The sequence below is a fragment of the Pelophylax lessonae genome (genome assembly GCF_965119305.1).
Source record: "Pelophylax lessonae genome assembly, chromosome: 9".
NCBI classification, from domain to species: domain Eukaryota; kingdom Metazoa; phylum Chordata; class Amphibia; order Anura; family Ranidae; genus Pelophylax; species Pelophylax lessonae.
The window spans coordinates 86,013,049-86,498,783 of NC_138776.1; the positions used below are offsets into that span (position 1 = coordinate 86,013,049).

Genomic DNA, 485,735 nt, shown 5'->3' on the forward strand with positions numbered 1-485,735 from the left:
AGATGACCAGAATCCCTTCTGCCTCAAACCTGTGCAGAAGTCTTGGCAGAAGCTTGAGAGGAGGGAAGGCGTAAATCAGACGATACTGACCCCACTGTGCCACCAGCATGTCTGTGGCATCCACCAGAGGATCCCTTGACCGAGCCACAAACCTCTGCACCTTTCTATTGAGCCAAGACCGAGACACCAACAGAGCCACCTCAGGGATGCCTCACCAGGGGCACAGCTGATGAAACACCTCCGGATGAAGGGACCACTCTCCTTGGCCCAACGCCTGCTGACTGAGGTAATCTGCCAATTTTTCACACCGGGAATGTGCACGGCGGAAAAGGCTGGAACGAAGCATTCTGCTCACATTAGAATGCCGGCTACCTCCAGAGCACTTCTTGTGCCCCCTTGGTGATTGACAAGCCACAGTAGTGGCATTGTCTGATTGAATGCGCACAGGGCATCCCTGAAGATGATCCATCCAATGATCCAGTGTCTGATCACTCAGAGTTCAAGGACATCGATCGGTAGTCTCGACTCTTCCAGCATCCAGATCCAGCTGGACAAGCTGGCATCCATGATGACTACTGTCCAATACAATGGGGGGGGGGGGGGGAGCGAAGCCACCATATCAGGGACTCCTTTATTCCCTGACTCAGCTGCATTAGATTGTCCAGAGACTGGGGAGTCTTGTCTCATTGGGTCAGAATTAGGGATAGACCGATTATCGGCAAGGCTGATATGCACTTTCCCTGATATATTGGTATCGGCCCCCGGAACTAGCCAATAATTTTGTGATGTCATTCTGCCTTCTTAGGCCGTCTCCCTTGCCTTGGAAGCCTCGTCTGGAATCGGGACTAGTCTCACGGGAGTGTATCGCAGCCATACACCCACCCACATCCATAGTCCCTGTACTAGCCAGCCAGCCACCCACCCACCCACAAGGTGCCAGCCAGCCACCCACCGACAGGGTTCCTGTACCTACCAGCTGCCCCCCTACCACAGGGTGCAAGCAAGCCACCCACCAAACAAAATTTAACATGTTCAGTACCAGGATTTATGTCAAAAATTTTCTTTTTTTTTCAACTTTAAAATGTACAAAATACCGGCCCATACGTTGTGACCAAAATATCAGTATCAGCCCTGAAAAAAACATATTGGTCTATCCCTAGTCAGAATCTCCCTTTGCAGGGACCTCCTATGGAACTGTGCAAAAGGAACCGCCTCAAAAAGGTAGATACCATCAGGCTCAGCACCCACATGCAAGTCCGGCGGGATGACCATTTGTTGGACAGCAGGAGGCCAATTGCAGCCTGCAATTTCTGTAGTTTGTCCAGAGGAAGGAGCACTGGCTAAGGCCGAGTCCAGAGTCAGGCCCAAAAAGTCCAGCTTTGTGGATGGAACCAGGCAGACTTCTGAAAATACTAAATCCAGCCAAACTCCGTAGAGTACGTATTGTGATCTCCAGGTTCTCCACCAGAGCAGATGGAGACTCCGCTCCCAGGAGGAGATTGTCCATATAGCCCAGTACCTTGATCCCCCGTTGGCGTAGCATCTGGAAATTCTGCACTACACATGCGGCGATCAGAAGGCTAAATGATCCAGGAATCTGCACCAGGGGATAAGGAGGGGCTCCCACTGCCGAAATCGCCTCCCATGGGGCTTCACTATCATGGCTGCCGCTATTTGCAATAGTAAACCATAAAAAATGGCCCCCAGACTACTCAAAACATTGCCGCTGTGTATAGAAATACATAGGCTACAACAAAATGGCAGCCCCACCAGGCATACAGAGACCAAGAATGGGGGGACCAGGCCTCAGGACAGATAAAGGCAGGATGGGGGGCCCTGGAAGGAGCCCCCATCAGGTACAACCCCCCCCTGCACAAATGATCGCCGGCCACGCACCCCAGGACCCCATCGCCATTAGCACCCTGCCTCCACCCCAGGAAGGTGGCCAGACCACCCAAAAAAAAAAAAAATCAATATCCAGCATATGTGGAGGGGAGGGGGACAGACAGGATGAGAGACTTAACAAGTGGGGGGTTTCTGCAGGATGGAGAGGAACCCGGGGGTCTGACCATCTCAAGGCCCATGTCCACCCCCAAAAATCCTCCAGGGGTGGGCACCGCTCCAGACAGATCCTCCTCTCCATCGAAATGGGGGAGGGGGCTGTTGGCCAGGAGGAGCGCTGTGACTCGAAATGAGGCCAGGTCGTATGCGACCTCGCGAGACGTTTAACTCTCAGGGCCAGCCCCCGTCCAGTGGAGCTATTTCACGGCCGACCTAACGCGGAGCTGAGGCCTGCGCACACACTCGCTGGCCAGGCTAGGGTGACCACTCGATCTAGATTATCCAGCTCGCAGCCCAGTCCTGCAGTTAGTAGATCTTACAGGAAAAATCCAGAAGGAAAAAATGATCTAAAAATTGCCAGGGCCAAAGATCCCAGCAAGGAACTAGGTCTTTACTCCAGACTAGGCAGAAAAAAAAAGTGTGACTATAGCAGGGAGAGGGAGAATACTCCCTAGGAATGCCCATGGGTGTAGCCAGAAGTTTTTTTCTGCCTAGTATCCTACTCCTGTAGGGGGCAGTATAACCCAATGGTCAAAAATGACAGGAGTGGTGTCCATCAATGAACGAAAGAGAAAAAGTTTTCTATTGATTAGCATACAAGAAGTAGTGTTTTTTTCCCTGCTTAAAAAGGCTGGAATGTCAATGCTTGCTTTTTGGTCAATATGGATGTCAACAGAAGAACGTTTTCAAAGCACAACTGGATGCTACGAAGCACTGGATGATGCACTATTCCGATACGTCAAGAACAGCAGCTCCACCATAACAGCCCGTAGAGGCTACATGACAAGGAATCCGTGTTGTACAAAACATCACTAATGCTGGAATGTCAAAGTGATATCTTTAGGGAGTCTATAGAACATTGATACACAAACCCCTAATTGCCTATGACCACAAGTGTTATTATATTTTTGCACACAAGTCCCAGCAGTGTTTACAGTTTCCACAGAAGATGAGAAAAAAGTACTTAATTTTTATTTTTTTTTATTCTCAAAGTTTTAAATGGAATGGTAATTCATTACAGCATGCCACTGTTAAAAGTTGTGACAAAAGCTCTTTTTCATAAAGGTTACATTTTTTTTCCTCGTTTCCTGTATCTTACATTGAGCAGGTCATGTATTATTCAAGATTTCATTATTTTCTTCTTATGTGTGCAACAATCCACTCTCTTTCGCCAAACACTCAAACACCCACCAAAAGTATGGACAAATATAAAGGCTGAGGGTTATCCAACGTATACAACAAAAGCTACAGATACACAGGGAAGGAACCCAGTCCGCTAAATATATAGAAAATAGATGTGTGTGCAAGAGCCAGTCTGTTAAAACGTGGGAAACACATTTGCTGTCTCATCTGAAAAGGATGACTTCTGAAAGGGCCTCATGTTTAGAAAACTCGGAAAAGGAAAAGCCCTGCAGATAAAGACCAGATTCTCTTTTTAATAGACCGGAAGTCTAGAGAACTGCAATTCCCAATAGCAGAGATATTTTTTTTCCTAGACTTCAGAATTTAGCAAAAATGCATTTTCTGGGTACTAAAGATTCTTGCAACCAACACTTGAGAATTTGACTTTCAAGCTGTTCTTGTCAGAGCTTTTTCAATGGGTTAGTCCATTAAATACAGTAACAGTTACTTAGACCTCTAAAGCAATGTTTCTTTAAGGGTTAGGCCAGCCACAGACTAGGCGATTTTCTTACCTGCAACCACAGGTGTTGATAGGCTAATCCCTGATTATTGCTAGTGTCTATAACAGTGCATTTAAAACCAGACAGGCTGGTTGTACCAAAGTTGATCGATTAACTTGGGTACATTCAGCCGGCTGAGATTCAAACTGTCTATGGCCGGCTTTAGTTGACCTTTTCTAAAAAGCGGTCTATGCAGTTAATGGGCACCTGTAGATAAAATGTGCAGCTCGGACCAAAGTTAAATAATGCCCTTGCTATAGGTGTAGGCCATTTACATACCTCCTGGAGCCTGGCCAAAAACCCCAGGGGACTGCATCATTTCATCCTGCCTTGTAGCTAGGACATTGCTAAGACACTCCCAGCTGATTCAAACTCCTTTGCGTTGCACTCTTTCCCATATCACAGCAGCTCCAAGTTTCGCAAAGCTGCCACAGAGGAGATAGTGGACCACACAAGCGCAGGGGCTTGATCGCTCAATCCTGTAATGGGGGAGCAGTAACAGCTGGAGAGCTTTAGCAACAAAGGCTGAAAGATTATTTTGGCCTGGCTTCAGGAGATATGTAAATGGCCTACACTTCTAGCAAGGGAATGATCAGATTTTAGTCAAAGCTGCACAGTTTTTATCTACTGTAACCCCCAACCTGCACAAGCAGTTTTTTTGATAAAGGTAAACTAATCCTTTAAATCTAATGGCACTTTTTTTTTTTTCAGATTCCCCTGTATTACTGGAAGTTCAAGCGGCCAGATTGGGCTAAGCGAACATTACTCCTTTAGAGCTTGCCTACAAAAGGTAGATATGTCTGCGACCATTGAGAGATTTGACCACATACAGTTTTAGCAACTCACTGATGGTACTAAATTTCGTAGCAATAAATCATTAGAAGTAGCAACATGCATTTATGTGCAAACAAATTCTACAAGATGCTAATACATGTTACTTGTGTAGCTTACTCCATAAGGGAGTCATTTGCCTCAGCAGTTTGAACTACTACGCCTAATGATTCATTGCCCTATTAAGCCATTAAACAACTTCTATGTACCTCTAGCCTGAGGAAAGGACTGACAGTACTTGTTAAATCGTTTCATATCAAAAGATTAAAACAGCCAGTAATGCTTGGCAAATCACTGATGACTACTATGCCAACTGAATATCACAAGAGATTCTCAGGATCCATAGCATTATCTAAAGGAATAGGGCAAGGCCAACCTTTTGATCTCAAACCAAAGGCATGGTTGTGGTGGTAGGGGTAAGTATTACATCCTCTTTTGCAAATACTCACCATCTCCAAAAGCTAGGTTTCCTAAAAAATCATATGCATTCAACACTTCCAGGAGTGTCACATCCTGGTTTATGTGCACTGTGCTTCCTTTCGCTAGCCTTCATGTCATACCAAAGCATACAGTGATGAACAGGCGTTCAGAAAGTATTTCAGCCTGTGTCTGTTTCCTGGGAATAGTTTGTGAAGGTGATATAAGCAACCCTTTTCTTCACAAGCATGGCTTTGGTTTGAGATTTAAAACTACACGGTCTTTCTCTTGTACACTATAGAAAGAAAAGTTGTAAACTGACTGTTGTGGGCAAAACCAAGCACCTTCCTTTTAGACAACTGTTATACATGAGGCCTCTAGTATGCATAGAAAGCTCCATTTAAACCCCAAAACCTTGATGTTACTTTATACTAGGCTTAACCAACTTGTTCAGCTATGCAGAAACAGTTTTGCTGGCAAGGCATTTAGGAAATTCAAAGGAGAGCCGCAAGCAATCCAAGCCTGACTTTCCAGTCTGGCGTTGGTCGTTAAATGCCTAACCCAGAGCCACAACACAAAATACATGGCTTCTTAAAGTTAATTAAAAAAAAAAAATTTACAACCTTTAAAAAAGAAAAAAGTTGGAGCTACATTCTTACAACTAAGGGCATAAAACTGAATGCTTACAAGGTGGCCTTAGTTTGGGGTATGTGCACTGGGACGTTTTCAGTCTCATCTGGGTTTAATCCAACTGTAGACCTAACTTGCCTTCTTATACACACAAGTGCGTTGGCTTTGCATCTTTCTGGTGTATTTTCTTGTTTCAGAAATTAAACACAAGATGGTATTTCCATCTCCTGTTTTCTGTCTTTGTATCATGTAGTCATTAGGAGGCTGATTGACAATGGATCAAAAATGGAACCTGTTTTCTATCAGTTTCTTCCTGTTTTGTGCAATCATCACTCAAAAAGCAGCTAGCAAATGGTCTGAAAACAAAAATAAGACTGAATAAAACCGCAAATATTGCTTAAAAAGTAGGATTAAAACAGATTAAAGACCGAGAGTGGAAAAAAAGGGATATATCCACACAGTGAAACATCCTGTATTTAGTCTTTTCAGTGGCATTCGAACATCCGAGTGCACATAGCCTCACTGCTATAATCACTGCTTGGTGCAACATCACTGACCAGCAATGGCCCTCACACAGCATGGCTGCACACAGTCCTGGGATGGACAGGTAAGCTTGAGAACCCTGTACGTTTTACAGGTCAAATAAAAACATTTCAATACCAGTTCCTCAGAAGAAAAATACTCTGACAATGTTAGAAATAGCAGCTGGCAGTGCATAAAATCTGATTGATTTAGTTTTCCAGCTGAAGGACGATGCACCAGTATATAACAGAGGATTCAAGTCTTCTCAAAATCCATAGCATCTTTAAGACTGCATAATTTTTCCTTGACACAATCTCTCCCATTCCTGGCTGTCTAAGATTCCACCTAGATGTAAATCCATCTTGCAAAATCGTATTGGATGGTACCGTCTCAGCTACTGCTGAATATCAGCAAAAAAACATAAACAAAAAAAAAAAAAAAAAACCCCACAGAGGAGACTTGAGCAGCTGCAGCAGCAGTTATTTGAGAGAATGCATGAAATTGTCCAGGCTAAATTCTGAGTCGTACTGCTCCTGGTTCCACAGTTCTCCGAGGTTGTCGAGGATTGATTTCATTGAAGTATTTCCGCCGACTTCAGAAGTCTCCATCTTCTCTCTCTTTCCATCCTGGGAAAACAATAAAAAGATCCGGTTACATCACAATGGAAATTCCACAAGCAGACATCTTTGTGTTGCACTCCCAGCTTTTCTAACACTGGACAGTTTTCAACTTAAAGCAAACCTATCATTTGAGAAACAGGGGGGCTTCCACTATTCACCTGTTTTTTAAGAGATGCATACCTTGAAGCAATCCGTTTTAAAATTCTCTTTATTGCTTTTTAACCACCTCAAAAGCAGACACTTATACCTTCTTCCTGCCCTGGCAAATTTTCAGATTTCAGTGCTGTCACACTTTGAATGACAAATACCAAGTCATGCAACACTGTACCCAAATTACATTTTTATAATTTTTTTTGTATTTTTGGAGACAGATAGAGCTGGTGGTTTTGAAGTGTGTGTTTGTGTAACTGGATTTTTGTAAAAACTTACCGTAAAATCCTTTTCTCCGAAGTTCATCGACAGACGCAGCTCCTTATCTTCATGACTCCTAGGGTTATGCTCCTCCTATGAATAGGCACTAGGCAGGAAAAAAAAATGTAACCAGGCTTATGGGGGCTGTCCCTACAGGCATAACCCCTTAGACTCTGCGATCATCAGTTTAGTTGCAAGCAGTTTAGAAGACAAATAGCTCCATACCTCAGAAGTAGAGGGGCGGGTGCGGCATCTGTTGATGAACTTCAGAGAAAATGATTTTATGGCAAGTTCTTACAAAAATCCAGTTTTCTCTATCGTTCATTGGCAGACGTAGCTCCTTATCTTCGTGACTCATAAGGATGTCCCAGAGCAGTATAATCATGAGGGGTGGGAAACGCCGAAACAAAATGTAAGCCCCCAATGGCTAAACTTAGCCAACCACGTAACATGGAGCTCAACCAGAAATGGCTGGAGCTCACCCAAAAAAATTTAACCCTCAAAAGAGAAATTAAACAGTTCTCTTTTAAACTGCAGCCTGCAAAACCTTGCGGCCAAAAGAAGCATTTGTGGACGCTAACACATCTACCTTGTAGAATTTTGTGAACGTATGCACAGACGATCAAAGTGCCACCTTGCAAACTTGTAGCACAGACGCCTGATGGCGAAAAGCCCAAGAGGCACTCAGCGCGCTCGTAGAATGAGCCTTCAGTGGGAAAGGAGGAACCCGACCCCTCAGTGAATAGGTCTGTACCACCGTCTGCCTAATCCATCTGGAAATGGTTGCAGCATATGCAGCCAATCCCTTAAGAGGTCCATCAGTAAGGACAAAAAGAGCGTCCGATTTAAGGACTCAGTAGTATCTAAATAAAACCTGATCACCCGCACCACATCCAAAGAATGCAAGGCGTACTCCTTAGGATGTTGAGGTTTAGGGCAAAGTTAAGGCAACACAATGTCTTCATTCAGATGAAAATAGGAAACCACCTTCGGAAGGAATGCCTGATTAGGTCGAAGTACCACCTTATCCCTGTGTACCACCAGATAAGGTTAGCGGCAAGACAACGCCGCAAACTCAGATACCCTGTGGGAAGGAGTGATCGACACCAAGAAGGCAACCTTCTGAGACAAAGACAGCAGCAAAATCTCCCACATTTTTTCAAAAGGAGGCTTTTGAAGAACAGATCACACCAGAATTAGATCCCACAGAGGTAACGGGGATCGCCTCAGAGGAGCCATATGGCGCACTCCCTGGCTAAAAGTCTGGATTAGGACATGCGTGGCTAATGGGCGTTAAAAATGTATAGCAAAAGTTGAAACTTGGCCTTTGATAGTACCCAAAGCCAACCGCTGTTAAACCCCTTTCTGCAAGGCCAAAACCTTAGCGATCAAAAACAAGCGAGGGTGCACCTTCAGCGATTCACACTATGAAATGTATGATTTCCATGTATGATGGTAGATCTTCCTGTAAGTTGACTTCCTAGCCTTCAAGAGTGTAGGAATCACAGAGTCAGAAAGACCCCTATCTCTCAACATCTGACTTTCAAACAGCCATACCGCTAAAGCCAGTGACTAAAGCAGGATGGAAGATCGGACCTTAAGACAGCATCATCTTCTTCCCGAGAGGAAGTCTCCAAGGGGAATTGGCGACCGGCCTCATCAGGTCTGCGTACCAAGACCAGCGAGGCCAGTCTGGAGCCACCAGAATGACCGAAATTTTTTTCGCCTCTATCCTGCTCAGAAGCCTCGGCAGGAGTTTCAATCGGGGAAACGCATTAATCAGCCGATACTGAACCCAAGGAGCCACCAGTGCGTCTGTGGCGTCGGTCAGAGGATCTCGAGACCTGGCTATGAATCTCTGCACCTTCTTGTTGAGGAGAGAGGCAAACTGATCAACCTCAGAGTCCCCCACCAAACACACAGGAGGCGGAACACCTCTGGGTGTAGGGACCACTCCCCCTGATCCAACACCTGACGACTCAGGTAATCCACCTGCCAGTTTTCCACACCTGGAATGCGTGCAGCAGAGAGGGCTGGAACAAAGCTTTCACCCAGGCCAGAATCTCGGCCACCTCTTTGGCCACCAAGACAGTTTTGGTGCCCCCCTGGTGATTGATGCAAGCCACAGCCGTGGCATTCTGATTGAATCCAAGCCCGACTCAGACAAAGCTTTATTGCTCTGAGCTCCAAAACATTAAATCGGAAGTTTTGACTCTTCCATCGTCCAGGTACCCTGGGCACAGAGCTTCCCCAGCACCCCGCCCCAGCCTGACAGGCTGGTGTCCGTGGTTACCACCATCCAAAACGGAAGGAAAGGAATTGCCATGGCACAGTGCTGGAGACTCGAATCCACCACAACAGAGCAGATTTTGTGTTGTGGATCAACCAAATCACAGAATCAAAGGACTTTGGATCCTTGTTCCATTTGACAAGAATCTCCCTTTGCAAATGGAACTGAGCAAACGGAACCGCCTCGAAGGTCGATACCATCAGACCCAAGGCTCGCTTGCGAACTTGTAGAGAGGACAGATTGTGGCAACAACTGAATCGCCCCCTGCAACTTTTTCAGCTTGTCTGGGGGAGCAAAAACCCTCACCAAGGCTGAATCCAGAGTCAAGCCCAGATAATCCAGTCTCAGAACTGGAGTCAGCGCGGAAACTCCTGCAGAGTTCCGACCGTGATCGTCAGATCCCCCAACAAGGCTGAATGAGTCCCGCTCTCAACAGGAGATCGTCCAAGTACCCCAGTACCACAATCCGCCACCGGTGCAGCAGTGCCAATACCGGTGCTAGTACTTTGGTAAACACTCTGGGAGCAGAGGCGAAACCAAAGGGTAATGCCACAAATTGACAATGCTCCTCTGCTACCGCAAATTCCAGCATAGATATGCGTCCTTGATATCTATGGAGACTAATAAATCTCCCTGATGCAGAGACGCTACTACCGTGCGGATTGACTCCATCCGAAACCTCTGAACCCGCACAAAATGGTTCAGGGCCTTGAGATCCAGGATAAGATGCGCCTTGCCTTCTTTTCTGGGCACAGTGAATAGGTTTGAATAAAACCCCCGAAAAACGTTTCTGGAGCGGGAACCGGCACAATCACTCCTTGTGACAGCAAGTCGTGTACCGCCCCTCGCAAGTCCCTTAGTCGGACTGGGGATAATTGAGAATTGGACAGGAAGAACCTGTCCAACGGACGAGACCGGAATTCGATCTTGTATCCTAATTGGATCAGTTTGTGAAGCCATTTGTCCTGAATCAAGGAGGTCCCCCCCGCCCCAGACTCAGGTGAGGGCGTCCCTTCATGCAGTTGAGGACTTGTCTGCAGGTCCAGATTGGCCGGACTTAGATTTTCCTGACCATGGCTTCTTGGAACCCCCAGAAGACCTAAACGCTTTACCTTTTTCTTACGACCTGGAGCCACGAAAAAGACGTTTGTGAGCAGTAAAGGAAGGCCCCCGCCTAGTACGCAGCCCTTTACCCTTAGAGGACTGGGGCAGATTAGTGCTCTTACCCCCCCATGATACCTTTGATCAACTCATCCAGGGAGGAGCCAAATAGCCTCTCCCCTGTAAAAGGAAGATCAGTCACAGCCTTCTTAGAAGCCTGGTCAGCCGACCAGCATTTTAGCCATACCATGCACCTAATAACAATCCCCACTGCGTATGTTCAGGCCACCAACAAAGCCGAGTCCAGAGACGTATCACACATGAACACCAGGGCTTGGGTCAACTGGTCTATTAGTTCCAGTACCGCAGGGGGGAAGCCGTGCCACTTCCAAGTTACTTTTCAGTAACTTCACCCATTCAGTAGCAGTGTGCACTACTAAAACATTCACAAAAAGGTAACCTTTAACATGTGACCTGCTACCACATGTAAATGGCGGGACAATGATTCTACTCGTCTATTCACGGGGTCGGAATGGTTGGAGACTCTTCCACCGGTACCAGAGTCGCTTTATTCAACCTGGCCACCGGAGAATCCACTTTTGGTGGTACAGTCCACCTATTGGACACAGCCTCCACAAAGGGATAATGGCGTGCAAAACGCTTAGGCACCACCAACATGTGCTTAATGCGTCGCCATTGTTCATCCACAATAGTATGAAACAATTCTGGACAAGGGAATACCTTGCCTGATTTACGGGATTTGCGGGAGTCAAAAGACACCTGCGTATCTGATGCTGTAGGTTCAACAGCCAATGTTAGTTTCCCGCACAGAAACTATTAGGGCTTCCACACCAGAGCGCGTTCCTGTGCGGCAGCTGATGACAGGTCCTCTTCACCGCCAGAATGTGAAGACACCAACCCCTCAAGGTGGTCTGCGTCCGTGGCAACCATATCGGTCTCAGAATCCGAAGACCCTGCTGATGGAGGTGAGGGCATTTGTGGCTGGCAGCACCAGAAATGACAAAATCCACTTTTGACATTAGGCTTTGCAAAAAAACTGCAATTTCTGGCTGCGACTGTGAACCGGAGGGTCCCCCAGTTGCTTCCAGGGTGTCTCCAGGTGAATTTTTATCCTGGGACTCCATTGCTCAAATGAAAAAAAAAAAAAATGTTTGTGTAACGTCCCTTTAAGACCGCGAAAATTGCAGTCCCACCGTTAATCCCTAAATTATTATGTAATAGCAGAGTAGAAGAGGAAAAAAACCCACAGGGAAACCCAGGAACGTTACCAGACCACAGAGAAGCATCCAGCCTGATCAGTGTAAAAACGAAACTAACACTGTCTGCACAGGAAGAGGAAGAAGCTCTGCCTTTATCATTACAAGCTATGCCGCATGCTTGTCCATCCCATGGACCTCAAGAAAATGGCCGCTTATACATTCTCAATGGGGGGGGGGGGGGATTGGGGAGTATAGAAAATGGCTGCCCATGCAAACTAATCGGAACACAGAAATCATGAACCACAGCAAAATGGCGGCCCTCACGGCGTGCCATGCGGTCCCCAGGACGCCCAAAGGGGTCCCAGAACAATAGGCATCTAAAAGGTCCCTAGCCAGGGACCCACCCAGGACAATGCACCCGCCTCAAATAAGTGCCATAACAGCCGCAATATTACCCCCCCCCAAAGGTAAAACCTTCTAGGGGTAGGGGAATGCCAAGGGGTACACCAGATTAGTCCTCCGGGGTGCCAGGGAACCGTGGGACCCATAAGGTCCAACCATTCCAGGCAGGGGCCCACCCGTGAACGCCAAGGGTGTTTGGGGGGGACAATTTTACTCACCATACTGTGGTACCTGGTGGGTGCCACTCCAAAACAGATCACCACCCTGGGGGTGCTCTTAGCCAAAGGGGAGACTCGCAGCCTCGTCCCCATCCATCGGGGCACTGTCGTGGCAAGGCCTAGTTCTGGACTATAACCTGCTCATGCTCGTTGGCTAGGCTGGGAGACCTTAAGGATCTAGATTATCCAGTGCAAAACCACAGCCGGCTGTTGCTTGTAGTTCCTCTGCATCTTGGTCCTCAGGAACTAACTAGTTCGGAAAAAAAAAAAAATCACAAACTTTCCCTGATACAGCTAAGACCGAAGTCCAAGCAGGGAGCTAGGTCCTATTACTAACACTAGGCAGAACAAACTGTTTGATAGAGTCTGAGGGGTTATGCCTGCAGGGACAGCCCCCATAGGCGTGGTTAAGTTTTTTCCTGCCCAGTGCCTACTCCTAGAAGGTGGAGCATAACCCTATCATGAGTCACGAAGATAAGGAGCTGCATCTGTCAATTATAGAGATATATATAATGAGAAAGTACTGAAAATGTTGCAAAAAAAAAAAAAAAAAATTGCAAATCTTTCTTAATTAATTTAGGCAAAAATGTAGTCTGCTACATTTCTTCACTAAAAAAAAAAAAAAAAAATAAAAAAAAAAGGGATCACATTCTTTACCAAGTAACTATAGACCTGTTAGTTTAACTTCTATAGTCGGGAGGATACTGGAGAGTTTAAAAACCACATAGATGAGTTCTTGCTGGAAAAACTGGATTTTTATCTTACCATAAATTCCTTTTCTCCGATGTTCATTGATGGACACAGCTCCATTTCTTCTTGACCAATGGTTTATGCTGCTCTCCATAGGAGTAGGACACTAGGTGGGAAAAAAATTGACCACGCCTATATGGCAGTATAGGACTTCAGTTTTGTAACAAGCAGTGTCCGAAGAACATAAAACCCAACTAAATAGAAGGTGTGCTGTGTCTGTCAATGAACATTAGAGAAAAGGATTTTACAGGAGGACAAAAATCCAGTTCTCTTTCGTTAACTGACGGCCACAGCTTCATATCTTCTTGACCGATGGGCAGTCCCAAAGCAGTGTCAATATGAGAGGTGGGAATAACAGCAAGAAAAAACACACTTCCCAAAGGCTAAACATAGCCAACCAGGAAAAACTGGAGCTCATCTGACAAACAAATACACCCTCAAAGAGGCCTAGACCTCTCCAACAGCGGCCTGCAAAGCCCTGCAGCCAAAAAAAGAATCCGCAGATGCCAACACACCCACCTTATACATTTTTGTGAACGTGTGCACAGATGACCATGTGGCCGCCTTGCATACCTGCATCACTGACGCCTAACGACGGAAGGCCCAGGAGGCACTAAGCGCCCTCGTAGAATGCTCCTTAACAGGGAAAGGAGGATCCTGATAACCCTTAATGGAATTGGCCTGCACCACCATCAGTCTGATCCATCTGGAAATGGTCGCAGCAGACGCGGCCATCCACTTACAGGGTCCATTCTTAAAGACAAAAAATCTGATTTCCGGAAACGACTCAGTCGCCGTCAGGTACACCAGGATTGCCCGAACCACATCTAAAGAATGTAAGGCAATCTTTAGGCTTAGGATCTCTCAATGCATAGGCTTAGGACACAGAGAGGACTTTAAGAAGGAACTATTGACCGGTACGAAGCACCACATTGTCTCTGAACCACCTGGTAAGGTGAACGACAGGACAACACACCGAGCTCTGACACCCTGTGCGCAGAAGTAAAAGCCACCAAGAAAGCTACCTTGTGTGTCAAAGTGAGCAGAGGAATCTCACGAATATTTTTAAAGGGCGGTTTCTGACGAACCAAAAGCACCAAATTGAGGTCCCACGGAGGCAACAGGGACCTCACAGGGGGAGCTAAGTGGCAGACCCCCTAAACAAAAGGTTTGAACCAAGGAATGTGTCCAAAGGGCATTTAAAGGAAAATCGCCAGGGACGATTTCTGGCCTTTGATGGAACCCAGGGCCAAACGCTGATCTACACCTTTTTGGAGAAACTCCAAGACACGAGACACCGAGAAAGAACAGAAGGAACGGAGGGGATAGATATTTATATTGCACCGAAATGTCCAGATAGTCTTTCAGGGCATTTGAAGACTTCTCAGAAGGAGATCGTCCAGGTACCCCAGCACTGCAATCCCCTTCTGCCTCAGTACAGCCAACACCCCGGCCAACACTTTTGTAAACACCCGAGGAGCCGAGGCTACAATTGCCACGAATTTAGTGTGCTCCTCACCCACACCAAAGTGAAGGAAACGCTGATGTCCGACATGTATTGGGATATGAAGGTAAGCATCCTTGATATTACATAGAGGCCAGGAAATCCTCTTAATAAAGGGATGCCATTACCGTGCGAATCGACTCCATACAAAATTTCTGAACCTGCACAAAGCGGTTCAAAGCCTTGAGATCCAAAATGGGACTGATCTTGCTTTTCTTCCTGGGAACAGTAAAACGGTTTGAATAAAACCCCTGAAAGCGTTCAGATTCAGGAACTGGTACAAAGATCCCCCTGTGAGAGCAGATCCTGTATCTCTCCAAGAAGACCTTTTAGACGATCTGGGGATGAATGCAGATTGGAAGGAAAGAACCTTGCCCGAGGCAAGGACCGAAACTCAACCTTGTACTCAGACCGAATCAACTTGTGGACCCATTTGTCTTGAATTCAGGAGGTTCACGGACCCGGAAAGAAGCAAAGACATCCCCCCACCCCAAGTACGGGTGAAGGCATCCCTTCAGGCAGAAGCGAGCTTGTCTGCGGTCCTGGAGGAGCCCGCTCTGGATTTACCCGGCCAGGGCCTCTTGGAACCTGCTGCGGGGTTACAGGTGGATTTTGATCACTGGAACGAAAGGACCGCTTATGGGCCAAGAAGAAAGGACCACGCTTGCGATGAGTCTTTACTCCTGGCAGACTGCGGAAGAAGAGTACGCTTACCTCCTGTAGGACCCTTAAATGATCTCCTCCATGGAAGCTCCGAACAAGCGGTCTCCTACAAAAGGAAGATAACTCAATACCTTTTTGGAAGCCTGGTCTGCAGACCAGTATTTCAGCCATATCATGCCACGCAGAGTCACCGCCACCCTGCAGGCTAAGGGGGCCACATCCAGAGAGGCATCACGGATATACTGCAACCCCTGGACCAACTGGTCCGCCAGCTCTGCCAGGATAGGAGGTGGTTGTCCACCTTCCAAATCCTGGCGCAGGAGCTTAGCCCATTCCGTTAATGCTTGTAAAGCCAAGGATATGGCAAACACTGGCCGCAGAACGGAACCGGCCACGGTGAAAAGGTATTGCACCAGATATTCAGCTCTCTTATCAAAGGGGTCCTTAAAAGATGGAGAGTCCTCCACCGGAAGGAGGGTGGCTTTATTCAACCTGGAAACCCAAGAGTCCACCACGGGTGGTACTGAGCAGGGACTCTTCAAAAACGGAAACTTCCTAGCATTAGGGACCACAACAGTGTGTTTGGGGGAACCCCACTGACTTGCAACATTGTTGTCGAAGTAGGCGGGAAAGGGGAACACCTTTTCCGCCTTGGAGGTTCAAGGGTACCAAATTGCACCGTCGCAGCGGACGCAGTAATAGCTGCGTCCTCCAATTTTAAAGCTTTCCGCACAGATACAATCAATGCATCCACCAGCACCTTTTCATGCGCGACTGTAGTGGAAGAGGAATCATTCTATCAGAGCACTCAGGGTGCGCGCATGACCCAGTAGGGGTGACTCGCGTCTGCAGCTGCCGAATTCACCACAGAAGCTGAGGAGGCAGAGGATCGTTTGGTGTGGAGGCCAAATAATTGAATTTTAGTCTCCTCTGAAAACCTTTTTCCATGTGGCCTTAAAATCTTAAAGGCGCATTTTTGTGGCAAGGCTCAGTCCTGACTGCATGTGGCCTTTTCTTGAGCAGTGCCTTTTTTCTTGCAAACTTCAATGCAAGCCACATTTGTGGAGAATTTGTGAATTTCTCACATGCACACAATGACCACTCTGTCAAAAATTCCTGCTGCAACTGCTTCAGAGTTGCTGTAGACTTATTGGTTGTCTCTGACCAGTTTCCTTCTGGCACTTTAATCCAGTCTGGCACTTTAATCCAGTTTGGAGCGATGTCTTGATCCTGAATATACTTCACTGTGCTTCTAGGCATTTATAAAGCCATTGAAATGTTTTTGTATCAATCTCCTAAATTGTGCCTGTCCACAATTTTATCCCGGAGAGCTTTTAACAGTTCCTTGACACACATAGTTGATTGCTTCAGTTGCACTACCAGGGACTGCAATCCTCCAGGAAAGCTCTTTTCACGCTGAGCTAATCATGCTGAGGCGGAAATCCAATACAGCTCACCATCCAAAAAACACCATTCCTACAGTAAAGCCTGTTTCTCTACAGCAGGGACTGGAGCACTTGTCAGGATAAAGGGAAAAAATGGATTGGGCAAAATACCATCACATTCTTGAGGAAAATCTGCTGCCCTCTGCCAGAAAGTGGTCAATGAGAAGGTTTACCTTACAACACAATTACCCAAAGCACACAGCAAAAATGACCACACAGTGGTTAGAGAAAAAAGGTGAATGTCGTTGCATGGCCTAGTCAGAACCCAAACTTAAAACCCATTGAAAATTCTGTGGAATGACTGCGCAAACGGTCACTATCAAATTTTACTGAACTTGAGCAGTTTTGCAAAGAAGAGTGGGCAAATATTGCAAGAGTGGGCAAATATTGCAAAGTCTAAATGTGCATAGTTAGTAGAGACATATTGCTACAGACTAAAGGTTGTAATTAAAACAGAATCACTGAATTTGGACCCCTTGTGTCAGTATTTTGTTAATCAACCTTTTGCTTTAATTTTTTTTCCTGACACATTGGTTTTTAGATCTTTCACTAGGATGTTCCAAGTTGCAGCTGGATAAAAACAAAATCTGGCTGTCTTCATTTCAGGCTGCAAAGCAACGGATGTATTATTTTAAAAGGGGGAAGGCGTGCTGACGTCACCACGACGCAACCCGGAAGTCGGGCGGCAGCGGGATATCTGTAGGACAAGCGCTTGTTGTTTTCATCCATGTAAGTGATTTTAACCGTTTTCTTAATAAACTACCAATACATACTACGCTATTGTGCTCCCCTTTCCTTTCACTGGGTCCGTGGATCGCTGCGAGGTTGTTAGATCTGCTTGGGGTGCTTCGCTTTGTACATCCAGAGGCAGCGGTGCGGTGAGGCTTCCCTGCCACGGTGAGGCTTCCCTGCCACGCTGAGGAGGTCCCATGACATCAGCCAGTCTGCATAGTGGATATAGTGTTTGACATGCTCACTATCTATTGAGCTCCGGTAAGCCTGGTGTGAGCCCTTTGCATGCGGCACGGATTGTGGGCTTAGGCACATAAGAAGTGGTGAAGGATTTCCCTTTCTACACTGGACACCCTTTTTTGCTTCCCCACTCCTGCTTAACTTGGACTTTTATCATTTGATGGACTCTGTGTCTAATATATTATTGCATTAGGTTCAGTTTATGTACCGTATTTTCTGGCGTATAAGACGACTGGGCGTATAAGGCGACCCCCCAACTTTTCCAGTTAAAATATAGAATATGCATAAAACAGTGTAAGTGGATTAAACTTTTCCAAATTCACTCTAAAGCTGAAAGGAAGTATAAAACAATAAATCCATGGGAGCTGCCATGCTCCACAACCCCCCTTCTTGCATCCCAGTCCCCTCCACAGTACCCCTCCTTGTATCACAATCCCCTCCACAGTCACCCTCCTTGTATCCCAGTCTCTTCTACAGTTGTCCCCCTTACTTGCACATTACTCACAGTCCCCTTTACAGCCCCCCCCCCTTACCTTACACAGCAGATAGAGGATGCAGCATGTCCGAGCATAAGGCAGGAAGTGTCCATCTTTCCATTTAACAGGCAGATTGGTTGCTAGGACCGCCCCTAGCTACAACAAATCACAGGCTTTTTAACTTGGACAGCGGTGGAGGTAGGGGCGGGGGAGCCTGGATGGGTGTTCTGTCAGCTTAGGCAGTCCGTGTGGCAGCATAGCTGAGGTGCTCTCACTCCCCCACCGCATATTCTCCAATTCGGCTCCAGCATCCGCCGTATAAGACGATACCCGGTGTATAAGACGACCCACCGACTTTTGAGATTATTTTCCTGAGTTAAAAAGTCGTCTTATACGCCGGAAAATACGGTATATTATTTGCTTTTTGACCGCTTTACTGAATACTAGTTAATTCTAGTTTGTGGTCTTTGTATGCTTACCCTGATTACTTATCAGATACATCAGTTTAGCGCAGCTCTCCCTTTACATATTTTAAAAGGGGTTGATTCTTTTCAATACCCACTGTACTTGAAAATTGATCAGTCCTGATGTACTGACTGCCTAACATTTCCATTGAAGGCCCTAAGAATGCCAGGACAGTAGAAATACTAATGACCCAGAGAACCTCTTTTGGAAAGTAGACAGTCCAAAGTATTTAGTAGGAGGCATGGCAAGTTTTTTGTAGTTGTAATTTTGTTACAATTTTTGGAAAATTAAGCAATACAAATTTTCTTCTTCCACAAGAATGCAGTATTATTCTTTTATGGTTATTCCTCATACACTAACATTTTTAGAATTACACCCCAAAATACTTTCTGCTACTCCTCCTGCGTATGGTGATACACGTGTGAGACTTTCACAGCCTAGCCATATAGAGGGGTCTAATGTCCAAGGAAGTATCTTCAGGCATTCTAGGGGTATACGTTATGGATCTAATTTCCTGACTGCCCATCACATTTTTGGAGGCCCTGGAGCAACAGAACAGTAAAAACCCCCACAAAATGACCAAACGTTGGAATGTAAACACCCCAAGGTACTTTTTTTTTTATAACTACAAGGCAATGTCATAATGTGGTATTATGCTTTTTTTTATACTAGCACATTATGTGAATTTTACCTTAGAATGAAGCCCTCAAATGGCACGCTGTCAGGCACTTCCATCTTCACCTGGTCTTCCTCATGGTTTGCAGGCTCTTACTGTGCGAGTGGCTGGAACTGCGATTATGTCACTCCTGCGCATGTGCGCAGCAGCTGCAATTTACGGCACAGGCCTCTGAAGGAACGGCACAGGTATGCAGTTTCTTCACAGCGAATGAACCAGTGTAGCCACTGGCAACATCCACAGTAAATATCTCCTAAATCGTTCACGTTTAGGAGATATTTGCACTATCTATAGGTAAGCCTTATTATAGGCTTACCTATAGGTAAAATTCATGCATAGAAGTTTACTCCCACTTGAAGTTTTTATGAGGCATGGTGAGTTCTTTGAAGACCTCATTTTATTGCCGCAAGTTTTTTTTTTTTTTTTTTAAATGTAGAAAGAAAATGCCAAAATTGGCAATTTAATACAAATAGTTCTCATATGCAGCTTGAGACACTAATTATGTCAAAACCAAATGTACTGCAATTGTTCCCTCTATAGGAGTGGTCAGGGATTATCGTGTAGGGTCACCTATAGCAGTCCCAGGAACTATAAGCCAAGCAAGCCTTGCCCACTGGTACATGGCTGCCCAAAGGAATGCCATGTTCACCGACATGGTGTCTTGCAGGAATGTAGTCAGCGGGCTGTGTAGAGAGACATGGTCAGCAAACAGGAAAAGGATTGGTTCAGGCAGCAGGCAGAAAGGTGGTCAATTAACAGGCCAGAGCTAGTACAGGCAGAGGCAACACTGCACCGGTGTGGCAGTGATCATGGATACCAACTTGTGCAGTCATGAGGGACACCGAGTGGGCAGCTGTCACAATTTAAAAACAGCGTGGCTGTGCAGGGCTCTGCCCAGACAGCGGCATCACAAATTTTCTGTGAATGAACTGCCGCTGACCTTCGTGGCCAACAACTTGTAGTTTTAATAAACTGAAGACGCTGGTGAATGGCCTTGTGGTTCATTGATTCTTCCTGCCAATCAGTGACTGCCTGCCCATAATCGGAAGTATGGGCAGACAGTGTATTGATAGTCTGCCTACAGGACTCCTGCATTGCACTCATGATTTGCTAATAACCGATGCAATACTTTACAGGCTCCAGTATAAAACAATAAATGCACTTTTTTTTTTACCTGCAAGATGATGTGCATTTATTTTCTGAATAAAAAGGAACTTCTCCTTTAAAAGAAATAAGCATTTTTTTAGGCGTTTTTATTGTTCATACATAAAAACTGACATTTACAGGGGGGGGATAAATATAAAAAACAATTAAATTGCTCATATATGACATATCAATCATTGGTTGTCAAGAAGTTGGTGGCCGTTGGCTCCGCCACAACCAGTCTGATCAGAAAAAAATTGTCACCTTTTGCAGCAGTAGTAATACAGCAGCTAAATGCATTACCCTCTACCGCATTCAGGGGCTCAACTTGGCCGGCCCAGGCCCAGCGAATAATTCATTTAGTTTGGCTATTCATCGAACAGGCAAAGTTCAGACAATTCTACTTCAGTCCAAACCCCAAGCCCATCCCTAATTTAAATAAAAAGGATCTGTAACAGATCCATTTTATTGACAGGCCCAGATAATCATCTATGAGCAAAGTAAACTACCTCTACATGTCCCTGTACACAGGTGGGAATTGTCTGTCTGAGCTGGGAAACCTCAGTTATGGACAATTTCTGCTGACCAAGTGAAAAACAAACTCCAAACTGCGTAGATAATCAAGCAAGTGAATGAATAGGACATAAGACTGGAGTTTCTAAAAACTAGGAGTTCCAGCTCACCGATTTCTGAACAACCAGGGTGCCTTGGCAAAATGCCTACAAATTGCCCCAAAATTGTATACAAGCCGGTGGGTGGATGAAAACTGCCTTTTAGTTACACAAAGCTACAGGTTTTCATTGTACACCATTACTGCCTTTTAGCAGTCAACCTCCTAACGACATCATCAGTGGATAAAGATGTCAGTTGCCTGCATTTCATCCTTGTTTGAAATCCGCTGAATCAGCGTTGGGGTCTCATTAGCCAAGTGATGGAGAAAATATGGGAATATTGGAATACTAGTCAGTACCAGTTTGTAAAAGTGTATTTGCTTTGGAAGAATAAATTGCCTTTAATGTTGGTGTCTTATGTGTATTGATGTTGCTGCATGTAAAATGATCAGAATAGTTTTTACATTTTAGAATGGGGTACCTCAAGACTGTTCATAGTTTTGGAGGGTGCCTTGACTGAAAAAATGTTGAGAAAAACTGGTCTATACAACCAGACTATTCACAAAACCTTGACAAATTTACCCCATGTCAAGTTCCTGGTGTTCTTTGGCATGACTGCTATGCGTTACAGCTTGTCCGCAAAGGGAACGAGAAGAAAAGTCCTTTGGACAGGCCTACTAACATGATGTATGGAGACATGCCACATTGGTGGCATGGAACAGTTACTGTTCTGTGAGCAAAAAACAAAAATGTAATACATTGCAGCTTACCATTAGATGTGATGGCAGCATTTGTTTTTGTTAGGCTTTTTTCCCCTTCTGTTTTAATCCGATCATTTGGCCAATAACAAACCTCCCGTGTTAGAGTGCCCCCACCCCGACAATGCTGCTGTCCAACGGTGCCCCCTGTGCTCATTCATCCAGTCATGAGGGGGAGGGGGGTGTCATGGATGCACTAGCAGATTTAGGTACCCTAACAAACTAAAGCTAAGCTAAACTGCACCTAATACTTTATAAGCAGTTACAGCAAACAGTTTTTCTTCCTTTTGGGATAACCGAGTTTTACATACAAAAACCTGATCATTGTAAGCACCCTTAACAGTTTTAAATGGTTTGTCTCATTCCTGTAACTCATCTTCAAAAGAGCCTGTTCTTTTGAAAAAACAGACTTACTGGCCAGATCACCAGGTAAAATAGGAGAAAAAAAAAAGCCTGAAAAAAAAAAAAAACAAGAACAAAACAAAACAAAAATGCAGCCATCACATATAAGGATTTCTAAGCTGCAATAAAATAAAGGTTTGCTTTTAGGTTACAGCTAAGTTACTAATATTTATATCCCCAGGGGAGAAACTCAACAGAGTGCATGCTTCGCAGGTATGTGGTATGACTGGACTGGGGAATTCCTCTGAGGGGTTACGGAATGGGTGGGGTGGGGGAAAGATCTCCAACCAACATCCTAGGGAGAAGTAGTCGCAAATATATTTTTTATATGAACATATGTAAATGTAAATATATGTAGGTCTTTTGATGGACTTGTAACTTACATTCTGTTGTACTTTTCCAGGAGTGGATTCAAGTTTCCTGGGGAAGACTTTTTTACTTAATATATTTTCGAAACGCATTGGACTTTGCACCACTCCTCAAGTAGCACTATGTTCATTATTTACTTCTGTGTGTGATGGACCAATCATGTATGGTCATATGTTATAACATTGTATTGAAATATTTGGTAATGTGATCATTATTCAAAGAATTTATAAAAAATCCAAAAATAAATTTTAGAAAATTAATCTCTCTGTATACATTTTATTGTTACCTTTAAAGTCCCACAATGAAGGGGGTTTTTGCTTCATAAGTTACTAATATTTGCTTAAGCCTACATATCAAACAACTTGTGACTGGTATCACGTGTTTGTGGTTTATGTGCCTGTGTAAGTTGTTGGAGAGGGGGGAATGAGCTATCTGAGGAAAAAAGGACAAGTATTAGACATGTACAAAATAGAAAAAAAAGTGTAATCTAAGGTACCTGTCGCCATCAGAGAGTTAATTATATTTTTTAAAGTATAAACAACTTTTAAAAAATAATAAATTCACATTTTTGCAGGTTTAAAAAAAAGTGCATTTATTTTTTACACTGCAGCCTGTAAAGTATTGAAACCATGAGCAGCAAATCGCATGTGCAATGCCAGGACCCTGCAGACTCTCAGTCAGCTGTTTGCCTGTACCTCCCTTATGGTCAGGCTGTTACGGAATAGCAGGAAGAACCAAAGAACTACGAGAGCGTTCACCAGCGCCATTGCAGTTCATTAACTACCAGCCATCTGCTGGGCCAGACGACAGTACTTGCAGTTCATTCATTCGCAGAAAACTGAATAAATGACACGGGGCTGTGTGGGTGAAGCACCGCACAGCTGCGCAGTTTTCCAATTGAAAACCGCAAATGGAAGTTCCCCCAACCGCTTTCAAAGGGCGGGGAGCACTGGCAGTGGAGGGAGGTGAGTGTATAGTAACACGTTACACCCTAAATTTGGTTGCAACATGCTCCTAAAGGTGAGTTTGCCCTTTAACTAGAATTTAGGTTTTCAATGTTTTGTGTTACATTATAATAGCTAAAGCTTACATTACCCACCCCTGTTAAGGACAGCTGTAACTCAAGAGTTCACAAAAACATTGACCTTACCTTATCCAGAGTGAACAGGTCAAGCAGCTGGTCAGTGCCCATACTCTGCAGGCTGGCATTTTCCTGACTTATCACGGTGTTGGCAATGCTCATCTTAAACTTCTGCAGACCCATAATCTTCTCCTCCAGAGTTCCTCTTGTAATCAGCCGATATACATTAACTACTCGTTTCTGAAAAAGTCAACCATTAAAGTGGCTGTAAAACTCTGACATGAAATATGAGCCAAGCCTATCCCTCTATAGTGTGTACAGTTGTGCTCAAAAATTTGCATACCCTGGCAGAAATTGTTAACGTTTGGCATGGATATTGAAAATATTACTGATCATATGAAGCAATTTATAACAGTTTTTTGCCTCCTTTTTAAATCACAACAAAAATCTCCCAGATGGCCCTGAGCAAAAGTTTACATATACTGGAACGTTTGGCCATGGCACAAACACACAAGGGGACACACATTAAAATGGAAATTAAAAGGTTAATATTCCTTATTTTTGGCTTTATAAATTGAAAATAGAAGATGCACTGAGCAGGCAGGATACTGAGCCACAGGGAGCAGAAAAGAACTAGCAAAAGACCTGTGTAACACGGTAATGGAAATTTATTCATATAGAAAAGGATATGCAAACATATCAAAAACATCAAATTTGCCAGTCAGTACTGTTCAATCGCTTAACTATTTGCCAACCACGCACAGTACATTTAATGCGACACTGCAGGCCGCGTGTGCAGAATCACGTATATAAATATGATTCGTCACAGCACATGGCAATAACTGGGTCCCGGCCCATGACGGACCGCTGGCACCCGTTAATCAGCTCTGAGCCTCATGAAACACAGCTCTGTAAACAGCACAGAGCTGTGTTTAGTGGCAGGGAATTTCATTGCTTTTTAATTCACTCCTAAGCAGGGAATAAAAGCAACTAGATCCCCAGTAAGAGCAGCAGACAGAACACACACAAACTTAGGCACATATTTAACCCCTTGATTGCCCTAGATGGTAACCTATTCCTGCCCAGTGTCATTAGTACAGTGACAGTGCAAATTATTAGCACTGATCACAGTAATACTGTTTTTTTTTTTTTTTTTTATGTAGCACCCTACAGGTAGCTGCTAGGTAAAGGTATAGTGGGCCTTGTCTGCCTAACAGCAGGGCTGTGATTTAATAGTCATGGTGTCATGGTTCCCAGGTGTGCCTGCTGAAGGGGAGTCTCCCCACTGGCTCCTGTGAGAGGCTTCTCATAGGGTGGTGGAGGAAACCAAATCAGGGGACACATCCAGGCTTGTAACTACCCCAGGAGGCAGATTGTGCTGCAAAAGATTCTGGGAGTGGGTATAAGTTTGGGGGTGGCACATGACACGATGTCTTTGGCAGGAGCAGAGTCCGAAGGAGAGTGCGGCTGTCTCTCCTCCTGTCTGAGGAAGGTGGAGGTCTCAGGGTTTCGCCTGAGTGTCCAGAGCGTGTTGAGTGAGCTGAGGGGATCCGGTGTGCCGAGAGCCTGCTGAGGGAGAGAGGGGTCCAGTCCCAGGAAAGCCTACACGGGTCGTGAGTACTGAGGATTGCCCCTGGGGGTCTGCCTGAAGTTAGAGGGGACCACTCTGGAAGAGGTTCTGGGATCCAGTGCCAGCTAGCTGTAAATGGGTACCTGGGTTGAGGACCCTGAAGTTACAGAGGGGGTACATAGTCAGTGGACCCTGAAGAGTTCAAGGTCAAAGGGGGCACCTGCAGTTTGGGCCCTGAATTGTATAAAGCGTGCCAGTTAAAGTAACAGCTATACCGAGTTCTACTACATACTACCTCAAGCTGTGCCAGGCGGGGGAAAGTATTCAGTGACTTTCACAGTACAACAGTGTCAGGAGTTCTACAGTTCTCAGTCCTGGATTTTCTGGACTACAAGTCGAGGATTCAGCACTTCTTTGTTCTACAGAGTGTTCTCAGTGTCAGTGAGCGTTGGCTGGCGTCAAGGAAGCGCCAACAGGCATTTTTGGAAGTAAAGTCCCAATTGTAATTAGTTGAGCCTCAAGAAGTATCCCACTCATTCCCTTCTCCCATCCCCTAATTCAAATAAAAACCACAAACAAAGATGCCGGAGTTGTCGCTGCTTCCGTTGTCACACCCAGGGTCTCAGCTCACATGGGCTGGGAGGATTCCGGTACTAATGGCAGACCCACATCAAGGCCATAGGCCTGGAAACCTTGCTACATTTAATAAAGACGTAGCAGAAAACATTTTGGACAAAATGTATTAAGAGATTTTGACTTATTTTTTAATGGGATAGGTCCTATTTTTCTTCAAAATTTGTTTATTAAAAAGAAAAACCCAGCTGAGATCAAATACATCCAAAAGAAAGCTCCATTGGTGTGAAAAAAAAATATCAATTTTATTTGGGTACAGTGTTGCATTACCATGAAAATATCAGTTAAAGCAGTGCAGTATCAAATAGCAAAAAATTACCTGATCATGTAGGGCAGGGATCCTCAAACTCTGTCCCTCCAGCTGTTGCAGAACTACACATCCCACGAGGCATTGTAAGATATGACTAGGCATGATGGGAAATGTAGTTCCTGAACAACTGGAGGGCCATAATTTGAAGACCCCTGATGTAGGGGGTAAAACCTTACAGAGCTGAAATGGTGGAAGAAGTGGAAAATCTGAAGAGCACTTGATATCAAGCCATGGTCAGGTAGACCAAGAAACACTGCAGCCACAACTGCCAGAAGAATTGTTCAGAACACAAAGAAAAACCCACAGGTAACCTCAGGAGAAATACAGGCTGCTCTGTAAAAATATGTCGTTTCAAAGGAGCACAATACAATACTTGAACAAAAATAATTTATATATTTATAACGTTTTTTTCACACAAATCGTTTTCCTTTAGTGGTATTTGATCACCTCTTTTTATTTTTAAATTATACAAATATATTAACGAAAAAAAACCTTTACATTAAATATGTATGTTACAAAAGTGAGTACACCCCTTCCATCCATTTTTGTAAATATTATATTATATCTTTTCATGTGCCAATACTGAAGAAATTACAATTTGCTGCAATGCAAAGTAGTGAGTGTACAGCTTGTATAACCGTGTAAATTTGCTGGCCCCTCAAAACAACAACACACAGCCATTAATGTCTAAACTGCTGGCAACCGTGAGTACACCCCTAAGTGGAAATGTCCAAATTGGGCCAAAAGTGTCAATATTTTGTGTGGCCACCATTATTTTCCAGCATTGCCTTAACCCTCTTGGGCATGGAGTTCACCAGAGCTTCACAGATTGCCACTGGAGTTCTCTTGGTGGATGTTAGAGACCTTGCGCTCTCCCACCTTCTGTTTGAGGATGCCCCACAGATGCTCAATCGGGTTTAGGTCTGGATACAAGCTTGGCCAGCCCATCGCCTTTACCCTCAGCTTCTTTAGCAAGGCAATGGTCGTCTTGGAGGTGTGTTTAGGGTTGTTATGTTGGAATACTGCCCTGCGGCCCAGTCTCCGAAGGGAGGGGGATCATGCTCTGCTTCAGTATGTCACAGTACATGTTGGCATTCATGGTTCCCTGAATGAACTGTAGGCTCCCCAGTGCCGGCAGCACTCATTCAGCCCAGACCATGACACTTCCACCACCATGCTTGACTGTAGGCAAAACACACTTGTCTTTGTACTCCTCACCTGGTTGCCGCCACACACGCTTGACACCATTTGAACCAAATAAGTTTATCTTGGTCTCATCAGACCACAGGACATGGTTCCAGTAATCCATGTCCTTTGTCTGCTTGTCTTCAGCAAACTGTTTGGGGGCTTTCTTGTGCATCATCTTTGGAAAAGGCTTCCTTCTGGGACGACAGCCACACAGACCAAATTGATGCAGTGTGCGGCGTATGGTCCGAGCACTGACAGGCTGACCCCCCCCACCCCTTTAACCTCTGCAGCACTCTTGCGTCTATTTCCCAAAAACAACCTCTGGATATGACGCTGAGCACGTGCACTCAACTTCTTTCGTTGACCATGGCGAGGCCTGTGCTGAGTGGAACCTGTCCTGTTAAACCGCTGTATGGTCTTTGCCACCCTGCTGCAGCTCAGTTTCAGGGTCTTGGCAATCTTATAGCCTAGGCCATCTTTATGTAGAGCAACAATTCTTTTTTTCAGATCCTCAGGGAGTTCTTTGCCATGAGGTGCCATGTTGAACTTCCAGTGACCAGTAGGAGTGAAAGCGATAAGACCAAATTTAACACACCTGCGCCCCATTCACACCTGAGACCTTGTAACACTAACAAGTCTCATGACACCGGGGAGGGAAAATTGCTAATTGGGCCCAATTTGGACATGGTCACTTCGGGGTGTACTCACTTTTGTTGCCGCAGGTTTAGACATTAATGGTTGTGCGTTGAGTTATTTTGAGGGGACCGCAAATTTACACTGTTATGCCCCGTACACACGTACCGATCATCGGCCGTCTTTTGTCCAGGGCTGTCGGTGTCTGTTGAAAAGTGCAAAAGACTGCACAAGAATTTTGTCCGCCGACTACAGCCGACTGCAGAAGTGATGTCATGTAATGGTTAACTTTCGGTGTTTTTTCTTTTCTGAGCATGCCCAGTTTTGCAAATCTGCTGTCTGTCGGCCGAATTCTGTACTGACTGGCGAACAATCGGCCGCTCTGGTGTCGGCATACAAAAATTTTCATGCTTGCAAGACAGATTCTTTTCGGCCGAAAGTGCGCTGTCGGCTGTCGGAAGCATCATACTAACAAGCCTACAATTGGCAGATCGGTCGTCGGCCGACGATCGGTACGTGTGTACGGGCCTTTATACAAGCTGTACACTCACTAATTTACATTGGAGCACAGTGTCATTTCTTCGGTGTTGTCACATGAAAAGATAATAAAATATTTACAAAAATTTAAGGAGTGTACTCACTTTTGCGAGATACTGTGTGTGTATATATATATATATATATACACACGCACACATACATACACACACACATACATACATACATACACACACACACACACAGAGATACATATATACCTACACACACTTTGTGCTATAAAACATCCCATGAAAAAAAAAATTAAAATCTCTTTGGTGAAAATGTATTCTGCTCTGTCTTGAGTAAAAAAATTCCCAATAAGTATATATTGATTGGTTTGCGTGAAAGTTATAGCATCTACAAACTATGGTATATATACTGGAATTGTTTTCAAAATTTTTTTTTATACTACGAATAGTGGTGATCAGTGACTTTTAATGGGACTATGGCAGACAAATACTGATGCTGGGGGAACGGATTGGCACCGACATCACCAGTGACATTAACACTGTTATAATACTATACACTGTCACTGTACTAGAAGGTGTTACATATGTGCTTAACAATGTGTGCTGCTTTTACTGAACGGATCTCAAAGTTTCTCATCCCTGCTTTGAAGAGATGAGAAACACAGATCATCCCTCATGTACAGAGCTGTGTTTAATGTCAACACAGCTCTGGGCTGGGAATGTACACAGCTGATCAGCATGTCCTGGTTGTGAATCGCTGGCCTGGACTTGCTGACAGACTCCCGCTGCGTACAATCATAGTGGGAGCCAGGTGGGGAGCGCACATGTGCCTAACCTAAACCTGGAAGCAGGCAATGTCGTACCAGTATGGCGCTTTGCCTACAGTGGCCGCTTGTCCACAGTACATTGCGAGCAGTTGGTCGCCAAGTGGTTAAGGGGGGGAATGGATTTTTTAACTTACTGTAAAATCCTTTTCTCTAAAGTTCTGACAGACGCAGCGTCATATCTTCTTGACCATTGGGTTATGCTGCCCCCTACAGGTGTAGGACACTAAGCAGGAAAAAGCTTTACCACGCCTATGGGGCTGTCCCTGCAGGCATAACCCCAGACACTGCGCTGCAGCCCTCAGTTTAGTTATAAGCAGTGTTTAGAAGACAACAACCCCATTTCACTCAAAATTAGAGGCGCAGGTGCTGCGTCTGTCAATGAACTTCAGGGAAAAGGATTTTACGGTAAGTTAAAAATCCAGTTTTCTCCATCGTTCATTGACAGACGCAGCTTCATATCTTCCTGACCGTTGGGATGTCCCAAAGTCGTATTAGCGTGAGGGGTGGGAAAAAAAAAACACAAAGAAGAATGCAATTTCTTAAGGCTAAACGTAGCCAACCAGGTAACATGGAGCTCAACCAAGAACAACTGGAGCACACCTAGAAAAAAACACACCTTTAAAGAGAAAAAAAGTTCTCTTTAGTCAGCAGCCTGCAAAACCTTGTGGCCAAAAGAGGCATCCGAAGATGCCAATACATCTACCTTGTAGAATTTTGTGAACGTGTGCACTGACGACCAAGTTGCCACCTTGCAAACTTGCCTCACTGACACCCGATGGCAAAAAGCCCAAGAGGCACTCAGTGCTCTAGTAGAATGCGCCTTCACCGGAAAAGGGGGAACCTGATCCTTTAGTGAAGAAGCCTGAATCACCGTCTGCCTGATGCATCTAGATAGTCGCAGCAGACGCAGCCATTCCTTTACGAGGTCCTTCGGTAAAGTGATTTTCTGAAGGATTATGTGGCCGCCATGTAAACTCCGATTGCCCGAACCACATCCAAAGAATGCAAAGCAATTTCCTTGGGATGCTTGGGCTAAGGACAGAGTGAAGGCAGCACAATGTTTTCTTCATGCAAATGGAAAGCAGAAACCACCTTAGGAAGAAACAACTGATTAGGTAGAAGTACCACTTTATCTCTGTGGACCACCAGATAAGGTGAGCGGCAAGACAACACCACCAATTCAGACACCCTGCGGGCAGAAGTGATAGCCACCAAAAAGGCAACCTTTTGACATAATGTGAGCAGGGGAATCTTCCTAATGTTCTCAAAATTAGATTTTTGAAGAACAGAGAATATCAAATTAAGATCCCACAGAGGAAAAGGGGATCGCCTTGGGGGCGCCATATGACGCACCCCCTGAATAAAAGCGCGAATCAAGGCATGCGTAGCTAAAAGATGTTGAAAAAAAACACACAGCCAAAGCCGACACTTGACCTTTGATAGTGACCAAAGCCAAAACGCTGTTCAACACCTTTTTGAAGAAAGTTCAAAACCCTAGCTACCGAAAACAAGCGAGGGTGCACTTTCAGCAAATCACACCATGAAATGTATGATTTCCACGTACGATGATAGATCTTCCTGGGATTAGACTTCCTGGCCTTCGATAGTGTAGGAATCAGAGTCAGAAAGACCTCTATCCCTCAATACCTGGCTTTCAACAGCCACGCTGTTAAAGCCAGCGACTGTAAAGCAGGATGGAAGATCAGCCCTTGAGACAGCAGATCTTCCCGGAGAGGAAATCTCCAAGGAGCACCGGCGACCAATTTTACCAGGTCTGCGTACCAAGACCGGCGAGGCCAGTCTGGGGCCACCAGAATCGCTTCCACCTCTATTCTGCGCAGAAGCTCCTGCAGGAGTTTCAGTGGAGGGAACGCATAGATCAGCTGATACTGAGCCCAAGGAGCCACCGGTGCGTCTGTGGCGTCGGCCAGAGGATCCCCCGACCTAGCTACGAACCTCTGAACCTTCTTGTTGAGTCGAGAAAAACAGGTCGACATTGGGTGTCCCCCACCAGACACAGGAGGTGAAACACCTCCGGGTGCAGGGACCACTCCCCCTGATCCAACACCTGACAACTCAACTCAGGTAATCCGCCTGCCTCTCCACACCTGGAATGTCCACAGCAGAGAGCTGGGACAAACCTTTCCGCCCAATCCAGGATCTCGGCCACCAAAACACTCTTTGTGCCCCTGTTGATGATTGATGTACGCCATGGTCGTGGCACTGGAATCTGGACCGGGCAACCTTGCAGATGAGCCGTCCAATGACTCAGACAGAGCCTTTATCCCTCTGAGCTCCAAGATATTTATCGGCAGCTTGGACTTTTCTAGGATCCCTGGGCGCAGAGCCACCTTAGAATTCCTACCCAGCCTGACAGGCTGGCGTCTGTAGTTCCCACCATCCACTACAACGGAAGGAAGAACTTGCCTTGGCATAGTGCTGATGAATGAAGCCACCATAGAAGAGCAGACTTTGTGTTGCGACTCAACCAAATCAAATTGTCCAAGGATTTTGAATCCTTATTCAACTTTACGAGAATCTCCCTCTGTAAGGGTCTCATGTGGAACTGAGCAAACCCCAGAATCGGGTGAGGGCGCCTCTTCATGCAAACGAGGATTTGCCTAGCTTCGGTTTACCTGACCATGTCTTCTTGGAACTCCCAGAAGACCTGAACAGCTGTCCCTTTTTCTTGCGACCCAGAGGCACAAAAAAGCCACCTATGAGCAGTAAAAGAAGGCCCCCGTCTAGTACGTGGTGCCTTGCCCTTAGAGGATTGGGGGAGAAGAGTAGTCTTCCCACCCGTAAGCACTTTGATCAACTCTTCCAGGGAGGATCCAAACAACCTCTCCCCCGTAAAGGGAAGGTCAGAAAGAGCCTTTTTGGAAGCCTGGTCCACAGACCAGCTCTTTAACCACACCATGCGTCTAATAGCAATCCCCACAGCAGACACTCTGGCCACCAGGGGAGCCGCATTCAGCGACGCATCACATATATACAGCAGGGCTTGAGCCATTTGATCCATGAGCTCAATCAGCCCCGGGGAGAGCGGTTTCATTTCCAAGACACCTTTAAGTAAGTCATTCAGTGACAGTCTACGACACCAGGGTGACCACAAAAATTGGTTTCAATGTTAAGCCTGCTAACACATGTAAATGGCAGGACAGACTCAATATGTCTGTCAACAGGGTTAGAAAAGCCTGGGGATTCTTCCACCAAGACCACAGTAAACTTATTCAGTCTGGAAACTGGGTGATCCACCCAACCTCGGAACTATCCACCAAGTGTAAACCTTATCCGCGAAGGGATAACTGCATTTAAAATGTTTGGGCACCACTAACATGTGCTTGATGCCCCCCACTGTTCATTGACAATATTGTCAAAAAGATCCGGGCAGGGGAACACCTTGCTCGATTTCTGGGCTTTGCGGGTGCTAAAAGACACCTGCGTTCCTGACACTAGACTCATCAGCGATTTTTAAAGTTTCTCGCACTGAAACTATAAGTGCTACCACCAATGCACTTTCCCGCGCAGCGGCTGAAGAGGAAAAACCTGCTGCAAAAGATGACAGGGGCTGCGATCCAGAGGGTTTCGCAGCCACGCTGAAGGGGTCTGTAGGTGAAATTTTTGTTCGGGTACTCCATTTACACTGAATTTAAAAAGATAGTGTCACTTTAAAAAAGTCGCAAAAATGCAATCGCACTGCTGCACAAGCAGTACAGCAAGTCCCAGCCCAACACAGTCATGCGTGACGCCAACAGCTTTCGCTTAGAAACTTCAAAAGCACGTTGGCATGCAGCCGACCAGTTCCATCTGGAGTGTTTCTCCAAAAGCTTGTTCAACGGAAACAAAGTGTGTGCTAGATCTGGCAGGAATTTGTGGTAATAGTTCAGTAATAGTTCAGCAAGCCCAGGTATGATCGCATTGGACATTGGTTGGGGCTGGAGCTTTTACTAAAGCATCAACTTTGGCTTCCGTGGTGTGTATACCCTCTGCATCCACAAGGTGGCCACAAAACTCAAATTTAGGTACCATGAATTGGCATTTTGCCAAGTTCACTTTTAGACCCTGCTCTTGGAGTCTCGCCAACACAAGCTCCATGTTACACTTGTTTTCCTGGTCCGTCAGGCCCGTGATGAGCATGTCATCTAACAGGCACTGTGTGAAAGGAATGTCCGCCAAAATCTCATCCATTTTGCGTTGCCAAATGGCGGGGGCGGAGGCTACACCAAACACCATCCGATTGTATTCATAGTCCCTATGAGTGTTGATGGTTAGAAACTTGCGGGACGAAGGGCGGACCTCAAACTGTAAATAAGCTTGCCTGAGATCAAGCTTGGTGAACTTTTGACCTCCTGCAAGAGGCAAAAATGTCATCTACTCTGGGTAGGGGATACTGGTCTATCTCCAGTTGAGAATTTAGTGTAATGCGGAAATCGCCACAAATGCTTAAGTCCCCATTCGCTTTCTTTACTGGTACAACTGGTGATGCCCACTCGCTGTGCTCTACCTTTGAGATGACACCTTGTTCCTCGAGCCGGCTTAGTTCAGCTTCCTCACCTGCTCGGAGTGCGAAAGGTACCATCCGAGCTTTGAAGAACCTAGGCTGGGCGTTGGGTTTCAGCCGGGGTCTCACACAGTTATGCTTTATTTTCCCCAAATGGTTACCAAAGACTTGTGGGAATCGCTGTTTCAGGGATTCCACCCATCCCTCTTTATCCCCTGATGAGATGGTCACGGTGTTGCAGGGGTTTATGGCGATGTCTGGCATGCCAAAGTGAGCAATCCAGTCTCTCCCAAAGAGAGGGGGTCCCCCATGTTCGAGGATATATAATGGCATTCTCTTCGTCTGACCCTTGTAGGATACCTATACTTTCACGTACCCCAGTGGGTGGAGTATCTGCTTTGAGTAGGTCTGCAGTTTGATTGGTGTTGGACGGACAGTTGCTCGGATCAGAAGTTTGCTCGGATCAGAAGTTTTCTCCATTGTTTCTGGGCGATAACAAACTGCTGCTCCTGTGTCTACATCCATCTTGAGTTTCTTTCCTTCCACGGTTACCTCTATAGTCATTGCAGAGGGTGCTGAATGCATATGATGTATGTCCAATCTGTGGAGCACTTCCTCATCCTCGGATTCCGATGACGATGTATATCTTCCCACCATATATGCCTTTGTCCTGGTGTTGAGGTTGTTTATTTCGCACCATCTTACTACGGCAGACTCATTTCAGATGGCCTGCCTTACCACAATTATGACAGAGCTGATCCTTAAACCGGCAGACTTTGTGATCATGGTCTGTATTCCCACAACGGTAGCAAGCTGACTCCCGGCTTGGTGAGGGTCTATAGTTTGATGCGGTTGGATTGACTGCTGTTCTGAAAATTTCCTCTTTAACCTCTTCCCTTCTGCTCTGGGGGTTCAATGCCTCTGTATCTTTCACAGCCATTTCCATCACTGAAGCTATCTCAATTGCCTTTGTAAGGGTAAGGTCTTTCTCTATTAACAGTCTCTTTTGGCTAGAGTCACTATTTAGTCCCATGACAAACTTATCCCTCAGTGCAGTCGGTAAGTACTCTCCAAAAGAACAGGTTGAGGCTAGTCTACGAAGGGGGAGCACATAAGCCTTAATATCTTCACCCGGCTGTTGCTGCCGCTGATAGAATCGGAATCTTTCTGCAATCTCTAGTGGTTTAGGCTGGAAGTGATTCCCTAACAGTGTCAGGAGCTCTGCCAAAGTCTTAGTTGCTGGTTTTTCAGGTAAAAGAAGATCCCCAAGAGTGTCATATGTCCTAGCACCAACCACTGTCAGAAATACTGCTACTTGCCTGTTGCCTGGGATGGCATTTGCACAAAAATACTGTTCCAGTCTCTCAATCCAGGAACTCCAGGTTGTCGGTTCTCCATCAAATTCACTTAATGTCCCGATCAATGACATTTTCCTGCTGGGCTCTGTGGGTGTTTGTATCCAGCTGACAATCCAGAGTTTTTTTTTCTTCTTTTCTCACATGGATAGTAACCTTGTAAATCCCATTCTCGTCGCCGCTGTTATATTCTCCGTGTTGTGAGAGACACAGGACTCTGATCTGGTTGTTTATTCGGTTGTTTATTCAGGACTTACTGTACACTCCAACATGCATTACAGGACAGCTCAGTATATCAATGCATCTCTTACATGTCTCTAAGATGGCCACTCTGCCCCTTGACCCTTGTCATCACTCCTGGGTGGAGCCAGCCTTAAAGTAACAGTACATGTGAAACCCTTCAGGTATAAACACACAGTCTGTCAACATCTGGAGGCTTGCAGGAACGATCTGTACAGCAGAAAGAATGATCTGACACAGGAAATTAAAAGCACCTGGGTCATGCCTAGAGTATCTTGTGTCTGCCTTTGCTGTCCAGCACTGTGGACTACAAGAAAATGGCCACCCCATGCATTCTTATGGGGAAATTTAAGAAAATGGCTGCCCATGCATTACAATGAAGAGATTCTAACATTATTGCAGGGCAAGTCTACAGCAAAATGGCACCCCCCCCCTCCACAGCATGCAATGCGGTCTCCAGGACCACCAGGGGGGTCAGCAGACAAAGCAAGTAGTGCCCAGGAGGAGACCCCACCAGAAACCCCCCCACTGAACTGCCGCAGGGCCGCAATATATCTGCCCCCCAAAAGGTAGGCACCTGTTATGGGAGGGGGGGGGTGGACCTGGTATACCCGAGAGGCCAGGGGAACCAAGGGTCCGACTAATCAATGGAGGGGCACACGTCTACCCCGAAACTGCCACAGAATTGGGGGGACACTTACTCACCATACCACAATATCAGGTGGGTGCAGCTCCAAACCGACTACCTCCCACCTGGGGTGGGGGTGCTGCCAGCCAGGGGGTACAATACGACTCAGGGCGTTCCAGGTCGTTCGCATCCCAGCGAGACGGACCACTCGCGGGTTGGTCCCCATCACAAGGGAGGACTGTCGTGGCGAGGCCTAGGGCTGGACTATAACCTACTCACTTCTAGAATATCCAGTCCGAAACCCAGCCGGCTGTTCATTGTAGTTCTCCAGGAACTCTACTAAAAGAATAAATTACAAAAAAGGTTCCAAAAAATTAACAGCTAAGACCGAAGTCCCAGCAGGGAACTAGGTCCTACTCCTAAACTAGGCAGAAACAAACTGAGGGCTGTAGCAGAGTGTGTGGGGTTATGCCTGCAGGGATAGCCCCATAGGTGTGGTAAAATTTTACTGCCTAGTGTCCTACTCCTGTACGGGGCAGCATAACCCAATGGCCAAGAAGATATGAAGCTGCGTCTGTCAATGAAGGAAAAAAAAAAAAAAAAAACTTACTATACCACATGAAATGTGACCTAAAGCTTCCACCATCTATACATGTCTTTGGTCTTAAGGTATATGTCCAGCCAACACTGGGAAAGAGTGAGAAAACCAAACCCCATCAGGTTTTCTCTTCTATAAGGGGTTCTGATAAAGCAGTGTACCCTCACGTTCCATCTCCATGACAAGGTTTTACCAGACAGAAGTGTAGCTCACCAACAGCAACAAAGAAATAAAAACACGTTTCCTTATTAGAGAAGCGCAACGAAGAACTTCTTTCAGAATTTCCCTTGTCAGTGTACCAAGGATTTTCCCCCTTGCTTCCTGTCTGGTTCAACAGTAGTTTGCAGGACAAACGGAGGGAAAATCTTCTGAATGGGACCTAAACAGTAAAACCCAACAGGGGTTCAAATCCTTTCCCCATTCTATACAAAATTGATTAACATACACCTTAATGTTCTATACCTAAATCAGTACCAGTTATACACATACCTGTCCAATACGATGTGCTCTGTCCATAGCCTGGAGATCTTTCATTGGGTTCCAGTCATGTTCTACAAACACGACCGTATCAGCCCCAGTCAAGTTGAGACCCAAGCCACCCACATGTGTGGTCAGCAACAGAACATCTATTGAGGGGTCATTGTTAAATCTGAAATTCAAGGAAATCCTTATTCCAATCTGTTCTTTATATTAAAATAAAGTTATTTTCATTTGCTTTAAATGTGTACCTACAAAACAACATTTATCCACCATTTAAAAATATTTTTTTTTCTTAGGAACCAGCAACATCATTTTGCCATAAGGAAAAGTAAGCCTTGAATCCACAGTGGGTGTAGCTAGCACCAGGTAAATCAGATAAATTATGTTCTCTGAAGCCATGGCTAAGCACACAATGGGGTTGATTTACTAAAAATGGACAGTGCAAAATCTGGGGCAGCTGTGCATGGTCCCAATAAACTTCTACCTTCAGCTTGTTCAATTAAGCTTTGACAAAAAATAAAACCTGGAAACCAATTTGTTTCAATGCACAGCTGCACCAGATTTTGCACTCTAAAAGTATAGTAAATCCCCCCAATGTGACTATCTAAAGAATGCAAGGTATGGGACATGGCAGAAACACACCTACACTGCCTTACCTCTGTAAGGTTCAAGGACAAGTGAGAAGAAAGAATGACTAGTAATGAATTGAAATTAGTTTGCCTTGCACAGAAAGTGCAGATACCTTCTGGCATCTGCCAATAAGCAGGCTTATTAAACCTGAACTCCAGGCACCAAGCTAAATAATTACAAACAAAAGACATTGTACATGCCAAAAAAACTTGTGTTTCTGCTAATCCAGTCCTGAAATTTGCACAGCTGTTACACAGCACAGCCCTGTCTGGCAGGGCAGGAGACATGTCCCTCCTCCACTTTGACTGAACTGTGAAAGGAGAGCAAAAACCCAATGAGGCCATTTCTCTGCTCGCTTATTTAATCTGCAATACACCCAATGGACCCCCTTGTGCTGCACCTTCTGCACAGGAACTGCAGGTTAATACCAAGTCAAATACAGGTTCTTACATGGCTTACATTTAATGAAATGTATTAAATTGCAGACCTGCAATAAAATAGGGTTTTTGTAAATTCTTTCCTTGGTATCTATTCAAAGGGAGAAGTCCAACTTTGTGGTTATACAACAGCCTACAGGAGGATTGGACACTGGCAAACAAACTGTAGGGCAGCACAGGATAACCCTTCCTACTACTAGCATGCCTCAGTTTTGTAGCAAAGCAGTACTGAGATAATGATCATAACAGAAGGATGGGACCCATGTTCCCTAAACAGATTTTTTGCCTGTAAATTCCATATCTTAGAGTACAGTACAGGACTCCGGCAACTTATTCCTACACTATAGATTATAGGTGCGTACTTTCAGGCGATTGGACACTGGCAAGCTTTTAAGAACACTCCTCCCCTTTAACCCTATCCTACTTTGTTAATCCTTAGTTTGTACAAGCAATGCAGGATAGGGGTAGTTTAGGGAGGGTGTCCTGTACTGCACTCCAAGAAATAGAATTTAGAGGCAAAATTCCTCTCATCTTATTTGGATAGTATAGGAAACAGGCAACTTATTCATACCCCATGGGACATCCCCAAGCAATGAATCCTTTAGAAGAAGTTGTCTTGGTACCCAGTAACCTAGATAATCAAGTTAACAGGGCTAGGAGGGTTGCAAGCACCCATGGCTTATCCTCTTGACTCAGGAGTGCTCAAAAAAGGCAGTTTGCCAAATTGGAAGAGTTTGTCTCCTACTGCGAAGCACTGAAAGCACGGATGAGGCTGGTAAAGAGTTATATGCGGAAGAAGGCATCCTAAATGTCTTCATTCCAAGCATTCCCCTCGTCTTCGAGAAACAACTAACCTTGCAGATTCACTCTTGACCTCATAAAAAAGGTACTTGTTTAGGTATTTTAGGTCCAGGATAGGGCACAATACCCTTGTTGGGTTTTGGTAATGTGAACACGTTTGAATAGAATTCTTTGAAACCATCATCCAGAGGGACCGAAACAACCACTCCCTCGGACGAACGCAAGGTAGTTTCTAAATCTGACTGTCCCTGGGCAGATTTAGAATGGTTTAAAACAGGGGTCCCCAACCCCCAGGCCGCGGCCTATTGCTGACCATACCCCATCAGTAGGGCAGGAGAAGCTGCAGATCGGAATGGAGAGCTCCTCCCGTCCCCTGCTCTGCTGATAGGGTGACATTGTCGGGCGAACGGGGAGCCAGGAGAGGACACAGACGGAGCACAGCCTGGAGTCCTGTGCAAGGGAGGGAGAGGTTAGAATGGAGAGAAAGGAAAGGGGGGCAAGACTGCAGGGGCAATGTAAAGGGGTACTGTAATATAAAGGGGTCTGCACTGTAAAGGGGCTTTATATCACAGTGCCCCCTTCACATTACAGTGCTCACTTTACAGAGATGTCCAATAAATTAATGTAAATGGGACTGCACTGTAAGGGGGCAGTAATCAAGTACAATCCTCTGTACATCAGTGTCCCCTTTACAGAGCAGTCCCCGTTACAATAATGTAAAGGGGAATGCACTGTAAAGGGGACAATAATGTAAAGGGGGGCTGTGATATGAAGAGGAATGGAGGACACATATAAAAAGGGGGAACTGTGCTGGAAAGGGGGTTGTGGTGCGAAGGGGGGCTGAGCAGATTCCGTGAAAATCCCACCCCAGACCAGTCTGTCTCAGAATACTTAAATGAGAGAACATCTTCTATAGACAAACTAAGATTATAGTTTAAGACAGACAGCAGGGTCTACTACTGAAACGGTACACTTTTTAGTGAATACTTTTAATTAATGGATATAGCTTAATAATGATTCTTAGAGGGGTGAAAACATTTTTTTTTTTTTTTTGAAAATCCCAATTGTATTAAAATTGGCCATTATATTTTTTTATAAACAAGAAATGTCCTTTGACTCTGCAGGTTTCCGATTGCCCATAGGGGCTTGGCGAGACTAATGAGAATCAAGTACGAGTATACTGAGGCTTCTGCATTGAGTAGAAGTGAGCATATCTACATTGGCAAGCACATTACGTGGAGCCATAGAATCAGGTGTATCAGAGGTTGGGGATGAGAATTCTTTGCGGCCTCCTCGAACATGTCCTCTGGTCTTCTTTAAAGTTTTCCATGTCTACCTCTAACAGAGGCAAGTTCCCCTTCTAAATCAGCTAAAAGAAGGTGGAGAAGCAGCCTGGTACTTTTAGGCTCTGGACAAGGATGTTGGAATTTTTCGGACAACTAATGGTCTTAATTCAAACAGTAGCAGAGAGATCGGCCATGGTCAGGTAGGCCACTAGTTGCATGCTCGAGACTCAGATGCAGATTAATTTGCAGAGACCAGTGTTAAAATAGGGTCCTGCTATGGTGCAAAGGAGCAGTCACTGAGCCGTTTCAGTGCTTTGCATTGGCAGAGCAAAAGGTTTGCTGGAGCTTTCTTGCTAGCAGTAAGGCTTTTCCTCTGTGGGGTACCCATGAAGTAAGGTTTGGAAATAGGGTAAGTGTGCCCAGGGAAGCACACAGAGCAACCCAGGTGTTCGCTTTCATGTAGCAAGTCCTTGTGGCACAAGGGCAGAAAGAAGTGCCTGAGTACCTTATAAGGGCTCTGGATGAAAGTTGGTGGTAATAGCGTGACCTGTGATGTGATTTAACGTGTTATTCACCTTACCCCTAGCTCTTCCAAAGGATTTGCCAAGGTTGCATCAATCTAAGTACACCATTTCTATTGATGTAGTAAAAAGGCGGATTAAAATTTCAAAGTAAATAAGAACTTTTTAAGCACAGGAATTTTTCCATAAAGGGGAAAGAGGTATATCAACTACAGGACACTATAAAAACTGAGGTCTTAGTGTTAGGGTTAAAGGACTATGCATAAGGTGGTTTTTGGTGTGTCTAAAAGCTTTGCCAGTGTCTAATCCCTTGAAGGTAGCAACCTATATAACCCAATGTCTATGAATATTCAGCCTGTGTCCTGTAATCTCTCTTTTCCATATCATTTAGATGACTACTTCTATTTCCATTTTGAATGCAGAGAATGTACTTTCATTTCGACAAGGAATGAACTTCTATGTTCAATGTTGTGAGTGCATTGATTAATCACCTCCTTCCCAAGCCTATTCGGAGACTTCGCTCCCATATGTAAAAATCTACTTTTTATTTGCTAGAAAATTACTTAGAACCTCCAAACATTATACATTTTTTAGCAGAGACCAAATAGAACAAAATGGTGTGCCTTTAAATTTTTTAGGTCACAAAGTATTTGTGCAGTGGTTTTTCAAACTCAATTTATTTGGGAGAAAAAAAAAAACACATTAATGAATAGAATAAAAGTAAAATGAGCCCAATTTTTTTGTATATTGTGAAAGATGTTTTGTCGAGTAAATAGATACCCAACATGTCACGCTTTAAAATTGCATATGCCCGTGGAATGGCGGCAAACTACGGTGCTTAAAATTCTCCATGGGGCGACGCTGTAAATGCCTTTACAGGTTACCAGTTGAGAATACTTGTCGCTCCTGGTTTCCAGGGTTACAGAGAGAGAGGGGAATGATGTCAGTTCCTCTCCCTCTGTCCCAGGAAACCATCGCTGCCGGCTGCATCTACCCCGGCCTCCACGATGTGATCGAAGAGCCCGGGAGAGGCGGCGGCAGGTGGGTGGGACCCACTTCCGCCACCCGCAGAAGTGATCAAGTGGCTAATTAGCCCCTAAGAGCACTTCTGATTTGCAGAGAATCGCTGGCTGCAACTAACGGTACTGGGATGATGCCTGTAGGTGCACCCACCATCCCGGTATAACCACTCAAACCAAAGGACGTACGGGCAAGTCCTTGGTTGGGGAGTGGTTAAGCACGCAAAGCAGCTCTCAAAAGACTCCACAATACCTAGATCACCAATTATAGTACACAAAATGCAGACATAGATCTATTATGCTATATTGTAGGTTTGTGTTTCAGAGTTTGGCAATATGTACAAAGGTTTTAGTACTGCTAACATTGCATTAAATTCAAAGAACAGTCACATAAGTCCTGACAAACCCAGTTGCTGGGCACATTCCACTATTGTGACAACTGGGCCAAGCAAGGGGTGAAACTAATGAATATTGCAGGGCCCTTTAAGTGGTCATTTTTTTTTTTTAATCTCCAAGTAAAAAGCAATGGGAAACTTTCCGATTGACCACTTTTGCATATTCTCTACTCCTGAATATTCTTACAGCTGAGGAATTCTTGTCAGGACCACAATTTAATCAGATTTATACAGGGACATAAAGTGCACATCCTGGTCGTGGACATGGACAGCAACCTACAGCTTATAAAAAGGTCCTCTGTTACCCACCTTGACACTATGGAATGTCTCTGGCCAGCTGGTATACTTCCATCCAGCCGCAGGTACGTAACAGATGGAAGGTGAGGCTTCAGGAGGTCATGTTCCACTATATCCAGCATGCTCTTCAGCTGACAGAAGATTAATATTCTGTGCTGGGCCACAACTGTCTCTGTGCCGCTCTCTGGGGTGCCAGCATTGCCCAAACCACAATCTAACAGCAGCTGCCAAACAAAAGCAAACATACTATTTTGGACTGTCATTTTAACATAAATACTATACAAATGATTTGTAGTTACATTTATTCAAATATGACATTTCAATTTCAGCCTGAAAGAAGGTACAATGTTGCCCTACCCAACTTATTTTTTTTTCTCTTTAAACCTATGGTATTGGTACATCAACCATAGACCGATTTGCCAGAATCCCCTCTACTGACTTCTGCAAATGGAATGGACTTCTCCATGCAAAACTTTTTTCTTCTTTTTTTAACCGCTTGCCGACTGCTCACAGTATATTTACTGCGGCAGTCAGCCCCTCACAGGCAGAGCGACGTAGGTCTACGTCGCTAGCCTGTGAGGCTCTGGGGAGCGAGCGCACGCTCCCGCGCGGTCACAATCCTCCGGGGCTTAAGTGGTTAAAAGTGTCCACAGGAAGTGTTCAAGAAAAAAAAACAGCATATCTAAAAAGGTATGTTGAAGCACACAATATATTTAATGTCAATATCTTCCAGCGTGTAGTATAGTCTGAGCATGATTTCTATCGCTCAACAAAACTGGAACTTGACTAGGTAAGGGCTCATTTATAGCATTACACTGCGCCTCCTGATATGCTTTGCATTAGCAACCCATTCAGCCTGAAAATATGGTTTCAGGGAGCACAGGCAGAATAACCCCTCTCTCTAGTTCAGAAGACCAGGGGGTGTAATGCTTTTCTTCTCCCTCCCTGAAGGCGTTATAAGGTATCAGGCCAGGGACAAATATAACAGGCCATGTGGCTGAAGCCCACTGTCGGCTGAAATCCCAGAGCTGGTCCAGACTGGGGAAAGATTGCAACCATATGGTCGGGATTCATCAAGGTGCCTGGACCAGCACCTGGCTCAGTGAGCCGCTGAGAGCCTTCCGCCCCCCCCACAGCCCAGCACTTGACAAGGCAGACAGCGGTGACTGACAGTCGCCAGCTCTCAGCTCATGGAGCACTGAGCGATCAGCGGTATTTGAACACTCAGTTCTCAGCCTTAGAGACAGTGGGGGACTGATGCTGCATTCACCTAGCGAAGTATGATTTCTCAAAAAATAAAAAAAAATAAGCTTCTTTTAAAGTAGGGAATGCTAGAATACCAGCCAGCTTTTTTTTTTGTTTTTAACATTATATCAAAAAACAAAAATAAAACGTTTTGGGTATAGATACACTTACATGTTAAGTAAAGTGTAAACTAGCAGTAGCTCCCCCTTCCCCAAGCATTGCAAGGGCTAAATGCTTGTTTTGTCTAGTCTAGGGGATATAAAATATTATATACTTCCCTAAATTCAGTTGTATTCCTTCTCTTTACAGGACTTGTCTCCGGCACCTGCCCCTCTTCACTAAATAACTAGTGACAGCTCTCCAGCCATATTGTACAAAACCGGACCAGTAGCCCTGCATTGCATGCAAGGATGCCAAGGGCCCATCCAAATATAGGGAGTGATGAAACAGTCAGTGTGTGTTGGCTGCCAGGGTAGAGAGGAATAAGATATGTAGTGATTTTAGATTAATTTCACTAGACAAAAACGAGCACATAACGTATGTTGTGCATATGGAGCCCACTGCAAAAGTAAACATTACAGTAACCTGAAGTTCAACTTTATGTTACACATGCCCCAGTGGCTGTATTTATCTTTCCACCACTCCACCTTGCAGGGTTATATGTGCTATGAAGCCAAAGACCCACAAACAAATGCTAGTAACTGCTTTACTGCATGAAAACTGTCCATTTTGCTCTAAGGATACCATTACAAGTAAAAGTTACCTTTTTTGTAAACTGATCAGTTGTAATGACATTGTCCTCCGCACAGACAAATGTGTCCCTAACCTCATGCTCAGAAGCAAAGCAATGAGGGATGTGATACTAATTTAATTTCATTACTGAAGCGCTATTGATTAGAACTACACAAAAGAGCCAAAGCTTCAAGAACATTGCCGGGTCCTAAATTAATCCTGTCTGCAATTATGGATTTCAAAAGCCTACCCAAATCAGTTGATCATGCCAAACGCTTTTTATCACATCAGCAGCAGTCCACTGCCAGAAGCTGACAAACAATGTCAAATAGAGAAACCCGTATTGGACATACTTGTTTTAAAGCAGAGAGCTTGGGGGCATGCTGAATGTCCCGCAGAGAGGAATTCTGGGTACAAAGTAATTCTGTGATCTTCTTGTACTCTGGGTGTTGCGCTGTCAGAACCAAAGCAGGATGGTTGCATAGCTTACGCAAGTATTGTAATGCCTACAGGGATAAAAAGAAAGTTAAAAAGATGAATGAGTAAAATAGCGAACAGCAAATTGCAGGGAATAATTATTTTTTTTTTTTTTTTTAGAAAGTCATGCATACGAACATACACTGGAAATCAAAATTAGAGAACAACCTACAATTTCCTAGCTTTTAAAGGTCACTGCTTATTCCTATTTGAAATTATCTAAACAGGAGTAAAAGAGTAGTTAAACATATTTCAGGAGTCACATATTTTGAAGCACAGAATAAAAAACTTCAATGAGATTTGAAAAAACTGAATTTTTGTAAAATCTTACCGTAAAATTCCTTTCTCTGAGTCCTCCGACAGTCGCCGCCCATTCACACAGTCTTCACTTATGGGGTATTGACTTCATCTCCACAAGAGTTCCTAGGCATAAAGACTTGTAAAAGAACAATAAATCTACATAGTCACACCCATGGGGGCTGTCCTAGTCCAATACCCCCCTGAAATAGCCAACCCAATTCAGTTTGGTCGCAAGCAGTGAAAGTATAAAAAAAGACCCCAAAAAAGAGGGGCGGGGCGGCGACTGTCGGAGGTTTAAGAAAAAGGAATTTTACAATTCAGTTTTCGCTTACGTCCTCCGACAGTCGCTGCCCATTCACACAGTCTTCACTTATGGGGATGTCCCAAAGCAGTGTAGACATGAGGGGTGGGCAACTCAACCGCCAGAAAAGCAACGCAGTACCCACATCAGAGAAAGGAACGTCACATGTACAAGAAGGTAACCTTCTGGGTAACAAAAAAGGGCTCAACATGAGCAACAACCCAGGAAAACAAATAACCAAGGGGAAAAACACCCCCAACAGCTAGGGACCCGTACAAACCCAGGGTTCCCTATGGAACTGCCGCACAGAGAACTTTGCGGCCAAAGGATGCATCAGCTGATGCCAGAACATCAATTTTGTAGAACTTTGAGAAAGTGTGCACCAAAGACCAAGTCGCAGCCTTGCACACCTGGGCCACCGAAGCCTGATGCCGATAGGCCCAGGACGCACTCACCGACCTGGTAGAGTGCGCCTTGACAGGGAAGGGAGGAACCCGTTCCCACAACAAATAGGCCTGTACAATGGTCTGATCCATTTGGCAATGGTTGCTGCAGACGCAGCCATACCCTTCCGAGGTCCCTCAGGAAGGACAAATGGAGAATCCGATTTTCGAAAGGATTCAGTCGATGACAGGTAAACCCTGATTGCCCGGACAACATCCAAGGAATGTAAGGCAACCTCTTTTGGATGCTTAGGATTCGCACAAAGCGAAGGCAAAACAATGTCCTCATTCAGGTGTAAGTCTGAAACCACCTTTGGCAAAAAGGACGGATTAGGTCACAAGACCACCTTATCCCTATGAACCACCAGGTTAAGGGGAGCGGCAAGACAACGCCACCAACTCCGACACTCTGCGAGCAGAAGTGATCGCTACCAAGAAAGCCACCTTTTTAGATAGCATAGGCAACGAGATGTCCCTGATGTTTTCAAATGGGGAATGCTGCAACACGGACAGAACAAAGTTCAAGTCCCAAGGAGGTAATGGCTCCCTTCTAGGAGGGGCCAAGTGACGCACACCTTGGATAAAGGTGCGAATTAAGGAATGAGACGCTACAGGGCTCTGGAAAAGAACAGCCAGGGCAGATACCTGGCCTTTTATCGTGGCCAACGCAAGGCGCTGGTCCACACCAGTCTGGAGGAAAGCCAACACCCTCGACACCGAGTAGGAACGAGGAGAGAAGCCCCTGGACTCACACCAGGCAAAATAAGCTTTCCATGTACGGTAATAAATCTTACCAGAAGAGGCTTTTCTAGCCTTGATCAAAGTAGGAATGACCTCTGAGGAGAGACCCCTGTCTCTCAGGACCTGGCTTTCAACAGCCAGGCCATTAAAGTCAGCGACTGTAAAGCAGGATGGAAGATCGGACCCTGGGACAGCAGATCTCGCATTGGCAGCCGCCACGGAAGCTCTACGGCCAGGTGAACGATGTCCGCGTACCAGGACCGGCGAGGCCAGTCCGGCGCCACCAGAATCACCAGTGTTTGTTCTGAGGCCAACCTGCGAAGGAACCAGGAACAACTGAAATCGGAGGAAAGGCATAGATCAGTCGATACTGACGCCAAGGCACCACCAGCGCATCCGAAGCGTCTGGCAGAGGATCGCGCGTTCTTGCCACGAACCTTTCCACCTTGTGGTTTAGCCGAGACACGAACAGATCCACATCCGGGGGTCCCCACTTCGCACACAGCACCTGAAACACCTCCGGGTGCAGGGACCATTCCGTCCACTGTATTGGCCGGAAGGATTTTCCGTCTGACACCGCCGGAGACTGAAGCCACCACAATAGATCCATTCTGGTCTGGTGACTCAGACACCCTCGGGTCCAAGGACTGAGGTAGTCTGTCCCACCTGGCGAGGATCTCTGCTTGGAGAGCCCGCGTGTGAAACTGTGCAAATGGTATCGCCTCGAAGGCCGACACCATCAATCCCAGGGACTGCATACAGGTCTGGGGTGACGAGCATTCGCTGTCCCTGAGGGACCTGACCTCGTTCTGTAGGGTCCGGAGCTTGTCCTCCGGCAAGAACACCTTTGCTTGAGCAGAGTCCAGAACCATTCCCAGATACTGGAGACCAACCGAAGGCGACAAGGTCGACTTCTGAATGTTGATCGTCCAACCGAACTCCTGAAGCGTCTGGACCGTAGTGGACAGATCGCGCAGCAGGCCCTGACTGGCACTCGATCTTAACAGGAGATCGTCCAGATATCCCAAGACCGCAATGCCCTGTACCCGCAACAGGCCCAGAACAGACGCCAACACTTTGGTAAAGACCCTTGGAGCCGAAGCGAGACCGAAAGGTAACGCCACAAACTGGTAACGATCCTCCGTGATAGCGAATCGGAGGTACCTCTGATGACCCTCGAAAATGGGGATGTGCAGATACGCATCCTTCAGGTCTATGGAGGCCAGGAACTCTCCCGGATTCAGGGAGGCCACCACTGAGCGGAGTGATTCCATGCGAAACGCGCACAAAGTGGTTCAGCGCTTTCAAGTCCAGAATCGGACGCACTTTGCCCTCCTTTCTGGGCACAGTGAACAGATTCGAATAGAAACCCCGAAACCTGTCCCGATGAGGCACCGGGACAATCACCCCCTGAGCGAGAAGATCCTGCGCTGCCTGATGTAGGTCCTGCACCCGCCCGGGGTCAAATGAAGATTTGAGGGAAAGAATCTGTTCGCCGGCCGTGAAAGAAATTTGATCTTGTACCCTGACCGAATGATTTCCTGAACCCACCTGACTGTGATTCGGAGCAGCCAAGGCTGGAGGAAACCGCGCAAACGTCCCCCCACTCCTGTAACGGGTGAGGGCGCCCCATCAGGCAGAGGCAGACTGAGCCGCCGCACTGGCCTGGCCGGATTTTTGTTTGCCAAACCAGGGCTTTTTCTGGCCACCTTGGCCCTTGAAGGGTTTGCCCTTGTTCTGCGCCTTGAAGGCACGAAAGGACCCTTGAGCAAGTTAAAAGGAAGGGCCCCGCTTACCGCAGGAAAAACTTGCCCTTAGGATTCTGGGGCAGCAGAGTGCTCTTACCCCCCGTGACTCCTTTAACCAATTTGTCCAAGGATTCCCCAAAAAGGCCGACCAGCATTTTAAACAGATTAAGCGACGGTTAACCACAGCGACACTGGACAGGTGTATCGCCAAGGGGGCCTCATTCAGAGCCGCATCGCACAAATACATGACACCACAATGAATCTGCTCCACCATTTCCACTGTAGTGGGAGGGGCAGAGTCGGCCACGAGGGTGCGTTAGAGCACCTTGGTCCAATCCGCCACAGCCTGAGCCACCATCACAGAGGCAAAAATAGGCTTTAGCATAGAAGCCGCCACCATGTAGTAATGACGGGCAAGAGACTCCAGTCTATCAGTAGGATCCCTAAACACTGGGGAGTCCTCAGTGGGTAGCAGGGTAGCTTTGTTCAACCTGGCCACCGTGTGATCCACTTGAGGAGGCACACACCAGCGCGCAGCCGTAGTAGCCGCAAAAGGGTAGAGAAGTTGAAACTAGGCAGCACAAAGGTGTGTTTTAAATTACTCCATAGCTCATTTGGCGTAATTTAAAACATGGTGAAACTCTGCGGGGCAAGGGAAAACCTGCGCCGTCTTGCGGGTCCTGTGTGTACCAAAAGAGGACAACGCCTGGAGGGGTGGGCTCATCCTCCAAATGTAGTGTTTCCTTCACTGCTAGGATCAACTCATCCACCCCTGCGACCTCCGCCTCCCACTCGGACTCTTGCGGTTCCTGAGAAGAGCGAGACCCTGAAAGGGCCACGCTACCTACAGCAACCATGTCACATTCAGAATCAGAAGAAAAGGAAATCCTAGGCCTTTTCCTAGCAGCACGTTTAGACATCAGCACATCCATTTTTGACACCAAAGTTGCCACAGCAGCAGCCAAAATAGTGACGGCGGGGGGTTCAGAGGACCCTGAATCCCCCACCAAAGCTGGCGGGAATTTGCTGTCCTGGGATTCCATAACAGAAAAGAAACATTTTTTTTAAACTGGCCCTTTAAGTGCGCTGCGGACTCCCCCCAGCACACCGCTATAAGACTGACACACAGAAACCCCCGCAGGGACAAAACTGACCAGGAAGATTGCACAAGGCAGGACAGGAAAAAGAACAGCAGGACAGAACCCCACACAAGTGTTACCAGCTCCTTCAGTCGCTCCTGTGAGAAAGGAGGAAGTGAGGCTGAGCTAGGCTGCTGGCCAAGGGAAAATGGATGCCTATTGAAACTAATGGGAGGCTTCGGCAAGATGGCCGCCGACATGTGCTCGGAACGATCGTTTGCCACACACAAGATGGCGCAGTAAGGCGTGAAAATACACTACATAGCATGCTGTATGAGCGCCCACAGTGAAGCCAGACATGCTGCCCACACTTAAAATGGCAGACCGGTGTTTAACCCCGCAGCAGTCGCCGCATGTGTCTGCATCCCCAAGCACCCTAAAGTGACATTAGGAGAGGGACCCCCAAAACCCCACACAGCGCTGCTGTGAGAATAAAAACCCCCGCAGGGACCGGGACCAGGGAGCCCAAAACGCACAGACACAGGGGACACCACAGACACACAGGACTGCCGACCCCAGACAGAGGCCCCATACAGAATGTACTTACCTGTACCCGATGGCGTGGGGTGCCTCATATCAAGCGGGAAACCCCCCACCCTCAGATGGCAGGAGAGTGCCGCCAGCCAAAACGCAGGACACTAGTAGTTGCACGGATGAACCTATGCTGTGTCCAGTGAGGTAGCCACCTCACCTGGCTGCATCCCTGATGGACAGGGATGGGTCGTTTATGAGGCCAGGGCGAACACATAGCCTGCAAAACGCTCGATGGCGGTCTGGGATTCCATCTGACCCTCTGTCCTGGAGAACCAGGATGGTCAGTCCAATTCCCGGCTCCGCAGACGCCGTCTTCATCCGAAGATCCACTAACTAGTGCTGATAAAATAAACAGCTAGCAAAGTAAAGAAAAAAAAAAATTACATCTTTTGAAAATAAATCATAAAAGAAAAAGAGAAAGGCGGAGACTGTAGCCTCAGCACAGGGAAGCCTATCCACTCCTGAAGCTAGGCAGAAGACAAACTGAATTGGGATGGCTATTGCAGGGGGGTATTGGACTAGGAGGACAGCCCCTATGGGTGTGACTATGTAGATTTATTGTTCTTTTACAAGTCTTATGCATAGAAACTTCTGTGGAGATTAAGTCAATACCCCATAAGTGGAGACTGTGTGAATGGGTGGCGACTGTCGGAGGACGTAAGAGAAAATTGGATTTTTGTAAGATCTTACCGTAAAATCCTTTTCTCTTAGCTCATTGACAAACGTAGTCCTCTTTGATTCACATCAATTGGGTTATGCTGCCTCCGCAGGAGTAGGACTAGGCAGAAAAAAAACGTTCTGGCTCCACCCCAGGGGCAGTCCCAGAGGGCATATCCTCCCTCTCTCTGCTACAGGGAATCAGTTCTGTTGTAAAGCAGTGTCAGAGAATTTAACCCAACCCAATGATAGAGGGGCGGGTACTACGTCTGTCAATGAGCTAAGAGAAAAGGATTTTACGGTAAGATCTTACAAAAATCCAATTTTCTCTGTCGCTCATTGACAGACGTAGTCCTCTTTGATTCACATCAATTGGGACATCCAGAAGCAGTGCCACAAATGAGGGGTGGGATTGACAGAAATCAAAATCCAATCTAGAAGGCCCAACCGGTGCCAACTAGAAGTTTTAAAGACTCATTATAAACAAAGAATGAGACTCAAATAAAAATTCCAACGGAAAAAAACCCTCGAGGTAGACCACTGGTCTCCTCAAATTGCGGCCTGCAAAACCTTGCGGCCAAACGAGGCATCAGACGATGCCATTACATCAACTTTATAATGTTTTGTAAAGGTATGCACCGACGACCAGGTAGCCGCCTTGCACACCTGGACCACTGACGCCTGATGGCGAAAGGCCCATGACGCACTAAGTGCCCGAGTGGAATGCGCCTTAACAGGGAACGGGGGCTCCCGACCCTTAATAGAATAAGCCTGTACCACCGTCTGTCTGATCCATTTGGAAATAGTCGCGGCAGATGCAGGCAACCCCTTTTTGGGTCCATCCGGGACCACAAAAAGTGAATCCGTCTTGCGAAACGAGTCTGTCGTTTTCAAATATACCCTGATCGCCCGAACCACATCCAAGGAGTGTAAAGCAAACTCCCGATGATGGCTGGGCTTAGGACACAGGGAAGGTAATACAATTTCCTCATTCAGATGAAATTCTGAAACCACTTTTGGTAGGAAGGATGGATTCGGACAAAGAACCACCTTATCTCTATGAACCACCAGATATGGGGAACGACAAGATAATGCAGCCAGTTCTGACACCCTGCGTGCAGAAGTGATGGCCACCAAGAAGGCCACCTTCTGGGACAACGTAGGTAAAGGAATCTCCCTAATATCTTCAAAGGGAGGTTTCTGAAGAACCGACAATACTAAATTAAGATCCCAGGGTGGTAACGGCGCACGCACTGGCGGAGCCAGATGTCGCACCCCCTGGATGAAATTCCGCACCAAGGAATGAGTAGCCAAAGGTTTCTGAAAGAAGATAGCTAATGCTGAAACCTGACCCTTGATAGTGCTCAAGGCCAGTTTCTGCTCAACCCCTTGTTGCAGAAAGGCTAATATTTCGACTAACCAAATAAGAACGTGGGTGGAACCCCAGAGGTTCGCACCATGCAATGTAGTACTTCCATGTGCGATGATAGATCTTTCTGGAAGTCGCTTTCCTTGCTTTAACTAGAGTAGGAATAACTGAAGCTGACAATCCCTTGTCCTTCAGCACCTGGGTCTCAATAGCCAGGCCGTTAAAGCCAGCGATTGTAAAGCAGGATGGAAGATCGGTCCCTGGGACAGTAGGTCTTCCCTGAGAGGAAGTCGCCACGGGACGTCCGCAACCAGCCTGACCAAGTCGGCGTACCAGGCTCGACGAGGCCAGTCCAGAGCTACCAGGATTACTGGAATTCCTTCCCCCTCTATCCTGCGAAGAAGTCTTGGCAGTAACCCGAGAGGAGGGAAGGCATACATTAGCTGGTATTGCCCCCAGGGGGCGACCAGTGCGTCTGCGGTCACTGCTAGAGGATCGCGGGAGCGAGCCACAAATCTCCGTACTTTCCTGTTGAATCGAGATGCCAACAGATCCACATCCGGGGTGCCCCAACGTAGGCACAACTGGTGGAAAACTTCTGGATGGAGGGACCATTCCCCCTGATCCAGAGTCTGACGGCTGAGATAATCTGCCTGCCAATTCTCCACCCCCGGAATGAACACCGCAGAGATAGCTGGAACAAACCGTTCCGCCCAGCGAAGAATGCAAGCCACTTCCTTGGCCGCCCGGACACTCTTGGTGCCCCCGTGGCGTTGTCCGACTGGATCCGAACCGGGCTGCCCTGGAGCTGCTCGGTCCAGTGAATCAGACAAAGTCTGATCGCTCTCAGTTCCAGTACATTTATCGGTAACCTGGATTCTTCCGGGGACCAAAGTCCCTGGACGGATAATTGACCAAGAATTCCTCCCCATCCGGATAGACTGGCATCCGTGGTCACTACCGTCCAATATATTGGCAGAAATGACTTTCCCTGGCTGAGCATCGGAGATCGAAGCCACCAGACCAGAGACTCTCTGGTCTGTTTGCTCAATCGGATCCGATTGTCCAGGGATTCCGGATTCCGATTCCATTTGAGAAGAATCTCTTCCTGAAGAATTCGGGTATGGGACTGGTCAAATGGGACTGCTTCGAAGGAAGCCACCATCAACCCCAGAACCCTCATGCAAGTCCGAAGAGAAGACCAGCTGTTGGATAGTAACAACTGGATTGTTGATTGAATCTTCCGGAGTTTCCCTACCGGAAGGAAAACTCTTGCCCTGAATGTGTCTAGAATTAGACCCAGATATTCGAGCCTCCGGGTGGGAACCAGAAAAGACTTTTGCCGGTTCACCAGCCACCCGAATTCCTGTAAAGAGATCATAGTAATCTCTAGGTTTTGTAGCAGGGTCTGTGGAGACTCTGCATGAAGCAGAAGATCGTCTAGGTAAGCTAGAATCGATATGCCTCTTTGGCGCAGTAGTGCCAACATAGGGGCCAACACCTTCGTGAAGACCCGAGGAGCCGTGGCGAGACCGAAAGGTAACTCCGCAAACTGATAGTGGTTCTCTTCTACGGAAAAACGTAGAAACCGCTGATGTCCTGCGTAAATGGGAATGTGAAGATAGGCGTCCTTTATGTCTATGGACGCTAGGACATCCCCTGAATGCAGGGAGGCCGCTACTGTGCAAATGGACTCCATCTTGAATTTTCTTATGTTGACAAAGGAATTGAGTGCCCTTAAGTCCAGAATTGGACGCACCTTGCCCTCTTTCCTGGGTATTGTAAATAGGTTTAAATAAAACCCTTGAAAGCGTTCTGTCCAAGGAACGTGGACAACCACTCCTTGTTGTAGTAAATCCGTGACTGCTCTCCGCAGATCTTCTAAACGATCCAGGGATAGTCGGATATTGGAAGGGAAGAATCGCGCCGGTGGGAGAGATCGAAACTCGATCTTGTACCCTGACCTTATGACTTCGCAAACCCACTTGTCCGGGATTCTGGAGAGCCATGGATCCGGGAACCGGCGAAGACGTCCCCCCACCCCAGTTATGGGTGGGGGCGCACCTTCAGGCTTTAGTAGTCTTATCTTCAGGTCTGGAAGAGTCGGACTTTTGCTTACCCGACCAACGTCCCCTGAAACTTCCTGAAGGAGCTTTGGAGGACTTAATTTTTTCACCCGCGGGACGAAAAAATTTTTTATGAGCGGAGAAAGGCCCCCGTCTTTGACGAGGTCCTTTACCCTTAGCACTTTGCGGTAAAAAGGTGCTCTTTCCTCCCGTGAGATCCTTAATGATCTCATCTAAGTTGGCTCCAAATAAACACTCTCCTAAAAAGGGGAGATTAGCCAATGCTTTTTTGGAACCTTGGTCAGCTAACCAACATTTTAGCCACAGAGTACGCCTGAGAACCACTGCTGAAACTGATGTTCGCGCCAATAATGGAGTGGCGTCTAACGCCGCATCACACACAAACTGTAACCCCTGTATCATCTGTTCCAACAAATCTAATACCGCCTGAGGGACCTCTTCTAAGTCCCGGCGTAACCACTTGGTCCATTCAGTTACAGTCTGCGAAACCAGCCCAATAGCAATTATTGGTCTGAAAGCTGATCCAATCAAGGAAAACATGGCGCGAGACATAGCTTCTATCTTGCGATCCACCGGATCCTTAAAAGACAGAGAGTCTTCTAATGGAATAACCGTGGCTTTATTTAATCTAGAAATTGGTGAATCCACCACCGGTGGTTCTGTCCATTTCTTAATGAGGGCTTCCTCAAACGGATAACGCCTGCTAATGCGTTTGGAAATAGCAGAAGTGCGTTTTGGCAGACTTCATTCTTCCTTGATCGGATTGCCAAAACATTTGGGCAGTGGAAATACCTTCGCCACTTTGATGCGTTTTTTAGTACCAAAGGGAATTTCAGTCTCAGCTACTTCCGACGGAGTACCCTGTAATCTTAAGGTTTCTTGAACAGATTCAATGAGTGCGTTTACCAACGCTTCCTCTCAGGCTATGGCTGATGCCGAAACATCCTCCTCACTGTCTGAAGAGACAGTACCCGAGACACCAATCCCAGATGAGGTACCTGCAACTGCAGGAATAGGCTCAGATTCTGAATCCGAAGTTTCAGATAAAATGGGGGTAGACGGGGGTCGCTTTCTTGCGCCCTGTCCCTGACAAGCCACTTCCACCCGGGACACAAAGGTCTCCATAATAGCTGACAATGATTCAATAGTAAGCGGGGTGCTGGAGGATCCTGCAGACACCTCGAGGGGATCAGGTGGAGATACATGAGTGGCAGGGTCCATGTTAACCCAGGACACTTTGCCAGAAAAAAACTTTTTTTTTTTTTTTTTTTTTGTATCCCCCTAGCGCAATAGCGCCCCTCAGTGTACCTGCTTCTTGACCCCCACAGAGAGAGAGAGGGACCCCCAAGGCTCATCACCCGATGCAGAGAAGTTTCCTAACAACTGCAGTCAGCGTTTGTCTTGTGCAGACTGGGAAGAACTGTGCTCGTTTTCCCGGGTAGAAGGAAGTGGCTCCGCCCCCTGTGTACGCCTTCCGGCGTTCCCAGCTCTCCTCGAGGCTAGCTGGGCTCTTCAAACATGGCCGCCCCCATACGGGAGACAATAGACTCCAAAAAAATGGCGGCCGGCATGACCTGCGGACGCTCCTGTACCTGGTCTACAGCAAAATGGCGGCGGGCTGCGTTTTCCCAGCACATCCACCTGCATACCACGCTACTGGCGGTTTATCGACCTGCAGGAGGTCCACTACAATCAAGGTAGGCTTATACCTCCTATGTCTGCTGTAATACTGCAGTCTGCTGGGTAGAGTGTTAGCTCCCAAACCAAGTCCGCTTGCCCACCGAACACATTCTGCATTACAAGGGGGACTTTTAGTGTCAGAAAGACTCCGACCATGTATGGAGGGGCCCGTATTCCAAAATGCCTCATAGAGAGGAAAGGGAAAACATTTACTCACCATACCGAACCGACAGGCACCCTCTCTTCACAAAACCCTCTCCACCGAAGTGGGGGGTTGTTGACCACTCCGGACGCCTTGACTCTCTGGTTCCTGGCGTCCAAGCGAGACCTTTTAACTCGCAAGGTCAGTCCCTCCAATGGGACTCTGTCGCGGCCGACCCAGCGCGGAGCTCTGGTCTGCACGCGCTCGTAGGCTGAACCGGGGTGACCACTGGATCTCAACATCCAGCCCGTCGCCCGGTCCTGCATACTTACTTGAATGTGTCGTGGCCGACCAAGCGTGATGCTATGGTCTGCGCGCGCTCGTAGGCCGGCTGGGGTGACCACTGGATCTCAACATCCAGCCCGTCGCCCAGATCCGGCGTAATTTGCTTGACGATCTCAAAGGAAAAAAAACTGGAGAAACTACCTAAAAAAATATTTTTTCTAAAAAATCTTGCCAGGACCAGAGATCCCAGCAAGGAACTTAGGTCCTTACTCCTGACTAGACAGAAAAAAACTGATTCCCTGTAGCAGAGAGAGGGAGGATATGCCCTCTGGGACTGCCCCTGGGGTGGAGCCAGAACGTTTTTTTTTTCTGCCTAGTCCTACTCCTGCGGAGGCAGCATAATCCAATTGATGTGAATCAAAGAGGACTACGTCTGTCAATGAGCGACAGAGAAAACTGATTTTTGTCTTACCGTAAAATCCTTTTGTCTGATGTTCATTGACAGACACAGCTTCATATCTTCATTGACAGTTGGGAAGTCCCAAAGCAGTGTCATGAGCGGTGGGCACACAGCAAAAAATAACCAAAAAGGCTAAACATAGCAAACCAGGAACAACTGGGGCTCACCTATATCGGAAAAAAACACCCTCAAGAGGCCGCAACCTCCACAACAGTAGCCTGCAAGATGCCAGGACATCCACCTTGTAAAATTTGGTGAATGTATGCACAGGCGACCAGGTAGCCGCCTTGCACACCTGGACCACCAACGCCTGGTGACGGAAGGCCCAGGAGGCACTAAGTGCCCTTGTAGAATGCGCCTTGACAGGGAAAGGAGGAAGCTGGCCCTTAATAGAATAGGCCTGCACCTCCGTCTGCCTGATCCACCCGGAAATGGTTGCGTCATATGTGGTCTGCCCTTTACAAGATCCATCCGTAAGTACAAACAAGGAATCAGATTTATGAATCGCCTCAGTCGCTGCCAGGTACACCCTGATGTCGAACCACATCTAAAGAATGTAAGGCAATCTCTCTTGGATGTTTTGGCTTCGGACACCGCAAAGGTAACACAAGGTTCTCATTCAAATGGAAGCCCGAGACAACCTCAGGAAGGAATAACGGACAGGGATGGAGAACCACCTCGTCTCTCTGAACCACAAGATAAGTCGACCGACAGGACAAGGCAGCCAGTTCTGAAACCCTGTGTGCCGAAGTAATGGCCACCAAGAAGGCCACCATCTGTGATAGAGTCAATAGAGGAATCTTGTGAATATTCTCGAAAGGCGGTTTTTGAGGAACCGATATTACCAAATTAAGAACCCACGGAGGCTCCAGGGACCTCACAGGAGAGGCCATATAGTAAACTCCTTGCACGAAAGTGTGAACCAAGGAGTTTGTGGCCAACAGGCGTTGGAAAAAGAATCACCAAGGCTGAAATCGGTCCTTTGATGGTGCCCAGAGTCAAACGCTTATCTACACCCCCTTGTAGAAATTCCAGTAGACGCGATGACGAGAAGGCAGGGGGGAAACTCGCCGAGACTCACACCAAGTAATACAGGTCCCTCTCAAAAAATTTGCATATTGTGATAAAGTTCATTATTTTCTGTAATGTACTGATAAACATTAGACTTTCATATATTTTAGATTCATTACACACAACTGAAGTAGTGCAAGCCTTTTATGGTTTTAATATTGATGATTTTGGCATACAGCTCATGAAAAACCAAAATTCCTATCTCAAAAAAATTAGCATATTTCATCCGACCAATAAAAAAAAAGTGTTTTTAATACAAAAAAAAAGTCAACTTTCAAATAATTATGTTCAGTTATGCACTCAATACTTGGGTCGGGAATCCTTTTGCAGAAATGACTGTTTCCATGCGGCGTGGCATGGAGGCAATCAGTCTGTGGCACTGCTGAGGTGTTATGGAGGCCCAGGATGCTTCGATAGCGGCCTTAAGCTCATCCAGAGTGTTGGGTCTTGCGTCTCTCAACTTTCTCTTCACAACATCCCACAGATTCTCTATGGGGTTCAGGTCAGGAGAGTTGGCAGGCCAATTGAGCACAGTAATACCATGGTCAGTAAACCATTTACCAGTGGTTTTGGCACTGTGAGCAGGTGCCAGGTCGTGCTGAAAAAAAAAACACGAATTTTTGTAAAATCTTACCTGTAAATATTCCTTTCTCAGAGTCCTCCGACAGTCGCCGCCGCCTCCAAGTCATCACTGTTGGGTATTGACTTCCGCTCCGCAGGAGTAGCTAGGCATATAGACTTCGTCAAAAGACAAAAGGCATTAGCATATACACACCCATGGGGGCTGTCCCATCTGGTCAATACGCCCCTGCAGTGACCACTCCCAACTCCGTTTGGTAGCATAGCAGTAGGTAACAAGAACCCCAAAAGAGGGGCGGGGGCGGCAACTGTCGGAGGACTCCGAGAAAGGAATTTTACAGGTAAGATTTTACAAAAATCCAGTTATCTCTTACGTCCTCCGACAGTCGCCGCCGCCTCTAAGTCATCACTGTTGGGATGTCCCAAAGCAGTATAGACATGAGGGGTGTGAGACGCAACCGTAGAAAAGGCAACGCAGTACCCACATCAGAGAAAGGAACCTTACATGCACAGTAAGAGAACCTCTGGGCAACAGAAAACAATGCTCAACAGGAGCAACAGCCCAGGAAAGCAAATGCCAACAGCCAGGGACCCAGAAAAAAAACCACAAGGGTCCATCATGGCACTGCCGCACTGAGAACCTTGCGGCCAAAGGAAGCATCAGCTGATTCCAGAACGTCTACTTTGTAGAATTTGGAAAAAGTGTGCACCGACGACCAAGTCGCAGCCTTGCACACCTGGGCCCCCGAGGCCCTATGCCAATAGGCCCAGGACGCACTCACAGACCTGGTAGAGTGCGCCTTAACAGGGAAGGGTGGAACCCGTTCCTTCAAGGCGTAAACCTGTTCAATGGTCTGTCTGATCCATTTGGCAATAGTCGCTGCGGAAGCAGCCATGCCCTTCCGAGGTCCCTCAGGAAGGACAAAGAGGGAATCCGTTTTACGAAAAGATTCCGTAGACAGGTAAACCCTGATCGCCCTGACAACATCCAAGGAGTGCAGAGCAACCTCCTTAGGATGCTTAGGCTTCGTACAAAGCGAAGGCAGGACAATGTCCTCATTAATGTGGAACTCAGAGACCACCTTAGGAAGAAAGAAGGATGCGGACGCAAAAACCACCTTATCCCGGTGAATCACGGACAACGGCAAGATAACGCTGCCAGTTCTGATGATCACACCCTGCGAGCCGAAGTGATCGCCACCAAAAAGGCAACCTTCTTAGACAGCAGAGGCAACGATATTTCCCGAATGTTATCAAAGGGAGCACGCTGTAACACGGACAGAACCAAGTTCAAGTCCCATGGAGGCAAAAGTTCCCTCCGGGGAGGGGCCAAATGTCGCACACCTTGAATGAAGGTGCGAACCAGAGAATGGTAGGGATGACCTCAGAGGAGAGACCCCGTCCTTCAGGACCTGGGTCTCAACAGCCAGGCCGTTAAAGCCAGCGACTGTAAAGCAGGATGGAAGATCGGACCCTGAGACAGGAGATCTTCCCGCAGAGGCAGACGCCACAGAGGCGCCACTGCCAGGTGAACAACATCGGCGTATCAGGACCGGCGTGGCCAGTCCGGAGCCACCAGAATCACCAGGTTCGGTTCCGAGGCGAACCTGCGGAGGAACCTGAATAGCAACCGAATCAGAGGAAAGACATACATCAGACAATACTGATGCCAAGGGGCCACTAACGCATCTGAGGCGTCCGCCAGCGGATCGCGCGTTCTTGCCACGAACCTTTCCACCTATTGGCTAAGCCGCGATGCGAACAGATCCACGTCCGGGGATCCCCACTTCGCCCACAGCATTCAGAAGACCTCCGGGTGTAGGGACCATTCCCCCCGATCCAGGGTCTGGCGACTCAGATAGTCGGCCTGCCAATTTTCCACACCCGGAACGAGAACTGCTGAGATCGCCGGGACATGAGTCTCGGCCCAAGACAGAATGTCAGTCAGCTCCCGGGCCGCCCGAGCACTCCTGGTGCCCCCTTGGTGGTTGATGTAAGCCACCGCGGTAGCATTGTCCGTCTGTACCCGGACAGGATGGCCCCGAAGACAGTCCGACCCCTGGAAGAGAGAGTTTTATCGCTCGCAATTCCAGCACATTTATTGGGAGGGAAGACCATGTGCCCTGGGCAGACAGGTTGCCCAGGACTCCACCCCAGCCCGACAGGCTGGCATCCGTGGTAATCACCGTCCACACCAACGGACGGGAGGACTTGCCTTCCGCCACCGACGGGGACTGGAGCCACCACAGAAGAGCCAATCTGGTCCGACGACTGAGGCCGTCTGTCCCACCTGGCCAGGATCTCCGCCTGGAGAGCCCGCTTGTGAAACTGAGCAAAGGGTATCACCTCGAAGGCCGACACCATCAACCCCAGGCCCTGCATACAGGTCCTGAGTGACTAGGACGGGTGGTCCCTGAGGGACCTGAGCTCGTCCTGCAAGGTCCGGAGCTCGTCCTCCGGCAGAACACCTTTGCCTGAGCCGAGTCCAGAATCATTCCCGTAAAGGGAATAGGACGCACTTTGCCCCCCTTCCTGGGCACCGCGAACAGATTGGAATAAAATCCCCGAAACCTGTCCCGATGAGGCACCGGCACAATCACCCCCTGAGCAAGAAGGTCCTACACCGCTTGATGCAGGTCCTGCCGACACCCAGGAGGCAAGCGAAGCTTCAAGGGAAAGAATCTGCCCGCCGGCCGGGAAAGGAATTCGATCTCGTATCCTGATCGAATGATTTCCTGAACCCACCTGTCCGATATCCGGAGCAGCTAAAGGTTGGAGGAAACCGTGCAAGCGTCCCCCCACCCCTGATCCCCTTCAGGCAGAGTCGGACTGACCCGCCGAGCCGGAATTGCCCGACTCCTGCTTGCCCTCCCAGGGCTTCTTCTGACTGCCCTGGGCCTTGAAGGGCTTGTCCTTGGATTGATCCGAAAGGACCCCTGAGTGGATCGAGACGCAGAACACCGCTTGCCACAAAAGGACTTGTTCTTCGGGTTCTGGGGCAGCAAGGTGCTCTTGCCCCCCGTGACGCCTTTCACCAGGGTATCCAACGACTCACCAAAAAGGCGAGAACCAGCATATGGAAAATCAGCAACTGTTTTCCGCGAGGACTGGTCAGCCGACCAGCCCTTCAGCCATATCAGTCGCTGGTTAAGCACCGAGACACTAGACAGGCGTGCTACTAAAGGGGCCTCATTCAAGGCCGCATCACGCAGATACATGATTCCCTGGTGGATTTGATCCACCATTTCCAGCCGGGCAGGCGGATCATCATCAGACACGAGGTTGCTCCTAAGCACCTTCGTCCAATCAGCCACCGCCTGAGCCACCAAAACGGACGCGAAAACGGGTTTGAGCAACGAACCCGCCACCGTGTAGGAATGGTGGGCTAGAGACTCCAACTGCCGGTCCGTAGGGTCCCGGAACACCGGAGTATCCTCGGAAGGAACCAAGGTAGCCTTGTTTAACACGGCCACAGTGTGATCCACCTGCGGAGGCACACACCATCGTGATTCTGTAGCCGGCGCAAAAGGATAAAGCAATTTGAACCGACTAGGTACCAGGAATGGACGTTTCAACGTGCGCCACATTTCATTAACAGTGTAATGAAATTCAGCTGGGCAGGGAAAAACCTGCGCCGACTTGCGGGTCCCAAACGAGGACACAACGCCCGGAGGACTGGGCTCATCCTCCAAATGTAAAGTTTCCTTAACAGAAACAATTACCTCATCCATGGTCGCCAGTTCTTCAGGCGACCCCGGGGAGGAGGTATCAACCCCCTCCACCTCAGCCTCCCCCTCAGACCCCGGGAGGTCCAAGGATGAGCAGGACCCTGAAAAGGGCACGCTCACAACAGCAGCCATATCACCATCTGAATCAGAGGAGAGAGACAATCTGGGCCTCTTTTTTGCAGCACGTTCAGCCATCAGCATTTCCATATTAGACACCAAAGTCGCCACCACAGCAGCCAAATCAGGTCTCAGCGGAGCCACAGGAGAACTGGGCGCCCCCACCAGAGCTGGGGGGAATTTGCTATCCCGAGAATCCATTGCTCAAGGTTACAGAAAAAAACAGTGCAATAAAATGTGTACTGCCCCTTTAAGATCGCTGCGGAATGCGCAGCCCACCGCTACAGCTACAGTGACAAAGACCCCCAAAAGGAGAAGGGAAAACTGAGCCAGAAGCGATAATACAGAGGAATATTGAGAGCGATAACCTGCAGAGCCCGCAGAGTGTTGCTACCCATGTCCTGCTGCAGAGGGAAAGGAAGTGCTGCTGAAGTAGGCTGAACTATAGACTGCCAGACTTAGGGAAAATGGCTGCCCCATAGGAATGCATTGGAGGCTACGCCAAAATGGCCGTCGAACATGCGGTCGGACCGATCGTCCACCTCCCACAAAAAATGGCGGCGGATGGCGCCAAACTAGCATGCAGTATCGCCCACAGGGAAGCTATACATGCCAGCACATATCAAAGATGGCGGACCGCGCAAATTCACACCGCTGCTGTCGCCACACAAAAACGTCTGCACCCCCAACAATGCACCGAAGCGACACAGGGAAGGAGACCCCCAGAGAACCATACAGTATCTGCACAAGCAATCCCCACAGGGACCGCATAGGGAGTCACACAGGCACAGACATGGGGAACACACAGCACACAGACTGCCACCCCAGACAGAGGCCCCACACAGAAGTACTCACCTGTACCAGATGGCGTGGGATGCCTCTACGAACGGAAAACCGCTGTCCTCATCTGACAGGGAGTGCCGTGAGCCAGGGACATGACACTGCAGCATCGCAGATGTGTCCTGTGAGGTAGCCACCTCACGGCTGCATCCCTGCGGTGAGCAGGGATGGGTCGTTCGTAACGCCAGGGCAAACCATAGCTGAACGCTCGATGGCGGGCTGGGGGTCCATCTGACCCTTCTGCCCTGGAGAACCAGGGCGGTCAGTCCGAATCCCAGCTCCGCTTGATCCGTCTTCATCTGAAGAAACGACTAACACTAGAAGCTGACAAAATAAACAGCTAGTAAAGTAAGAAAAAACTGACATTTTCAAAGAAAATCAAATAAAAGATTAGGAAGGCTGAGACTGAAGCCCCAGCACAGGGAAGCCTGACTACTCGACGCTAGGCAGATTAAAACTGAGTTGGGAGTGGTCACTGCAGGGGGGTATTGACCAGATGGTACAGCCCCCATGGGTGTGTATATGCTAATGCCTTTTGTCTTTTGACTAATTCTATATGTCTAGCTACTCCTGCGGAGCAGAAGTCAATACCCAACAGTGATGACTTAGAGGCGGCGGCGACTGTCGGAGGACGTAAGAGAAATGAAATCTTCATCTCCATAAAGCTTTTCAGCAGATGGAAGCATGAAGTGCTCCAAAATCTCCTGATGGCTAGCTGCATTGACCCTGCCCTTGATAAAACACAGTGGACCAACACCAGCAGCTGACATGGCACCCCAGACCATCACTGACTGTGGGTGCTTGACACTTGACTTCAGGCATTTTGGCATTTCCCTCTCCCCAGTCTTCCTCCAGACTCTGGCACCTTGATTTCCGAATGACATGCAAAATTTGCTTTCATCCGAAAAAAGTACTTTGGACCACTGAGCAACAGTCCAGTGCTGCTTCTCTGTAGCCAAGGTCAGGCGCTTCTGCTGCTGTTTCTGGTTCAAAAGTGGCTTGACCTGGGTAATGCGGCACCTGTAGCCCAATTCCTGCACACGCTTGTACACGGTGGCTCTAGATGTTTCTACTCCAGACTCAGTCCACTGCTTTCGCAGGTCCCCCAAGGTCTGGAATCGGTCCTTCTCCACAATCTTCCTCAGGGTCCGGTCACCTCTTCTCGTTGTGCAGCGTTTTCTGCCACACTTTTTCCTTCCCACAGACTTCCCACTGAGGTGCCTTGATACAGCACTCTGGGAACAGCCTATTCGTTCAGAAATTTCTTTATGTGTCTTACCCTCTTGCTTGAGGGTGTCAATGATGGCCTTCTGGACAGTAGTCAGGTCGGCAGTCTTACCCATGATTGCGGTTTTGAGTAATGAACCAGGCTGGGAGTTTTTAAAAGCCTCAGGAATCTTTTGCAGGTGTTTAGAGTTAGTTGATTCAGATGATTAGGTTAATAGCTCGTTTAGAGAACCTTTTTATGATATGCTAATTTTTTGAGATAGGAATTTTGGTTTTTCATGAGCTGTATGCCAAAATCATCAATATTAAAACAATAAAAGGCTTCAGGTGTGTGTAATGAATCTAAAATATATGAAAGTCTAATGTTTATCAGTACATTACAGAAAATAATGAACTTTATCACAATATGCTAATTTTTTGAGAGGGACCTGTATATGCTTTCCAAAACCAATGGCTCACTTTATTCCCCTGAGACAACATCCGCCCATAAGAGTCTGTCTGTCCATGTCTCTCATTAGCCGCCCCACATGGCGTTGGGCGTGGCGCTCACCACACCTCCTTGGGGGTACATAGGGGAGGTTTTTGCACCAGGAATTGCAGACTCAGTCATCTAGGAGAATCATCCCACACCACTGGCTTCACATTTGTATGCCCTGGCAGACTTCCACTCACTCTGGTATATTCGTTTATTCCCTATAGATTTCACACTTTCCTACCCCCATATATATATATATATATATATATATATATCACTTTTTCTTGATTTTTTTTTTTTTTTTTGCCACACTCTCTATTGGTTTTATTGTTTCTTTTTCCTCCACTTCCCTGGTCTCCATCTGTTTCACTATACATCTTTGATCTTCTTATCTTTTGCTCCATACTCCTGCTTGTGCTCTACTACATGTATACTACACAGATACCTCCTTTACTATATATAGTAGATGACCTTATTTCATTATTTTTACAAATTCTTATATATGCATATACACATATATTTGTTACAGCAAATCGCTATGGAGCACAAAGGATATCTTCCCACATTGTATATACCACACTTATCTCCCACATGTCCCCCCTTGGAGGCTGTCTGTCTGTTCCACTCCTTCAACTCGCGGATCAGGCGTTCGCGGCCGCTACCTGGGGGTCGCACAGGTCTCTCATCCAGGCTCAGCCGATGTGAGTACTTATCTGCCTTTAGGTCCATTTTCAAATAAAATTTTATGATTACTGCATTGTATTTTGATACTATGTTGTATTCTATTTATAGACCAAAAACCCATCTGCTCTTGAAGAAGGGAATTGAATCTCACGAAATGCATTGAGCCTCATGATGTTTATGTACCAATATGCAATTTATACCGTTATGGACCTTTATGTATATTGTTCCCCACCAGAGACACCGTTGTTGAAACACCTCCGGATGAAGGGACCATTCGCCCACACTCAGGGCCTGCCGACTGAGGTAGTCCACCTGCCAATTTGCCACCCCTGGAACGTGCACAGCAGAGAGGGCTGGAACATGTTGTTCTGCCCATCTTAGATTGCGAGCCACTTCTTTGGCTGAAAGGGCACTATTTGTGCCCTCTTAATGGTTGACATATGCCACAGCCATGGCCTTATCCGTTTAAATCCTTACCGGACACCCTTGTAGACGATCTGTCTACTGAGACAAAGTCCGATCGTCCGAATTTCCAGGATGTTGATCAGCAGATTGGACTTCTCCCGAGTCCAAACACCCTGGGCAGAGTGTGTGTCCAAGGTACCTCCCCACCCAGACAGGCTGGCGTCCGTGGAAATCACCGTCCAGTAAAAGGGAAGAAAGAATGGTCGAAGCGCCAGGGAGCGGAGCCACCACCGTAAGGCGCTCCTCGTACCCTAGTTCAACCTGATAAAATTGTCCAGGGACCAAGGATTCTTGTCCCATTTGGCCAGAATCTCCTTTTGCAGAGGTCTGGTGTGAAACTGAGCAAAAGGGACCGCCTCGAATGTGGAAACCATCAAACCCAGAACTTGCATGCAAGTCCTGAGAGACAACCAGCGTTTGGACAATTGGAGCGGAATCACATACTTCAACTTTTGCAGTTTCTCTTCCAGAAGAAACACTCAAGACGAAACTGAATCCAGAGTCAGCCCCAGATAATCCAACCTGTTGGATGGAGTCAGAGCGGTTTTCTGAAAATTCAGTGTCCAGCCGAACTCTTGTAAGGTTCGCACAGTGAAGTCCAAATCGTCCTGTAAGACGGAACGAGACTCTGCTCGCAGAAGGTAATCATCCAGGTACCCCAGTACCGCAATTCACCTCTGTCTGAGCAAGGCAAGCACCGGGGCAAACACGTTTGTGAACACCCGAGGAGCTGAGGCGAGATCAAAGGGTAACGCCACAAATTGATAATGTTCCTCTCCAACAGCAAAGGGAAGGAAATGTTGATACCCGACATATATTGGGATATGAAGATAAGCGTCCTTGATATCCCTGGGGGCCAAAAAATCCCCTTGATGAAGGGAAGCCGCTACTGTGTGAATGGACTCCATTCTGAATTTATGAACCCGCACAAAGCGGTTCAGGGCCTTGAGGTCTAAGATTGGACGAACCTTGCCCTCCTTCCTGAAGACAGTGAAAAGGTTTGAGTAACACTCTTGGAAACGTTCCAACTCTGGTACAATGACCCCCTGCGAGAGCAGATCTTGAACCGCCCTCATAAGACCCTGCCACCGATTCGGAGAACGAAAAAACCTTGCCAGAGGCAAGGACCGAAACTCCATCTTGTAACCGGACCAGATCAATTTGACTTACCAACCCAGGGTCTCTTGGAACCGCCCCCAACCATGCGCTTCGGGGAACCCCATTGACTAGTGACAATCTCGTCAAAATAGGTGGGAAAAGGTAACACCCTAATCGTCTTGGAAGGTGTGCAGGTACCAAATTGCACCGGTACAGTTTCCCACGCTAAGACAATCAATTCCTCCAGAAGGGCCTTTTCTCGCGCAAATGAAGTGGAAGAGGACTCATCCTCACTGTCAGAACATTCCAAGTGCGTGGGGTTACTGGCGTCCGCCATGTCAGCCTCAGAATCTGAGGATGAGGAGGAGGCAGGTGTGGGCGGAGGGCTCTTCTTTCCCTGTCTTTTCTGAAGGGCCAAATCCACTTTTGACACCAGTGACTGCAGGATCACCGTCATGGTCGCCAGGGCAGAGATTCGGAGGGTCCCGCAGCCTCAGAGTGGGTCCGGTAGGGACATTCACTCTAGGGGCTCCATGAAGAAACCTGGAACCACTAGTGTTTTCCCCAAAAAATTGTATTTTTTTTGGCACACAACTATTTGTGGCACTACACGTCCAAGCACATTGCTACAGCAGGAGGAGGGATCACATATACCCCCAGAGACTCACTACACTGCATACAGAAAGACAGAAGCGCCAGGCTGCCCGCTCTAGAGGCCTCCCCGCCGCACACAGCTCCTGTGGCTACAAGAAAATGGCCACCCATAGACTTCTTTGGGGACCTACACAAACATGGCCGTCCCATCCCATTCAGTGAGCTACGGAAAAATGGCGGTGCCATTTGGCACACTGGACCCCAGGGCCTATCACAGGTATATCAGATGGCCGGGGGGGGGGGGGGGGGGGGCTTAGCTAGGGACCCCCGACCATGTAAATCCACACCATATATTAGCGGGAACCACCATATCGCTCTCCTACCCCCTTCCAGCAAAAGTTCCCCACACACATCCTACACCAACAGCACAGCCTCGGGGGAAGTGGGGGGGGTTCACACAGAAGACCCTAGATAAAGAGGGGGCACCAAAGGAATTGGGAGGTCACAGGGGGGACTTAACACCCCGGGAGTCGGCCCGTGTCCACCCAAAATTTCCTAGAGGAGGAAAGTGGGGGAACACTACTCACCAAACCTTCGGAACCATGACAGCACCACTCCAGGCAGAACTACTCCCAATCTTGGAATGGGGGTGAAGTCTGCACAAGCTCGCTGGCAAGACCGGGGGGACAGTAAGGATATAGGATATCCAGTGCATCACCCAGTATGGCAGTTGATTGTAGTTCTATTTTAAAAAAGAGAAAAATGCCAGGACCAAATATCCCAGAAAGCAGCTAGGTCCTTACTCCTGACTAGGCAGAAAAAAATTGAGATCCTAGAGCAGGAAGTGGGAGTATACCCCCTGGGACTGCCCATGGGCATAGTCAAGTCTTGTTAACCCTTTTTCCACCTAGTGTCCTACTCTTAGGAAGAGCAGCATAACCCATATGTCAAAGATATGAAGCAGTGTCCTTCAATGAACAAAAGAGAAAAACTGGAGTTTTGTACTTACCGTAAAATCCTTCTCTGAAGTCCATTGACAGACGCAGCTCCATATCTTCTTAGACCATTGGGTTATGCTCCTCCCATCAGGAATAGGACACTAGGCAGGAAAAAGCTTTACCACACCTATGGGGGTGTCCCTGCAGGCATAACCCCACACACTCCGCTACAGTCTCCAGCTTCGTTGCAAGCAGTATTTTAGAGTCCAGGTCCCCTGAACACACATCTTTCCAAGCACTCCACCTCAACCAGACAGGCTGGCATCCGTGGTTACCATGGTCCAATACAAGGGAAGGAAGGACTTGCCCTGACGCAGATCCAAGGAACGGAACCACCACAGTAGAGCACTTCTTGTGTTTTGACTCAGATTGTCCAAAGATTTTGGATCCTTGTTCCACTTGACAAGAATTTCTCTTTGCAGAGGTCTCGTGTGGAACTGAGCAAACAAAACCGCCTAGGTAGACACCATCAGGCCTAGCGCTCTCATGCAAGTCCGCAGAGAGGACAGATTGCTGGATAACAGCAAGCGAATCGCCCCCTGCAACTTTTGTAGCTATTCCAGAGGGAGAAACAACCTCGCTGAGTCCAGAGTCAGTCCCAGATAATCCAGTTTTGGAAGATGGGACCAGATCCGATTTTTTTAAATTGATGTTCCAACCGAACTCTTGCCAAGTCCGTACAGTGATGGAGAGGTCGCACAACAGGACTGAAAGCGAGTCTGCTCTTAAGAAGAGATCGTCCAGGTACCCCAGTACTGCAATCCCCCGCTGTCGCAGTAGTGCCAATACCAGAGCCAACACCTTGGCGAAGACCCTGGGAGTAGATGGCGAGACCAAAGGGAAACGCCACAAACTGATAATGCTCCTCTCCTACAGCGAAGCGAATGACGCAGATCCCTCAGGGTGACTTGCGTTCGTGGCAGCCATATGAACCTCAGAATCTGAGGATACTGATGAGGCAGGTGAGGACAGTGGGCGCTTTTTACTAGTTTTTTTTTTTTTTTTTTTTTTTAGGACCAAATCAACTTTTGACACCAAGGTTTCCAAAACGGCCGTTAAGGCAGACAAGGGATGCGACCCGGAGGTCCCCGCAACACCAAAGAGGGGAATCAGTAGGTGAGATTTGTCCTGGGACTGCATGTCATCCTGGGGACAGCGCAGTGTAACTTTAATACTGCAGAAAACGGCCCCCACACAGCTGCACCAGCGGTACTACAAGTCCCAGCACACTAAACTGCAATATAGCAGAATGGGAGGGCAACCTACAGGGACCCCAATCAACTCACCGCCACATGATATCAGGGAAAGCAGAGCCGGCCTGAAATGTGCAGAAAAAAAATATCTTCACAGGAAGAGGAAATACCTGGGTCAGCACTAGAGTTAAAGCCTTGCCACTCACTGCTGTACATAGTTCGGGGACTACAAGAAAATGGCCGCCCAATGAATTTCAATGCAGATCTCCTGGAAAATGGTGGCGTCAACGGCACGCCATGCAGTCTACAGGATCCCCTGAGGGATCCAGTGATCATCAGGCATAGGGGGGCCCTGGCAGGGACCCCCACCAGGACTACCCCCCCCCTGCGGATTACGCGATCAGCGGCATGTATCCCTCGCGCCCCCCCCCCCCCCCCCAAGGGCCCCCATCGCCAGCTACAGCCCCTGCACTGTACCAGACTAAGGTAGGGACCCCCTGTGCAATAGTGGGGAGAACGGCCTGAGGGGGGCCTTGGATGGTCGATAGGGGTTGTTCCTGGGGTCCCCACATACAGGGCGGGACATAGGGGATAACCCAAGGGTCCGACCGTCCCAGGGAGGGGACCACATCCACTCCAAGACTGCAAGACATATGGGGGGACACTACTCACCATACCAACGATATTGAGGTGGGCGCCAATCTGGACAGACCATCTCTCTACCCGGGGTGAGGGTACTGATGGCCAAGGTGTATGCTGCGACTCAAGACAAACCAGGTTGGGTGCGTCCCGGCAAAGTGGTTCACTAGCAGGCCAGCCCCCGTCCAGTGGGGCTATGTTGTGGCGAGGCCTAGCGCGGAGCTGCGACCTGCACACGCTCGCTGGTCAGACTGGGAGGCCATAAGGATAGATCCTATTCTAGAGAATATCTAGTCCGTCGCCCAGTCCGGCTGTTGATTGTAGTTCTCTCAGGAATATAACTAGCTTTAAAAAAAAAAAAAAAAAAAAGTTAGACAAGATTCCCTTTTTTACATAAAAAAACTGCTAGGACCGAAATCCCAGCAGGGAGCTAGGTCCTACTCCTGAATTAAGCAGAAAAAACTGAACGTCTATAGCAAAGTGAGTGGGTGTATACCCCCAGGGACTACCCCATAGGCGTGGTAAAGACTTTTCCTGCCTAGTGTCCTACTCCTGTAAGGGGCAGCATAACCCAACAATTAAGAAGAATATGAAGCTGCGTCTGTCAATGAATGATAGAATTGGATTTTTGACTTGCCGTAAAATCCATTTCTCTGATGTTTATTGACTGATACAGCTCCTCATCTTGACAATTGGGTCATACTGCCCCCTACAGGAGTAGGACACCAAGTAGCAAAAAGCTTGCCTACGCCTATGGGGCAGTCCCAGGGAGTATACTCCCACTCTCATCTATAGCCACTCAGCTTTGAAACAAGCAGTGTCAGAAGAAAGCCAACTCCACAGAGGGGTGGGTGCTGTGTCCGTCAAAAACATCGGAGAAATGGATTTTACGGTAAGTAAATCGTAGCCAACCAGGTAACAAGGAGCTCAACCAGAAACAACTGGAGTGCACCTGAAAAACTAAACACCCTCAAAGAGTACAAGGGCCTCTAAACAGCAGCCTGCAAAACCTTGCGGCCAAAAGAAGCATCCGCAGATGCCAACACATCCACCTTATAAAACATTGTAAAAGTGTGCACAGACGACCAGGTGGCCGCCTTGCAAACCTGCAGCACTGATGACGCCTGATGATGGAAGGCCCAGGAGGCACCAATTGCCAGAGTAGAGTGCGCCCTAACAAGGAAAGGAGGAACCTGACCCTTAAATGAATAGGCCTAAATCGCCGTCTGTCTGATCCATCTGGAAATGGTCGCAGAAGAAGCAGCCAACCCCTTTGGAGGTCCATCCGTGGGTACAAATAGTGAGTCTAACTTCCGAAAAGACTCCGTAGCTGCCAGGTACACCCTTGACTGCCTTGCATTCCTTGGATGTGGTTCGAGCAATTTCTTTAGGATGTTTAGGCCTGGGACATAGGGAAGGCAACACGTCTTCATTCAAATGGAAATCAGATGACCTTTGAAAGGAATGACGGACAGGGACAAAGAACCACCAGGTAAGGTGACCAACGAAACGCCGCCGCCAGCTCCGACACCCTGCGCACAGAAGTAATAGCCACCAAAAATGCCACCTTCTGGGACTACGTAAGCAGGGGAACCTCCCAAAGACTTTCAAAGGGAGGCTTCTAAAGAACAGACAGCACCAAATTGAGGTCGCACGGCAGCAATGGAGACCACACTGGAGGAGACCAGTGTAACTCCCTGGATAAAGGTGCGCACCAAGGATTGTATGGCCAATGGACGTTGAAAGAATACCACTAAGACCGAAACCTGGCCCTTGATGGTACTCAAGGCCAGGCGCTGCTCAACTCCCCACATTGGAGAAAGGCCAATATCTGAGCCACCAAAAAGGACAGCGTGAACCCCAAGAGACTCACACCACCATCTTCCAAGTACAATGGTAGATTTTCTATCCTTTAACAGCATCAGAATCAACAATTCAGACAAACCTCCATCCTTCAGCACCTGGCTTTCAACAGCCAGGCCTTTAAAGCCAGCAACTGTAAAGCAGAATGGAAGATTGGACCTTGGGACAGCAGATGTTCCCTAAGAGGAAGTCTCCAAGGAGCATAGGCGACCAGCCGTACCTGATCGGCGTACCAAGACCGGCGTGGCCAGTCTGGAGCCACTAGAATGACCGGCATCCTTTCTGCCTCAATCCTGCACAGGAGTCTTGGCAGAAGTTTGAGAGGGGGGGTGGGGGAAGGTGTAAATCAAGAGGATACTGACTCCAAGGAGCCACAAATGCGTCTGTCAGAGGCTCCCGAGACCATACCACAATCCTCTGTACCTTCCTTGGAATGTGTACAGCAGAGAGGGCAGGAATGTATGCCTACCTTAGAATGCTGGCTATTTCCCGAGCAGCCAGGACACTTCTTGTGCCCCCTTGGTGATTGACCTAGACCACAGCCGTGGCATTGTCTGATTGAATTCCTAGCAGACATCCCTGAAGATGAATTTTCCAATGATCCAGACAAAGTCTGATCACTCTGAGTTCCAGTACATTAAATCGTCAGTCTGGACTCTTCTAGGGTCCAGACCCCCTGAGCACAATCTGTGCTGAGGATGCCTCCCCACCCGGACAGGCTGGCATCTGTGGTGACAACTGTCCAGTACAGGGGGAGAAAGGATTTTCCCTTTTGAAGTGCTGGAGAACTAAGCCATCTCTAGAGACCGTGGATTCTTGTACAATTTGCAGAAAACTCGTGTGGAACCATGCAAACGGAACCACCTCAAAAGATGGACACCATCAGGCCTAACAACCGCATGCAAGCTCGAAGGCATAACCATCTGCTGGACAATAGAAGTTGAATTTTCTCCTGCAATTTCTGGAGTTTTTACAGAGGAAGAAACACTCTGGCTGAGCCAGAGTCGGACCCATATAGTCCAGTTTTGCAGACAGAACCAGAGTAGATTTTTGAAAGTTCAGAAACTAACCAAACTACCTCAGAATAGTAATCTCCAAATTGTCCATCAGATCATTCGCAGAAGATGTTCATCCAGGTACCCCTGTATCGCGATCTCCCACTGGCGCAGCAATGCTAACATCGGGGCCAACACTTTTGTGAAGACCCGAGGAGCGGAGGCGAGACCAAGCAGTAACTCCACAAACTGACAACGTTCCCCGCCAATGGCAAAGCAGAGGAAATCCCAGAAGAAGGGATGCCACCAACGTGTGAATGTACTCCATTCGGAACTTCTGTACCCGCACAAAGCAGTTTAGCGCCTTTAGGTCCAGAATTGGACAGACCTTGCCTTCATTCCTGGGAACTGTAAAGAGGTTTGAGTAAAACCCCTGAAAACGTTCGGAAGTCGAAAGAATCACCCCTTGAACAAACAAGTCTTGCACTGCCCCAAAGAGACCCGTAAGCAATCTGGGAACAAGTGCAGGTTGGAAAGGAAGAACAACATTTTTGGAGAATAAGACCGAAACTCGATCTTGTAGCCGGACCAAAATGACTTTGTGGACCCACTTGTCCAGTACCAGGGAGGTCCACGGATCTAGAAACCAGGGAAAACGTCCCTCACCCCAGATACGGGTGAGGGCGCTCCTCCATGCAGAGGAAGCCTTGTCTGCAGGTCTGGAAGAGCCCGCTTGAGGCTTGCCAGACCAGGACCTTTGGAATCTCTGATGGAGACTCCGAAGGGCTTTATTTCCTTGTCTTGAGACCCTGAGGTATGAAAAGGCCTCTTATGAGCCAAGAAGAATGGCCCACATCTACGACGGGGCTCCTTGCCCTTGGTAGCCTGCGGAAGAAGAGTACTCTTCCCCCCCCCCTGTGAGACCCTAATGATGTAATCCACGGAAGCTCCAGACGATCCCCTACAAGGGGGAGAACAGGTAAGGCCTTCTTAGAAGTTTGATTCGCAGGCCAGCATTTCAGCCAGATATTACACCGAAGGACCGATGCTGATACAGACAGCATAGAAATCAAAGGAGCTGCATACAGAGGCATCACTAATAAAACTGTAGCCCCTAGACCAACTGATCCGTCAGCTTCGCAAAAGGCAGGGGAAAGTGGTTTCCCCTTCAGGTCCCAGCGTAAAAGTTTAGCCCACTCAGTAAGAGCCAGGGCAACAGTAAATACCAGCTTAAGTGCCGAACCAGCCAGAGTGAACATATGGCAGGCCAGAGCCTCTGACCACTTCTCAGCCAGATCTGTAAAGGCCGGGGGCTCCTCAACCGGAATTAAAGGTAGCTTTATATAACCTGGAAACTGGAGAGTCCACTACAGGTGAGAATCCTCATAAGGATACCGCATCACAAAATGCTTAGGGACCATAAGAGTGCGTTTTGGACAATCCCTCTGTTTTGTGACAACGTTGTCAAAGTAAGAGGAAAAAGGGAATAACATCCTCGCTGCTTTGGAGAGCCTGTGGGTGCCAAAAGTAACCAGTGCCTCCCACGTAGCATCAGCCGCATTCGCTATTTTTAAAGTTTTACGCACTAACACAATCAATGCATCCACAGTGCCTTTCCATGCGCAGCTAGAGGAGCAGAGGAATCATCCTCACTATCTGAGCACTCAGGGTGCGTGGACGCAGACCCAGTAGGGTGACTGGCGTCTGCGGCAGCCAAAACAGATTCAGGATTTTATGAGATAGATGAGGCAGGGAAGGGTGGGGGTGCTATATACTAAGCTCACCCTGAAAACAATCAGGGGAGGGCCGCCGACTGCAATCCCGCAAAAAACACTGACCAAGGGCCCACAAATGGACCACCTACTGGACCCCACAAAAAAAAAAAAAGGGGGTTGCCCTCCGAGCCCCTCCATAGAGGCCCGCATAATAGGAAGTAGCGATGGGCCCGCAGTGATAAAAGGGGCAGGTGCCCTACACAATAATGGCGGCATGGCTGCCTTTAAAAAAAAATAAACCGCCCTTACAGTGCCACCCCTCCAAGGGAGGCGCCAAGCTGGCTGCATGGCATAGTAGGCCGCAGGTCATAACCTACATTTTTGTGGAGGCCCAGCCGCAGGCACATGGATCCCAGCCAGGCAGGGGGCTTCAGCAAACCTCACTGGGGCCGCCCACCCCGGCCGCATGGCCTAATAGGCTGTGGCCTAAATTTTTGTTGACACCCAGCCGCTTGGGTGTGAGCCCCAACGGAGTTGACCACCCAGGGGTAGTGAAGGGCCGAAAGACCCACAGTTGCCACCAAAATTTGAGAGGAACTGGGGGGGGGGGGGGGGGGAGGAGGGGAACCCGGGAGTCCCACCGTCCCAGGGAGGGGCCTATGTCCACCTCAAAGCCCTCCAGGGGAAGTGGGGGAGGCAGCTACTTACCATACCAGGAGCAGGGTGGGCACTGCTCCTGACAGACCACCGCTCCATCGGAATGTGGGTGGCTGTCAGCCAGAAGGAATGCTGCGACTCAGGCCGAGGCCAGGTTGTATGCACCCTTTAACTGGCAGGCCAGCCCCCATGCAGTGGGGCTATGTTGCGGCTGACCTAGAGCGTAGCTGAAGCCTGCGCGCACTAGCTGGAATGAATGGGGGGGGGGCTCTGGATCTAGATTATTCAGTCTGTCGCCCAGTCCGGCAGTCGACTGTAGATTCTCACAGAAACAAAACAAAGATAGGCAAAAAGTTTAATTTAAAAAAGAAAAAAAAATTGCCAGGACCAGAGATCCCAGAAAGGAACTAGGTCCTCACTCCTGAATAGGCAGAAAAAAAAAAACAGTGCCTATAGCTGAGACTGGGAGTATACTCCCTGGGACGGCCCCATAGGCATAGTCAAGCTTTTTTCTGCCTAGTGTCCTACTCCTGTGGGGGGCAGTATAACCCAACTGTCAAGATAGGGAGCTGTGTCCATCAATGAAGAGAAAAGAACATTTATCAAAATTAGAGAACACTTTCAGAAACCTCCCAGTTACTGGTGTTAATCTGACACCTTGTGGCAATTTATTTAACCACTTGCCGACCGCCGCACGACTATATACTGCGGCGGTCAGCCCCTCCTGGGCAAAGTGACGTACTGGTATGTCACTCGCCCACGAGCCTGTAGGGGGCGAGCGCGCGCCGCCAGCACGCTCCCGCCCCCGCTCGTTCACTAACATCCCCGCGCGTGTGACCGTCGGCTCCAATGTCCGCCAGCCACTCGCAATCTCGCTCAGGAGAGGGAGAAAGGCAGACGGCTGATGCAAACACAGCCGTCTGTCATTCTCCCTTAGATCATGACAGAGGCTATGTGATCCCGCTATGCAAGATCGTATGTCTCTGTTATGATCTAACAAGCCACGCCCCTTAAAAGTTAGAATCACGCCCCTAGGGACACATTTAACCCCTTGATCACCAATAAAGTTAACCCCTTCCCTGCCAGTGTCATTTTTAAAGTAACAGTGCATATTTATAGCACCGATTACTGTAGTAATGTCACTTGTACCCCCAAAAATGTCAGTTAGGGGTTTGATCTGTCCGCCACAATTTCGCTGCCCCGCAAAAAAAAAAAAAGTCGCAGATCGCCGCCATTACTAGTTAAATAAGAAAAGGACGTCAATTTCATTTGGGTACAGGGTCGCACGACCGCGCAATTGTCCGCTACAGTCACGCAGTGCCGAATCGCAAAATAGGGCCTGGTCTTTGAGCAGCCAAATCCTCTGGGGCTTAAGCAGTTAAATATCTGACAAACCCTATTTAACTGGTAGCCTAACATTCCCATTTTCACTGACTTCGCAAGATGGTGAGACATCCTAAGTAACATTTCCTCCGGGCGCTCCAAATCTCTATCGTCTATATACCAGAACTGTGTCTATACATTTTGCAAGCTGCCTTTGTTTGCATGAGCGGATGTACATATTTTTTCCAAATGAAGGCCAAAGGGATGACCCTTTCAGCCATAGCAAGAGAAGTTTGTAGTTCGAAATCTGTGATTTCTAGAATATTGCATCTTTACAACGTCACAAACTCATTTAAGTCCCCCAAGAAGGCTGGTCGTCCACGAAAGACAAATACAAGAGGACAGGACAATGTGGAAAATCTCAGTGGGCAATCGGTTCAACACTGCAGCAGCGATTGCGCGCCAGTTCCGCGATGAACAGAGTAAGGATCTGTCTCTCAATACAGTGTCTCCCCATTTAGGAGAATTTGGACTAAAAGCCCACTCTGCAGTGACCAAATCTCTCATTTGCAGAAAGAATCAAAAAAGGCAACTACTAACCTTGGCTTAGGAGCATGTTTTGTGGACAGAGGAGAACTGGTCCAAAGTTCACTTTAGTGATGAAAGCAAGTTTGATTGATTGGGGTCTGATGGGAAACATTATGTTCATCGTCAAACTGGGGAAAGGCTGAACCCAGTGTAAAGAAGTCAGTGAAAGGTGGAGGGGGGGGGGGGGTGTCATGGTTTGGGGGATGTTTTCTGCAGCAGAAGTTGGGCCTTATACAGCTACATGGCAAAGTATGTTTATCAGAACCTTCCTCGACAACATGCGGTTCCTTCATTACCCAATCAGCCTGCAAGTTCCTGCATGACAATGCCCCGCCACACAGCAAAACGGGTAAAGCACTTCCTTGAAGCTGAAAACATTGAAATAACAAAATGACCAGCCCAGAGTCCTGATATAAACCCAACAGAAAACCTCTGTAAAATTATCAGTGACAAAGTTATTGCCAAGATAATCACTAGAGTCACTGAACTGTGCAAGAGATTGGAAGAATAGTGGAACAAACTCACACCAGAGCAGTGTGGGAGATTAGTGATGTCCTGTGGTTACAGATGTGCTTAAAATGGATGTAAACCCTCACATATAACCAGTGAAGTGAGCAGCCTCAGATGATACACGTAGATCAAACAACTCTCCCTACATATGTTTTATTTGTATATCTGCTGTCTTCAGATTTATACACTTTTTAGAAAGTAAACATTGAATTTTTTCTTGTGGAGGAGTCTTGGCATACACCATGTGACAGCTGATTGGAGGAAAGACACACACCCTCCCCTCCATATAGGCAGAGGAAGGAAGAGCTGTGCTGTGAATAGACCGGCTCTCTGCTAATCTTTATGCACCCACCCCAACACAAATTTCCACTTGCTTTTATCTCCTGTGTCGGAGAACTTGTCAGAAGTGATCATGCTAACAGAGGAACGGAGCATCAGAAAGACAAGGGACTTCGGGCTTAGGAGAGCAATGAGTAAACACTACAGATATTTGTGCCCAGGTCAAATTTCATGAATGGGGTTTAGATCCACTTTAAGTCATTCAAAGGAAGGGCCTGTACACTTGCTACTAATTGTGGATTGTAACCCTCAGAAATGTTAGTTGTACTCTTTCTCCGTGCTACATTCATTGCTGTTCTCTACAAAATAACGTTTTTTTGTTAAAGTGCCTTGGTTTTTTTTTTTTTTTAAAGACTCAGTTCTATTAACATGGCATAGCCACAACAAAAATTTTGTCAACTGTTGAGCAATGTAGATTATGTTATTTCTGAAAAAAATCAAGTGTTCATACATTGTTCTCCAATTTTGATCTACAGTGTATTAAAGGTCATTAGTATGAAAACACACAACAAAAACGCATGCACGCAAACTTACACTTCACTGCAAGATCACATTATTATTTACCTGGAAGACATGTCCAGTAGCCTTTAGCTTTGGCCTCTCACTTTCTTCGGAAAGAGCAGACATGGAGACAGTTTCATCAACATCAGTTTTGGCGCGAGATTTTGCAAAATCTTCATATAACTGAACCTGAAAATATGTGGAAGACCAGTCCAGTTTATTAAAATCATTGGTCAAATCATATAATGGAGTTAAAATATTAACAAAAAATGTGATGTGTGCTCACTTTTGTGAGATACTGTATTATATATCTTTTCATGTGACAACACTTAGGCCCTTTCACACACGGTAGTCTGTCGGTATACTCAGTTTTTCTCAGCGGGGGATCGATCTGCCGATCCCCCGCTGAGCAGGCGGATGGCAGCTGTGTCTCCGCGCTGTGTGCGGAGACAGCTGTCAGGTCCCCATTCTTCTCTATGGGGGAATCGGATGAGAACGGACCGTCTGTCCGTTCTCATCCGATCCGATAAACGGATGGAAAATAGGGTTTCCATCCGTCCAGATTTGACGGATTGGATGTCAGCAGACATGTCTCCGCTGACATCCGATGCCACATAGAGATGCATGGGGCAAACATCAGATCCGCCTGAAAAAAAGGACAGGCGGATCTGAACGGTCCGCTTGTGTGAAAGGGGCCTAAAGAAATTACACTTTGACACTGTTATACAAGCTGTGTATACTCACTACTTTACATTGTAGCAATTTTCTGTCCCCTCAAAATAACAACACATAGCCATTAATGTCTAAACCGCTGGCAACAAAAGTGAGTATACCCCCAAGTGAAAATGTCAAAAATGGGCCCAAAGTGTCAATATTTTGTGTGGCCACCATTATTTTCCAGGACTGCCTTAACCCTCTTGGGCATGGAGTTCACCAGAGCTTCACAGGTTGCCACTGGAGTTCTCTTACACACCTCCATGACGACATCACGGAGCTGGTGGATGTTAGAGACCTTGCGCTCTTCCACCTTTCGTTTGAGGATGCCCCACAGATGCTCAATAGGGTCTAGGTCTGGAGACATGCTTGGCCAGTCCATCACCTTTACCCTCAGCTTCATTAGCAAGGCAGTGGTCATCTTGGAGGTGTGTTTGGGGTCGTTATGTTGGAATACTGCCCTGTGGCCCAGTCCCTGAAGGGCAGGGGATCATGCTCTGCTTCAGTATGTCACAGTACATGTTGGCATTCATGGTTCCCTCAATAAACTGTAGCGCCCCAGTGCTGGGCAGCATTCATGCAGACTAAGACCATGACACTCCTACCACCATGCTTGACTGTAGGCAAGACACACTTGTCTTTGTACTCCTCACCTGGTTGCCGCCAGACACACTTGACACCATCTGAATCAAATAAGTTTATCTTTGTCTCATCAGACCACAGGACATGGTTCCAGTAACCCATATCCTTAGCCTGCTTGTCTTCGGCAAACTGTTTGCTGGCTTTCTTGTGCATCATTTTTAGAAGAGGCTTCCTTCTGGGACAACACCCATGCAGACCAATTGGATGCAGTGTGCGGCGTATGGTCTGAGCACTGACAGGCTGACCCCCCCCCCCCCCCACCCCTTCAAACTCTGCAGAAATGCTGGCAACACTCAAACGTCTGTATCCCAAAGACTTCCCAACTTCTTTGGTTGACGAAGACGAGGCCTGTTCTGAGTGGAACCTGTCCTGTTAAATCCCTGTATGGTCTTGGCCATCGTGCTGCAGATCAGTTTCAATTTTGAGCTTGATCAGCACTGATCTGTGTTGACAGTAGAGAGTCCGGGGGGGTGTTGATGGGGAAATCTGCTAGATTTTTTGTTCAGCCAGCTCGTTGAACGAAAAGAAACTGAACCATGTATGGGCAAGCTTTAGATGATATTTTACCCTTCAGTTTTCATTCACTGCTAACACACTAACACTCAGATGAAACTAACAGGAGATAAGACACCACACACCTGTAATGGACTCAGAACACAGTAATAGTCTTGAATAATTTTAGGCGGAAGATCTTGCAATACATCCTCTTTCATTCGGCGCAGTAAAAATGGTAGAACCTGACGATGCAATGCCTCCATCGCAAGAACACCTGTGAGTGTAAATTACATATATGTATAATAGGTTGAGCTGTAAACACCATATTTGGCTTAAAAGCACACAAACTTGAACCAAGCGATAAACCAAAAGCTGCAAAACAGTTGGCCATGTAAATTGCAATTAACATAACTCCAGCATTCCTAGAACCATTTTTAGGTGCTGCTATAGCCTCCAAATATCCTAGACCTAGAGGAATAGGATTTTTTTTAAAGTTGGTAATCTGTATAGGCTGGAGCATATTGCCCCTTGGACCCCACCCTTGTCTCCACATAATAGTACTCATGGAGCAAATCATAATGGAAAAGCTGAAATGCTGGGAAATAATGCTTACACACTGGTACCTTATGGTGTTGACCATACACAGCCACTGTTTACAATATGGTTTAAGAACAGGTGTTCTGTAGACAAACAGCACACGTAATTATGCTTTCCAATCTACAACTGGTGTAGAGCTGCACAATTCTGGACAAAATGAGAATCACTATTTTTTTTTGTTAAGAATAAAGATCAAGATTCTCTCACGATTCTTGGCGTAACTTCATCTTTTACATTATACAAAAAAACTGGGCTAACTTTACTATTTAGTTTTATTTAAATTCATTAAAGTGTATTTTTTCCCTAAAAAACTGAGTTTAAAAGACTTCGGCGCAAATACAGTGTGACAAAAAAGATTGCAACGATCGCCATTTTATCCTCTAGCGTCTCTGCTAAAAAATATTATATATAATATATATTAATAAAATGTTTGGGGGGTTCTAAGTAATTTTCAATAAAAATACTGATTTCAACTTGTAAGCAACAGGTGTCAAAAAGGCTTAGTGCAGGTTTACACATACGCGATGTCAGACATTGCATGTCATTCACAGCACACTGCTCTGCAAATCACATGGAATGTCTGTGTGTTGCGAATTCAGCCATACATATTGTATGGCTGAATTTGCATCGCATTGGGACCAAAGTCGCACAGTACCCTTTTTTTGGTCTGTACCAGAATCGGATCGCATCGGATATGCGATACAATTCATGTCCGAACTGATAATTCGCACTGCAATATGCAAACTGCTCTGGGGATGTCATTAACTTTGTATTGACACCCCCAGCGATTTGCATAAGGCAGTGTTAACTGCCTGCGAGTTGAGTGCGGTGTGGGAACCCGCAGTGGATTCGCAGGGTTTCCCGCATCGCATATGTGTGAACCGGCACTAAGACGATAAACTGCCCTCACTTACAGATGGAAGATCTTTCTTTTTATCTAAAAAAACTAAATTATACATTGTACAGCATTTTGTTTTTAGTTATTTAGTAGCCTTACCAATGTTGAAAACATTTTTTTTTTTTTTGACAAATGTGAGTGAGCAGAGAACAGCTTTGTAAGAATCAAGGACATGCCGTTTTAAGATCGTGAGGGGGGGGGGGGGGGGGGGTGGTGGAGAATCAATATATATATATATAAATAAATCGTGCAGCTCCAAGTTGCTGCATACCAAAAAGTTGAATTAAATTATCCTATTATTCTTACCAGCTTCCTGTTCACGAGAGGAGCTCCGAGCATCCCTGCTAGCCAAAATGGGCTTCCCATACCTAGCAGCAAATTGTCGTTCTGTGCCTAGAAAACCAGGCATGAGGAAGTCAAACAATGACCACAGCTCCAAAACATTGTTCTGGGAAAACAAAAATGGCAACAATCTCAAACAAGGGTCTCAAGGTTTCTACATTCAGTCCTACATGTTAACACTAAGCCATGCACTTCGTTTATATTCACTGGGGATTGCAAAACAAATGTGGTATGGACGGTTTACATATAGCAATAAATCTAACAGAGGTTCTTACACTTCCCATACCCACACAATATCATACTTTTGGCTGGGATCTGGCTTCAAATCAACCAACAATCAAAACCAGCAGGAGGTTTGGTAAACCCCAACATTAAATGAAAAACGAAACAATCTCAGGTCACTTAATACATACCTGTATTGGCGTTCCAGAAAGGATAATTCTGTAATTTGCTGTTATCTGCTTTACAGCTTTGGACAATTTGGTTTTGCCGTTTTTTATTACATGCCCTTCATCCAATATACAGTAATTAAATTTCATATTTCTGAAAGAAATGCATTGTTAGACTATACAAGGTGCTTGTGTGGACAGATAGTAGAATTTCAATAAGAATACTGAAAGAGTGAACGTGATTTATTATTGTCTGCAATACTGTATGTGAGCAAGTGGAAGTAGTAAGGGACGTACCAAAAACAATTTTAAGTATCTTATTTACACCTTGGACAGTACTCATTTGCGACTTCAAAAATAAGCAAATTGTTGTACATGCAAGGAATATACTTGGTATATGCCCCGCGCCCGATATGTGAATAATAAATTAATTTAGTGAATGATTACAAAAATTGTGCGTTTGTAGCAGCTGCTATAGAGATATGGTAATGTGTTGCAGGTAAGTAGTCTAAAAAGGCTACCTATAGCGCTTGCTAAAGTTAATTACAATAAATATTAATAAAAGATTAAGAAGTGTTCTACAAAAAATTCATACATAAATTGCATAAAGGTGATAATAGTGACGATAAGGTGATAAATACAAATGATTCCATATAAAATTCATATAAAAAATTCCATGAAGTGACTGTCGTGAAATATTGGAAAAAAAAAACAAGTCCAAAAAATGTTTTCTAGGTTTAGAGATCCAATAAAAAATATAAAAAAAAAAAAATAAAGTGAGTCTCTTGTGCAAACGGTGCTTATTTCAAAACAGTAGGTGCAAGTGCTCAGCGTAGTGATTTCTCAATCCGCTCTGTGGTGCTCAGTGCAACTTTTCTTTCCGACCATGACAAATGGTAAGAGTGAATCACTTGCCAAATAGCGTGGGTCACGTATGCCTTATGGCACCAAGACCAGCCAAGCTTAGGTAGCCTTCCAGGCTGTGAAGCGGGAGTTTCCTCGTGGCTCTCTTTGGGTGGATAGGATGGCGGGCTCCCCCTCTCTCTCCTCAGGCCAGATATGAAGGAAGATAAAAAAAAAATAGCTCCGGATAGTGTAGTATCTTTGATATACATTTTATTTTCCAATTTGGGTAAAAATAATACAGAGTAGTTTAATTGGAAAATAAACTTTATATCAAAGATACTACACTATCCGGAGCTATTTTTTTTATCGAGAGAGATCGAGAGAGAGATCGAGAGAGAGATCGAGAGAGAGAGAGAGAGAGATCGAGAGAGAGATCGAGAGAGAGATCGAGAGAGAGATCGAGAGAGAGATCGAGAGAGATCGAGAGAGAGAGAGAGAGATCGAGAGAGAGAGAGAGATCGAGAGATCGAGAGATCGAGAGAGAGAGAGATCGAGAGAGAGATCGAGAGAGAGATCGAGAGAGAGATCGAGAGAGAGATCGAGAGAGAGATCGAGAGAGAGATCGAGAGAGAGATCGAGAGAGAGAGAGATCGAGATCGAGAGAGAGAGAGAGAAAAAGCCATCCTATCCACCCAAAGAGAGCCACGAGGAGACTCCATCACAGCCTGGAAGGCTACCTAAGCTTGGCTGGTCTTGGTGCCATAAGGCATACATGACCCACGCTATTTGGTAAGTGATTCAATCTTACCATTTGTCACGGTCGGAAAGAAAAGTTGCACTGAGCACCACAGAGCGGATTGTGAAATCACTACGCTGAGCACTTGCACCTACTGTTTTGAAATAAGCACCGTTTGCACAAGAGACTCACTTTATTTATTGGATTTTTTTATTGGATCTCTAAACCTAGAAAACATTTTTTGGACTTGTTTTTTTCCCCCAATATTTCACTACAGTCACTTCATGGAATTTTTTATATGAATTTTATATGGAATCATTTGTATTTATCACCTTATCGTCACTATCATCACCTTTATGCAATTTATGTATGAATTTTTTGTATAACACTTCTTAATCTTTTATTAATATTTATTGTAATTAATTTTAGCAAGCGCTATAGGTAGCCATTTTAGACTACTTACCTGCAACAAATTGTTGTACATGATATGCTCATTGTCAGGAAGTCATTACAGCACAGAAATTTAAATTCCAAGCCAAAGTGTTCTCTAATACGGGCTCCAACATATCTAGATGTCGAGCCCTGTTTAACAAACACTGTATGTATGTACTCCGATTTGCACCTATGCTTTCTGAAAACACCAAGCACTACTAGTGGTTTCCTGCTTAACCTCTAAATGTATTTAACGAAGTATAAATTCCCCAGATTAACTTTAATTTGTGGATATACAGGAAAAGTTAGGACCCTACAGATTTTATTGCATTCTTTGTTACCACTGGGGAGATCCATCTTAGTTTCCTGTTGTGTTAATAGGGAAGGAATGGAATTGCCCAAATAAGAAAGCATCAATAGAAATTGACGGGGGGTAAAAAAGTGGTTGCAGTTCCTAAAATTTGTAAACTGAAAGTCTGCACTTCAAATTAATTTGGATTATTTTGTTTTAAATAATGTATTATTTAATTATTATGTAATTGGATTATTTTGTTTTTAAAAAAAGTTTTCTGGTGGCATACAGAGCCAAAAGTATGAAAATCCTATACTTGCAATGGCTTATTGCTGGGTTGACCATTTATGTACAGGTTTCTTTTTAGACACGCCTATACTGAGTTGTCTGTACTAACTGTGCTTAACCTTAAAATAAAGTATTTGGGGGGGAGAAAAAAAAAAAATCAGGTCTGACTCCAGTGCAAGAGAAGCATCCTCACTTTGAGGTTGAATGTTTTGCAGGTCTTTGGAAGAGCAAATATTTGCCTGAGCTTTTTCCTGTGGCTCTCCTTCACCTGGTTACCGCCATAGATACAGGTGGGGGTGAACCTGTGGAGTACTTAGGGAGCAGGGTGTGGAATATGGGGATGGCATGCTTAAAAGGTGTATGCAGCAACCTGGGTGGCAAAAAAGGTGGGAGGAGGCACCCGAGTACCTTATGAAGGCAATAAGTGGAAGTGGCAGTAAAGTGTGTGTCTAGTGGTGTGATATACAGGGTAACCCCATCTTACCTGTCCATGATGCTGGCCCCTATATAAAGTCTAGGCTTTGTTCATCAAGGTGGACATACCCACCAAGGGTTTACCAAGGTTGCACAGATCCAAATACACTGCTTTTGTTGACACTGCTTTTGTTGTAGTAGAGGGCACAGAAGAGTTTAATCACCATAGGATACAAGCAAACAACTGGTGACTTACAGGGTGGGGAACGGTTATAGGGGAGGCGCCCAAGGGATATGTTCTTCAAAGCTTTGCCAGTATCGAGTCACTTGAAGGTATGAGCCTATACCCCAGGGTTTATGAGTACTCAGCATGTGTCCTGTACTAAACAATTCAGATATACCCTAACAAAAGGAACATGTGGATATCGGATAGCACTGAAACTAGAATAATGAGGAACAATAAGTGCTCAGATTGGATCTGTAGGTCATGTTATTAGATCAGTGAACAGGTAAAGGAAACACACTATGGCATGTGGACACATTTACAAGGAGAATTAGGACAGCGCCAAGAAACTTCGAAAATAGGTAATTTAATACAATACCTGAAGAAGTCAATGTCATTCCTCACAACGTCATAAGAAGCCACGATTAGGTTGTGCCTTTTAACCTGGTGCTGTAACCTGCAATACAAACATATCATTCCCTACTACACAAGAATACCAAATGAATGCGACTACAGAAGCACAAAAGGTGTTGACCCCAGTCCCATGCAAATACATGGCTAAGCCAGAGGCCCTCTCTCAGACAAAAGGACTTCTAGTCATCTCACTCAAAATTGATTTTCAGATTGTATGGGTACTTTATTGCAAGGAAAGTCCTCTAGACTTTCCCAGAGTCCACGCACAATGGGACAAAGACTTTCCAGATATGGATGAACAGTACTGGGATGAGGCTCATGATGTTTACGCTTCATTTTCATAGGTCTACATTACATTAGAAAGACTGCCCAAAATGGAGAAAAGAGACGCTCCTATGTCAAAGGGCTGATGGAGATATTACACATGTTTTACTTATGTTTAGACCATTTTAGTCTCAGACTATACAGAAATCACAAAAAATGAGTTACAAATATTGGGGATCCCAAAGGGGTATTTGGTGATATGGATCTTGTACGTGCTTAAAAGACCTGAGACTACTAAGTTAGGTTAGAAAGACTGTAGCATTATGCTGGATTTCTATGGCACCCCTGGATATAAACGCCTGTAAAGACTGGAATACTGTCCTCTCACTTTATAAAGTAATTGCCTCGCAAACTTTAAGATTTGTGGGACTGGGTATTGCATGTCAACTCTTGTTAGCAACTCTCAGTGTCTCCTACAACCTAATCTTGACCACACTGTTCCTACCACCAATTTACTGTCATTTTGGTTCTCTTCGTCCACAAAGGCTATTCTGCAGAAGCGAGAAGGTTGTTTCTTCCTTGGTCAATGCCCACTGTGTACCAAGAGCCCCTCCACAACGGCACATCATTCTGAGGCTCATTTTCAAAGGTTTTAGTTTATGATTACCATTCTAAAAGTGGTATTAGGTCCAGTTCACACTAATGCGATGCGGGAAGGCTGCGAATTCGCAGCCTGTTCCCGCATCGCACACGCACCCCCGGCAGTTCACACTGCCATATGCGATACGCTGGGGGTGTCAATGTAATCTTAACGACACCCCCAGTTTGATCGCATATCGCAGTGCGATCGTGCAGTTCGCACAGGATCGGATCGCACAAGTGTGAACCGCTGTGCGATCCGATCCTGATGCGGCTGCAAAAATGCCTCCTGTGCGAGTTTGCTGCGGGTGCGATGCGAATTTAGCCATACAAAGTGTATGGCTAAACTCGCACCGCACAGCTGATCGCATGTAATGTCGGAGCAGTGCGCTCCGACATTACATGCGAACCCGGCACTCGCAGAAGTGTGAACCGGGGCTTAAACCCAAAAATATACTGTATATTGCAGCTTACCAATCTTTTGATGTGGTTACTGAATTGCTTTCTTTTTTAGGCTTTTTTTACCCTCAGTTTTAACTTGGTTATCTGGCCAGTAAAACCACCTCCTGTATTAAGAGTGCCCCTACTCTGGAGGGAGGAGCGCAGCAAAAAGCAACATTGACAGTCTGGTGTGAGGGGAACGTAGATGGACTAGTAGATTTAAACACACTAACAAATTGCAGCCAAACTCCAGCAAATTCTTTAGAAGTTACATCAAATAGTCCCCCCTCCCCCTCCTTTGGGATAAAGGTTTTACATAAATAAAATCTAACAGTTGTAAGCATCCCTGTCAGTGGTAAATGGTTTGTTTAATCCCTGTAACCAATACACCTGTTGGACAGATGGTTGTACAGACTTAGTGGTCAGATCAACAGGTGAAAATAGAAGCCTAAAAAATAAAACTAATGCAGCCACCACATCTAAGAATTGGTAAACTACATGTAGCACCCTCCTAGAAAGGTGCTAGAGAGTGAGTATAGTTTTGGCTATGTCTGCCTATCAGAGGAGCAGCAGGTAAATTCTATATTGCACTCTGCTTAACAGGGAGCAGGATCTGCAAGTTAGGTCTGCTCAGTGTGCCCAGTGTGCGATTCATCTGGTCTGAGGGAGTGTCCCCAGGTGATCCAATGGGGAGGCACATTAGATAGTGGAGGAAACCTGGCCAATGACAAACAGGCTTTTGATACAGCCCCAGGGATTGGCACAGAATGTTTGTCTTGGTGCATTGTGGGGCATGGTATAAAAAGCCAGGGGCACATAAGGTAGAGGTCTTTTGGTGGGAAGCAGAGTCCCAGAAGGAGGGTGGTGGCTGCCTCCTCTTCTGCAGCAGTTGAAGGTCACAGACAGTCGGCCTGGTGAACCTACAGTGTGGAGCTGAACCCAGAAGTCCTGACTGAGGAGTTGGGGCACTGCGAGAATCTGGAAAACAGTATCGCGAGTACAGAGGCTCTTGCCCAGGGGTCTGCCCAGGAAGGGGACCACTCCGGAGAGTATAGTCAGTGGATGGGTGTCAGCCGGTATAGAGAAAGGGGGTACTGGGGGAGTACCCTGAAGAGAAATATAAACAGGAACTTTTACTTCAGTTTCGTTCAAGTGGAAGGATGAAATAGTGGCCTTGCCGCATCCTCAACATTTGCGAATAGTTCAAGGTTGGAGTATCCCACTTAGCCCTTCTTCCATCCCAATAGAAAATAAAAACAACAAAAACATCTACCCCTAGACTGATCATTGACTGAGCCAAGAACGTAAAGTGCTAAGAGTTCTGCTAAGGTAAGGATAATACAACAAGGATGTGAAACACTGGTCTTAACCACGGGAGGGTGATAATCCTTATTATCAGGCTGTGTTCCCCCCCTCCCTCTTATGTGCCGCATTGTGTCAGCCTGGCCACTTGTCGCCCCTGCCCAGTCGTGGCACTGGGAGTGGGCATGAGTCAGCACAAGCAGGGAGGAGCGGTCTGCGGCTGTGGGTGACTCAGTTCCCAGCATTGGAGCCCAGGGGCGGAACCGGAAAGGACGTCCAAGTACACCCGGAAGTAACCTGTGAGGCCGTGGAACGCAAGCCCGACCACACTTCCGGGTGGGCGGGACCTGTGTGCGTTCCAGGCCCACAATATGCAGCTTGGAACGCTGGCAACCACACTGGACCCGCTTAAAGCCACTCCTATGTCAGGGAATCCTTACCCTTAGCATCCAAGGCTCCCATGCGAGTACCTTTCTTATGGGCTTCTGTGGTGCACTGATGCACCGTGCACACATTTGGATGTGAGCATGCAGCATTCATATTGCAATGTTCAGCGCAGGTTCATCACCACTATTCCTCCACCGTTTTGCTTTTGGGGAATGAGTTTGCGACACCATTTACTGATGTCGGATTATGCATGTCTTTTACCTTTGTTTTAAATATTGATTTTTAGCAGAATTGTCTGTCATCAATCATGGTATCCATACGATCTTATACTGATCAATTACCTCCATTGATTTTTAATGATACTTTTTAGTATGTTTCAGCATTATCATCTGTCATCATATTTATGTATACATATATTTATTTATTTATCCTGTATTACAAGCATTCATACTATGCTTTTGGGCCACTACCATCAATGCTATCCTTGGTTGTTTGTACCCAGTGCTATTGCCATATTATGAATATCTATCGCATGCACCTGACCACTGGGACATGCACCCCAGTTTGTTTACTCCTACACCTGTCCCTGACCTTCTGCCCATCCCAGGGCGGGGGCGGGGTGGTGCACATTGGCTATATAACTTTCTAGAAGTGTATGGTGGGTCAGTGGAGATTTTGGCTCTGAGGAAGAGGGTCCTCCCTCGAAACGCGTAAACCACACCAGGTTTTAAGGACTCCTTCACGCTATCCAGCAGTAGAGAAGTGTTCTGGAAGCGAGCGGTGCCCATTTCCTACATGCTTTATTATATCCTACATTTGCGAGTATATTGTAAGCTACCCTTTTGATTTTAATAAACTTTTAGGTGGTAATGCACAAGGTCGGTACGCCCTTCTCTTGTTGTTTTCTTGTAGTGCATTTTGGATACCCTTGGTCCTGAGGGGGGACAGCAAGACCACTTCATTTGTGCCATGAAACTGCCTAGAACAGTCACCTTCCCGCACACCACTCAGCGCAGGAGATATTGTTTTTTTGGTAATCAGTGCTACGGGTTACCCAGGGGAATCCAAAAGTGTCAACCATCAGCAGTCCTCTAGGGGGCAGTGCTACATACAATATCATAAAAGATTTGATTTTGGGTTAATATCACTTTAAAGTGGTATTAAACTCCAAAAAAAATAAATAAAATTTGACATGTAGGGTTTTTAGGAGAAAAGAGATTCCATCAGTCGCTTCTGTCATAAATGCTTCCCCGTCAGCTCTAATGTACAATGGAATGCACATGCACAAGTCAGCGGACATTTACAGCACCGCTTTGTGCTGTGATGAGATTCCTGTGCGCATCTATGGGAGTCTAGCCATTGCTACCCAGATATTCTAAGTGGCCAGAGAGCGAATCTGGAAGACTGGGTGAAGACGGAAATGTCTGACCAACGTAAGCAATGACAGCTCAGTGCTGGAGGGCTTCATTTGATAGGTAAATCAGTCAAAATGTGCCAGACTTGCACATTAACCACCTAAAGGCCCTTTTTTTTTTTAAAAGCACAGTTTAATTCTGCATTAAGCCCTTTCCTAAACTTGTGAGTTCTGCATTACACTATCTATATTACTGGAGGAAGAAAATAGAAGATTTTTCTCAAGGTGCCAATTTCTTCTAGATCTGTTATTTAAACAATTACTCTATGTTCAAAAGGTCTACTTTCCATTACTTTTCCAACTTTGTAATCTAGGGCTAACTTTGCGAGAAAAAGCAAATTTTGGCCACTTTCAAAAATCCCATTTTTTTTTTTTTTTTTTTGCCTTACCGTAAAATCCATTTCTCTGATGTTCATTGACACAGCTCTTGATTTTTCTTAAACATTGGTTTTTACTGCCCCCTGCAGGAGTAGGACACTAGGCAGGAAAAAGCTTGACTATGCCTTTGGGCAGTCCCAGGGGGTTTACACCCACTCTCGCTATAGGCACTCAGTTTTGTTACAAGCAGTGACAGAAGAAAGCCAACTCCACAGAGGGGTGGGTGCTGTGTCCGTCAATGAACATCAGAGAAATGGATTTTACGGTAAGCCAAAAATCCCTATTTCTTTTGTTCATTGACAGACACAGCTCCTGATCTTTTTAACCATTGGGACACCCAAAGCAGTGTTAATCATCAGGGGTGGGGGGGAAGGATAAAAAAAAAAAAAAAATACACCAGGCTAACCATAGCCTATCAGGTAACCGAGCTCTACCATAAACTGGAGCTCACCTGAAAAACAATACACCCTCAAAGAGGACCAAGTCCTCTAAGCAGCCTGAAAACCTTGCAGCCAATAAAAGCATCCGCAGATGTCAACACATCCACTTTATAAAAACTTTGTAAAAGTGTGCACCAACAACCAGGTGGCCGGCTTGCAAACCTGCGTCACTGACGCATGATGTTGGAAGGCCCAGGAGGCACTAGGCGCCCTAATACAGTGCGCCTTGACAGGGAAAGGAGGAACCTGACCCTTGATGGAATAGGCCTGAACCACTGTGTCTGATCCATCTGAAAATGGTAGCAGAGGATGCGGACAACTAATTTGTGAGGGCCGTCCGTGAGCACAATAGAATCTGACTTCCTAAAAGACTCCGTAGCTGCCAGGTACACCCTAATTGCCCAGACCACATACAAGGCAATTTCCTTTGGATGTTTAGGCATGGGGCACAGGGTAGGCAACACAATGTCTTCAGTCAAATGAAAATCAGACCGCCTTAGAAAGGAATGATGGACAGGGGTGAAGCACCACCTTATCCCAGTAAATCAGAAAAAGGTGAGCGCCACTAAAAAGGCCCCCCTATGACAGTGAAAGCAGGAAAAGTTCCCAAATATTTTCAAAGGGAGGCTTCTGTAGAGCTGAAAGCCGCAAATAAGATCCCAGGGCGATAATGGAGCCCGCACTGAAGCAACCAAATGTCGGACACCCTGAAGAAAGGTCCGCACCAGGGAGTGTGTGGCTAAAGGTCGTTGGGAAAAAAAGTAAAAAAAACGCCAAAGCTGATACCTGGCCCCTGATGGTTCTCAAGGCCAAATGCTGTTCAACCCCCCCATTGAAGGAAGGTTAAGATTCAATCCACCGAGGAGGAGTGAGGATGAACCCCAAGAGACTCACACCACGTAATGTACGTCTTCCATGTACAACGGTAGATCTTCCAAGAAGTAGATTTCCTAGCTTTCAACAGCGTAGGAATCACTGACTCAGACAAACCTCTATCCTTCAGCACCTGGCATTCAATAGCCAAGCGGTCAAAGCCAGTGACTGTAAAGCAGGATGGAAGCCTGGTCATCAGGACAGCAGATCTTCCCTTAGAGGAAGCTTCCAAGGAACGTCGGCGACCAGCCGCACCAGATGCAGAAGATCGCCCAGGTACCCCAGTACCCTGATCCCCGCTGACTCAAACAATGCCAGCACCGAGGCCAACACTTTTGTGAAGACCCGAGGCGCTGAGGCGAGCTAAAAAGGTCAATGCCCCAAACTGATACTGCTCCTTGCTCACAGCAAAACGGAGGAAGCGCTGGTGACAGCACATATTAAAATGTGAGGGTAGGCATCCTTGAGGGCGATCGAAGCGAGAAGAAAAACCCCTGACGTAGGAAAGCCACTACCGTGCAAATGGACTTCATGCGGAAATTCTGTACCCGTACAAAGCAGTTTAGCTCCATGAGGTCCAGAACTGGACGTACCTTGCCTTCCTTCCTAGGAACTGTAATGAGGTTTGAGTAAAAAAAAAACCCCTGAAAAAGTTCCAAAGTCAGGACCGGAACAATTACCCCTTAAAGTAACAAGTCTTGCACTGCCCCAAAGAGACCCTGGGGACAAATTCAGGTTGGAAGGGAAGAACCTATTCGGAGGATAAGACCGAACTCGATCTTGTAGTCTGACCGAATAACTTTGTGGATCCACTCGTCCTGTACCATTGTAGGGCCATGGATCTGGAAACCAGCGAAGATGTCTCCCTGCCCCAGATATGGCTGAGGGGGCCCCTTCATTGAGAGGAAACCTTGTCCGCTGGTCTGGAAGAGCCCACTCGTGGCTTGCCAGACCAAACCCTCTTGAAACCTTCGGTGGAGGCCCTGACTTTTGATCCCTTGTCTTGAGACCCTGAGGGACGAAAAAACCTCTCATGAGCCAAGGAGAAAGGGCCATGTCTAGGACAGGGCTCCTTGCCTTTGGTAGCCGGCGGAAGAAGAATACTCTTCCCTCCTCTGAGACCCTTAATGTCATCCAAGGAAGCTCCAAACAGGCGATCCCATACAAGGGGAAGATCAGATGGGGCCTTCTTAGAAGTCTGGTCCACAGACTAGCATTTCAGCCAGATAATATGCTGAAGAACCATTTCTGCTTCAGACAGCCTAGAAATCAAAGAAGCCGCATCCAAAGAAGTATCACAGATAAACTGTAGCCCCTGGATCAACTGACAGGGGGAAGTAGTTTCCCCTCCAGGTCCTGGCGTAAAAGTTCAGCCAACTCTGTCAGAGTTTGCCATACCAGCACAATAGTAACTACTGGCCTAAGTACCGAACCAGCCACAGTGAACATATGGCAGGCCAGAGCCTCCGCCCTCCTATCAGCTGTATTTGTAAAGGCCGGGGACTCCTCAACCGGAATGAAGGTCGCTTTATTCAACCTGGAAACCGATGGGGAACCATTCTCGACATCAAAGGCACTCTGCTTGGACGCAGACCCAGCAAGGTGACTCCCGTCCGCAACCATTTCAGGATCTGATGTAACAATCAGGGGAGGGCTACCGACTGCAATCCCGCAAAGGGGACGCTGACCGAGGGCCCACCAATGGACCCCGCAAAAAAGGGGAAGGGTGTCACCCTCCAAGCCCCTCTATAGAGGCCCGCATAATAGGAATTAGCCCCCTTTAAAGGGGGCTGCCTGCCGTGATGCCCTGATGGTCCTGCAGGGCTAAAAAGGGACAGGTGCCCCACACAATAATGGCTGCAAGGCTATCATCAAAAAAAAAAAAGCAGTCCGTGGCCTAAAGTTTCGTAAAGGCCCAGCCGCAGGTGCACGGATCCAAGCCGGCAGAGTGGGGGCTTCAGCCAAACTCACTGGGGCCGCCCCCCAAACGAAGGCACCCGACCTGGTTGCGGCCTAAATTTTTGTGGGCACCCAGACGCGAGCCCCAGCGAAGCCAGCAACCCAGGGGCAGCAGAGGGCAGGGCAGATGCCCAAATAGGGGGCAGTGGCTTCAGCCACTCCATATAGTTTCTGACAAGTAGGCCGCAAAGCCTTGGCCCTAATTAATGGCCGGATCCGGCCGCGTGAGGCGTGGACGCTAAACCATCCGCTCCCCCAGACCAACAGCTACCGCAGGGAGCCAAGAGCATCCCTGCCCCAGTCATCAACCCCCAGGGTGGCTGGGAACCCCGCTCAATTCCCCCCCCCCCCCCCCCCCCGTTGCACACCAGGAAAAAACCCAGGCAGCAGCAACTCCAACAAGCCTACCTTCAGAGCATGTAGCAAAAGCCAGCTCATAACCTCACCCAGGGAGGGGGTGGTCGAAAGAGCACAGTGACCACAGAAAGTTTAGAGGTGCTTGGGGGGGGGGGGGGGTGGTTTTAACCAGGGGTTCCACCGGCCCAGGAAGGGGCACACGTCCACCCCAAAACCCTCCAGGAGGAGAGGGGAGGGCAGCTACTTACCATACCAGGAACAGAGTGGGCACCGCTCCAGACAGACCAATGCTCCAACGGAATGTGGGTGGCGGTCGGCCAGGAAGAAGGCTGTGACTCAGACCAAGGCCAGGACGTTTGCGCCCTCACTAGAGGTTTAACTCGCAGGCCAGCCCCCGCCCAGTGGGGCTATGTCGCGGCCGACCTAGTGCAGAGCTGAGGTCTGCGTGCGCTCGCTAGCCAGACTGGGGGGACCCTCTGGATCTAGATTATCCAGTCCATCACCCATACCGACGATTGTAGATACAGTAACAAAATGACAAAACATAGGAAAAAATTCAATTTCAAAAGAAAAAAAAAAAAAAGATCCCAGCAAGGAACTAGGTCCTGACTAGGCAGAAAAATAACTGAGTGTTTATAGCTAAGAGTGAGTAGTCAAGCTTTTTCCTGAATAGTGTCCTACTCATGTAGGGGGCAGTATACCCAATCGTTAAGAAGCAGGAGCTGTGTCCGTCAATGAATCACAGAGAAACAAAGTATTTGTATCATGTGGTCTAAATCAAACTGTCGTTTTACTTCCCATTGCTGGCCTTAACAAGCAGCATTGAGTAAACTTGCATGGCATTTTTCTTTTTATCTGAGTGAGTAGTAGTGTGGTGTACTTGCCTGGCACGCTCTGTGGGTGGACCAGTATAATGTAGAGGGTTGAGGTACTCTTTAGGACAAAACTTCCCGACTTCATCTACCCAGTGGCCTGTCAGTGTTGGTGGGCACACCACCAGAGATGGAAGAGGCATGCAGTCTGCGGATTTGCTTCTATTATACTCCTGAGATCTGCCATAACAAACAAAAAAACCAAAAAAACCAAACGGTTTTAAATTTCAAACCTATCAACAAGCTACAGTACATGGGTATACAATTGGTATTGTCGTACCTGTGACAATGGTCCCCTGCTAGAATACATATGGACTGGAGAGTCTTCCCAAGTCCCATATCATCACACAGGATGCCATGTAATTTGTACTTGTTCAAGAAGGCCAACCAATTGACTCCATCCTAAAAGGAAACATTTGCTCTCAGTTAAAAAAAAAATATATTGCCAGTTTATTGCATCTTTAAAATTATTTTTACAGTAAAGAATAAAATTCCTGTAAGGTTTTTACTGTTGTCTGTATCCCCACCAAGGGAATTCTTCCCCCCCCCCATTTCCTGTACTGCAGACAACAGGAAAGGCCATACCTCACACAACTGTCACTAAAGCAGGCATCCCCAGAGAGATTTCCATAAACTACTATGGCACAAGTGTACAATTTTAGATTCTCCATCTTTTAGCTTGGTTTTACCAGAACAGAAAGTGAATACCCCAATGGGTCAGACAGTGTCAAAGAGCTAGCAGAATTTTATTATCGCTCCAGGGCACCAAATATCCAATCTATGAGGGCACAGTCCATTTTAAACTTAGTATACAGTGCTAGGGTAAGGTTTCACAAAACAATCTTAAGTCCAACCTACCCTTATTTTTTGCAAAATAAGGCAAGAAGGAGTCAAGCAGTAAATCCATCAACCATAGAAAAGTAAACCGCCTCCTTGGGAAAAATCGGAGTATATTATTGCTGCAATAGAATCCTTGATTAACCACTTGCCGACTAGCAACGTACCCGTACGTCACTAAACTTGAAGTGGTTATACCAGGATGATGCAGGCATCATCTTAGTATCGTTTAGAGCTGGTGGTTGGCTCTCTTGTTAAAGCAATCCAAGCCACTGGACTGCTTTTACAGCAGCAGTAGGGGATGGCCCCCCCTCCCACCGCCTTCCCTGGCTTTACTGGGATCCCCCATACCATCAGGAGTCCAGATCGACAAGCTGGCACTTCTGCCGGCTGATCATAGAGGCGATAAAAGACCAGGACGACTTTTAATGCCTCCATGCTATAGGAACCCGGAAGTGAAGAGTTTATATCACTTCCAGTTTCCCTGGAAGTATAAGGCGCCATTTTCAAAAACGAAAAGCATTTGATTACACCGATCTTTGTGGGATCAAATTCTTTTAAAGGGGAAAGGAAGGATCTGGGGGTCTTATAGATCCCAGATCTCTCCATAAACAGTACCCGTTACATGTCTATTGCTATCACAAGTGATGTTTACATTCCTTGTGAAGGTAATAAAAGTGATAAATAAAATAAATGAATTCGGACAGTGTAAAAATAATTTTTTTATTTTTAAAGTGCTCCCATCCCCTGTGCTTGCGAGCAAAGGTGAAAGCATGCGTCTGTCCGGCACGCACGCAAACAGCGATCGTCCCACACGTGAGGTATCACTGAATGTCAGATAATGGACAGTAATTCTAACACCAGACCTCCTGTGTAAATCTAAAGTGGTAACCTGAAAAGGCTTATACAGCATCGCCAATGGATAGTAAAATATATGCCGTTTGTCACCGTTGCAATTTTGGTATCTATTTACTCTGCATAACATCTTTTATATGTTACAAAAAAAAAAAAAAAAGGGTTATGTATTGTGTTTTTTGCATTAGGATTCAAAAAAGTCTATTTTTCCTAAAAAAAAAAAAAAAAAAAAAAATAGCATTTTAAAAACCGCCCAAATACCACGTAAAAAAAAATTGCAACACTCATCAATTTATTCTCTAGGGCCTCCGCTTTAAAAATATGTTTGGGAGTTCTAAGATATTTTTAGAGGAAAAAGACCGATTGTTACATGTAAACAAAGCGTGCCATATAGGCCCGAGCTAAAAGTGTATAGTGATCTCCATTCCTGCATGATCATACTACATTCACAGATAAATACATATACAAGATGTATTTTTACCTACCAATGGAGTTTTATTTCAGTGTATGCATTCCTGAAACACACAGCTCTGCCACGCAGCACAGCCAACTTTTAAAAACTGACATTTCTCTACTGTATTTAATACAACTAGATCCTCAACTTACAACTTGAGAGTGGACAATTGAAGCAGAAGCTGACTGGTCAGATTTAGTTACTTACAGTAGTTGCTTTAACACATACACTAGGGAGATTATTATTTATATAAAATGTGCAAATGTGGCAGTCATTTGCAAAACTGTCACAGATCTTCACTGTAACCCAATACAATTCCTTCACTGTAACCCAATACAATTCCTATCAATCATCATCAAAGCCATCCAGTGGCAATGACATTCTATTTTCCTGATTGAGGTATTTAAAACACTGCATTATGGCCAATAAAAATCTTTTGCTGTCTGCAACCCCACTGGGGAGAGTCCAGCTGACATTCTGTCCTGTCCCCAGGAAAGAACGGTCATCAAAAGTAAATGTAAAGGACATCAAAGCATCTAAAACTACAATGTTCTCTCCGAGGTTCTTTTTATTCAGTTGGAGCCCTGACAAAAAAATAAAATCATCCGCAAAAGAATAAACAGTTGGACATGAGCACTGACAGCATGAACAAAATGCGATCCTTGATTAGTCTTTTCTCCCTGTGTATGTGGTCTTATATCAGTGCTACTGGTAAAGGTAATTGCAAAGGGAGGAAAGCTGTGTAAATACAAGCACAAATGTGAGAAAAACTAATCCTTGCCACAGTTGATCGTGTGTCTAATTTTTCAGCTCCTGCTTTAAATAGCTATACAAAGAGAAATTAAGCTGCCATAGAAACCTTTCTACAGCAATGAACATCTATGGCTGTACTCATAACCCACAAATTACAAGCATGGCAGTACATCCTGCCTATGCTATATTTAACCAAATGCAAAACTATAGATGGACAATCCTTACTAACAGAAAAAGGAAAAAAAAAAAAAAAAACACAACACGAAGGGTTCTATGAATTAAAGATCGACAGTAATTTTTAGAGCTGTCATTTGAAGGACACAGAACATGCCAGAGTTGCCGGTAGTGAAAATCGCTGAACGGAGTGTAAAGGTTCCTGGCATATTACCTGCTGATATTTCCGGAGCTCAGCTTTTATTGGAACAGGAATTGAATAATTTTCCAATTTTTTTCCATCCAGCAGCTGCTCCAAGAAGCTGCGCTCTCTGGCTTTTAGTTTAATTAGCTCATTTGACATATCGGGAGGATCTGGGATTCCAGCCTAAAAACACCAACACCAAAAGTGATTCAGAGGCATAAAGTTAAATTCAATTAATTTCCATTAAAATGCATTAGAATTTGGAGCACTACACACAGTGGTGAAAATACATGGTTTTTAAGAAGGTGGTAAAATTCAAACCTTAGAAGATTAAAAAGGTACACACACTATATTACAAAAATTATTCGGACGCCTGCCTTTACACGCACATGAATTTTAATGGCATCCCACTCTTAACCCATAAGGTTCAATATTGAATTATTTAGCAGCGCCAACTAAAATGACAAAGTCCTGTTAGAACATGAAGTCCATAAGCTTAAAAGACTCTTGATGTTAGAAGGGATCCCCACACCGACTGCTGTGAGCTGGAAACACACGTCACCACCGAGATCCTATTGTACCTGTCATTAGGCACACATGCTTGCACTGTATTAGCAACATTGAAGCAACACAGCTCAGAAGCACCATGAAGATGGCAAAACACAGTTAAGCTATTGGTCCTGCCTACTGCTACTGGAAGCCTATTGAAGATTGTGTTTGGAGTCGTTTTTGGCCTTGGGACTACTGTGGAGGAAATCATGTACACCTGGCCTAGCAACTGATTGATTGTATTTCAGCTTTCCACATGCTTTCATTGACCTCTCTATAACTTGAGGGTCCATGTGATCTGGTAAGCAGCATTGCTTCTTCCCCTCACAGTGATAACGTGTGTTTCCAGCTCACAGCAGTCGGTGTGGGGATCCCTTCTAACATCAAGTGTCTTTGTTATGCGCTTATGTACTTTGTTATGTTCTAACAGGACTTTTGTCAATTTAAATGGTGCTGCACCCTTTTGCTATATATTTTTACTGTTGCTGCACAATCAAAAAAAAAAAAAAAAAAAAAAACGAAAAATCAGCCGTGAGAGCAGACGATCGTACCATCATGTAATGACCGAATTTCGAACGATAAATCGTTCAATGGACATAAATGAATCAGTTTTTCATTCAATTTGTCACATATGCCTGGTGCAAACAGTTTGGGCGAGAAACACATTAACCTTTCAATTTATCATTCCTTCGGCAGAATTTTCCAAACCGTTCCTTTGGTTTTTCGGCTCTGAAAAGTTAAAACTGATTTTCTATTTGTGCCCATTAACCACTTAACCCCGGAAGATTTTACCCCCTTCCTGACCAGGGCCTATTTTGCGATTTGGCACTGCGTGATTTTAACGGACAATTGCGCGGTTGTGCGACGCTGTACCTAAACGAATTTGACGTCCTTTTTTTCCCACAAACAGAGCTTTCTTTTGGTGGTATTTGATCACCTGTGCGATTTTTTGATCATGCGCTATAAACAAAAAAAAATTTGTTTTATGCTACATATGTTTGGAAAAAAAAAAAAAAAAAAAAAAAAATCGCAAAAATTGTGTAATTATATATATATATATATATATATATATATATATATATATATATATATATATATATATATATATATACACACACATATATATATATACACACACACACACACATACATACATACATACATACATACATACATACATCGGGTCCGCCGGTCACACGCGCGGGGGGGGGGGTGGGGGGGTCCGTGACCTCGCTCCCTAGAGCCTCACAGGCTAGCGACGTAGATCTACGTCACTTTGCCTGTGAGGGGCTGACTGCCGACGTAAATAGTCGTTAGGCAGTCGGCAAGTGGTTAACTGGACGAAAAATGAATGAACGGACCAAATGACAGATTTTCTAACGATTTTTCAGCTAGTGTATGGCCAGCATTAGTCCCAGTGAAGGGAACTCTTAAGGCGTCAGCAAACCAAGACATTTTGGATAATTTCACGCTCCCAACTTTGTGGGAACAGTTTGGGGTTCCAGCGTGACTGCGCACCAGTGCAAGGTCCATAGAGACATGGATGAGCGAGCTTGGGGTGGAGGAACTTGACTGGCCTGCACAGAGTCCTGACCTCAACCCAATCTAAAACCTTTGGGACGAAACAGAGTGCAGACTGCGAGCCAGGCATCAGTCCCTGACCTTTTAAAAATCACGCTGTATGCACACTTTTAGGTTTATCCTCTAGTGCAGTGGTCTCCAAAATGTGGCCCTTTGCTTGCTTTTAATTTTGCCCTTGGGGCACGATTTCATCCACTGAAACCAACAACGGGGAATACCCCCCACCCCAATGAATGGGCACAATTCCTCTCAATGACAACAATTGGGCCAAATGGCACCGCTAATGGGGCACAGTTCCTCCCACTGACGATGGGGCTTTGTTTTTCCACTGACCTCAGGACTTTCTACCCCCAAAGGCCACAGTCTGGCCCCCTAAAGTCTGAAGACAGTAAACTGGCCCCCTTTTTAGAAAGCTTGGAGAGCCCTGCTCTAGTGTATGGCAACCAGGTGCACATATTAGTCAACACTTATTTTAGAGGAAGGGTTATAACTTCTGACTGGTTTTAATTATCATTTGTATCCCCAGTGAGTTTTTTTGTTGCATCTCCTCAAACTGAAGTAAAGGGGAACAGAGCACACGAACAGCCAACACCACTTCAGATCAGAGGGAGTCCTCAAAGAATTATTCTCTCAGTATTCTGTAGGTATAGCATAGGGACAAGAAATTCTAAGTAATCTTCACAGGAAAGCCAACAATGACAACCAGAAGCTTTAACTTCAGCCCATATTTACAAAAAGTTTTGGTTGAACTTCCACTTTAACATTTTGATTTAGTTTAAATTAAGAACATTCCTTTGTTTAAACAAGAGAAGCACTTGCAATACTGTAGTTCATCATAAAAAATGGAGACCATGTCAAACTCTACAGAATTATCTTGACTTACCTCTAGAGGCATAAGCCGGATGAGAGTTGCAAAACACTGTGTTGCCATAAAGCGAACACTATCCGTTTGGTCACTCATTCTACCCAATACCGGCACAACAAGCAGGACAATGTATGGAACAATGCCGACATCCAGCTGTTCCATTACACCTTTGCATTGTACAATTAAGGCTCAATCATAAAAAAGCAGACAAAATGTAACATTAGAAAACTTTTGTAGACTAGTTAAAGCGGAGTTCCACCCTAAAAATGAACTTTCTACCATTCGTTAGCTTAAAAACACCTGAAAAAGAATTGGATAATTAAATTTTTTTTTGTTTCACTTGCCTTGTTTTTAAATTTAAATACTTACCTTACCTTCCTCATCCTCCCTCTGCGGACACGGCGCACGACATCACATCCTCCTTGCATTGACTCCTGGGAGATGAGCGTCATTCATCCCAGAAGTCATTGCGCCTGCACCGGAGTCATTCTCACTTCCGAAGCAGGAGCGTCATTCCCTGCTGAACAGCTTCTGGGCATGCCCAGAAGCTGTGCAGGGATGACTGCCTGCAACGGAAATGACGAGCAGGGCATTCTGGGACACAGACATCCAGGAAGAGGACACGAAGGACGCTCCGGCTTCAGCTGCCCACACCTGATATGGCAGGGCTGGACAAGACATTTTCAAGGAAAGTGTCTTTCAAGGCAAGTTTTTTTTTTTTGCCCGGAACTCCGCTTTAAACTCATTTAACCAGAAAACCATTTCAAAGTTCACTATAACTCTCTCCCCCCCCTCCAAATATTAATACCCATGTGTGATTCATAAAGGTTTCAGTACATACATCAGAGCTAGAAAATCAAACAGAAGTAGGTGAGGGGGGAAGCTTTAAACAAGAACAAATACAAACATGTACAAAGGATACAGGCCAGAGCTTCAATGGCACCCTCTTGCTTTGTGCTATCATCAATGGCACCGAGCCAAGGCAAAACTTTCTCCAAAAAGACATTCATGGTTTCCATTGTAGCAATACGGCTCAAAACTCCTACACATCGAGATGCCATGTGCCTCACTGCAGTGTACGGATGTTGCAGACACGTGAACAGATGAGGAAGATGTTGGAGCAGCTGGTAAGGAAGTATTAAATTTAGGAACATTTGCACAATATCCTAATCAATAATTGCCTATCTGCCCGAACTACCAAGTAAATCTGGGCCTCATTTATCAAAACAAGCGCGTTTTCGTGCATTCCTAGAAAGTGCAGATGTGAATGGGGCCTAAGTGCTGAATGGTTACTACAGAAACAGTTTGAAAAAATTATTTTAAAACCAATTAAACTGACCACATCAATTACATTTTGGACATGCCTGTACACTGCCAGAGTACCCCGAGACATCCAGGGCATTGCATTATGGATTGCAGTCTGACAGCACAAACGGTTAAGGTAAGCCAATATGGTATTGAAGTCACTAACTGACTAATCAATTGCCCTTTTCATGCCTCCCAGAGTGTTCTAAAGAAAATGCATGCAATGTATGTACAGGCACTTTTGAGTGTTATTTACCTGGTGTGCTCAGTTTAATTGCGATTTGCTTAAATATAAACTATCAGGGGAAAAGAAGCAATGAGGTGACTTCATGACCTTGCACGGACTGTCCTGCTCACCTCAATTCTAATGTGCTGATTTTTTTGGTTACACAAAATTATATATCTTTTTATCCTTTTCTACAGTCCTATGCTTCAACCGCACAGCACTGACACTTTCCTGAGTCTCTGAACCAACCCACCAAGGATATCTGTGGGATTATCGATTAAAAAAACTGCTGAAATTGTGAGATCTTGCGGTTAAGGGTGTTGAAAAGTGGCATAATTGCAAGATCTGTGCATAAAAGCTGGTGTGCTCTTTCATGTACAAGGTGTGTGTGAAAGCCCACTTGATCTAAAGAAGAATTAAGGGAAAATAAAAAAAAATAGTACGTTAATGATAAATTAAAGCTGATCCACTGAACATTAACACATCTGTGGTTTATTGATGCAGTATTACTCTTACATACCAAGAACATTACCCATCCCTCCATCATTTATCTATTGAAGACCTATATATTTGTACATTATGACTCATTTGTGGATTACCAGAGGGTGAAGCTTGGAATCCATGGAAGCAGCAGTAACTTCAAACACTTGGAGGCTGTTAACCAGCTCCTGCGCATGACCATCTCCTTTTTCTAACAAGAGCTTCCCATCTAACAAAGGAAAAAAAAATTATAGACAAAAAAAAGAGCAAAGCACCTTAGCTTTTATAGGGTTACAGTTAAAAGTAGAGGGGAAAAAGAAAAAAAAAAAACACAAAAAGTCAAAAGATTTTTAAACATTCAAGCAATATTTGGAGATGAATTGCCCAAGTTTTCAAGGGGGGTAAAACCAAAAACAGAGAGTTTTCAGATCCTTATTCCTCTCACATACACAAAATACAAATGGTTGTGATTGCCACTCCTTTCTAGCATGTCATAGGAGTTAAACTTTGGGGTGGCCAAAAACAGTCTACACAGATTCTCAATTTTATAGATGAACTTTAAACAAAGTCGATACTGACATCTGCTTTTCTTAAAGAGCCCCTTCTGGGGCAGTCATTATGCTAAGGTACCCAATGAGTCCCTAACCTAAGTATAATTTACTAACTGGATGCTTGCCCTAGGTAAGCAACTTACTGGACAGTAAAGCTAGACAAGTATATCCAATCCTAACCACCATCCCCCGGAAAAAAAAATAAATTACACACACGCCATAATGGCAGCACTTCTATTTCTTGACTGTCACTTTAATGCACAAAAAACAAACAAACATTCTCAACATCTAGAAGAAGAGGCAATTGAAATACCCCTAGCAAACCCGGCTTTAAAACCCGAGAGGAACTTCTCAGGTTGAGATATAAAAATTAGTAGTTTCTACATATCCCGAAGACCAATTCAGAGCCAAGGAGCCAGGCTGTGAAAAGGCTCAAGATCCCTCAAATTCAGCTGGTCTGACTGAGGCAGTGTGCACTCTATAGAAACAAGGAAAATGCAATTAGCTGCGCTATTCTATAAAAGTGCAAACATACATGCTTAATACAGTTAAACAATATAACCCCAATATTACTTAAATCCTACATATGTGAAAAACAAAAAAACAGAAAACAAACAGCAACTGTTTCAAATATCCAAGTGTCCATTGGCTAACTCGTGCCAAAATTATATCTTTTTCTCATGCAGTGCTTCACCCAATGTTGTGCATGTCCACCAACAGCTAAATTGCACACTCAGCAGGGGTTAATATAATTTAAAGCCTTTCTTGAAAACCCCTCTGTGGATCTGTATGGTCTCTCCTATGGCTCCAATTTCTGTAAGAATACCCTCAGAATAGCTAGCCATCACTGCGCAACTCCCTTGAATCATTTTTTGTTGCGATTTTGAAATTTAACAAAAGACACCTCACATGGGTTGGTGCCTGTGGACCAGCACTGAGTCTCACCTGTATAGCTGTGCACTCTCCGCTCCATGTATTGGAGCCGGCGTGCATTCCAAGCCTCACTCATTACCGGAAATGGAAATACGCCACCCACGCTCACTAGCCTCAACGCGTTTCGACGTCATACGTGCTTCATCAGGAAGCTTCCCTCAGCACATATGGCAGCGAAGCATAATGATGGCTGTTCTTTATTCTATCAATGCATGAGAGAGGCTGTTACAGAAATCAGAGCCATAGGAGAGGCCATACAGATCCACAGAGGCGTTTTCAAGAAAGGCTTTAAATTGTATTAACTGCTGGTGGTGGACATGCACAACATTGGGTGAAGCACTGCATGAGTAAAAGATATAATTTTGTCACGAGTTGGAATCAATGGACACTTGGCTATTTAAAATAATTTCTGCATTTTGTTTTTCACATATATGTGTATGATTTTAGTGAATATCGGGGTTATATTATTTAACTGTTTTAAGCATGCATGTTTGCACTTTTATAGGTTAACACAGCTAAATCACATTTTCCTTGTTTCCATTTTATACTCCATAACTGAGTCAATTTTAGCTGCAGCAAACCAGAACATTTGTAATTTTATAATTCTATTTGTTGCGCCGGTGACACACAATATAGTGTGCTATCACTTTTATTATAATGCATTTTAATCCCTTGTATAATAGCATAACAAGTGTAAGAATACTGTAACCCACCAAAATGGTCAACGTTTATGTAGTTCCTCAGAGGTCCAACCATTGTTTCCCAGAGATGAGGTAATCCTGTAGACAGGTCAGCGGCAAAGTGTTTGGCAATTTTAGCCAGAGTGAATTCTGCACCTCTTCTCTGATATAAGTGTTGTTTCTGATTCTAGGAATGAAACATGTGGAATACAGGTTTTTCAACAAAGCTAGGCTGAAAACAGAACTAATCGCAAATTCTACATACATGGCTTCAATTAAGTCTGATGTTGGATCTAGGTTTGGATGGCTTATCACACGTACTGCAAACCATGTGGACATTTCAAAACATAAAAATTCAAACTTGGAAGAACAATTAAAAAAAACAGCTGGATCTGCCATTCTATATAAGCGATAGTAGTCATTACTATAGTCCGTATACTTGCATAAGTTTCTTCTGTTATGGTTTTAAACTGTTGTACCTTTGATCTCTTCTTGTTTTACAAGTGATGAAGAACGGTTTAAAGAAACCTCAAAACTGCATAACACGCTTTTATTGTTACTGTTGAACCGCAGATGGAGCCCTTCCAAAGCTAAGGTGACTCAAACCACAAGACCGGAATCATCACGACTGGGGACCATCACAGAGTAAGACTGATAATCCAAGGTTCTCGTAAGAACACAAATATCTAATCTACACAAGGCCACACACCAGCCACACAAAATGTCTTTCAAAGTAACATCTCTAAACATAAATGGTCTGAACAACCCTCCGAAAAGACATGCTATGGAAGGAAACACGTTCCCAAAACTGTGATGCGCTAGGTTTTCAAGAGATTAAAGCGCAGAACCACCTGAACTGTAACAGTCATTACCCATACATGGACTTCTCTAATGCAGCATCCAAAAAAACGTGGGGTTGCGATTTTCATCAAACACAGTAGCATTCAAGCACATATCACATGAATGCGACAGAAAAGATACATAACCCTGATTTGTGAAATCTAAAAAATGATGCATTTTCAACGCAACCAACTCCAGAACTAATTGGGAATTTCCTAGAAAGCGTATCACTACCCAAATTACAACCCAAAGATCTGGAAATTCTAAATTCACCATTTTCTGTATCAGATATATTGGATACCATTTCTTCTCTCCCACTAAAATGACCAGGCCCTGATGGTTTATCTTCAGAGTATTGTAAAAAATATGGGGACATGCTATCCTCCATAATGCAAAAAGTATTCCATAAAGCTGCCTCCTTAGCCTCATTTCCACCTGAAATGTTGGATGATACTTTTATCACACTCCCTACACCAGGGAGGGAGCTGGATAAAGTCCAGGAATTTCAGGCCTATTTCTCTATTGAATGTAGACTTAAAATGTATATGCGAAACTCTTAGCCAACAGAATATCTTGCTTCTTGCCTTCATTGTTCAAACGAGACCAAGTTGGTTTTGTTGCAGGACGTCAACCTACAGATGCGACTAGACTTCTAATAAACCTGATACATTATGCTGACACTAACAAACTCCCCTTAGTGCTTTTGTCATTAGATGCCGAAAAAAGGCCTTTGATCGGATCCATTGGGGTTGCCTATCATAGATCCTGCAAAAATTTTGTTTTTAAGGCCATATTTATTAAGCCATTTTTGCAATATATTCCACCCCTTCAGCACAAGCATTTAATGATGGCATTTTCTCAGAAAAATTTGCAATAACCAATGGGACGAGGCAGGGGTGCCCTCTGCCCCCTTTAACATTCACCTTCCTAATGGAACCATTGGCCGAAACAATCAGATCACATAATCAAATTGAAGGCCTAAGTATTGGCAAAGAGAGGCAACATCATTTCACTTAGCGGATGATATTGTCACTCTCCAACCCGGCTCTCTCCCTTAAAGCAGCTCATGAAGTACTACAAGTATTTCATACAGTGTCATACTACAGAGTTAATGCAACCAAATCTAGCATATTGAGCATTGCAGTAGATGGAAAGACAAAAACACAAACACATGATGCAGGAATCGCTGCCATATTCCTTGGAAGAAGAATTTATAAAGTACTTGGAAATCAAACTTCCTAACTCCTTGTCTCAGTTGTATAAACTCATTTTTACCCACTCATTACTACATTCACACAAGAAATGAATAGACTTAAGTTCTCTCATGGTCAGGAAGATTAGCGGCCTTTGAAATGGTCCTCCTTCCCAAACTATTGTACCATTTCAGAGCAGTACCCATACATGTTCCATCGTCCTTCTACAAGGCAATACAAAGCGCCTTATCTAAATTTGTTTAGGAAGGGAAAAAAGCAAGATGTCCCCACAACATTTTAATTAAACATAACCGAATCGGGGGAATGGGAGTACCCAAGACTACCATATGGCCGCAAAACTGGATTAAAATGCTGCTTCAACTTATCCCGAATGCAACATTGGTGCTCAAGCAGAGAAAGCTATTGCAACCCAAGGTACACTATCTGACTTACTATTAGCCACTAAACTGGAGACAAACACACTATACAAACATCACCCAACTATATCAGCGACACAAAAAAGCATGGGAATATTTTGGGAGAACAAAAGATACACACACATCGACCATAAATATACATCTGTTCCCTTAACAGTGCTGTCATTTATCTCCCCAAACATGAACATAACACACTGGAAGGACTATGGCCTAGTGAACATATCAGATCTCAAACAGAACCATATCATTTCCTTTATGGATTTCAGCTCTAGATACTCCTTGCCTACCAGGGAGTATATGACATACGCAAGAGTAGTAAATATTCAATCCCACATTACAGCACAACACCTTTCAATGTTAATACTGTGTTAAAGAGGTTGTAAACCCATGAACGTTTTTTTTTTTTTTTTTCTGTAACCTGAAAGAGAAACACATAATGAGCTAGTATGCATCGCATACTAGCTCATTATGAAATACTTACCTAAGAACGAGCCCCCGCCGTGCCGCTCACTCACCTGTATGACGGGCGACATGTCCAGTCGCCCGTCTTCCGGGATCGCGGCATCCGGCCACCTGATTGGCCGGAGTCGCGGTGATGTCACTCCCACGCACGCGCGCGGGAGCCGACGGTCACGGCACGGGGCTCTGAAGAAATGGCACCAGTGGCCTTTCCTTCAGAGAACATGCGCCAGTGGCGTCACTGGCTGCATGTAAGGTAAATATCTCCTAAACGGTGCATGTTTAGGAGATATTTACACTACCTATAGGTAAGTCTTAATATAGGCTTACCTATAGGTAAAAAAGTGTCAAAGGAGGGTTTACTTCCTCTAAGATTACGATATACTCATTGATATGCACAAGTTTTTTTTTTTTTTTCGTTCTTTCCTTTTAAGCGTTGTTATGCTCCATTTTTCGCTAAATATACAATTTTTAACTATGTATATTCTACCTAGTATGAAAACCCAATAAAAAGATATTTGAAATAAAGTTAAATATGCGAAAGCTGTTGAGTTTGGAGTTCTTTAAGCAGACCCTCACAGGGACCTTCAGCTGTGTCGACCAAAACAGAACAAGACTGGGAACGCAACCTATGTATGCGCTCGCTTCTGCGTGTGAGCAGGAGAGGACAAGTAACACTATCTGGCGCACTGTAAAGATCCGTGAGGAGACTATTGGGGAAGCCTAGTATTGTATCTGTGTGAGAGCCCCTGCTATATTGGCCTTTGTAATGAGGGTCATGTAAATCCGGTAAGAGGCTTCACAATTGGGCAACGGTGGTGGTTCCTCTATAAATCACAGAAGAGTTGAGCATTTTTTGGACACCATCTTTACATTGGCCTTTCCTTATGGATATGGACTTTATCTGAAACATGTTAAGCGCTACACCTCTTTTTAATATACCAAGCTCACCCTGAAAATATTACAAGCAGGGGAGGCTGCCAACCTCAGTCCCACAAGGAGACGCCGGCAACAGGTCCACAAAAGGACCACCTATTAGACCCTGCAAAAAGTAAGAGGGTCGCCCCCCATAGAGAACATAGCCCCCTTGAAGGGGGGGGCTCAATGTGACGCAGATGCGCAGGCAGAGAACCCTCGTCCACACAATAATTGCGGCTACATTTTACTAAAAATGAGGCGCCCTCACGACGCCACCCAGTTCAAGGGGGGCGAAAGGCTAACCAAATGGCCCAACAGGTCGCAGGCGGAAACCTAAATTTAGGTGAAGGCCCAGCCGTAATTGCCCGACCCCACAGTCCGGCAGATGCCCAGGGAGAGAGTTGAGAGCCTCAGCTAAACTCCCTAAGGCGCCCTCAGCCCGACAGGCTGTCGCCCGTGGTGACCACCGTCCATAACAACGGCCGGAAGGATTTCCCTTCCATCAGAGCCGGAGACTGGAGCCACCACAGAAGATCTGTTCTGACTTGGTGGCTCAAAGAGATCCTCCTTTCCAACGAATGAGGACGTCTGTCCCACCTGGCCAGAATCTCCGCTTGCAGAGATAGTGTGTGAACTGTGTGGAACTGTGCAAATGGTATCGCCTCGAAGGCTGACACCATCAATCCCAGGGACCGCATGCAGGTCCTGAGCGATGAGGACTCGTTGTCCCTGGAGGGACCTGACCTCGTTCTGCAGAGTCCGGAGTTTGTCCTCCGGCAGGAAGACTTTTGCCTGGGCGGAGTCCAGAACCATCCCCAGGTAAGGGAGGCGAACAGAAGGAGACAATGTCGACTTCTGAAAATTGATGGTCCACTCGAATTCCTGGAGCATCTGAACCGTGGTTGACAGGTCATGCAACAGAGCGGCACTGGAACGCGACCTTAACAGGAGATCATCCAGATACCCAAGGATTGCAATCCCCTGCGCCCGCAACAGGGCCAGGACAGGAGTCAACTTTGGCAAACACCCTTGGAGCCGAAGCGAGACCGAAAGGCAATGCCACAAACTGATAGTGCTCCCCCGCCATTGCGAATCGGAGGTACCTCTGGTGACCTACGTAGATGGGGATGTGTAAATACGCGTCCGTGAGGTCGATGGAAGCCAGGAGATCTCCTGGACTCAGGGAGGCCACCACCGATCTGAGGGATTCCATGCGGAACTTTTGAACCCGCACGAAGCGGTTCAGAAACCTTAGGTCCAGAATTGAACGCACCTTGCCCTCCTTTCTTGGCACCATGAACAGATTCGAGTAAAAACCCCAAAACTTGTCCCGATGTGGCACCGGGACGATCACCCCCTGGGCGAGGAGATCCCGAACAATCTGGGGTCAAATGAAGATTTGAGGGAAAAAAATCTGTCTGCTGGGCGTGATCGAAATTCGATCTTGTACCCTGACCGAATTAGTTCCTGAACCCATCTGTCCAGAATCTTGGCCAGCCAAGGTTCGGGAAAACAGCGCAGACGTTCCCCTACCCCTGAAACGGGTGAGGGCGCCCCTTCGGGTCGAGGCGGACTGGGCCGCCGTGCCAGTGTGGGCGGCTTTGGACTTGCCCGCCCAAGGCTTCTTCTGGCCACTAGAGGCCTTGAAGGATTTGCCCTTGTCTTGTGCCTTGAAGGCACGAAAGGACCCCTGGTTAGGTTTAAAGGAAGGGCCCCGCTTACCGCGGAAAGACTTGCCCCTGTACACTTGGGGCAGCAGTGTGCTTTTACCCCCAGTGACCCCCTTCACCAATTCGTCCAGGGAGTCCCCAAAAAGGCGATTCCCTGCATTAGGGATGTCCGACACCGTCTTCTTGGAAGACTGGTCGGCCGACCAGCTTTTCAACCACACGATGCGACGGAACTGCGACTGCAGATAAGCGTGAGACGAAAGGGGCCTCATCCAAGGCTGCATCACAGGTATAAAAAACAGCCTGAATAATTTGGTCCACCATCTCCAGAGTAGCAGGAGGGGCGGAAACAGCCACAAGGGTGCGTGTTAGCACCTTAGTCCACTCCACCACAGCCTGAGAGACCATGACTGAGGCGAACACGGGTTTCATCAAGGAACCTGCCACCAGATAGGAGTGGCGGGTAAGAGACTCCACCCGCCGGGTCCTTAAAAACCGCGGGCATCAGAGTGGCTTTATTTACCTGGACACTGTGGTCCACCTTAGGGGCCACAGTCCAGCGCGAATCCACCGGAGACGCAAAGGGATAACGGTACTGAAACTGCTTAGGCACCACAAAATTGCGCTTTAAATTGCGCCATTGTTCGTTCACCGTTTCGTGAAACTCAGCGGGACAGGGAAACACCTGAACCGACTTCTGGGTTTTGCGGGTCCCAAAGGAAGACCGCTTACCCGGCAGGTGGGGCTCATCTTCTAAATGTAGAATGTCTTTAACAGAGCTAATAAGCGCAGACATTGCAGCGCATTCTCTGGCCGACCCGGAGGGGAATTCCTCCACCTCCTCCCCCCCATCCGACTGAGGACTGAGACCCCTCAGGGGGGTACACTGTCCGTGGCAATCAGAAGATTGAGAAAGCCTGGGCCTCTTCTTAGAAGCCCGCTCAGACATCAACAGATCCACTTTGGATGCTAAAGTCGTAAGTGCAGCAGTAAGTGAGACTATTGCAGAGGATTCAGGATTACCTGAACCCTCCACCAGAGCTGGGGGGAATTTGCTATCCTGGGACTCAATTAGAAACACTTAGAGATTAAATGGCGCTGGCCCTTTAAATCGGCGATAGCGGCAGTTCCCACCGCAATGAGTGACTAGCCTGTGCTACTAAGCACTGAAAGATAACAACTGCCAGCAGAGATATAAACCAGAAAAAATAGCAATAAAGACCCCAGAAGTGTGTCTATACCATGGGTGTCCAACCTTTTGGCTTCTCTGGGCCGCATATTAAATATATACTATAGCTAAGGTATACAAGTAATAAAATGCTGCCGCGCCCTTACCGCGCCGCCCCCCCCCCCCACACACACTAATTTAACACAACTAGAGGATGATCAAATGATATGGCATCAGTATACAGAGGTTTAATTCTTCTGAGCGATAATAAAGGAACACTCTAACCATCATGACCACTTCAGTGATTTGAAGTGGTCATGGTGGTAGGAATCAGAAACACTGCACATGCTCACCTACCGTTAGTTGGAAGCTGCCGTGGCCGTGCCTCCGACCCGACTTCCTTCCTACCCATTAACAAAAGAATTGTCAGGGGGCAGTGGGCTGCATTGCCTGAGATTCCGGGCCGCAGGTTGGACATGCCTGGTCTATACTGTACCCACGCTGCCAGCTCGATCTGTGTGCTTGGAAAGAGGAAATGTCACGCCACTAGAGGCCGAACATAGGTCTGAGCCACAAGAAAATGGTTGCCAATGTAAGCCTAAGGGGGAGGCTCAGAGAAAATGTCCGCTGAGCACATGAGGAAACACATTGCCCACACTAAAGATGGCGCCCGAAAGGGCGCCAAAGCATTACAGAAAATGGCTGCTGCTCTCACAATGAGGCCAAACAGCCTGCCCACACATGAAATGGCGGCCCCGTGGTCTTACACCGATGCGGCCCCCACAAACATGTCTGTACTCCAAAATGTTGCACTAGCATCACAAGGGACTCCGGGACCCCCACACCGCGGCAGAAACGCTATAGCGCCTCCGCAGGGACCGTGAAGCGACACGCGGGAAACATACTCCTAACTAGGCAAAAGAAACTGAACTGGGAATGCTGCTAGCAGGGGGGTATTGGACCAGAGGGACAGCCCCCTGTAGGTGTGTCTATGCAAAGTTTTTGTGAATGTTTCCAACAAAATCTTCTGCCTAGCTTACTCCTGTGGATAAGACCAATACCCAGTAGTGAAGACTGAGTGGGTGGCAAGAGGACGTAAGAGAAAAGGTCGCTACAGGGATCTCCAGCACACAGCCCGTGATGGACAGTGTCACAGCTGTGCTTGTTCTCTGTGTAGTGTGAAAAGAGGGTGTCTTGCCTCAAATCAGGCCAGAGTTCTTCCTTCTGAGCTGTGAAGGGTGTTAACTGACAGACACCCCTGCTTTGTGCTGCTGACAGATTCTGTGTAAATTTTGTGTGTTTTAGAAGGCTGTACAGGACAGATGGCTGCAGATAAAGAAATACAACTTATGTAGGAGGATTTGTTTCATCTGTGTATTACCTAGTCACTTCACTGGTCATACTGTACATAGAGTTTTCAACCACTTTAGTTATTAACCACTTTACCGCTGAGTACCGTAGTACTACTGCGGCAAAGTGGCTCTTGTAGGTCTGACGACGTAGACCTACGTCCCCAGACTCCTCCCCCTGTAGGCGGCGCTCGCGCGCCGCCGGAGGCGCGCTCCCGCTGTTTTCATTCACAGCGGGAGTCGGGCCAGGGGAGGAGCAGCGGCGATTGCCGCTGCTCTGCCCCGATCGTCGGGGAATCCAGTTTGGAGATCCGCCCGCCTGTGTAAACAGAGCGGGCGGATCTCCTCAGTGACAGGGAGTGACAGATCGGACTGTTCAGCATAGCTGGACATCCGATCTGTCCTTGTCTCACACAGTCACCTCCTCCCCCCACACGTCAGTAAGCACCAGGCATACATTAACACCTCCCTCTCCAATAAAATTAACCCCTTCCCTGCCAGTGTCATTTTTACAGTAACAGTGCATATTTATAGCACTGATTACTGCAGTAATGTCACTGGTACCCCCAAAAGTGTCAAAAATGTCAGTCAAGGGTCCGATCTGTCCGCCGCAATGTCGCAGTCCCGCAAAAAAAAAAAATAAAAAAATCGCAGATCGCCGCCATTACTCGTTAAAAAAAAAAAAAAAAAAAAAAACACACCAAAAATGACAAATCTTTCCCTTAGTTAGTAAACGCAATAACTTTTGCGCAAACCAATCAAAATACGCTTATTGCGATTTTTTTTACCAAACATAGGTAGCAGAAAACAAATTGGCCAAAAATTTAAAAAAAAATTAGATTTTTACATCTTTTTTGGGGGGAATTTCATAAAAAAAAAATGTTAAAAATATTGTTATTTTTTCAAAACAAACGCTCTTTTTTTGTTTATAGCGCAAAAAGTAAAAATCGCACAGGTGATCAAATACCACCAAAAGAAAGCTCTGTTTGTGGGAAAAAAAGGACGTAAATTTCGTTTGGGTACGGCGTCACACGACCGCGCAATTGTCAGTTAAAGTCGCACAGTGCCGAATCGCAAAAAGTGGCCAAGACGTAAGACAGCAAAATGCTCTAGTGGTAAAGTGGTTAAAGAGAACATTTGTTAAAAACACTACACTGGATCCTGAAGAATTGGAGCCAATGACAAAATTACTATCAAGCTATCAAGCTGAAAATTGGGGAAAAAAGCCCAGCATCATAGTTACAGAGCTGTAATTCAAGGTTTTGTGAAAGCCAGCTGTGCAACACATGACCCTCCTATTTTCAATTGTACAAGTAGTTTAAGTAAAATGCATCAAATACTTAATGTTGTCTGAAGTACGCAACACTCGTTTTCTCACACTAAGTGGTTTTGTCACTTGGAAGAATTGCAAGACATACTGTATTGTGGGACTTTCCTTTTTCTAGAATCCAGACAATAATAATGAATTAAGGTTAAGGATTTGAGCACAACTAGCGCCTCTCCCTTCACCCCAATGCCCTCCGTCATTCCGAGCTCTCCTTGACACAAAGATAAATATGGTTGTCCATAATGGAAAATGAACAGCAGCAGGAAGACAAACTTCCCACACTTTCTAGTGCTATAGAAAATAAATCTCTGCTAGATCATGAAGCTGCGAAAGGTCAAATTAGAGGATGGTCTTTTATCCAGACCATTTTTTGTTTTTTTTTGTTTTTTTATTTAAAAAAAAAAAAAAAAAGGATTCTGGCTCCTGCATCTACATTTCTCTAAATAGGACCATTTACATGTAAATTGAAAATTCTGCACCACAGCTATAAGTCACAAGGGAATTGGGAGACCGGGGAAAACCCAAACAACCTGGAACATATGATGCAACAGCAAGCTGGGCATTACATTTGCACTGTGCCCATTTGGAGGACAACCTTGCAACATTTTGCTGTATGAAAGCACAACTTTTCAAATACATTAGGAAAGACAGGCTTCAGACACTTAACTGATAATGATTAATGTATGGTGTTTTGTGGATTACAAACAAGCAATAAAACTAAAATGCAGAGAAAGGAATCATTTTAGTAATTTCCATAAAATACTTACATGGGAGGCCACTGAGGGACACAGTTTTAAAAATGAAGTTCATAAAGCATATACAGTAGATGAATATATATTTTTATTCCACCCCCCAACATGCTAAATAAAATGTAAATTAATCCTTTTTAATACAGATTTTGTTTTCGACCCAGTGATATCACTGAATATCCGTTCTTATCTACGCTTTATGAGAACACCACGGCACCCTGTTTAAATGCCAATGTGGAGGAATTATGCATTAATTAAGCGGTTTCAGTACAAGAGAAGCATGTACAGCTGTGCAAGACTAAAGGTTCGATTAGAGTTCAACTTTAAGTTTTAGTAGGCTGTTTACAGGAGGATTGGGTATGAGCGGTACTACTGCTTACAGGAGGAAGAAAAGCTTCCAAGTAAGATTGTTGCTTAACTGAGGTGATAGCAACAAGGAAAAGGGGATGAACCTGAACAGAGGGGTGTCTGATAGTACTTCAGAAGCTCCCTTTTGAACACATCCCTGCCCTGATTATCATAGGGATAACACTAAGATGCCCCCGTCCCTGAGAACCAGGGCTTCAACAACCATGCCATTAAAGCCAGCGACTGATAAAGCAGGGTGGTAAATGAGGAATTAGGATAGAAGTTCTAGACAAGGGGATATTTAACCACCTCAATACTGGGCACTAAAACCCCCTTCCTTCCCAGACCAATTTTCAGCTTTTAGCGCTGTTGCAATTTGAATGACAATTGCGCGGTCATGCAACACTGTACCTAAACCAAATTTGTGTCATTTTTCCCCACAAATAGAGCTTTCTTTTGGTGGTATTTGATCACCGTCAGGTTTTTTCTTTTTTGGTGCACAAATAAAAAAAGACTGAAAAGTTTGAAAAAAAAAAAAAAAAAAAGTTTTGTTTAGGTTATAAAATTTTGTAAATAGATATGTTTTTTCCTGCACTGATGATGCCGCACTGACAGGCACTGATGAGGAGGCACTGATGGGGTGGCACTGATATGCAGCACTGATGGGCACTGATCGGTAGCACTGATATGCAGCACTGATGGGCACTATAGATAGCACTGATAGGCAGCACTGATGGGCACTGATTGGCGGCACTGTTGGGCGGCAATGATCGGCACTGATGGGCGGGACTGATAGGCAGCACTGGTGGGCAATAATGGGCACTGGTGGGCGGCACTGATAGATGGCAATAACGTCACTGGTGGGCAGCACTGATAGATGGCATTGGTGGGCAACACTGATAGGGAGGGCACTGGGGGGCTCTCTGAGCCCTGTTTGCCATCCCTGGTGGCCATAGTGGGCACCCCTGGTGGATCTAGTGGCACCCCCTCCCCCCAGGGCTGCACTGGTAATCATCTGATTACCAGCACAGACCCCCCCTGTGATCAGTGAGTTATTAGAAATACTCACTGATCACCCCGGCTGCAGAATCGATCCTCTGATCTTCTCCTCACTGACAAGATCTGTCAGGAGGAGAAGAGATCGAAGCCGTTACAACGGCTCTATTTACATTACATGACGGCTGTGATTGGACACAGCCGTCATGTGATCAGGAGGGCCAATCACAGGGCCCTCCTGCCGAATGATGTTGCTCTGTGTCCGAGGGAGACAGGCACATCGAGATCGCGCCGCTGCGCGTGCCCGCGGCAGCGCAATCTCTCTCCTTCTGAAGGACGTTCCGGAACGTCCATTCAGAAGGACGAGACTCCCGCCCGGCCGTATATGTACTATGGCCCGGGTGGGAGGTAGGTAATTAAAGTTAAAGGGGGACTGGTCAGTAAAGTTTTCTTCCACCAGAGATCTGAACCTCATGTTTGTGCAATGACTCCGAACCTTCACATTACAGCACCCCCCTCGCCCCTTTATTAGGGTTTGCAATCCTCCACCACATCACAAGCCCCTCCTCCTCCCTTAAATCCCCCCCCCCCCAGAGAGACATGGGAGGGGGCACACAGGCTGCTTAATGGCACTACCATGGTAGTACAGATAGGAATATCACTAAGGGTCTTGGACAGAATGACAAATAGCCTATAGCAGCCATATATTGAGGTGGTGAGATTCCACAGACCACCATGTCCCCTGGACCGACAGACTGCCCAGGACAGTATAACTCAAAAGGTTAGGACTTCATTTGTCCAACTGTCTAAAAGAACGCAAGCAGGTTGAGAGGTACGTTTATACAACATATAACAATCTGTTTTATTAAACCTAATTTTCTAGGCCATTTTTTCAACTATAAACATGTAGAGGGGCAGCCATATTTGCTCATCACACACTTAAATACTGCTTTCAGCCACACCAGGTTTTTACTTTATTGTTCCTTCAAACAGTGCATGTCTGAGTTTACAGAATTACATCTATGGAGCACATGGGGGAAGGCTGGCAGCTAGAAAAAAAATTGGACATACGTGGGGGCCACAGATTATAAGATTAATATTTTGCAAAAAAAAAAGTTAGAAAGTACACAGCTTAGATAAATTAGTCATGATTCATTGGCAATAGTAGGTCTTCAAGCATTTACTCAAGACACCTGCAACTTTAATGTTGACACTTCCACCTAGCAGCACCAAGGTAATTGGTTCGATTTAAAAAAAAAATGACGCTACCTGCATGGATGTTCTCCCTGTGCCTGCGTGGGTTTCCTCCAGGTATTCTGTTTTCCGTCTACACTCCAAAGACATGCTGGCAGGTTAATTGGCTCCTGTCTAAACTGGCCCTAGTATGTGTATGTATGAATTTGAGTTAGGGACCCTCGATTGTAAGCTCCTTAAGGGCAGGGACTGTGGTGATTGTACAATATATTTATACGTAAAAGTGCCGTGTAAACTGACACTATAGAAGTACCAGTAAGGCCTCATGCACACTGGACGTTATAAAAAAGCCAGTAGCTTTGTAGTGAGTTTTTCAGCGTTTTTTTAGCTTTTTTAGCTAAAAATCACCTCTCTGCTATTTTAGTAACTCAGACTTTCCCACAATGCAATGCTTGCCAGAATGGCATTGCATGGGTGTTCAAACCCATGCAATAAGATTTAGGTGCGGGGGAAAAAAGGGTCCTACAACATTTGGTGCAAATGTGATGCAGATTTGAGCCATACAAAATATATGTCTCAAATCGCATCGCACAGACATCACAAGTGATGTGCACAGGAATGCGGTGCGTATTTAGTGCAAAACACATGCAGTGTTCAGCATGTACCAGTGTGAACCCAGGCTATGTTCCATGAATGACACCTCGAAACAGAACCCAGGCTTTAAAAAAAGCAATGGAATAAAAAAACGTCAAGAAAACGCCAGTTAGCAGCGTTTTTTTGGCGTTTGACGTTCAAGCGTTTTTACAGCTGAAAAACAGCACTCAAAACCCACTAGTTTTTGATTCTTTTTACAGCCAGAAACTGTTCCTGCCTAAAAATGCTGAAAACAGCCTGTGTGTGCATGGACATGAAGAATACCAAGCTTGTGAGTTTACTGGCTCCAGAAAAAAACATCTGATGCCAAAAACAGCATCTGTAAAAACGTCCAGTGTGCATGAGGCCTTATAGGTAAATATTCAAAGCAAGCAAGGCAACTTGTGAAGCCAGTATCCATCGCCACTGCAAACTATGTACCTCATCAGAATCTGAAGCCCCATGGCTACTGCTTCCTGCAGGCAACTCTGCCACCTGGGATCTCACTGCTTTGGGAGCTGGACCTCGTCTGCTTGTGATTGCAAAAGCAGCTTGCTGGTGTCTGAAGAGGGTAATTATGCCCCTGTGCTTCGTCACTGTATGGCAAGTCCCATCTTTTTCAGAATTTGATCCTTTGTGCAGAAATAAAGGGCATAGCAGAATGAAAAACACTGTACTATACAAAGGCTGTGCTTTATATACAATTATTATACAATACCACCAATGTATTCCATTATCACAAGCATTGCATACATTTACCACAGTATGGGCATTTATTTTGCAAGGGCATGTCATTTCAGTACATTTACAATTGTTACACATTTTCAAATACAAGTAAGCCTGTAAACTTTGAGGAATCTGGCATAAGCTGTAGCAAAATGTCATGCATGCCAAATCTACAATCTTCAAAATATACCAGTACCTGGTAACTGAAAATTTGTGCAAATTAAGTAACATAGTAGTGTATATAAATGCATACAAAAAGGTAGTTAAGTGGTTAGAATTTATGGATGTCCTTAGTGGTCCATCCAGGCTTTTTTGTACAAAGCAGTGAAAAGCAACATAATGATCAACTCATGAAGCACTCTGGTATAAGACTGCGTCTTTCACAGTGGGCTTTTAAACACGTTCCATATTGTGTAAACTACATGTTTTTCTGGTCTTGACTAAGACACCAATTTGTAAATACAGTATACTTTTAAATATTCATTTACAGACAACTTTAATATCTGAATGACACATTGACTTTAGAAAAGTGAATCTTTGGGCTATTTCAGAACTATATTACTGATGCCTATTTCTATGGCAAACCCCTTCTAACTACCATATCACTGTCCAATGAAACTGCCTTAGTAGCCAGTAAGGACACCCTCATTGGAAAGGAATTTTAAGTTGGTAGAGCTGAACCATCAAGCCAGGTCCCATTAAAAAGGTGAAACTAAAATCAGAGCAGGACATGGAAGCTTATCTGGCTAAAAACAAAAGCACAAAGCTTATGCTGTCTGGTTACAAACAGTTCAGACATAAAACCCTGACACATAAGAAAAACAAATCTTAAAAAGGAAAGACAGCACGCCAAAGAAAAAAAAAAAAAAAAAAGCTGGCAATTTTATCCAGACAACGTGAATAGTCCCTGAAATAACCTCCTCTCCTTGTCCAGATGAATAAAGTTACCAGCATTTGAATTTTCTTAGTGCAGCTGGTCTCTTTCTTTGGATTTGTGCAGTCTGTGTGGCATAGGATGAGCCCCTGCTGGCATTTAGCACCCTGTCTTCCATGAGGGTGACCCAAATCAGGGTTTAAGTATAGTCCCATGTTTTTTACATAAATATAAATGAGATGGCAGGAGCTGATCTGTCACACTGCACCTTCTCCACCTATCCGCATGCTTCTTGTTAGGACATGAGCTTCTCTCTCCCCTTAGTCAAAGCACCAATACATTGTGCTTTAAATATGCCTAGAGATTAGCTTTAGGTTGGTTATAGGTCTGCTACAGAATTGGAAGCTCTTGCAGGCAGGAGTTCATTACCCTTTTGCTTTGCGATTATATTGCTCAGCAATCTGTAGAACAATTGTTGGTGCTACACCTATAAAGAGTTATAATAAATAACCTTAATTTAAATGACTGCTTGTAATACAGACCATTACTTTCTGGAGTAGAGAAAACAAAGCACGCAAACAAGTTACTCAGATGCTGGAACTAAAAAAACAAAATAAAAAGGAAAAAAATAAATAATAGGCATTCTGGTAAGAGTTAGCAAATTCTATAGGTGTACCTTTTGAGTTGTCGTTGTGGTTTATGACTGGGGCCGGACAACTAACAGAAGGGGTGATACTGGAATCCACACACACAGAGCTGCAAAGATTTTTCAATATTTTGGGGTTTGGACAAGGAGTCCTTGATATGCATTGTTGTAAGAGTTTAGCAATACACAAGGCTGCATAGTTTTGCACCGCTGTGTTTTCTTCCTTTTTCACAGCCTCCATTAATGGTTTAATTATAGGATTGAGCTTCTCAGGCAGCTGCATGAGGTTGATGATAGCACATGCCGCAAACATGTGTACTCTCAGCTGTAGCACCTGCCATTCCTGGTTGGTTTCCACCACAGTCATTTGAACTTGCTGTCTTTTTGCATCCAAGATCTGGAAAGCCTTTGGGTCCTCTCTCAGAAAGGCTGTTGCTTCATTGAACAGTGTAGTGACCTAAGAACAAGTAAAATGGTTACAAGCAGTTTAAAAGAGGAAACAGTCTGTGTAAAAGTCAGGCGTACATCTGCATTATGTCCAAGGCTGCCTAGATTTAACTTTGCACTTACCTGTTCAGATGAGTGGTTTAGCTAGAGGTCTTTATAACCTCAAAAGGAGTTGTAAAGTCAGAAGGTTTTTTTATCTTAATGCATTCTATGCGTTAAGAAAAAAAAACCTGTGTGCAGCAGCCCCTCGACCCCCAACACTTACCTGAGGTCCCTCTCTGTCCAGCAATGTCCATGAGTAGCTCAGCCGTCCGAGATCCTCCCTCCTGATTGGCTGAGACACAGCCATTGGCTGCCACTGCTATCAAAGTCAGCTAGCCAACCAGGAGAAAGAGGGGGTGGGGGTCGGGCTCCATGTTTGAATGGACACTGACTCAATGACAATGGAGCTGTGACTCAGCTTAGGTGCCCCCACAGTTAGCTGAACAGATGGGAGGGGCCAGGAGCACAGAACAGGAACCCGAGAAGGAAGATCTAGGCTGCTTTGTGCAATTCCACTGCAACAGAGCAAGTATGTATAACAGGTTTGTAATTTTTAGAGGGAAAAAATAAAAAACTGCATTTTTGTAAGAACTTACCGTAAAATCCTTTTCTCTGAAGTTCCACAGGCGCAGCTCTGCTTAATCATAGACTATAGGGTTATGCTCCTCCCACTAAGGATAGGCACTAGGCAAAAAAAAAAAAAAAAACTTGTCCACGCCTATGAATTGAAGTATTTATTGCGTGATCTTGCGAGATTTGCACTATACATACTTTGCACTTAAATATATATATATATATATATATATTAATGAGCAGCGCTGCAATACCGGGTTCACACTGTACCACCGTCTGTTTGCTCCATCTGAAAATGATTGCAGCAGACGCAGCCAGTCCCTTACGAGGTCCATCCGTAAGGACAAAAAGTGTCAGATTTTCTGAAGGACGCAGTGGTCTAAGTAAACCCAGATAACCCAGACCACATCCTAAGAATGTAAGGCATACTCCTTGGCATCCGTGGTTACAACCAACCAGAACAACAGAAGGAAGGACTTGCAGTGGCATAGTGCTGGAGACTGCATCCACCACAAGAACAAAGCAGACTTGGTGTTGAGGCTCAACCGAATCAAGGAGTCCAAGGACTTTGAGATCTAGGATGGGGAGCACCTTGCCTTCTTTTCTGGGCACGGTGAACAGGTTTGAATAAAACCCTTGAAAGCGTTCCTCAGCTGGAACCGGCACAATCACCCCTTGCGACAGCAGGTCGTGTACTGCTCCCTCTCAAATCCCTTAACCTGGCTGGGGACAATAGAAGATTGGACGCAAAGAACCTGTCTCGTGGACAAGACCAGAATTAGTTTTTGTATCTGAAACAGATCAGTTTGTGAACCCATTTGTCCTGAATCAAGGTCCAGGGTTCCCGGAAGAATCGAAGACGTCCTCCCACCCCAGACTCGGGTGAGGGTGCCCCTTCATGCAGACGAGGGCTTGTCTGCGGGTCCAGATTTGCCGTCCTGGACTTACCAGACCATGGCTTCTTGGACCCTCCCAAAGATCTAAACGGTTTACCTATGACCCTGAGGCACAAAAAATAAGTTTATGAGCAGTAAAGGAAGGCCCCCGCCTAGGGCACAGCGCCTTGCCTTTAGAGGATTGGGGAAGATTAGTGCTCTTCTTACCCCCCGTGATACCTTTGATCAACTCATCCAGAGAGGCTCCAAATATCTTCTCCCCTGTAAAAGGGAGATCGCAAAAGCTTTTTTAGAAGCCTGGTCAGCTGACCCGACCAGCGTTTCAGCCATATCAGGCGTCTAATAGAAACCCCCACTGTTGATGTTCTGGCCATCAATAAGGCCAAGTCCAGGGACAGATCACACATGAACACTAGGGCTTGGACCAACTGGTCTAAAAGTTCCAGAACTGCAGGGGGAGGCTGTGTCATTTCCAAGTTACTCTTCAGCAACTTCACCCATTCAGTAGCAGTCTGTGCTAGGAGAACGTTCACAAAGTTAGCTTTTAACATGTGACCCGTTACCACATGCACATGGTGTGATAAGGATTCCACCTGTCTATCCACAGGATCTGAAAAACAGAATTTTTGTAAAATCTTACCGTAAATTCCTTTCCTGGCAGTCGCCACCCACTCATACAGTCTTCACTTATGGGTATTATACAAACAATTTGCATAGACACACCTGTAGGGGGCTGTCCAACTGGTCCAATACCCCCCTGCTATCAGCATTCCCAACTCAGTTTGGTAGCAAGCAGTAAATAGTCCAAAAAACCCACAAAAGAGGAAAAGAGGGGCGGGGGTGGCGACTGTCAGAGGACTCAGAGAAAGGAATTTTACGGTAAGATTTTACAAAAAATTCAGTTTTCTCTTACGTCCTCTGACAGTCGCCACCCACTCATACAGTCTTCACTTGTGGGATGTCCTAAAGTAGTGTAGACATGAGGGGTGGGAAGAGCATCCGTCACAAAGGCAACGCAGCACCGAGGTCAGAGAAAGGAACCTTATCTGAACCAGAAAGGCGAAAACGCTGGGTAACAAAAAAGCTCAACAGAAGCAACAAACCCAGGAAAGAAAATTAACAAAGGGGAAAACAAACCCCAACAGACAGGGACAGACTAACGCCATGTCCCCCTCAAGGCACTGCCGCGCACAGGAATTTGTGGCCAAAGGAGGCATCTGCCGATGCCAAAACGTCAAGTTTGTAAAATTTGGAAAAAGTGTGCACGGACGACCAAGTCGCTGCCTTGCACACCTGGGCCACCGAAGCTTGATGCCGGAAGGCCCATGACGCACTCACCCCTCTGGTTGAATGCGCCTTGACAGGGAAGGGCGGTACCCATTCCCTAATCGAATAGGCCTGTACAATAGTCTGTCTGATCCATTTTGAAATGGTTGCCGCAGACGCAGCCATACCCTTCCGAGGGCCCTCTGGAAGGACAAAAAGAGAATCCGACTTTCTGAAGGAGTCAGACGACAAGTACACCCTGATCGCCCGGACTACATCCAAGGAAAAATTGGTGAGGTCGCAAGACCACCTTATCCCTATGAACAACCAGGTAAGGAGAGCGGCAAGACAGGGCCGCCAACTCCCGACACTCTGCGGGCAGATGTGATCGCCACCAGAAAGGCAACCTTCCGTGACAGCACAGGCAGAGGAATTTCCCTGATGTTCTCAAAAGGAGGACGTTGCAAAACGGACAGGACCAAATTCAAGTCCCAAGGAGGTAAAGGCGCTCTCCTAGGAGGAGCCAAATGACGCACCCCTTGAATAAAGGTGCGTATCAAAGAGTTTGACGCGAAGGGGAGCTGGAAAAGGATTGCCAGTGCAGACAACTAACCTTTAATCGTGGTCAGCGCAAGACGCTGGTCCACACCAGACTGCAGGAAGGCCAACACCCTTGCCACCGAAAGGAGCTAGGATGGAAGCCCCTTGATTCACACCAGGCAAAATAAGCCTTCCAAGTACGGTAATAGATCTTACCGGACGAGGCCTTCCTAGCCTTGAGCAGGGTAGGAATGACCGCCAACGACAGACCCCGATCTCTCAGGACATGGCTTTCAACAGCCACGCCGTTAAAGCCAGCGACTGTAAAGCAGGATGGAAGATAGGCCCCTGAGACAGTAGATAGTCTCGTAACGGGAGCCGCCAGGGAGTCTCGACGACCAGTTGTATGATGTCCGCGTACCAAAACCGGCACGGCCAGTCCAGAGCCACCAGAATCACCAACTTCGGTTCCAAGACCAACCTGCGAAGGAACCTTGACAACAACTGAATCGGGGGGGGAAGGCATAAATCAGTCGATACCGATTCCAAGGCACCACCAGCGCATCCGAGGCGTCTGCAGTTCCAAGATGTTTATTGGCAGGGAGGATTCCTCCTCCGACCAAGTGCCCTGGGCAGACAGAGTGCCCAGTACGCCACCCCAGCCCGACGGGCTGGCGTCCGTGGTGATCACTGTCCACAACAACGGCCGGAAGGATTTTCCCTCCGTCAGAGCCGGAGACTGGAGCCACCACAGAAGAATCCCTCTGACTTGGTGACTCAAAGATATCCTCCTTTCCGATGAATGAGGATGCCTGTCCCATCTGGCCAGGATCTCCGCTTGAAGAGATCGTGTGTGGAACTGTGCAAATGGTATTGCCTCAAAGGCTGACACCATCAACCCCAGGGACCGCATGCAGGTCCTGAGCGATGAGGAGTCGTTGTCCCTGAGGGACCTGACCTCGTTCTGTAGAGTCTGGAGCTTGTCCTCCGGCAGAAAGACTTTTGCTTGGGCGGAATCCAGGACAATCCCCAAGTAAGGGAGGCGAACAGAAGGGGACAAAGTCGACTTTTGAAAGTTGATGGTCCACCCGAACTCCTGAAGCGTCTGAACCGTGGTTGACAGATCGCCCAACAGACTCGGGCTGGAACTCTATCTTAACAGGAGATCGTCCAAGTATCCCAAGATTGCAATTCCCTGCGCCCACAACAGGGCCAGAACAGGAGCCAACACTTTGGGAAACACCTTTGGAGCAGAAGCGAGACCGAAAGGTAAAGCCACAAACTGATAGTGTTCCTCCGCGATTGCGAATCGGAGGTACCTCTGAAGGCCCTCGAATATGGGGATGTGCAAATACGCATCCTTGAGGTCAATTGAAGCCAGGAAATCTCCCGGGCTCAGGGAGGCTACCACTGAACGGAGGGATTCCATATGGAACTTTTGAACCCGCACGAAGAGGTTCAGAGCCTTCAAGTCCAGAATCAGACGTACCTTGCCCTCCTTTCTGGGCACTGAACAGATTCGAGTAAAAACCCCGAAATCTGTCCCGATGCGGCACCGGGACAATCACCCCCTGGGTGAGGAGATCCTGAACCGCTCGTTGAAGACCTTGTAAATGATCTGGGGTTAAATGAAAATTTGAGGGCAAGAACCTGTCTGCTGGACGCGATAGGGATTCGATCTTGTATCCTGATCAAATGATTTCCCGAACCCACCTGTCCTGAATCCGGAACAGCCAAGGTTTGGGAAAACCGCGCAGACATCCCCCCACCCCTGGAACAGGTGAGGGCGCCCCTTCAGGTCAAGGCGGACTGGGCCGCCGTGCCAGCGTGGGCGGCTTTGGACTTGCCCGCCCAAGGCTTCTTCTGGCCACCATGACCCTTGAAGGATTTGCCCTTGTCCTGTGCCTTGAAGGCACGAAAGGACCCCTTATTGGGTTTAAAGGAAGGGCCCCGCTTACAGCGGAAAAACTTACCCTTGGGAGCTTGGGGCAGCAGAGTGCTTTTGCCCCCAGTGACCCCCTTAACCAATTCGTCTAGGAGTAACAAAAAAGGCGATTCCCCGCATAAGGGATGTCAGATACCGTCTTCCTGGAAGTCTGGTCAACCGACCAGCTCTTTAGCCATACCATACGACGGATTACACTGCGACAGCAGATAGTCGTGAGACTAAAAGGGACCTCATCCAAGGCCGCATCACACAGGTATAGAACAGCCTGAATAATCTGGTCCACCATCTCCAAAGTAGCAGGTGGGGCGGAATCAGCCACAAGGATGTGTCTGAGCACCTTGGGTCCATTCTACCACAGCCTGAGAGACCATTACAGAGGCGAAAACAGGTTTCATCAAAGAACCCGCCATCATATAGGAGTGGCGAGTAAGAGATTCCACCCGCCTATATGTAGGGTCCCTAAACACCGGAGAATCCTCCGCGGGCATAAGAGTGGCCTTGTTCAACCTGGACACCGTGTGATCCACCTTAGGGGCCACGGTCCAGCACAAATCCGTTGGGAGACGCAAAGGGATAACGGTACTGAAACCACTTTGGCACCACAAAATTGCGCTTCAAATTGCACCATTGTTCGTTCGCCGTTTCGTGAAACACAGCGGGACAAGGAAACACTTGTGCCGCTTTCTGGGTTCTGTGGGTCCCAAAAGAAGACCGCTTACCCGGCGGGTGGGGCTCATCCTCCAAATGTAGTGCATCCTTAACAGAACTAATAAGCTCAGACATAGCTGCGCATTCTCTGGCCGTCCGGGGGGGGGGGGGGGGGGGATCATCCCCCTCCTCATCCTCCGCCTCCCCTTCCGACAGAGGACTGAGACCCTTCAGGGGGTACGCTGTCCATGGCAACCATATCAGACTCCGAATCAGAAGAGTGAGAAAGCCTAGGCCTTTTTCTAGAAGCCCGTTCAGACATCAACAGTTCCACTTTGGACGCTAATGTCGCAAGTGCAGCAGTAATCGCAGATGATTCAGGCGTACCTGAATCTTCCACCAAAGCTGGGGGGAATTTGCTGTCCTGGGACTCCATAAAAAATTTTTTTTGGCGCTGGCCCTTTAAATCCGCGATAGCGGCGAAACCCACCGCAATGAGGACTAGCCTGAAGTACCCCACAAGGAGGAATATAACTGATAGCAAAGGAATATCACCTGAAAAACAGCAGAAAGCAGAAAAAGTCCCCCAGAAGTGTAGCTGTACAGTTACCACGCTTGCTGAACGATCTGGCTGCATGAAAAAAGGAAGGGATGTCACATCGCTAGAGGCTAAATAAGACTCGGGCCAAGGAAAAATGGTTGCCAATAGAAAGCAATGGGGAGGCCCTGGGAAAATGGCCGCGAACACATGCACAAATACCTTGCCACACTAAAGATAGCGCCCGAAAGGGCGCGATACACTACAGGGAAAATGGCTACTGAATGCCCTTACTGAAGCCAGAACAGCCTGCCCACACCCAAAATGGCGACCCCGCAAATTTTCACCGCAGCAGCCCCCACACGCATGCCTGCACCCCCAAAATCACACCAAAAAGTGCCGAAGGGTTCAGGGACCCCCACAGCGCGACCCGGACGCAATAGTGCCCCCTCAGGACACACAGACATGAGGAGGATAACACAGACTCCAGCAGATGGCCGTCCCCTTAACAGAGGCCCCACGTACACCCCCGGACATGCAATGTCACAAAAACAGAGGTGGTAGCATGGTACTTACCGATCCACAATGGTGTGGGTGCCTCTCTGCGACGGGAAGCCTCCCACCCCTGGTGGTGGGGGTGCCGTCAGCCAAACAGGACTCTAGCAACACGTGCCAAACCACAGTTGAGACATCCTAGCTAAGTGACCACTTCGCAGGCTTTTGTCCCTGAGGACAGGGACAGGTCGTTTGCGAGGCCAGGGCGTACGCATAGCCTGCTAAACGCTCGATGGCGGGCTGGGATTCCTTAAGCCTCTAGTACAACCAGTCCGATTCCCAGCTCCGCAAACGCTGTAGTCTTCCGAAGTTCCGACTAACTAAGCGCAGGAACAAATAAAAAGCTATCAGTGCAAAGAAAAACACTTAGCATAAAATAAAATGTAAGAAAAAAGAAAAGGCTGAGACTGCAGCCCCAGCACAGGGAAGCCCATCTTACTCCTAACTAGGAAAAAGACAAACTGAGTTGGGAATGCTGATAGCAGGGGGGTATTGGACCAGTGGGACAGCCCCCTACAGGTGTGTCTATGCAAATTGTTTTTATGTTTTAACAAGTCTTATGCCTAGCTTGCTCCTGTGGATAAAAAAATGGATTTTTGTAAAATCTTACAGTAAAATCCTTTTCTCTTAAGCTCATTGACAGACGTAGTCCTCGTTGATTCATAACAACTCAGGTTATGCTGCCCTCTACAGGAGTAGGACTAGACAGGAAAGAAAACATTCTGGCCACACCTTAGGGGCAGTCCCAGAGGGTATATCCTCTCTCTCTCTGCTACAGCAAATCAGTTATGTCACAAAGCAGTGTTTAGAGAATTTAACCAAACCCAACTCAAAACAGAGGGGCGGGTACTACGTCTGTCAATGAGCTTAAGAGAAAAGGATTTTACGGTAAGATTTTACAAAAATCCATTTTTCCGTCGCTCATTGACAGACGTAGTCCTCGTTGATTCATAACAACTCGGGACGTCCCAAAGCAGTACCACAAATGAGGGGTGGGAAAATGGAAATCAAATCCAATCTAGAAGGCCCAACCGGTGCCAACTAGAAGTTTTCAATGCTCAATCAAAAGATGAGACTCAACAGAAAATTCCAACAGAAAAAAACCCTCGAGGTAGACCACCGGTCTCCTCAAATTGCGGCCTGCAAAACCTTGCGGCCAAATGAGGCATCCGCCGATGCCATCACATCAATCTTATAAAATTTTGTAAAGGTATGTACCGACGACCAGGTGGCCGCCTTACATACCTGGACCACTGACGCCTGATGGTGGAAGGCCCAGGAAGTACTGAGCGCTCGAGTGGAGTGCGCCTTAACAGGGAACGGAGGATTCCGACCCTTAATAGAATAAGCCTGTACCACCGTCTGTCTAATCCATTTGGAGATAGTCGCGGCAGATGCAGGCAACCCCTTTCTGGGGCCATCCGTGATCACAAAAAGTGAATCCGTCTTACGGAACGATTCCGTAGCCTTCAGGTATACCCTGATTGCCCGAACCACATCCAAGGAATGCAACGCATGTTCCCGATGATGATTGGGCTGAGGACACAAGGAAGGTAATACAAAATCTTCATTCAGATGAAAGTCTGAAACCACCTTTGGAAGAAAGGATGGCTTAGGATGAAGAACTACCTTATCCCTATGAATCACTAAATATGGGGACTGGCATGACAATGCAGCCAGTTCTGACACCCTGCGTGCAGAAGTGATAGCCACCAAGAAGGCCACCTTCTGGGATAAAGTAAGCAAGGGAATCTCCCTGATGTTTTCAAAGGGAGGTTTCTGCAGAACTGACAAAACCAAATTAAGATCCCAGGGCGGTAAGGGCGCGCAGACTGGTGGAGCCAGGTGCCGCACCCCCTGGATGAAATTCCGCACCAAGGACTTAGTAGCCAAAGGCTTCTGAAAGAAGATTGCTAATGCTGAAACCTGACCCTTGATGGTGCTCAAGGCTAGTTTCTGCTCAACCCCCTTTTGCAGAAAGGCCAATATTCGGGTCACCGAATAGGTACGTGGAGGAAATCCTAAAGATTCGCACCACGCGATATACGTCTTCCATGTGCGATAATAGACCTTGCTGGAAGTTGCTTTCCTTGCCTTAATTAGCGTAGGAATAACTGAAGCTGACAACCCTCTGTCCTTCAGTACCTGGGTCTCAATGGCCAGGCCATTAAACCCAGCGACTGTAAAGCACAATGGAAGATCGGTCCTTGAGACCGCAGACACTCCCTGAGAAGAAGTTCCCAAGGAGCGTTCGCGACCAGCATGTCCAAGTCGGCCAGACCGGCTTGACGAGGCCAGCCTAGAATTTCCAGGACAACTGGAGCTGACTGGATCCGAACCAGGCTGCCCTAGAGCTATCTAGCCCCGGCAATCCGACAAAGTCTGATCGTTCTCTGTTCCCACACATTTATCAGACACCTGATTCCTATCAGGAGTGGTGATTTCTCCTGGTTGAACATTAGGGACCGAAGTCACCCGGCTAGAGGCTCCTTGGTCTGTCTGTTCAACCGGATCCGATTCTTGTGGGGAACGGAGGCTAATCTTTGGAAAAGGCAAAAAATGATCTGTTCAGGGAACGGTAACTACCGCTCCCTGTAGTACTTAAATGTTGGAAGGGAAGAATCGCACCGGTATCAGTGGTCGATGCTTGATCAAATGCTCTGAATACCGGTGAAGACGTCCCCCCACCCTCAAGCCGGGTGGGGGCGCACCTTCAGGCTGTGTAATCCTTTGCTTCAGGTTTGGCTGAGTCGGTCTTTTGTTTGTCCGACCAGCCCTTCTTGAACCCTCCTAGAGGAGTTTTGCCCTTCCCGCTTGCTCCAGCAGAGCGAACGAACCCTTTATGGGCGGTAAAGAAAGGTCCCCGCTTGTTACGAGGTCCTTTAGCTTTAGCAGCCTGTGGCAAAAAAGTGCTTTTGCCCCCAGTGGCATCCTTAATGATCTCATCTAGGGTGGCCCCAAATAGGCAATTCCCCTGAAAGGGGAGATTCGCCAAGGTCTTTTTGGAACCTAGGTCCGCTGACCAGCATTTTAACCACAGCACACGTCTGAGGATTACCGCTGACATAGATGCATGCCCTAATAGGGGGGTAGCATCCAAGGCTGCGTCACAGACAAACTATAGTCCTTGTATAATCTGTTCCATCAAATCAGATGTTGCCTGGGGGATATCTTTCCCCTTCAGGTCCTGGCGCACCAATCTCGCCCATTCCGTTAATGTCTGAGAAACTAGACCAATGACAATTACTGGTCTAAAGGCTGACCCTATCAGGGAAAAGATAGTGCGGGACTCCGCTTCTACCTTCAGATCCACCAAATCCTTAAAGGACGAAGCATCCTCCACTGGAATAACTGTGGCTTTATTCAGTCTGGAAATAGGTGGATCCACCACTGGTGGTACCGTCCATTTCTTAATGAGGGATTCCTCAAACGGATAGCGTCTAGCAATGCGCTTGGAAATAGTAAAGGTACGCTTAGAATGCTCCCATTCCTCTTTAATCTTATTACCAAAACACTTGGGTAAAGGAAAAACCTTCACCGTCTTGGTGGGTTTGCTAGTACCAAAGGGAATCTCTATTTCAGTTGCCTCTGCCGGTAAAACCTCAAGTCTTAAGGTTTCCTGAACCGCCACAACTAGTGCGTCCACCAATGCTTCTTCCTGAATTATGGAGGAAGCATGAACGTCCTCCTCACTGTCTGAGGGAACTTTACCTGAGACAACAGCCCCTGCAGAGGGACCTGCAGCTGCAATGACTATCTCAGAATCGGAATCTGAAGTATCAGATGATATAGGGGTAGGCGGGGGTCGCTTTCTTGACCCCCGTTCCTGACAGGCCGTCTCCACCCGAGCCACCAAAGACTCCAAAACTGCTGTAAATGCATCCATACTCTGTGCACTGGCGGGTCCCGCGGCCCCCTCGAGGGAAACAGGTGGGGGAACCTGTGTGGCAGGGTCCATGATAATTCCAGATACTACCCGGAAAAAATCAATTTGCCAAAAAATAAAATTTTTTTTTTTTTTTCAGACCGAGCGCCACAAAGCCCCTCAGTGTTACCTGCTTAGGGACCCCTACAGAGCGAGAGAGAGAGAGAGATAGACCCCAAGGCTCACCACTTGATGCTCAGAGTTTCAAATGCAACTTGTCTCAGCGCTGTCTAGAACAGACAGGAAGTCTTTTGGCTGGCTTCCCGGGAAAAAAGGAGGCGGCTCCGCCCCTTTGTACGCCTTCCGGCGCCTCCCCTAGCTCCACGAGGTGTTTGGGTCACCTCAAACATGGCCGCCCCCATGCTGGAGACACGAGACTACGCCAAAATGGCGGCCTCGTGCGATCTACCAGACAATGGCGGCAGCCTGTACAGAATAAAGGCATGTTTGCGGGAGTATCTCGGCCTCACAAACCTTCACCCTCATGGTGATCAGCATGGCCGGCGGTACCGGACCCTGGCGGTCCGTGGCCGTCGGGAGGCATCTGCTTAGCTGGAGGAATATGATCTGGAATGCAGTATACATGTATAGACATCGCCCTGTGGCTTCTGACAGGTAGGATACCTTATACTATCACAGTAATGTTCTAATACTGCCACTGACTACAATCATTTAAACATTTTTGCAATTAGATTGTCAGCTCCCAAACCAAGCCTCCTGGTTTCTTGTTCACAAAAATCACACTCCAATAGGGGGATCTGTGACATGTTATAGGATAGAGGGGAGACCCATCCTTACCATTACAGAGAGGGGCCCGCGTTCACCACAAGACCCGTCAGGGGGAAAGGGGGGAACATACTACTCACCCTACCGGAACCAGGCGGGCGCCAACTCCTGACAGTACCCCTCTCCACCGGGGTGGGAGGGCTGTCGACCAATACGGACGCCGTGACTCATGGTCATTGGCGTTTAAGCGAGACGTTCAACTCGCAGGGTCAGTCCCCGTCCAGTGGGACTATGTCGCGGCCGACCCAGCGCGGAGCTATGGCCTGCACACGCTCGTAGGCTGAACTGGGGTGACCACTGGATCTCAACATCCAGCCCGTCGCCCAGTTCCAGCTTTCTTGCTTGAAGATCTCAAAGGAACACTGGAGAAAAAAGCGGTCTAAAAAATCTTTAAGAAAAAAATCCTGCCAGGACCGAAGATCCTAGCAAGGCATCTAGGTCCTTACTCCTAACTAGACAGAAAAAAACTGATTTGCTGTAGCAGAGAGAGAGGATATACCCTCTGGGACTGCCCCTAAGGTGTGGCCAGAATGTTTTCTTTCCTGTCTAGTCCTACTCCTGTAGAGGGCAGCATAACCCGAGTTGTTATGAATCAACGAGGACTACGTCTGTCAATGAGCGACTGAGAAAGGTAAATACCCATAAGTGAAGACTGTATGAGTGGGCAGCGACTGTCAGAGGACGTAAGAGAAATGTCGGTTGCTTTATTCAATCTGGCCACTGGGGAATCCACTTTCGGTGGTACAGCCCACCTGGTATCCACCGCCTCCGCAAAGGCATAACTGCGTGCAAAACGCTTAGGCACCACCAGCATGTGCTTAACCACTTAAGCCCCGGAAGATTTTACCCCCTTCCTGACCAGGGGGTATTTTGCGATTCGGCACTGCGTGACTTTAACGGACAATTGCGCGGTCGTGCGACGCTGTACCTAAACGAATTTGACGTCCTTTTTTTCCCACAAACAGAGCTTTCTTTTGGTGGTATTTGATCACCTGTGCGATTTTTTGATCACGCGCTATAAACAAAAAAAGAGCGTCAATTTTGAAAAAATAACAATATTTTTCACATTTTTTTATATGAAATTCCCCCCCAAAAAAAAAGTAAAAATCAAAATTTTTTAAAATTTTCGGCCAATTTCTTTTATGCTACATATGTTTGGTAAAAAAAAAAAAAAAAAAATCGCAAAAAGCGTATTTTGATTGGTTTGCGCAAAAGTTATCGCGTTTACTAACAAAAGGGAAAGATTTTTGTCATTTTTGTTTTTTTTTTTTTAACGCGTAATGGCGGCGATCTGCGATTTTTTTTGCGGTACTGCGACATTGGGGCGGACAGATCGGACCCTTGACTGACATTTGTGACACTTTTGGGGTTACCAGTGACATTTCTACAGTAATCAGTGCTATACATATGCACTGTTACTGTAAAAATACACTGGTTGTGAAGGGGTTAACTTTATTTGGGAGGGAGGGGCTGTGTGTATCCCTAGGGGCGTGCTTTCTACTGTGATTGGCTGTGGCTTGAGCTGTAAGGACACTGATCAACGGATCTACATACTAGATCCGTTTGATCAGTGTCTTTACAGCGAGGAGAATGACAGGTGGCTTGTTTACACAAGCTGCCTGACATTCTCCCTCTCCCCCGCCGATCGCCGAGTGACCGGCGGACATCGGGTCCGCTGGTCACACGCGCGGGGGGGGTCCGTGACCACGCGGGGGCGCGCGCTCGCTAGACCCTCACAAGCTAGTGACGTAGCCCTACGTCACTTTGCCTGTGAGGGGCTGACTGCCGACGTAGATCGGCGTTAGGCAGTCGGCAAGTGGTTAATGCGTCACCATTGTTCATCCACAATAGAGTGAAACAAGTCAGGACAAGGGAATACTTCACCCGATTAGCGATATTTGCGGGAGCCAAAAAAGACAAGCGTACCTGACGCTGTGGGTTCATCAGCCATTTTAAGAGTTTCCTGCACAGAAATGATCAAATTTTCCACCAAGGTGCGTTCTCGCGTGACAGCGGAGGACGACAGATCCTCTTCACTGTCAGAATGTTTAGACACCGACCCCCTCAGGGTGGTCTGTGCCTGGTGCAATCATATCTGTGTCAGAATCCGAAGATCCTGCAGATGGAGGGGGAGGAAGGGGGGCGTTTGCAGCTAGCAGCACAAGAATAAACCAAATGCACTTGACATCAGGCTTTGCAGAAAAAACGCGATCTTTGGCTGCAAATGCTAGCCAGAGGGTCCCAGAACAAAAGGCAATTAAGGGTCCCAATTCAAGGACCCCCCCCCCCCCATCACTCTCAAATAAGTGCCGAAAACTGGCTGCATTGTTACTGAGGTGAAAACTCACTAGGTGAGGGAGAAGCAAGGGGTATGCCAGATTAGATTTCCGGGGTGCCAGGAAACCGAGGGAGCCCCTAAGGTCCGACCATTCCAGAGAGGGGCCCATGCCCACCCTGCGACCTCCAGGGGTATTCGGGGGACATTTTACTCACCATACCACGGTACAAGGCGGGCGCCACTTTGAAACAGATCCCCTCCCACCCAGCATGGGGGTGCTGTTAGCCAAGGGGAAACTGTGACTCAGGGTGTTCCAGGTCGTCTGCGTCCCGGCGAGATAATCCACTCGCAGCCCGGTCCCCATCCATTGGGGCACTGTCGTGGTGAGGCCTAGTTCTGGACTAGAACCTGCTCACACTCGCAGGGCAGGACAGAGACCTTAAGGATCTAGATTATCCAGTGTGAATACCAGCCAGCTGTTGCTTCTAGTTCCTCTGGATCTTGGTCCTCGCAACTAACAAGGAAAAAAAAAATATCACAAAAATTTCCCTGTTACAGCTAAGACCGAAGTCACAGCAGAGAACTAGGTCCTATCCCCGTCACTTGGCAGAACAAAAAAACTGTTTGAGTATAGCAGAGCCTGAGGGGTTATGCATGCTGGGACAGCCCCTATAGGCATGGACACGTTTTGACACCTAATGCCTATCCCTAGTGGGAGGAGCATAACCCTATAGTCTATGAACGATCGAGACATCAAGACTTTACAATTGCTTTAACTTTTGCCTGCAGACATCCCAGCTTTAGCCTTACTGGGTATAAATGAGGACATGCAGAGGTTTCATCACAAAAACGTTTTTAATCTCAAGGTTGCTTTGCGCATGAATTGAGAGAATAGAAATTGTATATAGAAATTTCAAAGGGTCTGGTTGCCATGTACCAGAATGTAAAACTACTTACCATATCTTCCCTTTTGATTAGGTACCCACCACTGCCTCACTCTCTTTGCAGTCCCACACCAAATTTCCCTCTTTTGTCTTTATGATTGTTAAACAATGGATACGTCATTCAGAACAAAGCTCAACAGAAGAACTATGAAGTGTTTTCCACATTGGCAAGGTTCCAATAAATGAATGAGACCCCCGAAAATGGCAGACTGTTTGGTAAAACATTTCAAAGCAGGTAGAATAAATTCATCAATTTTTTTGGCATTGTTTGAAACTTGTAATCTTCAGTTATTTGGATTGTAAAAAAATGCATTTAATCAAGCCCATACACTTTAAAACAGTTCTGGACAACTTCTGAAATGCAGCAATACACCAACATAATTACAAACAATGAACACAGCAGCATACCATCTACTACAAATGGAGATGTTGGCTAGAAGATGTAACCTTCATGGAAGGATACTTTGCCTTGTGTTGACAAAAACACAACTGGACATACAGTATTCCTAAATGTGATGTCTCCTTCAATATTCCCTCCTCTGAAATGCTTTACTTCAAAGTGGTGATGTGGTTAAAGTCATGAACCAGCAGCCAAGTACAATCCCCGAATACAGTATAGGCCAATTATTTTATGCTATTTTTGGCTCAGCAGCTTGACATTCTTCCCTTAAGTCCACAGGACACACTCACCAGATCATTAGCTTGGTCGATGGTGAATATGCTGCAGTTTACTCTGCTCCGGATGTCAATGTGAGCATCAGCCAGGGAAGAGATTAACTGCTTACACTCATTCTGCATCCTGGTGAAAGGGATTGCTATTTCATCATAATACAAATGCTCTGAAAGAACTGCAAGCAGACGTGGCTGGACTGCAAGGGATACCGTTCTGCATTCCTATAAATACAGACAGAAACAAATGCTGTATAACCAGAGAACAGAAAAAAAATCTAAATAATTTGACAAACTTATCATACCCCAGAAACAGAAAGAGATAGATGCTTGCCGTTTTACCTTCGAAAAATATTTGTAATTTTAAAAACTCATCTGCTAGTCTGTAAAATAACATCTTTCTGGTTTAACTGTTCCTTGCCATCAGGGCAAAAAGGCAATGAGGCCAATTCATTGTCTAATATAAAGGACTGGAGGTAAAGAGGTGACAGAAAACTGAGCTGCATAATCAGGTCATCTGTCTAGTGGTACATTGTGGAAAAATCAAGGACTGACTGCACATACCAACACACTTGGCTGGTAAAAAAAAAAAACAAACACAGTATTTTTAACTGTATATGTAGCCATTTTTCTGGGGTTTCCCCTTTACCACTTCCTGACCACGCTATAGCCGAATGATGGCTACAGCGCGGTTGGCCAGTACTGGAGGGTATCATAATGTCCTCCCGTGATTGCACCAGGTGCAGCATGCTGTTATCGCTGGGTTCTCTGGAGACCGAGATTGGGGTAAAAGGCCAATTACAGCGGCCCTTTTCCATGTGATCAGCCATGTTCAATCACAGCTGATCACACTGTAACAGGCAGTTATCGGCATTCCTTTCCTCACCGGTAACCAGCTTGTGTGAAAGGGAGAACTACATTGACAATCAGTGCACCCCCAACAGCCACTCCTGTTTTTCTGATGTGCAATGATGAGGCGCCAAAAACAAGAAATATTTCCTGTATAACTATGAAAACTTTTTTTTTTTCTTCAAAATATTTGTTTTTTTTTTGTTTATTTAGCAAAAAATAAAAAACCCAGTAGTGATTAAATACCACCAAGAGAAAACTCCATTTGTGTGAATAAAATGAGACAAATTTTATATGGGTACAACTTAGCTTAACCGGGCAATTGTCATTCAAAGTGTGACAGTGTTGAAAGCTGGCCTGGGCAGGAACGGGGTAAAAGTGCCCAGTAGGCAAGAAGTTTGCCATGAAGCAACACTATGTAGAACGGTTCTAAAAGGGGTAACCAGGACTCAAAGGTTCAAATTTGCGATCCCAGAGCTACCAGCTTTCTAAGAGAGCACCAGACATTTCTTTGTAACAAATTATCAGGTAATGGGATAACCCTTTTTTATATTGGAATGGTCTTGTGCCCAGTGGGAATTGTATTGTAAAAAATACACAAGATCAATTATCCCATAGGTGACCACAGACAGATCAGAGTACCAATAAAAGTGCAAGCATCTAGGCTATGGACACATCTTGAAAAAAAATATTGTATGAACAATACAATTAAAAACTTAACAGTATTAAAATTAGTTAAGGACACACTCATTGGACTGGCAAGTAAGTTCCTGGAGCAGAAGCTGCTGGTCTCTGGCAGCAGGGGCTTTGGAGACCAGTTCTGCCTTGACAACAGATCATTGAGTGTTTCAGAGCAGATAGCTCACATAGTCACATAGCCCTGCAGCACAGAGTGATTGTGAACATTGCTGCAGTGCTATGTCAGACAGCACCAGCCCCAACATTGCTGTTCATTAATCTGAACAAAGCTCATTTAGCATTGTGGGGCTGAGAGTCTACCTACGGCAGTGTAAACCTTACACTGCGCCAGCAGATGGATCAGTCAGCTGCAGGGTTGTGTGATCTTTCGCTATTCTGAATAATGTGCGACAGACCTGCGGATGCCATGTACTGTATGTTTATTATCACAAAGCAATAAACAGTGCTCAAACCTACCTAACCAATATAATTAAGGAGAGACACTGCTGCATAACCTCAGATTCTGTAAGCCATCCAATGTAAAAGTATCTAGAAAGGAAAGACGGCACCACCATTCTCATAAGAGGTGGCGATTTACAGGGACTGCACGAGCTGAGATTTGGATTTTTGAACTCTGCTCCAGAGCACCTCTTAGGTCTTAATCACCACAGGGACGTTAATCTAAAACACCACCATTTGAAAAAAAGTTGTGATGCAGTGTGAAATCTACATAAAAAACAGAATGCAATATTTGAAACTCATTAAACCCATATTTTCTTCACAATAGAAAACATATCAAATGTTTAAACTGAGAAGATGTACCATTTAAAGAAAAAAAATAATATTAATTTTGAAAACGGATGGCAGCAACATATCGAAGTTGGGACAAGACAGGACAACAAAAAGCTGGCAAATGGTAACAAGGAAAAGCTGAAAGAACATTTTGCTAATTAGGTTTACTGGCAACAGGTCAGTAATAGCATTGGGTATAAAGAATATCTTAGAGAGTAAGATTCTCAGAAGTAAAGATGGATAGAGGTTCACAAATCTAAAAAGCTGGGTCTAAAAAGCAGCGAACGATTTCAAGATAAAATTGCAAAGACTTTAAAAATAATCATTTACAGTTCATAATCTCAAAAGAACCAGAAAAATCTTTCTGCGCAAGGGACAAGGCCAAAACAAGGCATGATTATGTAAAGGGTATCACTGAATGGGCTCAAGAATACTTTCAAAAATCACTGTCTAAACATAGTTTGCCATGTCATCCAAAACGCAAGGTAAAGCTCTATCATGCAAAGAAGTTAGATCTGAACAAGAGCCAGAAATGCGAGCCAGAAACGCTGCCATCTTGTCTGGGCCAAAGCCAACTTAAAATGGTCTGTTTCAAAGTGGAAGAATTCTGTGAAGAGCCAAATCGAAACTTGACATACTTTTTGGCAAGCATGGGTGCTGCATCCTCTGGATTAAAGAGCATAGGACCTTCCGGCTTGTTATCAGCGCTCAGTTCAAAAGCCTGCACCTCTGATAGTATGGGGTGTTTTAATGCATGTGGAATAGGCAGCTTGCACATCTGGGCAAAAGGCACCATCAATCCTGAAAGATATATCCAGGTTTTGAAGCAGCATATTAGCTCCTATCCAGATGGTATTTTTTTTCAGCAGGACAATGCTAAACTGCATACTGAAGCTATGAAAACCGCATGGCTTTATAGTAGAAGAGTCCAGGCACTTAACTGACATGCCTGCAGTCCAGACCTTTCTTGAAATTAAAAATATGACAGACGACCCAGGACTGTTAAGCAGTTAGCATCCTATATCCTTACAACTGAAGCAACCGGTCTCAGTGCTCTGATGTTTACAGAGCATTATAAGAGGGGATGCTACACCATGGTAAACATGGCCCTGTCCCAACTTTTTTAGACGTATTGCTGTTATGGATTTCCAAATTCTCTTTTAAATGCGACCAGGTGGCCACTTTGCAAGCCTGCATCACTGACGTCTGATGGCGGAAAGCCCAAGAGGCACTAAGCGCCCACGTAGAAAGCACCCTAACAGGGAACGGAGGAACCTGACCCTTGATGGAATAGGCTGATGCGACGAACCCTTTGCGAGGTCCATCTGTAAGGATAAACAGTAAGGCTAATTTCCTAAACTACTCAGTTGCCACAAGATACACTCTAAACGCCCGACCCACATCCAGAGAGTGCAAGGCAATCTTTCTAGGATATTTAGGCTTAGGATGCAGGGAAGGCAACACATTGTCTTCATTCAGATGGAAACCAGAAGCCACCTTAGGAAGGAAAGACCGACAAGAGCGTAGCACCACTTTATCTCTGTGAGCCACAAGGTTAAGGTGAACAACAAGACAATGCTGCCAGCTCTGACACCCTGCATGCAGAAGTAATAGCCATCAAGAAGGCTACCTTCTGGGACAATGTAAGTAGAGGAAACGAATATCTTTGAAAGGCGGTTACTGGAGAACCGACAGCACCAAATTAAGATCCCACGGATGCAAGCGGAGAACCCCCTAAATAAAGGGTTCAAACCAAATGCGTAGCCAAAAGGATGGTAAAAAGACCACCAAGGCTGAAAAACCTGGCCCTTGACGGTACGCAAGGCCCGGGCGCTGCTCATCACCTCGTTTGGAGGAATGCCAAAATCAGAGCCACCGAAAGGAAACTGGGATGACCTCCAAGAGACTCACATCACGCAATGCAAGTCTTCCAGACACAATTGTAAATCTTCCTAGAGGTAGATTTTCTAGCCTTTAACAGCGTAACACCTGAAGAACACATTCAGATGAAGCAACCATTCCCCCCTGGTCAAACGCCTGTCGACTGAAACTGCCAATTTTGCCCTCCTGGAGATTGTGCAGCAAAGAGGGCTGGAACAAACGTTCCGCCTACCTTAGAATGCCAGTTACTTCCTGAGCTGCCAGGACATTTATTGTGCCCCTTTGGTGATTGACATGGGCCACAGCCGAGACACTGACCGACCAATTGGATTCGCCTAAAATGATTGTCCAAAGATCCAGACAGGGTCTGAACATTAGAAATTCCAGGAGATTGACCGGTAGAGTCTGGGCTCCTCCAGAATCCAGACCCCCTAAGCACAATCTGTGCCGAGAATGCCTCCCCACCCAGAGAGGCTGGCATCCGGGTGAGGGTGGCCTTCCTCCTTCCAGCTGGTAGGCCGCAAAGCCGCAGGCCTAAATTTTCAGCCGGGCTTGGCCGCGTGTGGCGCGGACCCGCGGATGTGAACCCATCCGCTCCCCCAGCCCAACACAACAGCCAGGAGCCCTTAAGACCCCCCTGCCCGGGTCACTAACCCACAGGGTTGCGAAGGACCCTGCTGTAGTTCTTATAGGAACAGTAAACACGAGGAACACATTCCATTAAAAAAGGAAAAATGCTAGGACCAGAGATTCCAGCAAGGAACTAGGTCCTGACTAGGCAGAAAAACTGAATGCCTATAGCACAGTGTGGAAGTGTATACCCTGGGACTGCCCCATAGGCGTGGTAAAGCTTTTTCTTGCCTAGTGTCCTACTCCCATAGGGGGCAGGATAACCTAATGGTTAAGAAGATTCCGGTGCTGTATCTGTCAAAGAACCAAAGAGAAATATGGGTTTTTGAGATTGGCAAATCATTTTATGTAGATTTTACAGCATTCCAACTTTTTTAGGAATTGGGGTTGTAGATTTTTTTTTTTTTTTTTTTTTTAATTTCCCTTTAATTTTTATTTACATAGAAACACAAAACCAAAAAAAAAAAAAATTCTCCTTGAGGTTGTATATCTTAAATTAACTTTCTATTCAGCTCCTGTAGTAAGTCTCACATTTTTTCATAGCTGCATCTACGCAATTACGTAAATAGCTTTTTCACTTTGCTGTACTATTTTATTGATGTAAACCCTCCTTTTTGTGCTACAGGGTACAGGGAGTATTTAATGTGGATATACGAGGCCTAACAGAAAGCTATGACTAAGGCCTAAATGGCTGAAATTGCCCTAAAGTAAAGTTTTCACATTCAGGCACTTTCACACGGGTTGGTTTCAAAACTGCCAGCAAAAACGCCTATGCGTTAATGGAGCATTTTTGCTGCACTTTTGCTGTGCGGTTTTTAAAGGACACTCGACTCAAAAACAGCATCAAAAATGCCTAGCGGAGGCGTTTTCTGATGCCATTTCCAATCAATTCAATGGGGAGAATTTTTTACACCTCAAAAGGAAGTGCACTGCCCCAGTGTGAATACATTCATATATTTTAAAGGGAAGCATTTTTTCTTGAGTTTTTCAGGTGCTTTGAAAATCCCCTCAGTGTGAATACAGCTTTAAGCCTAGGATCACATTGAATGCGGGTTTGAAATTATGCGTGAGTTCAGCTGAATTCGCACAATATCAAACCGCCACTTCAGTCTGACTTTTTGGGGCAATTGCACAGATGTCTACTGAATTCGCTGCCCCCCCCCCCCCCCCCCGAAGACACCAAAAGTAACACAAAAAAAATACTTTTGGGAATTGTGTTGCGGACTGTGCAATTGCCGGCAAATGGCTCCGATTTGACATGTCACATCGGACCAACAATGTGAACGTAGACCAATGCTTAGTTATTCCTCTCGTCCCATGCACCTCATGACGTAATGTGGGCACCAGTGAAGCACTTGAATAACTCCGGGGCAGCGGGACTGCACACTAAAGCACTGAGCGACATCAGTTTTTACACATAAGTAAATTTTGTTAGGGTTTATGAGAAAAGGTTGCAGAGAAAAGGTTGCCGTCTGGTCAACCAGTATCCTATCTGGAAAAAAAAAAAAAAAGCCAGGCCTAGCCTTATTATATTACCTTCTGCAGGGCTGCCCATTCACAAACCACAAGAGCCACACTTATCCTCTGTAAGGCAGACTTGGAGTTAAGATGGAAGAGAAGTAGCTGGGCTAGGGATTCAGCAGGTTTGATCTCCTGAGAAGGTGCATTTACAGCAGGATCACAGATACAGCAGCACAACGATCCAAGCAGTCTAAAATTGGGACAGTCAGATATCAGTGAAAATAGACTTTTTTAAAAGCATGGATTGTAACAGGTCTATGCTATATCTGCTTACAACAGAAGAGTACTGACCTTGCAGCAGCCATACGAGCTCGAGTAACCACAAAGTCTCTGGTGGGAGAGTCCTCAGTGACACTGTCTGAGCCAGCAATGTACTCCTGGGTGACTTCTTTTGTCTGGCCCTGACCTTGACGCAATTTACCACCTGCCTAAAAAAAAAAAAAAAAAAAAAAAAAAAAAAACTTTATACTCAAGTAATCACCTGCTTTGACAATAAAAAAGGGCATATATAGCATAAAGAATGGAATGTATGGAATTTGCAAAAGTACTGTATAAAAAAAACAAAACAAAAAAAAAAAACACAAACACTGGCGAAAACGGAAAGGGGTTATTACCCTCCATTACTCTATTCAAAAAGGAAAAAAATTGGATTTTTGTCCTATCATAAAATTTATTTTCTACGAGGTTTACTGACAGACACCGCTTCAATTCTTCAGACCAGTGGGCTTTATGCTGTCTCTCTCCAGGAGTAGGACTAGTCAGAAACCTTTTTGGTTACGCCCCTGGGGCAGTCCCAGAGGATATACCATCACTTCCTGCTGTAGGACTCAAGTCTGTAAGCAGTGTCAGAAGAACAAATAACATCCCCAATAGAGGGGCGGGTGCTACGTCTGTCAGTGAACCTCAGGAAAAAAGGTTTTTACAGTAAGACAAAAATCCAGTTCTCAGTTCCGTTTACTGACAGACACAGGTTCAATTCTTCAGACGAGTGGGATGTCCAAAAGCAGTGTCAACATAAGGGTTGGGAAAAAACACAGCGAACGCAGAATTCCCAAAAAGGGTGGAAATAGCCAACCAGGGAACAAATTGAGCTCACCACCAAGAAAACATTTTCATCCTCAAGAAGCGGAAGCCTTTGCAAACACAGCCTGCAAAACTTTGCTGCCAAACACGGCATCCAAAGATGCAAGTACATCCATCCTAAAAAATATGTTGTGAATGTGCACAGGCGACCACGACCACGTAGTCGCCTTGCACACCTGAACCACTGATAGATGACGGAAGGCCCAGAAGGCACTAAGCGCCTTCGTAGAATGCGCTTTAACAGGGAAAGGAGGAACCTGACCCTTAATGAAGTAGGCCTGCACCACCGTCTGCCTGATCCACTTGGAAATGGTCGCAGCAGACAAAGACAAAGAATCGGATTTTCAAATCACCGCCAGATAGACCCGAATCGCCCTTACAACATCTAAAATGCAAGGCAATTTTCTTAGGATGTTTCAGGTTAGGACAGAGGGACGATAACACAATATCCTCATTCAAATGAAACCCCGAGACAACCTTAGGAAGGAACGCCTGACAGGGTCGCACCACCACCTTGTCTATGAATCACTAGGTAAGGTGACTGACAAGACAACGCAGCCAACTCAGACACCCGACATGCGGAAGTAATAGCTACTAAGAAAGCTACCTTCTGCGACAGAGTAAGCAAAGAAAGTTCGAGTATTTTCAAGGGAGGCTTTTGAAGCACTAACAGTACCAAACTGAGATCCCGCGGAGGCACCAGAGATCGCACCAAAGGAGCCAGATTGAGAACTCCCTGCACAAAAGTGTGAACCAAGGACTTCGCCGTTAACGGCCTTTGGAAAAATAAATAGCCTTGATGGTGCCCAGAGGCAAACGTTGAACTACACCTATTTGTATTAACACCAACAGGCGAGACACACAAAAGGAGCGGGGAGAAACCGCCCCCGGGAGAAACCCTCCCCCTAGACTCACACCAAGTAATGTATGCCTTCCAAACTATGATAAACCTACCTAGAAGTAGATTTCCTAGGTTTTAACAATGTAGGAATCACTGACTCCGACAGCCCTCTGTTCTTCAGCACCTGGCTTTCAATAGGCATATTGATAGTACTTAAGACCAGGCACTGCTCAACCCCTCCATTGGAGGAAGGTCAAGATCCGAGCCATCGAAAAGGAGCGAGGATCAACCCCAAGAGACTCACACCACGCAATGTACGACTTCCAGGGACGATGGCAGATCTTCCTAGAGGTAGATTTTCAAGCTTTTAACAGGGTAGGAATCACTAAAATCAGACAAACCTATCTTTCAGCACCTGGCTTTCAACAGGCAAGCCAGTAAAGCCAGTGTCTGCTGCCAGCCTCACCAGGCCTGCATACGAAGACCAGCGAGGCCAGTCTGGTGCCACCAGAATGACTGAAATTACTTCACCTCGATTCTGCGTAGCAGTCTCAACAGAAGTTGTATTGGAGAGAAGGCGCAAATCAGACTATACTGATCCCAAGGGGCCACCAGAGCATCTGAGGCATCGGCCAGAGGATCCCAAGACCTTGACACAAACCTCTGCATCTTCCTGTTAGGCCAGGAAGCCAGGAGGTCCATATCGGGGGTCCCTCAACGAAGACACAGTTGAAGAAATGCCTCTGGGTAAAGAAACCATTCTGCAGGATCCAACGTCCGCCGACTGAGATAGTCCGCTTGCCAATTCTAGTCCGCTTGCCAATTCTCTACTCCCGGAATGTGCACAGCAGAGAGGGCCAGAACATATTCTGCCCAACTCAAGATACCGGCCACTTCCCAGGTCGCCAGGGCACTCTTTTTGCCCCCCTTGATGATTGGCATATGCCACAGCCTTAGCATTGTCCGACTGTATCCGCACAGGGCATTCCTGAAGACAATCCGTCCATTGAGACCGACAGTCTGATCGCCAGAATTTCCAGGCTGTTGATCGACAACCTGGACTCCTCCCGAGTCCAGACACCTTGGGCTGAAGACACCTCCCCATCCGGACAGACTGGCACCCATGGTGATTACGGTCCAAAACAGAAGAAAAGATTTTCCCAGATGTAGAGCCGGGGAGCGGAGAGACTCCCTCGAACCTGGCCTCAACAGGATCAGATTGTCCAAGGACAGCAGATCCTTGTTCCATTTGATCATAATCTCTTTGCAAAGGTCTGGGGTGGAACTGCAAAAGGAACTGTGCAAACAGAACCGCCTTGAAGGTAGAGACCATCAGACCCAGCACTTGCATGCAACTCATGAGTGATGATCGATGGTTGGACAACAGGAGGAGGATGGTTGGAACAGCATCCTGTAACTTCAGAAGTTTTGTCTGAGGAAGAAACACCTAGGCTGACCCTAAATCCAGTGTCAGACCCAAGTAGTCTAGCTTTGTGGCAACAGGTCCTGCACTGCTCCGTAGAGGCCCTGTAGCCGCTCTGGAGACAGGTGTAAGTTGGAAGGAAAGAACCTTGCCGGAGGCAAGAACCCAAAAGCTCGATCTTGTAACCAAACCCGAATCAGTTCGTGGACCCATTAGTCCTGAATGAGCAAGGTCCACGTATTCGGAAAGAAGCAAATGATGTTTCCCCCACTCCAAACACGAGTGAGGGAGCCCCTTAAGGCTGGGGAAGCCTTGTTTGTGGAACCAGAAGTGCCCGCTTTGGGCTTACCATTCCAGGGTCTCTTGGAGCCTCCCGCAAAGTTACGGATGGATCTCAAGCCCTGCTCCTGTGATCCAAACAGACGAAAGGGCCACTTATGAGCCGAAAAGAAGGGACCATGCTTATGGCAAGGTTCCTTGCGCTTACTCTGCAGAAGCAATGTACTCTTGCCTCTCGTTAAGTCCCTTAATGATCTCTTCAATAGGATGCACGGACCAGACACTCACCAACAAAAGGAAGATCAGTCAGCACCTTTTTAGAAGCCTGGTCAGCGGATCTGTACTTCAACCAGATTATGGGGTGAAGGATCACCACCGTCACAGAAACCCTGCTGGCCAAGAGGGCTGCATCCAGGAATGCATCACAAATACACTGTAACCCTTGGATTAACTGATCTGCCAGGTCCACCAGCTCAGAAGGGTGTTGACTCCCCTGCCAGATCCTGGCAAAAAATCTTAGCCCATTCCGTTAAAGTCTGGGATACCAAGGTGATAGCAAACACCGGTCTTAAAAATGAACCAGGCACAGTGAAGAGGTACCGGACCAGAGCCTCAGCTTTTTTTGTCCATGGGGTCCTTAAAAGCTGGGGAATCCTCCACCGGCAAAAGTGTGGCCTTATTCAGCCTGGAAACCTAAGAATCCACCGACGGTTGAACCATTAGTTTCTTCAGAAGATACTCAATGGAATATCTCCTAGCAAAATGCTTCGGTATTCCAAGCATGCGTTTCGGGGAACCCAACTGACTAGTGACAATCTCGTCAAAATAGGCAGGAAAGGGAAACACCTTGGTCACCTTGGACGATGTGTGGGTGCCAAACTGCACTGGCGTCGCCGACTCAGCCTCAACTAAGTCTTCCAAATTTAAGTTTCCCGCACTGACAATTGGGGCCTCCACCAATGCTTTTTAATGCAGGCTGCGGAGGAGGAGGACTTATCCTCACTATTAGAGCATTCAGCGTGCGTGGACGTAGATCCAGTGGGCTGACTCGCGTCCGCGGATGTGAAATCTACCTCAGAATCTGAGGAAGGAGAGGATACAGGTGAAGGCAGGGGGGCTTCTTGCCAGGCCTCCTTTGCAGTGCCATATCTACTATGGCTACTAGCGACAGCATGGCTGCCGTCAGGGCAGACTGAGAGCCAGAGGGTCCCGTAGCTTCCAGCAGTGGATCAGGTAGTGAAACGCGCTCCATAACCACAAAGGGTAAATAGCACAGCGAAGAAAAAAAACAAACAAAAAATGATTATATATATATATATATATATATATATATATATATATATATATATATATATATATATATATCCCCTTCCATCTATATCTAAATAAATAAATGGAGGCCCCTAACCCCTGTGCACCGATGGGGCACAAGAATCAGTGCACCGGCAATGATGAACACAGCAGAGGAAGCATAGTGTACCCCCAGACTCACCACCTGAGCTGGAGAGTGCCAAAAATGGTCTACCACACTGCTGGAAAGAGGAAGAGGAAACGCTGACCTGACACTAGAGGCCACCACAGCCTCAGCACTGCATCAGACTACAGAAAAATGGCCACCATTGAAACTATGGGGAAACCAAAAACTAAACCGCTGAACTACACAAAACATGGCTGCCGAAGCCGGGAATACAGAATCCACGGTACAATGGTGGCACCACACCCATGTAGCGCTGCAGGGGACCCTGAATCCCAGGGAAAATTTCACAGACCCCAAGAGGGGACACCCTGCCCCCCCCCCCCAGCACCCAGGTACGGACACCCCCTGCAGGGCTGACAGTGGCATCACCCACCACTACTCCAGCCCAGCACCAAGCAGCCCCCCTGCCCAAATTCACCCATGCCCTTAAAAGGGGCTAGGGGGGTGGGTGGGACAGATGAGGGCACCTACTCAGGGGGGAGCCCTGCAAGGGAGAGGGGGGAAAACGCAAGGGGAAGGAAGGATACAGGAGTTGGCTACCATCCCCAGGGGGGGCCTGCAACCACCCCAGCAATTCTGCAGGAAAAGCGGGGGGGGGGGGGGGGAAACTGTTCTCACCTTACCACGGTCACCAGGCGGGCACCACTCCCAGCAGTCCACTGCACCATCTTGGAAAGTACGCTGTGATTCTGGTCGTGACTAGGACTATGCGACCTCACACGGTGTTTCACCCGCCAGTCAGCTGCTGTCCAGTAGGGCTGTGTCGCGGCCAACCTAGCGCAGAGCTAATAGTTGGGTCGCACTCGCAGGCCAGACTGGGAAGACTGTAAGGATCTAAGATATCCAATAAAGTAAGAAATTCCACTTGAATAGGAAAAAAAGCCAGGACCGCAGATCCCAGCAGAGAGCCAGGTCCTTACTCCTGACTAGGCAGGAAAAAAATTGGAGTCCTACAGCAGAAAGTCATGGTATTCCCTCTGGGACTGCCCCAGGGGCGTAACCAAAAAGGTTTCCGCCTAGTCCTACTCCTGAAGAGAGACAGCATAAAGCCCACTGGTCTGAAGAATTGAAGCTTTGTCTTTCAGTGAGCGAAAGAGAAAACGTTTGTCCTATAGTTTGACTTTAATGACAGACCGTTTCATTAAAATGTGGTTTACGAGGGAAATATTAGAATGCCCAGATATTCCTGCGTAAAGGATTTTCTTTAATAGATAAGCTAACCAGACACTAAACATAGAATTTACCCTGTGTTCGTGCTTTAACCAAAGCATGTAATTATTAAACTCCATAAGGGTGAAATCAAGTGACTCAGCAAAGCATTACGGTCACTTCATTTTTGCGTTGGTTATAAAGAGGGTCTTAGCCTGGGGTCAACATATCTGGCACTTTTAGGGCTCTTGCACACTGGTGCCAAAAAAAAAAAAAAAAAAACTTTTTAGGGGTGCAGGTGGGGGTTTTATAGATATGAACGCTTGTACAACATAAGATACAGATAGGATTGGCAGCAAGGATGGGAGGATTGGCAGCAAGGATGGGAAATGTCATTATAATGGGGGACTTTAATTATCCAGATATAGACTGGGCAGAAGGAACCGCGCATTCAGCCAAGGCTCGGCAGTTCCTAAATGTTTTGCAGGACAATTTCATGGGTCAGATGGTGAATGCACCGACAAGAAACAATGCGGTACTTGACCTACTGATTACCAACAATACAGACCTGCTCACGGATATAGAAATACGGGGCAACTTAGGAAACAGTGAACATAGGTCAATTAGTGTCAGTATTAATTATAGTAATAGGAAACACAAGGGAAATATAAGAATACTGAATTTCAAAAGAGCCAATTTCCCAAAACTGCGCCCTCTGCTAGAAAATATCAAATGGGATAGAACCCTGGGAACAAAGAACACGTAGGAAAAATGGGAGTGCTTCAAGAGCATACTTAAAGGGATTGACCAGTGCATTCCAAAGGGAAATAAATTTAAAAGAGCAAAACTAAACCCTGGGTGGCTAAACTCCAATATAAAAATGCATATTAATGCTAAAGAAAAGGCCTTCAAAAAAACAAGATTGAGGGGTCATTGGCAGCATTCAAGCATTACAAAGAGTGCAATAAGAAATGTAAAGATGAAATCAGGGCGGCTAAAATAGAACACGAGAGACATTTAGCCGGAAGAGAGTAAAGAGAACCCCAAAAAATTCTTTAAGTATATAAACAGTAAGAAATCGAGGCCAGAACACATTGGCCCCATAGAAGACGATAAAGGAGTTTTGGCCAGAGGACAGGGAAAAGGCGGTAGTGTTAAATAATTTCTTCTCTTCAGTCTTCACAAAAGAATTGGGGGGCTACACTAACCCAGCTTGTAAGGCCAAATTAAACAACACGCTTCAGGAAATAAATAACGCCATGGCTAACAGAAGATAGACTTCGAACAAAACTAGAAAAACTTTAAATCACCGGGACCGGATGGCTTGCACCCGAGGTTTCTTAAGGAGCTCAGGCAGGTGATTGCGAGACCATTATTCTTGATCTTTAAGGATAGTTTACAGATGGGTATGGTGCCAGCTGATTGGAAAAAAGCCGACGTGGTACCAATATTTAAAAAGGGGCCGAGATATATCCTAGGTAACTATAGGCCGGACAGCCTAACATCAGTAGTCTGCATTTTTGAGGGGATGTTAAAGGACCACATACAAGACTTTAGTAATGAAAACGGTATTAGTAGTAATCAGCATGGATTCATGAAAAATTGTTCTTGCCAAACCAATCTATTAACCTTCTATGATGAAGTGAGCTGCCACCTAGATAAAGGTAAGCCTGTGGATGTGGTGTATCTGGACTTTGGAAAGGCCTTTGGCAACGTTCCCCACAAACGCTTACTGTTCAAACTAAGGAAGGTAGGTATGGACCATAAGGTGAGTACCTGGATAGAGAACTGGCCCCAGGGGAGGTTGCAAAGGGTGGTGATTAATGGGGGAGTACTCAGATTGGGCGGGTGTGGAAAGCTGGGTCCCCCAGGGTTCTGTCCTGGGGCCAATCCTGTTTAATTTATTCATAAATGATCTAGAGGAGGGGATATCAAGTAAAATCTCATTATTTGCTGAGGAAACTAAACTAAGCATGCCAATATCTTCTGGGCAGGATGTGGAAACCTTACAAGCGGACCAGAACAAAATAATGGGGTGGGCAACTACATGGCAGATGAAGTTTAATGTTGAAAAATGTAAAGTAATGCACTTGGGTGCCAGAAACCAGAAAGCAAGCTACTCACTAGGGGGGGAACCTCTAGGTGAGTCTAGGATAGAAAAGGACCTGGGGGTACTGGTAGACAACAAGCTTGGCAGTGGCATGCAATGCCAAGCCGCTGCAAGCAAAGCCAACAGAACACTGGGATGTATAGAAAAGGGGATTCACTCCAAATAAAGAGATTATTCTCCCAATCTACAAGACTCTGGTCCGGCCACATCTGGAGTATGCTGTCCAGTTCTGGGCACCAGTCCTCAGGAAGGATGTGCTGGAACTGGAGAAAGTCCAGAGAAGGGCAAAAAAAATAATTAGGGGAATGGAGGACATCAGCTATGAGGAAAGACTACAAGCACTGAACCTATTCTCTCTGGAGAAGAGACGATTGAGGGGGGATATGATATCAATGTACAAATACTGTACTGGCAACCCTAGCATATGGAAAAACCTATTCAGAGAAAGGGAATACAATAAGACACGTGGCCACTCACTAAAACTAGAGGAAAGGCGGTTTAACCTTAAAATACGCAGGGGGGTTCTTCACTGTAAGAGCAGTAAGGATGTGGAATTCTCTTCCGCAAGCAGTCGTATCAGCAGGGAGCATTGATCGTTTCAAAAAACTATTAGATGGGCATCAAAAAACTATTAGATGGGCACCCTAAAGACCACAACATACAGGGGTATACAATGTACGGTTAACAGCACACACATAGGTTGAACTGGATGGACTGATGTCCTTTTTCAACCTCACTATGTAATGTAACTATGCAACTACAAGCGGGCATAAAAATCAGTACATCAGTGGCACTTTAAGATTAGTAAAAACAAAAAAAAACACAAAAACCCTCTTACCAGTTAGTATTTTCATGAATAATGCACTTAAATCTTGTAGATTATATTATAGCTAGAAGTACTTCTACACGCATATACAAGCGTAAACATGCACACCATTTGGAGTTGCATTTTGCACAAGAACTTTCGACCAGGAAGAGCCAGCATTAATATATACAGTGTGAAATAACCCCTATACGAGATGACCAGTGTTTACATTTTGGGAGACTGTTAAAATGCAACATTACTATAGCTTCACCTCACCTTTGACTTGGGTTTGACCTCTAGCAGCATATTTAATTCAATAGGCAGATGAGCTGGCTGCATCATTAAACAGAGCCATGCTCCCATCCATGGGCAGGCAGCGGCCACTACGTACTGCACATTTGCTTTGGTAATAAGTTCCTGCCACAACTGTGAAAATAAAAGGCATACATTTACAACAAGCCAGCAGAACATCTATCACAGCAGTCAGACAGCAACAAAAACTTTACCTTATGGATAAGTTCAAGAATTTCTTGGTTGCTCTCCAGAATACAGAGCTGAAATATATGCCGCAGCATGTCTTGCAAGATGGGGGTTAGCCAACCTGAACAGTTCTGGAACAAAAAGAAGGAGGAAGACTGGAATCAGGCAGTGTACATATGCAACACTACTTTTATTTACATCAGTGAGCATTAGTTAGAACTTGCAAACAAAGCTAAAAACTATAGATGCATAAAAAGCTAATCCCTGGCAGGTACTGAGGCCAGTCTCACAAGAGGACATTTCAAGAGCAATGAAAAACCTCCTTGTGTTGGATATTGCCCAAGGCTTGTTTAAGACCTACTCAACACAGGAAAGAAAAAAAAAAAAAAAAAAAAACCACCACATTTTTATAACTGCATTTCAGTGCACTTGTATCCAGACTTTGAACATTAAAGTTTAAGTCCAGGCAAAACCTAAATAAAGTTTAAGTCCAGGCAAAACCTAAATAACGCTAAACCTGCTCTCTGCCACGTTCCTAACCTAATCTATCTAACCCTGTAAAGCAAAAATCGTTGTACTTCTCTATTCTGCGACAGATCCGGTCTGGTCCTCAGCGGTGGAAGCTCTGTGCAGAAGACCAACAATGACTGGGAAATGACGTCACCCATAAAGTTCTATGGGGCTTCTGTTGGCTGCCTCTCCTTTACCCGCCTACACACTGAAGCGGTCGCTGACAGCGGATGCTGGGACCGGACCAGGTGCAAAAAAAAAATGGGATTTTTTTTTACCGCAAAATTCATTTCTCTGATGTTCATTGACAGACACAGCTCTTCTTGACCATAGGGTTATATTGCCCCCTACAGGAGTAGGATAGGACACTAGGCAGAGAAAAAAAAAACACAAACACGTCTATGGGGCAGTCCTTGGGGGGTACACTCCCACTTCCTGCTGTAGGTAGTTCAGTTTTGTAATAAGCAGCGTCAGAAGGAAAAAAAAACAACTCCATGGAGGGACGGGTTCTGTATCCGTCAATGAACATCAGAGAAATGGATTTTACGGTAAAAAATAAAAATAAAAAAATAATCCCATTTTCTCTTTCGTTTATTGACGAACACTGCTCTTCTTCTAACTGTCGGGACGTCCCAAAGCAGTGTCAAACATGAGGGAAGGTAACACCAGAAAAAAATATAAAAAACTTCCAAGGATAAACATAACCAACCAGGTAACTTGGAGTTCAACTGTCAATAATTGGAGCTCATCTGAAAAAAAAAAAAAAAAAAAAAAAAACTCAGGAGGGGACACGTCCTCTAAACAGCAGCGCGCAAAACTTTGCGCCCAAAATAAGCATCTGCAGATGCCCATACATCCACCTTCTAAAACGTGTGCACAGATGACCAGGCCGCCTGCAAACCTGCATCACTGACACCCGATGACGAAAAGCCCAGGAGGCACCAAGCGCCCGAGTAGAGTGCGCCTTAACAGGGAAAGGAGGAACCTGATCCTTTATGGAATAAGCCTGAACCATAGTCTGTCTGAGCCATCCGAAAATGGTCGCAGCAGAAGCAGCCAGCCCCTTACAAAGTCCATCCGTGAGACTCCCTAGATGCCAGATACACCTTTATTGCCCGAACCACGTCCAGGGAATGCAAGGCAACTTCCTTAGGATGCTTAGGCTTGGGATACAGGGAGGGCAACACAATGTCTTCATTCAGATGAAAGACAGAAGACCTTCGAAAGGAGCGACAGACAGACGCAGAACCACCTTATCCCTGTGAACCACCAGGTAAGGCGGACGACAAGACAACGCCCCCAGTTCCCTGCATGCTGAATAGCCACCAAAAAGGCCACCTTCTGAGACTACGCAAGCAGAGGAATCTCCTGAATATTTACAAAGGGAGGCTTCTGGAGAACTGACACCACCAAATTGAGTTCACACGGCAGCAACGGAGAACGCACTGGAGGAACCAAGTGTCACACACCCTGGAGTAAAGTACGCACCAAGGAGTGTGTGGCCAACATGCATGGAAAGAAAACCCCCAAGGCCGAGACCTGGCCCTTGATGGTACTAAAGGCCAGGTGCTGCAAAACCCCTCTGTTTAGGAAAGCCAAGATCTGAGCCACCGAAAAGGAATGAGGGTGAACCTGGAGGGTTTCACACCACGCAATGTACGTCTTCCACGTACGATGGTAGATCTTCCTAGAAGTAGATATTCTAGCTTTTAACAGTGTAGGAATCACCGAGTCAGACAGTCCTCTGTCCTTCAGCACTCTCACTTTACCATTCTCCCTGGTCTAACGCCTGTCGACTAAGATAGTCCGCTTGCCAATTTTCCACCCCTGGAATGTGCACAGCAGAGGGCTGGAACGAATCTCTCTGCCCAGACCCCTGAGCACAATGTGTGCCGATGTCGCCTCCCCACCCAGACAGGTGTGCGCAAGTCTGAAGAGACGACCTATCTGCTCGTCAGCAAAAGCCGAATTGCCTCATGCAACTTTTGAAGTTTCTTCAGAGGAAGAAACACACTGGCTGAGGACGAGTCCATAGTCAGACCCAGATAGACTAGTAGTTCAGATCTGTAAACGAAACCAGAGCAGACTTCTGAAGATTCAGAATTCAACCGAACTCGCTCAGCGTTTGCAGACTAATCCGTAAAAGCACATCGTCAAGGTACCCAGTACCGCGATCCACCGCTGACGCAGTAATGCTAGAACCAGGTTTAACCCTTTCATGAAGGCCCGAGGAGCAGAAGCGAGAACAAAGGGTAAGGCCACGAATTGATAACGCTCCTCGCCCACAGCAAAGTGGAGTAAGTGCTGATGGGAAACATATCGTGATGTAAAAAGGTAGGCATCCTTGATGTCGAAGGAGGCGAGGAAATCCCCCTGATGTAGGGACGTCACCACGGTACACATGGGCGGAACTTCTGTACCCGCACAAGGCGGTTTAGCGAATTGAGGTCAAGTATTGGGCACACCTTGCCCTCCTTCCTGGGAGCTGTAAACAGCTTAGAGTAAAAACCTTGAAAACGTTCCAATTTTGGAGCCAGAAAAAAAATAAACCCTTGGAAGCAAACAAACCTTGCATCGCTCCATAGAGATTAACAACACATCCACTTTAAAAAATTTTGTAAAAGGTATGCACAGATGACCAGATGGCCACCTTGCAACCCTGCATCACTGACACCTGATGACAGAAGGCCCAGGAGGCACTACGCGCCCTAGTAGAGTGAGCGGTAACAGGGAAAGGAGGAACCTGACCCTTAATTGAATAGGCTTGAAACAACATCTGTCTGATCCATTTGGAAATGGTCGCAGCAGAAGTGGACAACCCCTTCCGAGGTTCGTCCGTAAAACACAAATCGCAAGTCTGACTTCCTAAAAGACTCTGTAGCTGCCAGGTACACCCCAATTGCATGAGCCACATCCAAGGCAGGCAAGGCTATTTCCTTAGGATATTTGGCCTGGGACACAGGGAAGGCAACACAATATCTTCATTCAAATGAAAATCAGAGACAACCTTTGGAAGGAACGACGGACAGGGGCAAAGAACCACCTGATCTATGTGAACCACCAAGTAAGGTGAACGACAAGACGCCGCCAGCTCCGACACCCTGCGCGCAGAAGTGATTGCCACCAAAAAGGCCACCTTCTGGGATAACGTAAGCAGGGGAACCTTCCTAAAGTTTTCAAAAGGAGGTTTCTGGAGGACTAAAAGCACCAAATCGAGGTCCCAAGGCGGAAATGGAGACCACAAAAGGAGGAGCCAAGTGTTAAAACTCCCTGGATAAAAGTACGCACCAAGGAAAGTGTGGCCAATGGTTGTTGAAAGAAGACTGCCAAGGACGAGACCTGGCCCTTGATAGTACTCAAGGCCAGGCACTGCTCAACCCCCCCCCCCCCTGTTGGAGAAAGGTCAAGATCCGAGCCATCGAAAAGGAGCGAGGCACAACCCCAAGAGACTCACACCACGCAAGGTAAGACTTACATGTATGATGGTAGATCTTCCTAGAGGTAGGTTTTCAAGCTTTTAACAGGGTAGGAATTACTGAATCAGGCAAACCTATCTTTTAGCACCTGGCTTTCAACAGGCAAGCCGTTAAAGACCGTGACTGTAAAGCAGGATGGAAGATTGGGCCATGGGACAGCAGATCTTTCCTGAGAGGAAGTCTCCAAGGAACATTGGCAACCAGCCATACCAGATTGGCAAACAAAGACCGGCGAGGCCAGTCTGGAGCCACTAAGATGACCGGAATCCCTTCTGCCTCGATCCGTCTTGGCAAAGGCATAAATCAGACGATATTGATCCCACGGGGACACCAGCACATCTGTGGCGTCTGCCAGAGTGTCCCGAGACTGTGCCACAAACCTCTACACCTTCCTGTTGAGACAAGAGGCCAAGAGGTCAACCTTGGGGAGTATCCCACTGGGAGACACAACTGAAACACCTCTGGATGAAGTTACCATTTCCCCTGGTCCAACACCTGTCGACTGACGTAATCTGCCTGCCAATTTTCCACCCCCAGAATGGAACCAAACGTTCTGCCCACCTTAGAATGCCGGCAACTTCCCAAGCCGCCAGGACACTTCTTGTGCCCCCTTGGGTGATTGAAATAGGCCACAGCCGTGGCACTGTCCGAATAAATTCCCACCAGACACCCCTGAAGACGATCCGTCCAATGATCCAGACAAAGTCTGATCGCTCGGAGCTCCAGTACATTGATGGGCAGTCTGGACTCTTCCAGCGCCAGACCCCCTGAGCAGAATCTTTTCTGAGGGTGTCTCCCAACACAGACAGGCTGGCATCGGTGGTGACCACCATCCAGTACAAGGGGAGAAAGGATTTGCCCTGGTGAAGTGCCGGAGAACAAAGCCACCAGATCAGGGACCCTCTCGTACCCTGGCTCAGCCAGATCAGATTGTCTATAGACTGGATTCTTGTCCCATTTGACCAGAATCTTTCTTTGCAGAGATCTAGAGTAAAACTGTGCAAACAGAACCGTCTCAAGGCAGACACCATCAGGCCCAGCTTCCGCATGCAAGTCCGAAGGGATGACCGTCTACTGGACAACATAAGTTGAATTGCTTCCTGCAGTTTCTGGAGTTCTTCCAGAAGAACTAACACACTGGCTAAGGCCGAGTCCAGAGTCAGACACAGATAGTCTGGATTTGTGGACGGAACCAGAGCAGACTTTTGGGAAGTTCAGAATCCAACCAAACTCCGAGTTCGCAGAGTAATCTCTAAGTTGTTCACCAGAACAGTCGGAGACTCCGCTAGCAGCATAAGATAGTCCAGGTAACCCAGTATCGCGATCCCCCAGCATCAGGGCTAACACTTTTGTGAAAACCCGAGGAGCGGAGGCGAGACCAAAGGGTCACACCACAAACTGATAATGCTCCTCTCCCACAGCAGAGTGGAGGAAGCGCTGGTGACCAACACATATTGGAACGTGAAGGTGAGCGTACTTGATGTCGATGGAAGCAAGAAGATCCCCCTGATGCAGGGTTGCCACTATCGTGCGAATGGACTCCATTCAGAACTTCTGCACCGCACAAAGTAGTTTAGCGCCTTGAGGTCCAGAATTGGATACAACTTGCCCTTCTTCCTGGGGACTGTAAACAGGTTTGAATAAAACCCCTGAAAATGTTCCGAAGTCGGAACCAGGACAATCACCCCTTGGCTCAGCAGGTCTTGCACTGCCCCAAAGAGACCCCGTAAGTGGTTTGGGGACAGGCGCAAGCTGGAGGGAAAAAACCTTTCCAGGAGGGCAAGAAAAAAATTTGATCTTGTAGCCGAACCATATGACTTTGTGGACCCACTTGTCCTGTACCAGGGAGGTCCACTGGTCGAGAAAACAACAAAGACGCCCCCCCACCCACATATGCGTGAGAGCATCGCTTCATGATGAGGGAGCCTTGTCCGCAGGTCTGGAGAAACCCGCTCTAGGCTTGCCAGACCAGGTTCGTTTGGATCCTCCAGTGGAGGCCCTGAAGGGTTTTGATTCCTTGTCTTGAGACCCTGAGACACAAAAAAACGTGTGAGCTAAGAATGGACGACGTCTACGATGGGGCTCCTTGCCCTTACTAGCCTGCGGATGAAAGGTACTCTTCTCCCCTGTGAGATCCTTACTGATGTCATCCAGGGATGCTCCAAACAGGTGATTCCCCTAGGGAGGGGAGATCAGATAAAGCCTTCTTAGAAGTCTGGTCTGCAGACCAGCATTGAAGCCAAATAACACGCCGAAGGACCACTGCTGAGACAGGCAGCCTCGCAATCGGAGGAGCCGCATCCAAAGAGGCATCACAGACTAACTGCAGCCCCTAGACCAACTGGTCCGCCAGTTCAACAAAGGCAGGGGGAAGCTGCTCCCTCTCCAAGTTCTGGCTTAAGAGCTTGGCCCACTCGGTCAGAGTTTGTGACACCAGGGCAATAGTAAAAACCGGCCCAAGTGCCAAACCAGCCACAGTGTACATATGGCGGGCCACATCCTCAGCTTTTCCGTCAGCCATGTCCTTAAAGGCCAAGGATAACTCAAACGGAATCAAGGTTGCTTGGTTTAGGCAGGGAGTCCTCATAAAAAGGTACCGCATAGCAAGACATTTAGGGACCACAAGGGGGTGTTTTGGACAACCCTACTGTTTAGCAACAATTTTGTCAAAGTAAGCAGGAAAGAGGAACACCCTTACCACTCTGGAGGGCTTGTGGGTGCCAAAAGGAACTGTTGCCTCCGATGCGACATTAGCCGCATCCTCCATTTTAAAAAACCTCACGTACAGATACAATCAGTGCATCCACCAGCGCCTTTTCATGTGCGGCTACAGGAGCAGAGGAATCATCCTCACTATCTGAGAAATCAGGGTGTCTCGCGTTCGCGGTGGCCGGATCAGATTCAGGATCTGATGAGACAGATGAGGCGGGTGAAGGCGCGGGACGCTTTTTGCTAGCCCGTTTCCCCAGGACCAAATCTACCTTGGACACCAAAGACTCCAGGACCGCCATCAGTGCAGTAAGGGATTGTTGGGACCCGGAGGGCCCAGCAGCTTTAGAGAAATCAGGTGGGGAAATGAACTCCAGGGACTCCATGAGTGAAAAAGGGGGACCCACAAAAAAAAAAAAAGGCGTAAAAACACTGCTAGGGACACCCCCACCACGCTGGCAGCATCACAGAGCACCAACCGATCCCATAGAGAGGGAGAGGACCCCACCAGCCTTACCACTCCCAGGGACACCACCATCAGGCACGCACACACATGCGGCGATAGGGAAGAGAAAGATCCAGGTGTCAGCACCAGGGGATAAAGGAGGGGCTCCCACCACCAAAATCACCACTTATATATGCTTCACATTCATGGCTGCCGCTATTAGCAATGAGAAAACACTAGAAAATGGCAACCGAGGCTACACAAACATGGCCGCCAAATCTACAGCATACAGGCTACAGGAAAATGGCGGCACCATGCAGCTCCTGGGGGCCCAGGAGGGGTCTCAAGAGCCCTGAAAATGACACTAGCAGGAAGGGGGGCCCTGGTAGGCACCTCCACCAGGTACAGCCCCCTAAAAGTCAATCGTCCGGTCGCCAGCGGGGGGGGTAGGTAGATAAGGGGAGAAGTGTCCGCAGGGACCCCTGAGAGGAGGGACACTGCATGGGAAGGAGGAGAACCCAGGGGTCCGACAGTCCCAGGAGGGGCCCACCTCCACCCCAAAAAGGGGACATCTACTTACTATATCAGGAACAGGGTGGGCACTGCTCCAGACAGAACCTCCTCTCCATCGAAATGGGGTTGCCATAGGCCCGGAGGAACGCTTTGATTCAGGGCGAGGCCAGGACGTATGCGACCTCGCAAGATGTTTAACTCACAGGCCAGCCCCCGTCCAGTGGGGCTATGTCACGTCCAACCTAGAGCGGACCTGAGGCCTGCGCGAGTTTGCTGGCAAGACTAGGGTGAGCACTGGATTTTAAAAAAATATTAAGCCCGTCGCCCAGTCCAGCAGTTGATTGTAGATGCTCACAGGAAAAATCCATTAAAAAAAGGGAAATATTGCCAGGACCGAAAATCCTAGCAAGGAACTAGGTCCTTACTCCTGACTAGGCATAAAAAAAACAAAAAAAAAAAAATAAACAGTGGCTATAGCTGAGAGTGGGATTATAGCCCCTGGGACTAGCCATAGGTGTAGGCAAGCTTTTTTTCTGCATAGTGTCCTACTCCTGTAGGGGGCAGTATAACCAATGGTTAAGAAGATCAGGAGCTGTGCCCGTCAACGAACGATAGAGAAATATGCAAGTATAGCAATTTTTCGCTTGACAGGGTTAGATAGATTAGGTTTAGAATGTGGCAGAGAGCAGATTTAGCGTTAGTTAGGTTTTCCCTGAACTTCTACTTCTTTTCATATTTATGATCGGAAGATGTAATTTTAAATGGAAAAGCCTTGGTACAGGACCCATTTTAGGTATCCCAGATTACAAAACACACACACAAAAAAGAAGAGCATCTGCTACTGTGTGAAGTCTCAGGAGCACACAATCTCCTTGGAGAGGACATCAGAGGGAAGGGAGAGGCTCCCAAAATTTTTTTTTTTTTTTTTTTTTTACAAGAAAGGGTGTGCAGTCTGAAGGCAGACAATAGTTTATTAGTAGAAGCAGAGAAAGGAGGAGGACAGAAATTTCATGAGCTAAGAAAAATTTAGCTCTGAAGAGAACCACTCGCCACTGAGGTTAAATTGATAATTGTTTTCACGTCATTGTATGGAAATCATAAGGTTGCCAAAGATTTAAATTAAATATTTTTTTTATTTTTTAACGGAATACCAAGGATTCTTGTACAAGCCCAGTAATAAATGAGGATCCTAATATAGACTGGTTGAAGTGGACATCACTTTGCATTAAGGAAACCCTGTTACTTTTGAAATAGCTTAGGTAATTTTGCTAAGATAAAGGTTATCTTGAAAAAAAAAAAAAAAAAAATTAAAATGTAAAGCTTTTTTTTTTTTTTTTTGGGGATCAGCTGGCTAGCAGATCAAAAATAACAAAACAACAATTCAAAATGGATTGTGAAATCCTCCCTATTGTATTTTGACATGGCAGGACTTCTCCACTGTCAGAATACACTGATCAGCGATGCAGTCGATTAGCTGCATGCACTGATAAAGCACGAAAAATTTCAAACATTACTGTTCCAGGAGTTGATCACTAGTTGGACTATGTTGACGCCTCTTGAATAGACCGGCCATAGATGGATCAAAATACGCCCAGGCCCTGCTGAATAGAGCAAGTGGTGATCAATCTACCGACCAGCTTAAGCATTTCTGGCTAATCCTTGCCGTGTTGAAACACACTTCCACTACTCAAGATATGGACTTCATATTGGTTTGCCTCATTATGAGACACATTTGACACTTTTATTGATACTGGTAAAATGCATATCATATTTAGAGTAGATTAGCTCATATTAGATCATATTCGAGGACTACTCCAAAATCAGGTAAAATATCAAAAAATATCTGCAGGCAAAAAAAATTACAGCATGGAGTCCCAAATTCCTGTCCGAATTATTGGTGCCCTACCACATACAAATTTAGATGCTATAAAAAAAAAAAAAAAACACAAAACAAAAAAAAGTCAACAAGAAGGTTAAATCGTTAGGAACCAGTGGTAAATTCTCTATAGTTTCAGTGCAAAACCCAATCCCCACTATACTCTCACTTACTAACCTGGTTCTGTGTAGCTAACAAAGTGCATAATGTTTCTAGAGCTGCCTTCCGAACAGAAGAGATCGTATGACGCAGGAAAGGCCACACTCGTGGCACCAATATTGTAAGAGATTGCTGAACACTGCAAAGACAATAGCAGCAAACACATATAATCAACACTTAACAAAAAAAAACAGCCAAAATTCACTTAATACAGAATGGAGGTTTGTCAACTTACTTGCACTGCTGAACCTGAGGATAAGTAAGCAGGGAAGAGAGGAGGGTCATGATACTGTTGGTAGAAGCTGTGAGGTCATCTAACTCCAGAAGTGCATCCCATAAAGTGCTAAGAATAAAAGGAACCTATAGAAACGAAGAGCATATTTAATCGTTTAAAGTTGAATTCCAGGAATTCAGCCACTTTGTAAAAAAAAAAAAAAAAAAAAAAAAAAAGGGCAGGCACACTGTGTTAAGTCCAAGGAGGTGCATGACATCTTCTGAACTTATCTCTACTGTTTAGATTTGACAGGTTTATGGCTCTGACAAGAGTATACATGACCCACACACAGCAGCTTTGCCTGCCCCGCTCCTCTGCTGCTCATTCAGAGAAGCCCTTGTATTTTGTGAATGAGGTCGCAAAATACAAAGGCATCTGTAATTGGGCAGACGAGGAAGGGCAAGTATAGCAGCTGCACGGACTCTGATGCTTCAGGTCCAAGCATCTTCAACATTAGTGTAAGACTCCCGGAAATACAGCAATAGTCGTCTTCCGAGAGTGCGAAAAAGATATAAATTCACAGATCAAGAAGTCCAGGTAATGTCAAGAAGCTCCTTGAATTTAACTTCTTGTGTCTTCATTTTTTTTTATAAAGGAGCTGGATTCCTGGAATTAAAGTTTCATGTTCACTTCTCTTCCCTGAAAGTACCCATTCTTCAATCCAATGGGTTCTACTGGTTATGTCAACCATGTCACCAGGGTGACTGGTCACGCCTACTTTACCTATGGGCTTTTTTGGCTTTCTAAAAAGGCATTTGGTGCAGACGGTTAATCTATATCCTTTGTGGTTTTGACAAATATTTAAAATAATGTTTTTCATTAGGACAGTCTCCAAAACGTAAAGGATTTCACGTTAAAACATTTCAGCAACATATTATATGCAGTGTGAGAAACCACTTACCTGCTTAAATTGTAGCTTAACTAAACTGTCCACAACAGGCACTAAAGACGCAGCTGCTACTGCCCGCACATCATCATCAAGGTCCTGGAGACCTTCAATTATTGCCGGTAGTGCTTTAGGTAATAAAGTTTTAATAAGATCCTGTAAAATAGTAAAATAGCCATAAAAAACATTGAGCATCTAAAAATTAATGTAGTTAGAACATTTGTTGGCCAGCAAGCAAAAAAAAAGACAAAAAAAACGAAAGATCACCAACTGAATACCTGACGAACAGCAAGAGAATACTTGATTCCAAGCAGCCCTCCGTGTCGCACTTCCCACTGCTCTTGCGTTAATAAACGTAGTAGGATTTTCACCGTCTTCAGCACTCCACTTTCATTCATATGTTTAAGGACCACTCCCAGCGTCTGGGCACAAGTTTCCCGAACAGGTGCAACTACCTTGGGGAGAAAATCATTGCAGTCACACGTCTGGTCATTACACTTCTTACTTGCCAGTATTTCTAGTAGAACTACGACGCAAAAAAAAGGTTTTTGTTTTTTTGGAGAGAGTAAGGAAGAGTTACAACACCTGTCAGTTTTTATTTTGCCACTCAATTCTACATCTAATTAAATTGGGGAACTTCCCTTCAAAAAAACAGAAGGGAGAGAAAAACCCTCCAAAGTGAGGGAATCCCCAGCTGTCACCAAGGTCACCAGAGCTAGTGTCTCCATTGGAATATTTCCCCTTCTTTCTTGGAGGAGAGGGTGAATGTCTCTAAAGACACAATCCATCACCTGTGACACTAGTTGGAAAAAGTACATTAATAAAACCCTAACACACTTACCAGGTCCTCTCATCAATCCAGTAATGCTCTCCTCTCTTCCTTCACAGGAGACACACAGCAGTGGGAGCCATAGGCTCCTGCTGTCAGTCAAACTCTAGAAAGGAAGGAGCAGGGATGTGGTTTACATAAGCTATGTGTGTCTATGGACACACAGCCTGGATTAGGAGCTCCCTTTAGCATGCAAAAGAGAAGCGGGGGACCGCCAAAGGGCAGGTGAGGACATTTTGACATACCAGTTAATTCCATTTTTGGAGTATAATACAGGACACAGAACAGAAATGGATTGTTAGACCAATTGTTCTATGCCTCTACTTTCAAGTGAGAACCCTACCCCCTCCTTTACCCTAGTGCAGTGGTCCTCAACCCTGACCTACAGGGCCCACTAACAGGCCAAATTTTAGGTATTACCTTGGGGAGATGCAGACTAGAGTACTGCAATCACTGAGCAGCAAATGATATCACCTGGGATGTATTTCAGTTATCTTGAAAATCTGGCCTGTTAGTGGGCCCTGTAGGCCAGGGTTAAGGACCACTGCCCTAGTGTATCCATATAACCCAGTCCACTCTGCTAAGCTCCAGTTTTCCTTAGGTGTCCTTTGGTGATGGACCTCTTCACCTATATTACCCATGGTTTAAGAATCCATGCCTGTGTCCTGTACGATTAAGATTAAAGTGATCTATCTACCTATCCACACACACACACACATACACATATATATATATATATATATATATATATATATATATATATATATATATATATATATATATATATATATATATATATATATATATATATATATATATAAATATAAAACACTGTTCATACTAACCTTAAAGCGAAGTTCCACCCAAAAGTGGAACTTACGCTCATTTGGTTCCTCCCCCGAAAGGTGCAAACTGTGGCAACGGAGAGGGCGGGGGGGGGTACCCGTTTCTGACAGGTACCCTTCCCCACTTCTGGGAGACGGCGCGGGCGCCGTCCATCGGAAGTTTGACCCCCCCCCTCCTTCCCCCGCTTACCGGCAATGGCGGCAGCAGCACCCGACAACTGATGCAAACATCGGCTGCGGTGCTGACATCGCTGGACTCCAGGACAGGTAAGTGTCCTAATATTAAGTCAGCAGCTACAGTAGGTTATAGGAATATACCTTATGGGGTATAGCCCTCACGCCAACGGATGGGAGGCCTAGGTGTTGTAAATTACTGTGGTCCAAGTTATAAGAAATATGCAGCAGCTGAGGGTTGAGGTAGTAGGTGAATGGAATGACTTCTGGATAGAGAAATCAACCTCTTCGCTTGCTTTAGTGTTGGTATTGGTATGTACATAATATAAATTTTGATCCACATGTGCACTGATAGCAATTTATTTACTTTGCATTTTAAACACTAAAGCAAGCCTAGAGGTTGATTTCTCCATCCAGCAATCATTCCATTCAGCTACAGTATGTGTAGCTGCTGACTGGAACAACGCTTTAACCATTTCTGGACCGGAAGGATTTGCCCGCTTAATGACCAGGCCATTTTTCTTGCGATACGGCACTGCGTTACTTTAAAAGGACAATTGCGCTGTCGCGTGACGCTGTACCTAAATTAAATTGATATCTTTTTCCCCCACAAATAGAGCTTTCTTTTGGTTGCGTTTGATCACCTCTGCGATTTAAATTTTTTGCGCTATAAACAAAAAAGACAATCCTGAAAAAAAAAATAAATTCACATTCTGCTATACAAAACACCCCCCCCCCCCCAAAAAAAATGTAAAAATCAAAATGTAATACTTTAGGCCAATATGTTTTCTGCTACATATTTGTGGTAAAAAAAAAATTAATAGCAATAACCGTATTTTGATTGGTTTGCGCAAAAGTTATCACGTTTACTAACTACTGGAAAGATGTCATTTTTTTTTTTTTTTTTTTTTTTTACTAGTAATGGCAGCGATCTGCGATTTTTATTGGGACTGCAACATTGCGGTGGACAAATCGGACCCCTGACATTTGACACTTTTGGGGGGACCAGTGACATTACTACAGTAATCAGTGCTAAAAAATATGCACTGCTACTGTAATAATGACACTGGCAGGGAAGGGGTTAATACTGTGGGTGATCAAGGTGTTAAATGTGAGCCTAGGGGAGTGATTCTAACTGTGAGGGGGCTTGTGAAATGATCACAGAGACCTTCGATCCTATACAGAAGGATCACAGGTGCTTTGTGATCATTCCAGAGAGAAGAATGGTCAGCTGTGTTTACAACAGCTAACCGTTCTCTCTCAGCGAGGAACGATCGCGGGTGTCAGGCGGCAATTGGAGCCGCCAGCCCCGTGCATCCGGGTCTCCGCTGCCGAGTAGAGGAGGGAGCACGCCGCTGGCGGCACGCTCGCCCCCTAGCTGCAGACGCCTGACCAACATATACCTACGTCATTTCACGCAGGAGGGGCTGCCTGCCGCAGTATAACTGCGGCGGGCGGTCCTTAAGTGGTTAACAATGATCATGCAGTGCTGGGTGCACTTTGTTGGCAGCTTATACACAGGAAACCCCCCACCCACAGAAAAGGGGAAAAAAAAATAAAATAAAACTATTTAAATCTTACTTCGTCTGATACAAAGTCTCCAAATCGGTCTAATGCAAACACACAAAGAAGACGAATAGCCAGATCCTCCAACCATTCCTGATGTTGCTGCTCCATCTATGGAAAGGGTGAGGGAAATCATTACAGGCCTTGGAAGAAATACAAACTGCATCACTGAACTGAAAACACAAGTAAAAGCACAGCTTTCGATGGTATGGCTGGGTTTCTGGTTTTATAGTTTACCATTACTATTTGTTGTAGTGCATGGCTATCATTTACCTCTTCACGTGTGCTGTCTGCTATCTTGCCTCCACTTTTTCCATGGGCCTTAAGGATCTCTCTGAGACCAGTACCTGCTCCATGTCGTACCTTTGAAGAGGAAAAAAAAAAAAAAGGGATAAGTTAGAATGACTTTATACACAATACCAGCAGGTCTGCTGGGATCCTATATAAAAAATTGTGTCTGCGTTTGTTTTCCCAGAAATAAATATTCATTTATTAAATAGGTCTGGGGGGGGGGGGGGGGGGATACAAGTAGGAAAGCTTTCATTGTCACAATATACAAAAAAAATAAAAAATACAAAAAAAAAAAAAAAAAAAGAGATTATAATCATTCATATATTCATTAATTTCTTTGATTAAATATAAGTGACTAAATAATGCTCCTGGTTTTAAATTAAGCATTTAAAATAGCCCCCAGCCAATTTACAATCTATTTTTGTAAGGCTGGTTTCAGCTTTCAAATATGAAAATTACTTTCAAATGAATGCAGTAAAGGTGAATCAATAATGTCAACTTACCTCCCAACATGGGTTAAATAGATCATTACAAAGCTCTTCACAAAAGCTCTCCAGGGGCCACTCGTTAGTCTAAAGAGAAGGTGAACGAAACCTTGATCAGTAAAGAATTACAGATGTGCTCATAAGTTTACATACCCTGGTAGAATTTAGGATTTCTTGGCCATTTTTCAGAGAATATGAATAACACAAAACCTTTTTCTTTCTTTCACTCATGGTTAGTGTTAGTCCCCGTTCACACTAAGGCGACCTGTGAGGCGACCTGGTTGCCTCACAGGTCGCCGTCCATAGGGAAGCTGCGGACCCGTTCTAATAGGAGCGACACAAGTCGCTGACTTAGAAAAAGGGTCCGGAGCTTCTTTGGGGCGACCCGGCGCGACCGTCAGACTTCAATGTTATGAAGTCCGTGGCGGCCGCTCCGAGGTAGCGGCGCGCTGCTCGCAGGGCGACCTCGGAGGTCGCCCCTCCAAGTCGGATCGCCCCTGTGTGAACGGGGCCTTTGACTGAAGCCATTTATTATCAATCAACTGTGTTTACTCTTTAAATCATAATAAAAACAACTACCCAAATGACCCTGATCAAAAAAGTTTATATAACCCTTAATACCGCGTATTGCCCCTGTAACGTGAGAATTACCTACCCCGTGAGAAAAACCTACCCTCATCACTTCCGGCCAGAAATAGCTGAGCAGCGCGCATGCTCAGAGCCCAGGAAACATAATGGAAGAACTGAGGAGCTTACTAGTGCGCATGCGCACTAGTATGAAACGATCACGGTGTACCGTGAAAAAAAACTACCGACGCGGCGGTAACATAAATAAAACAGCTGTGCTGAAATACGAGTGATCTCCACTCCTGTCCCGGTCACTTCCCTAGTAAATATTAAAGCGGCTCTCGGCTCCGTGATTTATGTTCTCATACACCCGCCGCCGCTTTTATATTTACTAGCCGAGAGCAGGGAAGTGGCAGGCACAGGAGCGGAGATGACTCGTATTTCAGCACAGCTGTTTTAATGTAACCGCTGCGTTACATACAGTGCCGGGCACCGGAAGTGACGAGGGGTAGGTTTTTCTCACAGGTAGGTAATTCTCACGGAACACCCCCTTTAATATCAATGACAAGTCTTTTGTGGTTTTTGTGGATGAGGCTCTTTATCTTCTCAGATGGTAAAGCTGCCCATTCTTCCTGAAAAAAAGCCTCCTGTAAAATCTTGAGCTGTCTTGCATGAACTGCAGGTTTGAGATCTCCCCAGAGTGGCTTTATGATATTGAGGTCAGGAGACTGAGATGGCCACTCCAGAACCTTAAACTTTATTCTGCTGTAGCCAATGACCGGTTGACTTGGCCTTGTGTTTGGGATCATTGTAATGTTGGAATGTCCAAGTACGTTCCCATGCACAGCTTCCAGGCTGATGAATGCAAATTTTCCTCCAGTAATTTTTGATAACATACTGCATTTATCTTGCCATCAATTCTGACCAAATTTCCTGTGCCTTTGTAGCTCACACATCCCCAAAATATCAGCGATCTACCTCCGTGTTTTACAGTAGGAATGGTGTACTTTATCATAGGCCTTGTGGACTTCGCTCTAAAAAAGGTTGCGTTTATGGTTGTGGCCAAAAAGCTAAATTTTGGTCTCATCCCTTCAAATGAATTTGTGCCAGAAGGTTTGAGGCTTGTCTCTGTGCTGTTTGGTGTATTTTAAGCGGGATACTTTGTGGCATTTACGTAGTAATGGCTTTCTTCTGGTGACTTGACCATGCAGCAGTCCATCTTTCATCAAGTTCCTGCTTACGGTGCATCTTGAAACAGCCACACCACGTTTTCAGAGTCCTGTATTTCACCTGAAGTTACTTGTGGGTTTTTCTTTGCATCCCAAACTATTTTCCTGGCAGTTGTGGCTGAAATTTTAGTTGGTCTACCCGATTGTGGTTTGGTTTCAACAGAACCCCTCATTTTCCACTTCTTGATTAGGGTTCGAACACTGATGATTGGCACTCAATTCCTTGGATATCTTTTTATATCCCTTTCCTGTTTTATACAGTTCAGCTACCTTTTCCCGCAGATCCTTTGACAATAATTTTGCTTTCCCCATGACTCAGAATCCAGAAACCTCAGTGCAGCACTGGATGAAAGATGTAAGTGTCTGTCAGGAGTCAAGAAACTCATTTTATACACACACACCAATTACAAGCAAACAGATCACAGGTGAGGATGGTTACCTTTAAAAGCCATTCAAACCCCTGTGTGTCAACTTATGTGCATGTTATCAGGCCAAAATCCCCAGGGTATGTAAACTTTTGATCTGGGTCATTTGGGTAGTTTCGGTTGTCATTATGATTTAAAAAGAATAAACAAAATTGATTGATAAATGGCTTCAGCCAGACACTAACCATAAGTGAAAAGAAAAGCTTTTGTGTTGCCATTCTCAGAAAAATGGCCCAAGAAATCAAATTCTGCCAGGGTATGTAAACTTATGAGCACAACTGTTCATCGCCTTTGCACAGACTTCTGAAAGGTTTTAGAAGTTGGTGATTTAAGTGTACCACAACTGCACGAGGGAAACAAAAAAGGACACACCTAACAGTGCAGTACTTTTAACAGCTTTTCCATGGTTTAAACATTCAGGTTGTAATATATAAAGAAATACAAACCATAATTAAAGTAGAACTATGGGCAAAACTCATTTTCATTTTGAATAGAGCAGGGCAGGGTTATAACCCGTCAAATGTTTTTTATACCATCTGTGTCCCATTGCGAAGATTTCCCTTCACTTCCTGTCCCATAGCCAAACAGGAAGTGAGGAAATTCTTTATACCAAGGGAAATTCTTAGGGACCCCCAGGTGACCAAAATTAGTGTGCCCACTGGAAGATTTCCCCTCTATTACTTTTCTAGGGAAAAACCCAAAATGCGGGTAATTGATTTTACTCTCTTTCAATGAGTCTGGTAAATGGGACAAAAAGGACACGTGCTCTAATCTCTCTCCATTCAATCCAAAACTAAAAAAAAAAAAAGTATACTTTATTGGGATATTAAAACATGAACCTTTCTAGTTACTCCTTTATCATTCTATGTCGAAAATCATACAATCTGACCAATGAGACCAAGTAGCTTCCAATTCTTAGAAGTATTAGTAGAGCTTTTAAAAAGAAGTACACATTAAGTTCATTTATCAATTCTGAAAAAGATTGCGGACAAGGTAAGGTCTTAGTCAAAAGAATCATGTTTCCTAGAGCTAGTGCTCTAGGGGAAAAAAAACAAAAAAATAAACATACGTATCCATAGAAGATACCGTATTTATTGGTGTAGAACACACTTTCTCCCTGAAAAGGGAGGGCCAGTTCACACCATAGAAACACAGCGCCCCCGGATTACACAGAGCGGGATCTCACGTTTACTCGGCTGCTGCCGTTATATGAAGTCCCGCCTCTTTGACCGCCTCCTATGATAGATAGCACACTGGTCCAATGCCGAGTCATGTGCTGTCTATCAAAGGAGCCGGTCCAGGAGGCGGGACTTCGTATAACAGTGGCAGTTGAGTAAATGGGAGATCCCTGCTCTGTTAAATCCGGTGGCTCTAATCTAAGGCTGCAGAGGGCTACTGGTGAGGCTGCACTGGTGAGGCGGCAGAGGGTCACTGGTGAGGCAGCAGAGGGTCACTGGTGAGGCAAAGACAGGAGTACGATAAACTGTGGGGAACATTTGGGTCATTTTATGCAAATAGGATAAAGAGACAATTTGTACAGATTAAAAAATATTTTCCCAAGCTTCCTTCTGTACCAGGGCCAAAACTTTCCACTTCATCCTGTTCTTCATAGAAAGAATACCTCAAAATCCATTTAGAAGAGTCAGATATGCATCCAGTGGTTAATGTAACATGCTAGACTTGAAATCTAAAGCCCCTCTCCAACCAAATAAATTTTGTTTCAGATAATCCTTGGATTAATAGGTTCATTTATTTGCTTTCTGTGATCTTGTAGCATAGCTTCATTTCCTTGTGGTTTCAGTTATCCCCAACAAGGACAAAAAAAAGCCAATGCCTGAGTTCATCAAGTTTATTTAAACCATGCAAGTCTATTCTTTCCAAGGCAGCACTTGAAGACTTGATAAGGGGGGGGGGGGAGGAGGAGGAGGAGGACTGTAGCTCTTGAAATACAACCCCAATTCCAAAAAAGCTGGCATGCTTTCTAAACAAGAACAGAATGCAAGGATTTGTAAATCTCAAATCCATATTTTAGTCACAAAAGTAAAATTTGGAAAATGATGGCAGCAACACATCTCTAAAGTTGGGACAGGGCAACAAAGCTGGCAAAGTGGTACTAACAAGAGCTTGAAGAACGTTTTGCAACTACTGTACTTCGATTAACCACTTCAGGACCCAGTCTTTTTCTGCCATTTGTTCTTTAAAAGTAAAAATCAGTTTTTTTGCTGGACAATTACTTAGAACCATCAAACATTTTTTTTGCAGAAACCCTAGAGAAAAAAAAAAAAGTCAGACGACATTTATGCCACACTTTTTGCGCATCGGCTTTTCAAACGCAGATTTTTTGGGTAAAATATACACTTTAAATGAATAAATACAACACACAAAACAAAAAAAACATAATATACACCGCAATGTTTTTGTAGAATATGAAAGACGATGTTAAGCCAAAGAAATTGATACACTACATATCATGCTTTAAAATTCTGTGCACTTGTGGAATTGTAAAACTACGATACTTAAAAAATCTCCATAGGCAATGATTTAAAAAGTTCTACAGTTTACTAGTTTAGAGTTACAAAAGTCTACTGCTAAACTTATTGCTTTTGCTCGGACGATCGCCGCCATACCTCACGTGTGGTTGCCAACACAGTTGAACATATGTGAGCATCACCTATGTAAGCGTTCACTACTGCGCGCAAGCAAGCTTAAAAATTGAATTTTTGACTTACCGTAAAATCCATTTCTCTGATGCTCATTGACGGACACAGCTGTTCATCGTCATGACCGTAGGGTTATACTGCCCCCTACAGGAGTAGGACACTAGGCAGAGAAAAAAGCTGGAGCATGCCTATGGGTCAGTCCTTGGGGGTATACTATCACTTCCTTCTATAGGAATTCAAGTGCTGTGTCCGTCAATGAACATCAGAGAAATGGATTTTACGGTAAGTCAAAAATCCCATTTTCTCTTTCGTTCATTGACAGACACAACTCTATCTTCATGACCGTAAGGACGTCCTAAAGCAGTGAGATGGGAAAAGCAGAAAACATCTACAAGGCTAAACATAGATAATCGAGTAACTTGGAGCTCAATTAACCACTTTACGTCTGCTCACATTGCTGCTACTGCAGCAATGTGGCTCGTTATCGTCCAGCGACGTAGACCTACGTCGCTGGACTCCTCTCCTTGTGGACGGCGCGCGCCACCGGAGGCTCGCTCCCGCTGTGTTCAGTCCCAGCAGGAGTCGGGCCAGGGGAGGAGCAGCGGCGATCGCCGCTGCTCTTCCGTGATCGTCGGGGGAATAGAGTGTGGAGATCCGCCCGCTTGTGTGAACAAAGCGGGCGGATCTCCTAAGTGACAGGCAGTGACAGCTTGCAGGGTTCAGCATAGCTGAACATGCGATCTGTCCCTGTGTCACTCAGTCATCTCCCTCTACACATCAGTACGCATCAGGCATACATTAACCCCTCCCTCTCCAATAAAATTAACCCCTTCCCTGCCAGTGTCATTTTTACAGTAACAGTGTATATTTATAGCACTGATTACTGTAGTAGTGTCACTGGTACCCCCAAAAGTGTCAAAAAGGTCAGTCAAGGGTCCGATCTGTCCGCCGCAATGTCGCAGTCCCGCAAAAAAAAAAAAAAAAAAACGCAGATCGCCGCCATTACTCGTTAAAGAAAAAACCCACCAAAAATTACAGAAATATTTCCCTTAGTTAGTAAACGCAATAACTTTTGCCCAAACCAATCAAAATACACTTAATGTGATTTTTTTTACCAAAAATATGTAGCAGAAAACAAATTTGCCAAAAATTTAAAAAAAAAAAAAAAAAAAAAAAAAAAACATTTTTTGGGGGGGGGGGGGGAATTTCATATAAAAAAAAAAACGTGAAAAATATTGTTATTTTTTCAAAATTTACGCTCTTTTTTTTGTTTATAGCGCAAAAAAGTAAAAATATTGCAAAGCTGATCAAATACCACCAAAAGAAAGCTCTGTTTGTAGGAAAAAAAGGACAAATTTTGTTTGGGTACAGCGTCGCACGACCGCGCAATTGTCAGTTAAACTCTCACAGTGCCGAATCGCAAAAAGTGGCCTGAACGTAAGACAGCAAAATCCTCCGGTGGTAAAGTGGTTAATAACTGGAGCTCACCTGAGAAAAAAAAAAAAAAACACCCTCAAAAAGGAAGACCAGTCCTCCAAATAGCAGCCAGCAAAACTTTGCGGCCAAAAGAAGCATCTGCAGATGCCATTTAATAAAACTTTGTGAATGTGTGTACAGACGACTAGGTGGCCACCTTGCAAACCTGCACCAATGTCGCCTGATGACGGAAGGCCCAGGAGGCACTAAGCGTCCGAGTAGAGCGTGCTCCGACAGGGAAAGGAGGAACCTGACCCTTAATAGAATAAGCCTGAACCACAGTAGGTTTGACCTATCTGGAAATGGTCGCAGCAGAAGCAGCAAACCCCTTTCGAGGTCCATCCGTAAGGACAAAAATGGTGAGCGACTTCCAAAACTACTCCGTGGCTGCCAGGTACAACCTAATTGGCCGAACCACATCCAGGGAATGCAAGGCAACTGCCTTAGGATGCTTAGGCTTGGGATACAGGGAGGGCAACACAATGTCTTCATTCAGATAAAAATCGGAGACGACCTTTGGAAGAAACAATGGACATGCCGAAGAACCATCTTATCCCTGTGAACCACTAGGTAAGGTGAATGACAAGACAGCGCCGCCAGCTCAGACACCCTGCGCGCAGAAGTAAAAGGCCCCCTTCTGGGACTATGAAAGCAGGGGAATCTCCCGAATATTTTCACAGGGAGGTTTCTCGAGAACGGACACCAAATTGAGGTCCCATGGCCGCAATGGAGACCAAGTGTCTCACTCCACGGAGAGAGGTACGCACTAAAGGAGTGTGTGGCCAACGGACGTTGACAGAAAAATCGCCAAGGCCGAGACCTGGCCTTTGATGGTACTCAAGATACTCAAGGGCAGACGCTGCTCGACCCCTCGCTGGAGGAAATCCAAGATCCGAGTCACCGAAAAGGAGCGAGGGTGAACCCGCAGGGATTCACACCATGCAATATAGGTCTTCCAAGTACAATGGTAAATCTTCCCAGAAGTAGATTTTCTAGCTTTTAAAAGCGCAGGAATCAAAGATTTAGACAATCCTCTATCCTTCAGCATCTGGCTTTCAACAGTCAATCTGTCAAAGTCAGCGAAGCAGGATGGAAGGTCGGTCTTTGGAACAGCAGGATCTTCCCTGAGAGGAAGTCTCCCAGGAGCATCGACAACCAGCCGTACCAAGACCAGCGAGGCCAGTCTGGAGCCACTAGGATGACTGGAATCCCTTCCACCTTAAACCTGCGCAGGAGTCTCGGCAGAAGTTCAAGAGGAGGAAAAATGGATTTTTGTAAGATCTTACCGTAAAATCCTTTTCTCTTAAGCTCATTGACAGACGTAGTCTTCTTGATTCTCAAGAGCTGGGTTATTTTGTCTCCGCAGGAGTAGGACTAGGCAGAAAGACAAAACGTTCTGGCTCCACCTTAGGGGCAGTCCCTGAGGGTATATCCTCCCTCTCTCTGCTACAGGGAATCAGTTCTGTTTTAAAGCAGTACAGAGAATTTAACCCAACCAACTCAATGATAGAGGGGCGGGTACTACGTCTGTCAATGAGCTTAAGAGAAAAGGATTTTACGGTAAGATCTTACAAAAATCCATTTTTCTCTATCGCTCATTGACAGACGTAGTCTTCTTGATTCTCAAGAGCTGGGACATCCAGAAGCAGTGCCACAAATGAGGGGTGGGATTGACAAAATCAAATCCAATCTAGAAGGCCCAACCGGTGCCAAACTAGAAGTTTTAAAGGCTCATTATAAACAAAGAATGAGACTAAAGAAAAATTTTCCAACGGAAAAAACCCTCGAGGTAGACCACTGGTCTCCTCAAATTGCGGCCTGCAAAACCTTGCGGCCAAACGAGGCATCAGACGATGCCATTACATCAACTTTATAATGTTTAGTAAAGGTATGCACCGACGACCAGGTAGCCGCCTTGCACACCTGGACCACTGACGCCTGATGGCGAAAGGCCCATGACGCACTAAGTGCCCGAGTGGAGTGCGCCTTAACAGGGAACGGGGGCTCCCGACCCTTAATAGAATAAGCCTGTACTACCGTCTGTCTGATCCATCTGGAAATGGTCGCGGCAGATGCAGGCAACCCCTTTTTGGGTCCATCTGGGATCACAAAAAGTGCATCCGTCTTGCGAAACGAGTCTGTCGTTTTCAAGTATACCCTGATCGCCCGGACCACATCCAAGGAGTGTAAAGCAAACTCCCGAGGATGACTGGGCTTAGGACACAGGGAAGGTAATACAATTTCTTCATTCAGATGAAATTCTAAAACCACTTTTGGTAGGAAGGATGGATTCGGACGAAGAACCACCTTATCTCTATGAACCACCAGATATGGTGAACGACAAGATAATGCGGCCAGTTCTGACACCCTGCGTGCAGAAGTAATAGCCACCAAGAAGGCCACCTTCTGGGACAACGTAGGTAGAGGAATCTCCCTAATATCTTCAAAGGGAGGTTTCTGAAGAACCGACAACACTAAATTAAGATCCCAGGGGGGTAACGGCGCGTGCACTGGCGGAGCCAGATGTCGCACCCCCTGGATGAAATTCCGCACCAAGGAATGAGTAGCCAAAGGCTTCTGAAAGAAGATAGCTAATGCTGAGACCTGACCCTTGATAGTACTCAAGGCCAGTTTCTGCTCAACCCCTTGTTGCAGAAAAGCCAATATTCGACTAATCGAATAAGACCGAGGACGGAACCCCAAAGGTTCACACCATGCAATGTAGGACTTCCACGTGCGATGATAAATCTTTCTGGAAGTCGCTTTCCTTGCTTCAACTAAAGTAGGAATAACTGAAGCTGACAAACCTTTGTCCTTCAGCACCTGGGTCTCAATAGCCAGGCCGTTAAAGCCAGCGATCGTAAAGCAGGATGGAAGATCGGTCCCTGAGACAGTAGATCCTCCCTGAGAGGAAGTCTCCACGGGACGTCCGCCACCAGTCTGACCATGTCGGCGTACCAAGCTCGACGAGGCCAGTCCGGAGCTACCAGGATTACTGGAATTCCTTCCTCCTCTATCCTGCGAAGAAGTCTTGGCAGTAACGCGAGAGGAGGGAAGGCATATATTAGCTGGTATTGCCCCCACGGGGCGATCAGTGCGTCTGCGGTTTCTGCTAGAGGATCGCGGGAGCGAGCCACGTATCTCTGAACTTTCCTGTTGAATCGTGATGCCAACAGATCCACATCCGGGGTGCCCCACCGTAGGCACAACTGGTGGAAAACGTCTGGATGGAGGGACCATTCCCCCTGATCCAGGGTCTGACGGCTGAGATAATCTGCCTGCCAATTCTCCACCCCCGGAATGAACACCGCAGAGATTGCTGGAACAAATCGTTCCGCCCAGCGAAGAATGCAAGCCACTTCTTTGGCCGCTCGGACACTCTTGGTGCCCCCCTGGTGATTGACATAAGCCACGGCCGTGGCATTGTCCGACTGGATCCGAACCGGGCTGCCCTGGAGCTGCTCAGTCCAGTGAATCAGACAAAGTCTGATCGCTCTCAGTTCCAATACATTTATCGGTAACCTGGATTCTTCCGGGGACCAGAGTCCCTGGACAGATAACTGACCGAGAATTCCTCCCCATCCGGATAGACTGGCATCCGTGGTCACTATCGTCCAATATATTGGCAGAAATGACTTTCCCTGGCTGAGCATCGGAGACCGAAGCCACCAGACCAGAGACTCTCTGGTCTGTTTGCTCAATCGGATCTGATTGTCCAGGGATTCCGGATTCCGATTCCATCTGAGAAGAATCTCTAGCTGAAGAATTCGGGTATGGGACTGGGCAAATGGGACTGCTTCGAATGAAGCCACCATCAACCCCAGAACCCTCATGCAAGTCCGAAGGGAAGACCAGCTGTTGGACAGTAACAACTGGACTGCTGATTGAATCTTTCGGAGTTTCCCTACCGGAAGAAAAACTCTTGTCCTGACTGTGTCTAGAATTAGACCCAGATATTCGAGCCTCTGGGTGGGAACCAGAAATGACTTTTGCTGTTTCACCAGCCACCTGAATTCCTGTAAAGAAATCATAGTAATTTCTATGTTTTGTAGCAAGGTCTGAGGAGACTCTGCATGAAGCAGAAGATCGTCTAGGTAACCAGGATCGATATACCTCTTTGGCGCAGAAGTGCCAACATTGGGGCCAACACCTTTGTGAAGACCCGCGGAGCCGTGGCGAGACCGAAAGGTAACGCCACAAACTGATAGTGGTTCTCCTCTACGGAAAAGCGTAGAAACCGCTGATGTCCTGCGAAAATGGGAATGTGAAGATAGGCGTCCTTGATGCAGGAAGGCTGCTACCGTGCGAATGGACTCCATTCTGAATCTTCTTATGTTGACGAAAGAATTGAGTGCTCTTAAGTCCAGAATTGGACGCACTTTGCCCTCTTTCCTGGGTATTGTAAACAGGTTTGAATAAAACCCTTGAAACCGTTCTATCCAAGGAACGTGGACTACCACTCCTTGTTGTAGTAAATCTGTGACTGCTCTCCGCAGATCTTCTAAACGATCTGAGGATAGTCGGATATTGGAAGGGAAGAATCGCGCCGGTGGGAGAGATCGAAACTCGATCTTGTACCCTGACCTTATGACTTCGCAAACCCATTTGTCCGGGATTCTGGAAAGCCATGGATCCGGGAACCGGCGAAGACGTCCCCCCACCCCAGTTATGGGTGGGGGCGCACCTTCAGGCTTTGGATGGTTTATCTTCAGGTCTGGAGGGGGCGGGCTTTTGCTTGCCCGACCAACGACCCCTGACGCCTCCTGCAGGAGCTTTGGAGGACTTAGTTTTTTCGCCCGCGGGACGAAAAAACCTCTTGTGAGCAGAAAAAGAAGGCCCTCGTCTTTGACGAGTTCCTCTACCTTTAAAATTTTGCGGTAAAAAGGTGCTCTTTCCACCCGTGAGATCTTTAATGATCTCATCTAAGTTGGCTCCAAATAGACGCTCTCCTGAAAAGGGGATATTAGCCAATGCTTTTTTGGAACCTTGGTCGGCTAACCAACCTTTTAGCCACAGTGTACGCCTGAGAACCACTGCTGAGACTGATGCTCGCGCCAATAATGGAGTGGCGTCTAACGCCGCATCACACACAAACTGTAACCCCTGTATCATTTGTACCAACAAATCTGATACCGCCTGAGGGACCTCTTCTAAGTCCCGGCGTAACCACTTGGTCCATTCAGTTACAGCCTGCGAAACCAGACCAATAGCTATTATAGGTCTGAAAGCTGATCCAATCAAGGAAAACATGGTGCGAGACATAGCTTCTATCTTGCGATCCACTGGATCTTTAAAAGACGGAGCGTCTTCTAAAGGAATAACCGTGGCTTTATTCAATCTAGCAATTGGTGAATCCACCACAGGTGGTTCTGTCCATTTCTTAATAAGGGTTTCCTCAAACGGATAACGCCTGTCAATGAGTTTAGAAATAGTAAAAGTGCGTTTTGGCAGACGCCATTCTTCTTCGATTGGATTGCCAAAACATTTGGGCAATGGAAAAACCTTCGCCACTTTGATGCGTTTTTTAGTCCCAAAAGGGATTTCAGTTTCAGCTATTTCCGATGGAATACCCTGTAACCTTAAGGTCTCTTGAACAGATACAATGAGTGCGTTTACCAACGCTTCCTCTCGGGCTATGGCGGATGCCGAAACATCCTCCTCACTGTCTGAAGAGACAGTACCCGAGACACCAATCCCAGATGAAGTACCTGCAACTGCAGAAATGGGCTCAGAGTCTGAATCCGAGGTTTCAGATAATAAGGGGTTAGGCGGGGGTCGCTTTCTTGCGCCCTGTCCCTGACAAGCCACTTCCACCCGGGACACAAAAGTTTCCATAATAGCTGACAATGATTCAATTGTCAATGGGGTGCTGGAGGATCCCGCAGACCCCTCGAGGGGATCCGGAGGAGATACATGAGTGGCAGGGTCCATGTTAATTCAGGACACCTTCGCCAGCAAAACAAAAAAACTTTTTTTTTTTTTTTTTTTTGTGTGTCTCCCCCTAGCGCAATAGCGCCCCTCAGAGTACCTGCTTCTCGATCCCACAGAGAGAGAGAGAGGGACCCCCAAAGCTCACCAACCGATGCAGTGCAGTTTCCAACCAACTGCAGTCAGCGTCTGTCTTACACAGACTGGAAGGAGCTGTTTGCTTTTTCCCGGGTAGAAGGACGTGGCTCCGCCCCCTGTGTACGCCTTCCGGCGTTCCCAGCTCTCCACGAGGTAGCTGGGCTCACAAAACATGGCCGCCCCCATAGAAGAGACATAAGACTCCAAAAACATGGCGGCCGGCGTGACCTGAGGACATACATGCATTAGGTCTACGGCAAAATGGCGGCGGACCGCCGAAATCGTTATCCCAGCATATCCACCTGCACTCTGCTAAGAGGTGATATATGGATCTACAGAGATACACTACACATAAGGTAGGATTATACCTCCTATGTCTGCTGTAATGTTACAGTCTGCTGGGTAGAGTGTTAGCTCTTAAACCAAGTCCACTTCCACAAACACATACTGTATTTACAAGGGGGACTTGTAAGTATCAGATATATACTGACCATGTATGGAGGGGCCCATAATACATACTGCCTCATAACGAGGAAAAAAAGGGAACGTTTACTCACCATACCGAACCGACAGGCACCCTCTCTTCACAATACCCTCTCCACCGGGGTGGGGGTTTGTGGACCACTCCGGACGCCTCGACTCTCTGGTTCCTGGCGTCCAAGCGAGACTTTTAACTCGCAAGGTCAGTCCCTCCACTGGGACTCCGTCGCGGCCGACCCAGCGCGGAGCTCTGGTCTGCACGCGCTCGTAGGCAGAAACCGGGGTGACCACTGGATCTCAACATCCAGCCCGTCGCCCGGCCCCGCATACTTACTTGAATATGTCGCGGCCGACCAAGCGCAATGCCATGGTCTGCGCGCGCTCGTAGGCCGGCTGGGGTGACCACAAGTGTCGCCCAGTCCGGCATTTTTGCTTGAAGATCTCACAGGAAAAAAACACTGGAGAAAACTACCTAAAAAATGTCTCTTTCTTAAAGAAAAAAAGTCTTGCCAGGACCAAAAGATCCCAGCAAGGAACTTAGGTCCTTACTCCTGACTAGACAGAAAAAAACTGATTCCCTGTAGCAGAGAGAGGGAGGATATACCCTCAGGGACTGCCCCTAAGGTGGAGCCAGAACGTTTTGTCTTTCTGCCTAGTCCTACTCCTGCGGAGACAACATAACCCAGCTCTTGAGAATCAAGAAGACTACGTCTGTCAATGAGCGATAGAGAAAAGGGTTTATCAGACGATACTGACTTACTAAGGCATCTGTGGCATCGGCTAGAGCATGGGTGGGGAACCTTTTTTCTGCCAAGGGCCATTTATAAAATGATCAACTTAAAAATGTGCCTGTGCCTGTTATATTTGGTCAAACGTTTATTAACTCACCCCTAATGTGATGGCTGGAACTGCTTCTCTTTGGTGAGGTGTGTGATGTCAGCTGGTATTGAGGATGTTGCTACTCACAACTGGTTTTCCAGGTTTGCGTTGGTCAGTCTGGAGAGCAGTCGACTCTTTGTGGTGGAAAGTTTTGAAAATAACTGCTGATGGGTATAGCTGGCTGGTACTTCTGGCTTGTACTGTGCTGTGGGTACTGCTGGCTCAGGCTGGTACTGTGCTGTGGGTACTGCTGGCTCAGGCTAGTACTACTGGCTAGTACTGCTGACTCAGGCTGGTATTGCTGTGGGTACTGCTGGCTGGTACCTACAGCACAGTACCAGCCAGCAGTACTGTGGCTGGTACTGCTGGCTCTAGCTGGTACTGCTGTGGGTACTGCTGGCTCTGGCTGGTACTGCTGGATCTGCTGTGGGTACTGCTGGCTCTGGCTGGTACTGCTGTGTGTGCTGCTAGCAGGAAATGCTTGCTAGGAGAAGTGTAGCGTTCAGCGGCACCGCGCTGGAGGAACAGGCGATGTTTCCTGCATTGGTCACAGGCAGGGTTCATTTGATATCACTCAAACTGTCAGAACAGAGCCGGAACTATACAGGAAGCATCGGCTCCGTTCTGACAGATCAGCTGAGAGACACAGACTCAGCTGCACGGGGGGCCAGACCAGATGACTTTGCAGGCCGCATACGGCTCACTGGCCGTATGTTCCTCACCCCTGGGCTAGAGGATCCAAAAACTGTGCCACAAACCTCTGTACTTTTCTGTTGAGGCGAGAGGCCAACTGATCCACCTCAGGAGTCCCCCATCGGAGACACAACTGATGAAACACCTCCGGATGAAGTGACCATTCTCCTTGGTCTAACGCTTGTCGACTGAGATAGTCCACCTGCCAATTTTCCACTCCAGGATTGTGTACAGCAGAAGCTGGTACGAATACGTTCTGCTCACCTTAGAACGCCGGCTACTTCCCAAGCGGCCAGGACACTTCTTGTGCCCCCTTGGTGATTGACATAGGCCACAGCCGTGGCAGTGTCTGACTGAATGCGCACCGGACACCCCTGAAGATGATCGTTTAATGATCCAAAACAGTCTGATCGCTCTGAGCTCCAGTACATTGACCGGCAGTCTGGACTCCATAGTCCAGACCCCCTGAGCAGAATCTTTTCAGAGGACGCGTCCCCACCCAGACAGGTGGTGACCACCGTCCAGTACAGGGGGATAAAGGATGTGCCGGAGAACGAAGCCACCAGATCAGGTACCCTGGCTCAGCCGGGTCAGATTGTCTATAGACTGTGGATTTTTGTCCCATTTGAACAGAATCTCTTTGCAGAGATCTCATGTGGAACTGTGCAAACGGAACCGCCTCTAAGGCAGACGCCATCAGGAACAGCACCCGCATGAAAGTCCAAAGTGATGACCGTCTGCTGGACAAGAGAAGTTGAATTGCTTCCTGCAGTTGCTGGAGTTTTTCCAGAGGAAGGAACACACTGGCTAAGGCTGAGTCCAGAGTCAGACCCAGAGCAGACTTCTGAAGGTTCAGAATCCAACCAAACTCCCTCAGAGTTTGCAGAGTAATCTCCACAAGTGTTTCGCCAGAGCAGTCAGACTCTGCTTGCATCAGATAGTCCAGGTAACCCAGGACCGTGATCCCCCGCTGAGGCAACAATGCCAGCATAGGGGCCAACACTTGTGAAAACCTGGAGGAGCGGAGGCGAGACCAAAAGGTAACGCCACATAATAATGCTCCTCCCCCACAGCAAAGGGGAGGAAGCGCTGGTGACCAACACAAATTGGAATATAAAAAGGTAAGCGTGCTTGATGTCGATAGAGGCAAGAAGATCCCCCTGATGTAGGGATGCCACTACTGTGAATGGACTCCATTCTGAACTTCTGCACCCGCACAAAGAAGTTTAGCGCCTTGAGGTCCAGAATTGGACGCACCTTGCCCACCTTCCTGGGGACTGTAAACCGGTTTGAATAAAACCCCTGAAAACGTATTAGAAGTAAGCGGGAAATGGGAACACGCTTACCACTCTGGAGGGCTTGCGGGTGCCAAAAGGAACCAACTCCTCCGATACAGCACCAGCCACATTCTCCATTTTTAAAGTCTCACGCACAGATACAATCAGTGCATTCACCAAAGCCTTTTCATGCATGGCTACAGGAGCAGAGGAATCATCCTCACTATCTGAGAAATAGGGGGTGTGTGGACACAGACCAAACAGGGTGACTCGCGTCTGCAGCGGCCGAATAAGATTCAGGGTCTGATGAGACAGAACAGGCAGGTGAAGGCGGGGATGCTTTTTGCTAGCCCGTTTCCCCAGGACCAAATCCACCATGGGCACCAAAGGCTCCAGGACCGTCATTAGTGCAGTAAGGAATTGTTGGGATTAGGAGGGCTCAGCAGCCTTTGAGAGGGGACCAAGTGGGGAAATGTGCTCCAGGGACTCCATGAGTGAAAAAGGGGGAACCACAATAAAAAAAGTGTAAAAAAAAAAAAAAAAAAAACTGCTAGGGACACCCCCACCGCGCTGGCACCACCACTGGTCGCCAGGCAGAGAGCACCAACCGATCCCATAGCATAGAGGGAGAGGACCCCATCAGACTCGCCACCCACCGATCAGGCACAGCAGTACCAGGCTATCTACACACATGCGGCAATCAGGAAGAGAAAGATCCAGGAGTCCGCACCAGGAGATAAGGAGGGGCTCCCACCGCTGAAATCACAGCCAATATATGCTTCACTTCAAGGGGGAGGGGGTCAGCTACTTACCATACCAGGAACAGGGTGGGCATCACTCCAGACAGAACCTCATCTCCAGCGAAATGGGGGGGGGGGGGGGTCTGTCAGCCAGGAGGAAAGCTGTGACTCAGACTCAGGCCAGGTCATATGCGACCTCGCGAGATGGTTAACTCGAGTTCGCACAGTTTAGCGGTTGATTGTAGATTCTCACAGGAAAAATAGAAAAATCCATTAAAAAAGGAAAAATAATTCCCAGCATCGAAGATCCCAGCAAGCAAATCGGTCCTTACTCCTGACTAGGCAGAAAAGAAAAAAAAAAAAAGCTGAGTGCCTATAGCCGAGAGGGGGGGGGGGGGGGGGGGGCTTGTATAGCCCCCTTTGGACTGCCCATAGGCATAGTCCAGCTTTTTTTCTGCCTAGTGTCCTACTCCTGTAGAGGGCAGTATAAAACACAAGGGTTAAGAAGTTTAGGAGCTGTGTCCGTCAATGAACAATAGATAAAAGCATTTTTTCACAAACCCCCCTTCAGTTTTTTTTTTTTTGTATTTTTTTACACTTTTGTGCATTTACGGGTGCTTAGGCATCTTTTTTGTTCGAAAGCTCCCCTCAAAAACACAAGATTGATGAGGTTTTTTTTTTTCTGCCTGTAAACTCCTGAAAATGCCATAGTATACATGGACACATTGGCTAACGGGATAAAAGCAGAAAAAAGAGTGCACAAAAGCTCAAACAACCTGTAGGAGCAGCTTCTTTGAGATGCAGTGAACATGAGCCCTTATAGCAAAGAAAAGCTGTGCAGTGCTCAAAGAACATTTTTTGCAGGGTTAAACCACTGAAAAAGTGGTCTTAGGTGAAAAAGGATTACCTCATCAAACAGGGAAGAGTTGTCTGGAACATTATCGATTAATACTTTGGACTCAGTTGCTGGCTGACTGATGACAACGTTTGTTACTTTCCTCCTCTTCTCTTCAGGCTCTCCATCTGTGCTATCACTGCTAAGGAAAAAGGTGTAAGCAATGACAAATCCGTTCTCATATGTATACCTAAAAGGCCAAAGATTAAAATCGTTTTTTTTTCCTTTAAAATCAACCTCAGGGACAGTACTTGCATTCAATGAGATGTGCCCCCCTATGCTGGTGTCTGAGTCTAGTTTTGTAAGATTACGTAATTTTATATGTTTTTATAGGGGTAACCATGATCCTTACTTTCAATAAAATTCAGGTTTTCGTAGATTGTGACGAAGCAGGTCATTTGATGAAAAAACAAAAAACTCACACCAAACCTACCCAGGCCCCATAATCCGCATGAAAATTATGAGATTATTAAATATAAATTGCTATATGTAATGTTCTGATGGCTGAGATAACTAAGACACTCACTATGTAGAAAGTGTATTGCACAGGCAAAGTACTGTGGTTAAAACCAAGGCCCCAATAGGCCTTCTAGGAGATAGCCATTTTGTAAAAAAACTTTAAAAAAAAAACTTACAAAAGTATTTCAATAAAACAAATGATTTTTATTTTTAAAATATATTGTGCATTTGTGAAATGCATCTATGTAGCACCTGCAAAAAGTCCCAGCACATTTTTTTTATATATACATTTTAATAATTTCAATCCAAAAATATAAACACTATTCAATATGCCTTTAACATACAAGAATTTCTAAACCCATCCTCTACCCCTCCCCCACTTTTACTACTTATTCCTATTGTTGAGTTTCACTTCTGCATCTTATACATTTTTTTTTTTTTAAAGTCTACCCATTTCCTCTATTTGTAAAATTTTTATCCTGTTGCCTCTGCTGCCCAAATATTCCATGTTATGTATGTACAGTGGGTACGGAAAGTATTCAGACCCCCTTCAATTTTTCACTCTTTGTTATATTGCAGCCATTTGCTAAAATCATTTAAGTTCATTCTTCTTCCTCATGAATGTACACATAGCACCCCATACTGACAGAAAAACACAAAAAATTGTTGACATTGTTTCAGATTAAAAAAGAAAAACTGAAATATCACATGGTCCTAAGTATTCAGACCCTTTGCTGGGACACTCCTATTTAACTCAGGTGCTTTCCATTTCTTCTGATCATCCTTGAGATGGTTCTACACCTTCATTTGAGTCCAGCTGTGTTTGATTATACTGATTGGACTTGATTAGGAAAGCCACATACCTGTCTATAAGACCTTTCAGATCACAATGCATGTCAGAGCAAATGAGAATCATGAGGTCAAAGGAACTGCCTGAAGAGCTCAGAGACAGAATTGTGGCAAGGCACAGATCTGGCCAAATGGATTTTTGTAAAATCTTACCGTAAAATCCTTTTCTCTTAAGCTCATTGACAGACGTAGTCCTCCTTGATTAATATCAACTCGGGTTATACTGCCCTCTACAGGAGTAGGACTAGACAGGAAAGAAAACGTTCTGGCCACACCCTAGGGGCAGTCCCAGAGGGTATATCCTCTCACTTCCTGCTACAGCAAATCAGTTATGTCACAAAGCAGTGTTTAGAGAATTTAACCCAACCCAACTCAAAAACAGAGGGGTGGGTACTAAGTCTGTCAATGAGCTAAAGAGAAAAGGATTTTACGGTAAGATTTTACAAAAATCCATTTTTCTCTGTCGCTCATTGACAGACGTAGTCCTCCTTGATTAATATCAACTCAGGACGTCCCAAAGCAGTGCCACAAATGAGGGGTGGGAAAATGGAAATCAAAATCCAATCTAGAAGGCCCAACCGGTGCCAACTGGAAGTTTTAAAGGCTCATCAATCACACGATGAGACTCAACTGAAATTCCAACAGAAAAAAACCCTCGAGGTAGACCACTGGTCTCCTCAAATTGCGGCCTGCAAAACCTTGCGGCCAAATGAGGCATCCGCCGATGCCATCACATCAACTTTATAAAATTTTGTAAAGGTATGAACCGACGACCAGGTAGCCGCCTTGCACACCTGGACCACTGACGCCTGATGGCGGTAGGCCCAGGAAGTACTGAGCGCTCGAGTGGAGTGCGCCTTAACAGGGAAGGGAGGATTCCGACCCTTAATAGAATAAGCCTGTACCACCGTCTGTCTAATCCATTTGGAGATAGTCGCGGCAGATGCAGGCAACCCCTTTCTGGGGCCATCCGTGATCACAAAAAGTGAATCCGTCTTACGGAACGATTCCGTAGTCTTCAGGTATACCCCGATTGCCCGAACCACATCCAAGGAATGCAACGCATATTCCTGAGGATGATTGGGCTTAGGACACAAGGAAGGTAGCACAATATCTTCATTCAGATGAAAATCTGAAACCACCTTAGGAAGAAAGGATGGCTTCGGATGAAGAACTACCTTATCCCTATGAACCACTAGATATGGGGAATGGCATGATAATGCAGCCAGTTCTGACACCCTGCGTGCAGAAGTGATGCCCACCAAGAAGGCCACCTTTTGGGATAATGTAAGCAAGGGAATCTCCCTGATATTTTCAAAGGGAGGTTTCTGAAGAACCGACAAACACCAAAATTAAGATCCCAGGGCGGTAAGGGCGCGCGCACTGGCGGAGCCAAGTGCCACACCCCCTGGACACCAAGGAATGAGTAGCCCAAGGCTTCTGAAAGAAGATTGCTAATGCTGAAACCTGACCCTTGATAGTGCTCAAGGATAGTTTCTGCTCAACCCCCTTTTGCAGAAAAGCCAAGAATCGGGTCACCGAATGGGTACGTGGGGGAAATTCCAAAGATTCACACCACGCGATAGAAGTCTTCAATGTGCGATAATAGACTTTGCTGGAAGTCGCTTTCCTTGCTTTAATTAGAGTAGGAATAACTGAAGCGGACAACCCTGTCTTTCAGTACCTGTATCTCAATAGCCAGGCCATTAAAACAAGCGACTGTAAAGCACGATGGAAGATCGGTCCTTGAGACCGCAGATCCTCCCTGAGAGGAAGTCTCCAAGGAGCGTCCGCGACTAGCCTGTCCAAGTCGGCGTACCCTGCTTGACGAGGCCAGCTCGGAATTTCCAGGATAACTGGAGTTCCCTCCACCTCTATCCTGCGGAGAAATCTCAGCAGCAATTTGAGAGGCTGCGTCCGCTAGAGGATCGCGGGTGCGAGCCCTGTTGAGCCAACCTACAAACAGATCCATATCCGGGGTGCCCCAATGAAGGGACAGCTGGTGAAATACCTTTGGATGAAGAGACTATTCCTCTTGATCCAGAATCTGACGGCTGAAATAATCTGCCTGTCCACCCCCGTGATAAATATCGCGGAGAGAACTGGAACAACTGTTCCCCCAATAAGAATGTTGGCCACTTCTATAGCCGCCAGGGCACTCTTGGTGCCCCTTGGTGATCGACATAAGTCATGACCGTGGCATAGTCCGATTGGATCCGAACCGGGCTGCCCTGGAGCTGCTCGGTCCAGTAAATCAGACAAAGTCTGATCGCTCTCAGTTCCAACCCATTTATCGGTAACCTGGAATTTATCAGAAGAAATGATTTCCCCTGGCTGAGCATCGGAGACCGAAGCCACCAGACCAGAGCCTCCCTGGTCCGCTCACTCAATCGGATCCGATTGTCCAGGGAATCGGGATTCCGATTCCATATGAGAAGAATCTCCTCTTTGGAGAATTCGAGTATGAGACTGGGCAAACGGTACTGCCTCTAAGGAGGCGACCATCAATCCCAGCCAGTTGACGGACAGCAACATCCGAATCATTGACTGAATCTTCTGGAGTTTCTCCGCATGGAGAAACACTCTTGCCAAGGATGTATCCAAAATTAGGCCCAGATAGTTCAGTCTCCTGGTGGGAACCAGGGATGATCTTTGGGAAAAGCAACGAAAACGCTGATGTCCTGCGAAGATGGGGATATGAGGATAGGCATCCTAAATGTCTATGGATGCCAGGAAATCCCCCTGATGCAGGGAGGCCACCACTGTATGGATGGACTCCATCTCTTCCAAGACCAGAATTGGACGCACCTAGCCCTTTTTCCTGGGCATTGTGAACAAGTTCGACTTGAACTCCTCCAAGGAATGGGAACTACCACTGCTTGTTGTATCAAGCTGTCCCCCGCAAAGCTTTTTAAGTGACCCGGGGATGTCGAATATTGGAAGGGAAGAATCGCGCCGGTGGAAGTGATCAAACTCGATCTTGTATCCCGACCATATGACCTTGCGAACCCCTTTATCCGGGATTCCGGAAAGCCCTGGATCAGGAAACCGGTGAAGACGTCCCCCCACCCTAGAGATGGGTGGGGCCCATTCTGTCAATCCAACGGGATAACAGTGGCTTTATTTAGTCTGGAAATCGGTGAGTCCACTATTGGTGGTACCGTCCATCTTTGAAATGAGGGATTCCTCAAAATGATAGCGCCTAGCAATGCGTTTGGAAATAGCAGGGCTCATTTACGGACGACCCTATTTGGGACAGGAAAAGCCTTCATCATTTTGGTAGGCTTGCTAGTACCAAAAAAGGAATACGAGTCTCAGCTACCTCTGCCGGTGTAACCTCAAGATTTAAGGTTTCCCGGACAGACACAACTAGTGCTTCCACCAACGCTTCTTGTGCTATGGCGGAGGCAGAAGCGTCCTCCTTACTGTCTGAGGAGACCGTACCTGAGACAACAACCCCAGAAAAGGGACTGCAATGACCAGCTCAGAATCCGTATCTGAGGTATCAGATGACATAGGGGTAGGCGGGGGTCGCTCTTCTTGACCCCCATCCCTGACGGGCTACCTCCACCCGGGATACCAAAGACTCCAAAACTGCTGATAATGCATCATCACAAGTGGGGTACTGGAGGGTCCTGCGGCCACCCTGAGGGGATCAGGTGGGGATACATGTGTGGCAGGGTTCATGTAACAAGACACTTGCCAGCAAACACAAAAAAATTGCAAGAAAAAAACTTTTTTTTTTTTTTTTTTAAACTTAGTCCCCCAGCGCAGTAGCGCCCCTCAGTCTACCTGCTTGGACCCCTCAGAGAGAGAGAGAGAGAGAGAGAGAGAGAGAGAGAGAGAGAGAGAGAGAGAGAGAGAGAGAGAGAGAGAGAGACCCCAAGGCTCTCCTGATGCACAGAAGTTTCTTATCAACCTGCTTCCAGCACTGTCTGTTACAGACAGGAAGTCTTTGGCTTGCTTTCCCTGGGCCAAGGAGGCGGCTCCGCCCCTTTACACGCCTTCCGGCGCCTCCCAATTACTCCACGAGGTGTTTGGTCACCTCAAACATGGCCGCCCCCATGCTGGAGACACGAGGCTACGCCAATATGGCGGCCTCGTGCGATCTGCAGGAAAATGGCGGCGGCCTGTGTAGGATAGCTGCGGCTTGCCAGCTAGCAGCGGCCTGCGGGATGAGTGCATTCGGCCTGTGCGGCCTGCGGAAGTGCCTCGGCCTGCGGGAGGTGTCCTCGCTTTCTGGAGGGATGGCGATCTGTGTCAGCAGTAACTCAGGCATAGGCATCGGCCTGTGTACACACTAGACAGGTAGGATACCCCTAAACCTCAACAGTAATGCCTTTTAGTAGTCTGCCAATGACTTCAGTCACCCTTACAGTCATATAGTGACTTTAGATAGTCAGCTCCCAAACCAAGCCTCCTGGTTTCTATTCACAAAAATCACACTCAAATTGGGGGATCTGTGACCTGTTATAGGATAGGATAGGATAGGATAGGATAGAGGGGAGACCCAGAAACTGAGTGTCCGACCATCCCAGAGAGGGGCCCGCGTCCCCAACAAACCCGACAGGGGGGAGAGGGGGAACATTCTACTCACCATACCGGAACCAGGCGGGCGCCAACTCCTGACAGAACCCCTCTCCACCGGGGTGGGGGGGCTGTCGACCAATACGGACGCCGTGACTCTGTTGGTCATCGGTGTCCAGGCGAGACGTTTAACTCGCAGGGTCAGTCCTCATCTAGAGGGACTATGTCGCGGCCGACCCAGCGCGGAGCTATGGCCTGCACGCGCTCGTAGGCTGAACTGGGGTGACCACTGGATCTCAACATTCAGCCCGTCGCCCAGTTTCAGCGTACTTGCTTGAAGATCTCACAGGAACACTGGAGAAAAAAAGCTTAAAAAGTATTTCTAAAAAAATCCTGCCAGGACCGAAGATCCTAGCAAGGAATCTAGGTCCTTACTCCTAACTAGACAGAAAAAAAACTGATTTGCTGTAGCAGGAAGTGAGAGGATATACCCTCTGGGACGGCCCCTAGGGTGTGGCCAGAACGTTTTCTTTCCTGTCTAGTCCTACTCCTGTAGAGGGCAGTATAACCTGAGTTGATATTAATCAAGGAGGACTACGTCTGTCAATGAGCGACAGAGAAAAGATTTATGCTGCACTTAAGGTTCCTAAGAGCACAGTGGCCTCCATAATCCTCAAATGGAAGACGTTTGGGACGACCAGAACCCTTCCTAGAGCTGGCCGTCCGGCCAAACTGAGCTATCGGGGGAGAAGAGCCTTGGTGAGAGGTAAAGAAGAACCCAAAGATCACTGTGGCTGAGCTCCAGAGATGCAGTCAGGAGATGGGAGAAAGTTGTAGAAAGTCAACCATCACTGCAGCCCTCCACCAGTCGGGGCTTTATGGCAGAGTGGCCCGACGGAAGCCTCTCCTCAGTGTAAGACACATGAAAGCCCGCATGGAGTTTGCTAAAAAAAACACCTGAAGGACTCCAAGATGGTGAGAAATAAGATTCTCTGGTCTGATGAGACCAAAATAGAACTTTTTGGCCTTAATTCTAAGCGGTATGTGTGGAGAAAACCAGGCACTGCTCATCACCTGTCCAATACAGTCCCAACAGTGAAGCATGGTGGTGGCAGCATCATGCTGTGGGGGTGTTTTTCAGCTGCAGGGACAGGACGACTGGTTGCAATCGAGGGAAAGATGAATGCGGCCAAGTACAGGGATATCCTGGACAAAAACCTTCTACAGAGTGCTCTGGACCTCAGACTGGGCCGAAGGTTTACCTTCCAACAAGACAATAACCCTAAGCACACAGCTAAAATAACGAAGGAGTGGCTTCACAACAACTCTGTGACTGTTCTTGAATGGCCCAGTCAGAGCCCTGACTTAAACCCAATTGAGCATCTCTGGAGAGACCTAAAAATGGCTGTCCACCAACGTTTACCATCCAACCTGACAGAACTGGAGAGGATCTGCAAGGAGGAATGGCAGAGGATCCCCAAATCCACGTGTGAAAGACTTGTTGCATCTTTCCCAAAAAGACTCCTGGCTGTATCAAAAGGGGGCTTCTACTAAATACTGAACAAAGGGTCTGAATACTTTCCGTACCCACTGTATATATTCAACCAATCTTTTATAGAGGGGCTTTCCAATTCAAGCCATTTTTTTGGTATTGCCCCTTTAGACGCATTTATGAGGTTTGGTACCACCTCCTGACAGGACCCCTCTCCGTCGAAGAGGGGTGCTGTCAGCCAAAAGAACACTGCGACTGAGGCCTAGGCCCTGTCGTGTGCGACCTGGCGAGACGTTTAACTCGCGGGGCCAGTCCCCGTCCAGTGGGACTATGTCACGGCTGACCCAGCAGAGCACTAAGGTCTGCGCGTGCTCGTTGGCCGGCTGGGGTGACAACTGGATCTATACATCCAGCCCATCGCCCAGAACCGGCATAGTTGCTTGTAGATCTCACAGGAAAAAATCCGGAGAGAACTAAAAAAAAAAAAAAAAAAAAAAAAAAAAAAATTGCCAGGACCAAAGATTAAAACTGATATCCTATGCAGAAAGAGGGTGTATCCCTGGGACTGCCCATAGGCATAGCCAGAGCTTTTTTTTTTGTCTAGTGTCCTACTCCTGTAGAGGGCAGTATAACTATTGATATGCATCAGGAACTGCGTCCGTCAATGAATGATAGAGAAGAGTTTTAGTGCAGCGAGGGATAGTATCATCATCTATACACAAAGACAACGTAAAGGATCACAGATATTTTGCAATTGTGTAAGATTACTAATGAAATTTAACTGCAGACCAAAAACTTCTGATAGGTGGGCACTCTCAGACCATATGGAAGAATGTACCATCAGCCATAGAACATTTTGCACAAATAGGAGAGGACAACTTGCCAATGCAAAATAGGAAACTGGGTGTATAGTAGGATCTATATAAAAATTGTGTCTTGATATCTTTGTCCCTTGAGGAAATCACCATGGGGGACTTAAAGGGTAGAATTTCCTGACATACTTCCTCCGTGAGTTTAAGAACATGCACTCTCCGGTGGGATTCTGTAGTCAAGAGGCTAACAATGTAGTAGGAGGCGTAGTAAGTGGACATCAATTTTTCATGAGGGGTCACAAAGCAAAATTTTCCAATTCAGAGGGTTGGAGAGACAAATTAGTCAAACCAAACTGTGCAGCCGCAGTATGTCGCAACTGGAGGCACCTAAAATGGGCAGTGGAGTAACAGATTAGAAATCACCTTTTCTTTTCGATCTGCAGCTGCTGTAAAGAACGTCTTCACTGGGGCAACATGTTGTCCCAGTGATGACGTTCATTAGAACGAAACATACGCCGTGTTAGTGGCAGCAGTGAAGTCTCATCGTCTGTAAGGATTCCAGACGCTGTGTGTAACCAATTTGCCTAGAATATACTTCTTGTAAGTACATGTCTATACCATTAAATTGGTTTGTTTTTTTTATGGATGTCTGTGTGGTTTCCTCCTTTTTCATGCGTGACAATGAGCTGGAGTGTGGATTACTAGCAAAGCTTGATATTGAGATGTGCTTTATTCATCCATACTGAGAGCCTGGATTGGCTAAGAAAGTGTTATCCCATAGATGAGGCGCTCTTTGCTTGCATTGAAAAAGCTGCAAAAAGGCTGTGTTAGACCTGCAGGTCAAGCCATCTGGTAAGAGGAAATTCCTTGTGTGCAGTAGAGCACGGTGTATTTAAATTAGGTTCACAATTTTATATAGGAAGAATCACCTCTAAATGGTTGTTGGGCATCTACATCTGATCACACCTTCTTGTGCATGGGACTTGTCTTCATTTAACCATGGACTCACATTTGGTTTAAATATTTCACTTTTTTGTGAAACAACACCCTTAATTGAGGTTAGTGATTTTTTCAGCACTGTTTTGGATAACTGCATTTATTTTTTCCATACATGCTCTTTAAAGTGCTCCAACTATTTATAAAACATTGCTCGCTGCCGGTGTTCCACAAATATGCTCCCCCTTTTGTACCTCACTAACCAGAGAGGTCTCCCCTCTTTAGGTGTGACGAAACGCATAGGGAAGAGTTGCTAGAGTCATTGCATTACTTCCGGTGGGAGTCAGTGGAACGCGCCACAACCCAGACTTGCCGTTTTTAAATGCTGTACAAATGCCGGCTTGACTTGTGTGTATGAAATAAAGGAACCATACAGTACTGTACTGATTTTTAGGTTTTTACAAAATGAGGGAAAAGGAAAAGGATTGCCATCGGATTAGGATCTTCGGTCTGCTGTCTCAGCTACTGGTTGCTGGTTACCCCCAAGAGGGGAAAGCTCTCTGCTGAGTGAGGTACAAGACAGGGAGCATGTCTGCAGAACACCAGCAAGCAAGCACTGTTTTATAAATAGTTGGAGCACTTTAAAAAGCACCTGTCGCTTTATGAGTTTGTGAACTTTAACTGGACTTGTTTAATATTTTTGAATTTTTCACTTGTCAGATTTTTTTTTACTTTAAAGAGCACTAGTCGTTCTCTGGCTTGGTAGGTCCTTTGGACTTTCGTACCTCCTTTTGAAGAACCTCAGTTTTGGGGCTTGGTATACCATAATGTCAAATATCTTAACCACTTAAGCCCCGGAGGATTTGGCTGCTAAACGACCAGAGGGTATTTTGCGATTCGGCACTGCGTGACTTTAACGGACAATTGCGCGGTCGTGCGACGCTGTACCTAAACGAATTTTGCGTCCTTTTTTTCCCACAAACAGAGCTTTCTTTTGGCGGTATTTGATCACCTGTGCGATTTTTTGATCACGCGCTATAAACAAAAAAAGAGCGTAAATTTTGCAAAAATAGCAATATTTTTCCCTTTTTTTTATATGAAATTCCCCCAAAAAAAATGTAAAAATCAATTTTTTTTAATATTTTCGGCCAATTTGTTTTATGCTACCTATGTTTGGTAAAAAAAAAAAAAAAAAAAAAAAAAAAAAAAAATCGCAAAAAGCGTATTTTGATTGGTTTGCGCAAAAGTTATTGCGTTTACTAACAAAGGGAAAGATTTTTGTCATTTTTGTTGTGTTTTTTTTAACGCGTAATGGCGGCGATCTGCGATTTTTTTGCGGTACTGCGACATTGCGGCGGAAAGATCGGACCCTTGACTGACATTTTTGGGGTTACCAGTGACATTTCTACAGTAATCAGTGCTATATATATGCACTGTTACTGTAAAAATACACTGGTAGTGAAGGGGTTAACTTTATTTGAGAGGGAGGGGCTGTGTGTGTCCCTAGGGGCGTGATTCTAACTGTGATTGGCTGTGGCTTCAACTGTATGCAGAGTGATCAATGGATCTACATAGTAGATCCATGTGATCAGCTCTCATACAGAGAGGAGAATGACAGGCAGCTTGTTTACACAAGCTGCCTGACTTTCTCCCTCTCCCCCGCCGATCGCAGAGTGGCCGGCGGCGATCGGGTCCGCCGGTCACACGCGCGGGGGGGGGGGGGTCCGTGACCACGCGGGAGCGCGCCTCCGGCGGCGCGCGCTCGCTCCCTAAACCCTCACAGGCGAGCGACGTAGACCTACGTCACTTTGCCTGTGAGGGGCTGACCGCCGCCGTAGATAGTCGTGCGGCGGTCGGCAAGTGGTTAATATTGTATTCTTTGTTGCTGATACGGTCATGGTTTATATACTGACACGCACTGTTGTGGTGCGTGGTACTTTTCTGTATGCTACCCCTTTTCTCTGTTTTACCATTTTGCTGTTTTGTTAAAACTCAATAAAAACTATTGAATACAAAGAGCACTAGTCACTTTTTCTCACTGAAGGATTTTATGTAGCATATTCTGAAATTGTGGTTTGATCTAGCACGTGTCATTTATTAATTTTCTACAAGCACTATTCATTTGCCATGTATTTTCATTGAAGTTATTACCAGCATGCACATACATTATTTGAGCACCAAGCACTTTAGGGCATGTATGTAGATCCTCTTCATAAAAACTTAACTCGCAAAGCAGCGCCATACCCATTATCTGCACTTTCCTTGTTATAAACGGCCAAAACATTCCCCTTTTGCAGGGGCCGTTTATAAAAAAGGGAGGCAGCAGTTTTGGTTTACTGCACAATACCTATATTAACATAGTGCTGAACTAGCTTCAGCTTTTTTATTTGCCATTGAACACCTGATTTGGCAATTCTGCCACTGGCGCCCTGTGCTTTACAGATGAGAGCAGGTTCACCCTGCGCACGTGACAGACCTGAAAGGTTCTGGAGAAGTCATGGAGAACGTTATGCTGCCTGTAATATTGTTCAGCATGACCAATTTGGTGGTGGGTCAGTGATGGTCTGGGGAGGCATAGCCATGGAGGGACGCACAGATCTCTACAGGCTAGACAATGGCACCCTGACTGCCATAAGGTATTGGGATGAAATCTTTGTACCCATTGTCAAACCCTACGCTGGTGCAGTGGGTCCTGAATTCCTCCTGGTGCATGACAATGCACGGCCTCATGTGGGGAGAGTATGCAGCCAGTTTCTAGAGGATGAAAGAACTGATACCATTGAATGGCCCCCACGCTCGCCTGACCTAAATCCAACAGAACACCTCTGGGACATTGTTTTGCTCCATTTGATGCCACCAGTTGCACCCCAGTCTGTTCAAAAGCACAGTGATGCCCTGGTCCAGATCTGGTCCACATCTGTCTCAAAAGAAGCATGCCCGGACATCGTCAGGCATGCATACAGGCATGTGGGGGCCATGCAAACTATGGAGTACCATTTTGAGTAGCTGCAATGAAATTTCAGCAAAATCTACTAGCCTACTGCATCATTTTTTTCACTTTGATTTCAGTCCTCTGCAGGTTGATAATTTGCATTTCAATTAAATTATGTGGTAACCTTTTAATAATTACAGGACCCCAAGAAATAAATTGGTTTGTACAACCACCTTATGCTACCACTCTGGCCCACTACTTGAAATCCTAATGGGAGTTGAATGTAGGGGGGAGGTGACAGATGAGAAATGGGAGGTGCTGTTCGCAACATGTAAATTAGTCTCCCCCAAGTTGTCTGATCTTCTCACCCATCTATATACACACACACACACACACACACACACACACTACACGGGTCCTGTTTAACACCAACCCACCTCTCTAGGTATCAGCCAGATCATAACCCAGTATGTCTCAGGTGTGGAGATCCCAGGAGCACATCTTACATCTCACCTGCTATGGTCCTGCCCTTCTGTCCAAGGGTACTGGACGCAGGTGGTCAGATTTCTTCATAACCATATGGGTTCCCCTCGGACCCTATTCCCTCCGATGCCTACTGGATCTCCTCTCCGAGGAAGACAAATATCTAAATACCTTTTTACAGGAGTCACTGTTCCAGGCTAGAATGCAGATAGCCAAGACTTTTATAGCCGCGGGAGCAAATGGCACCACAGCTTTGTCTCAGCCAATGAGAAAGGAGCGTCCCAGACGACTGAGGGACTAGTGGACATCGCTATACAGAGATGGGGCTCAGGTATTAGAGGGTACTGGGGAGGCTGCTTCACACAGAAGGTTTTTTTATATTAATGCATAAAGAAAAAAACCTCCTGTCTTTACAACTCCTTAACTCGCTAACAAACCCCTGAGGGCTTCAGAGCAGCTGTATTTATACTGAGGTTAAATTACACACAGGGGGACCTATATTTACTAATTAGCGGACTTCTGTCTGAAGGCAAGTGGTTCCACTAGATTTTAGTTAAGGATATCAGAGGGGTAAATACAAATGCACGCCACACTTTTCAGATATTTGAAAAACAGTTTTGAAAACCATTTATCATTTTCCTTACATTTCATAATTATGTGCCTGTTTGTGGATCACAAAACGTCCAATAAAATACTATTACTTTTTTGGCTGTAACATGACAAAATGTGGAAAATTTCAAGGAGTATGAATACTTACTTTTTCAAGGCACTGGACAAGGGTATAAAGCCGACCACCGCAAGCGGTGTCAGTGTCACATAACTTAAGTACCACTTTTGCTAGAAAGCTTTGGTTGTAAGAAGTGGAAAAATTGCTAGCCAGATCACCAGGTGGAAAAAAAAAAACCCCCCACACCACAACTAATGCAGCCCCTACTATACATTACGGTTATACATTTAGGACAAACAATGGAGGGTTGCGTATATGAGGACCGAATAAAAGTTATAAATAAAATCCATTTTCACCCCACAGCCAGGTCTTGGTGGAGTTAGGCAATTTAATGGAAAAGTCAGTCAAGAGGAGTGGGTATTCTCAGACCAACTGCATTCGCATGCAAATCACCATCGGTTACACCTACATGGGCCTTAATGACTTAAAGGCAAGCAAGGACAGTCAGACTGGGAGGGAAATGGCTAGAGAATGCTGGAAGTAATGCCATGATAAGAAGTAAAGCTGTGTGTGCTGCTGCTTCTAATGCACACTGAGAAGTTTAAACTACGAACAGCATAACTTAAATTTCAGAATTAGGACTTGGAAATAAATAATTAGCTCCAACCAAGGCATAACAATGGTTACATTTAGTGATTACAAAATCCACAAAAACACCCACACATACCTCTTTTCATTGGCCTCCATTACATCCCGAGATCTCTGCTTTGCTATTAGCTTTGCCATTCGTTTCGCTTTATTTTTCTGCCTGTTACTCATACCCGGAAGAAATTCTGAATCAATAAACTCTGCTGCTTGGAGAGCCTGAAAAACAACAAAATGCATGTCTGGTCACCCCACATGAGAAGGAACAAAATACACAGAAAACAAATAAGAATGTATCTAAACCCAAAAATAAAATGCAAATTTTGATGCTTGCCAGTCCCTTCGATGGGATGGCTGCATTCGTTATTGAGGCTCTTCCACCAGCCACCTTTTTTTACTTTGTGATCCTGCCAGTGGCACATTTCTGTCCTAGGGTGACAACACTTCACTGAAGCTATAAAAAGGAGCAGCATCATCCAAGGCTGGAATGCGGAATTGGTAGTTTACAGAAGATAGCTGAGAAAGCGGATAACATTGTAGGGCCAAAAGTACTAATCGATTAGTTGGTCAGCTGATTAGTTGGCCTGCATACAGAATGCATTATTGGTTTACATATCTGGAAATACAGTGAAGTACACCCTCCACACACGTCAAAAAAGACAGTGCAGCACATACAGCTCAGTACACTATGTATACATGTCAGTAAGTGCCTAAGAACTTGTGCATGTATGAGGAGCAATGCCTCATGGCACATGTAGTCCTGGGCAGGCGGGAAGTTTTTTTTTTTTTTTTTTTAACCTTGCTATAGGGACACACTATACTATACTTTGGAGATTGCTATTGGGCCACTCTGAAGACCACCCCAGAAGAGGAGAATCAGGGCTGCTCTATGCAAAACCATTGCACAGAGCAGGGGAGTATAACATGTTTGTTATTCATATAAAAAAAAAAAAAAACCCAGAGAAGGTGGAGGCTGATAGACTGGAGGTAATAGAAGGCATTACAAATTACATTTAAAGAAAAAAAACTTTTACCAGCCATCTGGGGGGGGGCGTGACTTTCGCTACCATGCAGGGAAGTGGTTAGAGGAGCGTGGTTAGTGTGAGCTCCGTGCTCAGCCTCCAGTCTCCGCGACTCTGAGGACCGATAGGGGGGGGATTTTTGATCCAGTGAATACAGAGGCAGAATGAGCAGGGACCGACATGCAGCGGCGGAGCGGCTCCGAGAATATGCTAGGACAGAGAAGCAGAAGGGCGGACGGAGCCCACCGCTGATGTGGAGTGGTGGTCTGCCAACCATGGAGACACAAAGTGAGCACTGCTCAGTCTGAGCAAACTGACCAGCAATCGAGGCTTACTCTGGAGCAAATGAATACACAGCTTCTGGTAGCAATACAAGTAGCAGCACCTTAACAGGTACAATGGAGGAGCTAAAAAAAGGAGGATATTGGACTGCTTAGACATGATATTAAGAATATTCGGTAAAGGATGGCTGAAGTAGAAAACCGTATCAGCTAGAGAGGATGAAATTCCCTCGATATCTATAAGAGTAGCAGCCAAGGGAAAGCAAACTGGTGGCAACAGAAAATGGATTATTTGCAAAACCGCATACGGTGGAATAATATTAGAATTGTGGGGATGCCTGAAAGAGCTGAAGGACAGAACACGGGTGTTTTTGTGGAAAAATAGTGAAAAACAGTTTGAGGTAGCGTTTTACCCTGCATTTGCAGTAGAGAGCGCTTGTAGAGTTCCAGCAAGATCCCCACAACCAGATGCACCTGCAAGACCAATAATGGCACCCCTATGAAACTGCAAGAATCAAGATCAAGGTGTTGTGGAAGGCAAGACAGAAAGGCATCATACAGTTTGAAAGTAGCAAAGTATCCATATTCCCAGATTTTTCATTGGAATTACAGAAACAGCGTGCTACATTTAATGAAGTTAAGAGGAAACTCCGGGGGAAAATAAATAAATAGTATATTCAATGGCATATCCTGCTAGACCGAGAACAGGATAATGGAAAAGCAGTGTTTAGCACTCCAGATCAAGTACAAGAATGGTTGAGAACATAAAAACTGCTTTGACTGAGTAAAATATTGCTACAAAATGATTAAAACAGCGGAGCCGAATGAATCCATAAAATAGTTAAATAAGGATAAAACTGATACTATGGGATAATTAGCAAATTGGTTCTATAATGGACTAGGATGATGATGATTTTACGGGTGGAGGGGTGGTAAAAATTGCGTGTTTTTTTTTTTTTTTATGTTGGATATGAGGTGGCACTCATGAGGTGTATTGAGGTTTTGTTTTTTTGCATTGGAAAATAGAAAATTATTTGATTGCACTGTCACTTTAAATGGATGAAAAAGATGTATTGCACAGGTTTTGGTCTAGTTATATAGAAGGAAGAAATAAGGATATAAAATACTATGGAGTAATAAGATGATCACAGAATAATTTTGGAGTGGAATAAATGGTTAAATCACAATATATTTATCCTAAAAAGGAAGAAGTGGTTAATTTTATTTTTTATTGGGGGTGTAAAACGAATTTCTTTTGTCCATACAGAACTAGAAATAAAGCCGAAAAAAGATTAATGGGTCCCCAAAGCCGGATGGGCTGAGCTAAAATCTATATTGCCTACATACAGTGGTTTATTTAGGTTTGGTGCTGCCCTAGGCCTGACTAAACTTGTTCAGCCCCTAATTTAAATATGACCCACCTCTTCCTGTAAAGGCCACATCCCTTCCCGTTTATGACCCGCCCTGATATCTGTAAACCACAGACCACAACCAGTCTATCGTGCCCATTAGTCCAGCCTCATCAGTTCCCGTAAGTTCAGACTTATCAGTGCAGCCTGATCAGTGGCCAACAGTACAGCCTATCAGTGCATCATATCAGTGCAGCTTATCAGTGCCCATCAGTACTGGCAGGTAGCAGTGTGACCGCTTTATGGGGATGCCAGACTGATTTGCCCCCATAGGACTGGCACTATACTAAAAGTGTAGCGCAAGCAGGTGGGGACCCTTTTCGTGCAAGAGCCGGGAGGAGGCTGTTTTTTTTCCATGTGGGGTGCAGCTTTTTTGCTGCCCCCCTACAATGTGCTGCCCTGGGCCTTGTTGGTCTAGGCCAAGATACAGCACTGCCTTGCAAGAAACACATGACAAAAGAACATTTAGAATGTTTAAAGAAAGTAGGGTTCAATGGGTGTGCCATACGGGTCACACAACATATTCAAGAGGTGTTACACTTCTGGTACAACAGTCTGTATCTTGGGAATGTATCAAGTTAAAAAAGATTCAGAAGGAAGATATACGATATATATTTGTATATGCTAGGGTGTTTTCATTACCTTTTGTAATAGGGCTTTATAATCCCCCCCCCCCACCTAATATGAAAATATTAAAACTGAAGCTGTTCTATTTCTGACGCAATACCTTGATGCATATGTTATATGTATGGGAGACTTTAATGGGTTAATGGACCCCACACTAGATAAAAACGGGAAAAGCATACGGGACCGAGGGGGGGGGGGGGGGGGGAATAGGTACATTGAAAACTTTTTTTTTTTTTTAGGGGAGGTAGGCTGGGTAGATATTTGGAGGTCAAAGTATCCTCATACTCCTGTTCGGTACCAGGTAAGAAGAGTATGTCTAGGATAGACTTGATACTTGCTGATGCAAACACTATGCCTCTGGTGGACTCAGTCAAGTATTTACCACGTAGTGTGTACAATCATTCACCATTGGTTTGTTACTTAACAATAGGTCCTAAGGGAAGAGGTCCTGGATGGAGAGTACACCCCTATTGGTTGTCTCAGATAGGTACAAATGATAAGAGTACTAAAATCAGAGGAAAAATGTTCTGGGAGGCTCATGAGGACTCCCAAATGGATGGAGTTATATGGGATACATTTAAGGCATATCTACGGGGAATCTTAAAATCTACCATAGCCTATATAAAAAAAAGAAAAAGAAGAGAAGAGAAGAGGAGTTGGCACAAGCATGTATGCAGGCAGAAGTAGATATTATAAAAGATAATACAGATCATAATCAACAAAATGGGGAACCTTTGCTGTAGACATAAGAATCATGTAATAGCCAATTCTAAGCGCAAATTATTTTTCCAAAGAGAAAGGAAATACGAACATGGAGATCAAATAGGTAAACTGTCAACATTTCTGATAAATCAGCAAACAGCATTAGTAATCCCAAAATTTAGAGATAAAAACAGAGAGGAATATTTAACGGAAGAAATAAGTAAAAGTTTTTATGAAAGGTTTCAATGTACACATCCACAATGTCATAGTGAGAAAGATATAGAAAGATACTTAAGTGATTTAGTTATGCCTGAGCTTGCTATTGAGAAAAGATTGAGAATGGAGGATTAAGAACACGGATATTTTTAGGCAAGGGTTATTGTCGTCTGAATCCATGTACGAGGCTACAGTTCTACTTCTACCTAAACCTGATAAAGATATGAGAGAATGCTCCTCTTATAGACAGATTTCATTGTTGAATATAGATTACAAAATACTAGCAAAAATCTTGGCAAAAAGTTTAAAGCGGTTGTATACTGCCTTTAAAAAAAAATACTTACCTTAAAGCCCAGACATGGACATCGCTGTGGGAGCCGACATGCTCCCTCGGCTTCTGTTCCAGGTTCGGCGGCTCCGGCGCTGTGAGTGGCCAGAGCCGCGATGACGTCACGCACGGGTTGTCACTTTCCAGCAAGGAACTCTGAAGGTCTGCCCTGGACAAAAGACAGCCGATCGTTCGGCCGACGATCAGTACATGTGTACGGGGCTTAACTCCTAGTTAAAATGCCCACATATCCTACTTCTGGGTTCATTTATTACTATACACACACACAATAGAAATAGTTTTTCTTTTTTTTAAAAACCCCCATTTTGAGAGGCGAAGAGAGAAAAAAAAAAAAAAAAGCATTCCGCTACTAAACTTCTTAGGCCCGTTTCACACCCATTCTTTTTTTTGGTGCTTTTGGCAGAAAACATACAATTTATTTAACATGGTTTCCTATGGGACACATTCACATCTATGCTTTTTTAGCTGCTGCATATTTGGAAAGGGTCAAGGACTTTAAAAAAAATTGTGCTTTTTTGGTTTAATATACTTCAATGGAGAAGCTGTAGAAAAGCAAGTAGTGCGTTTTTTGCTGCGATTTGCATTTTTTTTAGTTCGCCCAACAAATTGGCCATAAAACCGCTAAACAAAATTGCAGCAAGATTGAAAGACGCACAGCAAAAACGGAGCAAAAGCAAAATGCATAGGTGTGAACCGACACTTATGCTGGCCATACATGTATGGATTTTTGGGCGAGAATATTCATACAAAAAAAAAAATAAATAAATAAATCTGTGTACATTCGCTGAAAGAATGCAGTTTGAAAATGTCACTTGCTTTTAACATTCAGTTTTAAAACTAATGTAATTTCTGAACGAAAAACCACATACGCAGACTGAAAATTCCTTTGACCAAGAAGTTTTCTTTTCTGCTCCTTCCAATTTTCCCATCAATGAGGTCAAAAAAGAGCATCAATTTGACCCCACTAACAAAAAAAAAAAAAAAAAAAAATTTAATATATATATATATATATATATTATATTCTAAAAACTCTTAAAAGTGAAAAAAAATTTTTCAAAAAGGAAGACATTGTTTTGTATGGCCAGCATAAAGACAGCAGGCAGCTTTCATCAAGCTACCTGACTATGACAGTCTGTCATACAGAATATATTCCAGTTCTGTCTGAAAATCTGCAAAACCATGTTTAATTTTTTTTTTCTTCTTGAAATAACAAAATTTGATCTCGGAGTCTGATATTTACCAGATTAAACCTTTAAAAGTATATACTTCATCTCTCTTCTGTCTGATCTTCTCAGAGTGGATTAGAGATTTTGCTCCCTAGCCATATAGTTGGTTATTTATATTTACCACCGCACATAGATATTTAATAAATTGCGTTTTAAAAAAAAAAAAAAAAAAAAAAAAAAAAAAAAAAAAAAAAAAAAAAAAAAAAAAAATCGAGAAAAAAAAAAATAAATAAAAATCGGCCAACTAATCGAATATGAAAATATCGTTAGTTGCAGCCCTATACCCCTGTATAAAATTGTTTGCTTGATTGGACTGAGACCTGGAGGAGGGGAATGGAGTTCAAGTCAACACCTTAAACTTGTCATTTTGTTCCTCAATTATTCTTGAACAATTTTGCCAGTCTGGCAGGGCGTATTATCCTGCTGAAAGGCCAAAGTCATCAGGGAATACAATTTCCATGAAGGGGTGTGCTTGCTCAGCAACGATGTAATAAGTGTTACAGTTGGTATAGAAAAGAATCACCCCCCTTTAAAAATCACATTTTGTTGGATTGCAGCCTGAAATGAAGACTGATCGTTTTTGTTTTATCCAGCGGTATTTACTTATATCTTTCACTTGGATGTTAAAAGTTCTACAAAAACACCAACATGTCGGGGGGGGAATCACCCCCTTGTGTTAGTATTTTGTTAAACCACATTTTGCTTTAATTACAGCGTTAGTCTGTTGGGATAGGTCATTATGAATTACACATATATACTTAGCAATATTTGCCCAATCTTCTATGCAGAACTGCTCAAGTTCAGTTAAATTTGACGGTGACCGTTTGTGAACTGCTGTCTTCAAGTCATTCCACAGATTTTCAGTGGGGTTAAAGTCTGGGTTTTGACTAAGCCATGCAAGGACATTCTTTTCCTTCAAACCATTGTGTGGTCTTTTTTTTTTCTGTATGCTTTGGGTCATTATGTTGAAAGGTAAATCATCTTCCCATTGACAACTTTCTGGCAGAGGGCAGCAGAGTTTCCTCAAGAATTTGTAACTTGCCCAATCCATTTTTCTTCTATCCTGAGAACTGCTCCAGTCCTAGCTGCAGAAAAAACACCCCCATAACAGGATATTACCACCCCCATGCTTTACTGTAGGAATGGTGGCATTTGGATGCATTTCTGCCAGACATATCTAAATTTTAGCAGAACACCTTTTTCCACGTGGCCTCAGTATCTTCAAAGTGCGTTTTGGCAAAGCTCAGTCATGACTGTATGTGGCCTTTGAGGAGTGGCTTTTTTCTTGCAACCCTACCATACAAGCCACACTTGTAGAGAATGTGATATTGTGTCACATGCACACAATGACCACTTTGGCAAATTCCTGAAACTGCTTCAGAGTTGCTGTAGGTCTCTTGGTAGCCTCTCTGATCAGTTTTCGCCTGGCTCTTTCATCCAGTTTGGAGCGGTCTGTGTTCTACCAATTACCTTTCACTTCATATTAGACTTCACTGTGCTTCTAGGCATTGATAAAGCCTTAAAGCCTTTGAAAGATTTTTGTATCCATCTCCTGTGCACAACTTTATTCCAGAGATCTTTTGACAGTGCCTTATCCCCCATAGTTGGTTTGTTTCAGTTGCACTACCAGGGACTAAAATGCTCCAAAAAATATCTTTTCATGCTTTTGATCCTTTTTACAACTCAGCGATTCCGTTTTTCATTTTTTTTCATCTGACATGGCGTCATATCTTCACATGGATGTTATAAGTTGCACTGAGTGAATACAAATACAACTGGATAAAACAAATAACGCATGTTTTCATTTCAGGCTGCGAAGTGTGTGTTTTTAAAAAAGGGGGGGGGGGGGTTATTCTTTTCTATACCAACAGTATGTAACATCCACATGAATGGCAAGACCCAAGGTTTCCCAGCAGAACATTGCCCAAAGCATCACACAGCCTTCTTCCCATACTGCACATTGGTACAATCTCTTCCCCAGGTAAAAACGACACACACGCACTCTGCAATTTACATGATGTAAAAAGAAAAAAACATGATCAATCAGACCAGGTCACCTTTTTCCATTGCTCTGTGATCCAATTCAGATAACCATCTGCCCATTGTAGGCACTTTTGGCTGTGAAAATGGGTCAAACATGGGCACCCTGACCACTCTGCAGCCCCATACACAACCAGCAAATCCTTTTTCTCAAGTCGTCTTCGAGGACAGCCCATGAGACCTAGGGCTCCTCCTACCAGGAGAGGAAACACATACCAATCAAATAAAGGCGTCACCCTGGTCCTCACTTTCAGTATTAGTGTTTCCTCCGGACGGGGGGGGGGTAACATGTTCCTAGGAACTGAAGCTCCGGGTCTCATGGAACTGTCCTAAAAAGACCAGGATTGAAAGATGCATCTTCTCCAGCCCAAGTGGGGTACCCTGATTTGTTGCAATGGGGGCTTACCTCTTTGTCTCCTGTATCTCGTGGTCCATAGGGGCAGGACCATGGATGTCAGTGGAATTGCAGGGGGGGAAAGAGTCTTCTCCGTTCGTGGCGGCGTCCTTGGAGCAGCACAGGCTATGTACCCGTGACGCCGCCAATTCAGCAGGGAAACCTGCAAGTTTGAATTTGGTGCCACGAGCGGAGGGGGCGGAACGCCGGCATTGCACTCTGGCCCCAGGAAGCGGCACAGGTCACTTCCGGGGCAGCGACGACATCCGCGGGCGCCAGGAACAGTAGTAATCTTGTTAAAGATGACCCTACTGTATCCACACAAAGGATGTTGACTTCAGTTAGGGATGAGGTCAGCCCCATTACTCATTTGATTAGTCAGGATCAGGGGGAGGAACCCAGAGAATCCTATGGGGGTTCTAGATTTAGGTTATCCCTCGATGATGTAGATGAACTACTAAAAGCAGTGTATGTCACACTGGAAATTGAGGAGGAGAAGGTGCAATTATCTAAAGCATGATCTTATGTATGTAACTCATAAGAAGAATGCTAGAATTTTCCCTGTACATAGCGCCTTGCTAGATACAAAAGGACTGACATGTTGCGCAGAGCTTGGGAGGCCTCGGTCATGAGTCTCAAACCAGCTTTAGCATCTACCTGTATAGCCAGACATTTGGAGTTGTGGCTTTCACAGATTCAATCCCACTTATTAGCTGGGACACCTAGGGATCAGATTGTTAAATTCAGCCAGGAGAGGTCTCTGGCTTAAATCATGGTCAGGTGACAGTGCTTCTAAAGCACACCTCTGTAGTCTCCCCTTTACAGGGGGGTCATCTCTTCGGCCCTGGAATAACAGAGGTTCTGGAACGTACTGCTGACAGAAAAGTCATTTCCAGAAAAGAAAAAATCCCCATATAACCAAAAGTTTTTTCAAGGCAGGGGCAAGCAGCAAGGGCCACATGAGGCTCAGGCCGGGTACAAGAAACATTGAACCGGCCACAAAGGTAGGGGCAGGGGGAACATCTTGTTCAACCCTCCTCAGCACCCCGCCAAACCTCAATGACTCCTTTCCTAAGGTGGGCGGAAGATTGAGGGCCTTCCTCCCACAGTGGAAGAAAATTACATCAAGCCCATTTATCCTAGATCCAATATCCACAGGGTACCAACTGGAATTTCATTCCCAACCCTTAGAGAGGATGTCAATTACCAGTCTGCCAAAGGATCCAGCCAAAGCAGCTGCTCTAAGTCTACATATTGTAGACTTAGGCTGGCCATACACTATACAATTTTCTTGTTCAACTTTCCTTTAGATTTACCAAAACCGTGTAATATAGGGTCAAACCTAAACACTTTCAATTTGTATGCAATCAGGCAGGCCCTTGCACTACATAGTTAAAGGTAAATCTAAAGGAAATTGAATAAGAAAATTGTATAGTGTATGGCCAGCCTTAGTAGATCAGAGGGTTTTGATACCTGTTCCAAAAAGGAAGAACAAGGAAAAGGGTTTTATTCCCACATTTTTGTGATAAGAAAACCCTCTGGGAGTTATCGACTGATATTAAATCTACGCCAATTAAATCTCTCGATAAAGTACAAACACTTTTGTATGGAATCATCTATTCCATAAGAAACTTACTATATTCTAAATGTTTCATGGCAACACTGGATTTAAAAGGATGCCTACTTTCACATCCCCATTCACCTGCCTCATCAGAAATACCTAAGACTAGCAGTGAAGCTGGGACCGGAGGTCATATTTTCAGATTCGGGCACTGCCCTTAGGATTATCCTCAGCCCCCCAGATCTTCACCAAGGTCCTGGGGGAAGCTTTAGCTCCATTGAGACCAAATTCCATTATGATCATCCCCTACCTGGACGACATCCTGGTAGTGGCGGATTCAGGTCAGAAACTGAGGGAGGATCTCCATATAGTTCAGGAGTTCCTTGGGTCACTAGGATGGATGATCAACAAAAATCTTGCCTAACACCCTCCCAGAGAGTGATTTCTCTAGGGTTCGAAATCTCTCTGGATCAAATGATTTTTTCCCAAAACTGAAGGTAGTAAGGATGTTTCACATGGTACATAGTTACATAGTATGTGAGGGTGAAAAAAGACATCAGTCCATCCAGTTCAACCTATGATGTGTGTTTGCTGTTAACCATACATTGAATACCCCTGTATGTTGTGGTCTTTAAGGTGCCCATCTAATAGTTTTTTGAAACTATCAATGCTCCCTGATGATACGACAGTTTGCGGAAGAGAATTCCACATCCTTACTGCTCTTACAGTGAAGAACCCCCTGCGTATTTTAAGGTTAAACCGCCTTTCCTCTAGTTTTAGTGAGTGGCCACGTGTCTTATTGTATTCCCTTTCTCTGAATAGGTTTTTCCATATGCTAGGGTTGCCAGTACAGTATTTGTACATTGATATCATTTCCCCCCCTCAATCGCCTCTTCTCCAGAGAGAATAAGTTCAGTGCTTGTAGTCTTTCCTCATAGCTGATGTCCTCCATTCCCCGTAGTCTTTCCTCATAGCTGATGTCCTCCATTCCCCTAATTATTTTTGTTGCCCTTCTCTGGACTTTCTCCAGTTCCAGCACATCCTTCCTAAGGACCAGTGCCCAGAACTGGACAGCATACTCCAGATGTGGCCAGACCAGAGTCTTGTAGAGCGGGAGAATAATCTCTTATTTCTGGAGTGAAACCCCTTTTTTATTCATCCCAGTATTCTGTTGGCTTTGCTTGCAGCGGCTTGGCATTGCATGCCACTGCCAAGCCTGTTGTCTACCAGCACCCCCAGGTCCTTTTCCATCCTAGACTCATCCAGAGGTTCCCCCCCTAATGAGTAGCTTGCTTTCTGGTTTCAAGTGCATTACTTTAAAATTTTCAACATTAAACCTCATCTGCCATGTAGTTGCCCACCCCATTATTTTGTTTAGGTCCGCTTGTAAGGTTTCCACAGCCTGCCCAGAAGATATTGGCATGCTTAGTTTAGTATCATACGCAAATACTGAGATTTTACTCTATATCCCCTCCTCTAGATCATATGAATAAATTAAACAGGATTGGCCCCAGGACAGAACCCTGGGAGCAGTGTTAATTTCGTTGACTAAAACGTTTTCGTCGACTAACACAATTCAGATGACTAAAATACGACAAACTAAAATGGCATTTTAGTCAAAAGACTATAACTAAAACTAAATTGAAATTTGCTGCCAAAAATTAACACTGGTGCATGCTCAAAGCATAAATAAGAACATATTAGATTTTTCACTCCAGGACCAGCAGTAGTATATAATGGAGTTTGGAAATTGTAGAGAAATGCTTAAATAATGCATTACAAATTACAATTGAACTACACCCATTTGATTATAGATGACTAAAATGAGTTATAGTCGACTAAAATGTAGGGCGTTTTAGTCGACTAAAATATACTGGAGTTTTAGTCAAATAAATACGACTAAAACTAAAACACTTGCAGAAGACTAAAATAGGACTAAAACTAAAATGCCATTTTAGTCCTAAGACTAAAACTAAATTGAAATTTGCTGCCAAAATTAACACTGCCTGGGAGACCACGCTTTCCACACCCGCCCAATCTGAGTACTCCCCATTTATCAACAACCTCTGGATTCTCGCCTGGAGCCAGTTCTCTATCCAGGTACTCACCTTATGGTTCAAACCTACCTTCCTTCGTTTGAACAGTAAGCGTTTGTGGGGAACGGCGTAAAAAGGCCTTTGCAAAGTCCAAGTACACCACATCCACAAGTCTTGTATGTGGTCCCTTAACATTCCCTCCAAAATCTTGCAGACTACTGATGTTAGGCTGACCGGTCTATAGTTACCCGGGATATATCTCAGCCCCTTTTTAAAAATTGGTACCATGTTGTTGGCTTTTTCCAATCAACTGGCACCTTACCCATCTGTAAACTATCCGTAACCTATCCTTAAAAAATCAAGAATAATGGTCTGCTTCCTTACAGACCAGCCAGTGGGTCTCACTCAGGGACACAAGAGTCATAGGCCTCATAACCTCCTGTTATCCAGCTGTCCCTTGGGCAAGGTACCAACAGCGTCCCCTCCAATAGTTCCTGTAAAAGAACTGGGAGGGACTTCCAAATTCCTTGGAACTGAAGGTGAAAATCCCCACCAGGGTAAAAAAGAACCCTATGGTGGTGGAGGAGATCACATCTCCACCTTACAGAGGGACTAAACTGGGTTGTTCAAATATCTCAAAGAATAACCACAGACGCAAGCTCTTCCGGATGGGGGGGCCCCATCTCCAGAACCAGTTGGCTCAGGGAGAATGGTCCCAACTGGAAGCTCTAACTTCGTCAAATCAAAAAGAGCTCATGGCAGTACAAAAAGCCTTAGAGATCTTTCAGACGGACATAAAGGGAAGTCATCTGCAGATTCAGTCCGACAATATAGCTACAGTGGCGTACCTCAACAACAGGGAGGTACTCCTCGAGTAGGGGGTTACAGAGCATAGCCCAGAAAATCTTCTGGGCCGAACTGAACCTTGCCTCCATTTAAGCTATTCAGCTGAAAGGGACTCAGAATGTCTTAGCAGACCACCTCAGCCACCACCGGGTATGTCGGGACAATTGGTCCCTCAACCCAAAGGACTTTGCAGAGATTGCAGCCAACTGGGGTCTTCCAGAAGTGGACCTTTTTGAAGACCAAAAAGCAAAAAACACAAAAAGTTTTTTTTCCCTGAACCAATGGGATCAGTCCCTGGGGGGGGGGGGGGGGGGGCGACGCCATTGCGAACCCATGGCCTTTCAATCTCGGCTATGCCTTTCCTCCAGTTAGGCAAATAGAGGTCCTCCGGAAATTCTTCCAAGAGGATACAGACCGGATTCTGATAGCTCCCTTTTGGCCCAAAAGGCCATGGTTTTCACGACTACAGGCCCTGTCCTCCAAGCCTCCAATAGTTTTGCCCTGGAGACAGGACCTGTTGACTCAGGGTCCAGTAACTCATCCACACATCAGATCCCTGAACCTAACAGCTTGGTATCTGAAGAGCAGATACCAAGTTCCCAGGGATTCTCAGACAAGGTAATTAACACCTTGATCAATTGTCGAAAACCTGTCACGAGAGCCATATATTCCAAGGTATGGAAAAAGTTAACTCTTGGATGGCTGAAAAATCACAGGACATTTCCAGATGTACCATCTATTTTGGAATTTTTTCAAGAGGGCATCGATAAGGGCCTCTCCCTTAGTACTTTGAAAGTGCAGGCTGCCGCCATTAGCATATTTCTTCAGTATTCCCTGTGGGAAAATCCCATTATAGCCAGGTTCTTCAAAGGCACTGGCCCGGACAAAGCCTATAGTGGTCAGAACATGTCCAACTTGGAACCGATCTCTGGTCCTTCAAGCTTTAAAGGGTCCCATTCGAACCCTTGAAGGATTTAACAGAAGGACTACTCACTCTGAAAACTTAATTTCTAGTGGCAGTGACGTCAGCTCGCAGAGTCAGTGAGTTGCAGGCTCTCAATTAGGGAGCCCTTTCTTATGATTTTTGAAGATAGAATAGTGTTAAAAACCGATCCAGGGTTTTTACCAATAGGTAGCTACTTCCTTTCATAGAGCACAGGATATTGTACTACCTACCTTTTGTAGTTCTCCAAATAATGAAAAAGAAAAGAATTTTCGTTTTTTGGAAGTCAGAAGAACTCTTCTGGCCTACCTGGAGGTGACTAAAACCTTTAGGAAGTGTGATACCCTATTTGTGCTTTTCACTGGTATACATAGGGGGTGACAAAGCATCAAAAGCCACCATAGATAGGTGGATAAGACAGACTATTACAGAAGCCTATACAGCAAAGAATGTGGTTCCACCATTTATCAACGCACATTCAACAAGGGCCTTGTTCACGTCTTGGGCCGAAAGGGCTGGTGCCTCACCAGAGCAAATCTGTAAGGCAGCTACCTGGTCTAACTTTGACCTTTGTTAGACATTATCGCCTGGACCTTCTCTCTTCTCAGGAACAGGCGTTCGGTCGAAAGGTGCTCCAGGCAGTGATCCCTCCCTAGACTGGTAAGTTCCTGGCTCATTGTCTCATGGGCTGTCCTGGAAGACTACTTGAGAAAAGCTGAGTTAGACTTACCGGTAACTCCTTTTCTAGTAGTCTTCCAGGACAGCCGGATTCCCACCCGGTGTGGTCTTGTATTATGTATATGTGTATGTTTTACAGGATGTCCTACGGTTCGAGAATACTGAAGGTGAGGACTAGGGTGACGCCTTTTATTTGATTGGAATGTGTTTCCTGTCCTGGTAGGAGCCCTAGGTCTCATGGGCTGTGCTGGAAGACTACTAGAAAAAAAGGAGTTACCGGTAAGTTTAACTCAGCATTTTTTTTTGCTTTAAAACAACTTGCTGCTCAACATACCCCACCGACTTTCAGATACCATTGTAATGAGATGTTATTCACTTAGGCTCGGTTCACACAGGGGGCGACCTGTCAGGCGACTTAGTCCCCTGACAAGTCACACCCCATTCAGTGCAATGGAACCTAGCTATTTGAAGCGACTAAAGTCGCTCCGACTTGGAAAGGTTCCTGCGCTACTTACATTAACTTCTGATAAAGAAGTCGTTAGCAAGCCGAGATGAATTTGCGCTGTGCGGCACGGCTTCAAAGTTGGGCAACACTGAAGCCACCTACTGTGAACCAAGACTAAAACCTCGTACACACGCATCGAAATTCGGCCGGGAATTTGTCCGACTACCGATCCGCCGATTTTCGGCTTGTTAGTATGATGCTTCCGACAACCGACTCCGACTTTTCGGCCGAAAAAAATCTGGTGTGCAGGCTATAAAATTGTCCTCCGTCAAAACACGTCCGATTTTCATGCAGTCAGTACAGATTTCGACAGGGAAAAAATCCTATGAGCAAGACTGGGCATGCTCAGAGAAGAAACAACAAAAAGAAAGCAAACCAACACATGACATCACTTCTGAAGTAGAATTTTGTCGTGCGGGAAAATTTGTGTGCAGTCTAGGCACATTCCAACAAAAACACCACTCTGGACAAAAGATGGACGACCGGTCGGCGGAAATTCGTTGCGTGTGTACTAGGCTTTAACCTGTCAGTGGTCAAAGATAGGAGATAGACACAGACACACACCCCTGTGCAAAAGTTTGGCAGGTGTGAAGAAATGCTGTAAAAGTAAAAATTCTTTAAAAAAAAAAAAGCTGGGTTATACTTACTGATAACTCCTTTTCTAATAGTCTTCCAGGACAGCCCATGAGACGTTAGGCTCCTCCCCCAGGGACAGGAAACACATTCCAAAATTAAAATAAAAGGCGGTCCCTTAGTCCTCACCTTCAGTATTTCATGAGAACCACAGGACACCCTGTAAAACATATACATAGATATATAGACACATATCATACATTATACATAATACCAGATAGTTCGGGTGGGAATCCGGCTGTCCTGGAAGACTATTAGAAAAGGAGTTATCAGTAAGTATAACCCAGCTTTTCTCAAAGTCGTCTTCCAGGACAGCCCATGAGACGATGAGCAAGCACTTACCAGTCTAGGGAGGGACAACTGCCTGGAGCACCTTTCGACCAAACGCCTGTTCCTGAGAAGAGAGGAGGTCCAGGCGATAATGTCTAACAAAGGTCGAAAAGTTAGACCAGGTAGCTGCCTTACAGATTTGGTCTGGTGAGGCACCGGCCCTTTCAGCCCAAGACGTGGACAATGCTCTAGTAGAGTGTGCAGTAATGAAAGGTGGAGCCACCTTTTTCACTATATAGGCTTCTGTGATAGCCTGTTTGATCCATCTAGCTAAGGTTGCCTTAGAAGCTTTTTCCCCTTTATGGGAGCCGGAAAATTGTAAAAACAAAGTATCAGTCTTCCTGAAGGTTTTAGTCACCTCCAGGTATCTCAAGAGGGATCTTCTGACATCCAAACAGCTAAATTCTTTCTCTTTATTGTTGTTTGGGAAATTGCAAAAGGAAGGAAGGACTATGTCCTGAGTCCTATGAAAAGAAGAGACCCTTTTTGGCAAAAATCCTGGATCTGTTTTTAGCACAATCCTGTCATCAAAAATCATAAGAAAAGGTTCTCTGATTGAGAGAGCCTGTAATTCGCTAACTCTTCTAGCTGAAGTTATAGCTACTAAAAATAAGGTTTTTAGGGTGAGCATTTTTACTGATAGGTCTACCAAGGGTTCAAACGGACTGGTAACCAAGGCCTGGAGTACCAGGGATAGATTCCAAGCTGGACACGTTTTAAGCACGGTTGGCTTTGTCCGGGCAATTGCTCTGAAAAAGGCATTCACATTTGGGTCTTCTCTAAGGGAAAACTGAAGAAAGACACTAAGGGCGGCAGCCTGTACCTTTAAAGTCCCTAAGGAGAGACCTTTGTCTATGCCTTCCTGAAAAAAATCCAAGATAGTTGGTATATCTGGGGAATGTCTCTGATTCTCCAACATCCAAAAATGAAATTTCTTCCAGATTTTAGCATACATTTTTCTAGTGACCGGCTTTCGACAGCTGGTCAATGTTTTGATGACTCTGTCTGAGAACCCCTGAGAGCCTAGTATTTGTTCCTCAGATACCAGGCCGTCAGGTTTAGGGTCCTGAGAAATGGATGGACCACCGGACCTTGTGTTAAGAGATCTGGTCTCCAAGGTAAGGTCATTGGAGGTTGCGCTGCCAACGCCTGAAGGCGTGCAAACCATGGCCTTTTGGGCCAGTATGGGGTTATCAGTATCATCTCTGTGTCTTCTAGGATGAATTTCTGAAGAACCTGTGGGATCAATCTGATCGGAGGAAATGCGTAACAGAGTCTGACTTTCCAGGGGTGGGCGAAAGCGTCTATGCCTAACGCCTGATCCCCTTGAGTTATGGAAAAGAATTTTTCTGTTTTCCTGTTTGCCTGGGAGGCAAATAGATCCACTACCGGTAGGCCCCATGAGGTTGTGATTTTGAGAAACACCTCTGGGTTGAGGGACCAATTGTCCTGGTTCATCTGGTGGCGGCTGAGATGGTCTGCCAGATAATTCTGCGTCCCTTTTAGGTGAATGGCCGAAATGGATGTTAGGTTCCGCTCGGCCCAGACAAAGATTTTCTGTGCAATGGTTTGTAGGCCCAGACTTCGAGTACCTCCCTGCTTGTTCAGGTACGCTACCGTTGCTATATTGTCTGACCTGATCTGTAGATGGCTCCCTTCTACCTCTACCTGAAAAAACTCCAAGGCCTTTTGGACCGCCATAAGTTCTTTTTGGTTTGATGAAGACTTCCTTTGTGCTGGGGACCATGTACCCTGCGCCCATCTGTCCTGCAGATATGCTCCCCATCCGGAAGCGCTTGCATCCGTGGTAATCCTCTGTGATACCTGGATGGTCCAGTTTAGCCCTCTTGATAGGTGAAGAGAGGATCTCCACCACCAAAGAGTCCTTTTTATCTTGGTGGGAATCCTTACTTTTTGTTGCAAGGAACTTGACTGCCCATCCCAATTCTGTAGAAAGAATTTTTGGAGTGGACGTTGTTGGAACCTTGCCCAGGGGACTGCTGGGAAACAGGAGGTCATCAAGCCTATCACTCTCGTGACATCCCTCAGAGAGACCCATAAGTTGGTCTGTAAAGAGGCAACCATCAGGTTCATTTTCTCCATCTTGCACTGAGGGAGGAAGATCATCTGATCCCGTGAGGAGATTTCGTAACCCAGGTAGGTCACTCTTTGTGAGGGTACCAGGCAAGACTTTTGTCTGTTGATTATCCAGCCTAGGGAAGTTAAGAATTCCTGAACTATGAGGAGGTCGGCTTCCAGTTTCTGGTATGATTCTGCCACTACCAAGATGTCGTCCAGGTAGGGGGTGATCATGATAGCTTTTAGCCTTAGAGGGGCTAGTGCTTCCCCTAGGACTTTGGTAAAAATCCGTGGGGCTGAGGACAGCCCGAAGGGCAGTGCCCTGAACTGGAAGTGCTTGACTTCCGGTCCTATCTTTACTGCTAGCCTCAGGAATTTCTGATAGGATGTGTGTATGGGGATGTGAAAATACGCATCTTTCAAATCTAGGGTTGCCATGAAACACCCTGGGAACAGTAGGTTCCCTATGGAGTATATTGATTCCATGCGAAAGCGTTTGTATGCTATTGAAAGGTTCAGATTGCGTAAGTTCAGGATCAGTCGATGACTTCCTGAGGGTTTTTGAATCACAAAGATGTGAGAATAAAACCCTGTTCCTTGTTCTTCTCTGGGGACTGGGATAATTACTTTTTGATCTAATAGGTCCCCTAACTGAAGACTCAAGGCGGAGGCCTTGACTGGATCCCTGGGAAGATTTGTGATCAGGATCCTTTCTGGAGGTTGAAGACAGAACTCCAGCCTGTGTCCTTGGCCTACTAGGTCCAGAATAAAAGGGCTGGAAGTAATCTTCTTCCACAGTGGGAGGAAGGCCCCTAATCTTCCTCCCACTCTGAGAAGGGAGTCATTGGGGCTGGTTGGGGCGTTTAGGAGGGTTAAACAGGATGTTACCCCTCCCCTTTCCTTTATGCCCCGTCCAATGTTTTTTGAAATTTTGCTGAGTTTCAAAAGACTTCTGCTGTTTGCCCCTGCCACGAAAATTCCTCTGAGCATAGGGGAATTTTTTCTTATCTGGGAATCCCTTCTTTTTATCCGCTGTACGCTCCAGGGCTTCTGTTAGGCCTGGGCCAAAAAGGTGGTCGCCTGTGAAGGGAAGACCACAAAGGCGAGATTTAGAAGTAATATCTCCCGACCATGTCTTGAGCCATAGGCTTCTTCTGGCCGTATTAGCTAAAGCTGAGGTCCTTGCTGCCATTCTTACAGCTTCAGCTGAAGAATCCGCCAGGAATCCTATTGCCTGGAATAAGAGTGGAAAGGATTTATTAATCTGTTCCCTCGATGTTCCTGCAGTCAAGTGTGTTTGGATTTGAGATAGCCACAGCTCCAGGTGTCTGGCTATGCAGGTGGATGCCAGGGCTGGCTTTAAGCTCATAATGGAGGCTTCCCAGACCCTACGTAAAGAGATATCTGTTCTCTTATCCATAGGGTCTTTTAGTGCTCCTGAATCCTCAAATGCCAAGTCAGTTCCTTTGGAGATTCTGGCAAGAGAGGCATCCAGCTTAGGGATTTTGTTCCAGGGCTGTTCCACACTTTCGTCAAATGGATACCTTCTTTTTAAGTTTCTTGGAAAAAAAGGCTTTTTATCAGGAGAATTCCATTCCTGTTTAATCACATCCAATAGTGAGCTATGCACAGGGAACACTCTAGCATGCTTTTTATGACTAGCGTACATTAAGTCATGCTTAGAGAGATGCACTTCTTCCTCCTCAATCTCTAGAGTGGTATAAACCGCTTTGAGTAGATCATCTACATCCTCCAGGCTCAGTTTAAAGTTGGAGCTATCATGGGAAACATTGCTTTTTGGTTCCTCTCCTGATCCTGATCCCTCTGCAGAAGAGTGGGAAGAAGAAACTTCCTCCTCCAAAACCAATGGGTCAATTAGGGATGGTGGAGCCTGAGCTGGGGTGGAAGGCTGGGCTGGTGCCTGCATCTTTTCAATGAGAGTCCTGAATGAACTAAATGTACTTTTTAGCTCATCTCTCACTGAGGACAGCATTTTCTGGGTAGAGACTGCAGAATCGTCTCTGACCAGTTTAGCTATGCATGCCCGGCACACTGCTTTGTTCCAAGAGGAACTCAATTTTTCTCCGCATACAGCACATTTCTTTTTGGGGGGCTGAGGTGGGTTATTGTCCTGAGCCTTGGCCTGGAAGATAAAAGACAAGGGAATTTAATTAGAGATACTTGTCCTCCTCCCACCTCCCATTTTTCCCCCTCCACCTTGTGGATAGAAAAGAGGGAGCGGTGCTGCTTAACCCCTGCCCCTAACGATAGAAAAGAGAGGGGGGAAGGGGAACGGAGTTCCTAACAGGTACCTGCAAATAGGGTGTCGTTCCCCCTTGCTTACCTGAGAGGTGCCGATGCCAGAGCCGACTTCCGCCGCCTGTGCGGTTGCTGCCGTGGTGTCCATCGCTCTGTATGGTGGTCCCAGCAACTGCTGTTTCCCCTAACATCGGTCGCCCATTTGAACTCTCTGTTCGCGCCTTCGGAAACTGGAACGAGGGTTTCCGGCGCCCGCGGATGCCGTCACTGCGCCGGAAGTGACACTGTCACTTCCCGTGAGGCCAGAGTGGATACGCTGAGTTCCGCCCCCTCCGTCTTTGGCGCCAACTTCAAAATTTCTTCCGAAGTTAGCGGTTCACGGGTACACAGCACTGCTGCTCCAAGGAACCGGCCGACCAACGGAGTGAACTCCCCAACGCTCCACCAGACAGCATCCGTAGTCCTGCCGAGAGGCTAGGAGAACAGGAGACAGCGGTCAGCCCCTATTGCGGCACTAAGGGGTACCGCTATGGGCCGAGGAGATGCATCTTTCCAAGTCTTTCCATGGACAGTCCAGGAGACCGGGAGCTTCAGTTCCAGGAACATGTTACCCCCTGTCCGGAGGAAACAAAAATACTGAAGGTGAGGACTAAGGGACCGCCTTTTATTTTAATTTTGGAATGTGTTTCCTGTCCCTGGGGGAGGAGCCTAACGTCTCATGGGCTGTCCTGGAAGACGACTTTGAGAAAAATTGATTTTTGACTTACCGTAAAATCTTCTCTTAAGTTAATTGACGGACGCAGTCCTCTGATCCATAGCAGTAGAGTTATACTGCCCCTTACAGTAGGACACTAGGCAGAAAAAAGATCTGGCTATGCCTATGGGCAGTCCTGGAGGGTACACCCCCTCTCTTCCTGCATAGGATGTCAGTTTTGTATCAAAGCAGTGTCAATAACACCAACCTAACTCAAAGGAGGGGCGGGTACTGAGTCCTGTCAATGAACTTAAGAGAAAAGGATTTTAAGGTTAAGTCAAAAATCCAGTTCTATATCGGTCACATCGACGGCTGCAGTCCTCTGATCCATATCAGTAGGGACGTCCCAAAAGCAGTGCCATAAAATAAGGGGTGGGAACAGCAGAAAAGAACAAGTCCCCAAGGCTAAACAGCCAACATAGATAGGACCTTATCAGAACAAAAGATAAGGCCCACCTGAAACAAACCGTAAACACCCTCAAGGAAACCCAAAAGCTCCCCAAACAGCAGCCTGCAAAAACTTTGCGGCCAAAAAAAAAAAAAAAAAAAAAAAAAAAAAAAAAAAAAAAAAAAATGCATCTGCCAGCACATCCACCTTATAAAAATTTGGCAAAATGTGAAAAGACGACCAGGTAGCCACCTTGCAACCTGAAGCACAGATACCTGTATAGCGAAAAGCCCAGGAAGCACTAGATGCCCCTAGTAGAAGGCACCGAAACAGGGAAAGGTAGGATCTGACCCTTAATTGAAGAAGCCTGCCCCACCGTCTGTCCGATCCATCTGGAAACAGTCGCAGCAGACGCCGGCAGCCCTGTTCTAGGGCCATCTGTGAGTACAGAGAGCAAACCTGACTCACAAAGACTCAGCAGTCGCCAAGTACACCTTGAGTGCCCGAACTAGATCCAGAGTATGCACAGTCCACAGGATGTTTGGGCTTAGGACACAAAGACTAATACAATGTCCTTGTTCAAGTGAGCACTAAAAACCACCTTCAGAGAGAAGGACGGATCCGGATGAAGTACCACTTGTCTCCATGGATCAACATATAGGGAGAACAGGACAAGGTCACCAGTGCCGACACCCTGCAAGCAGAATGACAGCAACCAAGGAGGCCACATTCTGTACCAAGGTAGGCAGGGGATACCCCCGAATACTTGCAAAAGGAGGTTCTTGAAGAACCAACTGCACCAAATCAAGGTCTTCAGGTGGTGACGGAGGTCACACCGAAAGTACCAAAGTGACGCACCTCCTGGAGCGACCATAAAGCAGGATGGAAGATTTGCCCTGGAGATAATAAATCCTCCCTTAGAGGAAATCTCCAAGGAGCACCAGGGGCTAGCCTGACCAGGTTGGCGTACCAAGCTCGGTGAGGCCAGTCCGGAGCCATGAGAATGAACGGAATTCCCTTACGCCTTGATCCTTCGAAGAAGTCTTGGCAGCAACCTGAGCAGAGGAGGAGGAGGATAGGCAGACAGCAGCCTATACTGACTTTGGCCCATCTGTGATTGCTCACACACGACAATGCCGTGGTCATCCTTGTGCAGGTGGACATGCTAAAAACTTCTCAGCATCGTTCAAGTTGAACTTAGCAGAATGTTCTTGCCTACAACAGAGCCCATGGTGCCACCAATGCACCTGCCAGAGGGTCCTGGGAATGGGCCACAACCTCTGCACTATCCTGCAGATGCGATGCCAACAGATCCACGTCTGGAGAGCCCCAACTAAGGCACAACTGCCGGAACACCTCCGGAAGAAGGGACCATTCCCCTGCATCCAAGGCCCGTCGACTGAGGCAATCCACCTGCCAATTTTCCACACCTGGAAGGGAACTGTGGAGAGAGCTAAAAAAGGCGCTCAGCCCAACGAAGAATGTAAGGACCCCCTTGGTGAATGACACAAGTCATGATCGTGGCAGTCCGATTGAATGTGCATTGGACAGCTGCAGGTGCCTGGTCCAGTGAATTAGGCAAGGCCGGATCGCTCTCAGCCCCAGGACATTGATCGGTAACCTGGATCCTCCAGGGACCATAGATCCTAAGCAGAGAACCTTCCGAGGACTCCTCGCCACCCAGACATGCTTGCATCCGCAGTGACAATTGTCTAGTAAAAAGGGGGAGGAAGGATTCCAGATCAAGACTCCCTGGTCACCCGGCTCAGCCGGAACTGAATGTCCAGAGGGTTTGGATTCCAGTCCCATGTGAGAAGGATTGCCTTCTGGGGGATCCTTGAGCGAACGGGACCGTCTCGAAAGACGACACCATCAGTCCCAGCACTTGCATGCAGGTCCGAAGGGACGACCATGTGCTGGACAGTAACAGTTGACCGCAGTCCGAAGTTCTAAGAGTTTTTTCCACCCGGAGGGAGAAGCACTCTGGGGAAGAGTCCAAAGTCAGGGCCAGATAATCCAGTCTCATGGAAGGGACCAGAGAGGACTTCTGAAGGTTCCTCCAGAGTTCACATGGTGACTTCCAAATTCGTTGTCGTAGGGGACACCACAAGCAGAACGCCCAGGAACCCAGGACCGATACACCCCGCTGCCGCAACAGCACCAGAACCAGAGCCAACACCATTGTGAAGACCCGAGGAGCAGAAGCGAGATCGTCACAAACCGATAGAGACCCTTCCCCACGCCAAAAACGGAAAACCCGTTGATGTCCTGATATAAACGGCATGTTAAGGTAGACATCTTTGATGTCTATGGAGGCCAGGAATTCCCCTGATGTAGGGAAACCACCATCGTGCAAACCGATACCATCTTGATTTTTTTTGAACCGCACGGAATCAAGGGCCAGTAGGTCCAGCCTTGTTAAACCAAAGCTTGAACTGCCCAAAGAGCGCCTGCAAGCGATCCGGGGACCGCCGTACATTGGAAGGGAAAACCTTACCAGAAAAAAGCGGACCGAAACTCGAACTAGCAACTGGAACGCATGATCTTCTGAACCCAGCTCCCTGGGATCCAGGCCAGCCGCAGGTCCGAGAACCGGCAAAGACATCCCCCATACATGGGTGAGGATGCACCTTCAGCCCGAGTAGGCCTTGTCCACAGGTGTGGAACAAAACCGATCTCATGTTCGCCAGACCAGGGTCATTTGGAACCCCCCTAGGAAGCCTCTAAAGGACTCCGCCACTTCAACTGTCCCAGAGGGAACGAAGAAACTGAGCAGAAAGGGAGGGACCCCGTCCATGACGAAGGCCCTTAACCTTGTGGGAAAAAAAGCACTCCTCTCCCCGTGAGACCCTGACATGTTGTCATCCAGGGCAGTGCCAAACAGGGGATCCCCCCTGAAAAGGAAGATCCGTTAAGGCCGTCTTGGAGTTTGATCTGCAGACCATCACTTCAGCCAAGTATACCCCGGATAACAACTGCCAAAAACCGACAGGTGACACAATAAAGGAGCTGTTTCCAGCGCGACATTGCAAACAAATTGCAGCCGCAGCACCAGCTGGTCCAACAGCTCCCCCAGGGAAAGATGGTCCCATCCTTCATGATCATGCTAGCTAAGTAAGCTGCTCCGGATGGCATGTGAATGCCAGAGGCAACCTTTGGAGGCAGCGGCTGCGCCTGTGGCAAATTGCAGGTTGTCACACACCCAAACAACCAGTGCATCCACCAGCTCCTGTATCATGCGCGGCAGGGGAGGTAGAAATGTCATCCTCATTATTCAAGGAGACAAGGCACAAGTAACAGACCTGGCAGGGATGCCCACATCTGCGCTGGCTGAGTCAAGACTCAGACATCAGATGAGGCAGGGGTAGGTGGAGAAACGTTTCAGCGCACCTCGCTCTCTCAAGGCCACCCCCACTCGGGACCCAAACACTTCCAGAACCGCTAAAAATTAATTGGACAGTGGAGATCCGAAGGCCCTGCAGCCTCCGTGAGGGGGTCAGGTGGGGACAGAGGGAAACCCAGGAGTGTGAGAGTCCGACCATCCCAAATTCCACCAGAAAGGGGGGGGGGGGGGGGAGTTTACTCACCGTACCGGAAACACAGGCGGGAGCCATCTCCCGACAGGACCCCTGGCTGTATGTTTGGGGTCATTCTCTCACTGCACAATGAATTGACAAATCACAGGCATCTCTAATGGTAAAGCATGATGGATAATATCTGCCTGTATTTCTCAGAAGAATTGATGCTATTTTGAAGGCAAGGGTTGGTCACATCAAATATGGAGTTTAATTTTTCTGTACATTTATTTTCCATTGTATTAACTGATAGAATTCCTAATGTTCAGCATTTTCACAGTGAAAAAAAAAAAAAGTAATAAAACACACACACACGCAAAAATTGGCATCCTTGCATTTGTCAAATACACTACTTCGCCCAGAAAGTTGTTGCATTTACAAATGTTTAGGCATATTCAGGTTTATTTTGTTTGTATTGGTACGACACAAAAGCCATATCTGACACATTCCATGCAAAAGTCTAAAAATTAACTGGACAAAATTGGCACCCTCAATGTAATATTTAGTCGCACACCCTTCGGGGGGGGGGGGGGGGACTGAAATCAATCAATAGCTTCCTGTAACCATCAATGTCTTGCACATCTCTTTCTCCAACGGCTCCAGGTCTGTCAGATTGGATAGGTTCCTTTTCCCTTTCCCAACTGCGGTTTTGAGATCTCTCCGCATGTGCCCTATGGGATTTAGATCTGGACTCCTTGCTGGCCAGTTCAGTACTCTCCAGTGCTTGGTCTTAAAATCATTTCTAGGTGCTTTTTGGTGTGTGCTTTGGGTCATTGTCCTGCTGTAAGACCCAACTGTTTAAAACTGGGCCCTAAATTGCACCCCAGAATTCTTTGGTAGTCTTCAGATTTCATAATGCCATGCACACAGTCCAGTGCATGAAGCCGCAAAGTGCAAAACATCAGTGAACCTCCACCATATTTGACTGTAGAGATGGTATCCTTTTTTTAAAAAGCCTCATTTCTTTTTCTGAAAACAGTAGAATGATTGGCTTTACCAAAAACCTGTAATTTTTGTTTTGTCTGTCCACAGCACATTCTCCCAAAAGGATTTTGGCTTCCTCTGATAAGTTTTGGCAAACTATCAACTTCTTTCGTCCACGTTCAGGGAGATTAGCTACAGTGCCATGGGCTGCAAACTTCGTGACAATGTTGCGCACAGAACATTAAGATCTCTGGAGATGGACTTGTAACCTTGAGATTGTCCATGCCCTTCCACAATTTTGGTCATCAAATCCTCTGTCAATTTTCTGCTGCTCTATCTTTTTTCTACATGTGGCACACAAGACACACAACACAAATGTTTAGTCAACTTTTCACCATTTTAACTGGTTGCCGGTGTGATTTCTATATGGTTAGCACCTGTTAATTGATGCAGGTGAGTTTAATTACAAAATTACAGGAGCATCACAAACTTGGAATACAATTCTTTCTTACTTTCTATTTTGAGAAGGTCCAAATCATTTTGCCCAGTCTATTTTTGGAGTTTTGCATGGAATGTATCAGATTTGGCAATTTCTCCACTTCTTGTGTCATACAAACAAAAGAAACAAGCAAATGCCTCAACATTTGTAATTGCAACAATTATCTGGGCAAAGTGGTGCATTATCTGACAGAAATGCAGGGGTGCCAATATTTTTGCCCAGGACTATCTATACATAAAACACGCACTTATTTAGCGAAGAAGTTTTCGGGCACACACATTATTAAGGCTTGAAAAGTTGGGGTTTTCTACTTATGGCAAACTAATTTTATAGAAAAAAAAAAAAAAAAAAAATATATATATATATATATATATATATATATATATATATATATATAAATTTCTGCTTGCTAAACTGTGGTGCTCATATCATGTGACCTAAAATATGCCACTACTGCCATTTTATTCTCCAGGGTTTTCAGCCTTAAAAATGTATCAGTATGAGATTTTAAGTGGCTGAGGGCTGCAAGAGACCTCTTAAATTACAACCCTGGCTGAAGGCTGCTTGGTAGTTTTGCTACCCTAGTAGTTTTCATTGCCCAGCAAAGTCCATATGAACTTACTCTGTCAAGCGGTGCTTCTGAAGCAGTGCTTCTGAATAATGTACAAATCTTGTTGGATACACCAAGTTCTGGCAGTGGCACTTCTATAGCTGAGTGCTTACATATGAAGGTAATTGTATGGGGGGAACATCTATGCATTTAACAATTTGGTGTGCAATGAATTTTCCTTTTGTTGTATTCTTTATCTGCATATAGGAGCTGAGAAGGATTGAGTGACCTGATGTTGGAAATCTGATGAGCGGTGGAAGTCCAGTACAATGACATTCACATGCGTGGGCATCTGCACAGTGAACCACAAAAAGTAGTGTTCATCAAGTATGTGCACAGTAATATAAGAGCACTTTGGTGGAGTTGTATGGTTCTTTCAAGAGAACTTCTTGCACATGGTCTTTATGGATATACAGCATGTTAAAAGCATGTTGTCGCCCCCCCCCCTTCCCTATTAACTCATAGGTGTGCAGAAACCGGGCTCAATGGCATTCAATTGATACTTTAACCATACTAAATAATGAATGCTCCTTTTTATGCCTACTGAAAAAAAAAAAAAAAAAAAAAAAAAAAAAAAAAAAAAAAATGGATCTACAAAATGCATATGTGTTTTGGGCCCAACATTACATACTGCATTTATGAATGCATTCTCACTATGGAGCCCAATATGGAGTTCTGCGAGCGGTTAAGAAAATGATTTATATGCATAGTACACCTTTTTAGGCATTTTTATCTTCTGTACTGCATAAAGTCGATCATTTTTTAACAATTTTTTACAGACTTAAATTGGCAATGTATTTTAAATGTCATATTCGTTTTAGTAATTCTTTGGTTCTCATATATAAAAGCCCTTCATCATAATGATGCAGCAGAAAGGTTAACCTACAGGTTTATTTACAAGTGTGTTGCTTGGCATGTAGTCCAGGTCTTCATCATTAAACAGCTCTTCAGTATTCATTCCAATGGCAGCTCCCATGTCAAGGCCTAGCTTCTTCTGCAGCAGCTTCCTTTGCCGGGCTATCCTTTCCTTAGGGTCTACGTCCACTAAAAAATAAAGTTTATATTTGTCTTAACTTATGAATAGGAACTTTTTTTTTTCAAAACGAAATAAGGAAATATAAGCTCAGTTTTAGAACTACAGGCAACAAACCATGTCCTAAATACACCGTATCCCACATTGGTCATAGGTAGCCTACCAGAAAAACAGTTTTGCTGGGAGGCTAAAACTGTTGAGGAAAGGTTTGGAAAATTCTGCATCAATCCAAATCTATAAATTTAGTAGTAAATGCGATTGCAATGCAGAGTGGGGGACATAGATGCTGTATGTGGTTTGTCAAATGAAGAACTTATTGCACTATGAGGAACCTATTCCTACTGCCCCAATGTGGTTTGCCTGTTTGCATGTTAACCCAAAGAGGTTAGGCTGAAGGCAAGTAAAACCAAAGAGGTCAGGAATCCTTTAGCAAATTAAATGACAAAACTGTTTTACCGCTCACTTGGAGAAAAACAAAAAAAAAAAAAAAGACCATAATATGCGTCATGCATAAATATGGAGTATCAAGGCAAGCGGCCAAACGTACAGTTAAAATACACATTTTTAAGTGGCTAACGGTCATTTGCCAAATTTCAAATTCTGTTCAGGCAGCCTTTTGATCAAGGTATTTAACCTGACTTTTAAAACACAAGACTGACTCTCCCCTACCAATTCCTCTGATGGAGCAGAATCATACCAATGAGGTAATCAGTGTGCTGGTCTTCTGTAAGCATTCTCAGGGTTAACTGACAGCACTGTCCTTTTCACATTGGCTTCCTGTAATCCTAGAAGCCAAGACCTACCTTCAGTGCAAACAAATTTATAAAAAAAAAAAGCAAACAAATATAATTCCATATCTAAATGCATTCAGGGTTTATTTTATTGAATATTATATTTACAAAATGTTATTTTCCCTTTATCCAGCCTACTCGGAGCCTGACAATTCAGGTACTCTGAGCCTGACAATTCAAACAGAGTCAGTAGGTCAGAAGTCACAAAGTCTGACAGTTGCTGCCTCAACTGCATGACCTGACATTTGCTGCCAACTAATTAGTGCCCAAAAGTGTCATGTAACACACCCCCAGTAGCTGTGTACATGCCTCTAAATTACTGGCTTACGTTTTACTAAAATCAAGGAGCCGAGTCATTAACACATTTGTCAGAATGTAGTTTCATACATTTTTTTTTTCACAAGTAAAAATGGACAATCTCGTACTACTCAGGATTAATTCTTTTAGAATCTTGCATAAACCCAGCAGGACAGGTATGCCAAGGATGAAGAAAAAAAAAAAAAAAAAAAAAAACACATGCTTTTGAAAGCTTAAAGAGGAAGTAAACCCTCCTCTAACTTTTAGGTAGTGCAAATATCTCCTAAACATGCACCGTTTAGGAGATATTTACCTTATATGCAGCCAGTGACGCCACTGGAGCATGCGCTCTGAAGGAACGGCCGCTGGTGCCGTTTCTTCAGAGCCCCGTGCCGTTACTGTCGGCTCCCGCGCGCGGGAGTGACGTCACCGCGGCTCCGGCCAATCAGATGGCCGGATGCCGCGATCCCGGAAGACATACAGGTGAGTGAGCGGCACGGCGGGGGCTCGTTGTAAGGTAAGTATTTCATAATGAGCTAGTATGCGATGCATACTAGCTCATTATGTGTTTGTCTTTCAGGTTGTTAAAAAAAAAAAAAAAAAAAAAGTTAAAAAACGAGTTTACAACCTCTTTAAGACTTCTGACTATTATCAAGACAACATATAAAGCAACAACAAACAACGTTAAAGGAATACCCGATTTGTCATCTTGAACTTCAAATTCAACACCAGCTGAGCCCAGCAAGGAAGCACCGTGTTTTAATAACCTTGATATGTCAAACCTGTCGAAGCTCAGTCTGTCCAAGAGAGGAGACTCATCACTTGAGCATTCTGATCCAGCCTCTAAATAGGAAAAGGGAGAGGAAATTACAATAGTAAACATTTTTTTTTTTTACCTTTTTAAAAGTTGGTTGTGGTTACCAACACTTCTTACGATTGCTAACTTTTTACACTTCATAAAGACAGTAGGAACCATGGTTTTCTGCTCCCCCTATAGCTGCTATATAATGCATTTGTAATCATTTGAGAAACCCCTGAGAATGTAGCCCTTCATAAAGACCTTGCAGGAGACAGAACCTACTGTGGGCAAATCTTGCCATACAAGACGACAGTAGCTCATTTATAACCAAAAAGCTTGCTTTAGATTGAAAGTTGAGCCTTAACCACATCAAACGCTCACCTGTATACTGAGTAATTTTGAAATTTCTGCCTATAATGGTCATTCTCTAAAGTGATACTGAACAGAGAAGCATAATATTATATATATATATATATATATATATATATATATATATATATATATATATATATACATACACACACACATATATACATATATACATACACACACACACACACACACACACACACACACACTGCGACACAGGGCTGAACCTGGCCTAATCAGACCTGGTGAGAAATTTAACTCAAGGGGCCAGTGGGACTATATCGTAGCCGACCCAGCGCGTAGCTAAGGTCTGTGCACGCTCGCTGGCCGGCTGTGGTGACCGCTGGATCTATACATCCAGCCCTGTTTTATTGAACAAACCTAATAACAGTATTTTTTTTAAACAGAAACTTACAATGCACTGTTCCAAATGATTAAGCACAGTAAGTTTCAAAACACGTTATAGGTTGTAAAGAACTGAAAATTGTCATTTGTTGTGTTTGCAGCATATTTACAGAATAAGCATTAAACTTGTGAGTTTTTAGACAGTTTCAGCTTGAATTTGTTTGCAAGGATGTCAGAATAGCCTCCCAGAGCTGCTGTTTGGATGTAAACTGCCTCCCACCCTCATAGATCTTTTGCTTGAGGGTGCTCTAAAGGTTCTCAATAGGATTGAGGTCAGGGGAGGATGGAGGCCACACCATGACTTTCTCTCCTTTTATCCCTATAGCAGCATTGATGCAGAGGTATTCTTTGCAGCATGAGATGGTGCATTGTCATGCATGAAGATGTATTATTACGGAAAGCATAGTTCGTCCTTCTGTACCAGGGAAGAAAGTGGTCAGTCAGAAACTCCAAATACTTTTCAGAGGTCATCTTTACACCTTTGGGGACCCTAAAGGGGCCAACCAGCTCTCTTCTCATGATTCTGGCCCAAAACATGACTCCACCACCGCCTTGCTGACATAGCAGCCTTGTTCGAACAGGGTGGCTGCCCACCAACCATCCATCTGGACCATCCAGGGTTGCAGAGCACTCATCAGTGAACAGGACTGTTTGAAAGTTAGTCTTCATGCATTTTTCTGCCCAATGCAGCCATTTCTGCTTGTGAGCATTGGTTAGTGGTGGCCGAACAGAAGGTTTTTGAACCGATGCAAGACTCTGGAGGACTCTACACCTTGATGTCCATGGGACTCCAGAGGTACCAGCAGCTTTAAAGATCTGTTTGCTGCTATGTAATGGTATTTTAGCAGCTGATCTCCTGATCCGATGCATGGATCTGGCAGAAATTTTCCTCAATGTGCCTTTATCTGCACAAACCCGTCTGTGCTCTGAATCAGCCACAAATCTCTTAATAGTGCGATGATCACGCTTACGTTTTCGTGAAATATCTAATGTTTTCATACCTCGTCCAAGGCATTGAACCATTTCACTCTTTTCGGCAGCAGAGAGATCTTTTCTTCCCCATATTGCATGAAAATGGTGCTCTGCTTAATAATGTGGAACACCCTCCTTTAGTAGTTTTTCCTTAAATTGGGCTCACCTGGCAATCTAATTATCACAGGTGTACGAGATGGTTTTCAGTGATCAAAAAAGAGCCCTGAGACACAATGCCATCCATGAGTTAAAACTGAAAAACAATATTTCATCTTTGTGACACTTAAATAGAATTTGCATAATACATTTGGAACAGGGTGTTGATATCACAGGAAAAAAATCCGTAGAAAAAAAAAAAAACAAAAAAAAAAAAAAAAAAACTTTGCCAGGACCAGAGATCTTAGCAAGGAACTAGGTCCTTACTCCTAACTAGGCAGATTAAAACGGACATCCTATGCATAAAGAGAGAGGGTATACCCCCCCCTGGGACTGCCCATAGGTGTAGCCAGAACTTTTTTTCTGCCTAGTGTCCTACTCCTGTAGGGGGCAGTATAACCCTACTGATATGCATCAGAGACTGCGTCCATCAATGAACGATAGAGAAAGGAGTATTTAACAGCGGCCACCACAGAAGTGAAGTGGATGGAGAAATCCCTATTCCCACACAGACCAAGACCCTATATTCTGACAGTGGTACCTGCTACTGTCAGAATACAATGATCAGCAGCTGCAGCCGCTGAACGAGGAGTCTGTCAAGCAGGGACAGCTGCAAAAATTTGAATGTGTACCTTCTTCCAGGACAAAAAGGTTTTTGGAGATGTTTTTTTTTTTTGGCACAAATGTCCTGTCACTAGTCCTGCATTTCTTCCCCCCCCGCCCCTTCTGTAAGCTGTGTTCTCTGCAGTGTCATTCCTGTTGCTTTCGTCCCCCATCAGCAACAATAAATCTCAGAGGTGTCAACTGAATAGTCTCTAGCAACGCACCGATTTTAGTCACAGTGTCTAGAATAGAAAGCAAATGAAGCTATGCAAAGCAGGATGAGACTATGCATTAATAAAATTGTTTTACTTAGCTGCACCTACAAAAAAGGGGGCAGCGTGAAGTATTCTATAAGAACTTAAGTTTTCTGACTAAAGTTCCACTTTAAGCAGAAAAGTAATTTTGACGCAAGGTTTAATTCATGCAGGCAAAAGGCATTTTGGAATTGATATGGACTACAAAAGTAGTATCAATACCTCTCTTCAGTTTGGTTGATGGATTCCACTCAGGAACATGTTTCACAACGGCCTCTACTGCCAGACCAGCTGCAATGCGTGTATCCCAGTTCGGACTTCGCAAATAATTTAAGATCTAAATATAGCACAGAAATAGGTTAAAAGTGATTGTAAACCAAACGCATTCAGTTTAAAATAGAAATTTATTTTTGCAGAGGGGGGAAAACAAAAAACCACCACAAGTAAAAACCTTTTTTTTTTTTATAATTGATCACATTCCCTCTGTTCTCAGCGGCATAAGAGCTGGGGGGGGGGGGGGAGAGGAGAAAACAGTACACTAAGCTTCCCAGTGAATGGCTGTGCAACTGGGGCATGTCAGGACAAGTCTGATCAATGGAGGAGGGTAGACTGAGTTCCCAGCATATAGCTAGAGAACTGACAATGGTGTGCTCTCCTGCTTAGTGTGGTCAGTTTTTAGTAGGAAAGCAGAGGGACTGGTAGGAACACCAGGGATTTCACATTAAAGCGGAGTTCCGGGCACAGAAGTCATTTTTTACTAAACATACCCCCGGGACAGTCAGGGCTAGCACATTCCACAATGGCTAGCCTCTGATCTGTCCCGGTTCGCACTTACCTGCAAGAAGAAATACTTACTTATAAAATTTCTTCCACAGCGTTTCCATCTCTCTTGTGGGCAGCTGAAGCCGGCGCGGTCCTCTTCTGTGTCTTCTTCCGCATCTTCTTGTACCAGAATGCGCCTGCACCGGCCCCTCTCGTCACTTCCGGTGCGGCGCCGCATTCCTCCACAGCCCAGGCATCGCCCGGAAATGACGAGCGGGGCCGGTGCCGTCGCATTGATTCCTGGGAGCTATGACGTTCAGCCCCGAGGAATCATAGCGAGACAGGAAGTGACGGGGTGAGCCGCGGCTCCGAGGGAGGAAGTACTCTGAGGTGAGTATCTTCGATCTTCAATTACAAGGTAAGTAAACAAAAAAAAAAAAAAAAAAATAATAACTATCCAATTCCTTTTCATGTGAGGTCTACCTAGCGGAGGGGCACAATAAAAAAATATCGTTTTTGTGCCGGAACTCCGCTTTAAGGAAGCAATACAAAGAACAGGATACTTTTTCATACATGTACATACAGCAGGCACATATCAGGAATATGAAGGTGTTGGAGTAACAAACTCTAAGATTCTATAGTGTGTTTTCTAAGTCATTGAACAAAGCCATTAGTGGGTAATGGTCTCACCTTAGATAACAGGTTGTTCAGTTCATGTGGGTGAAGCTTCACCACTTCACCGAGCTGCTGTGCGGCTGCTTTTCGTGTGACTGGTGTTGTTCCTGTGTCCAGTAAAATGAAGAGGCGGTCCAACCTAAAAGAAACAATAGTAATAATGCACTCTTGGAACATAATATTTCTCACTACTATTCCTCCATTTTTAATCCTCCCTATAGGTCAGTCTATAAAAGTAAAGTACAGTAAATATCAATGCAGCTTAAATAAGCTTGGTTAATTTGCTTTCTGCTACAGCCAAGTACACCCCTCTATACAAATGAAGGGCATCACGAAGCGCAGCAAAAACACATCACAAAATATTAAAAAATAAATAAATGGAAACACACACACACACACACACACACACACACACACACACCACACCTTTACATCTCCTTTAATCCAACGGTTACAAAAAACAGTAGGGGGGGGGGGGATGGGCGTGTTCTGGAGATTGATTTGAAAAAGCGTTTAGAGGGTTTACACTGAGTTGGGTGTCCAGAAAAACCGAGAGCTGCCATATGCACTTGAGTGCTTACTGCCAGTCCTGCTTCGGCTCCGTCTAGTAGGAATTCTAGTACTGTGCCAACCTCTTGTAGGTCTTTGTTTTTCTGGCGCATGTTATTGGGAGTATTTACTCCAAATCTTTCCATATATTTTTGTGTACCCGGTTTTCTGCTTTTCAGTAGAGTTTCTACCACCCTTGGGGTGAGTCCCTTTCTCCGTAGAATGCCCCGTTCAATAGCCACGCCATAAACTTTAGGGTTTGGAGTTAGGGGTGGTGGGCTCCTAACTGAAAAAGGTCTTCTTGTATTGGCAGAGTCCAGGGTTTTTCCTCTGTCATTTTCCCCAGGGCCGAGAACCAGGATCTTTTTGGCCAGTAGGGCGCCACCAGGATTACTCTCACTCTGTCTGGATCTTCCAGAGTGTTTTGGGGATTAGCTGTATGGGTGGGAAAGCGTACCCCAGCCTGAATGACCATGGGAAGCCTAGTTGAGTCCACTCCTAGGGAGTCTCCCTTTTTAGAGAGAAGTATTGTCTTGTCTTCCTGTTGCTTGCTGAGGCAAAGAGATCCACCTCTGGGGCTCCCCACCTTTTGGTGATCGGGAAAAAATCCTCTCGTTCAGCTCCCACTCTGTTGGGTCTAGTCGTTTCCGGCTCAGTATGTCCGCCAGTATGTTGAGTGAACCCTTTATATGTATTGCTGATATCGAATGGAGATGCGTTTCTGCCCAAGAGAAGAGCGTATGAGCTGTCTTCATTAGGGTTTTTGACCTTGTGCCCCCTTGGCAGTTGATGTATGCCACGGTCGTTGCGTTGTCCGACAGGATCAGGACATGTTTTCTCGTTACCATCTCCAGAAACTGTTATTTTTTTCCTCTGGGAGGAGGATTTTCTGTTCTATGGTGTTTATGATGTAGCCGAGGAACGTGGTCACTTGGGCAGGGATTCTGCATGATTTTTTGAGGTCGATTTGCCACCCAAGATAAGAGGAATTCTTCTGTCCTCTGCCGGTTCACTAGGGTTTCTTCTCTGGAAACCCCATAAATCAGGAAGTCGTCCAGATAAGGGACTAACTGGACTCCTCTCAACCTGAGTTCCTGTACTACCTCCGCCATGATTTTGGTGAACATGCACGGGGCTGAGGAAATGCCGAAAGGAAGCGCTTGGTATTGAAAATGGTGAGTTTTCAAACCCTCCTGTGTGGCGAAGCGCAGGAACTTTTGGTGGTCGGGGTGGATTGGTACGTGGAGGTAAGCGTCCTTCAGATCTAGTGTTACTAGGAATGTTGCTGGTGGTAGGATTGTTCTTATTGAAAAGATTGTTTCCATCTTGAATTTTCTGCATCGTATGGATTTGTTTTAAGTTTTTAGATTCAGAATTAAGCGGGACCTGCCCGAGGGTTTCTCTCTGAGAAATATGCGAGAATAGTTCCTCTGGGGGCGACGGGATGGGTGTATCTTCATTATCACCTCTTCATTTAGTAGGTCCTTGATTGCCAAGTCCATGAGACTTGTTTTTTGACCCGAATTGGACTTTGTAGTTTTGAACCTATATTGGGGTTCCGATTCAAATTCTATCTTGTAGCCCAGCGCAAGGGTCTGTAAAAAAAATAACTGATTTGAGCAGAACGTTTCCCCATTGTGGGGAAAAAAATTGCGTAGTCTGCCCCCTACTGGCGCCTGGCTGGCGTCATTGAGTCTTGCTGGTAGACGTGGAATTTGGGAACAGGAGATTTGGCTTGCCTTTGTTCCTGTTGAAGGTCCGTCGTTTCTGGGATCTTTCCCCTTTCGCCTGGGTTTCACGTCTTGGTTGACGAAAAAAAAATTCTCTCTTTTTGGCTTCCTGAATGGGAACGCTTTTGTTCTGTCGGCTGATCTCGCAAGCACTAGCTCGGAGCCAAAAAGTAGGTTGCCATCAAAAGGGATGTTACACAATTTATTTTTAGACGCATAGTCTCCCTCCCAGGTCTTCAGCCATAGTGCCCTTCTGGTCGCATTGATTAGGCCCGTGGTAGGGGCCGAGAATCTTACGGCCTCTGCATCGGCCATATAGGCCACTTCTTTCTCAACGAGTAGGAGGGAGTCAAGGGCCTCTTCTGTCCCTGGAACCTTACTTAGGTGTCCTCTGAGCTGTTCCAGCCAGAAGGAGAAGTTTCTAGCAACGCATGCGTTTGCTATATTGTGTTGGAACCCCGCCTCATAGGCTCGCCGGAGTGTGACCTCCATCTTTTTGTCTATTGGATCTTTCAGCTGGCCCATATCTTCGAAGGAAAGATCCGATCTGTTAGACACTTTGGCTAAAGAGGAATCCAGTTTTGGGCATTTGGTTGCGGTGACTTGGTTTTCCTCAAATGGAAAGCGTCTCTTCAGCGCCTTAGGGAAGAAGAGTTTGTTTGTTTTCGGGGTTCTTCCATTCCTTGTCTAGGATGCTTTTGATTGCTTGATGTATAGGGAATGTTTTGCGTTTTTCTTCCTGAAGCCCCCTGTAAAGTCTATCCCTGAGAGTCTGTGGGTAGTGCTTCTGGGAAGTCTTCGGTTACATAGATTTCTTGTAGCAATTCTTCCGTTTCCTCCGCTGGGAAGAGGTGTTTAGGGATCTTTTGGGGTTCTATCGTTCCCGAGTCGCCGTCCGAATCTGAACCGGTTTTATATAGCAGTTCCCCCTCGTCTGATTCTGAATCAGAGTCCGAGGAGCTTGGTTGGGTACCGGTTTGGGTTTCCCCTTTTTAGGGGTTTTACCCCGTGATGAAGTGAAGGGCTGGGCCTTTCATGGCGTTGATTGCAGGGACTGCAGTGTGGATGTAATTTATTTTTTAAAACTCTGTGAAGTCCTCTGCTAATGGCTTTGTTTCTACATGGACTATCTTTTTAAATGCATTTGCTACAAAAAGTTTGTCACTTTCGGCCGGAAGCTTTGTACCGTATGTGCGGCAATATTTCCTCTTTTTTGATTTCCCCTCCGTCTGTTCCTGACTTTTGGTCTGTGAGAAAAAAAAAAATTCAAGGATCGCATGTGGAAAAAAGGCAAGAATGAATAAGCAAGTGGGAGCGGGGGGAGAGAAAAAAAAAAAAAAAAAAAAAAAAAAAAAAAAAGAGAAATGCAGGGGTAAGTGGTTTGTCTTTCCTGTGAGTCTCCCCTCTCCCCCTTGGTACAGTCTGCCCCTGTCTCACTTACCGAGTGAGAGCTGGGGCTAGGCTCCGCAGCCTCTGGCAGTCTGGTACGGTCATCCGCCATTGTGCCACCTGGGGGGGGGGGGTATCACTGTGATGAAAGCCGCTGAGTATAGCCTGGGCCCTGTTTAATATTTAATTTTCGCGCGAAAATTGCATCTAGGGCCCGCCCCCTTGACGTAAGGGCATCCACCCATCCACCCTATTCTTTTAATGTATTTGCCCTTTTCCAAGATGGCTGCAGCATTACGCGGGGAGATGGAGCCAGGACCTGCTGCTGCCGCCATCTCCCACCCGGAGGCTGAAGAGGTGACCACCCAACTGGGAGGAGACCACCTGGCGTCCAAGAAAGTACCTCCAGGGCTCTGCTCCCATCGCCCACTAGAGTGGGGGATGGGAAGTACTAGGGAAAACCCCTCTTTGGAAACCCCCCTCAGTTCCCCTGAGGGCGTTTGGGTTTCCAGGCTGGTGGGGGGGCTGCTTCTAAGGCCCCCCTCTGTCCCCCTTTGCCCTGTTACCCGAGACTGACGGCCTCGCCAGTCATAATTCAGGGGGGGCGCAGGGGGTACCCCGGGGGCGCCTGCCCTGGGTAATAGAGAAAACCTGTTTCCAGGCCAAAAAAAAAAAAAAAAAAACACTGGGGAGTTGTCCCCTTGTGCTGTGTTTGCAGGACACAGGAAACACAAGAACTGAAGGGGCAGCCTAAGGCTGCTTGTTTTAAACTTGTGTGCTTGTGTTTCCTGCAGGAGGTGGAGCCTTATCTCTCTCATGTGACCGTCCTGGAGGATGACTAGGTAAATAGGCCTTTTGTGTATATAGTACAAGTCTTAGATCTTTGAATACATCTCATGAAAAATGGGGGGCAAAAACAAACTGTGTTTAGAATTTTGATCAGTGTAGGTCCTGACTAGGCATAAAAAAAATACACCACACATCCACAAACTCTGCCAGCACAGCACCACCCATGGACTCCAGAGCAATAGCTGTCAAACACTTTTGTGTGGTAGCATGCAGTAAACAATAGGGGACCCATACGCAGTTAATTTAGAAGGCACAAAGAGCAGTGGAGAATTTTTCAATTGGCACACAAACTAGCTTTAAAAGAGAAAAAAACAATTCATTATATATATATATATATATATATATATATATATATATATATATATATATATATATATATATATATATATATATATATATCTCTATCTATCTCTCTCTCTATATATATCTATATCTATCACACACACTTCGTGCCAATTCTAATTTTCTTCAAACCTCTGAGCCATTACTTCATAATCTATACATTTCAGCTGTGGATTTAACTCATTAACAAAAGTTTAGCCTTAAAGTGGTTGTAAACCCACTGAAAAAAACCCTGCAAGATAAAAGCACAATGTGATTGTATGCATCGCATACTAGCGCATTAGGAAATACTCACCTTAGAACTAAGCCCTCAAGGGGGCTTCAAATACTGAATACTTTTGCGATTGCAAATTTACTAAAAATAAAGAAAACAAAAAGATTTCAAACAAGCTTCTCTCTGACGTTTTCATTACGGGGTATTTGTAGAATTTTGAGGAAAATAATGAATTTAATCCATTTTGGAATAAGGCTGTAGCATTACAATTTGGAAAAGGAAGCGATGCAAATACTTTCCAGATTCGAAATGGGTAATCCAGACACCACAGAGCAAACATTCGAACAAGTGCCACTTTGGAAGTGCACTTAAATTTGTTAAATATATCAGGTCTACCATTGCTATACGCATTCCCAATATACTTGATGCCTGGATGGCCAACTTCACATAAGATTCTATCAAATAAATGGGGAACAAGTATGCAGATAATACAGAATTCACTTGTTCCATTTTCTGTTTCAGTCAGTGTCTCGAAGTACTGAAGCCAGAGGATCACCATGATAGCCAGTAAGGCAGTGGATGCAACACAGGACATTTTGAGTGGAGAAGAGTTTTATACAACTTTCCAGGACTCGGCTTCTGGCCTATTGTCTACATATATTCCTACAGTAAATCCACTAGAGGAAGGATGACACAAATGCTGCATCATCTGCCCCGTAACATATCTTCCATAGAAAACCATGGAGAATTCACTTCACCTCATAGCAGACCCTGACCTAAAAGGCTGTAACAATGAGGGGAACCATCCGAAAATCAAAACCACCCATTTCCAAACAGGTCTAGTCTTTGGTTGAAGCTACTCTTGAAAGGCCAATGTAGACTAGCCCAGCATTAACACTAACCAGAACAATCATATGAATGAACCACCATATAGTTCTGTAACCATCTAGTCCCCTCCCTGACAATACAGCAACTGTCACACCTCAGCCTCCCCCTGATGGCACTGGTGGTTTCTTCCTAGGTTTTCATCTGCCACTTCAGACAAGCAGAGCCAAGCAACATACATTTTTCAGGAAGTTTATTAAATCACTGCATCAGCTAGTAGGGTTCCATTTGAAAATACTACTTTTCGGATCGTGGCAAGAAAATTCTAAGGAGCAGGATGGAAAACTCTCAAAAAAAAAAAAATAAATAAATTCTAATAGTGAATATGGTTTACATTTTGGAAATTCCATTCATGCCAAAACTGTTACGAGCAAAATACCTTTTGAAGTACTTTCAAATAACAGTGGTCAAGCCTGATAGAATCATCAAATGTATAAAAACCTACTAGTGTGTGTCCAGCATTCTGCATCAAGATAAGCGGGCCGATTTTCTTGCCTTGGGGAGGTCCTCCTAGGGGTAGCTAGGGCTGGCCATTTATTCCTCTTCCAAATGTCCAGCTCTACAGATGCTTACAACACTGTAGGCACTGGGACTCTGGACAAATAGTGACTATATGGCTGTTACAGTAAACCCCCCTCCATTGCAGGGGTTACGTTCCGGACCCAGCCGCGAAAAGTGAAAATCCGCAAAATAGAAAAACACTATTAAAATGCATTGTAGGCATTTTTTTTTTACTGTCAGGCTACATTCACACCTGAGCGTAGCGTTTTTCGCGAGTTTTTTGCGGCGATTTTACCGCGATTTTTACCGCGATTTTTGTGCAGGCGTTTTTAGATTGAATAGAGATCAATGGAAAACGCCTGTAATCTGCCCAAAAAGAAGCTCATGTACTTTTTTGAGCGTTGGGAGTTTTGTATACAGCGTCAAAACGCTCAGATGTGAACAGGGGCCATTGAAATGAATAGGATTTGTCTTGTTAGGCGTTTTGAGAGCTGATCCTAGAGCAGAAAAACGCCCCAAAACGCCTAGATGTGAAAGGAGCCTCACTGTATGTGTAAAAGCATTTTAAGGTCTTTAAACACACTTTAACACAATACAAACTAATTTAAACACATAAAAGATGATGAGACATAGCAAGAGCTATGGAAAACACAAAAATATTTAATTTTTAATGATTTATATAGTAAAACAACATTACAAAAAAAAAAAAAAAAAAAAAAAAAACGCAATATACCGGGACCGCAAAAACTGAACTGCGATGGAGCGGGGGTTTACTGTATTCCCTTCTATGGTGATTGGGTACCATTTGATGAACTTTATAATTCATGGAGTGTGACTCTTGGCCATTATCTCCAACTAATTACTTTTCACAGTATAGCTTACATGTGGCTCTTTTCTATATGTCACATGAGGTCTTTTGGCTTCACTGGCATGTGGCTTTACTCTGGGGCTTATATGTTAAGTCGGTATTGTGACTTTATGCCCATTCTTATCACTTTTTCCCCCATACATAGATTTTTTTTGTTCACCAATTTCACATTCTGTCTCTGCATTCACATGAGGCGGAAAGGTTATGATATACATAGTTTTTACAGCCTAGCTTACCCTTTACAAGATCATAACAAGGTCTTATTTATTCATTTAAACCATAAGCCGTTTTTCCTTCCTCATTTTGACCTGGCCTCGCCACCCTTCTTATGGGTCCTCCCCTTGATGGTGTACCCCACCCCAAGTTCCCGGGCGGAAAGGCCCCAGCCCATGCTAATCCACTATACCTGCCCATATAGGAGAGACACTGAATTTTATCTTTTTGACTCTTACTAAATAAGTGATGTTTTTGATGTCACATTTGTTGTGCAAGTACAAAATTTCTTTCAGTATTTGTTACTTTATAAACATTTTGATACAGGCCAAACCTATATGCCTTCTTATGATGGTATTTTGTTTGATCATTGTTTATCTTAAAGCGGAGATCCACCCAAAAGTGGAACTTTCGTTTTAGGTAGTGCTAACCCCCTGACATGCCACATTTGACATGTCATTTTTTGGGGGGGGGGGGGGGAGCGAGTACCTAGTTTTGACAGGTACCCACTTCTGCTCGGAAAGCGCCGCGGCGCCCTGAGCGGAAGTTCTCCTCTCCCCCCCCCTCCCTGCAATCTTCTGGGACATGTCAGAGGTCCCAGAAGATTGCCGGCCAATCATGACGCGTAGCGCAACTTGTGCATGCGCAGTGGGTACCCGGCTGTGAAGCCGCAAACTGTCACAGCCGGGTGCCCACACCAGTGATGCTGGTGCCGGAGAGCAGAGAGGGAGAGGATCGAGGCTTCGGGCGGCCGCATTGCTGGACCGTTGGACAGGTGAGTGTTTTAGGCTGGAACTCCGCTTTAATGACATGGTTCCCTTGCAGATGTCGGTTATCAGCCTGAGATTTGCTTTGTAGCCTGATAAAGTGAACCGTTGTTTCATGAAACGAGTTGAGAAGCAACCCAACAGTGTTTGATGCCCATTACATACTTCTGTTCAATGTAATGTATATTGGTGTACGCCAGTACACTTTTTTCACAATGTCCATTTTTAAATGTAATGTGATTATTAAGTGGTTTGAACATTTTTCTCTGGGCTACACCCCTTAAAATTCCTTTGGGCCTCATTCTAACTTGCGTATCAGTATAATCCTTTGTGCTTTTGACTTATCTGGACTTCACAGTAAACTGGTCAGAGATCAACATTTTTGCTCTAATGTTTAAAAGTAGTCACCTCCGTTGTTTCCCTAAGGTATTGGATAAATGCTGCTGTTGTGATGACGCCACGGGGGACGATGTTAAATTTTTTTCTTAGGAATGCCCGCTGGTCAGACCGTTTTGGCAAGTGGTGGCCGGCGCTATCAAACAGCTTACCAACGTGGGCGTGGCGGATGATCCTGCGGTGTTTGCTGCACCTCACTCGCCAGCCCGTTAAAAAAAAAAAAAAAAAATACAAGTCCTCTCTGACTATTCAGCTTTTAAATGCTGCCAAAGCCTGCACACCCCTCTGCTGGAGATCACCTGACGCACCAACGTGGTCTTTATGGTTCTCCAAGGTTAAGGAGCTTCGGGACATGGAGGACTTGTCGGCTACTCTGTACAATCAGAACAAGCTTTTCAGGACAAATGGGGACCATGGGACTACTTCACATGTACGGACGCTTACCTGCGGGAGCTCTCCGTCTCCGGCTAGGGCTCGGGGGGCGCATGGGCCTGGGGTCCCAGGTCTTACCGACCCCTACAGCTTCCTCCCTGCTCCCTCCCCTCTTCACCCTGTGTTTCCTGCCCTCTTTTTCTCACATCTCTACATATCCACACATTCTCCCCAAGACTGGGGTATTCTGTAGTTTATATCCCTACTGCTTGTTCATTCCCTGACTGACTCCATGGTTTGGAGTTACCGTTTCCTGCTCCGTACAGGAGCCCGTCCGTCGGTACTACCCTGGTACCCGAAACCCATAAGTTTTCTATAACTGAAGGTTGTTTACTTGTCCCTCAATCCGCCAATCTTTGTTACATTAGATATGCATGTTACTTTTCACACCCAGGAGGGGACTGATTCCACCTATCTGTTCCAGTTCACTATATTCATTTCACAGCTACTGTAACCTTTGGTGAAGCGCTGTTTATGACGCTGTTGTCAGATTGCACTGTTTCATTTTTACATGATGTGCCTTCTGTTTATATTGCAACCTCTTACTAAATAAAGGAATAAAAAAAAAAAAAAGTAGGCGCCTCAATATATCCAACAGCTTTATCCTGATCATATGCATCCTTATGTTCCTGAGGAACTCCAATACAGGTGCACGCTAAACAGGTGTCTTAACGTCTCTCTGCCTTAAAGCATCTCACCCATCAGGAGGCATTCACATGTCAGCGTTATGGATCGCTGGCAGAATCGCAACGCACAGGCGTCCCGCGATTTGCAATGATCTCCGGAACGCAGGCGGAATCGCGGCGATTCTGCCCGTGATCCATACGCTGACATGTGAATGCAGCCTCAAAGGTAAATATCTCCACTCACATGTATGTAGTAGTGGAGGGCCAAGGTAGAGCTCCAAGTCAGACATCAAGGCCACTAAGCTATTCATGCCAGGATAGGGTGCGCTGCCCAGACTAACAGCTCTATACTACTGGGTTCCTCAGTGGTTTATCTCCTAAACCTATGTGAGGTGTAAGCACCATTTAGGTTGTGCAGAATGTATGGCAGGCCAAGGACACAAAGAAGCATGCTTATGTGTGATCCAAAATTCATTACAATACACGTTTTCAAAACAGTCAACACAAATTTTGTGTTCTGAAATTTTACACAAAACACACTTCAAACAAGGTTACTGTAGGAGACATGGCACAAGTAAGTGAAAATCACATATATATTTAGCCAACTAAGGCCCCCACTGCTATGCACGTTAATGTAAACATATGAATGCTGGAGGGGAAACAGCAAAAGGTGCAGCTCCTACAGAGTCATCTGCAGTCTGCAGCAAATGCTCATTTGGCAGAACATATCTGAGGACAGCATGCATATACTAACTACTGATTAACCCCATTATAGGAAGAAGCATGAAACAAACTACTGACAGGCTCTGTAAGCAACAGAAAAGACCAATAATCAGCCAGCATTCACTTGCCACAACTAGTCCAAAAGTTTACATTACAGTAAGGTACTACAAGGAACATTTTTTTTTTTTTTTTTTTTTGGGGGGGGGGGGGGAGGGGTGCATTTGCTTGCATATAGCTAGAATATTTTGCTGGAAAGAAAAAGGAGAAGAAAAAAAAAAAAAAGAAAAAAAGCACACACACCACAGCTATCAGTTTGCTACAGCTTATGATCTTCTGTCAATGACTGCTTAGCTGCTCCTGGGTGCAGAGCTTACACATCTCCAGGGACCGTTGTTTTCCAAGGTTGGCAGTACATTGACACCTTGATGTCTGCTCCACAGATAAACAAGTTTCAGCTGCAACTAAAGTCAAAGTGTCAGCTATGACTGACACCCAAACCAACGGTGTTTGTGGGGGAGCATACAGTGCTTGTATCTTTTGCCCCAGGATCCACCAAGTGCAAGAGTGCCAACCTGAGCGTTTTTCAAACGTGACCAAACTCTTACCCCTTGAAGTAAGAAGGAATGACCGCACTTCCGATAAAGTTCAAAAATGGAGTGTATTTATTCCACATCAAACGAATGGCAAAATATAAAACGTACACACTGTGAGTGCAGGACAAAACGGTAGACGCGTTTCACAACTGGATGGGTCGCTTACCCATTACCAACATTGACCCATAGACCGGCCGATTTCAAACACATCGGGTTCCCTACAGCAATTTGGTTATTCCAACATGGATTGATGAAATTCAATTAGCTGGCACGTTATGTATTCTAACCCATTCCCTTTGTTTTGCATTTTTCCTTTCCCATTCCCCTTTTTATACCCACGAACAATGTACCTCTACATAACTTTGATTAGAAACAGTGCATCTCCCCGTGGGTTTTTGAAAAAAAACTTGCTAATGAGTAAGCGACACATCCAGCTTTAACACGCGTCTACCGTTTTGTCCTGCACTCACAGTGTGTACGTTTTATATTTTGCCATTCGTTTGATGTGGAATAAATACACTCCATTTTTGAACTTTATCGGAAGTGCGGTCATTCCTTCATATGATTCTGGATTACGGATCCGACCGGCACCTGATTCCTGCCTCACCTGGAGCGGTCTCCCCAGCTTGGACTCTACCAAACTCTTACCCCTGCATTTAAAGTTGACCGACTGATAACCCCACAATATTTGAGCACCATCCTTTCAAGACTGGTGAGCTTTAGGCCACATGAAACTGGATGTTTAGCCAGTCATTACAGGTGCAGCATCCAGCCCCATTGCCTGCAGCCTGTCAAAGTCTATACCAGGCTAAAATACGCCTTATCAGGATGCTGTACCAAGTGGTGCTAACGTTAGGGCCCCATCTGTTCAGGGGCATATGTAGGGAAACAGAATACTTGCATTATGGGGATATGGGCATTAGGGCTTACAGCCATAACCACTTCGGGGACCGGTAGGTTTTGCCCCCTTAATGTCCAGGCCATTTTTTGCGATTCAGCACTGCATTACTTAACAAACAACTGCACGTGGGACGCTGTACCCAAAAAAAAAAAAAATGTCCTCTTCTCCCTCACAAATAGTGCTCTCTTTTGGTGGTATTTGACCACCTATGCAATTCTTATTTTTTGCGCTATAAGCGGAAAAAGAGCGACAATTCTGAAAAAAAAAAAAAAAAATTTCACATTGTGCTATAAAAAACATTTACTAAAAAGGAAAAATCTAATTTTTTCATTATTTTAGGCCAATTTGTATTCTGCTGCATATTTTTGTTAAAAAAAAACCCAATAAGCGTATTTGATTGGTTTGCGCAAACATTATCGTGTCTACAAACTAGGGGAAAGATTGAAGTTTTTTTTTTTTTTTTTTTTTTTTTTAACTAGTAATGGCGGCGATCTGCGATTTATAGCAGGACTGCAACATTGCAGCGGACAGATCGGACACCTGACATTTTTTGCACTTTTGGGGGGGACAAGTGGCATTACTATAGTAATCAGTGCTAAAAATATGCACTGTTACTGGAATAACGACACTGGCAGGAAAGGGGTTAACCCAGGGGTGATCAAAGGGTTAAGTGTGAGCCTAGGGGAGTGTTTTCTAACTGTATGGGAGGAGGTACTTCTGGAATCAACACAGAGACCTGTGACCCTAAATAGGAGGATTACAGGCTCTCTGTGCTCATTCCAGAGAGAACGGTCTGCTGTGTTTACAACAGCAGATCTTCGTTCTCTCTCAGCGAGGAGCGATGGCGTGTGCCCGGCGGCAATCGCGGCCACTGGTCCCTTGGATAGGCATCCCTGTTTCCTTATGGGGGAAGGCGCACACGTGCCCCAAGGAGCGCTCCCGCAATCCGACGCACCCATACTTCGGTTTGCGCAGCCAAACCCGCCTTCCGCAGTATATATGCAATAGGCGGTCGGCAAGGGGTTAACACTTGGTACCGTGTCCAGCTGCAGCATATTTCAGCCCATCAGACAGATGTTGCACCCGTGCCTCCTGGGAACACTGGGGTTGGACACACAGGAACTAAACGCCCAGGATATATGTGGCCTTGAGGTCCATACCAAAGCAGCTAGGTTTACAGCTCTACTACCAAAATCTGCTCTGCCATCCATAAACAGAGTGCATTAGAAAAAAAAAAAAAAAAATGCACCAAAAAACTGAAAGGGGTTAAAGCGTTACTATACTCAGGACACTGCAATCACTAGATCGGGTCTCAGACAGTACACAGAAATACAATTATGTTAGTAAATATAAACTGCCCAATACCTTTTCTAGTCAGCAGCATATAGAAGTCTTGACTTCTAGCAGTGTTCTGTTAATGAATGTGAAAGAAAATAAGGTGCGCTAACCATACAATTATGCGGCAGCACTAAAATAGGGAAAATAAATATGAAAAAAGGTATAGTGCACTCAACACAATCATAAATATTAAACATATGATATCTGGGATGACCCAAATATTATGGTGATCTTCATACATGCTCCGGTCCCAGCTGAAGCCTGATGAGAACGGCGTCGGGGTGAGTAGCCACACCACACGTTCCGTACTGCAAGCAGTCATGTTCGTTACACTTGGAACCATTGTTTATGCTCAGTTCCTTCCATTTGCCATGTAAGTGTGTTTCTTTTTTAATAAAGTTTTTTTAAAAGGATAATGCACTACAGTATTGGCACTTTATATCTTTTGTTATGGGGGAGCTACATTAGAGTACAGTATCGCCGGCCACATCGGTGAGTTGGATATGGTAGAGTGGAGAAACATTCAGCCCACACATTGGATACCCTCTATCTGGTGCATCCGTATAAACAGTGGTTTATACCTACCCTCTACATACTGGTAAGAAGTTTGGCGTACCACCTCACTTGATTTCATTTGTTCACGTGTGGAAAGTGCCCATTCACCAAAAAGGCTCACTGTTTAGGGTTATCTGGTAAGTGGCCATTTCTTTTATTTCAACCTCACATATATCGGGCTAAGATTAGCAAGATTGAAGATCCACTATTGATGGAAGCTTGATCTGTGGCTATTTGAGATTATCGGGACCAATTGGAGGACATTATATATTTTCACGATTGTTATAAATTATACATTTTTGAATAAAGAATTTTCACGTATGGTTTTTCACACTGTATGACGATCACCATAATATTTGGGTCATCCCAGGTGCCATGTTTAATATTTATGATTTGTTTTGAGCGCACTATACCTTTTTTCACAGTGTTTTGTTTAAGCTTGTAGGAGGAGAGGTCATTCTCCTCTGACTATACTATGAGGCTGCATGACCCCCTGAATGTCTGGACAGTGCCGTTTGGCCCTCCCCTACCCCCTCAAAAAAAAAAAAAAAAAAAAAACAAAGTAGAGTGCCTCCTATGGTTAGGTTCTATCAGCAGATGGATTTAGACTGTAGAAGGGGAGGATCGGAGAAGACCAGATACCTTTTTACCTTTTTACACAATGCAGAGGAATAACCCTTGCGTTCCACAGTGAATAGAACAAGAATGCCTTAGTGTATATACAATACAGACTGATTTTACAGTTGTGGGTTTGTAATGTTCTAAAAGAGGAAGTAAAGCTTCCTCTGTAACTTATACCTATAGGTAAGCCTATGATCAGGCTGACATCACTGGCACATGAGCTCTGAAGGGAACGGCCACGTCATCACGGCTCCGGCCAATCACAGCGCCGAAGCATGCAAACCCAGAAGAAACACTGGGGAAGATGTCAGCCGCGTCAGCAGTGTGCGGGCGCCGCTACGGGGGCTTCATTCTAAGGGAAGAATTTCATAATAAGCTAGTATGAGATGCATACTAGCTCATTATGCCTTTGTCTTAGACCCCGTTCACACAGGGGCGACGCTACTTGCTGGGGCAACGCGTGAAGTCGTGTAGCACAGCGTGCACCGTGACCTCAGCACGACATGCATGGACTTCATATCATTGAAGTCAATGCAGGTCGCCCCAAAGTAGTACAGGACCCTTTTTCTAAGTCGGAGCGACTTGTGTCGCTCCCATTAGAATGGGTCCTGTGCTAATCTATGGCAGGCAACCCACGGCGACTTGTCAGGAGACCAAGTCGCCTGACAAGTCGCGCTAGTGTGAACCGGGTCTTACAGGGTTTGTTCGTTTTTTTTTTGTTTTTTTTTTTATTTAAAAAGGGGTTTACAACCTCTTCAAGTGCAGGAGACCCAAAAAAAATTCCTCCTGAAACTAAAGCAAGGGAACTCTTTAACCACAAAGTCTGAAATAAGACAAGTGGATTAAAGAAACCCAAGACAAAAGTGAAGCGGTCGTCAGTAACAAGCAGATTCCCTGTATGGCCCAAAAGAGGAGTCACTGGTGGCTATGACAAGCAGACAAACTACAATTTTCCTTGTCTCAGTTCTGATAAATCAGCAAGAAATTAACTTACTTATGTGTTTTCCCCGTTTCCTTAACCTCAATGCTGACCTATTACTGCAATGCACAGCCTAACTGGCCAATAGCAAAGCTCTGAAAAAATAAATGGGCTAGGCCTGCCCCCAACCCAGCGACTTAAGCCTCATTCAGATGGGCATTGGCACCAATGCAGGCCGCTTTTGTTTTGGTGTCTGAACAGCTCAACAGACAAAATGTCACAATTCAGTGGTGCAGAGGTAGCTACATTGCTGTCAAATTTTGATATGAAGCGGTGTTTCTGTGCAGCTGCTGAGCCTACATCCATTTCTAATGGCTACCTGCACACAGCTCATGGCAGATGCAGACACAAAAACAAAGGCAGCCTGCACATAGTATGGAGGGCCAACACTTTTTTTTCCCCCTCAAACCTCCAGCCACAACACAAATTGCTTTTTAAATAGATAATGCTGGAAAAGAAAAAAAAAAAAATTACCTTGGCCTGCCTCACCACTGCTGCCTGGCAGATTTCAAACTCCCAGCTTGGCAGAATAACACAGTAAGGCTGGCCATACACCATACAATTTTCTTATTCAATTTCCTTTAGATTTACCTTCAACTATGTAGTGCAAGGGTCTGCCTGATTGCATACAAATTGTAAGTGTTCAGGTTTGAACTTATATTATATGGTTTTGGTAAATCTAAAGGAAAGTTGAACAAGAAAATTGTATAATGTATGGCCAGCCTAAGGCTGCTTTAAAACAGGGGCATTCTAGTTTGGCCGCAGCATGGGTGCAGCGCACTCTGCCCACCATGGTTTTTGTGCAGGCTATCCATAGATTATTTTATGTCCTGTGTTTTTAGCACCTTACATCAAGAGTCCTTTATGCTGCATCTTGCGCCAAAATGTGCCAAAAAAAGCAGACCATAACAGAAGTCTATGGGAAACCGCAGGTAAGCCGCATGAAAACCACAGGTACAGCACTGCAACTGCACTTGTAGTGTGAAGTGGCCCTCACCTGTGAGGGGATTGGTTTCAAGTGATCCGTTTGTAAATAACTTTATTAACCACTTGCCGACCAGTCACGTTGACTGTACTGCGGCAAAGTGGCTTGTTATCGTCTGGCGACGTAGACCTAAACATTCCCCTTTCTCGGCGGAGCGCGCGCGCCGGCGGAGGCTCGCCCCCGCGGTATTCAGTTACAGCGGGAGTCGGGCCAGGGGAGGAGCGGCGGTGATCACCGCTGCTCTTCCCCGATCCGTCGGGGATCTAGTGTGGAAATCCGCCCGCTTGTGTAAACAAAGCGGGCGGATCTCCTAAGTGACAGGCAGGGTCAGATTACAAGATTCAGCATAGCTGAACCTGCGATCTGTCCCTGTGTCACTCAGTCACCTCCGCCCACACACGTTAGTAAGCACCAGGCATACATTAACCCCTTGATCACCAATAAAAATCAACCCCTTCCCTGCCAGTGTCATTTTTACAGTAACAGTGCATATGTATAGCACTGATTACTGCAGTAATGTCACTGGTACCCCCAAAGGTGTCAAAAATGTCAGTCAAGGGTCCGATCTGTCCGCCGCAATCCGGAAAAAAAAAAAAAAAAAAAAAGACCGAAATCTTTCCCTTAGTTAGTGAATGCAATAACTTTTGCGCAAACCAATCAAAATACGCTTATTGCGATTTTTTTTACCAAAAATATGTAGCAGAAAACAAACTGGGCCTAAAATTATAAAAAAAATTTGATTTTTACATTTTTTTGGGGGGGAATTTCATATAAAAAAGTGAAAAATAGTTATTTTTTTCAAAATTGTCGCTTTTTTTGTTTATAGCGCAAAAAGTAAAAATTGCACAGGTGATCAAATACCACCAAAAGAAAGCTCTATTTGTGGGGGGAAAAAAAAAGGACAAATTTAATTTCGGTACAGCGTTGCACGACTGCGCAATTGTCTGTTAAAGTAACGCAGTGCCGAATCGCAAAATATGGCCTGGTCAGGAATGGTGTAAAACCTTCCGGTCATAAAGCGGTTAAAAATTAGCTCGAGAATTTTTTTGTCAAAGACATGCAGCTAAATACATTTTGGCCTAAATATATGACAAAAATGGAATATATTGGATATTTTTTAACTGTCAAAGTAGAAAAATATTGTTATTTTTTCAAAATAGTCGCATTTTTTAACTAATATTGCAAAAAAAAAAAAAAAAAAAAAAAAAAAAAAAAAAAAAAAAAAAAAAAAAAAAAAAAAAAAAAAAATCGCAGAGATGATCAAATACCACCAAAAGAAAGCTCTGTTTGTGGGAAAAAAGGACGTAAATTTCGTTTGGGTACGGCGTTGCATAACAGAGCAATTGTCAGTTAAAGTCTCAGTTAAAGTCGCACAGTGCCGAATCGCAAAAAGTGGCCTGGACGTAAGACAGCAAAATCCTCCGGTGGTAAAGTGGTTAAAGCCATTTTCGTTGAAGGAAAAAGAAAGGGGGGGGGGGGTCTGTTGCAATGTATACCACATCACTTTGTGCCGGTTCACATTTGTGCGATGCGGGAACGCTGCGAATATACAGCGTGTTCCCGCATCCACACCCCTGACAGCTCACACTGCCATATGCGATACGCTGGGGGTGTCAATTAAAAGTTAACGACACCCCCAGATCAGATCGCATATCGCAGTGCGGTCTGAAAGTTCGCACAGTGTGTGAACCACCATGCGATCTGATTCTGCTGCGGACCAAAAAAAAGGTCCTACAAAATGTTTGGCTGAATTTGCACCGCACAGAGATCGCATGAAATTTTAGGAGCAGTGCGCTCCGAATTACATGCGATCTCTGTGATCGCACAAATGTGAACCGTCACTTCAGGCAGGGAGCAACCTACAGACAAAAAAAAAGAATGCATCACAGGCAAGCTCTTCCCTAGTGGGTTCCAGCAACAGATCCAGGTAATACAGGCTGAGCCCCAAAAGTGCTGCAAAACTAACACCCACCCTGCACATCATTCTAGCGAATCGGGGGTAGAACCTCTTACCTATGATATTTTCTGTAGTTGAAGGCTACAAGAAGAGGTATCCTATGCTAGGGATGAGCAAAGACAAATAGCCCTATCCACTAAAACAATGAAGAGAGCAAAGTGCAGCAGCCATAGCAACTATTCAAAACCCATAACTTCATGGTATCTACTTCAGTAAAGTGACATTCAAACATTGTTTACTGCTCTTTGCCTTTTGTTTTGCATACTGAAACACTGATACTTTCTAATAAAAACTGGAATCACAACGTAACTGCCAACCATAGCAACCATTCCTCTTTCTTTTTCGGTGAATTAAAAAGCAGAAAGTTGGTTCTCTCAGTACATCAGCTGCATTTTTGGTAGACTAATCACTGCTTCAGTTTTAGGATCTTTCATGAAAATTATATACAGATGAATCTTTTCATGAAGATTAAAAATATATATAATAAACACCACAAAATCAAAAATCAGCAGATTCCCCATTTACTTCTCGGGCAGAGTGTGAATGACCGTCCTGAGGCGGCTTTTGACCTATTTTAGGTTTCTTTGGACCCCACACTGTATTTTGAAGGCAATGCAGCCACTTGTGTTCCAACACATGTTTCAGCAGTGCTGGCTTAAAATTTAAAGGGCAAGAATTCTACAGCACATCTGCAAGAGCCTAAAGCTGAACATCTATCTATGCAGTGGAGCTGCCCCTCGCTTAGCAAGGGTTAAACACTTGTTTATATTCAGGGTGGCAGAAAGTTTTACCCGACCTTCCCTCCAGCAAGCTCCCTCCCCACAGCCTTCTCTATGCTCCGCCGGTCACAGGTTTTCCAACATCACCAAGTACAATGCAGAGCCTTTCATTGGATGCAAAGACACCAAAGGACCACTGTGGAATGGGGAGCTCCAGCTGCTTTATCTGTCCCCCTAGGTCAGCATTCCAATTCCTCACATATCACCAAAGAGGCCATGTTTTGGGAATTTCCCCTTAGATAACATAGCTTTAATTTATACCAGGCCAGGGGAAGATGAACCCCTTCAGGCCCAGCACTGGTACCCCTTAAACAGGACTATTATTGGGGGGAGGTCTTCTCTCAATCACAGGATTACTTTGATTGGCTGTCAGTGGTCACATGACTGGGAGTGGTGCTCTCTGGCCCCTGATCATTACTAGAATCTCTGACAGCTCTGTCAATTTGCTGAATGTCCACTCTCAACATAGAAGCCTCAGCTGCCAATTGACAGGTGTGCAGCACATGGGCATTAAAGCTCCAATCCCAGTGATTGCCCTGGCATCCCAAATGTTTTGGAACTACATTTCCCATGATGCTTACCTACACTGCAGAGTGCATGACCCATCATGGGAAATGTAGTTCCAAAACATCTGGGGTGCCAAGGTTCACCATCACTGTCCAATCCCTTGCTTTATGTTGGCAGCAAGGGGTTAAACCACATATGGAAGATGAAGAAAATCCTGAAAACATGACCTGCTAGGCTTACTGGAGGAAATCGGTTGGGAGCCACTGACACAGATGTGAACTAGCATTTAGCCCTTGCAGTGTGGGATGTAAGCTCCACTGCAAAACAAGACTTTTTGTTTTCTCCCCTCAGAGATATGCTTTCAAAGGAAAAGTTCACCTTTTGGAACATGTTACATCCGTACTTAGGGTGGAATATGTAACATGTTCCAGCAGCTGCAGCCATTCCCCCAGCCACCCCCCCTCTCTCGTGACAGCGGGGAAACTACATGTCCCAACAGCCTTTTCAGGTGTCGGCATGTAGTTCTCAATGAGCCACCATGGCACTGTGGTAGTTGGATACTTTCTGTCAGAGGGTATTGGCTTGCCCGTACGAGGAACAAGCACACAGGTACACCGACAGGTCTGAAGGAGTCCTGCATGGCATTATAGGTCTGCTGATCGTTGGTGAAATGCTTTACAAGCTCCAAAAAAAAAAAAAATGCACATTTTTTTACCTGCACAAAATTGTGCATTTATATTTTTTTTTTGTTAAAAGAGAACTTATTCCTTAAGCCAAGGTTCAGTTGGGTGGTTTGGGAACGCTTGCAAAATTGCAAGCATTCCCAATCTGCAGGGAAAGTGCGCTGCTCTTTAGTAGATGCGCAAAAAAGTGCCATTAATGCTCAACAGCAACCCTACTTTTCAGCAGAAGAACTTTTCTTCTACTAATAAAATGTTACTGAAGTACTTTTTACAGTATAAACATCACCAACAGTATACAGAACATAGCATGTGTATAGAAGCTCACATTGTGACAATTACTACCGTAATAAGTGAAAATTAAAAGGGATTCAGGGACTTCCCCCTGCAGGTACAGCAGTCCATTCAAATGAATGGACTCCAATACCTGAGATGTGCACACGGGCAAAACACATGTGTGTGAACCTAGGCTCAGCCAGGCTAGATCTCCTAATGAAAAGGAAAGGTCATGTACAGGAAAGTCAATGAGATCCCCTTTACAGGTAAATAAAATAGGAGCGCGGTCTAAGCACAAAAACTTAAGGCTTCATTCACACCTGAGCGTAGCAATTTACTGGTGTTTAAGTGTTTTTTGCAGCTTTTTAGACTCATTTAAGCATTTTAGAAGCATATTTCAAGTGTTTTACAGCTTCAGGCATTTTTGTTTAGCCAATAAAAAGCACTGAGTGGGGGGAATGGTGGTGGAGAGCTGCTGTTTGAGCAGAAAACGTTTGTAAGGCTGCATTCACATGTCACCATATTGATCGCGGGCAGAATCGCCGCGATTCCACCTGTGATCCGGAAATCATTGCAAATCGCGGGACGCCTGTGCGTTACCCGTGATTTGCAATAGCACCCCAAACGCTGTGCGATGTTACCGTGATTTGCGCCTCCAAATCGCGGTAACATTGCGCAAAAAAAAAAAATAATCATGGGACGCATTACGCTCCAAAGAAGCTCTTGTACTTTTTTGGGCGTAATGCGTCCCGCAATTTTTTTTTGCGCGAGGTTACCGCGATTCGGCAGGCGGAAATCGCAGCAACCTCGCTCAGCGTTTGGGGTGCTATTGCAAATCACGGGCAACGCACAGACGTCCCGCGATTTGCAATGATTTCCAGATCGTGGGCGGGATCGCGGCGATTCTGCCCGCGATCCATACGCTGACATGTCAATGCAGCCTAAAACGCTCAAGTTAGGCATTTCTCATGAAGTCAAAAAACGCTTTTAATCTGCCAAAAAGAAGCTCATGTACTTTTTTGAGCGAAAGGCATTTTACTTCAGGTGACAAAACTCTCAGATGTGAACGGGGGCCATTGAAATGAATGGGATTTGGCTTGTTGAGCGCTTTAGAGCTACAAGCTTCAAACAGAAAATAGCTCAGGTGTTACCAGGGCCTTAATTCCAGCATACCCAATAAAATGCTTCAGAATGGAACAGATTATTGAAAACTGGAACAGAAACCTAATGGTAATCCACAGCAACCAATCAGAATCCCTGTACAGATCCTGAATTAATAATAATAATCTGTGTCCTGCAGCCCTCGGTCTGATTTGTGGACCTGCAGGGTCTGATCCAGACAAGCTGAGGCACAGGGGATGTTGTTGTCAGGGGCAACCAGTCAGCAGCGATGGGTTGCCAGGGGCAACACCAGCCCTGGTTTCCATAATGGGCCCCAATGGGAGTCGTGCAGATTAAGTGTCAGTCAGGCCCGGATCGCCGGTACTTGTAGTCCACCACCAGGAGAGCCCCCACCGCCCCTCTCTCCATGCGTGCTAGCACTGATCACGGCCGAGCTCCGTCTATACAGCTCCAGTGTCCCCCGCATACCAACCTGGACACGGCCATGACGGGCCTCTTCCCCTCAGGGGCCACACACACCGGGCTGGAATGTGGACGAGGAGGGCCAGGAAGGAGCCGGGGCCTAGATTCCGGGCTGAGACCCGCCTCTGACTTCACCTCAACCCGCACCTCCAGCGCTCGGCCCCCCGCCTAAGGCGCACTCATCGCCCCCGGCCGCCCTCGCTCCTCTCCTGTTCTCTCCGGCGCCGCCGTTCACTCCTCAGGACCACAGCGGAAGCAGGAGCGGATTATAGGCGATAATTCACCGTGGCCGCGGAGGAGCCAGATGCCTGGCTTTATATGAGGAGCCATCTTGTATTTATTCCTTCCACCATGCTAGCCGCCGTCTGATTGGCTACATGGGCGGCCTGCGGCCAATCAGCGGCGCCCTCACACAGAGGCCCTGGCTCCGGATTGACAGGGATTCCACGATCGGGCTGGCAGAGGGAGGGGGAGTGGCCGGGTGGAGGGGAGGGGGGAGGAGAGAGGAGGGGGACAGAGTGATGATGACATATGTAGAGTGAGGAGAGGATGAGGGCAGTGTAAGAGGAACAATATAGGAGGAAGACATTCAAACAGTATCTCACCAAAGTCAGTACACCCCTCACATTTTTGTAAATATTTTATTATACCTTTTCATGTGACCACACTGAAGAAATGACACTTTGCTACAATGTAAAGTAGTGAGTGTACAGCTTGTATAACAGTGTAAATTTACTGTCCCCCTCAAAATAACTCAACACACAGCCATTAATGTCTAAACTGCTGGCAACCAAAGTGAGTACACCCCTAAGTGACAATGTCCAAATTGGGCCCAATTAGCCATTTTCTGTCCCCGGTGTCATGTGACTCATTAGTGTTACAAGGTCTCAGGTGTGAATGGAGAGCAGGTGTGTTAAATGTGGTGTTATCGCTCTCACTCTCTCATACTGGTCACTGGAAGTTCAACATGGCACCTCATGGCAAAGAACTCTCTGGGGATCTGAAAAATGAATTGTTCCTCTACATCAGGGGTGGGGAACCTTTTTTCTGCCGAGGGCCATTTGGGTATTTTTAAAATCATTCGGCGGCCGTACAAAATTATCAACTTAAAAATGTGCCTTTTATATTTGGTCAAACATTTAATTAACTCACCCCTAATGTGATGGCTGCAACTTGCTTCTCTTTGGTGAGGTGTGTGATGTTAGTTGATATTGATGATATTGCTACTGGCAACAGGTTTTCCATGTTTGCCCCCCTTAATGCAGAGTAATTAGTGCCCCCATCGATGCAGAGTGATTAGTGCCCCCATCGATGCAGAGTGATTAGTGCCCCCATCGATGCAGAGTGATTAGTGCACCCCATCAATGCAGAGTGATTAGTGCACCCCATCAATGCAGAGTGATTATTGCCCCAAACAATGCAGAGTGATTAGTGCCCCCATCGATGCAGAGTGATTAGTGCACCCCATCAATGCAGAGTGATTATTGCCCCAAACAATGCAGAGTGATTAGTGCACCCCATCAATGCAGAGTGATTAGTGCACCCCATCAATGAAGAGTGATTATTGCCCAATCAATGCAGAGTGATTAGTGCCCCAATCAATGCAGAATGATCAGTTCCCCCCTATCAATGCAGAGTGATTAGTGCCCCCCTATCAATGCAGAGCGCATGGGGATTAGAGCGCCTCCTGATTACACACAGAGCAGGGTTCTTCTACTTACCCGGCGTGGGCGCTCTCATACAAAGTCATGCCTCCTGGACCGACTCCTATGATAGACATCACCACTGTGCTGTCTATCATAGGTAGGAGGCGTGACTTTGTATGACAGTGGCCGCACCGGGTAAGCAGAGGAACCCGCTCTGTGTGTAATCAGGAGGCACTCCCCCTCCCCTTCCCCTCCGGAGGCAGCCCAATGGCAGGGCCGGATCAGATGGCTTCGGGGGCCGCATACAGCCCGCGGGCCGTAGGTTCCCCACCCCTGCTCTACATAAAGATTACCTAGTCTAAAAGAAAATTACCAAGACCCTGAAACTGAGCTTCAGCACAGTGGCCAAGACCATACAGCGGTTTAACAGGACAGGCTCCACTCAGAACAGGCCTCGCCATGGTCTAACAAGGAAGTTGAGTGCACGTGCTCAGCGTCATATCCAGAGGTTGTCTTTGGGAAATAGACATATGAGTGCTGCCAGCATTGCTGCAGAGGTTGGAGGGGTGGGGGGTCAGCCTATCAGTGCTCAGTATAGAAGAAATGTCCGCACTCCAAGATCCATCAAAATTCGTGTTTTACTACTTGCCGACCGCCCACCGCAGTCGTACGGCAGCAGTCTGGCGCTAACAGGCAAAGTGCCGTACATGTACGGCTCTAGCCTGGAAGGAGCTGGGGGGGGGGGGGCGATTGTGCGCCGCTCACGATCTCCCGCTGCAGTGAGAGAAGGACAGACGGTTGATGTAAACACAGCCGTCTGTCATTCTCACTAAAGTAATCACAGAGGTTATGTGATCCTGCTATGTAGGATCACATGTCTCTGTGATTACATCACAAGCCACGGTCCCATGACAGTTAGAATCATGCCCCTATGGACACACTTAACCCATTGATCACCTGTAAAGTTAACCCCTTCCCTGCCAGTGTCATTTTTACAGTAACAGTGCATATTTATAGCACTGATTACTGCAGTAATGTCACTGGTACCCCCCCAAAAGTGTCAAAAATGTCAGTCAGGGGTCTAAACTGTCCGCTGCAATGTCGCAGTCCCGCAAAAAAAAAAAAAAAAAAAAAAACGCAGATCACCGCCATTACTAGTTTAAAAAAAAAAAAAAAACATAAAAATTACATAAATTTTTACCGAAGTTAGTAAACGCAATAACTTTTACGCAAACCAATCAAAATACGCTTATTGCGGGTTTTTTTACCAAAAATATGTAGCAGAAAACAAATTGGCTTAAAATGTTAAAAATTTTTGATTTTTACATTTTTTTTGAGAATTTCATATAAAAAAAAATGTGAAAAATATTGTTATTTTTTCTAAATTGTCACTATTTTTTTGTTTATAGCGCAAAAAATTAAAATTGCACAGGTGATCAAATACCACCAAAAGAAAGCTCTGTTTGTGGGAAAAAAAAGGATGTCAATTTCGTTTGGGTGTGGCGTCGCACGACCACACAATTGTCCGTTAAATTCACGCAGTGCCGAATTGCAAAATAGGGCCTGGTCTTTGAGCAGCCAAATCTTCCGGGGCTAGAGTGGTTAATGAACGAACATCCCAAGTCTACAAACAGTGCAAAGGTAGACGCGTTTCACACACTAACAGGTGCGCTTACTCATTACGGTCAGTGCTCAGACCATATACCACACACTGAATCAAATTGGTCTGCATGGCTGTCATCGCAGAAGGAAGCCTCCTCTAAAGATGATGCACAAGAAAGCCCGCAAACAGTTTGCTGCAGACTAAAGCTGGATACACACTATCCAACTTTTGTGGTTAGATTTCCTTCAGATTTACCTTTTTTATGTAGTGCAAGGGCCTGCCTGATTGCATACAAATTGAAAGTGTTTAGGTTTGACCTCATATTATATGGTTTTGGTAAGTCTAAAGGAAAAAGTCTTCAGAAAATCTTATAGTGTGTATGGCCCATAAGGACATGGATTACTGGAACCATGTCCTGTGGTCTGATGAAACCAAGATAAACTTATTTGGTGTCAAGCGTGTGTGGCAGAAGAAACCAGGTGAGGAGTGTGTCTTGCCTACAGTCAAGCATGGTGGTCGGAGTGTCATGGTCTGGGGCTGCACGAGTGCGGTCTGCACTGGGGAGCTACAGTTCATTGAGAGAACCATGAATGCCAACATGTACTGTGACATACTGAAGCAGAGCATGATCCCCTCCCTTCGGAGACTGGGCTGCAGGGCAGTATTCCAACTTGGTAACAACCTCAAACACACCTCCAAGACGACCATTGCCTTGCTAAAGAAGCTGAGGGTAAAGGTGATGGACTGGCCAAGCATGTCTCCAAACCTAAACCCTATTGAGCATCTGTGGGGCATCCTCAAATGGAAGGTGGAGCAGTGCAAGGTCTCTAACATCCACCAGCTCCGTGATGTCGTCATGGAGGAGTGGAAGAGGACTCCAGTGGCATCCTGTGAAGCTCTGGTGAACTCCATGCCCAAAAGGGTTAAGGCAGTGCTGGAAAATAATGGTGGCCACAATTTGGACATTTTCACTTAGGGGTGTACTCACTTTTGTTGCCAGCGGTTTAGACATTAATGGCTGTGTGTGGAGTTATTTTGAGGGGACAGCAAATTTACACTGTTATACAAGCTATATACTCACTACTTTACATTGTAGCAAAGTGTCATTTCTTTAGTGTTGTCACATGAAAAGATATAATAAAATGGGAGGGGTGTACTCACTTTTGTGAGATACTGTATATACATTATATATACATACACACAGAGGAATAAATTCTACCATACAAAAATATATACACATTCAATACTTTTTACCTTGGAGTAAGACCTTGCTATAGTTTCTCAGTGACAGGACCAGAAAAATACAACAGTATAAATTTAATTTTGTAGGAAACTGTACATGTACAGACCACTCACAGTTCACCCTTCTTGAGAAATGTGTTGCCATGTCTGTGCCCATCCATACCTCCCAACAGTCCCTCCTTCAGGAGAATATTTTCTTGTTGATAAGTGCATCTTCACAGATATTGTCATCAGTGGTGTATTTAGGTTTTGTGCTGCCCTAGGCCTGACTAAACTTGTGCACCCCCTAATTTAAATATAACCCACCCCTTGCTGTAAAGGCCACACCCCCTTTCTGTTTATGACCTGCCCTGTCATCTGTAAACCACAGACCACAACCACAGTCTATCAGTGCCCATCAGTGCAGCCTCATCAGTGCCCATCAGTGCAGCCTCATCAGTGCCCATCAGTGCAGCCTCATCAGTGCCCATCAGTGCAGCCTCATCAGTGCAGCCTCATCAGTGCTGCCTTATTAGTGATTTGCCTCCTGGACCCTGCCCTCCAGCCCAATAAGACTGGCACTATACTAAAAGTGTATTACAAGTCGACGGGGACCCCTTTTGTGTGGGAGCAGGGAGTAGGCTGTTTTTTTTTTTTGCGTGTGGGGTGCAGCTTTTTTGCTGCCCCCCTGCAAAGTGCCGCCCTAGGCCTGGGCCTTGTAGGCCTAGGCCAAGATACAGCACTGATTGTCATGACTGGTGTTTTCTTTCTGCATTGGTAGAGCACAGGTCACGGCTAGTACACACAGAAACCAATTGTTAACTATGTGTCCTATTCACACTGCAACGCAAGCCAGAGCTGTAATACATGCAGCATGTCTGCACAGAGGAAGGCACCACACCGCAGCATGTTGACATGAATGAAGTGTCACTTTTGTGCACTTCCAATAAAGTTACTACAAAAAAAGTTAAAATTTAACTAAGCCCCCATTCACATTGGAGGGATTTGTCAAGTCGCATCCTATTGCCAGTGTTCTATGGAATATTCCCTTATACGCAATGACACTATAGCCAACCTCCCGATCAGCTGGCGTGGCGTCAACACTGCACCTGTACAGATCGTGGGAGGCATTATCAGATGATCAGAAAAGCACCGAAGGGAGAATGTAATCGTCAGATTATTAGTAATAGCAGCCTTATGGTGAGGCTACCTATAGCGCTTGCTGATATATATATATATATATATATATATATATATATATATATATATATATATACACACACAACCCTAGCAGAGATCTTGTGCAAAAATTATCTTGTGCAAAAATTATATATGTATATATATATATATATATATATATATATATATATATATATATATATATATATATGTAGGTATGTATGTGGCAAAAATTGTGACCAATGAAAGCCGTAAGTGCATCCTTTAGGTCTTGTGCAATGTAAACAATATATCGACTGTTTCACACCATAAAATACATCTAATTCATTAACGGGAAAGTGAATAATAAATAATATAAATAATATACAATCTATATAAATTCCATACAATAGTGCAAAAAGTGAATTGATAAGTATTTACAATAGAGGTTTTTAAAGTGCATGTGGCTCAAAATTGCTAGATCCAAGTCCATATATTGTGACTGTAGTGACAAAGTTCAAAATAGTAGATTTCTTGCGCAAAATATGCTCATCCAACGCATATATGGTGCAATTGCTAAATGTGGATGTTTTCTGGTCCACTCTGTGACAATAATTTGTGCCTCCGATTCCTCTCCACCGTGGTAAGGTAAGGGTGGGTCACTTACCAGATAGAGTGGGTCTTGTGTGCCTTATAGCACCAAGACCATTAGTGCTTAAATAGCCCCCAGGAGGCTAATGTGGATCCTCTCGTGGCTCTCCAGTAGAGGGATTGATGGAATGGTAGGATTCCTCCTTTCCTCTCATCATATGTGGGGCCAAGATTTAGAAAAAAGAGAAAGGTGCTCCGGATAGTGTATTCATTAAAATTATTTTATTCTCATTCCATGGGTAAAACGATTAAAAGGAAGAAGTAAAAACAATGGCAAATGTTAAATTAAAAAATGTTGTCCGTCTGTGACTTGTGTGCGTGCTAGCGCCAGCTAGCTGCAGAGTGGTGAGCAGTAGAGTTCCAGCTTGCGTTCCACCTGCTGTCACACGTCACGCTGTGCGTTCCGCTCTAACACGTTTCGTCACATCCGGTGACGTCTTCAGAGATCAGGGGTCTCTGAAGACGTCACCGGATGTAACGAAACGCATTAGATTGGAACGCTCAGCATTCTACTTTCAATAGACATCTGTGCATAAAGCTGCACAGGTGTCTTCAAAGTCGTTTCCAAATTGGCACTGAGATGTGGCTTTGAAATCGTTCAATTTCAAAGCCGCACTTGTGTATAGGGGCTTAAGGCTGTGGGAGGGTGAAACGCGTTGACGCAATTTCCGGTCCTACGCTTGCCGCTACGTCACTTCCGGTAGCGGTGGAACCAAGCGCAGCCCCGAGCACCACCGCAAGCTGGAAGAGAGATTGTACATACAAAGCCTGCTTTTACCAAGTCAAATGTGAGTGTAATATTTTTCTTTTTGTGAATAAACGGTCTGTGACAATATTACACTATTGTGAGCTCTCCTTCCCCATATGGTTCCACTATCCTGCTGATCCTGCTGAATTACATGTTGGGAGAACACATTCCTTATCAGCCTAAAAGGATACTTGCCTGGTTCCTCACTGGACACATGCCTTTGTGACCCTTATACAGTAGTGTTTAGGGGTCCAATTTGTCTGGTAAGTGGAACATTCAAAGGGGGTGGATCTTCAGTACATCACATCTGATTGCTGGCATGGTTTTGCACAGTTTTCTCAGCACTTAAGCACTTTTTTGGACTTTCACTGGCTACTTACTGAAGCACTTGGTTCACTTTGTATGGACTTTTATGTGGAATATCACGATTTATTTATTATTACCACTAACTTAATGTTGTATTTATATGTGTTTGATATCATTTATTTATACACATTATTGCACAATTATTTGCACTTTGCACTTTAATTTGTGTTACACTTTAGAACAATTTAATTATTACTTCCACTATGAGTAAATTTTCATAACCTTTTTGCGCTGTACACTAGCACTGTCACTTTTAAAATTCTTTAAGAATTTTTGAACAGCAGCACTTAGAGTTGTTTTTATAGTTTTCATTTTTGCCATAGCGCAGCATTCCTTCTTTTTTGATTTCACATCTGTGCATAAAGCTGCACAGGTGTCTTCAAAATCGTTTCCAAATTGGCACCGAGATGTGGCTTTGAAATCGTTCAATTTTAAAGCCGCACTTGTGTGTATAGGGGCTTAAGGCTGGGTTTGCATAGAGTTAGGTCCATATATATTTGAGTACAGGCACAGTTTTCATACTTTTGGCTCTGTATGCAACCAGAATAAAATTAAAATGAAACAATCCAGATGAATTTGAAGTGCAGACTTTCAGCTTTAATTCAAGGGGTTGAACAAAAATATCAGGTACAAATATTAGGAACTGCAACCATTTTTATACACAGTGATTTTCAGGGGCTCAAATGTATTTGGACAAATGAATAGAATCATAAATAAAATGTTAATTTCTCTTACGTCCTCCAACAGTCGCCACCCACTCATACAGTCTTCACCAATGGGGTATTGACTTCCTCTCCACAGGAGTAGCTAGGCATAAGACTTGTTAAAAAACAAAGCATTTACATAGACACACCCATGGGGGCTGTCCCACTGGTCCAATACCCCCCTGCAATCTGCCATCCCAACTCAGTTTGACTTCTGCCTAGTTAAGGAGTAGATAGGCTTCCCTGTGCTGGGGCTACAGTCTCAGCCTTCTTCTTCTATTTTATGATTTTTATTTTCTGCAAATGTCATTTTTTCTTTGCATTACTAGCTGTTTATTTTGTCAGCGTTCGTTAGTCGGATCTTCGAATGAAGACGGTGTTTGCGGAGCTGGGAGTCGGACTGGTCGTCCTGGTTCTCCAGAACAGAGGGTCAGATGGAATCCCAGCCCGCCATTGAGCGTTTAGCAGGCTATGTGTTCGCCCTGGCCTCGCAAACGACCCATCCCTGTCCTCAGGGATGCAGCCTGTGAGGTGGCTACCTCACCCGGACGCCTCATCCGCGGTTATCCGTTAGGGTGCTTTGGAGGTACATACACGTGTGGTGACTGCTGTGGGGTTAAAACACCGCCGGTCTGCCATTTTAGGTGTGGGCAGCATGTCTGGCTTCACTATGGGCGCTTATACAGCATGTATATGGTGTGTTTTTGGCGCCTTGCGGCGCCATCTTGTGTGTGGCAAAACGTTCGTTCCGAGCACGTCGGTGGCCATTTTACCGAAGCCTCCCATTATTTTCTATTGGCAACCATTTTTCTTTAGCCTAAAGTCTCAGTTCAGTCTATTGCAGTGACATCACTTCCTCCTTTCTCTCAGAAGAACTCGGCTGCAGTGGTAACACTCCTGTGGGGTCTGTCTGCTGTCCTTTTTTCCTTGTGCAATCCTTCTGGCTGTCAGTTTATACTGCTTAGGGGTCTGTGTTCACAGTTATTGTAGCGGTGCGCTGTGGGGGTCCGCGGCGCGCTTAAAGGGCCAGTACTTTTCAAAACAAAAAAAAAACTTTTTCTTTTGACATGGAAATGGACAGCAAATTCCCTCCAGCCTTGGTGGGTGATTCAGGTTCCTCTGAATCTTCTACCCTGACTTCTTTGTCTGCTGCAGTGGCGGCTTGGTGTCAAAGATGGATATTCTGATGACTGAACGTGCGGATAGAAAAAGGCCTAGGATTTCCTTTTCTTCCGATTCTGAATCTGACTTGGTTGCCGTGGGTGGCGTGCCCCTTTCAGGGTCTCGCTCTTCTCTGTCTGAGGGGGAGGCGGAGGTTGCAGGGGTGGATGATTCCCCCCCGGGACGCCCGAGGAACGCACAGCTATGGATGCGCTGATTTCTGCCATTAAAGAAACACTCCATTTAGAGGATGAGCCCAATCCTCCGGGCATTGTGTCCTCTTTTGGTACACACAGGACCCGCAAGGCGGCGCAGGTCTTCCCTTGCCCCGCTGAGTTCCATGCTACAGTGAATGAGCAATAGCGCAGTTTAAAATGCACTTTTGTGGTGCCGAAGAGGTTTCAACTTCTTTACCCTTTCGCGTCTCCTACGGATTCGCGCTGGTGTGTGGCTCCTCAAGTGGATCGCACTGTGGCCAGATTGAACAAGGCTACTCTGGTTTCCACCGAAAATCACCCGGTATTTAAGGATCCTATGGATAGGAGGATGGAATCACTTGCCCGCCATGCTTACATGGTGGCGGGTTCCATGCTGAAACCTATTTCCGCCTCTGTCATGGCAGCTCAGGCTGTGGCGGATTGGACCAAGGTGCTAAGACGCACCCTCGTGGCTGATTCTGCTCCCCCTACTACCGTGGCGATGGTGGACCAGATTTATCAGGGGGTCATGTATTTGTGCGATGCGGCCTTGAATGAGGCCCCATTAGCTGCGCACCTGTCTAGTATCGCGGTGCTTAACCGTCGCCTCATATGGTTGAAAAGCTGGTCGGCTGACCAGACTTCAAGGAAAACGGTGGCTGACATCCCCTATGCGGGGTCTCGCCTTTTTGGTGAATCCCTGGATGAATTGGTGAAAGGGGTCACTGGGGGCAAGAGCACTCTGTTGCCCCAGAACCCTAAGGGTAAGTTTTTCCACGGTAAGCGGGGCCCTTCCTTTAAACCAAATCAGGGGTCCTTTCGTGCCTTCAAGACACAGAACAAGGGGAAACCTTTCAAGGGCCAAAGTGGGCAGAGAAAGCCCTGGGTGGGCAAACCTAAATCCAGCCACGTCGGTGCGGCGGCTCAGTCCGCCTCTGCCTGAAGGGGCGCCCTCACCCATTTCAGGGGTGGGGGGACGTTTGCGCGGTTTCCTCCAACCTTGGCTGCTCCGAATTCCGGACAGGTGGGTTCAGGAAATCATTTGATAAGGATACAAGATCTAATTCCTTTCACGGCCGGCGGACAGATTATTTCCCTCAAATCTTAATTTGACCCCAGGGCGGTTACAAGACCTGCATCAATCGGTACAGGATCTCCTCGCCCAGGGGGTAATCGTCCCGGTGCCTCATCGGGACAGATTTCGGGGGTTTTAATCGAATCGGTTAGCTGTGCCCAGAAAGGAGGGCAAGGTGCGTCCCGATTCTGGACTTAAAAGCTCTGAACAGCTTTGTGCGTGTTCGAAAGTTCCGCATGGAATCGCTTTGCTCGGTGGTGGCCTCCCTGAGTCCGGGAGAATTCCTGGCCTCTATCGAACTGAAGGATGCGTATCTACACATCCCCATTTTTGAGGGCCATCAGAGGTACCTCTGATTCGCTATCGCAGAGGAACATTATCAGTTTGTGGCGTTCCCTTTTGGTCTCGCTTTGGCTCCAAGGGTCTTTACCAAAGTGTTGGCCCCTGTTCTGGGCCTGTTGCGGGCACAGGGCATTGCGGTCTTGGGATATCTAGACGATCTCCTGTTAAGATCAAGAGCCAGTCAGAGCCTGCTGCGCGATCTGTCCACTACGGTCCAGACGCTACAGGAGTTCGGATGGATCATCAACGTTCAGAAGTCGACCTTGTCTCCTTCGGTTCGTCTCCCGTATTTGGGGATGGTTCTGGACTCTGCTCAAGCAAAGGTGTTCTTGCTGGAGGACAAGCTCCGGTCCCTGCAGTCCGAGGTCAGGTCCCTCAGGGACAAAGAATCCTCGTCACTCAGGACCTGTATGCGGGGTCCCTGGGGTTGATGGTGTCAGCCTTCGAGGCGATACCATTTGCACAGTTTCTCCAGGCGGAGATCCTGGCCAGGTGGGACAGACTACCTCAGTCCTTGGACTTGAGAGTGTCTCTGAGTCGCCAAACCAGAATGGATCTCTTGTGGTGGCTTCAGTCCCCGGCTGTGTCGGAAGGGAAATCCCTTACCACGGATGCCAGCCTGTCAGGCTGTGGTGGCGTCCTGGGCAACCTGTCTGCCCAGGACACTTGGTCGGAGGAGGAATCCTCCCTTCCAATCAACATATTGGTATTGAGAGCAATCAGGCTGTGCCTGCTCCGTTGGTCGGATCGTCTTCAGGGTCGTCCTGTACGGGTGCAGATGGACAACGCCACTGCGGTGGCTTACATCAACCACCAAGGGGGCACCAGGAGTGCCCGGGCGGCCCAGGAAGTGACCAGAATTCTGTCTTGGGCCAAGACTCATGTCAATTTTGGCAGTTCACATTCTGGATGTAGAGAATTGGCAGGCCGATTATCTGAGCCGCCAGACCCTGGACCAGGGGGAATGGTCCCTGCACCCGGAGGTGTTTCAAATGCTGTGTGAGAAATGGGGATCCCCGGATGTGGATCTGTTCGCGTCTCGGCTAAACAAAAAAGTGGAAAGGTTTATGGCAAGAACGCGCAAATCCTCTGGCAGATGCCTCGGATGCGCTGGTGGTGCCTTGGCGTCAGTATCACCTGATATATGCCTTTCCTCAGATTCATTTGTTGTCCAGGTTCCTTTGCAGGTTGGTCTTGGAACCAACATTGGTGATTCTGGTGGCGCCGGACTGGCCGCGCCGGTCCTGGTACGCGGACATCGTTCATCTGGCCATTGAGCCTCCATGGCGGCTTCCAATGCGGGAAGATCTTCTGTCTCAGGGACCGATCTTCCATCCTGCTTTACAGTCGCTGGCTTTAACGGCATGGCTATTGAAAGCCAGGTCCTGAGAGACAGACCTCGTCTGGTAAGATTTATTACCGTACATGGAAAGCTTATTTTGCCTGGTGTGAGTCCAGGGGCTTCTCTCCTCGTTCATACTCGGTGGCGAGACTGTTGGCTTTCCTTCAGTCTGGTGTGGACCAGCGCCTTGCGTTCGCCACGATTAAGGGCCAGGTATTGGCACTGGCTGTCCTTTTCCAGCGCCCTGTGGTGTCTAATTCTTTGATTCGCACCTTCATTCAAGGTGTGCGTCACTTGGCCCCTGCTAGAAGGGAGCCCTTACCTCCATGGGACTTGAACTTGGTTCTGTCCGTGTTACAACGTTCCCCGTTTGAAAACATCAGGGAAATCTCGTTACCTCTGCTGTCAAAAAAGGTTGCCTTTCTGGTGGCGATCACTTCTGCTCGCAGAGTGTCGGAGTTGGCGGCATTGTCTTGCCGCTCCCCTTACCTGGTGGTTCATAGGGATAAGGTGGTCTTGCGACCTAACCCGTCCTTTCTTTCAAAGGTGGTTTCGGATTTTCACCTTAATGAGGACATTGTTTTGCCTTCGCTCTGTGCGAATCCTAAGCATCCTAAGGAGGTTGCCTTGCATTCTTTGGATGTTGTCAGGGTGATCAGGGTTTACCTGTCGTCGACTGAATCCTTTCGAAAATCGGATTATCTCTTTGTCCTTCCTGAGGGACCTCGGAAGGGTATGGCTGCGTCTGCGGCGACCATTTCAAAATGGATCAGACAGACAATTGTACAGGCCTATTCATTGAAGGAACGGGTACCGCCCTTCCCTGTTAAGGCGCACTCTACCAGAGTGGTGAGTGCGTCCTGGGCCTTCCGGCATCAGGCCTCGGTGGCCCAGGTATGCAAGGCTGCGACTTGGTCGTCAGTGCACACCTTTTCCAAATTCTACAGAATTGATGTTCTGGCATCAGCTGATGCCTCCTTTGGCCGCAAAGTTCTCTGTGCGGCAGTACCGTAGGGGACCCTGGTTTTGTTGCAGGTCCCTGGCTGTTGGGGTTGTTTACCCCCTTGGTTATTTACTGGGTTGTTGCTCCTGTTGAGCCTTTTTGTTACCCAGGTTACCTTGCTGTTCATGTAAGGTTCCTTTCTCTGATGTGGGTACTGCGTTGCCTTTTCTGATGGTTGCATTTCCCACCCCAAATGTCTACACTGCTTTGGGACATCCCCATTGGTGAAGACTGTATGAGTGGGCGGCGACTGTCGGAGGATGTAAGAAAAAAATGAATTTTTGTAAAATCTTACTGTAAAATTCCTTTCTCTGAGTCCTCCGACAGTCGCCGCCCCTGCCCCTCTTTTGGGGTTCTTATACACTTAACTGCTTGCTACCAAACTGAGTTGGGATGGCTGATTGCAGGGGGGTATTGGACCAGTGGGACAGCCCCCATGGGTTTGTCTATGTAAATGCTTTGTTTTTTAACATGTCTTATGCCTAGCTACTCCTGTGGAGAGGAAGTCAATACCCCATTGGTGAAGACTGTATGAGTGGGCGGCAACTGTCGGAGGACTCAGAGAAAGGAATTTTACAGTAAGATTTTACAAAAATTCAGTTTTTTTATATTTTATTGGGAATCCTTTACTGGCAATGGCTGCCTGATGTCTGGATTCCATGGACATTACCAAAGACTGGGTTTCCTCCTTTTTGATGCTTTGCCAGGCTCTAACTGCAGCGGTCTTCTGTTGTTCTTTGTGAGTTCAGATCAGGTGATTGACTCAGCCATTGCAGAATATTCCACTTATTTTCCTTCAAAAGCTCCTGGGTTGCTTTTGCAGTCTGTTTTGGATCATTGTGAAGTGCCTTCCAATCAACTTTGCTGCATTTGGCTGAATCTGGTCTGACAGTATATCTCTAAACATTGCAGAATTCATCCGGCTGCTTCTGTCTTCTGTCACATCATCAATAAACACGAATGACCCAGTGCCACTGGAAGCCATGAAGGTCCATGCCATCACACTGCCTCCACCATGTTTTAAAGATGATGATGTGTGCTTTGGATTATGAGCTGTTCCAAGCCTTCTCCACACTTTTTTATTCCTGTCATTCTGGTAAAGATTAACCACATAAGGATCAGAAGGTTTTACCCCCTAATGACCAGGTCATTTTTTGTGATACAGCACTGCATGACAATAACTGACAATTGCACGGTCGTGTGCGACGCTGTACCCAATTAAAATTGATATCCTTTTTTCCCCACAAATAGAACTTTCTTGTGGCAGTATTTGATTATCTCTGCGATTTTTATTTTTTTTGCGATATAATCAAAAAAAGAGCGACAATTCTGAAAGAAAAAAAATATTTTTCACTTTCTGCTATAAAATATTTCCAATACAAAAAAAAAAAAAATTTAAAATCAATTTTTTTTGTCATTTTGTCAATGTGTTCTGCTACATATTTGTGGTAAAAAAAAATCCATTAAGTGTATAGTGATTGGTTTGCACAAAAGTTATCGCTTCTACAAACTAGGGGAAAGATTTGTGTAATTTTTATTTATCTTTTTTTTACTAGTAATGGCGGCAATCAGCGATTTTTGCAACATTGCGGCGGACAGATCGGACACCTGACACTTTTGGGGGGACCAGTGACATTACTACAGTAATCAGTGCTAAAAATATGTACTGTTACAGTACTAATGACACTGGCAGGGATGGGGTTAACACCAGCGGCGATCAAAGGGTTAAATGTGTCCCTAGGGGGTCCTTTCTAACTGTGTAGGGGATGGGCTCACTGGATGAACACACAGAGACCTGTGTTCCTAAATAGGAGGAGCACTGGATCCCTGTGTTCATCACTGACAGAACAGTGGTCTGCCATGTTTACATCGGCACACCGACGTTCTGTCTCCAAGGGAAGTGATCGTGGGTGCCCGGCGGACATCGCGGCTGCTGGACCCGCTGATTGGCTCCCCGTCTAGCCAAGAAGCGTGCGTGCAAACACACTAACTGCTTCACGAAGCGACGTACATGTACATCGTTTTGCGTAAGAGCCGACCTGCCGCAGTATAACTACGGCGGCTGGTCGGCAATTGCTTAGTTTCATCCGTCCAAAGAAAGCTTTTTCAGAACTGGTCTGGCTTTTTTAAATGTTTTTTGGCAAAGTCTAATCTGGCTTTTCTATTCTTCAGGCTTATAAAGGGTTTGCACCTTGGGGTGAACCCTCTGCATTTGCTTTCATTAAAGCCCCGTACACACGTACCGATTGTTGGCCGAACGATCGGCCTTCTTTTGTCCGGTGCTGTCCTGTCGCTTGAAAAGTGATAAAGACTGCACACTAATTTTGTCGGCCAACAACAGCCGACTGCAGAAGTGATGTAATGTGATGGTTAACTTTCCCTGTGTTTTTTTCTTCTCTGAGCATGCCCAGTCTTGCTCATCTGCTGTTTGTCGGCTGAATTCTGTACTGACTGAGGAACAATCGGCCGTTCTGGTGTTGGCCAACAAAAATTTTAAAGTCTGCACGCCAGATTCTGTTCGCCCGAAAAGTCGCAGTCGGTTGTCGGAAGCATCATACTAACAAGCTGACAATCGGCCGATCAGTCCATGGCCGAATATTTACGGCCGACAATCGCTACGTGTGTACGGGCCTTAAGTCTTCTCTTGATTGTAGACTGACAATGATAAGCTCACCTCCTGGAGAGTGTCCTCACTTGTCTGGGTGTTGTGAATGGGTTTTTCTTTACCATAGAGAGGATTCTGCGATCATCCACCACTGTTGTCTTCCGTGGACATCCAGGTCTTTTTATATTGCTGAGCTCACCAGTGCGTTCTTCTTTCCTCAGAATGTACCAAACTGTTGATTTGGTCACTCCTAATGTTGCTGCTATCTCTCTGTTGGATTTGTTTAGTTTTTGAAGCCTTACAATGGCCTGTTTCACGTGCATGGACAAGTCCTTTGAACGCATGATGTAGGTTTACAGCAATAGATTCCAAATGCAAATACCACACTAAAGCCCCGTACACAGGTACCGATCGTCTGCCGAACGATCGGCCGTCTTTTGTCGTGTCCGCTGAAAAGTGCAAAAGACTGCACACGAATTTTGTCCGCCGACTGCAGAAGTGATGTCATGTGATGGTTAACTTTCCCTGTGTTTTTTCTTCTCTGAGCATGCCCAGTCTTGCAAATTTGCTGTCTGTCGGCCGAATTCTGTACTGACTGGCGAACAATCGGCCGTTCTGGTGTCGGCATACAAAAATTTTAATGCTTGCACGACAGATTCTTTTCGGCCGACAATCTGCACGTGTGTACGGGCCTTTAGAATCAACTCCAGACCTTTTACCTGCTTAATTGATGAAGAAATAATGAAGGAGTAGCCCACACCTGGCCATGAAACCACTTTTGATTCAATTGTCCAATTACTTTTGGTCCCTTAAAAAAAGGTGGCATGGCTATTTTTAAGATCTGTAATTCTTAAACCCTTCCTCTGATTTATCCATGTTTTGGTAAATAACTGAAAAAACTAAATTTGGGCCTGTTTCCAAATATATATGGACCTAACAGTATGTAGGGCCGCGGTTCCCAGCATGTATGTGCATTCCTGTTCAGATTTGAATCTTTGTCAGAATTCGCACTTTAACTACATTAAGACCACCTGCGGCAGGCAGCCTCTCCTGCTCGAACAGACGTAGCCCTACATCGGTCGCACGCGTGGTGCTGGGGGGCAAGCACGCGCTCCTGCCCCCACTAGGCAGCCGGGATGCCGATGCACGGGGCCGGCGGCAGCAATTGCCGCTGGGCCACCGTGATCGCTCCTCGCTGAGAGAGAAAGACGGTCAGCTATTGTAAACAAAGCTGACGGTTCTTCTCTCTGAAATGATCACAGAGCGCCTATGATCCTGCTATATAGGATCACAGGTCTCTATGATCATTTCACTAGCCCATCCCCCATACAGTTAGTAAAAACTCCCCTGGGCTCACACCTAACCCTTTGATCACCCCTAAGTTAACCCCCTTCCCTGCCAGTGTCATTATTACAGTAACAGTGCATATTTTTAGCACTGATTACTCTAGTAATGTCACTGGTCCCCCCCAAAAGTGTCAAAAACGTAAGTTAGGGGTCCAATCTGTCCGCCGCAATGTCGCAATCCTGCTAAAAATCGCTGATCGCCATCATTACTAGTAAAAAAAATAATAAATAAAAATGAAAAATCTTTCTCCTAGTTTGTAGGCATGATAACTTTTGCGCAAATCAATTAAAGTACACTTATTTCGATTTTTTTTTTTTTTATACCAAAAATATGTAGCAGAATACAAATTGGCCATAAAGGATGAACATTTTTGTTTTTAATTTTTTTTTTGGGAATGTTATAAAGCAGAATGTGAAAAAAACATTTTTTTTCAGAAATGTCGCTTTTTTTGTATATAGCACAAAAAAAATAAAAAAAATAAAAAAAAAAAATCGCACAGGTGACCAAATACCACCTAAAGAAAGCTCTATTTGTGGGGAAAAAGGGACATCAATTTTATTTCGATACAACGTACCCCAACTGCACAACTTTCCATTAAATGAACACAGTGCCGCATCGCAAAAAACGGCCTGATCATTAGGGGGCAAATCCTTCCGATCCGGAACTGGTTAACAGGACCAAAACATGCACAGGACCCTTTTCGGAACACAGACCACAGCCATCCCAGACCTGTATGAATCGGCTCCATTGAGAGCCGGTCACGCTCTCCTGTCATGTGAACTGGAAACCCGCATCCATATGTGTACCCGGGCTTTGACACATTTTTTTAGTTAAGGATAGAGTGGGGATGGATTATAACACCTGTCAGGCTTTATTGCTGTCTGTACCCTCCCTCTATAATTGTCCTGTTTACCGTAATCATCAAACATGAAATAAAAGAAGATCCTAAATTTTGGGTTGAGAACAGGACAGTAATAGAGGGGAAATCTTCTAATGGCCACACTACTTCTGGTGACCCTGCTATTCCCTCACTATGGAGGGATTTCCTCTCACTTCCTGTTTGGCTATGGGACAGGAAGTGAAAGTAAATCTCTGCAATAATGGGACACGTATGGCAAAATACAAAAAACCGCACCGGGGGTTATAACTCTCCCTTACTTCCAAAAGGAAGAAAAAAAGTTTTACCTTAAAGCAGAGTTCCAGTCTGAGGAAAATAAAAGTCAGCAGCTACAAATACTGTAGCTACCGACTTTTAATAAAAGGAATCTTACCTGTCCAGGAATCCCATGATGTCGGCACCCCGACCCAATTCGTCCATCGGCTTTGGGTGCAGGCACCAGCATTGCAAGTAAAGAAAACCGGCAGTAAAGCCTTCGGGCTTCAAAGCCGGGTTCCTACTGCACATGCGCAAGTCGAAAGGTGCTTTCTGAATGGTCCCGCCCTCTTCTGGGACACATATAGGTTCCAGAAGGCAGCAGGGGGGTGTGGTGTCCAGATGTGACATAGATCGCAGTGTGGCAATCTTAGCAGGAAGTGGGAGCGGATACCCCCCCCCCCAAAAAAAGTGGTAAATGTGGCAGTGGAGGGTGCGAACAGGTGGATCTTCCCCTTTTAAGTGGAGCTCCGCTTTAAGTAACATTTTAACCAATTTAATACCGGGCACCTTTACCCCCTTCCTTCCCAGGCCAATTTTTAGTTTTCAGCGCTGACACACTTTGAATGACAATTGCGCAGTCAAGCAACACTGTACTCAAATGAAATTTTTATAATTATTTTAGACAAATAAAGCTGGATTTTTTTATTTTTTTGCTAAACAAACGAAAAAAGTCCAACAAATTAAAAAAAAGGTTTTTTTTTAAGATTCTGTTATAAAATCTTGCAATTTCGTTTTTTTTTTTTTTTTCACTGATGTGCGTTAATGGGGCTGCACTGATGATCAGTGCCCTGGTTATCAGTGTAAACAATGTACTGACAGCCTTGCCGGTTATCGGCTCTCCAAGATTTTTATTGCTATCAGGTCATTCACACTACTGGCTTTTACCGCCCTCAACCACTACCCATTTTAGCTGGCTGAGGGAGTACACATGCTGTGGCAGGAATTATATCCCCCATCACTTTTGGCAGGCATAGGATCCAGCAAATGCGACTCATAAGTGTATGGGGTTGTAGAGTGCTAGTGCACGGATCAAAGCAGGCCGGGAGATGGCGTTCCAACGGTCTGAATGTGGAGCACAAAGCTTGTGTGAACGAGCTCTAAGGGGTCATTCACAGAGGTGCAGAGACCAGTACAGTGCAAAAAGATGTTAATTTCATACAGGTAACTGTATGCAGGCAGCTTTGTTAGTCAATGAAGCCACCTCGGCTCATATCAGAGTTTGACAGAATGGAAGAATAAGTGCATGGGCCGGAACGCAGTGTGCATTTGTGATTGAGCAGGCCTGTTAAACTCTGATGTCCAGGTGAGTCCATACAGCTGGTGTCTTAATTGACTGAGGCCCCTTTCACATGGGTGCCTCTGTCTTGCGGATTCTGCTTGCTCAGCGGGGGATAGCTCCACTGATCCCTGCTGAACAGGCAGATGACAGGTCCATGTCCGCTCCACTATGCAGATCGGAAACGATCAGCTCTCCTCTATGGGGTAATCCGGTGGAAACGGACCGCCTGTCCATTTTAATACGATCAGACAGATGGAAAGTAGGACCACCATTTGTCTGGATTTTGCAGGCAGGATCGGATCGGATGTCAGTGGACATGTGTCCACTGACATCTGCCGCTCCATACGGGAGCGTACACCCATACAAAGGACTGTTTTTGCCTGCATGGAAGGCACAGGTGTTCCATGCATCTGCGTGCAGTCAGCCATTCATGTTTATTGGGATGCCGCTGTTCTCAATCTGGCACACTGTGAGTTCAGTGACATGCACCTCTACCAGCATGAATGTCAAATTGGGAGCAGCGCATCCCAATAGAGATGAATGGAACTGCCTGCACACGGATGCATGGAACACCTGTGCCTCCTATGTAAGCAAAAACAGCCCTTCGCATTGGGTCTATGCTTCATTATGACCATGAGAACGAGGCCTAATACAGGCTGCCTGCACACAGCTCCACATGTATAAACAAATGGCTCTTGCATGCTGTACAGTCCTCCGCGTTCGTGTTAATATGTCCGACTCCTAACAGAGGAAATTCAAAAGATAGAACGAAAGCAATAGCTGCTCAACCATGTAAACCATCCAGAGTATGAAAAACCCATGCACTGGATGAAAAAAAAAAAAAAAGGATGAATTGTCCCCATCCTCCAACAAAGATCCATGTAGCAAGATAGAGTTGACAACCAGGTATCATCCACAAACACAATTCCTTTATTAAACTACATAGTAAGTATACAGCACAGAACGCATTTCAGCTACACAGCCTTACTTATAGCACATTTGCCCATCTCAGCTCCGGAAGTTTTTACCCCCTTCATGTGCAGGTCATTTTTGCTATTTAGCACGGAGCTACTTTAACTTGGTAATATTTGATCATTGCTGGGTTTTTTATTTCATAAATAAAAAAAGGCAGAACATTTTGGAAAGAAACAATGGGGTTAATTTACTAAAACTGGAGAGTGCAGAATCTGGTGTAGCTGTGCTTGGTTGCTAATCCGCTTTTAATTTCAGCGTGTCCAATTAAGCTTTGACAAAAAACAAAAAAAAGCTGTAAGCCTATTGGTTTCTATGCAGAGCTTCACCAGATTTTGCACTCTTCCTTTTTAGTAAATCAACCCCAATATTTTTTACTTTCTGCTATAAAACGTATCCAATAAAAAAATAAATAAAATAAAAATCTAATTACTTCATAAATTTTTTCCAAAATGCATTTTGCCACGCGGCTTTAGTAAAAAAAAAGAAATCCCAAAAAGTGTATATTGATTGGTTTGCATTAAAGTTAATAGCGTCTAAAAACTATAGTATATAATGAAATGTTTTTTTATTCTACTTATGGCAGTGATCAGTGACTTATAATGGGACAGTGATAGTGCAGCAGCTAATCTGACACTAACTGAAGCTGGGGGTGAACTCACTGATACTGACATCACCAGTGACACTAATAAAGTGATCAGTGCTAATACAATACACTGTCACTGTACTGACACTGGCTGGGAAGGGTTAACATCTAGGAAGATCAAGGGGTTAACTGTGTGCCTATCAAGTGTTAATGTGTGTATTATGTGTTGGTTTTTACTAGAAATCTCTTTGTTTCTTCTCAAGAAACAGAGAGATTGTTCTTCCGTACAGGGCTCTGTGTTGATTGTCAACACAGGGCTCTGGGCTGTGATTGGACAAAGCAGAACAGCAGGTCCCAGCCATGCATCATTGGCCAGGACCTGCTGATGAACTCCTGCTGTGTTAGATCACAGTGGGTGACAGTGGGGGGACGCACATGTATGTTGCTTTGCCTCTAAGGGCTGACCATCTGCAGTATACTGCAGGTGGGTGGTCTACAAATGGTTAAAGTGGAACTTACCCCATTAGATTTAACAGTTTTAACCACTTTACCACCGGAGGATTTTGCGGTCTTACGTCTGGGCCACTTTTTGCGATTCGGCACTGTGCGACTTTAACTGACAATTGCACGGTCATGCAACGCCGTACCCAAACGAAATTTACGTCCTTTTTTTCCCACAAACAGAGCTTTCTTTTGGTGGTATTTGATCACCTCTGCGATTTTTATTTTTTGCGATAATAATAATAAAAATCGACAATTTTGAAAAAACAACAATATTTTTCTACTTTGACAGTTAAAAAATATCCAATATATTCAATTTTTGTCATATATTTAGGCCAAAATGTATTTAGCAACATGTCTTTGACAAAAAAATTCTCAATGAGCTTATTTCTAACCACTTTAACCACTTAAGCCCCGGAAGATTTTACCCCCTTCCTGACCAGGGGGTATTTTGCGTTTCGGCACTGCGTGACTTTAGCGGACAATTGAGCAGGCGTGCGACGCTGTACCTAAACGAATTTGACGTCCTTTTTTTCCCACAAACAGAGCTTTCTTTTGGTGGTATTTGATCACCTGTGCGATTTTTTGATCATGCGCTATAAACAAAAAAAGAGCGTCAATTTTGCAAAAATAACAATATTTTTCACATTTTTTTATATGAAATTCCCCCCAAAAAAATGTAAAAATAAAAATGTTTTAACATTTTCGGCCAATTTGTTTTATGATACATATGTTTGGTAAAAAAAAAAAAAAAAAATCGCAAAAAGCGTATTTTGATTGGTTTGCGCAAAAGTTATCGCGCTTACTAACAAAGGGAAAGATTTTTGTCATTTTTGTTGTTTTTTTTTTAACGCGTAATGGCGGCGATTTGCGATTTTTGTTGCGGTACTGCGACATTGCGGCGGACAGATCGGACCCTTGACTGACATTTTTGACACTTTTGGGGTTACCAGTGACATTTCTACAGTAATCAGTGCTATACATATGCACTGTTACTGTAAAATTACACTGGCAGTGAAGGGGTTAACTTTACTTGAGAGGGAGGGGCTGTGTGTGTCCCTAGGGGCGTGATTCTAACTGTGATTGGCTGTGGCTTGAGTTGTAGGAACAATGATCAACGGTCCTACATAGTAGAACCGTATGATCATTGTTTCTACACAGGGGAGAATGACAGGCGGCTTGTTTACACTAGCCGCCTGACTTTCTCCCTCTGCAGCGACGATCGCAGAGTGACCGGCGGACATCGGGTCCGCCGGTCACACGCGCGGGGGGGGGGGGTTCGTGACTGCGCTCCCCAGAGCCTCACAGGCTATTGACATATATATACGTCACTTTGCCTGTGAGGGGCTGACCGCCGCAGTATATGTACTTGCGGCGGTCGGCAAGTGGTTAAGACCGGAAGATTTTACCCCATTCCTGACCAGGCCATATTTTGCGATTCGGCACTGTGTTACTTTAATGGACAATTGCGTGGTCGTGCAATGCTGTACCCAAATTAAATTGACGTTTTTTTTTTTCCCCACAAATAGAGCTTTCTTTTGGTGGTATTTAATCACCTGTGCGATTTTTACTTTTTGCACTATTAACAAAAAAAGAGCGACAATTTTGAAAAAATAACAATATTTTTCACATTTTTTTATATGAAACCCCCCCCCCCCCCAAAAAAAAATGTAAAAATCAAATTTTTTTTACATTTTAGGCCAATTTGTTTTCTGCTACATATTTTTGGTAAAAAAAAAAATCGCAATAAGCGTATTTTGATTGGTTTGCGCAAAAGTTATCGCAGCTACTAACTACGGAAAATGTATGTAATTTTTATGTTTTTTTTTTTTAAACTAGTAATGGCGGCGATCTGCGTTTTTTTTTGCGAGACTGCGACATTGCGGCGGACAGATCGGACCCTTGACTGACACTTTTGGGGGTACCAGTGACATTACTACAGTAATCACTGCTATAAATATGCACTGTTACTGTAAAAATGACACTGGCAGGGAAGGGGTTAACTTTTATAGGTGATCAAGGGGTTAATGTATGCCTGGTGCTTACTAACGTGTGTGGGGGGAGGGGACTATGTGACACAGGGACAGATTGCAGGTTCAGCTATGCTGAATCCTGCAATCTGACCCTGCCTGTCACTTAGGAGATCCGCCCGCTTTGTTTACACAAGCGGGCGGATCTCCACACTCGATCCCTGACGATCGGGGAAGAGCAGCGGTGATCACCGCCGCTCCTCCCCTGGCCCGACTCCCGCTGTGTCGGAATACAGCGGGAGTGAGCCTCCGGCGGCGCACGAGCGCCGCCGAGAGAGGGGAATGTCTGGTGACGTAGACCTACGCCGCCAGACGATAACGAGCCACTGTGCCGCTGTAGCAGCACAGTGAGCAGCATTAAAGTGGTTAAAAGAAGGCACATTCTTGCACGTGTCTGGAAATCAACTGTCCCATTTGCTTTTGCTCTCAGCCAAACTGTCAAACCACAAATGGCTGGTGCCATAACTGATCACATGTGCAGCATCAAACAGAAACTAAGATGGCAGCTTCCTTGGCTGAAAACAATAGAAGGGTTAAGTTCCACTTTAAAAATATACTGAACAAACAAGCTAAATACACACCCCAATAAAATATAAGAACAGCTGCGCTGCTGGGATGGCTACTACCTACACCTATAGATGAACTGCAGCACTCACCAACACAAGTACTCAAGGGCTTGCAAAAAGAAATATAAAAGCAAAGGATAGTGCGCTATTCAGGTGTGTAATGAAGCTAAAACTGTGTGATAATCCAAGAAGTGTAATAAATTATAATTCTCAATCTAATAAACCTTATCCAAGATAATTAATATAAAAAGGCACGAATATAAATAAAATACTAAATGAGTAGAAGGCACAGATGTATAAATAATAATCCCAATTGCAGTGAATATCTATACGTGCAAACAATGCCAAAAAAGTGCAGAAAAATGTAAGTCCAAAGACAAAAATTTTATTTTGTAAAGTCCAGAAGGAGAAAGTGCAAAAATATTATGTTAAAGTTCATCCACTCATCGATTGAATAGTCTGGTGATCTCACGTCTATAATTAGAGTCAATACTGGTAACTAAATGTGACAAAATTCCACTCTGTGGAGTGACTTCTCTTGACGTATTCTCACCAGATATGTAAATAAAAATAAACAACATATAGTGTAATATTGTCAGGAAAAAATATATTATCTTTAAGTGACAAAAAAAGTTCAACAATCAGTGCAGTGCATATGAACCAACATGCTGTGAAAAGTAAAATTGTGCCAGTGAAGTGATATCAAGTGGAACATCTATTCCACCTATGCAAAAAACACTGTGCAGTGTCCCAAAAACAAAATTAGGTGAATCTTATCCACCAAAGTGTGTGGCTAAATTGCGCACTCACCTGAAGCATATAAAGACAAAGCCTTTATATATCCTATGGTGTCTCCTTGAGAGAGAACTGGGCTGTCTTCATATAACAATCATCTCAATGTGTATAGAAAAGAAGAAAGGTCCAAATTAAAGTAGCATTCATAGACTTTATTTCTTTAAAAACACTTCTCACGTGCGCATGCGTGCGGCCTTGGGGACGGATGTGATCTGACCGGGCTCCGCACACTGACACCCTGCATCTGCACCAGGACAAGACGTCTAGCCTCCCAAGACACCCCGGACGACAGTATGAGGCACGGAGGTCCTGGCCAGCCAAAAAAATCCAGGCACAAACAGACCTACCCGCTCCGTTCATCGCGGCCTACTTCTTCTCCTCAGCCTTCAGTCTCCAAGATGGCGCCGGGCGGGACAGACGCGCGCGGGGCGCCGGACTCCGGGAAGCCCCCCATAGCGGAGCGAACACTGGCCACTGCTTCCGCAGCATCCCAGGAGGTACATTATGCCCAGGAGGGGGGGGCAGGGGAGACATTCCGGCCATGATACAGGGACAGAGCTCCCCATGCCCCTCATTCCCGGCACTTTTTTCAGGCCTGGGGCCTGGTGAGGGATCGCCAGCCTCCTCACTGGACAAACAGGTGGCTGAATGGCCCCACTCGGTCCTTCCCGGACTCTAATCATGCGGACCCTCAGCCTGTATATGCGGGTGATGCAGTGCTCATAGCCCGCTTCTCCAACCTATTGCAGCAGGAACTCTCTAAGACCTGTACAATCATCACTACTGATCTTAAACAAGATTTTCAGTCGATTGGGACCAGATTAGACACTATAGAAACTAAGATGGACGGTACCATTGCAAGGGTTAACCAGAACTCCCGCATGATCTCTGAGCTACACGAACGCCTGGAGGAGGCCTACTCAAAAATCGAGGACCTGGAGTACAGGTCCCGCCGGTACAAAATTCATATCAGGGGGCTCCCTGAAGCAGTGGTGGATCTGGAAAGCACGGTCCAGGAACTTATAAAGGAACGGATTCCTGATATAAGGCTGAAAATTGACCTTGTCCACAGAGCACTTACGGCCCCACGGCAAGATGGCCTCCCCCGAGATGTGGTGGTTAAGCCTCATTATTATGGGGTGAAGGAAAAGCTTATCTCAGCTGCCAGACTTAAGCCCGACCTATCCCTTTTGGGTGCTCCTGTCCAACTCTTTACGGACTTGGCTCCTTCCACAATACAGAAAAGAAGAACCATGAAGCCGCTATTGCAACAGCTTATCGACCAACAGATAAAGTATCTATGGTAATTTCCCTTTAAGCTCTCCTTTACCTACAAGGGCAAATCCCATTCCTTTACCAAATTTAATGATCTCTCTCGGTCCTGGGACTGTTCGGTGTCCCTGGACCAGAGCTGTGGTTCTTCAGTTCAACAATTGTTTTAGATCTTGTCCTAACCTCTTGGTTTTAAGTTTGCAGGTTTTGGTGTACAAGCTTGCCACTTATTTTTGTGTACCCTTGCCTTCATCCCCTGGGATGGGGGCAATGTTGCACTTTGCAGTTAGGCTTGGCCCGGAGACGGGTGTTGGCCTATGGACCTTCTGGTCCACCTATTTCCTTTTCCCTTTTTGTCTTGTTCTCTCCTTGATTCTTGCTCTTTTTCTTCTCCGGCTCGTTTTCCCTTCCTTTCCTCTCTTCCCCCTAATTTTTTGTGTATTGCCCTTATGATTTTTTTTTCTTTTTTAGATTTCATGTCCAGCTGGTGCCTTGGTGACCCATGGGGTGAACTCGGCTCGGGGGTCTCTCCAGATCGCCGTATGGTGTCTGCAGCAATAAGGGGTGAGTGCATTCTGCCATTCCACCATGTCTAACATAAGTTCCTCATCTTATATGGTAGTGTCCCACAATGTGCAGGGTCTTAATGCTCCCACGAAGAGAACCAAGGCATTCCAATGCTATCAGAGAATGGGTGCGGATATTCTTTTGCTGCAGGAGACCCATTTCTCAAGAGCATCTGCCCTGAGGTTCCTCAGTGCCCGATATACGCAGTGCTATTTGTCTGGCGGACCCGGGATGAAGTGTGGAGTGGTAATTTGTTTCTCTAAAAAGGTTCCGTTTGTCCCTGACACTATTGTCAGGGATAAGGAGGGCCTGTTTGTTATGGCGGCGGGGAGGATCAATGATCAGGCTGTCTCCTTTATCTCATACTACGCCCCCAATGTGGGACAGGTGGCTTTTTTTTAGGGATATGTTGGCTACTCGGATCCCGAAGAACAGTGGCGGTGTGGTGCTGGGGGGAGATAGTAATCTTGCTCTAGACCATGTCCTGGATAAGTCTCACCCGGTCAGGGCAGCCGCCCGACGCCTACCCAGGCAGAGTTGCGCTTTGGCACAAGTTTTCTACCAACATGACTTGGTGGATGCCTGAAGGGAATGTAATCCCTCTACTAGGGATTACACTTTTTTCTCCCACGTCCATCATACATACTTTAGAATTGACCATATCCTGGTACAGAAACCCATGCTGCCCTATATCACATCTGTGAAAATAATGGACACTCCATGGTCCGATCACTCCCCATTATGCATGACTCTATCTGACCTCTGGTCCTGACCCTCCCCGTCCCCATGGCATCTCAATGCCCCTTTGCTGAGTGACCCGACCATTTGTTCGGAAGTGGAGGCGGAGATACGTTCTTTTTTCGCTATAAATCAGCCTTCTGCTACGTCTCCCTCCAACACCTGGTCGGCACATAAGGCTACCATTAGAGGCAAGTTGCTTCAGTTGGCTGCCAGGACTAAGAGGCATAATGACAGCACCATCAAACAACAGGAAGCGCAGTTAGCCTCTCTACGGGCGGAACAGCGCAGTTTCCCGCACATTGATATTAGACATAAAATAGACATGGCACGGGCGGCCCTAAATCTTAGTCTCACTACGCGGGCGGAAAAATCACTCCGCTGGTCTAAACATAAATTTTACGCGTTGGGGGAAAAGCCAAATACACTTTTGGCTAGAAAACTGAACCCTCAGAATTTTACTGCGGCACTTCCCAAGCTACGCCTTAAGAATGGCCAAATGTCCCAAAATCCTAAGTCGGTAGTTGCAGAAGTTTATGACTTTTACTCGGATTTGTATATGGCACCTGAACGGTTCCAGTCTGCGCAAGCGGACAAATTCTTTGCGGACATCCCCCTGCCTAAGCTCAGTACTACTCACATGGAATTAAATGGACAAGGACATTGATGAATCGGAAGTCTTGATTGCAATCAAGAGCCTGAATCCATCTAAGGCTCCGGGCCCAGATGGATTCTCTGGTGCTTATTACCGGAAATATGGGGAGCTTCTGATCCCTCATATGTGCTCCTATTTTAATGCCATTCGCAAGGTAGAGCCCCTTCCGCCCCACGAAAAATAACGCATTTATACATGTGATAACTAAACCAGGGAAGGACCACAGCGATTGTGGGAACTACCGCCCTATATCACTGATCAATGTGGACTTGAAGGTCCTGACAAAGGTCATGGCCAACAGGCTTAACTCCTTTTTAGCTTCCTATGTGCACCCTTACCAGGCTGGGTTTGTGCCTACTAGGCAGGCCTCTGATCAAACCAGGAGGGTTATTGATGTAATCTCGGCCCTCCATTCTGATTGGGACGCTTGTGGACCCAGGAGGGGGATGTTGCTCTCCTTGGATGTCCACAAGGCATTCGACTCACTCTCCTGGGACTATCTCCTATATGTGATGGAAAAATACGGGTTTGGCCCACGTTTTCTGTCTATCCTAAAGGTATTATATGATAAACCGGAGGCCTCAGTTGTGGTCAGGGGTCACAGATCGGCCCATCTAGAGATCCATAGGGGTACCAGGCAGGGGTGCCCTCTGTCGCCGTTGCTTTTTGTCCTGGCACTGGAGCCCCTGGTGATTAGCATGCTCTTTGCGGACGACATTTTAATGCTGTTGTCCTCCCTGATTGTCTCTATACCTAACCTATATAAAGTGCTTGGCCACTTCTCACGGATCTCGGGACTGACGGTCAATCATGCAAAATCTCGGGGACTGAATGTTTCTCTAGATCATAGCACAGTGGAGCTACTGAAATGAAACTTTGCTTTTCAATGGCAGGCTCAGGCTATTTGGGAATTAATCTTACTCATGAATCTTAGATCATGAATTACCCGCCATTGTTTAGACAACTTTCGGAGGACCTCCTCAGATGGCAACTGAGACCCCATCTTGGTTTGGCAGAATTCATTCTTTAAAAATGGTGGTACTTCCGAAACTGTTAAATTTATTTCGTACCCTACCTATACAACTTCATAAACCGGATGTTATTTCCTTTCAGAAGAAAATGCTTTCCTTTGTTTGGGGTACTAAGAAGCCGAGGGTTAATAAGCGCACTCTCCACGCTCCCAGGGGGAGGGGGGGCCTGGGGGTCTCGGACCTCTTAAAATATTTTTATGCAGCTCAAATAGCCCAGCTCATCAGATCCCATTCACGGACCACACTGCCTTTGTGGCTGCGGGTGGAGTCTGTTTCGGCTGGGGCTTACCCACTCTCTCACCTGCTGTGGCTGCCCTCGAGGTCCCGCCGGCCATTATGTGTCCTTCGTTTTCTCTCTCCCTGGGGCTATGGGATAGGCTCTCTAGGTCATTTCAATTTGTGTCCCCCCCCCACAGGCCGCTGGCCCCCTTGTTCGGAAACCCTGACTTTGCCCCGGGCCTTGAGCCCCGGGCGTTCTCGTGGTGGAGGAACAAGGGTTTGCTGCAAATAGCGGATATCTGTGACCACAGGGGTCTTTTTACCAAACGGGTTTTGATGGAAAAGTTGTACATGCCAGATTCCTGTGATTGCTTTCATTATGTTTACCCATATCCCCACATTGCATTATGGTGTTTTACGTGGCGGAAGGTCCCTGTCCCTATGGACTTTTTGATACTGTCAGTTTATAATGCTATTCCCGGTATTTGAGCTCTTTCCTTGCCCTTTCCTTTGATTCCCCACCCTCTTTCTTTTTTACATATATTGTTGTATTTTATTACAAAAACTTTTATGCAGCTCAAATAGCCCAGCTCATCAGATCCCATTCACGGACCACACTGCCTTTGTGGCTGCGGGTGGAGTCTGTTTCGGCTGGGGCTTACCCACTCTCTCACCTGCTGTGGCTGCCCTCGAGGTCCCGCCGGCCATTATGTGTCCTTCGTTTTCTCTCTCCCTGGGGCTATGGGATAGGCTCTCTAGGTCATTTCAATTTGTGTCCCCCCCCCACAGGCCGCTGGCCCCCTTGTTCGGAAACCCTGACTTTGCCCCGGGCCTTGAGCCCCGGGCGTTCTCGTGGTGGAGGAACAAGGGTTTGCTGCAAATAGCGGATATCTGTGACCACAGGGGTCTTTTTACCAAACGGGTTTTGATGGAAAAGTTGTACATGCCAGATTCCTGTGATTGCTTTCATTATGTTTACCCATATCCCCACATTGCATTATGGTGTTTTACGTGGCGGAAGGTCCCTGTACCTATGGACTTTTTGATACTGTCAGTTTATAATGCTATTCCCGGTATTTGAGCTCTTTCCTTGCCCTTTCCTTTGATTCCCCACCCTCTTTCTTTTTTACATATATTGTTGTATTTTATTACAAAAACTTTCTAATAAAAATTATTGAAATAAAAAAAAAAAAAAAACACTTCTCTCTTACATCTAGGTAAGGGTTAACCATCTGGTGCATTGCTCCCCTGAATGGTCAGTAGATAAATTGCAGTTAAAGTTTCCAATAACAGCCAATACTCTCACCACGGCTACTAATCACAGGATGCAGCCGATGCTTCCGTTCTCTCCCCTCGCCGGAGAGACAGCTTGTGGGTGATAACAGACTGTGTGAAGGATTGCTTCGCGCCACTCGCTCCTCCTACGCGTTACGTCACAGGCACGTGACATCCTCAGGGTGGATGAACCTTTGTCACAAAGTTAAATATTTTTTCCTGACAATATTACACTATATGTTGTTTATTTTTGTTTACATATCAGGTGAGAATACATCGAGAGGAGAAGTCACTCAACAGAGTGGAATTTTGTCATATTTAGTTACAAGTATTGACTTTAATTATAGAGGTGAGATCACCAGACTATCCAATCGATGAGTGGATGAACTTTAACATAATAAATATTTTTGAACTTTCTCCTTCTGGACTTTACAAAATAAGATTGTCTCTGGACTTACATTTTTCTGCACTTTTTTGGCATTGTTTGCGCATATAGATATTCACTGCAATTGGGATTATTATTTATACAATTGTGCATTCTACTCATTTAGTATTTTATTTCTATTCCTGCCTTTTTTATTCATTATCTTGGATAAGGTTTATTAGATTTAGAATTATAATTTATTACACTTCTTGGATTATTACACAGTTTTAGCTTCATCACACACCTGAATAGCACACTACCCTTTGCTTTTATAAATACACACCCTGACTCCCAGGGCTAAAAAGCTATTAAGCAGTTTTTAAATGTACTATGAGTAAGGCTGAGTAGTCGAAACGCATCAGTCTTCTGTGCTGTATACTCACCAAGTAGTCAAAGGATTTGTGTTTGTGGATGATACCTGGTTGCAAGCTGCATCTTGCTAACATAGGAGACTCACCTCTGTCTGTAGTGGTGACCATTGTCATATAGAAAAAGTGAGGGGAAATCCAAAATTTTACAGTTGTCCCCAGAATAAAAAAAGATGAAGGGAAGGGGGACACCTGGTCAGGGATAACATCTGGCCACACACTCTTCAATTCCCTTTTAGTGGCCATACACACTTCGATAACAAAGAGAATAAAACTTTACCAAGCACACAATCTAGGCGTCCATGAAATGGGTTCACAAGAGGATGAAGATGATGAAAGGGAATCTCCACAGAAAGACGCCTCTCCTATTCAGCATCTCCATGGTATGACATCACCCTGGTGGGCACGCTTGCATTTGACAGCGGTTGGTCTCTCCTCTGCACAGAGACAGGGTTTTCCTGCGAGTGGCAACGCAAACTTTACCCCAGCCTGGAATAGCTTCTCCAGGGATACTGGAGCATCTATGCGGACTTACCGGCCATCTTTGTGCTGGCTATAAGGATCACAGAGATAAACAGAAAAATAAACCATTTTAACTTAGGCACCAATTACTTTGTGCCTAAAGCTGCACCTATTTCACATTCAAATACAAATATAAACAAAAAATATCTACACATAGAATAAGTGCGCTATCAGTATAGTAAGTAACAAAAATGGATTTTTAATTTACCAAAAAATCAAATTTCTCTGAGTTCATTGATGAACACAGCTCTTCAGGATTCTTGAACTCTGGGTTATACTGCTCCTATAGGTACAAGAAATGGGCAATTTGGGACTTTGTATGAGAACTGGCGAGCACTGCACAGTGTCTCCATCCCTGTGAATGGTCAATTGAAAAGCAAGATGGGATAAATGAGGGTGTGTGAAAAACAGCCGATCCCTAGTTTGAAATACTAACCCACCAGTCTGCTAACAAACCAAAATAAACCTGTCTAACAAATAAGTTAAAAGCAGGAGTTTAGTTAACACATATTTGCAAATGCATGCGGAAGCTGCAAGGCCAGCGACAAGGCATCCTGCGTTACTTGCAGAACCTAACACTAAATAACACTGCTCAACCTGAGTGTATAAGTGTCTTCACAAAGGGAAGTACATGCTTGCTAATAGATGGATTGGAAACAGATGGGATTGGAGACCGCCCAATCCTCCCCCACCTGCTCCAATCCACAACTGGCAACGAAAAACGCATGGCTGCACAGAAAAGCCATGGGGTGCAAACTAAATGTGATCAGCTGGGAGACACACACCCCCATCCCTTTAGTAAAGATGCCATAGGCAAATTGGGACTTTGAGTGAGACACCCGCCTGTAAAGCAAGCGTCTCCATCCCTAGTAAGATACAAGAAATGGGCAATTTGGGACTTTGTATGAGAACTGGCGAGCACTGCACAGTGTCTCCATCCCTGTGAATGGTCAATTGAAAAGCAAGATGGGATAAATGAGGGTGTGTGAAAAACAGCCGATCCCTAGTTTCAAAATAGGGATCAGTTTTTTTTCACACACCCTCATTTATCCCATCTTGCTTTTCAATTGACCATACTGCTCCTATAGGAATAGGACACTAGGCAGAAAAAAAGGACTTGACTATCCTTATGGGTAGTCCCTGGTGGTATACTCCCCTTCTCTGCTATAGGTCCTCAGTTTTGTTACAAGCAGTGTCAGAAGTATTACAACTCCATAGAGGGGAGGGTGCTGTGTCCGTCAATTACAGTAAGTAAAAAATCCCATTTTCTCTTTTGTTCATTTATGGACACAGCTCTTCAGGATTCTTGAACCATTGAGACGTCCCAGAGCAGTGCCAAACATGAGGGGTGGGACAACAAAAAAAATCCCAAGGCTAAACAATAGCCAACTAGGTAACAGGAGATCAACCAAAACAACTGGAGCCCTCCTGAACAATACACCCCCGAAGAGGGAACAAACCCTCTAAACAGCAGCCTGCAAAACCTTGCAGCCATCCGCAGATGCCAACACATCCACTCTATAGAATTTAGTGAAAGTGTGCACCGATGACCAAGTGGCCGCCTTGCAAAACTGCACCACTGATGCCTGATGATGGAAGGACCAAGAAGTACTAAGCGCCCGAGTAGAGTGCATCATGACAGGGAAAGGAGGAACCTGACCCTTGATCGAATAGGCCTGTCTGATCCATCTTGAAATGGTCTCAGAAGAAGCAGACAGCCCTTTTCTTGGCCCAACTGTGAGCACAAACACTGAGTCTGACCTCCGAAAAGACTCCGTAGCTGCCAGATACACCTGAATCGCCCAAACCACATCCAGGGCATAAAACAGGAAATTTGAATCAGAAAGGTAAAACCATCAAAATACAAATTACAGTAGCGCAATATAAGTGGCAATCAATAATTATTCACAACCACAGCTTGAATGAGAACCAAAGTATGATTAAAATCAAACTAAATTGAAAATTAAACTAAAATAAAGTACCACAGTCCATCAGCTGCAAGTGAAATCAATCACGATGTGCGTTTCAAATCCAAAGTCTTGGTAAGTGTAATAAAGGAAAGGATCACCCAACAATCCACCACCAAAGTGCCAGGAGTACAGCAGTAATGGACACTCACCAAACCTATATGCTTATTCACTCTCATGAACAAGCTAGACTCGCATTGTGTTCGAGGAATCCAGAGCTGCATCAGCTTTCTCTATCCAGTAAACAGCAACCAGGACTCTGGTACATGTGGGAGATAAATAAAGCCTCCACTAGTGCAATAACGTCTAAACTTTTTATAAACAATCACAGATCAGTTGCACTCACTTGTAATCTTGCAGCAATACGGCGCACATCAAATATATGGTGAGGTTGACAGCCGTTGGACTTGGTTAATGGCTCCACGCCAAGCGCCGCTGGATGCTTCCTCCACCGTCAATGTAGTTACAGGGAACGCCGTCTGGCCACGCTCCAACGCTTTTCATCACTTCCGACTTCGTCACTGGGGGCGTGACACAGACGGCGCGGCGGACCCATTTATACAGCATAACTCCGCCTCATACTCCACACAATGGTATGTTTACTATTGACTCCCAGCACAGCTGTTCTGGAAAGGCAACAACATGAGTACGGAGGAACGAACAATTGGTTAACTGTACATTTAACCCCATAGCGACCGTTTGCACGGAGCATAACACACATCCTCGCCAGAGGACAAACAGATGTGACAAAATTAAAACAAACCTAAAACAAACCCAAAAAGAAACAAATGTCCTGCCAATAATCAATTGCACAGGCAAACGTTCTAAAATACAATCACTCCTGATCGATCATGGTGTTGCTGAGACCGGACCAATTTCACCAGGATTCAACAACATAAATAATGATACATGACTGCATCACAAGGTGTTCAAAATAAAACTGGTACAAACAATACACATTCATAAAATAAGCACACATGTAGATGAACACATATAATAAAGCACATATAGAATGAAGGGCATTGGGGACAGCACAAATGTAATAACATAAAAAAAACCATAACAATTACCCCTCACACTAATCATTGTGCATAATTCTCCAATTAAAATATCTTAAGATTATAATAAAAAACCCAAAATATTAAAAATGAAGCAGCACCACAAGTACCATCATGTTAAATTTACACATAAATTCTATATATAAGATGTATATAAATATATATATATATATAAACAAACATAATAAATGAATAAAGGCTAAAAATATTATCCAAATCTTAAAAATTTTCAAAAACCAAGACCAGACATCAATATTAAGAATCACTGATAAAACAATTTAGGTTGAGCTCTATATTGATGCCAACTGGATCAAGAGCCTGGGTAAGGAAAATCTATTTTGTTTCGCATTTGGAGAGTTCCCTAACACAATTGGCACCTCTCCAGGATGGGGTCACACGCTCAATTCCCCAAAAATGTAGACCCCTTGGGTCCCGCTGGTGGAATTGCCGGAAATGTGCAGAAACACTATGTTCGAGTTTCCCCTTAAGGATATTAGTGATGTGTTCACCAACGCTCTTCTGCAAGGTGCGTTTGGTTCGACCTATATAAATTAGATTGCAAGGGCACATAAGTGCATATACTACATATGTAGTATCACACGTAATAAGATTTTTAAGGTTAAAGGACCTCTTAATAGCTGGTACAAAAATATATCACGTTTCTTTGGATTAGTTGGTGTAAAAGAACAGGCCCTACACCTACCACATGTGTGGAATCCACTTCGATTCGGAAAGAAGGAGGTGCTAGGGGGGTCCAGGACTTTTTTAATGATCCTGTCCCCAAAATGTGGGGCTTTCCTATATATATATATATATATAAAGGAAGGTGTCTCAAGCAAAACCATTCAATGCTCCCTCCTTCGCTTTCTTGCACTGAACCCTTCTTCCGGCCCAAACTCCCCTTTGGGTTACATGTTTTCCCTGTGGGTTTAACAGTCCCAGATGTTGGCCTCTGTTGTACGGACGATGTCGCCCTCTCCCCCTGCCTCTCACTAAAAAAGGCTGATTAGAGTTCAGATTTTGCGGGGTCCTGGGGTTGGTAATAATTCTGAATAGGTACCGAAGAGACATGTGAGCCTCCTCGTGTTGACCCTCTTTTTGTTCCCCTAGCCCTAGCGCGTCCTCTGTTCTGTCCCCTCCTGGGTGGTCCTGTCCATTCAATAAATGGCTGAACCGTGGTGTAAACAGTTGCTGCATTTGAACGCAAAGGAGTCCGAATCTGAGCCACTTTTTGTTCCCCATTATCAGCATTCCTTCCAATAGGGGCCGGTGCAACAGGAGGGTCACTCCCAGAGAATAGAGGAGTGTTAGCTTGGCAACAAAAGACCTGTTTATTTTGGAAATCTTTTATATCTCTATTAAATTTTTTTAACTTTTTTTATATGAGTATCTCTATCTATTTTATCCAGTCTAATCTTGGTTTTAGTATTAAAATCTTTAATTTCTGTAGAATCGGGTGCTGCCTCAATATTGCTTTGAAGATCCTTAATCTTAGAATTCAGGATCTCGATTTCCAGTTTTTTCCTTTTTAATATTAGGGTTTGTAAATCCATGCCGACTTGGTGGAAAAAAACCATACCATTCAATCATAGAGATCTCATCAGTTAGGCTATCCTGGGGTGCAATGTCCCACCTTAGGCCCCGACTGATGATCCCTTCTGATAGGTAGGCGTCTATGGTGGTGATATTCCACCAAGCCCTTACTTGTTTCTCTAGTGTGAAAGCTAAGGATTTGAGAGTAACCCCAATATCCTCATCCACAGGTGTGGTTTGGTTCACATTAAAAATATTTTTGAGGTCTAATTGTCTTGAACTCAAAAATGTAATAGCCTCCATAGCAGCAAGGTGAATAAATGAAAATATGTAAAAGATCTCACAGTGTATGGTGAATAAACAATGAGAACCCTATGCGCTTTAGGAGGAACACCATCCAATCATGTAACAATATGCAGCTACTTAAATGATAAATACATATCCAGGGCATGCAACCCAACTTCCTTAGGATGTTTGGGCCTGGGACACAAATGGAAATCAGGGACTACTTTAGGAAGGAACAATGGACATGGGTGAAGAACCACCTTATCTGTGTGGACCACCAAGTAAAGAGTATGACAAGATAATGCCGCCAGTTTCGACACCCTGCGAGCAGAGGTGATAGCCACCAAAAAGGTCACCTTCTGGTACAGCATAAGCAGGGGAATCTTCCAAATTTTTTCAAAGGGAGGCTTCTGGAGAACTGAAAGCACCAAGTTCAGATCCCAGGGCAGTAGAGGAGACCGCATCGGTGGAGTCAGATGTCGAACTCCTTGAATAAAAAAAGGTACGCACCAGGGAGTAGGTGCCAGGGTGCCAAGTGTTGTCCTGAACTATAAAATACGTCCCTTCCTAACCAATGAAACCACAAAGCTCCTGATTCACTCCCTGGTTATCTCTCACCTTGACTACTGCAACTTCTTCCTCATTGGCTTACCTTTAAATAGGTTACCCTCCCTTTCCTGCCAATCCCTCCATTGGCTGCCACTCTCCCAACAAATTAAATTCAAAATACTAATAAATTACAAAGCCATCCACAACTCTGCCCCCACCTACATCACTAATCTGGTCTCTAAATACCAACCAAATCGTCCTTTTTGTTCCTCCCAAGACCTCCTGCTCTCTAGCTCCCTTGTCACCTCCTCCCATACTCGCCTCCAGGACTTCTCCCAAGACTCTCCCTTCCTCTGGAATTCCCTACCCCAATATGTCATACTATCTCCAACTCTATCCACTTTTAGGCGATCCATGAAAACTTTTCTCTTTCTATCCCGTGTCCACTTACCAAATGTACTCTTTACTTCATCAGCTTATCCCCCACAGTTATTATCTTTTGTATCACTTGACCCTCCGTCTTAGATTGTAAGCTCTAACTAGCAGGGCCCTCTAATCAGGGCAGCCATCAGAAATGTTGGGGCCCCTTACACAGCTTTAGGACTGGGCCCCCCGGTGCTCGACCACCAACCTTCCCCATGGCCCGCCCACTGGCCGTCCCACCAAAGCTACATACATCAATGCCACTTACATTACAGTGCCAATACATCACAGCGCCCGTACAAAACAGTGTACCTTTATGACACAGTGCCCCTTTTATTGCAAGCCTTTCCTGCAGTGTACCACCTTGGCAAGTCATAGGCACTGATCAGCCTGGGGTGTCCTCTCCCTTTGGTCTCAAGCCGGCAGCCACTGCCATGCTCACAGGGGACGGAGACTGGAGGTGCTGCAGAGCTGGAAAGAAGGCGGGAGCTGGTCAACTTAACAAGCGGGTACTTATCCACTTGTTATTTTAAAAGGCTCCCGCACTCTCTGCAGATAGTCCTGCAGCACCTCCCACTCCCTGTGAGAATGGCAGTGGTGGCTGGCAGGAGGCCTAGCAAAAAGGACACAGCTGCTAAGTGGTGGACCGTGGCCATTACAGGACTTTCATTTTGCATGGACTGACCGTGGCTCCATTTAGTGATCCCTGCGAGGTACCATGAGCCTCTCATGGGGCCCCCCACTGACATCAGGCCCTTGGGGCACCACCCATGGGCCCAAATGTTGGTCCACCCCAATCCCTGTCGACAATGTATCCCCACTCAGAATTATCCATCACTCTACAGGAATGGAAAGGGATGGATAATTCTGGGTGGGGATGGGGATACATTGTGGAAAGGGATGGATAATTCCGGGTGAGGATGGGGATACATTGTGGACAGGGATGGATGAATCTGGCCTGGGCGGGGATGATGGAGTTGCAATGTATTGTGAAAATGGATGAGGATGATTCTGGCTGGGGATGAGAGTTACAAAGTGAAGAGGCTCTCCACAGTGTAATTCCTTTCCCCACTCAGAATCATCCCCAGCCATTTTTACAATGCATTGCAACTCCATCATGCCTGGAGTCTGTGTCCCATCAGGAGTCCAAACAAAAGCACAGGTGGACCAGCAGCAGGCTGCAGCGCCAGCACATCACACATACAAAACTCAGTGACTTACCCTCCACGCTGATCTTCATTCTGCTCCATGCACCTGTGAGGGCTGGGGCCACTTCCTCCATTAGACAGATAACCACACCCCTATGCTGAGTGCTGGCCAATCAGCTACTGCCCAAACTTTTTTCTCAGAACCAGGTATTTCCAACTTTCTACTACACAATGATTTTTTCATTCATTATCCCCTCCATCTCAGAGCGAATGCTGTATCAACTAGATTCCCCTTCTGTAACACGAGAAGAAATCCCAATTCATACCGGATATCAAAATATAGTGCAACACCAGATAAATAATTAAATAAATGCTAAAAAGCAAAAAAATTGGAACAGTCCAAAATAGATTATATATAAAGCGCACTGCCAAATTAATAATTTGATAAGTGCTGAAAATCACACATATGCGACGAAAAGTCCAATATAAATTACAAGTAGAATTAATCCAAAAATAATTATTAATCATCATTAATAATGGTTTTTAAATAATATAATATATATTTCTTTGAATTATTTTTATTGTTTGATTGCTTCCACTTGTAATTTATATTGGGTTTTTGGATTGGTCACATATATTTGAGTTTCAGCACTTATCGAATCATTCAGTTGGCAGTGCACGTTATATATAATCTATTTTGCACTTTTGAACTGTTCCCATTTATTTGTTTTTTTTTTAGCACTTATTTGTTTATCTGGTGTTGCACTTGTTCTATGTTAGTAAATATATATGGATTACACCTCTTCCGTCCTCTACGGTCCCACGATGCACTAGCAAGGTATGACGGCGCCTGCACCGGAACTGACGTCGGGGCCAGTGCAGGCGCATTGATTCCTGGGAGCGATGACGTTCAGCTCCCAGGAATCATTGCAAGCCAGGAAGTGACGACTCGCCGTGGCCGCCAAGGGGAGGAAGAGGAAGTAAGGTAAGTATATTATCTTCTAAACAAGGTAAGTAAAAAAAAAAAAAAAAATTGCGATTATCCATTTGTTTTTCAGGTGACCCGGACCAAGAAGATGGAACAAACTTTAATTTTTGGGTGGAACTCCGATTTAAATTATTTTAATCAACAAACCACAATATGTTTTACTTACTACACCATGAGTTTTTGAGCTGGAAATTTTTTCCTGTATGTTTACATACACGCTATGATAAATGCTTAAATTCTTCTTCGTATAGGAAAAATTGATCTATACTCGACAATCCATTTGATTAATATGCCACACACGGGAAAGTGGATTTCCATCAATAGTTAAGATTGAACAATAACTTAGTAAGGTAATAATCACATATTGGTTTCCACCATGTAATCTTATAATCTGATAGATCGAAATAGATCAAATTCATGAAAAAAGTATCCCAGCACTTCAGATCAATATAAAACGATTAAAAATATTCTGCCCAGGCTGATTAATTCAGTTTAATCAAATCCAGTCTAAAACAATTAAAATGGAAATTATGACTATTCGATTGTTTGCAAATTTCATTGTTTTGATTGAATTGCACAAACACATTCATTCAATTTGCATATCCAACCAATATGTGACTCAATTAAAAATATTGAATCTGCAAACAATTGAAAAACCATAACTTTGTTTTGATCCAGTTAGATCAGATTTGATCAAACTAAGTTAACAAGCCAAGGAAGTATATTCTTGATCGCTTTGCATCAGCAGCATCTGAGATGCTTTGTTCATGAATCATATTTCAATTGTTTAGATTATAAGATTACATAGTGGAAACAAAGATTCAATTGACCATTTCGATTCTTAAACTACAAACAGATCTTAACTATCAAAATTCAGTTATCCATGTGTGGTTTATCAATTTAATGGGTTGGTGACTATAGATCAATTAGCTCTATTGGAAAAAAATAGATTAGAAAAGTAATAGTTTGTTTATCGAAGCATGAATGGCCACTCTTAAGCCTCATACACAATGACACTGTCAAACATGCGTTTATAAGTGAGCTCTAAATGCATATCAGTGTAGATACAGTGCCTTGCAAAAGTATTCGGCCCCCTTGAACTTTTCGACCTTTTGCCACATTTCAGGTTTCAAACATATAGATATAAAACTGTAATTTTTTGTGAAGAATCAACAACAAGTGGGACACAATCATGAAGTGGAACGAAATTTATTGGATATTTCAAACTTTTTTAACAAATAAAAAACAGAAAAATTGGGCGTGCAAAATTATTCAGCTCCTTTACTTTCAGTGCAGCAAACTCTCTCCAGAAGTTCAGTGAGGATCTCTGAATGATCCAATGTTGACCTAAATGACTAATGATGATAAACAGAATCCACCTGTGTGTAATCAAGTCTCCGTATGATTTCACCTGCACTGTGATAGTCTCAGAGGTCCGTTTAAAACGCAGAGAGCATCATGAAGAACAAGGAACACACCAGGCAGGTCCGAGATACTGTTGTGGAGAAGTTTAAAGCCGGATTTGGATACAAAAAGATTTCCCAAGCTTTAAACATCCCAAGGAGCACTGTGCAAGCGATAATATTGAAATGGAAGGAGTATTAGACCACTGCAAATCTACGAAGACCTGGCCGTCCCTCTAAACTTTCAGCTCATACAAGGAGAAGACTGATTAGAGATGCAGCCAAGAGGCCCATGATCACTCTGGACGAACTGCAGAGATCTACAGCTGAGGTGGGAGACTCTGTCCATAGGACAACAATCAGTCGTATACTGCACAAATCTGGCCTTTATGGAAGAGTGGCAAGAAGAAAGCCATTTCTTAAAGATATCCATAAAAAGTGTCGTTTAAAGTTTGCCACAAGCCACCTGGGAGACACACCAAACATGTGGAAGACGGTGCTCTGGTCAGATGAAACCAAAATCGAACTTTTTGGCAACAATGCAAAACGTTATGTTTGGCGTAAAAGCAACACAGCTCATCACCCTGAACACACCATCTCCACTGTCAAACATGGTGGTGGCAGCATCATGGTTTGTGCCTGCTTTTCTTCAGCAGGGACAGGGAAGATGGTTAAAATTGATGGGAAGATGGATGGAGCCAAATACAGGACCATTCTGGAAGAAAACCTGATGGATTCTGCAAAAGACCTGAGACTGGGACGGAGATTTGTCTTCCAACAAGACAATGATCCAAAACATAAAGCAAAATCTACAATGGAATGGTTCACAAATAAACATATCCAGGTGTTAGAATGGCAAAGTCAAAGTCCAGACCTGAATACAATCGAGAATCTGTGGAAAGAACTGAAAACTGCTGTTCACAAACGCTCTCCATCCAACCTCACTGAGCTCGAGCTGTTTTGCAAGGAGGAATGGGCAAAAATTTCAGTCTCTCGATGTGCAAAACTGATAGAAACATACCCCAAGTGACTTACAGCTGTAATCGCAGCAAAAGGTGGCGCTACATAGTATTAACTTAAGGGGGCTGAATAATTTTGCACGCCCAATTTTTTATTTGTTAACCGCTTCCATACAGAGCAGTTTGACACCCTTCCTGCCCAGACCAATTTTCAGCTTTCAGCACTCTCACACTTTGAATGACAATTGCTCAGTCATGCTACACTATAACCAAACAAAATTTTTATCATTTTTTTCACACAAATAGAGCTTTCTTTTGGTGGCATTTGATCACAACTGGGGTTTTTTTTTTCGTGATATATGCAAAAAAAGAGCAAAAATTTTGAAAAAAAAACACTTTTTTTTAGTTTCAATTATGAAATTTTGCAAAAAATAAAATTTTCTTCATACATTTGGGTCAAAATGTATACTGCTACATGTCTCTGGTAAAATTAACCCAAATTAGTGTATATTATTTAGTCTGTGTGAAAGTTATTGAGTCTAGAAGCTATGGTACCAATTACTGAAAATTGATCACACCAGATGTACTGACTGCCTATCTCCTTTCTTGAGGCCCTGAAATGTCAGGACAGTACAAATACCGACCAAATGACCCCTTTTTGTAAAGTAGACAGTCCAAGGTATTTAGTAAGAGGCATGGTGAGTTTTTTGAAGTTGTAATTTTTTCCCACAATTCTTGGGAAAATGAAGAAAAAAATTTTTTTTTCTTTTTTTTCCCACAAAGTTGTCAATTTATAAGCTATTTCTAACACATAGCATGTACACAGCAAAAATTACACCCAAAAATACATTCTGCTACTCCTTCCGAGTATGGCGATACCACATGTGTGAGACTTTTACACAGCCTGGCCACAAAAAGAGACTCCACGTCCAAGAAGCACATTCAGGCGTTCTAGGAGCATAAATACACATAAAACTTTCTTACTACCTATCACACTTTTCAAGGCCCTAGAGCACCAATACAATGGAAAAGTCCACAAAATGACCCCATTTTGGAAAGCAAACACTCCAACGTATATTCTATGAGGCATTATGGGTCGTTTGAACATATCATTTTTTTCCACAGGTTTTTGGAAAATGTGGGAAAAAAATGAAAACTTTTTTTTTTACACAAAGTTGTCAATTTATAGGATATTCCTAACACATAGCATGTACACAGCAAAAATGACACCCCAAAATACATTCTGCCACTCCTCCTGAGTATGGCAATACCGCATGTGTGAGACTTTTTCACAGCCTAGCCATATAGAGGGGCCTAACATCCAAGGAGCATCATCATGCATCCTAGCCACTTGCCTAGGCCTATTTTTGACATTTGGTGTTTACAAGCTAAAATCAGTTGTTTTGCTAGAAAACTGCTTAGAACCCCCAAACATTATATATTTTTTTTTAGCAGAGACCCTAGAGAATAAAATGGAGATTATTGCAATATTTTTTATCACACCGTATTTGCGTAGCGGTCTTCCAAACGCAATTTTTTTGGAAAAAATTCACTTTTTTTAATTAAAAAATAAGAAACCAGTAAAGTTAGCCCAATTTTTTTCCATAATGTGAAAGATAATGTTACGCCGAGTAAATAGATATCCAACATGTCATGTTTCAAAATTGCGCACGCTCACGGAATGGTGACAAACTTTGGTACTTAAAAATCCCCATAGGCGACAATTTAAAAATTTCTACAGGTTGCCATCTTTGAGTTACAGAGGAGGTCTAGGGCTCAAATTATTCCCCTTGCTCTAACGATCGCGGCGATACCTCACATGTGTGGTTTGAACACCGTTTACATATGTGGGCGGGGTTTCTGTATGCATTCGCTTCTGCGCGCGAGCTAACAGGGACAGGGCGCTTTAATTTTTTTTTTTTTTACTATTTATTTTATTTATTATTTTTTATTTTTACACCGTTTAAAAAAAAAAAAAATTGATCATTTTTATTTCTATTAAAAGAAATGTAAATATTCCTCGTAATAGAAATAGGCACGACAGGACCTCTTTTTTGTGAGATCTGGGGTCAAAAAGTCCTCAGATCTCACAAGTACACTAAAAGATAGAAAAAAAAAAAAATAATAATAATTATAATATAAAATGAAAAAAAAAAAAAAAAAAAAGGACCTTTAAACCGGTTGCTAGGCAACAACATTTTCCGTAGCTCCGGTCCTCCAAGACCATAGAGTCAAGTGAGGGCAAGCTTGCCCTCACTCGACATCCTGTCTGTGAGGATTCGGGACCGGATCGTTTTCCACGCTGCCGGCGGGTCCGGTAAGCGGGGAAAAGGACCGGAACGCATCGGGAGGGGGAGGGGGGCGCCTCTTCCGCCATTCCCGGAAGGGTGATCCCACGGCGAATCCGCCGCTGGGACCACCCTTATCGGAAAGCCAACTGTCCACCGTTTAAAAAAATACCAGGGTTATGGCAGCTATCTGCTGCCATAACACCGGTATTTAGGTTTAAACGGACGACGTATATAAACCTTTTTGGACTTGGACATGGTGGCTGTATGAAGGGTGACAGGTACTCGGGTACTTTGTTGGGCAGGTGACAGGTACTCTGGTACTGATGAGCAGGTGGCAGGTACTCGGGTACTCCGATAGGCAGGTGACAGGTACTCGGGTACTCTGATGGGCAGGTGACAGGCAGGTGATAGGTACTGATGAGTAGTACTCACTGACTGATAGGTGATAGGTGATACTGTACTGAGGGGTACTGATGATCAGTACTGATACGTGATAGGTACTGATGAGTACTGATGAGTAGTGATGGGTACTGATGAGCAGGCGGCAAGTACTTGGGTACTTCAGGCGTCAGGTACTCTGATGAGCAGGTGGAAGGTACTCGGGTACTCTGATGGGTAGGTGACAGGTACTCAGGTACTCTGATGACGGGTACTCCGTTGACAGGTACTCAAAGTACCCGAGTACCTGTCATCAGAGTACCCGAGTACCTGTCATCAGAGTACCCGAGTACCTGTCATCAGAGTACCCGAGTACCTGTCATCAGAGTACCCGACATCAGAGTACCCGAGTACCTGTCATCAGAGTACCCGAGTACCTGTCAGAGTACCCGAGTACCTGTCATCAGAGTACCCGAGTACCCGTCATCAGAGTATCCGAGTACCCGTCATCAGAGTATCTGAGTACCTGTCATCAGAGTACCCGAGTACCCGTCATCAGAGTACCCGAGTACCCGTCATCAGAGTACCCGAGTACCCGTCATCAGAGTACCCGAGTACCCGTCATCAGAGTACCCGAGTACCCGTCATCAGAGTACCCGAGTACCCGTCATCAGAGTACCCGAGTACCCGTCATCAGAGTACCCGAGTACCCGTCATCAGAGTACCCGAGTACCCGTCAGAGTACCCGAGTACCTGTCATCAGAGTACCCGAGTACCTGTCATCAGAGTATCCGTCATCAGAGTACCCGAATACCTGTCACCAGCCCATCAGAGTACCCGAGTACCTGTCATCTGAGTACCTGATGACAGGTACTCGGGTACTTTGATGGGCTAGTGACAGGTGCTCTTTATTGGGGGGGGGGGCAATCAGTGTGTTTAGGGTGCACTGTAGTTGGTAACTAGCTGTTACCACAATCTCCTCCTCACACAGGATCAGTGTGTGAGGAGGAGAACACGGTGACAGCTAGTTACCGTGTTCTCTGTTGACATTTGTGACCGGCTGTGATTGGACACAGCCGGTCACGTGGTAAAGAGCCAATTTCATTGGCTCTTTACCTAGATCGGGGATCGACTCTGTCCGAGGGACGAGCCTCGTCCCCGATCGCTGCTCTGCGCGCCCCCGGGGGCGCGCATTGCAGAGAGAACGAGCGGCTCGTGCAGGAGCCGCTCATGTGATCGGCTGTGATTGACACAGCCGATCACATGGTAAACAGCCAATTTATATTGGCTGTTTACCTTGATCAGTGATGGGCTATGTCCAAGGGACGAGCCTCATCCCTGATCGCGCCGCTGCGCGCCGCCGGGGGCGCGCAGTAGCAGCTAGAACGGGCCGACGTCATATGACGGCGGCCCGGATCTAGACAACCACTTTGCCGACGTCATTTTACATGACTCGGTATGGAAGTGGTTAAAAAAGTTTGAAATATCCAATAAATTTTGTTCCACTTCATGATTGTGTCCCACTTGTTGATTCTTCACAAAAAATTACAGTTTTATATCTTTATGTTTGAAGCCTGAAATGTGGCAAAAGGTTGAAAAGTTCAAGGGGGCCGAATACTTTCGCAAGGCACTGTAACTTTATTTGGCTTTTTCCAGAGTTAAAGCACAAACAGAAGCAGAGTCGTCATATTGAGAGTATACAAATAAGTGGATTTCCATGGGAGATACATCAAATAAATATGTTGCTCCCAGCATATGGCCTGTTATCATAGAGGGTAGATAGAGGGGTAAATGTCTACATATGCAGTTAGTGTGGAGGGAGGATCATTCCAGATCTAAAACATCACCAGGAAAAAGAAAAATCTCATCCACATAAAGATATAAAAAAAAAAGCTTGGTCCTCGAAGCAGGTGTAAACCGAAAACCAAAAATGTATTATATTGCAGCTTACCAATTAGATGTGGTTTCTGCATCAGTTTTCTTTTCTCTTCCTCCGTTTTCACCTGATGATCTGGCCAGTAAAACAACTCCAGTAGAAGTGAGACAGCTCTGGAGGAAAAAGAAGAGGAGGCACAGTAGACTGCAGCATTGGCAGTCTGGGGGGGGGGGGCTGTTAACTGTATTAGTAGATTTGAATACATTAACAAACCTAAGCTTTAGCTCGCCCTTTATAATCCGTTACAGTTACCTGTTTTTTTCATTTGAAAATGGAATTTTAGACTTATCCATTTCTCTGATGCTCATTGACAGACAGCTCCTGATCTTCTTAACCATTGGGTTATACTGCCCCCTACAGGAGTAGGACACTAAGCAAAAAAAGAGTCTAGCTAAGCCTATGGGCAGTCCCAGGGGGTATACTCCCTCTCTCTGCTATAGGTACTCCATTTTGTTACAAGCAGTGTCAGAAGAATTACAACTTCACAGAGGGGTGGGTGCTTTGTCCGTCAATGAACATCAGAGAAATGGATTTTACGGTAAAGTCAAAAATCCCATTTTCTCTTTTGTTCATTGACAGACACAGCTCCTGATCATCTTAACCATTAGGACGTCCCAAAGCAGTGTTAAACATGAGGGGTGGGAACAGCGAAAAAGAAACTCCCAAGGCTAAATTACAGCCAACCAGGTAAACAGGAGCTCAACAAAAAAAAAAAAACAGGAGCCCACCTGAAAAGAACAATACACCCTCAAAAAGGATCAGGTCCTCTAAACAGCAGCCTGCAAAACCTTGCGGCCAAAGGAAGCATCTGCAGATGCCAACACATCCACTTTATAGAACTTTGTGAAAGTGTGCACTGACGTCCAGGTGGCCGCCTTGCAAAATTGCGTCACTGACACCTGATGACGGAAAGCCCAGGATGTAATGAGCGCCCGAGTAGTATGCGCCTTGACAGGGAAAGGAGGAACCTGACCCTTGAGGGAATAGGTCTGAATCACCGTCTGTCTGATCCATCTGAAAATGGTCGCAGAGGAAGCGGGCAACCCTTTCCGAGGCCCATCCGTGAGCACAAATAGTGAGTCTGACTTCCTAAAAGACTCCGTAGTAGACATATGCCGGTTTTCGGTAATTCGATATATCGCGGTATTGCATAGCCACGGTATTGTTATTGTGGCATTTTTAAAATACCGAGTTTCTCTGTCAAGTCTGCCTGACTTGTGAATTGATACATTTCAGTGAGCTGGATGACTCATTCACTCACACCTTTCAGCATTAAGTCTCCTAACTATAAACAAAAATGATTACATTGTATTTTTTCCTTCCCTCTGCCAGGGAGAAAGGAAGTTTAACCTCTTAAAGACTGGATCTTTTTCTGACACTTGTTGCTTGCAAGTTAAAATCAGTTTTTTTTTTTGCTAGAAAAGTACTTAGAACCCCCAAACATTTTATATATTTTTTTTAGCAGAGACCCTACAGAAAAAAATGGCGATTGTTGTAATATTTTATGTCACACTGTATTTGCGCAGCAGTCTTTCAAACGCAATTAATAAACTTTAATGAATAAAAAAAAAAAAAAAAACGTAACAGTAAAGTTATCCCAATTTTTTTTTTTTGTTACACAGAGAATCGTGATCTTTATTCCAAGCTAAAAAATCGTGATTCTCCTTTTGGCCAGAATCGTGCAGCTCTAAAATATATATATATATATATATATATATACATACACACACACGCATAGCAGCCCACATTACATTATTATATAGCCATCAAGCAGTGTCTGGCCTACGTGGTGATGACTGGTCCTGGCGCTCTGATCCGATGGCCTGGTCTTTAAAGGGGCAAATCCTTGCGATCCAGAAGTGGTTAAACCTGCAGGAGGAGCGGTGTTTTTATCTATTAATGACTTTACTATTGCTTTAGGCCTGGTTCACATGTATGCGGGTTGGTGGTTCACATGTATGCGGGTTGGCGGTTCACATGTATGCGGGTTGGCGGCCCACATTTGCACAGGCATAGCAGCCCATTGATGTGAATGGGCTTGAGCTGCTATGCCTGCGTTTTCAGCTGAAAAAAGGTGCATGCAGAATTTAAAAAAATGCAGTGGCCATGAAATCCATCCTTCTTTTGCACCATGCGACTTACCTGCCGTTGCTGCACACGCAAACTGTTTTTAAATGCCGTGCCCACGTATACAAAAAATGCAGAAAGCTTGCCAGAGCAGGAACTGCAGGTTAGTCGCATGGTGCAAAAGCAGGATGGATTTCAAGGCCACTGAATTTTAAAAAAAATGCTGCATGCACCTTTTTTCTGCGGAAAATGAGGGCATAGCAGCCCGTTCAAATCAATGGGCTGCTATACCTGTGCAAATGTGGGCCGCCAACCCGCATACATGTGAACCGCCAACCCGCATACATGCGAACCAGGCTTAAAGCAATAGTAAAGTAATTTATAAACAACACCTCCTTCAGGTTTAACCACATCTTGACCACAAGGATTTGCCCTCTTAATGACCAGGCCATCGGATCGGAGCCGAGCGCCAGGACCAGTTATCACCAGTTAGGCCAGACACTGCTTGATGACCTATTTTAGGCCTGGTTCAGAGTCTGTACTGACTGACTATATAATAATGTGCATAAGTGAACCAAAGCCCCTAAATTCAGCAATGAAATTGAAGTGAGGTGGAAATTTAATAATTTAAATTTAATAATACAATACCGTGATAATACCGTATACCGTAGCAAAACCTTAATCAAATAATCGCAGCATGAAAATCTGATACCGTCACAAGCCTACTCCGTAGCTGCCAGGTACACCCGCATTGCCCAGACCACATCCAAGGCATGCAAGGCAATTTCCTTCGGATGTTTTGGCCTGGGACACACAGGGAAGGCAACACAATGTCTTCATTCAAATGAAAAATAGGAGACAACCTTTGGAAGGAACGAGTAAAGATCCACCTTATTTCTGTGAACCACCAAGTAAGGTGAACAACAGGATAACGCCGCCAGTTCCGACAGGGCTGGGACAAGGTAATTTGGTGCCCAGGACGAAGATGGCAAACTGCGCCCCCCCCCGTCCCAGGTGTAATGTAACTCAAAACAATACAAATTCAGTTAGGTTTAATGCGATAGAAACATAAATCACTCACACATTTTAATTACATGTATTTTTATATTAGGCACTTCGTGCCGGTTCACATTATTGCGGCTTGCTAGAGCGCATGTAATTCGGAGCGCATTGCTCCTTCATTACATGGGATCTCATGTGCGGATGCAAATTCAGCCATACACTTTGTATGGCTGAATTCGCACTGTATCCGCACCAAACACGCACAGGACCCATTTTTTCAGCCGCATCAGGATCGGATCGCACAGTGGTTCACACTTGTGCGATCCGGTACTGTGCGAACTGTCAGATCGCACTGCGATATGCAATCAAACTGGGGGTGTCATTAACATTTAATTGACACCCCCTGCGTATCGCATATGGTAGTGTGAACTGATAGATGTGCGGATGCGATGCGGGAACACGCTGCATATTTGCAGCGTTCCCGCATCGCAGAAGTGTGAACCAACACTTAAAGTGTTTTTTCTGTCATACCAATTTGTATTTATCTCCTCACCAGACAAACCCCCCTCCCCATCTGAATATAGTTAGTTAACTTGTAGTTATCTCCTCACCAGACAGACCCCCCCCCCCCCCCCATCTGAATATAGTTAGTTAACAACTTGTAGTTATCTCCTCACCAGGCAGGCTTCACGCTGCTGCAGACAGAGAGACAGTGTGTGTACAAGCCAGGCTGTGCTGTGACTTCAGCTCTCTTCGGCTCCTCGAGGTTGGTATGCTCCTCCCATCCAGGCTGGCTTCTCAGACAGTGAATGACTTCACATCCGGGACTACAGAGCTCCTGTCGGGGGGGGGGGGGGGGGGTTTCTCCTCCGCTCCGCTGACAGAAGAACAGAAGGGAAGGCTTCAGGTGTGTCGAGTGCGCTCCTGGGACACAGAGCTTTTGCCGGCCGGAATTACACACACACAGTCAGTGTGTGAAAGAAGTTGTCCAGCCACTTTTGGCGCCCCCATTTCTCCAATAAATGTTACCGCCCAGGGCACCCGCCCCTTGTACTGGCTCTGAGTTCCGACACCCTGCGCGCAGAGGTGATAGCCATCAAAAAGGCCACCTTCTGGGGACAGCGTAAGCAGGGGAATCTCCCGAAGATTCTCAAAAGGAGGCTTCTGGAGGACTGAGAGCACCAAATAGAGGCCCAAGGGCGGCAACGGAGACCGCACTGCAGGGGCCAAAGTCCTAACTCCCTGAAGAAAAGTACGCACTAGGTGGCCAAGGACCATTGAAAAAAGACCGCTAAGGCAAACACCTGACCCTTGATAGTACTCAAGGCCAGCTTCTGCTCAACCCCCTGTTGAAGGAAGGTAAAAAAAAGGGAGGATGAACTCCAAGAGACTCACACCATGCAATGTACGTCTTCCACGTACGATGGTAGATCTTTCTAGAAGTAGATTTCCTAGCTTTTAACAGCGTTGGAATTACCGACAAACCTCTCCATCAGCACCTGGCAAAGCCAGTGACTGTAAAGCAGGATAAAGGATCGGTCCTTGGGACAGCAGATCCTCCCTGAGAGGAAGCTTCCAAGGAACATTGGTGACCAAGTGCACCAGCTCAGCGTACAAAGCCCGGCGAGGCCAGTTCGGGGCCACTAGGATGACAAGTTATCTATTCTGCCTCTATCTTGTGTAGAAGTCTTGGCAGGAGCTTGAGAGGAGGGAAGGCGTAAAATCAGATGATACTGAACCCACTGGGCCACCAATGCGTCAGTGGCTTTCACCAGAGAATCCCGTGACCGAGCCAAAAACCCCTGCACCTTTCTGTTGAGCCGAGACGCCAACAGATCCACCTCAGGTATTCCGCAACAGAGACACAACTGATGAAACACCTCCAAATGTAGGGACCACTCTCCTTGGTACAACGCCTGCCGACTGAGTTAATCCACCAGCCAGTTTTCCACCCTTGGAATGTGTACGGCGGAGAGGACTGGAACAAACCCTTCTGCCCACCTTAGAATGCCGGCTACCTCCAGCGCTGTCATGACACTTCTTGTGCTGCCCTGATGATTGACATAAGCCACGGCCGTGGCGTTGTCTGATTGAATGCGCACTGGACATCCCTGTAGACGATCCCTTCAATATTCCAGGAACAGTCTAATCGTTCGGAGTTCCGAGACATTGATAAGTAGTCTGAACCCTTCCAGTATCCAGACCCCCTGAGCAGAATTTTTGGCAAGGACGCCTCCCCACCTGGACAGGCTGGTGACCACTGTCCAATACAAGGGGAGGAAGGATTTGCCCAGCCAAAGCACAGGAGAACGAAGCCACCATATCAGGGACTCTTTCGTCCCCCTGGCTCAGCCAGATCTGATTGTCCAGAGACTGCAGATTCTTGTCCCATTTGCCCAGAATCTCCCTTTGCAGGGACCTCATATTGAACTGTGCAAACAGAACCGCCTCGAAGGTAGACACTATCTGGCCCAGCACCCGTATGCAAGTCCGGAGGGATGACCATCTGCTAGACAGCAGGAGATGAATTGCAGCCTGCAGTTTCTTGAGTTTGTCCAGAGGAAGGAGCACTCTGACTAAGGCAGAGTCCGGAGTCAGACCCATATAGTCCAGCTTTGTGGATGGAACCAGAGAAGATTTCTGAAAATTCTGAATCCAGCCAAACCCCCTCAGAGTTCGTATAGTGATCTCCAGGTTTTCCACCAGAGCAGTAGGAGACTCCGCTTGCAGAACGAGGTCGTCCAAGTAGCCCAGTACTGCACTTCCCCGCTGATATAACAATGCTAGCAGTGTGGCTAACGCTTTAGTGAAGACCTAAAGAGCCGAGGCGAGACCACAGGGTAACGCACAAACTGATAATGCTCCTTTCCCACGGCAAAGCAGGGAAAGTGCTGGTGACCGGCACACATTGGAATGTGAAGGTAAGCATTCTTGATGTCGATAGAGGCAAGAAAATCCCCCTGATGGAAAGGATGCCACCACCGTGCGAATGGACTCCATTCTGAACTTCTGCACCCTCACAAAGCAGTTTGGTGCCTTGAGGTCCAGGTGCGTCCACCTTGCCTTCCTTCTTGGAAACTGTAAACAGGTTTGAGTAAAAACCTTGAAAACTTTCTTAAAGCGGAGTTCCACCCTAAAATGAAAGTTCCGTCCATCCTCTTGCTCCGGGTCACCTGAAAAACAAATGGATAATCGCAATTTTTTTTTTTTTTTACTTTTAGAAGATAATATACTTACCTTACTTCCTCTTTCTCCCCTCGGCGGCCACGGCGAGTCGTCACTTCCTGGCTTGCAATGATTCCTGGGAGCTGAACGTCATCGCTCCCAGGAATCAATGCACCTGCACCGGCCCCGACGTCAGTTCCGGTGCAGGCGCCGTCATACCTTGCTAAACAGCTTCTGGGCATGCCCAGAAGCTGTGCAGGGATGACGCTGCAGTCCCGGAAGTGATGGCGGGGCCGGCGCAGTGCATCGTGGGACCGAAGAGGACGCAGAAGTTGATCGCGCTGGCTTCAAGCTGCCCACACCTGAGATGGCAGCGCTGGAGAAGACATTTTCAAGTTAAGTATTTCTTCTTGCAGGTAAGTGCAACCTGGGACAGTTCAGAGGCTATCCATTGTGGAATGCACTAGCCCTGACTGTCCCGGGGGTATTTTTATGTATTTTTTTTTTTTAGGTGGAACTCCGCTTTAGGTCAGAACTGGGACAATCACTCCTTAATGTAATAGATCTTGCACTGCCCCAAACAGACCCTGTAAGCGGTCCGGGGACAGGCGCAAGTTGGAAGGAAAGAACCTTGCTCGGGGATAAGAGCGAAACTTGATCTTGTAGCCGGAACGTATGACTTTGTGAACCCACTTGTCTTGTACCAGGGAAGTTTACAGATCCGGAAAACAGCGAAGACATCTCCCCACCCTTGATACGGGTGAGGGCGCACCTTCATGCTGAAGGAGCCTTGTCCGCGGGTCTGGAGAAGCCCGCTCTGGACTTGCCAGGCCAAGTTCGCTTGGATCAACCAGAGGAGGCCCTGAAAGGCTTTGATCCCTTGTCAGTCACTCCTGAGGGACGAAAAAACTTCTTATAAAGGGACTCGAGAAGGATGGACCACGTCTATGATGAGGGTCCTTGCCCTTACTAGCCTGCGGAAGAAAGGTACTCTCTCCCCCCCCCCCCCCCGTGAGACCCCTAATGATGTCATCCAGGGTAGCTCCAAACAGGTGATCTCCTTGAAAAGGAAGATCAGTCAAGGCCTTTTTAGAACCAAGAAATACACTTTTGAACCAAGAAATACACTTAAGGACCACTGCTGAAACAGAGAGCCAAGCGTCTAGGGGATCCGCATCCAAAAAGAAACATCACAGAAAAACTGCAGCACCTGGACCAATTGGTCCGCCAGCTCAGCAAGGGCAGGGGGAGCTGCTCCCCGTTCCTGTCACTGCGTAAAAGCTTAGCCCACTCGGTCAGAGTTTGCGACACTAGTGCAATGGTAAATACCAGCCTCAGTGCCGAACCAGCCACAGTGTACATATTGCCGGGCACAGCCTCTGCATTCCTGTCAGCTAGGTCCTTAAAAGTCGGGGACTCTTCAACTGGAATCATAGTTGCCTTGTTCAATCTGGAGACTCCTCATAGGAGATAGCAAATCGCTTAGGGACCACAAGGGGACGTTTTGCCCGTTCCCACTCTTTAGCGACAATTCTGTCAAAATTGGCAGGGAAAGGAATTACCTTTGCTGCTCTGGATGGCTTGTGGGTGCCAAAAGGAAACTGACGTCTTTGTTGCAGCTTCAGCTCCGTCCCCCATTTTAAGGTCTCACACACAGTTACAATCAGTGCGTCCACCAGTGCCTTCTTGTGTGTGGCTACAGGAGTGGAGGAACCATCCTCACTATCTGAGAACTCAGGGGGCATGGTCGAAGACCCAGCAGAGTGACCCACGTTCACGGCGGCCAAATCAGATTTAGGATCGGAGGAGACAGATGAGGCAGGGGAAGGCGGGGGGGTGCTTTTTTTACTAGCCTGCTGCCCAAAAGCCACCTCCACCCAGGACACAAAGGACTCCAGGACCACCATCAGTGTATCAATGGATGTTTGGGACCTGGAGGGCCCCGCAACCTCTGAGAGGGGATCAGGTGGGGAAATGTGCTCCAAAGACTCCATGAGTCAATAGGGGGACCCCACAAAAAAGGAGTAAAAACACTGCTAAGGGACACCTCCATCACTCTGGCTGCACCACTTGGTCGCCATAACAGAGCACCTAATCGATCCTCAGCAGAGAGGGAGAGAACCCCATCAGACTCACCACCCAGCGGAAACAGGCACCTGAAGCCACCAGGATAATCTGGACTCCATGAGCGGCGATCAGGAAGTGAAAAGATCCAGGAGTCAGCAGCAGGGGATGAGGAGGGGCTCCCACCGCCGAAATCGCCACCCATAGGGCTCCACTGTCATGGCCGCCGCTATTTTTAATGGCAAACCACCACAAAATGGCCACTGGACTACACAAACATGGCCACCATGCATTGAGCACACAGGCTACATCAAAATGGCAGCACCACAAGGCTCCCAGGGACCCAGGAGGGATCCCTAAGCCTCAGAAAACAGAACAGGCAGAAAGGGGGGCCCCTAGTAGGAGCCTCCACCAGGTACAGCCCCCGCCCCACAGCCAATGGCCGGTCGCGCACCCCCAACTCCAGCACAGCACCCTACCCCCACCCCAGGAGGTGGACCAAGCCACCCCACAGCCCCAGCACAAGTGGAGGGGGGGTGTGGGGGGCAAGGTGGTCCACAGGGACGACCATGAGGGGGGTGCCTTACAGGAAGGAGGGGAACCCTGGGGTCCGACCGTTCCAAGGAGGGGCCCAAGTCCACCCCAAAACCCTCCAGGGGGAGAGGTGGGGAAAGTTACCATACCAGGAACCATGCAGGCACCACTCCAGACAGAACCTCCTCTCCATCGAAATGGGGGGGCTGTCGGCCAGGAGGAACGCTGCGACACGGGCTGAGACCCAGTGGTATGCGACCTCGTGAGGCATTTAACTCGCATGCCATATCACCTCCGATGGGGCTATGTCGCGGCCCACCTAGCACGGAGCGGAGGTCTGCGCACGCTTGCTGGCCAGACTGGAAAGACCACTGGATCTAGATTATAAAGCTCGTTGCCCAGTCCGGCAGTTTATTGTAGATTTCACAGGAAAAAAACAAGGAGAAAAAATCTATCTAAACCAGAGATCCTAGCAAGGAACTAGGTCCTTACTCCTGACTAGGCAGAAAAAAACAGACTTACCGTAAAATCGATTTCTCTGATGTTCATTGACAGACACTCTGTGGACCTTTAATTCTTCTGACACTGCTTGTAACAAAACTGAGTACCTATAGCAGAGAGAGGAAGTATACCCCCCTGGGGCTGCCCAAAGGCGTGGCCAGACTTTATTTCTGCCTAATGTCTTACTCCTGTAGGGGGCAGTATAACCCGATGGTTAAGATGATCAGGAGCTTTGTCTCTCAATAAATGAAAGAGAAATAAAGGCTTTACATGAATAAGCTGATTATTCTAAACATCTCGGCCAGTGTGAGTTTTTTTTTTTAAATTATACTTGCATAGGTGGATGCAGCATCATCTTTTCCCCGGCGTCTCTACACTGAGAACCATGCGATCGAACACTGCCGATCACTGGGTTCTCACAGCTCCAGGAGCAGAGAGCAGCTGACTAAGTCACCGCTCTCTGCTCTGCCCCCTCCTCGCTTACTGGAGTGCTGAGCTGTGAAGGGGGCGCAAGCGGCTCGCTGAGAGGCTGAGCAGGGTGTCGATTCAGAGATCTTCTGACGCGGAGCCTGGACTGACTCTTTGACATCAGCAGACAGCAAACTTCAGCCCGCTCTCTGCTAAAAGCGGATCACAGGAGTGCAGAACGAACTGCACTCCCGTGATCCAAAGGAGTAGTACAGCCAAAAGGAGCTTTGGCTGTACTTCTCCTTTAGGTGGTTTGTCTTATCCATGTAAACTGATACATTCTGCTGAAGTTTGTTATGAAAAACCACAGACCTGCTGGATGGATTACCAGATAAAAAGAAGAAAGTCTAAAAACAAACTCAAAAAGTTTGTATATGCGCTCTTAGGTCGCAGGATACCTAGGCGCAAAAAGATAGTTATAGGTGCCACATCCTTGATAATGGAATTGGAAAGTAGAAGAGGAAGAAATTTTGGACTTTATTGGCACCGGTATTAAAAAGATATATTTTATTGAAAAAATCACAGAGAAGTATATTTAAACAGAGACATAAAAGAAATGTACAAAAATTCACATACAATTTAAAATTTTAATACCGGTGCCAATAAAGTCCAAAATTTCTTCCTCTTCTACTTGACTCGGAGCATATGGACATGCTAGGGGAGCAGTGATAGCGCTGCGCTGGAGGGCTGAATTTGTAGTCAAGTCTCATGTATTTGGTGCATACTAGCACAATGTCAAAAATTTGCACTTATTTATTTATTTTTGGCAGTTTCCTTCTGCTTTAATGGACATATCTAAAGATAGGGATGTACAGGATTTCTGGGAGATGGACTTTCTGTATCCTGACATAAAAGATGACTTGTAAAATGCAAAAAACAGCAGTTTAGATAAATATTTATTAAAGGTGCCATTCACACTGAGTTTACCTTCTCGCTGCATTAAAGCGGAGTTCCGGGCACAAAATCGACCTTTTTTTTTTGTGCCCGTCCGCTTGGTCTCCTTAACCTGAAAATGAATTGGATAGTTAGGCATTTTTTTTTTTTTTATACTTACCTTGTAATTGGAGATCGAATATACTCACATATTCTTCACTTCCTCCCTCAGCACCGCGGCTCCGCCGTCACTTCCTGTCTTGCGATGATTCCTGGGAGCTGAACGTCATCGCTCCCAGGAATCAATGCGACGGCACCGGCCCCACTCGTCACTTCCGGGGCAACGCCGCATTCCCTGCTAAACAGCTTCTGGGCATGCCCAGAAGCTGTGGAGGAATGCGGCGCAGCACCGGAAGTAACGAGAGGGGCCGGTGCAGGCGCATTCTGGGAGAAGAAGACACGGAAGAGGACGCCGAAGAGGACGCTGAAGAGGATCGCGCCGGCTTCAGCTGCCCACAAGAGAGATGGAAACGCTGTGGAAGAAATTTTATAAGTGAGTTTTTTTTCTAAAAGGTAAGTGCGAACCGGGACAGATCAGAGGCTAGCCATTGTGGAATGTACTAGCCCTGACTGTCCCGGGGGTATGTTCAGTGAAAATATTTTTCTGTGCCCGGAACTCCGCTTTATTTTTTTTTAAGAGAAAATAGTATAGAAAAATGGAGGGTCCGATCAGGTCTGCCTGAAAAAGTGACAGACCAACCTGATCAGATCCTTTGTGTGAAAGGGGCCTAAGGACTCTTTCACCCTGGAGGCAATCCCTACCACCCCTCTGATGTACATTGGATAGCTTTACAACACACTTTCCAGCAAGAAAAAACACTATGTACCTGAGTGTGAGTACCCGAGTACCTGAGCTCCTGAGTGTGAGTACCAGAGTACCCGAGTGCGAGTGCCTGAGCACCTGAGCGTTGTAAAGTACCTGTGTGTGAGTACCCAAGTGTTGTAAAGTAACTGAGTGTGAGAAATTAAAGTCAGGAAGCTAGAAAACAGCTACACAGGACAGAGTTAAATTTCCCAATCCCCATTAGATTAGTGGGTACAATGCCCGGCGGGTGTGGAGATGCGACTTGGTGTACATCTTGTGACATGTATGCGTTCCTCGATCAGGCGATCGAGGGCGAGTACAGCTGCACAAAAGTGTAAAAGAAGAGCTGCGCTATATTGACATAATGATAATAAATCAAACTGTAAATTGTGATAACAGTAAACTATGCTTAAAATTATACCATAATAACCAGTTGAATATATATGGCAATAAACGATTAATAAATAATGTCCATAAATAAAGAACAGTTGAAGTCAAAAAATGGGTGCTAAGTGCAAGAAAAGAATCCTCCACCAAATGTTGTGATTTCTTCCACAATCAGTGCTGCATGCTAAGGGCACGCTAAACGCTTACCAGAAGAAAGATAAAGACAGGCATCCAACATATACTGGTTACTCCAATAGAATCCTGTAAGTGGCGTGATGCCCCTCTCTAGACGGTCTAGACAAGTCCAGCAGGGAACCGTAATTGTGAACCAGCCAACGCACTAAATGGACCGGGCCCGGCACTCCCAAAGGAATATGAAAGAAAAGGGGCCACAAATAGTGTAGTACGTAGGGGACACTTTATTAAGGATAAGGTAAAACACTCACATTTAAGAAGAACAATAGCGCTATTATCGGCAGAATCCAGCAGAACGCCGCCGCCCGACTTCCGGGTATCACGTGGTGACATCAGCACGCCTTCCCAGCTGCACAAAATGTAAGCACGTTGCTTCCCAGGATGCTCAGGTTCTGAATCTGGGGAAGCAACTGGCAACACTACGAATAATCTCCATACTGATGGAGAGCTGGGAATGTACCCGTCAGGTGCCAGCACAGAGGCAGGGGGAGAGACAAGGGTGCAGGCATCAGAGCAGAGTAGCTGGGTGACAGTTAGGAAGGGTAGAAGGTAAAGAGGCCAATCCTTGGCTGGAGCCTCCCAATAAATATGCCCTGTTGCGTGATGTTGGGGAAACCAGTCAGGGACCAGCATTGCTGGAGCAGAGCGACTCCCCTAGCTGCCAGGGGTTGAATTCCTGCAGCGAGGGCAGGAACAAGACTAAGGGTCAGGAAAGACCGGTTCTGGTGGTAGGGGTCTCAATTATTAGGACAGAGAGGGCAAGCTGTTAAAAAGACCGTAAGTGCCGAGCGGTGTTGTTGTGGGGCTGGGAAAGACCCAGCTGTCATGATACACATGGGTACCAATGACAAAGTTAAAGGGAGATGGAGAGTCCTACAAAACGATTTCAGGGACTTAGGAGCAAAATTGAGGTATAGGACCTCCAAGGTAGTATTTTCAGAAATACTACCTGTACCTCGAGCCACGCCAGAGAGGCAGCGGGAGATTAGGGAAGTAAACAAGTGGCTGAGGAGCTGGTGTAGTATGGAGGGTTTCAGGTTGCTGGAGAACTGGGCTGACTTCTCAGTCAGTTACCGGCTCTTTAGTAAGGAATAGTTTGCACCTAAATGGGGAGGGCGCAGCCGTACTGGGAGAGAGGATGTCCAACAAGTTAGAGGGGCTTTTAAATTAGGCGATGGGGGGAGGGTACAGATGCAGAATTAGCTTGAGGGGAGCAAGGTTCAGCGGGTATTAGCCGTAGGTTACTCACAGTTCCTAAACCCATGGTGGGTAGGGCGCCAAATTTGCAAGTGCAGCCTAAAAACATTGAACAAGAATACAGTATGCAATCGGACAAAATTACGAGGTTTGTATACCAATGCTGAAAGCCTGGCCAACAAGATAGGAGAGCTGGAGTTGCTAATGTATGAGGAGGATTAAGATTTTGTGGCTATTTCAGAGACTTGGTTTGACAGCTCTCATGACTGGCTGGCGGCCATTCGGGGATATTTCCCCGACATCACAAATGGAGCGAAGGAGGAGGTAGACTCCCTATGGGTAGAACTTCAAAGGGAAGGCACTATGGGGAAAGTAATATTGGGCGTATGCTATAGGCTCCCAAACCAGAAGGAGGAGGGGGAGGCGGACCTCACATCTGCCACGGCACTGCCGCGTACTCACCTGCGTCTGGGCGCCTGCGGCGTTCTCGCAACAGAGTCTCGGTGCTTGCCGTCCTCAGAGACAGCTCCTCCGGGTCTGCGGTGGTTTCTTCTCCCCTCACCTCTGAGGACTGCAGCGGCACACTGTCGTGGCAAGATGGCGGCCGCCATGCGGTTCCAGTGTTTTACACAGAGGGAGAGTTGAAGATCTGGTAAGATCAGGTTCTATGAAGCAAATCAAGATGGCGCTGGGTCTCGGACCTCCCTTTATAGCTCCTGGCAGCCCCACCTACTGGTGGGAGGTGGCGGGTCATGTGATCCTGGCTCCCTATATAAACCAAGCACACCTTCCAGTCAGTGCTTGGTTATTTTCCTTGCTCCTGTGTGTCTGCTATTGCTTTGCCTGTGTTCCTGGTTCCTGATCCTTTCTCCCTCAGGTTGATACTCCTTGATTGCCTGCCAGACCTGACTCCAGAGTTGTTGACTTTACTTCCTCCTCTTCATTAAAGGCCTCCGTGACACCACAGACCCTACGGGGCCCTGTTCCCACTTCCAGGGACTCCTGAGGGTCGTGATTGTAAGGGAGTGCTGTTCCACTGCAACTGGGTTCCCTCTCCACTGCAAGACCCCAGGTGGGTTGTGACAATATCACAGCTTGGAATGGCAGCAAGGATGGGAAATGTCATTATAATGGGGGACTTTAATTATCCAGATATAGACTGGGCAGAAGGAACCGCGCAATCGTCTAAGGCTCGCCAGTTCCTAAATGCTTTGCAGGACAATTTCATGGGTCAGATGGTGAACGCACCGGCAAGAAACAAATGTGGTACTAGACCTACTGATTACGGATATAGAAATACAGGGCAACTTAGGAAACAGTGACCATAGGTCAATCAGTTTCAGTATAAATCATAGAAGTAGGAAACACAAGGGTAATATAAGGACACTGAATTTCAAAAGAGCCAACTACCCTAAACTGCGCTTTTTGCTAGACAATATCAAATGGAATAGAACCCTGGGAACAAAGAACATGGATGAAAAATGGAAGTGCTTCAAGAACATACTAAATAAAAGGGATTTGCCAGTGCATCCCAAAAGGGAATAAGTTTAAAAGAGCAAAAATAAACCCTGGGTGGATAAACTCCAACATAAAAATGCATATTAAAACTAAAGAAAAGGCCTTCAAAAAATACAAGGCTGAGGGGTCATTGGCAGCATTCCAACATTACAAAGAGTGCAATAAGAAATGTAATGGCAAAATCAAGGCGGCTAAAATAAAACACGAGAGACATAGCGGGAGAGAGTAAAAAAAACCCAAGACATTCTTTAAGTATATAAATAGTAAGAATGCGAGACCAGAACACATTGGCCCCTTAAAAGACGATGAAGGAAATTTGGTCACAGGACAGAGTGAAGGCGAAAGTGCTAAATAAATTCTTCTCTTCAGTTTTCACAAAAGAATTTGGGGGGCTACACTAACCCAGCTTACAATGGTAAAATAAATAATACACCTCAGGAAGCACCCGCATGGTTAACAGAAGATAGACTTTAAAACTAAACTTGAAAAAATTAACATAAATAAATCACCGGGACCAGATGGCTTGCACCCGAGGGTTCTTAAGGAACTCAGCCAGGTGATAGCCAAACCATTGTTCTTGATCTTTATGGATAGTCTACAGATGGGTATGGTGTCAGCTGATTGGAAAAAAGTCAACGTGGTACCAATATTTAAAAAAGGGCTGAGATATATCCCGGGGAATTATAGGCCGGTTAGCCTAACATCAGTAGTCTGCAAAATTTTGGAGGTGATGTTAAGGGATTATATACAAGACTATAGTAATAAAAACGGTATTGTTAGTAGTAATCAGCATGGATTCATGAAAAACCGTTTTTGCCAGACCAATCTATTAACCTTCTACGATGAAGTGAGTTGCCATCTAGATAAAAGGAAGGCCTGTGGATGTGGTGTATCTGGACTTTTGCAAAGGCATATGACACAGTTCCCCACAAACGCTTACTGTGCAAACTAAGGTACGTAGATAAAGCCCATAGGGTGAGTATCTGGATAGAGAACTGGCTCCAGGGGAGGGTCCAGAGGGTGGTAATAAATGGGGAGTAATCGGATTGGGAGGATGTGGAAAGAGGAGTCCCCCAAGGATCTGTCCTGGGACCAATCCTTTGGTTTAATTTATTCATAAACGACCTTGAGGATGAGATATTCAGCACAATCTCGGTATTTGCGTACAATGCTAAGCTAAGCAGGCGAATATCTTCTATCTTCTTCATTACTGTTATACCTGAAGGGTTTCACATGTACTGTTACTTTAAGGCTGGCTCCACCCAGGAGTGATGACAAGGGTCAAGGGGCAGAGTGGCCATCTTAGAGACATGTAAGAAATGCATTGATATACAGAGCTGTCCTGTAATGCATGTTGGAGTGTACAGCGAGTCCTGAATAAACATCCGTTGTTCCAGGTCAGAGTCCTGTGTCTCTCACAACACGGAGAATATAACAATTACAAGCAGACCTGAACAAAATAATGGGGTTGGCAACTACATGGCAGATGAGTTTTAATGTTAAATAATGTAAGGTAATGTACTTGGGTGTCAGAAATACGAATGCAAGTTACTCGCTAGGGGGGGAATCTCTTGGTGAATCTAAGATGGAAAAGGACCTGAGGGGTCCTAGTGGACAACAGGCTTGGCAGAGGCATGCAATGCCAAGCCGCTGCAAGCAAAGCCAACAGAATACTGGCATGTATAAAAAAAAGGGGGAATTCACTTCAGAAATAGAGATTATTCTCCCACTTTACAAGACTCTTGTCTGGCCACATCTTGAATATGCTGTCCAGTTCTGGGCACCGGTCCTCAGAAAGGATGTGCTAGAACTGGAGATTGTACAGAGAAGGGCAACACAGATAATTAGGGGAATGGAGGACATAGCTATGAGGAAAGACTACAAGCATTGAATTTCTAGTCTCTGGAGAAGAGACACTTGAGAGGGGGATATGATATCAATGTACAAACACTGTACTGGTGACCATAGCATAACGAACAAACTTGTCAGAGTAAGGGAATTCAATAAGACACAGGGCCACTCACTAAAACTAGAAGAAAAACGGTTTAACCTTAAACTACGTAAGGGGTTCTTTACCGTCAGAGAGGTAAGGATGAGGAATTCTTTTCCACAAGCAGTGGTATCAGCAGGGAGCATCGATAGTTTCAAAAAACTACATGGGCACCTTAAAGACCACAACATAAATGGGTATACAGTGTACGGTTAGCAGCAAACACACACACACACACACATTATGGGTTAAACTGGATAGAGTGATGTCTTTTTTCAACCTCACTATGTAACTATGAATGGAGGGGGCAAACCTTTCATTCATCCAACAATCTTCCATTCATAGAGCACATTTCATGGCTGAAAGCTAAAGAACAGTTTCTATGAATGGAAGGGGGCTGGGAAAGAGCAGGCACTGTCGGCCATTTTGATGAGTATCTGCGAAAGGTCCCTTGGCTCTATTAACCCCTGCAGCACTGAGATAAGAGGATTTCAGCTATGAGAGCCAGCACAAGAAATACTTCACATAATGTAAGTTTTGTCCCTTGTGATGATTTTTTATTTTATCTAAACTTTGGTTTTTAACTTTAACTTTGACTGTGTTCCTCTGCCCAATGTGCTCAGATACCACAGAGAAGAGAACGAGAACTGAAAATAGGAACAACATTTGGAAATTGGCACTTTCAAGAAAATAAACTCTTTTCTGCATTCAAACCTTATTCAAACCTTATTCTTCATTTCCCTGTTAATGTTTCCATTTATAGAAACTCTGCTGTCCCAATGGGTGTCTTTTTTTTATTTTTTTATTTTAAGTTCTTGCTAATGTTTTATTATGTGCAAAAAATGGGTGCGCTAGATGTGAACAATGTGTGTTGAACCAAAGGGGAAAACACAATGAACAAAATACCTAATATATAAATAGTGCACAATGTGAACAAATACGTGCTATAGAAATAGGAGCAATCCAAAACAAGTCCAAAATGAAAAAAGGTTGAAATCTTCTTGATGGTGAATGAAGGTGAAGAAGAGGACGTGCAAACACCAAATCCCTCTTGACACCCACGTGTAAAGAAAAGAGAGGTAATACCCTTACCATCTCAACATATTAAACACTTGAGAAGATGACACCAGCCAGTGTAATAGATATAAAGTCCTGACCTTTCATTCTTCCACCCGATATGTGGTATATCAAAATTCTTACCAAAGGCAAGTATTTCACAGGTCAGATGGTGAGTGATAATGTTCTCCAAATCATCAGGCAAATTATCCAGACTAGCAGGCAGTGAATTTTCTTGTGAATCTTGTTCTGACTCCTGTTGCCGTGTGGGGGTTGGTCTCTCCTATACCCCTCAAACTCAGTGACAGATAGTGTCCAAAAAAGAATGGAACAGGCAATAGTGCATTACCTCTTAAACGACTTTATTAAAAAAAGGTAGAACACTTACAGCTACACAGGAAGTGATCCGGACAGGAAGTAAGCATCACTTCCAGGTCCCGAGTTTACCTGTTTACCTTCCGGGTCATTTGTGTACACAGGAAGTGATCCGGACAGGAAGTTAGCATCACTTCCGGGTCCCAAGTTCATGAAACAGGAAGTGTTCAGATTTGGCAATATAAATACAGGCAAAGTGATGGCATGGCCCCTATCTCCATTCCCAGTCGATGCCGCATTAGGGGAAACGCGTCTGGGGGAGAAGCCTGCGCCATCACCACCCGTGGTCCGCGCTGCAGAGCGGCCACGTTTGAATTTGCATTCGCCTATTTAATCAACTTAACTGTAAGTGTTCTACCTTTTTTTAATTAAGTCGTTTAAGAGGTAATGCACTATTGCCTGTTCCATTCTTTTTTGGGCACTATCTGTCACTGAGTTTGAGGGGTATAGAAGAGAGACTATGACTGGCCATAAATTTCTCAAGGGGGACCCACGATATAGTTTTAACATAATGCCAGTCTAATATCCACTGCAGGGTTATCACCTCATAGTATTTCCTAAGGGAAGGGACCCTTAATCCTTCCATTTTTTTAGGGCATTGCAATGTACGGATCGCTAAGTGTGACTTCTTGCCTTGTCAGATGAATTTCAAGAACAAGCTGTTGAAGGCCAAAAAGAAAGATCTGGGTAATGAGATAGTCACCATCTGGAGGTAAAAGAACTCTGGGTAGCACATTCATCTTCAATATACGGACTCATCCAGGAGAATGTTGTGTGGTCCCATTTCTGAAGGTCCGCTCTAATCATGGAAAGCAGAGAGGCATAGTTACTGGAGTATAGTTGTGAAACTTGAGCTGGGAAATTAATGCCCAAATATTTTAAGGAGGATCAACACCAAAAAGGAGAAGGATGTCTGTAATTGGGTGCAGAGACCGGGTGGCATATTGAAGGGGACAATCTCCGACTTACTGTTGTCTATTTTAAAATTTGACAGTGAATGGAATCTCTTCAACTCTGCTATATTAGGGAGCCAGGTGGAAGGTCACGAGGACCCAGATGGAAGGGCTCCGCGGTGGAGAGGGGGGACCTCAAGAAAGCAGTCCAACACTTTTGTGAAGAGGCACCAGCCACGCCAGGCAGAAGTACCGGCGACGTCCACTAGGTGCACGAGATCAGCCGTTGGTGCACGAGATCAGCCGTTGGTGCCCAAAAAGGAAGTCACCGGACGGGCAAGGCACTAGCAGGTGTATACAGAGTGAGGGCAGAGGGCGGCCAGCTACTGTGGAGAACAAGAAAATGCCAGTTTCGGGGAAACATATAGAACTGTCTATACATCTGGCATTTTCTCGTTTCACCACTGAAAGAGTGTGCCTTAATGAAATATTAAATTTCATGATATCAGAGAAAATTCATTTTAGCTAATGCCCACTTTCCAATGGAATGTGGTCCCTTGCAATTACATATTAAACACATCTCATCCTGGACACTTAACAGTTAGGCTCCGCATACAGATTACAGACAACACCTGAACACATTGACAATTACTTACATATTAACACATCAGACAGTTGAGCAGAGACGGAACGGCTTTTCCACAAACGAACTTTCAGACCCACTACACCCCACATTTACAGCACTATGTATAGGGAAAACAAAAGCCTTTTCATGTATTGTCTTAAGTAGATATATTCTATTGTTAAACTGACCCATGGATTTTACACTAGTTTGAACTGGTTTTTCCCTCTCAAATTTCCCATAAATATGTGAGCCGAAATGGAATAAATCAGATGTATCTGCATTAAGCTTAAGTGCTAAGCTTAAGTATGTCTTTGCATCTCCTGGCCAGAGACGGAAAATTCACTACACTGGGGAGTTAGAACTGAAGGGTCTTAGGTTAGGGACCTAAATACAAAATCATCTTGCAATTGCCTCCTGACGTAAATGAGCTAACAACCACCTTCCGCCTGCTGCTTTTCTCGTTTTCCATCATATCCCTATCCTGGGAACCTGGAGTTGTTTGTCAACTGCACTGGCTCCACTTAAGGTACTGTTATCTACCTGTGTTACTTCATATGATGGTCAGCATCCTCTATGACCTGGATTATCTACTGTGAAGTACTCACTGTTAATAAACTATTACTTTTTTTTTCCTTCACTTGTGCAAGCAAGTTTTTTTGTCTGGCTGGGGGTAGCTATTTTTATCCCATTTTGTTGCTTATGTTCAATCACCCCAACTTGAAAGCCCTTTATGTTCGGATTCAGGCAAATCATATTAAGCAGGGGCTCAGGGGGCAGGGCAAAGATGAGAAGGGAAAGGGGGCATCCCTGTCTCGTCCCATTCCGTATAAGGAAGGGATCATAAAATTTTCAGTTTACCCTAACCCGAGCCTCTGCTCATCACCATCAACTCTCACTTTACCGACAGTATGAAACTCTGCCAGTCTCAGCTCTGTATACAGGGCTGGGATAGGCAGCAGGGGGAGAGTAAACCAGATAGCAGCATCCCAAGTAAGAAAGGCTAACGTTTCTACACAGAATACATACTGCATTATTGTACCTCCAAATGCTGCCTCCTTGCGGCGTCTTTTCTCTTCACACAGCTGCACGTGCCTCCCCAGCTACGCTAACAGAAGAAAGAGAAGCATTCCATCCAACAAGCCACTGGCTCTTAGCAACAGATGATGTCATTGGTTGGCAGGACGCAGCTGGGCAGCCCCCACTGCTTTCTGAGCGACTGTGGCAGCTGCATGCATGTTTAAGACACGGTGCCGCTGTAATTGTAAAAAGGTTTAACTGGTGGCGTGAAGATTATTTTACTGGATGTCTGCTTAGTTGGGGAGGTTTTTTAGTCATTTTGCCACGGCACCCCTGGGAACTCTTTGCGGCACCCCAGTTGAGAAACCCTGATCGAAGGGAACAAGGACAATTTTTGGGTATTGCGAGCATCACTCCTCCAGACTTTGGTTGGGGTGAGTTGCTAAGGTACCACTGACCGCATGTGTGCTTGAAAACGAGTTACCAAGTCAGTATGAAAATTAGTCTCCTGCAAAAAAAAAAGTATGTGCCCCCCTCAGTCCTTTCACTTCAAGCCACAACTTACTTCGTTTCAACGGGGAGCCCAGGCCACGATACTATCTTCTGGGAAGCCATTAGTGGAAGATGGCAGAGGGGTCACCAGGGGAGGTTGAGGGAGGCCCGCAGCCATCCGACCCAGTAAACATTAAGTGCTGAGGAAAAAAAATAACATGGGTAAAAACGAAAGTGACAACATCGAAACAATACAAGTAACAAAGTGCCAGATAAGCACTCCAAAAGTACCATATATTCGTAGCATTGGTACAGGGGCCACCACCCGACCCCCCAAACAAAAAGAGGGGACTGCAGCCCCTGGACTGCCCCCTTCCCAAATAAGGGAACATGACTGAGAAGAATTAACCTATTGGAGGTAGGTGGAACAACATTTTGCGAGCAACGGCCAGTAGAGGCCCGCTCCTGCGATTGAACACGTTTAATAATAGAAGTGTGTGTTGCAAGTTCGCAGCAGCAACAAGAAAAAGAAAAACAGTAAAACCCCCAGGAGAGCAAAGCCTCTGAGAAAATAAAAAAAAATATCTGTCAGAGTCTCAGGCTGTCATTCATGGAGTTGCACCCGAGGGTGGAAGCGATTCTGCTGGCCGAGATGCACCATTATGGTGTTTTTTCCAGGCCCTGTCACGATCGGACTGCCAGGGTTGGGAGCGGGCCGGGACAGGGATCTCTGTGGAGGTGCGCCAGTCCGGTATGTCCATAGGAGGGATACCAAGGAGAGACAAAAACTGAGGTAGATCTGCTTTGTTCCACAGGGTGACCTGGTTGCCATCTTTAGTGATGGAAAGGCTGAAGGGGAAGCACCAGCGGTATATCAGGTGGCCTTCCTGTAGGGTTTCCAGGAGCGGCTGGAGGGCTCTACACTGCATCAGCATGCGCCGAGAGAGGTCTGGGAACAGCGACCGTTTGGCTCCATTAAAGTCCACGTAGCGAACCCCTCTGACATGATACATGATGCGTGCTTTCAGTGAATACTTAGGGTCAGAACAATGTCCCTAGATGCTGTGGCTTCAGGCAGGCCCCTGATGCGTATGTTAACCCTGTGGCTACAGTTTTCCATATCATCCAGTTGGTCTAGCAAAGAGTCAATGCGTTGGCCTTGAGCTTTACTTCGTTTCTGCAGTGCCTGTAATGTAGGGGTTAAATCTTCGACTGAGTTTTCCAAAGCCTCTACTCTACCTCCTAGATGCGCTGTGTCAGCTTGTAGGGCCTCAATGTCCTGTCTCAGGGCCTTCTCCATTCTGGTGACAAAATTCTCCAAATTAGCTTTAGGAGGGAGAGACAGAATATGAGACCGCAGGTCTCTATCCCCAAAGTCTAGACCCCGGACTGAGTGGTTAGGAAAGCCAGAAGAGGTAGGTGGAGGAGGTGGCAGCTGCGGTGAAAAGATCGGAAATGCAGCACCTGTGGCTGTGGAGCACTCACCCGATGCCATCTTGGATCCGTCCTCTCGTGACTAGCCTCTGCCAGTGAAACAGACATCCAGGGAGCTAAACTGGAGCTTTGGGGTCCCCTGAGGCTGTGGAGACTGTCTCACTTCAGGAGCATCTGTAAAGGTGGATTCTTCCCCTGTGCCGCTGCCGCGGGAGCGATGTAAAGGAGCGAGCTGGACGGAGCTCAGATAAGGCTCGTCCGCTCGCTCTCATGTAGTGGTCATGCCTCCCTTGTCAGTATTTTTTTGTTTATAGCGCAAAAAATAAAAACCGCAGAGGTGATAAAATCCCATCAAAAGAAAGCTCTATTTATGGGGAAAAAAGGACATCAATTTAATTTGGGTACAGCATCCGCACGACTGCGCAATTGTCAGTTAAAGCAATGCAGTGCCGTATCGCAAAAAATGGCCTGATCATTAAGGGGGTAAAACCTTCTGGGGCTGAAGTGGTTAATGTACTACTTTTGCATGAATAAAACCGCTTTCCATTAATTCTAAACAGGCTTACCTCACTCTTATAGCGGTTTAAACACACTGCTTGATTACTTCTGCCTTACTTCCTGGTCAGACTTTAGGTCATAACATAGGAAGGAGTTGAACAACTGATCTCATTAACACACACCCTGCATCATCCACTCTCAGCAGGTCAACTCCTTTCTGTGTCATGACCTCAAGTCTGACCAGGAAGTATGGAAAAAGTAATTGAGCAGTGTGTAACAGCTATGAAGAGAGTGAAATAAGCTTGTGTAGAATTAATGGAAAGCGGTTTTACTTTTGCAAAATAAGTACATTAACCACTTCCATACCGAGTCATAGTAATATGACGTCGGCATGGTGGTTGTACGGATCCGGGCGGGCGTCATATGACGTCCGCCCGCTCTAGCTGCTACTGCGCGCCCCCGGGGGCGCGCAGCGCGGCGATCGGGGGTGAGGCTCGTCCCTCGGACATAGCCCATCCCTGATCAAAGTAAACAGCCAATAGAAATTGGCTGTTTACCACGTGATCGGCTGTGTCAATCACAGCCGATCACATGAGCGGCTCCAGCACGAGCCGCTCGTTCTCTCTGCAATGCGCGCCCCCGGGGGCGCGCAGAGCAGCGATCGGGGACGAGGCTCGTCCCTCGGACAGAGTCGATCCCCGATCTAGGTAAAGAGCCAATGAAATTGGCTCTTTACCACGTGACCGACTGTGTCCAATCACAGCCGGTCACAAATGTCAACAGAGAACACGGTAACTAGCTGTCACCGTGTTCTCCTCCTCACACACTGATCCTGTGTGAGGAAGAGAGTGTGGTAACAGCTAGTTACCAATCATAGTGCACCCCAAACACACTGATTGCCCCCCCCCCCAATAAAGAGCACCTGTCACTAGCCCATCAAAGTACCCGAGTACCTGTCACCAGCCCATCAGGTACTCTGATGACAGGTACCCGGGTACTCTGATGACAGGTACTTGGGTACTCCGATGACAGGTACTCGGGTACTCTGATGACAGGTACTCGGGTACTCTGATGACGGGTACTCGGGTACTCTGATGACAGGTACTCGGGTACTCTGATGACGGGTACTCGGGTACTTTGAGTACCTGTCAACGGAGTACCCGTCATCAGAGTACCTGAGTACCTGTCACCTACCCATCAGAGTACCCGAGTACCTTCCACCTGCTCATCAGAGTACCTGACGCCTGAAGTACCCGAGTACTTGCCGCCTGCTCATCAGTACCCATCACTACTCATCAGTACTCATCAGTACCTATCACGTATCAGTATCACCTATCAGTATCAGTACTACTCATCAGTACCTATCACCTGCCTGTCATCTGCCCATCAGAGTACCCAAGTACCTGTCACCTGCCTATCGGAGTACCCGAGTACCTGCCACCTGCTCATCAGTACCAGAGTACCTGTCACCTGCCCAACAAAGTACCCGAGTACCTGTCGCCCTTCATACAGCCACCATGTCTAAGTCCAAAAAGGTTTATATACGTCCTCCGTTTAAACCTAAATACCGGTGTTATGGCAGCAGATAGCTGCCATAACCCTGGTATTTTTTTAAACTGTGGACGGTTGGCTTTCCGATAAGGGTGGTCCCAGCGGCGGATTCGCCGTGGGATCACCCTTCTGGGATGGCGGAAGAGGTGCCCCCCCCCCTCCCGCCGCGTCCGGTCCTTTTCCCCGCTTACCGGACCCGCCGGCAGCGGGGAAAACGATCCGGTCCCGGATCCTCACAGACAGGATGTCGAGTGAGGGCAAGCTTGCCCTCACTTGACTCTATGGTCTTAAAGGACCGGGGCTACGGAAAATGTTGTTGCCTAGCAACCGGTTTAAAGGTCCTTTTTTTTTTTTTTCATTTTATATAATAATTTTTTTTTTTTTTTTCTATCTTTTAGTGTACTTGTGAGATCTGTGGACTTTTTGACCCCAGATCTCACAAAAAAAGAGGTCCTGTCGTGCCTTTTTCTATTACAAGTAATGTTTACATTTCTTGTAATAGAAATAAAAATGATCCTTTTTTTTTTTTTTTTTGTTAAACGGTATAAAAATAAAAAATAATAAATAAAATAAATAGTAAAAAAAAAAAAAAAAAAAAAATTAAAGCACCCTGTCCCCGTTAGCTCGCGCGCAGAAGCGACGCATACGGAAACCCCGCCCACATATGTAAACGGTGTTCAAACCACACATGTGAGGTATCGCCGCGATCGTTAGAGCAAGGGGAATAATTTGAGCCCTAGACCTCCTCTGTAACTCAAGGATGGCAACCTGTAGAAATTTTTAAATTGTCGCCTATGGGGATTTTTAAGTACCAAAGTTTGTCGCCATTCCGTGAGCGTGCGCAATTTTGAAACATGACATGTTGGGTATCTATTTACTCGGCGTAACATTATCTTTCACATTATGGAAAAAAATTGGGCTAACTTTACTGGTTTCTTATTTTTTAATTAAAAAAAGTGAATTTTTTCCAAAAAAATTGCGTTTGGAAGACCGCTGCGCAAATACGGTGTGATAAAAAATATTGCAATAATCTCCATTTTAATCTCTAGGGTCACTGCTAAAAAAAAATATATAATGTTTGGGGGTTCTAAGCAGTTTTCTAGCAAAACAACTGATTTTAGCTTGTAAACACCAAATGTCAAAAATAGGCCTAGGCAAGTGGCTAGGATGCATGATGATGCTCCTTGGATGTTAGGCCCCTCTATATGGCTAGGCTGTGAAAAAGTCTCACACATGTGGTATTGCCATACTCAGGAGGAGTGGCAGAATGAATTTTGGGGTGTCATTTTTGCTGTGTACATGCTATGTGTTAGGAATATCCTATAAATTGACAACTTTGTGTAAAAAAAAAAAGTTTTCATTTTTTTCCCACATTTTCCAAAAACCTGTGGAAAAAAATGACATGTTCAAAGGACCCATAATGCCTCATAGAATATACGTTGGAGTGTTTTCTTTCCAAAATGGGGTCATTTTGTGGACTTTTCCATTGTATTGGTGCTCTAGGGCCTTGAAAAGTGTGATAGGTAGTAAGAAAGTTTTATGTGTATTTATGCTCCTAGAACGCCTGAATGTGCTTCTTGGACGTGGAGTCTCTTTTTGTGGCCAGGCTGTGTAAAAGTCTCACACATGTGGTATCGCCATACTCGGAAGGAGTAGCAGAATGTATTTTTGGGTGTAATTTTTGCTGTGTACATGCTATGTGTTAGAAATAGCTTATAAATTGACAACTTTGTGGGAAAAAAAAGAAAAACAATTTTTTTTCTTCATTTTCCCAAGAATTGTGGGAAAAAATTAAAACTTCAAAATACCCACCATGCCTCTTACTAAATACCTTGGACTGTCTACTTTACAAAAAGGGGTCATTTGGGCGGTATTTGTACTATCCTGACATTTCAGGGCCTCAAGAAAGGAGATAGGCAGTCAGTACTTCTGGTGTGATCAATTTTCAGTAATTGGTACCATAGCTTCTAGACTCAATAACTTTCACACAGACTAAATAATATACACTAAATTGGGTTAATTTTACCAGAGACATGTAGCAGTATACATTTTGGCCCAAATGTATGAAGAAAAATTAATTTTTTGCAAAATTTTATAATTGAAACTAAAAAAAAGTGTTTTTTTTTCAAAATTTTTGCTCTTTTTTTGCATATATCACAAAAAAAAAAAACCCCAGTTGTGATCAAATACCACCAAAAGAAAGCTCTATTTGTGTGAAAAAAATGATAAAAAATTTGTTTGGTTACAGTGTAGCATGACTGAGCAATTGTCATTCAAAGTGTGAGAGTGCTGAAAGCTGAAAATTGGTCTGGGCAGGAAGGGTGTCAAACTGCTCTGTATGGAAGTGGTTAATGCTTTATTGGTACATAGGGGAGCTGGGATTTAGGAAAAAAAAAGTGAACAAAAAAGGTGAACCTAGCCTTTACCCTCCCTGGTGGTATTCCAGAGTATGGCTCGGGGTTAACATACAGTGCCAAAAGCGGTAACCCCCGAGCTACACTCAGGATTATACCACAATCACACTTACCTTCCACTACGATCCCCTACCATCCTCCCACTGTCCTCGATGTGTGATCCGGCCAATGCAGTCACCTGTCTTCCGGTTCCCTTCTTTAAGAGCGCCGCAACGCAGGGGGGTGGAACCGGCAGGAGATTAAAAAAAAAAAATAAAACAAATGACATGATACAGTGTAATCTGTTAGGATTACAACTTTGTATCAAGCCATTTTACCACAGGTTTTCACCTAGTGGCTTTTCCAATGCCCTGCCTGTACTTTTGCGGTTCTGTGCGCCTGGAAAATTGAAAATATCCATGGCGTCCAAAAAGTGTTTTTAGCTCAAAAACGCTTTTAGACAAACTGGAAAACAGCGACAATGAATCAGAATTATTTGAAGAACTGAGCGATAGCGATTCTTGAGAAAATTCGTCATCAGGTAGCGAAAGTGACCACAGCGAAGATTCTGTGACTGAGCTCAGCGATGTGAGAACTTGGTGCTCTATTGATTACGGTACGGATCAGTCAGCGCCCCCAAGTTTCCCATTTCCTGGAGCATCGGCTATGAAAGTTGACCGTGACAGCCCCTAGGCATACAGTGCATTGCGAAGTATTCGGCCCCCTTGAACTTTGCGACCTTTTGCCACATTTCAGGCTTCAAATATAAAGATGTAAAACTGTAATTTTTTGTGAAGAATCAACAACAAGTGGGACACAATCATGAAGTGGAATGAAATTTATTGGATATTTCAAACTTTAACAAATAAAAAACTGAAAAATTGGGCGTGCAAAATGATTCAGCCCCCCTTAAGTTTATACTTTGTAGCACCACCTTTTGCTGCGATTACAGCTGCAAGTCGCTTGGGGTATGTCTCTATCAGTTTTGCACATCGAGAGACTGAAATTTTTGCCCATTCCTCCTTGCAAAACAGCTGGAGCTCAGTGAGGTTGGATGGAGAGCGTTTGTGAACAGCAGTTTTTTCCACAGATTCTCGATTGGATTCAGGTCTGGACTTTGACTTGGCCATTCTAACACCTGGATATGTTTGTTTATTTGTGAACCATTCCATTGTAGATTTTGCTTTATGTTTTGGATCATTGTCTTGTTGGAAGACAAATCTCCGTCCCAGTCTCAGGTCTTTTGCAGACTCCATCAGGTTTTCTTCCAGAATGGTCCTGTATTTGGCTCCATCCATCTTCCCATCAATTTTAACCATCTTCCCTGTCCCTGCTGAAGAAAAACAGGCCCAAACCATGATGCTGCCACCACCATGTTTGACAGTGGGGATGGTGTGTTCAGGGTGATGAGCTGTGTTGCTTTTACGCCAAACATAACGTTTTGCATTGTTGCCAAAAAGTTTGATTTTGGTCTCATCTGACCAGAGCACCTTCTTCCACATGTTTGGTGTGTCTCCCAGGTGGCTTGTGGCAAACTTTAAATGACACTTTTTATGGATATCTATATGGATAAGAAATGGCTTTCTTCTTGCCACTCTTCCATAAAGGCCAGATTTGTGCAGTATACGACTGATTGTTGTCCTATGGACAGAGTCTCCCACCTCAGCTGTAGATCTCTGCAGTTCATCCACAGTGATCATGGGCCTCTTGGCTGCATCTCCGATCAGTCTTCTCCTTGCATGAGCTGAAAGTTTAGAGGGACGGCCAGGTCTTCGTAGATTTGCAGTGGTCTGATACTCCTTCCATTTCAATATTATCGCTTGCACAGTGCTCCTTGGGATGTTTAAAGCTTGGGAAATCTTTTTGTATCCAAATCCAGCTTTAAACTTCTCCACAACAGTATCTCGGACCTGCCTGGTGTGTTCCTTGTTCTTCATGACGCTCTCTGCGCTTTAAACGGACCTCTGAGACTATCACAGTGCATTTTTACGGAGACTTGATTACACACAGGTGGATTCTATTTATCATCATTAGTAATTTAGGTCAACATTGGATCATTCAGAGATCATCACTGAACTTCTGGAGAGAGTTTGCTGCACTGAAAGTAAAGGGGCTGAATAATTTTGCACGTCCAATTTTTCAGGTTTTTTATTTGTTAACAAAGTTTGAAATATCCAATAAATTTCGTTCCACTTCATGATTGTGTCCCACTTGTTGTTGATTCTTCACAAAAAAATTACAGTTTTATATCTTTATGTTTGAAGCCTGAAATGTGGCAAAAGGTCGCAAAGTTCAAGGGGGCCGAATACTTTCGCAAGGCACTGTACCTACAATTATTTCTGACCGATGAGGTTAATGAAAAAATAGTTACCGAGACAAACCAGTACAAAGCGCAACAATTGGCTACGCATTAGAAGTTGTCAAGATGCAGAAAGAGGGAACCAGTGACCAAAGATGATATTTGGAAATTTCTGGTCCCAATAATTCTTCAGGGAGTGGTAGGGAAACCCCTGCAGAAGTAGTATTGGACAACCAATACATTACTTGCCACTCCATTCTTTGGCACGGTCATGTCAGAGTACAGATTCTCCCTCATAATGAAATATCTCCACTTCAAAAACAATGAAGAATTTGATGAAACTACTCATCCTGCACCAAAACGAAATATCAAATGATTCTACAGCATTTCCAACTGAGCTATGTGCCAGAAAGAGACATCAGCATAGATGAAAGTCTAATGGCCTACAAGGGAAGGCTCTGCTGGGTGCAATACATTGCATCAAAGGGGGCACGATTTGGCATAAAATCCTACATGCTATGCAAATCGTCAACTGGCTACATTTGGAACTTAGTGATATACACTCGAAAAGGAATAAAATTTGATAAAAAAAAAAAATGGATTTTTGTAAGATCTTACCGTAAAATCCTTTTCTCTTAAGCTCATTGACAGACGTAGTCCTCCTTGATTAATATCAACTCGGGTTATACTGCCCTCTACAGGAGTAGGACTAGACCGGAAAGAAAACATTCTGGCCACACCTTAGGGGCAGTCCCAGAGGGTATATCCTCTCTCTCTCTCTGCTACAGCAAATCAGTTATGTCACAAAGCAGTGTTTAGAGAATTTAACCCAACCCAACTCAAAAACAGAGGGGCGGGTACTACATCTGTCAATGAGCTTAAGAGAAAAGGATTTTACGGTAAGATTTTACAAAAATCCATTTTTCTCTGTCGCTCATTGACAGACGTAGTCCTCCTTGATTAATATCAACTCGGGACGTCCCAAAGCAGTGCCACAAATGAGGGGTGGGAAAATGGAAATCAAAATCCAATCTAGAAGGCCCAACCGGTGCCAACTAGAAGTTTTAAAGGCTCATCAATCAAAAGATGAGACTCAACTGAAATTCCAACGGAAAAAAACCCTCGAGGTAGACCACCGGTCTCCTCAAATTGCGGCCTGCAAAACCTTGCGGCCAAAAGAGGCATCTGACGATGCCATCACATCAACTTTATAAAATTTTGTAAAGGTATGCACCGACGACCAGGTAGCCACGTTGCACACCTGGACCACTGACGCCTGATGGCGGTAGGCCCAGGAAGTACTGAGCGCTCGAGTGGAGTGCGCCTTAACAGGGAACGGAGGATTCCGACCCTTAATAGAATAAACCTGTACCACCGTCTGTCTAATCCATTTGGAGATAGTCGCGGCAGATGCAGGCAACCCCTTTCTGGGGCCATCCGTGATCACAAAAAGTGAATCCGTTTCACGGAACGATTCTGTAGTCTTCAGGTATACCCTGATTGCCCGAACTACATCCAAGGAATGCAATGCATATTCCCGAGGATGATTGGGCTTAGGACACAAGGAAGGTAGCACAATATCTTCATTCAGATGAAAATCTGAAACCACCTTAGGAAGAAAGGATGGCTTCGGATGAAGAACTACCTTATCCCTATGAACCACTAGATATGGGGAATGGCATGATAATGCAGCCAGTTCTGACACCCTGCGTGCAGAAGTGATAGCCACCAAGAAGGCCACCTTCTGGGATAATGTAAGCAAGGGAATCTCCCTGATATTTTCAAAGGGAGGTTTCTGCAGAACCGACAAAACCAAATTAAGATCCCAGGGTGGTAAGGGCGCGCGCACTGGCGGAGCCAAGTGCTGCACCCCCTGGATGAAATTCCGCACCAAGGAATGAGTAGCCAGCGGCTTCTGAAAGAAGATTGCTAACGCTGAAACCTGACCCTTGATGGTGCTCAAGGATAGTTTCTGCTCAACCCCCTTTTGCAGAAAAGCCGAAATTCGGGTCACCAAATCGGTACGTGGGGGAAATCCCAAAGATTCACACCACGCAATATAAGTCTTCCATGTGCGATAATAGACTTTGCTGGAAGTCACTTTCCTTGCTTTAATTAGAGTAGGAATAACTGAAGCTGACAATCCTCTGTAATTCAGTACCTGGGTCTCAATGGCCAGGCCGTTAAAACCAGCGACTGTAAAGCACGATGGAAGATCGGTCCTTGAGACCGCAGATCCTCCCTGAGAGGAAGTCTCCAAGGAGCTTCCGCGACTAGCCTGCCCAAGTCGGCGTACCCGGCTTGACGAGGCCAGCCCGGAATTTCCAGGATAACTGGAGTTCCCTCCACCTCTATCCTGCGGAGAAATCTCAGCAGCAACTTGAGAGGGGGGGGGGGGGAAGACATATAGTAGCTGATACTGCCCCTACGGGGCGTTCAGCGCGTCTGCTGCGTCCACTAGAGGATCGCGGGCGCGAGTTACCAACCTCCGCGCCTTCCTGTTGAGCCGATATGCCAACAGATCCACCTCCGGGATGCCCTAATGAAGACACAGATGGTGAAATCCTTGGCGATCGACTTAAGTCATCACCATGACATTGTCTGACTGGATCCGAACCGGGCTGCCCTAGAGCTGCTTGGTCCAGGCAATCAGACAAAGTCTGATCGCTCTCGGTTCCCACACATTTATCAGAAACTTGATTCCTATCGGAAGTGATGACTTCTCCTGGCTGAGCATTAGAGACCGAAGTCACCGTTGCAGAGACTCCTTGGTCCGCTCGCTCAACCGGATCCGATTCCTGGAGGGAACTGAGAATGATCTTTGGAAAAGGTAAAGAAAACGTTCTGCTCAAGGAACGGGAACTACCGCTCCCTGTAGCATATAAATGTTGGAAGGGAAGAATCGCACCGGTAGAAGTGATCGACACTCGATCTTGTATCCTGATCATATGATCTCCTGAACCCTTTAGTCCGGGATTAAGGAAAGCCCTGGATCTGAACACCGGTGAAGACGTCCCCCCACCCCTGAGCTGGGTGGGGGCGCACCTTCAGGCTGTATTAGCCTTATCTTCAGGTTTGGCTGAGTCGGCCTTTTGTTTACCCGACCAGCGCCTTTTGAAACCTCCTGAAGGGGCTTTGCCCTTCACGCTCGCCCCAGCGGAGCGAACGAACCTTTTATGAGCGGAAAAGAAAGGTCCCTGCCTGTTACGAGGTCCTTTAGCTTTAGCAGTCTGCAGCAAAAAAATGCTCTTGCCCCCAGTGACATCCTTTATGATCTCATTTAGGGTGGCCCCAAACAGGCGATCCCCCTGAAAAGGGAGATTCGCCAAAGCTTTCTTGGAACCTTGATCCGCCGACCAACACTTTAACCACAGCACACGTCTGAGGACTACTGCTGACATCGATGCATGCGCTAACAAGGGAGTGGCATCCAGGGCTGTGTCACAGACGAACTGTATTCCTTGTATAATTTGCTCCATCAAATCAGACGCTACCTGGGGGATACTTCTCCCCTTTAAGTCATGGCGTAACAATTTTGCCCATTCTGTCAATGTTTGTGAAACTAAACCAATGGCAACCACTGGTCTAAAGGTTGACCCTATCAGGGAAAAAACAGTGCGGGATTCCGCTTCCACCTTTCGATCCACCAGATCCTTAAAGGACGGAGCGTCCTCCAACGGGATAACAGTGGCTTTATTTAGTCTGGAAATCGGTGGATCCACCACTGGTGGTAACGTCCATTTTTTAATGAGGGATTCCTCAAACGGATAGCGTCTAGCAATGCGTTTGGAAATAGTAAGGATTCGTTTCGGATGATCCCATTCCTCTTTAATCTTATTACCAAAACATTTGGGTAAGGGAAACACCTTCGCCGTCTTGGTAGGCTTACTAGTACCAAAGGGAATTTCCATCTCGGTTACCTCTGCCGGTGTAACCTCAAGTCTTAAGGTTTCCCGGACAGACACAACTAGTGCGTCCACCAATGCTTCTTCTTGTGCTATGGCGGAGGTAGAACCGTCCTCCTCACTATCTGAGGGAACATTACCTGAGACAACAGCCCTTGCAGAGGGACCTGCAGCTGCAATGACCATCTCAGAATCTGAATCTGAAGTATCAGATGAAATAGGGGTAGGCGGGGGTCGCTTTCTTGACCCCCGTCCCTGACAGGCCATCTCCACCCGGGATACCAAAGACTCCAAAACTGCTGATAATGCATCAATACTCTGTGAGGCACTGGAGGGTCCTGCGGCCACCTCGAGGGGATCAGGTGGGGATACATGTGTGGCAGAGTCCATGATTATACAAGACACTTGCCAGAAAAAATTAATTGCAATCAAAAAATAACATTTTTTTTTTCCTTAGTCCCCCAGCGCAGCAGCGCCCCTCAGTGTTACCTACTTTTGGACCCCTACAGAGAGAGAGAGAGAGACCCCAAGGCTCACCACCTGATGCTCAGAAGTTTCTATACAACCTGCTTCCAGCACTGTCTGTTACAGACAGGAAGTCTTTGGCTTGCTTTCCAGGGTAAAGGAGGCGGCTCCGCCCCTTTACACGCCTTCCGGCGCCTCCCAATTGCTCCTCGAGGTGTTTGGTCACCTCAAACATGGCCGCCCCCATGCTAGAGACACGAGGCTACGCCAAAAATGGCGGCCCCGTGCGATCTGCGGGAAAATGGCGGCGGCCTGTGGAGGATAGCAGCGGCTTGCAAGGTAGCAGCAGCCTGCAGGAGGTGTGCGCTCGGCCTGTGCGGCCTGCGGGAGTGTGCGCTCTGCCTGTGCGGCCTGCAGGAGGTAGTCCTCGGCCTGTGCGGCCTGTGGGAGTGTGCGCTCGGCCTGTGCGGCCTGCGGGAGTGTGCGCTCGGCCTGTGCGGCCTGCGGGAGGCTGTGCGGCCTGCGGAGGTGACCGGCTTTATGGAAGGATGGCGACCTGCGGATGCGGTAATCCAGGCATAGGCATCGGCCTGTATACACATTATGTCAGGTAAGATACCTCTATACCTTAATAGTAATGCCTTTTAGCAGTCTGCCACTGACTTCAGTCATCTCCCTTATAGTGTCAGATAGTGACTATAGATAGTCAGCTCCCAAACCAAGCTCTTAAGAGGGGGATCAATGACACCTGCTAGGATTACGTCCATCCATCCCAGAGAGGGGCCGGCGTCCACCAACAAACCCGACAGGGGGTAAAGGGGGAACATTTTACTTACCATACCGGAACCAGGCGGGTGCCAACTCCTGACAGAACTCCTCTCCACCGAGGTGGGGGGGCTGTCGACCAATACGGACGCCGTGACTCAGTTTGCAACTGGTCATTGGCGTCCAGGCGAGACGTTTAACTCGCAGGGTCAGTCCCCGTCCAGTGGGACTATATCGCGGCCGACCCAGCGCGGAGCTATGGCCTGCACGCGCTCGTAGGCTGAACTGGGGTGACCACTGGATTTCAACATCCAGCCCGTCGCCCAGTTTCAGCGTACTTGCTTGAAGATCTCACAGGAACACTGGAGAAGAAAAGCGGCCTAAAAAAGTATTTCTAAAAAATCTTGCCAGGACCAAAGATCCCAGCAAGGAACTTAGGTCCTTACTCCTAACTAGACATAAAAAAACTGACTTGCTGTAGCAGAGAGAGAGAGAGAGAGAGGATATACCCTCTGGGACTGCCCCTAAGGTGTGGCCAGAACGTTTTCTTTCCTGTCTAGTCCTACTCCTGTAGAGGGCAGTATAACCCGAGTTGATATTAATCAAGGAGGACTACGTCTGTCAATGAGCGACAGAGAAACAGCAATTATAAAATGGCAACATCTGTTCTTTTACTAATTGAGCCATTGCTAAATCAGGGCTATTGTGTAACAACCGACAACTGTTATACATCTCCTGAAATTTATGAGGTTCTACTGCAATACAAAACCGATGCCTATGGAGCCGTAAGGGCTAACTGGCACGACATGCAGCCAATGTTTGGCAAAAAAAGCTCAAGACAGGAAAACCGGTTGCCTGGCAGAAAGGCAAAAATGATGGCACTGCGATGGTGGGACAAGAAAGATGTGTGCCTTATGAGTACAGTGCATAATACCTCCACTTTTGTGGTACACATGAAAGGTGGAAAAGAAGTCATGAAGAAACTAGTGAGACACTACAACGACACCATAGGAGGGGTCGACAGAGCCGACCAAGCAATGATTCTACCCAGCAATGAGGAAACAGCAAAAGAAGTAGTATAAGGTGGTCTTCAGACACCTTGAGCAAGGCTTCTGGAATGCCTACATTCTGCTATAAGAAAAGAGTGACAAGCCTGTGATTCATTCAGATTTCATTTGGAAAGTTGCAGAACATATCTTTCTGAATCACCAAACACCATCAATGGCTGGGAATAGATCTAGACGTCGTGCTGTTAAAGTTGTCAACCCGGAACCCCTGACTGGTCGTCACTTCATGGACTACATCCCACCAACTGAGAAAGTCAGCACCTACAAGGATGTGCGTGGTTTGTTTTTGCTTGAAGAGAGATGACAGTGGAAGGAAAATAAGAAAAAGGAAACCAGATTCTATTGTCTCGATCGGGACGTCAGACTTTGTGCAGTCCCATGTTTCATAATCTTTCATACCAGAGATTTTTACTAAACCATTATTACAGTGACTAGTAATATCGCACCCCTTGTTTGTACACATTTCACTGTTTTTGGTTTGATTATATTATTGAATAAAATGTATTATTACGATTTAGGGTTTCAAACTTTATCATACACGAGATGTCTATTAGACTCTTGTTTGGACGGATTTAAGTGAGTTATTCCTAAGAATTACAGGTCTAAAATATAAAACAGATTTCCATGCAAAACAATGTACCGCTTTGAGATAAAAAATTCTGACATAATTAGACCGCCAGGGAAGTTAAGTCTTCCATAACTTTCTGGTATGCGATGCATGCTAACACATTATGCTCTCAACTTGCAGAAGAAAGATTCATTTTTTTCTTTACTCGTTGCGGTTTGCTACTGCTTTAACTTGCAGCATTTTCTTACACTGGTCTAAAACTTTTGCACAGTAGTGTATATAATACTATAAAATACTTAAGTAATAAAACAAAGTGCAGCGATACACAAACACAACATTTTCAAACCAAGTGAAAAATCATATGCATTAAAAAAAAAAAAAAAGAAGAAGAATAAAAGTCACCAAGTCACACACTAAGCTACAAGTGAGACAAACATACCGTACTCAAATAGAAGTCCATATGCAATACCAATATATTTTGCAATGGTGATGTTGCTGTCGGAACACTGCCACAGAAGAATAGGATATACTTCCTCTAGCTTTGAAAAATTATACTGTTGCTGCACATTGTGGCATGTTAGTAAATAATGCAAAGTTTTAAAATCACTAAAAGATCAGCTTTTAGTAATTTTAGGTACAGATTATATGGTCAGTGAGACTATTTTCTTTAATAAAAAATAAGTTATCTAATTTTCAGTGACCAAAAACAACATGCCCCTTAGCTGTAATTTGGTTTTCCATTTCTGTTATGTGCATACTTAGTCATTACAAGAGTAGGTATCAACACAATCTTGCTTAGATTGAACTCCTGGTGCAAAAAATAAATAAAATAAATAAAAGACCTAATAAAAGTTTTCTTGATCATATTTTTTGTTTGATGATACGGATCACTAAATAGAAACCAACTGGATTATCTCCTAGCAGTGCCACTGCAGCCCCTAGCAACCCTTTTAGCCATGGCAGCTGGTGAATATAAAGTCACATTTGTTTTCTCATGCATGAGAAGTTACCTGGAGAATGTGCATGAACGCAACAGCGGAGGCAGCACATGGTTAATCATTTACTGCAGAATGAAATTAATGCATACTTAGTTCAGCTACTGGCCTTAGATAGCTAGAAAAGTAATTGTTATATAATAGATAGTCACTGCTAAAAGGAAGCCCGTAATGATAGAATATAGATATCATTGATGACAAGTTCTGAAAATACTTGTTGTTCGGCAGTCGTCAACAAAGGTAACTCAAGATTCCCTTTAGGTAAAGCAGGATTGTGATGGGGAGGCCATCACACTTTTGCTAAACAGCTGCATTACACACACACACACATATATATATATATATATATATATATATATATATATATATATATATATATATATATATATATATATATATATATATATATATATATATATATATATATAGCCACATTTACAAAAGGGAGCATACCCTAAGAAACTCCAAGGACTCTGAGGCCTCGTACACACGTTCAGATTATCGGACTAATTTTCATCTGTTTTTTATTGCATACTAGTCTCATATCGAAAGTGAAGAAATTACTTTCATACGAAAATTCTCGTACGACAGAATTCAACTTCAGAAGTGAGGTCACGTGTTGAATTGTTTTGTATGTATTATTTTTTCTTCGAGCATGCGTAGTCTTGCTCCTATGATTTTATCGAATGAAAACTAAAAATTTAACTGAAAATCTCACATTGTGTTCATGTACGATACATTTTTTAGCCTGCACATCCAGTTTGCCATATGAAAATTCGTAAAATTGGCTGTCGAAAGCACCATACTAAAGATCCGAAAATTGGCAGATCTTTCGGATGAAATTTTATTTCCGATTTTCTTATCGTGTTTCTGGGCTTTAGGACGGTGATGTCATTTTTTTTTTTTATTAGTTTTGAAAAGCAGAGCTTGCAAAAATTTGAAAACAAAACAAATTGGTCTATCACCTTGCCTCCAAGAATACTTAGCCGTATTAAATAAAAATAACAGAAAAATACAAATGACCACATAATGTAACTTAGAAAACCCTAGCAAAACGGAGTAAAGAAGTACTTTCTAGTGGGACTTTGGGGGCCTGAAAAATATTTTTAGATTTTAAAAATTGCAAAAAACAAAGCAAAAGAAAGTTTTGATAAAAATGTAAAACGGAATTTTTGTAAAATCTTACCTGTAAAATTCCTTTCTCTGAGTCCTCCGACAGTCGCCGCCCCTTCATATTCGTCACTAATGGGGTTATTGACCTTTGCTCCGTAGGAGTAGCTAGGCAACAGAATATATTAATATCAAAGCTTTTAGCATATCCCACCCCCAGGGGGTGGTCCCCTCAGTCCATACCTCCCTGCTTCCTGCATTTCCAACTCAGTTTCAGTAGCATAAGCAGTAGAGTACATAAACAAACCCCAAAAGAGGGGCGGGGGCGGCGACTGTCGGAGGACTCAGAGAAAGGAATTTTACAGGTAAGATTTTACAAAAATTCAGTTTTCTCTTATGTCCTCCGACAGTCGCCGCCCCTTCATATTCGTCACTAATGGGGACGTCCCATAGCAGTGTAGACATGAGGGGTGGGAAAAAAGCAGCCACGCCTAAAGCAACGCAGCACCCACATCAGAGAAAGGAACCTTACCAAAGTAAGAGAACCAACTGGGCAACAGGAAAAAAACGTGCTCAACAGGAGCAACAACCCAGGAAAAAACAAGTAACCTAGGGGTAAAAACACCCCAACAACCAAGGGCCCAAACAGGGGACCCTAAGGCACTGCCGCACTAAGAACCTTGCGGCCAAAGGAAGCATCTGCCGATGCCTGAACATCCACTTTGTAAAATTTCGAGAAAGTGTGAACGGACGACCAAGTCGCCGCCTTACACACCTGGGCCACAGAAGCCTGATGACGATAGGCCCAAGACGTACTCAGAGACCTGGTAGAGTGCGCCTTCACAGGAAAAGGAGGAACCTTCCCCTTCAAAGCATAGGCTTGCACAATGGTCTGTCTGATCCATTTGGCGATGGTCGCAGCCGACGCCGCCATGCCCTTCCGAGGTCCCTCAGGAAGGACAAAGAGAGAATCCGACTTGCGAAAGGATTTTGTCGAAGACAGGTAAACCCTGATCGCCCTAACAACATCCAAGGAATGCAAAGCCACCTCCTTCGGATGCTTAGGCTTCGCGCAAAGCGAAGGCAGAACAATATCCTCATTGAGGTGAAATTCCGAGATCCTCTTCGGAAGAAAAGACGGGTTAGGTCGCAAGACCACCTTATCCAAGTGAATCCCCAAATACGGTGATTTGCAGGACAAGGCCGCCAACTCCGACACCCTGCGAGCCGAAGTGATCGCCACTAAGAAGGCAACCTTCTTGGACAACAGAGACAACGAGATCTCCCTGATATTTTCAAAAGGAGCATGTTGCAACACGGACAGAACAAGGTTTAAATCCCATGGAGGCAAAGGCTCCCTCCTAGGAGGGACCAAATGTCGCACCCCTTAAACAAAGGTGCTAACCAAAAAGTTAGACGCCACAGGGCGTTGAAAGAGAACGGCCAGCGCAGAAATCTGACCCTTAATCGTGGCCAACGCCAAACGCTGGTCCACGCCCGTTTGAAGGAAAGCCAACACTCTCGACACCGAGTACGAGCGAGGGGAATACCCCCTGGACTCACACCAGGCAAAGTAAGCCTTCCAAGTACGGTAGTAAATCTTCCCCGAAGAGGCCTTCCTAGCCTTGATTAAAGTGGGAATGACCTCAGGGGAGAGACCCCTATCCTTCAGGACCTGGCTTTCAACAGCCAGGGCGTTAAAGCCAGTGACTGTAAAGCAGGATGGAATATCGGTCCTTGAGACAGGAGATCTTCTCGAAGTGGCAGACGCCACGGAACGTCGACCACCAGATTCACGAGGTCTGCGTACCAAGACCGGCGAGGCCAGTTCGGTGCCACCAGAATCACCATGTGCGGTTCCGAGGCCAACCTGCGAAGGAGCCTGGACAGCAGCTGAATCGGTGGAAAGGCATACATCAGGCAATACTGATGCCAGGGCGCCACTAACGCGCCTGAGGCGTCTGCCCGAGGATCGCGCGTCCTTGCCACGAACCTTTCCACCTTGTTGTTTAGACGAGACGCGAACAGGTCCACATCTGGGGACCCCCACTTCGCGCACAACATCTGGAAGACATCCGGGTGAAGGGACCATTCTCCCTTGTCCAGGGTCTGGTGGCTCAGATAATCTGCCTGCCAGTTCTCCACCCCCGGAATGTGAACTGCAGATATCGCCGGGACGTGCGTCTCGGCCCAAGACAGAATGTCGGCTACTTCCCGAGCCGCCCTGGCACTCCTGGTGCCCCCTTGGTGGTTGATGTAGGCCACCGCTGTGGCATTGTCCGTCTGTACCCGAACTGGACGGCCCTGAAGCCTGTCCGTCCAACGCAGAAGACAGAGATTTATCGCCCGCAATTCCAGAATGTTGATCGGAAGGGAGGATTCCTCCTCCGACCAAGTTCCCTGGGCGGACAGAACGCCCAGAACACCACCCCAGCCCGACAGGCTGGCATCCGTGGTGATCACCGTCCACGACAAAGGACGAAACGACCTGCCCCCCAACACCGCCGGGGAATGGAGCCACCACAAAAGACCCCTTCGGGTGAGATGGCTCAATGACAGCCGCAGATCCAGAGATTGCGGACGCCCGTCCCACTTGGCCAGGACCTCCGCCTGGAGCTCCCGTGTGTGAAACTGGGCGAAGGGAATCGCCTCGAAGGCCGAAACCATCAATCCCAGACACCTCATACACGTCCGGAGGGACGAGCACTGATTGTCCCTGAGGGACCTGACCTCGCACTGAAGTGTCCGAAGCTTGTCTTCCGGCAGGAAGACCTTCGCTTGAACAGAGTCCAGAATCATCCCCAGGTAGGGAAGACGAACCGATGGACACAACGTGGACTTTGGAAAATTTATCGTCCAGCCGAATTCCTGCAGAGTCTGCATCGTGATGGACAGGTCGTCCACCAGGCCCTGACTGGTCGCGGACCGAATCAGAATACCGTCCAGATACCCCAGGACAGAAATGCCCTGGGCCCTCAATAAGGCCAGAACCGGCGCAAGCACCTTGGTGAAAACCCGCGGAGCCGAAGCGAGACCGAAGGGTAACGCCACGAATTGGTAATGATCCTCCGCAATGGCAAATCGAAGATACCTCTGGTGACCCTCGAAGATGGGAATGTGAAGGTATGCATCCTTCAAGTCGATGGAGGCCATGAATTCCCCCGGAACCAGGGCAGCCACCACCGATCGCAGGGATTCCATGCGGAACTTGCGAACACGCACAAAGCGGTTCAGAGCTTTCAAGTCCAGAATCGGACGTACCTTGCCCTCCTTTCTGGGCACAGTGAACAGATTTGAATAGAACCCCCGAAATCTGTCCCGATGAGGCACCGGGGCCACCACTCCCTGGGCCCGCAGGTCCAGCACCGCCAGGAGTGAGCTGAAGGTTTGAGGGGAAAAATCTGCCCGCCAGCCGAGAGAGAAACTCGATCTTGTATCCAGATCGAACGATTTCCTGAACCCTAATATAAATAGGAGAAATAACCGCGCTAAGGTAAAACAGAAAAATCAAAAAGCAGCGACTTCAAGTGCGACCACACCCTTAAATAGCATATAGAAAAATAAGTCGCACTGCGTGATGTGGGTAAACAAATAAATGTCCAAACAAATGAGTGTCCCAAATATCAACTTGAGTGACGTTGAAAACAGTGAATAACTCCACGGTCTCTTTAGGAAATGCGCTTACCAAATAGCCACTAAAAATCAGCAAGATTCATGAGCCAAGATGTAGTCACAGATCTGGGAGATTGGAGTGATCAGAGTCCTCAACGAATGGTGTTAATGGTGTACATAAAAGAAAAAAACTTGCATAGTGTGATACCGTACAAATAATGATCAAAATTCCACCACCAAAGGAAATCCCTTATCAATTTATCAATTGCAGCAGCTCACCAGATAGATGAAATTATGGTCAGTGAATATCCCAGTGTCAGGGAACAAGATATAGAAAAGGAACCACCACTGATTGCAAAGCCTCTTACCAAAAGTTAATTTAAATAAGCAGACAAGGTCAATCCAGAAGAACCAAGAAGCCAAGAATGTCACTCAAATAGCACTGCAAGCCTCTTACCAGACGATAAAACAATCTGTGCAGTATGATCTCTTAACGCCTTCCCATCATAGGTATAGCTTCATGACCAAACGGCATCGATAATATTGCTGTAAACTCAGTGCCAGAGTGTGATGCACCAGCCAGAGTAAAAAGAGAGAGCGCCAATAGTGTGATACAATCTTGACAGATTTATTAAATAAAAGGAAAACACTTGCAAACGAAGAAGATAAAAACGTGAAGGATGGGAAGCCGCCGGCCGGACGGCAAAGCGCATCCGTTCCTAGGATAACTTCCGGGATGACGTCAGCACGCCGCGACCTGACGGCATTTCGTCCAAGAAGACGTTATCAAAGGGGTAACGTGATTTTGATAACCTTTGATGGCGTTTCGTCCAAGAAGACGTTATCAAAGGTTATCAAAATCACGTTACCCCTTTGATAACGTCTTCTTGGACGAAACGCCGTCAGGTCGCGGCGTGCTGACATCATCCCGGAAGTTATCCTAGGAACGGATGCGCTTTGCCGTCCGGCCGGCGGCTTCCCATCCTTCACGTTTTTATCTTCTTCGTTTGCAAGTGTTTTTCCTTTTATTTAATAAATCTGTCAAGATTGTATCACACTATTGGCGCTCTCTCTTTTTACTCTGGCTGGTGCATCACACTCTGGCACTGAGTTTACAGCAATATTATCAATGCCGTTTGGTCATGAAGCTATACCTATGATGGGAAGGCGTTAAGAGATCATACTGCACAGATTGTTTTATCGTCTGGTAAGAGGCTTGCAGTGCTATTTGAGTGACCTTCTTGGCTTCTTGGTTCTTCTGGATTGACCTTGTCTGCTTATTTAAATTAACTTTTGGTAAGAGGCTTTGCAATCGGTGGTGGTTCCTTTTCTATATCTTGTTCCCTGACACTGGGATATTCACTGACCATAATTTCATCAGCCGAAGCGAGACCGAAAGGTAACGCCACAAACTGATATCGCTCCTCCGCGATTGCGAATCGGAGGTACCTCTGATGACCCTCGAATACAAGGATGTGTAGAATCGCAGCCTTGAGGTCGATTAAAGCCAGGAATCTCCCGGGCTCAGAGAGGCCACCACCGATCAGAGGGATTCCAAACTGAATTCTTGAACCCACACAAAGCAGTTTAGAAACTTTAGGTCCAGAACCGGACAAACCTTGCCCTTCTTTCAGGGCACCGTGAACAGATTCGAGTAAAAACCCCCGAAAACCTGTCCCGATGTGACACCGGGACAATCACCCCATGGGCAAGGAGATCCTGAGCCGCCCGTTGGAGATCTTGGAAATGATCTGGGGTCAATGAAGATTTGAGGGAAAGAATCTGTCTGCTGGGCGCGATCGAAATTCAATCTTGTACCCCGACCGAATGAGTTCCTGAACCCATCTGTCCGGAATGGCGGACGGGGCTGCCGTGCCAGAGTGGGTGGGGCTATAGACTTGCCCGCCCAAGGCTCCTTCTGGCCACCAGAGGCCTTGAAGGATTCGCCCTTGTCATGTGCCTTAAAGGCACTAAAAGACCCCTGGTTAGGTTTAAAGGAAGAGTCCCGCTTACCGCGGAAAAACATACCCTTGGACACATGGGGCAGCATGCTTCTACCCCCAGTGACCCCCTTCACCAACTCGTCCAGGGAGCCAAAAAAAGGCGATTCCCTGCATAAGGGATGTTAAGACACTGTCTTCCTGGAAGCCTGGTCGGCCAACCAGCTCTACAGCCACACAAGGCGACGGATTATCACTGCGACAGCAGATAAGGGTAAGACTAAAGGGGCCTCATCCCAAGGCCGCATCACACAGGCATAAACCGCCTGAACAATTTGGTCCACCATCTCCAAAGTAGCAGGAGGGGCGGAATCAGCCACAAGCGTGCATCTGAGCACCTTAGTCCACTCCACCACAGCCTGAGAGACCATTACCGAGGCGAACACGGGCTACATCAAGGAACCTGCCCCCACACAGGAGTGGCGGGCAAGAGAGAGTCCACCCGCCTATCCGCCGGGTCTCTAAGCACCGGACAAGCCTCCATGGGCATCAGAGTGGCCTTGTGTAATCTGAATACCGTGTGGTCCACCTTAGGGGCCACAATCCAGTGCGAATCCGTTGGAGACGCAAAGGGACAACGGTACGGAAACCGCTTAGGTACCACAAAGTTGAACTTCAGATTGCCCCACTGTTCGTTTACCATTTCATGAAATTCGGCGTGACAGGGAGAAACCTGAACCGATTTCTGGGTTCTGCGGGTCCCAAAAGACGACCGCTTACCCTGCTGGTGGGGCTCATCCTCCAAATGCAGCGGTTCTTTTACAGAACTATGAGCACAGCCATAGCAGCGCGATCACCGGCCGTCCTGGCGGGGGAGAACTTCCCCCCTACTCCACTTCCCCCTCCCCTACACTGTCCGTGGCAACCATGACAGAATCTGAATCAGAGGAAGGTGAAGGCCTGGGCCTTCTTCTATAAGTGTGCTCAGACATCAGCAGATCCACCTTTGATGCGAAAATCGCAAGTGAAGCACTAAGGAAGCTAGGCACAGAGGAGTCAGGAGTACCTGAACCCTCCACCAGAGCTGGGGGGAATTTGCTGTCCTGGGAATTCATTAAGAACACACTTAAAACTTCTATGGCGCTGGCCCTTTAGATCGCGACAGCCGCGGATCGCACCGCTACCGCAATAGTGGAAGAAATAGCACAAGTTTGAAAAACTGCAGGAAAAAAAGTAGCCAGCATGAAAGGTACCCAGAAGAAGCTTAAAAACCCCCAGAAGTATGTGCATACAGTTACCCATGCCGCAGGATTGATCAGAGAGTCTGAGGAGAGGAAGTGAGGTCACTCTGCTAGAGGACTAGACTAAGGAAAAATGGTTGCCAATGATAGTCTATGGGGAGGCTCCGGGAAAATGGCCGCCAAGCACATATGAGAAAGGACCTTGCCACAACAAAGATGGCCCCCGAAAAGGGCTCGATTTTGCTACAGGGAGGAGTGCTATTGCCCATACATGAAGCCAAGCAAGCTGCCCACACTAAAAATGGAGGCCCCGCGGTTTTCACCCGCAGCGGGCCCCACACAAACGTCTGACACCCCAAAGAAGTCCAAACACCCACAGGGGAGAGGGACCCCCGCAACTCCCCCCCCCCCCCAGAGCGACATAACCGCTACAGCGCCCCCACAGGGACCGGGAGGGACACACGGGGAGAAAGATGGCCACCAAGTTGGAGGAGCTTTTAAACTAGGAGACGGGGGGGGGGGGGAGGGCTCAGAAGTAGAGTCAGTTAGGAGGGAGCAAAGGACTGAAGACAGTTGTAGGGTCAGCAGCGACAGTAGGTCCACAACGTCAATCGGTAGGTCTGTGCGGGAGAACCGCAGACCAAACAGGAATAAACATAACCACCAATCACATTTAACTTCCGTAAAACTAAGAGGGGTATATGCTAATGCCAGGAGCCTAGCTAATAAAATGGATGAGTTGGAAATGTTAGTACATGAGGAGGACATAGACCTAGTGGGAATAACGGAGACTTGGTTCGACCCCTCACATGACTGGCTGGCAAATATCCAAGGGTATTCAGTGTACCGGAAGGACAGGGTAGGAAAAAGAGGAGGAGTATGTCTTTACGTCAAGAATAATGTAAAGGTGATTGAGAGGAGTGACATTACGGAAGGGATGAGTATGGAGTTAGAATCCGTATGGGTAGAACTCCATAGGGAAGGAAAAAAGGGAAAAGTAATTGTGGGGGTTTGCTATAGGCCACCTAAACAAGGGGAGGAGGTAGAGCAGGAATTTTTAGCACTTTTGGGTAAAGTGGCAAAGCTAGAATCAGTCATCATATTGGGGGACTTCAATTATCCCGACATTGACTGGGGAGAGGGGACTACACACTCAGATAAGGGCCGTCTATTCACGGAAACCTTACAGGATAATTACAAGTCACAGTTGGTGGATTCTCCTACTAGAGAAAACGCAATCCTGGATCTATTGATCACTAATGACCCAGACCTAATCTCGGAGGTAGGGGTAAAGGACAACCTGGGCTCTAGCGATCACAGGATGATCACATTTAGCGTAAATAACAATATAGCAAGGCAAGTGGGGAACATAAGAACCCTTAACTTCAGAAGGGCAGACTTTCCAAAATTGTACTCATTGATGGAAAGGGTAAACTGGGACCGAACCCTGGGATCCCTGTCCACAGAGGAAAAATGGGAATGCTTTAGGAACATATTAAGCAAAGGCATCTTGCAGTGCATTCCTATGGGAAATAAATTTAGAAGAGACAAAGCCAAACCTGGCTGGCTAAACCGTAGCGTTAAACTTATTAGGGGAAAAAAATTGGCCTTCAGGAAATATAAATCAGAGGGCACAGTATTGGCTTTCGACCAGTACAAGGAGGCAAATAGGAAGTGTAAACACGAAATCAAGATGGCTAAAATAGACTTTGAGAGACAAATAGCGGAGGATAGTAAAAAAAAAAAAACCAAAGAAATTCTTTAAGTATATCAACAGCAAAAAAACTAGGGCAGAGCATATTGCACACATAATTAACGATGATGGGAGGATGGTTACAGAGGACACTGAAAAAGCAACCGTGCTGAATGCTTTTTTCTCGTCCGTCTTTACACAGGAAACGGAGGGGTACACTGACCATGACTGTATGGTTAGTAGTAATACACAGGACTTGCCACTATGGCTAACAGAGGGTGAAATCAGGGAAAGGCTGGATAAACTTAACACAAAAAAATCACCAGGCCCAGATGGCGTACACCCGAGAGTACTCAAGGAACTCAGTAAGGTTATATCGAGACCACTGTTCCTGATCTTTGCGGACAGTATTAGGACAGGAGATGTACCAGGGGAATGGAGGAAAGCAAACGTGATTCCAAAATTCAAAAAGGGCCAGAGGCATATAACGGGAAATTATAGGCCTGTCAGTCTGACATCAGTAGTATGTAAACTTCTGGAGGGGATGATAAGGGACTATATCGTAGAGTTTGCTAAGGACAACAGCATCATCAGTAGTAACCAGCACGGGTTTACAAATGGGCGTTCTTGTCAAACCAATCTCTTAACATTCTACGAGGAGGTGAGCTGTGAGCTAGATAGGGGCAGACCAGTGGATGTGGTGTACTTGGATTTTGCTAAGGCGTTTGATACAGTTCCCCATAAGCGCTTAATTTATAAGATAAGGTCTGCAGGTATCGACAGCAGGGTTTGCTCTTGGATACGGAACTGGCTAAAAGGGCGTGTCCAAAGGGTGGTAATAAACAGCACATACTCAGACTGGTCTGAGCTAGTAAGCGGGGTCCCCCAAGGCTCAGTCCTAGGACCAACCTTGTTCAATTTATTCATAAACAGCATTGAGGACGGGATCAGTAGTTCAATATCAGTTTTTGCAGACGACACAAAATTAGGCAGAGCAATAACAGCACAGCATGAAGCAGATGTCCTACAGAATGACCTGGACAAAATAACGGAGTGGGCAACGACATGGCAAATGAGGTTTAACGTGGAGAAATGTAAGGTTTTGCACTTGGGGACTAGAAACATAAAAGCACAATACACGTTAGGAGGGGAACCCTTGGGAGAATCAAAAATGGAGAAGGATCTGGGAGTCTTGGTTGATGATAGACTAGGCAACAGCATGCAATGTCAAGCGGCAGCTGCCAAGGCTAGCAGAATATTAGCATGCATAAAGAAAGGGATGTATTTATTCCAGAGATAAGACTATAATCCTTCCACTTTATAAAACTCTGGTCCGACCTCATCTGGAGTATTCTGTCCAGTTCTGGTCACCAGTCCTCAGAAGGGATGTGTTGGAGCTGGAGAGGGTCCAGAGAAGGGCAACTAAACTAATTAGGGGATTGGAGGACCTTGATTATGAGGAGCGTCTGCAATCGCTTGATTTATTCTCCCTGGAGAAGAGACGCCTGAGGGGGGACATGATAGCAATTTTTAAATATCTCAATGGGGATCTAAGCTTAGAAAAAAAGCTGTTCAGTCGAAGGGATTGCATGAGGACTCGGGGGCATACAATGCGATTAGAGGAGAAGCGTTTTAACCTCAGGCAACGTGGGGGGTTCTTTACTGTTAGGGCTACAAGATTGTGGAATTCTCTACTACAAGAGGTGGTTTCTGCAGGTAGTATGGTGACTTTCAAAAGACTACTAGACGTACATCTCAAGGATCAGAACATTCAGGGGTATGCGAGATGATTACAGCCACACACACCTACACAGGTTGAACTGGATGGACTATAGTCTTTATTCAACCTCACCTACTATGTAACGGGAGGTACACAGACACAGACATGAGGGAACAACACAGACAACAAAAGAGACTGCCATTTCCAGCACAGAGGCCCCACAGACACCCCCCCCAACAGACAATGTCACAATCAGAGGGGAACATGGTACTCACCGACCAGCGATAGCGTGGGTGCCGCCGTGAGACGGGGAGTCTCCCACCCCGGGTGGGGGTACCGTCAGCCGAACAGGACGCTAGCTACACGCGGCGTACTGCAGTAGAGACTTCCTAGCGAAGTGGCCACTTCGTGGGCTTTGTCCCCGAGGACAGGGACAGGTCGTTTGCGAGGCCTGGGCGTACGCATAGCCCGCTAAACGCTTGATGGCAGGCTGGGATTCCATAAGGTTCTCTGTCCTGGGACACCAGGACAACCAGTCCGATTCCCAGCTCCGCAACGCTGTAGTCTTCTGAAGTCTGACTAACTAAGCGCAGGAACAAATAAAAAGCTACTAGCGCAAAGAAAACACACTTAGCAGAAAATAAAATGTAATAAAACAGAGAAAAAGCTGAGACTGTCTATGCCTCCTATCTAGGCAAAAGACAAACTGAAATGGGAATGAAGCTAGCAGGGGGTATTGGACCAGAGGGACAGCCCCCTGTAGGTGTGTCTATGCAAAGTTTTGTGTTTTTAACAAAATCTTCTGCCTAGCTTACTCCTGTGGATAAGAGGTCAATACCCATTGGTGAAGACTATGAGGAGCGGCGACTGTCAGAGGAGGTAAGAGAAATAATTTTCTATGGGCTGAGAAGGAGCCCCACCGTCTGCGACAAGGCTCCTTTCCTTTCCATGGATTGTGGCAGGAACATACTCTTTCTCCTCCCCCCCCCATGATACCCTTAATGATGTCAACCAGGGTAGCCCCAAACAGGCAATCACCTTGAAAGGGAAGAACAATGAGAGCTTTCTTGGAGGCTTGGTCGTCAGACCAATTATTAAGCCACAGTACGCGCCTAATCACCACAGCTGAAACAAAGTTTGGACAGCACAGGAGCTGTATCCAAAGCTGCATCTCAAATAAACTTTAGCCCATGGACCAACTGGTCCTCTAAATCAACTTAAGCAGCGGGGACCTGCTCATCTCCCCAGCCCTAGTGCAAAAGCTTGGCCCATTCAGTTAGGGTCTGAGACACCAAGGCTGAACCAAAGACTAGCCACAATGCCATACCAAACATGCTGCGTGCCACAGCCTCCGCTTTCCGGTCAGCCCGGTCCTTAAACGACGGGGATTCCTCTATCTTACAGGAAAACCTATCAAGATAAGGCACATAAGGAAACACCTTTGGAGTACGAGGTGACATATGCGTACCAAACGACACAGCCACATCCGTGGCTACATCAGCCACATCCTTAATTTTTAAAGTCTGCAGTGATAAGTGCGTCTACCAGGGCTTTTTCATTCGCTGCTGCGACCATGGAGTAATCATCCTATCGGATGAATCTGGGGGTGTGATATTAGGGTCCCCCTGGAAAGGTCGCATCCAGGCTCAGAATCAGATGTGACAGACTGAGCAGGGGAAAGGGGGGAGGGTGGAAACACTATTGTTCTGGGCCTTTGCCCACATGCCACTTCCACCCGGGACACTAAGGACTGCCATCAGTGCAACCATGGGAAGCTTACAGAGTGATAATAGCGAGGGAGACCCCAGGGGTCTCCACTGCATTGTCTGCACTGGTACCCCCACCAGACTCCAGGACCAGACAGAGGGGAAAGGGAGTGGGGGAAGCACAGCTAACTGAGGGATTTAAGGATGGGAGGAGGGAACCTGTAGGCAGGTCTGACCGTCCCTGAGAGATTACCCGCGTCCACCCCCCCAAAAAAAAAAAACCCAATTCTTCCATGGTGCGGGTAATGCTCCAGACACAATCCTCGCCACCAATGTAGGGGAGCTGTCAGCCAAGGAGCCATTGCGACTCAAACCCAAACTCGGTCGTATGCGACCATGCAAGATGTTTAACTCGCAAGCCAGCCTCTGTCCATGAGGCTATGTCGTGGCCAACCTAGCGCGTAGCTGCAGTCTACACGCTCTGGCTGGCTGGGCTGGGGGGACCACTGGATCTAGATTATCCAGCCCGGCAGTTGATTGTAGATCTCCCAAGAGAAAAAAAAAAAAAAAAGATGTAAGGAAGGAGAAAAAAAAATTGCTAGGACCAGAGATCCCAGCCAGGAGCCTAGGCCCTTACTCATGACTAGACAGATTAAAACTTATTGCCTAGAGCAGAGAGGGGGGTTATTTACCAAGCTGAGGATGGCCCATGGGCGTAGCCAGCTGTTTTTTATTCTACCTAATCCTACTCCTGGAAGAGGCAATATAACCCAGTAGTTATGATTTATGGAGTGGTGTGTCCGTCAAACGAAAGAGAAAGTTACATTTCTGGAATGCTGGGATTGCTAACCGTCACATTTGCTTGTGTTCACAACCAAACTGTCCAACCATGAAATGGCTGGTGGCATAACTAATCACATGTTCAGTACCATTTCAGTTGCAGATCAAAGAGAAGCAGCATTCTTGGCTGTAAACATTTAATTGCGCTTTAAGGCTGTCAGCAGATTGGCCTCTACAAATTAATTTGTGCTTAAAAATAGAGAGCAACGGAGCATGAGCAGGGTGAGACAGCGTATGACTGGATTTTAAACATTATACACACTTTTTTTTAATGTTTTACATAGCTATACCTGCAAAAGGGGCCAGCCTGAAGGGATCTAGCAGCTCTTAAAAGCAGAGCTCCACCTAGAAGGGGAAGTTCTGCTTGTTTGCTTAACCCACCCCCCGCCTCCGTTGCCACATTTGGCACCTGGCTTCCCTTTGTCAGGAAGGCGGTACAGCACCCAAAAGCTTATTGAAAACTCGGCTTGGGAAAGGACACCTCTGGATTCCTGGGCAGGTAAATGCCTTAATATTGAAATCAGCAGCAGCAGTAGTTGTAGCTGCTGACTTAATTTTTCTGAAGGAGCCTGGAGCTCCTCTTTCATTTCTGACTACAGTTCTAAGTAGCCTTAAAAAAATGGGAGCATTTTATTAACCAATCCTTTCCAAAAAGCCAGTAAAGTCCCCTCAGTTTTTCCAGTGAAGGATAAATAGTCTTACGGCCAAACAGGAAGATGCCAACCCCTCCACCAGGCCCAAGAGACCAACTAACCCTATTAGAGGGATAGATATGGTTGTACCCGTAGCAATACATTTGACGTCTGCCCAAAAACTCTGTACCGTTGGGAAAAACCAGTAGTGATGTCATCTATGCCTACATTATTTTTGTACCTAGTATTTTTTGTTTTAGGTAAGCTACCTATAAAGCAAATCTTTTACCACATATCTAAGTAAGAAGCTTACATTTACATTTTCATGCAAGATCAGCTATACCATAGCCTAACTCATTTACCTATCTCTGTACATCAAGCAAGTTTGCAAATCTAATCCTTTGCCTTTGTTTTCACATCTTCTATCTTCCTCCCATAATAAAATCTTCAAACGTTTTTCCAAGTCATATATCTAAATCAATCGCCAATAAAGCCAACTGCAATTATCTTTAAACATAGGAGAACCTATATCAAAGAAAACATCCTCTGCCTTTTCAGAGACCTCCTTTTCCTGCAGGGAGGAACAATGAGCAAGCATATCTAGAGGCTTTCTAAGAATACTTTTGAACGTATATTTTGTTTCATGTTACAAGTGTTAAAGCTGGCATTCCACTTTACCATTCATATGCAACAGTTAAAATTTGCTTCACCAAAGAAAACACACACATATGTATGTATGTATGTATGTATGTATGTATGTATGTATGTATATATATATATATATATATATATATATATATATATATATACACACAGTGCCTTGCGAAAGTATTCGGCCCCCTTGAACTTTGCGACCTTTTGCCACATTTCAGGCTTCAAACATTAAGATATAAAACTGTAATTTTTTGTGAAGAATCAACAACAAGTTGGACACAATCATGAAGTGGAACGAAATTTATTGGATATTTTAAACTTTGTTAAATAAAAAACTGAAAAATTGGGCGTGCAAAATTATTTAGCCCCTTTACTTTCAGTGTAGCAAACTCTCTCCAGTTCAGTTCAGTGAGGATCTCTGAATGATCCAATGTTGACCTAAATGACTAATGATGATAAATGGAATCCACCTGTGTGTAATCAAGTCTCCGTATAAATGCACCTGCACTGTGATAGTCTTAGAGGTCCGTTTAAAGCACAGAGAGCATCATGAAGAACAAGGAACACACCAGGCAGGTCCAAGATACTGTTGTGGAGAAGTTTAAAGCCGGATTTGGATACAAAAAGATTTCCCAAGCTTTAAACATCCCAAGGACCACTGTGCAAGCGATTATATTGAAATGGAAGGAGTATCCGACCACTGCAAATCTACGAAGACCTCTAAACTTTCAGCTCATACAAGGAGAAGACTGATCAGAGATGCAGCCAAGAGGCCCATGATCAGTCTGGATGAAATGCAGAGATCTACAGCTGAGGTTGGAGACTCTGTCCATAGGACAACAATCAGTCTTATACTGCACAAATCTGGCCTTTATGGAAGAGTGGCAAGAAGAAAGCCATTTCTTAAAGATATCCATAAAAAGTTTAGTTTAAAGTTTGCCACAAGCCACCTGGGAGACACCAAACATGTGGAAGAAGGTGCTCTGGTCAGATGAAACCAAAATCAAACTTTTTGGCAACAATGCAAAACCTTATGTTTGGCATAAAAGCAACACAGCTCATCACCCTGAACACACCATCCCCACTGTCAAACAAACATGGTGGTGGCAGCATCATGGTTTGGGCCTGCTTTTCTTCAGCAGGGACAGGGAAGATGGTTAAAATTGATTGGAAGATGGATGGAGCCAAATACAGGACCATTCTGGAAGAAAACCTGATGGAGTCTGCAAAAGACCTGAGACTGGGACGGAGATTTGTCTTCCAACAAGACAATGATCCAAAACAAAGCAAAATCTACAATGGAATGGTTCACAAATAAACATATCCAGGTGTTAGAAGGGCCAAGTCAAAGTCCAGACCTGAATCCAATTGAGAATCTGTGGAAAGAACTGAAAACTGCTGTTCACAAACGCTCTCCATCCAACCTCACTGAGCTTGAGCTGTTTTGCAAGGAGGAATGGGCAAAAATTTCAGTCTCTCGATGTGCCAAACTGATAAGAGACATACCCCAAGCGACTTACAGCTGTAATCGCAGCAAAAGGTGGCGCTACAAAGTATTAACTTAAGGGGGCTGAATAATTTCGCACGCCCAATTTTTCAGTTTTTTATTTGTTAACAAAGTTTGAAATATCCAAGAAATTTCGTTCCACTTCATGATTGTGTCCCACTTGTTGATTCTTCACAAAAAAATTACAGTTTTATATCATGTTTGAAGCCTGAAATGTGGCAAAAGGTCGCAAAGTTCAAGGGGGCCGAATACTTTCGCAAGGCACTGTACATACATACTACCGTTCAAATTTTGGGGTCACCCAGACAATTTCAGGTTTTCCATGAAAACTCACTTTTATTCATCAAAGGAGTAGCAAAATGAGTAGAAAATATAGTCAAGACATTGACGAGGTTAGAAATACTGATTTTTATTTGAAAATAAAAATGTTGTCCTTCAAACTTTGCTTTCATTAACCTTCTTAGCGGTATTCCCGAGCGTGGCTCGGGGTTACATTTCAGAGCCAAAAGCGGTAACCCCGAGCCACACTCGGGGTACCGCCAGAAGCATCGCTTGATTCTGTAAAAAAGGTTTCTTACCTTGTCACCGGGATCCAGCGATGTGTCCGGCGGTGTCTAGCGGCGGTTCTTCCTCCCGATCGTCTCCGTGCCCCGGCTTCCGTCTCCTGCGAAGTGACGTTCGCAGGGGGTGGAACTGGCGGCAAATTCAAATGTAAAAAACACACCAAACACACTGATACCATTCAAAATAAAATAAAATCACATTAGTTTGCCCCCCAATGCCCTTTCCTGCAGTTTTACTGTACTTTTTATGTAAATATATATACATATACATATATACAATTCTTGTGAATGAGCAGCCCAAACCAACTGTATACATTATATGTATACATACACACATATATATATATATATATATATATATATATATATATAATAAATGTATACAGTTGGTTTGGGCTGCTCATTCACAAGAATTACATGCAAAATAATGGTACCGCTTTCAGCACCTAAAATCCAAAAGAATCATACCGCCAGGGAGGTTAAAGAGTTCTCCATTTGCAGCCTTGCAGACCTTTGGCATTCTAGCTGTCAATTTGTTGAGGTAATCTGAGAAAATTTCACCCCACGCTTCCTGAAGCACCTACCACAAGTTGGATTGGCTTGATGGGCACTTCTTACGTACCATACAGTCAAGCTGCTCCCACAACAGCTCAATAGGGTTGAGATCTGGTGACTGCGCTGGCCACTCCATTACAGACAGAATACCAGCTGACTGCTTCTTCCCTTAATAGTTCTTGCATACTTTGGAGGTGTGCTTTGGGTCATTGTCCTGTTGTAGGAGGAAATTGGCTCCAATCAAGCGCTGTCCACAGGGTATGGCATGGCGTTGCAAAATGGAGTGATAGCCTACCTTATTCAAAATCCCTTTTCACATTACCTCCACTATCCTTGAAGATGGTGTCAGGCACTCCTCCAGCATCTGTTCACTTGTTCTGTGTCTCACAAATGTCCTTCTGTGTGATCCAAACCCCTCAAACTTAGATTTGTCTGTCCATAACACTTTTATTTTCCAATCTTCCTCTGTCCAATGTCTGTTTTCTTTTGCCAATCTTAATCTTTTCCTTTTATAGGCTAGTCTCAAATATGGCTTTTTCTTTGCCACTCTGCCTAGAAGGCCAGCATCCCGGAGTCGCCTCTTCATTGTGGATGTTGAGACTGGCGTTTTACGGGTACCATTTAATAAGATGGCCAGTTGAGGACCTGTGAGGCGTCTATTTCTCAAACTAGAGACTCTAATGTATTTGTCTCCTCTCGTTTAGTTGTGCACCAGGGCCTCCCACTTCTCTTTCTATTCTGATTAGAGCCAGTTTGTGCTGTTCTTTGAAGGGAGTAATACACACCGTTGTCGGAAATCTTCAGTGTCTTGGCACTTTCTCGCCTGGAATAGCCTTCATTTCTCAGAACAAGAATAGACTTTTGAGTTTCAGAAGAAAGTTCTCTTTCCGGCCATTTTTAGAGTATAATCAATCCCACAAACAGTGGCCTTAGATGTGTGTGTTGAATCATTGTCATGTTGTAAAAGTGCACGACCAAGGGTACGAAGTGACGGTAGCATCTTCTTTCAGTATAGAGCAGTACATCTGTAAATTCATGATAACATCAATTAAAAATGCCGCTCCACTAAAGGACACCACCATGCATTTTTCTTGGTGGTCTCGCTTACTGGGGTCTCATCACTCAAGAGTACAAGTAGTCATCTTCTTTTTCAGCATGGACCCTGGCAAATTCTAGGCAAGCATTTTTGTGCATGGGCTTTAGGAGAGCCTTCCTTCGTGGACAACACCCATGCATGCCACTCTTCTGTAGTGTACGCCGTATTGTGTCACGGGAAACAATCACCCTAGTTTGGTTTGCTACCTTCTCAATAGAAGATGCTCCTGTCGAGGTGGGTGGCCTTGAGATAGTCTCAGAGATGGCTGCAGTTCCATATTTGTTAATGTTTTGTATCACTTTTGCTACAGTATTCTGACTGATTTGCTCATCTTCTTGTAGCCTTCATCTTTCTTGTGTAAAGAAATTATTTTCCTTCTCAGGCCTTATGACATTTCTCTTTCATGTAGTGCCATTGCTGACAGCATGAAATGCAAGTGATTTTTTTTACGCAAAGCCCTTTTATAATTAACGGTCTGTTGGGCATCAGTTTTGTCTAAAATTTAGCTTTGATCCTAAGAGGTTTAATTGGGGTGTATTCATTTTTTGCAACATGGTCTTGAATAAATTTGTTAGAAAAACCACTTTGTGTGTGCAAATTAAATCTTGGTTGCAATCAATGGCCCACATTTGTGGGAGTATTTTGTAGTATAGCACCCCATAGAAAATGGGGATCCTGAAAGGAAAGTAAAGGTTTTCTATCAAATCTGTGTACTCATTATATATATATATATATATATATATATATATATATATATATATATATATATATATATATACATATATATATATATACACACACACACACACACACACACACACACACACACAGTGGGCACGGAAAGTATTCAGACCCCCTTAAATTTTTCACTCTTTGTTATATTGCAGCCATTTGCTAAAATCATTTAGGTTCATTCTTCTTCCTCATGAATGTACACATAGCACCCCATACTGACAGAAAAACACAGAATTGTTACAGATTTATTAAAAAAGAAAAACTGAAATATCACATGGTCCTAAGTATTCAGACCCTTTGCTCAGTATTTAGTAGAAGCCCCCTTTTGATCTAATACAGCCAGGAGTCTTTTTGGGAAAGATGCAACAAGTCTTTCACACCTGGATTTGGGGATCCTCTGCCATTCCTCCTTGCAGATCCTCTCCAGTTCTGTCAGGTTGGATGGTAAACGTTGGTGGACAGCCATTTTTAGGTCTCTCCAGAGATGCTCAATTGGGTTTAAGTCAGGGCTCTGGCTGGGCCATTCAAGAACAGTCACAGAGTTTTTGTGAAGCCACTCCTTCGTTATTTTAGCTGTGTGCTTAGGGTCATTGTCTTGTTGGAAGGTAAACCTTCGGCCCAGTCTGAGGTCCAGAGCACTCTGGAGAAGGTTTTTGTCCAGGATATCCCTGTACTTGGCCACATTCATCTTTCCCTCGATTGCAACCAGTCGTCCTGTCCCTGCAGCTGAAAAACACCCCCACAGCATGATGCTGCCAACACCATGCTTCACTGTTGGGACTGTATTGGACAGGTGATGAGCAGTGCCTGGTTTTCTCCACACATACCGCTTAGAATTAAGGCCAAAAAGTTCTATTTTGGTCTCATCAGACCAGAGAATCTTATTTCTCACCATCTTGGAGTCCTTCAGGTGTTTTTTTTAGAAAACTCCATGCGGGCTTTCATGTGTCTTACACTGAGGAGAGGCTTCTGTCGGGCCACTCTGCCATAAAGCCCCGACTGGTGGAGGGCTGCAGTGATGGTTGACTTTCTACAACTGTCTCCCATCTCCTGACTGCATCTCTGGAGCTCAGCCACAGTGATCTTTGGGTTCTTCTTTACCTCTCTCACCAAGGCTCTTCTCCCCCGATAGCTCAGTTTGGCCGGAAGGCCAGCTCTAGGAAGGGTTCTGGTCGTCCCAAACGTCTTCCATTTGAGGATTATGGAGGCCACTGTGCTCTTAGGAACCTTAAGTGCAGCAGAAATCTTTTTGTAACCTTGGCCAGATCTGTGCCTTGCCACAATTCTGTCTCTGAGCTCTTCAGACAGTTCCTTTGACCTCATGATTCTAATTTGCTCTGACATGCATTGTGATCTGGAAGGTCTTATATAGACAGGTGTGTGGCTTTCCTAATCAAGTCCAATCAGTATAATCAAACACAGCTGGACTCAAATGAAGGTGTAGAACCATCTCAAGGATGATCAGAAGAAATGGAAAGCACCTGAGTTAAATATGAGTGTCACAGCAAAGGGTCTGAATACTTAGGACCATGTGATATTTCAGTTTTTCTTTTTTAATAAATCTGCAACAATGTCAACAATTCTGTGTTTTTCTGTCAGTATGGGGTGCTGTGTACATTCATGAGGAAGAAGAATGAACTTAAATGATTTTAGCAAATGGCTGCAATATAACAGAGTGAAAAATTTAAGGGGGTCTGAATACTTTCCGTACCCACTATATATATATATATATATATATATATATATATATATATATATATATATATATATATATACACACACACACACATATACATATATATATATTACACACACATACACATATATACACACACACTCACACTATAGCTTTGCTTTACAGATTAATACATTTAGATTTCTCTTTTAATAGGTGGTCCAAGGTAAATAGGTCAATTTAGGTTGTTGGTGCTGCAGAAGACCACCATTTTCCATGTTATACCCCAACGTGAATGGGGTGCAAAAAGTGGAATCAATCTTATAAAATTTAGTTTTTATAAGAACTTACCGTAAAAAACTCTTTACTCCGAGTCCTCTGACTCGGTATACCTTCACGAGTGGGACATCCCAAAGCAGTGCAGGTGTGAGGGGGGTGGGAAGATGCAACCTACAGAAAAAGGTAACATGTCAACCAGGCCAGAGAAAAAAAAAAAAAAAAAAAATGAGGCAACAGAAGCTCCACAACAGCTCACCTAGAGCAAAAAAACACCCCAGAGACGCAACACGTCTCTTCAAACAACCGCCACACTCAAAACCTTGCAGCCAAAAGGAAGCATCCAAGGATGCCATCACATCAAGTTTGTAAAATTTTGTGAAAGTGTGAACAGACGACCAGGTCGCCACTTTGCACACCTGAACCACAGAAGCCTGATGGCGAAAAGCCCAAGAGGCTCTAGTAGAATGTGACCTTACAGAGAAAGGAGGAACCTGACCCTTGATTGAATAGGCCCGAACAATCGTCTGTCTGATCCATTTAGAAATGGTTGCCGTGGACGCAGCTGAACCCTTCTGAGGTCCCTCAGGAAGGACAAACAGGGAATCAGACTTCCTAAAAGACTCTGCGGCAGACAGGTAAACCCAGACCACATCCAAGGACTGTAGGGCAAATAACTAGGGATGCTTGGGTTATGCACAAAGCGAAGGTAAGACAATATCTTCGTTGAGGAGGAAAGAAGAAAGCAGATACCACCTTGGGAAGAAAAGACTGATTGGGTCTAAAGACCACTTTATCCCTATGAACAACCAAATAAGGTGAGCGGCGAGACAGAGCCGCCAACTCAGACACTCTGCGAACAGAGGTGACAGCCACCAGAAAGGCAACTTTCTGGGACAACACCCACAGAGGTATTTCTCTGATGTTCAAAGGGGGGCCATTGCAAAACCGACAAAACCAAAATTTAGGCCCCATGGAGGCACAGGAGCCTACCTCGGGGGAGACAGATGATGCATCCCTTGACTTAAGGTGCGAATCAAGGAATTAGTCGCCAAGGAACGCTGGAGGAAAATGGCTAAAGCCGACAATTGACCTCTTTTCCTGGCAAGCGCTTATCCACACCTACTTGCAGGAAGGCCAAAATCCTCGCCACCGAGAAGGAGCGTGGATGAAACCCTGGCGATTCACACCAGGCAATATACGCCTTCCCTGTATGATGGTAAATCTTCCTGGAGGTAGCTTTCCGAGCCTTCAGTAAGGTAGGAATGACAGCATTTGAGATACCCTTGTCTCTCAAAACTTGGCTTTCAACAGCCACGAGACTGTAAAGCAGGATGGAAGATCGGCCCTTGAGACAGTAGATCCGTCTCTCAGCAGAAGCCGCCAGGGAGGCTCGACGATCATCTGCACGATGTATGTGTACCAGGACCGACGCGGCCAGTCTGGGGCCACCAGAATTACCTGCACCCGTTCCGATGCTAATCTGCGGGGGAACCTGAATAACAGTTGAATCGGAGGGAAAAGCATAAATCAGCCGATACCGGGGCACCACCAACGCATCCGTGGCATCTGCCAGAGGATCGCGGGTTCTGGCCACGAACCTTCCCACCTTTTTGCTGAGACGGGATGCGAACAGATCCACGTCCAGAGTCCCACACCGGGCACACAGGAGGTGAAACACCTCCGGATGCCGGGACCATTCCCGCTGGTCCAGGGACTGGCGGCTCAGATAGTCCGCCTGCCAGTTTACCACACCCGGAAAGTGAACAGCCAAAATCACTGGAACGTGCGGCTCAGCCACCTCCTTGGCCGCCCGGACACACTTGGTGCCCCCTTGGTGATTGATATAAGCCACCGCCGTGGCGTTGTCCAACTGAACACGATCCGGGCGACCCTGTAGCTGAGTCATCCAATGGAACAAGCAGAGCTTGATTTCCCGGAGCTCCAAGACGTTTAATCGGTAAGGAGGATTCCTCCGCCGACCGCGTCCCTTGGGCACAAAGTGAGTCCAGAACTCCACCCCAACCTAAAAGGCTGGCATCTGTGATTATCACCGTCCACAGTAGAGGCTGAAAAGATTTGCATCGTGTCAGAGCTGGTGACAGGAGCCACCACGAAAGGTTTGTCCTTGTGAGGTGGCTCAGAGGTTTTCTGTTCCACCTGGGAAGAATCTCTGGGAGAGGAGAGATTGCTGTCCCTGAGAGACCTGATCTTGCCTTGTAGGGTCCGAAGTTTCTCCTCCGGGAGAAAAACCTTTGCTTGAGCGGAGTCAAAAACCATCCCCAGGTAATTGAGGCGAACTGACGGGGTCAGAGCCGACTTCTGAAAGTTGATGGTCCACCCGAACTCCTGGAGAGTCGGAACCGTGACTGTCAGATCACTCGACCAAGTGGCAAACAAGCTCGCCCTTAACAGGAGGTCATCCATATAACGGAGTACCGCAATCCCCTTAATGCGCAGGAAAGCCAGCACCGGAGTCAAAACCTTGGTGAATACCCTGGGAGCCGAAGCAAGACCAAAGGGTAATGCCACAAACTGAAAATGCTCCTCTGCCACTGCGAAGCAGAGATACAGCTGATGACCCTCGAAGATAGGATGTGCAAATACACATCCTTTAAGTCAATGGAGGCCAGAAAGTCCCCTGGACTCAACGATGCCACCACCGACCAGATGGATTCCATCTGGAACTTCTGTACCCGCACAAAGCGGTTTAGAGACCTTAGGTCCAGAATTGGATGCATCTTGCCCTCCTTCCTGGGCACCGTGAACCGGTTGGAATCAAACCCGCAAAACCTGTCCCGCTGAGGGACTGGTACAATGACTCCTTGGGCGAGAAGATCTTGACCCGCCCATTTGAGATCCCTTAAACGATTGGGAGTCAGATGGAGATTTGATGGAAAGAACCTGTCTGCGGGGCAAGATCGAAACTCAATCTTGTACCCTGAACGAATCAGTTTGTGAACCCACCTGTCCCAAAGTTGGGACAACCAGGGTTCCTTAAAGTAACACAGACGTCTCCCCACCCCTGAAAGGGGTGAGGACGTCCCTTCAGGAGGAGGCGGGCCGCCGAACCAGCCTGGGGTTTCCCGGACCATGGCTTCCAGAAGTCTTGAAGGATTAAACCATTTTCCTGTGCCCGAGGCACAAAAGGACCCACGATGAGCCTTGAAAGAAGGACCCCACCTAGCGCGGGGAGATTTCCCCTTAGAAGCTTGGGGCAAAAGGGTACTGTTACCACCCGTAAGACCTTTGATCAACTCATCCAAGGTATCCCCCAAAAAGGCGATTACCCACATAAGGGACATCAGACACTGTCTTCTTGTAAGCGTGGTCAGCCGACCAACTCTTTAGCCAAATAAAGCGGCGGATTGCAACCCCCAACCGCAGACAACCTTGCGACCAAAGGAGCCTCGTCCAAGGACGCATCACACAGGTACATCACGGCCTGGGCCATTTGATCCACCATGTCAAGGGCAGCCGGAGAAGCCGACTCCGCCACTAATGTGCGCCCAAGCACCTTGGACCATTCTGTGACAGCTTGAGAAACCATCACCGAAGCGAAAACAGGCTTTAGCAGGGAGCCTGCCACCAAATACATGTGGCGGGAAAGCGTCTCCACGCGCCTATCTGCCGGATCCTCGAACACTGGGGAGTCCTCCACGGGCATCAATGTGGATTTATTCAACCTAGAAACAGTGTGGTCCACCTTTTGTGACGCCATCCAAAGATTGTCTACAGGATCCGCAAAGGGATAGCTGTATTTAAACCGCTTAGGCACCGTCAGCATATGCTTGATGCAACGCCATTGGTCGTTCAGTTTTGTGAAACTCCTCGGGGCAGGGAAAAACCTGAGCTGACTTCTGGGCTTTGCGGGACCCGAAGGAAACCCGCTTACCTGACTGGGTGGACTCATCATCAATTTAAAGTCTCCCTGACGGAGCTAATGAGTGCATCCTCTATAGCACGTTCCCGCGCCGCAGTAGAAGAGGACTCCTCCTCCTCCCCATCTGAATGTGAGGACTGGGACCCCTGGGGGGGGCGTTGTCCGTGGCAACCAAATCAGGGTCTGAGTAAGAAGACAGAGGGCATCAGCCGTTTTTGAGTAGTGCGTTCAGACATCAGCAGATCCACTTTGGACGGCAAAGTCGCAAGTGCAGCAGATAAGGAGGCCATGGAAGAGGATTCAGGGGTTCCTGAAGCACCAACCAGGTCTGCAGGGAATTTGTTATCCTGGGACTCCATTTTGCAATAAAAATTTTTTTGGTACATTGGCCCTCTAAAACCGCAGTCCACACCACAAATCTACCACAAATCTACACCGCCAGTGGAGACCTCTTAAAAACAGCTATAGCCAAAAAGAAAGTAAAGTTTTGCAGGAAAATGCCCGTAAAAAACAGCCAAAAATCACCCCACAGTGTACTTGCCCAGACCTCCACACACGCTGCTGCAGTGAAGAGAAGTGAAAAAGGAAGTGACCTCATGCACTAGAGCCCAACGCCTGCAGCGAGCCACAGTAAAATTGTGCCTAAGAAAACAAATGGGAGGAATCACTCACAAAATGGCCACCGCCCTTACTAGGTGGCCGCCCATAGTAAAGATGGCGCCCGAACCGGCGCAAAAATGACATAAAAAAATGGCTGCTGCCCACACAAAGAAGCCAAAACAGCCTGCCCTCACCCAAAATGGCGGCCAAGCGACCGGCGCCAAGGCAATGTAAAATCCAGGAGCTGGCCACCTCAGAAATACCCCCAATAATGCACTAAGCCCCCACACCCCCCATCCATAGCAGTGTACACCACAGTGCGCCCCCAGCGGGTGCAGGGAGGTAAGGGCCGCACAAAACGGCAAGGAGGGGGGATATCACAGAGACCTTTTTCGGCCATCCCCCAAGAGTGGGCCCACATAATACCCCACAGACAACTGTCCCAGGGACATGGGGGTAGCATCACTTACCATTCCATGGATAGCGGGCTCCGCTCCTATACGGAACACCTCCCACCCCGAGTGGGGGTACCGTCAGCCAGGAAAGGAAGGTTTGCTAGCAACAAACGGGCGTGCAGAAGTTGAGACCTCTGCAGGCTCGTCTCCGTCCTCAGGGGCACTGTCGTTGCCAGGCCTGGACGCACCAATGACCTGCGACGCTCGTTGGCAGGCTGGGACTCCATAAGGATCTAGGTTATCCAGTGCAAGGCCCAGCTCTGCTGTCGTTGTGGTCCTCCAGGGATCCCCCTGACTAACTAGAGTGAGTGAAGGAGAAAATAAAAGACTATTTTTCAAAGAAAAAATTTTTTTTTAAAAGAAAAAAACAAAAGAACTGAGACATAGGTCCCAGCTGGGAAGACCTAGACCTACTCCTGACGCTAGGCAGCATGAAACTGGAGAACAGTTCTAACTGTGTCAGGATAATGGCTGAGGGACAGCCCCCTAGAGGTGTGTCTCAGTGTGAAGTTTTTTTTATTAACCTTTCACTGCCTAGCTTACTCCTGCAGAAAGCGCCATTACCCACTCGTGAAGGTATACCTAACGGGCTGCGACTGTCAAGAGGACGCAAGAGGAAAAAAAACATCTATTGATCCTATCAATAAAAAAAAAAAAAAAAATTACTGATAACACCAAAACAAAAAAAATTGCAATTAAAAGACCCCTCAAAATTCACTTAAAACATTAAAAGAAACTTCCTGGAAACTACACTGCAGTTCTGTGAGTTTTCCCCACTGTATGCAGAAAGAGCAACAGAAAAGTCAAACACATCGGAGGGTAAAACATCTTTTAATGATATTGCTGTAAAAGAATTTACCTCAGTTATCTCAGGATATTAAAACACGGCTCATACATAAAATGTGATAAAAGAAAACACGACAGAGATATTTAAATTTTAAACTGTATAACATCAAAGTTCTAACTAATCCCATTGTTGTGACAGTGGCCTGCAATTGCAATCCAATGAGAAAATCTTCAGAAAAAGAAAAAGTTTCAGCACATTAAAGACCTGTGTCTGACACCTTGTTTATATGGGCTTGTACAAGAGCATGAAGAACCGCATGCTTTAACAGAGCATTTGCAGAGCTTTCTTCAAGCTTTGTAGAAACCTTTAGGAGCACCCTTTAGCTCCAGTATGGTAATGTTAAACAAAGATCTGAATGGGAGTGCTATCACTTCGAATAAGATATTAGCAGGCCCTAGCTCAACCTGAAGCTTTTTAAAGACTGTTAGCTTGTTTAACCAGTTATCGCCCACTCACAGTGCATTTACTGCGGGTGGGTGGCACAGGCAGGCTGGATTGCATACATGTACATCATCTAGCCTGTTCCGGGTTAGAGCACAAATGCACACGTCCCTTGCTAACCTGCGCTGTCCCTGGCTACAGCAGGATTTTGTCAGCAGGTACTGGTCAATGATTTATGGCTGAGACTGATCAGCTGTAACCAATCATAGCACAGACTCTTGTCTTTACAGGGCTCTGGACACAGATTAGGGATCTGGCTGTTTCTTCTCCCTGCAAAGCAACACATAATACACTTTTTTGGCACACAGTTATCCCCTTGATGTTAAACTCTTCCCAGCCAGTGTTACTAATATAGTGGTCAGGATTATGTCTGATCACTGTATTATTGATGTCATTGTCAGTTAGTGTACCACTAAGTCACTGATCACTGCCATTATCCATATAGTATCATAGCTTCATAAATTCCAGTATATATATGTGTGTGTGTGTGTGTGTGTGTGTATATATCACACACACATTTATATATACACATACAGTGGGTACGGAAAGTATTCAGACCCCCTTAAATTTTTCACTCTTTGTTATATTGCAGCCATTTGCTAAAATCATTTAAGTTCATTCTTCTTCCTCATGAATGTACACATAGCACCCCATACTGACAGAAAAACACAGAATTGTTGCAGATTTATTAAAAAAGAAAAACTGAAATATCACATGGTCCTAAGTATTCAGACCCTTTGCTGTGACACTCATATTTAACTCAGGTGCTTTCCATTTCTTCTGATCATCCTTGAGATGGTTCTACACCTTCATTTGAGTCCAGCTGTGTTTGATTATACTGATTGGACTTGATTAGGAAAGCCACACACCTGTCTATATAAGACCTTCCAGATCACAATGCATGTCAGAGCAGAGATTTCTGCTGCACTTAAGGTTCCTAAGAGCACAGTGGCCTCCATAATCCTCAAATGGAAGACGTTTGGGACGACCAGAACCCTTCCTAGAGCTGGCCGTCCGGCCAAACTGAGCTATCGGGGGAGAAGAGCCTTGGTGAGAGAGGTAAAGAAGAACCCAAAGATCACTGTGGCTGAGCTCCAGAGATGCAGTCAGGAGATGGGAGAAAGTTGTAGAAAGTCAACCATCACTGCAGCCCTCCACCAGTCGGGGCTTTATGGCAGAGTGGCCAGACGGAAGCCTCTCCTCAGTGTAAGACACATGAAAGCCTGCATGGAGTTTGCTAACACCTGAAGGACTCCAAGATGGTGAGAAATAAGATTCTCTGGTCTGATGAGACCAAAATAGAACTTTTTGGCCTTAATTCTAAGCGGTATGTGTGGAGAAAACCAGGCACTGCTCATCACCTGTCCAATACAGTCCCAACAGTGAAGCATGGTGGTGGCAGCATCATGCTGTGGGGGTGTTTTTCAGCTGCAGGGACAGAAAGACTGGTTGCAATCGAGGGAAAGATGAATGTGGCCAAGTACAGGGATATCCTGGACAAAAACCTTCTCCAGAGTGCTCTGGACCTCAGACTGGGCCGAAGGTTTACCTTCCAACAAGACAATGACCCTAAGCACACAACTAAAATAACGAAGGAGTGGCTTCACAACAACTCCGTGACTGTTCTTGAATGGCCCAGCCAGAGCCCTGACATAAACCCAATTGAGCATCTCTGGAGAGACCTAAAAATGGCTGTCCACCAACGTTTACCATCCAACCTGACAGAACTGGAGAGGATCTGCAAGGAGGAATGGCAGAGGATCCCCAAATCCAGGTGTGAAAGACGTGTTGCATCTTTCCCAAAAAGACTCCTGGCTGTATTAGATCAAAAGGGGGCTTCTACTAAATACTGAGCAAAGGGTCTGAATACTTAGGACCATGTGATATTTCTGCAACAATGTCAACAATTCTGTGTTTTTCTGTCAGTATGGGGTGCTATGTGTACATTCATGAGGAAGAAGAATGAACTTAAATGATTTTAGCAAATGGCTGCAATATAACAGAGTGAAAAATTAAAGGGGGTCTGAATACTTTCCGTACCCACTGTACATATATACACATACACACACACACCCACCATCAATTGCAGACACTATAACTTCAACACAAACCAATTAATATACACTTCTTGGGATTTTTTTTATTTAACCAAAGACATTTAGCCAAATACATTGTGGCCTAAATTTATAAAGAAATTAGATTTCTTTTTTTCATTGGATATGTGGAAGAAAGATTTTTTCTCTCTCTAGTTTAATAAAAAACCCAATTTTGATCAAATACCACCAAAAGTAAGCTCCACTTGCGTAAAAAATAAAAACTGAATTCATGCCTAAAGTGTTGCATTACCAAGCAATTGCCAGTTAAAGCAGCACAGCGCTGAATAGCAAACAATGCCCTGGTCATGGAGGGGGTAAATCTTCCAGGGGTCGAGTGGTTAAAGTGACATTTAGCATACTTGTTAAGATCTCTGTTTAACATCCAAAAACTGGAGATGAAGGGTGGTTTAAAGGCTTCAAAAAGCTTCTCAAAGCTTGCCAAACACTTCAAACGCTTATACAGGCTGAAGCCCATGTGAAGAAACTGTCAGAGCAGAATGAAGAGGAAGATGCATTTCCTGATGCCCAAGCCTCAATTTTGTGTTGCATTTCCCACATACTTTTCTAGTTCTCTTTAGAAACAAACCTCAGCTGTGACAGTACAGTAAACACAGCATTGCGTAGACTGTGTTAAATGCACCTAAACAGACCATGTGGCCTTTGGTGCTTGTTAACCACAGTATGGTCATAACCAAGATTATTCAGGTCTAAAGTCACTTACCAGGAACATGCAGCAAGAGCAACACAAACATATGTAAAAATAGTCCAACTGCCTGTGTACATAATGCTGTCAGGTATTCTAAGATTTTGAGAAAACCATTACCCAACTAAAGCCATCATATGATGCGTGCATTTTATTACTGAACACCATACCGCCTATTGTTCTCCTAGAGTGGCCCCAGTTTGCAGCAAAAATTAAATGAGGCCCAAAGTTCAGTTATGACTTGCCAATCAATTCAAGTAACTTTGTTGCACAAAGCAATGAGCTCACCTCACTGGCCAATAATGACACTCTCCCTGGACTGTGGGTCCCTCGCAGAGATTATACTACAAGAAAATCAAGCACATAATTTCAGCATTTCTGCAGAGGACAAGAGACACGGTTGGCAATAAACTGACTGGTTTGGAGTTTATTAATATACTAAAACACTGCAATGCCACTGGTCATTACTGATAGAAAAATTCATGGAAAAAAACAATTATACAGATGAAGGGGATAGTGCCCTCCAGAAAAGACAATTGGGGGGGTCACTGAAGTTTTCCACCTGCATGTAGTAGTAGGTTCATTTTGTTAGGATGTATTAATAAATCTTTTTGCATGTCTGCATGCAAGTTATCAGTGTCTTAGCTATGCTCTTTTTTATTCTTGGAAGTGGTTGGTTTTATTCTAGCAAAGGGTCTGGATATTTGTGCCCAATTCAGCCAAAGTGCATTTGTATTGCTTGAGTCTAATGTTGGATGGCATTTCAATTCATCCCAAAGGTGTTAAATAGAGCTGAGGTTAGCCCTCTATGCATACCATTCATGTTCCACTACACCAAACTGGCCAAGCCATGTTTTTTGGACCTGTAATTGTGCAAACTAAGTGAACACTTCGGAGGGGTGTCAATATACTTTTGGCTAAATGGGGTGGATATTTATTGGCCATACACATTAGTTAGACATTAGGCATGTCAGCAACAGCTGATTGTCACTGTCATATATTCTTTCCATATACAAAGGAAGCTGCCCATTGAGTCCTTAGGCTCATAACTCTGAACCTGTCCTTGGACAATCTTGTATGAAGCCAATCTAAAGATTATGCAATGATTTGGATTTGTGGAAGGGGATGGCAATCATTTTGGGGATGTTTAAGATAGTGGCAGAATCTAAAAGACCGAGGCAAATTCACCAAAGAGTTTGATTCCCCATGATAATGCTCCAAATCCCTAATTTGGCACTTTCCAAAATGAGCGTTGTAACTCAACATTTTACCTACTTATCGGACTTTATTTTATCTTCCATATGTTTTCTAATCTGAAAAAGAACTGTCTAGCAAGCGTTTTGGGACAAGAACTACATTGATGATGTAAGATATAACACCTTTGACAATTTTTTTATTTATTTTTTGGTGGAAACTACACAAGCCTTCAAGGTTACAATATAGAAAAACAGACCAACCATACTCTGAGGATCACATAGGCAGAGAAATAACGGAACTAACCTTGGGATGGAGTTGACTGCTCGTAGCTACCAACATTATTTACCATTACAACTTCACCTCAATAAAAAGCAGATCTGTCTTACATTTAAATGAAATGCTAGATTTTGGTCCATATTTTTGTTCTTACACTGGGATAAAGTAATGCATTTCAAAGTTTGCAAGAAGGCAGCTTCAGTCCATTGCCTATAGAGAATGGGAACTTCCATTTACTGCATGTTTGTACCTGCTTCCAGTAACAGCATATAAATAGCGATGAATGTGTGGCCTAGTGCGGAACTTGATACCCTGCTGTTTTGTACTCAGTAAAAGACTATCTCATTTATTTATTACACCTTTAGTTTTATTTTCTATACTATCCACAGAAAAAAAAAATGGCATTGGTCATACAATTGGCTGGACTATTATATATTTCAATATATGGCCAATTTTGAGTAGCAAAATTTGCATTTACAAAGTTTGTCCATTGATTAACAGTAGAAAATGCACTTTTAAAAGCAATTTGCAGGGCAATTAGCTTTCCAGCATCAGAAATGAAATCCGATCATCAATGAATCAATATTATAGTGAATTTGTACTTTGCTCTGGACAAAAAATCAACCAATTAATCTTCCGCCTGTCCTCCTCAGCAGCACTTTCCTTTTGACTCCCCCAATACTCCACTCACAATGCTCCTAGGATAGAGGAAAAGAAGTCCTAAGCCCTAGTTGCATCTTGAGTAAGTGCTTACACAGGCTAATCACCAGTGTTGTCACATAGGACAGGAAGTGATTATGTTCATGTATACCTGAAATTAATGGGTATTTGCTTTGCTGCCTGGCTGTCTGACTTCAATCATTTCTGAGTCACTGGCCCAAAAGCATGAAGAAAAGAAAAACAGAACTCCTGGTCTGCATGCTTGTTGATCAGTGGTTAAGTTATAGCCACTGGGTTAACATGACAGCCAGAAAACAGGCTAAGAATATGTATTCAGTTCTTCACTAGTTTTAACACCGACGTAAATGGACAGGATTTAGCTCCCATACTGTATGAAGTAGTCCTGATTGCTTCCTCATTACAAGGATTAAGCTGTTTGGCTGCAATTGGAAAGACCATTACCTACAGCTGTAAGTTAATATAGACTTTTGATGTGTGAGTGAATACCAGGAATTAATTGTTCCTCTTCATCAATGATGTCCCAATCACTGGGAACTACTGCATTCTAAAACATAGTTTTTTTTTTAATACATGTTCCATATTGCCCTATACCAGCTTTTCTAACATGTTGCTCTCTAGCTGCTAAGAAACGGTTAGTCCCAGCATACATGTGTAAAGGTGTAACAAAGAAAATAAAAACTTTTAAAGTCCACAGTAGTGAGAGAACCACAAACTGTGGAAGCCTTAAATATATACAGAATGGTTTTGATTAACCAATTTCAACACACTGAAGGATATCCACCACAAAAAATGACTGTCAGGATAAAAAGCAGGCTGCTTCTATATTGAATCTACTTGTACTCGAACAACTTTAATAATAAACAAAAGTTCTGTTTGGTAAAAGATAAAGTCATTGCAACATAGACACTGCCTATGACAACTCATTGACAGTGTGTACAACAAAATCTACAATTACAATTTTAAAGGGATTTTTGTTTTTAACACAAATGTCTCGGTACTTAATGAAAACAAACACTTGTTACTGAAATCTGCTTCTCTGTGGGAAGTGGCCACCCATCTCAGGCATACCAAGGGGACGAGCAGGAGGCGCCATATTATGTGGTCCTCTTAACTCTGGGGCTTCTGATGGCTTCTTGAGGGGATATGGCGCAAACCTGTTAGGTGCCCTGAGCGTTTCTTCTGAAGGATTCATTTTCCTCCCTTCAAATGGTCTGAAATAAATCAAAAATACTAGTAAGTCATTTCATTAATGTGATTGTAAAGCTTTAATTCTTTTTTAACATGTTCTACTATGGATTTAACATGTTATACTTACCTGCTCTTTGCAGATGGTTTTGCACAGAATGGCCCAGGTCCTCCTTTTCTCTGGGCCACAAACCGGCGCTCCTGGCTCCTCCCTTCTGTTGGGTGCCCCCACAGCAAGCAGCTTGCTATGGGAGTACCCGAGCCGAGGCTTTGTGTGTCCATTCACACACGAAGCCGCGACGTGGCCCAGCCCTCTCAGTCTCCTGATTGGCTCACTGGCTGTGATTGACAGAAGCGGGTGCCTTTATAACCATTTTAAAGTGTACATATTTAAATACAGTATGTATGTAGAGTAATATTTTTCCCATGTTGACCAGATTTTATTAATGTGATGAGTAGCTAGAACAAGACGCTAGAAACCACTCCCCCAACGCAGCCCCAGCCATTCAAAAAAAGCAGGAATTGGGGCGAATGGGGCGGGCTGCACACATTTACATTAGGTTAAAGATGGGACCAGGACTTTTTTTCCTGCAAAATTTTTGCAGCTAATCAGGGTGATGAGCCCAACAAGTGGCTAAGTATGGGCAATTTTTGTTGGACAGGGTGATATCAGTTGGCAGGGCTTAGAAAGGAGATTGGGAGCCATCGTATATCTAACTAAGAGAGGGTTAAAGGGGAGACTTACAGTAGATGTTAAGCAATCACTATCATTGTTTCCATGTATTAAAAAATAATTTTGAATCCTTTGGTGAAATAATATCTGGTAAAACTGCCATAAACATCCTCGCTCAGAGACAATGCTCCGTCAGTCTTCCATTTTTCCTCCAACATTGCTACAAAGTCAAATGTGCTACTATAACAGGTTGTGCCAGCACTCATTATGTAGGCTTGTTTTACTATTTTCAGTTATAAAACCCTCTCTAAACAAGCAGCTGGAGTACATGCATGCAAGACCTCAAATCTCACATTTAAAAGCAATAAAAAAAAAAAAAAAAAAAAAAAGATTGCCCCTTTAAGGCCGTAGTGACGTTTGACGTCGCTTCGGTCCTCCAAGGGCATAGAGTCAAGTGTGAGCCCTCTTGCCCTCACTTGACTTTCGGCCAATCAGCACAGGGGATTGCATTGTTTTTCCAGCTACCAACAGCTCGGGTAAGCGGAGAGGAAACTACCAGGAACCCGCAGGAGGGGGGTGGACACTTCTCCTCAAAAAACTGATCCTGTTGCGAATCCGCTGCTGTCACCACTTTTATGTATAAGTGGACCGCCCGCTGTGTAAAAAAAAAAAATACTGGAGTTATGGCAGCTATCTGCTGCCATAACCCCGGTATTGAATGTCAAAGTAGCTACGTAAATACACGGTGGGCGGTCCAGAAGTGGTTAATGTTAAATTCAATTATAAGCTGTTGTGTGTCATTCAATTTTTCTAGGTTTACCACTTTGATCATTTTTGATACTAAATAAAATTCTTTTTATATTATACTTACCTCACAATTTAGCCACAGGTGTCACCTGCAGTAACCGTCTTTTTCTAAACTTTGGCACCTATGCTGAGGTTTTCTTTATCTGCATGATATTTATTTAGATTATGGGGACAACACTGAACACAGTGAGCTGGCAGAAGGGTGACAAACTTCTGAGCGTATTTTTGCAATTTTTATCCTAATATGTTATACATCTTTTTCCAGGACAGATTGGGCTTTAATTTTACAGCAAAATTTTGATAAATATATTTTTATTTCCTTGGGTTATTAGTAATAAATAGAAAAAAACGTTTTAAAAAATTGCTTATTTTCTGTACCTTTCCCCAAAAGCAACATTCATATAATTTCACACTTAAATATAATCAACAAAGTCTGCGGAATAAAATAATATCATATTAGTGAAACTTAACGTTGTGGAAATAGTAAAGTTTGAGGCAAATGTAGGCTTTACTTTAAGAAAAGCTTTATTCGCCTTTCGACACTGCATTGCACTCAGGGGAAGTTGGCCGATCTCAACTCAAACAACGCTTGCATTTAAAAAATTATTATGATCCTATTCATGTATACAGTGCTGCATTATTCTGTGTCTATATCTGCCCTGGGTTCAGATTTAAATAACGTTTTGGCAAAATTGTTCCCTTCAAAAAAACTGAAGCATAATCATACCTTGCAAAATCCTCATGCATTGATCCATCCATTGGTCTTGGCCCTCTCGTTGGCCCAGGATGCATCCGCTCATTTACAGGTCTTTCCATGGCTCTTGCATTACCCTGTGGCATCCATTCATTCATGGAACCATCTGTGGCTCGAGCACCAGTTGGGTACGACCGATTCATAGGGCTTTCAGTGGGGCGTGCAGGTCTAGGGTACATGCCATCTCCACCATCTCTTGGGTACATGTGATCATTATTTGAGCCATCCATAGCTTTTGTACCTCCTGGGTACCCTCGGTCAACCATGGAGTTTAGCCCAGGGCGTGCACCCCTCATGGGCATCCGAGCATTCATGGGACCACCCATTGCTCTTGGGTCTTTTAGCTGCATCTCTTCATAGCCAGGATCTTCCATATTTTGTCCTTGTCTTGAGTCCATCCTTTCATTCAAGGAAAAGTCCACGAGCCGTGCAGGGTTTGGATGCATTCTTTCAGATAATGGGCCTTTCATGAACTGTCCCCTTTCTTTCATCGGACCTTGCATAGCCCTTAAACCTCTTTGAGGCATCCTTTCGATCACTGGCCCTTCCATGCTCCGTAATTCTTGTGGGTGTAATTTTTCATTCATGAAGCCTTTACCTGCTCTGGCATTTCTGAGGTTCAACTGCTCATTCATAGAATCCTCCATGTATGGAGTATCTTCCATATAGGCTGCTTCTCTTGGATGTCCCCTTTCACCCATCTGTGCATCCATGGGCCTTGCATTTCTTTGTGGAATGCGTTCATTCATAGAACCTTCTCTTGGATACATTCTTTCATTCATAGTTTCATCCATGAATGGATGCATGTCTTCACTTACAGGTCCTTCCATAAGCCTTGAATCTCTAGGGTTCATTCTTTCACCCATGGGTCCTGCCATTGCTCTAGCATTTCTTGGCTGCATCCTATCATTTACAGGACCTCGGAAAGAACCAGCCATTGCTCCTCTACCTCTAGGGTCAAACCTGGGGTTTTCATTACCAATAAAACCCTCTCTATAAGGTAATTCACTATTCATTATGTGCTCAGCTTCTTCTTCTTCTTCAAAGGCAGGATTATTCATTTTATTGCGTGGAAACAATGGTAAAGGGCGAGGATCATCATACTGCATATCTGAAGAAAAGTCTTGTGATTGCATGGCATGCATTGGGCGACCCCGTGATCTCATATCATAATCCATGCCTTCACTTAACATTCCAGGGTCCTCAAAACGTCGATGCATTTCTCTGGGTACACGAGCTGGAATGCTCATGAGTGGCCTTGGTGTAGGGTCATGGAAGCTTTCCATATCTGGATGGAAATCTCCAGGTCTTCGTAACCGCTCAGAAGGATACATAGGCTCTGCCATATCCCCCATGTAATGTGTGTCCTGAGGCTCATGCGAAGGTAAGCGAAGATCATGATCACCTAGTATATTTCGAGGGGCAACCCTTGCTCCCCTCGCATCAAAATCATCCAGGCAGTCATCAGATCTCATTGGTAGCATAGGTCGCCTATCACGAGCATCAAAATCTCCAAAGTCATTTCCTTGTTCATCTCTGCAAAACACATAAGTTAGTTTTACAAATTGTAACACTTAATAAAAACATGCTCCTTTACTATTTTAACCCAAGTATATTTGATGCATGTAACAAATCTGGAGCTTTATTTACAACATATTGTCCCTGTACAGTACTAAAACATGCATCTTCAGGAAGTTATGTCAAATCAAGCAAGTATTTAAAACAAAGTAACTGAATAGACCATAAGGGTATGAGGTTTTTTTTAAATAAAATTAATATTTGTAACTTTATTTTGGGTGGGATGGAGTCATGATTTGTATTGTGCTGGCGTAGCTCTGTAGAAGTATGTGGACACAGACACCTGTATTTGATAATGCCTCTGTACAGAATGCTTTTCACTATGTAAGCGCAGTACAGCGTTTTTTTTTTTTTTACTGAGCTGAAATGCAGCCCATTCATTGTAACGTGCCTATGCACACAGGCGCGTAAACAAGCGTTGTGTATTCTTCACAAAAAAAAAAAAATGAAAAAAATTGAAAAATTTAATTTTTGATTTACCGTAAAATCCATTTCCCTGATGATCATTGATGGACACAGCTCCTGATCATCTTAACCATTGGTTATACTGCCCCCTACCGGAGTAGGACACTAGGCAGAAAAAGACTGACTACGTCTATAGGCAGTCCTCGGGGGTATACTTCCCCTGCCTCCCCCCCTCTCAGCTATAGGTACTCAGTTTTGTCACAAGCCGTGTCAAAAGAATTACAACTCCAGAGAGGGGTGGGGGCTGTGTCCGCCGAACAATAAAGAAATGGATTTTAAGGTAAGTCAAAAATCCCATCTTTTCTTTCATTTATTGACAGACACAGCTTCTGATCTTCCTAACCATTGGGACATCCCAAAGCAGTGTCAAAACATGAAGGGTGGGAACAGCAAGAAAAACAAAAAAAAAATTACCAAGGCTAAACCATAGCCAACCAGGTAACAGGAGCTCAACCAAAAACAACTGGAGGCCACCTGAAAAGAACAATACACTCTCAAAGAGGTCCTCAAAACAGTAGCCTGCAAAACCTTGCAGCCAAAGGAAGCATCCGCATATGCCAACACATCCACTTTCTAAAATTTTGTGAAAGTGGGCACCGACGACCAGGTGGCCGCCTTGCAAATCTGCGTCACTGACGCGTAATGACGGAAGGCCCAGGAGGCACTGAGCGCTTGAGTCGAGTGCGACTTGACAGGGAAAGGAGGAACCTGAACCCCTGATGGAATAGGTCTGAGCCACTCTCTGTTTGATCCATCTGGAAATAGCCGCAGAGGAAGCGGACAGTCCTTTCCGAGGCCCATTCGTGAGAACAAATAGTGAGTCTGACTTCCTAAAAGAATCCGTAGCTGGCAGGTACACCCGGATTGCCCGAACCACATCCAAGGCATGCAATTCAATTTCCTTGTTTAGGCCTGGGACACAGGGAAGGCAACACAATGCCTTCGTTCAAATGGAAAATCAGAGACAACTTTTCAAAGAAACGACAGACAGGGGCGAAGAACCACCCTATCTCTGTGAATCATCAAGTAAGGTGAATGACATAACGGCGCCAATTACGACACCCTGCGCACAGGGGTGATCGCCACCAAAAATTCCACCCTCTAGGAAAGCATAAGCATGGGAATCTCCCGAAGCTTTTCAAAGGGAGGCTTCTGGAGAACAGAGTACCAGGTTGAGGTCCCATGGTGGTAATGGAGACCGCACTGGAGGAGCCAATTGTCGAACCTCCTAAAAAAAAAAAAAAAAAAAAAAGTAAGCAACAGAGAGTGTGCATGGGCCAAAAGTCGTTGGAAAATGGACCGCCAAGGCTGACACTTGGCCCTTGATGGTACTCAAAGCCAATTTCTGCTCAACCCCCCCATTGAAGGAAGGTCAAGCCACCAAGAAAGAGGATGAACCCCAAGAGATTTAAACCACGAAATGTGTTTTCCCCGTACGATGGTAGATCTTCCTAAAAGGTACACTTCCTGGCTTTTAACAGCGCTGGCATCACCAACGCAGGTAAACACCTATCCTTCAGCACCTGGCTTTCAACAGCCAAGCCGTCAAAGCCAGCGACTGTAAAGAAGGATGGAAGATTGGCCCCCTTGGGACAGCAGAGCCTCCCTGAGAGGTAGTCTCTAAGACGTCCGCGACAAGCCGCACCAGGTCGGCGTACTAAGACCGGCGAGGCCACTCCGGAGCCACCGGAATCCATTCTGCTTCGATCCTTCGCAAGAGTCTAGGCAGAAGCTTGAGAGAAGGGAAGGCGTAAATCAGACGATATTGGCCCCACAGGGCCACCAGTGCGTCTGTGGCAGCCAGCAGAGGATCCTGTGACCATGCCACAAACCTCTTCACCTTTCTGTTGAGCCGAAATGCCAACAGATCCACCTCAGGGGTGCCCCACCAGAGACACAACTAATGAAACACCTCCGGATGAAGGGACCACTCCCCTTGATCCAATGCCTGCCAACAAAGAACCCGCTGGCCAGTTTTCCACCACTGGAATGTGTACAGTAGAATGCTGGCTACCTCCAGAGCCAAGACACTTCTTGTGCCCCCCTGGTTGACATAAGCCACAGCCATGACATTGTCCGATTGAATTCGCACCGATACCCCTGAAGATGATACGTCCATTGTTCCAGTCACAGTCTGATCACTCAGAGTTCCAGGACATTAATTGGTAGTCTGAACTCATCCAGAGTCCAGACCCCCTGAGAAGAGTTTTGGCCTAGGACGCCTCCCCCACAAGGACAGGCTGGTATGCGTGACCACTGTCCAATACAAGGGGAGAAAGGATTTGCCCTGTCAAAGCGCCAGAGAACGAAGACACCAAATCAGGGACCCTCACGTTCCCCGGCTCAGCCAGATCTGATTGTCCAGAGACTACGGACACTTTTCATATTTGGCCAGAATCTCCCTTTGCAGGGACCTCATATGCAACTGTACAAACAGAACCACCTCGAAGGTAAAGACCATCAGACCCAGCACCCGAATGAAAGTCCGGAGGAATGACTATCTGCTGGACAGCAGAAGAAGAATTGCAGCTTGCAGTTTCTCGAGTTTGTCCAGAGGAAGCAACATTCTGGCTAGAGACGAGTCCAGTCAGACCCAGATAGTCCAGTTTTGTGGAAGGAACCAGAGCAGACTTCTGAAAATTCAGAATCCAGCCAAACTCTCCCAGAGTCTGTATAGTGGTCTCCACGTTGTCCTTCAGAGAAGGTCGTCCAAGTAGCCCAGTACTGTGATCCCCCGCTGACGTAACAATGCTAGCATCAGGGCCAACACTTTTGTAAAGAACCAAGAAGCAGAGGCGAGACCAAAGACTAACGCCACAAACTGATAATGCTCCACTCACACGGCAAAGCGGTGGAAGCGCTGGTGACCGACACATATTGGAATGTGTAGGTAAGTGTCCTTGATGTTGAAAGAGGCAAGGAAATCCCCCTGATACAGGGATGGCACCACTGTACGAATGGATTCCATCCTGAACTTCTGTACCGCCACAAAGCAGCTCAGTGCCTTGAGATCCAGGATTTGACACACCTTGCCGTCCTTCCTGGGAGCTGTAAACAGGTTTCAATAAAACCCCTGAAAATTTTCAGAAGTCGGAACCGGAACAAACCCCCCTTGAAGTACCAGGTTTTGCACCACCCCAAGAGCCTGTAAGCTGTCTTGGGACAGGCGCATGTTGGAAGGAAAGAACCTTTTCGGAGAGTAAGAACGAAACTCGATCTTGTAGCAAGACCGTATGACTTTGAAGACCCCACTTGTCTTGTACCAAGGAAGTCCACGGGTCTGGGAACCAGCGAAGACATCCCCCCACCCCAGATACAGGTGAGGGCGCACCTTCATGCTGAGGGAGCCTTGTCCGCGGGTCTGGAGATGCCTGCTCTCGACTTGCCAGACCAAGGTCGATTGGATCCTCCCGAGGAGGCCTTGAAAGGCTTTGATCCCTTGTCATTTGACCCTGAGGAACGAAAAAAAAAAAAAAAAAACTTCTTGTGAGTCGAGAAGGACAGGCCACGTCTATGATGAGGATCCTTGCCCTTACTAGCCTACGGGAGAAAAGTACTTTTTCCACCCGTGAGACCCTTAATGAGGTCATCCAGGGTAGCTCCAAACAGGCGATCTCCTTGAAAAGGAAAATCAGTTAAGGCCTTTTTAGAAATCTGGGCCACAGACCAACATTTGAGCCAAACAAACACGACTAAGGACAGCTGCCGAAACAAAGCCTAGCAAGTAGAGGAGCTGCATTCAAAGAAGCATCACAGATAAACTGCAGCCCCTGGACCAACTGGTCTGCTAGCTCAGCAAAGGCAGGGTAAAGTTGCTCCCCTTCCAGGTCACGGCATAAAAGTCTAGCCCCTCAGTCAGAGTTTGCAACACCAGGGCAATGGTGAACACAGGCCTAAGTGCTGAACCAGCCACAGTGTACATTTTGCGGGCCACAGCCTCCGCCTTCCTGTCAGCCGGATCCTTAAAGGCAGGATACTCACCAACCGGAATCATGGTTGCCTTGTTTAATCTGGAAACCGGAGGGTTCACCACCGGTGGAATAGTCCACTTTTTAGGAAGGGATTCCTCAAACGGGTACTGCATAGCAAATTGCTTAGGGTCCAGAAGGGGACGTTTCAGCCGTCCCTACTCTTTAGCGAAAATCCTGTCAAAATAGGAAGGGAAAGGAAACCCGGTTGCCGCTCTGGAGGGCTTGTGAGTGCCAAAGGGAACCAGTGCCTCCATTACAACTTCAGCTGAGTCCTTCATCTTCAAAGTCTCACGCACAGACACAATTAGTGTGTCCACCAGCGCCCTTTTCGCGTGCAGCTAGACGTGTAGAGGAATCATCCTCACTATCTGAGAATTCAGGGCGTGAGGTCGCAGATTCAAGATCTGATGAGACAGATGAGGCAGGGGAAGGCGGCAGGTTTGCAAAAAGCCACAACCACCCGGGACACAAAGGATTCCAGGACTGCCATTAGTGCACCAATGGATGGTTGGGGTCCGGAGTGCCCCGCAGCCTTTGAGAGGGGGGTCAAGTGGGGAAACGTGCACCAAAAGACTTCATGAGTCAATAGGGGGACCCCCACAAAAAAAAGTGCAAAACACTGTTAAGGGACTCCCCCACTGCTCTGGCAGCACCACGTGGTTGCCAATACCAGAGCACCAAATCGATTCTGTAGCAGAGAGGGAGAGGACCCCACCAGACTCCCCACCCCACAGAACAAGCACCCGCAGCACCAGAATAATCTGCACTCCACATGCAGGTGGAATGAAAAGACCCAGGAGTCAGCACCAGGGGGTCAGGAGACAGCCAAAATTTCCACCCAGAAAGGCTCCACTGTCATGGCCACCACTATTCCCAATGACTGACTACCGCAAAATGGTTGTTGCACTACCGTAAAATGGCCACCAGACTACACAACCATGGCCGCCGTGCATTACAGCCCTACATAACACAGGCTACAAGAAAATAGCGGAACCAGGAGGGATTCCTAGGCCTCAGAAACGGGCACAGGAAAGCGGGGGGAGGGGGGGCCTGGCAGGAGCCCTTACCCGGTACAGCCCCTGCTGATCGCCAGGTTGCAAGGCACCCCCATTACCAGTACAGTACCCTGCCCCAGCCCCAGGAGGTAGGCCAGACCACCCCACAACCCCAGCACAGGTGGATGGGGGCAGATTGGGTGGCTAGATGGCCCACAGGGACCACAAAACACAGAAGAGGGGGATACCTAACGGAAAGGAGGGTAGCCCGGGGGACCGTTCGTCCCATGGAGGCCCGCTTCCACCCCAAGACCCTCCAAGGGGACGGGGGGGGGGGGGAGAAACGACGACAACTACTTACCATACCAGGTAGGCACCGCTTCAGACAGAACCTCCTCTCCAATGAAATGGGGGGCTGTCGGCCAGGGGGAAGCCAAAACCTGGTCGCATGCGACCTCGCAGGCCAGCCCCTGTCCGGTTGGGCTATGTCGTGGCTGATTAGCGCGGAGCTGAGGTCTGCACACGCTCGCTGGCTGGCCAGACTGGGGTGACCACTGGATCTAGATTATTCGACAGTTGATTGTAGATCTCACAGGGAAAAAAATAGCTAAAAAAAAATCTATTTTAAAAAAGGACCAAAGATCACAGCAAGGGACTTAGTTTTTTTCTGCCTAGTCAGGGGTAAGGACTGAGTACCTATAGGAGAGAGGTGGTTCACCCGCTGGGACTGCCCATAGGCGTAGTCCATCTTTTTTTCTGCCTAGTGTCCTACTCCTGTTGGTAGCAGTATAACCCAATGGTTAAGAAGATCAGGAGCTGTGTCCGCCAATGAACGAAAGAGAAAGATTGCTATTTTAGTCACTAATTTATGCCTCATACATGCAAATGCTCACAAATGCTCATTTACACATTGTGCAGAAAAAGAACGCAAGGTTTTCACGCATTTGTGCGAAAACACAAAACAGGAAACTGGCTGAAAAAAGTAGATGCTCAAACAGGAGTATCATGTGCAAGAGGCCGTTATGTCTGTTTATTATAATAAACATTTTCCTGATTAAAAAAACAGAAAAAAAAAACCAAAGCAACACACCTGTTGAATAATTCTTGTATCCCGTAGACACCTGGATGAATACTAATTTTTAGCTTACAGTAGCACATATATTTCACCACCTTTGTCTGTCTCATGCCTAAATTCTCATTGCTAGGTGCAGGGACTGGTGCAGCATTTCACCATAAACAGCAAAAGCAGAAGATGAAATGGAATCCCACCCTCTTCCACTAAAATCAATAGCGTTAATTCATTCTACGATCATTCATTGATGGTCCGCAGCACGGTGTACTATGGATGAATTTTTAAATAAAGGCTAGTGATTTTGGTGGAAGTGTTTATTTCAGCTTTCTTCAGCTGTTGCTCTTTAGGAAGTTATGTGATGCTTAAACCAAATAAGCTTTCGGTTTATATCAAATAAAGTTCAGGTGCATGAAAACAGGTGTGCTAAGTGTCGCCATTTGTTTTATTGCCCATCCCCAATTTCTGACCGTGTGTGTGCTTCAATATGTGTACTTTCCTCTAATCAGCTATGTCATGTATCACATTCTTCACCTATCTTTAGTATCTCTCTCTCTCTCTATCATCTGCTCTGAAATATCCTCCGATCTTTGTATCCCTGATCTGCACATTAACTTCTTGGACTTCCCTGCTCTATTGGCTGCTGGTAAACCAAATTATCTACAGGCCACCTGCAGTAAATGCCTACCTTAGTAGATCTCCACCACTATTCAGAGCTCTTTGCTCTTCTTCCGTTGGAGGCAGATCTATGCCAACATTGCTAGGGAACAAACAGAATAATTATTTATTTGTGTTTATATATAAAATGTAGCCAACCAAAAAATTTAAAACAATGTCAAAATTTGCATTATAAAAATAAATCTCTGGTCCCTTATTTATTAACCACTTCCATACAGAGCAGTTACACCCCCTTCCTGCACAGACCAATTTTCAGCTTTCGGCGCTCTCACACTTTGAATGATAATTACAACGCTGTACCCAATCAAATTTTTTATCATTTTTTCACAAAAATAGAGATTTATTTTAGTAGTATTTTTGCAATAAGTGAAAAAAGAGCGAACATTTTGAAAAAAAAAAAAAAAAAAAAACACATTTTGTGTTAGTTTCTAACGCGCATTGCAGAGAGAAGGAGCGGCTCATGCTGGATCCGCTCATGTGATCGGCTGTGATTGACACAGCTGATCACATGGTAAACATCCAATTTCCATTGGCTGTTTACCTTGATCGGTGATGGGCTATGTCCGAGGGACGAGCCTCATCCCTGATCGCCACGCTGCGTGTCCCCGGGGGTGCGCAGTAGCGGCGAGAGCAGGCCACTATCATATGACGTCCCCCGGATCGACAAAAGCTTTCTGCCCCTGTCATTTTACAATGGCGCGGTATGGAAGTGGTTAAATGCTGAAATCTAGACAACTCCGCTTAAGGCTCCATTCACAGCACGCCTCCAAATTGCGCGATTTCCAGTGCAATTTCGATGCAACTTCGGGTGCCATTTTGAGCCGAATTTACATTCTATGATTCAAAACACATCAAAAGTCACACCAAAGTATTGCAGGCACCTTTTCAAAGTAAAACCAATTTGAACGAGTGCCAATGAAAAGAATGGGGTGCGACTTGTCATGAGACCTTGATGTTCAATCTCGCATGATACACCACACAAGTGAATGGAGCCTTAGGAAATTTAAAATATGAAAAAAAAGGGTTTCCTAAGCACAGTGTTTCAAAACATTTTGCTGAAAAACACCACAAGGATCCATCATTTAAATTTTGGGGAATGGAGAAATAAGGCCCACTGTAGAGGTAGCCCCATTGTTGGGAGGTCATCGGGAGGAAGTGTGCCCCATTGTTGGGAGGTCATCGAGAGGAAGTGTGCCCCATTGTTGGGAGGTCATCGAGAGGAAGTGTGCCCCATTGTTGGGAGGTCATCGAGAGGAAGTGTGCCCCGCTGTTGATATCAGTAGATAAAATAGTGCACCAAGGGCAGGATAAAAACAGCCAAGGGGCCGCATCTGGCTCCTGGGCCACAGTTTGGAGAGCACTGGTCTATAGGAAAAAGTTGTGTATATTTACTTTTTCTCTTACACATACAATGAAAAAACTGAGAAAATTGTTCATACCTTCGCATAGGTCCTTTAATAAGATCCTCAATGTAAACTGCTCCTTCAATTGGATGGCCACGGGAATTCGCAAAAGCTAAAACACATTTCAGTATTAATTTTGTGTGAACCTTTTTACATAAATTAAAAAAAGAACATATCTTTTAATCATTTTGGTGCATCACTTCTCACCAACATCAGTGCTCCCAAAGACCTTATTAAAATGACTAGAATACATAAAAAATCATGAGTACAACGCCTAATCCATATTATCCACAAAGTAGCAAATATAGAGCCTTACGTTTTCACACCCACAACAATATAACAAAGCCACTGCGGTGTCTATATTTAAAAAGGGATTTAAGTCTTCACTAAGTATCTACAGACCAGTTAGTTTAAAATAACTGCAGCATTTGATAAAAAGTTTGCAAAATTATTCGACAGTTCCCCACACATGGTTAATGTGCAAGTTAAAGTGGAATTCCAGCCTAACAAAATATGCTTAAAAGGATAGGTTCACCTTTTAACAAAAAATAATAAATGCACTTTTTTGCAGGTAAAAAAAATAGAATTTTTGTAAGAACTTACCGTAAAATTATTTTCTCTGAGTCCTCTGACAGTCGCCCCCCACTCATACAGTCTTCACTTATGGGTATTGGTCTTATCCACAGGAGCAAGCTAGGCATAAGATTTTGTTATAAACATTCACAAAACACTTTGCATAGACACAGCTATAGGGGGCTGTCCCTCTGGTCCAATACCCCCCTGCTAGCAGCATTCCCAAATCAGTTTGGTGGCAAGCAGTAGATAGTCCAAGAACCCCAAAAAAGAGGGGTGGGGGCGGCGACTGTCAGAGGACTCAGAGAAAAGAATTTTACAGTAAGTTCTTACAAAAATTCTATTTTCTCTTATGACAGTCGCCGCCCACTCATACAGTCTTCACTTATGGGATGTCCCAAAGCAGTGTAGACATGAGGGGTGGGAAGCGCAATCACAAAGGCAACGCAGCACCCAGGTAAGAGAAAAGAACCTTATCTGAACCAGAAAGGTAAAACGCTGGGTAACAGAAAGGCTCAACAGGAGTGAACAAACCCAGGAAAGCAAATTAACAAAGGGGGAACAACCCCAACAGGCGGGGACAGGCTAAACGCCATGTCACCCTCAAGGCACTGCCGCACACTGAACTTTGCGGCCAAAAGGAGGCATCTGCCGATGCCAAAACATTAATTTTGTACAATTTGGAAAAGGTGTGCACGGACGACTAAGTCGCCGCTTTGCACACTTGGGCCACCGACACCTGATGGCAGAAGGCCCAGGACGCACTCACCGCACCAGATTGCAGGAAGGCTAACACCCCCGCCACCGAAAAGGAGTGAGGATGAAAACCCTGCGATTCACACCAGGCGAAATAAGCCTTCCAGGTACGGTAATAGATCTTACCGGACGAGGCCTTCCTAGCCTTGAGTAGGGTAGGAATGACCGCAGACAAGAGACCCCGATCTCTCAGGACCTGGCTTTCAGCCACGCGGTTAAAGCCAGCGACTGTAAAGCAGGATGGAAGATCGGCCCCTGAGACAGCAGATCATCTCGTAACGGGAGCCGCCAGGGAGGCTCGACGACCAGTTGCATGATGTCCGCATACCAAGACCGGCACGGCCAGTCTGGTTTTGATTCTGGTGGCACGGGGCCACCAGAATCACCAACTTCGGTTTCGAGACCAACCTTCGAAGGAACCTGGACAACAACTGAATCGGGGGGGAAGGCATAAATCGGGCAATACCAATTCCAAGGCATCACCAGCGCATCCGAGGCATCTGCCAGAGGAACGCGTGTTCTTGCCACGAACCTTCCCACCTTGTTGTTTAGGCGAGATGCGAACAGATCCATGTACCGGGATCCCGAACGCGCACACAGCATCTGCAACACCTCCGGGTGTAATTCCCCCTGGTTCAGGGTCTGGCGGCTCAGATAATCGGCCTGCCAATTCTCCACACCTGGAATGTGAACTGCCGAAATCGCCGGGACCTGCGTCTCGGCCCAAGACAGAATTTTGGTAACTTTCTGGGCCGCCCGGGCACTCCTGGTGCCCCCTTGGTGATTGATGTAAGCCACCGCAGTTGCGTTGTCCGTCTGCACACGCACAGGGCGGCCCCGAAGATAATCCTACCAACGGAGCAAACATAGTCTGATCGCAGTTCCAAGACATTTATTGGTAGAGAGGATTCCTCCTCCGACCAAGTGCCCTGGTCAGACAGATTGCCCAGAACGCCACCCCAGCCCGACAGGCTGGCGTCCGTGGTGATCACTGTCCACAACAACGGCCGGAAGGATTTCCCCTCTGTCAGAGCCGGAGACTGCAGCCACCACAGAAGATCCTCTCTGACTCGGTGGCTCAAAGATATCCTACTTTCCAAGGAATGAGGATGCCTGTCCCACCTGGCCATGATCTCCGCTTGAAGAGATCGTGTGTGGAACTGTGCAAATGGTATCGCCTCGAAGGCTGACACCATCAACCCCAGGGACCGCATGCAGGTACTGAGCGATGAAGAGTCGTTGTCCCTGAGGGACCTGACCTTGTTCTGCAGAGTCCGGAGTTTGTCCTCCGGCAGGAAAACTTTTGCATGGGCGGAGTCCAGAACCATCCCCAAGTAAGGGAGACGAACAGAAGGGGACAATGTCGACTTCTGAAAGTTGATGGTCCACCCAAACTCCTGGAGCGTCTGAACCGTGGTTGACAGGTCGCGCAACAGAGTTCGACTGGAATTCTATCTTAACAGGAGATTGTCCAGATATCCCAGGATTGCAATCCCCTGTGCCCACAACAGGGCCAGGACAGGAGCCAACACTTTGGTAAACACCCTTGGAGCCGAAGCGAGACCGAAAGGTAATGCCACAAACTGATAGTGCTCCTCCGCGATTGCGAATCGGAGGTACCTCTGATGACCCTCAAATATGGGGGATGTGTAGATACGCATCCTTGAGGTCGATTGAAGCCAGGAAATCTCCCGGGCTCAGGAAGGCCACCACCGAACGAAGGGATTCCATACAGAATTTTTGAACCCGCACAAAGAGATTCAGAAATTTCAAGTCCAGAATCGGACGCACCTTGCCCTCCTTTCGGGGCACCGTAAACAGATTTGAGTAAAACCCCCGAAATCTGTCCCGATGTGGCACCGGGACGATCACCCCCTGGGCGATGAGATCCTGAACCGCCCGTTGAAGATCTTGAAAACGATCTGGGGTCAAATGAAGACAGCCAAGGTTGGGGAAAACAGCGCAGACGTCCCCCCCCCCCCCCACCCCTGAAACGGGTGAGGGCGCCCCTTCAGGGCAGCTTTTGACTTGCCCGCCCAAGGCTTCTTCTGGCCACCAGCGGCCTTGAAGGATTTGCCCTTGTCTTGTGCCTTGAAGGCACTAAAGGACCCCTGATTAGGTTTAAAGGAAGGGCCCCGCTTACCGTGGAAAAAAACGTAGGCGCTTGGGGCAGCAGAGTGCTTTTTCCCCCAGTGACCCCCTTAACCAACTCGTCCAGGTAGTCCCCAAAAAGGCGATTCCCTGAATAAGGGATGTCAGACACAGTCTTCCTGGAAGTCTGGTCGGCCGACCAGCTCTTCAGACACACCATACGACGGATTATCACTTCGACAGCAGATAGTCGTGAGACTAAAGGGGCCTCATCCAAGAGGATTCAGGCGTACCTGAACCCTCCACCAGAGCTGGGGGGAATTTGCTGTCCTGGGACTCCATAAAAATTTTATGGCGCTGGCCCTTTAAATTCGGCGATAGCGGCGGATCCCACCGCAATGAGGACTAGCCTGAGTTACCAAATATTGAAGAATATAACTGCCAGCAAAGGTATTATCCCATGAAAATAGGAGAAAAAGCCCCCCAGAAGTGTAGCTGTACAATACCACGATTGTAGCTCGATCCGACTGCCTGGGGAAAGGAAATGATGTCACGCCGCTAGAAGCCAAAATAGGACTTGAGCCAAGGAAAAATGGTTGCCAATGTAATGCTATGGGGGAGGCTCCGGGAAAATGGCCGCCGAGCACATGTTAAATTACATTGCCCACACTAAAGATGGTGCCCGAAAGGGCGCCAGAACACTACAGAGGAAATGGCTGCCGATGCCCTCACATGAAGCCGAACAGCCTGCCCACACCCAAAATGGCAGCCCCGCAATTTTTACACCACAGCGGCCTCCACAACCATGTCTGTACCCCCAAACGTAGTACAAGCACTACCAAGGGACTCAGGGAACCCCGCAAACCCCCCACAGCACGGCATAACCGCAACAGCGCCCCCGCAGGGACTGGGAGGGACACACGGGGACCACACAGACAGACATGAGGGGGATATCACAGACTCCAAAAAAACTGCCATCCCCATGACAGAGGCCCCATACACACCCCCCGACATACAATGCCATAGACAGAGGGGGTAGCATGGTACTCACCGATCCAGCGAAAGCGTGGGTGTTACTCTGCGACGGGAAGCCTCCCACCCAGGTGGGGGTGCCGTCAGTCGAACAGGACGCTAGCAACACGCGGCGTACCGCAGTTGAGACATCCTAGCGAAGTAGCCACTTCGCGGGCTTTGTCGCCGAGGACAGGTCGTTTGCGAGGCCAGGGCGTACGCATAGCCTGCTAAACGCTCGATGGCGGGCTGGGATTCCGTAAGGCTCTAGTACAACCAGTCCGATTCCCAGCTCCGCAAACGCTGTAGTCTTCCGAAGTCTGACTAACTAAGCGCAGGATCAAATAAAAAGCTACCAGTGTAAAGAAAAAACACTTAGCAGAAATAAAAATTAAGAAAACAGAAGAAAAGGCTGAGACTGTAGCCCCAGCTAAGGGAAGCCTGCCTACTCCTGACTAGGCAAAAGACAAACTGATTTGGGAATGCTGCTAGCAGGGGGGTATTGGACCAGAGGGACAGCCCCCTATAGGTGTGTCTATGCAAAGTGTTTTGTGAATGTTTATAACAAAATCTTATGCCTAGCTTGCTCCTGTGGATAAGACCAATACCCATAAGTGAAGACTGTATGAGTGGGCGGCGACTTTCAGAGAACGTAAGAGAAAATGTGTATTTACATTTTTTTTGTTTCAGAAGCCCGGAAATTAGTGATGCAAATTGCTGATGCCATGCAGATCTTCATATGTACATCATATGGACAGGCAGTTTCACACTGACAAAGAATCGAACTACTACAGTGCTCAACAGCACCGTGGTAGTTCATTAAGAACTACAAGACTACAGCCACAAAGGTTGGGAATTGTAGTTCATTCACACACAGAACACTGTAAATGAATGACACTGTTGAAGAACGCTGCCAAAACAGGGGATCGGGGGGTGCATATGTCTGTACATTTTTTCCATGTTACACCCCGAATATGGGCATGTAACATGTTACAAAAAGGGGAACTTATCCTTTAAAAATGTTCCCTCACCCTTCTCACTACCCATCTACCCCGTGTAAAAAAAAAAAAAAAAACAACAGGTGAAAACTTTTCCTGTTTTCAGTCACGCAACCCCCTGTGTCAATGAAAGGCTGTTGCAGGAGAGAGGAAGGAGCACCCAACATAGACTGGGAATTCAGAAGTCATGATGTCACTTCGTAGGCTCCCAGGTCCCTGTTGGCACTCCCTCCTCGACAGTAGACAGTAGACCAGACCAGAGTGAACTAAAAAAAAAAAAAAAGTATATCTATTTTACACAGGTAGCGGGAGGTGGGAGATAACATTCTAAAGCTTAATTAGCTTGAATACAGAATTCCATTTAAGAGTTTTAAGGTTAGAAAGTTCAGTTTGTAAATTGATAGAAAACTGGCTAAAAGACCCTATTTAAAGAGTAGCGACACACAATTTATATTCTGAATGGTTCAAGATTATTAGTGATGTACTCCAATGTTCACTGGTGGGACCCTTATTTTTTTTATATATTTATAAATGATATCAGGTCTGGGATTAAAAGTACCATTTCTGTGTTTGCAGATGGCATCAAGCTATGCAGTGGAATAACTTCCTTACAGGATGTCTCCAACTTAGAAGCAGACCCTAATGCATGGTTTAATAAGGCCCATGTGACAAATGAAGTAACGCACTTGGGGGCTAAAAACATGCACACTTTATACACTGAAAAAAAATATAAAAAACGCAACACTTGTTTTTGACCCATTTTTCATGAGCTGGACTCAAAGACCTAAGACTTTCTATGTACACAAAAGGCCTATTTCTCTCAAATATGGTTCGCAAATCTGGCTAAATCTATGCTAGTGAGCATTTCTCCTTTGCCAAGATAATCCATCCAACTCACAGGTGTGGCATAACAAGATGCTGATTAGACAGCATGATTATTGCACAGTTTTGCCTTAGGTTTGCCACAATAAAGGCCACTCTAAAATGAGCAGTTTTACTGTATTCGGGGGGTCCGAAAACCAGTCAGTATCTGGTGTGACCACCATTTGCCTCACGCAGTGCATCACATCTCCTTTGCATAGAGTTGATCAGGTTGTTGATTTTGCCCTTTGGATTGTTGGTCCACTCCTCTTCAATGGCTGTGCGAAGTTGCTGGATATTGGCAGGACTTGGAACACTGTCATATATACAGTAAACCCCCCTCCATTGTGGGGGTTACGTTCCGGACCCAGCCGCGAAAAGTGAAATTCCGCGAAATAGAAAAACCCTATTAAAATGCATTGTAGGCATGTTTATTTTACTTTTCAAATCTGTAAAGAAAAGCGCACGCAACCTCGGGCAATAACGCTTTAATAAACTCACTTTTCCTTCAAGACAATCGCTTTACAGCATTCCAACAGGAGCTACTCGCTCCTCCCGTCCCTCCAGATGGTGACTCTGCGGTCTCCTCATTCGCGGCTGCCGCCGCTGTTTCCCCGCTCTCCTTCACTTCCTGTGTTGCCTGGTCACCGGATGCCGGTTCTAGTGCGCCTGCGCACTATACCAACGTAATCTACGGCGCCTCAGGAAAGCCTCAGCCAAAGCCGGAGCCACAAGTTGTACGGAGCTGCGAGGTGGGAGATTCAAGACACGGGTGCACTGCCTCTGCTGTTACTACGGACAACGCGTTTCGGAGGCGGAGCCTCCTTCCTCAGGTCCTCAGGTTGCGTACGCTTTTCTTTACAGATTTGAATTGTTTTGATCCGCCCCCCCCCCCCCCAGTGGAGTGAGAGAGGAGCAGCAGCAACCAGGACATTTCAGCTATAAAACATACAAACAAAGGAGGTGAACACATGGACAGCGCCATGGGCTGGTGAAGTACTCCTCTTTGTACTTGTTGTATATCAGCATGTGCAGGATCTGTCCTTTTTGATTGTTATGTTTATTTTACTGTCACTGTACGTGTAGAAGCATTTTAAAAGGTCTTTAAACACACTTTTGAAAAAACAATAGAAACTCATTTAAACACATAAAAGATACTAAGAGACATAGCAAGAGCTATGGAAAACACAAAAATATTTCATTTTTAATGATTTATATAGTAAAATAACATTACAAAAAAAAAAACGCGAATTACCGGGACCGCAAAAACTGAACCGCGATGGAGCGGGGGATTACTGTACGCCGATCCAGAGCATCCCTAACCTGCTCAACGGGTGACCTGTACGGTGAGTATGCTGACAATGCAAGAACTTGGATGTTTTCAGCTTACAAGAATTGTGTGTACAGATCCTTGCAACATGGGGCCGTGCATTATGCTGCAACATGAGGTGATGGTCGTGGATGAATGGCATAACAATGGGCCTCAGGATCGCATCACTGTATCTCTGTGCATTTAAAATGCCATCAATAAAAAACTGCAAACTGATTGTTGTAGCAGCGGTCTGGTCTCAGACGATCTAGGAGGTGAAGATCCTGGGCTGGTGTGGTTACACGTGGTCTGCGGTTGTGAGGCCGGTTGGATGTATTGACAAATTCTCTGAAACGCCTTTGGAGACGGCTTATATTTGAGAAATGAACATTCAATTCACAGGCAACAGCTCTGGTGGACATTCCTGCAGTCAGCGTGCAAATTGAATGCTCCCTCAGATTTAGATTCAGACACAGATTTAGACAGATCTGTGAATATTTGAGAGAAATGGGCCTTTTGTGTTCAGCTCATGAAAAATAGGGTTAAAAACAAAAGTGTTGCGCTTATAATTTTGTTCAGTGTACGTACTAGGGGAAGTGGTATGGATGGTGGAGAAGAATCTGGGTGTTCTGGTAGATCAAAAGCTTAAAGGGATTGTAAAGGCAGAAGTTTTTTTTTCTTTATCTTAATGCATTAGGATAAAAAAAACCTTCTGTGTGCAGCAGCCCCCCTCATACTTACCTGAGACAATCTTTATCCAGTGATGTTGCAGCTTCCTAGGGATACATTGGCTGAGACAGCAGCACGGTGCGATTGGCTCATGCAGCTGTCAGTCTGTCAGCCAATCAGGGGACAGACGGGGTCACGGCTCTATGTCTGAATGGACACAGGGAGCTGTCGCTCAGCTTGGGTGGGGGCCAGGAGCACGAGAAAAGGAGGATCTGGGCCACTCTGTGAGAGAGAGAGAAAGAGAGAGAGAAAGAGAGAGAGAAAGAGAAAGAGAGAGAAAGAGAGAGAGAGAAAGAAAGTGAAAGAGAGAGAAAGAGAAAGAGAAAGAGAGAGAAAGAGAAAGAGAGAAAGAGAAAGAGAGAGAGAGAGATTAATTTTATCTCTCCTCTCCATTCACAGAGAGAGAAACACAGTGGTGGGCTTCACAGTGACTGATAAGAGGCTATTCACAGCAATCAGGTGACCTGAAAACGGGAGTTGCGGGTCACAGGGCTCCCACTGAAACCCCAGTCTTTGTGCAGGGAGCGCACTGTGTAGAGCGCTCCCTGCATAAAAACAGTTACTCATATATGCAGCCCCACGGAAAAAAAAAGCCCAATCCTGCGAGGCCGCATATATGCGTACTGTCGGCCCAAAGGGGTTTAAAAAAACAAAAAAAAGGGCTGGATGCATTCCTAAATGCACAAAATATAAATCAGATTTTAACATTTATAAGCAACACCACCAGAGATTGTTGATCCAGAGAATATCGAATTGCTCCTACTGGAGCACACTGACCCGTGCTATGAAGGGGTGTTTGCCTTCTTCTGCATCAACTATGGGTATAGGAATCTGTATATAGGTTTTCTATTTATGGATTTAATTTTCTCTTGCTTGAACTAGACAGACTTGTGTCTTTTTCGACCTATGCAAAATATCACCCACAACTGCAGTTGTTAGGTTCTGTATGTGATAATACAATATAATTAAGAAATTGTACAAATTACATTTAAATATATTATAGTGATTTTTGAAGGTTTATGAAAGCACTGATATAGAAAGGAGTTAAGTTAGTGAAATTGCTGCACTAATATATATATATACATACAGTATATCTCATTTACATTTAGAGTTGATTTCCTATGTAGAGCTGGCAGCTAAATGATTGACAGCTATCTTTGATCTGATAGGCATAAGTGCCGGATTCACACTGGTGCGATGAGGGAAACCCTGCGATTCAGTGCCGGTACCCATATCGCACCAGAATCGCATAGTGGTTCAAAATGAGATCTGCGAACTGCTGGGGGTGTCAATGTTAAGGTAATGACATCTCCTGATCGTTTAGCCGATCACAGTGCGAACTGTAAAACGGTGCAGGAATCGGATCACATAGGTGTGTGTACATCCATGCAATCTGATTTCAGTGCGGACCAAAAAAAGGGTCCTGCACCATTTTAGTGCCAATGTGATGCGATTTCAGCCATACACTTTGTATGATTAAAATCACATTACACAGACATCGCATGTGATCTGCAAAGCAATGTGATGCAAAGCACATACAATATCTGGCATTGTACTAGTGTGAACCGGCCCTGAAAGAGCTACACTGGAGGTGAAAAAGCAGAGATCTCAAGCATACTTACCGGTAATTGAATGCAGGGGTCGCCATCCATCTACATCTATCAAATACCTGATGATGACAAGGTCACATTAAAAGAAAATTAAAGTGTATCTAAATCTCATCCGTGAATTTATTTTGTCTGCTTCCTTTTGTTCCACTAAGCAAACATTTTGGTTTATTTTATTGCAAAGTGTTTTGTGTTTGATACGTGCAAAATAAACTGTTAATCTTCCCAGAAAATCAAATTCTGCCTTGTGTGATCTGATCTGCAATACTATCTTCAATTAACTTATCAACCTTGCCCAGGTTCACTTCTGCTCTAAAGAAGCCTTCTGTCCTATATTATAGAGGAGAAAAGTGCTTTTGCCTTAACATGTACATTATGGGCAAAATATTTTTTGTGTTATGGATAGAATACCAAAGAAATGTGACTCCAGTCAGTTAACTTTTTGTAGTCTGTGTCCTTATAAAGACATTTCCTTTACTTTATGCCTTAAACAACCAACAGGAACCGAGCGAAAACGTCTACTGGGAAATCCTGCCTCTTAGACATCTGTCACTAGAACTGGTGTCCCCAGGAGAAGATTCAAACTCACCTGCTGTTCTGATGACAACTATTAAATCATTTATGTGCTTTGACACTTCCTGTCCCAGAGAGAAAATGCTGCTCCTCTGTAGATACATTACAATGAGTGAGCAAAGTCACCCCGTGGACAGGAACTGTGTTATTGGCAGGATCACCAGGTGAAAATGTGGAAGGAAAAAAAAAAAACAAAAAAAAAAAAAAAACAAGCTGAAAGAAAAACCTGATGCAGCCACCACATTAAGGACCATTAACCACTTCAGCTCCTGAAGGTTTTACTCCCTTAATGACCAGGACATTTTTGCGATTCAGCATTGTGTTACTTTAACAATTGCGTGGTCGTGAGACACTGTACCCAACTACAATTGATATCCTTTTTTTTTCCCACAAATAGAGCTTTCTTTTGGTGGTATTTGATCACCTCTGCGGTTTTTAGAGGTTTTAGAGCGACAATTTTGAAAGAAAACAAAAAGTTTTTTACTTTGTTATAAAACATTTCCAATTAAAAAAAAAATAAAAAAAAAAATCAAATTCTTTTATCAGTTTAGGCCAATTATTATTCTGCTAGATATTTTTGGTAAAAAAAACCCAAAAAGCGTATTTTAATTGGTTTGCGCAAAAATGATCGCGTTTACAAACTATGGGATAGATTTTTGAACTTTAGTTTTATTCTTCTATTAGTAATGGCCGCGATCAGTGATTATTAGCGGGACCGCGACATTGCAGCAGACAGATTGGACCCCTAACTGACATGTTTGACACTTTTTGGGGACCAGTGACATTAATACAGTAATCAGTGCTAAATAATATGCCTTCATGCATGTTACTGAATAAATGATACTGGCAGGGCAGGGGGTAATACTGGGGGGGCTCTGTGACAGGCACACAGTCAGTTTCTGTGAAGATCGCGGGAGGCCGGCGGATATCGCGGTCTGACTCCTGCTGTGTCTAATTACAGCGCTCGCGCGCCACCAAGACCGTGTGCACGTATTCACATACATGTACGTAATTATACGCAGCCCTGCCGCAGTAAATATGCGTGGGGCGGTCGGCAAGTGGTTAAGTTGAATATATGAAAACTCTGTTCCTGGATTTAAACTGACTTTAAAAGACAACTCCAGGGACAGTAAAAGTCCTCCTATGCATGGGACTGCCACCAGACTGCAAGGGTTAGATGCTCATTTAAGCCAGGAGTACAGAAAAGCAATTTTACTTGCCCAATCCTCTGTTCCAGCAGCTGCCGGCTCTCTCTTTTTCTCCCTTAGGCATCAGTGGTGAACTGGGCAATCTTGTGTTCAGTACAGGTCTATAGACTCTGCATTGTAAAACCATTACCCTTTACTTAAACAAGTATTCAATCCTTGCAGTATATGCAGGCAGCCCCACTTCAAGGGAGGATTTTTACTTTCTCTGGTTCAGCTTAAAAAAATAAATAAATATAACTGACGTATTTGAAGAACAAGGCATTATTTACCTGCAAATAAGATATCCAGTCCTGTTAATCCCAGTTGTGCAGTGAACACCAATTAGTTTATCTGCCCAAAAAAAAAAAAAGTGGATTATTTCATACACTCACTAGTTTTTTTACATGACAACACTGTTCTAAGTGCTTGAGGAACTGTAGACATGACACTGCTGAAACACATTTCACAGAATCTACCAACTAAACTACAGAAGTGCTGAGAGAAGGGGGCAGAATAACTACAGGAATCACACACCACTGCAAAATCAGAAAGTAAATCAAAATAATAAGCAGAGAAGAAGCTGAAAAGCATGTATGTTGTGGACAGATGATCAGCAGACAGGCAGCATAGAAAGATTTTTCAGGTGTATGTTGTGACTATACAGTAAAGCTCTGTTACAAATCCTACCTTTCTTCTAGGCAGAAAAAGGGGTGGGGAGATAGGTCTACTATAATAAAAGGCAGTCTGCAATGTGCTGGCTGCCTCATTATCAGTTGTAAACTAGACCTGAACACTAGGGATGATCGAACTTTTGAAAAGTTCGGGTCGACCAGAACACCCGAACTTCCCGAAAGTTCGGGTACGGATTCCAGAACCCCTTTGAAATCAATGGGACCCGAACTTCTGTAATCAAAAAACACCATTTTGAAGCCCTAAAACCCAATAAATGCCCCTAAAAAGTGCCTAGGGTTCTTGGTCATGCCTCAGGGACTATTAATCACACAAAAAAAAGTTCTTAAAAATTGTCGTTTTTGATAGAGAGCCAATTATTGAAAAAAAAAAAAAAATGAAGATTTCTTTGGATTTAGTGTCTGGTGGGTCTAAAAAGTGTACCTGTGAAGTTTCAGCTCTGTAGCATGTCCAGAACCAGAAAAAAAAAAGATTGTTTGTCTTAGAATTGCAGTAGAGCAGTGATATGGCTCCGCTATTTTCACACCTGGCCGTTTTTGTTGCAGGCGTTTATTGGGCTTTTTTTTGGACGTCTTTGGAGGCAGGCATGACATCTGAACTTCTGTGTAGGGGTATATATACACACACACACATATAGGTGTGTGTATGTGTATTAATACATAGGTGTGTGTGTGTATATACATATATATATATATATATATATATATATATATATATATATATTATATACATACATACATACATACATACATACATACATACACACATATATATACCCCTATACAGAAGTTCAGATGTTATGCCTGCCCCCAAAAACGCCTAAAAATGCACAAAAAAACACCTGCAACAACACACCTGGTCGTTTTTGTCGCAGGCATTTTTTTTGGACATTTTTTGGGCGTCTTTGGAGGCAGGCATAACATCTTTACTTCTGTATAGGGGTATATATACACACGCACACATATATATGTATATATACACCTAGGTGTGAAAGTAGCAGAACCCGATGCCTGCGCTAATGAAATTATTTGCAGGCATAGGGCTCCGCTACTTTCACACCTATATGTGTGTATGTGTATATATATATATATATGTGTGTGTGTATATATATATACCCCTATACAGAAGTTCAGATGTTATGCCTGCCTCCAAAGATGCCCAAAAAAACGCCTGCAACAAAAAACGCCCAGGTGTGTTGTTGCAGGCGTTTTTTTGGGCATCTTGGAGGCAGGCATAACATCTGAACTTCTGCATAGGGGTATATATACACACACACACGTATGTATGTATGTATGTATGTATATATATATATATATATATACACACACACACACATATATGTATGTATATATATATACACACACACACACACACACATATAGGTGTGATAGAAGCGGAGCCCTATGCCTGCAAATAATTTCATTAGCGCAGGCATAGGGTTCCGCTACTTTCACACCTATATGTGTGCATGTGTATATATACGTGTGTGTGTGTGTGTGTGTGTGTGTGTGTGTGTGTGTGTGTGTGTGTGTGTGTGTGTGTGTGTGTGTGTGTGTGTATATGTATATATATATATATATATATATATATATATATATATATATATATATATATATATATATATACCCCTACACAAAAGTTCAGATGTCATGCCTGCCTCCAAAGATGTCCACAAAAAAGCCCAATAAACGCCTGCAACAAAAACAGCCAGGTGTGACATGAGCGGAGCCCTATGCCTGCTCTACTGCAATTCTAATACAAAACTATCTTTTTTCTATGGCGCTCACCCTGACATGGAAGAGTTTGGTCACCCTGCCATAGCAGTCAGAGTCAGTTTACCCTACACTATGGTCATCCTGACACTTACACTTTCCCTACAGAAACTAGATTATTGAATCTAAACTAAAGTGGAAAATAGTACCCTAACTACACTAGATATCCCTTTCCTCACACTAATAATTGCTAAATGACACATTTGAAGCAGGAGTAACAGAACTGCTTCCACTCTCTTCCACAGCCCCTGTATTACAGTGCTAGAGATTTGGTGGGGCTATGTTATATACTGGGGGGCGTATTCACTACTGATTGGCCTCTGGACCCCCTAGTCACTCCAATCACATTCCTAGCATCCTCCTGCCCCCTCAATTGGCTTTTACTGATGGTTCTGATCCAATCACGGGCTTTTAAAGCCCAGTTTCTGTCCCATTGCATTTTGGTCAGTTCTGGTTGCCGAATTCCGAACTTTTTACGCAAAAATTTTGGAATTCGGCCGAATTTCGAACAGTCAATGTTCGGGTCGACCCGAACCGTTCGATCATCCCTACTGAACACAGTCTGCAGTCTGTCCTAACAAAGGGTAAAGGGCCATAAACACAGGCCAAAAACATGCGGCATAGGCCAGTTCAATAGAAAACAGGCCAACAATTGGCTTGCGTGTACAGTGGCCGGCTTCTGTCGAAGGGGCATAACCCGAAAAGGTCTGCAGATCGTCCCCCGATCAGCGCTCTCAGCCAGTAGCACGTGTGTTCTGGCGGGGGACCACCCCCTGTCAGAAAACAATAGCTCAGCAAGGAGATGTACAGTTAGTCCTCCCAAACTCTTCAGGTTTTTTTCTGTTCAGTTTGGGTTGAAAGAAGAAAAAAAAAAAAAAAAACTGTTAGTGTGTACCAAGCTTTAACGATCTCCAAGCTTGGGTGGTACATTGCATGTTAATGCATTTAAAAAACAGTCCCTCAGCCTGTCCACTGCAAACTATTCTCAACAACACATGTTGCTTAAAGAGTCCTATGTATAGTTCTGCTATGATTAAACAACTAGAAATTACTTTTTTTTTTTCTAACTATTTCTAGGTATGCTGTGTGAATGGGAACACAAACATGTTGAGGGTTTCTCAAATTTGACCCTAAAAGCGGAAATACACTTTAAAACCTAAACTCAGTATAATCAGTGCCCTAATTAACAGTATAGTCCAAAAGCGCAGCCCCATCAGTGAAAGTAAAAATTACTTATAAAATTTTGCAAATAACAGAAGCTAAGAAAAAAAATTAGATTTTTGACATCCGTGACGGACACAGCTCCTGATCTTCCTAACCATTAGGCTATCCTGCCCCCTACAGGAGTAGGACACTAGGCAGAAAAAGCTCTGGCTACGCTTATGGGTAGTCCCAGGGGGTATACTCCTTCTCTCTGCTATAGGTACTCAGTTTTCTTACAAGCAGTGTCAGAAGAATTACAACTCCACAGAGGGGTGGGTGCTGTGTCCGTCAATGAACATCAGAGAAATGGATTTTACGGTAAGTAAAAAAATAGGAGGTTTGTAAGAACTTACCGTAAAATTATTATCTCTGAGTCCTCTGACAGTCGCCGCCCACTCATACAGTCTTCACTACTGGGTATTGGTCTTATCCACAGGAGTAAGCTAGGCAGAAGATTTTGTTAGAAACATTCACAAAAACTTTGCATAGACACACCTACAGGGGGCTGTCCCTCTGGTCCAATACCTCCCTGCTAGCAGCATTCCCAATTCAGTTTGGTAGCAAGCAGTAGATAGTCAATGAACCCCAAAAGAGGGGTGGGGGGCGGCGACTGTCAGAGGACTCAGAGAAAAGAATTTTACGGTAAGTTCTTACAAAAATTCTATTTTCTCTTATGTCCTCTGACAGTCGCCGCCCACTCATACAGTCTTCACTACTGGGATGTCCCAAAGCAGTGTAGATGTGAGGGGGGGGAAACGAAACTATCTAAAAGGCAACGCAGCACCCAGGTAAGAGAAAAGAACCTTATCTGAACCAGAAACGTAAAACACTGGGTAACAGGAAAGCTCAACAGGAGCGAACAAACCCAGGAAAGCAAAATAACAAAGGGGTAAAAACCCCCAACAGGAGCGGACAGGCGAAAAAACGCCATGTCTCCCCTAAGGCACTGCCGCACTCAGAACTTTGCGGCCAAAGGAGGCATCTGCCAATGCCAAAACATCAAGTTTGTAAAATTTTGTAAAGGTGTGCACGGATGACCAAGTCGCCGCTTTGCACACCTGGGACGCCAATGCCTGATGGCGGAAGGCCCGAGACGCACTCACCGCTCTGGTAAAGTGCGCCGTGACAGGGAAGGGCGGAACCCGTTCCCTAAGCGAATAAGCCTGTACAATCGTCTGTCTGATCCATTTAGAAATGGTTGCCGCAGACGCAGCCATATCCTTCCAAGGTCCCTCAGGAAGGACAAAATGAGAATCCGACTTTCTAAAGGATTCAGTAGACGACAGGTACACCCTGATCGCCGGGACTACATCCAAGGAATGCAAGCCAAACTCTTTTGGATGCTTAGGATTCGCACACAGCAAAGGCAAGACAATGTCCTCGTTGAGATGAAAATCGGACACCACCTTTGGAAGGAAAGATTGATGAGGTCGAAGGACCACATTATCCCTATGAACAACCAGGTAGGGGGAGCGGCAAGACAGGGCCAACAACTCCGACACTCTGCGAGCAGATGTGATCGCCACCAAAAAGGCGACCTTTCCGAGACAGCGCTGGCAGAGGAATCTCCTGGATGTTCTCAAATGGAGGACGTTGCAAAACGGACAGAACCAAATTCAAAGTCCCAAGGAGGCAAGGGTGCCCTCCTAGGGGGAGCCAGATGACGCACCCCTTAAATAAAGGTGCGGATCAAGGAATTTGACTCCAATGGGCGCTGATAACTGACCCTTAATAGTGGTCAGCGCAAGACGCTGGTTCACACCAGATTGCAGGAAGGTTAACACCCTCGCCACCGAAAAGGAGCAAAGATGGAAATCCTGCGATTCACACCAGGCCAAATAAGCCTTTCAGGTACGATAATAAATCTTACCGGACGAGGCCTTCCTAGCCTTAAGTAGGGTAGGAATGACCGCCGACGAGAGACCCCGATCTCTCAAGACCTGGCTTTCAACAGCCACGCCGTTAAAGCCATCGACTGTAAAAGCAGGATGGAAGATCGGCCCCTGAGACAGCAGGTCGTCTCGTAATGGGAGCTGCCAGGGAGGCTCGACGACCAGTTGCATGATGTCCGCGTACCAAGAACGGCGCGGCCAGTCTGGGGCCACTAGAATCACCAACCTCGGTTCCGAGACCAACCTGCGAAGGAACCTGAACAACAACTGAATCGGAGGGAAGGCATAAATCAGGCGATACCAATTCCAAGGCACTACCAACGCGTCCGAGGCGTCTGCCAGAGGATCGCGGGTTCTTGCCATGAACCTTCCCACCTTGTTGTTTAGACGAGACGCAAACAGATCCACGTCCGGGGATCCCCATTGCGCACACAGCATCTGAAACCCCTTTCAGGTCTAGGAACCATTCCCCCTGGTCCAGGGTCTGACGGCTCAGATAGTCGGCCTGCCAGACTCCACACCTGGGATGTGAACTGCCGAAACCTGCGTCTCGTCTCGGTCCAGGACAGAATCTCGCCACTTCCTTGGCCACCCGGACACTCCTTGGTGATTTATGTAAGCCACCGCAGTTGCGTTGTCCATCTGCACACGCACAGGGTGGCTCCGAAGATGATCCGACCAACGGAGCAAACAGTCTGATCACTCGCAGTTCCAAGACATTTTTTGGTAGGCAGGATTCCTCCTCCGACCAAGTGTCCTGGGCAGACAAATTGCCCAGAACGCCACCCCAGCCCGACAGGCTGGCGTCCGTGGTGACCACCGTCCATAACGACGGCCGGAAGGATTTTCCTTCCGTCAGAGCCGGAGACTGCAGCCACCACAGAAGATCCATTCTGACTTGGTGGCTCAAAGAGATCCTCCTTTCCAAGGAATGAGGACATCTGTCCCACCTGGCCAGAATCTCCGCTTGCAGAGATCGTGTGTGAACTGTGCAAATGGTATCGCCTCGAAGGCTGACACCATCAATCCCAGGGACCTTATGCAGGTCTTGAGCGATGAGGACTCGTTGCCCCTGAGGGACCTGACCTCGTTCTGCAGAGTCCGGAGTTTGTCCTCCGGCAGGAAGACTTTTGCCTGGGCGGAGTCCAGAACCATCCCCAGGTAAGGGAGGCGAACAGAAGGAGACAATGTTGACTTCTGAAAATTGATGGTCCACCTGAACTCCTGGAGCATCTGAACCGTGGTTGACAGGTCGTGCAACAGAGTGGCACTGGAACTTGACCTTAACAGGAGATAGTCTAGATACCCAAGGATTGCAATCCCCTGCGCCCGCCACAGGGCCAGGACAGGAGCCAACACTTGGGTAATCACCCTTGGAGCCGAAGCGAGCCCAAAAGGCAATGCCACAAACTGATAGTGCTCCTCCGCGATTGTGAATCGGAGGTACCTCTGATGACCTACGTAGATGGGGATGTGTAAATACACATCCTTGAGGTCGATGGAAGCCAGGAAATCTCCAGGACTCAGGGAGGCCACCACCGATCTGAGGTATTCCATGCGGAACTTTTGGACCTGCACGAAGCGGTTCAGAAACTTTAGGTCCAGAATTGGACGCACCTTGCCCTCCTTTCTTGGCACCGTGAACAGATTCGAGTAAAAACCCCGAAACTTGTCCCAATGTGACTCCAGGACGATCACCCCCTGGGCGAGGAGATCCTGAACCGCCCGTTGGAGATCTTGGAAACGATTTGGGGTCAAATGAAGATTTGAGGGAAAGAATCTGTCTGCGAAATTCGATCTTGTACCCAGACCGAATGAGTTCCTGAACCCATCTGTCCTGAATCTTGGCCAGACAAGGTTCCGGAAAACAGCGCAGACGTCCCCCCACCCCTGAAAACGTCGAGGTCGAGGTGGACTGGGCCGCCGTGCCAGTGTGGGCGGCTTTTGGTTTGCCCGCCCAAGGCTTCTTCTGGCCACCAGAGGCCTTGAAGGATTTGCCCTTGTCTTGTGCCTTGAAGGCACGAAAGGACCCCTGGTTAGGTTTAAAAGGAAGTTCCCCGCTTACCGCAGAAAGACTTGCCCCTGCACACCTGGGGCAGCAGTGTGCTTTTACCCCCAGTGACCCCCTTCACCAATTCGTCCAGGGAGTCCCCAAAAAGGCGATTCCATGCATAAGAGATGTCAGACACCGTCTTCTTGATAGACTGGTCGGCCGACCAGCTTTTCAACCACACGATGCGATGGATCGACACTGCAACTGCAGATAAGCGTGAGACTAAAGAGGCCTCATCCAAGGCCACGTCACACAGGTATAAAACAGCCTGAATAATTTGGTCCACCATCTGAGTAGCAGGAGGGGCGGAATCAGCCACAAGGGAGCGTCTTCGCACCTTAGTCCACTCCACCACAGCCTGAGAGACCATTACTGAGGCGAACACGGGTTTCATCAAGGAACCTGCCACCAGATAGGAGTGGCGGGTAAGAGACTCCACCCGCCTATCCACCGGGTCCATAAACACCCGAGAATCCTCCGCGGGCATCAGAGTGGCTTCATTTAACCTGGACACCGTGTGGTCCACCTTAGGGGCCACAGTCCAGTGCGAATACACCGGAGACGCAAAAGGATAATGGTACTGAACCCGTTTAAGTACCACAAAATTGCGCTTTAAATTGCGCCATTGTTCGTTCACTGTTTCGTGAAACTCAGCGGGACAGGGAAACACCTGAACGGACTTCTGGGTTTTGCGGGTCCCAAAGGAAGACCGCTTACCCGGCAGGTGGGGCTCATATTCTAAATGTAGCATTGCATCGCGTTCTCTGGCCGACCCGGAGGGGGAATCCTCCACCTCCCCCCATCCGACAGAGAACTGAGACCCCTCAGGGGGTACACTGTCCGTGGCAACCATATCTAGCCCTGAATCAGAAGATTGAGAAAGCCTGGGCCTTTTCCAAGAAGCCCGCTCAGACATCAACAGATCCACTTTGGACGCTAAGTCGTAAGTGCAGCAGTAAGTGAGACTATTGCAGAGGATTCAGGAGTACCTGAACCCTCCACCAGAGCTGGGGGGAATTTGCTATCCTGGGACTCCATCAGAAACACTTAAGAGATTAAATGGCGCTGGCCCTTTAAATCTGCGATATCGGCGGTTCTCACCGCAATGAGTGACTAGCCTGTGCTACTAAGCACTGAAAGATAATAACCGCCAGCAGAGATATAAACCAGAAAAAAAAATAGCAAAAAAGCCCCCAGAAGTGTGTCTATACTGTACCCACGCTGCCAGCTCGATCTGTGTGCTTGGAAAGAGGAAATTATGTCACGCCACTAGAGGCTGAACAAAGGTCTGAGCCACAAAAAAATGGTTGCCAATGCAAGTCTATGGGATAGGCTCAGAGAAAATGGCCGCCGAGCACGAGGAAAAACATTGCCCACACTAAAGATGGCGCCCGAAAGGGCGCCAAGGCATTACAGCAAATGGCTGCTGCCCTCACAATGAAGCCAAACAGCCTGCCCACACCTGAAATGGCGGCCCCGCGGTTTTACACCGACGCGGCCCTCACAAACATGTCTGTACCCCCAAAACGTTGCACAAGCATCACAAGGGACTCAGGGACCCCCGCAACCCCCCCACACTGCGGCAGAACTGCTATAACACCCCCGCAGGGACCGTGAAGGGACACACGGGAAACATACTGACAGACATGAGGGGGATATCACAGACTCCACATAGACTGCCATCCCCATAACAGAGGCCCCACATACAAACACCCCCTCCCCCCCCCCCCCGACAGAAAATGCCATACAGAGGGGTAGCATGGTACTCACCGGTCTAGAGAAAACGTGGGTACCGCTCTGTGACAGGAAGCCTCCCACTCTGAGTGGGGGTGCCATCAGCCGAACAGGACGCTAGCAACACGCGGCGTACTGCAGTTGAGACATCCCAGCGAAGTAGCCACTACGCAGGCTTTGTCCCTGAGGACAGGTCGTTTGCGAGGTCTGGGCGTGCGCATATAGCCTGCTAACGCTCGATGGCAGGCTGGGATTCCGTAAGGCTCTAGGACAACCAGTGTGATTCCCAGCTCCGCAAACGCTGTAGTCTTCCGAAGTCTAAGCGCAGGAACAAATAAAAAGCTAGAAGTGTGAAGAAAAATCACTTTGCAGAAAAAAAAATTAAGAAGAAGAAGAAGAAAAGGCTGAGACTACAGCCCCAGCCAAGGGAAGCCTGCCTACTCCTAACTAGGCAAAAGACAAACTGAATTGGGAATGCTGCTAGCAGGGGGGTATTGGACCAGAGGGACAGCCCCCTGTAGGTGTGTCTATGCAAAGTTTTTGTGAATGTTTCTAACAAAATCTTCTGCCTAGCTTACTCCTGTGGATAAGACCAATACCCAGTAGTGAAGACTGTATGAGTGGGCGGAGACTGTCAGAGGACGAAAGAGAAATCTCATTTTCTTTTTCGTTCACTGACGGACACAGCTCCTGATCTTAACCATTGGGACGTCCCAAAGCAGTGCTAAACATAAGAGGTGGGAACAGCAAAAAATAAATTCCCAAGGCTAAACTATAGCCAACCAGGTAAACAGGAGCTCAATCAAAATAACTGGAGCCCACCTGAAATAAACAATACACCCTCCAAGAGGACCAGGTCCTCCAAACCGCAGCCTGCAAAACCTTGGGGCCAAAAGAAGCATCCGCAGATGCCAACACATGCACTTTATAGAACTTTGTGAAAGTGTGCACAGACGACTAAGTGGCCGCCTTGCAAACATGCAACACTGACACCGGATGACTGAAGGCCCAGGAGGCTTTGCACACCAGAGTAAAGTGCGCCTTGACAAGGATAGGAGAAACCTGACCCTTGATGGAATAGGCCTGAATCAGTTTGTCTGATCCATCTGGAAATCATCACAGAGGGGCACAAATAGGGAGTATGATTTCCTAAAAGACTCCGTAGGTGCAAGGTACACCCTAATCGCCCGGACCACATCCAAGGCATGCAAGGCAGTTTCCTTTGGATGTTTTGGCCTGGGACACCGAGAAGGCAACATAATGTCTTCATTCAAAATTAAATACAGAGGGTAACCTGAGGAAGGAACGACAAACAGGGGTGAAGAACTACCTTATCTTTGTAAACCACCAAGTAAGGTGAACGACAGGATAACGCAGCCAATTCCAACACCCTGTGCGCAGAGGTGATAGCCACCAAAAAGACCACCTTCTGGGACCGCGCATGCAGGGGAATCTCCCGAAGATTCTCAAAAGGAGGCTTCTGGAGGACCGAGAGCACCAAGAGGTCCCAAGGCAGTAACGGAGACCGCACTGGAGGACACAAGTGCCGAACTCCCTGAAGAAAAGTACACATCAGGGAGTGTGGCCAGGGCCGTTGAAAGAAGACCGCCAAGGCCGACACCCGGTCCTTGATAGTATTCAAGGCCAGTTTCTGTTCTACCCCAGCAGCCCCCCCCCCCCCCCTTGAAGGAAGGTCAAAACCTGAACCACAGAAAAAAGAGCAAGCATGTACCCCAAGAGACTCACACCACGCGATGTACGTCTCCCACGTAAGATGGTGGATCTTCTTGGAATACCTAGCTATTAACAGTGTTGGAATCACCGACTCAAACAAACCTCTAACCTTCAGCACCTGGCGTTCAACAGCCAAGTCGTCAAACTCAACGACTAAAGCAGGATGAAAGATTGGCCCTTGGGACAGCAGATCCTCCCTGAGAAGAAGCTTCCAAGGAACGTCGGTAACCAGCCGCACCAAATCAGCATACCAAGCCCGGCGAGGCCAGTCCAGGGCCACTAAGATGACCGGAATCACTTCTGCCTCAATCCTGCGTAAGAAGTCTTGGAAGAAGCTTGAGATGAGGGAAGGCGTAAATCAGACGATATTGAACCCCATGGGGCCACCAGCGCGTCTGTGGCGCCCACCAGAGTGTCCCGAGAAAAACCTATGCACTTTGAGCCGAGATGCCAACAGATCCACCTCGGGGATGCCCCACCCGAGACACAGCTGATGAAACAAACACCTCCGGATGAAGGGACCACTCCCATTGGTCCAACGCCTGCCGACTGAGGTAATCCGCCTGCCAGTTTTTCCCCCGAGAATGTGTATGGCGGAGAGGACTGGAATTAAACGTTCTGCCCACCTTAGAATGCCAGCTACCTCCAGAGCTGCCAGAACACTTCCTGTGCCCCCCTGGAGATTGCCATAAGCCATGGCATTGTCCACTTGAATGCGCACTGGACATCCCTGAAGACGATCCATCCAACGATCCAGACACAGTCTGATCGCTTGGAGTTCCAGGACATTGATCGGTAGTCTGGACACTTCCAGTGTCCAGGCCCCCTGAGCAGAATTTTGGCCAGGGACGCCTCCCCACCCGGACAGGCTGGCATCTGTGGTGACTACTGTCCAACACAAGGAGTCAAAGCGCCGGAGAACAAAGCCACCATATCAGGGACTCTTTCGTTCCCTGGCTCAGCAGGATCGGATTGTCCAGAGACTGCGGATTCTTGTCCCATTTGCCCAGAATCTCCTTTTGCAGGGACCTCCTGTGCAAACGGAACCGCATCAAAAAAGGTAGACACCATCAGGCCCAGCACCTGCATGCAAGTCCAGAGGGATGATCATCTGCTGGACAGCAGGAGATGAATTGCAGCCTGCAGTTTCTGGAGTTTGTCCAGAGGAAGGAGCACTCTGGCTAAGGCAGAGTCTGGAGTCAGACCCATATAGTCCAGCTTTGTGGATGGAACCAGAGCAGATTTCGGAAAATTCAGAATGCAGTCGTACCCCCTCAGAGTTCGTATGGTGATCTCCAGGTTTTAGCAGTAGGAGACTCCGCTTGCAGAAAGAGGTCGTCCAAGTAGTCCAGTACCGCGATCCCCCGCTGGCGTAACAATGCTAGCACTGAGGATAAACAAGGAATCTGATTTCTGAATAGACTCAATCCCCATTAAGTAAACCATGATGGATTGAACCACATCCAAAGAATGCAAAGCAACCTCTTTCGGATGCTTTGGCTTAGGACATAATGAAGGCAACACAATGTCTTCATTTAAGTGAAACCCCAAAACGACCTTAGGAAGGAACAACTGACGGGGACAAAGCACCACTTTGTCCCTGTGAACCACCAGGTAAGGCGACCAACAGGACAACGTGGCCAGTTCAGAAACCCAGAAACCATAAAAGCCACTTCTGTGACAAGTTAGGCAAAGGAATATCACAAATATTCTCAAAGGGCAGTCTTTGAAGGACCGACAGCACCAGATTAAGGTCCCACAGAGGCACCAGGGACTGCACCAGCAGGGCCACATGGGGAACGCCCTGCACAAAAAGGTATGAACCAAGGAATTTGCAGCCAACGGCCTTTGGAAGATGATTACCAAGGCTGAAATCTGGCCCTTAATAGTACCCAGAGCCAAACGCTGTGCGGATACCGAAAAGGAACGGGGGAAACCCCCCTAGACTCACACCAAGTAATATACGATTTCCAAACTCAATGGTAAATCTTCCGAGACGTAGATTTCCTAGCTTTCAGTGGAGTGGGAATCACCGTTTCTGACAACCCTCCTCTCCAACACCTTGCTTTCAATAGCCAAACCGTTAAAGCCAGCGACCGTAAAGCAGGATGGAAGATCGGACCTTGGAACAGAAGATCTCTCCCCCCCCCCCCTATGGTTCATTAGAATTAGGGACGGAGGTGTGTGATTCACCAGCATCCCCCCTTAATTTTTTTCATATCTTGAATTGCTATACATTGTTTTGAACATCATGGCTTCTTACTCCATTCTTCTATATCTATCCCCAGTTTGGGCCTTTATATGTTGTTATTTTTGTTGTTTTTAGTTGCGGTGTTGTCCGCGGCTCTGTCTGTTCCTGGGAGCTGCGATGCGCTCCGCCGGCTTCCTTTCCCTCCCCTCCTCCTCTGGCCTGGTTGGAGGCGTGGGACTGGGAGGTGGCTGCAGCACATCGGCGCCACGCATCTCCGTGCGGACCTAATGTCACTCTTGGCGCCCGTGTCCTGACAGGGGATATCCATCTGTGTTTAAATGGGTAGGCTATACCTGATGGCTCTGCCGGCTTGGCAGCTTCCAGTTTGCTTAGGCACTAGCATGACGATGGGGGGGAACCCTGCTCTTAATCTTTGCAGGTATGTACCTCCTCTTGGTTCACTTCTCAGCTCTATCACCTCTATATGCTTTTGTTTATTACTTCATATGGCTATGTTTAGCCATTACTCTCATTTTGATGCATCACAGTTGTCACAGATGGCTATTTCTCTGCACGCGGCTTTATTCCTCTCCTATTGTGTTTAGGTGGTCTCCACACGTTTCCACGGGTACAATATCTTCACACGGCTATTTCACTCATTGGTGATCTACATGCTATCTATCTTGCTCTTTATGCCTCTGGGTTTATACACTCCTAATGAGGTGGTCCTACGATATGTCTGTCTTAGTACTATTTCACATCTTTGGGTTTTGGTTTCTTCTTGATCTCATCCTAACCCCACCCTTGTAGCATTTTATCATTTTACTATACTTACCCATGCAGTTTTTTGCTACTTCTATAGATACATATTCACGTTGAGTGAAGGGTTTGAGATCCTCTATGGAAGAGCCGCCCTGTACACCTCTGATTCCACATGCCTGCTTGATGTGTGCGGGCTTCGCTCCCTCAGCTACCAGGCAGGACATATCCCCGGATGATCTGTTACCCTTAAATACCTTATATATTTGACACCTTAATGTAAGTCATATTTTGAATGGTTTGAGACCTTGTGCCTATTGGATATATATTTTTCATGTATGTACATTATTTCTAGATGCTTGAATTATGCCTACTCCTGATGACGTGAAATCTGTTCACCAAACGTTTTGAATTCAACACAGGCAATCTCATGATTACAAGCTTATATATGCAAATCAACTGCTTCATGACCGTATTTACTATTTTGCATCAATATTTCATATATTATAATATTTTTTTATTTTGTATCATTGTTATGGTTTTACTTACTTTATTTGTACCATTCATGTGTATCCCCATGTTATGGGTTACAGATGCAACAACATTGGTTCTATACTTACGAGTCTATTGATTTTTTCCATTGGTTTACATACTGTAATAAATCTACTATTGTATCATATATTCGCTTCTTTACTTTCATGCAGTCTTATCAGTATACATTAGCTGGTCACACCTCAAATAAAGTCCCACTTTTAGGTTTGTCCTTTTGCGTTATTGCACACAGGGATGGAGACTCTGTTGGTCATGGAGTCTCATATAAAGTCCCAACCCCCCCCCCCCCCCCCATGGTTCATTTTCTGAGAGCATGCCGCCAAGGGGCATCAGCTACCAGCCTTACCAGGCCCACGTACCAGGATCGACAAAGCCAGTCTGGAGCCACAAGAATCAGCGGAATCCCTTATGCGTCGACAGAAGTTGTATTGGAAGAAAGGCATAAATCAGACGATACTAACCCCAGGGGGCACCTAGAGCGTCTGTGGCATCTGCCAGAGGATCCTGAGACCTCGCAACAAATCTTGGAACCTTTCGGTTGAGGCGAGAAGCAAGCAGGTCCACATCGTTGGAACACTTCCGGAAGAAGGGATCATTTGCCCGGGCACCGAGCACGACAACTGAGGTCGTCCACCTGCCAAGTTTCCACCGCAGGAATGTGCATAGCAGAGCGCTAGAAAAAAAGCATTATGCCCACCTTCGAATACCGGCCACTTCCTTTTGTGCCCCCTTGGTGAATGATGTATGCCACGGCCATGGCGTTGCCCGATTAAATCCTCACCAGACACCCCTGCAGACGATCCGTCCACTGAGACAGGAATACCCTGATCGCTCGAATTTCCAGGATGTTGATCGGTAGACAGGATTCCTCCCTAGACCAGAACCCCTGGGCCATTACCATGCTCAGAACCCCTCATCACCCGGATAGGCTGGCGTCCATAGTAACAACTGTCCAGAACAGGAGGAGAAAGGCTTTCCCTTGTCGGAGTGCCAGGAAACTGAGCCACCAAAGCAGAGATCCTCTCGCATCCCGATTCAACAGGATCAACTTGTGCAGAGACTGGGGATCCTTGTCCCATTTGGTTAGAATCTCCTTTTGCAAGAGCCTGGGATGAAACTGTGCGAACGGAACAGCTCCGAAGGTGGAAACCATCAGGCCCAGCACTTGCAAGTTCTGAGAGCCGACGGACGATTGGACAGCAGTAGCCGAATCGCATGTTGCAATTTTAAGAGTTTTGTTTTCAGGAGGAACACCCGGCCTGAGACTGAATCCAGAATAAGCCCCAGGAAGTCCAACTTGGTGGACAGAATCAAGGCTAACTTTTGAAAATTCAGAGTCCAGCCAAACTCCTGCAGAGTTCTCACTGTGATGTTCAAAACCTCCTGCGGGACACGACAATTCTGCCCTCAAAAGATGATCGTCCAGGTACCCTAGTACCGAAATCCCCCGTTATCTGAGCAAGGTTAGCACCGGAGCTAACACCTTTGTGAAAACCCGAGGAGCGGAAGCGAGATCAAAGGGCAACGCCACAAATTGATAGTGTTCCTCCCCTATGGAAAAACGTAGCAAACGTTGATGCCCGACGTATAGATCGGGACATGAAGGCAAGTGTCCTTGATGTCGATGGAGGCCAGACAGTCTCCTTGATGAATAGAAGTCACAACCGTACGGATGGATTTCATTCTACATTTCTGAACCCGCACAAAAAGGTTTAGGGCCTGGATTGGGCGAACCTTCCCCTCCTTCCTGGGTACCGTTAAGTTAAATAAAACCCTGAAACTGTTCTGAGGGTGGAACCGGGTCTATTACCCCTTGTGACAACAATTCCTGCATGGCTCCCAGAAGACCTTGAAGCCGATCGGCGGACAGACTCAGATTGGAGGGGGGGGGGGGGGAGAGAGAACCTTCCCTTCCGGTGGCAAGGATCAAAATTCAATGTTGTAAGTAACCTGATCGAATCAACTCTAGCACCCACTTGTCCTGGATAAACAAGTTCCATGGGTCCGGAAAGAACCGAAGATGTCCCCCCACCCCTATAACGGGTGAGGGCGTCCCCTTCAGGCTGAAGAAGGCTTGTCCACGGGGCCAGAAGGACCCATTTTGGACTTACCACCCCCCAGTGCCTTTTGAAACCCCGAGAAGGAACGAGAAGATTTTGACCCTTTGTCCTGCGACCCCGCTAGACGAAAAGGCCGATTGTGAGCAAAAAAAAAAAATAGGACCACGCTTACAGCGGGGCTCTCTGCTCTTAGAAACCTGCAAAAACATGGTGCTCTTGCATCCCGTGAGCCCCTTAAATGATCTCTTCTATGGAGGCTCAAAACAGACGGTCCCCCACAAAGGGACGATCTGTCAGAACCTTTTTTGGAGGCTTGGTCCACAGACCAACATTTCAACCAGATCATGCAGCGTAAAGTCACCGACACTCTGCAGGCCAACGGGGCCGCATCACAAATGTATTGCGATGGCAAACACATGACTTAGGAAAGAAACCGCCATGGAGAAAAGATGGCGGACCAAGGATTCAGTCGTTCTATCCGTTGGATCTTTAAAGGACGGAGCATCCTCTACTGGTAGTAACGTAACTTTATTTAGTCTAGAAACCTGGGAGTCCACCACCAGTGGTAGCGTCAGTTTCTTCAAAAGAGACTCTTCAAAAGGATAGCTCCTAGCAAAACGCTTAAGTATCCCAGCCATGCGTTTCGGACACCCCCACTGACTAGTGACAATCTCGTCAAAATAAGCAGGCAAGGGGAACACTTTAGTCGCTCTGGATGGCCTGTGGGTGCCTAACTGCACCGGAGTAGCCGACGCCGCATTCACTGCGTCCTCCATCTTTAGAGAGTTTCTCGTACTGAGCATCAGTGCTTCTACCAGCGCTTTCTCATGCATGGAAGAGGAATCATCCTCACTATCCGAGCACTCGAGGTCCATAGACGCAGAACCTGTTGGGTAGCTAGCATCCGCGGTGGCCATTTCAGCCTCAGAGTCTAAGGAGGGGGTGGATGAGGCAGGTGAATGCGGAGGGCGCTTTTTGCAAGACCAGGTCCACTTTAGTCACCAACGACATCAGGACCACCGTCATGGCCGAATGAGACCCCGAGGATCACCCAGAGGGGGTCTGGTGGTGAGATGTGTTCTGCAGGCTCCATGTACTCTGGTGTCACAGCGCCCCAAAAAAGCCTATGTATATATCCAAGTATATAACTAAGTTGTAAGCAGCCCACAATATTGACACCAGTGGAACTACAAGTTCCTGCGCTACTGCCTGCGAAGAACGGGGCAGGAGATACCCCCAGGACTCACCACCACCACGTCTCAGATGAAATGGGAGAGAAAAGTGTGCCAGCAGCAGCACGCCGATCCCAGGAAACAGGATGCCGCCGTGCCACCACTAGAGGTCGCTTCCCACTCTCCACTCATCACGGCTACAGTAAAATGGCTGCTGCTGCTGTCCAAGCAGCCACCTAAAACATGACCACCGATACTCAGAACATGGCGGTCGTGACGCGCGAACCAGCTGAAGAGCAGTCTGGCATTATACTCAGGCTTCCGGAAGCTTACCGCAGAGGACCGGATATTCAGATTCCCACATGCCCCAATCCTGCACTATCACTGAAGTGATGGTACAGAGAAAACACACATACCAATCACCGACCATCCTGAGATACAACCCCTACAGAGGGAACCCTGGGGGGGGGGGGGGGGGGGTGAAATGGGGGAAAAGTGAGAGGAGGACCCAGGAGACCTACCGACGCCAGGAGGATCCCACAGACACCCCAGTATCCCGAGGGGGCGGGGCACTACTTACCATACTGTAGGAGCCAGGCTGGGGTTCACTCTTAGCATGTCAACTCCCCATCTCAGCACAGGGGGGTTGCTGCAGCCCAGGGGGGCGCTAAGACTCTGGCCGCGACCAGGTTGTGTGCCTCCAAGCGAGGAGTCCCACTCGTGGGCCAGTCCCTTTCAGCGGGACCCTGTCGCGGCCGACCTACCGCGGAGCTAAGGCCTGCACGTGCTCGCTGGCCAGACTGGGACGACCGTAAGGATTTAGGATATCAAGTCCATCACCCAGTCGGGCAGTTGATTGTAGTTCTCACAGGAACAACTTGATTGTAGAAAAAAAAAAAGGAAAAAAATTAATTTTAAAAAGTAAAAAAAAAAAAAAAAAAAAAAAAAAGTGCCAGGACCAAAGATCCCAGCAGGGAGCTAGGTCCTTACTACTGACTAGGCAGAAAGAAAAAAAAAAGATCATAGATCAGGAAGTGAGAACCTGGAGCTGCGCCATGGGCATAGTTAAGCTTTGTTAACTTTTGTTAACCCTTTTCCGCCTAGTGTCCTACTCCTAGGAACTACAGCATAACCCATCCGTCTAATGAAGATATGAAGCTGTGTCCATCAATGGACGAAAGACAATATTTTTTTATCCCCAAAACTTTGGGCTTTTTTTCCCCCCTTATTTAGCAAAAAAAAAAAAAAACCTCAGTGGAGATTAAATACCACCTAAAGTAAGATCTTTCTCAAAAAATTTCAAATAAAATTTCATTTGGGTACAATGTAGCATTACCGATTGTCATTTAAAATGTGACAGTACTGAAAGCTGAAAATTGACATGTGCAGGAAGGGGATGAAAGTGCCCAGCATTAGGGTAGTTAAAATTAAAAGAACAATGGAAGTTTCAATACTTCAATCAACAATATATACTTTTTGTATGTATTTTTGGCTCAATATACAGATTAGTCAGCCTTTTATAGGAAGTTAAGGAAGAAGTACAAGTGCTAGCACAATACAAAGGTGCAGCACCAGGGAAGTACGCATACCTACACATGAACTATACTAAACATGCTGGAGGTCCACTGTCATAAACACCAGTCATTTCACACTAGAACAGGCTCAGTAGAGAGCAATGTCCTTCAACAGGATGACCAGAGACAACTGTACTTTCCAGAAGTACTTATCAAGTACTTTTAGTTCTCATTATTAATCGTCTATAAAAAGTAAAATATAATTCCTGTTTAAGTTTTCAGAGCTGATAAATAGCTCCAGTGCAATAACTAAGCCACAATATAAAATTATGTTTTAAATCACTCAAGTGGATCCAGACACATTGAACACGTGAACACAAAGAAAAAAGTGGCAGAAGGCCAACTTACCATTATCTTCATTGGCAAAAAGAAACTGTCTGACAAGTCTTTTGAACTGATGGACTGTTGCATCATCTGGGATTTTGAGACCCGCTGTGTGTAGCTTCACATACTGCACACTTCGAGGCAAATCCTTTGGGGGGGGGGGGGGGGGAATGGTGAAAACAGTTATACGTTTATATATTTACAGTTATAGATACTTTCTTCTGAAATTCTTGTAATTATACTTCAGTATACCATAGCAACATCTAAAAAAAAACAACACTGAAGCAGCAGATTTTGTGAAAATGTATATTTGTGTCATTCTCAAAACTTTTGGCCACGGCTGTATTCTTTCTCCAGAGGAAAAGCATTCAATGAATGGTGGACTGGCAGATGAATGGCAAATCCACCTCCTCAAATCACAGAACACGTTACATTCTGGGGAAGACTTCAAGTTCTATTTGGTGACTGGAAGGGGAAAGCGACTCTTTCACACTTGTAGTGGCGGATGTTAACCCCCAGCAGCAGTGCCAGTAGATCAGTGCTGGGGGGGGGGGGAAGAAGATTTCTACAATATGAAGCAGCCAGCAATGGGACACACATCATTAGGAGTTATGTCCCTGGTGGATAAAAAGGTTACGAAACATTTCTCATGGAAATTTTTAATTGGCTGACAGTTCTTCCTCAAATGATTTCAAATTTGTATACTGGCTGTGGTTTACAATTTTTTTTAAATAACTATCAGGAAATCTGAGCCATTTATAAAAGGCAGAACAATGGGCAAATGTAAAAATTACATATATGCTGGAATTGGAATGACTAACACAGCAGTGTCAGTTCTACCAGCTTTACTACCCTAAAACCAAGCAAGTAGATTTCTTGTTTTACATTTCCTTTTACATGGCGACAACACTAATGTTTTGACCCTGTCAACAGGGTACTGTTAGATGGACAAATTATTTACTTTTGTTGAAAAGGGAAGGTCACACACTGGGGGAAGGTCACACACTGATCGAAAATGAGCCAGTCCCTGTGGCTGAATATCCATTCCATCTATGCCCAGCTTAATTGTTAAAGTTTCTTGCACTCTCGACTGAACTGGTCAAGCCATCTAATGGCTGGTGTCATAACTGATCCCATGTGCAGCACCATGGCAACTGCAGATCAAACAAAGGCCAAGATGGTAAAGAGGGTTTCCGCTTTACCAGACCAAAAGAAATGCGTTACTTTAATCTTTACCTTAGTTGTATAGTAGCGTTCGGTGTTTGTCAAATCTATGATCAGTCCAAGTTCTTCATTTTGGGTGCGAATTGCAGTCACCAAATCCTTAGGGGTAAATTTCTGGGTCTGTGTCACACGTTGATTTGTGGCCTACAATGAAGACAGTATAAAATCACATTATTTTATAGACATAATCCTTCACTCAGAGACCATGGACAGTCTCACTTTATCTCCAAGGATATTGAGGAACTTCTACAAAAAAAATAAATAAATAAAATAAAAATATTTTTCTCCTGTAGCTTCTTCCACAGTAGAACACACTTCAGACACTATATGAGAAAAAAAAAAGTACACACAATATGGAAATATTACTAATTAGCATTACCGTAAATACAACAATCCCAAACCATGTGCTTCTGCTGCTTGTAAGTCTATGAAGAATATTTATTCCAAAAATATTTTTGCATATTAATATATTTTCCACATTTTTTGCATTACAATACATTTAAAACAGTACAGGGTCCTATTTTGTCACAATGTTCTATTGAGCAGTAACAAAACTGCAGAGAGATGCATTCTTCCGCATACTTCTAGCCAAAACTTATTTTTTTATAGTATTTAACCACTTAAGCCCCAGAAGATTTTACCCCCTTCCTGAACAGGGCCTATTTTGTGATTCGGCACTGCGTGACTTTAACGGACAATTGCGCGGTCGTGCGACGCTGTACCAAAACTAATTTGGCGTCCTTTTTTTCCCACAAACAGAGCTTTCTTTTGGTGGTATTTGATCACCTGTGAGATTTTTTGATCATGCGCTATAAACAAAAAAAGAGCGTCAATTTTGCAAAAATAACAATATTTTTCAAATTTTTTTATATGAAATTCCCCAAAAAAAAAAATGTAAAACTCAAAATTTAACATTTAAGGCCATTTTTTTTTTACCACGTTTGGTAAAAAAAAAAAAAAAAAAAAAATAATTGCAAAAAGATTATTCTGATTGGTTTGCGCAAAAGTTATTGCGTTTACTAACAAAGGGAAAGATTTTTGTCATTTTTGTTGTTTTTTTTTAAACGCGTAACGGCGGCGATATGTGTTTTTTTTTTGCGGTACTGCGACATTGCGGCGGACAGATCGGACCCTTGACTGACATTTTTGACACTTTTGGGGTTACCAGTGACATTACTACAGTAATCAGTGCTATACATATGCACTGTTACTGTAAAAATTACACTGGCAGTGAAGGGGTTAACTTTTTTTGAGAGGGAGGGGTTAAGTGTGTCCCTAGGGGCGTGTTTCTAACTGTGACTTGATGTGTAAGAACAGTGATCAACGGTCCTACATAGTAGAACCGTTTGATCACCATTCTTACACAGGGAGAACCGACAGGCGGCTTTGTTTACACTAGCTGCCTGTCTTTCTCCCGCTGTCACGGACGATCGCGAGTGCCCGGCGGACACGCGCGGGGGGGGGGGGGGGGGCGTGACCGAGCGGGAGCACGCATCCGGCAGCGCTCGCTCCCAAAACCCTTACAGGCTAGTGAAGCCTAGCGTAGCCCTACGTCGCTCCGCCTGTGAGGGGCTGACTGCCGACAAATAGTCGTGCGGCAGGCGGCAAGTGGTTAACACAGTGGATTAGGCCCCTTTCACACATACGGTCCGTTCAGCTCAGTCACGTCAGACAGCAATAAAAAAAGCCTTCAACCAGGCTGTACTTCTGCTTTAATATTGTAAACATAATGCCTTAAATTCTCCCCTGCAATCATTAATGTGAGCGGAGTTCAGCATCATGTGCCAAAATGAAAAAAATCAGTTTTTCTACCTTTATTTTGCAGTATTCAGTGCTGTCACATGACTTAAAATTCCTCTTCCTGCTGAGTTCAAGAACAGTGAGCGGGTTACTGAAAGGTAGTGACAGCCGGGGAGGGGGGGGGGGGGGGGGGGGGTGACAGTGCACATATACAGTATAGCTGTGCTTTGAATGAAGACTACCATATGTGAAGAGAGCTGGACACAGGGCAGTGTAGCTAGAAGTGCCCTGGGGTCTCAGCTCACAGTCTACAAGGATCATAGTAAAGGATCATAGTACAGGCAACCACACTAAGTCTATGTTTCCACTACTGCGACTAATCAATGGCACCCGTACACATCTATGCAACTTTGAAAATCAGCGACCTTGAAAAAAGGTACCTGCACTACTTTGATGCAACTTTGATCCAGAGAGTGTAATGTTGGATCAAAGTCGCGATAATGGAAACAGACTAAAGCTCCTAGACTAGTGTGACTTGTCATGCGACTTTGGACACACAAAGTCGCATGATAAGTCACAGCCCATTGATTTCAATGACACGCGACTTTGAAAATCAGTAACCTTAAAAAAAAAAAAAGTACCTGCCCTACTTTGATGCAACTTATGATGAGACTGAGTGCAGCTTTGATCCAACTTTACACTCTCTGGATCAAAGTCGCACTCTAGCCTAGTGGTTACATTTCTACTAGTGTGACACTTAAGTTGCGAGATTTAGAGTGCGACTGAGTGCAGCTCTGATCCAACTTTACACTCTCAGGATCAAGGTTGCATCAAAGTAGTGCAGGCACGCTGATTTTCAAAGTCACATAGATAAGAACGGGTGCCACTGAAATCAATGGGCTGTGACTTGTCATGTGACTGTGTCCAAAGTCGCATGACAAGTTGCACTAGTGGAAACAGAGCCTAAAACGTATTTTCTCACATGTAATGAGCAATAGAAGGCGATCTGTATCCTAAACTTTCAAAAACGTTCCTTCCTTTGTACCTTATTTCTTTCATATAGTGGGCTGGTCACGTGACCTCCCCCCCTCCTCTCGCTTGCTCTCTAGAGAAGCGGCTAGCCTAAAAGAGGCTATGAAGACAGGAGGAAATCATAGTGAAGGATAGGAGGGATAGGGGTGGTACTGGGCAGGTCTAGGCATGCCTGTCTAAGAAAGACCTACAACCTTTTCAGGAAGTAAAAGACAGCTTAGCAAATTCAGATAAAAGGGAGATAGCATTGTCAGTGAAGAACAGGAAGAAACTGATTGTCCAGCTTAGATAAGACTTTCTAAGCTACACAAGCAGCTAGCCAGAAAATAAATAATATCAAAGATAAAGACACTTAACATACTATTATTAGGACATGTTTTATTTTTACTGGAGTTTCCCTTTAAAATGTTTTGTCTGGTGATGGGCTTCATAGTACAACTTTACCCAAAATTTGGTTTAAAAGGTTTTTATTATTTATATAGGTATCAAGAATTAACCACTTGACGACCGTAATATGTATATACACATTGCAGTTTTCAAGTGGTTTACTGGAATTATATATAAATATAAAATTGCAGCACAAAAAAAAAAAAAAGTGATTTTTGACTTACCGTAAAATCCATTTCTCTGATGTTCATTGACGGACACAGCTCCTGATTCTTAACCATTGGATTATACTGCCCCCCACAAGAGTAGGACACTAGGCAGGAAAAAAAAACTTGACTATGTCAGTCCAAGGGGGTATACACCCACTCTCAGCTATAGGCACTCAGTTTTGAGAAATGGATTTTACGATAAGTAAAAAATCCCATTTTCTCTTTCATTCATTGACAACACAGCTCCTGATTCTTCTTAACCACTGGGATGTCCCAAAGCAGTGTTAAACATGAGGGGTGGGGGGGAAAAAAAAAAAAAAAAAAAAAAAAAAAAAAAAATCGGAAAAAATTTCCAAGGCTAAAATAACCATAGCCAACCAGGTAACATAGCTCAACCATAAACTGGAGCTCACCTGAAAATAATACACCCTCAAAGAGGACTAGGTCCTCTAAACAGCAGCCAGCAAAACCTTGCAGCCAAAAGAAGTATCCGCAGATGCGAACACAACCACTTTACAAAAGTGTGCAACGACGACCAGGTGGCTGCCTTGCAAAACCTGCATCACTGACGCTTGAAGACTGGAAGCCCAGAAGACACTAAGTACCCTAGTAGAGTGCGCCTAAACAGGGAAAGGAGGAACCTGACCCAATGCAGCAATAGGCCTGAACCACCGTCTGTCCGCTCCATCTGGAAATTGTCGCAGAAGAAGCGGACAACCCTTTGTGAGGTCTGTCCATGAGCGCAAATAGAGAGTCTGACTTCCTAATAGACTCCGTAGCTGCCAGGTACACCCTAATTGCCCGGACCACATCCAAGACATGCAAGGCAATTTCCTTCAGATGTTTAAGCCTGGGACACAGGGAAGGCAACACAATGTTTTCATTCAAATTACAGTCAGACAACCTAAGGGCTCTTTCACACGGGCGGTCCAATCAGATCCGCTTGTCAGTTTTTTAGGCGGATCTGATCGGATCCTCCATGTTGCTCCTCCATGTTGCTCTATGGGGCAGCGGGTGTCAGCGGAGACACCTCCACTGACACCCGCTGCCATCCGCATCCGATCCTGTGCTGAAATCTGGACGGATGGAAACCCTATTTTTCCATCCGTTCAGTAATCGGAGCGGAGCGGATCTGATGAGAGTGGACAAGCGGTCCGCTCTCATCCGATCCCCCATAGAGGGCAGCGGGTGCTGAGACACCTCCCTCTTCGCTCTGCGAGCGGAGACGGAGCTGTCATCCGCCCGGCTCAGCGGGGATCGCGGATCGATCCCCGCTGAGCAACACGGATCCGCCTACGGAGGCGGACCGTGTGAACGAGCCCTTAGGAAGGAATGATGGACAGAGGCAAAGCACCACCTTATCCTTGTGAAGCACCATAAGGTGAACGACAGGATAAACGCCGTCAGTGCCAACACTCTGCATGCAGAGATGAACGCCACCAAAGAAGGGCATCTTCTGGGGCAACATAAGCAGGGAAACCTCCCAAATATTTTCAAAGAGAAACTTCAGTAGAGTTGAAAGCACCACATTAAGATACCAGGGGGGCAACGGAGCTTTGGAGCTCGCATTGAAGGAACCAAATGTCGGACACCCCGAAGAGAAAAAAAAAAAAAAAAGGTACACACCAGGGAGTGTGTGGCCAAAGGGCGTTGGAAAAAAAAAATGCCAAAACCCGATAACTGGCCCTTGATGGTACTCAAGGCCAATTTTTCTTCAAACCCCCCCCCCCCCCCCCACGTTGAAGGAAGGTGGAGAGCCAATCCACCGAGGAGCGGGGATGAACCCCAAGAGACTCACACCACACGATGTATGTCTTCCACGTACAATTGTAGATCTTCCTAGGAGGTAGATTTACAAGCTTTTAAAAGCTTAGGAATCACAGATTCAAACAAACCTCCACCCTTCAGCACCTAGCGTTCAACAGCCAAGCCATTAAAGCCAGCAACTGTAAAGGCAGGATAAAAGATTGGTCTTTGGGACAGCCAATCCTCCCCGAGATGAAGTCTCCAAGGAGCATTGGCGACCAGCCGTACCAGATCGCCGAGACCAGTCTGGCCACTAGAATGACCGGAATCCCTTCTGCCTGAATCCTGCACAGAGGAGTTGTGGCAGAAATTTGAGAGGGCTGGAACTAATCAGTCAGCCCACCCTAGAATTCCAGCTACTTACCGAGCCTCCAGGACACTACTTGTGCCCCCTTGGTGATTGACATCGACTACGGCCGTGGCATTGTCTGAATGAATTCGAACCAGACACCCCTGACGATGATTGTCCGATGAGCAAGACAAAGTCTGATCACTAATCGGCAGTCATCTGCTCTAATCTGCTAGAGTCCAGACCCTCTGAGCACGTCTGTGCTGAGGACGCCTCCCAAACCAGACAGGCTGGCATCTGTGGAGACAACTGTCCAGTACAAGAGGATTTCCCTGTCGCAGCGCCAGAGAGTGAAGCCACCTCTTGAAACTGTGGATCCTTGACCCATTTCACCAGAGATCTTGTGTGGAACTGTGTAAACAGACCACCTCGAGGGTGGACACCATCAGGTCCAGAACGCGCATGCAAGCCCAGAGGAATGACGGTCTGCTGAATAACAGAAGCTGAATTGCCTCCTGCAATGTCTGGAGATTTTTCGAGGAAGAAACACTCTGGCTGAGGCCGTGTCAAGAGTCAGACCCAGATAGGCATTTTATGTGGACAGAACCAAAGCAGACTTCTGAATGTTCAGGATCCCACCAAACTCCCTCAGAGTTCGCAGAGCAATCTCCAGTAGTTCATCAGAGCAGTCCATCAGAGCAGTCGGAGACACCGGTCGCAGAAGATGATCCTCCAGGTACCCCAGTATCGTGATTCACCCCTGACTCAAAAAATGCCAGCACCGGGACGAACACTCCTGTGAAGACCCGAGGGGCAGAGGTGAGACCAAAAGGTCAGCACCACAAACTGATTATGCTACTCGTCCACGGCAAAACGGAGGAAGCGCTGGTGGCCAGCACATATTAGAATGTGCAGGCAGGCATCCGTAATGTTGATAAAAGCGAGAAGAAAGCCCCCTAATGTAGGAACACCACCACCATGTGAATGGACTCTATGCGGAACTTATGTACTCGCACAAGGCAGCTTAGTGCCTTGAGATCCAGAATTGGACGTACCTTGCCTTCCTTCCTGGGGACTGTAAAGAGGTTTGAGTTAAAAAAAAAAAAAAAAAAAAACACCTTGAAAATGTTCCGAACACGAAACAATCACCCTTTAAGTTACAAGTCTTGCACTGCCCCAAAGAGACCCCAGTAAGTGATCTGGGGACAAGTGCAGGTTGGAAGGAAAAAAACCTTTCCGGAGGACAAGACCAAACTCGATCTTGTAGCCTGACTTCGTGGACCCACTTGACCTGTACCAGGGAGGTCCACGGATCTGGAACCAACGAAGACATCCCACCACCCCAGATATCGTTGAGGGTGCCCCTTCATGCAGAGGCAGCCTTGTCTGAAGGTCTGGAAGAGCCCGTTTGTGGCTTACCAGACCATGTCCTCTTGAAACCTCTGGACTTTTGATCCCTAATCTTGAGATCCTGAGAAACGAAGAGGCCGCTTAGGAGCCGAGGAGAATGGCCCACGTCTACAATGGTACTCCTTGCCTTTGGTAGCCTGTGGAAGAAGAGTACTCTTCCCCTTTGAGACCCTTAATGATGTCATACAAGCAAGCTCCAAACAGCATTTCAGCCAGACAATATGCCAAAGGACCACTGCTGATACAGAGTCAGACAGCCTAGAATCAAAGGAGCCGCATACAAAGAGGCATCACAGACAAACTGTAGCCCATGGACCAACCGGTCCACCAGCTCTGCAAAGACAGAGGGAAACTATTCTCCCTGCAGGTCCCTGCTAGAAAGGTAGTCCACTCGGTCCGAGTTCATGACATCAGGGCAATAGTAATTACCAGCCTAATTGCCGAACCAGCCACAGCGCACATATGGCAGGCCAGAGCATCTGCCCTCTTATTAGCTGGATCTGTAAAGGTGGGGACTCCTCAACCGGAATGAAGATAACTGAATTTGACATGGAAACCGGCGGGTCCACTAACGGTGAGACCGTCCACCTTTTACACGGTAAATCCTCATAAGGGTACCGCAAGCAAAAACACCAACCACTGCTTTTTGGACAACCCCACTGTTTGTGGTAATGTTGTCAAGGTAAGAGGAACACCCTCGCCGCTTTGGAGGGCCTATGGGTGTCAAAAAAAATACTGGTGCTTATTTTAGCGCGATTAGAGCAGGGGAATCATCCTCACTATCGGAGCACCCAGGGTGCGTGAACGCAGACCCAGTAGTGTCACTATATACTGAGCTCTCCCCAAAAACATAACAATCAGGGGAGGCCGCCAACTGGGATCCCGTAAAGGGGACGTCGGCCAAGGGTCCACAAATAAACCACCTATTGGATACCGCAAAAAACAGGGGGGGGGGGGGGTCACCCTCCATAGGGGACATAATAGAACATAGCCCCCTTAAAAGGGGGCTGCCCAACATGACGTGGACGCGCAGGCAGGGTACCCTCGTTAAAACAAGGCAGATGCATCACACAATAATGGTGGCAAGACTGTCATTAAAAATGAAGCACCCCCACAACGCCAGGGAGGTACTAAGCTGACCATCTGGCCCAGCAGGCCGCAAGCCACGGCCTAAATTTTTGCGGGGGGGGGGGGGGGGGCAGCCGGAATTGCACAGATCCTCAGCCCAGCAGATGCCCAAAAAGAAGAGTGGGGGCTTCAGCTACACGTACTGGTGCCTGCACCACCACACACAGGGCAAAGACAACATACCAATAATGCAATCCACACAAAAAAAAAAAAAAAATCACAATTTTATGCAGACTAGTAGGCAAATACCAAATACTAGTGGTGATTTGACATATGCTGAGGGGGGGATGGTTATCAGTATATTCGCTGCTGATAACCTTACCCCTACCTGCCTATCAGCAGTAATTGTATCTTCCAAAACCGGGAGTAGGGAGCAAGAGGGCACTCTGTACTACATCCAGAAAGAGGCCATTTTTAAGAGACTGTCTACACCATGGGTATCCAACCTTTTGGCTTCTCTAGGCCACATTGAGAGTAGAGAAATTTTCTCGGGCCGCATATAAAATATATACTATAGTTAAAGGTATATAAGTAATAAAATGCTGCGCCACTGCGCCCCCCGCACTAGTTTAACACAACTAGAGGATGATCAAATTAAATGGAATCAGTATACAGAGGTTTACTTCTTTTGAGAGACAATAAAAGGAACACTCTAACCACCATGACCACTTCAATGATTTGAAGTGGTCATGGGGTAGGAGTCAGAAACACTGCATATGCTCCCCCCCCCCCTCTTAGGCAGCCTCTGCCTACCATTAGTTGGAAGCTGCTGTGACCATGCCCCTGACCCAACTTCCTTCCTCCCCAGCAAAAGAAAAATTGTCAGGTGGCAGTGGGCACGCCTGGTCTACACAGAAATTATCAACACACAAGCATTTACTTACCCCTTTCAGTGGTACTTTGAAGGCAATAAACCGGGATCCTGGAACTCTAGTTCCAATGGCTGTTAGAGAGCGCCACCTGCAGAAAAAGAAGTAGCTGTTATAGTGACTTAGAATAAAAGCAAGAACTAAGGCAATAATTATGGGTTGGGCTAAAGTCTGAAACCCATCACTATATTAGCACTTTCCATCACAATGTAAATTGATCTGGATGGAAGCCAATCTATCCAGCCAGGCCCAAATCAAGCAAATGTATTAATTCAAACATACTATGTAGCAATGTACACAAGTCTAGCAAACAGATGTAAGAACTTCATAACGTATAGTATCAAATTCCCACAAAGTTTAACCAGCAAGTAATTTAATGTCTATTTACAATTTATGTTTGATTTATTGCACCCTAAAGCTTTTGTATCAGGCATGTTTGTGCTTATTTTAATGCACCATAGGGCTTCTGTATGAGGCATGATTCTTATCAGAAACCCAAAAGATCAACAGGGGGGAGGGGGGGTTTATACTAGTACTGTTGTGCTTGTCTACATAATCATTTGTTTAAATCTGTATCATTTTCCCCATATACTGAACAAGTTAGGCCCCTTTCACATGGGGCTGAGCAGGTGGATGACAGGTCCGTCTCTGCTCACTGTGCAGAGATGGACCGGTCAGAGGTCACTCTCCTCTATGGGGAGAGCAGATGAAGAAAACGGACAGCCTGTGTTTTCATCTGGTCCCATCTGATCCGACAAGCTGGCCGGACCAGTTTTAGGAAACCCAACATTTAGGAATAAATATATTTGTTTGGTTATTCATATATTGCTCATTAAATGTACCCTGTAATGTTTTAATTGTGTATGCTGCTGCGAATACCTGGGGATCCTGCCAGTTTCTCTGGGCTCCAAACTAATTACGTCAATCACGAGAGCAAAATCATGCTAGCATGGACAGTTTGCCTCCCAGGGATTGCTGCTAGAACCTACAGGACACCATGCTAGCATATGGTGTGTATGTACTGTAGTCAGCTTTGTGACCATGGTCCCCAATCAGCCCTGCTGGGCTGACTGACAGGAGAGAGCCCTTGCCGCAAAACTGACTCTCAGTAAAATGTGGGCACAAGACCGCTATCCTCCCCTTCTTGTTGCTGACCCGGAAGTGACATGTATGACATTACGTCCGGGTCCCTGTTGACAGTTTCTGGGAAAAATGTAATGCAGTGCAATGTGTATTCCATTACATTCAGTCGAGCAGACTTTTAGACCCTGGATGTTTTATTGAAGAGAATCTGTCAAACAAATAATCCAATAAGGGTCTTTTTTTTTTTTTTTTAATTGTACAAAATTAAAGTTACACCCAATCACATAAAATCCCTCCCTCCCACCCAAACATATATGCATGAACAAATGTAAATACGCCTTGGAGTGCCTACGCCTGAAAACGTTGATTGCGATACAGGGTACATATCACCGCACACGCTGGAATGAGTAATAATTCTAGCACCAGACCTCCTTCAAACGCTTAACTGATAACCTATAAGGGGCTTTAAAAACTTTCCTATGGAAAATATAGGGTACTGAAGTTTGCCTTTATTGCACAGGTACACACAAATTTATAGTTTAACATGTTGGGTATCTATTTACTCGCTGCAACCACGGCTTGGGTAATTTTGCTTTTCCCAGACCTTTGTAGTAATATTGTGTGACATAGAAAATTGTAACTACCACTAGTTTATTTTCTAGGATATCTGCTTTCAGAAAATATAGTTTTTTTGGGGTTTTATGTAATCTTCAGGCCTAAAATTAATTTTTTAAAGTCTGCAAAAAAAAAAAAAAACGACTCTGGCCACGAAAGGGTTAAAGGATAAGTTCACCTTTGGGAACACGTTCTACCCGTAAGCTTTGTTTGCTATGATCGTTATACAGGATTTATATCTTGCCAACAGTTTGCACAATTTAACTTAGTTACTGGTTCCTAACTTTTTTAGTTAGGAAACCATTAAAGTGTATCTATGGCCAAAATGTAATCTCATATACTTATTTATACATTGTATTTCAATTATTTCTAGCCTGCTCCTATAAATTTGAATGATCTTGAAGTATGTAAACTTACTTTGTGAGGATCCCCATAGGACACACACATGAATTCTGACACCTACTCATTATGCCCTGCGAGTAGGCACTGAGGTGTCACAGAATTCCCAGAGCCCACCTTCTTAACTACAGAGGAGGAGAAATTGAAAGTAAACTGCAGAGGGGAAGCTGCAAAGCATACAGGGAAAGGGAATCCAGGAAGTTGTGGAAAGACAGGTAGCACTCACAACATGAAAGATTTTTCAAGCAAGCTTATATCCAATGGTCTAAAATATTGCTTGTATTATTATAATGTTGATGTGTTAAAAAGAAAACCTGTCATGAGGTGATCAAGGTCCCCAGAGACACAAGAAAAAAAAGGTATGGTCCAGTCAGTAATGGGGAATACTGCTGACTGGTCATTTCCCATCTACAGATGTTTTGGGGTGGGGGGTCTTTTTAATGAAAAGATAAGTTCACATTTAAAAAAAATAGATGCACGTTTTTGCAGATAAAAATGAAAAAACCCAGGGTGCTGCATAGTAACATGTTACTAAAACTGAACTTAGCCTTTAACATTTATATGTTACATGCATGGCAGTTGGCTGACATGTTATTACGGTAAAGAGCGATCGGCAATACTCAAAATGCCAAAAGTAAGTATATTGTGCCAACTGCCTAGTGAATACTGGATCTATTTTATGCTACTTTTAATACATTGGCCTGTGGCCTCCCATTACCTCGTGGTTGATATCGATAATGGCTAAAAATGCGGCCCCACACAAAATTGTAAACTTACAAAAAATGTTGATTTTCATTTTTTTTGTAAAAATGTGTTTACACCTTGCAGCCGATGAAAAGTTTGACAGTCTCTCTTTACTGGACTTCTATAAAAGTTATGTTCCCAAAGAAAAATCTCCCACTCTTCACAATCACTCTTTAGGTCTCTTTCACACGGGCGGTCCGATCAGATCCGCCTGTCAGTTTTTTAGGCGGATCTGATCGGATGCCCCATTCAGCCCTATGGAGCAGCGGATGTCAGCGGTGACATGTCCGCTGACACCCGCTGCCATCTGCATCCGATCCTGTCCATGAAATCCGGACGGATGGAAACCCAATTTTCCAACCGTCCTGGGGATCGGATGAGAGCGGACAGGCGGTCCGCTCTCATCCGATTCCCCATAGAGAGCAGCGGGGGCTGCCTGACTTTCTCTGCTCATCAGCTAACCTTATTGTTCGTGTATTTTATGTGTGGCCCAAGACAATTCACCTACTTCCAATGTGGCCCAGAAAGGTCAAAAGGTTGGACACTCCTAGTATAGAGCTATTCTGTCATTTTAGGTTGTCCTTCAAATTTGACCACAGTATATTCAAGAAGCTCATCATGTCACCCCCATACCCCCTAGCTTCTTAAAAAGCTATGCTTTCTAAAGCAGCGTCTTCACCAATTTATATTATTGAAAGCTCTCAACACCTTGTGCACATTGCCCATCTAATATACCCTCAAATATCTGCAAACTTCCTTCCAGTATGTTCTAAAATGTGCTAGAGGACTTTTTGGGGGCTGACCCAATAACATGACCTAATTCTAACATAAGACAGAATTCAGAAAGTAGGGGGTAATTATTCTTACTCTGAATGGTCTAAGGTTATCAGTGGTGTACACGTAGGTTCAGTGTAAGCCCCCTACTTTTTAATATCTATAAATTATATAGGGTCTGGGATTAAAAGTACCATTTCAGTCTTTGCAGATGACACCAAGCTTTGCAGTGGAATAACTTCTTTACAGGGTGTCTCCAATTTAGAAGCTGACCTCAATGCACTGTTTCATTGAGCAACTATGTGGCAAATGAGGTTTAATGTTGATAAATGTAAAGTTATGCACTTGGGGGGCTAAGAATATGCATGCATCATACATACTAGGGGGAGTAGAACTGGGGGAATCCATAGCTGAGAAGGATCTGGGTGTTCTGATAGATCATGAGCTTAATAGCATGCAATGCCAAGCCGCGGTTTCAAAAGCAAGCAAAGTCCTGTTTTGCATTGAGAGGCATGGACTCCAAAGAGAGAGAGAGAGATCTCATTTTGCCCCTGTACAAATCATTAGTAAGGCCTCATCTGGAATATGCAGTTCAGTTTTGGGCACCAGTTCTTAAAAAAAGGATATCGGTGAACTGGAGAAAGTGCAGAGAAGGGCAACCAAACTGATAAGAGGCATGGAGGAGCTCAGCTATGAGAAAAGATTAGAGGAACTGAATTTATTCTCTCTTGAGAAGAGATTAAGGGGGCATATGATCAACATGTATAAATACATAAGGGATCCATACAGTGAACTTGGTGTTGAGTAGTTCACTTTAAGGTCAACACAGAGGACAAGGATGCACTCTTTACGTCTAGAGGAAAACAGATTTCGTCTCCAAATACAGAAAGCTTTCTTCACCGTAAGAGCTGTGAAAATGTGGAATAGACTCCCTTCAGAGGTGGTTCTGGCTAGCTCACTAAATTGGTTGAAAAAAGGCCTGAATTCTTTCTTGGGTGTACATAATATAAATGGGTACTAATATTTGTAGGTAAAGTTGATCCAGGGAATATCCGATTGCCTCTAAGGATCAGGAACAAATTTTTTTCCCCTGCTGTAGCAAATTGGATCATGCTTTGCTGGGTTTTTTTTTTTTTGCCTTCCTCTGGCTCAACTGCAGGTATAGGATTGTGTATGTGGGATTGTATGGTTGGGTTTTCTTTACTGTTTTTTTTTTTTTATTGGTTGAGCCAGATGGACTTGAGTCTTTTTTTAACCCGACTATGTAACTATGCCAAAGTGCAATAAATCATACCTAGCAAATATGCTTTCACCAGTGCCCTGCCTACAACAAACTGTCCTTGAAAAAAACTGAACAGAGATTTGTTTTTGTAGTGCTAGGACACACAGTATGTCAAACACAAAGCCCGTGGTCCTCGTACCCAGTTGAGAGAAGGTACTAGACTACAGTGGGGATAGAGTAGAGATGCAAGGAAGCTTTGGTGTTGCACAATGTGCATAGCACATCACTTAACCCTGCACTCTGTACACAGCACACCCCTGAACTCTTTACATAAATTCCCAAACGTTTCACTCTGTATATAAATGCACTCCAGAACTTTGCACTCTGTATGTAGCATACCCCAAAACTCTTTGCATGGTGCACCCCTGAACCCTCTGTATGTAGCACACCCCAGATACAACCATCCCTTTGAGGGCAACTACACTGCTGAAGTGGCCCATGATGAAATTGAGTTTAAACAACCCTGTGCTATAGATGACTGTACCTTGTACATCATAGTCATCTTTTCCCCAGTGCATAAGTTTAATACAAAAATATACCTACAGGACAACAGTTTACTGAAGATGTGTCCGTAAAAACTATGTTATTTTGGGAATTACCTAACCAACATCACGATTGCTATGGTTGCACGAGTTTAGAAATGGGTTTTCTGGTGGATACGATCCCAGTAGTATTACAAGAGGAAAAAAAAAATTATAATTCCTTTATGAAAATAATTTAAAGCCAAACTCCAAGCACAATATATTGCAAAACTGTATTTATTGATACAATGTTAAAGCGGGAACTGAAGCTTCCTATTCTTTACAAGCCAAGGAAGTTGCCATGTTACTCTGATTTGCAATTGCCATGGTGCAGCATGTGCGATTAGATAGGATACCAGCCATTTGATGGCTTCACAATTCAGTGAGAGCACAAGAAACTGTGACAGTTATCAATCATGGCATGCCCTGAGACTTGGTTTACACTATGTACTGCATGTGAATCGCAGAGGAATCACCAATCATTCCTGTTCCGTCACATGCAATTTAGTAAGGTGCGATTTGAGCCCATTCAAAAGCGCACCAAAGTTGTGCATGCACCAATTTTGGAACTGCACTGCGTTTGTGACCTGCTCTTTGGTTGTCAAAATTACACCTGCTGCAGATTTGCAAGGGCAGTGTGATTTGAATGTGTGGAAAAAAAAAAACGCATGGATTGTGCAGGTTCCTACACTGCATTAGTGTGAACCTAGACTGAATGTAACCGTTTTGGAAAGCAAATAAATCAGTGGGCTTTAAGTATTTAATTGCACACAGTACCTGAATTTGACTTGGTATCAGTCTCTTCAGTTGTGTTGCATTGCAAGAAAAATGCTGACAGGAGGAAAGAGTAAGAGATGGCTTCATTAGAGTGCTGATCCTACTTCTATTCTCGAGTCACAGGGTAGGGGTGGGGAAGATACCTGTAAGTGTTACTGAACTGCAGCAGACAAAGTGGGCCTCCTCCCTGCCAGACAGGGCTGTGCGGCAGAGCTGTAAAAAATTTAAGAGCTCAATGGACAGAAATAAAAATCCTTTGGAGTATTTAGCGGTTTGCCTAAAGTTCAGCTTTAAGCTATCAATTACATGCACATTAAAGGGGTTGTAATGTCAGAAGGTTTTTTAATCTTAAAGTGGAAGTAAACCCTCCTCTGCAAGATGTACCTATAGGTAAGTCTATGATAAGGCTTACCTATAGGTACTGTAAATATCTCCTAAACGTGTACCGTTTAGGAGATATTTACCTTACATGCAGCCAGTGATGTCACTGGAGCATGCGCTCTGAAGGAACGGCCGCTGGTGCCGTTCCTTCAGAGCCCCGTGCCGTGACCCGTCGGCTCCCTCACGCATGCGCGGGAGTGACGTAATCACGGGTCCGGCCAATCAGATGGCCGGATGCCACGATCCCGGAAGACGGGCGACTGAACATGTCGCCCATCATACAGGTAAGCGGGCGGCACGGCGGGGGCTCGTTCTAAGGTAAGTATTTCATAATGAGCTAGTATACAATGAATACTAGCTCATTGTGTTTCTCTTTCAGGTTGTAAAAAAAAAAAAAAATGTTTAATGAGTTTACAACCTCTTTAATGCATTTGATTAAAAAGCCTTCGGTGTGTAGCAGCCACCCTCATTAATTACCTGAGCCTCAGGAGGGACTCACCCTCCTGATTGGCTGAGACATAGCAGCAGCGCCACTGGCTCTCGCTGCTGGTAAGTCAGCAAATAAGGAGAGAAAAGGGGCTGGGCTACAGCTCCTTGTCTAAATGGGCACAGGGAGCTGTGACTCAGCTCAAGTCCCCCATAGCCAGTCCCCCGCAGAGGATCCAGGCCACTCTGTGCAAAACAAACTGCACAGAGGAGGTAAGTAGAACAACAGGTTTGTTATTTTTTATTTTTTTAAACAAGACTTTATATTTACTTTAGGCCACAGAAATGGACATCAGGAAAACAGTCTACCTCGAGTTAAAAAAATACAAAGCAATCCATTACTTTCTTGTAACAGTAACTTTCATACAACTTTAATTCTGTGTTGGAATATTTGCTGTACAGAATATGAATGACAGCTCCAGACAGGTTGACTAATGACTGCAGGAAAACCATTTATAGTTGTCTAGGCAACCCAGAACATGAAGAAAATAGTAATGATGGACAGCAGCAGATGGAAGTTCCATACTGTATATCTAATCTTGATGATTTCACAAATGTATGTATTGCTGTCACACTGACTGCTAAGTCTCCAAAAGCAGCTGGAATATTTGGCTAATTTATGGCAGGCTGCTGGGAAATCAGAATTTATCTTGCTATGCAACAACGTGCCAGGCAAAAAAATTAAGGAATTATGTAGTGAAAAACTCATTGCTGACTACTCCTGAAAATACTACCTTCCTTTCTGGTACCATGGCTTCAGTACCTGACTACAACTTCAAGTCAGTCCACCACACCTTCCTCAATCCATAACTGCTTCAATGAGGCAAGGTCTTGCAGACTGTCCGGTCCAATCAGAGCAGCAGCTCTACCCTCCTGCATTGCTGGCATGCCCTGCCCATGGCAGCACAGATTAGATCTTGCCCCATCCAATCACAGTGGCTTCTTTCCTCTTCCTGGGATATTTAAACTCTGGGAAGTTTTCAGCTTGTTGTCCGAGCAGTGCTTTAGCAAGCTAGCCACTGATCCCCCTGGTACGCTTTCCTATCTCAGCCTGTATCCTTTGTTGATTCCTTTATACCAATTTCTGGCTCGTTCCCGTCAGTCATGCCAACTGCCAATCCTGACCTCTGGCTTCCTCCTGTGTCCTCACAAAGCTTGGACCTCTGGACTGATCCCAGTGACTTCAAACAAATGGAATTTACAGCATGGTGAAGGGGTAATCGTCTAGGGTCTGCACACTGCGAGGCGCAAACCTACGCAAGTGGAACACAGGTGGATACCAGTTTTCTCTTAGATTCGGTGTCCGGGGGGATTCTGCATCCTCTGCTCCCACATGGGACAATCCTATTTCAGCCAGGTATTATCTTGGCCTTGGTCCCATTTCTAGGAACCTCCCTCCTTCCAGTGTGCTGCAGCATTGTTCCTACTTCACAGATCCAGCCCACAAGTCTTATCTGTCCAGCGATTCCCTGTCAGTCTACCACCTCTCATTGGGTATTCCCTACAGTGTAGCTAGAGCATCCACATTGGTGGCAGTTTGTAGATTTGGAGCTATGACTTTCCCATTGTATGTTTCTCCTGTTCAGTCTCATAGTATTAACACCGGGCAACTGGATTTTGCAGGGCTACAGTTACAAATGGTACACTCAATACTTCGCACAGTACAAATTTAATTGAGTGTAATGAGATCGACAGCATGGTTATCGTTCTGTGGCCCTAATGCATTGGCTACAAAGAAAAAAAAAAAAAAACAAACAAACACTGTCCAGCAAGTGGTTGACAACTTTGCCTAGGAGCACAACTGGTGTTTAACCTCAACAGAATTAGAATGTACACAGAGCATATAGCTTGTTGTCATGTAAACCAATTAATTTCAGTAGCGTGTTACCTTCCTTTGCCTAAGTCTTCAATATACTGGGTTTCCTTCACCAAAATTTGATTAGATCAGGGGCGAAACTACAGGGGTTGCAATCGCTACCGGGCCCCATGCTCCAGGGGGCCTGTGTGGATCCCATGTACACCTGAAGTGGAGGAGCGGCGGGGGCAGCATGTAGAGAAATCACTGTCCTCCTTTTTCCTCCTGTAGCTGCAGAAAGAAAATGGAGGAGATTGGTTCCTCTGTATGCTGCCCCTGCCACTCCTCCCATCCAGTTCACTTGTGTTATGCTGTCTCTGGACCCCTGTGTGCTCCCCTGCCTCCCCCACCCCAACCCCCCACTGTGCTCCCTCCTCTCTCCTGCCGATTGCTGCAGGGGATGTGTCACAAGTGGGTGAACTTCCAGGATTGCAAAGGTCCCACTTGCAACTGGGCCCTGGCATTCCACCACCGCGGGGAGGCCCCAAGATGGCAGGAAGGGGGCCCACTGCAGAACTTGTGAAAGGGTCCCACTGCAGGACCATAATAAAGGGCCCTGCAATGAGAGTAAAGGGCCCCAGAGTCAGTGGGAAGAGCCCCAGGCTTGAAGGGAAGGGCCCGGGCCAGGGGGCCCTTCATAGTTTCTTGCACCGGGGCCCTGAAGGTTCTAGTTACGCCTCTGGATTAGATCATGGAAAGGTAAGACTAGAGTTGAGATTTACAAACTTTCATGGCTACCATCCTGAGCTCCATTGTAAAATTTAGACCTCAGCAGCTTATAGTAACAATAGATTTCTGCTTCCTAAGCCCCACTCTGCAGGATTTATATTGCAGTAGTCTGGTTTTATATAGAGTGGGGAAGTATTAGAACCCCTGTTGAGTTCTGCTATCTGGGACTTCACTAGAAAGATTTATCTTGGTTCCTGTCCCAAGTAACATTTTTCTCAGACAGGAAGTGACGGAAACTTCCACTTGCTGACCGCCCGATGCAGTTTTTTGCGGCAGGCTGGCTCGGCTGCGCGAAACGACGTAGCTCTACGTCAGTCGCACCTGCGGTGCTGGGGTCCCGCTCCCACTAGGCAGAAGGGATGCTGATCCACAGGGCAGAGGGCCGCGATTTCCGCCAGGCTTTCACGAGCGCTCCTCGCTGAGAGAGGACGACGGTCAGCTGTTGTAAACACAGCTGACCGATCTGCTCTCTGAAATGATTAGAGCGCCTGTGATCCTTCTATATAGGATCCCAGGTCTCTGTGGTAATTTCACAAGCCCATCCCCCATACAGTTAGAAAACACTCCCCTAGGCTCACACTTAGCCCACTGATCACCGCTGTGTTAACCCCTTTCCTGCCAATGTCATCACAGTAACCGTGCATATTTTTATCATCGAATACTGTAGTAATGTCACTGGTAACCCCAAAAGTATCAAAAATATCAGTTAGGGGGTCCGATCTGTCCGCCGTAATGTCGCAGTCCCACTAAAAATCGTAGATTGTCATTTTTATTTATTTTACTAGTAATGGCAAATATCTTTCCCCTAGTTTGTAGACGCAATAACTTTTGCACAAACAAATCAAAATACGCTGATTGCAATTTTTTTTTTACCAAAAATATGTAGCAGAATGTGAAAAATATTGCTTTTTTTTCCAGAATTGTCACTCTTTTTAATAGTGCAAAAAATAAAAATTGCAAAAATTGCAGAGGTGATCAAATACCATCAAAAGAAAGCCATTTGTGGTTAAAAAAAGGACATCAATTTTATTTCGGTACAGTGTCGCCCGACTGCGCAATTTTCTGTTAAAGTAACCCAGTGCCAAATCGCAAAAAATGGCCTGGTCATTAGGGGGCAAATCCTTCCAGTCCAGAACTGGTTAATAGTGTGCAGGGGGAAGGGTAGAATCCCAGGCATTTTTGTTTGCCCCTGTTGCAAGCATTTGTGCACTTCCCGTCTGATAAAACAGCTGTCAACAGGACAATAAGTGAAGGTAAATGTAACCCACAGAACCCCAGATAGCAGTAAAACTCAAAAGTTATATTGCCTCTTAAATCTATCCAAAACTGAAAAAAAAAATATTTGAAGCCTGACATACAAGTGTGCTCAAAAGTTTGTACAACCTGGCAGAAATCATGAAATGTTGGGATTACTATTGAAAATGTGACCGATCATGCAAAAAAAAAAAAAAAAAAAAAAAAAAACCTTATTTAAAGAACTCTGGGCAAAATCTTTATTTTCCCATGCAGTGTGCAAGGCCCACACTGCATGAGTTATAGGTTTTTACTAGAGGAAAAAAAGCAGTTAATATACTCACCTAATCCGACGATTGCCCAAGCCCAAGATAAATCCCTGATGCTCCTGACCCCCAGCACACTAGCAGTCTTGTGATCGGACTGGTTGTAAAGTCATCACACCCATATATTGGCTCAGGAACAGTCCACCACTGGAGGTGGGGGGGGGGGGGGGGGGGGGAGGAGCGTTGTTTTCCGGAAAATAGGGTAAATATCGCTTTCGCTTGCTTCCTTGGTTCATGTAAGAGAACCAAAGATTTTGCCTGACCTGGAGGCATTTTGCCAAGAATGGGCAGATATACCACCTGCAAGAATGCAGTTTTATGATCATGCCATTCTGTTATGACCTAGCTCAGGGGTATTGAATTAAAATTCACGGAGGCCCAGTCACTAAAGTTTTCCAGCAGGGGTCCCAATTGTATGTTTGATTCTTAATGGCACCTTGAAACATTGGCAAAACGCTGCATATTTCCGTGAGCGTCAAACCAGCTTGAAGCAGTTCAATTTAAAAAGGGTCAGGGACTATTTTTGTATGTTTCTGCATGCAAGACATCCCATTGAAATGAATGGGCTGCCTACATGCAGAATACAGGTAGCAATGTTATAAACCCAGCCTAAGATCCTTCACATCACAATCCTGTCATTACAACAACAGTGTTCTCAGTCCCCCCCTACACAACAACCCCCCCCCCCTGCCCCTCACATTACTGTCCTCAGCCCCCCTTCACATTCCTATCCTGTTGCCCATTTAGATCATGCCCCTCCTTCACATTTCTGTCCGGCCCCCCTTCACATTCCTGCCCTTAGCCCACTTTATATCACCTCCCTTCCTCCTTCACATTCCTGTCCTCACCCCCACTACCCTGTCCTCTCCTGCCCCCACCCCTTTACATTCTTGCCCTCACTAATTGCCCCCCCCCCCATTTTATTCCTGTCCTCGCCTCCACTACCCCTTTGCATTCCTTTCCTCAGCCCCACTACCCCTTTACATCCACTGTCCTCAGCTCCACCCCATCTTCAGATTCCTGTCCTCTGGCCCCCTTCACAGCAACCTCGGCTTTCTCCACATCATTCAAAGCAGTAACAGTTTTCTTTAATGTCCTACCTACACAAGGCGGAAGGCACATTAGTCTACAGTGGACATTGGCATCAAGACAGCTCCGCATGGATGGCCAGAGGCATTAGGCTGACATCGGAAGCAGGACAGCTCTGGAAGGAGGGCGGGATCTGCACAACTTTTCCTGGTAACCAGCTTGTGATAGTTAACTTGAAGTCCCGCCTTCCATCCGGAGCTGTACTGCCTCAGATATCAGCCTCATGTCTCCGGCCGTCCATGTGGAGCTTGATGAGGACAACAGCAGTGAGAATGGCTGAGCGGGCTCCAAAATGGCAGGACTGCAGCCAGTCCGAATGGAGCAGTGACTCGGGCCGGACGCAGACCAACATTTAGGAATGACTGACCTAGGTGAATATGAATCTCATTAGGAATAAAAGAAATGGGTTTGCTCACACATTCTTTAAAATGGTACATACTACTGTACTGTATATTACCAATTCTCCAAGGATATGCAAACTTTTGAGCACAACTGTACACTTCAAGTACCCCTCAGGTGTGTGACTGGTATGCTTCAGCCCCCTCGGTGCAACAAAACTTTGCCTAAAGGTAATATGCCAATTATGATACTTCCTGAGAGATTCAAGTGCAGGCTCACTTATCAACAGCCTATCAGTATGATTACTGCCCAAAAAGGAACTTGCATCAGATGGCCAGTCAGCTTAACGTTATCAGGAAACGACACTACTAGCAGTAAGGCTGGGTTCATACATATGAAGTTTTCAGTCCAGAGTGTTTCTGTTCACTGGTTCAGGTGCGATTCAGATGCAAATTTTTACTTGAATTTGCACCTGAACCGGACCCAAAAAAACGCACAGGACCCTTTCGCACGTGTGAACCCGCTCCATTGAAAGCTAGTCGAATTCACGTTATGCGAATTGGACACAGTTAAAAAAACTCATCCAATTCGCATACATCTGAACCCAGCCTTTGGGTTTTCATAAATTCAGGGCACCCAAGGTGCTGGAGGGGACATGTAGAAGTGTGTGTAGGCAACACTATGGGCCTGCATTGTAGTAAAGGATCCTGCTACAAACAATTATATTGTTATTTTACTTTTTGCACCATGTTAGCACTGCAATCTACCCAAGTGGATTCATGGTCAGTCAGGCAAATTCTTGTATAAGAATTAAAATGGTGGCAGGCATCACAATCCCAGATGTAACTGAAACCACAAGCAGATTGTGTCCAGGATGATGAAGCCGAGTCTGGAACTTTGCGCCATTAAGCCTACTACACACAATGAGATTATCGGACGAATGATTGTCAGTTTTTTTGCATGCTAGTCTCGAAATCGAAAATGAAAAGGTTACTAAAGTACAAAAATTCTCCGACAATTAAAAAAAAAAAAAAAAAAAAAAAAAAATCGGGAAGTAATGCATTTGTACTGTACAATAAAAAATTTCATGTTTGTCCCTTCGGATAATTTCGTACAAAACCTGTGTACCAACGATCAGATTATCGCGCAATCGCTTTGAAAGTGTTTTTTCTTACAATATTCCTAATCACGTGTACTAGGCTTTAGGGAGTTGGGGGGGGGGGGGGGAGGGGGAGGAAAGCAGGCAAAAAATAAAAATCTATGGCTCGAGAGCTACAAGCGCATACTACCAACTAGGCAAGGGCTGGCCTACACTACTGAGCACACCTGTCCTGAATGGGAGAACGGGAATTTACATGGTGAGTCTACAACCTGAGTGTCAAATTCAATTTCATCACAGGCCGCACCAGCATTAGGATTGCTCTCAAAGGGCCAGTTGTATCTATAAGACTATGCACATTTACCCAGGGCTTTTTATTTCTCAGAAAAATAGGTTCAGGAAATCAACCACGCCCATCTGTGAAACTGCATGGAAAGGTGGGTGTGGACAAATTGCACAGGGGGTAGGATCTTAAAAGGGACAATACTTGGAGTGTATTATCTGCAGACTTCAGGGGCACACTACGTACATAGTGCAGGGTTCAGGGGCTTTGTATGCACAGAGTGCTGAGTTCAGGGGTGCGCGCAAGGTTGTACAAGGTTGAGGAGTGTGTTCAGGACTGTGCTACATACAAAGTGCAGGGTTTAGGGGTGTGTTATGAAGTGTGCAGGGTTCAGTTCACTTTCACAGGCTGTACACATCTCCCTTCCACCTCTCCTCAGCTCTGACCTTTGCACCGGTATCTCCCATCCCCCTCCTCTGCACACATCTCCCTCCACAGCCATTATGCCCCCCCCCCCCAAGAAGCTTCCTCGCATCTCGCCTACCTGTTCCTAGTACCTCTGTGTACCGCAGTGTAGGCAGCTCTACCTCGCTCTCACTTGCAGGGAGATCATTGGTTGGCATCTGTGAACCTAGGCAAAGCTGGGGATCACAGTGCATCTTACTAGGTAATGCGCTATCCCACACTGCACCTGCATGTCCCTTATCCCTGCCGTGAGGCAGACAGGGACCTGTGAGAGCCACAGAGAAGAAATCTGCCCTTGTAAAGGCAGAAGGCTTCGGTGTTTACAAATGACAGTGGTGAGTGGCAAGCTGAGGACGAGAACCGGACGACGCCACGCTCTGGCTAAAAAAAAAAAAGCCCTGGGTACAAGGGCAACATGAAAAGGCCTGGGGGGCCAGATTAGGCCCGCGGGCCTTGTGTCTGACACGTGGTCTACAGGTAGCACATATTCAAGCCTGCAAGGGAAATCCATGAGATACTAATACATTCAAACCTACTAAAACACCTACTTCTAATAACCAAGTAACTCGATTTACTATTATCTTTGGTCTCTATATTCCCTTACATCCAAAGCACTACAGGACAGAAAAAATGTACTTCTAAAAGCCTGTGTTTAACTACTTCTTACTGTATCACTAATTATATTCAAACTTCCAAAGCAGATCTGAATTTAATTGGTGGTCACAAGAAACAAAATTAAAGCTTTACGTTAGAAATCCTGAAAAATGTGTACTGCAACAATATCTGGATGAAAAACTGGAAAGGGTTCTAAAGGGTACCAGATGTTTTGCCTTAAAGACATACATTTATTTGTCATCACCCCACCCACACAGCCGTGTCATTCAAACACACAGTGTCTCTGAATTAACTACAAGCGGCTTTTGGCTAGTAGTTCTCATTGAACTACTAGGGCGCTGTGGAGCGCCGTGGTAGTTCATTGAGTCTTCCTGTCAGAGAGTATCAGCTTTCCTATAGGAGTAAGCCAATACAGAGACAGTGTGCAGGAGATATGCATGGCATCAGCGACCTACTGATCGGTGGTTCAATGCTTTCCAGGCTCCTGCAACAAAAAATAAATGCACATTTAGAAAAAAAAAAAAAAAATGCTAATTTTGTCATTAAAGTGAACTTATTCCTGTGATTACGTATGAACCTGTGTCTACACAGTGCTGTGTCAGTCACATAGAAAATTCAGAAAAGATAAAAAAAAATTTACAAAAAAAAAAAAAAAAAAAAAAAGAAAGTGTTGTAAAGCGTCATACAAATTTATATTTCAATAATTTTTTTCTTTCACAATAACATGCTGTAGGTAGAATATTGGCTGACAAAAGCATTCACTTTGATCGATCACACTAAGGCCTGGTTTACACAGATGTGTTTTTCAGTTTTGCAAAAATGCAACACAGTCCATATACATCTGTGCACTTTACACCGATGCATTTTTTTTTGGAAAGGGTCAGACGCACGTTATTTGGTTCCATAAGACTTCAATAGAAATGCATTAAAAACACAGGACTTGAGTTGTTGCTGGTTTCTCCCGCTAAACAGACACCTCCCAAAAACACAATGCATCAAAAACACGTCTGGAGAACACACGAGATGCACCTGGAAAATGCATCAACCCCAACTTGCATAGGTGTGAACCAGGCCTAAAGAGATCTGGGGAGTCTGCAAATCACAGGCTGTGTCACATCCCTCCAGCCTGTGTCTATGGAGTGTATGTGCTGGGTCTAGCAGGGAGGTGAGTCCCCATCGCATGTCCCCTGCCGCCCATAGTGTTTAGCAATATGAAGCAATCGAGAAAGAGGGAGGGAGTGTGTCATTTACCACTGTGTATACGCCCACACGTTACTATAGTCATGCGAGATGCACATAAGAAAAAAGGAGAAATTAACAGTTTAGAAGAGAACAGAGACTGGAGCATGTTCAGTAGATGTCAACATCTGGTCTACACAACCACAGGCTGCAGCGGTGGTACAGACAAGGAGAGAGGGACAGTGAACAGCAGGATCAACCAGGATTTTTGCAGTCCACAGAAAAAAAAAAAAAAAAAAACACTCTAGTGGATGAGCGAGTATGCAATGTAATATGGCATGTATTGACAGTTTATGATGATTTGGGATAATGACACGAATGCATTCTATACAAATCACTTGAATTAGTGAGTAGACTATGTGCTATGTATGCGTCTCATGATTTAATTTTGCTCGAGCCCCTTCAGGCTAAATTCACATCACGTGCAGTGAATTTAGCAAGCCTTGCTGCATGCTAATTGGATTTGAGTTCATATTTTTTTTATGCATTGCACAGATACTTTATTTTGTTTGGTTCACTGGAGCTAAAACTTCACTCCCTCAATCAACATTTGGTATTTTTAATCCTCATGTTGCTATTATAAGTAGACAGGAAGGTGTATTATATTTACTTCAATTTTTTTTTTTTTTTAAACATTTCCAGATTACAAAATGGCCGTGGCCAGAAATGCTAGGGGTATTTTTTCAAAGTGATTACTCAGCCAAATAAACCATGGAGACATGGATTGGACAGTTGTGTTTGCTTTGAAAACTAAAAATGAATCAAATAGTGTTTTTGGTTAGTGGTGCTCAGAGGTCATGTAGTTCCGTTTGAATGTGTGTTCTAGCAATCTTGTATTGGACTGCATTGTGCCCTGTTTGCGGGGAGAGGGTGGTATTTAAGAGACAAGTATTGAGGGATGTGGGCAGCAGTAAGGAGTACATTCTTTGGTTTCTATTGGTTTTAATTTACACTGAAAAGGGGCTTTAAAAATCCAGCCTGTGGATTAATAGGTTTTTTAAATGTGAAAATAAAATAAAAAGATATTCTGCGCTCCAAATAGTGTAAAGTGATGAAGTCCAAAATAAAGCTGCCAGCAAATTCTGATATTGACAGTTCAGATCAAACGAAAATATAAGTGGGGTTGCGGCGCTCGAATAATCTGTGTTTAACACTAGGGACAGTCTGGTCTGCTTACCAGATAGATGGAAAATCAAAATACACCTGTCATCAAGTAAAGCTGGTGTTGAATCTCTCCTTTCAAGCTTGGCTCAGACCGCTCAGTGGAGACAGCAAGATGTATGCAAACATTGGCCAACACGCGTCAGATGTCCCTCCTGCAGTTCCTGGGACACAATATTTTGACTCTACACAGCGGGTTTTTTTATTGGTCTTATATGCACGTGACTACAATAAATGGGAGTTTTGTTAATATGTACTGCACCGTGAGCCTATTTCCACTTTTTGGGTACTGAAATGTATTGGTGGCTCACCCTGCTGGCTGACTGGTTCATCTGGTTATTAGATCACCCTTCCTATGAGACCCCCTTTTCGTACAAGAATCCACCTGGACCCCTGTAACCAGTATTCATGTTAATATATTTAGTGTTTCTGGTAAGCAGCCCATTCAGTTATATCTACTACAGTGATTGCTTATAGCTGACAGGGTTCTTGGTGATGGTTTCTCACTAGAGGCTATCCTGGTATCCAAACACACTATGTATATCTCTTTGTTTTTGAGTTTGTTTTAGGTTTTTGAGACCTGAATTCTGGAGTGTGTTTGCTATCGGAGGTGGAGTGGAGTCACTATCTGCCTACAAATGTGTACTTTTCATTAGAATCTGGTAAGCAGCCTCTTTGACCATCATTGTTTGTTGTTCAACAAGGGATCCTGGAGACGGTCTTCTTTGGAGTACATCACCTATACTTATATAATTCTGGTGAGCAGCCTGTATAACCACAGAGCATGCTGCAATAGAGGTTCTTGGTGGAGGGCCTGATCTTAACTACTGAATAGTTATTACATACTGCACCATGAGATATCTTTTTGTTTGTTTGCATACATCTTGCTGTCTCCGCCGAGCAGTCTGAGCCAAGCTTGAAAGGAGAGATTCAACATCATCTTTACTTGATGACAGGTGTATTTTGATTTTCCATCTGGTAAGCAGACCAGACTGTCCCTACTGTTATTCAAAGCGCCGCAACCCTACTTATATTTAATGTGAAAATAAGGATTGTATTTGTTCATATAAAAGTGTTTGATGTTTGGAATGGTCAGTAGAAAACATTTACACAATGGTTAACTTGTTCTGTCTGAGAATAAGATATACAAAATAAAAGCTCAAGACATCAATTCAAATATTTTTATTAAAAAATATACATGCAAAATTTCAAATGTTGTTTCATGAAAGATCATACATTTTTCAAAAGTATAACCTGATAGAATAAAGTGCAAATTCTTCTCAATGCAAGGAACCCTTCACAATTCTTACCAGAGTAAAATGTTACAGGATTCAATTACCTAAACCAGTGTTGATCACCTCTCTCAATTGATCTGGCAGCGGTTATATGATCAGTCAAAGCAGACACTAAGCTAAAGCTGAATAGGTGATTGCCTGGGAAGGTGAAACCCAATTCCTTTTGCATGCATATGCCTCACACAGAGGTCTCCGGAACAACCAAATAGAGAAAACTTTTATGGAAACTGAAGCTGATCATCAAGCAATCCAAACGGGGGTCAAAGTGTAATAAAAGCAAGGAAGCTACAGCTAAATCAACTTTCCAGCTATTGGGACCTATAGACCAGAACATAGTCATGTGAAATCTGGTATTCTCCATCCACCTTAGTGCCAATTCTGGGCTGTAACCATCGCAAAGACAAAAAACGTTTTAGGATGGTTTAGGGCTGGGCAATAAATCGATTTATCGATTTTTTAGTTAGAAACGTTTTTTTTTCGTAACTCAAGTTTTTTTGTACAATACTTTTTTCTCCCTTGCAGCCGAACTCGGGTCTGTACAGGCGCACCGCCCGCTTCCTCTCTCGGCAGCTGACGTCACATCCAGGCCGGGGAGACTGTACCTATCACAGCGCGCCGCAGCCCCGGCCTGTACAGACGCACTGCCCGCCCCGCAGCTGACGTCACATCTGGGCGCGGCGGTGGGAGTTCGGTGGTTGCACAAAAACGAGCCCAAACAGACTTGCCAGGCATAGCCTATATGAGAAGAAAAAGACTTCTAGAAAACAACGTAAAGAAAGGAAAAACAGAATGAAGAAAGTCAGGGGCACAGCCAAAGCAAGCGTGGGTGCTGGTAAAAAGAAGGACTAAAGGATCCCAAGATGAACTATCAGAAGATTGTACTTTATTCCAGGATCTTGTAATTAAAATTATAAAAATTGAAAAATAAAAAAACTGAAGAAAAAAGTATTGTACAAAAAACTTGAGTTTAAAAAAAAAAAAAACTGTTTCAAATTAAACTAAACGTTACTAGGGAGTTTGGTTCCTGTGCGGCGGGCTAGGAGCTGGCTGGAGCCCAGGCCCAGAGTGTGTGTAGTTACGCGGGGCCCGGGGCTGGCTGCACAAGGCAGAAAAAACTATTGTAGAAAAAACAAAAATTTTTGAAAAAAAAAAATAGTTTCAAAGTCAAACTAAAAAAGGTGGCCGGTTACTGTGGACTCGTTCTCTGGACCGTACCTATCACAGCGCAGCCCCTGTACAGACGCACCGCCCGCAGCTGACGTCACAACATCCAGGCGCAGCGGTGGTCCGTCAGTCAGGACACACATATACAGCGCTTCTCCTTCCTCAGTCCTCCCTCAACACAGTGAGCTCTCCTCCCTCCACGCTCAGCGCGACGCCCCCGCGTCTTCTTTTACTGTCTAATGTCTAGTAGTCTATTGTTTTGGGATTCTACGCATTTTAACTCTTGAGGAGTTAAAATAGCAATAAAGTTGCACTTCTGACACTATATCTGATGTCTGAAGTCATTTTTTAAGTGCATTGGAAAAAAAAGATCGAAAATCGAATCGAAACTCAATTTTTTCTTTAAAAATCAAAGTTTTTTTTTTTTTTTTTTTTTTTTTTTTTTTTTTTAGGCAAAATCGCCCAGCCCTAGGATGGTTACATTTTTATCATATAGAACAAATGTATCCAATTCCATCCAGCTTGGAACATCTGCTCTGCTGGGAGGGGCTTGCATGGTGAAATGTTGCTCTAACACTGCAGGCTACACACATTCAATATGAATGCTTCACCGAGAGCACTTGTCTAAGATCTTCTGCTCGAGACACTTTTCTCAAATACATCCATTGAAATACATCCATTGAATGGAGCCCATGTTGACAAGACCCTGTACAGCCCCCAAACATACGCCGAACCTTCATATCGTATGGTTCGCTGATGTCAGCGGCTGCATGCAGGGTGAATATCTGCTAAACTGTGCAGGTTTAGAAGATATTCATTTTATCTAAAGGCAAGCCTTATTATAGGCTTACCTGTAAGTAAAAATCATCAAGCGGGGTATACAACCGTTTTAAAGGAAAGTTCACCTTTACAAAAAAATAAAACACAAAACTTTTTTTGTTTTTTTTTTGTTAGAAGCCTGTAAAGCATTGCACCCATGATCAGCAGATTGTGAATGTAATGCCAGGTTCCAGCAGACTGTACCTCTTATAAGAGCAGGGAGTTACTGAATGATAGGAAGCTGTGTTCATTAGCACTCTGGTAGTTCGTTGAGAACTACCAGCCGTCAGCCACATAAGGACCTGTGAAGATACCCAGCTAGCTGTCACAAGGCTCTCTCATTCCTCAGACTCCGAGATAGTAGGGGGGCCACTGGCTTCCGTTGCCGTCAGTCATAACCAGTGAGGAAGAAGTGGATCCTGTTCTCTTATAGCAGGTTAAACAGCGTAGTGCTTGTCCTGTCTAATTAGTCCTTTTCTACGCTGTAAAAACCCTGGTTGATTCTGCCTGTTCCTGAGCCCCCCCCCCATGTGGTCAGTTTATATGACATCTCCCTGCTCACCTCTCCACCACTCCCTCTCTACCTGTCAGCAATCTTTTCCTTGTCCCTCTGGCTGCTATTTGTAGCTGGCAATAAAATCAAAGACGGATTACTGCCAAGCCCCTCTGTTCTACCAAGCTATACTATGTAGTGCAAATGTCTGTATAAAATGATGCCTCTAAATACCTTATTTTGGAGTATTTCTGTTTGATCACGTGACCTCTGGCTGCTCTGCTAATCTAAGGGCTACAGCTGAAGGGGCATCTCAGCCCCTTACACTATAGCCCTTAGATCAGGGGAGGAGAGCAGCCAGCAGTCACATGATAGAACAGAAATAAGGTCTTTAGAGGCATAATTTTATACAAATATTTACACTGTGTAGTATGGCTTGGTAAAACAGGGGGGACTGGCAGGAAAACCACTTTTAGGCTACTACAAAAAAATACTAACCACTGCAATTTTGAGCATAAAAAACAGCTCCATTAAAAAAAATAAATAAATCATCCTCCAACATGAGTGGATCCCTTTTCAGTTCATCACTCATGTTGATGAGTTGTAGGTTAACAGTAGACTCGCGTTTTCCTTTTCACACCAGACCCTTGGCGTCAGTATTCTACGGTCAGGATTTTGGTGGACCCATTTGTAAACAAAAAAAAAAAAAAATGTAGGAATATAAGGGCTGCAGCTTCAATTCCAACAGAGGCATCTGCCCATATTCCTTTTAACATGTTTCGCCACAAAGGAAATGCATTACCAAGCACTGAGATGAATTGTTGCCAAAATCAGGAATTTGCACTGAGCAGCCTCTTATCCCAGCATTGAATGGGTCCTACATTTCTCAAGTGTTCAGACACAGCAATGAGCCAGTGTATTCATTTCTTTTAAAGAATAAATCTTTTTTACAATCACTGGCTTGGGAGATTTACAGCAGGGCTCGTCAAACCGCGGGCGCCAGGTCGCATTGGCGATTAGAATTAGAGACCTGGCGCCTGGGGTGCACTGCAAGAGGTGTCCTGTTCCTTTTGCGCCCCCCCAACCACTCACCGAGTGCACGGACTTCCGCGCCGCCCGAAAATTGAGGCTGCAGTTTTTCGGCCTTCTTCAGTGAGAGAACGGGGAACTGGCGCCCTCTTGTGGTGGCTGGGAGTTTGACAAGCAGTAACTAATGGCTGTTTCCCCTGCCTGTCCTCAATGCCTGTCCATCTCCTTCCCAAAGAGGAGATGAGGGAAGTTTTTGCAGGCTTCATCTCCCTGTCCACTTACCTTTGCTTAAAAGGTAAGTGTACAGGGAGTGCGTTTATTATATTTATTAATGATTAATTTATTTTTTTAAATAAAAAAATAAAAATATTTTTCTTTTTTTTAATTATTATTAAAAAAATTATTTTTCTTTTTTCAATTATAAAAAAAAATGTAAAATGTATTTTTCATATATATATATATATATATATATATATATATATATATATATATATATATATATATATATAATTTTTTTTTCCCTCGCCGCCATGCCACAGCCGAAGGCCCTTTTCACACGGGCTGTCTGATCAGGTCCGCCTGTCAGCTTTTCAGGCAGATCTGATCGGACCCTTCAGTCTCCTCTATGAAGCAGTAATCTGCCGCCATCTGATCCTGTCTGCCAAAAACAGACAGATGGTGGTTCTATCCATCCCGTGGATCGGATCAGATGGCATTGGATGGAGACAGTCCGTTTCCATCCGATTGCGATATAGAGGAGAGTGGGGTTCTAGTCGTCTTTATGTGTAAATTTAGTATGTTATTTTTTTGGAAATAAAGCTTGGTTGTTTGTTTAAAAAAAAAAAAAAAACTGGCTCCTAACTTTTTTAGCTGGCTCCTAGATTGGAGGAAAATTTGTCAAGCCATGATTTACAGGCTTCGCATTTCCAGAGCCCTGAAGAAAAACCATAGAAAAAAACTTGACATAAAACACCTTTAAGGTACATTCACACCTATGGCTGCATTAGAACAAAGCGGTTGGTGTGATGTGGGATGACAGCCGTGTCAATGCGCCAATTGCGACACTATACATTTTTTCCCCATACAAACTTTATTGAAATGTCACACATCTCATTAGGTTCTATCGGCTGAAGCCCAAGGCAGTGGGATTGCCTCCAGTGTACCTCTTTTCAGCACATCCCACATACACATGGTGTGAATCAGTCAGGTAGAAGTTGTTATTTTGCCTTGTCTTGCAGTGGGACTGCGCTGGAATAGCTATCCAACCCAGTCCTACCACACTTGTGAGTGAATCCACCCATACATTTGCACATTGCAAGTCTGTGGGAGGCTGGCAATTATGTAAAACTCTGACAAACTCCAGTTCTCCACTGTTCAAATAGGCACCATAATTACTGAGATCAGAGTGGGATCATGCAGGATGGGTCAGAGGCCTGGTTTTGGCCAGTTACTGGCAGGAAAATTGTAGTACATATACTTGAAGCACAACTCTGGGCAACAGTAGGTATATATATTTTTTTCTTGCTGACCACTTTCGACATTAGGTAAATCTTTGTTTACAGCACAAGTCCCTCTATACGTCTGGCCTGCTGAGACATAAGCTTTGCAGGACCCCAACGCTATGATGAAATCTCAGTCTCCCTCTTCCCCTGGCTATTCACAAAATGAAGCATGGGGCTGTGTTGTGAACTGCAAGGGGAGGAAGTCTGAGACAACCATAGCACCAGCTACAAGACATGCAGGGTGTTTTTACTCAAGCAGGCTGGAAATAAATCCTCCACATACACACAAAACAAGGTTTGCATAACATAGGAGGTGGTTAGCATGATGGAGGTTATTAAACCCGGGTAATTTTTTTTTGTGCCCAGAGTTTAGCTTTACCTTGTGTTTTCAGAATAGTCCATTTTAAAGGCAGGTTCACTTTTAAGTGGAACATTTAGCCACACACACTACATAAAAGTTAGGTTTGAAATAAACAGGACTTTTTTTCAAATGGTGACCTTAAATACGTCCCTCGTAGTATCTATACGCATTTCCATTTTTCTGCAGAAGTTCACCACCACAGACTGTTCTTTCTAGAGGACTTTTTCCTGGAGGTGGGTGGGATACACCACTTTACATCCTATTCTGGTTGGTGATTGGACCACTGAAAATAAATCTGTAACCTCCATGCAAGAGCTGTCTGGGATAGATCACATGTGACCCTTCCTAATGTTTCAATGCAGATTTTTGCAGCTGGAAAGTTGTCTGCAGCGGTTGTCTTGGAAGATGAAAGATATCAATGTTGACTGCTTGGGAAGACTGCACACATCCTTGTTATTAGACTTCACATGACCTATGCCATGCCAATTTGACTACATATGATACCACACAACATGGGTGGCAGTTACACCTGCATGAGGGTCACCTTGTTTTTATTGTGACCTGCGGAATGCAGAGGCTCAGTTTTAAAACTTGGCCATCTTTGTGACAAAGATTCAGATGATCGTTGTCAGGTTAGGTCTGCTAGTGTCCTTATGTAAGCCATTAAAATCCTCAACTGAGCTTTAAGGACGTGACGAATATAGAAGGTATTACGCCGCATGATATCCTGCAAAGGATTATGGAATATAATAAAGCAGCACGCATTTGAAAGATTTGTATCAGCATAGAAAAATTCAAGGATGCTTTTAGTAACAAGAAAACATTGTATCATCCAATTTCCAGACCTTATACTGCCACAAAAGAGGGGTATTGATTCATTTTGCAGCAAGGGAAACCGTTTCAATACCATCACATTCCCAACAAGAATACTAGCAATCATCACACTCCGATAGTGTGTGTTCATTTAAAGCCAATTTAAATCAAAACTACCATTCGGGTACTAATACATGATACTGATGTGTGCACATCACTGTATTCCTGCCTGAAATGTCTTGTTTATTTTACGCACGCACAAGCAAAATATTCCAGCTCCCAGAATGCTATTCTAAGCACTTCAAAATAACATTTTGTGCATATACAATACTGGCCAGCAAAGCAGATTGTTATTTTTGTTCTCCATCTATACACAGCGCATGTATTCACACACACGTGTGTACTGCAATACTGAATACAATGGGCTGCATTTAGATCAGTACAAAAAAAAGGTGACTATGCCAAAAAACACTAGGGAGCAGTGTGCAAAAGACCTTAGTCCCAGTTCACACTAATGCTTTGGGGGATTTGCAATTGATTCCTGTGTGTCTCCCGCACAGCATCACAATCGTACTCAATTTATGCGAACCGCTGCGGATAATAAGTTAACGACACACCAAAAACGGTTCTCAAAATGTAGTGCAATTGATTGAATCGATCACATGGATGTTAACACCCATTGCAATCCGATTCCAGTGCGGAAAAAAAACTAAAAACGTCATGCACATTTTTCATGTGGGTGCGATTTGAGCCATTGAAAAAGAATGGGTTTAAATCGGACTGCAAAGAATCACATGCAATTTGAACGGGAATGCAGTGTGACTCCTGTCTGAATCACATGTGGTTCCCCGAACCGCATCAGTGTGAACTGGGACTTAACTTTTATCAACTAATCATTTTTTTTAACTGGCCATACATACAGATTCGGCATTTCAATAGGAAGTGGTTATCTACAGTGTTGCCAGGGCAACATGTAAGTTTACAACAATATCTGACCTCAGATAAGGTGTAAGAAATAAAAACACTGAGGTAAACATACAGATATGATCACTTTATGGGTGTATCATCCAATATAAAACACACAACATCCAAGCAGACTCCAGTTTCTAAATTCAGCAGCACGCCATACACTCCAAAATAAATATAATTCGCCCTAGTGGAAACCCATATGAGCATACAGCAAACCATTGCCACGCTCATCCAAATATAAGAATGCAACTCATTACAGATGAACCAATGTTCAGAAATACCAACATCATTTAAAAACTAAGCCAACAAAAAAAGATAAAGCTCAGCGGATAAAAATAGACCACTGATCTCAGATAAACAACAAAAACAGATGGAACTGGGGGAAAAAAAGAAAAAAGCTGAAGACGTCAGCGTAATCTGAAAACCTACATGTTTTCATTTTAAATGTTTATAGTAACAACGAGCTTATGCAAACGATGGGCTGAACTGACATCCAAGACGGTGTTTACGAACTGAAACTTACCTTGAAGGCCATTTCTAAAACTTACCTTGTAGGCTGTTTCCAAAACTTACCTTGTAGGCCATTTCCATATATCATTTACATACCTTTATAAACATCAGTCAACATCTAAGCAACCATCTATGCATACAAAGGCATCACTAAACTGCAAGTGTCAGCAATCAACGTGCACTTACAGATAGCGCACCTGACATGGGATCAGTTTAAAATCCTTACATTGGACACGGCCCAAATGGTTACACGTATATCTGCAGAATGCCACACTTGGCAGGATAATGATTATTGATCATTGCCCTGTGTCTATGATGCAAATGCATGCCAGAAATTAAACCAAAATAGTCACTAGTAGTGCTCATTGTGCACAAAAAGGACCATACTTACCCTTTGGAGAAAAATGCCTACCTTGGCACAAGACCCTTAACAAAGGGCTTTAATAACAAATTTGGTCAGGGCTCTCAGAATAGAATCCCAACAGCGCTGTTGCTATACCTTGTGATCTAGAGTACCCATGATCTGAGTAAAGCCTGCACTGTACACCACAATGTGGCGCAGAGCAGAAATTTCAAGTGTAACTCTGTGCTCTTTGACTAACTCCACTTTTAATGTTCCTTTAAATAGTTTTGTATTGGCCAAGCTGGCTCAAATTATTTGTACTAACAGGTGTGCTTGCTGTATAAACTGTATGAAGCCTCAGCTACATACAGAAGCATGTTCCTGCAGTGGGACAGACTTCCTTTCCTGCTCCTGAAACAAAACAGACTGAGCGCTGGCTCAGCCATTCACAGGAAGCTTTGTATTCTATGAAGAAATACAAAACTTCCTCTGATTGAGGCAGAAATTGTGACATCATATGCCCACCTCTCTACCCTAGCTAATCAGAGGAAGCCATCTATTTAAAGGGGGGTTGGGTTTTGATCTCGAGAGAGCTTGTAGAAAAAGGTTTTGCCTCCATCCCTATAATTATGGTATGGGGTGACCGCTAAAGGTCGGATCGGCTCCCGTTGCTGCACGTGCATCACCCAGGCGCATGCGCAGTACGGGCAAGCCACGTCACTGACTCAGATGTGAACAGGGGCCATTTAAATGAATGGGGATTTACTTGTTGGGCGTTTTGGAAACGTTTCTTTTGAGCGTTTTTGGAGCTGAAAACACCCAGGTGTGAATGGAGCCTTAGAGCCGGTTCACACTAGCGCGACTTGTCAGCTCCATTGACCGCTACAGGACCTGTTCTAATAGGAGCGACACAAGTCGCTCCGACTTAGAAAAAGGGTCCTGTACTACTACGGGGGGCGACCTCGGAGTGGCTTGCATAGACTTTCATTATGTGAAGTCCCTGCAAGTCGCTCCGAAGTCGTGGTGCATGGTAATGCACAAGTCGCCCCCGAAGTAGTAAGGAGCCGTGTCACCTCAGTGTAAACCGGCTCTTAAGCAGGTCACATGGCAAAATGCATAGGAACCTGGTCACATGGACAAGCTAGCAGGAGTCTGCAGCAGTATGTTCTCCCACTAAGGGCAGCTTTCAGCCCTTTTCTTGCCCTAATTGCTGAATTCAGCTTGACTGTTAAAGGCTATGTCTAGTTGTCCACCTTTCATATTAAACCTATATTTAGGCCCTATTCGCATTATGGAACAAATTTTTACATGCAACCCTACATACATGGAGCAGCCCATTCATTTCAACAGCACTGCAAGCGTGACGCGCATTTATTCACACTTTGTGAACAAGTGAAAGTGCACGCTTCCTCACCCTGTGCATTTCGCTCACATGCAGCCACATCATTCCTTTACAGGAACCAGTGAAAGAAAGGACAAGTCCCAGCTGCCATCACAGCAGAGATACTCAAATCTGAATGGAATATAAGTGTGGTGATGTCACCGCCACTGATCCTTCCTCCAGCCTTGTAACCCGGGTCCATACCTCATTACAGATCTGCGGCTGGAGAAATAGTGTGTAGGAGACTCAGCATCACACCTGTGAAGCGCCATTCACGGTTGCAATGCTTTGAAGACTCCAATGCAGCAAATACACTTTTTATTCAGCATGGTTGCATTTTTCTTCCAAAAAAAAGTGGAGTTCGCTTTTAACTTTTTTTGTATACTTCCCTTACATGAGGCAGAATTATAACTGCTTTATATAGGCAAGTCATCTCCTGACAACTCAGGAAGAACATGGGTAACCAAGCTAACCTCACACACTATGTATAATGCTGCAGTACTCAGATGATGGAAAGGTGCAAAGTAGAACAAGCAGCTAAGTCCTAACTAGTTAAAAATGCTCCCTCCCCTGCTAACACCTACCTATTAACCTGCTCTGGTCACATGATCCAGCTCCCATGTCAGCCACAGGTGACAAGAGTGAGAGCCTGACAACTGCTGCACCATGGTAGTCTATGGGTGACATTGTGCCTGGTGGAACTCTTGCCATTGCCCTGCAGTCGGCACTGGCTTACACAGGTGATCATGTGACTGGACAATAGGTATGTACATACATCTTTCTTACACAGGTTAGTATAGGTCAGTGATGGCAAACATTGGCACCCCAGGTGTTTTAGAACTACAATTCCCATGATGCTCAACTACACTAAAGAGTACATGAGCATCATGGGAAATGTAGTTCCAAAACATCTGGGGGTGCCAAGGTTCGCCATCACTGGTATAGATGATAGGAGGGGGAGGGGACAGTTGTAAGACTATATAAGAATTATACTTGAAGTTGGGGGGGGGGGTTACTCCCCAGCATGTTCTGGGTTCTATTCTGAGGGCTCACTGAAACAGCACAGTTTTGTTTTAGGACAGATCTCAAGCACTAGACTTGTTCCCCCAGCAAGGAACGTTTGGAATTGTAGTCCTCATGCAACCCTTGAATGGCCATGTGCCCTGTGTAAGGCATTTCTCAATAAAGCAGCCAACCAGAACACAGCGGTAAGCACCAGCGATTGAACATTTGTTTATAAAAATGAGATTGGATGCTGGGCGTTAGGGCACCTTCTATTGGGGGAAGGGGGTGGATCTCAGACAGTCCACATTTTCTTTAGTATCCCCATCCATTGGAGTACTCTCCCTCACAGACAGCTCTGCTCATCATATTTAAAAAGGTATAGTAAGCTTTTAGCAAAAAAAATGTTTGTGTGAGAGGATTCTGTAGATAACCACAAACTGTGCAGCTTTGTCCAAAGCCGATGAATGACCTTTCTGTAAGTTACTTACGCACCTCATGAAGCCTGACTGAAAAACTCCCAGAGATGTCATAAACCTGTTCTGCCATGTTACTAGGACGTTGCTATGACACTCTCAGCTCCTATAATTCATTCACACCATATTGCATGCGGAATCACAATTCCAAATCACTGCAAAACACAGGACAGGTTTGCAATGTCATTAGTTCCTAAAGGCACCCAATGATTCCTGTGCTGCAATCGCAACACCTCATTGAAAAATAAACATGAACGTCTTTAGGACGGGTGCTTTGCGATTTGCCGCAAAACATTCGCAGCTTGATTGGGACACCATTCAAAGTAATGCCATTGCAAACACCCCCTGTGTTCATTTGGAATCATGGCAATTCAACCTGCGATCATGAGAATGGAGGCCTACTGCTTACCTCCATCACAGGAGTGAGCTCTCCAATGCTGAGCTCAGAGATACTGCATCAAATGAGACAGCATGGGGGGGCTGAATCAGAGAAAGAGCTCCCTCCTGTGATGGGGAAGGGGAACAGCTGGGAGTCTCTCAGCAACAAAGCAGGGCAGGGCGATGCAAGCCCTGGGAGTTCTCAGCCAGGCTTCATTAGGCCCTGGCATACACCTATAACAGGGACATAGTTCAATTCTAGTCAGAGATGTACAGTTTGTGTTTATCCGCAGACTCCCTCTTATCTACATAGACGGTTTTCTTGATAAAGGTGAATTAACCCTTTAGGCCTCACCCAGTCATGTGTAGAAGGAGAGCTGTGGCGGCTCCATGTCACCTGTGTGATGGGAGAAGAGGTGTCTGAGAGCCCCCTCCCCTCACACCGGACTGTGTGTCCCCATCCAGCAGATGTACGTGTAAGAGCACGGCGGACCGGCCATACTCACCTCTCCGGGATGCTGTTCTTCTTCACCATGCTGCCGGCACAACGAGGCGACCAATGAGAGCGCGCTTAGTTCGAAGGGCGACGAATGTACCACGCAACGCGGCACCCCTATCACCAGGGCCGGCCGGAGAGCTCAACTACACCCAGCGGAGGTCACCCTCTCCTCCGTATACTGCGTACACCTATATCTACACCCTGACTGTGTCTGCAAGTGACCGACAGCACACACCGGACTGCAACCTCTCCGCCACTCAGCACTGCGAAAGGAATGCTAGGCCTTCCGGTGACGTCGCTGCAGCGAGCTACGCATGTGCATCCCGCCCACCACGCTGAAGCTCACGCAATTGGCGTAGCGTACGCAGCTTTTCCTCTTCAACTGAGGGGATGTGATCCCTGCACGTTACGTAATCAGCGTAGCGTACGCAGCAATGGAGGGCGTGTTTCCTGCACATTACGTAATCAGCGTAGCGTGGTCAGCTGGTTGGCGCCATTCACTCTTCCAGTTGAATTGTGTGGGCTGCTCTCCCAGTGCTTGTAACATGGCGGTTATCATCCACAACCCTGAGCTACAACTGTCATACGTATTGTAAAAAATAAAAAGCGAAGTTATCGTCTAACGATTCATTTATACCAATAAAACGGGGTGTCAGTCCACGCCTGCCCATCTCAGGCAGGTTCTCATCAATATTGAGGTGAAATCTTATCTGGTAACTTGGGAGGGCCCCAAGGAATTCCCTTAAAGAGGTTGTAAACCCCCCCCAAATTTTTTTTTCTTTTTGCAACCCGCAAGAGAAACACATAATGAGCTAGTATGCATCGCATACTAGCTCATTATGAAATACTTACCTTACAACGAGCCCCCGCCGTGCCATCCGCTGACCTCTATGACGGGCGACATGTCCAGTCGCCCTCTTCCGGGATCGCGGCATCCGCCCATCTGATTGGCCGGAGCCGCGGTGACGTCACACACGCGCGCGGGAGCCGACGGTCACGGCACGGAGCTCTGAAGGAACGGCACGAGCGGCCGTTCCTTCAGAGCGCATTCGCCAGTGACGTCACTGGCTGCATGTAAGATAAATATCTCCTTAACGGTACATGTTTACTAGATATTTACAGTACCTATAGGTGAGCCTTATCATAGGCTTACCTATAGGTACAACTTGCAGAGGAGGGTTTACTTCCTCTTTAACCACTTGGTTTCCGGATATATATATATATTCTGTGCTCTCTGTTCTCTTCTGTGCTCTCCCTATTACTGCACTCAGCAATTCCTGCTAATCCTAAATCCATAGCTCCCAACTGTCCCTGATTTCGAGGGACTGTTCCTGATTTGGAACAAAGTCCCTCTGTCCCTCTTTCCTCCATATTTGTCCCTCATTTTGGTCTGATCTATATAGTTGTATATAAAATCCATTTTTTATCTTTCAAAAAGTTTTTTCCCAGTGCAAAACCTTTCAACCAATTTCCAAATTGCTGCATTTGTAAGTTTCAAACGGCAGTATAAAGGGATAGTCGTGGTAAAAACAAAAATCACTTGTGGGTTCAACTAATCCTTTTTTTGTATAATTCTCATTTAAGGGGGAGTGTCAGGGTGTGTGTCCTATGCGTACATACTTTTGCTAATAGGTGTCCCTCGTTCCCATCTCAGAGAGTTGGGAGGTATGTAAATCCACACGCACAAAAAATCTTCAGGACACCGGGGTAAACCCCTCATATAAATCACATTCTCACATTACCTCCCTCACCCTCCTCCTTCTCCTGACCTCTGGAGATATATCCCAAAACCCTGGACCTCCATCATTTAACTCTACCCAACACCCCCACTACCCTGCACCCTCTGGCTGTAGCCACAATCCACACAATTGAGTTCCCATTTCTCTTCTTCCCAAGATCAGACTCCCTTTCTTTAGCACCCTGTGGAATGATCGCTCTGTCTGTAACAAATAAATACATATTCGCCAGCACACCAATGATCTTGCAAAAGAAGTCCAACAACTTTATTGCAAAGAAGATCACATCAAAAAAATATATAGTGCAACGTTTCGGAGCCACGCAGGGCCCCTTCGTCAGGCATGTGACAAAGGGGCCCTGCGTGGCTCCGAAACGTTGCACTATATATTTTTTTGATGTGATCTTCTTTGGAATAAAGTTGTTGGATGTCACGGAACCATGAACCAAACGTACAACAACAGATAAGTGAAAATAAGAAGGCTTTATTGAAAATCAAGCTGTAAAGCAAAAGTCCAAACGGATGGCGAAACCGAGGCAGAGTCCTTGCGAAGCCAGAGGTCAGGAACCAGGAGGGTAGTCAGACGAAGCCGGGATCAGGAACCAGCAGGGTAGACAGACGAAGCCAGGATCAGGAACCAGAAGCAGCAGCAGTCTCAGAAGCATGTGAACACAGGAGGACCAAGCAAGGAACTGAAGCCACAGACCTCCATATATATATGAGCTAGGCATCCAGCTCCTCCCAGTGGGAAGGAGGAGCCGCAGAGTGGGAGCCTACAAGAAACCCAGAAACCAAGATGGCCGCCAGCACATGTCAAACGAAGGAGAACAGCAACAAGGTAAGACCATGACAGTACCTCCCCCTCAAGGGCCCCTCCTCCGCGGAGTAAAGAACGGTTTCTGAGGGAAGCGTGCGTGGAAGGCACGGAGCAAGGCAGGAGCATGGACATCTGCGGAGGGAACCCAGGAACGCTCCTCTGGACCATAACCACGCCAATGAACCAAAAACTGCACCCGACCGCGGACCAGGCATGAGTCCAGGATATTGCTCACCTCATACTCCTCACGATTGCCCACTTGGACCGGACGAGGCCGAGGAACCGAGGAGGTGAAACGATTACACACCAGTGGCTTCAACAGGGAGACATGAAACACGTTGGAGATCCGCATGCCAGGAGGAAGCGCAAGGGCATAGGCTACCGGGTTTACCCTGCGAAGCACTCGGAAGGGACCAACAAAGCGAGGCGCCAGCTTGGGAGTGGGCACTCGAAGGTTGAGGTTGCGGGTGGACAACCATACACGGTCTCCAGCCTGGTATGAAGGAGCAGGCGCTCGTCTGCGATCAGCCTGGAGTCTCTGGCGCTGCACAGAGACCTCAAGGGACTTCTGGATCTGTACCCAAGAAGCACGTAGGACGGAAAGGTGATCCTCCACAGCCGGAATATCCTGGGGAGAGAATACCTCCGGTAACACGGCAGGTTGGAACCCATAATTGGCCATGAAGGGAGACGTCCCAGAGAAAGAGTTCACCGCCGTGTTCCTGGCAAACTCAGCCCAAGGCAGGAGGTCAACCCAATTGTCTTGGTGATCGGAGACATAGCAACGAAGGAATTGCTCCAAGGCCTGATTGGATCGTTCTGCGGCCCCATTGGACTGAGGGTGGTAGGCCGAGGAGAAGGAGAGATGAATCCCCAACTGGGAGCAAAAGGCGCGCCAGAACCTGGACACAAACTGACTCCCCCGATCCGACACAATCTCCTTGGGCAAACCGTGCTACCGGAAGACCTCCCTGGCAAAAATCGTGGCCAACTCCTGTGCAGAGGGTAACTTCTTGAGAGGAACACAGTGGCACATTTTGGAAAACCGATCCACAATCATGAGAATGACCGTATGGCCTCGGGATGCAGGGAGGTCCACAATGAAATCCATCCCCAGGTGTGACCATGGGCGCTCCCCGGTGGCTATGGGTTGCAGAAGGCCCAACGGAAGGTGCCGAGGGGACTTACTCTGGGCACAAACGGAGCATGCCGCTACATATGCGGCAATGTCGGAACGTAGGGAAGGCCACCAGAACAGACGTGAAACAGCCCAGGACAGCTGATTCTTTCCAGGATGCCCCGCGGTCTTGGAGTTATGGTAGGTTCGCAACAACCGAGTGCGCAACTCCTCAGGCACAAAACATCTGCCGTTGGGTCTCCCAGAGGGAGCACCAGATTGAGCCGCCAAAATCTGCTCACCCAGGGGAGAGGTCAGGCTGGTGCGAATGGCGGCCAGGATCTGATTCGGAGGTATGACCGAAGTCGGAATCGACTCCTCCCTGGACAGGTCGGAGTACTGCCGTGATAAGGCATCCGCCCTGATGTTCTTGGAACCGGGTAGGTAGGAGACCACGTAATTAAAACGTGACAAGAACAGAGCCCATCTGGCCTGACGTGGTGTCAATCTCTTGGCCTCAGAAAGGTAGGTCAGATTCTTGTGGTCCGTCAGGATGAGGACCGGAACCACCGAACCCTCGAGCAAGTGCCTCCATTCTTTAAGGGCCTGCACGATGGCCAATAACTCCCTGTCACCAATCTGATAGTTGCACTCCGCAGAAGACAGTTTCCGGGAGTAAAACCCACAAGGAAGCAGAGGACCCTCTGGTGTTCTACGCTGAGACAGAAGGGCGCCTACTCCCGTCTCAGACGCGTCCACCTCGAGGACAAAGGGCAACCCAGGGTTGGGATGCGACAGAATCGGAGCCGACACAAAGGCGGACTTTAGAGCCTCAAAAGCTCGGATGGCCTCGAGCGGCCAGACCTGGGAATTACTGCCCTTCCTGGTCAGATCCGTGAGAGGCTTGGCTAGCATGGAAAAGTCCCTGATGAACTTCCGATAATAATTGGCGAAGCCCAAAAAGCGCTGCAGGGAGCGAAGACCACTGGGCTGGGGCCACTGTAAGACAGCCGAAACCTTCTCAGGATCCATGGAGAACCCCTCAGCGGAAATGATGTAACCTAAGAAGGTTACCTGGGATCGGTGAAATTCGCATTTCTCAAGCTTACCGAACAGCTTGTTCTCTCGTAACCGTTGCAACACTCGTCTGACATCCAGAATGTGGGTCTCCATGGATTCAGAATATACCAAGATGTCATCCAAATAGACCACCACACACTGCTGCAACAGGTCACGGAAAACATCGTTGATGAATTCCTGAAAGACTGCGGGCGCTTGCACAACCCAAAGGGCATAACCAAGGATTCATAATGACCGGTCCTGGTGTTAAACGCGGTCTTCCACTCATCGCCCGCCTTGATCCTTACGAGGTTATATGCCGCCCTCAGGTCGAGTTTGGTAAAGACCGTGGCCCCTTTAAGGCGATCGAACAGCTCGGAAATCAAGGGTATCGGGTAAGCGTTCTTGATCGTGATGCGATTGAGACCCCTGTAATCGATGCAAGGCCTCAACTCACCGCCCTTCTTTTTCACAAAGAAAAATCCAGCCCCTGCCGGGGACGAGGATTTGCGAATGTGTCCGCGTGAAAGCGCCTCCTTCACGTACTCCTCCATGGCCTCATTCTCCGCTACCGACAGTGGATAGACCTTGCCACGAGGAGGAACGGCACCAGGTTGTAACTCGATGGCACAATCGTATGGGCGGTGCGGAGGTAGGGCAACCGCGCGCACCTTATCGAATACATCCCGGTACTCCTCGTATTCAGGAGGCAACAGAGAGTCCGAGGAAGTACACAGCAACTTGACAGGCCCATGGATGCAACTAGCCCCACACTGTGGTGACCACGAGAGGATCTCGGCCGATCTCCAATCGAAAGTCGGATTATGCTTCTGGAGCCAGGGGTACCCCAAGACCACCGAGTAGTGTGGAGACGAAATAACCTGGAAGCAGACCGACTCTCTGTGAACGGCACCAATGGCTATCCCCACTGGAAGGGTCTCATGAGTCACGTGTGGCGGCAGAAGGGGTCTGCCGTCTATCGCCTCAAGAGCCAGTGGAGAACCTCGGGCCTGCAGAGGAATGGAATTGGCGGCAGCGAACACACTATCAATGAACAAACCACCAGCACCAGAGTCCACCAACGCCTGGGTCGTCACTGAGCCCCCGACCCAGGAGAGGACAACAGTGATCAGTGGTTTGTCAACACGGGAAACCGGGGACGAGGAGACTCCACCCAAGATCTGCCCCCGACAGGATCTCAGGTGCGAGCGTTTCCCGGACGGTTCGGACATGCCAACCGAAAATGCCCACCGAGACCACAGTACATGCATCGGCCCTCGCGTCTCCGGAGTACCCTCTCCCCCTCGGACAGGCGAGCAAAGCCCAGCTGCATGGGTTCATCCCCAGCCAAGTCATCCCCAGGAGGCGTGGGAGGAGAGGGAGGCACGGGTGGGACAGCAAAGGTAGGCGCCAATCTGTTAGGAGGCCTCCGCAGACTCTCCTTAAAGGAAGGTCTCTCCCTGAGTCTGGTGTCAATCAAAATCAGGAAAGAAATAAGAGACTCGAGCTTCACTGGTAGTTCCTTAGCTGCAACCTCATCCTTCAAGGCATCCGAGAGACCATGAGAGAAAGCAGCGACCAGAGCCTCATTATTCCAGCCCACCTCTGCTGCCAGGGTACGAAACTCAATGGCGTATTCAGCTACGGATCGTGAACCCTGTCTGATGGACATAAGGAGCTTCGCAGCAGAGGCAGCACGAGCCGGCACATCGAATACCCTCCGAAGAGAAGCAACAAAACCGGAAAACTCGGCAACCACCGGATTGTTGTTCTCCCATAAAGGGCTGGCCCAGGCCAAGGCCTTGTCCGAGAGCAGCGAAATTAAGAAGCCCACCTTTGATCTCTCAGTAGGAAAGGCATGTGGCAGCAACTCGAAATAAATGCCCACCTGGTTAAGGAAACCTCGGCACTGAGTTGGCTCTCCCCCAAAGCGCTGTGGAAGGGGGGCAGAACCGGTCATACCCCGAAACACCGCAGGCGCAACAACAGGTGTCGGGGTAGACTCTGGCGCAACAACCGGAGTGGCAGTAGGAGTGGGCCCAGGAGCGACAACTGACCCATCGGCAACGGGAGCGAAATGAGCCGTGCGTTCAAGCAGGGTTTGCAACGCCACGGCGAACCGACCCAACAGGTGATCCTGCTGATCAAGTCTGGCAACCAGCGTGGGTAGCGAGGATGGCCCTGTACCGTCAGAATTCATGGCTTGGTCCTAATGTCACGGAACCATGAACCAAACGTACAACAACAGATAAGTGAAAATAAGAAGGCTTTATTGAAAATCAAGCTGTAAAGCAAAAGTCCAAACGGATGGCGAAACCGAGGCAGAGTCCTTGCGAAGCCAGAGGTCAGGAACCAGGAGGGTAGTCAGACGAAGCCGGGATCAGGAACCAGCAGGGTAGACAGACGAAGCCAGGATCAGGAACCAGCAGGGTAGTCAGACGAAGCCAGAATCAGGAACCAGAAGCAGCAGCAGTCTCAGAAGCATGTGAACACAGGAGGACCAAGCAAGGAACTGAAGCCACAGACCTCCATATATATATGAGCTAGGCATCCAGCTCCTCCCAGTGGGAAGGAGGAGCCGCAGAGTGGGAGGCTACAAGAAACCCAGAAACCAAGATGGCCGCCAGCACATGTCAAACGAAGGAGAACAGCAAGAAGGTAAGACCATGACATTGGACTTCTTTTGCAAGATCCTTGGTGTGCTGGTGAATATGTATTTACTTGTAACTGATCCAGTGGCCAGCTGGTGATCGCTTCAGCACCCAGTATACATGTGCCTACAAACCAGTAAGGTGTGCGATAGGAATATGGACTGTACTGTCTGTAACAAAGTCACCTCTCTCCATGACCTCTTTATCGCTAACTCATTAGATCCAGGAGGGGATTCATTTTGTGGTATCCGGAACAGGTCAACGTGTTTGAAGGTATATATTGGACCCAATTTTTCATTTTGGTGGGGGCATAAGCAACTTAACTCTGGCCCGAAATCTTAGTGATAAGCAACTTTGGAGCTTAGGCAATTTGTGCAAGGTTGGGCCACCCATCTCCCTTTCCTCCCCTATCTGGGTCAGATGTCTGATTTTGGGCAGGTCTTCCCGTATTTGGATGTGGATACACACTACCCCGCTCCCTTTGGGACATTGGGAGACCACCTGACCGGTTGAAGCGTGTCTCCATAACTCCCTCTGAGATCACAATTAAATTTTTCACCCACCCGAAACCACTTTACTTAATAACCCTGAGGAAGCCAGAAAGGCAAAACGCATTGGAAGGAGTTGGCTGCCCTCCGTCACATACTGTACATCGGTCATACTGTATTATACAGCAGATCTGTGGGGGGTGAACTTCCTTAGTTTGGGGATGGTTTTATTTATGAATTGTTTATTACAATGTGCAATACTGTCTTTTGAAACTGATTTTTTTGTGATTTTTGACAAGAAATCTTTTTATTGATAATGAATAAAGTAATCATTTTTATGATTTATGTATTTTGAACTTTACTGAATGGGGAAGTCAACACCGTGAAAGTCTCACTGCTGTCTGTTCTCTTTGTACAACTCATTTAATCTACTCTACATTACCGAAACCTGGCTTCATTAATTCAACACTGTGTCTTCTGCTGCCCTATCCCATGTTGATCCTCTCTGGACTCACTCCCCCAGACCTGGTGGACACAATAGAGGGGGTGTCCGAATCCTGCTAGCCCAAATAGCACCTATCAGGTTCTTCACTCACCTCCCTCTCTGTCACTCTCCTCATTAAAGGCACACTGCTTTCATCTTTTCTTCCCAGTTTCTCTAAGGATAGCTGTGATCTAACAGCCTCCTGGACCAGTATCAACCTTTCTGGATGACATCTCTACCTGGCTACTTTACTTTGTCTCTTCTGAAATCCCCACAATCATTCTCAGTGACTTCAACATCCCTTTTAATACTAACACTCCTGCCACTTCCAAACTCCTCAGTCTAACCTCCTTCTTTGACCTGAAGCAATGGATACATGCATCTACTCACTCTGAAGGTAACACCCTTGACCTTATTTTCCCCCACCTATGCACTCTGTGCAACCTCTCCAACTATCATTTCCCTCTCTCTGATCACTACCTTATTACTTTCACTCTCTCCCTCTCCTCCACCTCCTCTTCCTCCAACTGCCAACAGTTACCCATAGAAACCTACGCCATCTCAACCTTTCTTATCTCTTTTCTCTGCTACCGACCACCTCTATGACAAAATCTCATCTCTGTTAGGGATGATCGAACGGTTCGGGTCCACCATCGGTTCGGCCCAAACTTTGGGTGTTCGAGGTTCGGCCGAATTTAGAACTTTTTGCCCAAAAAGTTCGGAATTCGGCAACCAGAACCGACCAAAATGCAATGCTTCAGGAAATGGGCTTTAAAAGCCCGTGATTGGACCAGAACCATTAGCAAAAGCCAATTGAGGGGGCAGGAGAATGCTAGGAATGTGATTGGAGTGACTAGGGGGTCCCTAGACCAATCATTAGTGAATACGCCCCCCTGTATATAAGATCGCCCCCGCCATATTCCTAGCATTGTTATACTGGACATGGAAGAGAGCGGAAGCAGTTCTGTTAATTTTACTTTAACAGTGTCATTTAGCATTTATTAGTGTGAGGAAAGGGATATCTAGTGTAGTTAGAGTGCTCCTTTACACTTAAGTTAGCTTCAAAAATGTAGTTTCTGTAGGGAAAGTGTTAAGTGTAAAGGGACCGTAGTGTAGTGTAGGGTTAACTGACAGTGACTGCTATGGAAGGGTGACAAAACCCTTCCATAGCAGGGTGACCGCTATAGAGAAATGATCATTTCTCTGAATTGCTTCGGCACAGGAATATGGCTTCTCACCAGCCAAGCATTTTTCATGCTGCAGGGGCTGCCACTGTCAGTGCTTTTTTGAGGACATGTTTGATGTCAGACATGACATCTGAACATGTGTATAGGGGGTATATATACACATATATGTCTGTATATATACCCCTAGACATATATAGGTGTGATAGTAGCAGAAATATATGCTTGCGCTAATGAAATCATTTACAGTAATATATTTCTGCTACTATCACACCTATATATGGCTAGGTGTCTATATACATATAATTATGTGTGTATATATACCACTATACACAAGTTCAGATGTTTTGCCTGCCTCAAAAGAACCCCAAAAAATGCCAAAAAAAACGCTAACGTCAAAAAAAAATGCCCAGGTGTGTTTTTGCTGGCATTTTTTGGGGGTTTTTTGAGGCAGGCAAAACATCAGAGCTTTTGTATAGTGGTGTATATACACACATACATATATTTATATACACACCTAGACATATATAGGTGTGATAGTAGCAGAAATATATGCTTGCGCTAATGAAATCATTTACAGTAATATATTTCTGCTACTATCACACCTATATATGGCTAGGTGTCTATATACATATAATTATGTGTGTATATATACCACTATACAAAAGTTCAGATGTTTTGCCTGCCTCAAAAGAACCCCAAAAAATGCAAAAAAAAACGCTAGCGTCAAAAAAAAAAATGCCCAGGTGTGTTTTTGCTGGCATTTTTTGGGAGTTTTTGGAGGCAGGCAAAACATCAGAACTTGTGCACAGTACCACTATACTATACTATACTATATATGTCTAGGTGTGTATATAAATATATGTATGTGTGTATATACACCACTATACACAAGTTCTGATGTTTTTGCCTGCCTCAAAAGAACCCCAAAAAATGCCAAAAAAAACTCTAGCGTCAAAAAAAAAAAAATGCCCAGGTGTGTTTTTGCTGGCATTTTTTGGGGGTTTTTGGAGGCAGGCAAAACATCAGAACTTGTGCACAGTACCACTATACACAAGTTCAGATGTTTTTCCTGACTGCAAAGAACCCAAAAAAATGCCTTCTATTAAACCGGCAAGGTGTTACAGCAGCGAAGCCATACTCCTGTGCTGAAAGTTTTCTAATACAAACAATCTTTTTTTTATGGTTCTGGACATGCTACAGAGCTGAAAATTCACATGTACACCTTTTAGACCCCCCAGATACTAAATCCAAATCAAAAAATCTCTCTCTCTTTTTTTTTTTTTCAATAATTGGCTTTTTTATCAAAAATGACAATTTTTAAGAACTTTTTTTTGTGTGATTAATAGTTAATGGGGCATGACCCAGAACCTTAGGCACTTTTTAGGGGCATTTATTGGGTTTTAGGGCTTAAAAATTGTGTTTTTTGATTACCGAAGTTCGGGTCCCATTGATTTCAATGGGGTTCTGAAATCCGGGCCGAACTTTCCGGAAGTTCGGATGTTCTGGCCGAACCGAACTTTTCAAAAGTTCGATCATCCCTAATCTCTGTCCTGCACCGACCTAGCCACTTTTGTCTACAACAGGTCACTTGTAGCCTTCCTGGTCACACTGGTCCCCCTCACTACACACCCAATCAGGCCCCCGACCCGTCCAACCTTGGCAAACAGATAACACTAGAAGTCTGAAAAAGCATAGCCGTGCTTTTGAGCATCTGTGGCATAAGACTAGGTCTCAAAAAGATATCAACCAACATAAATCTGCCCTCAAAAATACAATTCCAGCCTCCTCACTGCCAAGCAGACCTATTTTATCACTGTCATTAACAAATTATCATCCCGTCCCCATCAACTCTTCTCTACCTTCACCTCTTTACTTCGTCCTCCACTGCCTCTACCCACTAACTCACTCACTGCCCAGTAGATCGCCAACCACTTCAAACAGAAGATTGATACAATTCGTGAGGAGTTCTTTGCTGTTCAGATACCCTCCATGCTTTACACTTCATGCCCACAGGTACAATCATTACTTCTCTCATTCAACCCCATTACTATAGATGAGGTTGCTAAACTACTTGCTAACATCCAGCTAACCACCTGCCCTCTGCTGTTTGCTTGCAAATGCTACATTCACCCTCTGGCACTATTCTACACTCTCTAACCCACATCTTCAATCTCTCCCTCTCTTCTGGCATCTTCCCCAACTTTTTAAAACATGAACTAGTCAGGCCCATACCTAAAAAGTCCTCACTGGACCCAACCAATCTTAATACCCTACTCCCCTTTTCCTTGCTCCCCTTTTTATTCAAACTCCTTGAGCATCCGGTCTACAACCGACTGAGCAACCGCCCTGCCAAGAATAGCCTTCTTGATCCCAATCAGTCTGGATTTCGTCCTCAACACTCAACAGAAACGGCTCTCCTAAAACTAACAAACGATCTACTAACGGCCAAAACCAATGGACATTATTCTGTACTACTACTCCTGGATTTTTCTGCTGTCTTTGATACGATTGAACACCCCTTCCTTCTAAAAAAAACTCCATGCCTTTGGGCTCTGTGATTGTACTCTTCGCTGGTTCTCTTCCTACTAATCCAACCGCATCTTTAGCATTACTTACAATTCTACTTCCTCCTCTCCTCTTTCTTTTGCTATTGGGGCCCCTCAAGATTCTGTTCTTGGACCTCTCCTATTTTCAATCGACGCCTCCTCCCTGGGTCAGCTGATAGCCTCTCATGGCTTCCAATACCATCTCTATGCTGATGACACCCAAATCTACTGTATTTCTCTACCCCTTACCTCACTCCCTCAGTCTCCTCATGTATCACTAATTTACTAGGAGATATATCAGTTCTTCAAACTTAATCTATCCAAAACCAAACATATAATTGTTCCTCCACCGCATGTTCCTTCCGATGATGTCAAAATCTATGGCACAACTATCAGCCCATACCCGCACCCCAAGGTCCTAGGTGTAGTCCTGGACTCTGAACTCTCCTTTAAGCCCCACGTCCAAATCTTGCTGCCTTAACCTCCGTAACATCTCCAAAATATGCCCCTTTCTAACCAATGACACAACAAAGCTCTTAGTTCACTCCCTGGTCATCTCTCGACTGCTGCAACTCCCTTCTCATTTTCTTATCTCTACATGGGCTATCCCCCTTTCAATCCATCATGAATGCTGCTGCCAGACTCATCCACCTTATCAATCGCTCAGTGTCTGCTACTCCTCTCTGTCAATCCCTCCACTGGCTTCCTCTAACCCAACAAATTAAATTCAAAATGCCAACAACAACTTACAAAGCCATCCACAACTTAGCCCCAGCTACATTACTAGCCCAGTCTCAAAATACCAACCTAATGATGAAGAGTCCTCAAGGCCTTGACCACCCCTAAAGTGTCTCCTATATCTGTGTGTCCTCCTCCTTGGGCATTGCAACTTCCAAGGGGGAGGACACACAGATATAGGAGACACTTTAGGGGTGGTCAATGCCTTGAGGTTTCTTTATCATCCAAGGAGAAGAAATGTCCATTATAGTATCACTGTCAGGATGGCAGGTGGAGCCTGACTAATAGAGAGAACTCTCACCTGATGAGAAGGCCGTGGTAGCAGAGCTGGATGCCGGATGGACACCAAGGTAAGTACTCTGATAAGGACACAGGTTCACCTGAAGTGCGGAGTCTAAGTGCTAGCTGGTTTTCACCAGGGCCCCTAATGGTGGGGATGGACTACGCTGCAAGCTAGCACCAGGTCGCGGTCCCCAGAATCACCCAGCCAGGCAGAGCGCAGGTTCTGGTCCAGAAGCGGAGAAGCAGACAAGGGTTAACCAAGAGAGTAGTCAGACGAGCCAAGGGTCAGGGCGGGCAGCAAGTAGCAAGGTCAAGAGGAAGCCGGGTCAAATAATCAGGAACAACAGGTACAGAGGAACACAGGATCACAAGGAGGAGCTGAAGATAACACAGCAACTTCCTGTAGTGACAGCTGTGTTTAAATAGGCCAATTTGGTAGCCTCGAGCTTTACTGAGGTAGCCTCGAACCACACTGAGGTAGCCTCTAGCTATACTGAGGTAGCCTGGAACCATACTGAGGTAGCCTCTAACTATACTAAGGTAGCCTCTAGCTATTCAAGGCGCCTCTTCGTACATGCATGCACATAGGCATTCGCCAGTTTGCGGCACCAGTGCGCCTTTGTATAGCAGTGGATCCCTGACATTGCCCCCTCCTTATGGGCAACCTCCGGGTGCCCAAAAGATTCCTTTTCTGAGGATGGCTGCGGAAAAAGCCCGAATTAATTCCTGGGCATGAACATCCTGTTCGGGCTCCCAGGAATTCTCCTCTGGGCCATAGCCCTTACATTTAACCAGGAACTGTATTTGGTTCCTCCTCCTTCTGCAGTCCAAGATAGCTTCCACCTCGAATTCCTCATCACCGTCAATCACCACAGGGTCAGGAGGCCTAGAATCCCTACCCGGAAAGGGGTCAGGTAAGGCAGGCTTCAACAGCGAAGCGTGAAATACAGGGTGGATTTTAAGTGACTCAGGCAAGATCATTAAGTTTCCTCTTTACTGGAAATGGCCCAATAAATTTGGGTGCCAATTTTTTCGAGGGGCAGGCCAAGCGGAGGTTATCTGTTGATAGCCAAACCTTGTCCCCTGGTTGGAGGATCAGTTCACCTTTCCTCTTTTTATCGAAGATCACCTTGTTAGCTGACTGCGCCTTGACCATCGCTTCCTGTTGCAGTTTGCTGTTGAGATTGAGGAATTCAGCGACACTCCGAGCTGCAGGGACTGTGGACTCAGAGACAACACAAGGGAAAAATGATGGATGGAACCCGTAGTTGGCAAAGAATGGTGACTGGCCTGTGGCTGAGTGTTTGGCGTTGATATAGGCAAATTCCGTTAAAGGTAATAATGACACCCAGTTATCCTGGACAAACGTGGTAAAGCACCGAATATACCATTCGAGAGTTTGATTTGTCCTCTCTGTTTGTCCATTCGTCTGAGGGTGGTATGCTGATGACATGGATAGCTTGATCTTTAGGGTTTCACTCAGGGATCTCCAGATCCGGGAGGTGAATTGGACCCCTCTATCGGAAACAATGTCCGATGGGATCCCGTACAGCCTGATTATCTCCTTGATAAATATTTGAGCAGTCTCTGAGGCGGAGGGGGTGTTCTTTAGTGGCAGAAAGTGAGCCATCTTTGATAGACGGTCAACCACTACATAAATGACAGAGCAACCTTCAGACGGAGGGAGTTCAACAATGAAATCCATGGAAATCATTTTCCATGGCCTATCTGGGACTGGCAGTGGTCTGAGTAACCCCCAGGCCTTGCTTCTAACCGTCTTGCTCCGGTTACAGATGGGGCATGCTCCTACATACCGTTTACAGTCCCTTTCTAAATCAGGCCACCAGAACGTGCGTTGTATCATGTCCAGAGTCTTGTGAACCCCAAAGTGACCCGCCAAAGGATGGTCATGGCACAGGCCCAGGATCATCACTCGAGTGCTTTCAGGGACAAAAATCTTGTTACCCGCCATAATAGTCCATCTCGGGAAGATGATGTAATTCCAGGGAGGCAGGGGACATCCCTCGAGGCTTGTTGCATAAGGGACAGCAGGTCAGGTTGAAGCAGCAGAAAGTGGTTTGGGGATAGGATGGTGTCTGGCACTGAAGTCTCCTTAGGGTCGTCAAACATCCGGGAGAGCGCATTAGGCTTAACGTTCTTTGATCCAGGCCGATACGTAATGTGGAAAGAAAATCGGGAGAAAAATAATGCCCAACGAGCTTGGCGTGGCTTCAGGCGCTTTGGCTGTCCTTAAATATTCAAGGTTTTTATGATCTGTATAGATAAGGATAGGGTGTGCTGCTCCTTCTAATAGATACCGCCATTCCTCCAGGGCGGCCTTGATGGCCAAGAGCTCCCGATCACCCACATCATAATTTTTCTCTGCTGATGAAAGCTTGCGGGAGAAAAAAGCCACAGGGTGGACTAAATCTTTAAGACCCTGACGTTGGGAAATGACCGCACCTACAGCCGTTTCTGAGGCATCCACTTCAAGTAGATAGGGCAAAGTGGGATCATGGTGGCTCAGGATTGGTGCGGTGGTGAATAGTCCCTTCAAAGTACTGAAGGCGGCCTGTGCCTCAGAGGTCCAACAGAAACGATTGTTCTGCTTGGTTAGCTGCGTAATAGGAGCAATGATGGCGGAGAATCCTTTAATAAACCTTCTATAGAAATTGGCAAAACCAATAAAACGTTGTACCCCCTTTTTATCTGAGGGTGCTGGCCAGTCCAGGATGACAGAGACCTTTTGTGGGTCCATCTTGATGCATGTGGAATAAATTATGAGTCCCAAAAACTGAATACTCCGTTGTTCGAACTCACATTTTATTGGTTTGGCGTATAGCCTATGTTGCCGAAGACGGTGGAGGACCTTCTTGACGTGTTCCCAGTGTTGGTCCAGGGAAGCAGAAAAGACTAGGATGCCGTCCAGGTAAACAATTACAAAGATATCGAGATAATCTCTGAAAATGTCGTTGACAAAATGTTGAAAAGTCGCCGGGGCATTACAAAGGCCGAAAGGCATCACCAGATATTCGTAATGGCCAAACCTGGTATGGAAGGCCGTTTTCCACTCGTCCCCTTCACGAATGCGGACCAAATTGTAGGCTCCCCTCAGGTCCAGCTTAGTAAACAGAGAAGCGGACCTCAGTCTTTGAAAAAGTTTGGGGATCAGTGGAAGGGGGTAACGATTTTTAACTGTTATCTTGTTCAGTTCCCGGTAGTCAACACAGGGCCGAAGAGAATGGTCCTTCTTCTCTACAAAGAAGATTCCTGCCCCTGCCGGGGAGGTGGATGGGCGGATGAACCCTCTCTTCAGGTTTTCTTCCACGTACTCTTTAAGGGTTCCCAACTCACGTTCTGATAGAGGGAAGATCCGACCAAAGGGAATCTCAGCTCCTGGGAGTAACTCAATCGAGCAATCATAGGGACAGTGGGGGGGGGGGAGAGTTTCAGCCCCTTGTTTGCTAAAAACATCCAGGTACTCGTGGTAGGGTTCAGGTACAAGAGACCGTGTCTCTTTATCAGAGTCTGTGCATAGCAAGATACTGGGGGAACTGAGGGGCATCGGCAAGCAGTGGTTCTGGCAGTAGGAAGACTGAAATTGGATGTCTCCGGAGGCCCAGTTGATCGATGGGTTAAGTGCCTGAAGCCAAGGCAGCCCAAAAATGACTGGAAATAGGGGGGAAGCAATGGTGTCCAAGCTCAGGAGCTCCTTGTGATTTCCAACAGCAGTTACGGGTAAAGGAGGGGTTTCTTGGGTCACCAATCCAGACTTGATGCGTGAACCATCTGCCAAAAATACGGAGAGTCCTTGTGACTTGGGTCGAAGGGGAATGTGCTGTGCTGCTCCTGATGACGTCATTGATGACGAAACGCGTAGAGCGTGGTTACGTCAGTTCCGCTTCCTGTTGACTGAGACGCACATCCGGCCGGTGGAACGCACCGCGTTCCGGAACTACCACTACACGAGGGTGTTGCGGTCCCTAGGACATACATGCACCGTTTTTCTGTTAATGAATGTGAGTATTGTAAATTTATATGAATAAAGCACCTATTTTTTGCAATACTTCACTATTGGAGCCCCTTTTTTCTTTCCTCATCCGGATCTCTCAAATATATTGGAGTACTTTAAGAGGAGGGATTTCTCATCAATTTTCCCCTGGAGAAAAATACGGCATATGAAGTCGGGATTAAGTGGATTACTAGCCAGCCTTCGGAGGGACCTTTGAGAGTCACCCCAAACGCTGATTACCCCTGTGGGGGTACCGCCATCTGGTGAGTGCGGGAGTAATAGGAGGGGAGCACTTATTCCTGTATTGAGCACCCCCATCAGTCTGGAACTCCTGGAATCCATTTTTTCCTGTTAAAATCCCTGCTTCATTTCCCATCTTGGGACTCAATTACATTTCCAGCACCATTTAATATTTGGCTATTTATATGGACAATTTTTCTATATATCTTCTCTTTACATTTATTTATTTATTTATGTTATTTAAATTGCTGGGACACTATTTATGAATTGATTGTGTACAGATTTATACAAAGCTATTTATTGTTTGGCCCACTAGCACAATATATATTTGATTAATTAGCACCTTAATTATTTATGGAGGATATTTAAAACATCACTTTATTTATTTAATGTATTTTTTATGAAGTCATATATACACCTTTAAGATCACACACTGAATTGATTTACAATAATTTATTACTTATATCTTAATTTTCTTATTCATTTATCACGATAATATATATATACATTTTTTTATTAATTTCTTTTAAACATATTTACACTTTTTTAAGGACTCACCATATTAAGTTTTATATACCTTGATTTTTATTCACTTTATCACCAGTGCACTTTAAGATATATTTATATTTCCTATTTATTAGCCTGACAGTGCCATTTTACCTCCCTTTTCCCCACAAATGACAAGTCAATAAAGCAGCTGCATGCTCCAGAGTCAATTATTGCGGTGACTGGTACTATACCTTCCGGAAGCTGAAAAAGAACAGACAGAGCCAGGTGAGTAGTGCTGGAAGAGGGTGCCGGATAGCTTGAGGGCGAGATGGAGAAGCACTTACGCAGCTTTGCAGGACAGGAGCGTACATAGTGACCGGCCTCCCCGCAGTACAGACACAGATTGTTCTGTCTCCGGCGAAGACGTTCTTCTGCTGTCAGGGAAGGTCGCATGAGTCCAAGCTGCATGGGTTCCGAGGTGTTCGGTACCGGTGTAGCATAAGCTGGATCTGTAGGGACGAAACTGGTGGGAAAAGGACATCTGGGAGTGGGTACTCAGGGCAACATCCAGACTGGGCGAGACTGCTGGGTATATCGCTCCGCTCTGCGTTCGCGGAGCCGACGATCAATCTGGATCGCCAGTGCGATCAATTCCTCCAAAGTTTCTGGTACACCCACATGGGCCAGCTCATCTTTCAGCCCCTCTGAAAGACCCAGACGGAACTGGTGACGTAAGGCCGCATCGTTCCAGTAGGTATCTGCGCTCCACTGCCTGAAGTCGGTAACATAGTCCTCCACAGCTCTTCGGCCTTGTTGGAGAATGTGGAGTGCGGTTTCTGCGGTGGAGGTCCGCTGTGGGTCATCATAGAGTTGGGCCATCGCATTAAGAAAGGACGACAAGGAGTCAAGCTGCATGCTGCGTTCTTCTAACAGACGATGGGCCCAAGCCTGGGGTTCTCCCTGGAGGAGGGAGATGGTGAAACCCACTTTTGTGGCTTCCAGCGAGAAGGTCCGGGGTTGTAAGGAAAAATATAATTTGCATGCATTGCGGAATGCACGGAACTTGCTGCGGTCTCCACCAAATCTTTCTGGTGTAGGGACTCTCGGTTCCAGGGGCAACATGACCACCGTGGGTCCTGGCGTGGTCCCAGTGGGAAGTGTGGCGGATGAGGAAGCTGGATCTGCGGTAGGGTCAGCAGAAGAGACCAAGGACTGCACACGTCCTTCCAACTGGGTATACACCTCTTGAAGGGATTTTACGGCCTGAGTAAGAGCCGCCAGATGCTGACATATCTCATCCATCGGAGAGATCCCTCGTGCAGGCTCGGTCATGGCTGTGTTATACTGTCAGGATGGCAGGTGGAGCCTGACTAATAGAGAGAACTCTCACCTGATGAGAAGGCCGTGGTAGCAGAGCTGGATGCCGGTTGGACACCAAGGTAAGTACTCTGATAAGGACACAGGTTCACCTGAGGTGCGGAGTCTAAGTGCTAGCTGGTTTTCACCAGGGCCCCTAATGGTGGGGATGGACTACGCTGCAAGCTAGCACCGTGTTGCGGTCCCCAGGATCACCCAGCCAGGCAGAGCGCAGGTTCTGGTCCAGAAGCGGAGAAGCAGACAAGGGTTAACCAAGATAGTAGTCAGACGAGCCAAAGGTCAGGGCGGGCAGCAAGTAGCAAGGTCAAGAGGAAGCCGGGTCAAATAATCAGGAACAACAGGTACACAGGAACACAGGATCACAAGGAAGAGCTGAAGATAACACAGCAACTTCCTGTAGTGACAGCTGTGTTTAAATAGGCCAATTTGGTAGCCTCGAGCTATACTGAGGTAGCCCCGAACCACAATGAGGTAGCCTCTAGCTATACTGAGGTAGCCTGGAACCATACTGAGGTAGCCTCTAGCTATACTGAGGTAGCCTCTAGCTATTCAAGGCGCCTCTTCGTACACGCATGCGTATAGGCGTTCGCCGGTTTGCGGCACCAGTGCGCCTGTGTATAGCAGTGGATCCCTGACAATCACCTTTCTAAGGCTAAACCACCTTTTACAGCCCGTAGGCTTTATGATTTTTTTTATAGGTGGCAATAGGTTTTAAAATTCTGAGCTTGATTGCCCCTTGTGGTACACTGATATCTGCCCCAAAGCACGTGTGTTACAAGGCCTGAGTGTCTGCATTGCTGTTTGACACCCATCCAATTTCTTGAGATACCCTCTATTGATAGAGTAAAACTGTTTATCTTCACTGCGGACCTAATAATTTTACATGAGCAATATCCAGAAATATATTTCCTGAAGAAGCTATTTCTATATAGCAAAACATGTAGAGAAAAAAGTTGATTTTCTGCTTGAAAAACATGCAAAAGCTTTCTTTTAATTATGGCTTTTAATATGTTGTATCAATAAAACTGAATGTTTCTTACATATATAAAAAAATTTATTGTTTTTTCGTTTGGCACCTTAAAAACCCTACTATCTTTTACCATTTAAATCCTACATTTCCTAGGGTGTGGTGCAATGCACTCCTAGACACTCATCTTTGATATTTGACACTAATAAAGTGATGAGTGCTAAAAAAATATGCACTCTCGCTGTACTAATGACACTGGCTGGGAAGGGGTTAACATCTGGGCCGATCAAAGGGTTAACTGTGTGCCTAGTCTGTGTTTTCCTACAGTGTGGGAGGTGCTTTTACTAGGAAAGGCATAGATCCGTGTCCCTGTTTTGCAGAGACCCAAGATCCATGCCTTCCCTCCTGTCAAAACGGCAATCTGCCTTGTTTACATAAACAGATTGCCATCCTGTCTCTGTAGGATAATCAACGGGTGCTGGTGGACATCGAGTGCATGGTAAATCTGCTATAGGGTGGTCGGCAAGTGGTAAAGTAGAACTATAGGCAAAACTTTTTATCTTTTTTATTTTTTTCTATTTGGATAGAGTAAGAGAGGGTTATAAGCCCTGTAAGGTTTATTTTTGACATCTTTGTCCCATTGGAGAGATTCACCTTCACTTCCTGTTCCATAGCCAAGCAGGAAGTGAGAGGAAATCTCTGCAAATTAAGGTAATCTCTTAGGGACCCCCAGGTCACCAGAACTAGTGCACTCATTGGAACATTTCTCCTCTATTACTTTTCTGGGGACAACCCAAAATCTGAGATATTCTTCTACTTTCACTTTCATGATAATGGTAAACAGGACAAAAAAGAGAGGGTGAAACTTCTTAACATGGAAACCGACAGCAATAAAAACTGACAGGTACTCTAATCCCTCTCCACTCTATCCAAAACTAAAACAACAGAAAAATGTACTGTACGTACAGCAATTTTCCTTTCCTGGTAGCTCCATGGCAGCATACCTGTGATAAGCTCCACCTTGAGCTTTGAGATACTCCCAGCATTCTCCATAATAAAGTATACCAAGGGTGGGAATGTATGTTGCCATGGATAGGTACCAGGAAAGGAAAATTACGGTAAATATGGTACAGTATGCTCCTCCTTCCCACGGCGCTGCTGGCTTCCCTGTCCTGCCAGCTGCTGTGGGTACGGGACATGTGTCAGGATGGAGAGTGGAGGAAGGGGGCAGTAAATATGTCATTTACTGGCCCCTTCCTTTTTTAAATAGACAAAGCGAGTGATCGGTACAGATCACCCCTTTGTCCATTGATAACTAAGCATAGTAAACTGTGTTTACTCTGCTTCAGTTTATGAATGAACAGGAGCCTCTGCCTCCTGTTTATTCATCTTCAATGTAGTTGAGGCTACAGAAAAATAAATTGAAGAATCTGTGTCCTCAATTGCTTTTTCTGTCACAAAGGTGAGATACTGTAAAAATACCTCCTGAGATGTGTAAAAACTACAAGAAACGTCTGACCTCTATGATTACCAACAAGGGTTTTGCCACCAAGTACTAAGTTATGTTTTGCAAAGAGGTCAAATACTTATTTCACTCATTCAAATGCAAATCAGTTTATAACTTTTTTGAAATACGTTTTTCTGGATTTTTTTTGTTGTTATTCTGTCTCTCACTGTTAAAATAAACCTACCATTAAAATTATAGACTAATCATTTTTATTTGTCAATGGGTAAACGTACAAAATCAGCAGGGGTTAAAATACTTCTTTCCCCCACTGTACACACCATTCAAATGAGGACCTGAGGCTGTGTTCGTGCAGCTGCTGCATCCCCATAGAGTAACATTGGCTGCCTGCAAACAGCAATAGCCACATTTAAAAATAAACACTGAATCACACTGCACAGACCACAGCACCTATGTGAATGAGCCTCATTTACACACAGAACTTTTTATTAATTCAATACCGTTTTATTTTTCCCTTTAGCGGGAATTTGGTAAGATATGTTATGTTTGTGTCTGCTAATCATTATTTTAGTGTATTTTTAGTGAAAATATTGTTTTGATATGATAGGAACTGGTTTGTTTGAAGGGCTTTTTGGTTGCTTTAGTCCCTTCTCAGCATAACCTGTATAAGAATTGGGACAGATCTAATTCTTTTTAAGTAATAATGTTTTTTGTGTAAGTTCCCCACCTTGTGGGGAAATAATGCATTGCAATTGGGATACCAGAAATGGCTCTGGTGTACCTGTATGATACTTTGGCCAATGTGGATCATTATGGGGTGTCCAAAGTTTCTAGATATTATTTTAAAAACAAATTTATGATTTGAACCTATGCCAGTCTAAAAAAAAATCAGAACTGCATGTATGGTATCCGAAATTATTAGCAAAATGCATGTGCTATACCTAAAATATTTACCCTGAAGGGGCTGAATACCCAAGCCCCTAGAATGCATAACAGTCATATAGTTTTCTTCTAAGTCACATTGGTTATATAATCTTCACGAGTCTGCTCTTCAACAAGCGCATAACTCCCAACTGTCCCTGATTTAAAGGGATTTTCATCCCATGCTGCAGCCTACCACCCACAGTCAGGAACCTATGCTTGCTTTTCCCACTGGGAATTCTCTGAACAATATTAATGAGACCTCTATACTGGACCTACCAGTCCCTGAGCTGTTGGCTTTACCTGCCACAGAGTTTGGCGACTCTAGACCCAACCCTGCACCCAGTTTGGGAGTCTGCCAGAAATGTAGCCAGCGACTACCTTGCAGGAAGGATCAACACCAGTTGCCTGGGGAGACATCGCCACCAAGTGCAATGAGGTGGAGGCTTCCCAATCTTCATCTGCATCCAGCACCCGTTTGGACACTTCTGAGGAGCGGAGTAAGCAATCTCTCTCTGAGACATAGGAACATCACTCGCTGCCATGCAAATGCCTATCCCCCTCAAGGGTCAGTGCCACCACAAGCTAGGATCACCAGACTCTCAAGGCTGCAAAGTTACTTAGATAAGCATGTTGCAGACTGCTATGGGCAGTAGTTCCTGTATGTGACTGACCTATTTAGGCAACTGGAAGAGGAAGGTCCCTGCATTCATAGTTAGGCAATATGGGAAAAGCTCTGAATACCGGAACAACTCCGGCAGTTCCGGTACCAAAATGAACATATTAAAGCAGAATACCATCGCCTGTAGCAGAAATTAAATGTGGGGAGACACATCTATATGGACCGGGAGGAATTTGTTAAACCTGATTACACTTACCTGTTGGAGCACCAGATACGGCATAAGCACCAGACTATCGGGGGAATGGGTCCTTTGCTTACATTGTGCTAAAACGTGTTTCTCTTTCCCAGAAATTTGGGAAGTATGTAATTGGCCATATACTGTATTTGCCAGTAGTTCCATTGTGAATGTGTGAATTTATTAACTACTTATCAACAACTCAAGTTTGTCTGAAAATAGCATGGATGACTTCACTGCCACTGGTATAGTTGAATAAAACATAGAATATGAGATAAATCTACATACAGTAGTTCTATGATAATTGTGCTTTTGAGCTTACTGGGGCCAGCAAAGGAGGCCATAACAGCTATGCAAGATGTTCATATGCACGGTGACCTCTGAGATCTTGAGGTCCATTACAGTTAGGAGCTTCCCCTGCATTTAAAGTGCCCCAGACCCTCACTGGCCAGATGGTGGTTAGGGTGCTTTCAGTGAATGAAAGTACCCTGGCAGTCTTTCAGCTCTGTTGCGGTACCTGCCAATACCCTTATAGTTCTGGCGTAGATGGTGTCAAATTCAGCATGGCCAGAGGAATTCTTGTTACAGGTAAGTAACCACTAACCATCAATTAAAGAAGACACTTTTCCCACTGACATCTATCAATGGTGACATCTTTACTCCATGACACCAATGTAATAGGGTGTCAGGAAAAGCATACCCGCACATCAAACAGTGCACCAGTGTGCATACATATGTGCAAGCTGGCACTTAGCCGTAAAGAGTACACATGCATCTGTCACCAGTGCTGGCGCCAAACGGACTATTTAAACAGAGCTGCTGCACAGGATCAATACTGTTTGGTCTACAGAATTGGCCATGCAACCTGTTCCTTTTCCTGCCTTTGACTGCTTGTCAGGGAAAAAGTCCAAGAAGTACTGGCAAATATGCCAATGCCCAATATGGTCGCGCTAATGCGCGCATGCACATTAGCGAAAGGCACGCAAAGTCGAACTGGTGTATGTGACGGCACATTGTCGTACGCAAAGCGTGCTAATCGCCAGTGTTTACTGGCCTATATAAGGACATCCGTGGCTATCATAAATTGCTGGATTATCTTTAGCTTTGTATCCTGTGTTTCTGTGCCTTGTGCTTTTGTTAGATTTCCAGTTACCGACCCGGCTTACCCCTGACCTGCTCAGGCTTCTCTCCTGGCTCTGAACCTGGCTTGCTTCTTGGACCTGCTCCTGTCTTTTCCACATTGATATCCTGTGGTTGACCCTGGCTTGATCTCGACTTCGCTACTTGCCTCTGCTCCTGACTGACTTGCTGTGTTTGACCCCTGGCCTGGCTTCTAACCTTGCTCCTGCTTACTCCTCTATCAAGATCCGCCAGCACCTCCAGAGAACCATTGGCTGTGACCACCTTCTCTACCGGTGGGTGTCCTCCCATCTGGTTTCATCAGGCAGCTTCACCTACAGGCAACCCGTGCATCTTTGGGGCATAGTACCCTCTGTCACCACCTTCAGGGGTACTCTGCACTTAGCCGCAAGGGGAGCCCTCACTTCACCTCAGCCTTCAGTCAGATACGTGACACTGCTCCTGAACTGCACTGAGGCTGTCCTTGGAATAAGTCTCTGCCTACTCCATGTTGCTGATTTGCCTTACTAGTGTCAACTCCGGCCTGAACCCTGACTAATCTGTTCTATGCTTATACTGTATCTAATCTGACCGCCAGTTACCAACCTGGCTTGCCTGACTCTGCTGATCATCTACCTGCTGCCTAAGGAGCTGTTGTCTGGCCATTGCCTGCCAATCATCTACCTGCCGCTGGACAAGTGCCTTTTATTCAACTACCTGCTTACAACCAGGGCCTTCTGACCCACTGCCTGATGACCAGACAGTTTCTGTCAAGCACCAACTTGACATCAGCTGTTCCAGCTGTTCTCCTATCTGCACTCTGGTCTGGTCTGATCCTTTGGACGTACAGATGACCTACCCGCATCAGCTAATGGAAGAATGATCAGGCACTCATGCCTCTCTGTGCTCTTGTGCCTCCTGTCACTTTACCAGGAGCAGTGAGCTTGAGGTGTAATAGAGGCCTTCCTCATCATGTCAGGCTCCTCCATCAGGAACATGACGTAGGGCAGGGATTCCCATATGGCCCTTCAACTGTTGTGGAACTACACATCCCATGAGGCATTGTAAAACTCTGACATTCACAGACATGACTAGGCATGATTGGAATTGTAGTTCCTGAACAACTGGAGGGCCATAGATGGAAGACCCCTGACGTAGGGTCTTCTTCCACAGAACACCAATGATTGGAGGTGGAAGGAGGAGGGGGCTAGGGTTTCTTGGCTATTCTTTCTAGATTTGTCTGCCACTGGGAATCAGGGTTTCTTGGCAGCCCTCTCTAGATTTGTGTGTCCCCAAAGAGGACAGGGTCCTTTTTTTACTCTCTCTGGATTTGTCCACCACTGGGGGGTCAGAGCTCCTTGGTAACCCTCTCTAGATGAGCTTGTGCATCGCTGATCCTTATAAGAATTAGTTGCTCTTCTGACTCAAATCATGGTTACCCAAACCTATTTTGGAGGAAAAAGAATGTCAGAATATGATCAGCCGCCATCTGGCATCTCGCTTCCTGAAACATTTGTGGTGAAAAATTATGTGACTTGCTGTCACATGACACAGCTAGCTATGATACCGGTAGTAAAACCATAACATACAGTATATCTTTTTTTTGTTTTATTGAATTGTGTAGGGGATGATTGGAACCCCTGTCATGCTTTAAATACAGTGGGCCTAATTCATAGTACGGCGAATTGGCGTTTCGGCGGGATTTTGCGAACCGGCGATTATTTAAGTCTGAAATTGGCATTCAAAGAACGGCGGGCGGAAAATAGCGCCTAGTGTGAGATTCATTAAGATGCAATATGGTCAGAGCGCGACTTAAAACCACGCCAGCTAAAAGCTCGACTAAAGTTTAGCCAAATTTTCCCCTGTACCCCCAAAAATCCCAAATCACTGTGGAAGGTGTGGAAGTCAATTTGGAGATGACTTGCGTTTAAAAAATG

General features: G+C 45.6%; 2 protein-coding genes across 2 annotated transcripts; both read right to left on the minus strand.

The window, feature by feature from the left end:
• Positions 1–5,983: 5,983 nt before the first annotated feature.
• On the minus strand, positions 5,984–256,985 carry BTAF1 (B-TFIID TATA-box binding protein associated factor 1). Its single transcript, XM_082268123.1, has 38 exons — positions 256,651–256,985; positions 234,417–234,540; positions 233,187–233,301; positions 230,103–230,249; positions 228,172–228,329; positions 200,482–200,618; positions 186,610–186,739; positions 169,229–169,297; positions 168,708–168,797; positions 168,450–168,545; positions 165,299–165,475; positions 165,036–165,176; positions 164,096–164,220; positions 163,879–163,999; positions 154,199–154,303; positions 153,969–154,118; positions 144,817–144,953; positions 144,541–144,715; positions 138,196–138,399; positions 122,150–122,576; positions 120,315–120,505; positions 106,626–106,779; positions 104,548–104,657; positions 103,340–103,541; positions 102,436–102,584; positions 99,453–99,605; positions 96,446–96,567; positions 96,178–96,345; positions 86,805–86,882; positions 83,219–83,348; positions 82,770–82,911; positions 81,112–81,242; positions 79,181–79,306; positions 44,909–45,061; positions 42,591–42,802; positions 37,202–37,361; positions 23,790–23,960; positions 5,984–6,769 (listed from the first exon to the last, which is right to left on the minus strand). Exons 1-38 carry the CDS (start codon positions 256,662–256,664, stop codon positions 6,623–6,625), a joined length of 5,541 nt encoding a protein of 1,846 aa, XP_082124249.1. The 5' UTR covers positions 256,665–256,985; the 3' UTR covers positions 5,984–6,622.
• A 117,362-nt stretch (positions 256,986–374,347) lies between these two features.
• On the minus strand, positions 374,348–459,566 carry LOC309563535 (uncharacterized protein). The gene is made up of 10 exons (XM_082267986.1): positions 459,255–459,566; positions 428,734–428,809; positions 419,861–419,992; positions 418,649–418,772; positions 399,205–399,265; positions 397,170–397,216; positions 387,256–387,331; positions 385,827–385,898; positions 377,034–378,596; positions 374,348–374,852 (listed from the first exon to the last, which is right to left on the minus strand). Exons 1-10 carry the CDS (start codon positions 459,281–459,283, stop codon positions 374,660–374,662), a joined length of 2,373 nt encoding a protein of 790 aa, XP_082124112.1. The 5' UTR covers positions 459,284–459,566; the 3' UTR covers positions 374,348–374,659.
• Between the last annotated feature and the right edge of the window lie 26,169 nt (positions 459,567–485,735).

Coding starts and splice junctions, on each gene's coding strand:
- BTAF1 (XM_082268123.1), bottom strand. Junction 122,577..138,195: donor TCGACCAAGCTAATGATCTG/GTGAGTGTGTCC, acceptor ACTTGTTCTTAG/GTCACTACACTGTTCAATGA. Junction 42,803..44,908: donor AGCTCTCTGCTTTAAAACAA/GTATGTCCAATA, acceptor TTTGTTTGGCAG/CTGCTGTTAGATTGTGGTTT.
- LOC309563535 (XM_082267986.1), bottom strand. CDS start 459,283: ATGGTGAAGAAGAACAGCATCCCGGAGAG. Junction 397,217..399,204: donor ACTGGATATCTTATTTGCAG/GTAAATAATGCC, acceptor TGTCATCATCAG/GTATTTGATAGATGTAGATG. Junction 378,597..385,826: donor AGTGGTGGAGATCTACTAAG/GTAGGCATTTAC, acceptor TGTGTTTTGCAG/AGATGAACAAGGAAATGACT.